Source organism: Tamandua tetradactyla, chromosome 6, assembly GCF_023851605.1.
Source record: "Tamandua tetradactyla isolate mTamTet1 chromosome 6, mTamTet1.pri, whole genome shotgun sequence".
Taxonomy (NCBI): Eukaryota; Metazoa; Chordata; class Mammalia; order Pilosa; family Myrmecophagidae; genus Tamandua; species Tamandua tetradactyla.
This window is the reverse complement of record NC_135332.1, coordinates 162,037,008-162,576,163: the sequence shown is the minus strand read 5'-3', so window position 1 is coordinate 162,576,163 and position 539,156 is coordinate 162,037,008. Positions and strand designations below refer to the sequence as shown.

The 539,156-nt window shown below is 40.3% G+C and overlaps 1 protein-coding gene, 1 long non-coding RNA gene, 1 other non-coding gene and 1 pseudogene across 3 annotated transcripts; 3 read left to right on the top strand and 1 right to left on the bottom strand.

Annotated features, from left to right (window-relative positions):
* Positions 1-13,447: 13,447 nt before the first annotated feature.
* Positions 13,448-13,548, top strand: LOC143689247 (U6 spliceosomal RNA; annotated as a pseudogene).
* A 38,630-nt stretch (positions 13,549-52,178) lies between these two features.
* EXT1 (exostosin glycosyltransferase 1) lies at positions 52,179-350,907 on the top strand. Its single transcript, XM_077167531.1, has 11 exons — positions 52,179-53,778; positions 313,842-313,935; positions 315,370-315,477; positions 319,459-319,578; positions 326,263-326,395; positions 328,800-328,918; positions 330,032-330,127; positions 338,977-339,066; positions 344,172-344,332; positions 346,409-346,580; positions 350,072-350,907. Exons 1-11 carry the CDS (start codon positions 52,823-52,825, stop codon positions 350,255-350,257), a joined length of 2,235 nt encoding a protein of 744 aa, XP_077023646.1. The 5' UTR covers positions 52,179-52,822; the 3' UTR covers positions 350,258-350,907.
* LOC143689223 (U6 spliceosomal RNA) lies at positions 101,739-101,846 on the bottom strand. Its single transcript, XR_013178681.1, has one exon. It is a non-coding gene; the product is annotated as a U6 spliceosomal RNA (small nuclear RNA).
* A 38,629-nt stretch (positions 350,908-389,536) lies between the features above and the next one.
* LOC143686468 (uncharacterized) lies at positions 389,537-537,698 on the top strand. The gene is made up of 3 exons (XR_013177176.1): positions 389,537-389,872; positions 521,225-521,405; positions 537,588-537,698. It is a non-coding gene; the product is annotated as an uncharacterized LOC143686468 (long non-coding RNA).
* The last annotated feature ends 1,458 nt before the right edge of the window (positions 537,699-539,156 follow it).

The window sequence follows — 539,156 nt, the reverse complement described above, 5'->3', positions numbered from 1 at the left end:
CGTGCTCCCAAACAGCCAACAAAGCAGTAAATCTCACCTAGACATTAACAGGCTGACACCTCACCCACGTGGAGCCACAAAGACAGGGGGTTTCACCCTCCCTGGGAACCTGAGACAAGTTCACATACCACGAAGATGACCGTGAGCCCTTTACCCTTTTCAAAGGCCCTTTGGCAGACATCACCCCCATTGAACCCTCGGACCAACCCTCCAGGACACAGATACAATTACTAACCTATTTTATACAGCAAGGGTCCAAAGCATAGAAAGGATACGCGTGGCTTGCCTCAAGTCTACCACTTTAAACTGTCAGACCAAGATTTGGACTCCACTTTTCTGACTCAAAATAATTTGCCCTTTTCACCGTGTACCAAACCACCATCTAACATTGCTACTCACCATTACCAAGAGGCAGAATTTTAAATTTCCAAATGAGTTATATATTTACACACATATATATATATTTAAAAAATGATCAAAAGTGTATCCTGAAATAGCCTATCATACAAAATGAAACACAGATTGCCTGTCTAAAAGGCAGCCCAGCACCATCCAATGACATACTTACTTTCGTCAATGAGTCGCAGGCTCCAGGGGCACTGATTTTGAGCTAAGCCTCTGGGTCCTTTAAGGAAAGTGCTTCGTTCCTTAATCCACCAGCTTCCCTTCTGTACTTTCCCTCCATAATGACAGTCAACCCATTATAGTGGGTGGCCTCAGAGCTCTAACATCATAGCCTGACAGTGCCTAATACCTTGTAAACTAAGCAGAGTCCTGCTCAATCAATACTTGGACAGAACGTAAAACCTGAAAAGAGATTCTAAGCCTTGCAAAGAATAGTGTTGTTCCCTCAGAAAGTTGCCTCTGATTTAATACTGTCCCACTTGCCCTACAGGAAATGCAGGCTGTTTGAGAAGCACCACTACTACTGCACAAAAGGAACAGAAAGGAACAGAAAGCCCGATTCCTAGAAGCTGCCACTCTTTAAAGATCCAATTGCACTTCTTGTTGGATTGGAAAGCCTCCTAGTCAATATTCAGCCCAGGTAAGTCCATTCCCATGCAAATTCCCAAGCATCTCCAATACACCCTCTACGATGCATTCACTTCAAGTTTATAATTCAATGCTCTTTAATGCTGTTCAGTGTTGACAGGATTTGCAACCATCATGACAATCTAATTTCAGAACATTTTGAAAACCCCCAAAAGAAACTCTGTACCAATTAGCAGTCATGCACCCATTCTTTCACACTCTCCTGTAACGCCCCACCCGGCAACCATGAATCTGTTTTAGATTTGCTTATTCTTGACATTTCACATGGATGAGAGCATAGAATACACAGTCTTTGGGGACTGACTTCATTCACGAAGCAAAATATTTTTGAGATTCATCCACAGTGTAGCATAGATCAGTACTTTATTCCTTTTTATTGCTAAATGAATATCCCATTATATGGATATACCACGTTTTGGTAATCCATTCATCAGCTGATGGACATTTGGGTTGTTTCCTTCCTTGGGTTATTATGAATAATGCTTCTATGCATTCATGAACAAGTTTTTGTGTGGGCATATGTTTTCATTTCTCTTGGGTGTATACATAGGAGTGGAATTGCTAGGTCATATAATAACTGTTTTTGTTTCCTAGACTGCTCCAGGAAAATACAATGAAATAAGTTGGCTTAAGAGTGGGAATTTCTTAGTTTACTGTTTTGAAGCTGAGAAAATGTATAAATTAAGACAATGCTTTCTTCCGGAAGACATACTGCCAGGCATCCTGGGCTCCTCTGCCACATGGCAAGTCACATGCTCTCTTGGTCCCTCCCTTCTCTTACTGGCTTTGTTGATTCCAACTTCTTAATTAAATCGATCCATATAATTGTCTGGGAAACATCTAATATGTTCCTAGAAAAGAGAACAACGATCAATAGAATATAAGATCTTTTTTAAAATTTATTTTTATTGAAATATCTTCACATACCATACAATCCATCCGAAGTATACAATCAATGGTTCACATTATCATCAGTTGTCTGTTTATCACCGTGATCATTTTTAGGACATTTGCATTACTCCAGAAAAAGAACTAAAAACAAAAAAGAAAAACTCCATACATCCCATACCCCTCTCTCTAAAATACAGGATCTTAAAGAACACTTTAAGCCTCCTTCACATTCTTAAGAAATATTTGTTTTTAAATTAAAAGATGACTATATATGCAGTAATAGTGTGCTGGTTTGAAACTGTTATGTACCCCAGAAAAGCCATGTTCTTTTAACCTAATCTTGTGGTGCAGCCTAATGTTGGGTGGGACCTTTTAATAAGATTGCTTCCATGGAGATGTGACAAGGTTAGTCTTCATCCTTTTACTGGAGTTCTCTGTGAAGAAAATAAAAGGAAGAAAACATAGAAGGAGCTTTGAGCCAACGCAGAGGGCAGAAATGGAACCAAGTGAAGGACACTTGGAGAAGAAAACGCCCCAGGAGAACCCAGATGAACCCACAGGAGCTGGGAGAGCCAGTTTGAAACCAACCCAGGAGAGAAGGGATAGCACATGCCACCATGTGACTTCCCATGTGACAGAAAAACCACAGACATGATTGGCCTTTTGGGAGTGAAGGTATCCTCTTGCTGATATTTAATTTGGACATTGTCATGGACTTAGGACTGTAAATTTGTAACCAGATAAATGCCCTTTATAAATGCCAACCCATTCATGGTATATTGGATCCCAGCAGTTTTAGGGAACCAACACAAATAGTTAACACATACAATGGCCAGGGACTGTGCAATGCGATTTAAGTATGTATGGCGAATAATCTTCACAACCAGTGTGTGACTATTTCCCCAGATCAGGAAACTGAAGACTTAGAGAGGCTAAGTACTTCACCACACACAGCTGGGAAGCCAGACACTTCCTTATTGCCTAAAGTAAAAAGAATTGATCACCCTCTGTATATGGACATTAACTTGTAGAAGTTGCCTAATAGCAGATACAAAAAACTAAATGTTCCCTCAGGATCTAAGAACATGGCCCACAAACTTGAAATTTCCTTGAAGTCTCATGTATTACTTTCACGTTCATACAAAATTTCCCATCTCTATAAAATATCCATTTTTATTTAAAATACTTATTTTATGTGAAAATACTTACCCATTAGGAGAAAATAAAAATTTCCTCGGTTTTTAGTGGAAAATGATCCCCAAAGAAGTGTCTCCAGGTAGCTTTGCTGAGCCTTGGAGGTAATACATTAGAAACAGGGGATCCCTTTGTTGGCCTCCTCCCCTTCTTTTTCAATGGTAATTAAAATGTTTCTGCAATTGTACATACTTCCGCTTCTAAAATCCTCTGAAACTCTTCTTAGGTCTTCCTCAAAGAACCCTCGAGTCACGGGCTTTCTGCTGATAATATTTCTGCAGTCGGCTGATGGACTACACCTGGTCCTGCAGCAGGCTCTAAAATCATTTTCTTAAAGCAAATCTTACTTTCACACTGACTTACATTATAAAAGCAAAGATGTATTCCCACGGGAATAAAGAAATGTAGTCCCAACATGTAATTTTGAAACAATTGCTTCTGCCAGAAAGCTTTCCAAACTCACATATTTAAAAAGAAAGTGTGTCATTTTTTATAAAACAATAATAACGCCAAATGAAGTCAGGAGAAGAAGAAATCATGTCCTAATACTTAAAATTCTGTGACAAGATCTGCATTTCCTTGTGGAATAGACGTCGTGAAAGGAAATCTGCCTACTGTGTTCTCTGGGCTTTACAATCTGTGACTGGTTTTAAAATGAAAAGGAAAAGAATTAAAAAAAAAAAGTAAGTGTCAAAATATTAAATATTTCTAAATGTATTCATTAAACTAGGGCCATTGATGCATCTCTTAATATTCCTTGAACTTTCCTCATAGTGAAAATGGGCTTATCCTCGCTTAAGTCTGTGTCAGCCTCATTTTTATTCCTCTGAGACTTGATTTCCACACCAGTGTGGAATTGTCATTCTCTGACACAGCATTAGGAAAGAGGAAAGGAAAGTTATACCAGTCAGCTGACCTGCAAATTTAATAATTTCTGAGGGACTTTCTTAACTATTCAATAACATTGGACAATGGAACAGAAGGGATGGCTTGTCAAAGCATGAGTCTGCCTTCTCTGGGATGTGCCTGGCAAGCTGGGGAGGCAGCCAGCCAGAAGCTGATTTGTAAGAGGACTGGAAATTGTCCTGGGAAGACCACGTCCTAAGAGAAAAGGGTCAGGTGTAACATGCAGGAAGCAGTAAGAAACCTTGGGTCCTTGAAGGTCCCAGTAGGAAAGAGAGGGCACTCTTATGTCAAACTGGGTGGTTGAAGAGCTTTATTAAAAGGTGTGGACAGAATTTAGAAAAACCAACAAGGGCTGGTGCAGTGTCTCAGAACTAATAATGCAGGAGCACCTGGGTGATTTCTGGAAGGTGGAGAGAGGGGCCACATTGCCCAAGGGAGGAAGACAGGAAACTAAGAACACTGACCTTTTTCTGCTCTCACCCTCCATGTCCTGCTGGGTCCCCCAAAGGGCAAGGGGGCCCATTTTTTGCGTCAGTACCCCCCATCAAGACAGTGGCAGCCCACCCATAGTTGAACCCGTTGTGTTTGCTGTTCATGGTGGTGAGCGAGAATACACGCCATAGAGAATCGTAAAGAGCGTCAGGAAGGGGGTGTTAGAAAGGATCTGTGTGTAAGGATTTGGGCTTGTGGAGGGTGATTTGGGGAAGGGTTTAAGGAAGTGAGAGGCTTTGCTCTGGATTGGATACTGGTAGGAAGCAGGGCTGAGGTAGCTTCTTAACCCATTCCAGTTTTAACCTCACTCCATTGCTCCCTCCTTCTAGATAAGATTTATTAGGATACCCACTCATACAATTACCCCTGACAGCATCCCCCTCTTCCAGCCAACACGTTTTGTCATTTTTTTGTGGCTTGGACGGATTCATGTCTTTGTGTTCCACAGAGTGGCCTGTTTTTGTTTTACCCATCAGGTTCATAGAGGGGCCTCATCTGAGGTTGAGGGTGTGTGAGATTTCCGTGTTCAACAGGAGAACTCCAGGCCTAGCCGAGGGTGTTAGGGCAGCTCTGAGAGAGAAAGGGCTACTTTCCTCTTGCGCACAGGTCAGCCTCCCAGGCACACACCAGGGCGGAGAAGGGTGGAAAGTGGATGTGGTGGGACAAAGGATGGCATCCAGCACACAGTAGACTCAAAGTTCAGAGTCCAGCATGAGTTCACCATCAGGCTACATCTCTGAGCCCACCTCTCTGTGGGGAAGAGTAAGGAATAATAGAACTCACTCCTTTGTAAAGAAGAGCCACCTGCAGAAGCCTGGTACATGAGCTGCTCTGCCTTGAGCCCCCTTCTAACAGCATAGCATAGAGGGAAGATTGCCTTCTCTCCCATGTCGCTGCAAGGTACTGGGTGCTGTGCATCTTGCACTCCTGGGTCCATGGCTAACTTTGGGAAGGTATCTGGCAGAGTGATGAAGGGAAAGTGGGATCCAGCACCTGATTGGAAACTGATGCCCATTGAAGCAAAGGAGGCTCTCGGCTAGGATGGTTGGTTTCTGAGCACAGGAGAGATGCCCCCGGGGACATCCAGATATACATGAGTTTGGCAGGATGCTGAAAACTTGAATAATGTAAGAGGCAGGAAGAGCCAATGAAATTTGGGTGTACTATGATTGTAACTTTGTAAATATCCATGATCCGTTGAGCCCTACTGTATCCATTTACTAATGTTGCTGGAAAGCAATATTCCAGAAATGGAATGACTTTTATAAAGGGAATTTATTACACTACAAGTTACAATTCAAAGTCCATGAAAATGTCCAAATTAAGGCATCAACAAGAGATTACCTTGCCTAAGAAAGGCTGATGCCATCTGGAACACTTCTGTCTGCTGGGAAGGCACGTGGCTGGCATCTGCTGGTCCTTGTTCCCAGTTCCATTACTTCCAGCTTCTGATGCCAGTAATTCCATCTCTGTGCATCTGTGGGCCTTCACTTAGTTCCTCCAGGACACAGGTCTGGATTCTGGCTTGCTCAGCATCTCTTGGGAAGGCGCCTGGTGTCACCTTCTGCGCTTTGCCCTTGCGTAGGCATCTGCTCTCTCCTTCGGCACCCTGAGCAGCTCCAAACATCCACGTCTCTGTCGGCTCGGAAACATCTGTTCTCCAAGTGTCTGCATCTGTGGTTTCTTCAAAATGTTTCCCCTTTTAAAGGACTCTAATAAACTAATCAAGACCCACCTTGAATGGGTGAAGTCACATCTCCATCTAATCAAAAGGATTAGATCGGGTGCATCACATCTCTGTGGAGATAATATAATAATATAATCAAAAGTTTCCACCCTACAGTACTGAATCTGAATGAAAAGAAATGGTTACCCCTCAAGATTGGATCAGGGTTAAAACATGGCTCTTCTGGGGTACATAATAGTTTCAAACCGGCACACCTAGGGAAATTCTGTGTATGTATTTTTGTAATTTTTCTCGTGTGTGTATGTATGTATTTTTAAGACACCAAATCAAACTAATTTTATATGCATTTAAAAACATGAGCTTCTGCCTGCATCTGGCTGCGATGCACAATGCAGTTTTAACAGCTCTGTAAATGTGGATAATCATGCTTACTTATTTATAAAGTTCTTTGAGGTTTGGGGATGAAAGGCTCTTTTAAAGTACAAAGCATTAATTTTTTTGTGACAGAGCAATATACAAGAAATGAACATAAAGCGATAGGAAAACTTTTGTGTTCTTTCTTGCTTGAAGTGTTTAGTTGCTCTCTGTATAGAGACACAAAAGCTAGTTTTCAACAGGAGATCTGGGGTTTGAGATAACAGAACTAATAAAGGTGCTGTAAGTAAAAATTCTAGATAGGCTCCAATCAGCTATTCCTTTGAGGATGTGAGAAATAAATTGATAGACAAAGCGTTTTGTACAAATGAACTCATTTCAGTATGTTGGACTGATAATTCTTAAGAGTATGTAAATGGACCTCTATTTATAGACCTGTTATATCCATTTTTGACCAAGACAAGCAAGTGAAGTGATAGCAATAGTCAATCATTACAAGTAACTAGACCACAAGAGAAAAATGTGCCAGTTGCTAGGTGATGACTTTCAATCTATCATTTTAGGCAATAAATATAAGATGAAGTTATGAGGAGAGAAGCTATTCATAGCTAAAACTCAAGCTAAAATGGCTATTATTTATTGCACGGAACTGAAATCGGATGAAGTTGCGAAACCCAACTTACCAACACAGAAGCCAAGATGCTCCATGAGCAGATATATTTCAAGGACAAATCCAAAGGCAAGTAGAAACCAACAGCTTGGGAGGAGGGTGGCGAGGATAAAAGATTGAAAGAACTAGACTCAACTACATTGCTCATCATCATATTTCAAGCCATAAAAGTGAAAAGGAAAACACATTGATTCAATATGCCGACCTCTCCTATTTCTGACAAAGCAAAGCCTATCGACCCCTGTCAGTTAGCTTGCAGGTGGCAATGATGTCTTTGGCACAATGGCATATGCAAATACCACCTGAGTCCTGTGTTCCTGTCCTCTGAGTGCACACGAATCAGGTTGGAAATACAGGTAATGCAAATGAAACCAACATGAGGCAGTAAGAATTGTTTTCAAACCAATGCCTGGCATACAACAGGCAAACAACAATGCAAGTGAATAACGAATAGTGTAGCATGTCCTGTAAAGGACACCTATTGCTGGATCTGTAAATTAAGAATTCATTTGACTTGGTTGAAACCTCAGAGATCTAAAACACAGATGAGAATTACAAAGCACATGAAACTTTGTAATTCTTATCTCCTAACTCATTGACTTTGGCAAGGCTGTTTATCCAGAACAGTAGTTCTCCTACTTTGGCAGACTTCAGAATTACCTGGAGAAAAATGGTAAAACACAGCTCGTTGGGCCCCTCCACAAAGTTTCTGATTCAGTAGGTCTGGGCTGGATAATTTGCATTGCTAACGTGTTCCCAAATAATGCCAAGGCTGCTGATCTGGGGATGATGTTTTGAGAGCCACCGGTCTAAAAGATTTTAGCAACTATGGTTAAAAGCATGAAAGAGGATATTAATAACAGCTAGCATTTACTTTGCATCCACTATGATTCAAATAATCTGTTAGGTGATATATATATATATATATATATATATATATATATATATATATATATAGACACTAATTCTCATGCACACACAGAGTAAAAAGAGACATTATTTGTATGTTATTGCATGCCAATTTGAATCTGTTCTGTACCCAGAAAAGTCATGTTCTTTAATCCTCATTCAATATTGCTGGGTGGAATCTCTTTGATTGTTTCCATGGAGATGTGATCCGCCCAATTGTGGTGATAACTTTTGATTAGGTGGTTTCCATAGAGATGTGTCTCTACCCATTCAAGGTGGGGTTGCTTATTGGAGCCCTTTGAGAGGGAACTATTTTGGAAAGTGCCAACTGAGCCCGCATAGCCAGACACCTTTGGAGATGTAGAAGGGAAACGTCGTGGAGAAACCTTATGAAGTATGGAGAGAAAACTAGATGATATTGCTGTGTGCTTCCCAGCTGAAAGAGAAACCCGAACTTCATCGGCCCTTTCTTTGGTGTTAAGGTATCTTTCTCTGGATGCCTTAATTTGGAGATTTTCACGGCCTTCGATCTGTAAATTTGCAACTTCATAAATTCCCCTTTTTAAAAGCTGTTCCATTTCTGGTATATTGCATTCTGGCAGCTTACAAACTAAAACATACGGATAAAAAATTAGGCTCAGGGAGGAGGAAAAAGTCTTGCCCAAGGTCCCACAGCATGTAAGAGGCAGAGTGGGGAGACCTGAACCCTGTTTCTAGGCCATTCAAGGACCATGTTCCCAGCATGCCACTCTGCATGGCTGTGAGAGAATCACCTGCCAACAGCAAAAGGTTTCAGCTTGTCATGTTTGAAAAGATAGAAAATCAACCGAAACCCCAGATACAAGGTCACAAAATGCACAGTAGGCTGGGGTCTTAAGACAGGATGGTATAGTCTGACCCTCTTCAGGCTGGAGACAAGGTACCAGTGTGGGGCTTGTAGTTTTAGCACTCTGGGATGTCCCTTGAAGGTGGTTTGGGTGGCTGTGCCTCCCTGATGGTCTAATTTTGTTATAGCTGAAGCAGCAGCTCACCGGCATGACCTTCAAAATCCCAGAGAAGGGGCAAAAGGAGATGCTTCAAAATTACATTTTCTTTTTGAAGGGCTCATATTTCCACCACTGACCTTGACCCCAAGTAATAATTGTAAGCGGAAGCTGAGAGGGTAAAAGCCATAGAAAATGTCTGCTGACCAGAACAAACGCCAAGAAATGGGAGAAAGAGTTCCTCCTTTCCCTCCTCCTCCTCTGCTCCTCCCCCTTTAACTCTTGTGGCTCTCTCCTGCCCCTCCCCCACTTCCTCTCCCCTCCCACCTCCTCCTTTTCCCCCCTTCCATTTATTTCCTATCACAAAAGTGTCTGTGTTACTCTTTCCCCCATCTGCGTTCAAGCCTCCTACAGATGCTCTTGTCCCTTACTTTAAGAAAATTAAACCCCCCAAACCCAGATTTTCTCCAACCAGAGATTCTGATTTGTTTTACCTAGACATCAGGATTCTTTAAAAGCTCCCTCAGGTGATTCTAATGCATAGCCATGGTTGGACCCACTTTGATATAACTTGGTTTGTTTGTAATCTGGCTGCTGCTTTCTCCCCTTCTATCTAGGAAAAAATATGTCTTCATTATTCACAGTCTAGTAGAAACCCTTTCATTAGCCCTGAATTCCCACAAACTACTTTTCTTCCCATATTCTTAAAAAAAGATAATGTAGACTGCTATGTACCCGTTTACTTAAATCCACTCAGTATTCACCTCCTCAAAATCAGACTTCAGTCTGTAAAAAAAATGCTCTTTCCCCCTCTCCCCAAACCACTAATGATCTCCTACCTCCTACTCAGTCCTCATCCTTCTTTACTTTAAAGCTGTGTTTGATACTGGAGATGGTTTAATCATTGAAACGTTCTCAGACTGAATTTGTGGCTTGCTCAATCCACTTTCATACCTTGCTAACCATTGCTTCTAGATCACTTTGACTTTTTTCTCATCCTCTACTTCCCCTGTGGTTATAAAATTCTTCAAAGTTCCATGCACTTCCATTTCGCCTTGCAAATAATCACCTTTGTGAAGGTATCTCCATCATCCTTACTTGCAACCTCTACTGCTCAAAAGACCTAGACCATCACTTCACCTATCTATTAGGATGTCTCCACTTAGATACTCCAGCAGGATTTCAAATTCAACATGTCCCAAAGGGAATTCGTCATTATTCTCTACAAATCTCTCCTTGTTTTGTTTATAGAATCACCATATTCATCAGCCACCCAAAGTTGAAACCTTGACATGGAGTCATGCTTGATTTCTTTTTCTCCTAAAAATAAGACCACATCCCCCATAATTGTTTTAAGTATGCTTGACATAAAATAAAATTTGGTAAATGTTAACGAATATATACACCCATGAAACCATCATCACAAACAAGATAGTAAACTTAACCATAACCCCCAGAAGTTGCCTCGAGCCCTTCCTCCCCCACCTACTCTCCCCTTCCCCAGGCAATCACTGATCTGCTTTCTAGCACTACAGATTACTTCGCATGTCTTTTAGAAGGATATTGATTTTTTTTCCTGTGTTCATTTGCCATTTGTAGTCTTTGGTGAATAATCAAATTTTGTGCTAAGATCTTAATTTGTGTTGTTGTTATTGGAGAGTTTTTATATATTCTGGATAAAATCCTCTTACCAGATATATGATCTTCAAATATTTTCTCCTGGTCTGTGAATTGACTTTTCATTCACTTCATAGTGTCTTTTGAAGAGAAGTTGCTAGAATTAATAAATACATAATTTGATGAAGACCAATTTATTATTTTTCCTGTTGTAGATTGTGTTTTTGGTGTTCTATCTAAGTCGTGTTTCTCTCTCTGGACCCCTGGTTCTGTTTTCTCAACTCAAGGAGAACCTGGGCACCCACCTGACTTCCCATTTCTTACTTCAAAGCCTGGAAACTCTCTCCAGGCAGTAGGCTGGGGTAATTGTAGATTTTACTTCATCTGTTTCCCACCTCTTTTAAAACACTGCCCTTTGTTGTCTGATGTCCACTTTCTTGAAAATATATATGAAAGTATGCTATATGCTAGACCTACATTACACACTCAATAAATATTATGTGCACAAATCATGACAGCAATTTTGGCTTTTTTTGTTTTTTTTTTAAATGCAATTTTATTGAGATATATTCACACATCATACAATCTATCCAGAATATACAATCAACAGCTCACAGTATCATCACATAGTTGTGTGTTTATCACTACAATCAATTTTTGAACATTTCCATTACTGCAGGAAACAAAAAAGAAAAAAAAGAGAAAACCTAAAACACCCCATACCTCTTATCCCCCGCTATCATTGATCTCTAGCATTGGTACAGTACATTTGTTACTGCTGATGAACGAATATTAAGATATTACTAACCATAGTCAATAGTTTGCAATAGGTGTGTTCTTTCCCATATAGCACTCTATTATTAACTTCTTTTAATTGTCTCGTGCATTTGTTCTAGTTCATGGAGGAAATTTGTTATATTTGTCCTGTTAATCACAGTCATCATCCACCACAAGGTTTATTGAGTTATACAGTCCCGTGTTTTAACATCTGACTTTCCTTCTGTTGACATATATGACTGTCAACTTCCCCTTTCCGCCACACTCACACGCAGTTCAGCACTGTTAATTATACTCACAATAATGTGCTACCGTCACCTCTGTCCATTTCCACTCATATAAATTAAACCTAGTTACAAATTCTGTACATCTTAAGCAATTGCTCTCCATTCTCTAGTCTCATCCTCTCTCTGTGTACCTGTATCTGGATTCTGTGTCCATGAGTTTACATAGTATAATTAGTTCATATTTGTGATATCATACAATATTTTTCCTTTTGTATCTGACTAATTTCACTCAACATAATATTTTCAAGGTTCATCCATGCTGTTGCATGCTTCACTTCATTCCTTCTTACTGCTGAATAACATTCTATCATATTTATATACCTCATTTTGTTTATCCATTCATCTTGGATTATTTCCATCTTTTGGCAGTTGAAAATAATGCCGCTACAAACATCGATGTGCAAATGTCTGTTCGTGTTCTTGCTTTCAGATCTTCTAGGTATATGTCCATAATGGGATTGAAAAATTGTAGGGCAACTCTATACTTAGCTTTCTGAGAACTGCAAATCATCTTCCACAGCAGCTGTACCTGGGCTTATTTTTTATTTATTACCCATTTCAAACATTTAGAAAAGCTGAGGGTAATATAAATGTTCTCAACACCTAGAATTAACAATACTAATGTTTTGCCATATTTTCTTCTGATCTTTTTTTAAAAGGGCAGTAGCTGATGTTTCCTTTGTATCCCCTTCTCAGTGTCCCATTTCTACCTTTCCTCCCATGAGTTATCCTGGAGTTGTTGTGTTCTTCCTGTCTGTAGATTTAAACATTCAAGGAGGCTTATAATCATCATCTTAGTGACGAGGCATCTGAGGGTCAGAGAGATTAAGAGACATGCATAGAGTCATTCACTTTGAAACTAGTACAGCTACTATTGGATCCCAAGTCTAGAAGCCACAGTCTTAACCCACTGGTATATTCATCTCCTGAAGCTCTACTCAGTTCATGTCATTTCCCAATTCGCCTTGACTGCACCTGACAAACATGACTATACTGTAGCCGCTCCTACTGTGTGGACACCTCTTCAAATCAAGCAAAACCACTTGTTTGTTTCCTGAGTGTTGTGGTGAATTGTCTTGTGCTGGGTCATTGCCTATGATTTTTATTCTGTCTAAACTGTCCTCTCCCCATTTCTGCAGGTCAGAAATCATACTGGTCCTTCATGGTTTACCTGACAAAATGCATCATCCTTTCATTCATTTATTCATGAAATATACTGATGACAGCAGAACGTAGGTCACCAATGTTTGTCTAAGTCTTTGTTCCTTTCCTCCATCTGGGCAGTCATTCACTCTCCTCAGAACCCCATAGCACAGGATTTTTCATCCCTCCCCCCAGCATCTTGTCATCTTGTATAATATTTTGTGTGCATGTCCTCCCTCTTCTAAATCACAACTTTACCTTTGTATTACCTTGAATGCCTACCATGGTGTTTGTGCACAGCAGGTGCTCCATAAATGCTGATTGAATTGAATTATACACCCAAAGGTCCAGATAGTCTAAACAATGTAAAAACTAATAAATCATGCTCTTTGAAAAATACTGGGTTGAAGGGTTTTCTTAAACTACTATACCTGTAGAAAACCCTTTCAAAATGCCCAGTACTGTTCTTGCTTTGGTGGTGCATATGCTAAGATTGGACTGATACAGAGAAAATGGTCCTTGCACAAGGATGACACAGACTCATAAAGGATTCCACATTTTTTTCATCCATTTTAACAAGGTGCCACGCTAATACAAGGTATTAACAATGGGGTGGGGTATATGAGAACATTGTATTTTTTACATGGTTTTCCGTAAACCTCCAACTTCTCTAATAAAAAAAAAAAATCATGCCGGGGTGCCTTGATACCCGGTGCTTCTCCAGCAGGCCTCCAAAACGCAAAAGGCAATATCAACAGAAAATGGTATTTATGACTTAAAGCAAGTTGGTTGGAAGACATTCGATCCAAGCAAGTACTTTTAGGCCAAATTTTCAAAATGATGCAATTTGATATTATATCCTATCACAGACGCTTTCTTCTGGGTTGGCTTGAACAAATTATATGTTATTATTATTGCCATGTAAAATGCCGCTGAAATGAAAGAGGCTGCTATCACTGGAGCTCTTTATGGTTACTGAGCTGCAGAATGACCCTGCTTGAGCTGGAAAATGTGTACAGTTGATTCCCCAGCTAATTCCATGAAAGTTAGGTCCCATTTGTAGTCCCTCTTGCCTTCCCCTAAAGCAGGGCTGTGACTGTAAGACTATTCATTCCATAAGGCTGAAAATAAATCATGTATTAATGCTACATATTGTGAAAGAAAGTCTGTTTTCTCATATAGAATTTGGTGCTGGATAGAAATGCTTGGATTTCCTTCTGTGCCTGTGACACTTAATTTCACTGAGCTAAGTGGATTAAATAAAGAGTGAGAAGGGGAAAAAAAAAAATCTAAAACCAGAATAACATTTTCAGACTACTTTACCTCTTTTAAAACTGTGTGTGTGGACATTGCTGATTCGGACACAAGAATTTTCCTTTTATTTATTCATCCTCCTTGAAGCTGAACAGACTAGAAATGTGCTACAGTGTGCTGTGAAAAAGTAACGAAACCTTTGCCATTGGCACCCTGCCCGCCCAGGGTTCCATTCACTCTGTGGAGCAATGCAACCGAATTGACCTGTAGAAAACGTTACGATATGCCATCAGAAACTATCGTTGTGTGCACCCACCTGAAAAAGGAAACACACTGTCCTGGCACCCCATTCTGTAATGAGGCATCTTGTCTGTGTGCTCTGGGTACTCATTTGTCATTTTTAATTTAGAGCTGGGTGCATTCTAACTGTGGCAAAACTGGACAGGATTTTCTCCCCAGGACTTGAAAATAATGAGAAAGATTAAATGACCTGACTGAGACTACACTTTGTTATAAGCTGGAATGCAAAATACTAAATAGATATAAATAAATGCATATTCATTACTTATATATAATTAAAGTTTAATATAGATATTTAATGTGTAATTTAACTAAACCATAACTAATATGCAGATCTCACTAAAATGTTACTGTACTTTAAGCACTCTTACTGATGGCGTCACTTGATGGAATGCCACTCTCATGGTGGAGTCTGGTTCTTCTTACCTTATCTCCCGGTTCTGTTTATCTGCTCAGCCCCTTTGAGGTCCTCAAACCTTTCCCATCCTAGGCTGTTTGTTTACTTTTGTGTACCAAGACTGACTTGTTATCACAGAGAAATGTTGATCTCTCCTGTCTTTGCTCTCAAGGTTCTTAAGGCTTCACTAGATACTTTGCCACACCCCTAGATGTTCTTGTTCCTGATGTGCTATTGCACAAGTGTGTGTGGTGCTGGGCCATAGGACCCTCGCTCTCCTCCAAGGCCTGCTCTGCACCATGGGTTCTTTGTTTCAACTGAAATGTAGCAGTGTGAAGGGCTCTATAGATCCCTCTGGACTTCAAGGAGGGCAAGAACAACTTCCAGGCTAACTGCTTTCAAAGAGGTTTCCACGTTGTGCAGGAGATATTCATGGTCTTTTTTCTTCCCAGGGTTTCCAGTGTAATAACTACATGTACTTTATATGAGGGCTGCGCTATGATAACAGTATGAGCAGAGTGCCATGGGTGCACAGAGGAGAGAATGATTCATTCTGGCAGGAAAGCAATATTTTATGTTAAAGATTAGTGTATTTTGGTCTTGCAGAGGAAGTATGAAAGGGCATTCAAACAGCAGGGATAAATACAAGAATTCGTTAAGTGGGTAGCATGTTTCTAGAATGGGTAGCCCAAATCAGAGTACAGGGTTGGTTGAGAGGAGATGCAGCTGGAAAGGGAGCAAAATTTTGGAGGTCTCTGAATGCCACGATAAAAATGGGGGGGGGGGGGTCATCTTTTAAAAATAAAAATCCATTCTTTCTTTTGCATCAGCGGGTTTTGGCATGATCCCACTTGCCTTTTCCAAAGCGAATGAGCTGCAGTGCAGTGGATGGATTGGAGAGGTGAGGGACTGCAGCTGGTAGTTAAGGTCACTGCAGTAGCACAAGTGAGAGATGAGGAGGACTTCAGTGGGGAAGGCAGCAGAGAGAGTGGGAGAGAAAATCACTTCAGATGTAGATTAAAGACACTTATAACAAATTGGGTGAGAGGATGAAGAAAAAGGAATCAAAGGTGAGGTTCAGGTTTCTAAACTGGATGACTGCGTGAGTTATAATGCCATTAATTCAGATAAAAAATAAAGGAGGAAGATGAGTTTCTGCTTTGGGGGGATGTGGAGTGTTTTAGTTTCCAGGTTGCTATGACAAAGTATCACACAATGGATTGGCTTAAACAATGGGAATTGATTGGCTCACAGTTTTGAGGCTAGAAGAGCAAAATCAAGATGTCATCAAGGCAATATTTTCTCCCCAAAATCTGGAACATTCTGGTGCTGGCTGCTTCAACACTTGAGGTCCCTTGGCTTGTATCCTTGCTTCACATGGTGATGTCTCCTTTCTCTTCTGGGCTTCACTAACTGCTGGCTTCCCCTTCTGCCCTGTGGTTTCTTCTCTATAAGCCCTCCAGTAATCCTATTAAGGCCCCCCTCATTCAGCCACTATTTTTAAAACATCCACTTCTTATCATGGATGGCATCGTGCTTGTGTTTTACAAACACAAGGAACAGAAACTCCACTACCAGTGGTGGATATTTCATTTTTAGGACATAATTACTCCTAAATTAGGGAATTCTGCCAACTTCGAATCTCAATTTCTTATTCCATCCTAAGCCCAAATCCTTTACTTTTGAGAGGGGAAGTGGTGAATTTTGTTTTGTTTTCTGAGATGTTGAAGATCTGCTCAGAGCCCGACTTTAAACTCTTGAAGACATGTATTAGGTAGACCTTTGGCCTTCCTTTCTCTGGATAAAAAACCCAAACTCATTTAACCTTTTCTCAGAGGTTCTATTTACCAATTATTTAATCATTTTCCTGCTCTTTTCTGAACCCTTTTCTACTTTGTTATATCTCTTCTAACTTGTAAAGGCCAAAATTGGACGTGGTCTTTACATCGAACTGACGTTGAATATAATTCCTTTCCTTTGGGTCTTTGAATATGTGCTAGATCAGACACCTCAGGGTGGGGTGGCTTCCATGCCGTTGTCACAGAGCTTCTGCCTTCTTCTTGGGTTGTCCAGTCTCCTCTGGCTTCTGGCTACTGAACTTCAGCCTCTTCCGTGGCTCCACACCTTGTATCCGTGGCATTGTTTTTTGATTCCTCAGTGCCCTAATCTCTACTTGGTCCTCACCAGGAGGGCCCTACGTTCTTTTTTTTTTAACATGGACAGGCACTGGGAATTGAACCCAGGTCCTCAGGCATGGCAGGCAAGCACTCTCACCTGCTGAGCCACCGTGGCCCGCCCGGCCCTACGTTCTTGATGATTGTTTTTGTTTTTGTTTTGTTTTCTGCAGAGACTACAGGTTGTCAAGACTAGATTTGTGATTTTTAAAACTTAAGGAAAAGAGAGCCTTATTACATAATTATAGCGAACATAGGCTGTTCTTGTAATACTAATCAAAGATAGTATTCAACTAGATAAATGTCATATTAGGTCATACGTAGGCTGTCCAAAGAAAAACTGCAAAATGACATGAATTTCTCACTTTTGCAACAGGGTCTCCCCCCAAAAAATGAGGTGAGGAAAATTAGCAACAATAATAATAGCTAACAATTATTGTGTACCAAAGATATTCCAGGAACTGTACTAAGTATTTGCCACTCATATCTTAAGTTAGATTACCAACAAGAAGACCCATAGACAGGGAATCATGTGTGAATGATTTATTAAAGTAATACTCCCAGGAATATCCAGTAAAGGAGTGGGGTAAAGAGGAAAGGAAAGGAAAGAAGCCAAGCCAGGGTGCAATTTCAGGCAAGGTCCCACCTTGGGGTTCTTCTGCCCTACATCAGAGAGCTGGGCTTTCTCCCCAGACATCAGCCATTGTGCATGTCCTATTGGTCTGGAGGGACATGAACTCCTGAACACTTCTGGCCAGGAGAGCAGCTCTAGTAGCTCAAGGGCACTTCTTTAAAGAGAGGTTCAGGGGCAGGTCATTGGAAGTGCAAGAAAGCCAAGAGAGGAAAGCACAGAGACAGTAAAAAGGGTCAAAGAGGATCTGAGTAGAGCACCAACAATGTCACTCCAACTCCCTGTTTCATTTATCCTCATAGTGATCTCACAATCCATTTTACACTTGAGAAAACAGGCTTTCTTAAAGAAAATTTTCTGATCTTACACCATCAATTGATTATAGATCAAGAGCTCAAAACCAGGTATTCTGGTTCTGGAGCCTACCCCACTACACCACAACTTCTCCAAGAAGAAAAGGGCCCTGGAAGGTACACACACATTGGTGGTAAAATCAGGAATTGAACATAGGTCTTTAAAACAGTTATTATAACTGGCTGGTATTATAACTGAACTGAGGAAGCTGGAGACCATGTTAAATAGATACCTGAAAGATATAAAAATGACCCAAATGGAAATACTAGAGAGGACAACTGAAATGTTAGAGATAGTAAATACATTGAACAAGAATTAAAGCAGATTAGATGTTTCAGAAGAAAAACTTAGTAAACTTGAAAACATAACAATAGATATTAACCAAAATAAATCACAGAAAAAAAGACTTTAAAAAATAAACAGAGCCTCAGTGAACTATGGGATGATTCCAAGCAGTGAAATAAAAATATAATTGGAGTTCCCAAAGCAGGAAGGGGCAGGGGGGAATTTGTAGAAGTAATGGCTAAAAACTTTTCAAAATTGATGAAAAATATAAACTTACACATCCAAGAAATTCAGTTTGATGGTTGCATTCAAGTGTCATTTTGGCCAGGTGATAGTGCCCAGTTATCAGGTCAAGTAAGACCTGGTTTAACAATTACTGCAAGGATAGTTCTGTGGCTGGTTGATAAACCTGAAGGCTGGTTTATTAAATCATCAAGGTTTATAAAATCATCCATCAATTGATTGCATCTGTGACTAATTACATCTACAATCAACTAAGGCTGTGTCTTCCATAAATGAGAGAATCCAATCAGTTGGATTTGATCCAACCAGTTGAAGACCTTTAAAGGAGAGTAGAGAATTTTCCCTGCTTCTTCAGCCAGTGACTCTCTCCTGTGGAGTTCGTTGAGACCCTTCATCAGAGTCCTCAGCTTCACAGCCTGCCTTACAGATTTTGGATTCTTTCATTCCCACAGTTACATGAGACATTTTTATAAATCTCATATTTACAGATATCTCCTATTGATTATGTTTCTCTCTAGAACCTTAACTAATGCATTCAACAAGTCTCAAACAAAGAAACATGTATGAAAATATGCCAAGGCACAACATAACCAATATGTTTAAAACTAGGGATGAAGAGAACAATCTTAAAAGAGCTCAGAGACTAAAGAATAGCTGGGGCATTATATAAGATTCTACAAAAAGTCCATGCATTAGGGTAACTTTCCAGAAACCTACACCTCCAGATGGTTCCCTGGATCAAATAAGTCCTGAAATGCAGAGGATCAAGCCTTTCCAGAATATCAACTAATTCCATCCCCCTATCCAATATTATCAACAACCCCTTCCAACATGAAAAAGTTAGAATGGGCATAGCCCAAATACCCCTAAAGAGTGGGAGAAAGATCAAAGATGACGGTGGAGTTATACAGAGAAGGTTGGGTTTAACAAATGAGATGAGTGCTGAATCAGTATATTGATATTTCTTTTAGTCTCCAGTACCTTAGAGCAGCTAAAAATAAAAACCTAATATTGTGGAATTGTAACGCATACCAAACTCTGAGATCTGTTCTACAACTAATTGTTCCAATGTACTTTGAAATGTATTGCTTTTTTGTATATATGTTATTTTACATGAAAAAAAAAGAGAGAAGGAAGAGTATAATAGAGAGGTTAGGATTTAATAAATGAATTTGACTGCCAAATCAATATATTTATATTTCTGTTGTTCTCCAGTGTCTTGGAGCAGCTAGAAGAAAAAACGAAAAATCATGGAACTGTAATCCATATCAAACTTTAAAATCTGTTGTATAACTACTTGTTAAAATGTACTTGGAGGGTGCATAGGTGGTTCAATGGTAGAATGCTCGCCTTCCATGCAGGAAACCCAAATTCAATTACTGGACCATGCACTTAAAAAAAAATGTACTTGGAAATTTGTTGCATTTTTGTATATATGTCATTTTTCACAATTAGAAAATAAAAATTAAAAAAGAGCCAAGAGAAAAAGAAAGACACATTATGTCTGGGGGAACAAAGATGAGAGCAACAGCGGATCTGTCATCAGAAACAACATAAGCTAGAAGGCAGTGGAACAGCATCTTTAAAGTACTATAAGAAAATAATCTGTCCACCTAGATTTTCTTTACCCCACAAAAATATCCTTCAAAAATGAAGACAAAATAAAGGCATTTTCAGATGGATTAGAGCGGAAAGAATTAATTAGCATCAGACTTGTAATTTAACCAGAAACAAAATAATACTCTATTGAAAATCTGGATCTACAATAAGAGACTTGGAATTGATAGTTATAAACACCCTTTTTCTTATTATTTAAATCTCTTTAAAAAAGCGACCAAGTAATTAAAGTATTAATAATAACAATGTGTTGTGAGGTTTCTAACATATGAGGAAGTAAAATGTAGTTGGCATAAAGGTGAGGAGGGGATAAATGGAAGCATAAGGAAGTAAAATTCTTATTATTATAGTTAAACTAATATGCCAGTTGAATGGGAGCTTGTTATAAGTTAAAGATGTATAGCATAAATTTGAAAGCTGAATGTCACAAAAGTAGCCCATTTTGGAGCTGAGAATTCTGTCATGAGGGGTTTTCCTGTGCATAGGATTTTTAGCAGCATTCCTGGCTTCTACCCCCACATCTCAGTAGCACCTTCCCGGTTGTGACTATGAAAAATGTTTTCAGATTTTGTCAAATGTTCCTGAGGAGGGGTGGTAGAGGAATCGAATTGAGAATCATCAGTCTAGAGTCATCTTGACAGCATAGTTTTGGTGAGAAGACAGACAACTAGATCACTGATACAGATTCCAGAGTCCAGAAATAGATCCACACATATATAGCTTTTTGATTTTCAGCAGAGATGTGAAGGCAATTCAGTTGAGAATGATAGGATTTTTAACAAAGGTGCTGAAACAATTGGCTATTCACATGCAAATAAAATGAACTCCAATCTATAGCTCTCATTATATACAGAAAATAATTAAAAATGGATCATATCCCTACATGCAAAGGCTAAACCAAGAAAATTTCTAGAAGAAAACATAAGTATGTCATTGGATGAGGCAGAGATTTCTTAAACAAAATGCCAAAAGCACAATTCATGAAAGAAAAATGTGTTATATTGTTCTTCATCAAAATTAAGAACTTCAGCTCTTTGAAAGACTGCTAAGAAAAGGAAAAGTCAGCCCACAAACTGGGTAATAATATTTGCAAATCACCCATCTGATATTTTGTGGGACAAATACCCACAAAATATAAAAAACAATCAAAATACAATAAAAAGAAAACAAACATAACAATAAAAATGGACAAAATATTTTAAGATAGGTGGCAAATAAGCATATTTTTAAATGTTCAACATCATTAGTCTTTGCATATATGCAAATGAAAACCATAATAAGATAGTACTCCACACTACTAGACTGGCTATAATAAAAATACACGTGATTACAAATGTTGGTGGGGATGTGGAGAAATTGGAATCCTCAAAATGGTGCAGTCACTTTGGAAGCTAGTTTGGCCCTTTCTCAAGAAATTAAACCTACATTACCACATGAACCAAGAATTCCATACTTAGATGTCTACTCAAGATGAATGAAAACATGTCCGCGCAAAAGCTTGCGAGCAGATGTTTGTAACAGCATTGTTAGTAACCACCCCAAAGTGGAAATGACCCAAATGTCCATCAACTAGTGAACGAATAAAAAAATGTAGTACAAGCATTCAATGGAAATCAGTTTGGCAATTAAAAATAAACTATTGATACATGCTTCAACGTGGATGAAACTCAAAAATATAATAGTGAAAGAAGCCAGACAAAAGTGATCATTTATTATATGATTCCATCTATATGAAATGTGTGCAACACAGAAATCTATGCAGATGGAAAGTATATTAGTGATTCCCTATGCCTGGGGTAGGTATGGCAATTGACTGCAGACAGACAGGGTGGATATTTTTGGGGGGTGACAGAAATGTTCTAAAATTGGATTGTGGTAGTAGTTGCACAACTACGTACATTTTTCAAAAATCATGGACTCATGCAGGTGAAATGAGCAAAACAACCTCAATGAAGCTTTTTTAAAAAAGGTCATATCATATATGTACAATTTTGTATTCCACTTTTTTCACCAAAAATCAAGCATTTATTAATGTCATTAAAGATCATTTTAAAACATCCTTTTAACAACTTTAAAACTTTAATAACAGTTTAATATTCCTTTATATTCACATACTCAGAGTTTAATACTTTCCCCTTTAGATGATTTATTCTTTTTTGAAAAATAATTTTTTACTTTGTGCATAGTGACTCTGTGACTTCAGATAGGTTATTTAACCTCTCACAGCTTTAGTTTTCTCATGGAAAACTGGGCATTATTAATAATACCTACCTCTTTGGTGCAACACAGTTGTTCTGAGCATTATACATGATCGAGTATGAAGCACTGAGCACAGGAGTAGTCAACACTAAAGTTAGCCATCGTTACCCTCGCCAGCAATCACTATAAAACTTTACATCTATGATTATTTCCACAGAATAGAACCATAGATGTGAAATCCCCAGGCTCATTTTAAATCCACTGCCTCTCTAAATTAGAAGTAGGCTCTAGAGGGTGGCTCTTCCTCCTTTTCTGATAGGGGAAGCCCAGGTAGAGCAGCTCCTCAGATTCTTGTTCTGATGCCTTGAAAGGATGCCTCTAAGAGGTCCACTTCTCCACTCTTTTCGGTCTCATCACCTGAAACCCCATCTGTCCTGTGACTTTTCTTCTACAGCGGAGATAAAATATTGGTCTTATATAAAAATATCAATAAAGAATTATATGCTTTCTCATAGGCAGCATAGTTGCATTTTCATGGGGACGACTTGGTGTCTCTACACAGGAAATTGGAGCATGAGGTCTTCAAGACATACTATGAAGGCTGATGGGGAAAACATGTTAGTAATCGAGTCTTCGAATCACAAATTGCTTTGTGTGCAACGATGCCGCCCGATTACCGTAGTATGGGATGTGCAGGGCCCTTCATTATTCACTTTCTGATTAGTCCTCCAGCTTCATCTCTGGCTACTGCTAATCTCCAATGTGATATTAAAATCACTGTCAGTCTTGTCATTCCCCAAATACCAGGCTTTGTACATCATCTTCCCATATCTTGAACACTCTCTACCTGCCCGCCCTTCATTTGGCTAGCTCCTATTATCAGCTTAAATATTGTATCTCCTTGGAAGTTTTCCTGGCCCCAAGTCCAAGTTTGGTGCATTGTCTTTAAATTCCTGTGGCACCCTGTCATTACCCGTACTGCATTTAAATTGCCTGTTTATTGGCCTTCTTCCTGATCACACTATGTGGCAGCCATGGGGTTGTGTCACTTTGATCTCCCTTCAGGAAAGAACTTGCTATTTAGCTGCAAAGAGCGCAGTTAGCTGACAGCCTCCAGCTGTTAATGCCCTCAAAATCTGCCTCAGCTTTCAAGCTCAGGCCATGGTCTTTTCGGGCAGTCCCAGCCAATGACTGAGCATAACAGCGGTATTAGGGCCTCATTGTTTTCTGCCAATTCAGGACTCCTTTATCGGGAAATCTTTGGGTTGGGTGAGACGTTGTCAGACTGGCATCATGACTGAAGGCTCTCTGCTTCCTCGCTGTGTCCTTTCACAGATGGCATTTCTGCTTTAAGGTATGATGGATTTCCTTGCCCAATCCTACCTCTCCTTCTCTTTCACTTCCATGAGTTCCTCTCGTACTCTTAACTTCTCCTCTGCCTCTGCTTTCTGGAGAACCCAACTAACACAGACCATGGGCTCCTTGAAGGCAGAGCTCATTTTCTTATTCGATATTGTCTCTCCAGCAGCCAGACTACACATAAGAAGATCTCAGTAAATAAATATGCAATGATTGATACTATTCACCATTGAATGGTCAACATTCGAAAAGATTCTTATTTGAAGACTCAAGAGATTGATTTACAAAATCCATGGCAGGAATGACAGTCATACATTTTCAAGTGGGCATTTTCCAGTGTAGGATAATCCTATGGGATAATGTAGTTGTACATGTCATAATGTGATATTTGTGTTTGAAGTGACACAATAGCCATAAAATTGATATTTGCTATCAAAACTGCAATTTTAAATATTTCTGCTTGATCCTGGAAAATTCATCTTTATTCTTTATAATATAAAATACAGAAGCATTAAAAGGCATTCAAAAGTTGGACCTTATCATTTTGGCACCTGCCCTGCCACCCATCTGTATGAAACATCTAACTAGCTCACTCCCCTTCTAGACTGTAAACTCCTGGAGGGCAGGCGGATCATGCACTCCACTGTATCCCACTCCTCCTCTCTAATTGAACCCCCAGTATCTAATAAGGGCTGTGTAATAGTAGAAAGCATGTGGATTTTGAAGACTTCAGATTAACTACCAACTTTCATCACTTACTAATTGTGATCTTCAGCTTCGAAAACTCATCCTCATTTTCTTCATCTTTAACTTCATCTCATTAAGAATTAGTTGTGAGAATTGGGGATGATCTTCCTTTTCCTTTTCCTCTCCTCTCTCTTTCTCCCCCAGCTCCTTCTTTCCTCCTTCCTTTTTTCTACTCCCCTTTCCTTCATTTTTCTCCCTCCCTCCATCCCTCCTTTCTTTCCTTCCTTCCATTCACCAAATATGTATTAAATGTCTTCTCTGACCCAGGCACCATCTTAGATGCTGTGGTAGCAGCAATAAGTAAGACAAGCCTGTGGCCTCCAGCACTCTCCTGGTGGGGATGGGGGTGGGTGTCAAAACTAATTTCCCAGATAGTGAATATGTGTGATGCAGGTAGAAGGGAGAGGTGTAGAGGCAATGTGCTCTAACGCAGGCTGGGGTCAGGTGAAACCCTGTGTGTAGACCTGGTTCTCCTGTGTTTTTCTGCTCTCTGTATTCTATAGCACTTCAGAATATTGTTGCATTTTCTGTACACTATATTCCTTCCTTCCTGATTGACAGACTCTCACCTAGTGCTTGCCCAGCAAGTTGAAGATTAATTCTTATAGATTTAATTATAAATCTCCTTGCTATGGATTCTCTGAGATCTATACTCCTCATTTCCAGAAGAAAACCACTGAAGTCCCTCAGGCTGGGTATTTATTATAACAGCTACAGGCAGGCTGCAATGTGCATTTTGCCTGCAGTTGCTGCTTTCTAACAGAGGGTACCACAAAGTGGCATAAAGTGCACGGGTAGGTGACATGAGTTCTACCTTTTAGTTCAGCTTCTGATACCAATGGGTTGTATGACCTTGGGTATTCTAGGCTATTTTTACTTCAGTTTCCTCATCTATCATGGGAGGGTTTGCAACAGGTTTAACCCCAAAGATCTCTTCTGGCTTTAAAAATATTCATAATTTCATAGTCAATGTTTGTTTTACATTTGTGTAAAGATATTTATGGTACTTTTAAATAATTCTGTATATAGGAAATTCTGCAAAACACACTACCTGAAAGGAAGATGATCAATGCACTCTTAGACACTGTGTGTTTGGAGATTTTGCAGAGCCAAGATGATTCCCAATATATCAGAGGTGCAGGCAATAGCAGGTCATGACTGCGTCCCCCCCAAAAACACAATTGAAGGACAGCATTTGGAAATTCATTGTTTTAACATAATGGGTTGCTGGTTGTCATTTCTATGGGGAGGCTTAAACAAGTAATATAAGCTAGGAAATTCCACCCAAAGAGGTTCACAGTCATACTTCTGCAATAAGTTCAGCAATAAATGGGCCCTGACCTGTGTCTGGGATGGATTAGTCATCATGCTACCAAATCTCCAGGTCTGCACTCAAGGCAGGCCAAGTCAAAACATGTCCCTCTTCCCACACTGTCCCCTTTACTTTTATCTCCTGCCTACATACAGGATAACACAGGTAATATTAGTCATTTATACATACCAATAGATAGTTCTCAAGCAGCTAGCTACTCTGGGCCCAGTGCTTTGCTTGGTCCTGTAGGGGATCCGAAATGTACAAGACATGTATGGCCCCTGCCATCAAAGTGCTTACATGTGCAAAGGCATTCCAGAATTTATGTCAACAGTGTCTTGTAAGAGCCAAGAGTAGGAGTATTTGATTTTGTGGTAGAAGCAGAGAGCAGAAGGCAAATACTCTGCTCTGCTGGACTGGAAACTCTTAAGCCCAGGCGTCTCAGCTGTCTAACTCACCACCATCTTCCTATGCCTAGCACAGTCCCTGCAATTAACAGATAGGAATTAAATGGATAAATATATGGTCTGCAGTGGGAAGGAAGGGTAAGGGGAAGATTTCTAGAAGAAGAAAGTCTTGAGGTATGGCTTAAAATACTGAGAGATGTTAGATGATATAAGGCAGTGGAGAATGTCTAGAAAGAATGTAAGTGAAGTGGCAGAAATAGACTCTTCATATACATAAAAGTAGAATTTGGATGCACAATTAATGCTGAGATTGATGCTTAAAGGTTAATGTCATTTCAATCCTTGGCTTATAAATTGTTGAATAGTTAGTGTCTGCTTCTTACATTTGTTCATTTTGGCAGTGGAAACAAGAGGTTCAGGAAACTGGGAGAGATGCATAGCCTCCCTCTGCAGCTGACTTGGAAAAACTTTCCTAATCAAATGCCAAAATTTGTTTGTGCCTCTCAAACCTCCAGATATATAAACTTGAGTTGAGGCCACAAGATTGGCTGCTGACTCTAAGAAGGTACTGTTTCATGGTCTATGAGCTGGGGCTATAATCCTAGGATATATGCCATTGAAACTGTCCCAGGGAGAAGTTGCTTTCCAAAGTTTTCCAAAAACTGTCACAAGGGATGGGCAATAGAATTAGGGAAAACTGAGTCTCTCCCAGTTGGGATCATGACCCTTCTTAGCCCTCCTTTATTCTTTTCCCTTGGTTTGGTTTTCAGAATTTGAGTGACCAAAGCTGGTCTTTCTTCCTTGCTCACATCCTAATAACTGCCATGGAGTCAGGTAGCACAGCAAAGGTGAACTATAAATAGGAGGATTCCCTACATAACTCCATTTTAGATCCATCTGTTTTCTGTTACTCAATAAAGGAGAACTAATATTCTTACTCTTAATGCCAAATCTATTCGGAGTCCTTTGTACTCTCTTTCTTGATACCTTAACCTACATCTCAGGTCCTATATTTGAATGTTTGCATCATGGAAGATGACACACCAGACTATCTATTGGGAGACAGCTTGGTGTAATGGAAAGGGCATTGGCTTTAAAGTAGGAGACCTTGGTTTGAGACTTGGTCCTGTGCATTATGAACTATGTGGTCCTCTCCCACCTACACCTCCTTTCCACCATGGTAAAATGGGAACTATAAAATACAACCTGTCATCCTCACAGGATTATTGAGAAAAAACTAATGAGATCATGTGTGTGAAAGTGTTCATAAAATGTAAGGCACATAAAATGATTATTTTCACTTTTGAAACTTCTTCAAGCACTTGGCCTTCTAAAAGCCATACTTACCAAGTATTTCAGTTCCATTATACAAAAAAACTATTGAAAACCATGCTTTTCACAAAACCCAAGTTGGGAATGTGTTGACAATGGCCCTCAAGTTTCATAATCTCTAAGAATTTGCTCTTGTCTTACTCTCCATTCTCTAAATATATTCTTGCCCCTGTGACTAACAATTTGGAGTGCCTAATAAATGTCTGTCGCAAAAATGTATGAATAACTCAATGTTTATTAGGATAGTCTAGGCTGATCTGCAATAACAAACCCCGAAATCTCAGTAGGTCACCTAAGAAAACTATTACTTGCTTGTACAAAAGCTGACTCAGGCCAATGGGACAGAAGGAGGCTCTTCTCCCCCATATGTCTTGTGAATTAAGATATAGTTTTGAAGGTTGTTGCAGGCAAGAAGAGAAAGATGGAGAAAGCTCATTGGCTTTTAACTGCGCTACCCTGGAGGTGACCCATGTCATTTTCACTCATGTTCTGTTGGCTGTAACCAAGCATATGGCCCAATTAAATGGAAAAGGAAATATAGGGAAGCAAATGAAATATTTGCTGAGTGCCAACATCTCTGTGACACTGAGTTTTCCCCTTCAACAAGAGCCATTGTCTGTTATATTGCAGACACTGTTCTAGGTGCAGGGAAATACAACAATACATAAGGCAAACAATTCTATGATTTCATGGAGGGTATGTTGAGGTAAAAGAGCCAAAACAGTTTGCTCTGTTTTACAGGACTGTGTACTGTCTATTTTGCCACATCGTTTGTTGTTTATTTTTCCACTTCAACTGAGCCATTTCTAAGGGTGTCAAAGTTTTTGAAAGAACAAGACTGGAACCACCCTAACTGCTCTGTGGCTCCTCTCCAGGGAAGTAGGCCTGTTTCTCTTGCTTTCGCTCAGGTCTGCTGGTCATGAGGCTCAAAAGCCCCTGTAGTTTCAGCCGGGAGGAGGGAAGAAGGAAGGAGGGCTTTAGAGGAAGCTCCATCCAGCTGGATTTATTTGGTTTGGCACAGACTCCGTAAGCAGCCATGACTCCAGAGCTGCTGGAAAATGTGCTTATCACTCCAGGGAGTGGAGTGAGAAGGGGAAGGTCCCAGCTGATAGGGTCTAAATAAAAGCTAATGGAAAATGGGCCTCAGCCTTTTGGTGGGTGCACAGAGGAAGGGATGGGGTCAAGCTGTAGGCTACCAGCAAGCTGTGCTCTTATTTTTCATCATTCTAGCCAGATAGATAGAATCTGTGGTTAGTTTTCACTGGATGAACAGGAGAAATATATAGTTAGGTTTCCCTTTTTGCCACTTTCTTGTGGCAGCCCTTTCTCTCTATCACTGGATTTTCCTCCATTAAGAAGACTTTTTTTTAATGCCTACCAAAACGCTGATTCCAATGCTGCCATCACTTAACATGATTTGCTATTTCAGTGCAGACTCATATTTCTTGAATCTCTGCACTGCACTTGATACTTTTACTGGATATTGTCAACATCCATTTCCACCATCTCTATCTCCACTTTCCCCTGTATCACAAGCACCAGAAGGGCTCAAAACTGCATCTCCCAGCTGTTGAGTCTGGATGTGATTTAGGTTCTATGCGATGAGATGTACTCTCAAGTGATCAGGAAAGTTGAAGGGAGAAGGATCATTTTTTCTCCAGTGCTGGTCTTGACCAATACTCATGCTCATCAAATGGGGGCTTTTGCAGTGGTTGGAAAGCTAGTCTGACACCAGCTGTGAGGCTGTGGGGCAGCTGTGGTGGCCAAAGTGGTTTCCTGCTACTTCCTGACCACAAGTGGCACCACCAGAGAAGCCTGGAAGCCTAGTGAGGACCCCCAGCCCTCTGCTCCTGCTGCTCTTCCTACCATTTCGTAACTGCTTAGTTCCCTCTTTTGAATGCTTTTCTGCTTGAAATACCTAGAATGGTTTCCATTTCCTGCATTAAACCCTGACTGATGTGGTGCTCCTATACACACTCTCCTTTGCCCATTCATTGGTCCTCCAGGCTGCAGACAGTCACTCACTCCGTAAAGGGGGGTACAACCAGGAGAACAGAACCTCAGGCCCAGGCGCTTACCACTACTCCATGCTGCCTCCTTCCTTATCTTTTAAGGCCAAATAAAATTTCACCCCCATCCACACCCTGCCCCTCATTCCTCCATGCCAAGCATGGAGGACAAAATTACCAACTATGCTTACCACCAGCTTTCCTCAAAGGGAAATTGCAAAGTCACTTTCAAAGGTTAAAGGAAACGTGCCAGTTCAGAAGGTGCTGGAAAAATACAGCACACACCTGATTCCCTTCCTTTCTAGGTAGAAACCCTAAAGGATGAGGAATCTGTAGCCCATCGAATGTAGAACGCCAGGACCATTAGAACTAAACGGTGGGCATCTGGATTTGCAACTGGGAAACCTTGCATAGGTGGTAAAGTGAAGTCTTCTCCATAAATTCTACCTTGCTAGGACTTTCCTCTCTAGATCCCCTCCAATTTTTTTTTGTTTTTGTTTTTTGTACTGGTTACAGTTTTTCAGTTCTTGGAAATTTATAGGAGTATCAACAAAGAACCCAGCCAAGGCTCAGACAGAAAGGATCAGGTAGGGGATGGGGGAATGGGAAAGAAAGAAGGACAGGTATTGGGTGGGAGGAGAGAACTCTAAGAAGGAGCAAAACAGGATCAAAGAACACTCTTGTAGTGGCAAGATCCAGTCCAAGGCCGTCCTTCAAGGCTTAACCTGATAAACTTTCCTAATATTCATTGATTGGGCTTCTCATTTTGCACTGATCAACTCCTAAGTCTTTTACAGTTGTTTGTAGTTTTCTCCCATGCATGTTTCAGTTTCCCAAAATAGACTGCAAGCCCCTGCAGTCTCTGTAGTTTGGGGAGCAACGACAGCAGCAGCACCTGAGAGCTAGGTGGAAATGCAGACTCTCAGACCCCACCATGGCCCTGCTCATAAAAAATTATTGTCTGCCCATAAAAAACTATTCAGGCAGAATAATTTTCAGATTCAGGCAGAATCTGAACTTTAACAAGATCTCCATGTGATTCGGATGCACATTGAAGATTGTACTGCTCTACAGCTCTGGAAAGAATGAGCAAGAGCGACCAGATAAGCTGGTGGTAGGTTAATGAGTATTACCCAACTGCAAACCAGGAAAAACCTGGTTATACCCTAAGCCCACAGGTCTCAAAGTTTAGTGTGCATCAGAATGACCTGGGGAGATCATTAAACCATCATTGCTCAATTCCTTCTCCAGGGTTTCTGATTCTACAGGTTTAGGGTGGAGCCTAAGAATCTGCATTCTAACCGGTTCCTAGATGATGCTGATGGGGCTGGTTCAGAGACAACAGGGAGAGCAACTACCTTAAGCAATAAATATATACAGATAAAGGAATTTTCTCTCCTACGAATTATATGGGATTATTAGGGTCTCTCAAATTCCTTGTTGAATTTGTCTTTAAAGACTAGACCACTTGACAGTGACTTCCACAAAAAGACCCCCATGGGAAAGCCCCAAGGCTTTTCAACCAGCTGTATTGGGTTGAGAGCTAATTAGGAGGGAAGCTGGGAAGGTCCTGCTTTCCCAGCCATGTCATACAGCAAACCCGAGACTGGGTTGGTGAAGAAAATTACACAGATGAGACCCGGAAGCTGCCATTTCATTGGGGGAAGGTTTTGCCTTTACATTACAAGAGAAAAGCTAACGTTTTCCACCTTTCCCTCCACCAGAAGTAGGCGAGCGTAAAACCAAAGTCAATTTCTTACAATTTAGTAACCTCAGTACCAGCCAATTATATTCCAAGACATGAGAAACAGCTGTTGTAACATTAGAGCTTGAACAGTTTCATCTCAGCTATTTAAGGGGATGAGAGAGCCAATATTTTCGTTCCCTTGTGATATTATCAAGACATGATAAACAACCAAGACTATAGTATTAATTACATTAATTTGGAGAGGAGAGAGACCACTTTAATTGCTCCAAGCTGGAGAATAATTTTTTATGGGCAGACAATCATTCCATAAATTCACATTAGAAAGGGTACTTTGTCTTTTTCTATCAGCAGCAAAACTTCTGGAGGCAAAAACCAACCACCGCACTTTTTTTTTTTTTAAGGCAGTCTACAATTGGAAAAAACAAATTCTCACTGTTGCCATGGATCATTTATGGAACCCTGGTATGTTGAGGCATTTGGTAAAAAGAAACAGGGAAGGTATTTGTCTTAAAACAATTCATAATCTAAAAAAAGGAAGCAGGACTGACACTGCTAAATTTAAATACTTTCTCATATATAGAATGGCTAATAAAGTGTGGGCTGCCTCCTCCTATAGGGTTAAAAGAACCAAATGCATGAGCAGGAAATTAAAATGCTTTGTAAGCCATATATATAAAAGTAGAAAAGGAAAGAGAAATGCCACTTATTGATATTTGGCAGTTACTTACAGGATTTTTAAAAAAATATTTTTATTGACATATAGTCCATACATGGTGTACAATCAGTGGCTCACGATATCATCACATAATTGCGTATTGATCATCATGATCATTTTTCAAATATTCACATCACTCCAGAAGAAAATAAATAAAAAGAAAAAACTCATACATCCTCTACCCCTTACCCTTCCCTCTCATTGACCCCTAGTATATCCATCTACCCAATTTATTTTACCCCTTACCTTCCCTATTATTTATTTTTCATCTGTTTATTTTAAATCATCTCTCTATAACCTGGATAAAAGGATCATCAGACACAAGGTTTTCACAATCACACAGTCACACTGTAAAAGCTATGTCGTTCTATAATCGTCTTCAAGAATCAAGGCTACTGAAACACAGCTCAACAGTTTCAATTCTTCCCTCTATCCACTCCAATAGAAGCTGAAGTTTTAAAATATGGATAACAGGATCATATTCTAAAACACACAAGAAATCTTAGAAAGAGAAAGAAAAACATTTCATATAGGAGAGACTATAATGAATTTGAAATGAAAATGGCAATTTTGTCAATCTGAAAATGATGCAGATAAAACTGTACCCTCATATTAACTTATGTGATTTATATACTGTATACTATAGATAACCTCTCTCAGCCCCACAAAACACAGTAAATTTTGGTCCACTGAACAGTTGATCAGATTCTAAAGTCACCTGAACATATACTGTAATTTTTGTAATGAAATGATATGCAAGAAAATCTTTCTACTTAGACTCCTAGGATTAAAAGCTACATTTGATCCCAGGGGTTAGGGTGTGACAGGATGGAAGTCTCCTGGAGAATTCAGGTAGTTCGAGAAAGTAGCTCCTAAGAGCTGTTGAATGTGGCAAGTGTTGCCGTGACTTTAGAATAACCACCTGCAATTCAGGACCCAAGAGACTTAGTCCAGGTTTCCGGAAACAGTTGTTATAGAAACTTTATGAATATGGCTAACAGGGTGGCATTTTGCATCTGCAAGGTGGGGCAGGGGGAAAGGTTTTCCAACCTTCTGACTGTTCTGGAAACTTCAGTTGAGGATAAAGGCAGTTCAATGTGTAACGCATAACACATTCTAAGGGAGAAGGGAGTCACAGAAATTGAAAAGACACTCTAGGACTGTGCATTCTGCCAATGCTGGAATCAGGGCCAGTGCTATAAATTGGGAGCACTCGTTGGGATGGGAAAAACTCCAAATATTGAGAAGTTTGAGCTATATGATTCCTCCTCATATAGAAATATTTCCATAGTTTGAATGTCCAATACGGGATTGCTTGAGTAAATGATGGAACAACTATAAGAACATAAAAAAATTATGTCGTAGATCTGTGTTAACCAACATGGAATAATAGATCAAATATGTTGTAAAGAGAGAATTTCAATTGCAAAAACAGTATTGTCAATATGATCTCATTTTTTTTAAGTGTAATTATGACTGGGAAAATGTTGGAAGTGTGTATATGGAAATGTTAACATAGGTTATCACTTGGTGGAATTACAGATTATTTTTATCATCTCTGATCATCTGTATTTTCTGAATTTTCTACAGTAAACATAACTTGTAAAATTAGATTTTACAGAAAAGATTTTTTATTATAAAAATAATAATAATTGGCACTTATTTAAGGCTTACCACTATTCAAAGTGTTCTGCCTTCATTAGGTCATCTCCTCTCAATGGTATAATTAAGTTGTTCTTAAATAGGAGGAAGTGTGACCCAAAGGAGGCAAACTAATCAACACTAATTATAAGTCCCATGTGTTCTTTCTAGTCGTCAATCATTTGGAAATTCAGCTTTTCCTGACATCTACCCACACCCTCCATTTTGGAAATAGGCAATGAAATTAGAAGAGAGAGGATAAGCTGGGGCAGGGGATACCAGCCTAGCTACAGTGGTGACCAGAGATGCAGAGTCATTACACAGTCATGCTCCTTCAAAAGCCTGAGCTGACTTGGCCACAGGAGCGTTTTCAGAGTGAAGGCAAATGGAAGATGTACAGATAAAACTAAAATAACTTTCAAGCATGTCCATAACCAAACAATCCACCCCACCCCACCCCATGCCATTTCCTCTTGTTTTATGATGCCCCAAAGGGAAGATAGTATGATTATCAGCCAATTTGCTTTTGGTCTGTTGTTGTCATCCAGTATTTTAGAGCTTAATCTTCATGAGCACTTGGTGGAGGGAAAAACATTTGTGGCCTGTTCAATACCCTGACTTCCTTCCTTGCCAACATAACCCACATTTTGTAGGGGGTCTGAGCAGCAACAGACTGGGGAAGTAGGCTCTACTGCGAGGGAGCAGTCTTCAGCAGGGCCAGTCATGGCCACTTTATTCCCAGCTGCTGGTGATTGAGAGCCATGCACCCCAGGCCTGACCAATGAGGTGCGAGGAGAATGCTGTCAGAAGGAGGTTCTGGAAAATGTCCCTCTTTCATCAGAATGAGAGCAGCACAAACAAAATTGCTATGGTCCCTTTTCTTCCTCCCGTGGGTTGTGGCTGTGTCAGGACGAGATGCTTGGAGCTCCTGTAGTGCAGCATCAGTGAAGGCATGACTGACGCGTTCAGGATGGCAGGACGGGGAGCTGGCAACATTATGGATCCTTAATGGCATTGCTGAAGTGCTTGGCCAACCTGAGCAATGCCAATTTCTAGGACACCTGGTAAGTGGGAGGCAATTTGTCTAAGCAGCTTCCAGTCTGGTGTGCTGTTCCTTGCATCAGAAACCAGCCAAAGAGAAAGTATAACTCTGTTATCATATTTTGTTAATCTATTTTTTAGCAGTTTACTCTTTATTTCAGTCATCAAATTAGAAACATAAAACATAAATCATTTATTGAGTCCCTGAAGGACACTGAAAGTTGTTAGTACAGGAGGATAAGAACTCTATGGAATGATAGGCCCTACGCCGATTCGCGTTATGGTTGCTTAGATATGTGGCTATAGTTGGGGTGGGGGTGGGGGGTGTGACGCCTCTTCTGCACCAGCCGTGGGGGTTTCAGGGCTCCTGGGGGGCGTATGGAGTTATTGGGGGGAAAGCATTCAGTGCCTGCAGGGTAAATGCTAGGTTTTTTTGACAGTATAGTTTTATAATAAGCGTCCTCTTTTCTTGTCTCCAACAAGAAAAAGTTTGTTCTAAAATGTTTAAAGCGGGAAACACTGATGATTTCATGAAACCAGATGAGATTTGCACAGGCAACATCGGGCCTTGGCTGCTTACCTCCATTCTCCTCTGTGTGCTGGGACCTGTGCTGGCGAAGTTTCTAGAGTTGCAGAGAGAGCGGGAACCAGCATTCTGAGGTCTGTCCCCCTCCTCCGCACTGCCCCCGGGCAGCAGGGCACAAACACGGCCCCTGGTTAGGAAGCAAGGTCAGAGAACTTGCTTCAAGGGAAGACCAACTGGAGAGTCCTGTTTAATTTAGACAGGAAGAGCACATCTGCTTTCATTTGGCTGCTACTCTTAAGTCAAGCTCTTAAGGACACCAGTGGAGTTGAAATTTGCTCCTCTAATTCTACCTTTTTAAAAAAACAGGGCAAGAAAAAGAGCATCTCACAACGTTCCTCTTGGCTCTGTGAGTCTGTAACTCACTAGCAAGGTGTGGTGTTCTGAGAAATGTCTTCTGTCTCCTGTGGCAAGACTGAGGAGAAATAGAAGATGGAATATAGCTACTCGGGGTCAGCCTATTGTTTTCCAAGAAGTGACATAAAGGACACCGGCTTCCCTGGTTCGGAGTTACCTTCTTGGCAACTTTGGGCAAGAGCCTTGGGCTTGCAGGTGACAAGGAGGTCTCACAAAGGTGGAGAAAGGCCCTGTGCAAATGTAATACACGGTCCAGTCAAGGATAGGGGTTCCTTGGTCCCTCCTTGTGTCCTGGTACTTGTGCTGGAACGTCTTCAAAATAATATTCTCAGGTGTCATCTCATATCTACAGAGTCACACACTCTAGAAAGCCAGACAAAAGTGATGGGATGTCACCTCTAAGATGAGTTTACCAAAAGACTGGCCACAGTTTGAGGTGCCCTCTCTTGCTCACTCACTGTATGGAGGTCCACCAGCAGTGAAGACCTGAGGTGGGTCAGCAGTCACCTAAGCCAGCCGGAGTCGGAACCTCTCCCAGGCGAGTCTTTGGGCAACCAGGGTGAGGGGTGACAGTCCCTGAAGCCTTGAGTGCCTCCTTGTGAAACGCTCTGAATTAGTGTGCAAATTCCTGATGCACAGAAACCTAGGAGACAATGTTTGTGGTTTTATCCCTCTGAGTTTTGGGGTAACTTTTATGCAGTAATAGACAACTAAAACAGCTCCCCATCAGAAACTCACAAGTGGGGTCCTAGATTTGCATTTTCACATGTTCTCCAGATGATTTTCGTGCACAGTAGAGTTTGAGAAGCTCTGCTGTGACTCTAAACGAAGAGTGAGAGCCGCAGAGCTAGACTGTATGGGATCAAGTCCTCGCTTAACTACTTCCCAGCGGTAAGAGCTTGAGTGGGTTACTTAGTTGCTCTGTGCCTTCATTTCTTTTTCTCATAATAGTACATACCTTTAGTGTTGTGAAAAGGGTTGAACTAATATATTTAAAGCACTTAGCATATTGCCTGGCAACTGTAAGCATTATAAATTTAGTGATGATTCATTCATTCAACAAACATTTATTAGGCACCAACTAAAAGGCAGGCCTTGAGCTAGATGCTGAAGTTACAAAAATGAAGAAATACTCTGCTGTTGAGGAAGAGCCTAAAAGATGCCAGTTCCATCCTGGACCAAGGCATTAAGGAAAGGCTTATAGAAGGGATAGCTGGAGGGCTGGGGGAAAAAAACAGGATACGGATTGGACTCCCTCCAACACCTCACCTCAGTTTTTCAGGGTCTCCATAGCTTCCTTTTATATGCAAAACAGACAAACCTAAGGTTACAAACAGTGTCTTTAAATATGAATCTCTTGAGCATAGTGATTAAATGTCTGTAGCACATGGACCTGTTTTCAGCTGGACTCACTCTGGCCTTGCAAGTCGGGCTCCTTTCCATCCTTCCTGCTTGGCATAAATACCTCCTCAGGAAAGTCTTCTTAATCACTCTATTTAAATAGTGCCTTCTTTCTCTGTTCCAGCCTGCTCTTCATTTCCCCAGCAGCACGAGAATTTGGCAATCACTGAATTTATTACTTACTTGTTGACTCTCATCTCCCTGACTCCTCAATACAGTTTCAAATGGCTAACACTTGGGCTCTTTTGATCCTTGTGCTATAACCCCACTTCCCAGCTCACTCCCTGGAACATCCTAGGCATTTGATAAATATTTGTTGAATGAATGGATAAATGAATGAATGAATGCACACATCCTCTCGTAGCCACTATAACATTTGAATAACATTTGCTGGAATGTTGATTTTAATCTTGAAGGATAATAATTCAAATTCTAGGAGACATACCTGGTGAAAAACAGAAGGTGAAGCCAAGATATTTCAACCCAAAGGGACTGCTAGAGAATTGGTCAGGGATAGGACAGTGGGAAGTCATTATAATATTTAACACTTACAAGTACCTCCTCTTGGGTTCTAGGCACTGTACTTAAATGTTTTATGTGCATTACCTTATTTACATCTGCAGTAACTAATCTTTTCTTGGCAGATGGGGAAACTGAGGCCTAGAGACATTGAGTAACTTGCCTAAGGCCAGAGTGAGTGTGATGCAGTCAGGACTGAACCCAGGCTGTCAGAAACTGATGCTTTGGGTTTACCAGTATATCCTCCTGCCTCTGGAATGCAGCTCAGCAAATAAATATTCTGCACAAAAGTATACAGAGGTGAACAACCAGATGACTCTCTAATACCCGACCAGACAGGGAAATATCAGAAATGCTTCTCAAGGTTGCACACATTAGTGAATAGAGTAGGGGAATAGGGCCTCCTGGTAGCTCATTCTCAGTGGCTCTTGTCCCCATGGGGGTGTCTCTATTGTTTGGGAGAAGGATGGTCAGTGCCGCAGGAGGGTGCCCCCATCCCCTCCACTGGATGTGATTTTCTCACGCTATAAAACAGGTTTGGTGGTCTCCCCCCAAGCTCCCAAAGGAGTAGCATTCCCCTCATCAAGATGAGCTCAACCAGAGATGGTGGGGGTGGCAAAGCTTGGTAAAGCAGTAGGGACTGACTGCAGTGTTCATGTAGCAGGCTTTGGCTAAGAGATCCCATTAGCTGCAGGTCTCTAGCGGCTTTAAAGAACAAGAAAGAACCAGGCTTATCCAGCCTTATGCAGGACAAACTCTACATTTTGCCTACGTGGTGAGGAATTATGGGGCCAACAGCTAAGATGGGCCAACACAAGTTAAAATCCTCACTAGGGGCGAATAACTAGGGAAAATATATGTTTCTGTTGGCAATGCCGTTTGCAAGGCTTACTTAGAGCCACAATGTATATTTTTAGGCTGTTTTTATGAGATTTTAATATTCAGGTAGACAAAGCCTATGCTAAAATTTACATATAAAGATATATAATATACATAGATCTAATGCATATAAATATGTTAAAATAATCTTCTTCATACTTTTTCCTTCAATTTCCAAGCTGCCAGAATTCCTCTAGTGTGATGTCTCTGTTAAATTCCCTTTTTTTTTTTTATTTGCATGGGCAGGCACTGGGAATCGAACCCGGGTCTCTGGCATGGCAGGCGAGAACCCTGCCTGCTGAGCCACCGTGGCCTGTCCTCTCTTACATTAACTTTTATATGTGTCTGAAGAAATAGAAGCTGAGGTTAGCATCGCTGCGAGATCCATATCCTGGGGTGGACCTGGAATTATGTATCGTTTGTAATTTGAGGAATGGTTTGGTTTGTTTGGATTGCATGTTTCCGGAATGATGGCTTACCTAGGCCACAGATGGGTCCCCATCTACTTTACTAGACTGCATTTTTACCTATTTAGAAAGGCTTAAAGTTACTCTGAAACTGACCCAAAGACTTTCCCTTAAAAGCTCAAAAGTCTAGAATTCAGACAGAGGAAATTTGACCAAAGAAAGAACCGTTGATGGGTGGGCCACAGTGGCTCAGCAGGCAAGAATGCTTGTCTGCCATGCTAGAGGATGTGGGTTTGATTCCTGGTGCCTGCCCATGTTAAAAAAAAAGAACCATTGATAACTAGCTGTGGTCCGTCTACTGGTCCATCCACCTTATGCTAATGACAAGTTACTACCATATACTATACACAGATCACCAGTTTTAAATGATGTTGACAGTCATGAAATGCACTAAATACACTGAAACAGGACCGCGCGTGATTCAGACTCCCTCGAGTGAGCTAGCAGGTATTTTAAGACCTTAGGGGACTCAAGTTTATCATTGTGAGCAACTATAATTATTGCACCACAGAAGCATAAAAACGCCAGGTGATAAAAATTTCTAGTTGACAGGATGTAAGACAATCTCGATTCTACTGGGTATTGGAAGTTTAAAGGAAAAAAAAAAAGTCAAGTGAGCGGTGACAGACTATTGCATAATAAAGTGTTAAAGTCTAGTGGGAAAAACTGACTTGGAACCTGGTGACTTCCCAATTTCATCACCCTCAATAGCCGATGTTTCCTTCTCTGATATTCTCTGTTACTCCATCAGTAAATGTTTATAGGGGCCCACCAAGACTTAGCCACTTCCTCATCTTGAAAATTGTAGCGTGGAGTCAGTTTTATTGCGATTATTTCTTTCCACGTCTGTTTCTCCTTCCAGAGTGTGAGTCCCCAGAGGTAGGGGCTCAGTGGCACATACACTGTTAGGAATGAAAGTCTTTGGGGAAAAAGAAGCAACCAAAATAAGCCAGCAGGGTAGAGCCTCTGTATCTTCCACCAGGGGTCAGTAAAACTTTTATGAAATTCCAACTATGGCATCTAGATTTTGATAAGGGCAACTGCTTCTTTGAGCCATTTGTCCCTCAGCAGATGCTGTCCCATCATTGGAAATAGCAGCCAGTTCCAAGTTGTTAAACTACACCCAAAATGCACAGCTAAATGTGATTCCAAGTAGTGTGTCAGTATATCACGCACTAGAGCTAACATCATAGAGAGAATTCTCAGTCCAAATGGGAGGTTTGATTAACTACCAAGATAAGCTATCTTGGTTAATTAGTTTTCACTGGCTAATTATCCAGTGACTAGCCCATGTTGGCTTGACTCCGATTGTCATAGTTTCTGTATCATGAAAATAGGATCTGATGCTGTGCTTTTCCTTTTGGCATGCTGGGATGTTGTAATGAATATAGGCTTTTAAAATTATATATTAGGTATGTACACTTGACTCCCTGCTTCCACTTTTGCCCTACCAATAGTAAGAATGGTCTATTAAAAATGGAAATCAGATCGTATCACTTTGCTGCTTAAAACCCTTCGAGGTCCCTCTACCCCACGTATAATAAATCCAAATGCTTCCCCTAGCCTGCAATGCCAGGGTATGATAAAGTTCCTGAAATGGTTTCATTTTCATCTCCTGTCCCTTCCCTGCACTCACTACACTCCAGCCACAGTGAGCATCCTGCTGATGTGCCCACGAGTGGTTCTCAATGTGTGGCCCTCACCCTGCGGAATCAGCATCACCTGGGAAATTGTTAGAGCTGCAAAACCTTGGTTCCTACCCCGGATCCACTGAATCAGAAAGTCTGGGGATGGAGACCAGCCATCTGTGCTTAAATTCGCACACCAGGTGATTGTGATGCAAGTGAAGTTTGAGAGCCATTGTGCTAATCCTTCAAACTCATTCCTGCCCCAGGCTTTTGCACTGGCCACACCTCCTTCCACTGGCCTGGTAGGGTTGTCCCAAGGTTCCTTCCTCGTCCATCATGTCAGCTAGAATGTCACCTCTTCAGAGAGTCTCTTGCTGACCTTCTGATCTATAGTGAGACTTCCTACTTTCCCCAACTCAATCTATGCCATTATCCTTTTAATTTCTCTATTGAGTTATCTGAAACTATCTTGTTTGCTTATTTCCTTGTTTATTGTCTGGTTCTCCATTAGAGTGAAAGCAGACACCTTGTCTTTTTATACTGTGGACCCTGAGTGCCTCAATGGGGACTGCCACATGGTTGGTTCTTAAGAAAGTTTTCTTAAATTAACATCTATGAGATTTTTTGATCAGTTAGGACTACCTTGATGAAGGGAGCTAAATTAGAGGCTCTAACAGAACATGAACTCCAAAGCCTTGGGGTGGAGTCAGAAGACCAGGGTCAAATTTTAAATTTGCCACTTGATAATCAGCTCATCTTAAACAAGTCATGTAACTAGGTTAGTGGGTCTTCCTACCAGGAGTGATTATTTCCCCCTAGAGGCAGCTGTGGCATTGCACCTGGGGTGGGAGTGGGTGTGGTTCTGGCATCTACTGCATGGAGCGCAGGGATGTTGCTAGACATTCTGCAGTGCCCAGGACGGTCCCTGCAACAAAGAATTATTTGATGCAAAATGTCATTAGTGTCAGGGTGAAAAATCCTAAACTAGAGACTTACTTTCTCTTTTATAAAATGGGAATAATATTCTCTTCCTACTTTGCAGGACTCTCATGATGCTCCAGCAAAATTCTTCTCATGGAAGTACTTGGAAATGACAAAGGACTATAGCCAGATACCCTAGTGGCTGGCACTGCAACTGATACAGAAGAGCTGCTCAATAAGTATTTGCTCAAGGAATGTATAAATGAATTGCGGGGAGCCCTTTCCCCAGGGTTGCATTTTAGTTGCCTCCTTTGTTATTGGGATATGGATAGAACCTGGGTGACAAGAACATTGTGAGAATATTTGTAAGGCCCCTGGCCCAGGATCTGCCTCATGCACTGTAGACTTTCCCCTCCTCTGGCTTTGGTAAGCTTTTCTGCTTGGCTGCCTTGGGGAGGCATACGAGGGCCTCTCTCCCACTCGTCTTCTGTCTTTTCCCAGTGGAATTCCCTTTTCGTCCTTCCCAGGCCCCTCCCCTCTCCTACCCAGGCAGGCCTGTTCATGGCCTCCTTGATGGTTCAGCTTGGAAAGGCCCTCGAGTACCACCACGTCCCACTGGCATTTTTTTGGAGGAAGCACTTGAGGCCTAGCGTGCAGCTCCTGACTGAGAAGGAGCTGGAATCCAAGCTCTTGTTTCCTGAGACTATCTCCACAACTCCTTGATGCCCCAACTTTCCTTGACCTGCTTGTCCTTTCCCATCCTAGGAGCCCAGACAGTTTACTTTTAGAGATCCCATCATAAATCATGTACCCATGTCAAATAAAAAATCTATATTACTTGATAATCATAGGTTTCCATTACCATTGACCAATTGACCTAAGGCTACATTTTCTAGAAATTAAATATTTATTTCAATAGTTTAGTTTGTTTTTGCATTTTGGAGCCAACCAATTATGATTTCTGATAGCAGATGTAATTGCTGACCATTGAAAAGTAGTGTTTGTGCCTGTGGTGCTTTATACAGTAAAAAAAAAAAAGTCTCCTTCTCTTCCCTTGGTGCACTTCCCTTCTCTTCCTGTTTGCTTACAATAGTCAATGACCATTCCAGTGAATTACCATTCCTGAGTCTGTAAAGCATCTGAAAATTGTGTGTTTGGTAGGATGACACTTCAGGTAGTTGATGCTGTCAATCTGCAAACATGATTTCCTGCACTTGTGTCCGTATTTGTCAAGAATGTGAAAATTAAATCTTACATTTGCCATGTGCATTGTGGGCTGCAAAGGGCTTTCTCATATATTATCCATTTATCCTCATTTGATTCTCACACTAGCCCAGTGAGCTGAGTGGGATATATATTATAGTTATTCCGGATTTCATAAATGAGAAGCTGAAGCTTAGGGAAGGGAAGTAACTCACTCAAGGTTACTGGGTAAGGGGCAGAGCTGAGATGAGAATCCACATCTTCTGGGTTCCTGAGTGCCAGACTGTTTTCCAACTGTTGGTCAGCCCTGGGGGAGAATTATGCCTGGAGAGGGAAACTAAACAAGGCTAAAATCAATGGGATAGCTCTAGCTTTGCTTGTGTGTGTGACTGTGTGGCATAATATAACGTTAGCCTTGAATATTCTCCTATTTGCCTGCAAACAATGGGATCATTCAACAAATAAGTATTAAACTAATTAATTTAACAAATAAGTATTTAGCACTGGACACCGTTTTAGATGCTGGGCATATTGCAGTGAAAAAAAAAAAAGACCAAGTCCTTTTCCTCATGGAGTTATGTTAGATTAATAATAAATTAACAAGTCATTATACACTATTCCAGCCATTAATTAGTGTTAAGGATAAAAATAGACTTTTGGAAAATGACAGGATAGGATAGGCTGAGTTCACCCTGCTCCATGGAACAATGAGAGAAGGGACAGAAAAAATTACTGGGTCTGCAGTTCCAGGGTCTGAGTAACTAGAGAGGGTCTTCCACACTATACAGGGTGGTCTTGGACAAAAAAAAAGCAGAGAAATTGGAATAGAGAGAATAGGGTAAGTGTGCTCAGTTGTGGCCCCACCAGGCACAAGAGGATGGCACACCAAAAAGTGTGGGTCCCGAAGGAGAGGAATGCCCCTGCATTCCAGCCTACCCTTACAGGTAGCCTATCCTTACAGCCTACCCTTACAGAGAGATCTTCCCTGGCAGCTCTGTAGCTGAGATCTTCCATGGGGAACTCAGAAGCCAACAGATTTGCTTTCCCTGTACCAGTGCACACTGCCTGCTCCTGATCCCTGATATAGGCTGCTATGGGCCTCTGTTTTTTTTTTGGCAGAGAACTCAGGCCCTCCCCCCGAGAGGAAGGGGATATATAGAATCTTGACACCATTCCACTTTCCCCATGGAGTGCCCAGCAACCTCAGTGTGCATGGATGGAGAGGTGGGGATGAGGAAACACAACCAGCTGCATGCCCCACGAACAGCCGTGTACCCTATGACCAGCTGCCAGGCATTTCAGATTGTTTGTGGACAGGGGCAGCTGAAATACCCAGTTCAAGGTATTTGAACAGCTCAAGATCATCTGAAGCAGGAGCCTGAGGGCCACTAGACTAACCAAGCCCACAAGCGGAGTCTCTGCTGAGGTGCACACTGCTCCCCACCCCCAGCTCCAAGTGTGGCTGCTTTCAGTGTACACCAAGACCAGCGGCCAGGCTGGAATTGCGCTGGCTCTCCATCCAGCTCAGCCAGCGGCCACAACCAGGAAGAGGTGGACCTGAAGGGAAGAGGTGACTCAAGAGCACCATCTGCTGGGAAGAAGCAGAAAGTGCAGTCTGGTAAATTGCCTATCTGCCTAGCTTTTAACAGATCCTCAGGTAGAGTTGCATCCCCTGAATGAGATCTGGGCCTTGGTTTGGTGGGGAATTACTGTCAAACCAAGTGCAAAAGGAGACCTTCAACACAAACCTGAGCAAACATAAAACCTTAGCTTAGTGAAGTATATCAACTATCAAAATAACCTTATCAAGATGAGCATATGCCTTGAACCTAACAGAAGATCACAAAGCTCATGAAGATGCAGCCAGATATGCCCAGCCAAATGACCAAATTAAAACAACAGAGGAGACAAAGAATCTGGAACAACTAATCAGAGTGTTCACTATCATAAAGGGCATATATGGAAAACCCATAGCCAGCATCATACTTAATGGTGAGAGATTGAAAGCATTCCCTCTTTCTCTAAGATTGAGAATGAGACAAGGATGCCCATTGTCACCACTATTATTTAAAATTGTACTAGAAGCTTTAACTAGAGCAATTAGGCAGAAGAAAGAAAAGGCATCCAAATAGGAAAGGAAGAAGTAAAACATTCATTATTTGCAGATAGCATGATCCTACTCAGAAAATCTGGAGAAATCTATGACAAAGCTACTTGAGCTAATAAAAAAATTCAGCCAAGTAGCAAGATATAAGATTAATGTACAGAAATTGGTAATGTTTCTATACACATGTAATGACCTAAATAAGGAGACAATTAAGGAAAAACTTCTTCAAAATAAAAACTAAGGGCAGGCCACAGTGGCTCAGCAGGCAAAGTTCTCACCTGCCATGCCGGAGACCCGGGCTTGTTTCCTGATGCCTGCCCATGCAAAGAAAAAAAAAAAAAAAACTAAAAGAATCAAGTGTCTAGAAATAAACTTAACCAGGGATATAAAGAATGAATACACAGAAAACTACAAAACATTGCTAAAAGAAATCGAAGACCCAAACAGGTGGAAAGAAATTCTGTGCTCATGGATAATAAAATTAAATGTAGTTAAGATGTCATTTCACCCAAACTAATCTCCAGATTCAACATAATATCAATCAAAATTCCAATGACCTACTTTGAAGACTTCGAAAAGCCAGTTATCAAATTTATTAGGAAGGGAAAGAGACCTTGAATAGCTAAAGATAACCTAAAAAAGAAGAGTAAAATGGGAGGACTATCACTTCCTCACTTTAAAGCTTATTATAAAGCTACAGTGGTCGAGACAGCATGATACTAGCACAAACAGAGAAGTATTGACCAATGGAATAAAATCAAGAGTATGGAGACAGACCACCAAATCTATGATCAATTGATCTTTGACAAGGTCCCCAAATCCAGTGAACTGGGACAGAATAGTCTTTTCAATAAATGAACATGGGTAGATTGGATTTCATTAGCCAAAAGAATGAAAGAGGACCCCTACCTTACACTCTATACAAAAATTAACTCAAAGTGGATCAAAGGCCTAAATATAAGAGCCAGTACCATAAAACTCCTAGAAGAAAATATAGTGAAACATCTTCAAGACCTAGTAATAAGAGGGCTTGAACTTGATACCCAAAGCACAAGCAATGAAAGAAAAGATAAATGGAAACTCTTTAAAATCAAATCCTTCTGTGCCTCAAAGGACTTTGTTAAAAAGGTGAAGAGGCAGCAAACTCAATGGGAGAAAATATTTGGAAACCACATATCAGGTAAAAATTTGATATCCTGTATACATAAAATAATCAAACAACTCAACGACAAAAGAACAAACAACTCAATTATAAAATGGGCAAAAGATATGAATACACATTTTTTCTGAAGAGTAAATACAGATGGCTACAAAGCACATGAAGATGCTTTATCTTCATTAGCTATAAGGGAAATACAAATCCAGAAGACAATGAGATATGACCTCACACTATAAGAATGGCTGCTATTAAACAAATAAGAAATGTTGGAGAGGATGTGGAGAAATTGGAACTCTTATTCAATGCTGGTGGGAATGTATAATGGTATAGCTGCTGAGGAAGACAGTTTGGTGGTCCCTCAGAAAACTAAATATCAAGTTGCCTATAACCCAGCACTCATAAGAGCTGAAAGCAGTGGCACGAATAGACACATGCACACCAGGCTTCATAGCGGCATTATTTACAATTGCCAAAAGATGGAAACAATTCAAGTGCCCATCCACAGATGGGTGGATAAGCAAATTGTGGGATATACATACAAGGGATTAGGCAGCAGTAAGACAAAATGATGTCCTGAAGCATATGACTACATGGATGAACGTTGAAGACATAATGCTGGGTGAAGTAAGCCAGGCACAAAAAGATAGATACTGTATAATTTCACTAATGTGACCCTGGCAAAGGTAAACTCAGAGGCTTATAATGTAGAATGTAGGGGACCTCGAGATACACAGAAGCTAGAAATGGGTGAATGGTTACCTAATGAGGTTGAACTTAAATATATGGGAATGGATAGAAGTGATGGTATTTCAGTAGTGGGTTTATAAATAATGCCATATTGAAGGTGAATATGATTGAAAGGGGTTGTATAGTGCCATGTATCCCTGCAATTACTACTACAAATATAAATAAGTTCTTGCATGAACTACATCAAAGGTATGAAGCTTGTACAGAAAAAGGGGAAAACTACTGTTGCATGCTATGGCCTATAGTTAATAGGAAGATATCAACAGTGCCACAACAATGACGGAGGTAAATAAGTAGGGGGAGGGGCAAGAGTTAAGGGAAGGTTTTGATTTGCTATTTGATGAGGGTGTGTTTATCTGTTATTTTTCTCTTTGGACTAATAATATTATCTAAAATTGAGAGTGATGGTTGTACAACTAAGTGAAGATACTGTAAGATGTGGACTGTTTATTTTGGATATTATCCATGATGTCCAATGGTTAGAGGTGGCTGAAAGGTACATTGACTGAGGAGCAGAAAGGCAAACTGAGGCATATGCATGCTAAGGAATATGGTGTGGCTGTAGAGAGGAACGCAGTCGTGAGGCATGCGATGAAGTAAATGAGCCTTGGGGATGTTATATTATGCAAAATAAGCCAGAAAAGAAGGAATAAATGTTGTGTGGTCTGTTTTAGAAAATACTCCTAAGAAAATTGGGCCTAGATTATAAGCTGTTATAGCAGTCAGAGTTAATCCAGAGTTGTGAGTGTATTTCTAGATTCTGAGATGCCGTGCCATATGTGTATAACCTGGTATTTCCCTGGAGCTCTGGGAAGTCTGTGTCACACCTAAGACTCTGAGTTGGAGTTCTGCAGCTCTGAAAGTCAACATTGTGACATAAAACAACTATTCAAGAAACCGCAAAAGAGACTAGTCTTCAATTAGAGTTAAGAACAAAGCTAATCTGGTTGGGACTAAGGTAAATCAGAATGCAGGGCAAAGGATGATAATATCTGTATTATAGAACTTCATCTACTGTATGAGACCAAAGGCAAAGAGGTTTATTTTGTCCAAAATCTAAATTTTCTGTAATCCACATTCTAAATCAACCTGTCTGGATGGTTTATTTAAACAATCCAAACACATGAAGCCTAGAATGGGAAGGAGGGCTTTTAATTCTGTATAGCTTAATGTAACACCCACAAAGATTCCAGGGTATGTTGGGCAGATAATTTTTTCGTTTGATTGTTTGTTATATTTTTCTGGGCAGATGATTTAAAAAATATTGGCAAAATCCCTTGAGGGACTAGAGAAAAAATATGGAACAATTAAGTTTTACCACCTGGGAAACCCCTGATATTCTCTTAAACACTAGGGACTCCCAACTTAATAGGCTAAGCCCTTGATCTTGAGGCTTGCTGTTATGTAACTTACTTATAGAGTGGAGAAACTAAGCCTAACTATAATTATGTCTAAGAGTTACTTCCAGGAAACCTCTTTTGTTACTCAGATGTGGCCTCTTTCACTCTAAGCTCCACTCTGCAAGGAAAACTGTTACCCTCTCCTGACGTGGGACATGACATTCAGGGGTGAAAGTATCCCTGACAACATGGAACATGACTCCCGGGGATCAGCCTGGCCCTGGCACCCTGGGATGGACAATGCCTTCCTGAGCAAAAGGAGGAAAAGAAATGTAACAAAATAAAGTATCAGTAGCGAAAGAGTTCAAATTGAGTTAAGAGGCTGTTCCAGAGGCTGCTCTTTTGCAAGCTTCAGCTAGACAGTGGTAATTGCCATGGTGTGCCAACCCCAGCCAACATCATTCCTGTCAACCCTAAAGAACATCTAGGGCTCTAGCTGAGATTTTATAAAAGTTTTAGCACTAAGTTTATTTTCCAGAAACCTACAACCTCCAAATCGTTCCTAGGCCAGGTAAGTCCTGAAACCCATAAGAGCCATCCTGTCCAAGAACATCAACTATTTCCATCCCCCTATTCCATATTGTTGACACCCTTTTTCAAACATGAAAAAGTTAAAATGGGCTCAAGATTGGGAAACCGATCATAGGGAAGATAGGGCTTAACAAATGAGTATGACTGCTGAATCATTATACTGATATTTCTTTTAGTCTCCAGTGTCTTAGAGCAGCTAGAAGGAAAAACCTGAAATTGTGGAACAATAACCCATACCAAACTTCGAAATCTGTTCTATAACTACATGTTAAAATGTACTTTGAAATTTATTGCTTTTTTGTATAAATGCTCTATTTCACAATAAAAAACATTTTTTAAAAAAGGGATGGGGATAGGAATATGAGGTGGTTAATATATTATTGAGGGTGTCAAGGAAAGCTTCACTAGTAAAGGTGACATTTGAGAAGAGACTTAAAAGAAGTGAGGGTGTGTGCCACGTGGATAATGAGGGCAGATTGGCAGGAACAAGTATGTGCGAAGGCCCAGAGGCAGGGGCATGTTTGCAGGTATGAGAAACAGCAAGGAAAGCTTTCTGGAGAAGAGTGAGTAGATCGTGATGCAGGCAGACAGTTAAAGTGGGAAATGAGATTTCAGGTGTGGAGTGAAGTGAAGGACAGTTAGGAAAGGTCCTGCAGGAGCTTGTAAGGGCTTTGACTCTTACTCTGAGAGACAGAGAAACTCTTGAGGTCTTTGCCCAGAGGAATTATATGATCTGACCTATGTAGTTAGATTTAGATGAACCGATTTGTTCTCTATTAAGATATTCCTGGTTGGTAATATTTCCCCCTTAACACACTCAAGGAAGTTCTGCTTTGCCAGGCTAAAAGTTCAAATCGAACTTGAGTTATTTGTTCATTCATTCAAACCACAGATTAACCTCCAGCTGAGTGTCAGGAACTGTCCCAGACATTTGGGATTCAGGAGTGAGTAAGACAGACAGGACTCCTGCTCTCAGGGAGCTTCCATTACAGTGAAGAAATATAAACAGTAAACAAGCACACTGATTTCAAATCATGCGAAAGACTAGAAGATCAAACAGGGAGATGAAAATGACTACGTGAATGTAGGGGCTACTTTTGATCACAATTGGACCCAAAATGTGGAATTTAGGCTAATCATACTTCATATAGCAATTTTCAGTTAAGACATCGAAATAGTCTGGCAAGAAAGGTTTTATTGTTCCTACTTTCTACATGAGGAAATTAAGGTTCAAAGAGAGCAAGCCATATGCCTAAGGCACTAGTAAGTGGCAGATCCGGGGATCCAAATCCAAGTCTTCTCTAATTTTCATTACCAAAGTTTTTCTGACAATATCCAACACTATGGAATGTGAGGGTAGAACTGGGGAAACACAGGCGTGGGATGAGGGGATCAGCAATTGTTAAGCAAGGTGAGAAAAATGTGCCAAAGGAGGAAGAGAATGCAAAAGAGCAAGGACAGCAGCCAGCTCCCTCTGAGGTCTCTCAGGATAAGCAGTAGGATATTGAGGGGCTGCTGTGCTCCCCCAGCCCCAGCTTTCCCAGGCTCAAGATTATCCACGTCCTGCTGGAAACAGCGCCCTCCCGCCCTGGCCAGCTGCTTTTAGCAACCCGGGCCTGGGGCGAGCCCTGGGTCACATGTGGTTTCAATCACTGCATTTATCTGGGTCATTGTCATCGGATTTGGAAGCTGACTGAATTCCCATTTCTGTCCCAGGTCTCTCCAAGTTGTAGGGGGTATAAGTCAGATGTGGAAAAACTACCTCATCTGAGGCAGGTCAGAAATAGGGAGAGGCGTCAGGAATGTACAGTAAGGCCCAAGCCACGTGCCTTCCCGCCTTTTATTAAAACAAATCTGAAACAACACACTTCTAAAATTTTCCACCAGATAGTTCCACGGGGCCTTGTTATAACTGGCCCCTTCATTCACACCCTGCTGGGGGTTTAAAATTTTTTTCAGCCTGAGGGAAGCCGGAAAGTGTCCACTGCCTCTCTCCCAGCCACTCCCATAATAAACAATCACTAAACAGCTTGCTGCCCTAGGCAACTAACTGTTTGTCCGTCTTGGCTAGGTCCTGGGACTTCAGCTGGGAGAAAGGGTGGGGGGTGTTCTCCATGGAGCAGAATTCAGGCTTTGAGGCCACAGAGCTTGGCTTTGATCACAGATACTGTTTGGGAGCCCAGGGCATCTCTGTGGTCCTGCAAGACTTTTAGGGGGCCTATAGGTCGTAGATCGGAGTTGTCCCATGAAGTCCAGGGTGGGTGGTGGGAGTTTGGAGCTGGCAAGTGTGAGGTCAGTTGAATGAGGAACCAAATATCTTGCACTAATTCTGAATAACGTCTTTTTTTCCCCCTTCAGGTTTTCCTTCTACAGCTGGGACATTTGGCAGTTTTACTAGTCATTCATCCCTAAGAGCCAGGTCCTTAAAAATGACCACCACCAAAAAAAAAAGGAGTGTAACATCAATTTGGGGACTGGGACAGGCTTAAGTTAACAGGTTTCTCCTCGACTGTTAGAAAATCCCCCCCCCTCCCCTCCATGTGATTGGATCTCTTTCTTGGACGCTTCCTATAGAATAGGAGAAGCTTCAAGAAGATGGGAGATGACGCGCAAACAGATAATGAAGACTTAGGATAGGCGTCTCCTACTCTTAGCGCATGGAGGCAAGCATAAAGAATTGTTACAATTCTCCTTTTACTCTTGAGGAATGGGGTGACTCCTTGTGCAAGGAGAAACAACGGTGGGCTAGGAAGGGGAATAACGGAGGCAGCTGAAATGCTTGGAAGGACAGAAAATATCGGGCCTCGGTGGGTGGAAGGAGGGCTGAAGAGGCACCCCTCAGGTGGGCGGCTGCTTTCTCCTAAGTCTGTCTTCCGTCCCGCGTCCCTCGGCTCTTCCCACTTCTCCATTTCCAAGCATCCTTCACCAGGAGCCCGCACACACTCTGGCCCCGCTCGGGGTGGCTCCCCTGGCCGGTCGCCGAGCACACGGGACTCTGGAGCGCGCCGGGGGCAGCGCGAGCGGCGCAGCCCGGGGCCCTGGAGCGCCGGCCGGTCCCCCCTCGCCCGGCCTCCGCGGGCGCCTCTGGGCGGCGCCGGTAGGAGGCGGCGCGGACCAGGCCGGGGTGCGGACCGACGCGCGCCGAGGGGCCGCAGGGCGCGAACGGGGCCGTCCCGCGCTCCGCCCGCCCGCCCGCCGACCCCGGCCGCGGCGCCCCGGGAGCCCCCGTGTCCCTCGCGGTCCCCGGGTCCCCCACCATCGCGCCGGCGCCTCGGCGGGCGGCCGGGGGTTATGAATGGGCGCAGCGGAAGCACCGCCCACCCCGGACGTGACGCTCGGCCAATGGCAGCGCGGGCTGCGTGGATGGATGAGGTCAGCGCTGTCGTGTCGGGAATGGAATGTGTAAGTGTAACATTCAGAACCGGGTAACATTCGGCGACCGATCGCGGCGGTCGGCGGCGTTCGCGCGGGGGCCTGCGAAGCGCCACTCGGGGCCGGCACTGCCCGCGGGGAGGACGCGCCGCCGCCGCCGCCGCCACCCAGCGCTGCCGCCGCCGCCGCCTGCAGCCGGGCCGCCGCGCGTCCCGGCGGCCGGCCCCGCGATCGCAGGAGTAAACACCGCCGGAGTCTTGAAGCCGCTGCAGAAGGGAATAAAGAGAGATGCAGGGATTTGTGAGGTTACGGCGCTCCAGCTGCAAGATGCACTAGCCGGCTGAACCCGGGGATCTGCTGACTTGTTGGAACCGGGGTGCTCTGCACGAGAGTGTGGATGAGTTGAAGTTGCTTTCCCCGGGCTTATTCTCCACGCTGCCGAGAGGAATCCGAGAGGCAAGGGGATCACTTCGTGTTGCCATTGATTGGGTACCGGGAGCTCTTTTATTTCCCCCCTCTCTTTCTTTTCCTCCGTCTTGTTGCATGCAAGAAAATTCCAGCCCGCTGCTCGCCCGCCCTGGGTGCGAGATATTCAGCCCCGCTCTCTCCCGTGCATTGTGCAACCCAAAGATGAAAGACCGAAGGGGAGAAAGTTAAAGAAATCGCCCACATGCGCTGGATCAGTCCACGGCTTGGGGAAAGGCATCCAGAGAAGGTGGGAGCGGAGAGTTTGAAGTCTTTACAGGCGGGAAGATGGCGGACTGGAGCTGAAAGTGTTGATTGGGAAACTTGGGTGATTCTTGTGTTTATTTACAATCCTCTTGACCCAGGCAGGACACATGCAGGCCAAAAAACGCTATTTCATCCTGCTCTTAGCTGGCTCTTGTCTCGCCTTTTTGTTTTATTTCGGAGGTTTGCAGTTTAGGGCATCGAGGAGCCGGAGAGAGGAGCACAGCGGTCGGAATGGCTTGCACCACCCGAGTCCGGATCATTTCTGGCCCCGCTTCCCGGACGCGCTGCGCCCCTTCATTCCTTGGGATCAATTGGAAAACGAGGATTCCACCGTGCACATTTCCCCCCGGCAGAAGCGAGACGCCAACTCGAGCATCTACAAAGGCAAGAGGTGCCGCATGGAGTCCTGCTTCGATTTCACCCTTTGCAAGAAAAACGGCTTCAAAGTCTACGTGTACCCGCAGCAAAAAGGGGAGAAAATCGCCGAAAGTTACCAAAACATTCTAGCGGCCATCGAGGGCTCCAGGTTCTACACCTCGGACCCCAGCCAGGCGTGCCTCTTTGTCCTGAGTCTGGATACTTTAGACAGAGACCAGTTGTCACCTCAGTATGTGCACAATTTGAGATCCAAAGTGCAGAGTCTCCACTTGTGGAACAATGGTAGGAATCATTTAATTTTTAATTTATATTCTGGCACTTGGCCTGACTACACCGAGGACGTGGGGTTTGACATCGGCCAGGCGATGCTGGCCAAAGCCAGCATCAGTACTGAAAACTTCCGACCCAACTTTGATGTTTCTATTCCCCTCTTTTCTAAGGATCACCCCAGGACAGGAGGGGAGAGGGGGTTTTTGAAGTTTAACACCATCCCTCCTCTCAGGAAGTACATGCTGGTATTCAAGGGGAAAAGGTACCTGACAGGGATAGGGTCAGACACCAGGAATGCCTTATATCACGTCCATAACGGGGAGGACATGTTACTCCTCACCACCTGCAAGCATGGCAAAGACTGGCAAAAGCACAAGGATTCTCGCTGTGACAGAGACAACACTGAGTATGAGAAGTAAGTGGCTCGGCTGTTGTGCCTCTTTGCCAGTCGGCCCTGGGCCCTGCCCACCTGGGTCCAGGTGTGAGGCTGGGGGCAGGGGGCGGGGTGGGAGGGGGTGGGAGGAGCCCTCAGTCCTCTCCCTTCAGGTTCTGTGGCTGGGGATCGCCGCCCAGGTGAGTGGCTGGAAGCCGGGATCCAGAGTTTGAGCTCCTTGGGCCACCTACAAAGCCTGGAGCCCTTTGCTGAGCCCAGTCAGCCACAGTGTTTCTTTGCTTAGAGAACCTGCAGGGAGCTGGGTCTCCTGAAGGGTGTGGGTTTGTTCCAGCTTTGGAAATGGTGCTTCCCCCAGTGGATGTAGGACGGTGTCTGCCTCGGGCTCCCCCAGAGGCTCCGACTCCACCTACAGTCCAGAGACCTGCCCCCTGGGGCCATGCTTTTGTTTGCTTTTCTCTTGATCTGGGGTAACTACTTTCCCTGGAGTTTTCCTAGCCTCAGATTGTCATCTTTTTTTCATGTGTGAGCTTTACGTTGGGGTGATAGAGGCGTTTTGGTTTTAGATTCTCAACTTTGTGTGCCCTGCCCCTCCCATCCACCGTGGCACTGACTTTTATGAAGGGGGGTTTGTAAGTTTGTTGGGGGGTGTGGGTTTTGTGTTCGTTCATTCATTTATGTATACTTTTTGTGCATTTGTATCTCCAAGCTTCTTCCCAGGGGAAACTTTTTTGATGTGGGCCTCTGCTCCTCTGCTGTTAGCTCCAGTTGCTAATTTAGATTTCCCTTCTCCTTTGTCTTTATCTATTTACATGTAAATTGTAGACTGTTACTCTTTGAATGGGCTGGGAGATGCCTCCTCACCCTCTATAGGGAGGCAAGTTTTGCCCAGTTGCTAAGTAACCGAGCTGGTTACTTTGTAGCCCTTCTCATTCTTACTTTTCCTTCCCAGAGACAGTAACTGACACCCTGGATTTGGGGTCAAAACTGTTTTCTGCAAATCTACCTTCACCTGAACCTGGCTGGCCAGTTTCCTAGTAGATGGAGTCATAGCCCCAGACTGTCGCTGTTTTGTGGTTGTGAAAGAGTTAGCGAGTTCCTGCAGTGCACTTCCACGTTACGCCTGTTAAAAACCAGAGCAGCCTTGTGCTGTCCAGGGAAGGAAGGAAAACCTCTCAGCTGAGCGCAAGAGAAACTGGCTGAAGTTGGCTGATTTTGCAATTGATTCGTGAAAGGCAGACTATGGGGAACCCTCCTCCAACCCCATTGCAACAGGCAGTGGGTATGGAGGGGAAGTGGCCCTGAAATAGAAGATTTGATTGTCATCTCTGGGTTTCCCAGACTTTGGGGCCCCTGAGGCAGTGATTGCGAGGGAAATGATAGTCCTATACTTGATGGTAGACAGTGAAGGAGAAAATATCAGACACTTGGATTCTTCTCCCCAACTCCAGAAACTTTTGGCTTTTCAAGCATAAGGAAAGCATGAGGCTTGGGTCAATAATGAAGCTATATTTTACTCTTACCCAGGGTAGTTGTGTGTGAGCATTGGGTACAGTTACAATGGGTTAAATTTTTCCTCACTAAAGAAACTTAAACTAAGGTTAGAAATGAGCTGCTTTGTTTATATGACATTTACATCAACCTATTCCTGTGGGTGTTTGCATGGGGAAAAAATTGCTTATAGCCTTTCAGGAATTTCTTTGTCTGGCTTATGGTCGAGTAACCCGAGAAGAAGTCTAACCTTTTGGTGTCTTCTGAGGCAATCTTACCGAATTTTGTAGAAGCAGCTTGCTGTTCTTCATTCCTCTGAAGGAGCTGGAGCAGAGATTTCACCGCAGGAAATGTGAATGACACATCTCTTTGGGAAACATCCTCAGTCCATTAAAATAATCATGTCTTTACCCTCTTGGTCCCAATATAAACATTAAATCTCTACCTTCCCGTGGAATTAAAGATTTTTAAAGAGATTGGCAATGAAGGAAACATGGGTTGCTTTTCTTGAAACTTTAATTTTACGAATCAAATGGACCTCACTCATTTCTCTCCTTTTTGTAATCCTGCCAAGAAATCTGACCCCACACCCATGATTTGGTTTGTGTTTAAAGACCACAAGGGGTCAGGCCCACGGGATTGAGTCTCATCTGAAAAGTGACATTTAGTAGGAAAACAAGTTAGCGCTTTCTCCCGAACAGGGATTTTCTTTAGCAGCCTCACTTCTAGATTGTCTCTCTGCTCCTCTTTTGCAAGCCTTCCAGCCTTAGCCTTGCTTTAATATGATGAGAGGGTGCTGCAGGACGTTTATATCCATTTGCCAGTTTTACCTCATTCCTTTTATTGAGTTTTCACGCACTCCTTTTAGTGGGTTGTCAGAATTCTTTCCTTCTGAGAAATGGAGCTTGCAAACATTATTGCCTCTTGCTGTTGACTTTGGAACGTGTGAAGATGAAAGAAGACCCCTGAAATGTGGTGAGGGCAGGGCTGCGGGACTCGCAGATGTGTGAATAGCAAGCTGTGCCCTGAGCTCTGCCCTGCTGTGGAATAAGAGCAGCTACTGTGCCACCCACTTGCACTGATGCTTTCTGTAAGTTGGTTATACATGGAGATGTAGGACTCCTCAAAGCAAACCCTGATCTCCCCAGGCTTTTACAAAGGAGGTGATATTGAAGTTAGGTCTATAGAAGTGATCTAAGTTTGGCGCCTCGCTCTTTAATTTGTCACCTGAAACGTTAGTTTATCTAAGTGTGGAATGGGGTTTAGACTATTTCCAGGGTGCTGTAAGCATTCATTTGGTAATGGCTTGTAAAGAAAAAAAGATCAATTTCCATCTACTTCTCTTCCTTATTAGCAAGTACCTATGACAAGGCTTCAATTTAATCATCACCACCCTCACCCCACCCATTCCCCGCCCCTGCTAGCAACCCCATATAAGTTTGTTTTGGACTTATAGGGTCTGACAATTAGATTGAAAATTTATGATACCGTGCCCACGCTGGCATAGTATAGAATACGTGCAAATGTATCAACTAAAAAAATAGTGCCAATAAAGATATAGTGCCGAATGGTGGAGGATTTTCAGCTTATCTGCCCTTTTGTGAAAATCGGGCGATCGCTAAAGGTATATGGTCTTTCTCTTAAAGTAGAGCAGGCCTTCTCAACTCAGACTTCCTGGATTTTATTAAAACATCCATTTATATGACACCCATAATTAATTTTCATCAGTTACATATTCCAACAGATGTAGATGACACTGGCTAAAATAAGTTCCTGCAGTGATTAGGTGCTTTGTAATGAGGCTTTAGAGAAATTCTGTTTTATGTCCTTTGAGCTTCTTATGCATCTGGCAGAATTAACTGTATTTTTGCATAAACTTCATAGTTCAAATCCCCCCAAACCTTACTGGGAAACTTCAAATTTGGCTATCTGAAACAGAAGAAAGAAGGAAATGGAGGTGGCTTCTATCTTTGACCCCTCCGAGGAAAGCAGTGGTGAATACTTTAAGCAGCTTTTCTGGGAACAGGCAGGATTCTGTACGGGCCTTTTTGACATCTCCCTTGGCCTTCTCCTGTGTTTGCTGAAGCAGAACCTCACAATTCTGGTATTTTTAAGAGCCCTGAGGAATGGTCATGTGATCTGTCTCCCACATCCTCATTTTACAGATGTGGAAACTGAGGGGCAGACTGTTTAAGGGGTTTCCTTAAGGTCAAAGCTGGTTGGTGCCAGGAGCAGCACTAGAGTGCTGGCCTCTTGTATTTTTCCCCTGGAATTGCCAATTAACAGACACATTTGAAAGCTCTCCAACCTTTAGTGGCTCTTTCTTGGTGGTAATAAAGATCTTCTCAGAATCCTTTGGGAATCTGATCTTGGACAAACTTTGCAGAAAAAATGCACATGCATGCACCATTTGTCATATAGTTTCAGGGACTGTCACATAGCACTGCTAAGGGTATCCACAGATTTCAGCCAAACAGCTCTTACTCTGTGGTTTATATTTGCCTTTCAGTGCTAACACTAAGGTGTGGGAAAGTCCCTGATATTGTGGAGTCTCAGTTGGCATTTTTTTTGGACCTTGCAGTTTGGCCATAGGGCTTCAGGGAATAGGCTGTCAGTTGACTGAAGTAAGTCAAGTTCAGATGCATTTATAGTGGAAAGAAAATATGTACAAGTCAAATGGCAATTTTAAGTGATTATTTGTTTTCGTCCCCATTATTCCAAGGTACTTTAGCAGACACGTTGAGCAAGTTCATTATTCAGTAGCAAACCACCTTAGATGATTTTTTTCCTCTTCCAAAATGAAAGGTGGGAATTATGATTCTCAGGTTTTAAATGTAAAATATTTGCGCCTTTACCCTCACAGTTGTATGATAGCACAAAAGCATTTCTAAAATAAACCACATAAGCACGGTTTAAAAATAAATGTAGAGCCAGCTCTATGCAGAATTTTAAAGTTGATGAGTGTGTCTGCTGGCACTGAGGGTCTAGTTTTCTCTGTTCCCCTCTTTCTCACCTCCATCTGAACTTGCTTTCTGAAGAACCCTTGAGAAGCTCATTCACAAGGACTCCCCAATATAAGGTTGGGGTGTTGTCTGCTTTTTACAGGGATATGTGCATTTTAACAGAGTCCAGGAAATGGTGGTTTAGAGTGGCATCTGCAACTCAAACTAGAATCCAGAGAGCTACCTGGGCAAATCCTACCTATGGGGTTTCACCTTTAGTCCCCCTAACTGTGACAGTAGCTTTGGATGGTACAAAACTGGCAAAAGGGGACATGCCACACCCTTGGGTGTGAGTGTGCTCTTGGTCCTAAGGTCTGAGGCTCTGCCACACCAGAAAAAAACTGCCAATAATGACCTTGAACATGCTAATGTCACACGAAAGAGAGTGCCTGCTACATCTTGACTGCTTTCCTTAGACCCATCTTGCCAAGCTGTTTTACAGGTGCGAATGCTGAGGCCAGTTGTGGTGAGGTATTTTGTCTAAGGTTGCAAGGCTTGTAAATGGCTGAACTGAGGCTAGAACCTGGGTTTTCTGGCTCTCAGTGCCCTCTTCTTTTCCCCGAGGGTTTGCTGTTTCCTCATTATGTTTGCTTTTCAGCATAGGTCATTGGGTTGTTTAACCTCCTAGACGTGTTCCATGTTCAGATGTGAACATAGACAGCTCGTATTTTCACGAGTTTAATGACTAATGGTTTTTACTTAAAAGCTCTTCCACCTGTGGAACAAGTAAGTGTCTTTAATCCACAGGGACCCTTCAAAACAGATTGGTTGAGTGCCTGCTGTTTGAGTTTCCCACTGCTGGCACATGTAATCCCTTCAGCAAGAATTTGAAGTGGGTTAAATCCCCACTTTACAGATTGGAAGGTAGGCTCCAAGACAGTCAAGTAATGTTTTCAGAGTCACATCTAGTGAGTAAATGGCGATGTCTTGAATTCCAAAGTCCATTCTTTTTCCTCTCTAAAAATGTTACCACCTTAAAGAATCAAACAAAAATATAACCTAGCTGTTTACAGGTCAGTTTTTAATGAGTCAGGTACTTGTGTATCAAATCTCCTTTGCCACTGATTTCCTTTATAAGCATGAGACATGTATTTCCCCAAGGAAAAGAAGCTGGTTCAGACATGTGATAAGGACGCCACCTAATTCTGACATTTTAAGCATTGAACTCCTTGAGCTTTTCTGTACAAGGAATGGTATAACTTTGTGCAGACTCTGCTTTGAATGCCTTCCCAGGGCTCCACTAAGAAAAGTGAGGGAGCGGTGAGCAAGCCACATGCCCTTTGCACTCACTGATGGTGCCCCGCAGGGCTTCTGGCTGTGGTCACGAATGAACCCCCGAGACAAGGACAGGAGTGCCGGCCCCAGCTGCAGTGTGACCCAGTGGCAAGGGGCAACCCCACTGGAAGCGGCTGTTTCACACACAGTGGGCTGGGGTTCTGATCCGTAACACACTCGCTCCTGCCTGGTCTGCAGGCTCCTGAATAAAAGGCGGCATTTAGAAATTATAGCAGTTTTACAGAGCCTTTGGGGAAAGCTGAGAAAATACAGGAGTGAATATGAAAATAAATGTCTTTGCTAATCCCCCCCGTTATAGGAGGTATGCACCTCCTATAATTCACTTGTGTACTTGTATATTTATTTCGTTCCATCTCTTCATGTCCACATACCTTGAATAGATATGCTAATTAGTTATTGAATGAATAATCGGTAAATAAGGAATCCAGCACATTTTTCTTAAGTGCCAGGTATGTGCCAGACATGTCATAGCTGGGGCCACTGCACTAAACAACAAATTCCTGGCCATCATTACTATCTAAGGTGCCGATTTTATACAGTTGCAGGCAGCTTTTAAATTCAGTTTCACGTTTCGGTTTTTTTTCTCCCCTTAACATTATCCAAGAGCCTGTTCTTGAACTACTAAATCGTCTTTCAAAACAGATTTTTAATGGCTGCATGACTTTTTTCTAACTCATAGCTGTACCACAGTTTATTTAACCATTTGTATTTTCCTAGTTAATTTGTCTCCTATACTTTCTTCATTATAAATAACTGTGAGATGAATTTCTTCCCATTAAATATTTGTTTTCTTCTTGACTAAGTTCTCCCTTGGAAAACAAAATGGAATCTCTGTCCCTAGCCCCACCCAACTCCGTCCCATTTTGGGGGGGAGAGGAGGAAAAAGCTATTTTTAAGATGGAGTGGTACGCCCATTTAGTGAGGTAGCCATCAGTAAGTGGCTGCTTAGATAAACATTTGTAGGTGTTGATTGGTCCTGCAGGGGGTCTTTGAAGCTCCCCACAGCTTCTGTTCTCTTTGAAGTTTTGTTTTTGCTGCAGCAAAAAAAAAAAAAAAAAAATTCCTTCCCCAGCTCTTAACCTAGCACATACCCCAGATTTCTCTCTCCCTCCACTGGGGTTTCAGAATCTTCTGGCCTTACCTGGTTAGATGTCATTCCCTCAGCTAATTGTATCAGCGAATGGATGGTGTAGGCTTGCTGTTTTTCTCTTTGGTTGTTGACTCCATGGTGTGTAGGAGATGAATTTGGGCAGGCTGCCAGACCTGCGAGAAAGAGCTGGGACTCTAAGTGTAGATGGAGGCACTGCGCTAAGTGACCCGAAAGCCGAGAGCAAAGTGGACCCCAGTGTATGCCCCTCGTGATGTGCGTTGCTTCATTTGCATCATAATTGCTTTCCTCAGTGCTGACAGATTTGTGGGGCTGCACGTCCTCTTTGTGTACCCTCAAATTCCTGGACTAGGTTCTTAACCTCTCAGCCTCAGTTTCCACACCTGGAGATGGAGGTCATAGCACTCACCTCCTAGGCTCATCATGAGGATCAGATGAGGTGGCGGGTGTGAGCCTAGTGAATGCTTGTGTGCTGTCCGAGGTGGCGCTGGTAGAAAAGCAACTTCCTGCCATTTTCTAATCAGCCTCCGAGGTTTCCTTAGTTTTATAACTTAGCTCTAGTTATCTGAGCCACAGAAACAATTTTATTTATCTCTGTCTTGATACTTAATCCCCAGGAAGCTGTGTAGGTGCCATAAAAGCCCAGCTTTTACTTCCGTGGCTTGCAGAAGGACTGACGTAGGGTTCAAGCTGGAGTTTGAAGGTGGCGTGGGGTGGTGGCTGGGAATAATTGAAGGGTGGTCTGGAGTGGCCAGGCAGTACTTCCTCAACACCCATGTCCTTCTGGTCCCCTGGTGGGCTGTTTAAAGAATACAGGTTGTTGTTTTTGCTGTCAAATTTTATGCCCTCATGAGTGGAAGCTGACATTTGGAGGGACACCCTATCTGAATGGATTTCAGCTATTCAGTAGCCTCCCTGGGCTAGTTGCAAGGCGTTTTAGATGCAAGGGTCCTTGCAAAGAAAAAACAAAAAAATCACTGAACTGGAAGTACGCCAGTAAGTTCTCAGGATCCAGCACGATAGGCCCCTTTCCCCCAGCTCTGGACTTTTCCTGCACCCCTTGGCTAGCACCTCTGTCTCAGTGTGGGTCTGGCAATCCCTGGCCAGTCTTTTCTGAATTCTCTCTTCCAGGCCCTCGAGGAGACCAGTGTGATGGGCTTGCCTGCTGCTCCTCTTGGGGTTAGCCATTCACATCAGGCCATGTCTTGAATGTGGTGGTGACCGCATTAGCTAAAGGACTACCCTGTCATGCTGTCACTCTTGATTTATTCGGTGGCCATCTTTTTGCAAAGAATAATCCAAAGTTACTTCCTGAAATGGGGGACTGTGGTTATGGTGAGTTGGCTGCGGCAGGCACTGTTGAAGCCATTTCCTGTTGGCACTCACATTTTTGAGCCCTGTTGCTGATGATGGAAATACCAACAGCAACTGCTCTTCATTGAGGGCTTACCGTGAGCCAGGTGTTGCAGTGTCTTCTTTAGACTTTGTGCTCACCCTAGCAGGAAGATATCCACTTATCTCCATTTTACAGATGAAGAAACTGAGGCAGCGTCTCTAAAAGTGACTTGCTTAAGCGCACACAGCTGGAAGTGGTGGACACGCCAAAGATATGAACTGAGACTGGCTTCAGAGCCTGCCTGCTTAACCTAGGCCCCTTCCTGCTTCCAAACAGCTGAGCCATCAGAAAGACTACACACTCAAAAACAGTAGTGTGATTGATTTATGGAGTACCGCCTGGGTTTCTCACCTAGAATTTGTTTAATTGTGCATTAGCGAAACAATTCTAACCAGATTGATAATCAGGTTTCTGAGGCCAGAGAAGACTAGGAGCTGTAAATTTAAAGATGAGAGAGGGATTCTCGCAGACAGATCTGAAAGAAGGGACAGCTGGCAACCCAAATGCAAGGAAATAGGCTGGGAAATTACATAAAATGTGACACCCAGAAGTAAAGAAGCCCAGGAATTTAAGAACAGTTGGTGCGGTGCCCAACAGCACCCAGCTCTGTGCCTGCCACCAAGTAGAGCCTCAGTGAATATTTGCTGAACTACAACTCCTTGCATTGTTGATCTTGAGTCATCATTTGTGTTCAGTGTCCTTTGCTTAAGAAAGTAGAGAAACGCATAATGCATTTTATAACTTTTTTTTAACCCATTGATTAAAATAAAACTATTTTGCTGCTCCTAAGAGTGAGCCCTCCATTTGAAAACTTGTTTGCCACACTTAGCAAGTGCCCCAAGGGAACTGGATAGTTGGGGTCTCCTTTGAGTTAGCATTGGTGTCTATCTGGGGTGTTATAATACGGTCAGTGCTTTAAATTTATGATAAAATGGAAAGTTTGCTGTTACTGTGTTTTGTGCCTGTAGTGCCAGCTGCTTTTGATTGCCTCATGCTCTGAGTGACTTTGGCTGTGGACTCGGGGAGACAGGGGTTGCCCCAGGGCTGGCCTGCTTACCCAAGGGATAGTATCGGAGGTTGAAAGTGTGGAGAAGCGAAGTGTCCATGAATGTTGCCCAGGAGGTGCTCTGGCAGATATGTTGGGACACATGTCACCAGTGCTCTTTGTTTTGTCCATGTTCCTAGGGGGGCCCAAGATGGTAACAGATGGGGTAGAGACATAGAATGGATTTCACACTTCCTACTTCCACTCCAGCACTCTGACAGATTGCTGGGATTCATTCAGGGGACTGCTGAAAGAAAATAAGGTCATGCCACCACTCGCTTGGACTCAGCTCTGCAGCACCCCATGGTTAATTCTCACACTGTCAAGGTGGCCGTGGACCAGACCAGCCTTCCCTGAGGCTCTCCTCCCTTTTTTCTGGAGAGCTGCCCCCTTGCCTAATTCCTGCTTTTATTCAGGTTTCCCCACCATCTTGCTTTTTCAAGAGTCCCTTCCTTGATGCCTGAGATTAGGTCAGATTCTCCTGATTTGATCTCTTCTTACAGAACATTTAATACCTAGCCCAGCTGTGGTTTTACCTTTATTTGACTATTTGATTATCTATCACTCAAGGTGATTGTACAATCAGTGCAGGCCCTGAGGGGAAGACTCATGTCCGTTTTTCATTAATTTACCCAGCAGATTGATCAGTTACTATGTGCAACTACTGGGAATTCAAGGGTGGATAGAACAGACCCAAACGCCCTCAAGATGCTCCTAGTCTAGTGGCTAGCGGCTGTTAGCACGCAAATTATGGCATATGTTGGAAAATGCTAGATGCCGGGAAGATGAACACTGTATGGAAAGGGTTGAGGGTCAAGTAGGTCTCAACTTTGGGTGCTGAATGGAATATCCTTAGGAACTTCTGCAGATAGGACCTGGGGTCGTGCTCTAGGCTAACTGTATCAGAATTTCTAGGGATGAAGGTCCAGATTTTTAAAGAAAAGGTCACCAGATGATTCTGCTGCAGGGTGAGAAGAACACTCTTTAGGGAGTGGTGGTGAGGGAAGATTTTGCAATTTTAAACATGAAGGAATGCCTCCTGGGGAAAGCAACACTGTTTTAGCACCATTGCATCTTCAGAGCCTTGCACCATCCCTGGCAGATGCAGAGGCATTCGGGTTTTTTAGATAAATGGAAAAAAAAGTTGTATTTATATCAAATGGACGCTGTGTTGACCCCTGTTGACTGTGCATATTCAAAGTACTGAGTCTGTAAATGCCACTTTCAGGGTTTATAGCACAAGCCTCCCCTTCTCTCCTTCAGTTCATTTGTCAGTTCTCCCAGAGTTTCTTTGGGTTTTCATATGGAAAATTTCTTCCACTGAACTTTTTTTTCACCCATGGTAGTTTCTTTCTTTTCTTTTTTAACTGTTGTGTTGGATATATGAGTATCGGTGAAACAAAATTAAAATGAACTGAGATGGTTAGCTGCTCGATACGAATCCAAAGAATTTATTGCTACAGAAAAAAACTATTATGGCCTTTTAAAAAAAATCATTTAATTTTAACAATTTGTAGATATTGGAAAGGTTTTTCACCCCCCTTAATTGCAGTTTTTTTCTTGTCAAAGTTCAGTTGAATATAACTTTTGGCTTACATTTTTTTTTGCTCAGATTACATCTAAACTCTGCTTACTAATTTTGAAGCATTGCCACAGAGTATATGGCAACATAGAGCTTAATTGAGCTATCAAGCTTCTAATGAATTCATATTGAGATTTATCATTTAATTAAGAAGCAAAGGGGGAAAAAAGCAAAGGAAGGTATGCAATTGTTTCTCCCTCTGTCCTCCATTTCCTATATTTAAAATCCTGCTTGTTTGTGTTAGCCTGTGGAATGCTGTAGGATAGTGCATAAAAGTGCTCAAAGTGTAGATAAAATGGAGGATGTACTGTATTATAATTACTTGAGTTCCTGGTAGGTCTTAAAAATGGATTCAGATTTGGTGGCAATCATATGACATTTGATTAAGTTTGAATTATGTTTTATGTTTTTACAAAGCTCAGTAAGGCCATTTTCCAAAATTATTTCTAGGTCTGTATATCTGAAGCAATCTGAAAATCTAATCAGAGGGAGTCTAAGACTGAAATGCTTTTGCTTTACTGAGATGCAGAGAATAAATTTTTCTTGAAAACACCATCTCTTATATGCTACAGGCACCTTTAAAATTCACACTGCATTAAAAAAGCTACCTTTAAGCAAACACCTTTTATGATAACTGAATTTTTGTATGCAAGTGTAATGCTGCAAACTTGTAAATGGAGGACAGTCATTCTTTTATTGACTCAGAGTAGAAATGTGTAATATTTTCTGTATTTAGATGGTAGAGTTATATTAACATTTTAAAAAGTGAATTGTATTTTGTGTCAAAATAAAATTGAAGAACCTCAGTGTGTCGTACAGTTAAAAGACAGGGTGGTCATTTTCTGCACTTTTTTTGGACTTAGCCATGCCTAAGGTGTAACTCAAGGGGCAAAAAGGATTAGGTGCCGTAATGAATCTTAGGTTTCTATACAGCTAAGCTGAAAAATGAGCACCTTTAAATTCAAGGTATGTGGTAGATTTTCTAGGGGATGTTGGAGAATGTTGGTCCCTCCGTAGGACCCAATTTCCTTTATCTGGTTTTCCTGCATAGAGCTGGGAGCTGACCACTGATTGGAGCTATCTTGTCTGTACACACGTATTTATGTCTGTATGTCTTTAGTCTGTTTGTCCAGGAAGAGGAATGTGGTGTTGTTTTGAAAGGTTTAACTGAAGGGGAGAGCAATAAGATCCTGGAAATGATCTTAAAAATCTAGTGCAATCTTGCATTATATAGACAAGGAAGTAGAGGTCCAGGGAGGTTGGATAATCAGGGACGTCACAGCTAGTTGTGGCAGAATCAGGAATAAGACTCACCCGTGGCTCTTGTCTTCTGGCCAAGTAACATATATGGATTTGGGAGACAAGTGGCTTCAAATCAAATGGTACTACGGTCACTGGCTTTGAGATCTTGGGCAATTTCCTTCTCTGTTTCTGCTTCTTACTTTTGTAAAATGGGGATATGGATAATTCCTATTTCATGGGGCTGTTACGGTGGGGGTCAAGTGAATAAGAATGCATGGAATATGCTTACAGTGGTGCTTGGTACATAGTAAGCACTCAATAAACATCCATTGTTGCAGCTAGTAGTCTGTCTTTTCAATTAAATCCCATTGTCTCGTATAATTTCAGACTTAACATCTGTATGTGTTTATGATGGCTTTAATTTCATTTCTTTCATTTGACTGATGTGTTTTCAGCTCATTATAAGATAACAGTAGCTTGCCGGTCACACAGAATAGCTGCTGGTGGTTTGGCAAGTGCCCAGAATTCCAACCACCTGTTGGAACTGTTGCCAGAATACAGTAGATTTTCATTTCCCGGAACTTGTTCAACTGGGAGTGCAAATCATTAATATGACTTTGTGTCTTTAAAAACATTCTTTCTCTTTTTGACAAAAGTATTATGTTTCCTCCTGCGTCTGCTAAGCTGAGAGGTCACATGAGTCTGCTCTCTTCAGAAAGCTTTACACTGGTGTCAGAGGTGCCAGTGGGATCACCTGAAATGACTTTCTGAGATAAACCTTCGTGAGGTAGAGAAGATGAAACTGTATTTTATTCCTAGCAATTCAAATAGCCAAGCTAGCCAGGGTTCCCTTCCTGCGGGGGCACTTAGCAAATCAGGAAGCTGATAACAGTGTATAACTTTCTAGTTCCAGCAGTTTGCCTGCCTTTTAATGAGGGACAACTTTCCTTTAGGATGGCATTATTGGTCAGTGGCAGGACTTAGATGCCTCTGCGGGTTCAGCATGTTAAGATTTTGCAGTGTTCGCGCATCTTTGATAACAAACTTCTAATGGCAGCCAAGATGAAAGTTGGGGAGGAAATTTTACCCTGTGTTTTGAAGATCTGGGAGGGTTCAGGCGCATCATAACTTACGTTTTCCTTCTTTCTCTCTCTCAGGAGACACAGCTGCAGTTATGAACAAACATGTTGTACGAGCTTTTCTATAATTCCAAGTTTACCACCAAACCCAGATGATCTGATTCCCATATGGATTCCACATTGTAGCTGGCCTCGCTGGGGTTGGGAGATACCACGAATCAAACAAACTGTGCCCCTTGGAACATCACCATACCCAATAAAAGTGCATTAGAACAGAATTTTATTCTTGTTACAAATCACAGAATCATATGAAGTTATTCTCTAACATCAGTTTATGGAAAGAGACTCTGGTGAATGACTCACTATGTAAAGTGAGACCTTCCAACTCTCGTCCCAAATTTCAGATTGATCGGCTCTAAGCAAAAGCAGTGCACACATTCCTGCACAGTTATGATAGGTCTGTAATAGTATGTGGTGTGTATATTGAAAATCGAAGGGTTTTTTTTTTTTTTTTCTGGGAACATTCCTGGAGCAGGTGTTGGGCATTATTTTCTGCCAGAAATCAAGGGTGCTGTCTTAAAAAGCACTTTTTTTTTGTACCCCCCCTACCCCTCACCCGCTCGTTTGACCCCAAGTCCTTTAAAATCTGTTCCGTACAAAGGAAAAATTGCCCTTTTTTCTCCCAGTAATTGTAGATTCAGGTAGCGGTGAGATAAAAATACCATATTTTATTTCCAATTAACTCATTTAATTAGATGGGATGAATTAATTGGCTCTTTTGACATGTCTCTGAAAGTTTAAAATATTTCGTTTTAGAATTCACAGGCCTGGTGGCTTGGGAGACTTCTCTGTGTGATGCTGTTCGGGATGTGGTTTCAGCCCTGTCATTTGAAGCTTGTCATTTCGATTCCCCTCTGGGGTATAAAAATGGTCTAGTGATTTTTCAGATGGCAGAGCATAAATCAGCAGGCCATTTGGCCTGCCCTCCAGCCCAGGGCAGGCCCTGCTTATCACCGGCCTCATCAGCTGGAAGCCTCTATTAAGCATGTCTCTGTCCCACACAGAGCGGTTGAGATGATAATCAAAGAGTTTGCTTCTAGCACTTGTGGAGGCCTCTCTGAAGTTCTGGCCTCCCCCGTCCTCTCACCCTGTGCGATTTGGGGAGGCATGCAGGCATTGAGGGTATTCTTTATGTCCTGCCATTTAGAGCCTGGTAAATTCAGGAGTTGAGACAGCAGGCAGTGGGCTAGGGGGTAAGAAGTAGCCATCAAATCTCTTTTTGGGTATTAGACCATGTCAACTTGCATTGTTATAGCCCAACAGCCTCTGTCTCTTCAGGTTTATACACCTTCAGGGTAAAGTGGGTTCATTCTTGGTATCCTGGAGTTCCCCCTGCTGCAGGATTTTTCTTGATTGGCGCTTGGTGAATGTTATTATATGTGATTAACCTCATTGTGGTCTGTTAGTCTAGAAATCCTAGAACCAAAACAGATGGAGGTAGGAGTGTGGCACATTCTGGAATTTTTCACGTTTTTCAGTTTTCTTCAGCATGTACTCTTTCAAATTGAGATCAAGGGGACAAACAAACAAAAAAACTAGGATCAAAGTATACAGTCCCAACTTTCATGGTGAAAAATTGTGCCTAGTGGCTTTATTTTTTAAATGCAATTTTATTAAGATATATTCACACAGCATGCACTCCATGGAAAGCATAAACTAAATGGCTCAGCATTATCACACAGTTGTGCATTCATCACCATGATCAATTTTAGAACATTTTCATTCCTCCAAAAAAAAAAGAAAAAGGAAAACCCAAAACGCCCCATACACCTTATACTATTACTGAACCCTAGTATCGGTACAGTGCCTTTGTTACTGTTGATGAAAGAATAGCAATATATCACTGTTAACTGTAGTTCATAGTTTGCAGTATGTACATTTGTCCTATGTAACCCTCTATTATTAACTCCATGTAACAGTGTCGTGCATCTGTTCTAGTTCATGAGAAGTTTTTTGTATTTGTACAGTTAATCACGGATATTGTCCAGTGCAAGATTCACTGTGCTATATATTCCTATGTTTTATCCTCCAACTTTTCTTCTGGTGACATATATGACTCTAAACTTCCCCTTTTCACTACATTCACATACTACTCAGTATGTTAATTATACTCACAATATTGTGCTGTTTGCCTCCAAATATCTTTTAATCACCAGGATATTTGGGTGATTCACACAGTATATTCTACTTGGGCTTGAATTGATGAGTCTTGTTTCCATCATAACTCTGAGTCCTAGTTACCTCCATGAGAGCAGGGATGGTGTGTGTGTGTGTGTGTTTAAACTGTTTCCCTGACAGTGTCTTGAGTATAGTTGATCCTTAAGAGATGCCTGTTGAATGCATGTCTTTCAGTCATGATGTTTCTGTTGGTGGAAAACAGAAAGAATTTTGGAAGTGAATTGTTAGACTTCTTTAATTTTGTTTGGAATAAGCAACCCAAAGGGGATATTGACTAGAAACAGTAAGCTGGAAAGTGTTCCCGCACCCCTTGAATTTCAGCATAGTAGCAGTGAAATTAGAGATTCACCCAAATCAGATTTTGCGGATTTGAAATAACTTGAGCCTTTGATCCTCCTATTGGCTACAAGTAGATTTGTGGCAATAACTCCTAATTATTCCTAAAACTGATTTATGAAACTTGAACTGAATTGCACAATCTAAGGCGTGCCTCAGCTCTTGGCCAAGTGCTGTTTACATTGCTTTAAAGGCTCTTCCTTCGTTTTGGGGAACAGGCTGAGAGGTGGTGAACGCATTGAAAGGAATTGGCAGTGGAACTCTCCAGGGAACTCCAGAATAGCAGATACCCTCTGCCCACCACCTTGTCCTCCCATGTGCCATCTAAGACGAAGGGACTGACTGTGCCTTTGGGACCAGAACCTCCGTCCCCACAGTCTGCTGAAGAATGGGACACAGGCATGTCGCGCTTAACCTGATACTTACGTTCCACTCACCTTCCTGGACTGTAATCCCATAACGTAACCGTGCCCAGAAGGCATGGGCGTACAGTTCAGTGGCATCATGCCCCGGGTACCTGGTTTTCCCCGGGCTGGTTTCAGCCCCAGGGTTCATCCCTAGGCCACTTTGTTCTTTTTTACAGGCCATCGGTTGGAACATTACCTGGCACCTCCCAATACCATCAACTTGGGTGGATTTTACACACCTTTTTTTCCTAGGTCCTTCTAGTGGTTATCAAGGAATGGTCAGCAGCATTTCTTCCTGGCTGTTAATGAAAGCCGGCCTTTGGACCGAGTCACATCATCACACCTCTCTGCTTCTTTCAGTTATACTCTTTTTTCAGTGGCTCACCCTCCCTCCTCTGAAAGCTTGATGCACACACACACTCTCTCTCTCCCTCTCTACCTGTTTCCTGCTTCTCCCGTATTCTGTGGCTCACCTCCTACTGCCGTTCAAGTCAAGTAATTCCCTTTCAGAAAAGTTCTCATCTCAGAAGCTCAAAATTGCATTTAACTTTTATTATTTATTCTCTCAAAAATAGAATCATTGTATACATACTCTTTCAGAATTTATTTTTTAAAGCACTTAACTCTACATCATTCCATGTCAGTACATGTACATCTCTCCCTTACTCTACTTTGACAATAAGGTGTTGCATTGTGAAAATATTCCTTTGATCAGACCGTAATTGAGTGTAAAATCTGGCCTATGGCTTCTGGTCACAGTCCCTCTTTCTATGCGTTCACCCTCCATTTTTTAAAAATTTTTTTGTCTGAGAACTAGGGCTACCCTAAGCTTATTTTAGCAAAATGAAGTTTTTTTGGAGTCCACTAATTCAAATACTTTATTTTCTCACTTGCCCATTCCTGTCTAAAAATTTGTTTTTAAGTTAAAAAAAAAAAACTTAGGATGTTAACTGTTTATTTTAATATAAAAATGATCCACAGTGTGTTTTTTGCATTTAATGGAAATATTGAGGTTTACTAACCAAAAGAATATCAGTATCTCATAAAGGAGCAAATGGCAGCTTTCCCTGAAATGGGATAACTCTGGGATACAGAATTGCAGATAGTATAGGTATGACCCTTTAAATAGGTGTGAATTGGTGAATGCATGTATCTATTTCTGCATGGAAAGTTAGTTGCCTGACCTAATCGTAGGCTATTTCACATTGCCTTAATAGTACTTTCAAAATGTCTGCTTATTTCTTTTTGCATTGGTGAGTACAAATCATAATTGGCCAAATGACATCAAAGTCCAAGAGCAGGGTGGAAGGTAGATTTTACTATGTTTTGATCAAAAGCCAACAAGAAAATAAAAGCAAGGTGTGTGTGTGGGGGTGGGGGTGGGGGGATGGGAAGCATGCCACATTCTTTTCATTGCGAGGCTAAAATGCTGCGCGTTAAATTTTCACTTTCTGATTCGAACTGACAGTTGAACAGATACGATTTATTTCTTTGGGGTCAGGAAGAAACTGTCAAATTTTAACTTGACTGTTCTTTTCTGTAAGTCTTCACTTCCCCCACTCTTTTTTTTTATATTACTCAGATAACAGCCACCATTTGAGATGCCCTTCTGTGGTAAGTGTTTGCAGATTAAGTCTGAACCATGCCAGAAATTGCTTTTTTCTGCCACACTTTTCTGATGTGGCAGAAACATGCCCGGCTTCTTTCATCTCAACAGCTTTACGCAAATGGCTCAGCAGAGCCTGACCTTATTTCATCGAGGGGGAAGGACTGACTGCTGCAGGGTCTGGTTTAATACAGGTGCCATTAAAACACATTGATTTCCCTCCCCGCCCCCGCCCCCCAAGGTTTTAGATTTCCATGAACATTGGCCTTCACTTCCCCCAAAGTATGTGAGTGACTTCTGCAAGAATCTCTTGCTGCTATCAGCGCCCAAGTAATAAGCCTGAGAACGTTCTTTCTCAGTGCCAGCCAGGGAAAAAGGGGGTATTCAGCAGTTGCTGCTCGACGCATTTACTTTCTACCTGCTGGCTTCAAACAGTATTAATTTTTATGTGCTCATTGTGCTTTGTGTTTAATTAAAAGCAGTTTTATTCGCAGAGGCACTTGTAGGTTTTTTTTTTTTTCTCTGAAATGAATAAAACAAATAGGCATCTGGTATTTATTTTGTATAACACAATCCCCATAAAATGAAGAGTAATAAAACATAATAATCTGTAAAAGGCTTGTTTTGTAAGCCTGAGAATGGGCTTGTTTCTACCAGGTTTTTAAATTCTGCTTGAAGGATAAAGAAGCCTTTTGTGCATTAGTACACAACAACAACAACAACAAAACGACAACAACAAATACTTCTCACTCACAAGCATGAAGGCAACGTATCTTTTATTAAAGAAATGTGGTTTTTTCCTGTGTTAGCGTACATGCTCAAAGTTTGTCATCACATGATAAACAGGTTAAGTGGAAGGAAAATATTTACTTCCTGTTCTAGATTCTGTTCCATCGGTATAGCTTATTTATGTTTTTTTTCTTCAGCATAATTAATGGATATTACAGTCAGTTGAATTTTTTAGGCCACAGGCCATTTTGTGGATTCTAAAGCCTCTTCTTAGAAAAATGCACATCAAACTTTTGCATACATTGTTATAAGGTTTATAGACCTTCTGATCTTTGGGTAAAGATCCTGCCAGTACCTGGTAATTATTGTGAAAACCGTGCTCATAATCTGAACCTAAGGTCTTAGCTTTTGGTGTATGAATAGCTGATGAAAGAAATTTGCTCAGTGCTTTGTAGCACTGGATTTAATTTCAGGGTTGGGCTCCTTTCTAGCAATGGCGGAATACCCTCATCTAAGCAAAAATAATAATAATGAAAAAGATTCAGAGTGTGGGAAGTATAAAAAGTATTAATTCAAAGGTGGATTTGCTGTCAGAATGGATAGCAGCACCCCCGTCCTGGGGGCCGGTTTTCATTGTTTCTATCCAGAGCTGGGCACGAGCCTTGAAGTGGCAAATTCATCCTCTGAGGTTGTGTGTCCATTGCTGCAAGAATAAAAGAAGCAGTAACAGAACCATGCAGCGCAGTATTTCACGATGACAGTTTTATGTGGTTGTGTGATGTTGCAGAGTCTTGTATGTGGTATCGACCCTTTTCTTTTGAATCAAAGCACAGGGTTTTACTGGTGAAGACAGGCTTCAGAAATAGCCTAATCTAACATGCTTAGCCCCCCCACCCCAAATTGTTATCTCATTTGGTCTGCTATCAAACTAATTGCTTTCAGGAAATAAAAGTACATGTATCTAATATTTATATACAGTTTGAGTAGTGGTTTCTAATTTTAGATTTCTACCCCTTTTTTTACATTGTCTTTTTGAGTTGAAATTATACTGGAACAGTCATACTATTATGAATGCAAGCTGAATTAAATAGACATAGATTCTTTGGTTTCTTCCTTCATGTTGTCATCTCCTGGAGAAGGAAGGAGCTTAAAATAAGAGCACCAGTTTCTCATCCAAAGGGAGGCTGGACGTTCCAATTCTAGATTGGCAGTCACTTTGCTTGCTTGTTTGCAATACCATTTTTGAACAAACTGGGCAACTTAAAGTCCCCAATTAAAAAGCTTTGAAAAAAGAGGAAGTCTGCGGATGTGCAATTAGTCCTTAGGAATCAGAGCATTTCCTTTATGTGTAGCAGGCCATGATATGAAATCACTGGACACAATCATTTCATGCCAGGTGCTTAGCATAGAGCACATTTTTTCAGGGTGGAGCATTTCTGTACTCTTGGTGCTAAAATGGTTTACTAAAGAGGCTCCCAACTGTATAAATCTACGGGTGGTGCCAACACATGGTGGAGGTGTTCTTTCACAGAAGTTTAGGTGGTTGATACTGTAATTAGCCGTATAACATTATACAAGAGTTGCTTAATTCTCAGACTCTTTATTTTATCTGATTAACAACCTCCTTCCTTTTATTTATTTATTTTTTAAGAGTTGAGGATTGGGTGCCAGAGAATTTGCCAGGTATTGTGCTCCTCCTCACTGAAAAATGAGGTCTCGTGGAGTACAGCTGGATGAGCTGCATATTCCGGGATTATTTATCGTGTTTATGGTAGCGAGACCAAAAATACTAACCACTTATTAGTTTTTCTTATTTACAAGTCAGATTCAACTAAAGGAAATTTTTCTTTTATTTTTCTTGTGCTTGAAGTGTTCCTTTAAAATAGATTATTAGGGAGGTTACACAGTGAGACAAATTTGTGGCTTATGAAAATGCAGAAGCACAGAGCTTGCCTCTTGTAATTCTCTGCAACAAAAAAGGTCCATTTTATTTCAGGAAAACACCGCTTTTTACCTAAGTGAAGTCACACACATGATGATTAACACTGAATAGGTGAGTGTGTGTGAACACGTGGTTCCTGTTTCCCAGTTTTTATAATAGATGCATTCTATTGAAGTTTGCAGTAAAGTGAAGGTCTATTAAGTGAATTATTTTTCCCCAATGACTTCCATTATAAAAATTGCCCTGTCTTCGATCAGGACCTGGATATAATATAATATAAAATACATACCAAACTTTAAATACCATAAATCTGAAGGAAACACTAACTTTCTGATGAACCTTCTGTTGGCATTCTGAATTTTGCCTGTTGTAGTCAAGATAAGGTATATGGCTTTTTTAACACATTTTTAATTATGAAATACATATATATAGAAAAGTAATCAATTTCAAAGTACAGCTTAATCATAGTTCTAGAGCTAATTTCAAAGTATAGTATGGGTTATAGTTCCACAGTTTTAGGTATTTCCTTCTGGCTGTTCTAAAATACTAGAAACTAAAAGAAATATCTGTGTAAGGATTCAGTAGCCATAATCCTTTGTTAAATCCTAACTCCGCTGTTACAACTCCCTCTTCTCTTTTGATCCTTCTCTCATTCTTCAGGGATCTTTGGGCAATGGCCATTCTAACTTCTTCATGTTGAAAAGGGGTGTCGACATTATGGGATAGAGGGATGCAGCTGGTTGATGTCCTGGTACCTGTTAAGTTTCATGGTTTATCTGGCATAGGAGCAGTCTGGAGGTTTTAACTTTATGAAAAATAAACTTAATTAGTAAAACTTTTTTAGAGTCTTAGAGCCCTTTCTTTAGGGTTTTCAGGAATACTATTGGTTGGAGCTTGGCATGCTGTGGCAATTTGAAATATCTGGCTGAAGTGTGCCTAAGAGTAACATCCAGAATGAGCGTTTGACTGTATTTGAAATCTCTTAGCCACTGAAACCTTATTTTGTTACATTTCTTTTCCCCCTTTTGCTCAAGCAGGCGTTCTCAATCCCACCATGCCAGGGCCAGGCTCATCCCTGGGAGTCATGTCCAACGTTGCCAGGGAGACTTTCATTGCTGAGTGTCATGTCCCACGAAGGGGGAGGGTAATGAGCTTATTTGCAGAGTTTGGTTTAGAGAGAGGACACATCTGAGCCAAAAACAGGTTCTCTGGGGGTGACCTTAGGCATGTAGGTGTATGGCTTTATAAGAAAATGACAGTCCACAGTAGTGTCACCACTCTGAAGATGTTACTCCTTTTCTCTCACCCTTCTTCCACTGTATGCTTGAGAGACAGAACAGTCACAAAGGTTTTTGGCAAATACGTTATTTTTATAACTTCAGCATCTTCTTCTCCATACTGTAAAAATTTGAAATTCGAGTTTTCAAATTGTTAACAAAAATAATAATTGTTTTGTTAATTTAAGCGTATAACTTGCATTTAATCACCTCTCTAGCCACTTTCTCCCAACTGTTGGCCAATTTGTTGCAGTATTGTTGGACAAGGAGAGCAAGGAGTGCTGGCTGATGATACACACTGCTTACATTGAAACATTCACACCTTGCTAACAACAAAGTCTCATCCCAGTTCCTTTCAGCTAACATATATTGTGGTGTGATATAGACTGTGTAATGCATGGTGCTTTGGGCCCCCAGTTTTTTAAAACCTAACATTTATTAAGTACCGTGTGTCAGGAAGCACTATGCTTACCAAGTACTATTTCATTTAATCTTAGCAAAAGGTCCATGATGTACATTAGGCTAATATCCATTTTACAAATGAGGAAAGTGAGGCTTAGATTTGTTAAATGACTTGCCCAGAGTCATTCAAAGAATAAAGGGTAGAATTAGGATTTGAACCAAGTGGGACTGGGCTCTGGAACCTGAGCCCTTATTTAGGGCCATGCCCTGGGTCTTAACCTGGGCAGTGCTTTCAGGATCTTCCACGGGCCTCCCCCAACATGGATGGGCATGAGCTCAGCGTCTCAGGAGCGGGGCTCTGGGCATCTGCGTTTTGGAGGTTTCACAAGTGATGCTGATGTTATGCCAGGTAGACTTGACAATGACACAACATGCCTGGCTTGGTTTCTAGCTTGGTTGTTGAACTGCTGAATGGAGTTCTGATCCCTGCAGTCTCAGCCTGCGCTGCCGTGAGATGGATGTGAACACAGCCAAGCACAAGGCAGGACAAGTGGTAGAGCTATATGAACTTTGTGTTCTGTAATAATTCTGATGACCAGGCTTGCTGTGGGTCAGAGGAGGTCGCCCCTGGGACATGGTCGCTTCAGGAAGTCCTCTCTAACCTAGTGGGAGAATATCCTTGCATCTTTCCTTTTTCAAACCCTGTAATGACCAGAGAGCCTTGGTCTAGGTTCTCAAGAAGGCCCCAGTTAGGGGATCTTGAATTTACCCTGTTTGGCTTGTTTGAGAGAGCTTGGTGTTAGGTCATTTGTTTCTGTATGTTTCTTCAGTTTTCTTCTCAAATTAATAGATAATGTTTCTTGGGGGTTCCCCTTGATGGGATTATTGAGAATTGGGCAGGGATGAGGCATCAGTTAGGACTAAGCAGGCTGCTGTGAAGATGTTTGCTATCACTCGTTTCCCTTCTTATTGAGACCCATTGACCAAAAGCTGGTGGTTGAATCCTGGGCTTAGCAAATCTGTATGCCCTGAGAACTGTGCTGGGCAGAGGACACCACAACGAGAGGGACCATTTAGAAGCCAGTTGAACTCATTGAGGTTAAGAATTGAGGTGTTGGTATCAAATAGGGCACAGGCAGAGGATGTGTCTGGGTAATGATATGGGACTTAGCTCTTGAATTCTTTACAGAGGATGGATTAGGGCCAGTTTGGCCTTGACAACCAGGATCATTAAACACATATGGTGACCATTGGGTGTCTGACCACATGATAAGGTATATTCATGACAGCTCATAGAAGCAGGGAGGACCAGATGGAGGGCATTAGGTAGAGCAGTAGTCTCCGTAAATGTTCTTTAATTGAGGGGCATAATGTTCTGTAGATTTATCCATTCATTTATTAAATATGCACTTATTAAGTGCTTTTCGCGTGCCAATCTCATTCAAAAGTCTAGACTTCAAACTTAGTTCTTAAAGTCCTTAGGTTCAGCGTTTAGCTAAAAGCATCATTATATCCTGGGAAGGAGTTTTATCAAATTATATGCTTAAGATAAGGGGTAAGTCTGTCAGTCAGCTCTTGCAGGTTTAAGAAATTCTTGAATTGTAAGTACATGTTCCAAAGCGTACCCTGCTGACACAGATTGAGAAACTGATTGGAAGAGAAGTTCAATTATTAGTGTAATAGCTCCGCTGTTCTGAAATTCTGGGTTTCCTTTCCTCACCACACACTGAATTCTTTCTTTTCTGTTTTCAACTTCAAAAGAACTTTAGAATGAGTGAGGGAAATTAAAATGAAGTTGAGAAGACTGGCAAAGATTTAACTGGATGAGGGTAGGTAAGGGTGACCTGTGGGTAAATTACTTGACATAGGACTTTAAAAATTGTGGTTAGCTAGGCAGGTAGCTGCAGTTAGCCTGCTCTGGTGTTTTGAGTTGCATTATCTGTAACTTTGAAACTTTGTCGTAGAGAATAGTGATACACAATTTCCTTGCATCGGTCCATCCTTTTCTTATTAAAAGAAACTGTGGGCAATGGACTATATATATATATATATATATATATATATATATATATTTTTTTTTTTTTAATGCGTACTTGCTCTTACTGTGATTTTGTAATGGTTTCATTTCTGGGGCATTTCATTCATCTTGATATTATCGGTAAAGAACAGCCAGATATCACTGGAAAACACTTTTAGAATTTTCCATGCAGTCAAAAGGTTTCCAGTTGTCATGTTAAGATGTCCTCTCACAGCATCTAGTTCTTTAAACACATCTTTTTTCCAGGTGTGGAGGGCAGTGCATGTCAGGACAATGGTGAGACTTACCATGTGAGAAGAATTATGGTCCATGATGTAAAGGTTTAGAAATAAATCCGTCCTTGGTCACAACAGGCCTCAGCTATGATATCTGCTATTTTTAATGCATTTTTGCTATTTTTGGCATGTTACCTTAGGTTGGAAAAAGCCTTTCCCTTGCTTTAGTCTGAGGTCATATGTAGCTGCCATTTCTCTATAATGGACTTGATGATGTTATGGTTTTAAAATAACTGAAATTAACATTTTTATGTCCTCAAAATTGTAGCAGCAGCATTCCATCATTTTTATATTGTTAATTGCACTCTTTTTTTTTAAACAAGAACTCCCATCCCATACCGTACCCCTGAAGCTAAATGCCATAATTTATTAAATCTGAGTATTACCTTGCTAAAATCCTGTTCTTTTGCTTTTGCTTTGTTCTCAGCTTTAAGAGAAGAGGGCCAGTAGAGTAGGGGCTGGGTTGGAAGGAGAAAATGGAGCAGTTATAATTCCCTAGAGACAGGGGAAGAGATTGCTAATACATTAGTGCGAGGAGGGCTCCTGAAGAAAATATGATTGTACAATTAAATGAGGCTGTTAAAAGCAAGCTGGTGTCGATTCATTAACGACAGTGGCCATTGCTTAGTCGGCCCTTTTCTTTTTTCTCCTTGGAACTTGGGGTAGTCAGTAATGAAGATCTGGAAAGACCAGGGAGACTGCCCCAGAGAAGGCTCAGGTTACTTAAGGTGCACACCCCCACCCCTTTCTTTGGGGGCTGATTCTCCATGTAAAGACTCGATGGAAGGAAGGCTCCCCAAATCCCATGTCTACACATTGACAATGAAAATGGGTAACTCAGGAGATTAGCTGGTTGTGCAATTCCAAAGCCATTCATGCAGAATGACTCTGGAGATAAAACTGAGTTTTGTGGAAAATATTGGATTCAAAACTTCTTATTCCAGAGGTATACTGAATTCGCATTTTGACAGTGTTGTACAACATAACTGCAAAAAAAATTTTTTTAGGGGAAAAAAAACGTATTTAACAAAATCAATTGGAGTCCGATTACCTGCAGGACCCAGTGGGACATGAAGTCTGGGGGAGGTCGTTGGGTTTAGCTGTGAAGAATGTGCACACGTTTTGATCTAACAGTGTGGGTGGGCATTCTTATCGGACATCTGTTCTCACATCACTTAACTACTGATAAACTCCTGATTCCTTATCAATAACATAGTGATTATAGTTAACTGTCGTATTATGGTTTGTCCGTGAGATTAAATGGCATATAGAATTAAAAGCATTTAGTATATTGACTGGCAAAAGGTGAATGTTCTCTAAGTATTAGCTAGTTTTATAATTAAAAAAAGAAAAAAAACCCAACAAAACTTAGTAAACTCATCTGAAGTATAGGAAACTGAAACCCAGAGAAATGATTTGTTAGGGGAGGAGCCAGAATTAGAATCCAGATCTTACAGACCTTGGTTTTTCACTGCATGCGCCACGGGCCTTTGGTAATATGGAACCATTCTGCCTTTAGGAAGATGCATGTGCACTTAACTTGCTGCCTCGTTTTCTTGGGCCATGTATAACTCATAGGGATTGTCGGAACTTTTTCATTTAGTCTCAGCATCCACTTTACCCCCATTATTGCATATGAGGTGTGATTTTGATTATACTTAAGAAGGTTGTTTTACATTATTCATTGCTCAGGTTCTTTTGGTGGCAAAAATCCCTGCACTTTTGAAGGTGGTGTCACTGTTTGAGTTTTAAACTACCTTCAGAAGAAAATGCATACATTTTGATTATGCTGGAGGCCTGCAGAACACCATTTAACCTGCGAGTGATATAAAAGAGCAAGTCTTTGATTAAAACCAGACTTCCTTGAAGGCGAATGTTTCTGTCTCCATCAGACCTTCCAGGGAACGTCAGTGTGTTTTACTGATGGTTGGATCCGATTTATGGGGTGGTAAACGAAAAGACAATTACTTACCTAATTCATCTATTAGCTTCCACACTTGATATACTGAATCTGAAGCATGATGATGCATAAAAGAAGAAGTTTGAGTGCTTAAAAACTGTATGACACCTCTTGTACTTCTAGGAAATAGTCATTAGACCAGATTTCAGGATGGTCCGAAGCTCTCATTGATAACAGGCAACTGGCTTTTATCAGTTGAACGATACCAGAAGCACAGATGATATGACATAGTGGAGGCGTCCCTGACACCATTTTCTGCATTGCCTTGGTGACCAGCTGAAGTCTCTCCCAAATGGACACTGATATTCACACTTCAAGTGCACATCTTAAATCTGCTATTTCCTTGACCTGGTGCATCATCTACCACTCCTCACCTCCCTCTGAATGTTTTGCTCAACTACGCCTCTTTCAAGACTCAGCTTTCTCTCCCATCCGTTCTGGGTGAGAGGCCCCTCTCTCAGGGATTTCCTAGCTTGCTATCTTTGCTTCTTCACTTGTGGTGAGATATAATAATTGTGTTATACTCATCTGTTTAGTGGTCTCTTTCCTATTACACTAGGAGCTTTTTGGGAGCTGGGACTATGTTTATCTCTTTATCTAGTCCCTAGTAGGGGTGCCTCGGAGGCAGGAGCAAATGCTCCTGAATTAATGAATCTCATTCTGCCAACAACCTGGAGTTCCTTCAGTTTATATGCCCTGTAACCTTTTGTAAAGGAAACCATTTAGTATAATTTCCCATTTCTATTCTTTCATTCTCCTGTAGCAATGCTTTATTTTTATATAAATCTTGCTGTTCCTACCCTCATCCACCCAATGTGGCTTCAGCTTTTTAATTTTGTTTTGTTTTTTTTTAATTGTGGGAGGGTGTGCAAAATAGAATATAATGCGAGCTAAATCCTGGGGCTATTCAATGTGACTAGACTCCTAGCCTTCCAGAATGTTGAGAAAGTAATTAGTTGGGGTGGGGAATGGGGAGGGTTAGACAAAAATAGGGGAGATTCTTTGTACTGGAAAGAATGTTTCTCCTTGGTGATGAGGTAGGCATTGTCACTCTTCTCAATAAATCCTTAAGCAAAGCACAAAAACACCAGCCAGCTAAACAATGACTGGCTGCTCCGGCTTTGGGGATTGCAATACCTTTTACTATGGGTAAGTTTAGAAATGGGTTTCCTGTTCAGGTTTTTGACCTGTCATAATGTTGAGTGACAGTCTAACCTTTGAACTTTCTGTGCCTTTGACATCAAAAGGAATTCCGTGCTTTATCAAAAATGTTTCGTTCAAGTAATTAACACTCTGAAGGCACAGAGGGAAATTAGCATCAGAGTTGTGGACATGGTGAAAAATTAGTAGCATTCCATTTGGGTGATTTATTTGGACCAAAGTTGAATTTTTTCTCTTTTAGGATGGGGGGAGGTTCAGATTTCTCTAATATTTAAATATGTTGTTTTTTATATCCTTAATATTTTTTTTCTTAAAAGACATGAATTTGATTAAAGTTATTTTCCTTAATGATCAAGTAGTCCCCTAATTCACCAGTAAATCTAATTGTGTTAATTTTATTCATGAAAAATCATGACCATACAGGTCATGCTTTTAGGAGCATTTTTGTAGCAAATGACAATTTTTATAGCAAAAACGTGAAATCATTAAGTGTGAGTGCTTTTTGCATAACTTCTCTTTTAATGGAACGTAAAATCTGAAGTCTTGTTTACGCAGCCGTTTTTTGCAGAGTAGGTCCTTAATATTGGATTGAATCCAGTTTGACTATTCTTTGTGTTCTCAAACTCTAATTTGTGTTTCGGTTTATCTCCATTTGAGAATTGTTTCTTTCTGCGAATGTGTGCATTTATGATGCTTGGTTTTTCTATTCTTAATTTCTTTTTTTTTTTTTTTTTAACTAAACACATCTATCACTCAGCACTTCCTTATTATGAAGAAGAGTGATTTAAATCTTTTCACCAGTTGTAGCCAAACTGTGATACACTGTGATGTGTATTGTAACTAGAGGTGGTGTATTGTAACCAGAATTGTTCACTCTTAATTACTTGTCTTTTATTTTGAGGAATATGTCTTACATATTCATTATGCAAAGTGTTTTTTGTAATTACCCTTGGGACTGAGAATTTCTTTCTAAAATGGTTTTGACCTAGGAAGAATTATTATTGAAATTGAAAAATAAAAAACCCAATCAACTGTCCCACATTTTTTAACAGACAGATAAGAAAAAGAAAGGATGGGAAGGGGCACCTTTGGATTAAAAATGACTTAAAAATGTGAAAAAATATGTTCTGAACAATGGGCAAGACTGAACCATGGTGTCTAGGGAGGCACACTTAGGTGATGAAATCATAAAGAAATTTGCAAAGCATGGTTACTATTAAAATATAGTCTACCAATGCTTCCAGTAGTGCATAGAATGAATACTCACATTAGGACAGAAGCATTTTGATATTCATAAATGTTAATTCTGATTTTGATTGGTTTTCAGAATAATTAAGACTTTGGAAAAATATATAAGCTTATATTTAGTTTGGGCTAGTAGAATCGCTTTCATTTAGTTTTGATGATCTCCTCAGAGTTTAGTTACCCACACAGTAGAAATCTGATTCTGAACATGTTGTCTTTGGCCATATTTGTGGCCATAGGTAAACCTACCATGTATCATTTCCTGGGGGGCAATGCTGCTGCTTGTTAAGATGATGTCATCACTTTCATTTTCTTCTTTTCTCATAAGTAAATCATAGTCAGAAGTCGAGTTTCTAAGTACACTTCTGAATTTTGCTTGATTTTGGTATTTCTTTTGCCTTGTTCATTCATTTTGCAAATAATATTGGGCACATTAATGGTGCCAACCAAGCCTTGTGTTGACACTACAGTGATAAATACAATAAGATAATCCTGTTTTTAAGGATCTCCCAGGCATAGGGTCTTGTACAGCAGTAAAAACCCATGATTTTGGGGAGAAAGGCTTATGAACATGGAGATCCATCAACAGTGCAATTACTGGTGTGTATGATTTATCTCATACTTTGTTTAAAATACTCATTTTGGGTCTGTTCTGTGGGGATTTGCCAAGGGTGGTCTCACCTGAAACCTGGCTTGTGCATGTCTCAGTAGGGGAAGCCTCAGACCTGGATTCTGGATGGTGGACTTTTGACTCAGTGAAGGCTTGAGAAGGGCTGAAGCAGGCAGCTCATTGGTAACCTCCTTTAAAGGACAGATTTTTTTGCTTCTAGGATTCTAACTTTGTAAGAACATTTATATTATTTTTCAAAATAAAATCTGAAATGTACTTTTTAGAAGACAAATAAACTGTCTATTTTACTGCAGCAGTTTGGACTTTTCTATGTATTACTTTAATTAAAAATTCCAGTTGGGAAACTGATTTTCATCCCCTCTTCTGTAGCTTCAAAAGGGAGAACATCTGAACATCACGTTCCACGTGTTTCGAGGAAAACACAAAAACGTGAAATTTTTATTTATTATTATATTTTTATTTTCCCATTAGTATAATTCTTGAATTCCTGCTATATGGAAGTCTAAAAAAGGAAAACTGACAGTATAATTTCCCTTTGGTTGCAATTCAATCATCTTAATACAAGATAAAAATAATTTTAATAAACAATTAAAGTTTCTCAAAGAAAGGCATCTCTGTCTCCTAAAACCTGCATCAAATATTGATTCAACAGACACTCCCTGACAGTGGCAGCTCACATTTATTGAGCACTTGCTATGTGCCAGGCATTGGGCCACCTTAGGGAATCTCAGGACACTGTACTTGGGTAAATAAATTACAGCCCTTGGCCTCAAAGAGCTCACAGAGGGAGCATGAGAAGAGGGGGCCCAGCAGACACATTCACGGTGGGGGTGTGGGGGGGAAGATAATTATTGATAGCTGAAAAGCAATCAAAAGACTTTGGGAGTGACAGAGCTGGAGGGGCCAATTGAAAACCTGAACATTTACAATTGTTAAAACTCATCCAAAGCAGCCAGTTATCTCTACAGTCTCTGGAATGAAAACAAAATGTTAGTGAACAATGTTCCTAAAATACCACCCATACCATTCTCTGTGCCTTTTGGGAGGGGACCTAATGGGGAAAGTGAAATTCATTCTTGAAATCTTAGCAAAGAGGATACTTTTCATTTACATCTCAAAGCAGCCAACCTTATGTGGTATGACCTTTGAGATGCTGTAACTTTTGTTCATCAAGAGCTTTTGGTGAGGACCCTCTGCGACTGTTTTATGCTTTGTTTCAGGATATGCACCCCTCTCCCCTGAATTACAAAAGTAGGAATATATACAACTACTCTAACCCTAAAGCATAGCCTTGTATTTGTTTTAGTATTTAAGTGTAAAAAAAAAGGTGTTTAATTATCCCTGCACAGTACACATGACAACGCCTTCTTCCAGGGAACTTTCTTTGTGAAATTATGAGAAACATGTGTCCTCTGTAATAATATTTAATGTACAGCATCCCCTCACCCCAGGCATTTCTGTGCCTGGGAGTGCACTGCCCCCAGTGCTGCCTTAAGATAAACCGACAGCCCTCCCCTCCTTTCCTACAGCCCAGGTGTGGGGCGTGGAGCCTCTAACCGAACCAAGCTTCCTAAAGCTGGAAGCCACATCTGAATGCTTCAATTCCCAGGCTCCTTCCTTGTCAGACCCAAACATCCCATCACAACCTGGCCTTCAGGGTCCAAGAGTTCGGGCCACTTTCTCAAAGCTTTCCCTCTTGAGGCCCCTGGCAAGACATCTCAGACCCAAGATTATATTGGTTCACCATTCTCTTGGTGGAGAATTCGGACCTGACTTTTAAGCCCGGCTTAGAACAATCGAACATAACCCAAAATACATATTTTTTTTGGGGGGGAGGGAGGGAATTATTTTAGGAGAAAAAAATGTCCTTTAGCTGTGTGGTATAATTGAAAACCCACTTTTGAGTGGTGCTTTATTGTATAGTGATCCGAAATGAATGGGCCTGGTCTCCTCACCTACTGGAACGGAGCTCAATAAAACACACCGCCCCTTCTCCCCTCCCGCAGTTTCCAGCCTCCTGCGGCCCAGATTTTCATAGTCCTCTCAATTTGCCCCAGAGCATGCTGCGACCCTCATCCGTCTTTTTTTTTTTTTGCATTTAACAAAGTTGTAAAGGGATTTATGTGCTTTCCATTAGCCTCAGCAAAGCCGCTGCCATGAATATTTAACGGCCAGAACAGTTTGTTTTCTTTTTCTTTCTTTCTCAGCCTCCCCAGCCCCCAGCGCTTCCTAGCAGGGCCTGGGCTCCCTCGATTCTGAGCCCCCACCCCCACCCCCACCCCCACCCCCGGCACCCAGGGGGTCTCTCTCTCGTCCCTCTCTTCCAGTCTCCGCTCCCTGCTGCGGTGGTGGCCCGCGTGGGGGCCGCGGGGACAGGCGCGCGTGGGGCTCTGCCTGGGCCCGGCCGCCCCCGGCCAGCCGCCCCCGACGGCCTCTCCCTTTGAACTTCACGGACCACAATAGCCGTCCTGCAACTTTGCTGGGGTTCCCTGGGATGCATTCCTCACCCTTCACGGGTCGCTGGGCCCATTTTCTTTGCCACAGGAGAAAAGGGCGAATGTCTGGGACAGAAAATGACTTTGGAAGACTCTAAAAGATTTACCGCGTCCAGAGCCACCACTGAACGTGTGTAGTTCTTCCCAACAGCTCAGAAAGATACACGTTGCCTGTTGGGGGTTCCGCCTCTTGGCTCCCTCCCCTAGTTTATTTGTCTCTCTCCCACCCTGCCCCCAGCCCGTTTTCTCTTTTTCCTCCCAGCTTTGTCTCCTCTTGGACTTAAAGGTGAAGTCGGGAGTGGGAGCTGAAGAGAAAAGCCTCACCCGGATTGTTTGAATGATTGGATCCAAATCTTTACAGAATGTTTTTGACTAGAGTAATTGTTCAATGAATGTCAGCTATTCATTATCATTAATATTATTATACATTTACTCTTTTTTCTGAAACTCCTCAGTGTGGTCTCACAAAATGTGTATGGTTTTAAAATCTTTCCCATTTAATTAATTGTTAAATGGAACAATGTTCGAGATACTGAACTAGATTCCATTTATCTTTTACGTGTCAAAATATAGCACACAAAATATAAGCATGGGGTTCAGGGACATGAATCAAGTGGGGTTCTCTGGCTTTTGAATTTTTCTCCAAGAATCCAGGCTTCCTGTTTGCTTACTTCTTTTTCCTACCTATTGGGCCAGACCTTAATCTCAGTTGCATTTTGATGTGATTTTACCCATTTAAGCACATTTTATAAACTCTCAAAAGTAATATTTCTCTCTGAAAATGCAGGGAATTCTGCTTGCACTCTCGCCAGTTTCCATACTTCTCCCACTTACAGTTTAGAAACTCATTTCCCCTGCCTTTATTTCTAGACACTGTTAAAATAAAACATTGTACCATCTCAGCACACAGGGTGCACACCAAGTGATACCTACCTTTCCTTTTTTGTCTCCCTGGTGAAACTTCATTGTTGTAAATCTGGGACTGATTCAGGTATGTGTGGAAGTAAAGTTTATTTTGGGATATCGAGAGGTTATTTTTTACAGGGAAGAGTGAAAAGCTTGCTGCAGCTTAGAGTCTTAAATCACCAAAAAATTTTACAGGAGCCCAGGTTAGTCAGAGCTCAGGTTCCTTCCATAGAGTCATTCATTTTGCCTTCCAGGGAGAGTAAGAGTACTAGTTGTGAATAGTTAGCTGATGAGTTCAGCTACGTAAACTGTATGCAATGCACATGACAGTGAAAGGAACTGAATGGTAACCCAAGTTAAGAGTTGTATTTTAGAGCTTAACTGAAAAAAGGTTAAAAAATACATATGTAAGGCCTTGCAAATGAGTGGATCCCTCTCTCCTGAACCAGTTATTTTTACTAAAGTGTCCATAAATGTTCACTGTCTCTGATGAACACCGCCCACCATGTGCTCAATGGACAGGGGTCTTTCATTTCTCTTCCCGTACGTAACCTACAATTGAGATAGTTAGCTTGTGGGCAGCCTTATCTCACAAGTTCACATTGTAATTACAATCAGCTAAAATCTCTGAAGACTTCCACATGGGTTACTGATTCAACGTGACTCCCTCTATCCTGTTTGGTGACTTAACTGCAACTTTTACATATGTCTGTATTAAATTTCTTCAGGATAGATTTGCCCCCCAATTCCAGTCTGATTAGGTAATTTGGATCCTGCCCCTGAAATCTAATATCAGTTCACTCTTGCCTTAGCTTCAGGCAGGTTTGGTAAGCATGCCAGCAGGGTCTTTGAAGGCTGTTATCGACAAAGCAGTACTGGGTTGGAGCCCTGTGGTTCATCTCTATGGACCTCCCTTCCTTGAGCTGGGATAGACTCCTGAGTAAGAGTTCCCACAACAGTGTCCTCTTTCCACTCCTTTATCATGCTATGAAGCTGATGTGAAAGGTTTTGTCAAGCACCTTGCTAAGATCCCAACAACACACCTGTGAAGAGGTATTGGTATGTTTTGGCTGGATAAACAGAAAAAAATGTATCGCTAGATCCAATTCTACAATAAACCAGTTTCCACATTGCTTTTGATCTCAACCCACTAAGCTTTCTGTCACTAAGACTTTCACTGCCAATATTAGTTGGTGTGAAGTCAACAAGTACTGAGGGTCTGGTCTTTACATTAGGGTGGAGAGAGAAACAAAAGGAGTCTCTCCCCTACAGTGGCCTAGAGCCCTATTTTGTCAGACAATTAGGTAACAATATAATTGTCAGTGTATCATTAAATTCTGACTTGTGCAGGGCAGATTATAAATTTCATAAATGGGGAAAATGACTCTTACAACAATTCTGATGTCCTGAACGGTTTTCACAATTATTTCCCGCAATTTTCTCTTTCCTCTCTTTTCTGTCATTAAGTCTTTCCTGCCTTCTTGGAGCAATGATAATAGTTAATATTTTCTGAATTCCTATTCTGTGTCAGGAGACTGGTGTAGAAGCTTTACAGATGTCAACTAATTTAATCCGCACCTCAAGCCTCTGAGATGGGTGTTCTTTTCTCCAGTTTGTAGATGAGAAAACCAAGGCAGAGAAGCTTAATACGCACCCAAAGTGAGCTCTGATTTGTGCCGTCCTCTTGTAGGTGAGGTGGGCCTGTGGTGAAGGTAGAAGGGGAGGGTAGGTGGCATTGTATTCTGCAAAGAGAACCTGGCTGCTTTTTATCTGCTTACCTGTGTAGGTAAGACCTTGGGCAAGAACTTTGTAGAGCTTTTCATTTGTAAACTGAGGCAGGACTTTTTCAGGATTTAAGTGGCTCCTATGCATTAGGTTCTTGGGGAGCTGTTATTCATTAAAAATATGAACAATAAGAGCATTATTGTCATGTTCTCCACCCATTGAGACCTGTTAGAATCACCCAGAAAAGGAACGCGTCTGATTTATTGAAGTTGTAAACCCTGATACTAAGTACAGTTTTAGTCCTTTGCAGGATATTTGTGGAATGGAGGGATAGAAGGACAGAGTGGGATAGGGATCAGTAGGAATTCCTGTAGCAATCTCAACAGGTATCACTTTCCAACTGAGTTATTTTTAGACTTCTTCCTCATTTGCCAATCAAAACGAATGGTTTTCTTAACGGTCCGTGCCTGACTCTTTTTCTTTGGGAGACAAACAGGCGAGGCTTTTCTCATCCATCATGGGGATTTTGAACAGTAAAAAAGGCACTGCATCATTTCTCCTTCTTGTATTCCAGGCAATACCAAAGGACACTGTAACATCACAGTGTCAGCACAAACAAAGAACTATGTAATTTTACTCCATATTAATACAGTGTTGCACAGAAGATGCTATCATTAGATGGCAATCTGTAAAAATGGCCCCTGAGACCAAGTGCTGGCACAATTATTTATTCTTCAATTATTTATTCAGTCCTAAGGATGGGAAGGCTGACAGACACTGCAAAATGCACTACCTACCAATTTACAGAAATTGAATGACAGAATCCTTTGCAGACTGAAGTAACTTTTTATTGACACTATTTTTATTTATTTAAATTCTTGCTTTCGTAGCTTAACCATGTTTACTGCATCCACTTAGATGGCTGAAAGGAGAAGCTGTTTTGTTCATAGAAGCGACAAACAAATACATTAGCATTTATTTGAAAGGATTAGATCACAAACAGAGGTTTCAAAAAAGCCACAGGAACATTTAGATCACATCTTTAATATTTTACAAGGTTTTATATTTAGGCTGGATATTTTATGTGAAATCTCTTTTCCCTCCTTAGTGCTTGGACTCTTGAGATCCCCTTTCTAGCTGAGTTAGAGAGACCAGTTATACGTAAGTTCCATCTGTAGTAAGTAATTTCAGTCTAATTTATGTCAAGGGAGGGTTTGATAAAGCTTCTGCCCTTGTCCCTTTCTTCTCAGTTTAATCGTATTAATAGGTGCTGTGCTTATGATATCAGCATGTTATTTTTACATGAATAAATATATAAGTCCCATTAATTTGCATTTAGCAGTCATAAAAAAATTAGTTTGGGCTTAATGCCTAAAGTTTGAGAAATTATTTATATTCTTGAGTTGGTGCTATAGTCCAAAGATTGACTGTTTTCCCAGATGCTATTCCTTTATGTGGAGATCATTTTCAATTTTCTTACATCAACTATTTCCAGTTTTGATTTTTTAAACTCTTTGGTAATTTCCAATTAATCGTACCTTCTGAGATTGCGAGGAGAAAAGGAATTTTAATTTATAGTAACTTAAAAATACCTTCATGGCAAAGGCTAACTTTTATGAGGGATTGCTTATATAAATGGAAATCATAAAAGAGATGCAGACTTCCCACCCGTCGGGAGGCATTGTTTGAAATAGCCACAATACTGGGTATGTATGATTATGTGTGTATATGCACTCATTCATTTATCACACGCGCAAAGATTCACATAGAAATCAGTGATGTGCTTTACAAAACTAAGGACTATCGGACTAAAGTAAATAAAATACAAAATTAAAAAATATGTTTGTGGAATAAAAGGGCATCATCATCATTACCATTTTTTTATGTCAAATTTACTGAAATTTCAAAACAGTCTAGAATTTTTATGACTGCTTTAGACTTGGACATAATCATGTACATCTGCTATTGACTATACAAAATGATCTCATGGTGAGGAGCAAATATTTCAAATGTGGCTATTCTTGTATTTCGGAAATACATTTCTTCTTCCTGTTTTAACATTGCTTTAAAAATTGTTTTTAAGAAGGGCAGCTCAGAAGATGTGATTGGCTTCACTATTCGTTAGGTCTGTGATCTTGAAGAATTTTTCAATCTCCATTAGCCACATTTTGAGGGTATCACCTATTACATAGGGTTGTGGTCAGAATTAAATTGTTAGTACTGGTGAAAAACCTTTGTAGTGGACCTAGATCATAGCTAACCTTTACTGAATGTTTGTTTACTGCATAAGTACATTATTACTGGAGGTAGGCTTTCATCCTGGGTCTTATCTGAACCATTATGCAGAACTGTGCAGGGTGCCACAGGAGTTGATTTAAAAAAAATCAAACAAACAACAACAAAAAACCCTTGCAAATGTCTGCACCGTGGCTGCAAAATATCTTTTAACCCTGGGTGTGAAGTTATTTCCTGGAAGGGAAGTTTGCCACCTAGTTGTCATTTCTTTGGTGTGTCTTTGATCTCTGCAGCCCTTTTCTCCCCACCGGTCTCTGCTAACTCTAAATTTAGTGTCTTCCCAAACACACACACCCTACCACTTAGACTTTGCTGAAGTGTGCTTTTTGCTCCCTTCTGAGCTAAATGGGAGAAGTTTATGATTTGCAAGTGGGAGAGTGTTAGGTTTTCAGGAAAAGACTGTCCTCTGCCAGAAGTCCTGAGATAGCCAGTCCAGGGAGGGGAAAATGGAATCAAAATAACAAAAAGAAGCAGTTGGGCTACTGGGCAGAATGTCACCGTGGCAGGCGCTATTCGTGATTGACATACGAGAGGGCCGGGTCTGAGGCTACTCTTTGATTCTAGTTGAAGAAACTTTAAACACAAAATGACAGGTTGTTGGATCTCCTTGTGTAAATACGTGGGAAGTTAACCTCTGCTACATAATACTGACAAAGTCAAATCCTAGGCAAGGAGAAAGATCTGAGATGTCAAGAAAAACAGCCAGACAGACAGCAACAGTAATAGTAATAACGAATGCAGCTTTTCTGGGAAAAATGACACAAAACTCCTGTCTACTGACTATCAAAAATATTTACCATGAAAGAATGTTTGAAAAGTTGTTTTGAGTGTTTATCTGGCACGTGTGTTTGGAATAACGTCCCTGAAAAGGGGAAGCATTTATTCAGGCACAAGTGCTATCCGCATTTATCAGTTCTAGCTTCTATTTATCATTATCGTTATTGCACTAGCTAAATGGTTTAATGTCTGGATAAAAGACAGTGTGATCTTTCTCCAAGGCAAGTGAGATTTTAGAAGTGTTTCTGCAGTTTTATGCTTTCTTTTAAGATACCCCAAAGAGGTTGACCCTTGTTTAAAGAATTGTTGAGAACTTTGGAGTCAGCCAGATCCAAATCCCAGAATCAGCCCTGGCACTTATAAGCTCTGTGGCCTTGGGTAAGTCTCACAACCTCTCTAAGTCGATTTATTTACCTGCAAAATGAGAATAGTAATACCTCCATCGAAGGTCGCGATGATGATTAAACAAGACCAGGGCTCTAAAGCCCCAAGTACACAGTGGGGTGCATTGCTGGTGCTCAGAGGTTGTCAATACAGCAAATGCTCTGAAAACATACTGTGGGGGCTACTTCCTGGGGACGGTGATTTAAGGTCACCTTCCACACAATGTACTTACCTTTAGTATTTGTCACTCTCTGACAAATTTGTCATTTGTCGGTAGACGCTGGTCAAACACGTATTGGGTGACAAAGAATCCATGGTTATTAGGTTTTAAATTTTTCTTTGGAAAATTTAGCTCCATCTCCATGTACTTAATTATCTAACACATATCCAAAAGTGGCCAAGGGAGAAAACTTTGAAGAGAGTTCTGGGCAGTAACCTTATCCGAACTGGAATTACCTTAGAACTTTGAGACTCGTTTCTTCTCCCCTCCTGCTCTTGAGCTCCCTTTCTCTTCCCATGTTAGGCCCTGCAAAGCCTAATGCCTGAGGCTTGTGGATTATGGATCAACACAAATGTCTGCAGGTGAAAGAGAGTTAACAGAAATAGCCTGTGTCTAGACTGTGAGAAGATCTCTGATCTCACATGCAATTTCTAAAAAACAAACAGCATTTGACTCAGCTCTATTCCTGCTGAGATAACATCTCTGGATAGTTGCTTTGCAATTTCAGTAATTGGGGGAAGATAATTCCCATAATTTCCAATTAGTGTTGATCTGACCGCTGCTCTGGTCTGGGATGGAACTGTTTTTGTCTTGGTCCGGTTTCATTAGCTGTTGTGTATATAGTCCAGTTTGGAGCTGGATTCTGTTATGTGCTGTGTCCACCCTGGAGAGTGCATGGGGTGAGGAAAAGAGCAGAGCAGGTCTCCCCAGTGAAATGGTCGAGCAACCCTGGAGAGATGACTCTGCTGCTAGGATATTCTTTTTGTTACTGCACCCTGCTTGTTTCTTTCAGCAAAACTGTTTTAGACACAGTTCTCTAGAGAAACAGAACCAACAGGAGGTATCTGTAAATACATTGTGATTTATAAAAGTGTCTCATGCAACCATGGGGATGCAAGAGTCTAGAATCTGTAGGGGACATTTTGAAGCTGTCAACTCGGATGAACTCTCCAGGAGAGGCTCCCCAGCTGAAGAAGTAGTGAAAATTCTCTCTTCTCCCTTAAAAATATTCAACTGATTGGATTAAAACCAGCTGATTGGATTCTGTTGTTGCAGAAAACACAAACTTAGTTGATCATAGATATATGTAATCAATCACAGATGCAACCAACTGACTGATGATTTAATAAACCAGCCTTCTGGTTTATCAGCCAGCCATGAAATATCCTTGCAACAAGGGTTAGGCCAGTGCTTTCCTGACCAGACAACTGGCCACCATCCCCTGGCCAAGTTGACACCTGAACCGAACCATTACAAAGTCCAAGCTATGTTTATCTAAATAAGCACTGCCACTTACTGAACATCTGCTATGAACCAGATAGTCTGCTAGAGGGGGAATAGGCTCTCAGGGGTGGACCTCTCCAGCAGGATAGCTCCAATTTGCTCACATAGTGTCCCAAGAAGACTAGAGTGGAGGCTGCAAAGCTTTTTGAAAAGTAGGCTGGAAAGTCTCAATGTGTCCTTTTTAGCAGGTTCTGAGTCAAAGCAAGTCAGGTGGCTGAAGTGCAGAATTGGTGTGGGAGAGGAATACTTGATGGCATACGTTTAGGGAGAAAGTTATCAGGGCCAGACTGCAAACAGTCTGTCCCAGATTAGGAACCTGAGGCCTTGAGGTGGCAGCTCTCTTTTCCCCATGTGACTTCCTCATTTGTCAGTAGATGCTGGTCAAACACATATTGGGTGATAAAGCATCCATGGTTATTAGGTTTTAACTTTTTCTTCAGAAAGTTTAACTCCATCTCCAAGTACTTAATTATCTAACATATATCCAAAGGTGGCCAAAGGAGAAAACTTTTAAGAGAGTTCTGGGCAGTAACCTTATCCAAACTGAAATGACCTTAGAACTTTGAGGCTCATTTCTTCTCACCTCCTGCTCTTGAGCTCCCTTTCTCTTCCCATGTGCAGGTAAGATGAGCAGTAACTTAAGTCCTGTGTCCACGTCAGACAGATGTTTAGAGACAGAGCAAGGACTCCAGCCCCTTTCTGTTGGTCCCTGATCAAAAGACTTGGGTAAGGAAATTAATAAAAATGCCCACCCACTAAGTTTTCCTATCTACTTGATATCCCCTATGCACAAATGCCTGAATTCTTAAAAACTAGCATTTGTAAATTGCCAGGCTGTATGTTCAAATGCAAAGGGATTCCCCCCCATCCCCCGAATGGGTTAATATAGCATGCAACTTTACAACATGTAACGGATTAGATTCATTTGGTGAAGCCCCTGAGTAAAAACCCTTAAAAGAATTTCCAACTTGAAGCTAGTGGAAAAGTAAAAGAGAATTGGATACCATTTTTTTTGACACAACTTTGTGAATTTATGGTGTTCCTTGTTGTTCTGATCTGTTTGTTGCTACCATTCAGTCTTTCCTTTAATCTGCCTTTACGTCCACTTCAGAGAGTCTCTGTAATGTAATGGGTTGGTTCCTGGGGAATTGATGAGCCTTTTCAAAAACTCCAGCTGGAGGCATATTTAAAAGTGTGTAGCCCTGGTCATTACAAAGTGTATGATGTGTGTCTTGGGTAGTAGCAGTAATATAAGAGCTGGGAAGTTAATGCTTCAAATAAAACCCAGTGCAGAACAGCCTGCTGAATTTGGCCTATGAGCTTACATTTGAGTTCACGGGTAAAATGAAGGCCAGAACTTGCAGTCAATGCTATAGTATCTTTTGTAAGAGAGCTTAACGCCCATCCTGGTTAAACAGGCCCCTCTGTGTTCCCATGGTGAAGTAAAGCAGATCGATTTCAAGACCCAAAAGTGCCAAGTGCCCGTACCTGGAGGAAACACCAGTGAAGGCAATGGACTCGGTGGTCACGTAAATCGCAATGTGATTTATGTCCCAACTGTGATCGCGTGATTAGCAGTTGGCAGTTTAGCAAGGCTTAGAAAAATGCCTTATCCACTTTTGTGGAAGGTAGAAAAATAACTAAGAAGCTGCTTTTAATGAACACCTTGTTAAAGCACACACCTTTCATATAAAAACTCCTAGAAGAACTGCAATGGGAAAAGGGGTTTGTGATAACTTTGAATGATGTGTGATTGCCTTGATTAGCACTATAGTTACAAGCAGATACACAGTTCTTTGTTTTAAAAGGGAACTTGAATTTTTTTTCACTATAACTGCCAGTTGCTTAATCTCTACTGCCGTTAGTCTGTTTTTGAAAAAAATGAATTTCCACCTAATCTGTGCTTGTCAGTGATGACAAGTTTTCAGAGTAACTCAAGGTAAAAAAAAAAAAAATCTCTATAGATGTCATCACTTCTCAAAAAGTTTGCATTTAATTTTTCCCTTCGGGGAGAGATTAGAAAAGTTTTTACTTCTGCTTTCCAGATTTGTACCTGGGATATTTCAGAAAGCTGGACATTGTATTATTTTGCGTTTATGAATTTATGGTGCCCTATTAGTAGTTACGATGTGGTGCCTTTTTTTTGGAAGGGGTCCAGGATGGTTAACAGAAAAGTGTTAAGCAGAATAAATTGTGTATTCTTATTTTTGACAGATGGTCTGCATACAGTTTCCTTCCTTCCTTCAGTCCACATATAGAAGCTCTCTTTTGGAAACACAGATCCATTTAGGCCAGTTTCCTGTTTAAAAGCTTTCTGTACTTGCCCCTTTACTGTAGGCAAAACACCAAGCTGTGAGGCAAGGTTCCTCCTAAATTGGTCCTAATTGATTTCCCAGCTTCACCTTCACTAGGACTATTGCTGGTACTGAAGAGTTTCTCACATCCCTGGGCAGTGGAGCATGCCCTGAGGATCCCCTCCTACCAGCTGGGGACATTCTTCTCTCATTTCTGCAGGCTGAGATCAAATGCTCTCTCTTTGTTGAGTCTTGGGAAAATGACCAGGGTAAAGCTGACTGGTCAGTTCCGTCACTGCTTCCTGAGCCCATGCGTGTTCCTTGTGGAAAGCACAAAGCACCGTGTGCTGGGAAGATTCCTGCAAGTTTTCCTCTCCAGGGTGCATTTTATTTATCTTTTGACCTTTAGGCTAACCAGAGCCTGCCACTTAATAAGCCTCGGCATAAATGTTTTTTGAGCAAGTCAATGAATGACTCTTTGAGGTAGTTTAGTAGATATCGTGTGATCTTTTAATGGAATTTGTGTCAACTGAGAAAGGATCTGGTGAGATTCAGAGTAGCATAATGACCAGGAAACTAGATGAAAAATCCTTGAAAATATATCGCTATTCTTTTGGTTCACTTCCTAGGAATGAATGGCTGTTACCTGTAAATGAGTGTCTTTTTAATTTTTTTTTACTTTTTCTAAATGAAACGCTGTCATTACAAGTCATTTCCCCTTTAGAGGTTTCCTATGGAATTTCTTTTCTTATCAAGGCAATAATACTTTGGAGTTTGAGTTTTTGAAAGCAACTGAAGCATTTTGTCACTTTATCTAGCTACTCAGTTTCTTGACTTGTGAAATGGACGATAATGTCTTTGCTATTAATTGATCTTGAAGGAGATAAGGAGATGGAGTGAAAATTTTTTTATCTACGTAATTGTTGCAAAGATGAACAATTCTCAGTTTATTGGGCTTTTTTTTTTAACTAGAAACCTGCCTGTGCTTTTTGGATCTTGGAGTGTGATTTGGCCAACCAACTAAATATATCATTAAGTGTGTTTGTTAGCATGCCCCTTTCAGGTGACTTGCGGTTGAATCGGTTGAATCGGGAGGTTCAGGTTAAACAATGTGCTTTTTCAAACTACCCCAGAGGCTGAACCCATCAATCCTATCCCTTAACCCCAGGGAGTTCTGAACCAATCATAGAGGGATTTACCTTTTTGTGTGTGTGTGTGTGTGTGGAGAGCCGCCTCCCGGGTCTGGCCTAGTGGACACGCCGCAGCCTGCTCTAGAGTTCCCCCCGCCCATCGAGTGAGTCAAGATGGCGCCCGCATCCTGTTTCCGCGTATGACGTACGCGCCCACCAACCCTATCTTCCAATCACCTCTGTATACGTGGCACTAACCTATTGGGTTTGGGCACAGTATATAAGAGGTTACCCGGACAGGGTGGGTGGAGACGACCCACAGGGAGCCGTACCTGACGGCCGCACAGAGGTTGTCTCCCCGCGGGGTGCTTAGGCCCGCGTGGAACCTGTAACAGAGAATGCAAGCTTAACTCCAGTAAAGGTCTGTGCTCACAACCGTTGCGTGCCTCGAACCCATGTTTATCACTCGAGTCGGTTTGCCTGCGCCTGTCTCTTTCTCCCCTCCTGTTCCCTTCGCCGGCCGGGGATCAGAAGCCGAACGAGACGGCTGCGGACAAGTGGTGGCCCGTACGGGGAACTCTTCTTCTGCTGCCTTTCCCCGAGCTGGTGAGGACGTGTTCCTCGGGTTCACGGCGGAACCTCCGCGCCTGATCAACGTGAGAGGGAACCAGGACGCCAGCCGGTGTGGATTCCGGAGAGACTGGTGAGAACCGTGACACCGCCCGGGGGCGCCGAGAAACTGCTGCCCGACAAGTCAGCAAGCTTTCAACCTGAACCATCAGATCAGGCCTCCAACTCTGCTGATGATGGCGACGACCGAAAAGATGACAACAACAGTGCAAGTGACCCTCCGACCGAGTAGAAGAGAAACTAGCTTTAACCCCACTTTTCCCACTACGAGCTACTGTGGGACCAAGTCACCTCATGGTTCTCTTGGCCCAGGTTGACCACTTGGATTCTTTTAGCAGTGGGACTCTTAGTAACTCTGCTCATTGTTAAATGTTTGTTAGAACGCTTGTTCCAGACGCAGCAACAGCTACGCGTCACCACTATGTTGGCTATGTCACTTGCCCCTGATGCCCCTGGCGACACCCGCACCGTAGCCCTGTCCTCCCCCCCACTGCGTGGCCCGTCACGGCCACTCAAGGCGGGACGCTCGAAAGTAAGGTCTGCTGCAAAGCTCATGGCCGTGTCCCGGGTGTAAAAGGCGGCACCAGAAGTCATAATTTTTGTCTAAAGGATGATCTCTACGGCAGAGTCACGGTCCTGGCCAGACTAGACTCCGGCCATTGCACAGAGACATCTAGTGACACCCTCGACTCTGGTTTCCGCTCTCCTGAGCCCCGCTTAGCCCAGTTGCGAGGCGAAGCACTGCAGGGAGAGTCACGTTGTTTTCAGTTCACGGGCTTTCCGGTCTCTATATGAGGAGGCATTCTGGTTGGTGCCTAGCAAGCCTAGTCCAGACTCCCCAAAGCACCAAAACAAGTAGTGGGCTAATCAAGCTCACGGGAGCTCACTCATCAATGGAGACACTGGGTCTAAGAAAGGGTCTACGGACCAAAAATAATAAAAAAGGGGGAGATGTGGAGAGCCGCCTCCCGGGTCTGGCCTAGTGGACACGCCGCAGCCTGCTCTAGAGTTCCCCCCACCCATCGAGTGAGTCAAGATGGCGCCCGCATCCTGTTTCCGCGTATGACGTACGCGCCCACCAACCCTATCTTCCAATCACCTCTGTATACGTGGCACTAACCTATTGGGTTTGGGCACAGTATATAAGAGGTTACCCGGACAGGGTGGGTGGAGACGACCCACAGGGAGCCGTACCTGACGGCCGCACAGAGGTTGTCTCCCCGCGGGGTGCTTAGGCCCGCGTGGAACCTGTAACAGAGAATGCAAGCTTAACTCCAGTAAAGGTCTGTGCTCACAACCGTTGCGTGCCTCGAACCCGTGTTTATCACTCGAGTCGGTTTGCCTGCGCCTGTCTCTTTCTCCCCTCCTGTTCCCTTCGCCGGCCGGGGATCAGAAGCCGAACGAGACGGCGCCGGACATGTGTGTGTGTGTGTATTTGGTTGAAAAGCTTGGAGCATTAAATCTTGTGGGTCGTGAAATGGTGTAATGAGTCACACTGTGATTCTGTATAGATGAACAATTTATGTATTTACGGGTTACTCTTAAACCAAGCCAAACACACACAAACCATCCTCAAACTGTAGGGCATAGGATTCCCAGTTTAGAAAATCTCTACTTAAAAATGTCTCCCTTTCACTTGAGTAACTGCCAATGGAATCCCCTTCCCTCTTTTGGTTGTATGTGTTTTTAATTTTGGCATGAGTTGTCCTTATTAATAATAATAAAATAATAACAATAATTAGAGTACTTACTGAATATATGCCAGCCACTCCATCAAGTGCTTTGCATGCAGTGTTTAATTCATCCATACTGCTGCTCTCAGTAGGAGTAGGAAGAGAAAACCTGAGTAATGGGAGGAAAGTAAGTTATCCTAAGTCTCCCAGCCACAGTTTACAGAAATGGACTTTGTGTTGTGTTTTTGCTTTTGGGACTCTTAAGTCTTATGCTGTGGTTTCCTCGTTTCAGTCTCAGATTCCTTGCCTGCCAATCCCTTTCACTTGAAAGTGCAGCCATTTCCATTTTTGCTTTCGCATTCCCCCACATGATGTAGAGAATGAGAAAGTGATACTCGACAGGGGCTTTTAATAATAGAAAGCAGATATATCTTTCACAAACTGGCCTTCTTGGTGAAGAATAATAGTCATGTTCCACAGGCTTGGATGGTGTGATTTTTCCATGGAGCAGCTGAGCTAGCTGGTGTTACAGCTTGTCCCTGGGCGTGTTGGTACAACCCCTTAATTGCTTAAGGTATGTGCCTTTTCTTAATCATTTCTTCTTTGACATCAGGGTGGTGCTAGGTTTTGACCTGGAACAGGTAGGCATTTAAAGTAACCCAAAATGTAGATGACCCACAGTATGTTACTGGTAGAGACCATTCAAAACCACAGGTCACCAGCTGAGTACCCAGATGGGTAAAACAACTAGGGAAACTCAAACATTTCACAAAGACTTGGGCACAGGCTTCCTAAGAGTACAGATTGAGGATTGCACTCTCACATGTTCTCAGGGTGCAGGCACAATGCCTGCGTCCAGGCAGAGTGAGAACCGAAATGTTTGCATGAAATGTGGTTAGTGGGGCTGGGTCATCAGGTCTTTCTAGTGAAATTAGAAATGTGGAATTTAGGTGAAATCTCCCAATTTTTAAAAGGTGGAACCAACTCAAACATTTAAAAAAATCTGGGGCCAAACAAACATGTCTGCTGGCCAGAATCAGCTCACAGGAACGCAGCTTGTGACCACCGGTTTAAGGCATGTGATAAATGAATTTACTGGTACTTGAGTGTGTGGAATCTGGGGAAAAGGGCATAATTCACAAGAAGGAAGTCACTTATTTACCATTATTCGGGAGTTATTTGTTTGTCTTGCAAAATATTGGACTTTTTGCAGGTACTGGACCCTCTGTACACTGTAGTGAGGCATCAGTGATGATGACATTGTTTACTGCGAAGATCTGCAGGTGTTCAGTGTGTTTTCGGTCTGTGGATGCATAGGACTAGAGAAACATGTTCTTTAATGAACATGTTTTTTAATTGGATGAAGATTGCAAATTATTTCATGAGTGGATCAGTATTTACATAGGGGCAATGGGCTGAGATCTTTTCTCTTTATTATCTTATTTATCAGCCATGTTTCAGGCAAAGCAGCAGATCCATGGTTGGTATTATGGGATTAAGGGATTTATTGAAGGAATTTGGACTTTTTTCATAGATCAGAGAGCTGGGGAAGTGAAGGTCTAGAAGGAGAGTTAGAAGATACAAGGTTTCCCTAACTACTTGCCTGAAGCGCTGGTGGGTGGAGAATTTGGAGCTGGGCTGCTGAAGAGGGACCACAAAGGAGAGTATGTGAGGTTTCTAAGAAGCTGTGACCTGTTTAGTTCCTGTCTCCAGTCTGAAGCCATATGTCTGGTGGTGGACTGGGGCCACTGCTGGTCAGCAGGGCCATCGTTTAGGGTGACAAAGATGAGAGCAGATGAAAGTGAAACAAGCTAGGACTCACTGACTACCTTCCATCTGTCTGTCACAATGTCACGGTTGACCTTCTGAGAGTAGTGGTCTCTGCTTCCCTTCTATTCTCTAGATCTCTCACAAGCTCCTCCTATGGCCAGCTCTAACCCAGGACCAAATGGGGAAGGGCATTCTGGGAAATGGTAATTTCCAGCTGTGGTGCCTTGTGGTGGCTGGGAATTTTGTCTCCCAGAAAAGCATGTTCTTAATCTTAATCCATGCCTGGGGGTGTGAACCCATTGTAAATAGGACCTTTTGATGAGTTCATTTCAGTTAAGGTGTGGCTCCACTGAAATCAGGTTCGGCTTTAATCTGGACTACTGGAGTCCTTCATAAGCAGAGTGAAGACAGGGGAGAGAGAAGCCATGGGGAGCAGCCAGAAGGTTGAGGTCAGCAGAATCCAGAGGAGAAAGAAGCCATGTGACAGAAAAGCCCAGGAACACCAAAGATTGCTGGTCAGCTGGAAGATGCAGACCCTGGGAGGAAGCAGCTCTTCTAGCTTCTGAGACTTTGAGCCAATAAATTCCTGTTGTTGAGCCAATCCATTTTATGGTATTTGTTTTAGCAACCATGAAACTGAAATACCAGCTAAACAAGTTAACAGTAAAATATTTTAGCATAATAACTATACCCTTAGAACTTGGCTACTGAGAACTGCTGTATTCCCTCCCCTGTCCCCAAAAAGACTTCTACCAACCCTGAAATATAGGCTTGAATTAATAGGATTTCAGATTCTTGCCTTGGCCAGGCCAAATTTGGCCAGGATCCTCCTACCATTTTTTCAGCCATTTATGTGCACATTGAGGGTAATGATTTGTTAAAATCATTTTATTTTATTATTATTATTTTTTTTAAATATGGATCATTTCTTCACGAATTTGCATGTCATCCTTGTGCAGGTACCACGCTACTCTTCTTGGTATTTTTCCAATTCTAGTATATGTGCTGCCGAAGCGAGCACAAGGGTAATGGTTTTATTTGATCTTCACTTCTGAAAAAATTTTGGTTCTTTGGGTTGGAGGAAAGGTGGGGGCCTTAATGGAGAGAAATAGAAAGGGAGAAAGAGAGAAACTTTGGAGACTGGGTTGAGAGAAATGGAAGCCAATATTTTCCCATGGGTTCAACCAGCATATATCTCCATTTTGGAAAAAATTGGCTATTAGTCAGACAATCAGTGAGTCATACAGGTCTGTCTATCCATACAGTTTTCCATCTGGATTTATATACAGTGTATTTACTCTATAGCATGCAATGCATGCATACATAAAATATTTTTCAATGAAAAAACTTGGATCAGTTTTTGATCATCTGATGTTAAATTTATTGTTGCTAGCATTTAAAATACTCCTCTTTAGAATGAAAATCTAGTTCTAGAAATTCTCAGTTTTGAAAGGTATAGGTAACTTGTTTCACACAAAATAAACTTAAAACAAAGTTTTATGCCTGCTTCTTTTCAGTCATTTAGTGAAATGGGTTTCTCCTTACATGAGGTCATTCTAGGGAATGTAAGAACTTCTGCTACCTAATTTATTTCCCTTATCTAACTACAGAGTTGTTAGAGATTTAAATCTCTGTGGTGAAGGAAAACATTCGTGTACGCTTATGGCTGAAGTTGGCAATTTTTGCCAAAGTATGAACTGCTTTTAGGTGATACTTCCACTTTCTATTGAAATATTGGCTACTTCTACTTGACTGGTAAGTAGTGTGGCTGCTGAACAAGATAAAGTAAATTACTTCCAAACTTTAGAACGTTAATTTGTAAGTCCCAGAGCACAGAAACAAGTTTTCCTTCTTTATTTCCTACAACCAAAAGCAAACCCGTTCTTATCACTTACTTCCAGTCTGATACGGGCTTTTTAGTAAGTTTTCTTAGCTATAAAAATACCCCAAATCACTTTTTCCTCCTTATGTTATGTGTTTGTTGGTGTTATAGGGTGTAGAAGTACTGGAAGATACATTATCTTTAGGGAATAGTCTCCTGAAGTAACTGAAGGTTCCAGGTAGTGATAGCAGTTTGTTCAGTTGTGAATCATGGTAGAGTTTTTAGAGAGAGCAGACAGTTTTTGAACCTGTGATGTGCTAGGTGCTGGTCTGGGTGCTGGAGAGCTGATGTGTCCTGTAGGAAGATGGCCATTTCAAGGTTCTTACAATACTAGTCGGGACCCTGGCAGAGACTGGAAGTTGAGCATTCATGAATTCAACCAACCCCGTTATGTAATTCAGCACATGTTTATTAAGAACCTATTGTGTGCTTCAAGCTTTGTGTCAAGGATGCAGTGGTGGGTAAAAAGGCAACCCTCTTAGAGGTTTCAGTGTAGCTGGGAAAAAGACAGTAAACAAATAATTATACAAATAAATACATGCAGTAATTACTGTATTAAATTACCGGGATTTAAATAGTACGATGGAAGCAGGAATTAGGGACCTTATTAGGGGGGTTCGGGAAGGCTATTTCGAGAAGGCAGGGGAGGAGAGGCTGGCCTGTCCCCCACGCCTGCATTAAACTACCCTGCAGCCTCCTAGATACTGTAATCAGAAGGACAAGCATCTCTAATGATGTTCCCACTCTATCCCAAGGCCTCTTTTTTGAGAAAATAAATCAGACCATAGGAGCTAGCTGTTCTCCAGGAGCTAGCTGTTCTCCTTCGGGCTGAGGAGTTGGCCTCTTTGCTTAAGAATTGTGCTACCCAGCCCACTGGGCACCTCTTTCCCAACTAAGGTTGGAAACTTACACCAAGTTCCCCTCCAGGTTCTTCTCCCTGGTGGAACTTGTCAACAAACAGCCCCATCCATGGGCTCTTCTGGTCATTCTAGTGTCTAGTTCGCATGTTGTTGTTTTTTGTGGGAAGCTTACTCTCCATCCTGGGTGCAGGATCCCTTCCTTACAGATGGGCACCCAAGCTCTAATTATAGAGTCTGCTGCTGCTTCACCCAAGGCCAATTACTTTCTCTGGAGAACACTCCCTTTACCGACTTGCCTGCACAAGTATAAGTGGTAGATGTTGGGGTCCTGATAGATGGGAAGGTGGAGTCAGCAAACCGATGTGTGGGGAGCATTTATCACAGTCTTCCTGGAAACTAGTTGGGTTTGGCTGAATCCGTTTTCATTTCCTTCTCTTTGATGAGTAAATAATCAAATGACTCACAGTGAGCCGCTAGTTAGAAGAGTGCAACATGTTCTTACTAGTTCTGCCCTATTAGACCTGGAGGGAAGAGGTTATATTGGATGTATTCTTTGTCATGGTATGTCACTTCTTTTGAGATTTTTACATTTGTGTCTTTTTTTTTTTTTAAACCTCCAAAGGAGGCATGGAAAGCACTGTATTAGACCACCTTTTGTTTGCTATAGGATTTCAGAGTGGTAGAATGATCCCTTAAGGGAAATCAGCATGTGGAAATTTGGCAAAAATAATAGGAGTTTCTGCTTGAAGGAGTAGTGAGGCTTAGTCATTTTTCATAATAGGTATAACATTAATAGTAATTATCTCCCATATTTATTGAACTCTCACTTTACATTGAGCATGGGGGTTTAGGTTTTGTGTGGGTTATCACTATCATTTAATCTCTACAATAGTCCTAAAAAGGAGGGTCTATGGTCTTGATTTTATACATAGGCAAAGTGAAACTAGGTTAACATATTACTAGGGATGTCGAAATGATAAGACAGGGCCACCTGATCTGGAAGTCCATATTGCTAGCCACTTCTGCAGGACCCACTCAACAAGAGAGCAAGCTTTGTTTCTCATCTCTATTTCTTTATGCTGGTATAAGTTTCAAAATTTAACACAATTTTATTATCTGGCAAAATTTTCCTTTGGATGGAGATGGCTTTAAAAGAAAATGTCAACTTGTACATGAATGGTCATAGCCTGTTTTATTTTTAATAGCCCCAAGGTGGAAACGGCACAGGTGTCCATCAACAGATGAATGGATAAACCATGGCATATCCATACAATAAAAGACCCCCCAGCAATAAAAGGGAATGAACTATTGATATATGCTTACCTGAATGAACCTCAAAATGTGATGCTGAGTGAAAGAAGCCACAGGAAAAAAGGGTATATTCCATATGATTCCATTTATATAAATTCTAGAAAATGCAACTTAATGTACAGTTTCAGGAGATCACTGGTTGCCTGGAAATGAGTGGGGGGTGAGTAGTGGTGATATGGAGAGGGGCACGAGAAAACTTTTGGGAATGATGACTCTTTCATTCATGAGATTGGGAGATAGTTTCATGAATATATGCATATGTCAAACATTAAAATATATAATTTAAATATGTACAGCTTCTTATATGCCAATTATACCCCTGTAAAGCTGTAAAAATATATATGCAATAGGGGAAAATGAGGAGAACAACTTATGTACATGTGGGGGTAATAAAAAAGAAGTTTTACAGCAGAGCCTTCATTCTCTTAGTGGCCCCTGACCCTCAGAGAGATTGTTATTGCCAAATGAGTCCCTCAGCAGGTATGTATGGAACATTTCCGGCAGGTACTTGGGGAGAACTGGAGACATGTGTGAGACGTGATCTTACCTGTGCCTGCCTCGACCAGAAGCACAGAGGCAGTGGAAGCAGTCAGGAGCAGGGCTCTGGAGCCCTTTGAATGTGGGCTGAATCCTGTTTTTCCCACTGCCTTCAGTTGATGCCTTTGAATCCCCTAGTTCTCTTAGCCTCAGTTTTGCCACAGGAAAAATTGGAGATAAGTGTCTTTGTTTCGCGATAACATATGTCGAGGCATATTTTTGCAGAGGCGTGGGGCCGTGGCTGGAATGCAGTGGCAGTGATTATTGGTAGGGACCGGTCACAGCACTGTGTTTTAGCTGAAACTGGGGCCCTTAGCTACTATGGGCTGGCCGTCTCAGGCCGGCCTTCACCTGAATTAGCTTTTGGAGGCTATACAGGAGTGAGAGGATGTGGAAAGAGACCAGCTGAGTAAAAGTACAGAAAGAGGACGAAATAAATCAGCTGTTTTGTTTTTTTTTGGTGTGTGTGTGTGTGTGTGTGTGTGTGTGTGTATGTGTGTGAGCGTGCAGTGAAGGTGTAGGTTAAAGCCAGGGAAAGACAAGGAAGCTTAGTTGCTAGAGAAAGAGTGGAATAAACCGCTCCGAGTGTAGAAGTAACCAGGAGCCAGGCAGACCTCTTTCGAACCCTGTCCTGTCCCTTACAAGCTGTGTAGCTTTTGCTATATAACCTACCTTATCTCAGTCCCCTCTACTATATAACGGGAACGATAACAGTACCTACCACATAGGGATGGGTAAGGAATAAATAAGTTAACAGTGCAACTGAAACCATTTATTATTTGCTTAAAAAAACAGCATTGCTGTTCTTTATTCAAAAGGCTTTCAAAGCAGCCTGGGGGTGGGGAGGGGCAGGGCGAAAGGGACTCCTATCTCTAGCTCCGCTCAGTTGATTTTTAAAGTGTTCATCTCTTGAAAGAGACCTGTTAAAAAATTAGTCTGAAACTAGGATATCAAAAGATAAATGCGGAAGATGGTACTTTGTCCCTGAGCTGATTCTTCCTTCTCGGGCCAATTGAATGATCTTCACGTGATTACAGAAGAGTGACGTCTCTTTGAGCAGAGCAGGACGTGAGAGCGGGGCTTGCAGGGGGCTGTTACTGAAGCAGGGGCCGGCGCGCTGGAAAGGAACTTCTGAGAGTGGCTTTGGCCAGAGGAGAATCTCCCTCATCCAGCATCAAGACCACCTCAGGCACAGAAGGAGATCCCCAAAAAGAGACCCCCCAAAAGAGCTTAGAATGGGCCTCCATTCCAACGGGACTTGTTTAGTGACCCTCAAGGCCTCGTTATAGCCCAGCCGGGTTGTCTTCCGTGACCATTTCCATCCTCCAGCCTTCTGCTGCTTTCACAACATGCTCGCTTTCGAGGCTGCTTAGGAAATGCCATTAGGGATGTGTCAGCCTTCAACAAACCGGAATGTCCTCACTGCCACCCCGAGGATGCCGAGGACGTGGAGAGCCTGGCAAGGTGACCGATGCAGAGGCTTCTCAAGCTCAGGACCCAATGTGTCCCCAATTCAAAGACAGATCCCCCAAGACTGCAGCAGTCCAGGATTCTCTCCCAGATTCCTCATTCCAGACACACAAAGGAGATGCCCTCTTTCTGGAGCCACCTTCCCCTGGGGAAGGCAGATTATTTTTAAACTCTTGTGTTGCCTTCACTACAGACAGATGGGCTCCTTCTATCCTGAACAGAAGCTATTTAATAACATTTGCTTCTTATCATTAACTTTCTTTACTCACCTAATTGAATGAATCTAAACTGCTTTGGAACATCATTTGAAATGTTCCAAAACAAAGTGAGAATCATTTGGTCCAGTACTTGCCCTGGAGAGGTGAATATTAAACAGGGTTTAAAGAATTGTTTTTCCTTTCCTAAGATTTGGTCTTTGTTCTCTGGTCAGGCACATGTCATTCTGTAAATCTGATGCCACCTTTACCCCAGTGGCTTTAAATGTCTGTAAAATCCTCCAACAATCTGGGTTCGTTTGGTTCTCTTGCTCAGTTTACTGGGGTTAGCAGTTTGAAAGAGAAAAAAAATGATATAAATATAATGTAAGAAAGCGATACATAGATAATATGGTATTTATTAATAATACAAAATAATATTTTAAAATGAAATAGAATAGCAGGCACTGAAATGAAAGCAAAATGTTTATCCATATCTTGTCATCAAGACCTAAAGATTGCCAAGAAAAAGAAAAAGTGCAAAGATTTAAAAAATTTGAATGTGAGATTCAGAGGGAAATGACATGTGGGTTGTTTTGGGACAGTCGCCCCTAAGCATTTCTAGTGGTTCAACAAAGGATAAAAATCACTAGTTATACCCCCTGGTCAGTGTTTTGTGGTACCTCAGTCTCTTAGTTCTGGCGAGAAGCCTTTACCGTGTCCTTGCTACCCTCCGTGCTCTATTATTAAAGGGTGGACGGTGGTGAGCGTTACTTGGCACAATTCATGTATGACCTTAATGTGGAAAGACACTGGGAGTGCAAAGACTCCCAGCTACTAAGTCAGTTCATCCATTACCCTCAAAGCTGCCCTTGCCACTTAGAAATGTCGCCACACCCAGGCACACCTTTCTTTTCGGGAAGCATATAGGATGGTAACTCCCTTTCGAAAGGCCATTGGCAAGGCCTTGACTGACTTCAAAATGTGGTTACACTTTGTGTGGAGAATGTATAGCAAAAGATAGACCGGCCATGGAGAAAGAAAAGCCAGTAGAGGCAGTATATTTTCAGGAGCAATTTAGAACATGATTGATCGCACTGATACTGTTAGCGTAGCGTTTATCATGACTGCATTCACTCGCAGCAACTGGCCAGCAATCTGTGTTTGGGAAAAATCGTGGGAGAAAATGCATTGATTAGTTGGCAAGTTAACTCCACACTCTCAAATTAGCTAACTTGGAAAGATGTTCATAATGTCATATGTCTTACTGATCCCACTGTCACCTTCCTTAAATTTTGTGGTTTCCTTGCCCAATCAAATCCTCCCCTGTTGTTTAATTTTAAATGGCTTTTTTCAGCCCTCTTTTCCCTCCAGGATAACTGAGAGGGAGAGTTGTGCCTTGGATGCAAACTGAATTTACGGGCTATTTCAGAGATTTAAAAATAAAGAGGATGAATTTTCAAATTGCATGCTTGTAAGCAAACTGAATTTATTTTAATTGAGACATCATTGTATTCACATGCTCGGGTTATCCTTTCACTGCCAATGTTGATGGCAGGGGATTTTTACATTCTTTCTGTATGGTGTGCTGGAAAAACAAAACAAAACAAAACACTTGGCCTATCACTGACATGGCAGTAAGATTTTAAGCAACAATAAATAACACAGGCCACTTTCTCCCCCATTTGCCCATCTAATTGTTAGGACGGTATAATCAACTCCCCCCCCCCCCCCATTCCTTGGCATCATGCGAGATATTATTGATGAATAATGGAGAGAAGGGGATGCCCTCAGGCCAAATCCAGTCCATCGTCAGTTTTATTTTCTATTTTTGGGGCGTACATGGTCCGGGAACCAAGTCTGGACCTCCCGCACGGCAGGTAAGCATTCTACCACTGAACCACCCATGCACCCCCCATCAGTTTTTTTAAAAGCCTGCAAGCTAAGAACGGGTTTTACATTTTTAAATGGCTAAAAAAGAAACAAGAAGAAAATTTCATGACACGTGAAAATTCTATGAAACTTACAGTTCAGCGCCCATAAATAAAGTTTTATTGGAATCCAGCCACGCTCATTCATTTGCAAGTTGTCCGTGGCTGCTCGCCCGCTATGGTGGCAGAGCTGAGTAGTTGTGATGGAAACCATATGGCCCGCAAAGCCTAAAATGTTTACCAACTGGCTCGTCACAGAAAAATTTGCCAGCCCTGGGTGCAGTGGCAGATAGACAATGGAGAGCCGTCAGGAGTTGGAAGGGCACAATCTTTAGAGTTATTTGGTACTGGGTCCATCCCATACCTCCGTTTCTCCTAAGGTAAATGATTCCAGATTATTCTCCCTTCGTGGGTTTTGGTGAGGATGGAGTGAGATAACAAACGCAAGGCATTATTTATATAGCGTGCTGTTGGGTTCCTCATGGGCCCTTGGTCAGTGTTTGTGTGCTTCCTTTTCAGTGTTACTGATATTTCAAGATCATTTTCTTTCCTCAGCACCCCAGTTCAAGTGGATCTGGTTTTTTAGTTTGAATTGTGTCCCCCAAAAAGATAGGCGGAAGGACCCATGACCCCAAAATGTGGCCTTATTTGGAAATAGTGTTTGTGTTAGTTTGCACGCTGCCGGAATGTGATATAGCAGAACTGGAACAGCTTTCATGAAGGTGAATTTAATAAGTTACAAGTTTACAATTTCAAGGAAGTAGGAAGTGTCCAAATTAAGGCACCCAGAAGAGGTTACCTTCACTCAAGAAAGGCTGATGGGTCTGCAACACCTCTGTTAGCTGGGAAGTCACGTCGTGGCTGGCACCTGCTGGTCCCTTGCTCCTGGGCTCCATGCTCTCGGTCTCTGTCTGTGTATGGGTTCCTCATTTTGCTTCTCTGGGGCTGGCTTTCATTTTTTGGTTCCCCTTGGCTCTCTCCAGGTTCTGGCTTGCTTAGCATCTCATGGTGATATTTGCTGGGCTCCAAGCATCTCCAGACTCCAAGTCTCGGTTCTCTGAAGCAACTGTTCTCCAAGCATCTACATCTGCTCTCTCTCTTGGCTCTGAGACTTCTGTTATTTCTGTAGGCTCTGCCATTTCTGGCGCTTCTCCAAAATGTTTCCCTTTGTAAAGACTCTAGTAATCTAATCAAGACCCACCAGGAATGGGTGGTGTCACATCTCCATCTAATCAAAAGTTAATACTCACAATTGGGTGTGTCACATCTCCATGGAGATTATCTAATCAAAAGAGTCCAGCCTACATTATTGAATAAAGAGTAAAAGTAACAGCTGCTCCCCCAGGATTGGATCAGGAATAAAGCGTGGCTTTTCTGGTTTACTTTGAAACGGGCACAGCATTGTTGCAGGTAGAATTAGTTAAGTTAAAATGAGGTCGTGCTGCAGTCGAGTAGGCCCTTAAGCCACTGTGATTGGAGTTCTTACAAGACGAGGAGAAAAGACAGATGGAGATGAACACGGGCCTGTGACAAGGAGGTAGGCTTGAAGTCTGCATCTCCAACCCGAGGAAGGCCAAGGATTTGTTCCTGGGAAACACCAGAATCTAGGGAGATCCTAGAGCTGGAGACTTTGGAGGGAGCGTGGGGCCACCGACACCTTCATTTCAGACTCTTGGCCTCCAGATTTGGGAGACAGTAAATTTCATCAAGTGGCCTCCTTCATGGTACTTTGTTACAGCAGCCCTAGGCATCTAAGGCAGAAGTAGAGCAGAAAATATCCTTTTCCAAGTCTGACAATAGCTGAAGAGAAACTCATTTTCACTTTCTTCTTCCTTAATCCATTGTCCCTCCTCCCTCTACGGAAACTGGTGACTGTTCAGCCCCGTGAGAGCAGCAAAATGGCATTTATCCGCCAGGTGAACGAGTATATAGGATTGATCTTGACCCTGAATGTAAGATAAGAAAAGCACGCCAGGCACCGAGCCGTCAGCGGGACATAGGAGAAACCGCTCAGTGAGAGGCAGGCGCGTTGGCTCCTGCTGGAGGGTTTCCCACGCGGCGCGGGAACCCTGAGCAGCGTGTGTGCCCGGGGCGGACCGAGGGAACTCCCTGTAGCCCTGCGGCTGCCTCCGCCTCCAGGGCTGTGTTTTCCCCACTACCAGGGCAAGCCTGATGTGGTCGCTTTCTAAATGGCAACTTCACAGGCCAAAAAGAAAGAAAAAGCTTCTCCATCTGAAGATGAAGGCTCATTGGCCGTGTCTCCCTCTGTCTCCTAGCAAGCCCAGCAAACAGAGACGTCCCTTCTTCCTGACTTAAGTTACACATATTTTTTTGCTCTTTTTACTTTCAAAGCTGGCAGCCTCACAAGAGCAGCATTCAGATAGACTGCAGCCAGGGATGCGGGACTCGTGAATGGGGCATTTCTTGTCCTCCTGCCCACCCCCCACCCCCCTTTCTCTTTGTGCTGTCTCTTTACCGTGCGTTATTAGCCACCTTGTGAAATAGGAACTTTGCCATCAGCTTGCTGCTAGCTCCCATGAGTTGCTGTCTCAGTCTGCTTCGGGTCCAGTGAAATGAGTTAGTTTCAGCTGTTGGTCGAAAAAAATATCCTATTCAGATCATATCAAGCCCATTTAGGTTGCTGGTCTATGTGGCACTCACCTGCACATCATCTGTAGAGTGCAGGTGATGTTGATGCCACGCGCTCATTTCGGTTTGGATTTAAATGTGAATTGTGTGCACGTTGATGATTGATATTCCATTTGGCCTTTTATTTTTCTTGTTTTTTGAAAAAATTGGCTTCCGTCTTATCTTTCTCCTTTCTAAAATATATTTTCTTGTCACCTATCAGTCCAAATTAGTTGGCTAGAAAATGGGGAGGGTGTCATTTCAACCCTTTATAAATTGGGATTTTTTGGGGGGAGGGGGGATGGGCAATAATTGAGAACAGAGCTTTATTTCTTGCTATTGACTTATGATAATAGTCTGGAATTATTTTATAGGTTGTGGTTGTCTGCCAGCATGGTGCTTGGGTGTGATTAATTTGTGCAGCTTGCCATTGGATAAATAATATTCATTCCTTGGATCCTTGTTCAGAAGGGATTAGCCAAGTGAAGTGGAAAACATGCCTTTGCAGGAGAGCTTTTGCCGTTTGTGATAATCAATGAACAATCTAGTGGCTGATTTAATTCAACTCTTCGAGAACTAGCTGAGTCATTGGCTTTTAATGCTTCTTAACTTCTTCTGTAGTGATTTTAATCTTCAGTTTCTTACACATATACCAGTATTATACATGACGTAGTTCAGAACTTAACATTTCCCTGGGGTCCTTTTGCTGAGAATTCAGAATAAATACCTTGTGAAATGGGTTTCAAGAAGGTTGTTTTTCTGATGGCTTTGCTTTTTCTGCCTGTTTTTCTAATGGGAAAAAATTGCTTTAAAGGGCCAGAAAGAAACTCAGCTTTGGTGGAAAGTGAGGGGTAAAATAAAATTAAAAAAAAAGAAACAATATGCTCATGCATTGTGAATGATGTTAACCCCACTGAATTGTATATTTGAATGTGGTTAAAATGGAAAATTTTAGGTTGCACATGTTACCAGAAAAAATAAAATAAAAACAATAGGATTGTACTACACCGTGAACCCTATATAAACCGTGGACTATAGTGTAATAATATATAATAGTATGATAATATTGTTTCATCAGTTTTAACTAGGTATTACACTATGCAAAATGTTGCTAGGGAAAAGTATATGGGAATTCTGTACTTCTTGCATGATTTTTCTGTAAACCTATACCTTCTCTAATTTAAAAAAAAAAAAACAGAACAAAAAAATGTGCAAGAGCTTAGGGATAAATAAGGCATAAAACTATCAAAGCCCATAATGTGGCTTTGGGTTTTTGTACTGCATCCTTTGTAGCACTAAGTAATTTATAGCCTGGCTTTTGCTCTGTGGGATGGTTGCAGTGTGTTCCACCAGGAGACAAAGATTGCTGTTGAAATATACTGTTCACTCGATTGATGTGTCAGATAAGTGACTGCAAAATATAGGGGTCAGTTTAGGAAAGCTGCGCTCTTCTTGTTCTCCTTTGCCTTCGGATAGTTTCCTCCTGTGTTTTGTTTATCTGAACAATGCATTGACTTGCCCTCTGCAGGGGAGCAGATGAGTTGCTTATAAGTTGTAGTAAAGTGCTTCCTGTCTCCCAGAGAACAGAGGTGAAGGTCTCATCGCTGATTTTTATGTTTTGTCGACTCTATCGACTAGATTGTGACCCCCCGCCCCAAATGTTTTTTAACCTAAATTTAAATGGCCAGTGAGTGTAGGGTTGCCAGATTTAGCAAATAAAAATAAAAAGTGCATGGTTAAATTTGAATTTCCAATAAACAATTAGTGATGTGTTAGCATTAAGTATGTCTCTGTATTTTGTCTGGCAATCCTAGCTGAGCGTTGGGGAACTAGATTTCTTTAACCTTAGGGCCCTCAGTTGAGATCAGGTGTTCAGACTAATTATTGTGAGTGGAATGTAAGGCTGGGAAAAGAGAAACAACAATTATTAAGTACTTTCTGTATCAAGTACTTCACATCTAGTCCTGAGCTCTGAGATATGTATTGTAAACCCATTGTAACTTTGATGATAGAAATAGCTAACATTAGGTGAGTGCTTTCTATGTGCTGGGTGCATTTCTAAGAGCTTTGATGTGTCATCTCATTCAGGGCTTAAAAGAACCCCAATGAGGGTTAAATATCATTAACATTCCTGTTTGTTCTGGTTGAAGAAAAAGGATGCTTGGGGAGTATCTTACCCAAAGTTGTATAATTAGTAATTAGTAAGGTCGAGATTCCAACTCAGGATCCTTCACTCCAGCTGTCTCACCCTTGGCTGCACCTGGGGAGCCTGAAAAATCACAGCAATGTCTGGGTTCCCCCGCCCCCACCCCGGAGAGTCGGATTTAGTTGGCCTGGACTAGGCACGGTATAGGGATTTCTGCAAGTTCCCCAGGTGGTTCGGAAGTGCGGCCAGGGTTGAGAACCCCTGCTTTCCTCTATTTTGGAGTAAAATGCATTACTCTCCGTAGGAGAGCTGCTCTGTGGTCATTCGTTTAGTTTGTAGCCCTCCTCCACAGAAACGCCCCATTCCAGATCTGGCAGCTAATTTTTCATGGTCTTTGTTTCCTCAAAATTATTTTCTGAAAGTCCTGGTAAATATATGTTGGGGTAAAAACAAACCATAAAGAAAGAGCTCTGGGGTATTGTGCTGATGGATTTTCTGAGCGCTCTTTTCTGTTTCATTCCCCTGGTCTGCCTCCTGGAGGAAGGAATGTCCCTTTGTTCTTCATTTAGCTCCAGCTGGGCACCAGGCTAGGTATTTGAGAAGGTTTACAGATTAATGAAACTAGCCCCTGCCCTCCAGGAGTTTTCAATTTTGTAAGGGACGTGTATAAATGTAATTCTAGGTTTAATTTTTTAAAAGTAACTTCAGAGGAATACAAAGGATTAAGGAATTCAGAGGTGGCGGGAGCAGGAGTGGAAGCGGTTTGCATGTGGGCTGGACAGTCAGCGTCCACGGTTTGAATTCCTCCTCCATCACTTCCTCTTGGAGAAACCCAGGCCAGTGCTTGCACCCTCGGGCTCTACACGCTTTTGTCGGTGCAATGCACACACCTGTCCTTCCCTCTTGGGCTCTGGGGGTCACAAGCGGGGTGTGCTGTGGAGTGCACGCAGCAGCCCAGGTGAAGGTGGGGGCTGGGAGCCGCCAGCCTCTGTGCGTGGCTCTGAACTTTCCTGCAGACCTTAGCTCACACTGCAGAAGCCTCAAGCCTCAGGAGCTGGTTGCTAAGCATTTCCTGCTCCTTGAATCCATAGGGTCAATAACTTCCTTTAACTTGGTAGCAAGGGAAGAGCCAGGGCAGTGTGTAAGCAGGAAACCAGGCACACTGCTGAAAGATAACCTTGTAGCCCAGCGGGAACTGGAGGGGGGTCGGGTGGGGTGGAGACCCTAAGACCCGGGCAAGGCTAATCAAAGAAGTGCGTACTTCAGAGAGAATGGGGGCCTGTTTTAGTTTCCTGGAACTGCAGTAAACAAAGTTCCCAAATGGGATGGCTTGAGGCAACAGAAATTTATTGTCTCCCATCTCTGGAGGTGAGAAAGCCCAAATTTGAAGGGGAGAAGGCTTCCTCACCTCTTTTTTGGCTTCTGTGGTTTTGCCGGCAGTCCTGGGCTTCCAGCTGTGTCTCAGCCCCGGCACGGCATGATCCCCTGTGTGCAGGGTATTGCCCCCTCTGACTCAGGTCTGCACGGAAGAATCTGTTCCTGGCCTCTGTCCTCGCTTCTGGTGGTGGCTGCCCATCCTTGACTTGTTTGTGGCATAACTCCTCTGCCTCTGTCGGTACATGACTGTCTTCTCTCCTCTCTCCTTGTTATAAGAGCACCAGCCGTATTAGATTAGGGACCCAATCTACTCAGTATGGCTTCATTGTAACTGGCCAAACTCACCTGTAACGACCCTATTTCCAAAGAAGCTCACATTCTGCGGTACTGGGGATTAGGATTTCAACACATTCAACTGTAACAGGGCCTTGACTTGCCTGAAGGCAGCAGGACTAGAAAGAGGAGGAGGGATTTGGTGGAAGGACTCAGAAAAGAATTCCATATGGAAGATCGTGGACAGAGGAGGCCCGAGGGCTCCTCAGCTTCCAGTTTTGGTGGTGACATTAACAGACGAGAACACAGGAGGAGAGGCTGATTGTTAAGTGGAAAAAGATGATGAATTAGGTTCTGGGCAGTTATATTGCAGCCTTCCTTACATGCGATGCAGTGCCACACTTTGCGTGATTATGCACAGGCCGTGACTGCACATTTGGGGAGAACGTGGAATCTCTCAGTGTCTAACTCCACTGCTTTCAGAGCTTGAATGAAGAGTGGCTCATACCGCCACTACCGTCCCATCTCTCCTTTACGTTGAACTTGTGCTTTCCTCCCGCGTTTGTTTAGGCCTAAGTATAATATTTTGCATAGGAAATGGATAAATCTTCTATTGCTTTTGAACGGTGGGACAGTTTCTTTATTATCAGACATTTCTGCAAGTAATACATACTTCTTATGTTCTGAGTATATTTATTTGTAAATGGGAGTTAGAGTAATGAGGCATTCACTAAAGCCAGGCTCAACTTACAGTTCAGAAGGGCCAGTGGCTGGCAAGGACTGGCCCCATGCCAGGTTTTTAAGGTCATTAGAAATCTTTAGCTTTTGTTGCAAGTTCTGTGCTGTGTATACAATATCATTGAGCCTTTTAGAAGATTGGTGACACTTATATTTTATCTTTACTGGAATAGCATGGACCAGTGAGTGGCAAACTTTGTCTGTGACATGCCAGATAGTAAATACTTTCGGCTTTGTTTGCTGCACGGTTTCTGTCCTAACCACTCAATTCTGTTTTAACATGAAAATGTCCATAGATGATAGGTAAGCTGGAACATTTGCTATGTTCCAGTAAAACTTTGCTTACAGAAAACATGCTGTGAACTGGACTTGGCCCTCGGGCCACAGCTTGCTGACCCCTGGCACAGCATCCAGGCTGTGGGGGCAGCAGCTCTTGGTTTGGTCACCCACCTGAGAGATGTGGGATTAACCCTTTCCGGGGCTCCATTTTGTTAGCTGAGAAATGGGATCAAAGAACCAACTTCTTGAGATTGAATGAGATCAACAAGCAGTTTTGCATAGTGCTTGGGACATTGTAGGAGTACAGAAAATGTTAGCTAAAGGGGAAAGAATGCCCATTTCTGTCTGCATTATGCAGTATCATGGGTTGAATTGTATTCCTCCAAAATATATGTTCAAGTTCTAACTCCTGGTTTTGTGCATGCGATCCTGCTTGGAAATAGGCTCTTTAAAGATGTTGTTAGATAAAATGAGGTCAAACTGGATTAGGGTGGTGCCTAATCTGATATAACTGATGTCCTCATAAAGAGAGGACATTTGGACACAGAGAGACAAACAGAAAGACAGTCAGAGAAGGCAGCCATGTAATGGGGATGGAGATGGAGTAATGTTGCGATCCAAAAAATGCTCTGCATTGCCATCAAGCGTCCAGAACCCTAAGAGACTCATGGGAACCATGGCCCCACTGTCATCTTAATCCGAATTTCTGGCCTCCAGAATTGAGAGACAATACATTTCTGTTGTTTTATACCACCTGGTTTGTGGTACTTTGTTACAGCAGCCCTAGTAAACGGAGACATTGGTAACCCAGATGTTGGATTACAATCATTTTGAGCTAAGAGAGAACAGCAGAGCAAACATTTTTGAGTGACCATTTAAGATCACAATTCCATGCAAACAAACAACTTATATATTATATAAGTTATATATTGACTTTTACCATGTAGCACGAAAACCAGGAACGAGGCCGCGGACCTCCAGGAACGTTCCGTGAAGTTAGAACAGGCTGAGACTAAGGATCCGTAGTTTCGGGAAGCAGGTTTTATTTGCTATGGCCATAGGACTCGGTGAGTAACTTCTGAAAGTCTGAGCCCCAAACAAAAAGCAACCTTAGCTTTTATAGACTCTTTGACATGTTAAAGACAAGGTAAACAATTGGCTGATTTAAGTTGAGATGGCCCAAAGCTGAACCATTAAGGGAGGGGTCCCCACCCCAGAATGTCTTATCTTGCCTACTTGCAGCTTCACCAGTTCCTGAAGGCTAGGGGAGGGGGTTTCTATCCCAGGAATGTGTCTTATCTCGCTTGCCTGCAGTTTTACCCATTCCTGAAGGTCAGGAGAGGGGGTTTGAGGATTTTCCACAGAGAGCACAGCTGAACTAGAAAGAGGGGAAGGCCTGCCTGCTACAACCAAACTAGAAGGGTTGATGAGAACATGGAGAACGCCACGTGGCCAATAGTATTTATGTTTTGGATGGTGTTTCTTCTTGGAAATTTTATGTCAGTTTCTTTTCTGGAAGAGAGTTAGACTTTTACCTATTTTTTGACAGATTTGCATCCCCTTCCCCACAACCTCCTGGTATTAGGAGAGGTGTAAGAATTGAAATGCAATGAATATTTATCGAGTGCCTGCTGTGTGTTCACATTGTGGGAGATGTAGCAACCGCAGAGCAAGTTTTGGTAAGCATGGAGCTTGCAAGCCTGTTGGAGAATGGAAGTTCCATAGAGCAGGCCTTTTGGGCTGTTGGGTCCATTGCCATATATCCAGCACATGAGAGCACAACTTGCCATGGTGTAGGTGCTCCATAAAAAAATGAGTGAAAGAAATGTTTGAGGAGTATCCACCGCCCTGAGTTTTGTGTTGGGTGGGCAAGGAGGATATCTAGGTTCAAAATGGGTATAAAACAAACAAGAATGTTTCAGTACATGGGGGCTTGATGAGTGTTCAGATGAGCAGAGGTGAGAGAGAGACTAACCGTGCATTTTGGAGTGCAGGAAGCCTTCAGACGTGGCTGTGTATGAACTGGGTCTTTAAGGGTGAATGGAAGTATATCAGTGCAAGGAGGGAAGGAAAGGGCTTGCTTGGCAAGAGGAGAAACAGGGTCAAGGACAGAGTACAATTAAAGAGGGTGGAGGATTCCGGGAACACGTATTCGCGCTCTGTGATCGGATTGAAGGACCCATGAGCAGGGCCATTGATAGACATGCCCTGGGACTCCTTTGGCAAGGTGGCTCCTTGCCTTTCTTTGGCACCAGGGACCACAATTAGATTTCTTGGAATCCCTCCTTGTGCTCTAAGTCTCAAAGAACAAATAATACACACCCCTCCTAGCAAGGAAAGTAACCTTTTCATCTGCATAGCTGTCCAGAGAGGCAAGTATGACATTTGGCCAATGTAGCCTTCCTTTTTTTTGTTTTTTTTTTTGTTTAAGTATATCCCATATACTTCCTCCAACATGTGGGAACAGACATTTCCTGATTTAAATAACAGCTACCACTTATTGAGGAACACAATTCGTGTGCCAGACACCTGCAGTACTGGTGGAGAATTCTTACTATATCCCGAAGAAGAAGGTATCATTGTTATCACTACCGCTGTCGTTTGGGACAGGGAGCCTCCTGGTTTGGTCACTGCTGTATCTCCAGAGCCTGGAAAGGTGCCTGGCACTTACTGGGTACTGGATATAGATTTTTGTAGTGAATTAATCAAGCACAGACGTGGCCCAGGCACACAGGTTCTACGTGGAAGTTGGAGACCAGGATTTTGTGGTTTCAAAGCTCAGACTCTGTACCTCTGCACCTGGGTACCTGCCTGATGCCTGGAGGGGGACATCCCAACGTCTTTCTGACTTGAGCACACCTTTATAATGTTGTAATTGTGGAATGTCCCATACGGATAACTTTTGGTTATTCTCTTATTTGTTGTAAATAAAAAAATTTACAATACATGTGTGACAGTGTGTGAGTTCACTGCTTAATTCCATCTACTGATAGTGTTTGCTTTGCACAAAAATTGGTTTCCCTGCAATAACCTGAGTGTGAAGCAGACAGGTTGGGGAGCTTATAGCTTAGAGTGCGAGCTCCTCTCTCTAGGGGTCTGGGTCAGGTCCGAGTCTCAGATGGCCCAAGAGTTGGAAATTTCATGGCTCAGGTGACAGAAGTGATGTGAACAATTGCTGCTACCCCTTATTAAACAAGGACAATTCATTGAATTGACAGGACAGGAATTTTCTAAGGCCTCTGTTCCACATTGTGAGAATTAAGATGGTTCCTTGTACCGGGACCTGTGCTTATAGTCTGCTGGAGAAGATGAAATTTATGGAAATGGGGCAGAATATGGTAAGTACTTTAATAGAAACTGCAGGAGCTTAGAGGAGGAAAGAGGTGAAGTTTGGATGGGTGCCTTACAGACCTGTCTCTGGTTCTTAGATCCTGAAGTACACCATCCTTCTTTTCTACCTTTGTTTCAGTTGTTGCATGAGTGTTCTTGAAGGAAGCTCAAAGGAACCTTCCATTGATAGAATGGAACATAGCACTGGCCCAACAGGCTTTGTATCCAGTTTATTAAAGGCTTGAGGCAAAAGCACAGACAAAAGGAAGAAAATAAGAGAAAGATGTTTGGTATAATCAATAATCCAAACGAATATGCCGAGAGTCTTCTCCTACCGTCATCTCCCAAGTTAACCAAAATAAACTACATAAAAATAGTTTCCTACAGCTTTTCATCACTTTAATTAAATACATTTGGGATTCCCGTCTCTGGAGAACTGACATACTTTTAGAAAGAAGAGTTGCTGCAGGAGTTAGTGTGAATCTGTGGTATAAGGCTAGAGGGTCTTTTTGAACAATGGAGAAATTTGTTGAAAATAACAGATAAAAGTACACTAAAATCTGGTTTCTCACCATAATGTGAAGGAAGTTTCCAGAGGTCAAAAGTTGCATCTTTCTGTTTCTCATTTGAGATTTTTATGAGCCAGAAAGCTTCTTATTGAACAGCACTTTCAACATTGCACAACTGTGTGTTTTTTTTGTGGGGGTTGTGCTTTCATGGACATTTGGAAATGTAGTCACCCTTCAGAATGAAAATTCAAAGTGAAAATGCTGACGCAGATTTCTTAATAGATGTGCTATTATCTGCCTTTCTGCTTTCATGGTTTTATTCTGTTTGTGTATCTGTTTATTTTTTGGAGAAACCATTAAGCCTGCTCAGTTAGTATCCCATCTTGCTACCTCAACTAAAGGAAATTTTTTTCACCTTCACTCATCATTCATGTGAATTCCTGGTGTCTTCTTGTGTGTTCGATGAAAGCCATCCATCAGCATTTTCTTCAAGAAAGTTCTCATTTTTCTGGTGTTTGGATTTGATATTACCAGTTGGCAGTCTTTTCATTTTACTTTCTGGTCCTTAATATTGAAACTGATTGTATATTTCGCCCTACAGTAAAAGACAGAATCAGCAAATAAGGGATCAGGGCATAGCTAGCTGAACACTTTTATTTTAAATACTTACACTCTTCAAAATTAGATGCTACTGAAAGAGTCGAATCTTCATGCATCCCACAAATATTTTGTGTTTGGTTTTCCAAATAGTGGGATGTAGTGGAGTGAACTCAAAATTCAGAATCACTGTCCTTAAGAGGCCAACTTTCTCCTGATCTAGGAATGCACGTGTGTGTGCGTGTGAGAAGACAGAGAGTACACAGTAAATCAACAGAAAGGACTATAATAAGTTCTAGAAAAGAAACTAATGGGTCCCCATGAAAGAGAGAAATGGGGGACACCTCACGTACAGTTCATGCTCAGAGTTCAAACCAACTTTCGGAAATGGATGGGGGAGTGAGTGGGCATACTTTAGACATAATTTAGTGGATCTTAGTAGTTTAATAAAGAGTTAAGGCTTAAACGAGACCACGTTCACTTACAATCTCTGCTTCACTCCTTGGATTTGCCTCTCAGCAAATGGGAGAAGTCATATTTGCCCTGCAGAGTTGTGTAAAGGAGTCAGGGAAAGTACAGGGTCTCCGTTCAAATTCGGAGCTCATTTAACAAGGAAGTGCTGTATCAATGTGTGCAGGTGGTATATGTAGGTCACCCAGGGATGCAACTTTGGAAGTAGATTTGGCTGCTATGAACTGTTTTCAAATTAAAAATTAAAACCTCAGGGTTTAATTAGGCAGAAAGCAAAGGGAAGTTTCTGGAGGCTGTGCTGAAGCACGCATCCAGCATTGAGAGGGTGGCTGGATTTGGTGACCCTTAAAATTTCATCCTCCTGAAAGAGGTCCTGATGTTGCTGAAAGCCACAGCACAGTACAGTCCCTGGCACAGAAGAAATGCTCCACAAATAGGCACAAATCTGTTGGAAAACATGTTCTTAAACTTATCCATTCTTGTAGGTGTAAACCCATTGTAAGTAGGGCCTTTTGATGAGGTTACTTTAGTTAAGGTGTAAAACACCTTCCTTACTCAGGATGGTCTTAATCCAATTACTGGAGTCCTTTATAAACCAAATGAAATTCTGGCACAGAGAGAAAAAGGCAGGAGAGAGAATGTCACTGGAAGCAAGATGCTGGAATTCAAGGGAACTGAGAAGGGAGAGACTAGGAGATGCTCTCCTGTGCCTTGCCACGTAAGGACAAAGGACCCACCATCCAGGCCAGAAGGCCAGTCTTCAGAAGAAAGCATCACCTTGATGATGCCTTGATTTGGACCTTTTTCCTGGTCTCAAAACCTTGAGCTATCACATCCCTGTTGTTTAAGCTAGCCCTGTGCAAGATATTTGTTTGAGCAGTCAAGGAAATTAAAGCACTCTCCTCCATTATTAACATTTTGCCATGTGCATTGTACCCTTTGTCACAGTCCATGAGAGAATATTATTATAGTTATACTATTAACTATAACCCATAGTTTACATTAGGGTTTAGTGCATTGCATAGTCCTATCTTTTTTTTAAATTTTTGTTCTAGTAACAAATATATCACCTAAATCTTCCCCTTTTAGCCTCTTTCCAATATATAATTCAGCGGTGTGGATAACATTCACAAAGTTGTCCTATCACCCCCATCCAGTACCAAAACTTTTCTGTTTTTTTTTTTTTTTTTATTAATTAAAAAAAGAATTAACAAAACAATTAGAAATCATTCCAATCTACATGTACAATCAGTAATTCTTAATAACATCACATAGTTGCATATTCATCATTTCTTAGTACATTTGCATCAATTTAGAAAAAGAAATAAAAAGACAACAGAATAAGAATTAAAACAATAATAGAAAGAAAAAAAGCAAAAAAAACAAAAACAAAAAACCTATACCTCACATGCAGCTTCATTCAGTGTTTTAACATAATTGCATTACAATTGGGTAGTATTGTGCTGTCCATTTCTGAGTTTTTATATCCAGTCCCGTTGTACAGTCTGTATCCCTTCATCTCCAATTATCCCTTCTCTTTTTTTTTTTTAATTAACGGAAAAAAAAGAAATTAACCCAACATTTAGAGATCATACCATTCTACACATGCAATCATTAATTCTTAACATCATCACATAGATGCATGATCATCATTTCTTAGTACATTTGCATTGGTTTAGAAGAACTAGCAACATAACCGAAAAAGATATAGAATGTTAATATAGAGAAAAAAATAAAAGTAATAATAGTAAAATCAAAACAAAACAAAACAAAACAAAAACCTATAGCTCAGATGCAGCTTCATTCAGTGTTTTAACATGATTACTTTACAATTAGGTATTATTGTGCTGTCCATTTTTGAGTTTTTGTATCTAGTCCTGTTGCACAGTCTGTATCCCTTCAGCTTCAATTACCCATTGTCTTACCCTGTTTCTAACTCCTGCTGAACTCTGTTACCAATGACATATTTCAAGTTTATTCTCGAATGTCCGTTCACATCAGTGGGACCATACAGTATTTGTCCTTTAGTTTTTGGCTGGATTCACTCAGCATAATATTCTCTAGGTCCATCCATGTTATTACATGGTTCATAAGTTTATCTTGTCTTAAAGCTGCATAATATTCCATCGTATGTATATACCACAGTTTGTTTAGCCACTCTTCTGTTGATGGAGATTTTGGCTGTTTCCATCTCTTTGCAATTGTAAATAATGCTGCTATAAACATTGGTGTGCAAATGTCCGTTTGTGTCTTTGCCCTTAAGTCCTTTGAGTAGATACCTAGCAATGGTATTGCTGGGTCGTATGGCAATTCTATATTCAGCTTTTTGAGGAACCGCCAAACTGCCTTCCACAGTGGTTGCACCCTTTGACATTCCCACCAACAGTGGATAAGTGTGCCTCTTTCTCCGCATCCTCTCCAGCACTTGTCATTTTCTGTTTTGTTGATAATGGCCATTCTGGTGGGTGTGAGATGATATCTCATTGTGGTTTTGATTTGCATTTCTCTAATGGCCAGGGACATTGAGCATCTCTTCATGTGCCTCTTGGCCATCCGTATTTCCTCTTCTGAGAGGTGTCTGTTCAAGTCTTTTTCCCAACTTTTCCGTTTTTGAGGCTTGTTTATACTCTTGAATCTTACAATCACCTGTGGAGCAAAAATTCAGGTGCCAAGTTTTCTCCCTTGGAGATTCTGATTGATTTTGTGTCCCTGGACTCTGTAATGATTCTTAGCAGAATTTGAAACACTGGGAAATAAGAAAGGGCTGGAGGATGGGGGGAGGATAAGATAAGAATCCTCTGCAAGTGTAGTCTGGGAATGGGGAACAGAGTTTGCAAATTTGTGGCAGTTCAAAGGCCATTTAGTGAAAGGAGAGCAGTGCTGGGTATGGAGCCTGGTGCCTGGAGCTAGTTGAGGGACCAATGAGAACGAACTGCCTGAGCCCTAAGGGGTTTTGACTTTATTGTGGATCCAGTGCAGTGACCCACTTAAATGTATGCATTCTTGTCCTTATTGCTGATCAAAAAAGTAACATTTGTTTATTAAAAATGGAAACATTACTGGAGTAAGTGATACAAAAAAGGAAATCATCCCATGATATGGCCTTATCCCACTCAGTTGAAAAAACTCTTATGAAGTTTTTGATGAATCAGTGTGGGATTTTGAGTTACAGCTCTGGCAGTGGGTAAGATGGAATGTAGCGGGAAGAGGCTTAAAATTAGAGATACGTTTTTGTGCAATTGCAGCATCCCAAGCTGGAGATGAATGAGGCATGGGAGGATGCAGACGAGGGAGGCAGCTGAGAGGTATCCAGAAAGGATAGGGTGTGTGGGAGCTGGGGGGAACTTTGAGGTTTCTGGCTTGTTCCTGGAGCTATTAAGCACGCTTAGGAATCTGGCAGGAAGATTATGTAGTTTGATACATGTCAAATTTGAAATACCCAGGAGCATATGTATATGAAGAAGCCTGCTAGGCAGCTGGAAACATAGAAGTGGACTTTAGGGGTAAATTGGAATTTAGGAATATAGATTTGGAAGCCATAGATAGATGAAGAGAGACTTGAAATAAAAAGAAAAGCAGGTAAGAGACCCAGTGATAAAATAGGGGCATAACTGCTTAAGTTTTGTAAAGGTTCTTTTTTGGAAGGCTGAATGAGGTCAGGGGCCACGCTTAGCTGGCAGTAGAAGAGAGGTGGGAGTAAATTATTGCCACACATCAAGAGCTTATAGAATCTGTTTTTGTGTGAATTCGCCAAATTTAAGTTTTCATACTGCATAAGTAGAAGATTCCTAAAGGAGCCATCATGCCGACTTTTAAAATTTTTTTAATTTTATGTTTGGAGAAGCACACATACAGAATTTTTATAGATTGAGTGTTCAGTTTAGGTTCCAAATGTGGTCATGCCCATAGCTATGTAGTGAAATAAATCATGTTTCTGAGGAGGATACATTTTTAAATGTACCATTGAGAAACTGTGCCTCTTATGAGTTGTGGGTTTTGATAGTGGATGTAATAGGTATGTGTGTGTCTGAGTTTGAAACGAATTCATAGAAATTGCATCTAAAATCATTCATTTGGCTTCTGGGGGAAAGTTTGTTTTTGGAAAATATATGTTTTTCTACTTATTCTTTTAAATATTCCAGTTTAGCAAGAAATGGCAACCATCGATAGTATCCTAATTTAAAAATTGTGACCTTATAAAAATGTGAAACTTGTTTTAAAAATTTACAATAATTGTGCTAGTTGTCAGTGGATCTGTGGCAGATTCCCATAGTGTGGACTTGGAAAACGTACTGACTTCTGATGGGTTTAGACCTGGGTTTGAATTCTACCTAACGCCTGTGGCCAGAGGGGCTTTCTATTTTCTACTTCTGCTTTCCTGGCAGTGACCAAATCCCTGCTCTCCCAGTGACGAGTCCAGCCCCTGGTGCAAAGAAGGGCACCGTAAGTATCACGTTTGGCCATTGGAGTGATTGTTTCTCCTGCCCTCGTAGCCAGAGGCGGGTGGGGTAGGGGGTAGAATCAGAGCGGCCATGGCCTCAGTGCCGTCTGAATTAGCAGTCCTCCTGAATGTCACAGCAGCTTCCAGACGGAGAGTACATCGGGAGAGGAGCAAGCCGGAGCTCTGCCCAGCGCCTGCAGGCCATCAGGCAGGTGTGCAGGCGAGGCCGAGCAGTCTTGATGAATACCTGTGCGCTTCCACCACTGTCAGGAATGCGGGTGTTTCTGTGCCTGAAAATGCAGCTGCAGACAAGCAGCCAAGTTCCAGAACCCTAAGAGGTATTGTCAGCCTTTAGCATTGTTCTCTTCTAGATGAAGCTAGACTCTGCACAGGTTCCAGAAAATGTTGTCTTAAGATAGCTGGAAGGAAGTGTTTGAAGTGGCACATGGCCTTGTGATTCTGGTAACCAAGGAAACCTGTCCCTGATACACAGATTCCTTTTTAAAAAAAATGCTGGTACCTATATGGGATTGTCTCAGCATCACCTAGAGCAAGATTCCAAAGGGATCTGAAATGAAACTGGGTCACTTCCAGAAACTGTAGCAAGAGTTAACAGAGTCCAGGAGGAACTGCCTCTTTCTAATATAGTTAGGAGAGGAATCCAATATAACATGGAACAATATTCTGTCATTTGAATAATCTGTGTTGCTCAGAGCAGATGCTTAATGCATTTTATCTGGATTAGACTTTCCTCTGCTATTGCCTTATTATTTTTATGATACTTATTTTGCCTCTTATTCCCAATTAATCTTTAGCTTCTCATCACCCCTTTTATAACAGGCAAAAAGTATTAAAATTAAATGGTGATAGCTCTACTCAACAGCTGCTCAGTTTGCATATGGAGTTTACTAATAAGATACATGCATCATGTGTAGAATCGTAGAACCTGGAGTTGATTTAAAAAATAATCTACAAACTTTTCATTCAATGAAAGAGAAATGGAATCCTTGGGAATGGTTACTTAGAGGCAGAAGCCATGTGCTGGATCTAAATATACATGTTTTCGTAATGTTCTTGACATAAGATCTTAGTGTTGGTGCAGATCATGTGGCAGCTTTGCCAACACTATTGTAACATTCCTTTATGTTACAAAAGTTTTCTGAGCCCTGGACAACAGGAAAGAAATACTAAATTGCAAACAGCAAAAGGAGTAGGACAGTCCTTCTGAAAGCAAGAGTCTCAACCTCAGAAGCTTTGGACACCACATGGGCTTAAGAATATGTAAACTATAAAAATAAGTATAAGTGGGAATAAAATGTCAGTTTAATTTAAAAGTGAAATTATCGCTTTCTGTGAAAGACATCATGAGGCTTCATAGATTTTTAGAGTCATGAAAGTTAGAAAAGACCCTGAAAGAAATTTGCATTAGGCTAAAGCAGTGGTTGTTAAAAAATCACCTGGAAGGAGTCTTACATCACAAATTGCTGGGTATCACTTCCCCAGTTTTCAACTCTGGTTCTAGCGTGGGACCTGAGCACCTGCATTCCTGACACGCTCAGGGGAGAAGCTGCTGCTGCTCTCTTTCTCCCCTGGAGACACACACGGAGGACCACTGCCTTAAAGGAAATGCATTTACCTCGTTAAATACAGGCATTACATTTAAATTGGCGCTTTTTATTTTATGTCCACCGACTGGCTAAGGCAGCACTTCAAGGCTGTGGCACCTTAGAAAGAACATCATAAGCTGCTGTGCTGATAAATGTTTGAGAATCGGCTTGGGGGAAGGGCAAGAAGCTCTGATTTGTTCTGTTTGCCAATTTCTTTGGTGCAAATAGGCCTATCATGGCCAATTTCAAACTACCAGCTTGCTGAATTCCTAAAAATGTAACCATTGGCTCTCCCAGCCGGGTTTTCAGCATCCTTTTGAATCATAAGCAAGTGACAGAGGTCACACTGGTATTTAACCTTAGGTAAAACAGACCCTTGCCACTTTTCAAGGGTTAGAGGTGTGTGTGTGTGTGTGTGTGAGTGAAAAAAATAGACTCTTGTTTACAGCTGAGTCTCATTAAGGGTGAGTAGATAATTTAGTTCAAAAGTCAAAATCTGCCAACAGAGGGGTTTTATTGGCGCAAGAGCCTTTTACTTTTGGTTCAGTTACTAACTTTATCTAACAGATTTTTCACATGAAAAAATTTAAAAATGTATCTTTTATTTAATAATAAAAAAAAAGGAAGTTGTGGCAACTCTGGGTCCAGATTCTTACTCAACAACACTTGGCTGCAGCTGCATTGCAGCTGCTTCCCACCGCCCCACCCCCCTTGCCCCCGACTGGGCAGCCCCTTTCCTGTTAATCCCAGCCCCACCGCTCCTGTTAGGTTCCACTTTGGACCTGCTTCAACCATTTATATAGTCCCGATGACCGGCCGCGATGTGACACCCGTGTCCTGTGAGGATGCTTCTTCGGGAGCATGTTGCAAATTCCTTTGGGGAAAAGGAAAGCATTTGATCAGCTTGAAGGACCCTTAAAAATTTAAGGGTAAAAGTGTGTCATATATATTTTTTGTTCCTTCTTCAGTGTTTTCATTCTCTGCCTTCTCTCCCCTCCCTTCTTTGGGAGGGAAAGAGGAAGAAAGGGGAATTATACTTTCTAGAAACCGAAGAACCCTCTAATTTTCCTTTCTAAACTATAGACTTGGCATCTCGATGTGGATATTCCTGATAAGAGAATACTTGCTCCAAGGTGGTTTAATTATTGTTTATATGGCTTAAACACCTTCCTGTTCAAAATCCTGTTATTTGTCATACTGGTGTTTCTTTTCCATTTTTTCTTCTTTCAGCTTCATGTGTCTGTGCTGCCCAGGTTGGGTTTGATATCCTTAACTGTTTTTTATGGAAGACATTTGGTAGCAGAAAACCCGTCTCACAAAAATCACCTGCCTGAACCACTCTGTGGTTATTTATTTGACGGAGGTGGAATGATGGGGTTTTTCGTAGAGTTTCAGAGAGAAAACCACTGTTTTAAGTCTAATCATTATCAGATTGAGAGCTAAATACTTTTGCAACCTGCATGAGGAACTGTCACCGGGAATTTTTTTGTTTTTGATAAGAATCATTCTTATATCATAACATTGTGCAGAATTAAAGCCACCAACATTGCTTGGCCATAAAACCATTCGGTGCAGTTCAAATGGTGTGTTTTAAGACTTTGGATGAACCTGTAATTTGACCTGAAGGAGGGCAAACAAGTATTTGTGGGAAAATATTTGTGCTCAAAATCAATAAAGGGTGTGCAAATAAGTTGCCTCTGCTCAGAGCTCCTGCTTGCAGCTGAAGCTGGTGTCACGTGGTGTTTGTTAATAGCAAGTAGAGTAGAGCAAATACAATGAGAGGCAAGAGGCTGACTGTTGATTGGGTGTGTTAACTTGCTGAGGAACGCTCTATGTGACATTCATATCAATGTCACCTGCAGATGAATTATCATTAAGATTGACTCAGCGTTTATTTTGTGCCTTCTAGTACAACCCAGGACTTTAGCATTATCAGCATCCTCACTAGTCAGATGGGGATACTGACTCCTGGAGAAGTTACTTTGTTGAGACCTCATAGCTCATATGTAAAGGAGCCAGGAGGTGGAGCCAACTCTACCTCTACATTTTGAACCATATATTATCTGTTTATGTCATGACCCTTCATAGGAGAGCCCTTGTATTGTTTCTTATATTCATCAATATTGAATCACCTACAAATGCATCATTGAAAGGGTTTCTTATTTTAAATACCGAAATTGCGTACCTGCGGTTTTTTGCATTTTGTCTGGAATATACTGTTTCTCCAACTGGGCATGAGCTGAACATATTTTGATTTTTAATACATATTGACATATATTTATGGTCAGCGCATCTCACTTTATGTGCCTTACTTTTCTTTTTCACGTTCTTCTAGTTGGTTCATTGACCAACCAGTCATTTATATAGGCAATTTTTTTTTAATCTTCCTTACTTCATTTGGGAAAATGGGAAAACACCAGGTATTCAGACACCTACCCTGAAGGATTCCTATCCCTCATAAAAAAAACACAGCATCTGGTGAATGGATCATATTAGACTATCCATTGAGAATTCTCTCATGCATCAATTGTCTGAAACTACCTAGTTCTCCCAATTAACCTGAAAGTGTGCTTTTATAGAGGATTTATTTTTCCATGGGGCCAGATGTGCCCTTGCCCTTTCCCTGACTTGGCCCTGGGCCACAGTGTAGCGTTGGTAGCTGTGGGAAGGGGCTGACTGCTGCAGGGGCCCAAGGTTGGGGCGCAACCATCTGCCTGGTGTTGTAGGTTTTCATCGCTTCGATGTTGTCTTCAGCACAAGGGCCTTTGGGGTTTGGGATGAGAGTGCTCCCTCCCATTCGCCCGTTCCAGCTGCATAATTACTTGAAAACTTTCACTTGTAGGTGAAATCTCATTTTGGCAGTCACTAATTCCCACTGTAATTCATTTAGGAACTGCAGAGTTTCTGTTAATGGAAAAGTAAGCTCAAGTATCAGACAGCATGGCTAATTGCATATTGTTGATCACTGTAAATTCTGAAATTGCATTAATAAAAGCTAATAATTTCCCCGACAACCAGGAAGGGGCCTGGAGAGTGGATGCAGGTCGAACCCCTGCCATTTTACCAGTTGTTTAGCACCGTTTAGTGAATATGAATTCATCAGAGTGCTCATAATGCATTGGGAAACCTGTTTTTTGGATGAAATAAGGACGATTGGTGAGTAAACACTTGGTGCCGATATGGAGGCATGATCTGTGACTGCTGATGGGACAGCGCTTTAGCAAATGTGAGGAGCTCAGAGGAGGATGTCAAGTGCTTCCCAGAAGGTTTCAGCTGAGCACAAACATTGTATGGTCAAAAAGGAATTTGCTTGTTTTTTGGATGCACATGTCCACATTTCAAGTAAAATGATACTCAGAGCAATCACTTGTAGAGAGAAACTGGAGGAGAATATTCCGAGGAGAGGCTGAACGACCTGAGCAAGCAAGATCTGCTTAATCTATAGCACCTCTGGTTCTTCCTCCTTTGTAGAATGGAGCTTTTCCTGTGAAACTGTTGCGAGCATTAAGTAAGATTACTTATATGCAAGAATCAGCTTTGTAAACTTGGAGCACTCTCTAAATGTGAGGGATCCAGATATCTGCTCTTTCTTTATTTCTTGATGAGGTCAGTGGGCCCAGGGAACTTGCCATTGTAAATCTTTTCTGGGTGTTTGAGGTTCCTTCAAAGCACCAATGCTGAGGATTGCTTGCAGTTTCTTTTAAAATAACGATTATTTAAAAAGTCAGTTTATGGTCCATCTCTGGGGCTAGAAGTGCCTTTTTTTGGTAACTAAGATTCCTGTGGCTGAGCACTGGGTCATTAGCCTGGGAAGACCTCGTTCTCTGGCTTTCCTGATGAACCTTTTGGACTCAGAAAAGGCACTGTTCAGAGTGTGTGGTTAATGGATTGTTGAAGATGTTGGAGATGGCCCAGAAATCCAGTGAATTAGTGGTGATAGCTAACGCCATTGTTTCTTTTTCTTTTTTAAGGTAAAAGAACCAAAAGACAATTAAAAAATGGATTGCTTAGACTGAAAGAGCATTTATGGCAGAGCTAGAAATCAGATGGAAATCAACTTACTACTACACTTTTTCCCTAGCAGCTTAGCGTGGTTCATCCTCCTGAAGCTGATGGTGGTGGTGGTGAAGACTGTATTGATCACCATCTCAAAGAGAGATCTTGGAAGTTTATTTTACCCTTTTGGAAATTTAATCGTTTATATTCAAAACCTAGGAGGCAGTTTTGTTATGTTTAATTGTCTTAAAAAATTGGGAAGTTGTAAGGGAAAACAGCTTAGAGATATCTTTTTGCCTTTCTATATTGAGGAACTAATAACAGGCCTTTTACCTTGCGCTTCTAATGAAATAAACGCTGTGGTGGTGCTGTTTGCTCTCCATTCCTCACCTCAGCCGAGCACTGGGGGTTATAAGGACAGGGGGCTGTGGACACCTGGCTGGAATATTCTTAGCCGGGCCCCTGTGGCTCCCAAGAAGACAGTCGTGGCTGACATTGGCTCCTGGGTCTCTTGCTGCACAGGTGTAGATATCCATGTATTTTCATTAGGGTGGTAGAACTGGGTGGCGTCTCTTCTCATAGTGGCTGAGTGACTGGCCCCCAACGCCTGGGTCTCAAGAGAATGCCATCCTTTCACACCCAGAGTGTGGCATCCGCCATTTCTGCATTAGCTTTTGTCTCCCATTTTTGCTGTCTGCAAAACCTCCTCCAGCCACTGATTGACATGCCTGTTTGATTTATGGCAGTGATTGTCAGGGACTTTTGAAGCCCATCCAATTTCAGGATCTGGGCTCTCATTTCTTGTCATTTATGGCACACTTGATGCATTCTCACTATCAGCTGACATGTTTCATAATTGTCAGAAGTTTGATTGAAGTGGTATTTCTGAAAAAAAAAACTATGGAGAGAAAAAAAGTTCTTTCACCGCTTTTTTTTTCTTTCTGTGCCAAAAACTCCTTTACTTGAGGTTCATGGTTCCATCATTTAACTACTCCATGACTTGCTGATTTTGCAAACTAGCCTGTTGTTCTGTCTCCTTTTACACTTTTGTGAGTGTATTTGCTGGGACTTTGATTTTACTTGTCTGGGCCTTTTCTAGTCCAGATGGCAAAACCTGTTGAAAGTTGCACTTCTGAGAAAATATCTAAGCTTCCTTCCCTGTTAGCAGTCTTTTAAATTTTATCTGAATGGGTCTTGAAAATACTTGCAAGCTCTTTCCATTACCTTAAACCTGGTGTAGTTTGTTTTGTTTTTGTTTTTATTCTGCAAGCCAAAATTCCTTGGCTGGAATGTCAGCTCTCCAGGTCTTTGGCTGCTTTCACAGCCTCGAAATCTGTGCTCCTGGTTAAGCCAGCTAAACGCAGCCAGGGACAGAGCCTGTCCCTGTGAAGTTCTAATGCCCACCTCCCTCCTGTGTGTCTTTCTAATTCAGCCAAAGTTTCTTATAGCAACAAGAGAATGAAGGAAGTACGGATATCCACTTGGAGAAATGTTCAGATTCAGCTTCAGACTTGTGAAGACCACAAAACTTTTAAGAATGTTTCCATCCCTGTGGCATTGAGGGAAAGCAATTTGTTCTGAACCTACACAGTGCAGCCTCTGGAAGAGAGCAGTGCTTCCTTTTTACTTTTCTTTTTGCAAAATACCCATTGCTTGGACATCAGTTTTGTTAATAGGAATTATCTTTGCACAGTACAGTATTAAGCAGCAAAGTACAAAGAATTCTTGGTTTCATTCTCCGATTGAGATTTTAGTTCTCCCAGCAAAGATCATGAAGAGAAACTTCATTCTACTAGACAAGTTTTGGTTCTGTTCATAAGTTGTGGGTGTGTATTTCCTCCCTCAAGAAATTGCTTGTGTGCATATAATTTTTAAAATCTAGGAATTTGCATTTCAGGAAGGCCATCCTGACGATGCAATGACCTCTGTCACTGCTCCCTTCATTTGCACTCTCTCTGTGAGCTAACGTTCCCGCCGGCTTTTCTGAAGCTAGTAATAACCTACCCGTATCGCCAGAGTTCTTCAGCGAAACAGAGCGACACTTATGTGTGGCTACACACAAACACAGACACACACATAAAGATATTTATTATAAGAAATTGGCTCACATGATTGTGGGGACCAACATATCTGAAATCTGTAAGGAACGCTGATTTGCTGGAATCACAGAGAGGAGGTAATGTAGTTTATTTATTTTTTATTATTATTATTTTTTGGGTGCATGGTCCAGAAATCGAACCGGGGTCTCCCACATGAAAGGTGGGCATTCTACCACTGAACTACCTGTGCACCCCAGACATGCATGTATTTATTTATTATTATTTTTTTGCATGGGCAGGCATCAGGAATCGAACCCCGGTCTCTGTCATGGCAGGTGAGAAGTCTGCCTGCTGAGCCACTGTGGCCTTCCCTGAGCGACTGTGGCCCACCCAATGTAGTTTTGAGGCAGAATTTTCTTTCCTTTTACTGGAAATCTCATTCTTAGCTCTTAAGACCTTCAGCTGATTAGATGAGGTCTCCCCATATTATTAAGTGTCATCTCCTTTACTTAAAGGTGGTGTAATGGTTAATTTTATGTGTCAACTTGGCCAGGCTCTGAAGACTAGTTGTTTGGTTAAACACCAGCTTAGATGTTGCTGTGACGGTGTATTGTCCATGTGGTTGGCATCCATAACCAGTTCACTTAAAGTGAACTCAAGAATGTCTTTGAAGGAATACTATAGATTAAAAGGGTACAGTGACAGTGAAAGCTTTCTTCTATTCCTAGGCTCTCGTTTCCCAATTTCACTCACCAGAAACTGTTTCTTTTGTATCTTTCCAGAGATGCTTCATGCACACATGCACAGAAATATACACACAATAAAATATCAAGATATGGTTTGAACCCCCAAATCTGGACTTCTCACTCTACTGTTGCAAACTCATCAGTATTTCATATCCTCTTTCTGCTATTTGGATGAAGGTGATTTCTTCTTAGGCCCTAGGAAGGCTATGCCTTGTGTTATCTCCAGTATGCTCCAGTACCCCACTCTCCCTCTTTCTCAGGGCACTAGGTTTGCCCCCCAGTATTCTATTCTCTCCTTAAACAGAAGCTTTCCCTTGCTAGTCATTCTACGTCAGTTCCCCTGTTATATTCTGTGCAGCTTCCCGGACTATACATTTATAGCATTTATTAGAATATCTAAATTCCGTATTTGTGTGATTATTTAAATAGCATCTTTCCTCCTCCACTAAATTACAGCTCCTGTGAAGACAGAAATCTTGTTTGTTTGCTAGTTTTTTCTTTTAAAGACATTTTATTCCTAGAGCCTGTGTGTAGTCTCCATAGATACATTAGTTGAATGAATGGATGGGCGAATGAATGATTGCTGAAACTTCCTTTGGATAGGGAGGAAATGCTGCCTTCAGGAAAACGCTTGCACTTTAGTATCTAAACACATAATGTATCTGTAGACCTTAGGCATTTTCTTTTTGTTGTTTCTAACCAGTTTCTAAGAAGTGAGCCGTCCTAGAAAGGTTGATCATAAAACACTGTCAGGAAACATCTTGGCAGATATATAGAGTATGAGCTTATAGCAGTTGCACTTTCTCACCTTTCTTTGATCTATTTTGTTTCTACTTTGGTTTATTTTTCAAAATATAAGTAGTCTCTTTTCATTTTGAAAATTTTCCCACGTGGTCATCTGTCAAAGAGGCACCCAGGAAGTAATAAGGGGTGGGTCTGAGATGAGAGGAAGGGGAAAGCAAGCGGCTGTCTCCCTAGACACACTGAAGGCAAGATTGAAAACAGAGATCTTTGCATCCCACTATTTCACACCAGAAAGGTGCTTAATACACATGGAGCAGAAATGTGATGATAAACAAAGATGCAGGAATAAAGGAAGAAATGTCACAGCTAATTGTGGATCTGACATCATCATCAGTGCACCTCTGCTCAAATCTTGCTCCTAATAAAATATTGGAGAAATGGATTACTTGCTGCCACAGCCGCTGTTTCTTCCAAATTTACCATCACTTTTCTGCTTTTCAGTTTTTTCTTCTACCTCTTCAGTTTTAATCTTTCATCCCTAAAGAGAAAGAAGACATGGGAAGCCTTTGGGGGAGGGGCAGGACAGTTAATATTTAGGGCCTTTCCGTATGTGGGCTTGGTCTGCATTCATTTTCAGAGACCGAGTGTGAAGTTCCCGGTCATCCTAGTTGCATTGTAGCATTTCCGTGCATCTGAAATGGCTAAGGGAGTTGAACTGTTCCTATTTTTGCTCCCCTTTCCTGAGTTTTCTTCTGAACCAAAGTCCCTGAAAGGAGTATTTGTTGCTATAATCCATTGTGTTGAATGTGGTAACACTATCCTTAATAAAATTAAGAACATTCCTTCTTAATAGGAGTTCTCCGGTTACTGATAATCAGCCCATTGTTTATAAACAGTAATGTTACTGCATTTGAAGTACCTGCAAATAGTTTCTTGTCTCCTTAAGTAAATGGTTACTCTTTATTTACTTTATTCTTAGCAGATTTCCTTTTTCCCTAGATAATTCAGAAGTAAACTTTACCCTCCTTTGTCCTAAGTAATGAAATTATTTTGAATATGCCTGTAACAATGGGTTATTTTCCAGTAAATAGGGGAAACTTGCCTGGAAGTATTGAGTGGTTTATGATACCAGATGGAAGTGACAGACTTAAATCCTCTAAGCCCCTGTCCTTCTTTCTCTACCTTTGACTTATTTGACTTTTGATAAAGTTTCCACATATTAATATATGCCTGGGTGCCAAGCTTTATGCAGGGAGTGTTCCAGATTTTAAAATATTTAGTGGCTTAAATGGCCCTCACTGACCTCCCTAGGCTTTTACTTCCATAAACCATTGGTTGTACTTTCTTTTTGTGCATGAAAACTAATTGGTTGATTCTTTTAATCTGCCCAGTTGCATACCAGAAGTTAATAAATCTTTGAAATTATTGAAATAATGATAATAATTACAGACATTGTTGGGTTAAACTTCAGAGTCCTTACATAGTTCTAAGGAAAATTAAGAATTTATCCTTTTTTATACCCCTTCCCCATTCTTTCTTTTTACTTCTTGCTTTCTCCATTATATTTTCATATATATAAACTCCACAGATACTGGGTAGATTATTGCTTATAGGTAACATAAACCGTATCTAATATGAAAGCTGTGGCAGGTTTTAATTATGGTGGGATAGCCTGGAATTTTATGAGTTGGGAGGCTTACTGAAATTCTTGGTTTTCAGCAAAGTTTCTATTTTATTTCAGGTGGAAAACCCTTATGTCTGACCTGGATCTCTAGGCATTCACTGAAATAAGCTAATCAGGGCAACTAAAATGATCAAGAGGATAGTGTGGCTTCCAGATAAAGTCAAGACCAAAAAGATTAGGATTTGAGAATGGAAGAGTGAGGGGAGCTTCGTGAGATGTAGGCCGGAAATCTCAGAATGCTGGCACAAAAGCCACGTCTTTAACCTAGAAGTAAGTAGTTTTAGTTCAAATAAAGGGAAATGGAATGCCTTTGCCCAGAGGATGACAACTATATAGAACTCATTATCCCAAGCACCTGTGAAGTCTGCAGTGCCCAATGATGGCTTCTTGAGGGATCGTTAGATATGTTCAGACAACATCCATCATGCAGGGATGCTATTGGGCCGAACATATGTTTTGATGCCATTGTCAGAAACTGTGGTGGGAGCTGGGTTTCTGGTCTGACCCAGGGTGATTATTTTTTTTGCATGGGCAGGCACCAGGAAATGAACCTGGGTCTCCAGCATGGTACGCGAGAACTCTGCCACTGCGTCAGCATTGCCCGCCCAGGCTGATGTTTTTTTAATGTTCTTCAAATTGGCCGTCTTCCAGAAGAGTCCATTTTATAGAGCTTATATCCCAGTACCTCAACTTCCATGGAGAAGTTTTATTTATCATACATTTTTAATGTGAAAACCTTTCTGACAGTTATTAGTTAAATGTTTAGCCCAAAAGAGAGATTAAATACATATATCTTATAACTTAGCTACCAAGTGACTTAACCCAGTGTAGATATTTAGGTTGGAAGTAGTTTCATGAGACTTTGGGGAGAGGCACCTGAAGATCTAATATTTTAGTGGTCATAATAAAACCCTTGTAATACATTATCAGCTGTCTGCCGTATGAAAAATATTCATACAAGCAACCCAGAGTGGGTAGTTAGGCTGTCCTTACCAATTAAGGCCTTCCCTCTTTTTTATTTTCTTAATAAAAGTTCATATTTGCACAATAAATGATTTATAGAGAAATTTTAATACGTAAGCTTTCCACAGATTCTAACTGAAATTAGAAAGCTTTGAAATGAACTCATAAATATCTTTCTAGCATACAGAATGTGCTGGAAGCTGTAAAATGTACAGCCATTTATCACTAAAAAGTTAAATTGCATTAAAGGGTGTGATTTGGTTTAACCCTTTCTTCCCCACATGCTCAGTAGGGACTTCGTATGGTGCTGAATGATTTGCAAAGTACTTTTTACAGGGATCTTTTTATTTGGCCTGCATAACCATCCTGTAACGTCAAAGGAGGGCAGGTCTTATCATCCTGGTTTTGTAGAGAAGGGAGCTATGGTCGAGAGAGACTAAGTGACTTATATGAAGGTCAGAGAGACAGCAAAGTGATGGCTGAAGAACACACAGACTTCGACTCCCAAATCCAGACCGCTTTCCCCTTCACCAGCTAACTCACGTAGTATTATTTGTACAGGCAGAGTCCTGAGATAACCTCTGATGGTACTTAATGCCGAAGGGTGTATGTTGTATTTTAATCAAAGAAGGCAGCAACAGGAAGAATTAGTTGCACTAGGCCTTTGTCTAATGCTGGGTAGCTGAATATTTGAAAAGGCTCTGTATTTGCATCTTTGATCAGATAATGTGCTAAGACATTGTTTTATAGAGGATTATAATAGCATCTGATAGTGTATTTTAGATAACACAATTAAAATAGCTCTGATTTCACTGGATGCTTTTAAAACCACCTCTATCTTAGACACATACATCAATAACTAAGTCTGGATCGAAATGTTGTGCCAAAGTTAAAAAGCAAAGGTGCATACTTTAGAGAAGAAAACCCTATAAAAACTCCTTTTCTTATCGAAGCAAGATTGAGAATATGTAAATAAAATCTTTAACAGTGTTATCGTAAACTGTGTCATTAGGAGCTGAAACCAGATGGGTTGGTTTGCTTCCACCAGTAATTTCCAAATGAAATTATATGAACTTCCAGGCAAGCATTTTTATATGGATTACTAATAATACCAAAAATACAGATTTCTGGTTCTCTTCTTTAAAGAAACAAAGCAATTTGCCTCTGACACTGCTGTAAGAGCATTAAATGTCAGTAAATGTGGATGAGAAACAGAGACGGTGAATAATCCCCAGAGCTGATAACAGGCCTGCCTCCCTGGCACAGCTGGTATGTCTCTTGCACATTGGGCTAGTCAGAGCTCTGAGACGTGCTGTGTCTATAAAAGGAGCATTCATGGTGCATTGGATTTATTGCCTTTGACTATTTAATGACCGCTTATTAGAAGGTAGGGGGAGGTCTTGGTACAGAGTATAGCATCTGGAACCCGGACACCTGGGCTCAAATCCTGGCTCTGCTACTTACCGAGAGTTATTTAACCTCTGTCTCAGTTTCACCAACTATAAAATGGGGGTGATGACAATATTCAGTACAGCTAAGTGTTTAAAATTGGACAGAAATCTTCATTCCCCCCATCACCATGTTAAAATGATGGAGGACAGTGGGAGTAGGGACACAAAGACTCTGGAGCCTTTAGGTCCTTGTGGAAGTTCATTCTGATTCCTTTCCTGGGTCCAGACAATGCTTGATGGATAGCTGGGATGGGAATCCTACCTGTGGGAGAACTGAACCCACCGTTTACCTGTGGTTCTGTGGTCAGTTTAATGCTGGGTTACTCATATTGATAAGTATTCTTGTTCTGACAAGCACCTCTCTGAATCATATTCCATTTCGTGCTTTCTCATCATGCACACGCATGTGTACACACACACACACTAGTGAAGCCATTGAGGGGACGACTTAGAGATATATGTTCTCAAGACTGAGCTCTTTTTGTGTACAATTTTGAATCTACTTCTACCGTCTTCACCTCCTTTTCTGTACTGCCACACAACTTCCTAAGTGAAAGGACAAATCCAGTTAGGAAAATAAAATATTTCAAACATGAGAACCTATAGATTTCTAAAGCCGCTCATATTCCACCAAGTTATTTTGCATACATTTCTTTAATTTCTTTTCTCCCACCTCTGGAACTACGCAAAAGCACATTGTTCACTTTTTACAGCCTTGCCATGATAGGTGCAGTAGTTGCTTTTTTATTGAACCATAGATTGCAGCATTATAAAACATACTCATTCAGAGGAGTAATGAAGGCCATTTTTAATTGCACTTGGGAAGCAAGGCACTATTATTAAATTATACCTGCATCTGTACTGGAAGGAAGAAAGAGGAAGCCAGATTGTGCTCTCTTTGTGAATTGAGGTTTCCCAGAGCTAAAGTGAATTCAGGACTGCACGATAAGGTTTAGAACTTTAGCCTTTTGGGATTGTGAGTCAGAATTTCCCCAGTCCTCTGATTAACCTCATATACCCACAACTATTACAAATTGAGCAACAAAAGAGGTTAATAACCTAAGGTTATTCACTGGCAAGTGATTCTATGCATGTATATATACATAAGACAGAATGGTACAGAAAGCTTTTAAATTAAAAACTGTGTGCATGTGTACCTATAGCTTTGTCTTCATTGGTATATATATCTATCACAATATAAATGTATTTATTTTGTGATAGATGCATATATACTAACACACAAAATATACTAGAAACTGTAAAATATATGCCATAGGTTGTTGAGATTTTCTCAGAAGTGTGGAAGTTACTCCTAAGGAAAAATATCCTGTGCAACGAATAGAACTAATTTCCTTCTTGATGTTTCAGGGTAGCATTCTGGAAAGTGAAATTGCTCTGAGTCAGTGCATGGAAAATCCTGTGTGAAAGTTCATTCTTTTTGTTGCATTCTTCCTAAAATTCTTTTGGCAACACTGAGCTTAGTCCAGATGCCTTTCATATCAGGTGGTTTGAGCATGTGTGTACATGATTGTGTGAAGGGTTGTGCAAAGCCAATTATGGTTGGAGACAGTTGCTTAGCTTGCAATTAGGTTTCTTGCAGCCTCACATTATGCGGCTTTAAATTAAGATTGTGCAAGTTTGAGTTGCTTTGACAATTTGCAATAGCCATTTGGGGGGTTATACCTAGAAATGCAATATTCCATTTAGGAAGTTTTCTATCTGATACCTGTTTTGTTTGTTAGGTTACAGGCCCATTTTGTGCATTTATCTAAACCAATGGCCAGAGCATTTGCATACCACCCAGGTAAGGGAGTATCTCGAGTACACAGAGGCAGAATCCTGCATAGATATCTGGCCTGGACCCAAGCTTTGTCAAGAACCCAATTCTGGTTTTGTTGCTGTTTACTTTAGCAACTCAGGTTTAAACAAGCATCAAATAATTCCTCTGTTTCATATAAAAACCTAACTTTTACAAGAGACAAGAACTTTCAAAAGTGGGAGCTGTTGTTTAAATATGAAGTAGTGTACTATTATTAACCCAGGCCAGCCAGGACAAGTTCTCTAATTAGCCTACAAAAAAGAGGAAGGATCACGTTTAAAGGAGAATGAGGCAGATTTTACTTAGTAATGTCTTGGAGGTTTAAAATTCATCCTAAACTGACCAGATTCGGATTTGAGCAAACAAATGGATAGCAGTAATTTAAATTCAAGGTGCTGGCCATCTTCTCCTTATGAATATGATTGCCAGTCCACTGGAGGAATAAGATGCTAAGTACTACGTGTTTCACATGTCAGTGGAATTTTGATTGAAACGTGTCATGGTCACGGGGAGGTGCACAAATCACAAGATTCAGTTCGATGATTTTTCACAAAATGAACACATCTGTGCTACCAGCACCCAGATCAAGAAACGGAATGTCCCTGGAACCCCAGAAGCCTGCTTGGGTGTCCTTCCAGTAACTAACCCAGAGTTTCATGATTGCATCGAGAACTTGGCTTGTTTTCTCCCAGTAGAACACATTGATGATTTTGGGAACTCGTTTCCATTATGGTGGTTTTGTTTTTCAGTCGTACATTAATTTTTACTGTGTTTTCATGCTTCTTGTTCACCATGCTGGAGGTTGGGTTTCAGCTCCTTATAGCTGAGTCCTCCAGTTGACATGATACAGAGAAGATGTCTTTACTGTAGCAGGAGCACAGTCCTCCACCTACAGCCTGCCTTCCTCTCCTCCCACCAGCCAGACTGAACTCCTTGTAGCTCCTTGAAACCATCATGACTTTATCCTTTACTTCTGTGTCTCACACCTGCTGCTCACCCTTGCCAGGATCCCATCCCTTTTGTGTGGCTTTCTCCTACGTCTCCCTCCTTGGTTTGCCATCATCTTCTCTGGGAAGCCTTCTCTGTGCTTCTCCTACACCATCTGGCTTACATGTTCCTTTTGGACACTGGGACTCCCTCCATTGTAATACTTCTTAGAAGATACATTTTGATATTGTAATATTGGTACCTGAGTCATCTTTATCATATCCTTCTTGGGGGGAGATCTAATACTTATCAGCTAAAGTAAAAGCTTGGTTTAAACATTACTCCCTCTCTTAAGTTTTTGTTGTGGTGGACAAACACGATTTCTGAATCCTTGGCTTGAGGGCACACAATTGTTGAGCAGATGTGGCATCCGGCACTCGTGAGGCTCGTAAGCAGCTTACTGATCCAGCAGTTTAAAGACTGTTTACTGGCTCTGGTAACATTACTTCTGGTTGCCTGTCTTAATTCATTTTAGATTAATCTGTCTTGTAGTTCGAAGGGAAATGAATAGAGTCAGTAACTTCAAGAGTTATGTAAAATCTGTACAGTGCTAAATAATTGAATGGGTTTTATGTACGGTCTTGAAATTGGAATGTCAATTTGACACAAATTCTCCAAAACAGAGTGTTAGATGAGCTGATCTCTTCCTCATATAAAATCTTTAAAACTTCCATTCCTGTATCACTCTAGAGCTTACCATTCCCCAACGTCTCATAGTATTCAGGAACTATTTATTTTTTGCAAGGAAGTTATCTTTGGCAGGGTGAGTCTGCAGGGGCTTGAGGTTGAGTGGTTCGGTGTTGGTGCCCAAGCTTCCATGTGTGTAAGCATCCTGAGGACCTCAGTAGGAAGGATGCTTTCTGGGTTCCGACCCAGAGATTCTGATTTAGAAGGTGCAGGGTAGGACACCTGGTTCTGATGCTGGAGGCCTCAAGGCTATGTTTTAAAGAAATGTTGGTTTAGAGGATGTGAAATTGGGCAGGGGGTGGGAGGTAAGAATAGTTCAGACTCTCAGAGGAAACTCAATGCCACCTCCCATAAAATATTTTTATCACACTCAGGTGGACCCCAAATAACATGGTTTATTTTGGCAGGTTGGGGGTTGGGAAGGTGGGTGGAGGAGGGGGCATTTTGCCAACTCAAAAAAAATCTCCTTGACACATCCCATGTAATATATACAAATTTAACTGGGGCTCTGTATTTTATTTGCTAAACCTGGCAATGCTATGTGGCCAGTGGGTTTTGGGTTGTGGGATCACACCGTTTTGGCTTCTGACTCCAAGTCCATCCCTCTGTCTTCCTTTCTTTTTTCTTTTCTTCCCTCCCCCTCCATGTTTTTTATTGAGGTAAAACTCATATAAACATTTTCAAGTGTTCAACTGAATGGGATTTAGTACCTTCACAATGTTGTGCGACCATCACTTCTGTGTAGTTCTGAAACATTTTCATTAATGCCAGAAGAAAACCCTGTACCCATTAAGTAGTCACTCCCATCCTCTAACTTCTGTGGCAGGCCTCTAGCAACCACTTATCTTTCTATCGCTATGGATTTACCTCTCCTGAATATTTCATATAAATGGAATCATAATAAGTGATATTTTGTCTGGCATTTTCCACTTATCATAATGTTTTTGAGATTACACCTATGTTGTAGCATGTATCGGTACTTTATTCCTTTTTATGGCATATATTCTATTATACATATACACAATATTTTGTTTAGCCATTCATCAGTTGATGGTCATTTGGGTTGTTTCCATCTTTTGGCTATGTGATTAGGGCTGCTCTGGCCATTTGTACACAAGTTTTTGTTTGCTAACTGTTTTAAATTATTTCAGGTATATACCTAGGAGTGGGATTGCTGGGTCATATTGTAATTCTGTGTTTAACTTATTGAGGTACCGCCAGACTGTTGTCCACAACAACTGCTCCATTTTCCACCCCCTCCTTTCTAATGGCCACCTTCTACCCTGTTAGCACATGTTCTCCTTGTCTTCTTCCAGGCTGGAATGAATGGCTAAACTAGCCCCTATTCCTCTCTCTTAGGTAGGTGAAGCATAGCTTCTAAGAATAGGGTCTTTCTCAAACTAGTGAACACATATAAGTAGCTTATACCTTCCTTACCCACAGTGTGGATTCTTTGATTTGCTTAATTTTAGAGGCAAGAGCAAGGGTCAGGGTCAGGAATCTTTCTTAGTGAGAATAAAAAGAATCAGACCAGCATCCTGCTAAAACATGTTTACAAAAAGCCTTTATTTGGGCCAAAATAGAGTCAGAACCATAGGGAGGGTTAAAAAGAATAACTCCTGAAGTAAAAGTTTTGGGAGAAAACCAATAAATAGCTATTATTTGGTTAATATTAGATTGAGTACCTATGATTTGCCAGGCAATTTACGCATGTCATCCTTACAAGATGCCTCGTGCGATTGTTATTATTTTCATCTTCCTTTTAAAGATGTGGAAGCTGACAGAAAAATGACATGCCCATGTCATGACCAAGTAACAGTGATTGCCAAGGTGGAAGTTCTTCCAGGGCTTTTTCCCTCACAGTCTTGTTTTTACCTGCCCTGTGCCACCACCAATGCTAAACCTTAATGGCTGGATGCAGTCCTTCCCCTGCAGATGGCCTTGTATTATGTCCTTGTGGAAATCAGCTCTCTGGCCTGGGGAGGCCCACAGCCCTGAAGAATTCTGTGTGCTTCCCCCAGTGTGATATTGAGGCACCAGGACTATACATGCAGGAGCCAGCAGCAGTGACCTCTAGACTTAGGGATAGTAGTTTCCCATGAAAAGTGTCACTCCATAAGTAGCTTTTGGTCCCTGTGGCTAAGTAGGAAACCACAGTGACTTCTTTAGGACTTTGACTTTTACCCAGGGGAATTACTTTCCTGTGCCTTTTGCTTGTGGTAGAAGCTTCTGGAAAGACTCAGTGTCTTCTGATGCTTACAGAATTGATTTGGACTTAAAACTGCATCTGGCATGCACTTCAACAAAGGTTCCTATTTTTGGTGAGACCTTTTGAAGACATGTCTTTCAGTTTTCCTTTGTTAGTAAATGATAATGAAGCACTTTCCCAGAAAAAAAACATGTCTGTGGTGGGAGTCCTTGCTAGGTGAAGAGAAATCCTGGAGACTGAGCCCAGATCTTTCATAACCCATTCCCTTGTGTTCTTGCTTCACATCAGGGTCTTGCTGCTTCTGATATTCTTCTACCCTCTCTGGGATACCCTGACTGTGACAAGTGTCCTCTCTTCTAAAATCACTTCTAAAAATAGGCTGTTCTTTTATCTAAGCAGTTGAAAGAGTGAGATCAAAGATGCAGTCTGCAATTTGTCTTGAACTGAATATTAGTCATTTGGAGAAACTTGGTGCTAAGAAGGTAGCAAACTTGAGGGTCTGTCTGAGGAGGTGACAGTTGAGCATAACACTTCCATGTGGTGAAGTGATTGTTCTGCTATCACTGGCCAAATGGAAGTCTTTGTCCCATTTCTTCCCTGCATCTTTGTGACTCTCTTTTCCTTACCCCTCCATCCCTTACTCTACATTCACCCTCTCAGCATCATATTACCGGATAGAGTTTTAAGTTACTCCACAGAAAGCGTTCATGAATGCTGCTGCCCCATTGGGGTGTTACTGTTAAACCTTGGAAGTAGTTTCTAGCAGAAGGAGAAACTGAAGCCTGAGATGGGATAGTGGGAGCGAGAGTAAGATGTGAGCTGAGAGAGTCCTTAAAATTTTCATGAGGTTCCAGAAATGAAACAGAGGATATTACTACTGACCTCGCTGAAATAAAAAGAACAATAAGATGATACTTATGCCAATAAAAAAGATAACCTACATGACTTGAATTAGAAATTCTTAGAAACATACAAGCTATATATTTTGGCTCAAGGAGAATTAGAGATCTCAACAAACCAATCACCTATAGAGATTGAATCAGTAATCTAAGACTTCCCAACAAAGAAAAGCCCAGGACCAGATGGCTTTACAGGGTAATTGTATTAAGCATTCCAAGAAGATTGAACTCCAATTCTGCTCAGATTCTCCCAAAAACTTGAAGAGGCAGGAAATATCCCTAACTCAATATTTAAGGCCAATATCACGATATTTTTTTTAACTTTTTAAATTGTATAATATAACATATATACAAAGCAAAGAAATAAAACAATAGTTTTCAAAGAACTCTTCATAAAGTGGTTACAGTATAGATCCCAGAGTTTATCATGGGCTACCACATGATCCTCTCATATTTTTTCTAGCTGCTCCAGAATTTAGGAGGCTAGAAGGCTTACTCCAATATCACTTTAATACCAAAGCCAGATAAAGATAGCACAAGAAAACTACAGAGCAATATCTCTTATAAATATAGATATAGAAATCCTCAACAGAATACTAGCAAACTGAATCCATCAGCCTATTGAAAGAATCACGCACCATGATCAAGTAGGATTTGTCCCTGATAGGGTAGTTGGTTCAACATTAAAAAAAAGCAAACAAACAAAAAGAACCCCCTCAATGTAATACACCACAGTAACAAAAAGGAGGTATAAAATCCACATGATCATCTCAATAGATGCAGAATAGGCATTTGACAAAATACAGCGTGCTTTCTTGAGAAAAACACTTAGAACACTGGGAATAGAAGGAAACTTCCTGAACATGATAAAGGGCATATGTGAAAAGCCCACAGCTAATATCCTACTTAATGGTGAAAGACTGAATGTTTTCCCTGTAATATCAGGAACAAGACATGGATACCCACTATCAGCACTGTTATTCAATATTGTATAGGAAGTTCTTGCCAGAGCAATTAGGCAAGAAAAGAGAAATAAAAGACATCCAAATTGGAAAGGAAGAAGCAAAATTTCCCCTATTTGCAATGATATGATCCTGTGTACAGAAAATGCTGAAAAGTTCACAACAAAGCTCCTAGAGCTAATAAGTGCATTCAGCAAAATGGAACGTCTTTGGGTACAAGGTGATGTACACCCCAAAATTCGTAGTGCTTCTATATACAAGCAATGAACAAGTGGAAGAAGAGATCAAGAATAAAATTCCATTTATAACAGCAACTGAAAGAATCAAGCTGTCTATAAATAGATTTTATCAAAGATGTAAAGGACTTGTATGCAAAGAACTACAAAACATTGCTAAAAGAAATCAAACAAGACCTAAATAAATGGAAGAAAATTCTGTGTGCATGGATTGAAAGACTAAATATCATTAAAATGTCAATACTATCCAAAACAATTTATCAAAATTCCAACAACCTTCTTTACATAAATGGAAAAGCTGGTCATCAAGTTTATAAATGGAAAAGCTGGTCATCAAGGTAATCAGAGGCCCTGAATACCTAAAGCCACCTTGAAAAAGAAGAATGAAATTGGAGGACTCACACTTCCTTATCATAAAACTTATAATAAAAATAAATAAAGAAAAGAAAAAAACTTATGACAAAGCACAGTAATCAAAACAGCATGGTACTGGCACAAGGACAGATATAGAACAGTGAAATAGAATTGAGAACTCAGAGATCAACCCTCATATTTATGACCAACAGATTTTAAACAAGGTGGCCGAAAGCCTATTCAATTGGGAAAGAATAGTCTCTTCAACCGATGGTGTTTGGAGAACTGGATATTCATTTGCAAGAAAGCAGACCCCTATCTCACACCATATACAGAAATCAACTCAAATGGATCAATGACCTTAATATAAGAGTCAGAACTATCAAATTCCTAGAAGAAAATGAAGGGAAGCATCCTTAGGTCCTTGTGGTAAGCAATGGTTTCTTAGATTTTACACCCAAAGCACAAGCAACAAAAGAAAAAATGGATAAATGGGACCATATCAAAAATTAATAACTTTTGTTCCTTAAAGAACTTTATCATGAAAGCAAAACAGCAACCTTTACACTGGGAGAAAATATTTGGAAACCATATATCTGATAAAGGATTATTATCCAGACTATATAAAGAAATCTTTCAAGTTAACAATAAAAAGAAAACCCAAGTAAAATATGGGCAAGATACTTGAACAGACATATATCCAAAGAAGTTATACAAATGGCTAGAAACCACATGAAAAGATGCTCAACATTGTTAGCTTTCATGGGACTGCAAATTAAAACCACAATAAGATACCATTTCCCACCTATTAGATTGACTGCTATTAAAAAAAAAAAAAAAGGAAAATACAAGTGTTAGAGAGGATGTGGAAAATGAGAACACTCATTCATTTTTGGTGGTAATGTAAAATGGTATAACCGTTCTAGAAGATAGTCTGGATGTTCTTCAGAAAGAACTACTTTATGACCTGGCAATCCCACTACTAGGTATATATATACCCAAAATAATTGAGAGCAGGGGCTTGAACAGATATTTGCACACTGAAATCCTAGCAGCATTATTTGCAGTTGCCCAAAGATGAAAGCTACTCAAGTGTCCATCAACTGAGGAATGGAAAAATGAAATGTGTTATATCCATGCAATGAAATATTGTTCAGCCATAGAAAGGAATGACGTCCTGATACGTGTGACAACATGGTTGTTTAGTGAAATAAGCCACAGACGCAAAAGGACAAATATTATATGATCTCACTGATTTGAGACAATTATATAGGCAGCTCATAGGGATGGGGTGGTGATAGGGAATAGCAAGTTAAGGCTTAAATATACCGTGTTGCTATTTGGAAGGATGGAGATGTTTGGTTATGGATGTTGGGGATGGTAACACAACATTGTGAATGCAATTAAACAGTATTGAAATATGTATCTGAATATGATTAAAAGAGATAATATTGGATTGTATCTATGATAATAGAGTATACACTAAAAAATAAATCCATGGACCTACACTACACAAACAGCGAGCGCTAAGTTAAACCAGGACTTTGATAATTATTAGTACAATTATAAAAATATACTATCATCAATTTCAACAAATGTTCCACACTAGTGCAGGTTGTTAATGCTGGCCTGGCATATAGGAGTTTGTATTTCATGCATGATTGTTCCATAAACCCACAGTTTTTCTAATAAAAAAATGTACATATCATCCTGCCAGCTCTTAACTCCTAACATCCATCTTCTGAAAGGCAAATGAAGAAACCGATGGGAAAAGACTGTTCTCAAACCTTTCGTCTCTCTCACAGCTTCTTCAGCTCATTCATTTAAAATCAGTAACTCCTAAACCTACTTGTAACTCTTGGCCACCTGCTAGAACACGATTTCCTTAACACTCCCATAGCCCCCTTTTTGGACTAAATATTCCTGTGGTCCAGGCAGATATTGATCCCATGATTATATGTGGTATATGTAAATATTGCTTACCTTTATGGAGACTGACAAAGCTGGCTGGTAATTGGTCATTTTACTTGCTTTGATCTTTTCTCTACTTTTCCGTCCATGGACCAGAGCTGTGAATCTCCTTTTCCAGTTCTCAAAAGGGGGACACGTGACCTGGCAAAGTTTCTGATATTTCTTCCAGGACTGAGAGTAATCTCAGAAAGTTATAATTTGGCTGCCAAGAATTAGGCATTTCCAGGGCACTTTGGTAGTTTATTAGAGCAATGGAGAAGATTATTAGAATTTAGGAGGTGGGGTTATTTTCTCAGAGCAGTTCAGGATCCACTTTTACTGGAAGGACTTGCAGCCTTCTGATGCCACTATTGTGCATTGGCTTCTGGTGATCTTAGATCTCTGTCCTGGAAGTGGATGGCTGCAGCATGAATATTCCCTCCACCTCCCCACCCCCCCCAATCTTCTAGGACTTCTACCATTGACACCCTCTTTCTGTTTCCTTTTAGATAGGGAAAACTGAGGTAGGATCATCGTATTATTATTTCCAGATTAGACAGCTGACGTAAAAAGAAATTAAGTAATTTGAACAACTTTTCACTGCAAGTTTTATTTTAATAACATAAGATTGGAAACAGCCTATGTCAATGTGTGTCCAATTAAATAAATAATGCTTCTTCCATACCATGGATTACTCTGCAGCCATAGAAATATGGGATTAAATATCTTCATTTGCTGAATGGGCAAGATCTCCATGATATATTAAGTGGGGAAAAAGTATGCATATAGAGTACAATATGCTACAATTTATGGAGGGATTAGAGAGATAATATATATATAATTTCTAGATGATTCTGTAGGAGACTAATGATAGCGTTTGTCTATGGGGTGGGGTGGGGTTGGCAGAGGTGAGAAAGAGTTGGAAGGGAGGATGTTTTCATTATACTTTTGTATTTTCCTTGAACCAAATGAAGTATTATCTATTCATAATTACCTAAATAAGTTTAAAGTAATAAAAATCTCCTCAGCACTATTATGGATGAAATCTAAATGAACCAGTTCACTTTGTAGTTAACACAACAATGGAAATGACAACCACCACAAATATTTATGGACTCAGGCACTTTCTGTACATAATTTAATTTCAACAACCTTTGTATAATTGATGTTATCAGTGCTATTTTACAGGTGGGAAGCTGTGGCACACGCGAGGTTGATGAGTGAAGGTCCCGGCTTTGAAATGAGGACTAGCTGATTTCAAACACCATTGCTATCCTCTCATTCTGTCAAACCCCACTGCTGTTCTCGCATTCTTTCTTGGTTGACCCTTGCATCTATTAGAAACAAGACCAAGGGGTCCTTGGACTGTTTTTGTTTTTCTCCTCTATGTTGTTTTGTCAAGATTCAAAAGGCTGGAATAATGGTACCTGAACCTGAGGACCATGGCTGGGCTTTATCACAAAGGCGTTTGAAGCCTCATGAAACTCTTGGCAAACTTGTGTGTATTTTCCTTGAGTAGGGGCCGGTGGTTTTCACCAGGTTATCAGAGATGCCTAGGAATCTTCCTGGGGTTACTCGGTGCTCACTGTTCTCCTCCAAGGGTGCAGAGCTTCTTCTGTGTAACCTGGTCATATTTGTATGACCATCAAACTCTTTTAGAAAAAATGGAATCAAGTGTCAACTCTAACAATCGAGGGATTTCGTGCAACAATTTGGATTCGATGGTTTGGTAGAAAAATTGGAAGACTGAACAGTACTGTGCCTGCATTCCTGTGCGGCATGGGTCTTCCAGTGTTGAGTGGGCATGTCCTGTGCCGGAGGTGTGCTCTCCATTGGTTTCACACCACTTTCATAGTATCACAGCCCGCCAGAGTCTAAGTGGCATTGGCTTGGCTTGAGACTCTTTAAAGAGTCTCTTTAAAGCAACCCTTAGAACAAGCTTTTGCAGATGAGGAAAATGAGGCTCAGAGAGCTTAAATGCCATCAGCCCAAGTTGCACTTTGGAGAAGGTTCACATAACATGAAACTTAATACAGGTCATCTGCCTTTATTCTGATAGTCTTTCCAGTGAACCATCATTGTCTCCCCACTATTGTTTTAGTTGACACAGAAGCAGCACTAGAGGTAGGTGAGATGTAATTATAGGCATTTTTCATATGAGCAAACTGAATTTTGGCACAGCTATGAAAAAAGGAACGTGAAGTACCAAAAGGGCAAAACCGGTTCCTGGTTCCAGGTTTTCTACATCCAAATGCTGTACCCTTTTAATCCAAGAAACCTCAGTGATCTACATGAGGTTCCTTATAGCTGCGATGCTAATGAGTCTAACACATTTGATTCCAAACAGAAGGAGGAAAGGTGGAGGGACTTCCATTGTGATTCTGTCCCATTGTTGATGACTGTCTTGGTGGAAAATCCCTGGGGCCAGTCTGTCAACAACTTGGAGGAGACCCACTCCTTGTAAAGCACTAATTAGTCTGGGAGCTGTATAGCGTAGGCAAAAGGATGGAGACGTGTTAAGGGTGATAACAAATTACTTTCCAGAACCCTGTAAATTTTGATGGGCCGCCTAGCTGTACACATCTGAAATTATTTTAAACACCGTTTTAAAGGCTATGCATGTCAATAAATCGGTGTTAGCATTATTTTAACTGTGTCCATGCCTATAGAGTAAATGGGATGTTTTGTTGCATGGTATTAGAGAAAACTTCTCAATGGAGGTCTGCTTTAAGCCATTGTGCAGTGATATTTGGGGCACATTAATTAGTGCTATGCATTCCCACTGAATCTATAAGGCAGAGGTTCTCTGCCATGAATGAGGAGACATGGGGTGGACATTCTTTTCATCAATGGGCCCTTTCATGTTGAGGGTTTGCAGGCTGCACAGTAACTGGAGTCAGGCTACAAGGTTCACTTGCATGTCACTTGCATGTAAACCAGAAGGAAAAGTGCTGAAAGGTCCCTTTATCTCAAAAGACACTATGTAGTGGGTGAAGATCCTGGACTGGGAACCGGCCTGCCGGGTTTAAACCCTTGGCTCTAGCACTTCACAGTTTGTGGACCCTTAGAGTTTACTGAACTCCTTGATAGGTCAGTTTTCTCCTCTGTAAAACCGAGAGAGTCGCAAATTCCTATCTCAGAGTTGTGAGGCTCAGTGAATTATGTGCGACGAATACTTAGGACAGTGCCTGGCATGTATTTAGCAGTGCATGGGTGTTGGCTGTTGTTAGCATCAGTGAGATGCCTCTTTCTGAATTGCGGTGCTGTAGGAAACAGAGCTTGGGGCCTCGAGCTAAGAAACAGGTTGGGAAATCAAGTACAGATCCTGGAAATGGGCAACCTTTGGGGTTCCCTTTCCTAAGCTCTCATGTGAGGGGTTTGGAATAATCCCTAATAGTCTATCCAGCAGCAAACATGTTTGGGATGCCCTTTTATCACGAGGAGTGGTGTTTTAGCACTTGCTGGGCTCTGAGGCTGGGCTGACCACTTGCACTCAAAGCTCTGGTTGTCAAAAGTCCTGACCTTGGGGAGGAATGTGCATTTTTGAGTCCTGATTTGACCACTCCGGCTCCACTCTTGCCACTCACTTCTATTTTGAGGCTTTCTCTTCCCACCCTTCATATAAAAAAAGTGGGGTAAAGCTATCGTCTGCTAGGATTGGTGCCAGGAATAAATAGACACTATTTTGTAAATACCCTGCAGAGTGCTCTGGCCTAATAGGTGCTTAATAAAATGACAGCAGCTCTCACTATTATTATGAAGATTATAGCTAATGAAAAATTCTGGCCACAGATCCTGTAAATCAAAATCTTGTGTAGACAATATTGTTGCATACAATTATCAGCATATCTGAAGACCATTATATGGCAGTTTGAGAATGTGGGTAAACTAATTGCATCCAGACAGGGAGTGACTTGCTTGAGATTAAATCAAAAGGAATTTCCTGGGTTTGTGATATAAGGGAAGTTCACAGTGATGGTGATGGTTAGAATACAAAGACCAAGAGTGGTAACTGCAATTGGTTGCAAAGGTGATGGAGAGATTCACCAATGGGGCTGAGCTTAACTGGAAATCTATTCAATTTCCTCACTTTCATAGCCAAAATGTTTGGAGTGCCAGTGTTCCTTCCTCTCCCAGCCAAGAGTTTCATTTTTTCCCCTATATTCTGCTCACCCTCCTCTTTCTTGCTTTCACTTATCCTTTCATTCAATAAATATTTATTTAGCTCCTACTGTGTGCTAGGTATTGGAGATACACCACGTATACCTACACATACACACATACTATACATACATATACCTACACATACATGCATGTGCACACACTTATGCACACACACAAATCCCTCCTTTTGCAGTGATTACATTCTAACTGGGAAAGACAAAATAAAAAAATAAATATGTAGAATATGTGGTTTGTTTTCTTTGGGTTGTTGTGGTTTTCTTCACATTTTTTCCTCCTATTTGGGAGGTTGTATGTGCTAGCTCTATTCTTTGAGGGACTTCTAGCACTTAACAAAACATCTTCAGACCGTTTCTTAAGGGGCTCTAGTTGTTGAATGAGAGGTTTCAGGGAGCAAGGTTTGATTGCTAATTAATTAACAATTCTGTGGGTATATCAGAATGTGATAGTAACATTGCTTTTCTGTTCTTTATATTAAAAGCAAAAGTATAGATAAATACAAAAACATGAACGTATACCTTGTTTGATATAAATGGATATGAAAATGGAGTATATTATTTAACCATGCTGGAGGTCAATTTCAAATGAATACATGTTTTTCTGTGGGATTTTTCTTTAAAACTTAGTTACTAGTGGGTTGGTATGTTTTATGTTGAGCAATATTTAAATTGAAACCAAAGTGGAATAAGTGTTTATTTTGACCAGAAAATGTATGTCTGATTATGGAGTACTTATACATACACACACATATGTATGTATGTATTTCCAAAGGACTTAAAAAAAGTAGTTTGTAGATACAATTGGTGAAGTCTCTGAGCTTGCTGTGTATCCAGTTAGCTTTTTCACAGAACTGAGATTTTTCTTTCCTTCTTTCATTTTGGATTTTGATTTAAGGAAGCAATTGCAATTCCCACAAAAGTGTTGGGGAGAGATCTAATGGTGATTGAGAATTAGAAAAAAACCGTTTTCCTCATTTCTTAGTGTCTGGTTGGAACTTGAGGAAACATTAAGATACAAACAAACAAACATAAAATTGTAATTTAAATCTCTTCAATGTGAAAATAACAGTTAATGCATTAAAAGTACATTTTTAAAATGAACTCATGCTAAGAAAATTTGTTTTGATGATAACTTATTTGGAAATATTTCCATTGTTAGATTTTGTTTCTAAACACAGGGGCACGTCCTCCCCCTCCCCCCTCCCATTAAACACTCTCCTGTCTTCACATTTTAAAACTGTTAGAAAAAAGATTATTTGACTTTGTCTAAAATTCTTCCAAGAAACAGTCTTTGTAGTTTTCTTTTTTAAAACTATTTTAAAAATGGACTTTTTTCTGATGTTTGCAGGAACACGTGGTAGACAATAGGAAAGCAGCAGTGCATTACTCAATTTCAACAAAACATTTTCTATGAAATTGGCAAATGGGGTTTAAAATAGAGGTCATGGTTTTGTAAATGTAGCCCCAAAGTTTCTTCTTTTATTCGGATTCACATATCTTTATTAGCTTTCTTATGCAGCTGTGACTGTCATTAATTCCAAGTGTTGGAAAATAAAACTGAATTTAGAACATGATCTTTGCATTGCTGGCTTACAAAGTATAAACTGAGTTTAAAAATGATGAAGCACGTCCAGTCATTTTTTTCACTTTTTTTTACTATTAATAAATAAATTAAAAATTACGCAAAAATATGATTACATCTTAATCTCATTCTTTTTAATTTTTGTACAGTTTGTAATTACATTTGCTATTAGTAGAGTAGACCATGTATAATACCTGAAGATAAATAAGTATATAGGGGCTTCCTGCTCAAAATTTTTTTACTGATGAGTTGTGTGCACTGTAGAGGATTTAGAAAATCAGCTCTATTAGTTGATATCCTGCTGATGCCAATGGGTTAATCATAGTCCACTATCTGCTATGTCACTCACCTGGTATGGTTCTCCCAGCACCAGCCCCTTGAATGTTTTATTGTAGGTGTTCATGCATGAAATGTGTTTGTATTACTAAATGAAGAAAATATACAGCGCTATTGGGAATGATTTCTCCCTTTTTTACCCAACCTTTCAGATCCCCTTCTCTAGGATATGTTGGACTCCCAGCTTTAATTGTGTGGACTGGGAGATTTTACTCTAGCATAGTCATGTCGCCTTCTTTGTGTATATAGAGGCACCCTTCCTCGGAACCTCTCTCTCTATCTTATGTGCGTTGAGATGGTAATCTAACCATGATGTGCATGATGTGATGATTTGCCAAGTGTTCCATGTCTGGTTACAGTTACTGAGGAATTGCAAGAAGGCTTTGGAAAAATCGCACTTGACCTCTGCTTGGCTTTATTCAGATTGTTTCCCAAGGATCCATAAGATCAATGGTGCATGTAGTGCTAAAGGGCAGCTGCAGGATCAGGGCATATTTATTGCTTGCTGGGGCATGTTATTGACCAATAAGAAGCTGAACGGTGCGGAGACATTGCATCTTGGGCAGGAAGGCAGCGTAGAGATGCCTTGGGCCACTTCCGTGACCATGGACAGGTGGGTTAGTGGAGCCCAGGCTTGCAGCTCCAGGCATCCCACATGTCTGCCAGAATCCCAGTTTGTTGGGGTGGTTACTAGGTTTTGAGACAAATCTGTGATGCTGTCTTTTGACTCAGCCTTCCTCAAAGCAGGCAGGGATTTTATTCTTTGAAATCTTTGCAGGTACACACAGATTCACTGTAAAGTTTTGGCTAGGTCAGATATACTGGCTCATGTTTACTACTGATGCTCTCTCTCTCTCCTTTTACACACACACACACACACACACACACATCTATTTCTAATTTTCTTTCCTTTTAAGGTATAATTTGGCATTAGATGAGGGAGGAACAGGAGAAATTTGGTAACATTTGATGAAATACAAGCATGCTTTGCATGTGCTTGGGTGAGTAAGGAATTCCAGTGGTGCATTATTCATGCGATAAAAGCCAGTATTTTATTTTTTATAGAAATACATAGTAAAATTCTGTTAAGCTTTATGTTGTGTTCTGAAGCTCAGCTTTGAGGTTTATGTTCTGGGTGTGAAAAATAAAATATTTTTCTGACGTTTTAAAACAATATTTCTTCTCCTTTTTCTTCCTATTGTGAAAAGTACTGACTTTTTCAACTATTAAATGAGGAAGGAAAATAAGTGAATTCAGACTAAAAGCCCTACAGATTAAACACAAGTAGCCCCCTCCCTCCCACTTACATATTCCTTTCATTCTGGTTCCTTGAATTGAAATAGTATTGAGGATTACGTTTATATGAGCCGCACAAAACTCAAAATTCACCTGTTTTTCCAACCAGTTGCCTTTAATGTAAGTTTTTTTTTTTTTTAAATAGCATATTAGGGGATATCTTCTTGGGGAAGAGATTGATCAATGGCATTAAAAGTTCAAAACAAATCTGCAAATAAATCACAGATATATTTTGTGTTCTATTGTTTAACCCCATTTAATGGAACTATAAGGAATGATAAATAGGCCTAGTGGGTTTGACTTAAGAAACTGGTTTCCAAACGAAGGACCACTTAAGGAAAGTCTGTAGATGGGGGAAAAAGGGAGGAGGATCTCAGGCTGGCCGTACTTTCTGCAGCTCTAATCACTATGTGACACAAGTGTCGGGGTTAAATTGTGGAGCATTTGATGCCAATTTAACCAGCATGCCGCCCCACCCCCACCCCCGCCCCCGCAAAATTGGAATCACATATTGACTTATTTGTTAGTTGGGCACTAGTTAATTAAATTTCCACGTTTGAGGCAATGGGGGAGATATTTTGTGCAGAATCTGGTTGTTCTCAGCTCTAAAGTAGGGCATCGCAATATCTCTATCTAAACGATTCTAATAAGACACTACATTAAGACAACCCGCTCCATAAAAGATGATGCTCTTCAGTTTCTGCCGGTTTTCCACATTCTCCTTTAAAACGTGGCAGGTTTTCTTTGTACCACCCTCTCCTTCTGGAATTTCTGAAAGGAAGAGGAAAAAGTGAATTCACATTTCTAGCAGGGGGCTGCTACGCGCCGGGCACGGTGTTCGGAGGACCCGCGTGGACCCGCGTCGCCTCCTCTGCGGGGCTCCCCGGCGCGTTGGCGCCATCAGCCTCCCCTCGCCGCCGGGAGAGACGCGCCGCGGCCTCCACGCTGTCCCGCCCGCTGTCGCGGCCAGGTTCCGGCTCCTCGGGGTATTGCCAGCTGCATCCGGTAACAAGTTCCCAGAAACCTTCGCCTGTGTTCAGCTCACCTGTGTGAGTGTGAGTGTGTGTGAGCGTGTGTGAGTGTGAGCGTGTGTGAGAGCGAGCGTGTGTGAGTGGGAGTGTGAGCGTGTGAGCGTGTGAGTGAGTGAGCGTGAGTGTGTGAGCGTGTGTGCGAGCGTGTGTGAGTGTGAGTGTGTGAGAGTCTGAGCGTGTGAGTGTGTGAGTGTGAGGGGCACGGGGAGCGCCTCACACGGTGTCGCCTCAGCGTTCCCGGCCGCGTGCGTGGCGGGTCGGTGCGAGCCCGCGCACAGCCGCAGCCCTCCCCGCCCCCCCCCACCCCACCCCGCGCTGGCTGGGCGGCCTTCGGGGGCCGCGGGTTCCCTTCCTTTCTGAGGGAAGAGCCTCTGGGAAGCATAAAGCTGCCACCCAGAGCATACAAGAGAGAAGAGGGGCGCAGCCCGGATGCGCCCACTGGGGTTCTTGGGGAGACCCTTGGGGAGCAGGGGTGAGCCCAGATGAGACCGAGCTTTGCGGGGCACAGGGCCGGGGGAGGCTGCGGGTGAAAAGCAGCCTCCCTGCCCGCGGTTGGAGCTCACTGGCTCGTGGCCTGCTTCTGCGGTGGCTGAGGAGACTCGTGGCGGCGAGGAGAAAGGGTGCGCTGTCCCCAGGGGGCGTCCGCCAGGGCGGTGGTGGTGCCACGCGACAGCCTTCCCGGAGCCCCTCCTGGGCCGAGCGCGGGGCGGCCCGCCACGGCCCGCGTGGGAAACTGAGGTGCGAGGTGAGAGTCCGGGTGACCGGGTAGTGCCCTCTGCTGAGAGTCTCCCTTTTGTGGCGTCCCCTGGGAGGGGCGAGGCGATGACCGCTGTGGCCTTAATATTTCAATTTTAAATTCGGGGGTCTCGGAACAGTCGTTTGTGGAGGGCCCAGCTGTATACCTGAGTGCTAAGTGGTGCTTCCTGTACATTTCCCGCAGCACTCTGGGTCCCGCGTGACACACAGGCAGGAAGGGGGGACGCTCGGTTGTACCCTCACATCGGAGGTCACCGACGAGGTGGGGGACAGCTCGGTTGTACTCTCACATAGGCCGGTATTTGATTTCGGGGGAAAATCATGTGCACCTGGGTGTTGGCATCTGTAAAGTGAGGGCATGGGCTTGATCCAGAGCGCCTCTCACAGGTCCCCCCAACTCTTGGGCTGTGTGATTTTCCCCCCTCATCTCCAGGAGAAAGAGAGCAACCGAGACACTGGATTAATCCGGTAACCACCAAGGAAAACTGTTTGCCTTTTTAAACACTGCATGTGCACTGGACTATTAATGGAATAGAAGTTGTATTTATTGTTACTAACTTTTAGAAAAAAGAAAAGAGCAGAATGAGCTCCTCTAAACTAATGCTTTCAGACAAAGGCCAGGTGTAGGTGCTTGCTATTCTCTACCTCTACTGAATGATGGAAAATGCATAGGAGTCAGTTTGGCCAGTTTGCCAGAGGTTTTTATTTTTCTTGAACTGTTCCCCAAAGCAACTTCTGTCTCATTTAATCATATTAAACGCTTGTTCTTTAGTTTAATTAGGGGGTTGACAAGCTCTGGCTTGTGGGCCAATTCTGGCCCTCTGCCATAAAAGTTTGTGGACCCCTGGTCTGTATTAATGATTTTGATTCTATTGCATCTGTGCTTTTATGATAAACAACTACAGATCCTTCTTGTAAGAAGGTGGAGCTAAAAATCTAAATATGTATCTGTTGCTGTATCCCAGTTGGTCGTATTGAAAGGTGAATATTATTCCTTTCCAGTGTGTTCTGCAATTTGAAAAAAACAGAAAATGACCACTCTACCTCCAGGGAAGAGCCAGTGCCCAACTTCCAGTACCACACTTAAATTGTACGCACAAGAAGGAGTTCACTCCTGCCCTCCACCAAAGAGTTTCATTGCACCAAGGGGTTGTGAGAGGGTACTCTTACCTTCAGGAGGCATTCCCTGTTTCAGGACAACCGCAGTGAAGGGATATGTGGGTGTAACGTGGAGAACAAAACTGATGGCCTTTCAGCATCCTATCTCTGTGTGTGCAAAAGCAGGATAAGACTACAGAAAAGTCTTCCAGAATGAAAGTGGTGTTTTGTCACCCTATATATAACCAGAAAAGGTACTGGTGGAAATTCTAGGTGCTGCTTCTATAAAACATCAACTGTTGTGCGCAGAACAGATTGAGGGTCAGTGGAAGAGATTGAGCATCCTGTGATATTACAAGGAGCCATTTGAAAACCGACTGTTTGCCCTGGGTTGCTTTTCTTTTCCCCTTTCCAATCCTGCCCTAAGGAATGTGGGAATGGTGTAGTTTTCAGAGTTCTCAGAAATTAGTAATACAGATGATCATTTTTCCATTCACTATGGCTGTGCCACGAATTACACTACAACTTAGTGGCATAAACAGCCATTTATTATGCTGACAATTCTGGGGGTCAAGTATTAAGACAGGGCAGAGTGGAGGTGACTTTGTCTTTGATCCCTTATGTGTGGGGGCTTCAGCTGGAGGGCTGGAAGATTGGGAACTGGACTCATCTGTCTGATAGAACTTCCTTAGCTGATGAAAATATTTTTTATCTGTGCTGACCAATAGAAGAGCCATTAGCCATATGTGTAGAAGTATAGCTAGTGGGACTGTGGAACTGAATTTTTAATTTAATCTAGTTTAGATTTAAATAACCACAGGTGACTGGTGGCATCTGTATTGGACAGCACAAATCTGAAGGCTCATTACCCTGTCTAGCAGTTGAGGCTGCCTGGTAGCTGAGAATTTAGCTTGGGCAGTATCAGTTGGAAAACCTCCATGTGGTTTGCTCTTCATCGTATGATAGCTGGGTTCTAAGAGTGAGCTTCCCAAGAAAAGGAGCCAAGGGGCCTAGCCTCAGAGAACTTTCCACCATATTTTATTTATCAAGGTAGTTACAAAGTCCTGCCTAGGTTCTTGATGAGGGGAAGGAAGGTTCTGGAAAAGCATTAGAATAAGAAATATGGCTAGAGTCATATTTGGAAAAGATAATCCGCCACAGTTGTTCCAGGCAATGAATTCATTCATTCATTCATTCAGCAGACATTGAGTACCTATTCTGTACCTAGCATCAGGTAATTTAAGGGATGGTAAGTTAAGGGATGGTAATTTAAAAGAAGCTTAAAATAAAAGTTTGTGTGGTGGGAGAGGTGGCAAGCATGCATTGGTATTTATAAGGCATTTGGACATACGCCAGAATGATAGGGAGATGGATCATTAATTCAGACTTGTGTGGAGACCTCTTTGAAAAATCTTTATGGGAACTGGATCTTAAAGGCAAACTATACTGACGAAGGGGTTTGCTCAAGAGAAGTCGTTGGGGTGAAAGGCTGTGGCATATCCAAAAGTGGAAAGATGGAAGGTAAGCTTTTCCTGTGGTCACCTCAACCCTGCAGCGCTTGTTCAGGAAGGATGGGCCATGCAGCCAGCCCTGCCAGCCACAGCCTTTATTGCAAGTGTGTCCTTGCCCGCACCACGCATATTGAGAACCAGTCGCTTACTCAGCAGGTCGCCAATCCAGAAAGATCCATAGCTCAAGGGGATATCATTGATGAAGTACAAACAAGCTGCCTGTCGGCAGGAACCGTGGATTGGATAGGGGAATTCTCATTCCATGCTGGCTCTTCTAAAGAAGATCTGGCTCTGAGAGAGGAACAAAGATGCCTGAACACATGATCTGCCTTGAAAACAAATATTGATTGGCCCCTGTGGGGAGCTGAACTAGAGTGGGTTAGAGTCTGGGATGTTGAAAAGTGCTGGGTTGTGAAAAACCATCAACTGTACTGATTGACCAGAATAAAAGCTCCATCTAATTTTAGGATTTCAAAAATGAAGTGGAAATATTTAAGCAGGTAGAAGGGCAGAGAGGTGGTGAGAACCCAAGGCTGAGCAAATGGGCTCTATCTGAGTTGGCCCTCGTTGCTTTGGCCTCAGAAGGTTTCCACATCTCTTATTCTGCAGAGCATTTCTGGGACTTGTGACTATTTCCTAATGTTGTGCAAACTCCACTTAATTGAAAATGAATGTCCAAACAGGTGATGTTCAGTGTTGTTCGGACTAAGGATTCAGACCGTCTGCTGAGTGTATTATTACTTTGAGAGAAAAATGCTCTGGCTGTATCTGATTGCATCTGACTGTTGACTGAGTTAGAAATATCTCTGTTAGTGCCGGATATACAAGATGCTGTAAAAGGAGCATTTTCTCTAGCCAATTATACTTGCAAGCTCCATGGATCTAGGTGACTGAAATAGCTTGTTGCTTCAGGGATGGGGCTAGATTTGGTTAGGTCATTTGTTTTAAGTATAGGACATCAAGAAGTCTGACATAGGGGCCTTTCAGTGAAGATTTTCCGAATCTGCTGCCTTTACTCCCCTCTCCCCCCTCCCCCCCCCCCCACACACACACACACATGGGCAGGAACCAGGAATTGAACCTGGGTCTCCCGCATGGCGGGCGAGAACTCTGCCAGTGAGCCACCGTGGCCCGCCCCGCCTTTACTTTTGAACTGATGTTTTGTTTATCCTTCTGGAGCAGCACTGTTCAATAGAGCTTTCCTGTGGTGATGAAATGCCCTATATGTGCATGGTAACCACTAACTGCATGTGGATGGATATTGAGTACCTGGAACATAGAGTGACTATGGAACTGAATTTTTAATGTTATTTACCTTAAATTCCTATTGGACAGCACAGTTTTATTATCTCATTTTGGAGATTGTATTTGCTGAGGTCAGAACTTTGCCAACTCTCTTTAACTTTGTAGCAGTGTCTTGACTCAGGCCTGCCATTTATTTTCTCTAGTAGCAGGCTCTGGAAAGAAGCCAGGGCTGGGGGTGTTGGTGGCAGACCTAAGGGCTGGGGGAAGGGCAGAAGTGAGAAAGGACCACCAGACCAGCTGTAAAATCTGCTGTTTTCGTACCTTCACTTGTTTTCCCAAATCTTCTCTGTAGGTAACCAGACATTGTAAGTAGGTTTTGTTGATCAGAGAAGTTTGGGAGAAGCCTAGAATAGCAGGTTTCCGTTCTGCAGCTTTTCTCAGCCTTCACATGCTAATATGGATCCTGAATCTTCAGATGAGGGCTCTATCAAACCTCTTTTCTCTTTCTGGTGTTATTCTATGGGGCATACTTTGGGAGATACTGGTTTAGGCAATGAGACTTTCTGCCACAAGAGATGATAAATGTAAAGTGTATATAGTCAATGGATCTATTCCTCTTCTGGACTTCTGCAGAATGCAAAATCTGCATTTCTGGTTTAAGATCCATCGTTCCTTCACCATGTGTGCATTGCAGTTAACCCTTCAAGTGCATAAATATCTGGCTGCCCTCGTTACATCGCACAGTCCTTGAGGCTAGAGAAGGGTTTATAATTGTAGGCCCTTTCATTCAGGGTTGCAACAACCAACAAGGAAGGCCTGTAGGTAGCAACTAAAGATTGAGTTTTTCTTCCCGTGCATAGGACAGGGTAAGACTTTGTACCTACTTTACTGCTGTGCTTTGCTATTGATTTTTCTGCATCTTCAGGCTTAGTTCTTGTAGTTCGAAAAATGCTGGTGTTTCCCCCATCCTTGATTATCCTTTCTCATTTTTTTTTTTTTTGTTGATCCTCATGAGTATGAATGCATGTATATTTCTTTCTCCAGGTTTTTTTTTTTCTTTAATAAATTGATCAGCCAACAGAAGACAGAGCAAATCACAGATCCCTGTTCATTTAAGCAAGTGAGTTACTAAAGGTGGGGAAAAGAAAGAAATGTGAAGATGGAGAGAAGACTGTTTCTCTCTCCCTCCCTCCCACCGCACCCCCCAGCCTGTCTTCCTCATTTCCCTCCCTCTTTCTTTCTTTAAAAATAGTTCGCAAAACATCTGTCTCCTAAAGAATAAATGTAATTTAGTTTCTGAATATGGTAGTCTCCCTCTGGTTGGAAGGAAGAGTTTGCCACATGACAGAAGTGAAATCAGCAAGATGCTGTCTGTGAAGCTGAAATATTGAGCTTTATGAGATGACAGTAACGTAGCAAAAAGTGGTTGTTGTTGTTTTTTCTTTTTTTGGCTTGACTGTGTCTCCATTGTGATATAAGAAACAATCTGGGAAAAAGAGACTCAGATACAAGGTCTACAGCTGTCTGTTCCCATCTCCTTCTCTCCTTATTATTGCAGTAGGGCTTCCATGGGGTGAGAACCATCTTACCTGCTCCTCTTTAGTGGTTATCTGATTTATCCCGATTATCTTGTCAGGAGGCAAAGGGTCTGCAAAGAAGGTGCCTGTAAAGAGTGTCAACATCTGTTCTGCAGAGGGCTGGAAGCTTGGAAAGAAATTTCTTGGGAGAAAATGCCAGGCTAAAGCATGAGGCCTGGAAGCCTCTTCTTTGTTAAGAAGATTCATGGGTCTCTAAGGTGGGGGGGGGGGGGGGGGAGGAGTCAGGGTGAGGGGAGGACGTTGGGCCAAGCCTTTATGTCCTATATCCATCCGCCTGAAACATTTTTTAACAGTTGGAAGGAGGAAGTCCCATTGAGGTTTTTTTGAACAAATATTTGTTCTCCCTAATTATGTACCCAAAGCAGCTCTCCTGAATGTTTAATGCAAACCTTAATATTTACAATAGTATAAGGCAGAGTTTATAATGTGTTTGGGGGACTTCTGAAGTTGAGGCAATAAGTCTTTTTTTGCACTTATATAAGACTTTTCTTCCTAAGAGACCTGAGCCATATTTACATTAGCCACTCTGTCTAATGAGATGAAGTCAAGCGAGGAGATGAAACGCCAGAGAGGGGAGGAGCTCCTGTGGGCAGATGACAACACGTTTTATAGGTGAGACACTTGCATTTGCCCAAAGTTTTGTGCCAGCCACAAGCCTTTCTTCCCCAGCAGGAATAACAGGCAAAGCAGCTCTCATAAGAGCCCCTTGATAAGAAGGTGGTGGGTGTCACTGGCTATGTGGACCAGTCTCCTGATGGTGGGCCCTTTGGTTCAGTTCCTCCTTATTAGTCTCAAGATGTAGGTGAGTATTAACAAAACAATATCTGGAGAATAGGCCTGCCCATCGAAGTAGTTGGGGTCTGGAAGAACTGAGTGTGAAACCTCCCTGCATCCCTGGTGTAGATCTCAAGGATGTTCTATAACCTCTTGGTGCCTCAGTTTTCTCATCTACAAAGTAAGCTTAATAAGTTCCACCATCACACAGTTGGTATAAAGATCAGAAATGGTGCAAGTACAGCACTTGCTCTGGTGGGCAGTCACATTGGAGAGTGGTGGCTCTTATAACTGACATTGCCCATCAGAGCCTTTCATTTTGAAAGTTGGCCAGAAAAGGTCTTCAGGAGTGATTTCCAGAGTGTTTGCTCCATGCAATTCATGGTGTCCAGCATGAGGCCAGCTGGGCAGTCTGTGTCAGTCACTTAAGAGCCTCCTTTTCCCATAAAACCAGGGATGTAGGAAGAAGTTCTGCTCAGTGCAGTGAAGGCAATAAAGCCCGTTCCAGTGCCCAAGTTCTCAAGGGAGTTGGGTTGTGGGCAGTGTAGACAGTAATGGAAACTCTGTCTCCCAGCACTGGATCTGAACTCCTAACGCCCACTGTGCTCAGGATTATGGCACTCGTTGCTGGCATGGGCACAAGTGGCTAATGAGCAGCATTTGCTGTCAGGATAGCTTATCTTTTTCTGAATAAATTTGTATACACTCACCTTCTGGGATGCTAGAATGTTCCAAGATGCCTTCTCAACCAAGGAGACCGCCTTTCTTTCCTTTCCACCCTTTTTTATTAAGCATCATTTGATGGACACTGAACAAGTGCCCAGCTGTGGGATGGTCTGATTTCTCCATAATTTCTTTGGAAAATGAAGGAATTTGTTTCTTATTTGAAGTCCTGAAACAGAATTGGTCTCCTTGTCTTAATTATTACTTTCTTTGAGGGCAGGAAATGATGATTTCTTGCAGAGAGAGGGAAATCCAACTTGGCTTCCAATGGGTCACTTACTTTTTTCCATTTTTTGCATGAACAAATGCATTTGGTTTGTGGAATAGTTTTGGTCAGGTGAGCTGTGTAGGTGGGTAAACAGTAGACATTTTCCGGCAGGGCATGGCACCTGTTATTATGGGGCATGGAAAGCAAATGTGAGGCGATAACATCTCAACCGGACTGGTTCTCTTTAGTACAAATTTTCATGTTGAAAGCTGAGTTCCTGTTCTGGGCGTTTCTTTTTGGATTGGTTGAGTGGGTGACACTTCTTAGATGCCAGTCTCTGACTTGGCAGTTTGCAAATGATGCTCAACAGGGCTTCCCCAAATGATACGTATGAGAGAAGCGGCTAATAAACAGGATGGACTTTGGAGTTGACCAGTTGAAAAGAATGATTTAGTGAGTGCTGCAGGCTCGTTATGAGGCCTGCGGCTTCAGGAATGAGCCAGGCACCTAAGGTCTTTGTTCTCAAGTAGAGTATAATCTAGAGAGGGCAGACAGACAACAGACATGGTAGCAAAACCCAAACTAATAAATAAGATTGGAGGAGGGGTAGCAGAGAGGAAGCAGGGAAATCCCTTAGGAAGCTTTTGATGTTCTCGAAAATAGAAATGGCAGCTTAGACTAGGCAGGAAGCAGGGGACATGGGGAAAATAATTTATTCTGTGTATCCGAGGTCAAGCCAGCAGCAGCCACTTATGAGCTTGAGTTCGTGATTTAATTTTTCTTTAAAAGCCTCTGAGGGAGGAAACTGATTTCTCAGAGCTGTGGTTATAATTATTATTTTAAAATCTCAGTTGTGATGTGAGAATGAATCCCTTCTCCGGGTTCTCAGGGACAACCCAGTCCTGCCTCATGTTGTTCCGAGTCGGGTCTGCAGAATTGAGGCTCATGTGTCCATGGGCACCGCTGGGCATTTAGCATTAAGAGGAGCCACTGCTTCCATTGCCAGCCCTGCCCCTCTTCTTCCTCCTGGGCTCAGCGGCGTCCGCAGCTCGTGGGAAGGGGCAGACGTTGCTGCTGGAACTGCCTTCCTACCCCCGACCTGCTCCTGACCCTTCTGGGGGTACCAGAAGTGGAGCAACTGGGGTGGGGGGGCTTCGCTGTTTCCCTCCCCTCACCTGGCATGCATGCTCCTGCCTTCTCTGGGTTCCTAGCAGCTGCCATGATCTTCCTGCTGGTGTCCTTACCCCAAGAGCTGAGCTCTTCGAAGAACTGAGCCTCATTTGCATCAGAATCGCCCCAATAATCTTACTTGTTAAACAGCAGATTCCTACCCTTTTCCCGGGGCTGCTGAATCAGAATCACTGGGGCTGGGCCCAGGTATCTGCACTTTTCAATTCCTTGCCCCTCTGTGAGTCTTGTGCACTGTAAATTTGGGAAACTTCTCATTTAAAAATTTGATTCTGCTTTTGGAGTAATAATGATGGCTAATATTCGTTGAAGGTTTATTATGTGATACTGCTTAGTGCTTGACATGTGATAACTAATTTCATTCTCAAAAAGAGCTGTGATGGGGAAACTGAGGCATAGAGTGTTTAGATAACTTGATCAGGTTACTTATTTGAAAGAGTTCAGGATTTGAACTTAGGTCCTGACCCTTGTCCTTCACCTTTTCTCTCCCTTATGTAATGGTATTGTATGTATGACTCTTGTTAAAGACCCTCCTACTATGTAAAAAAGGTGACAAACAGAGGACACTTTAAAACTAAGGTTTAACTTAACATTAGAGCCTAGAATTTGATTCAGGTTTTGACTTTGGTGTCCATCCTAAATAAGTTATTTTAAAGGAATGTTCTTCATTCCTTTGGCAAATCAGACCCTGTGTGTGGCCTCTTGGATCTCATAAACTCTTACCTGCTGTAGGACTCTCTGCCTCCAGATTCCTGCCCTGTTCTTTGCCAGCATCTGGAACATTTTCTGCATGATTAGCCAGCACCTGTGCAGGTAGCCTTACTGCTGGATTGCATGTCGGGAGGAGCTGGGAGCTGGGGTTTTCCCTATGCCTGGAGGTCACTGAAAGTATTATTTTTTTCCTTCTCAATGATTCCAGGATGGTGCCTGAGAAAAGTTGGCCATCAAAATAGGACCAGCCCAAGCAGGTTTAAAGATAAAAATCAATCATTCCTTTCATAGTACTTTCTCCCACTTCAGTTTCTCATTTGCTTCCAACTCCCGTGAGGAATTTGCTGAAGAAACAAATAAGTTAAGGTGGAGGGAGATTTTTGCTACATTTAGATGTTAAAATCATTAGGGAATTGGAGTGGAGTGGGGAGGGAGGGGTTTCTACTAACATTTTCTCCTTCCATCTCAGGTTCTGAACCTTTAAAAAAATTAGTACTTATGCCCCAAATTGCCTCCACTTTGCGTTTCTGGAAGTTGTTTTGTTTTAATTTCATTAGAGTCATGATGACATTGAAGGTATACAGCCTAACTTTTCTTTAAAAATAATTTTAAAAAATGCAATGGTCTTTCACAATAAACATTGGCGTTTGGGTAATTTGTGGAAACCTCAAGGATTAAGACTAATTGTCCCATTAACTGCTTGAGAAGTGATTCCATGTTGTTGGTATGTATTTTATAAGTTGTTTATAATAAGAGCCCATGAAACTCTCTGGCAAGTTTTCAGAACATAAACCTAAGATCAGTGTACAACTTTATCTGGAACTTGTGTCTCCTCATTAATTTGTTTTTCTCTCTTTATCGAAGAGCTGGGGTGTGAAGAGACTATTCTGAAAGTTATAGGTTAATGGGCTCCGATCTTATTTTTAGTTCTAAAGTTATTTTCTGTAAAAGAGGTGAAGAAAAGCATTGATAAGGTGGAATAGCAATTTGAACTTTTATAAATAGAAAAAAAAAAGGAGGTTAGAGTGTCCATGTAAATTGCTGTTCTAAAACCATTGTGAATATTCTACTTTAATCCATAAACTCTTTTTAAAAAAATATTTTTATTGGGATAGCTCCATGCACCATATAGTCCATCCAAAGTATACAGTCTGGCTCACAATATCATCACATAGTTGTGTATTCATCACCATGATCATTTTTAGAACGTTTGCATCACTTTGGAAAAAGAAATAAAAAGAATAAAACCCATACATCCCACACCCTTTACCCTTCCCTCTCAAATGACCACTAATATTGCAATTTACCATTTTTTTTACCCCTTGTCCCCCCCGTATTTATTTATTTATTTTTTATCCTTATTTTTTTACTCATCTGTCCATACCCTAGATAAAAGGAGCACCAGACACAAGGTTTTCACAATTACATGGTCACCTTGTAAAAGCTAAATAGTTATACAATTGTCTTCAAGAATCAAGGCTACTGGAACACAATTCAACAGTTTCAAGTACTTCCCTGCAGCCACTCAATCAATACACCATAAACTAAAAAAGGATATTGTATAAGGCATAGGAATAACCTTCAGGATAACCTCTTGACTCTGAAATCTCTCAGCCACTGAAACTGTATTTTGTCTCATTTTTCTCTTCTTTCCTTTGATCAGGAAGGCTTTCTCAATCCCATGCTGCTTGGACCTGGCTCAGCCCTGGGAATCGTGCCCCATGTAGCAGGAGAGGGCAATGAGGTCGTATGCAGAGCTGGCTGAGAGAGAGAAGCCACATCTGAGCAACAAAAGAGGTCCTCTGGGGGTGACTCTTAGGCATAGTTATAACTAGGCTTAGCTTCTCCTTTGCAGGAGTAAGTTTTATAGGGGCAAGCCCCAAGATCGAGGCTTGGCTTATTAAATTGATTGTCCCCAGTGCTTGTGAGAATATCAGGAAATCCCCAGGTAGATAAGTTTATTATTTCCTGCTTCCTCCCCAGGGGACTTTGCAAATATTTTTTTTATTTTCCCACCTCCAGGGGACTTCGCAAATACTTTTTTTTATTTTCTGGCCACATTACTCTGAGATATATTGGAGCATCACACTGACCTATACAAACCAGCAAGATCTCACACCTTATCCAAGATTCCATGTAATTATGGTATTCAAATAAACTGACCATACAAATTAAATTAGATGCTGTGCTACTAAAAATATAAAATTTGCCCCAAATAGACATCTCTTCCTTTGGTCTCATACAGAAGTAAATGTTTTAAAATAAAGATTATATTATCCTTTACACTGTATTCTTGTTTACCTTAGTCCTATCCAGATCAGCTCCATTCATATCTCTAGTTGAAGTCTGATCACATTTTCAACATTTTTAACAATTTCTGTATGGGGTAGTGCTGATTTTCATAGCTTCAGGGCTGTAACTCTGACTCTCAGGTGTCATACAAATATTCGAAGTTCCAGGGAACAAATAGGTAATACCCAAAGAGCTCAGAGTCTCAGAATTTAGAAACACTAGTGACAATTCTGGAATTGAAGTGATTTCTGTTTCTAGGAACCTTTACCATAGGCCCCAACCTGATAGCTCATGTTCTCAATTTCAGTTCTCCAAATTTGTATATTCCAGTAGGTCCATATGAGTGAGACATGATAATATTTGTCTTTTTGTTTCTGACATTTTATTCAACATACTGTCCTCAAGGTTCATCCACCTAGTTGCATTCCTCACAACTTCATTCCTTCTTGTGGACGTACTAGTTCATGGTCTGTGCATACCACAGGTCCCCCTTCCATTCCTCAATTGTTGTACCCTTAGGTCATCTCCAGTGCCATAGACGCCAGTGTACAAATATCCATTCGTGTCCCCATACTCAGTTCCTCCAAGTATATACCTAGTAATGGGGTGCAGGATCATTTGGCAGCCCCACCCCTAGCCACCACGCTGCCCTCTGGAGGGGCTGCCCTCTGGGGGAGGCCTCTCAGCTTCCCTACCAACAGTGAATAGATGTTGTTTCTTTCCATTTTTTCTAGCACTTGCATCTTTCTGTTCAATTTTAAACAGTTTTGTTCACATATTATATAGTCAAACCTAAGTAACGGTTCCCTGTATACTCTTAGAATTATGCCTTCACCACCACCATTATATGAGGGTATTTCCATTTCTTCCACAAAGAATCCCATACCCCTCCCCTGACCCCACTTATTGACATTTTGGCATAATGCCTTTTTCACATTCAGAGGAAGCTTATTAAAATGTGACTGTTAACTATAGTCCTTACTTTACATTGATTGTAGTTTTTCCTGTATATCATCCCACTTTCAACACCTTGCAATGCTGATACTCATTTGTTCTCCCTCATGCAAAAACATTCTTAAATTTGTATATTTAATCACCTCATTGTCCACTCTAGGCTCGCTAAGTTATGCCTCAGTCTTTATCCTGTCTTTCCATCTGGTACCATAGATGCCCCCAGCCCTCCTCCCTCAACTGAATTCATATTCCCCTTCATTCAGTGGACTTACAGTATTGTGCTACCATCAAATAGTAGTGTGCTATCCATTTCTGGATCTTTACAATCAGTTCTGTTGCATATTCTGTATTCCTTCAGCACCAAATTCCCAATCTCTACCTTCTTTTTATCTTCTGATAACCTGTATTCTTAATTTTAACTCTCAAAGTTTGCTTATTGATGTTAATTCATGTTAATGAGACCATACAGTATTTGTTCTTTTGCTTCTGGCTAATTTCACTTAGCATAATGTCCTCAAGGTTCATCCCATTGTTACAGGCTTCATGATTTTATTCTGTTTTAAAGCTGTGTAATATTCCATTGTATGTGTCTACCACAGCTTGTTTAGCCACTCATCCATTGATGGACATTTGGGCTGTTTCCATCTCTTGGCAATTGTGAATAATGCTGCTATAATCATCAGTTGACATCTTTCCGTTTGTGTCCTTGCCTTCAGTTCTTCTGAATATATACCTAGTAATGGGATTCTTGGTTAATCCATATATTCCTTAATAACCAAACAAACAAATAAAAAGAACCTTATCATTTAAAAACTTAGTCTCTGGGAAAATTGCCCCTAGAAGCCACACTGCTGCAGTTGCCTATTTGTAGTTCAGTAATTTAACAGCTGAAATTTGCTTTTACTTATCCTTTCGGCAGTTGCTTTTTTTGTTTTTGAGTGTCCTGATGTGCTGGGCACTGTATGAGATCCGGGGATTCGGCAGTGAACAAGACAAGCAGGATCAGTGTGAGCAGATTTCAAAATGATTGTAATTAGAGGTGTTATTTTTTTTTCCTGAATTCTTCCTGCTTCTCCAAAGAATAGTTTGTAGTTGGCTTGGAGATTATAACTGTTCAGGTGGGAGAAAAAGTTAAAATTTAATCATCTCTTCTGGTCCCTCCAGATCTTCTCTTGGCTTTTCATTCCTTCATACATGGAAGGGTAGAGGGGCAAGAGCTAAGAGTGGAGCCATCACCAGGGGTAGTTTAAGGTGATGAAACCAGATACACTAATATGCTTGAAGGAGTTTACTTACTTCCTGGGGGATAGATTTCCCAGTTTCATGCTTTAGAGAAACCGGTGTATTCCATGAAAAGGATAGCTTTTGAAATAGAGACAGATCCCAGATCCAGCAGGAGTTGTCAGTAGGGGCAGGGGCCCTCAGTGGTGTTTCTCATGCCTGCGTGAGGTGGGCACTGGGCTTGCCAATGCTGAGCCTGGTACCGAGGAGGGCTGCTGTGCCGTGTAGGTCAGGTGCAGAAGTCAGAGAAGACAAAGCCCTGAGGAGAGAAGAAACACAGAAAAGAGGAATGCAGGAAAAAGAGAAGGGCCAGGCGCCAGGCTTTGTATCTAGAATAGAGCAAGGAGGCTTTGAGCAAAGCATGCACATACACATGCATGCCTGCCTGTGTCCATGTGTGCGGACGTAGTTGCAGGATTCATTTTGGGCATCACAGAAAGCCTGGATATTCTTTTATTTTTGGCATAGGTATGGGATAGCTAATCTCTTTTCTGCTCGTCATTTCTTTTTATTTTCACCAAATATCCATGGTTAACATGTAATAATACAATTTCTAGTAACTCTATTAAAGGAATTGCTTAACCTTCAGGAACTACCTCTACTTTCCTTATTAAAAAAGCAAGAATAAGTAGGCTTATCTAAAAAAGAAATCTGCAGGCTGAAATAAGCTCACGAAATGGAATTATAGTGCTTAAGCTGAGGGATAACAGAGAGGCAAAGAAAACACCAAAAGCTATAACTTATTTCAGTAGTATAGAAAAGTGATTTGTGAGTCAGTTTCAACATTTTAGATTTTTTTAAGGAGTAAAAATGAGAAATTAGCCAAGGAGCCTGCAGTTGACATCATCTCATGTTAGCGCAAATTTTGATTTAAATAAAACAAACGGAATCAGTGTGGCTACACCCTTTTAGTTTCATCTTTGCAGAGATTATAGTTAGAAAAAATCGCTCAAAGGAACTTTTTTTTATAAGTTCTCAAAGTTTTTCTAATATGCTTTTTCCAGAGGTCTCTTTAATTTGTCCCCACACCCACCCTGTTTCCTTATTTTCTTGCAGGCATAGGATGTCTATATTCTTGAGCAACATTAGCATGTAGATGCAATTATAAAGAGTCTTTTCTTTGTACTATTGCTTAATATCTCATGGCAGCCATCCCCGGGTCACATTTCTAAATATCTCTGTGAACAGAGAAATTTGCAAATATTGTACTGCGCTTGTGCCTAAGTGCTGCAAAGTCCTCCTTTAGGGACTCACCTACAAGGTGGTAACAGCCAAGGTTGGTGCCTAACAGAAGCTGTCCCCCTTATATCATCAGGGCAAAAACTGAAAGGGCAGCTGTGCATCTAGCAAAGGGAAGTTGTGACTAGAGATGTGCCTTATACCTTTGAGAGCTGGTAGTGGGAATGAGCACAGGCTTGGTTAATATTCCAAAATTGTCAAATCCCCAATCTACAAAATATTTGATGTGATATGCATTAATTTAAATTAGTTCCTTTGTTCAGTGGTTCGATGTTCAAAAGTTTCATTCTAAACAGTTGCTACAGAATGTTACTGGGGAGCTGGAGAGCAGGCGAATCTCTCTCTTAACCCACCATCTTGGTGATCTTTCCCTAAGATTAGGTGGAGAGTCAGGGCTGGGAGAACCCTGCCTATTACTAGAGTTCTCATTTGGGGTAAATTTTCTTGGCCTGGTTTGGAGGAGGCTGATCTAGTTTTTGATAATTTGTAAGGCTGGGGAAGGAATTAAAAGTGATTTTTTTTTTAATTGCAAAAGAGAGCCACCTGGCAACCTGGGCAACTTCTAATCAGGTCTATGTCTCTTTTGTATCTTATCCTACCTGACTCTCTCCATCCCTTCCTTCAGCCTGGTGTCTAGAATGCCATTTTATGTGTTAACCCAGATCATGACACTCATCGGTTCAACATCTGTCAATGGCTTCCCAACTATATTTTATGACCAGATAGCTTCCAGTCCTCCTCCACCACTCCCTTGCTCAGTCTCCTTCAGCCACCCAGGGCTTGTGGCCTTAGGGCTTTTGCTCTTCCCCAATATATTGATTGACCTGGCTCGTTCTTTACCCCTTCCCTTTCTCCTCAAAAGTCACTCAACAGGGAGGCGTTCCTTTGCTGTCATATAGGACTGCGTGTCCTTTCCACATTACCACCTCCATGCCTGTTTTCCTAATCACCACTTATTCATTGTTTGTGTTTCCCTCTAAAATGTGGGCTCCATAGAAGGGGGGTAATCCTATTTGTTGAGAAATCTATCCTTAGCACTTGGAACAGGACCTGGTGCATAGAATGTTTGTGGCATGGTGAATCATGGCTCTTTGAGTTTTCCATTTCTCAGTTTCATGCTGTGCTGGTTATAAAATATTATGTACCCCACAAAGGCTGTGTTTTAATCCTGATTCAATCTTGTGGAGGCAGCCATGTCTTTTAATCCTGATTCAATATGGCAAGGTGGAAACTTTTGATTAAAGTATCTACACAGAGATATGACATGCCCAATTATGGGTGTAATTTTTTGATTAAGTGGAGATATGATTCCACCCATTGTAGGTGGGTCTTAATTAGATTACCAGAGTCTTTAAAAGGGGAAATATATTGGAGAAATCACTGAAGCCTCAGAGCCAATAGATCCCAGAGCTGACACATATGTCAACGCTTGGAGAACAGAGACACAGATGTTTGGAGATGCTTGGTGCCCAGCAGACATTGCCATGAGATATTAAGCGAGCCAGAACTGGAGAGAGCCAAGGGAAGCCAAGAGATGAAAGCCAGCCCCAGAGAAGCAAAGTGAGGAACTTCCACAGGAAAAGAGGCTGAAATCAACAGAGCTCAGGAGCAAGGGGCCAGCAAGGGACCAGTGTGGCTTCACAGATAACACTGGTGTTCCAGACGCATTGGTCTTACTTGAATTAAGGTATCTTTACCTGGATACCTTAGTTTGGACATTTTCATAGGCTTAGAACTGTAAATTTGTAACTTATTAAATTCCCCTTTTTAAAAGCTGCTTCAGTTTTGATATATTGCATTCCGGCTGCTTGCAAACTAATGTGCTCTCTGAAAATTCCAATGGGAATAGGGCAGTGCAGGGAGGACAGAGTATCCATAAACAAAATAAAACAAGATAGATAAATTCAGAGGATGTAGGTAGGACAAGGCAGGATGTGTAATCGTGACTAAGAAGAATAACTCTGCTTAAATAGTATTGTTAGCTCTGAAAATAATAGCACACCTATTTGTGTAGCCCTTTACTATAAGCACTTATATACATAAGCTCATTCCCCAAAAGGTCCTATTGAAATGACATTTCATTTTTTAATCTCTAAAATGCTAATATTGTTTGTAGTAGAATCACATCTATTTTGGGGGGTGATAGAGGAGAGGGTATATTAATTGTTGCCATGTTTAGAACATGCATGTGTGTTGTGGCGATTACTACTGAGTTTGCAGTTGATGTTTGGAATTTTCTCACATTTTCATATATATATATAGTATGCTGTATGACAGGGTCACATTTCATTCTTTTTCCATGTGAGTATCCTGTTATTTAAGTGCCATTTGTTGAATTTTTTGTTTGTTTTTGTTGATTTCTTTGATTGTTTGGGAAGTGCATGGGCCAGGAATCGAACTTGGGTCTCCCACATGGCAGGTGAGAATTCTGCCACTAAATTACCCTCGCATCCCCGATACATTTTTTAATTGTGAAATATAGCATATAGAAAAAAAGCAATAAATTTCAAAGTACATTTTAACACAGAGTTATAGAACAGATTTCAAAGTTTGATATGGGTTACAATTCCACAGTTTCAGGTTTTTCCTTCTAGCTACTTAAAGACACTGGAGATGAGAAAGAAGTATTAATATAATGATTCAGTGGTCATAATCACTAATTTCTCTATCATAACTCCTCCTTCTGCTTTGATCCTTCTCCCAATCTTTAGGGATATTTGGGTTATGCCCATTCTAACTGTTTTCCTTATTGAAAAGGGGTGTCAACAATATGGGACAGGGGATAGAACTGGTTGATATTCTTGGAGATACTGGCATCTCTGGGTTTTAGGTCTTATCTGGCCTAGGAACCATCTGAAGGTTTTGGGTTTCTGAAAAGTAAACTTAGTGTGTGCAACTTTTGTAGGATCTCAGATAGAGCCCAGGGTGTTCTTTAGGGTTAACTGGGATGATGTTGGTTGGGATTTGGCAAACTGTGGTTATTAACAGTATCTATCTGAAGCTTATATAAGAGTATCCTGAATAGAATAACCTCTTGACTTCATTTGAACTTTCTTAGCCACTGATACCTTATTTTGTTATATTTCTTCTCTTCCTTTTGGTTAGGACAGCGTTAAATTTATTCCTAGGTACTTGATTCTTTTAGTTGCTATTTTGAATGGAATTTTTTTCCTTAATTGTCTCCTCAATTAGTCATTACTTGTGTATAGAAGTATTACTGCTTTTGCACATTAATTTTGTATCCTGCCACATTGCCGAATTTTTTATTAGTTTAAGTAGCTTTGTCTTAGATTTCTCAGGATTTTCCAAGTATTGGATCATGTCATCTACAAATAATGAAAGTTTTACTACTTCCTTTCCGATTTAGATGTCATTTATTTCTTTTTCTTGCCTGATTGCTCTAGCCAGAACTTCTAGCACATGTTGAATAATAGTGGTGACAGTGGGGATGTTTGTCTCATTCCTGAACTCAGGGGAAATGCTTTCAGTCTTTCACCATTAAGTATGATGCTGGCTTATATGTCCTTTATCATGCTGAAGATGTTTTCTTTGCTTGATTGTGGGTATAATTCTTTTAATATGTTGTTGGAATTTTTGTATCTATGTTCATTAGGGAACATAGTTACTTCTAGTTGTCCTTTTTTTGTGGCATCTTTATCTAGTTTTGGTATTAGAGTAATGTTAGCTTCATAAAATGAGTTTGGTAGTGTTCCTTTTTCCTCAATTTTTATAAGAGTTTGAGCAGGATTGGTGTTAGTTCTTTTGGGATTGTTTGGAAAAATTCTCCTGTGAAGCTATCTGGAGATTTTTGATGACTAATTGAATCTCTTTACTTGTGATTGGTTTGTTGAGATCTTCTATTTATTGTTAAGTCAATGTAGGTTGTGTTTTTCTAGAAATTTGTCCATTTCATCCAAGCTGTCAAGTTTGTTGGTGTATAGTTTTTCGTAGTATCCCTCTTGTGATTTTTTTTTTCATTTCTTCAGGGTCTGTGGTAATGGCCCCTACTCATTTCTGATTTTATTTGCATCCTCCTTATTTTTTCTTTTCAGCCTAGCTACGGATCCATTGATTTTCTCAAAGAACCAACTTTTGGCTTTATTGATTCTTCCTATTGTTGTTTTGTTCTCCAGTCCATTTATTTCTGCTTTAATCTTCGATATTTCTCTTCTTCTATTTGCTTTAGGATTAGTTTCCTGTTCATTGTCTTGTTCCTCCAGGTGAGCAATTAAGTCCTCAATTTTTGCTCTTCTTCTTCTTCTTTTTTTTTTTTTTCATGGGCAAACACTGGGAAAAATTGAACCCGGGTCTCCGGCATGGCAGGCCTGCACCCCACCACTGAGCCACCATTACCTACCCTCATTCTTCTTTTTTAATATGGGCATTTGGGCAATAAATTTCCCTCTCAGCACCACCTTTACCTCATCCCGTAAGTTCTGATATGTTATATTCTCATTTTCCTTCATCTCCAGATGTTTACCAGTTTCTCTTGCAATTTCTTCTTTGACCCACTGACTGTTTAAAAGTGTGTTATTTAATCTCCATATATTTGTGGAAGTTCTGGTTCTTTGGTGGTTACTGATTTCTATCCTCATTCCATTGTGGTCAGAGAAAGTGCTTTGACTGATTTCAGTCTTTTTTAATTTATTAAGACCTGTTTTGTTTCCTAGCATATGATCTATCCTTGAGAATGTTCCATTAGTATTAGAGAAGAATGTATGTACTGGTGTTTTGGAGTGTAACGATCTATATGTGTCTGTTAGGTCTAAATCATTTATCACATTGTTTCAGTTCTCTATTTCCTTATTGATCCTCCGTCTTATTCTATCTATAGAAGAGAGTGGTATATTGAAGTCTCCCACTATTATTGTTGAAACGTTTATTGCTTCCTTCAGTTTTACCAATAATTGCCTTATAGAATTTGGGTCTCCTTGATTGGGAGCATAAACATTTATGATTGTTATTTCTTCTTGGTGAATTGTCCATTTTATTAATATGTAGTCCTTCCTTGTCTCTCTCTCTCTCTCTTTTTTTGTATGCTGCTTGGTGGGGGTCACATTTCATTCTTTTTCTCTGTGACTCTCCCACTATTGCAGCACCATTTGTTGTTTTTGTGTGTGTGTGGTGGTGGTGGGGGGGGGATAGTAAATGAGCTGGAAATTGAACCTGGTCTCCTACAGGACAGACAAGAATTCTACCACTGAACTACCCTTGCACACCACCCCCCTTCCCTGTCTCTTATGACATCTTTACAATTAAAGTCTATTTTGTCTGATATTAGTGTAGCTACTCTTGCTTTCTTTTGCTTGCAGTTTACATGGGATACCTTTTTCCATCTTTTCATTTTCAGTCTGCTTACATCCTTGGGTCTAAGATGACTTTTTTGTAAGCAGCATACAGATGGATCATGTTTTTTAATCCATTCTGCCAATCTGTATCTTTTAATTGGTAAATTTAGTCCGTTAACTTTCAAAATTATTACTGAAAAGGCAGTACTTGAGTCTACCATCTTATCCTTGGGTTTTTATTTGTCAGATCGATATATTTTTTCCTTCTCTCTCTCTTTATCTTTTAAGTTACTTTCACTGATACTCTTCAATTCTATGCCCTCTTCTAGGCTTTCCTCTCCTGTCTTTTTTTGTTTTCAGCTGACAGGATTCCTTTTAGTACTTCTTGTAGGGCAGGTGTCTTGTTAATAAAATCTCTCAGCTTTTGTTTGTGAAAATTTTAGTCTCTTCCTCACTTTAAAAAAAATATATTTTTATCGACAAATCTTCACACAAATATAGTCCATACGTGGTGTACAACCAGTGGCTTACAGAATCATCGCATAATTGTGAATTCATCACCATGATCATTTTTAGAGTATTTGTGTCACTCTAGAAAAAGAAAAAGAAAAAACTCAAACATCCCATACCCCTTACCTCTCCCTCTTATTGACCACTAGGATTTCAATCTACACAATTTATTTTATCCCTTACCCCCCCATTATTTATTTATTTATTATCCATATTTTTTTTTACTCATCTGTCCATACCCAGGATAAAAGGAGCATCAGACACAAGGTTTTTACAATCACACAGTCACATCGTAAAAGCTATAGAGTTAAATAATTGTCTGCTAGAATCAAGGCTATTGGAACACAGCTCAGCAGTTTCAGGTGCTTCCCGTCAGCTACTCCAATACACCATGAACTAAAAAGGGATATCTATATAATGCATAAGAATAACCTCCAGGATAAGCTCTCAACGCTGTTTGAAATCTCTCAGCCACTGAAAGTTTACTTTGTCTTATTTCTCTCTTCCCCTTTTGGTTGAGAAGGCTTTCTCAGTCCCATGATGCTGGGTCCTGGTGAATCCTGGGAGTTCTGTCTCATGTTTCAGGGAGATTTACATCCCTGGGAGTCATGTCCCATGTGGGGCTGGGGGAGGAGGATAATGAGTTCACTGCCAAGTTAGATTAGAGAGTCTCCCTCCCTTTTGAAGGACAACTTTGCTGGATAAAGAATTTTTGGCTAGATGCCTTTCCTTCATCAGAATCTTAAATATATCATACCACTGCCTTCTCACCTCCCATGGTACCTGTTGAGTAGTCCGAACTTAGTCTTATGTGGCTTCCCTTGCTGCTTTCAGGACTTTCTGCTTCTCTTCAGCATTTGCAGTCTGATTAGTATGTGTCTTGGAGAAGGTCTATTTGGATTTATTCTATATGGGGTTTGTTAGGCTTTTATAAGGGTTGGGAACTTCTCCCCCATTATCTTCTCAACTAATCATCCTAGCCTTTTATTGTACTCTTTTCCTTCTGGGACACTGATGATTCTTATATTTGTGTACTTCGTGTTGTCCATCAATTTCCTGAGATCCAATTCAAATTTTTCCGTTTTTTTTTTTTTGCCATTTATTCTTTTGTGCATTCAAATTCAGTTGTCCTCTCATCTAGTTTACTTATTCTTTCTTCTGCCTCTTCAAATCTGCTGTTGTATTTCTCTAGTATATTTTTAATTTGTTCTATAATGCCTTTCATCTCTGTGAGTGCTGCTATTTTCTATTTATTCTTTCAAATTCTTTATGTTCTGCTAGTGTCTTCTTGATATACTTTATGTCATTAGCCAATGCATTGAATTTATTTAGGAGATTTGTATGAACGTCTTTGATTAATTGTTCCAAATTTGGTGTCTCCTCCAGTGTTTTAATTTGGTCCTTTGGTTGGGCCATAATGGCCTGCATCTTCATGTGCTTTGTGATTTTCTCGTGGCTTCAAGGCACTTGATTCTCTTGATATGGTTATTTTGAAAGTTGGTTTCCCTTGCTCATCTAAGGGTTTGTATTTGCTTGTGGTTTGAGTTGAAGGTCTCCTTTTGCTCTTGATTTGTCAATAATTTCTTGCCAAACCGTGACCTGTATCTCATGCAGGAGATGCAACTCTACTTGAAGATCTGTTGAAAGCTAGGTGGGCAGGTTGTTTGCCAGAGTGCACTTTTCACTTTTTCCCAGCAGATGGCCCTCTTGGGCCACCTGTTCCCTTCAGGCCCACCTCTCCCTGACTGCAGCAGCTGGCTGAGCAAGATGAAGACCCGGTGCAATTCCAGCCAAGGCTGCTGGTCTGGAGGGTGGACAGTGTGTATCTTGGTGGGGAATCTGCTTATGGGCCTGATGGGTCTCCTGGTCACCCGGCTTCTTTTTGGGATGACTTTGGGCAATGGGACTGAGTGTTTCAATTTTCCCTGCTCTCAGCCAACCAGAAAAAGCCTACTGGTACAGCATGGCATGGCTTGCATCCTTGGCCGTGCCTCTCCATCCGTGCACACCTGAGGGCTCCAGACCTCCATGGGGAAAGGAAAGCAGAAGCAGAACAAATGAGTCTCTTTCACCTGCCGTTTAACAGATCGGCTACACTCTGCATCTCCTCCTTCCCCCAAAAAGGGGGCACCCTCGTCTCTGCCAAAAGCCAGGCACCCACAGTGGCCTGTGCTCTGGCTGGAGGGACTGTGCACAGGTAAACCAAGTCTGCTGGTTTCTGGGTTCCCCTCAGAAGCTCCCAACTGTAGAGCTGTGAGGGAAGATCTCCCAAGCTGGCTGCAGAGGCAGGCAGGAGTGAAGGGGCTTTCCTTGCCTTCGGGATTTGTTCCTTCCTGAGTGCCATCATCTCCCCCAGGTGGAGTCATGACTGAGCACACTCAGCCTGTTCTCCATCCCAGTTTCTCTGCTTTTTCATCCAGGACCTCCTTTTATAGTGTAGAAGACCCTCTCTCATCATTTGCACCCTGGAACTGTAGCCTTGGTGGTTTATCTGTCACTTCTCTAGTTCCATGGAACAGGGGTGTACTCAGCCTATCCTGCTCTGCCATCTTCCTGGGAGTTTTCTTCTTTTGTTATTGCAGTATTTAAGGCTGATATTCCTTCTCCTCCCTGCCTTGGCTGGTATTATTTCTGTGAGGAATTGAAAGGAAAGGCAAGCCTGGTTAGCTACCTTCAAGGAGACTAAAAGTTTTGTTGGCAGAGGTGAGAGGATATGGTGTTAAAATAAAACTTCTGTATTGGCCCTGCTGAAGCATCAAGACCAGTAAGTCACAAGCAAGAGTATGATGCTGGGGAACAAATTGAAGTTTGTTTTTCATCTTGTACAAATATATTATCATTGCCTTAATTTTGAATAATGGGGCTGGGGAGGATATGGTAGGCTCCCCAAGATTTCCACACCCTAGTATGCACACAAGGTGTCCTAGTTCTTTAGAATACATGTTGGTCTTTCTGTAAAAGGATTTTTGCAGATGCAATTAGGGTTCCAAATAGTTGACCTTAAGAGGAAGATTATCCTGAGTGAGCCTGCCCTGATCAGATGGGTCCTTTAAAGGTACTGGGAATTCCCTGGAGTGAAATAATTCAGACCATGAGAGGGAGTCCACATAAAGGAATGTTGCTGGCTTTGAAGATGGGGGGGCCATGTGGCAAGAAGTGCGGTGTGGCCTCTACGTAGCCGAGAGTGGACAGCCAGCAAGGATACAGGGGCCTCGGTTCTAGAATCCCAGAGTTGAATTCTGCCCCAACCGTGTGTACTGGGAAGAAGACTTGTCTGCAGATGAGAACAGAGGCTGAAGAACACCCCTTGACATCAGAGGGGCCAAGAAATCAGTCATGCCCTGCCCAGACTTTGATACGCAGAACTGTGAGCTAATAAATGGGTGTTGTTTTAAGCCACTCTTTTTGTGGCAATTTGTTAAAGCCATGTTAGAAAAGTAATAGAGGAGAGAAATCTAATTCCAGTACAATATCAGAGAAAAATCTAAGATCTTTGAAAAGAAATGCAGTTTAGCTTCATTCAGACACCCGTGGCCATTTATACATGACCAGAGGGAACCAGCTCACTGTGCCTTGCCCTATGCTCTTTGGGGACCTTGTTAAATGAATACATGTGAAGTATTTATAATTAGTGTATCAACTGTTTAGAAATTAATGGGTAGCTCCAAAATACTAGGGGAGACCTAAAATAGTTTCTGCCAAGCGTTATGTCTATTCTTGGAACAGTCTTACGCAGACATTGTAATTTGTTTAGCAATCCTTTCTTCACAGACACTGCAAAGATTAATTTCATCCCTCCTCCTGTCTGAATTACTGTAGTTTCTGAATTAGCAGAGCTGAAGTTGATAGTCTGTAAAAAAACACACAGTAAATAAAACACAAAATTCTCAGTGTTGCTGCTTTCACATAAAGGAATAACCTTTTATTAAGATTATGATGTCCATAGACCTTTTTCCAATAGAGGCAAATTTTTAAAAATGGTTTTGTGTAAATAAGGTCTACTTCCTCTGACTTGGGTAAAGCATCTTTACACCAGAAGCTTTACAAATGCAATCCATATATTGACGCATGAAAATGGCCCTTTTGAAAGGAAGCTTCTGTGCACTCGTGGGCTGGCTTTTGCATGAATGATAGTGTAGTAAAGCGTAGAAATAGGGAAAGCAGACAGCTGTCCCCTCAGCCACTGCCGCACTGTGCTCCTGCTGCAGGGGGGCTGCCCTCCTGGCAGGAGCACGTGCCTGTCCTGGCCTCTGGGGACCACGGTTTGGCCTTTTTGTTTACAGGAGAGCAGATAGTAGCCGTTGTCCCCTGTCTGCTGCAAAAACAGTGCTGGAAAACCAGAGCAACCTTCCTTAATTAAAGACCATCTGGGTTAAAGCACAGACCAGTGGGTTAGATCCCAGATGACAGGAAAAACGTAATGAGAATAGTCGTTCTTGAGCAAACTTTCCGAGTGGGATTTCCATATATTAAATTGGAAGAGGTCCCAGCAATAAGAAAAAAACAGCGGAACCCGGCTGAAAGGCAGTGTGTACAGTTGGGAATGAGGTTTTTAGTGGCGGGATTAATTGTGAATGCCAGATAAAGAATTCCTGTTTCTGGAGATTGTCCCAATAGTGAAATAGGTGCTCAGTAACTGGCTTAGTGTGTCCTGAAATTTCAGAAATGATCTAGGGGCACAGTGTGTGACTCCTCAAATTCCTTCTCAGCCATATGAGTCTAAAGAACATGCAGTGGATCTCTGGAATGCAGCGGACGGTGGCTGAGCCTTCACCATGAGCCAGGAACCAGACTAGGTTCTCAGGAGAATAGTGGGAAAAACAAAACAAACCCCAAAACCGCAATCACTGTCTTCCTGGACTTTGTGCTCAATTGGGGAAGATAGAAAATACCAATTATTTTAAATTGGGATTTAAATGTAAATAATTGTACACTGTAGATTTGTCATTAGAATTGTGTTGTGATGCAGAAAAAACAGAGGGTGCAGCGGTAGAAAGTGCAGAGGGATGGAGGCCGATGCAGTGATTAGAATATATTAGAATATGGTGCTTGGGGAATGCCTCTCTGGGGAGATGGTGTTTAGGTGGAGACTGGAATTTGGGATGAGTCAGCTTCAGGGGAAGAATATTCCAGATAAGGAAAAGCACATGCAAGACCTAAGTCGGGAATAAGCCTGAGAATGGCCAGTGTGGCTGGGAGGGTGTCACCAAATGGGGATGCTGAGGTCAGCAGGACCTATTTGCATCCTGTCTCCAAGGAGCTTTAGTTTTAGTGTCAGGACTGAGGGCTATTCAGCAGGGGAATGCCAGGCTCTGACATTTAGAAAATCTCCCTGTCTGCTTTTATGGAGGATGGATGAAGAAGGGCAGGGGCAGAGGCAGGAAGGTGAGTTAGGTGGCTATGTCAGTAGCCCAAGAGAGTGGTGGCCTGAATTGGGAGGTGGCATTGGAGCAGTGCTACGGTGGAGAACGCAGGAGGACTCGGTGATGGATTGCATCTGGACTCAGTGATGGATTGCATCCCGGGAGGAGGGGGCAGTGGGGAGAAGTGACGGAGAGGGATGAGGCTGACCCTCAGGTCCTTTCTTTCCCTTCTGACCCCTACATTTGGCCTCTTTCCTCTTTATCATCTTGTGAGAATAATGGGGATGGGCTTGTGAGATAGTTGCTTTGATCAGCCAGTGCCAGCAACCAGTGATTGGGAATTCCATGCAGAGTGTCTTGAAGCCTCTGGCTGTTGATGTGGGGCGTTGACCCTCTCTGAATTAATAACTCGCCCCAGCTATTTTAGACAGGAAACCAGAGTCATTTACACCATGGGGGTCTCTTCATTACAGCAATGCTACCTTGTACTTGGTGTCTATGAGTTTCCCAATAATGACTGGGACTCCGGTCATTATTGAAAACACCTGAACTGACCCAGGGGCTCTGGGGGAAGTACTGGAAAGCAGACATAATGAAACAGTTTGGTTACATGGGAATTTCTTCTTTAGCTTTTGTATGTCACTCACTAAGCTACAGTGGTCCAAATAAATGCCATTTTGTTTCTGTGTTGCTTTGCAGCACTCTCTTCTATTCCTGAGCTTTGGAAAGATGAAAAGAGTCAGTGTCCCCATTCAGAATAGAGATTAGGGGCAGAGATGTAGGGCATTTTGTTGTGGAGATTATGCACCCGTTGTAAATCATGCATTGCCTGGTCCAGTTACCAGAATATGGAGGGGAGCAGTATTGTATTTACCATGATTTTTGTTACACCCTTTTCCAGTATTGCCAGCTGCTGGCCGGCAGGAATCCACTTTCATATTGGATTCTTCCATTGTCTGGAGCATGCTGCTCCCATCTTTGATATTCCTTGAGCATCAGACTCGGTCACTGTTTTGCCACCTACCCTCTCATGAATATCCTCCCCATAATAATTATCAGTAGAATATGCCCTTGTAGCCGGCAAGGAAATGAGAAATGAGAGGAAGGAGGCCATAGGGACTGAACGACCCCATTCATTTTTGAACCCAACACAGTAATAAGGGAGCTCTTGGGGCGGGAGCCTGGAGGGCTGTAGCGGGGTGACGGGAAGGCGGGGCTCTGAGAGTCAGTGCAGGGGTGTGTGCTGATCTCAGCTGGTCACTAGCAGTAGGAACTTGGGCATGCGACTCTGCTGCTCTGTCTCTATTTCCTCACGGGTAGAATAGTAGTAACACCTGTCCTACTTGCTCACAACGTTGCTGTGAAAATCAAGCGAGAGGGAAAATCAAACAACAAGCGGCAAATGTAAAGTACCAAGAAGTTCAAAACTAAAAGCGTGAGTCATGCAGCCATGACATATTTGAAGAAGATACATTTTTCTGGCCTGTCCAGGGAATGCTGAGTTTTTTTTTCCAATGTAGGCTGTCTGGAGGAGGAACTTCACCTATCCCACCCACAGTCTCATGCAGAAACATAACCCAGTCTTTGATTGATCTATTTTTTTGTTCGTTTAGATACGTTACAATGTCTTAGGAGAAAAATTCAGATAAGAAGTTCTTTTACATAGTTGAATGTGACCTCTAGATTCCTTTCTATGTCCTAGCCTTTCCATTAAAATTCCATGGGAGTGATGTAGTGGCTGAAGGAAGCGGGTGGATAGCGGGTGGGAAAAAAAGTCATTAACTCATGGCTCAGTTTTTGCTTTGGAACCACTTAGAGTAAGTATGCGTGCAAAATATTAGTGTAGTGATGTGATGTGGTTTCAGTTAGGGCCAGCATATGGTTGTTCAGCAATAAGTAAGTGAAAGGGGCCTTTCACCTCACCTTTCCTGAGATGGGTTGTCAGGCATTCAAATTTAACCAGGTGTCCTGTATTCTTATTTAGTAGATCTGACTACCCTATCTGCAGGGCAAGGTATGCTGTAATTTTTCCATTTACTGCACGGCACCCGCCCATTTCATCAGCGAAGAGGCTCCTGCTCGTCCTGGGCACAGAGTGGAGATTGAGAGGCCCTGCCTTCCCTCACCTTCATCCAAACAGAGTTTTTAAAAAATATCCTAAGCACCGAGGTCAGGCAGCTTCACCGTTAATCACCTCTTGTGCTCAGGAATTCTTTGCCTTGATAGGAAACTGATATTGTCACTTAATGTTTTCTCATTTACTCTCTTTTTAATGTCTGGATTATGTACAGTCTTTGCCTTTAGGGAGCTCTCTAAATTTGGGGAGAAAGCAGAAACACAGTAGCTATCCTCAGTGTCTGGGTGCTTACATTTGTATCCTTTCTAATGTACCTAACGGTCCACCAGACATGAGTGTTGAGTGAGGAAGTGTTTATGTGGCTCACACCTGAAAATGACCAAAATGAGGCAGCGAGTGAGGGCACCCCAAAACCCAGCTGATGGACCACCCAGGGTTTCACACCACACAAGGACTTGTCTGCCCCTTTTACCCTCTATGTTCCTTGCCCCTCTTCTGTGTGTTTTTTGTAGTGGGTTTACAGATTTAAAATTGCTTGTGGTTTGCTATGAGTCCCACATCACTGCCTCTCAAATTATTCTCATCCTAACTTCATCCCAGCCTCCCTTTTTTTTTTCACTTGTCACACCATGTGGTGTCCCTGCTGAGGGAGAGCCTTACGTGATGGCCCCTGTGAAAAAAATCTCAGGATTAAGAGTCCTCATAAGCCTTAACGTACTGTGTAACACCTAGGTTCCCTGAGTGTTCAGTTCCAGAAGATTCTGCTCGATGTATCCAGGGCTGCAAACCTTAGAACCTCAACAGCTAGCACCACTCACCCTTCACGGGTCAGACCTGGGATCCTAATGCCCTGATGTCATCTTTTTTGCTGCTGCTCCTCAGCCCATCCAAGAAGTTCCCTAGCTTCTTCTCCCTGATGCCATTAGCATTGCTTCTCCACTCCTTCTTCACCTCCAGCCCCTGCTCCTTTTATTTTATTTTAGGATAAAATCTTCCACTTGGGGGGGGGGGATTTCAATCAAATGTATATTTACTAAAAATTTTTATCAAAAAACAAATATACATAAAATGCCACCTCTTAAGCATACAACTTTATGAATATTTATACCTAAATATGCATCCACTTAATTACCACCAGGCTCAAGATGTAGAACATTCGTAGCACCCTGGAATACTCCTCATGTCTTTTGGCCCATACTGTCCCCTAAGTATTGTGCATGGTTCTAGACGTCATCTAATTTCTTCCAGAATCTCTGTTGGGTTGACATTGAATTACAGATAAGAAGTTTGCCAAATTGTATGATTTGATAAAACTAAACCATAAGGATGTTAATTTTTAAATGCGTTTGTGTGAACAGCAAACGTTTATGGAGTACTATATGAAGCTATCACTCTGTCAAGTGCCATAAAATATAGCTGTTATTTGCAGTATAGTAGCGGGAACAGAAAAGGAAACCATTGTTTAGAGTGTCCTTTAAACGTTGCCTCGCGTGTTAGCGAGGAGCAAGGGGGATGTGGGAGCCCAAAGGAGAGGCATCTGAGTCAGATGGGGAACTCAAGAGAAGGCTTCCCGAAGATATTTTGAAAGAGAATAACTATCTAGATAGTTTTGGAGGTGGGGTGGGGTGAGGGACTTGTACCCCAGGCAAAGGGATCCGGCAGAATCTTTAAAGGAATGGAGGTGTAACATAGTCTTATCCATCTAGTAATCAGTTTAGGCGATAGAACATTTTTTTCCATTGATTGTGCTATTGCTATACATTTTTGGAAAGCCTCTTTTGGAATGACTTTCAGAATTAATTCTCAAAGCATAGCAGAAAATCATTTTTGGTACTTTACAGCTTTGATCCAAATGGTGTATCCCACAGCTGGATACCCACTGAACTTGTCTCCTAAATATTTTCTGCCCATTTCCAAAGAAATACAGTCTTTCTTCAGAAGGTTTAAGACTTATCGCTTTTGAGAACATTCAAAAACATGTGTGCGCCCTTGAACTCAGAAATCAATTCCAAAAGGCCAGTTGTGTGCAAAAAGCACTTATCATTGGAACAAGTCTATAACCTCCTAAGGTTAAGGTGTGGTATCCCAAAGACTCAGCTTTCAACTAAGTTCTCTTTTAGAGATTTTATGTCAAAATTGCTTTTTCAAAATATGGCCACACAAAAGAAAAAAAAAGAAAGAAAGAAAAAAATCTGGCCAGGCTGGTACAGAGGCAGTAGGAATGCCTTACACCCAGCCCAAGTGGTTTTTGAGGAAGAACTGTATTCTTGTAGCATTATAAACTAGCCCTGGATTTGGTTAAACTTGTTTGCAGATTATGGAAACAGGGTCATACAAGAGATAGCATCCAGTAGCAAAAGCACAATCCAGCAGATGATAATCTGTGGTGTCAGCCTGATTTGAGGTAACAGAAAATGTAGAGGCCCCAGTGAAATCAGGGAGCAGATGGGAAAGGATGGGGAATGAGACCTGAGCAAAGAAGAGGGTTTGGGGAGGCAGGAGGTGGGCCCTTGAGAAGGTTTAGGAAGCTGTCGCAACTCAAATGACAACCAGTTAAATGTCATGCCTCAAGCTGTGTGTGTGTGTATTTATTATTATTATTATTATTTTAAGTATCTTAGTTTGAACTACTTTCAAATTTATGGGGAAGTTACAAAAATAATACAAACCTCATACAGAGAACATCAGCATATCCCTGCAGATACCCAGATCTGCCAATTTAACATTTTGCCACATCATTCTAGTTATCTGTACATCAACCTGCCTGGCTGTCTGGCTGTCTATTTATCGATCTAGTTTCTGAACACTTAGGTGTAGGTTGTATATATCATGCTTCTTGAACACTTAACATTTCCTAACAAGAATATTCACTTATGTATCTACCTTAAGTGTAGTTATCAAGTTCAAGAACTTTAACATTGATATAAAGCTTACAGTCCATATTCCCTATGTTCCAATAATGTCTATTGAGGCTTCTCTCCTCCCTTGTTAGATCCTATCCAGGATCATGTATTGCCTGCAATTGTCATTTTCTTTTTAGTTGTTCACTCACTCTCTTTTCTTTTTATTGTTGGAATATATATGCAACATTAAAATTCCCATCTCAGCCACTCCCAAGTATACCATTTGGTGGGATTAATCACCTTCATTATGTTGTGGCACCCTCACCACCTTCCATTACTAAAACTTTCCCATCTCCCCAAACAGAAACCCTATATCCATAGTGCATTAACTCCCCATTCTCCCTAAGCCCACCTTTGGCAAACTGTACGCTAATTTCTGTCTCTGTGAGCTTGAAAATATTCTCCAGTATTTTCTTTGTAGTTGCTATGGGCTTTAATTTAACATCTTAAATATGTAATAATTTCACTAGCCTTGATTGACTTTAATGATATACACACTATGTTTCTATACCCCTCTGTCTCCTCATTTTTATGTAGTTCTTGTCATGAATTATCTGTTTATATGTTATGAGTCCAAAACCACTGGTTTCTCATTACATTTTATACTCTTGCCTTTTTGATCCTGTAGGAACTAAAAAATGGAGTTACAGACAAAAATTCTGTAGTGTTGGCATTTATGTTTATCCTGTTGTTACCCTCTGTAGAAATCTTTATTTAGTCATACTACTTGATCTATTGTCTATTGTCCTTTCCTTTCATCCTGCAGAACTCTCTTTAGCATCTCTTTTAGGGCCAGTCTAATGGTGACAAACTTCCTCAGCTTTTGTTTATCTGGGAATCTTTAATCTCATCCTCATTTTTGAAAGACATTTTACTGTATCAGGAATTCTTTTTTGGTAGCTTTTTGCTTTCATTACTTTAAATATGACATCCCATTACCTTCTTGCTGCCTTAGCACTTAATATCATTGAGACCTCTCTCTTAGGGCTTTCAGAATTATCTTTATCTTTGGAATTTGACAATTTGATTATCATATTCTGCAGTATGGGTCTATTTAGATTTACCCTGTTTGAAGCTCTTTGAGCATTCTTTAAGTTTATATATATGTGTGTGTGTGTGTATATATATATATATATATATATATATATATATATATATCATTAAATTTGGGACATTTTCAGCCACTACTTCTCTGAATATTGTCTCTGCTCCTTTCTCTTTTGCTTCTCCTGGGACCCCACAGTGCGTACATTGGTGCACTTGATGGGGTCCCACAGGTTCCTCAGGCTCTGCTCAGTTTCCTTCATTCTTCTTTCTGCCCTTCAGCCTGGATGATTTCAATTTATCTTCAAGTTTTCTGATTTTTTTTTTTTTGGCTACCTGCTCCAATCTGCTGTTGAACCCTTATAGGGAATTTTTAATTTGTTAGCGTGGTCTTCAGCTCTGCTTGCTTTTTTTCTGATTTCCATTTTTCTGTTGCTATTCTCTTTGTGTTTATTCATCATTTTCCTGATTTCCTTTTGTTCTTATTTGTGCTTTCTTTTAGCTTCTTGAATATGTTTGGGACCATTTTTCAAAGTCTCTCTCTGGTATGCCCCATGACTTGTCCTCCGAGTTGATGGTTGCTAATACTTTAATTATCTCCTTTGCCTGGGCCATTACTTCCTATTTTTTTTGTCTGTTTTAGAGCCTTTTGTTGAAACCTGAACATTTTGATAAGTTAATATATTACTATTGGAATTTAGACACTGAGACTTCTGTTCCTTAAGCTTGTGTGAAGTTAGTGTTGTGACACAACTTTCCTTGAATGCTAGGAGCTAGCAAAAAAGAAAAAGAAGAGAAAGGGGTAAAAAGAAAACACCTTTCCCATTTTTTGAAGATTGATCTGGTGTGTACTATCCTTCAGGGCTTATCCTGAAGGATGAGGCTTCTACAATGAGTTTAGAGGCTAGCTTGAGGCCAAAGTATAGGGACTGCCCTGATCCTCACTGTGCACTCTTGTCTCAGGCATGAGCACGTGGTTGTGGGAATTCTTCCATTACAGGCTTCCACATGTCCCCTTTCCTGAGACAGCAGTTTTCACAAGGACCTGGGCACTGCACTGTATGTCATACGGAAACAGTCATTGCCCAGGCATCCACTTGACGGTTCTCCCACAGTGTTCTGCCCGAGAACTCGGGAAGCTACCTTCTACGTGCAAGGTAAGTATAGGGTTGGCAAGTCCCTCTGGCCACTACCAGACAGACTGGGCCAGACGTCCATTCACCCAGTATATGCATGAGAGTTACACTACACCCTCGGGAACGGGACCAGGGATCTGCACCCAGCTGGTGAAGGGTGAGGGAGTGCCAGCCAGGGTTCCACAAAATCCTTCCACTTTTTTGTAGCCTTTTTCTTGATTTTGTACTCTCCCTTTTACTGCAGTCCATGAACTGTCTCTGAAACTTTGAGAAATATGTTTCTGCCAGTTCTCACTGGGTGTTCAAAGCTTTGGAGCCTTGAAGCATCTTACTCTACCCTCAAGCTATTTATTTTGAGTTGACCTTTTCTTAGTTTATCACCTACTGTGACTTGTAAACAAAAATAAACCAAAAACCTTCCTACTGTGGATGTAGGTCTTTTCTGTTATTTACTGTGTATTTAATCAAACCTAGTTATTTTTAAAGATTGGAATAATTTAATGACCCAATCTGTGGGGGACGACAGGAAGAAAAATAAACTTTCACTTTATCCAAAGACTTTGCTTAATGAAGAACTAAACAATTCGGACTGGTCTGTACTTATCCTAAAGCTTACTTATAGACTTGTCAGGCTTCTTATTTGTTTCCACTGTTCTGATAGTTTATGTGACCTGTTATCTTTAACTTGGTTAAAACAAGAACACACATAGCACATACTTCTGAGTAATTGGGTTCCAAAATCAGATTTTGCTAGTAGTTGTCTTTCAGAAGCATTCTTTTTTTAAGGTGTAAGGGTTGTATATTAAACAAGACGATAACTATTAATTAACTATGTCCCATCACATTGGGAGATCTGGAGCCTGAGAGTTATCACAGGTGTCATTCATTTATTCACACACATTACATATTCACCAACATGTATTCTAATTGGTGGTCATAGTTGGTTAGAAACGCACCGAAGGATCAGTCAACAGCTCCTGAGCTGAAAATCTTAAATATTAGTTGCAGTGGAAGGGGAAGGAATTACTGGCAGTTTCCACTTTGGGGTCATTGTGTCTTATGCCATGTGCTGCCATTAGTTAAATGAGTCATGAGAATGTCCACCTGAAATAAAGGACTAGTATCCGAAGAGGAGATGCTACATGTTAGTGCATTAGCACTAGCATTTCGTTTCTCACAAAATCAAATATTTTACAGTAGTTCTAGAGTAACCACAGTTAATGTCTGAAACTATCATTCAGCAAACACAAAAGAGTTCCCTTCTTATATTTCTTTTCCACTCACTGTTTTTTATTTCTGGTGTGAAGTATGAAAACTATTGAAGGAAGAGCTCATGGTATTAGATTTGGCATTTGCCAGCATGAAGTGTATGCATGTGTATATTGTGTAAGAGTGTCCTCCCCCCACGATGGCATGGAAAAAAGGCACTTAGAGTATAATGAAGTTGCTTTCCTGACACCTCTTCACCTCTTTCTACTATCTGAGTAAGAGTAGTTTCATATATCTTTTCGAGCAATTGACCTTTCTTGTGTCTGTCTATTACTTAGTAATTTTATTTGTTCCCAGCACCCTTGCTACAAATTTGCTTTTCAAGTAGAAAGCAGTAAATATTCCTCCACAATGTTTATTGCTCTGTGAAATAAATGGGCAGAGGTTATAAAGTATTGTGTGCCACACGATGGATTCTTCAGCTGCACTCTGGAAATGTGGGAGTCTTCCAGTATCAAACCCGATTTCATTTTTCAGTTCACATTGTCACGTGTCATGAAAGGCCCTCTTGCTGATATTGGTCTCCTTGACATAGACCTCAAGACTGTCCTTTTGAAAAAAAATTAAAGAAGAAGGTAGTATTTGCAAAAAAGAGTCAAATCCAGCTGATTATTTAAGTAACAAAATATACACTACCACAATGGGTTTCATTCAGCGGGGGCTTGGGAGGTGAGAGGAGGGATGCTGAGCATTGTGTGGCTTTTCATCCATGTGATGGTTAATTTCATGTGTGTTTGGCTGGGCATGGTGTCCAGTTGTTTGATCACATAAGCTCTGGCCTGACTGTTACTGTGAGGGATTTCATAGGTTGATTTAAGTCACTAATCAACTGAATGCATCTATGACTGATTATGTCTACAATCAACAAAGAACATAACTTCTATAGTGAGAGGAGTCTCCTCATCCAGTCCTTAAAGGGAGCGCTGAGGATTTCAGCAATCCGAAAGAAGAATCTCCATCTCTACTTCAGCCAGACTATTTCTTCTGGGAAATTCAATGCCACTTTTATCAGCATTTGCAACTTGCAGCCTGTTCTACAGATTTCAAACTTGCCAATCCCTACTGTTATGTGCACCAATTCCTATAATAAATCTCTCTCTCTTACACACATGCACACACCACACACACACACACATGCACACACCACACACACACATACACACATATCCTGTTGGCTCTGTTTCTCTGGAGAACGCTAATAAAATCACCAATACTGATTTGAATGATTTCTTCACTTCCTTGCACTTAAATTGTTAACAACCATGAAGAGTTTATAAACTTTGAATTTAATCTTCATTAATATATAAAACTCAGAGTAATGTGTTTTGATTATAAATACCCTACTTCTCTAGCTTATCCTCAAAATTCCCTTCCTTTATTTATCATATACTTTACGCTCTAAGAATTTGCCCCAGTTACTCAGGCTTTAGGGTTAAGGGGGGGATGCAATAGTGTGAAGTGGGAAAGGGCATATAATAGATTCATTTTCTTTGAATTTCTGGTATGAGTGAAGAGAGCTGGTTTTAATGAAGCACAGGTGGTTGCGATCCTCCAGAAAGGATAAATCAAGAACATTTTATGCACCAGGTGAGCTGTGGACAGGCCTGCCCAGGTGATGGCCTTAGGGGCAGGCTGGGTGGATGCCTGGTGGCCTGGTGCTCCTCAGTGGGTCACTCCGTGCAGCACCCAGAAGAGTTTCTGTAGGAAATGGGGCCGGGAGAGGACACAACGGGACATCTCAATTCATGCCAGATTCCCCCTGCCCCCACCCCATGATTCCCTACTACTTAGTTCTCCCAAGAATCCTGTGAAGTCATCTTCACTGCCTTTATTATTCCAGATAGAAAAAGTGAAATTACCTTGGATTACACAGTCTACAAATAGCAGAAAAAGACAGAGTTGGATCTCATGTTCTCTAAGTACAATCCATTGTAAGTGCATATTCGGTCTCCCCAACTCCCCTTCCTCTCACTCTCTGACATGTATTCTCTATGCATTAAATCAAATGTGCAAGCAATTCTGGATTCTCAGTCATGACTGTAATTGCTTAGCCATAAACCACTGTTTCTCAAAGCGAGATCTGTGGACCAAGGGCCACAGAATCGGTTGAAGTTCTTTTGAACATGCAGATTCCTGGGCCTTGCCTCAGCTCAGCTAGGGCCACGGCTCTGGGGGCAGGGCCCTGGGGTAGGCTTGTCAGGAGAGCCTGTTGGATACTAAGAGTTGAACATCAAGCACCAAAATTACCGTGTATAATGCTCCAATAAAGGTCTTGGGGTGAGGATAGCCAAATAAATAATCTGATAAAACTGCCAATTTGTGAATTCTTTTTCTTTGCTTGGGTAGGCACCGGGAATCGAACCTGGTCTTTGGCATGGCAGGCAAGAACTCTGCCTGCTGAGCCACTGTGGCCCACCCCAGTTTGTGAATTCTGCCTAAAGAGCATCTGGTTTTGTTCCCTCATTTTACATAAAGGGAAGCTGTGGGGTAGAGGTTTAAGGAACTCGTTAGAATTCTCCTGGCTTATTTTTGGTAGAGAGGAGACAGGAACCCATTCTCCTCTCTCTGCACTATAACTGGCTGCCTCCAGCCTTTTAAAAATCAGCTGATTAAGGAAACTTGGATCCATTTCAATCCTGTCAATGACCCTGCACTCAACATAAGGGATGAGTCCTGTGAGAGCAACTGTTCTGATTCACACTCATTTGAATGTTGAAAAAAGCAGTGCATTTCTTCAGAGTTCTCTGTAGGAGGTGGAAAGATTCAATAAGCTAACTAAAAGATTTCCATCCCACATACATGTACACTTGCAGCAGACACACACAACCGTGCAGCACCAGCCTGTCATAACACAAGGAGAGAGGACTGGCAAACATGCATAATTTACGCAACATTATCATAGATTTTCAGTATTTGGAAGTGCTTTCTCAAACTATACATGAAAAAATAAAGTTAATTAAGCTGGAATTCCACAGTGACCTCAAAAATAAGAGATGTGCCTCTCTGGGATCAATGTACATATTTTAACATGAGACACTTCATTGTATATAATACGGAGAATTGTACATTCTGGTTAGCATTTTAGCTTTGTAGAAATGAACACAACTGATTGCTATGCAATACTGTGGAAATAAAAGGTGGAAGATATTGCTCTGGAAAACTGTTCAATTCAACTACAAAACACTAAATTCTTGAGTATACTTTGCTTGTTTATTATTTACTATTTCTTATAAGACTGTTTGAAAGATTCTCCTGTGTGGGAGGGTAGTAGTAAATCCAAATCCTGCTTGTTCACATTGTCACTTTGTTTGGATTCTTCTAGGAGAATTGGACTTTGACCAGAGGCCTTGGGTAATAGTTTCCTGCTGGGGTCTGTGTCTTATGGTAGACCCCCAATCTTTGGGGTCCTTAGCTTTTTTGTCACATGACTGTACATAGCGGCATCTTCTCCTTTTCTGGGATCAACTTCCAGCTTCTGGCTGCTCCCCATGGTTTCTCTCTGTGGCTTCTCTATAAGGCCTCCTGTAGTAGGATTAAGACCCATCCTAATTCCGCTGGGCCACACCTTAACTGAAGTAACCTCACCAAAAGGTCCTATTTACAATGAGATCACACCCACAGGAGTGGATTAAAATTAAGAAAGAGTATGTTTTTTCTGGGGTATATAACTCTAAACCACCATGGAGGTTAAACTCCTTTAGACCAAGCCTGCTTGTTGTATTTTCTCCCCTACACACCACCATGGCATGGAATCTATCTTTCTTAATAAATAGTTTGGACAGCAACAAGATAAAAGTATTTGTTCTCTCATTCAACACAGTATCGAGTGCCTTCTGTGCTTGATATTATAGCAGTGCTCCTTCCAGGTTACTAAACAGATCTTTATATAATGGTACTTTTATCATTTAATGTTTATTGCTTTACATAAGGCAGAATAGTCATGTTTAATTAAGAGCATGAGTTTTGGGTTGAGACTGGCCTGGATTTGAACCCCAGTTTTGGTTCTTATTGTCCCTTATGTAATCCTTGCAAGACATTTACCACCTCTGGGTTTTCTCGTCCATAAAATTGATACTCTCAGGCCTGTCCTGAAGATTGTGGCAGGACAGATACACAAGGAAGCATCAGTCGATGGCAAGAGTGATAATGGTTGTTGTTGTTGTCAACAATAATACTAGCAGTAGTTCCATTTTTGAAGGAGGTGGTTGTACCGAATTGAGTTAACCAAGTGCTCATCTCACTGACTTTTGACTTTCCAAAGAGAACAGCTGTGTTTAGTTCCAAGGTTTGATTTTTGTTTCAAAATTTAGTTCATTCAGTTCCCATCCATATTTGATGATGTTTCCATCTTAAATCTTAAACCAAGCTGAGATTTTAAGCCTGAAAGCCTGAATATAGCCTCTTCTATTTTTTTTTTTCTTAGTTATAGCTGCTTTTCAAGCCTTGGTCTTAGGAAAGGGCAGCGTTTCCTTGGCCATTGGCAAAATCAAGGACATAATACAGGAACTGGGAACTGCATAGAAATATGGAACTTGTGAGTGAATAGTTGGGCAAGAAGACAAGCCCTCCCTCAGAAGTTCAGATGCATTCTGGGAAAGTTAACTGAATCCAAAACACTCACCTTGGCAGGGTCACCTTTAAGTGCCAGGCACAAAACTATGACGAGCTTCTTTCTCATAATTCTTCTCTTCATGATTTTCTCAGCTGGATTCTTCAAAGGATTATTTGTAAAGACCTTTATGGTGTGTTATGATTTAATCAGATGTAACTCAAATCTCCCAAGATGTGTTAATTATCATTGTCACACAAGTGCAACAGAGGAAGCAAAATGTTTTTCATTTGGGCAGGTTGAGGGTTTGTTTAAAATGTACTTAGGGCCATTAGGATCAAATCAAAATATAGTGCTTGGTAATTATGCATGAAATAAAAGAGTACCTGCTGCTTAAGTAGCCTGTTCCCTGATAATATTGCAATAAAGTCTTGAGAGAAAATTGGTTTCCCAATAGCAGTAGAACACCTTATCTGAGGGACAAGGTGAACCATATTAGGTTGAAAAATGAAAAAGAGATCAGAAAAAGAAAAATAGATTTTACCATTAGAATTAACCAGTCTTGCAGAAAAAATATTGTTTTAGTCTTTCCCTTGATCAAAAAGGAGAAGGATTTGTTTGCATTTAGACAACAATAGGGTTGGTATGTTTCAGAGTTGACGAAATACAGGAAAGAATAAATCCCTCCTGTAAGGAAGAAAAGTCGTCAAGAGCCTGGCTTCAGAAGTCAAACTAACCTCAAAGTTGGAACCCAGTCCCTGTGCCTACTAGCTGTTTGACCCCCTACACATTGTTCTCTCCTTTTCTTTATAAGTAAAATGGAGATGTTAATGTAACAGACCATGTTGTAAAAGGTTAAACGAGATAATGGGTGTAATGCACTTAAGCTGGCATGTGTAGCATATAGTAGTACCAAATTAATATTAGATATTGTTATTATCAGGCCACTTGGGGCTTTCACTTGTTAAGAATAGTCTCTTGTATATTGGGGGAGGGGGGAAAGGGGCATAGTTTTAAGCTCTGGAATTCAACAAAGTCATATAATATTTGTAAGCCACAAATCCCCACCTGGTTCTATCCATATTCTATGTGAGAGAGTCCTCTCTTGGAATTGAGTGCTGTGTTGTGAAACTGCAACGATGATGATCTGAAGCGTATGACTGCACTCATGGTCCTGATGAAGAAACATAGGGAGAATTTTCAGTGTCATCTGTTGTAGTTTGCTAGCTGCTGGAATGCAACATACCAGAAACAGAATGACTTTTTAAAAGGGAGATTTAATCAGTTTCTAGTTTATAGTTCTAAGGCCTAGAAAATGTCCCAATTAAAGCAAGTCTATAGAAATATCTGATCTAAGGCATCCAGGGAAAGATACCTTGATCCAAGAAGGCCGATGAAGTTCAGGGTTTCTCTTGCAAGTGGAAAGGCACACAGTGAACATGGTCTGGGTTTGTCTCTTGGCTGGAAGGGCACATGGCAAACATGGCATCATCTGCTAGCTTCCTCTTCAGTTCCCTGGGAGGCATTTTCCTTCTTCATCTCCAGAAGTCACTGGCCAGTGGACTTTTTGCTTCGTGGTTCTGTAGCATTCTCTGTTTGTCGTTCTCTGCTGTCTCTGAATCTCCTGCTTTCTTCAAAATGTTTCTTCTTTTATAGGATTCCTGTAAACTAATCAAGACCCTCCTGGAATGGGTGGAGACCTGTCTCTACCTAATCCAGTTTAACAGCCATTCTTGATTGAATCACATCTCCATAGAGATAAAGCTAATTAAAGTTTCCAACATACTGAAAAGAGTTTAGAAGAAATGGCTGCTTTTATAAAATGGGGTTAGGATTAAAACATGACTTTTCTAGGGTACATTAATCATTTCAAACTGGCACATCACCCCATTGGATAATGCTTTCTAGACTTTTTTGGAGGGAATTCAATTACGAACTAAACCCATTCTTGATCATTTGCCTAGTAAAGTAAAAGCTATTTGGGGAGGATTTGCTCACTATGAACTTGTTCTTGTCGGCTATTTTTCCAATAAGAAATTTGGACGTTGTCATTTTGTTCATGGTTGGGGAAACTTTTTAGTTATTCCACATATCTGAATGATCTCTGTGAGTGATTAGCACAAAATTATGGGTTAAAAATCAACTGGAAGGGGCGGGCCATGGTGGCTCAGCAGGCAGAGTTCTCGCCTGCCATGCTGGAGTCCCAGGTTTGATTCCTGGTGCCTGCCCATGCAAAAAAAAAAAAAAAAAATTCAACTGGAGGGCGGGCTACAGAGACTCAGTGGCAGAGTTCTCGCCGGCTATGCCAGAGACCCGGATTCGATTCCTGGAGCCTGCCCATGCAAAAAAAAAAAAAAATCAAACTGATGACAGAAAGTCTATTTCTTTCGAATTTTAAGAAAGCAGCTTCTCTTTGGGCATTAAAGAAAAAGCTCAAGGGATTCTAACTAATATTTTTGAGCCTGTTATATAACTGGTAATGTGCTAGCACTTTCAATTTCCATCTAACTTAATCAAGACTAACTGAAAGAAGGAAGAAAAAGACGCTTATTGCCATATGCATTAGAAAACTATCCTTTAAATCCACAGTTGGTATGTGGGCTTCTGAATTGAGCACTATCTACCAGCAAGACTTTGAAACTGCTCTTTAACCCAGCCCCCTAAAAAGCATCATTTTTGGTGGGCTTTGGAGAGCACTTCCTCTTCTGATCCAGCTGAGGCTGTGTAGGGTTCTGCCACTGAGCGTCTCCTTGAATGGACAGCTTAGACTCAGCTTCAGATTATTAATTGATTATTAATTGGAATGGCCAGTCAGCCCATCCGATCTTTAATATTCTAATGCTGCTGGTGGATGCCCAGGATGTTAGACATTTTGTAACTTAATCCTAAATACTTCTGTGCTTAAGATAGGGGAAAGATATAGGTTATCTTATGTTTGACCCTTATCCTTTAGTTCCACAGGATATGCTGGTTTTATCTTTCTGTGGCCTAGTTAAGTTTCACAAAAAACAGCCCATATCTTAATAGGATAATGGATAATGAGGGTAAATGCTGTTGCAATGATTTTCCTTCATCCATTTATTCAACAAATATTTCTTGACTACCCCACTGGGTGCCAGGAGACATTCTTCTAGGCACTCAAAATGTATCAGCAAGTAAAACAAAAAATTTCTGTGTGTGTGGAATTTACATTCCTCAAACGGAGGTTAGAAATCCTTGAAGGTGCCTCTCATAGTTATGTATGCAAGCAAATCATTGAACCAGAAGATGAAAGACTCTACAAACTTATTTCGGTAATTTAATTAACCTCCACCCCCCACCAACACTACCACACTACAGCCACAACTTCAGGGGAGGAGGATAGACAAGACAAAATGTATCCTACATGGCAGCATTTGCTGTGATCATACCAAAGGTATAGCTCAGTCTCCTAAGCACAATCATTGGCATTTTGTAGAATCATCTTTCATTCTGTTCTCGTTGTTCCCGCTGGACTAGTTCTTATTCTCCTGGTATCAAAAGTTCTCCCTTTTTCATACATTCATTTTTATAGTGATTGTTTTTTTTTTTCCCTTTTTCTTTTTTACATGCAGTTGTCTTGAAGCCAACCTGATAGTTGACTTCTTCAGGAGATTCTTAGAAAAACTAGCAGACAAGAATTAAAAGCATTTCACTGGAATGCTACTAATTCTGGATTTTGGGTTAACTGGGAGAGTTGTCTAGACTGAAGCTTATCTTTGCTTTACATTGCTATCTTCAAAGATAATGCAAATTTAAAGGATAGAGGGAAATATTTAAAGTATATAAGTAAACACATGATAAAAAGCACTGTAATTCCCTGAAGCACATTCTTTGAGAATGCACAATGGTATGTACTTAAAATTGATATTCCATATTTTGCAGCTCTTACCAGCTTTAATCAGTATCACTATTTAGTCAGAATTATTGAGAGTTACATCAAATGAACTTGACTCCCCAGGGCTGGGGAAGGGAAGTGGATTTCATGTAATAAAATCACCTTATTTGGGGATAAACAGTAACACACATTTTACTCCTGGGAAAATAGTAGTTTGCAGTAGCTGTGTTTGATCTGCTACACTTTAAGGGTGAAAGCTAAGCACTCCCTAGCGAAGATTCCTAGAAAGAGGTGTATTCCAAATGGATAATTGTTTTCTATACCATTTTGTAGCTTGTAGTGCATTCTTCTACCAAGAGGTGGCGGTTCTGGCAATTCCCAAAGCTGAAACCCTGACCAAGATTGCCTAGTAACTGAATCAGGAAGATAAGCCAGTGACACAAACTGACATATGAGCACAATGAAGTGGCACTATATAAATGAACAAAAATTGAGGCAATGGAAAGAAAGAATCGATTGCCTTGGAATGTTTTTCTTTTCCCCTGTGCTGATCAATCCTAATTAATAGCTGAGATTTCATTTACCAAAACAGGTTTTGCATCAAACTTATAGAGGATACCAACTGGGGAATTCCTATTTTACTCAGCGAATTGGAAGGTCTCTGCAACTCCTTTCAACCATGAGATCTGTGGTTCTATACAAGGCAACACTAGAGGAAGAGAAGTTTAGACACTGTATTTCAAGACAGCAGTTCAGCCTGCCTTATAATGGTTATGTTCCATGCACATCTTGTTTTAGGGCCCTACACTTTATCTTAGATGCCCTCCTGAGAAAGCTCTATTTTTAGGGTGCAAAGGCCGGTGCTTACTTGCTGCAAGAAGAATGCTTGTCCTTAACAGAGTACAGCTGAACTTCATTTTGCATGTGAATTCTTGAAATAAGTGCATGTAAGTTACATGTTTGCAAATAGCATTTACAAATGTAGACTCATAAAATATCAACTCACCTCCTAATATTTCGCATGGAACATTCAAATTTCTGGGTGCTGGATTCACCTAAATTCACTGTAAATTTTAATTGCAAAGCATAATCAAGTCCATGGTTAATGTCAAAGATAACTGTTTACCCTCAGGCCTGAATGTAAGGTTTTTCTTTTTCTTCCATTCCATATACTCCTCTCTTGACATACGGTAATAAGCCTTTCGTGAAAAAATCCAGAAAGTTTTTTTGACAAGTAAATACCTTGAGATTTGGTCAGAGTGTCTTCAATACCAACACAAATGACTGCTTGCCCATACAAATATTGCAAGAGAAAAAAATGATTGTGGACCTGGGCAAAGTGTTGAGCCTCTTTTGGTTTCCTTTTGCTGCTTCTAGAATCACCAGGGGAGAGGCACTGAGAACATCTCAGCCTTGTCTCACCACTGTGGAATTCTTCCTTGTTACTATTTTAAAAACAAAGAATTTCTTGTAGCCCTTTGGTGTACTAATACTTACCGAATTTGCCCCAGGCTTCTCCTAAGTAGCAGAATCTAAAATTAAAATGTCTCATTTCACTGCTTAAGCACCATTTCTCGGGGCATATCTGGGACGTGGGTATCATTTCCCCAAGATGGCCACCTTAGGCGGTCAATTCTGTCAAAACCAAACTGTAATTAAACCATTTTAGTTTTACACACCTGCCTTCACATTTTCTCTCCATTCATTATGCAGGGTGAAAGTTCCTCATACACAGACAAAAGAAGTGAAACTGTTTTTAAAGACTTATTCATTCATCTGATTTCCCTCCCTGTATAATCTAAGTTGTGTGCCTCCACAGGTGCGTGGGGTGGGCTAGGCATGGTGGCTAATAATTTATGTTCAGTTTAGGTGAACAAACGCTGGAAGATTTTCTTAGGTTTGGAGCTTTTTGTACATTTTTGAAGAAAGCAAAATCAAAATGGGAGTAAAATACTGGGTGGTGCATTTAGCTTGTACAAAACAGTTTTAAGTTTTGCCATGAAACATGTTGTTTTTATTCCATTTGCAGAACAGGCAAAGCCATAACTTATGTTTTATATTTTATTGGACATGTATTATATGCGTTCACCGTGCCGAATCTTGGATTTCTGGGGCAGGGCTGGGGTACGAAGTTAGACTTTCAGCCTCTTTTAGTGGGGGTTTCTAATCTCAATAACTGGACTCCAGTGTCTGATTTGGTGTGGTTTGGAAAACTGTATAATAAAGAAATATTATAATATATTCAGTAGGAACTTTGGCTCTGGACTCAGATGAACATGGGTCCAATCTCATTCTGTACCTTCCTGTTTGTAACCTTTAGTGTTCCCATCTGTGAAATGGGGATAAACAATGTGTGCCACAGAGGGTGGCTGGGAGGTTAAACAAGAGTGCAAGTTTCTTATCCAGTGACTAACCTGAGCAGGTGATGATGATAACAGTGGTGACAAGGACTGAGGGATGAAGATGACAGGATGCTGGCAAAGACAGCCTCAGTGGCATTTCCCCCTCACTAAGAAGTGTGTCCACTCTAATTATGGCTTGAGGGCTCTCCCAGCAGAAGCAGAGTGCCACCAAGGGCCCAGAAGAACGAAACAGCTTCATTTATGTGGCACCAGAAAAAGAGTGGTGCATCTCTGCTCTAGTCACAGGGAGGGATATGGGTCAGGGTGGGTGTTGGATGCCAGGCAGGTGAGTTCTGGGTTTCCTGCAGGAAAATGGCCACCTGTTTCTTGGCCATCTTTCTTTACTGAATGCACCTTTCACAGGCATTAGCCATTCTTAAGCCATTCTAGTTCCCTCACTCGGTGGATGTGCTGTCATTTTCCCAGGTGCACAGTAATGCTGATTGTAGGACGTGTCAAGCATTAGACTCCTCTAATGTTCACATGTGGGGCTCTTTAACTGATGTGTCCCAGCTGACTGCAGCTCAAACTAGACTGTTTGTTAAAGGGAAGTAATTGGGAATCGCACGGTGCAGATAAATTCTTTCTGTTGCTGGTACTCATAATGACTTTAGAAAAGAGGCTTCCATATGGAATAAAATTGGAATGTCTGTGGAGACACTTGGGATGGCAAGTGCAAGACTTGTAGAGGGAAACTGTGGATTCACATAAAAACAAAAAACCAAAGAAACAAAAATATTAGACCTTTGGATCTATTTTTAATGAAATAATTTAAAGATTTGTAAAGTGCATATATCTGATTGGACTGTCCAAGCAGGATCCAATTCTATTTGCAGAGACTAAAATTAGTACCTATGGGTACATAGGTGCTCAATAAATACTTGTTAACTGACTTGAGATTAATATGCTCCTCTGATGGGATTTTTAGAGGCTGGTTTATTATTATTGTTGTTGTTTTAATTTGGAAAACAGGTAAACAACCTAATTATTAATTTGCAGCTAGAGCTAAGTAGAAAGGTCAGTTTTAGTCCAGATTTGATTCAGAGAATATTTTCATTGCCTACTTTTGTTTTGATTTATGTGGACATTCAGAGCCAGTATTTTTTTATTACTGTTGGCAGGTCGAGGTTGATGGTTGTAATTTGTGTTTAATTGAGGCATGAGAAGAAGACCCAGCCTTGGCTCTTGTTTTCAAGGCAGATCCTTTTTAGGTTTGGGGTCGAATATACAAGTGTGATGACACATCTCTGTAGATCTCATTTTCTGATCTCTACTCACACATCCCTGACTATTTCTCACTATCTTTTTTTCAACTCTTCTTCTCATGTGTACTTTCAACATCTGGATACTTTCCTATGAGGGTAGAATGTTGCTCGAAAGGAAATTTTTTAACAGTTTTATTTGCATACTATACAATCCATCCTAAATGTACAATGATCTTGGTATAATCACATAGTTATGCATTTACCCCTACAGTTAGTATGAGAACATTCTCATTTCTTCCAAAGAAAAAAATCCCATCCCCTTCTATCCCCCTATTATTAACATTTAGCTTTGGTATGGTGCCTTTGTTACTGTTAATGCCAGAATATTACAAAGTTACTGTTTACTATAGACCTTATAGTAAGGTCTACATTAACTGTATTTTCCCCATACATTTCCTATTATTAACACCTTGTAATAGTGATGTATGTTTGTTCTACTTCATGTAAGAACTTATTCATATTTATACAATTAACCACTACCATTGTCTGCTCTAGGTTTTGCTAAGTTATACAGTCCCAGTTTTTATCCTCTAGCTTTCTTTCTGTTGACATACATGTCTCTAGTCTTTTGCTTTCAACCATATACACACTCAGCTTCGTTAATCACATATACAGTATTTGATACTGTCTCACAGTGTTGTACTATTCATTTCTGAGCCTTTACAATCAACCTTATTGAGCATTCTGTACTCTTTAAGCATCGATAGCCCAATCTCTGCCCCCTTTCTTTCTCTTGATAGTCTATGCTCTCAAATTTAACTTGCTCACTATAGTTAGTTCTTATTAATGAGACCACATTATATCTATCCTTTCGTTTCTGGCTTATTTCACTCAGCATAATGTCCTCAAGTTTCATTCACCTCATTACTTGCCTCATGACTTCATTCCTTTATGTAGCTGCATAATAGTCCATCGTATGTTTACACCATAGTTTGCCCTTCCACTCCTCAGTCTCTGGAACCTTGAGATGCCTCCATCCATTGACATTCATGACTAATGCCACCACCATATGCATCAGTGTGTAAATGTCTTTACATGCCCCTGCCTTCAGTTCTTCCGAGTGCATACCTAGTAATGGGATGGCTAGGTAATATGGCAATTCTATACTTAGCTACTTGAGGAACCACCACATTGCCCTCCAGGGGGGCTGCACAATTCTATTTCCCCATCAAGAATGAATAGGAAAAAAATGAATACTATAAAACCTAAAATACCCTCTCACATATAAGCTTACAAAGGGAGAAGAATGGGATCATAAATAATAGTTAATTGATCCAAAAGAAAGCAGGGAAACAAATGGAAAAAGAAGAAAAAAATGGGACAAATACCATATCATATTAATAAACACAGAAAATGTAAATGGCCAAAACATCCTATTTAAAATGCAAAATGTAAATATATGCTACCTGTGCAAAACACACTTAATACAAAGATAAAAATAGGATAAAATGAAACAAAAGAAAATTTTATGTCATGCTAATGGTATATTCACAATACAGTTGTAAAGTTGTATTAATAGCAATGTAGATTTAGTAGCAGAAATGTTACTAAAGATAAAGAGGGACATTTCACTGCAAGAAAGTGGTCAATTCCTTAAAAGGCATAAGCAATCCTAAATGTTTTTGCTTCTAATAAAGAGTCTTAAAAATATATGAATAAAACACTGATGTATGTGCAAAGAGAAATAAGTAAATACACATTCAAAGGATTTCAACACTACTCTATCAAAAGTTGATAGAACAAAAAGAGAGAAAATCAGTACTATAAAAGCCTTGAAATACACTATCAACCAAAAAAAAAGAATGAATAGGTATACCTCTTTCTTCACATCTCCTCCACCACTTGTAGTTTTCTGTTTTTTTTTTTTTAAACAGTTGGCAAAGAAATTTATATTGAGAAAGGCCTTGAGGGTTTCCCCCCACCCTGCTTTAAGTTTATCCTCATTTAAGTAAGTCTCTAAACCTTTGAAAATGAAGTACACCTCCTAGGAAGTCTTGGCAACGTAGTTCTCCAAGTGGTTAGCCATGGAGCTCCAACTTCAGGGTCTTCTAACTAACCCCACTTTTAGAATGAGCTGATTGTAATAGCTGGTGAAGAACAGATCCTTTCAATCTCAGCGATAACTTTATCTTACAGAGTCAAGTATGTATTCTATGGAAGCCATTTCCACAGAAACATAAACATCTTGAACTGCACAGAAATGCTTTCAACTTTGAGCTGGCAGTGAGCATTTTTATCCTCTTTGGGGACTTGAAGAAGAAAGGAAAAGAATGAACTTTTTTCACTCTCCCCACCTAATCCCCCTATTTTAAAAAGTTTAAAAAAAAAAGTACACATCTCTTCTCACATTCCTTGAAAGTGTGTGCACCATAACCTCAGATGTTTGCTCTGGGTATGCAAGTAGGGCAGGGTTTTGCTGTTTTACCACCTTAACCTGGGGGGACCTTGAGAAGTTTCCATTTTTATAATCCCCCCCCACTGCCACACACCCACACCCACACACATACACACATACACAACTGTCTCAGTCAAGACCCCAATCTTTTCAGATAAAATTAGAGTCTATTTGTGGGCAAAGTTTTACATTGAGACAATCCTGATGAAAACGTTGCATTGTACCTGTTAAGAATGTACCCACCTGGGTGCAGTGCTAGAATGCTCGCCTGCTAAATTCCCAGCCCATGCACCGCCCCCCCCACACACAAGAAAAAAAGAATGTGCCCCCTTGATGGGTCAATTAAGATTTGGATTTTTCCTTCATAACTTTAGTAATAGCCTATACTAGAGTCATGGATTGACACAGAAGTATTGGATCCCTAATCTTCTAGGTGAAGAAACTGAGGCCCAGTGAGTAGAAGTGACTTCTCTGCCTCCTATTTAAGGTCCCTCCAGCAAAGGACCTGCAGTGGACAAAGAGCAGCCTTTCTGTTCTGGGCAAGGGGCAACACAAACTCATTGCCATTTGAGGAATCACTGTCTGTCTCTTAGAGGACCTGCCATCTCTGTAGATGATTTAGTACAGTGGCCCTGTTTTGCTGGTTGAATAGTTTGCCACGTAATGGAACTTAACCAATTCCTCTGCTTTCATCTTTGTGTCTTAACAGTCTTCTAAAACATCAGCAATAGTAAGGTGATGTAGAATAGGTTTTAAACTCACAAACGTGGTATTTTATGCTTTTAGCATTTGCTGCAGTTTCTTTTCACTCTAAGTCTCTTCCCATTGTTTCGTGTATAACTCTTTGTGACAATTCACACAGTGTTGTCATCCAGATAGAAAGCAAGGAGAATGTGCTATGGACCAGTTTTCCGGAAGTGTCAAATGGTTCAAGTTAAAAAGGAAATTATGATGCTATGCTGGTTCAACCTAGGAAACGTGAAACAGTGTTTCGAATCTGCGACTTCATTTACCAGGATAGAAATTGCCACCGTTGGGGGGTTGAATTTAGCAGGCCATTTTTCAGCTCTCAGCTGATGGTGCCCTCTCTGTGTAGGCAGGTAGCACCTTGTGCCCTGCTCCTCAGCGACTGGCCACATCCAAACCCTCCCCTTTCTCTTCCCTTTTTCCTGTGGAGAATATACGCTCACTGCTAAGGAAACCTAGCTTGGAATGGCCATAACTTCACATTTTAAGAATACTTCCTCAGAATCATGTGTGTCTCTCCATAAAAATGGTAGTCAGGGTCTGCCAGCAGTAGTGAGGAAATACCATTTTTATTTCCTGTTTTGCTATTTAAAAAATCCACAGGGGTAATTTTTTTTGACGATCATTTATTAATATCCACATTTAAAACAGATTCAGGAAGTTCAAATTATTTATAAATAGCAGATACTCTAAAATAATTTTGCTTTGTTGTTATTGTTATTTTAAGAGTTGCTCTTCACTGATTATTGTTTATTGTAATGAGAGAAGTAGTGGTGCCAGGGCTGAGTCCGCAGTACTGGGGAGATCAGATTGAATGGTGTTTTGCTATTGGTAGGCTATTTATTTTAAATAATTCACTGGTGCAGACAGTTTGCATGGCGATAATGGAGTTTTAAATCATAAGCTCACTTTGCACAGGTGGAATTAAAAACAAGCCTCCAGATGTAAGCCCAGGCCTTCATTCTATTCATTGCACTCAGTTAGCAAGGCATATATTATTCTATGTAACAAAGAATACAGTAGTAGGGGAGCTTTCAGGTTGGTTTACTCTATGGCTCAGCCACATTCATAGGACTCTGGGTATGCACATTTCCACTTTACCACCTGAGCATGCCAGTTTGGGTGACAAGCTAGAGGCAAGACACCATAAGTATTATATCAAGGCTTGCTAATTTCTGGAGGAAGCCTTTCTTTGGGTTCCTTTTAGAAGCAAAGAGATCTTTCTTTCCTGCCAGTCCTTTAGCACGCTTCCACTCAGCTTCTCTGCCCAGACCAGTGGCTGGTGACCAGCACAGGGGATAATATTAGTACTTACTAGGATTGTTGTGAGAATCAAATGAGTTGATATATTTTAAAGCAGCTAAGATAGGGCAAGGCCTATAATAAACATTCAATATTAGCTATAACTACTACAATATTGAAGGCATCTTTAATCCCTTAGTTTTATAATAAATGTTAAAAAATAATTAGAGAGGTGATAAAAGCAGTGAGAGTGATCCAATTTACAAGGTCATGCTGACAAACTCCCCTGTGAACTGGGAGCAAGGGGGTCACTTGGTCTTGATAATTTCAGGTCGATCATTTGGGCACATGGAGCCAAAAGCATTTGAGGCTTTCTGGACGCTACTCCACCATAAGCGTGATCCTCCAGGCAGATCCGTGCAGGAGGAACACGCTAAGCACAGCAGCGGGGAGAGAACTCAGAGCATGGATCTGGCAGTAGCTGAGTTGAGATTCACAGTACTGTGGAAAAATCAGTTACAGAATCGTGGGAACAAAATGACTGGACTCTGCCTGTTCCTACTCTGGACCAGAGACCAATCCCAGTTATGCTAGCTGGATGGTTTTTTGTGAGGAAAGATTAAAGCAGTAATGTGTGTATGTATATATATATCTGTATGGGTTGATTAAACGAGCTAACTGGACTACAGCTCTAAATAAGGCAATAGTCTACAAATCTCTGGAAGGTTTGAGAAACGAGAGGAAATTGTTATTTGGGGCACAATTGGGAAAGTGGGTGAAAAGAAGAAAAGCAAATTAATTAAAACAATCCAAACAAACACATCTTTGCCAGTATGAAAAAGTATGAAATGTTTAGCTTTCTAACTGTCATTTTAGCTTTCTAATCAGTCATTTACTAAATACGGGTTGTAATTTGTCAGTCAGCATATAACCTTTACATTACTATGAAATTGATGAATTTCTTTGGTGCACACAAATCCATCTTCTGCTCTTACGTGGCTTACCTCATTTAAGTCAATGCAGAGTTGAAAAGGGAAAAGGATACTGAGGCTTTATTGTAAATGTCTTCTTACCCACAGTCTGTGAGAATCGCTTTTCGTTTCTTGCTAAATTATAGATTCCTTAAGGCACCACATCATTCTTATCTTTCTGTCTCCATGGTTGAGTATAATACCAGGAACATAGTACTTACTGTGAGTGAGCCAACTGTCTTTTAAAAGTAATATGACACTAATTTGATATTCAAATAACATTTTAGTATTTCATAGTTTATTACCTATAAATTAATGGGTATACTACTTCATAAAAACAGAATATGGTAATATGTGTTTGTTTTATATTTTTGTGTTAAAATATGTATTATATAGGTGGTAATGTGTATTTTATATTTTTGTGTTAACATACATATTTATATATAGCATGTAAATATCATGTACATATCATGCAAATTTTCCCTTTTAATCAGTTTTTATATACAGAATTAAGTGATACTAATTACATTCACAATGTTGGACTACCATCACCATCATCCACTACTAAGACTTTCCAATCACCCAAAACAGAAATCCTATATTTATTAAAAATTTCCCATTCCTGCCTCCTCCTACCAGCTCTTGATATCCTCCAGTCTACTTTCTCTTTCTATGAATTTTCTTATTCTAGATATTTTTATATAAGTGAACTCATACAATATGTATCCTTTCATGTCTGGTTTATGTCAGTCAACATAATGATTTCAAGGTTTAGTCATGCTATAAAACCTTCATTTCTTTTTACAGCTGAGTCATATTCCATTATATGTGTATACCACATTTTGTTTATCCTTTCATCTGTTGGACACTTGGGTCATTTCCACTTCTTGGCTATTGTGAATGATGCTACCATGAACACTAGTGTACAGATATGTTAGTTCCTGTCTTCACTTCTTTTAGGTGTTGACTTAGAAGTAGACTTGCCAGGTCGTATAGTAGTTCCATGTTCAACTTTTTGAGGAACCACCAAACACTTCACAGTGGCTACACCATTTTACATTTTCCCACCAACAAGGGTTAGTTTCTCCATCCTTACCAATACTTGTTTTTATTCATTTTTTTAAAAAATAACTACCCCAGCGAGTGTGAAGTGGTATCTTATTGTGGTTTTGATTTGCATTTGTCTGTTGACTAATGATTTTGAGCATCTTTTCCTTGTTTGTTGGCCATTTGTAAATCTCCTTTGGAGAAATGTCTGTTGAAGTCCTTTGCCTATTTTTAATCTGGTTGTCTTTTTTGTTGTTGAGTTGTAGTACTTCTTTATATATTCTGGATATTAAACCCTAACCAGATACATTATTTCAACTGTTTTTTTCCCATTCTGTAGGTTTTTTCACTTTCTTGATGATAGCCCCTGAACAAAAGTGTTTTTTTAAATATATTTTTATTGACAAATATTCACACACATATAGTCCATACATGGTGTATTAGTACACCATGTATATAATCAGTATACATGTACAATCAGTATACATGTACAATCAGTATACAGTACAATCAAACAGTTGCTTACAATATCATCACATAGTTGTGTATTCATCACCATGATCATTTTTAGAACATTTGCATCACTCCAGAAAAAAAAAGAAAAAGAAAAAAGAACAAATTCATACATCCTGTAACCCTTACCCTCCCTCTCATTGACCACTAGTATTTCAATCTACCCAATTTATTTTACCCGTTATCCCCCCTTATTATTAATTTATTTGAACAAAATTTTTTGATTTTGATAAAGTCCAGTTTTTCTTTTGTTGTTTATACTTTTGGTGTTATGTCTAAGAAATAATTGCTAAATCCAAGGTCATGAATGTTTTCCCCTATGCTTTCTTCTAAGAATTTAATGGTTTGGTTCTTATACATAGAGCCTTGATACATTTAGAGTTGACTTTTATATGTGGTGTGAGGTAGGGGTCCAACTTCATTCTTTTGCATATAGACACTCAGTTTCCTTAGCCCCGTTTATTGAAGAGAATATTCTTACCCCATTTAATGAACTTGGCACTCTTGTTGAAAATCAGTTAAACATAGATGTGTGGGTTCATTTCTGAACTCTCAGTTCTATTCCAATAGTCTGTTATGTCTGTCCTTATGCCAGTATACCACACTGTTTTGATTACTGTTACTTTGTAGTAAATTGTGAAATCGGGAGGTAATGTATATTTGAACAAAAGGATTCCTTATGACTGATGCATAATGGTAATTGTCCTATGATGGTCACCAATAATTACTCTTGGAAGCCACACTTTCATGTTTTGACACTGTATTTTTCTGACATTGGTATAACTTACTCTTACATTAGTTAAAGTCCAAATCATCTAGACCAGGGCTTGGAAACTTTTTCTTTAATCAGCCTAATAGTAAATATTTTAGGCTTTGCGAGCCATATGGTCTCTGTCGCAACTATTCAACTCTGCCATCGTAGCATGTATAATGATGGCTATAGAAATACATAAACCAATGAGCATGGCTGGGAGCCAATAAAACTATTTATAAACATTGACATTTTAATTTCATATATTATTCTTCTTTGGATATTTTTCCCCAATCACTTGAAAATGTAAAAACCATTCTGAGCTTGTGGGCTCTACAAAAATAGGCAGTGGGCCAGATTTGGCCATGGGTAATGGTTTGCAGATCTCTGACATAGACCAGGTTATCTAGTAGGTGTGCTACCCACATAGGCAGTAGTCTCTCTAGAGACGCAATAAAATGATCAGAAGGAAGCAGAAGAATGACTTGATGTAGCCATATGCATATAGACCTTTATCATTGTTTCAGTCCCATTGGTTCTTGTTGATTGTCTTTTTCTGCATGGAACTGCGTTGAGAGCAGAGTAGGGCTCGTTCTCCCCAGTATTCTGAAAGTGTATGTGAGTAAATGAAACAATAAATGAAACAATCAAATATACACATCACAATACATGCTTGTGGTTACTGAATTACAAAAGATGAAATTTCTTTGGAGAAAAACGCAGAAAGAGGAGGCCCACTGCACTTTCACTTTTTTCATGAGATGCTGAACATGTTTCCTCACCTTCCTAAGGTGGCTTTATGTGCCATTTGGGAGAATGACTAGTGAAGGAGAGCTTTTAAAGGTGGGAGGGTGGGAAGTGCAAACCATTTTAGAAAGACTTCCATTCCTACAGCCTCTGGGTTGCCAAGGTATTTGGTTCTTCCCTTGAAATTAACGCTTTTACTGAGGGACTTATTAATCCTCAGAAAGGGTTTTCCATAAGGACATATTCTCAAACAGGATTTCATATTTCTAACTAAGGAGCCATGTTTTCATGTGTTCTGAAACTGTTATTTCTGACATTGGTTTAATTTCTTAGTTAAGGTAAAAAATTCAAGAAGTTGTGCCCCCCCACCCCGCACCACCAAATACAGTTTCCTATTTCCTCTTTATTTAAAAGGAATCCACAAAGCTTTCATGTTTTTTTTTTCCTCCCATGGATAGTGTAATGAGCTAGTAAAATCCTTGTATTGAACATACGAAAAAGTGGCTAGTCTAGTTACAGAAAGCTCCTGGCTGGTTCCTACTAGAATATCGGTGTGAAATTGCATGTTATTTCTGTGCACAATTCATAAGCCATTCATTTTACAGTGCCAGCATGCTGATCCTTAGTCTCTTTCTAACCCTGTCTTTCCAGTCCGTTTCTTAACCCAGTGTCCTCATCTCTGCTTCTAACGGGTTAAGCTGATCCCCAACGGAACAATTACTACTTGACGGTGATACTAGCAAAAGACAGCTTTTATTCCTATTATGGCCAGTCTTTTTGGGGGGGGAATGGAGTGGGGATGTGCATGGACTGGGAATCGAACCCGCATCTCTTGCATGGCAGGCAAGCATTCTACCACCTGGCCAGTCTCTTTTCACCATTTTGTTGTTATATTTTGATAGGTAAAGGTTCATTGTGACAGGAGCTTAAATAAACAAAAAAATTGGACTCATAGTCCATTTCCAGGAAAAATGGGAACAGCAGGCATTATCTGATGTAATTAAAGTGTGTTGAACCCTGAGCAAAGTATTCAGTGTAAATCCCCATTTGGCCCCTACAACTAGCCAGCAGAGTCGGATATATGAATTACCTGCTGGTTGGAAAGTCTGCAGCCTCTCCGAGGGCACGTTGTAGATTTTGTGGCAAGCCTAATAGAAATTTCCTTGTCAGTAATTTTAAAAGAGTACTTAGATGCCATGTGGGCCTTCTTTTCTGAGTCCCAGATACCTTGTGTACAAAATAGGCATAATTTCATTTACCATATGGGATTGATATTGGGCTTAAAGGAAGTATTTTAAGTAAAGTACTTGGTACAGTTTCTTGGATTAGCAAATCTGCAAGAATAAGTAATTGTCTCTTATTCTTCTTTATTTCCTTTTCTAAATATCCCTAAAAAGTTTTAATTAGCAAAGACCTCTTTCTTACCAGCTATAAATCTTTATTGCATATCTAGTTTCTATTTTATATTGTTGGTAACTTTCTCTTACGTTATTAAAGGCAAAATAGTTGAACACTAATTTCAATCCATTTATTTTGTAATTCTTTTCACAGATGACTCATAAGCAAGCCTAACAAAATAACTGACATAGGTTTAAAGATTCTTCTACCTTGATACTTGCTTGTTTTTAACTGTGTACTGAGTTTAGACTTATCTGATGATTAAAAATCTGTCAACTCTCTCTTCAGTCCAATTTGATTTTTCTAATGCTCTCAAATATGTCTAAAGCCATGAGTGTGTAAAGTTTATTTTATGGTTGACTCATCTATTTCTAAATATATTCAGCCAGTTTCATGAAATACCATTTTTTTAAATGATAGTTTTAGTGGCTAAAAAAAACAAAACAAAAACCCTATTCTCATCTTTTGACAGCTGTTAGTAATGCCACTATGAACATTGTGTGCAAGTGTTTGTTCAAATCCTTGCTTTCAATTCTTTGGGATATAAACCTTGAAGTTGAGTGGAAGATAAAGATGGAGTCAACCCAAGTGTCCACCAACCCATGAATGGACAAAGTATGATATATACTTTCAATGGAGCACTATCCAGCCACAGAAAGGAATAAAGTTCAGATACATGTGACAACATGGAATAACCCTGAAGACGTCATTCTGAGTGAAATAAGCCAAACACAAAAGGACAAATACTGCATGATCTCACTGGTATGAGTAATTAGAATAATCAAATTAATAGATTCTGAGCCTATATTACAGTTTACCAGATGCAAGGGTGGATGTAGGGAACGGGAAGTTAATACTTAATTGGTACAGAGTTTCTGTTAGGGATGATAGAAAAGTTTTCATAATAGATGAAATTCCTTTTCTTTTATCCACCTTAATTTCTTTTATTCTTCTGGGGGTGCTTTTATAAACAAATTGCTAATATATTTAAAGATAATAAGGATTAGGAAATTGGGAATTTGCAGAATCATCTGGTTCTGAGAGTGAGAGTGAGTGAGGCTTTGGAATATTTGTCTCTCAGGGATACATTCATTTATCTCTTAAACACATGAAACAAAAATGTTAGAGTCATTAGACAACATTTAAAATTCAGGCCTATCCGCCCTTCCAGTTCCAAGTTGGAGTAGAGTTGTTTTCCACTGGGGAATAATTTGTCTTTATTAATTGAGAACAAATGTGCATGGGTGTTTTAATTACACAGTAAATTAGGGGAATTTAAAATGCAGAAGATGTAAAAGCCAAGATTTCAAAACCAACAAGTCCAAAACATAAGTAGATAAACAGGGAAAATGTATCACCATAAGTGTGCAAGTACATCCCAAGATGAAGATGGAAAAAAATAGGACTAAGAATAATTGGAGCAGAGCAGTTCTAATTTATGGCTACAAGTCACTCTTAGCTCTGCATGACAGGTGGAAGGAAACCACATTCTTATAGTACACCAAAATGTGTGGCTTCAAGGACTGGCCTTTTACGTATTCAGAATTGATATTGAGAACTTCAAGAATGGATATTGAGAGCTTAAAATTTACAGAGTACTCCCATAGCACGTATTCAGTCCAGATCCAAAGAACCCTGAGAAGCTGTTCAAAATTGCATGATTATTTTGGGGAGAGAGTCCAGAACTTTCCTTAGTTTCTCAGAGGAGCCCAAGATCTTAAAATGTAGGAATTCAAAGCTGCTGTTTGACCTTGTGGGCATTCGCTGAGTTTTAGTTCCTTGTCATTTAAGAGCAACTAAAGTGGCCTAATTATAAACTGTTATAGGTCCTTTTATTTTAGGCAAGCAGAGTCAGAATGAATTTTTTTTTAAGCCCACCATGGCTGCCAACATGCTTTCAACCAAATTTGGTGTTTCCTTTCAAGACCAACCTGTTTCTAGTTTAGAGCATCCTTCTCTATCTCCTCTTACCCTATACACATTTAGATATAATAAAATATATACATACACCTTTTTATTGCTTTTCAAAGTACCCTGGGCATATGAGTGTTTATCATAAGCTATAATTAAATCCTTTTTAGAAACCGGTGGGATGTAAATAGAACACATGCCTATCTGGGATCTCAGAGTGCTGAGTGATTAATCACAGAGTGGGAGAGTTCAGAGTTTAGGTAGTTCCTCAACCATCACCAAAGAGAGAAAAATGGTCTCCAAGTGTTTGCTCTACTGAGAGTGGCTGGGAAGCATTCTCTTCAAGGTGAGAGACTTTGGGTAATTTGACTGACCTGTGGGGGGAAACTAAGGGAATTTTTGCCCTCCTCGGGCAAGTACTCAGATGTGATTACTTGCAGTCTCTCTGTTTTCTGTTGGGGTGGTGCGTTTGCTTTTGCTTGTTCACCTTGTGTCCTGGATTAGACCTTGAGCTCCTTGAGGATGACGGCTGCTGTCACTGCCTTTCTAATTCTCAGTTGTTCTCTGGGTGCAGATGTCCACATGATCAGTAGGAATGTGATTTAAGTTAATGATCAAAAAACTAAGCTCATGAAAAATGATAGGATTTTAAATTTTGTTTACTTCTTCAGGAGCATCACCTCCCACTGTTGCAAGTTAGGCAACTTTTGACTTTTGAACCTGATTTTGTCAGCAATTGTGAGGGATCCCAAAGTGAGCCTTATGGGGTTGTTTATGCTGAAAGTGTCAACAACTTCTGGAAGGCTTCAGAACTTACTGGTGATTTGTGCTTTCACTGGACATGTTGCTACGTGAGCACATGAGAGATGAACTTCCCCCTTTCAAATAGACGTACTCAGCTTTAACTCATAGCTGCCGATTCCTGAAAATTATAAGATACAGTTAGGTATTTTTCATATAAACATTATTTAAAAAGAAAACAAATGAAAGAAAGAAAAGGAAGACTTCAGATATATGTCAGGTGTAATTTACATGTTCGAAACCTCAACTACGAGATCTTGAAGGCACCATTTGAAATACAGAAACTTCCCTCCTCTGTAATTAGGGTACAAGTGTTTTGACCCTCAGGAATGACTTATTTCCTAGTGTATGTACATCAGACACATCTGTGCATAAAGATGCCTGACTTTTCCTCTCTCCAGACCCTAAGTAGAATTAATAAACTTATTGCAGTTCTTAGTAACAAGATCGAACAGATCTCTGCTTAAGGCTTAGGAGGTTCTTTCATAATAGTTCTTGGCTCAGGTAACCCATATGCGTTTCAACTATATGTCCTATAACTGTCAGGAAACTGGCCTCAAAGTCATCCACATTTCCCTTTGTGAAATGCTGATGAAGCAGTTGTTGTAAAAGGAAGCATTCTCAAGAAGGAGCCAGAAATCCTTTCTTTTTCATTCCCCCACAAGAGTTTGACTTTCCCGGAAGAGCGTGGTGGAAAATCCCTCAGATCAGTGCCAGGTAGCCGAAAGGGCAGATTGTGAAGTCCACCTGGAACCCCAGGAGTTAATAATTAAGAGGCCAGAGGCCCTCCCTTCCTCCCTGCCTCTGCGCCTGCTGTTTGCCGAAACACGTTGCCAGCCTGCACCTGGTTCTAATGAAGAGGCTCGGCCCCATTTGTTGACAACGCTTTTTGTCTGCTTTCCTTTCTAGCCCCAGTTACGCGCCTGCTCCTGGGGGCTGTTCGGCTCCCCGGCCCCGTCTCGGCGGGCCCTGGCCTGTCTGCACCTCCCTGCGTGTGACCGTCTCCAGGAACACGCCCCGAGAGGGTGCAGGTTCAGCGCCGTGGAACATTTATTTATGGAGTGCTTTCCTGTTCGCTGAGGCCTTGCAGTCCCTTTTATTGGTTCTCCCTCAGAGCATTGTCATAGAGTAAAAAACCATTTACTCAAGTTTTAACGGCAAGGGGAAACTGAAGTAGAGAGGCAAATGGACCTCAAATAAGTCCAGGTGAACATGGGCACCTTCCGAACCTCGTTTGCACTTTTTATATTGGATTAGTTTCCTCATCCAGAAAATAGAAATCTTATACACCGATTCCTTTCAAATATTCTGTAGCTGAAGAATCTCATGAGAAAGTCCAATTTCTAAAATAAATAATCGTGGAGTGCCTCAGTTTGAAGAGGAGGCAGGGTCCCCCAGATCTGGTGCACTTGTCCCATTCTGCCCAAGAGTACAGCTTGGGGAGAGTGAGACTGGAAAAGCTCCAGATTGTAAATTCTAAAATGGATCCTTCCACAAAGGGGCGGGCCGGATGATTTTATTGGGAAAAGGTAATGCACAATTGAAAGGAAGTCATGGTTCAGTTCTTAACTTCACCCGCTTGCCGTGTGATCTTAGTTATGTAACCTCCTAGCATCTGAGTTCCCTCGTCAATAAAATGAAGAAAATAATTTAGCTGATCTATTCTACCACACAGTCATTGTGCCTGGTCTGTAGAAGTGCTTAGCAGCTGATGGTGCTATTGTTGTTATAAAAAGTCAATAGTAATTGTTGAACTTGGTGGGGGCAGGTTTAAAATAGAATAATAATAATAAAAAAATGCCTGTTCTTTTACTACCTGTATTCTTCCTTACTAAGCATTTCACCCGTGATCTGAGTTTTTCCAATTTAAAAGTCATGGAGTGGTTTGTTCTTGAAACATATCATGGTTGTCATTTCTAAGCAGAGATTTATGGGCACCATTCTAGCAGGGCAAGGCTGTTATCTGTGAATTTTCACTACTTCGCATTCTTCAAGTGGTAAAGAAAAACCAGACCAGTAGCTCTGAAGAGCAGCAAGAGAACCAGAGTGCTGGGACAGCATGCTGCCTCAGGGGCACTCTACTCCCTGCCCTCATTTCCTTTCATGAGGTTCAAGGTGGAATTGGGAGATGAGCCATAGATAGAACTAACACGCCCTCTTCTCTCCCTTTTATGGGTTATATAGAAATGAAGGGAGTTTCTAAGAAAGGCAGGTGGAACTGGGCAGCCAGTGGATGATGGGGTAATCTTCTAGGAGACAGTGGAGGAAAGCCAGGCAGGCAGGTGAGAACTACCAGAAGTTACCAGGGTCCCTGGCACGGCCCACCCCACAACCAGAGTAGGGTTGGCACTAGGCGTCGAGGCCAGAATAATCAGCTGACTGTCAAAGGACATGGGGCTTTCACTCCCTAGTTAACCACTTACTGGCTTGATATCAAGAGATTATAGAATATTTCACAACAATATACACACACATTATTTTATATATAGCAAATATCAGTGGAAAAAATAAAAATCACTCATAACTCCACCTCTCAAATATGCCTGTTGTTTGCGATCTATGTGTCCATATGCTGTTATGTACACTGCACACACACACACACACACACACACACATACACACACACACACACACACGAGTCATTGCTTCCTAACATACCCAACATCTACTATAGGCAGTTTCCCCTTCTAGTAAATAACACTTCTACAATTTAATTTTGTGTGTGGCTTTGTAGTTTCCCTTTGCTTAGATGACTTATAATTTAGATTGGTCATATTGGTTGTTTGCATTATGCATTGTTATAATTGGTACTGTGATTATTATACTTGCAACCATTTCTTGACACATGGCCTTAGATATTTCCAGAGGATGAATTGTCGTATTGCTTTCCCCCATAGACCAACCAGTTTTCTTTCTTACCAGCAGCTTTGCAAGAGTATCTTACCTCCACCCTTGCTAGCATCAGATATTGTATCTTATGGAGGGAAATTTTCTTGCCATTTTTGTAGATTAATAACAGTATTTTGCTTTAATTTGTGTTTACTAGCAAAGCTGCACATCTTTTCATATATTTATTGACTAATGCATTTTTTTTTAATGTTGTAAAATGCCTGCTAATGCCCTTTGCCCAATTTTCTATTTGGGTGACCATATTTTCCCTATTTGGAAGGACTGTTTATATTTTCAGACTACTATCACTGTTTGCCATATATCTTGCCTAGAATTTATGGTGGTGGAAGGAGGAGGGCACTGACAAGGAGATGATCTTCCAGAGAAGAGAATTTCCTTGGGCAGGATGATCCTCTGCAAGCAGGAGAAAAAGAAAACCCAAGTACAGCAGATTTCTCGGTTCTTCCATAAGTAGGAAGCCATAGTTTGGGGCTGTTTTAGGGGTTGGTGGACATAAAAGGTCTATTGAATGCCATGCTAAGGCGTTTGGATTTTTAATACAAATTTTCAATACAAATTTCATTATGGAGTTCTGCGTACTTTGCTAATGTATTTGTAAGAAGACAATGCTTTCTTTAATTAGAGCCTTCAGAGTAATTAGGATTCTATACCTCTCTGCCTTTTAATAAGAATAAGAGCTGTATCTGCAAAGCGCTTACAGTATGGTGTTAGTATATTCATAGTTAGATCTGTATGGTTCAGGGGAGAATATCATGTTGACATTAAAGATGTAAACAAAACCATTTTTAAAAATTGCCAAAATAAAGGCTTCCTTAGAGAATATTTTGCAGAGAAGAAGGTAGTCAGTTAAGCTTTCTGGTTAAACAGCTTAGGGCTTCTACATGTTTTTTCACAAATACATCTTTAAAATAGCAGCTAAAAAGTTAGATTTGGATACCACATGGCATTCTGTATTTCCCCAGGATCACTTGACTGCTGAAGGCCAGCCAGGTCTGGGACCCTGGGCTCCAAGTTCCTGACTTTTTAATCAATGTGATATTTATTATATAAGCTTGTTCAGTAGAACTTGGTAGATTTTTGAGTATAAAAGTGTTTTTTTTTTTCATTTATTTTTTTAAATCATTTTCTCATATGGGCCACTGTGCTGGGCTCTGGGATTTATAAAAGACCTGAACTACATCCGCCTTTGCCCTGCACCATTATAGTCCCTTTGGGAAGAGATCCAGGATTCTTATGGCAAATAAATGCTCAGAGGATACAGGCAGTGTGAATATGGTCTGTGCAGGAGGATTCAGGGAAGGCACAGAGGAGGGCATGAGGCATCTGCAGTAAAAACTTAATAGAAGGGTGAACCTTGAGCTGAGTCTGATAGGGGGTTTAACAGAATAGTGTATCCTCCGTGTTAATATTAGTGAGAAAGGATATTAACGAGGCTAAGATAATGGAAAGATTGTGGGCTTTGAATCCAGTTCAGCCTGCATTTATGTCCTGCCCAATTGAATAGTTTACCTCCTATCTTTGAACTTCTGTTGTCTCATCTAAAAATAGTATGAACAGTGAATAAAAAAGTATTTTCAATGTCCCATTGGGGCAATGGCGAGAAAGGGGGAAAATTCAGCTTCCCCATGTGGAGAATTCCTGATATTCTTACAAGCAGTGGGACAACCAAATCAATAAGCCAAGCCCTCAGTCTTGGGGTTTATTCCTATGAAACTTATCCCTGCAAAGGATAGGCTAAGCCTAGTTAAAATTATGCCTAAGAGTCACTCCCAGAGAACCTCTTTTGTTGCTCAGATGTGGCTTATCTCTCTCTCAGACAACACGGCAAGCAAACTCACTGCCCTCCCCCTCTCTACACGGGACATGACTCCCAGGGGTGTAAACTTCCCTGGCAATGTGGGACAGAAATCCTAGAATGAGCTGGGACTCAGCATCAAGGGATTGAGAAAACCTTCTCGACAGAAAGGGGGAAGAGAGAAATTAGACAAAATAAAGTGTCAGTGGCTGAGAGATTTGAAACACAGTCAAGAGGTTATCCTGGAGGTTATTCTTACGCATTATATAGATATCCCCTTTTTAGTTTAAGGTGTTTTAGAGAGGCTAGAGGGAAGTGCCTGATACGGTAGAGCTGTGTTCCAGTAGCCATGTTTCTTAAGATGATTGTATAATGATATAGTCTTCACAGTGTGACCATGTGATTGTGAAAACCTTGCGTCTGATGCTCCTTTTATCTATGGTATGGACAGATAAGTAAAAAATATGGATTAAAAATAAATAAATGATAGGGAGAACAAATGTTAAAATAAATCTAGCAGAGCATGTCACTATTTCTGGGGCTTCCCCTTTGGAATCCACCTCTTTAGCCATCCCGTTGCCACAACCATAGACCCAGCCTTCCTCGTGTTTACTCAGACCACCAGCTTTCTAAATGATGGGCCAACCTCAAGGTCTTTTTCCCTCTACATGTGTGATAGCAACCAAGTGCCTGCCTTAAGCATTTGCAATTTAAAATTCTGATGTTCTTTTTCTTCTCTAAAACTTTCCAGTGGCTTTGCGTTGTTATACATACTAAATACATCATAAAAATCCAAACTTCATAGCATAGCATTTTATAGACTGCAAGGCCAGTGACTTATTCCATACCTGGAAGTTTAACCATTCTGTCGTATTCCAGCATTCATCAGATTTCAGCCTCTGTGCCTGGATTCCTTGCACACGATGATCTCTTTGTGTGGGTCACCACTCTCACTCACCTAGTGCCTTAGGTCAGGGCCCTAGACACAGCTTGAGATGGGGAATCTTGTACAAATGATTTATTGAGAGAGGACTCCTTAGAAACCAGGAAAGAGGTGAAGGAAGCAAGAGAGGCCTGGGAAAGAAGGTAGATTGAGTGAGTTCAGCTGAAGTCTAATAGCTGGAACCCATGGCATGCTCTGAAGCATGAATAGTAAGTACCTCCCGGTGGTCCAGCCTTGGGGTCAGAAGACTGGCCTTTAGGCTCGGATCAGCTGGTCATGGCAGCAGGCTGCCCCCTGCAGCAGTAGTTCAGCGATGACTATGCTGGCCCAAAAAAGGGAATCTGGGTAGGATACCAGCAACTACCACTATGCTCACCTATCGGATGCCTACCAATCCTTCACGACCCAGACAGAAACCACTTTGGTGATGAATTCTCTAACCTGGAAATTCTTATTCTGATTTTTTTTTAATTAATTTAAAAATTAAAAAAAAATATGACAACAAAAAAACATAAACATTCTTAACATATGATCATTCTGTTCTACATATATATCAGTAATTCACAATATCATCACATAGTTGCATATTTATCATCACGATCATTTCTTAGAACAGTTGCATCAATTCAGAAAAAGAAATAAAAAGACAACAGAAAAAAATTCATACATACCATACCCCTTACCCCTCCCTTTCTTTTTTTAATCTATTTATTTTTTATTTATGATACATAATCACATACAAACACAAACATTCTTATTATATGATCATTCTGTTCTTGTATAATCAATAACTCAGACTATCATCACATAGTTGTATATTCATCATCATGATCATTTCCTAGAACATCTGCATCAATTCAGAAAAAGTCTTATTCTGATTTAATGATTTTTTTTTTCTTTTTTAGCCTTCATTATAGACCTTATCAAGGTCTACCTTGTATCACTGTGGATTGTCTTAATGTCTGGCTCCTTGCTAGACTAATGAGTTTCTTGAGGGCACAGCCTGCTTTAATCCACATTTAAATAGCCTATTCCCCAGACCGCAGGACTGTCCCTATGTTGCTTTCTAGTAAAGGTCATTGGCATCGAAATGTGTTGTAACACTTTCAGACTGCCTAGCACTTTGGTCTGAGGAGTTTTTACCAAGTCTTTAGATTTGGAGGAGTCTTCTAGGGATGTGAGGTCAGCTTGCTGCTCTTCCAGCCTCCTCTTCCCCCCACCCCCAATCCCTGAATTCTGTATCCATTGGGATTTTGCAGTGGGCTGTCTGGGCAGCACTTTCTTCCACCTGGCCTCATGGACATTACCCTACTTCATCTCACCCATCAGCCTGGGCAGGTAGCCTGCTGTCATGTGCTGCCTGCATAGGTTGGGTCCCAGGGGGGTTGAGCTGAAACCGGTATCTCTTCTTGGATGACACTCAGGCTGCCACTTAGAATCTGGCAGTTGGTAAATCATGGCTTGTGTTGTTGAATGCCACAGTTTTTTTTGTTGCACTTGTGGAAAGGATCACAGGAGAACTTGAATATCTTTGGCAGACCTGAGAATGATTTCAGTGGATTGAAAAGGGCTACAACTTTGTTGTTTGGTCTGTAACTGGCCTCTGAATGTGCCATCACAGCCCAGAGGTTGAATGGACATATTCGTTCATTCCCTTGAGAAATCATCTGCTATTGCTTGTTTCTCATTTACTAGGTAGTAGGCAAGGGCATAAGAGATGGTCCTTGCTTTCAAGGAATTTACAGTCTAGGGAAGAAGATAGGATATGTGTATATATATATACACACAGCTTGCAATAATAAAGGAATTAGGCAATAGGTACCATCACATGAAAGGAAGTATATAGGGCAATGGTTAAGAATTTAGACTTTGAACTTAGAGCTTCTGCAGTCAAATCTCCAGCTCCAGTATTTTTACTAGTAATGGGACATTAGGCAAGAAATTTAATTTTCTTTGATTACCTCTTTTCATCTGTCAAATGGAAATAGCAGTAGTACCCTTCTCATTGGGTAGTTTATAAAGATTAAATGAGATTATCCAAGCAAAGTACTTAACCTGGCAGAAATTGATAAATGTTGGCTGTTATTATTAATGGACCAATGTTAGGGTGGGAGGGGGTCACTGGAATGGGTGACATTTGAGTGGAATCTTTAATTTTTCAAAGGTACAGTAGGCTTCCAGTTGGAAGAAAGAGCCTGAAAAAAAAAAGTAAGGGGGCATGAGATTGTATAAATTTTTTGAGAAATAGCCAGCAGTCTGGACTACCTAAGATGTATTGATGTATACTTGAAGGGAATTTGGGGGAGATGAAGAAACATAGATAGGCCAGGGTTGCAGGTTGTAATATTTTAATAAATATTTCTTCCGTTTCTTTCACTTGGAGATCTCAAATTCCTCCTCATGCTCATGTGTTAACATTCACTTATGTGAAAGAATGCTCCTGTGCATTGGGCTCAAAGTTTTCTTATTGCAAAATAAAATAAATGTATACCTCATTTAAAAGGAACAGGGAATATGCAAAGCCTAGAATGTTCCCTTTGGAAATCGTGAAGACAAATGTCTGCTTTGTCTATAGTGCCTTTGACTACTGCTCTTGAAAGTGGTGTTGGCCTCTAGCTTGTAGAGCTGCCCAGTGGAGCTTTCTGTGATGTTGGAAATATTCCATATCATGTGGCTGCAAGCCCCATAGGGACTATCGGGTGCTTGAAAAGCGGCTGGTTTAACTAAGGAACTATATTTTTAATTTGTTTAATTTAAATTTAAGTGTAAACAGCCGCATGTGGCCAAGGGCCTGCTGTTTGGACAGTATTTTGGACATTCACGGAGGGACCGTACCAACGTGATGTGTTGAGTTGGGGTGGGGAGGGCCTGCAATTCTGGAAGTGGAGGGGCACAGCACTAGCTGTTTATTTGGATCCACATTGTTTTGGAGAGTGTTCTATCCATCTCTGACTAGAATAAGGCGTGCTTCACTAGAGTTCCTTCAGAACTACTAGGGTGATTGCTGAGCCACAGGAAGCAGTTGTCATAATCAGGGCCTGTTAAGAAACTATAGACTGCAAGCCAGTGTGTACACACTCGCATTCACTCGCTCACTGAACACAGATGGCCTACAAGTTATTTTTCTTCCTGGCCTCAGCTTTTAAACCAATGGGAAAATTCCCTGAAGCACACAGAGTACAGAGGCAAACCTCAGAGACTTTACCGCATGGGAACAGCTAACAAAGGGACAGGTTGACAAGAAGGAGATTTGTGCAGTGGCTTCTGGCCCCCGGCCGGGTTTATTTGCTTGCTGGGACACCTGTCTTCAGGCTGGTAGAGCTGAGCAGTGGGAAGGGGTGCTGTGGAGAACCATGGACCCCATAAATCAGGGTGATTCAGGACGATTCCATTTGAATTGAATCTGGGCCAGGAGCTCCATGGAGCGTCTCCGTGGAAGCTGACAGCCTAATGATTTGATTCGTTTAGGAAGAATATTTGTATGGGTTGTGTCATTGATTATATTAAGTACATGTAAGAATTGTGACATTATGACACACTTCCTTTACCTTCTCGGGTTGTGTATACATTGTCTGTCCTGCTGTCTGACAACTAAAACTATTAATCATATTAAATACCCACAGCCGCTCTGGGGGGAGAAATGCCAAAGGAGTACACATGCTAAAAAGGTTATTGAATTTAGCTAAATCGGGTGTTATTTGGGGAGGTCAGGTGGGAGAAGTTGTGATGGGGAAGGCAGTAGATGAGGAGGTGGAGGAAGATAGTAATAAGAGGAACTGTTATGGGCTGTTGATGGATCTATGTGCCGGCGCTGGGGTCCATGAGTGTACAGAGTGCTTTGGACCTCAAAAGAGAGACTGGCCAACTCAAAGTAAGTTAGTGGGGACAGTGTACTCTCTCCCCTAAAAGAAAGTGAGAAGGTGCACAGCTCCAAGGTGGCTGCTGACAGTGGTTAGATTTTTGCTTTTAAATTCTCAGTTCGACGGTGTCAGTGTTTCTCTCTTGACTTCTCTGTAGTCCTCTTGGTTCTCTCTAGATTTATTCTCTCCTGGAAGACATTTAAATTGAAAAGTCAAGATGGGAGCTTTCCCCACACTTCTTTTTTTTTTTTAACCAACCTACTCGATTTATTTTAACCTTTGTTCCTCCTCTTACTTATTTCTTATCCATATTTTTTTACTCATTTGTCCATACCATAGATAAAAGGAGCATCAGACACAAGGTTTTTGCAATCACACAGTCCCATTGCAAAAGCTATGGCCTCACACTTCTTGACCCAGGGAGGTTTATCTGAGTAAGGAGACACCTGGAATGTGAAGAATGCCCACTAGGTTCCTGCAGTGGCCAGGACAATGGGGGACTGAGGCCTCTAGGTGCACAGCCTGTCCTGGAGAGGTCAGCTCAGCCCAGGTCAGGCCCTCCTTGGGCAGGAAAGTTTCTACTTGTGAGACGTGGACATGGACGTGGATGCAGCCCTCCTCCCTCCACCAGCCACCATGCGGTTTACTTTGCCCATGTTTTGGTGGAATTCTGTTACCAAGTCAGGCTGCTGTTTTCCTTCTTGAGCAAATGTTAAAATTTCCTGGTTTTCCAAATCTAGAGGTTATGTGTGTGATGGGCTGAATTGAAGAAGGAAGACCCACTCTTTTTCCTTTTCTTTTTGGCTTTCTGTTGAGTGAGGCCACAGGTTATAGAAGCAGCTTCATTTACTCCCCTGTGCCTGGTCTTCTTGTGTAAAACAGAACAGAGAACTTTGAACTGGCATTGCACTATGGAGTTTGGTTTTTGTTTCTGCCCTTAAAGAGCTTACAGACTGGCATTTTGTAACCCAGATTCTGCTTATACCTGTGCTTCTCTGTGTTGAGACAGTTGTAGAAATAAGAAATTTAAATTAAAAAAAAAAAAGCCATGAGTTACAGAAATACATACCGGCATTGGGATATTCAAGGAGTGATATTTGGATGTCACGTGGGGCTATAAGAGTGATAGGTGCCTAAACAGGATTTGGGATTTGACCCTGTGGGTAGAGGAGCATGGATGTGGAAATGGGGAGCTGGACGGTGGGAAGATGTTGTCCCACCACTCTGACCTCTTTATTCTCTATTGAGATCCCACCTTGGCCTGTAGACCTCTTTTAAATTTTATCACCATCTAATTCTCACCACAGTCCTAGGAAGGGCTCCATGCTCATTTTAGGGTTGAGAAAATTGAGGCCCAGATACACATCCAAGCACACAGAAGAGTGGATATTCAAACCCAGGTCTGCTTTAATAACAAAGCACATATCCTTTCTCCCTAATCATGCTCTGTAAACCCTGTTCACCAGAATCCTAAAGATGTGCTAGGATAGATGTGTGTCTGGGATAAATTCAGGAAGACGACGCTCAGTGGCTTTGAGACTTCCGGCCTCTGCTCCTGAATGATTTTTTTTTAATTTTCAGTATAAGATTTTCTTGGAAGAAATGGTTGTGTGTATGTGTGTGTGTGTTTTTTTAAATAAATAAATGAAGGAAGGACGTGTGCATGCTGCTGTCCTGTACCACTGGTGCTTGACTCAGGGACCTGTCTGCCTTGTGCAGGGAGCTCAGGATGGGGTGGGGGTGGGGGTCTCTTGAGCCCCAAGTGGGGAGCTCCCTTTGAAGTGTCTACTTTACTGCTTTCATTCCACAGCCAGAAGCTGAAAGGCTGGATCCTCTGAAGAAATACAGGGAAGCCAAGAGGGTCTTCAAGATGAGAAGGAAAGGAAATGGGGCATGACAGTCCCTGGGAGGAGATTTCCTCAGTGGGCACCGCCTCCAGAGCTTCCACACTAAAGCTTAATGGGAAATCACTGCCTGGTCTCCTCTGAAGCCCTGGGGGCCTCTTTGCACAACCAGACACACTCCCCAGAGTGGCCCCTTTCTCCCTACTCGAGGCCCAGGAACGGTGCCTGCCCTCCCTCTTCTCTTATAAAAGCCAGTCATGTTCCTGCTGTATCACTCTGCCTTCCTTGTTGTCCCTGAAGGCAAGTAACAGGCTCTTTTTTTTCATTCAAGACATTTATTGCTAATCACTACAGGGAAACAGATGTAGGAGCTCGAGAACCGAGAGGCCCTCCTTGATCCTGCTCTTCCTTCCTTGTGGGTGTGGAAGGGCAGGGGCAGGGGGCTTGGTTCTGAAAATTTACAGGGGTGTCCCGAACTGAAGGGGTTACAGAGCATTATTTGGAAGTGCTGAAGCAATGCCCGCTGAAGGAGAAGGCCCAGTCTGCACTGGATAGGAAAGTGAGCGTGCAGCTGGAATCTGAACTGGGGGAGCGGAGGCCTTGCTGGGAGGGCAGTGGCAGAGCTGGAGCCAGCCGGAGGGTCCACTGCACCGTGAGGAGGGCAGTATTCAGGAGGGGGTGAGGCAAGGCAGGGGGATCCCCCCAAGCCTGGGAGCAAGACCTTAGCCCAGACCATTTGAAGACAAAGAGGAGTGTGATGTGGCCCATTCAGAACGGCGGTCCTAGATGGGGTTGAGTAGAGGGTACAGTTGTTTATCTTCCCATGCCCTGTGCCTTGCGTTTCTTCCTTCCTTCAGTTTTTCATTCAACAAATGTTTATTGATCGCTTACAATGGCCTAGCCTTGGCCCGTTGTATGTGTTACAGCCATAACTAAGGCCACAAGAGTCAGAGAATAAAAAAACTGACAAACGCAGAGATTAAACTATCCGACAGCATCAAGGACTATCAGAGAATACGAAGAGGTTGATGATACGCTAGAGAGTGGCTGACCCAGCCAAGGCCTCCTGGTCAAAGAGGCCTCTCTGAGCGGGAGCTCAAGGTGAAAGTTGAGTGTAGAACAGAGCCATCCTTAAAAAGATTGATGGGTACAGCCCGTACAGAGGCCCCAAGGCCATGGTCTGTTCAAGGAGCAGCAAGGCCAGTGTAGCAAGAGTTTTGTGGATTCAGGGAGGAATGTTAGGAGTGTATCCTGGCTGTGTGTCCTTGAGAAAGTTACTCAGCCTCTCTGTGCCTCTCTACCTTCATTTCCAGCTCAGGGCTTTGCAAACTGGATTTTGTATGTCCATGGATGTGATTCAAAGTCTGCTTTCATTTTATGCTTCCATTTTGTTCTTGATCTTGCAAACATAAAAGCATTTGTCTGTGTGTCTTGATGATCCTGTAACTGAGAAAAGTGTGGATTTTGTAACTTTTTTAAAACTGACTTTCGTCATGAAGGCCCAGGAAGTCAGGCTGTGTAAGGAGATGATTTTTTTTAGTATCTTGAATAGAAAAACAGGGTAGAGAAGCTGGATATACTAGACTCAAGGACCTGGACCAGGCAGGCAGTACCGTGTGGATGTGAAAAGCAGCATTTCCTTTTTTACCTATCAACTTGCTGTTTGTTAGAAGTAATCATAGCAGTTATATACCGTGGCTCTTGTTTCCTGCCCCCAGACTCAGTAATTGGATTAAATACCACTTAGTGCAGCTTTCAATGCCTCAAAACTAACCTTATCTTCACGTGAACAAAATGCTTTTCACATTTCCCAAGTGACTGCTCAATAAATCAGTACGAAGGGGTTGTTCCCTTGGCCAAAATTTGGTTAAGTTCCAGTTTGATTACCCTGAATTTGAAAACAAAGCTTTGATCTTATTAGTTACTGTTTTATTCAACATGCTTATCTAAAGACATTCTCTGTAACATTTTAAAGTAAAAGCACCAAAAGAACTTAAATACAGAACAAAACTAGAGGCTCTATTTTTTTTAAAAAAACTCAATGTGGATGATTGAGCTTTAGTAAAACAGTAGCATTTCATATTAAATTAATTTAAATTGCTTTTGATTTTAAAAAATATTTTGTTATGTGCATAAGTAATAACATTTCAGTAAAAATGATTTAAGTAAATGCTGAAACATTTTCTTCTTAAAAAGTGGTCCATAATAATCAGTTAAGTTTGAGATTCACCATTCTAATTTCTAAACTAACTACAGAGCACCTCAGAAATCTAGGACTCTGAAGAGGAAGAGGTGAATGCCAAATTTGGGGGTTCTGATCTCAGTAGCAATAGAAACCTCGAGGCATCGATACTGTTATTGCCATGGTGTGCCAATAAAGGAATCTGTATGATAAAGAAATGGAATTTTGCGGCATTAGCTATTCTTTGCTGGCACATCTAGGGTCAACCTCATTGGAAGCATATTTTAAAAAATATGTACCTTCAGCCTTTCCAAGCCATTTTAGTTTTCATCTCTGAAAGACTTAATAACTTGGTAAAACTGGCATCTTTTTTTTTTTCCGGGTATATTCTTTTTTTTTTTTAATTAAAAATTTTTTTTAAATACTGAAAACACCAAACGCAAACATTCTTAACTTTTGATCATTCTGTTCTACATACATAATCAGTAATTGACAATATCATCACATAGTTGAATATTCATCATCATGATCATTTCTTGGAACATTTGCATCTATTCAGAAAAAGAAATAAAAAGAAAACAGGAAAAAATTTATACATACCATACCCCTTACCCCTCCCTTTTATTGATCACTAGGATTTCAAACTAAATCTATTTTAACATTTGTTTCCCCTATTAATTATTTTTATTCCATATGTTCTACTCGTCTGTTGACAAGGTAGATAAAAGGAGCATCAGACACGGGTTTTCACAATCACACAGTCACATTGTGAAAGCTGTATCATTATACAATCATCTTCAAGAAACGTGGCTGCTGGAACACAGCTCTGCATTTTCAGGCAGTTCCCTCCAGCCTCTCCATTACATCTTGACTAACAAAGTGATATCTAATTAATGCGCAAGAATAACCTCCAGGGTAACTTCTCAACTGTGTTTGGAATCTCTCAGCCATTGACACTTTGTGTTATTTCACTCTTCCCCCTTTTGGTGGAGAAGGTTTTCTCAATTCTTTGATGATGAGTTTCAGCTTATTCTAGGATTTCTGTCCCACATTGCCAGGAAGGTCCACATCCCTGGGAGTCATGTCCCATGTAGACAGGGGGAGGGTGGTGAGTTTGCTTGTTCTGTTGGCTGGAGGGAGAAGCCACATCTGAGCAACAAAAGAGTTTCTCTTGGAGGTGACTCTTAGGCCTAATTTTAAGTAGACTTGACCTATCCTTTGTAGAGTTAAGGTTCATATGAACAAACCCCAAGACTGGGGGCTCAGCCTACAGCTTTGGTTGTCCCCACTGCTTGTGATAATATCAAGAATTCAATTTGGGAAAGTTGAATTTTCCCCCTTTCTCACCATTCCCCGAAGGGGACTTTGCAAATACTTTTTTATTCACTGTTCAAATCACTCTGGGATTTATCAGAACATCACTCTGGACAAACCTACAAAATCTCATGTCCTACTCAAGGTTCCATGTACTTATGGTGTTCAATTAAGCTGTCTACATAAGTAAAACTGGCATCTTGATATCTAGCCAATAACCACCCTTAGGAGTTTGGTTTCTCTCTCTCTCTCTGACCATACATGTATATATGCAACGTAGCTTGTAATTTATAGAGATTTACCCTTCCTAATATCTCTGTCCTTTTTGTTCCTAATCACACCTCCTTTGCAGTATGTGGTGTGTGTGTGTGTGTGTACAGGGAGTGTATCCATATATCAGTCTGCCTGCATGTTGGAAAGGACTGTCAACCTGTCATGTTGCTTACATAAATATGGAAATACATATTTAATACTTGATAAGAACTTTGCCTTCATAGTCTCTTCCCTTCTCCCACATCCCTCTAGCCCTAATCCATTTTTGGAAATGAATTTCTTGGTGGAGAGGGGTTGAAGTGGTAGAATAGATGTGGATATTCAGAGAGAAGTCTACCAGTTTTCCAAGAGAAGAAAACTATATGATCTCTGAACCTTGTTTGTGTATGTAAATGTCATACTTTTTGGGTATATGAATAGAAGAAGTAATTTGCATTCAGTTGTCTAAATATATTTTTATAGCCTGGGGATAAATGATGGTTGTCACTCATTGTGTTCCTCTCCCTCCCGTTTCATTTGGTACTTCATCTCTTCCTCTCAGTTCATGAGCGTCTCAAGAAAGATGTTGCCTGGCCCAGTAGTGGGGTTACAATGAGTGACAGATAGTTCTATACTTCTTGATTTATGACAAGATGCCCATTTGGCCAGCTCTTCCATTTGCCTATCAAATACATAGCTACAGATAGATGTCCCTGTCGAGAGAATCAGGTTTATATGGCTGTGCAAGCTTTGCAGTTAAATATTACTGTAAAGATCCCCATCTTTGGTACTCACCAACCTATCTCCTAGGACCATAATTGCTCTGGCAGATGACTTACCAGAAAAAACAATTGAGCCTGCTTATGCTTCTTTGATAGTTAGGTCTTTTTTTAAATCAGCTGATACGTTCAACAAAAATTAAGCCCCTGCTTTGTGTCTGATATGTGCCTTTCTGGATGGTTGTAAACATGATCATGGAAAGCCCATGTCTGGTTGTTCACGTTGTGTCCCTAGCTGCATGGAGTAGGTGCTCATATGCGCGCACAGAATAATCGAATGGGAAAATAGTTGGAGAACTTGATGCTCCCAATGTTTTATCCAGCTCCCAATGTTTTATGAGCTGTGTTTGCTGTCTCTACAACATGTGGGCTGCTTTACGTTCCTCGTGGTAGCCCTTTCTTGATCTCACCTGGAGCATTACTGGCACTACAATTCAGGAAACTACTTGACCAGGCTTACCCCCTAGACAGAGAACACACTGAGTGCTTACTGTGTGCAGGTACTCTTTCCAAGCACTGCATAAGTATGAACTCATTTCTGTCTCCCAGTGACTTAAGAGCCAAATGCCCCCTTTATTGCCCCAACTGGCAGATGAGAAAAACAAGGATCAGCAAGGATTCAGACTTATTTCAAGTGATCCACTGTCTAGGATGCTGCTACTTAATCAATCTGTGCTCAAGTAGTTCAGTTTTTTTATTTGGCCTTGGGCTTCTGGGTTGTTTATTTTAACGGAAACATAACTCAATTTCCTTTGTCTTTTCATTATCTTTTAGTCTATGTCATAGGTAGTTGCTCCATAAGGAAATGGTGTTGCTTTTATTTTTCTTTTTAAAAGAAAATCTTCTCTGTAATGAAGTGGTTTAATCTTTTTTTTTTTTTTAATTGACTGAAATGTCAGGAGATCCTGCAGGCTCTGCTCACACTCGTCTCCAGTCATAGCTGACACACAATCATACCCTTGTACAGGCTGTCACATATTTGAGGCCCACCAGGCCTGGGGACTTGTTGCTCATTTCTGCTGGATGTGCTGTGCCCATTGCCAGCCAGAATGCTCAGCCTCCCTCAGTTGTTGTGTTCTAAATAATGTCATTATTACCATTATTATTATTTTGAGGGTCCTGCTTGATATTTGTTGAGAGAGGCATAACTTCCTTGAAAGATTAAAAAAAAAAAACCAAATAAATGAAAACAACAGTAACAAAAAAATCTAGAGATGTTGAGAAATTTTGAAGTTTATTAAGTCTACAAAATCAGATTTTTTACATTCTGTGCCTAGTGGAACATAATCTGTTATTTTATTGCCGTTTTTGTTTGCTCCTTCTTCCCTGCCTCCTGCCCTCCCTCACTGCCTGCCCACCTGCATTCAACCAGGTATTTATTGCCTGCCGGCTGTGTGCCAGGTTCCCTGCAGAAGTGCTACAGAGGCAAACTCCCTTCCTGGATCATCAGGCTCATCAAATAGAGCTTGAAGTAGTTGAAAGAGCACTGGCCTTGGTTTCATGCTCTCTGGCAGGAACTGACTGTCCATTCTTGGGTGAGTCATCCACATGCCCAGGCTCTGTACTTGCAAAATGAGACCGTAGGCCTTGATGTCCTCTTGCCATCAAGCATCGCTCCCACCAGGCCTGTTCAATAAGGAGGAAGTTGCTTTTCTGCAAAGAGGCTGTACAGGACAAGTAACGTTCACTCTTCTGCCTCTAGGCTCTCTTATTTGACCAGAGTGGCGAATATGAAAGAATATAATAAGCCAGTGAAACTAATGTTCACAGGTTTTAGCCTGCAAGCAGGGCCGGACACATAATTTATGAGACTCAGTGCAAAAAGAAAATGGGGTCCCTTTGTGGAATTATTGTTAAGAATTTCAAGCCAGCATAGCAGGACATTAAACCGAATGTGGGGCCCCCTGAGAGCAGGGACCCTCACTGCTCATGCGGTGTGTTCACAAAGCTGACCTCTTACTGCAAATGAATCTGATTCAAAACAGAAGTAGCTTCCTCGTTTGTAAGCACACTGTGTGGGCACTTTCATGGCACATTATTATTTTTGTTATTGTTATTACCATTATTATTATTTTGCATTACACTGTCTCTCCCACCTTCTCTTGTGAGTATAAGCTCCTTGAAACGGGACTGCAGTATACTTAATTTGTGATTCCCTCCCAGCCAGGTGACTGGCAGGAGATGTTTGGTGCAGGCAGCAAATACAGCATTCATTTGTTGTGAGAACATGTTGTGACTTTTCAAGAGACTGTTTTTTCCAGGGAAATGGTTTTGATTCTGACTTAAGTTCTGCTTAATATGGTGTTTGTGGAAAGTGAGAGTTTGGTGAGAGGCTCTGAAATACAGCTGGTCCTAGGCAATGTAACAGGAAGCGTCCTGAGATAGTAAGTTTTTTTTTTTTTAAACTGCTTTGTGCAAAGCAGATCAGATTTTTGTGACTAGTTCAGACTTCATAAAAGGTGCTTCCCAGTTTATGTAGAGCTAAGAAAATCGATGAGTGAATTTACAAGTATGCAGAGTTTACAACTCTACTTTTATTCTGCGTGATATTTTAAATAAATGGTTTTCTTATGAAGGGATATCCCTCGTAGCAGAGAGCCCAAAAGAGGGCCCACTGGAGGAGTTATAAATTGCACATATAAATGGCTGTACTTCTGAATGTTGGTAAAGACTCTGAGGTGAAATTGATGAAATGCATTGTGACATTCCGGGCTTTAGTTGCTAGTTTTCTTCTGGAAATTTTGGCAGATCTTTTAACCAAGAGACATCAGCAGTACAGTTATTTTCAATGATCTAGACTCTTCAGGAAAATTTAGAAATCCATACAAACAGAAGACGTTTATGGAAGCATTTTTGTTGGATATAGATCTTATAAACTGATGAAGTTGAACTGTCTTCTTTTTGTCCTCCTATGTTGTAACTTTGGCTTCAGTGACTGCTACTTGCTCCAATTTTCTAAAAGCAAATTGACTAATGAACTAATATACTGGGTCCTTTGACTGCACCCAGCAATCATGGCAATTAATGACTTTTTGTAGAGTGAGTTTCTGGGCACCACCACCCCAACATTTCAACATCCCTGCACCTAGCCACGGCTCCCTGCATTCGTGATTAAGCCTGAATGATGAAATGGCTTATAAAAGAGGTAAAGACTTGTCTGAAGCACGGTCAGTTAGATGGACATTGCAGAAGCGACCTTACATGGGATTTAGCTGGTCCACTTTTAAAGAAATTTCAGAGTTCTAATCCTTAGGATACAGTCATCTGGGACCTGTTTTGGAACTGATAATTCTTTACAAAATATTTTGAATATGAGAGGAGGGAATGGAAAGAGAAGTCCCACCACCTAAATTATTTAGAGAAAATATCAAAGTTTGCCATTATAGCTCCATTGGATGTTACTGAGGTTATAGGCTTCATGTTCTTGACAAAGACTGGAGGCCCTCCTTGAAGTATGAGCATGTCTGCCTGCTACAGTGGAAAGCATACTGTATTGAACTAGGAACAGTGGGCCTGGGGTCTAGTTTAGGCTCTTCTGTGCACTTGATGTGGACCCAGGGCACATTGCTTACGTTTCTGGGTCTCACTTTCCTTAACTTTAAAATGACCCAGCTCAAAGAGGTAACATGTGAAATGGCTGTTGTATGACACTAAGGGTAAAAGCAAATTCCTGTTTTTAAGCCAATACTACCTCTGATACCTTGGTATCATGTGCCCTCCATAACTGGAAAAGGTGCAGGGATGCCGTGAGGTTATGACACAGTTTCTCCATGGGCTTTTTGGGACCATGGTCCTTTTCTATGCAGTCTCATGCCCCGGTGATGAAATGTGCTGCCAAGATTTCCCCTGTAAGGACAAATATTTTTTTGGCTCATTGATCCGTTAATTTTTTCAAGCAATTGTGTGCCAAGCACTGTACAAAATGCTGTAGAAAGAGTGACGAATAAGACAGACACAGCCCCTGTCCTTGTAGAGCTGACAGCCTTCTCCGGGTGAAGAAAGTCAGACTATGGCATGGGTGAGAGGGAGTGATACTGTATTTACAAAGCACTTCACAGCGTTCCCATTTCCACTTAAAGATGACGCCAATACAGCTCCACCCTATCAAAAAGATACCATATTAATCCTTTGGAATATTTTTTCCCCCATCGGACATACCTCTCATTGTGTAAAGTCATTTTAGGAACAAAATTAGCAGAACACATACCTGTGAGTTTTATTTTGCTAAGGAGATGGGGTTTTGAGCCTCCTACAGTGAGCCATTACATATCACAATCATACCAGTCGTGGATATATATCAAGAGCCGGTTACCTTTGTACTCGGTTAATAACTCCTTTCTATAATATAAAATCTCTTTGAATCAGCAGGCTCCAATAGGCAGAATAAAGGGATGCTATTTTGCCTAACTTCTGCAAAACCTGGATTAGGTCTTTTGGCCTTCCAAACCACAGTGGGCCAGATATCTCCTCCTCCTCCTCTCCCTCCCCTCGAGTCTGCTGTGGTAGAGAGCACTGTTCCTCTGGATTTCCTGCTTAACTCTACCTGTTTAGGCCTGTAATGATAATTATTTTCTCTGAAGTGCATGATGTAACCCGGGAGGCCAGCATGGGGCCAGCAGGATCCACAAGGCACAATAATTACTGGTAACTGCTGATTGCTATTGTGTGCAGAAGATTGGGGAAAATGTAACATGAAGGTGTAAATAGATAATTTCCTTTTAGCTTCTATTAACAGTGCAACCTAAAGGTATTCCCACTCATTTAGCATTGCTCCCCATTCACTTTGACAGCTGCCAAATAGAAAGCCCCAAAGTACTATTTTGGAGAGTAGCTGATGATATATAAAGTAAATCTTGACTTGCCTTAGTTCTCTGTCAACTGTAGACCAGATTGGTCACTTCCTTGTGTATATTTTGAGAGTCCCAGTCCCAATTCCAACACAGAGTCAGAACTGAATAACTATTTCCTTAGTAAAGTGTAGACAGAGAAAGAAATTTTTCCTAATCAGGCGATTTAGAATTGCTATAGGAATCGCTTAGTTATTTTCTTAAAATGCAGATTGTGATTCAGTAGATCTTGAGGTTGAGTCTAAAATTCTGCATTTCTTGCCATTCCCATGTAATGTCGGCGCTACTGATCCAGGACCTACTTTTGAGAACAGCTCAGGAAAAGCTAGGACAGAGCCCAGCTGCCCTGAATCCTAAGCAAGGAGTCCTTTCCAGCCTATTGGTGATGGTGAATTCATGTCCTGGTGTCTCCCTCTGAGCCCATAACACTGATTGATAGGTGAGTTCATTCTCACTGAGAGGAGAAGCAGCTTCAGCATCACCCCCAATGCAGTGCTTCCTGCAGCAGCTGCCAACTGAGTAGAATTTTATTCCAGATCATATTAGGGGTAGAGTCCTCCTTATACTTCCTGCTGCTTAAGTCAGTTTAAATAAATGGATAACCTGAAGCCTCTTTCTTCTGCCAGTCTCCTTAAAGCCGTCCTCTCCCTTCCTTCCTTCTTTTCTTAAAAATTAAATTAAAATTTTTATTGTGAAAAATAACATATATACAAAAGAAGCAATAAAGGTCAAAGCACACGATAACAATTAGTTATAAAACAGATTTCAAAGTTTAGTATGGGTTACAGTTCCACAATTTTAAGATTTACGTTCTAGCTGCTCCAAGACACTGGAGACTAAGAGAAATAATATAATGATTCAGCAGTCATACTCATTTATTAAATCCTATAACTGTTGTAACTCCTCCTTCTCCTTTGATCTTTCTTCCAATTTTTAAGGGTATTTGGGCTATGCCCATTCTAAATTTTTCATGGTGGAAAGGGTGGTCGATAATATGGGATAGGGGGATGGAACTAGTTGATGTTCTGGAGAGGCCCTAGGTGTTCTTTAGGGTTGGCAGAAATGGTTTTGGTTGGTGTTTGGCAAACCATGATAAATAGCAATATCTAGCTGAAGCTGAGTGAGAACAGCCTCTTCACTCCTTTTTGTTTTCAGTCTTAGGCCACCATCTTGCTAAATGATTTTGGATAAGTCACTTTCCTCCTGGTCTTCTCATGTATAAAACCAAAGGGCTGTTGGTGATCAATAAGTCCAGATCCAGCATTTGCACGAGAAAACATTGCCTCTTTATCCCCTGTAGAAGAGAGCGTTCTTGGTAGCAAACGGTATAACCTGACTGATTAAACGAAGTGGAAAAGGAAGTAAACTGAGGAATATTGAGAGTTTACAGCACTGCCGGGATGGCGGGGTACAGGCTGGAAATACTGGTGGGAACTGAGGAAAGGAGGCAGCCGGAAGCCTGCTGGCCAGGCAGATAGATGCTCACGGGGTGCCCAAGACTCCAGTGGGACCCTAAGTGCTGCACCTGAACGGTTGACTTGGGTTTATTTCTGGCTCTGTCAGGGCAGAGGGAAAAAGAAGCTGGTCTCTTCCTGCTTCTATAGTGAGAGGGAAGCCTGCCTCCTCCAAAGACTGTCACAGTGGACAATTCTCCAGGAAGAGGAAAGGGGAATCTGGGGTTGAGACACCCAGAGGATGACAATGTCTGCGACAATAAGTGTTGTTGCAGACACTTACTTACCAAAAGTTTCTAACTGAAACCCAAACTCGGCCACCAACTAAGTCTAGAAACACAGTTCTTTTGAGCACTAACTTCTGCTGATAGTTTTCATTACACTGCCAACCCCCTGGGAATGTGCTGTGTACATTTTAAAGAAAATCACCAGGTTTCTTTTACACTGGGCCTTGGGAGATGAAAATTAATAGACCTCTTCAAATGGTTGGCGCCGTCTCCTTACCAGTTCTCCCCGTGTGCCTTAGGAAGGCAGCCCCTCAAGAATTGCATCAAGGAGGGTTGGGGGTGTAAGTGCTGAGGGCTGTGTGACTAACTGATGACAGTTTCAGGAAGACATTGGTCTCATTTCCATTGCTGCTGCCTCTAAACCAAAGTGGATTATCTCCTACAGCAGCAAATCCAATTGGCAATTGAACATTTGCAGTTCTTACACGGATTTAAGTGAAACTTTTAAAGCTGCAATTTTTTTTTTTAACTGGAGTTAAAGAAAAAAAAAAAAAGGAAACAAATCTGAATAAGATGAGCTAATGCTTTGCCGGGTCTGTGTGTACAATTCTGTTTCTTCCATCGTGAATGTTTTCTAGGCAGAGGAAACAGTTTTTTGAATGTTGAATATCTGCAAACATTACAATCAAGGATAATTGCTGTGTCTATATGCACTAACCCACATTTTGCTTTTTCTTCCTTCCTCTTCTCCTATGCCCTATAGGAATGTGCTCAGAGAGGACATACAGATAAACTTTGCAGTTGTTTAAATAATGCCCAGAGTTGTTTGAAGGAGAGGCTATCCATGTAAATGGTAGTGTTTGGAGATGGCATTTTCTGCCTCAGATTTAAATGTAGTTTAGATAATAGAAATAATGCTTTTTATTTATATGGACATCAGAGTTTTAGTCAGCACCTTTCCATCTTTTCACTCATTTGATCTTCACTCTTGTCCTTTGAAGTTGGCTGGATGGGCATTAGTGTTCTCATTTTGTCAAGGAGCACAGAAGAAAGCGTCCAGGTTAGAGATTTCTAGATAATTTTCACAATGTCTTCCTCCAGTAAAATTGTGTAGCTCTCTCGAGTCTGTGAACTGGTTGCTGTTTAATCCCTTTGGTGAGTGATGGGCTGCCCCTTAATGTGTCTGTCTCTGAGAGGTCTCACGAGGCTTAATGAGTTGTACCTGTGAGGTACTTGGCTCCTGGGATGAAAGGGGCAGCCTTAGTATTTCTTATGAGAGTAGCGGGCCCATGGGGAAGCTGTGCCCCTGCTGCTAATGACGCTGGCCTGAGCTGCATCAGACCCCTGGGCTTTGCCTGGAGCCCTAAGTGGTCATTACTCTCAGGAAACAGCAGACCCACCAGGATGTTGCTTTAGTAGCTGTAAATGCATTTTTAAAGCAGAGAAAGGAAAATAAAAATTGCTTTTCTTGATGTAAAATGTTAAGGAGGACTTGTGGCTGCAGGCTTACCTTTCTACATAGTTGAAGATTCAGGCTCTTTCTGAAACACCTTTCCTGTGTGTTCTGGGGGACAGGTGGGTGGCCTGTAGCTCCAGGTTGGAGCTAATCAATAGGGGTGTACTGAGAACACCCAGAACTCTATCCTGAATGAACCACTCCTGTTATCCCAAGAGGGCTACAGATAAGTTATCTTAATAGCAATAGGTCTATTTCCTCCTCCCAAAGATAATCATGCTGACCTACTTCCCCAAGCATTTGGAAAGAGTAACTAATGAATGAGTGTAAAGGCATTTTAGATGTTTAAAGGCATGCTGTAAACACTAACTAATAAGGAAGCAGCAGTCTCTCTTACCTCTCAGGAGGTTATGTGTAATGCTTGTTTTCAATGGTGTTTTTTTGTTAAACAGAAATGTTGCCCAATTCTTAGGAGATAATAATGTAATAAATTAGTTTGAAGAGTGTGTTCCTAGTTGGAGAATCATTTTGCTGTTAAAATATCATTACTGATGCTGTTAAAAAATAAAAATTTGATATTTCTCCTTCTGTTCACTCACTCTCTTTCCTTCTCTATTTCACCCCCAAGGTCCTCTTCCACTTCCTTCTCTCTCCTACCACCCCATCATAGCAACTGTCAACGTTATGACTTGCCTACTGTTAATCTGAGAAAAATAAGCCAGAACTGAAAAACTCATCTTTATATATAGCAAATGTGTAAAATTGAAATTTATTATTTATAAAATATCACACTAGCTGGGCTTCTGAATAACTTAGTTAATTCATTTTACTATGATTTGTAGTAATCGCCCTTATTAATTGGCGATCTCCTAAAAAGCCAGGAGCCTACTTAATTAACTTTTGCTTTAATGGGCTTGGACATCAAGAAAAGTCCTCCTATTTTATTTTGTTCTAGAAGGTTGTAGTCTTGAGCTTCTGAGGATAAGTGAGGCAGGAATAAGGCTCTTTTTCACAATAAGAAATAAATTATATTGAATCTCGACAACCAGTAGATTTTTTTTCCTCCTCGGGAATATTAGCTGATTCACTTAGGGGAAATGTTCATGGATAGTGTTCTCTTTTACTCCTGCAATGTGCCCAGTGCATTGTACCAGTTTTTAGCATAAATAATAAAACATTCAAAATGTAATGACCTAAGACAACATTTTATAATTTCCCAGGCCTCTGTGGGTTAAGGAGGTGCTTCTACCCATGTGGAGTTGGCTGGGGTCACTCACATGGTGCCTCGGTTTACCTCCATGTAACCCCTCTCTGTCCACCAGGAGAACTTGGATTTCTCTACAGCATGGCAGCTAAGATTCCTAGAATGCAGAAGCAGAAGCACCAGGCCCTTTAAGAGCTCTACCCAAGTAGACATGGTGTTACATGTTGCTGCATTCTGTTGGTCACAGTAAGTCATAGAGCCAGCCCAGATTCAAGAGAAGGGGAAATAGACCTTCCTTCCCGAAAGGGGAGGCAGCAGTTAGGGAAGGGAGTGTTCTAGTTCGCTAGCTGCTGGAACACAATATACCAGAAACAGAATGGCTTTTAAAAAGGGGAATTCAATAAGTTGTTAGTTTATGGTTCTAAGACTTTGAAAATGTCCAGATTAAAGCAGGTCTATAAAAATGTCCAAGTTAAGGCACCAACAAGAAGTTACCTTCACTCAAGAAAGGCCGATGAAGTGCAGGGTTTCTTTCTCAACTGGAAAGGCACATGGTGAACATGGCAACCTCTGCTAGCATTCTCTCCTGGTTTCTTGTTTCATGAAGCTCCCCTGGGGATGTTTTCCTTCTTCATCTCCTAAGGTCTCTGGCTGTGTGGGCTCTGCAGTTCTCATGGCTCTCTTGTTCTTTCTTGGCTCTCTCAGCATTTGAAATTTCCAAAATGCCTCCTCTTTTAAAGGATTCCAGTAAACTAATCAAAACCCACCCAGAATGGTTGGAGTCACATTTCCCTCTAATCCAAGGTTAATGCCTACAATTGGGTGAGCCACATCTCTGTGGAGATAATCATTTTTCCAATGTACAGTACTTAATAGGGATTAAAAAACAGTTGTTCCCATAAGATTGAATTAGAATTAAAACATGGCTTTTCTAGGGCACATAATCCTTTCAAACCAGCACAGGGGGAATAGATGGAGGCTGTCTTTGGAGAGCAGCACATGCATCAGACAGCTATAGCCTGGTCATTACTGTATCCCTTGGGCCATATTTCTAGGTGAAGATAATAAAATATAAATGTCCCTTGGAGTAGGAAGTATTATATTACCAGTAATACTCAGATGCAAGGCAAGTGATGAATATTGTTGAATGAAAGATGCTCCTGGGAAATTTTAGCAAATTGGATATGATATAAATCCCAAGAAGTTCCATTCCGGGGAAATAGGAAATACTGACTTCATTCTCACTATGGTGTCATCCCTTTTGTTACAGCATCTCATCTCACCTGTTATCACCGAGGTTTTGAAGCTTAGAGAGGCTGTCATTTGGCAGACAGCAGTGCCAAGTGGTGGCTCATGTAGCATCCCTGAAAGGGCACAGGATTCTCTACATTCACTTTCTGCTGGTGAATCCTTGCTGCCAGCCCCCTGACCCTGTGCCGACTAAGCTTTGCTCATCTGTGTGTCTCTGGAACCTAGCATGCAGGGCACAGAGCCCATTCTAAACTAAATGCTAGGCAAGAGAGAGGAAGGGAGGGAATGCATAAAAAGAAATCAAGTGATCTGGGTCCTGACCACTCTCAATGCTACCTTTAGAATACCTCTCTGATGGAATGTATGATTGCTTGTCCAGGCACCCCTGCATCTTCTGCACTTCCTCTTCTCAAACCACAGGGACATCAGGCTTAGATGCATCTAGCAAGGTATAGCTGTGCTCATTGTGCCAGGCCAGAGGTAGAAGGCCCAAGAGCTTTGTGTCTTCCAGGCTACCCCACTAACTCTATTAAATGAGCATTAGAGCATCTACCTCAGAAATTGCTGGTGAGAATTTTATGAAAGCATATTTATAATGACCCTATTAAAGAAACATAAGTGTGTGTTTAGATTTTCCTATGAGTATTAGGATGAAGTGAAAAAAAAAGGTTGGAGTCGTATGAAGCTTATGAAGTGATCTCTTTACATTGTGATGGTTTATGGAAATCCTTTCCCTTATTTCCTTTTTCCTATCAACATTATTATTAATATGACTATTTTGGTAATTTCCAGAGAGAAGATATTGATTTCTATAGGGCTTCTCACGTTATTCGAATTCCTGCTTATCCATTCTGTTCTGAAATAGCTTTTTCTTATACAGCGTTTATAATAAAATTCAAACTGAAAATTATATATATATATATTTTTTGTTGTTAAAAGTGCCAATTTCCAGCTTTTGCTCATGGTCACTTTAAATTTCCCATGCCCATTAATTAGGTATATTATTTGTTATTGCAACCAACTCTGTTGCTGAACAGGTGTGGAACCCCATCCTGAGAGCTAGAAATCTCTTAATGGAAGAGGAGGTTACACTGGGCACCCCGTGATGGATGTGAATGTGAGTGTGCGCGTGTGCACGAGCGTGTGTACCTGTGCCAGTACTCTGGGCCCTGGGAACTGATATCAGAATTACTCTGACCGAAAAATGCACTTCAACCCTTCCCCTAGGAGAGAGGAGGGGCCTTTGAAGGACGGAATTACATTCCCCATTACCACCCAGGTGTCAGGGAAATGAAGCTTTTCTATTCCGAGATCGCAGGAAATCATAGAGAGGGTGACAGGCTCGTTAACATGGGGGAAGTTACTGTGATTTATGTATAAATAACTTTTCTGTGTCAAGACAGAGTATCATTCAGTCCCTCCAGAATAGCTTCTTTCCATGAAAAAAGAAATGCCACACATATAAAGCAGTTTCTATCAAAGAAATCCACAAAAGACAGCGGTGCCCTGCTATAAAATTGGCTCTGACCAAGCCCCCAGTGTCCCTGCTTTATAGTCTTAGGTTTTTATATTCGTTAAAATAGGTTATTTCAGGACTTATCTCAAATGATGATTTGCTATATTGTTTGTTTATTTGATTGTTGAAAGAGAAACTGAGTTCTGGTAAATTATAATTACTCAAGTATACAACAGCAGTATTTTTTTGTAATAGTGGAAAAACCTAAATATCCATCAATAGGGGATTAAGGAAGTATGTAATAGTACATCAGTGGTACTGATTTTTTAAAAATGGGGTAGATCTAAATGTTTGCCTGTTTATGTGGAAGGAGGTTCACCAAGTAAGTAAAGAAAAAAATGTTTTGAAATGTGTAAAATTACTCCATTCCAGAAATGTCAGCAGAAAAGGACTGACAAGCTTCTGATTAGTCAGCATAATAAAACCGTGCTGGAATATTCTATTTCATAGTGGAATCTCCCTTTATGTGTTCATGAACTTCCAGGATGAATCATAAAAATTATAGTTGCCAAATAAGTAAATCATTTACCTATTTCTTTTTTTCATAGGAAGTTAAGTGGGATATTTCTGGCTTATCTCTTTGACCTTAGGTTGAAAGTCCAGCCCCAGCTTTGCTTGTTGAGAGAGCTGAGGTATAGAGAAAAGCACTTGGATTAGAGCCTACAGAACAGAGTTCAAGTCCTGAGCTAGGCAAATTCCCTAATCTCACTTATCACCAATTTTACTTAACCCCTGAGCCTTAAATTTTTCAGTGGAAAAATAAAATGGAGTGGATTGTGCATTTTTCCAGCACCATTGTGAAGCGCCAATGTGCTAATGTTTGTGGAATTATTTTGTGAGTTTTCATGTACTCTACTCGTATTACTTATTACAGAACGACTGATGAAATAAGTCCAAGGATTTTTCTTTCCCACTGCCTAATTCCTACTGAGTAAAAAGCTGGGAGTGTCAGGCCACCAGAGTCCATCATCATTAAGGATGGCATTTATGTTCATGGATCACAGGGCTGGGTGATCCATGGGCCAGAGCAGGTTAGAATCTCTTTGGATTAACTAAGAAAAGGGGCTGTGTGGGATGAAGGGAGTGCCATTTTCACTTTATATTCAACCAATGGCCATGGCCAAGAGGGGCCTCAATGTGGTTAAGGAGGGGAGAGTTTGATCCAGAGTCTCTGGAATTCCTGTTATGCACCCAGGACCCTAGGGCTGGAGGTGAACCACAGCTGTGATTACTTAGGCCTTCCTTGTGATTTCACACGAGCTCTTGGTGAGGGAACAGGCTAGAAGAACCTCTGTATTATGTTGATAGAGGTTCCCTTGTACCTCCTGACACCCTCAGTTATCCCAAACACTCAGTTGTCCCATTACCAGACTGTCACTCACATTTTTCTTGTCTTCCTTAGGTCTTAAGCTGTGGCTGGAAGTATCTGGAACCAGTCCCATGGTTTTCACATGGTAGCCTGCCCAGTATTGTTAGGCATAGAAGTATTTGCTTTCAGATGCTTCTATAAATGTCTGGGAAGGAATGTTTCTTAAAATGGGTCTGGGCTTTTGGGACCTTATAGTTATTATATGCTTTCTGGTGGCCACATTGTATAATGATAGGTGATTCACTAGTTGGGGTGTGTTTCGGTTGTTAATGTTGCCAGGAGGCAAAATACCAGAAATGGCTTGGCTTTTATAAAGGGAATTTATTAAATTGCAAGTTTGCAGTTCAAAGTCTGTAAAAATCAAGAAAGGCTAATCGGTCCAGAACACCTCTATCAGCTGGGAGGGCATGAGGTTGGCATCTGCTAGGGTCTTCAACTCCTGCTTTCAGACAGCTTCCCTGGGAACATTTACTTTCTGCATCTCCAAATGTCTGTGTCTCATGTTGGCTCCGAAGCAACTGTTTGCCAGGTGTCTCTGAGCTTTCTCCAGAATGTTTCATATTTTAAAGGACTCCAGTAAACTAATCAGGACCCACCTTCAATGGGTGGAGTCACATCACTATCATCAAAAGGCCACACCCATAATCGGGCATATCACATTGTCCTAGAAATAATCCAATCAGTTTCCACCCTACAATGATGAATCAGGATTAAAAGAAACATGGCTTTTCTGGGGGTACATAATAGTTCCAAACAGCACAGGGGGTCAGGATTCAGTGGAGACAGAAAGAACTCCCTGCATGTTGCCATTCCCCTGTAGCCGCTGTGATGTGGTGCTCAGGAAGTGTCACCTGGCACAGTAAGTTGAAAGAACGCTGGGTCAAAATTCAGGAGGCCTGCATCGTAGGCCCAGCTTGAGCTTTCTTAAGCTCTCAGTTTTCTCTTCAGCAAACGAAAGAAGCCACTGAAGTGAATTATTCTCAAGGTCTCCTGTAGCTCAGCAAGGAAATATTTATTTTCTAAATACAAACTAGTACTCAGTCACTACAACTAACTAAACAAATAATAAAAAGAGTAAGAAAAGGAATAAATTAGAAGTTCTCCTGCCCCCCCACCCCGAGGTCCCAAAATACAAAATTATAAAGGAGAGCTCGTAGATCCTGAGAATGGTTGTGGTCATCTCTAATGGCGGCAAGGCGAAGGTCTGTGGAGCTGTCCAAGCACTGCTCTGTGGTGTGAACCGCCACGGGGCAGAGCCAGTCACGGGAAGCTCCCTGTGCTATGGATTATGTCAGGGTATTTTTGTTTTTGTTCTTTTAAATAAAACAATACCATAAGTAAAATCAACTTTTAAAAATATTTACTGGGTGCCAGATAGTGAGTGCTTGATCTGTATAAGATGTTAAGCTGAGAACAAGCTGTGGCTGGCAGGCTCAGTACCATGTGGGAAAAAAAAATGGGAGGGTTCCAGGTATCCTGGAATCTGGCACTTTCTGCTGAGCTCAGGTGTTGAAGAGAAGGGGTCTTAGGAGCACACACAAAAGTGTAGGAAAAATGTAAAATGTGGGTCACCCATTTGCCTTCTCCTCAAGGCTCATTTCCTGAGAGGGGATCCCTCTTCGCTATTGGCTCTTGATTTGTTTTTCTTTAGAGACCAAGGCAGCTCTCTCAGCTTCAGTGAGCTGTGATGATTAGTTGCAGACTTTCGCCCCTTCACAAGTGCTTCATTTGTTGTAGACTCAATTACTAATTGGATAGGGAGTTTGGGCAGCCCATTCAGACCGAGTGAGTTTCATCCATCGGTTTATTGTGGTTGGAGTAATCACATTTCATTGTTTCTGCTTTCTTCTGATGATCAGGGAGCAGGCGTCCCTGCAGCCCCATGGCATAAGAGGCGATAGGAAGGAGGTCTCAGTCTGTGCCAAAGGCTTATTTGAGGCTCATCTAATGTGGGACTCTTTATTGTCATTGGTTTCCTTGCACAACTAGAGAAATTTAATCATGAAGAGCTTAATAATCCAAAAGAACCTACTGTGTGCCGCTCACTGGGCTAAGCACACACAGCCTGAGGCAAGTGCTATTACTAGGCCCATTTTAGAGGTTCAGAAGTTAAAGTCTAGGAAACAGTGATTTGCAAGAGGTCATGGAACTGGCGAGTGTTGGAGTCAGAAATCAATTGTGGGCAGTTTGAGTTCAGACTTCAAGCTCTTCACCTGAGTCCCTCTGGCATCATCCATCCCTGTAGCCCCACATCTCGCAGAGTCAGGCCTCACCTCACAGGACTTTTTGTAGTAACATTGCATGTCCCAGCAGCGCCTAATAGCAAAGTTGTTTCACAGACATGCTGATAACACTAGTTAACAATATTGTTTTATGAATCTAGGCCAGGTCTTCAACATTCCATGAGAGGGTTCTCAAGCTGGAGTTGCAATGGCCGTATTACTGGGCTCTTCCAAGCCTCTGCCCACTGATCTGTAAAACAGGGATATATTACACTTGATGAAGTTGTAATGGTGGTTAAATTGAATGCATAAAGGAAAGCAAAGCCAGGCTGACACATAGTTAGTGTTCATTTCACTTCTCTTCCCTATCTCCCATTGACTCTTCTTCCCATCCTATATTTTCTGATTTTCTCACTTTCTGTCACAGTCCAGTATATCTCTTGCCAGGCTATAACTTTAAGTTGCAAGAAAGCAGAAGTGGAAGTGCTTTGAGCAATCTCACGCTCCCAGAGTGGCTTGTGTTGTGTTTCTAAACTGTGGTCAGATCCCGCAGGAAGTGGGCCATCTTCCTGGAATTCCGGGGAGGAAGGAAAACCGAGCCGGGAGACAGATGCCTCATAGGAGAAGGCAGCCAACCATGAGAAACACTCCTGCTCTGATTTGTCTTTCTTCTGGGAGATATTCTATCTTCATCAGCAGTTCATCTTGACCTCCCATTGATGATTCACATCCTTTCCTTAGGAAGTCCAACAGGGGCTCATGAAAATGATGACTCCTTTATTGTGAATCTGGCTGAAGCATTTAGTCCACTGTGGAGACACCCTCCTTAGAAATGGAAAGCAGATTACACTCATCACCAGGCCCCATCCAGGAATCTCCTGTAAGTTAATGAATTTAAAATTCTCTTAGAAGTGAGAGTTTCCAGGAAGGGGGAATAGTTTAAGAAATGGTGACCTTCCCTCTTTAATTGGCTGAGTTAATTGAAGCAAATGAATATAGCATCCAGCTATGGTTTCTTTCTTTACAAATTACTCCTAGCATCAAGTAAAACCAAAACAAATTAAAAAGATATATATTGTTTTAGGAAATATAAATCACTAGAAATTGTATGGCTGTAAACAGCTTTTCATTTTTTAACTTTTTTATTTTGAAATAATTTCATACTTACAGATAATTTTCAAAAATAGTAGCGTTACCTCATGCCCTTCACCCAGCTTCCCCTAAAGTGAACATATTGAACAATGGTAGTATAATTACCAAAACCACGTATTTAACATTGGCATGGTACTATAACTAAGCTAGAGAATTTGTTTGAATTTGATCAGTTGATGCAGTTTTTCCACTGCACTTTTTCCTATTCCAGGATCAAGACAGGATCCCACGTGGCATTTAGTCATCATGTCTTCTTAGTCTCCCCAGTCTGTGACTGTCCTCGGTTTTCCTTGTCTTTTATGACTGGCTATTCAGTTTAATACTCCTTTTCAGTCCTAAATATCTCTAGTTTATTCCATGGTTGGCATTATCATAATGTAGTTACATATATTTTTTCATTGGACATCTACATATAAGACATTTTCCATATATTTCATATTAAGTTTCTGTAATTTCTATCTGCAATAAATTTTAGGGTTCAGCTATTGATTAAATTCTTAAAATCTTAATAAACACAGCACTTTTTTAAAAAGCAAGGACTTCTGGTAGTTTTCTCTGACCACTCATGCCTTGCAGATAAGGAAAATGGGGGCAGAGGAATAAGAAGACAAGCCCAGGAACACAGCTTGTTAGTAGTGGAGGGGAGAGCATTAGCCTCAGGTCTGGGGGTTTAGCTCTACATTGGGGACCTTCCTTATTTGTACAGTCATGAGCACAGACATCCCCACACTCCCTGAAGTGGCCTCTAAAGGTGAGGAAGGCTAGACATTCTCTTTATAATAAAACCTTTGTTATAGAGTTTTCCCATCACCCTTGGAATTAAATCCAGTCCCATCAGCGTGGCCTACGAGGCCCTCAGAGACCTACTCTCAGCCTACCTCCCTCACATCATCACCATTTCCCATCTCCCTCATTATTCTCCCCCTACACTGGCCTTTTCTCTTCCTTAAACACACCAGACTCATTTCCACCTCAAGGCCCAAGGCTTGCTGCTCCATCCACCTGCTAGTCACATGGCTGCTTCCTTCTTTCTGTCATTTTGGCCTTAACTCAAATGTTCCAGGGCCATCTCTTCAGACAGGTCTCCTTGACCACCACGCTTTCAATCGCATCACCATGGTTGACTTGTTCATCTCACCTCTGGTGAGGGATTACCTCCTTCTTGCGTGTTCTCTCTCCACATAGAATATGAGTGCCACGAGAGTGGGGACCTCATCTTGGATCACGACTGTATTCCGTCCACCTCCTCTGTGTTTGGCATCTAAGAAGTATTTCAGTAAATACTGTTCCCTGAGTGAGTACGTTTTCTGAGAGAGATGTTTGCAGGAAGAGGAAAGTGCTCTTTATCTTTCTTCTGGAGCATTTGAGAAGAGTCTTTCCTTGCTCCTCTAGTTAACCAGAATTTATTAAACATCTCTGTGGTCCTTGGCACCTCAGTAGAACTTTTACTAAATCTGCTTCTTTTTTTCCTGCAAAAAATGAGGCACTTAAATTCATGTCAACTGTGCCCTGAGGCCAGTTTGAGAAACACTCCAGTCATCCCTTAAATGCGTTACTGGACACCTCTCTCCCAAACATTTGGAGATGAATTAGATTCTTTAAAGGATAATAAAACACTGTGGTTTAAACACATTCTTCTTACTCCATCATGACTCCATTGCCATAGGAGGGGCAATTGAGAGTCTGTTCCAGGGCTTTTACCACCAGATCAAAAGAACGGAAATGAAGAGTGGTTCCGCAGGGGCTCCCAGCCTGAAGTGCGGGGGAAGTGTTCTTGCTTTATTTTGGTGGCTCTGTGCCCTGCCCTTGGCTGGCTGGTGACCAGTTTTATTTTTGAGCTGGGCAAGTTTTCATTGTTTGGTATACATTTTTTTTTTTAATGGGAAATTTGCTTCTGCAGCCTATTTAGCCTGATCTACAGAGGCTGTTATAGAAAAATCTGATATTATGACTACAAGTGAACAAAACCTACATAACGGTGACCTGAGATGTGACACTAAGAAATACCAAATCAGGCTGCTGAATTGCAATTTGAAATTTAAACTGTCCTTCTTATTTACAAGAAAGAAAAAGAAAAACCCTCACTTCTAGCATGTCATTTTTCTAAAAGCATTAGCTCCATTGTACAGATGAGAATACCGACGTTCAAAGAGGTCAGATAGTAGGCCGTAAAATGCAAACCAAAGTTTTTACAAAATTAAGAACCCAAATGTGTTCCATCCTGAGTGTGGACCAGCAGCGATTCTAATAATCTGACTTAGTGAAATAATGTGAATGATGCATAAATTTCAACTGACTTTTTGGTTTTCATTACCATCTTATTTTGTGCTTATTTCAAATCCACAAAATACCCAAAATTAGGCTGAGTGTGAGTCCCCTGCAAAGGAGTATCAGATAGATCCAAGATGCTTGGATCTTGCCTGCTCCCCTTTCTGTCACCAACTTAATTATTTGTGAGCTGGGGGCAGCGATGATCGGTTTAGGCCACGATTTCCTTTACCTGGCCAGTTCTGAGTTTTTATCAGGGGCTGACCCTACTGTAAAATGAATTATAAAAAGATGGACTTGTGAAAACGTAGAGCAGTTTTAAATTTCATTTATTCTCGGTAAACCCCGTTTTGGAAAATAGTTCTCTCGAGGAGATAAATATCTCATGTTAGTATATTATTTATACCTCCAGTTGTTGATAACGTTTCTTGACTTAAAGAGTCCTTTTGGGAAGGTACATAATATTTAGGCTCATTTCTGGATACCAAATAAATGTGGTCTAAATTAGTGAAACTTCATTGTTTGCCTAAAATGAGGCAGGAGGTTGTTTCTTTAAAAGTTCATATCCTATTTGAGACAAAGAAATGTAATCCATGCTGATAGATTGCTCTTTGATGTTACAAATGATGAGGAAGTAGTTACCACCAAAAATGCTTTATAGCCAATGCCATCTTAATGTTCAAGTGTAAGAAACCACATGTGGCAGGTGTATTTTATAGGCTTATAAATACCTGAAATTACCAACAGACTGATTGCCTAAACTTTATAGGTTGCTTTAAAAAGTGAGAGCTTCTTAGTAGTGGATTAAATGCTTACCAGTTAATTTGTTTTAAAAACATGAATTTAGCCAGGAAGACCTATAATGTGTTTTTATCAAGTGTGCTGTGACAGAAAACTTCACGGCACATTTTATTAATTCTCACGTAATATGGCAGAACTGGTGGCTACTAAAAACAGAAAAGTGAAACACTATTCCTCATTCAGGTACCTCATTTTCAATTATTGATAATTAATAGAGCTTTTCATTTTTAAGTGTCACTACTGAAAGCTCTAGTGCACTCAGCCGTAAGTGAGTAGACTGCTACCTTAAGGTAACAGTGTTCTCATTACCGTGAAAGTCAGAGGAGGGCAGGAATCACACTCGCCATCAGGACTGGGCAGCACCCCAAAACACAGCTGTAGCAGAAGCTTTGTGGATTGCTCCTTCCAACCACTTGCCGGATACTCTATTGCTAGGGACCCAGAGCAAGTCTTTTATAGTATTTGAAAGCTCTGAAAAACAGGGGTGAGGCATGGAAAAGGGGTTCTGGATGGTGGAAGATTGCTAAACCTTTAGATGGGCTCGTCGCATGAACTATTAAAATGCTTGACAAGTCACTGGCCCTGTTTGTAGGGGCAGGAATCTGGGTATGAGTGTTGGCCTATGTGAAAGCATTTGCTTTGCTGAGGCAGCCTTGTTTGATCTGAGAATTGCTGGGGGTAGGAAATATGCATTCTTTGCTGAGAAATCAGGGCTGTTTGGGGGTGAATGTGCCGGGTCAGGCATGGTCTGAACCATTCTGATTCTGAGAGGTGCAGGGAGATGTGCTAAAGCAAGCAGTCTCTCTTCTCTTGTTTTCTTTCTGCATTTAAGAGCTGTGAGTCTCCAAATTTTGAATAACAGCAGTTCTGTATTAGCCAATTAAAATAAGATGGGATTTGCAGAGTGAGATAAGACCTAGGGGACATGATATCTGCCTTCTGCTCTCCCAGATTAGGTACCTGCTAATGCCACCATCATTCATTCTCCTTAAAATAAATTTAGACCATACACTATTCTTTCTTGAAGAGACAGGTATTTACCTATAAAATATTTTTCATTCATTAAATTTGTAAGTGCCCATGGTGTACGTCATCTTTTATTGATTTTGAGGTATACCAGATGTATTAATTAGGGTTCTCTAGAGAAACAGAATCAACAAGGAACACTCACAAATATAAAATTTATAAAAGTGTCTCATGTGACCATGGGAATGTAGAGTCCAAAATCCACAGGGTAGGCTGTGAAGCTGACGATTCCAATGGAGGGTATGGATGAACTCCACAGGAGAGGCTCGCCAGCCGAAGCAGGGAGAAAGAGGGCCTGTCTCTTCTGAATCCTCCTTACAAGGCTTCCAGTGATTAGATTGAGCATCACTTATTGCAGAAGACACTCTCCTTGGCTGATTACAAATGGAATCAGCTGTGGATGCAGCTGATATGATCATGATTTAATTCTATGAAATGTCCTCATTGCAATAAACAGGCCAGCACTTCCCCAACCAGACAAACAGGTACCACCACTTGGCCAAGTTGACACATGAACCTGACCATGACACCAGTCATGCATAAAAAGTTTAACACATAATGTATGAATGTCCTGCCCTCTAAGGAATTATATAGGAACCAGCACCTGTCCTAGCGCAGATTTTAGATGTGTTCTGAGGTCATAAGGTCATAGGGAGCTATTATTCAGGAAGATATTTATTCCCCTGGATGTCAAAAAGATTTCAGCTGATGGCAACTTGGATCGATCAATAGTAGTAACCTGGACCACTGTGTTGAGAAGGATTCTGAAGGCCCCAAATTCACTGGGAAGGCAATGTATTAACTGACATCTGTCATGGGCATCCATTTTTTCTTTTCCACCTTTTGCCATTCCTTAGTTTATTCACTCCTCCTACCTGAAACTAGCTGGGCAGGACTTAGTATAAACTGGTGCACAGATGGGTTCTGAACAAACAAATCCAAGAATTTAATCAATCAAAATTAAATATGTAATGCAACGAATGCCACTGTACACTTAAAAATCATTAAAATGGGAAAATTTATGTTGTGTATATATATATGTATGTATGTTACCCCAATAGCATTTTTAAAATTAAATATTTATTGGACACTTCTCATGTGCAAGATTGTAGGTTCTAAGTGTGTGAAGGAAACAAATATGCAAAGTTAAAATTATTTATTAGGTAAGATAATGAATGGTAAGGAATGATCAGACAACTGCTGTAAAAATTAGGAAGGAAAGAATAGCAGGCTAGAGCTGGGGAATATTGGGGAGCCTAAAGAATGGCAAAGGGGGAAACCACTCCAAACAGAAGAGATGGTTTTGTGTAAGCAAAGGCTGCATGCAGGAAGCATAGCCTGACCAGAGAAATGTGTTTCTCAACCTGTTTGGAGAGATTGCTTGTGTTTGGGGGAAGGTGGGAGCCACCAGCTAGTAGAAAGTCTTAGAAATGATGATTTGCTTTCATGGGTTTTCTTCAGTCTGCTACTGTCTTCTAGATGATAGGTCCCTAGAAGTTAAAGAAACATATGCATCACCCCCTTTCATTCAGTAAAGATTTATTCAGCTGCACAATATGTGCCAGACACCATATTAAGATGGTATGATGTGGTTGGACTCTGACCTTGAAGAGTTTTCAGAGTAGGGTAGGAAATAGAAAAGGTAATTGGTGTTTGCACTCCTCTCTAAGAAATATGCTCCATTATGCAGAAGGGAAAACTGAGGCGCAAAAAAGTTAACTTGCCCAAGATGACCCAGCAGAGCTGGATTGGGATCTAGGTCTCTTGCATTTAGAAGCCTGGATTCTTTTCACCAGAGTCCCTAAAAGTACACTTTGATCAAGGAGTATATTTATGGACCTTTTAAATATAGTTTTTCCTTTGTCCAGAGCTAGAAATGGGACTTTTTTTAAAAGTTCTTTTTTGAGGCATATATTTATAAGTAGGCATTTTTATCGAAACATAATATGCGCACAGAAAAGTCCATAAATCATCAGTGCACAGTTTGACAGTTTTCACAAAGTGACTACACCTTTTTTACTACTACCTAGAGGAACCTATTTTCATTTCACTCACAGTGAATGAAAACTAACCATAAGGTAATGTTTAAAAGAAATTTTTTTCTATCTCTCTGCCTTCTTCCTCCTTTTTCTCCCACTTCTCTCTTCCCCACCTCTTTTTTTATCCATTCTCCCCATGCTTAAGTGTTCCTCTGGACTTCTAGAAAACAGGACTTAGTCCTGAGGACTTCCAAGAAGCCATGTAAGGGCTTCAAGGCCTGGGGTGCCTCTCTGCTGGGAATGACTTGAGTTATAAGAAATTGATAGGAGGCATGACCACCCTCATGAGTGTTGATCTAATTCTGCTGTCCATCACGTTCTACTAACATTTGTTGTATACCTAGAATGTACCGGCATTGTGATCGTTTAAGGATTATACCCATTTTAATCTTCACAAATATGTCCATTTTACAAGCACAGAAAATGAAATTCAAAGAAGTTGAGCGACTTACCCAGTGTTATATACAACCAGTAAATGGTAGATTTCTTTAAACTCATCCATTTGTCCTTAAAATACATCAGAACTGCCTGTTTTTACCTTCTATTCCTTCTTTTCTAAACATAAGTTTACATGCTTAAAATAAAACTAAATTAACCAAGAACGGCACAGGAACACTAGGTTTGTTATAGGGACTGCTTTTTTTTTTTTAGACTGCGAACTCTGATTCCAGGTAATTGCAGTTCTAGAAATAGGACAAAGAAGCTGTTCTCCCATTTCCAGTTCTCTGTGGGATCCGGTCTTTACTGCCTTGTTTGGTATCACTGGTGGCCTGAAGCTCTTGTGCTGGTTTCCTTAGCAGAACTACTTCTTTGAAGAGATACTAATGAAAGAGAAGTCAGATTTCTTTGTGTTCTGGTTGATTAACAAGTAAGTTTAAAAAAACTACAGATCAATTATTGTCCCTTGAGTAATCCATGTTCCTAGGAACTTATTTTATATCTGCTTTTGAAATGGTACAAATGAAGTTCCAGAGATGTGCTCCTGAGTTGTCTTAAGAATTTCACTGTTTCCAATTTCTATCATTTGAACAATTTTTACAGCTGAGTTTTTTGGGTGAGGGCCTACTTTTTATGTTCCTTCTCGTGTCTTTGTGAATCCAGGGATTTGGGATTGTGCCTCTTCTTTGATTCTTGATTAGAGGCACCATTTACTTTGATATTTTGGTAGAAACTGTCTGCAACAAGTTGTTGTAGGACTAATTTCTTTGGGAGTCTCAACAAAAGGAGGAAATAAGAGGTTAAGTTTAGGTCATTGGAGATTGAAAATGTTCTTTAACACTGTCCTCACTCCTTTTAGGAATACCATTTTGACGTGTGTTTAGTTGGATCCATGATAAATCCTTAGATATTTATGTAACTCTGCAGTGATCTGAGGTGTTTAGAAATCTATATAATGCTCTACTATATTCATAACAGACAGAATTTTTAAGTGGAAATTGAGAGTATCTTCCTTCTTTCTGCCACTCAAGGAGTTTTAGCTCTTTAAGAGAATGTGTTCTGCAGATGTCTGGGGAATTCATGGAGCTGGATGGCTTTAGAGCCAAGTACTCCACCCATCCACCACCACTGCCTCCCTTCCCTGTTGTTTCCTACCTTAATATCTTCAGGGGTATTGAGATATTTGGTTTCAACTTATTTCTTTTCCTCTGTAGTTTGAGCTTTCAAATGTAGCTGAACATAATAAAACACTCCCCAAATAGGTGAGCATCAGGAGAAAAGATCCCTGGTCTTCGGCTTCCTTTGTGCAGGGCACAGTTCTGAATGCATTGTTGTGTACATATTAAGAGCCCAATAAGGATGGATGGGATGAATGAATGATTGATGGCAATGGAGGTTGTGTAGCTCAGTAGAAACATGCAAGCATCCTGGAATCATATCTTATGGATTTGAAATGAAAAACAAACTTTCCTTTGTAAGGTTAGAGATCAAGGAATACTTAAGGGGCTAAAGAAAGTAATTCCATGCACCCTTTTTGTCGTGTGAATTTGTAATGCCCCCCTCTCTGCCTGACAATGATGGGAATTCTGTTTTAGGATTTGTGTGCTAAATTGAGAACCTGAGCTGCTCTTTTTCTTGGTGGTAATAAAGGAGAAAAGGAAAAAATGAATGGAAAGAAGATGGGTAACTTTATTGTTTCATTGTGGGTCCTCCCTCCTCCACTTTGCACAAAGTTACTGTAGCTTGGAGGTTGGGTTTCCAGCTAGCTCTAGACCTCTCCTGATGGCAAACCAAAGGAACATAAGGGTCCATTTTATTTCACTGACATTGGCAGCTGTGACACAGCAATATATGGTAGTTTTCCCTTCCTGCTAATGGTAGATATGATTGGAGGGTAGGATGTATTCCCAACACAGCATTAAGCTTGTGTAAAGGGCGACCTCTACAATGAATTTTATGGCATCAGTCAGGATTCTTGGCCCTGTTTCCACCCATTTTTAATCTTGAATTAGAATGAACTCAGTAACAACCGTGCTGCTTATAGTAAAATGTGAGCACGAAGGTGGTTAAATGAAGGACTGACTTGTTAAGCACAAAGGAACCAGTGATTGATGATTTAGAAAATTCAGCCTGCCCAGGTAGTATGGCTCTGAGATTATGGCCCGAAGCTGCTCTGTCAGGGCTCTCCCTGAGCCCCCGGGGGGTGAGTTCCCACAATAACAACGCCTGGGTATTCTCTGCCAGACAATAATAATACAATTAAATTTTTTTGAACATGTTTAAAAAAAAACAAACAATGAAGGGAATTATTTCCTGCTATGATTTTTATATGTAAAATATATAAGTCAAGTGTATAATATGCACAAAATCACATATCTGTAGGGAGACAATGTGATTTGCCTCAGCAAGCATTATTGCTGTGCTTAACTGGATGTTTCAAGACCAACACTCCACTCAGGGTATCAGTTCTAGGTTATCTCCCTTGAACCCCAGGCAGGACTTTCCTCCTCCTTTATGCTCCCAAAGATCACTTCTCAAAGCACCACAATATGTAGAAATTATTTCAATGTCAGCCTCTCCCAATAAGGCTCCACATCCATTGAAGGCAAGGACCTTCCTGATATCATCTTGGCAATTCCATCTCTTAACTCAATACCTGGCAGTTAGTGGGAACTTGGTACCTTTTGCTGTGGTTGAATGAACCATCCGCAGTTCATGACGGGCCTCTCCTGCACATGGAACTCCGGTTTGAATTTAGACCGACTCTTAGGCATGCACATGGGGTGTAAAGGTAAGATGTTTTGACATACAGTGTTCTGTATTTGAATTGCCACATAAACAGAGCCATTTCTTCAGAAATATGCTTTTCTGACTCCCCAGCTCCAAAAGGTGCCACCATCAAATAAAAACCCTAATGGCCAATAAGCTTTGATTTTATTTTGGTTGCATTTATCTTTCTGCTGCTTCAAAACCCAAGCCTAGGTTGTCTTTGAGACATATTTCTTGCTCTCCCCACCCCTCTAGATTGGGTTAATCGATTTATATGGCTGTCAAATACCCGCTACCTCAGAATACTTTTTTAACCCAATAAGAACCCAGCTGATCCTTTTGAAAGCAACTTTTTAAAGAGAAGCTGACGCCCTGTGAACACGTTAGCAAGCTGTCATTGTGACTCTGTCAGCAGGCTCATTGTAGAGCATATGCAAACTAATTTTATACATCCATATTTCTTTCCTTTCCAGTGATGGGCTGAGACTGAGCTGGCCCTTAAGCACATGAAGATATGTTTCAGATGCATGGTCAATTAAAATAGGTCACTTTTCTATTATGTTTTCCAAAATCTTAAATCTAGTATTTGAAAATTATATTTCTACCAATTTCTAATGTTGTAAAACTGCTCTTTACAACAGCTTGCCTTTCTAGTGTTTGCTAATATGAACCCACGTGTCATTGTCAGTTTAAAAGAAGTGTGTGTGAGTGTGTGTTTGTGTGTTTGGGCAGGGAATGTAAATTTAATCCTAGTAAGTGCTCATTCTGAAGACTCTCTCCAGTGTAAATGTCTGCTTATCAGTATGGAATAAACGTACTCAACAAAATAGGAGAGTAAATGGCTTTTTATTCAGATTGCATTTTTTTTTGATAATCGTGAAAGCTTTATTATCAATCGCTTCATTTTTATCCCATACCAGCTTTGGAAGGTAAGAAAAGAAAGCATTCAGGGGCTAGTTTCTTTAATCAAAACAAATCAGGAATTGGCAAAACTATAGTTTCCTGACTATTTATGGCCTGATTGGTATCATTTTCTTAGCTTGGGAAAGCTCTGTTCATTCAGTTTTATTTTTCTTCTGTAGACTGAGTTGAGTGGATAATATGGAAACCATCCATGATAAATAAATCGCTGCAAGATAACAAACAGAATTTGAATCCATTTTTGCATTTTCCTGCTTCTTTATGCCTTACATCCAGCTTTGCCTGGGAAAGCCAGTAAAAGTGCTTTTCAGGATATTTAATGTCATATCTTACCACGCTTCTTGGGGCTCACAGGGTTCACACATTTTATAAAACCTAGAAAGGTGGCAGTGGGGAGGGAAGGGTTATTAGAATTCAACTTGTTGTAGAAGTATAAATTAAACCATGGCTAAAAAAAATGCCTTAAAAATGTGAGGATACTCATGGTTCAGTTCAATAGATTCCATTTCTGAGCCACTTCTATCGAATCCAATATTTTCATGTCTTTAATGTTGCTACCCTGCCCGTCCTCCATGTTTGCAAGACTGAAACTAGAAACAAGAGTGTTCAGAATTTCCTGAGATGGGCTCGGTGAAGATGATAGGGTCATAGGGATCCTACAGGGAAACATCTCCTCCAAAGAACCGACCCAGTACACATTACTTCTAGAGGAAGGGAAATCAGAATGGAGACTCCAGCATGGAATCATGGAAGCCCCGAGAGTGTGCTGGGTAAGTCAAAACTTTGTTCCTCCGAAGAGCCCTGGCACCTCCACTCTTGGGCTGTCTCCATAAGATGGGACTCCACCTGGAGACAAGTTAGGGAGCCTGTTACTGGCTTTGCCTCTTAGGCGGATTACTTTACCTTTCATCTATAAATTGGGTATAACAACAACAATAATAACAACAATAACGATTTAGAAAGTACTCTCTGTGTGCCAAGTTCTGTGTGCAATGCTATTCTTTCAACACCCTTCAAAATAGGCTATTGTATTCAAAAAGGAGAAAAGTTGAGGCTTCAGAAAGCCAGGGCACAGGCCAAGCCTACGCTGTGGGAAACTGGTAGATCTGGGTTCAACACCAAGGCCTGTTTTAGATCCAGAGCTCAGGTTCTTAACTGAGACGACCTTACAGTTTGTTACGAACTTAATTGAAATAATCTGTAAACAGGGCCTAGGATGGTGTCTGGTGTAAAGTAGACTTGTAGTCAAGCGTATCGCACCTTGGTGCATCCATTTGTTGGGGGACATGTCAGCCTGTTGGCTTGCCCCTTAGCTGTAAGACTGCCCCACTGCGTTGCCTGGCTGCAGCCACTCCTGAAATCACCTCCATTCACACAGGAAGTCTGTGCTCTCTGCCTTGGACAAGGTTCAGTGTCTTCATTCAGGTATCGGGAGTTTCCAACAGACTGTGGATTACAGGCGAGAAAACCACATGCAGCGAGTTTTGTCCCAACATGTCCTGGTTGAATTATTCTGTTTTTTAAGTAGCTACTGCTTTGGCATTGTAGACACACAGCCTGAGCCTGAAATTCTTTCCAGTTAAAAAATATAGTGCAGTGGCACAGCAGGAGAATTCTGTGGACAGAATAGCTGGCAAACGGGGGCACTCTTAGAGCTGGGAGGGTGCTGCACATTTGTCCTTGAAGGAAGTCCAGGGAAGACGGCTGGAGGGTGGGGAGTGAGGCGGTGGGACCAGCAGAGGGAGAAAGTTGAGCAGGGAAGATCATCATTCTCCCTTAGGGCTAAAACCTGTGACAGTGAACCCTTCATTTAAGGGCAGTGAATTCAGAAGGCGGCAGTTCTGTTTGTCCCTTGTTCTTTCTCTAAATGTAATTAAGGAGACTTTGAAGAAGGAATATTGTGCTAAAGCTGAGATAAGAACCTGCTGTCCATCCATCTCCCCAAATCCCTAAAGCCTCATTTGATTTTAATATTTTTTGGACTCCACTTTGTGGCAGCATGATGGGGGGGTGGGCAGGGCGCAGACAGGGTAGAGGAAGCTGGATAATGTAAGCAGTGAGAGTGGGCAGAGAAGGGAAATCTGTAGGATTAATGGCTGTTAGCCTAATTCCCTGATACCTTTTAAAAGGCCAGCTAACCCCCTGGCCTTCTGCTCTTGCTCCACACACCCTCTCTCTCCTATTGCCATCGATTTTTTGTTTTCTTTTTGGCTGATTTTAAACCCTTCTCTGAATCTGAAAGAGAGAGTTTGTTGTATGTATATGAATTATATTATATTCATATGAATTATAGAAATAATATGCATTCAAGAAGCCAGTATTCTAACAGGAAGATTGTAAGATGTTGAGAGATGATTGTTCGTGTTATTTTTTTTTCTGGGGCAGGCTTTCTTTAAATCTAAACTCTTCTTGATTTGGGTGTGTGCATGTGTGTATGTGTTGTATGCACCTATGTTATGTGTACATGTGCCTGTGTGTATGAACATGATGTTCCAAATGTCTGCCCTTTGAATATGTATTGGCTGTGATTTTAAAATAATTCGGCTTTACTCAAAGTGCCCATTTATATGTCTCTCAGAAACCCACATAATTGTTAAAACAGGTAGAGCAGTGCAGATGGATACGCAGTCTGCGAGGGGGTACGTGTGGCGTCCATGGTGGCACACGTGTGCAGATGGCGAGCATTCCTTTGGATGTGAATTGAGGCACCAGGCAGGAAGAAAAAGGAGTGAACTCACTCCAGCAAATGAGGACATGATTAACGTTTCTAGTGTGAAACCTTTGAAGTGGGTCAGCAGGAAAAGAAGAAAAAGCAAAGCAGCCAGACGTCGGAGAATAGGAACATTTCTCGTTGCCTAGGTTATTCTGGTAGACTTTAAAATACCAGTTCCTGTTAGTTTGATGGGTAAACATTCTCATTATTTTCTGTAATTTGCATTATTATTGGAAGGTAATTAATGACACTGTTTCACCTAATGCTTAGACAGGGATAGATTTTAATGGTTTCTCTTCCATCTTGTGTAAAGTTGTTGCCTGTTTGATTTCCAAGTGCTTGAAACTAATGGTTCTGACTATGCTTGGACAAAACTGCTATGTTGTGTTATATGATTGCCTTGACTGACCTGGTGAGATGGTCTTCATTCTTTAGGTCCTAGCCTAACGCTTGGCTAACGTGGGCACTATGTAAATGGTGGCAGTCATTACCAAGCTTGTTAATGAAAACAGACGCCGTTTCATAATTTTTGTCATCATTACCAGTTTACATCTCTAGACCACATCCAGTATTTTTGGATTGTAGAATGTTTTCCCCAAATCACAAGTAAACCCCTACATAGACTCTATTACAGCTAAGCTGACGCAAGCCAGGGTATTATCAAATCACTGTAACTTCACAGATTTCCTTGGCTTACAACCATTTTGATCGGATCATCTAATAGTTCCCATTGACAGCAGATTAGTTCATCTATTTGGAGGTCTTGCCAGTTTGATACTGCAAGCTCAGGAAGCTTTATGGACATATTCACCAGCTGCTGCTTGATCTGATCAACCTGTTTCTATTCAGATAAACTATCATCCCTACACATTCTCGTGTTTATTTTTAGCTCTTTTCTTTATCACCTCTTGTCATTTCCTTCTGCTGTCCCCTCACCTCCCCAAATGAGGCACCAGGATAAAAGCGGACATTGTGATAAAGAGGCAGCATTTAGAGTGCATTTCTCATAATGCATTTAATTTGCCAGAGTCAGGATCAGCCGAGGGCTCTATAAGTAAAGGTGACAGAGGTGGCAGTCTGTGGAAGAGGCACAGACACTGCCCATGCTCTGCTTTCACTCAGGGTTCTTGTAGTGGTGTGAAGCATTTGACATAACTAATTCCTCGTCACTTCAAATTCATTTACAACAGGGATGTGTTTCTCCTGGGTTACTTAAAAAGGAATTAAAAAGCAGGATTGGGGGAGCAAGCAATAGAATTATTAGCAGTATTAATGGGGCTGCCTTCAGTGGTGTTTTCTCCATGGACTGGTTCTGTTCATTTTAACAGCATCACTATATAGAGATGAAATCAGGGACTTGGTGCTGCAGGCGTCTGGCCCACCCATGCCAGCCTTGGGCATGACACCAGAGGACGGCCACTAGGGGAATAGTCCAGAGGGGGTTTACTCTGCTAGCCACTGTCAGTCTCCATAAATGTGAGCCAGACATGCATCAGGAGAGGCCAGTGTGGCTAGTTCCAGTCCAGGGGCACAGCAGACGGCACGAAGTATTATGAGCAGGTGCAGATGTGAGGCCCCATTGTGTCTTCGCAGTTTGCGTGAGTGCAGAGCTCTTGAATTCATGTTGCTGTACCCCACAGAGGTCAGTCTGGATGCTTTGTGCCTTGCTGCCCAAATTCCATTTTCACCCAGCCATCCTCAGAGGATTCTGACGACATTTTATTTCTTCCAACCGTTCTTTCTGTAGGCTTCCTATATGGCCTTGGCATGGAGCAGGTTAATCTCCCCTGGTGGTAGTAACAGCCCAGCTTTGGTGGTTCTTCTGTCCAAAAGGTTTTTACTGTGCCTCGTCTGTTGACAGATAAGAAGATGCTAATGTTTTCCCTTTTATTCTATTATAGTTATACCATTTAGCTATTTATTTAACAGAGAGTTCATTTAAAAATAAAGGAAGACAATGGCATATTTTTGTCATTTTTGTTCCAAAAGAACTGATCTATTGAAGGAAAGGGGAAAGAAAGGCCTGCCGACCATCTGTCCATCAATGCCTTATTACTTTCACTTCTTATATGTATATATTATATGGCTATAATGTGTCAGGTACTTTGTTAGGAATGTCCCAAAATAAAACATTGAACAGAATTTTAAATGTAGAAGATTGCAAAGAAATTTTGGAATAACTTGTCCCAAACCAAACTCTTGATTTCTTTCCCGTCCACTTCCAATTTGCTGCTTCTGCCATCTTCCTATTTCAGTGAACAGCAAATCCTTTCTCTTTTAATCACTCATGCCAAAAACCTGGTCATTGTCCTCAACTCTTTTCTTTTCCAGCCTGTGCCACGTCCCGCTCATCAGCACATCCTGTGGTATGTTTAGGATGTACCCAGAGTTCAACCACCTCTCATCACCTCTACTGCAACCTCCCTGGGCCAAGCCATGGGCATCTCCCGATTTATGGCAAAAGCCTCTTAACTCTTCTCCCTGCCTCCAACTTCCACCTTTGCCCCCCTACAAATGCATCCCTATATAGCCACCACCAGAGGAATACTTTGAAAAGATAAGTCAGTTCATATCTTTTCTCTGCCCAAAACCTTCCCCCTGCTTTCCATCTCACAACTCATAGTACTATCCGTAGCCATGGCCACAAGTCTGATTTCATACCCCACTGCTCCTCTTCTTCCTCACTAGTCTTCCAGCTATTTCTCAAACATTCCAAGCACAATCATGCTGTCTCAGTTCTGTGTGGCTAATTATTAATTGTCTGTGGCTACTTACCGCAAAACTGGTGGCTTAAAAGAACAGAACTGTTTTCTCTCATGGATCTGGAAGCCAGAAATCTAAAATCAGTGTCACTGGATGAAATCAAGGTATCTGCAGGGCCCCTCTCTCTCCTAGGCTTCAGCAGAGGATCCATCCCTTGCTGCTCCCAGCCCGTGGGTGGCTGCTCCCTCGGGTCCTCAAGAGAACCCCTTCAAAGGTTCTCTGCCCTGACTGCCTCTGCACTGCCCTCTCCCCTGTTTGTCTGTATCAGATTTCCCTCTGCCCCTCTCCTATAGGACACTTGTGATTGCATTTAGGGCCCACCTGGAAAATCCAGGATCCATTCCCCATCCAAGATCCTTAATCACATCTGCAAAGGCCCTTTGTACAAATAAAAGAATATTTACAGATTCCAGGCATGTGATTTCTTTGGGCAGGCCATATTCTGCCTTCCACAACTGCTAAAAAGTCTTTTAAAAAATTTTATTGTGGTAACATCCATATAATGTTGCTATTGTAATGATTGTTAAGTGTACAGTTCTGTGGCAGGAATTATATGTTGTGCAACCATCACCACATCCTTTACCAAAACTTCATCATCAGCTCAAACAGAATCCCCCAGAGTCTTTGCATTTGCTTGTGCCCACCACATGAATCCATCACTCACTTCCTTCACTACTCTGCTTAAACATCACCTCATCAGAGGGACCTCTCTCTCTGTGTCTACCTGCCTAAAACAGTGCTCATTGAGTGTCTGTTGACCCCCATGAGAATATGAACTCCATGAGAGTAGAGGCATTGATCAGTTTTAAACCTAAGGCCTCAAACATTGCCTGGCACGTGGTAATGTATGCAATGACTCTCCATTGAATGAATGAGCAAACAAAGAACTCTGGCTCCAGCCTGCATCTCTGACCTCATCTTACATGATTTTTTCCTTGCTCACCCTGCTGTAGATAGAATGCCTTTCTGAGTACCTTTCCCAGATCTTCACCTCCTAATGCACTCTTGCCAGTGTTTCCCGGAGTTGGCATGTACTGACTCGAACCATTTGCTAAAACCTCTTCCCTTTTCTTCATTCGTGTGGCCAGGTTTGTAGCTGTAAATTGGCCAGGGTGGAAGTATTTACACCACAGAAATGGGCAAACACACAGAGCCACTAGCTAAACATTTAGCAGCACACCACTGTGTCATCTCATCTCAATTCAAATGCACCTGTTTCAAGAGGCCTTCTGTGATCACTCAGTCAAAAGTAGCATATCCACCCTTTCCCCCTGTCCTTTTTCATTATGCAGTTTTATTTCTTTCATAACACTCTCTGCTATTTGTAATACTAGTTTATGCTTTTATTGTCTTTCCTCTCTCATTGAAATGGAAGTTTGACAAAAGCAAGGATCTGGTTGTATTCACTCAATACCTTTTGCCTCTCCTGGTACAGAATAGGTGCTCAATAAATATTTCTTCAATGGATGAATGGAAGGATGGATGGATGGATGGAATATAATGTATTGCATGAGTGAAAAAATAGTGGACTTAAGAAACAGAAGACTTGACTTCAAGCCCCAGCTGTAGGACGTTAACTAAATGGTGTACCCAACTTTTCTTGGCCTCGGTGTTCCCATCTAGACATTGTGAATGACAGTAATTCCTGTGTCACCCACTTCATAGATGGGTCTTGCCAGTCAAAGGAGCTAATCTATGTAAAAGAAAACAGGTAGTCAACTGTTCTCCAAACAATAGTATTAGGAATGATAGTAGTGGTAGTTACTTCTTACTGAGTTTGACTTAGTTTGACTTGGTTTTCTTTGCTGACAAGAGGCCTCCCATTACAAGTTTCCTTGTGAGATCATTTACTTTGGGCATTTTCCTAGATAGGTACATTTAAGACATTGCTGGCAAGTCTCAAGGCAACAGTTAGCAGAGGGTGAGTAGTTTGGGGATAACTGGAATCTTCCTCTGGGTGTTTGATGCTCGGGAGGTGGTTAAACTGGAACCTGAAGCCACTGTCAGGGGGCCAGCCTCTGCCGTCAGTGAGCTCAGGCTAAGAAGGCCTTCCCTCCCCTCAGTCCTGTCTAGGACAGTGCCTTGAATCCAGGCTCCCAGGGTGAGAAAGCTATTCTGAATGGTTCCTGTGTAAGGAGGAATAAAAAGTTAAGTAAACCTTGTAGCATTGGGTGGTGGCCCTAAATGTGCTAATTGCTTGGTGACTTCTTTGAGTTAATATGAGCAGCACATGTAACTGTATTGAATCTAGGACGATGATTTTGATGACACCCACTCTGTCTTCCTGACTTGGAGCCTTTTTTTTTTTCCCTCAAGGGCAGCTCCAACAAAGGAGTACAGCTTTCAGATGTGTAAACTGCCACCTTATTATCCTATTAGTCAATTACAGCTGCTGAAGAGCAGGGTAAGTGACAGTATAGCAGATTACAGCAATTTATTTGCCGTTTTCATAGTGTTGTTTGGCATATCACCAGGCTGTTTAAATTCAACGATAGGACTTTTACATGTGTTTTAGAGCAGTTAAAGTTGTAATCAAAATGTTTAGTAAAACCCCTACTGACCTGCACAAATGCTCCCTCCTTCAGTGTTGCTTGTAATGCCTTTTTGTAATCTTTATTAGCAAAATGGACTCACTAATTAGGAGAGGCAATCTATTTTCAAAAGGAAGTAGGGCTTTTTGATATGCTTGAGGACACAGCTCAAGAAAAAAATGGGACTGACTGAAAAAATTGTACATGGGTTAGCCCTTATGGGTGACTGTGTTATATGCAGAGCCCATGGACTAGAAGGGGTGGGTGGGTGTGAGGGCTGGGGGGGAGTACAGCGTGACACAGAGGAAGGAGAGCAATGGATAAAAGAGGTGAAAAGACCTCCCCTCTATCATATCCGGTTTTCTTTCAAGCCGCAGGTGGTAGTTTTTGTATTAGTAGCTACACTGGAACCAAAAGAAAATCTTTGTAAAAAGAAAAGAAGGTTAAGTGCTTAGATAGAATCTTTGGCTCTTATGCAATGGAACGAGACATTGGAAAAATCTATTATCTTGAACTTGTTCACCACTTCAGCTTCACTGGTAGACCAGAGGAATTGTTGTTATTAACTGGATAACTGAAAGACCAAAATCTGAACTGTCCAGTTTATTCTAATATTTGCTATGTTATCTGGTCATCACTGCCAACTACAGACTTGTTTAATTTTTATTGAGCTCTTAGAGTGCTGTGTTGATTGTAAAAGTTAACATTGCCCTGCCTCCTAAGAGTTTCATCTCAAGAATTTAATATCCACAACAGCAGGCAAATGCATACTCTAGATCAGCATCTCTCAACCTTGACACTGGCACTTTGGACTGGATAATTCTTTGTTGTGGGGACTGTCCCAGACATTGTAGAATATGTAGCAGCATCCCTGGTCCTCACCCACTAGATGCAAAGTGCTCAGCCCTCTCCCATTTTGACAACAAAAAATGTCTTTAGACATTGCCTGGGAGGCATTGTAGGACCACTACTCTCGAATGATTCAAACCTTACATTATCCCTGGCAAATAACTAAGACTTCTGCTATATATTTAACAAATATTTAGTGAATCTCCACTCAATGTAAGTCAGCACAAAAGGTACTGAAATAAGATTTCAGTATTGTTTTTATTTATTTATTTGTGTGTTTTGCCAATTAATACACAATATACTGTATCCCAAATTTGATAGACAATTTTGGGGGCCATTTTTTTCATACATTTTTATCACATACTTGTTGAAAGTTATTTCAGGCAGTTTTGTAAGGGAAATCAGTATTTTGTTCATTTAAAAACAGCACATTATATTCCATGCTCTAGGTTTTTCCAAAGAGTTGGCATGGTAATTAAATAGTATGGGCATTGTATGCCATAAATAAGAACAATGGGATTGTTTGAGCTTTCCAGTGCTGTTAGCCCGAGTGATGATTTCATATCTTTGGCACATTGCCCTCCTACCATAATATAAACCATTGAATGCAAGGAAATTTTCGGATATTTTGTCTGGGAATGGAAGGGGTGCAGGAACATATCTTATATGCCAGCAATATCATAATAGATACAGAGCACCCTTTCTATAGATCGCTGTGGTGTTAGGAATTGTCTTAGTTTGCCAGAGCTGTTATGGCAGGTATCACACAGTGGGTTAGCTAAACAGCTTCCTGGTTGGGAAGGCTAGAAGTCCAAAATCAAGGTGTCGGTAAGTCTGTACTTCCTCCTGGTGTTGGTAGCATTCTGGTGATGAAATGATGCGCTCTTTCTTTCCCTTTGTGTCTACTCCTCTGGTTTCCACTGGCTTCTTCCCTTGGCTTTCTCTGATTGAGTGTGTCCAAATTTCCTCTATAAGGCCTCCAGTTGTATGACTTAGGACTCACCTGCATTCAGTTTGACTGTACCTCAACTACAAACTAATGACAATATCTTCAAGAAGTTCTATTTACAGCTGAGTTCACACCCTCAGGGACACAAAGATGTGAACATATCTTTTGTGAAGTACATGTTTCAATCACCAACATGGATTAGAAGTAATCACTGACTTTTAGGAGTTTTCATATCATTGTGGAGGAAAAACACATGTTCTTCTAATTTATAAGAGACTTTTGGGCCCCCTGAACCGGGTTCCATAAAAGTGCCCCCAGGGAATGTGAAATCACACGGGGAAACAACCCCAGCTTTTAAGGAAATTGCAGTGTGATTTTAGATGAAAATCCTAATACCAATGTGAGGGGAGAGCAGAGCATGCCTGAGCCAAGTCTGTCGTGCACACATTTCTCTGGCTTACAGGGTATATTTTAAAAGCTTGACGTAGATGCAGTAGTAGTTAGGATGATAAATAGCTATGAGTGACAGAAAACTCAAGGCAATAATGACTCAAACAAGATAGAAGTTTGTTTTTCTCTCATCTAAATGTAGATAGCTCATGGCTGATAAGGAGGCTGCTTGATCCCAAGGGCCCAAGATCCTTCTTTTTTTTTTCCTCCACCATGATAAATGCACAGCTTCACCTTGAGATCCAAGATGAGCTCCCAACTCTAGCTATCGCAACTGCATTTCATCTCATGCATGGAAAAGGAGAGAGGGATAGAGAAGGGGACTTCCCCACAGCAAAAGTCATCTTGAGCCATTGGAGTGGCTGCCCCTACCAATGGGGTTTGTGGTCCTCAGTTTTCACTGCCCTGACCACTCCCAATTGTTGTGTATGTGGCCCTCTGTTTTCATTTAAATTACCTGCCCAGTACCAGTGGGTGTTTAACTTTGGGCTGGAGAAGTGGATTGGTGTGGTAGAGAACAGTGTCTCTTAGATCTTGAAGTTGTCATGTCTTAGGATTGCTATGTTTGAATGTGTTGGAATCATTGGGAAAAGAGATGAGTCATAGCCGATGTATGTTCTATCTTCTCTAGGCAGGTGTCATGGTGAGCCACTACTGGGATTTGGGTTGTATTTGGATTGACCATGTCAGCTAAAGTTTTTGCCTTAGGAAAAAAGACTGGGTCATTAATAGTGAAAAGAATATGGGCTCAGGAAGACTGAAGTTTGAGTACAGGTTGGATCACACATTACTTAAGGAAGCAGAAGGTACATAAATACTAAGTGACAATATGTGTTACCAGAATTTAGACAAAGTGCCATTTCAGGGGCCTAAGGAAGTCATGTCAGGCAAAGGGGAAGAGGTGGGACTTTGAATAGGCCTTGAAAGAAGGGTAAAGCTTAGATACTCAAAGAAGTAGGGAACCCAAATAGAATCCACCATAAAGGGAAACTCCAGCTCTGGCTTCCTTAGAAACCATGGCTCAGGGGCATTTAGCTAAGACCTGCAAACAAAAAATGGATCAGGTACCTGACTATCCAGCAAAACATTCATCTTTTTCTCTAGGTCATCTGCAGAAGACTTGCTTAGCCCATCTTGCTCTTTCTAAAATGATGCATATACTGTGGCATGACTGTTCCTGGTACTGGCCTTTAGGATTTTACAGAATGAAAAATATATTACTTTACACAGCCTATTTCCTAAGCTGTTAAGCATCTGATTTTGAAGGCCTAAAACTCATGCTGTCTCTATTACAAGGTTCATGAATCTATGTGAATGTAATTGTATTATTTAATATATTATTATTTCATCTATTATTTTTACTATCACCATCATCTTGAGGCTGTTCATTACAGTTTAAAATGATATCTTCTCTGAAAGTGACTTCATGTGTATTTCTACTAACTTTGTATGTTTGTCTAGGAACAGGAAGTCTGCAGAATTTTTGCTTTTAATGTGTTCTTAAAATAAGTATTCTGGGAAACGAAATTTTATTTAGACATAGCCATTATATTGTTATCAGTTTTTTGGATAATTTTTAAATTGTGTGTATTTGATCAAAAAGAAAAGTCAGATAAACAATGAGAAAGAGAAACTAGTGAATGAAAAGAATAAGAAGGGGATTAGAGATGTTTCTGAAAATATGTTTTACCAAGTCCTTACGATGTTTTTGGAAGTCTGAGCACAACATGGGCTTTCTTAGATTCTTATCTTTCTCAAGATAAATATCTCAGAGCCATGTAAGTATTGCTCTGAATAAATTGAACTAGTCAAAGAATAATTAGCCAAGAGGTATATTAGAAAATTATGACATGGCCTGGAAAACAAACACAACAATTTTTGTTATTCCTTACGAAGGTAAGACATATGCAATCACTTTTCATGGAAATAAAGCTGTGTCAGTCGAACTGTAAAGGAAAGGTTGTATTGTCAATGTCATGCCTCCCACAATTTATCACATTCTTATTTTGTAAATACATAGTTGAAGCACAGAGAGATTAATTAACATGCCCAAAGTCGCATATTAAGTTTTAGTGCTGGGATTCAAACTTCAGCGATCTGATTTCAGATCCTAAGCTCTTAATTTTTGTCCTATATTATGTGGGTTTTGCAGCTAGGAAGACTGACGCCCTTGCATAATTTTGCCTCTGTAAGCCCCACCTTGTAGCAGATAGGAAGCTCATATCCTGAAATCAATAAATGGAGATGAAGACGATCAAGTTGATAGAGTATGGCACAAAGGGCAGAGATCTAGGAATTTCTGTAGGGTCTCACCTGATGGTGGCTGACAACTGGGTAAATATCTAGTTTCTAACTCTAAAGAGTAGCTTTTCTTTGGAATTTGACATTTTTCATGCTCAGCCAATTTGCAGGTGAATCAGTCACAAATGTCAAGTAGTGCTGGCAATTCAGCTTAGTAAATGTTTACTAAGTCAACAACTTAGCTGCTTTGACTTAGAGGGCAGGCTCCCGCCTCATCTTTGTATGGGAGACATAGTAGGTAGCCACCAAATATTTGTGGAATCAGGTTGACTGACAGGTCCCTTGTGTATGAGTATTTCCAGTAGAGCTGTAAATGGGATAGAAGGAAAGGTAGTCCATTTTGTTAAACAGCCAAGAAGATTTAATTACTGAAATGCTACAAGAACTTCATTCTAAGGCAAGCTCCCTTACAAGGTATAATTTTACATGTAATGTAGTTGCCATGTTTCGTCTCTATATTATGTGCCAAGTATTTAGTAAATACATTATCTAATTTCTGTTTCATAAAAACCTTATGAGGTATGTGTAATTTATGGAAACTGAGGCTCAGAGAGAGGTCATACAGTTGACCTCGCACAAGGCCACACAACTTTTGATTGATATTTGGTCCAGTGTCGATCTACTCAAAAGTTTAAGCTCATTCCACTGTGCTGTAGCCTATAACTAAGAACCAAAGGGTCAATGCCCAATGTGTGTGTTGGGGGGGGAGGGAAACAGCAGAAATTCTGTCGTTCTGGCTGAGGGGAACTGAATCATGTCTCCCACAAAGGACATGTTCATGTCTTAACCACTGTGAACGTATTTGTAAACATGACCTTTGAAAATTTTATCATTACTTAAGATGTGACCACACTGAATGAAAATGGGCCTTAATCCAATAGGGCTGAGGTTGTTAGAAGCAAAGGAAATTGGGCACAGAAGGAGAAGCCAGAAGTAGAAGTCAGAAAGAGAGCACCATGTGATGAGGGACTGTGCATCACCAGAATGCTGCAGACTTTAGGGAAAGCATGGCCTTGCTCACACTTTGATTTTAGACTTCTAGCTTTCCACATTATAAGATAACAAGTTCATGTTGTTTGAGCAAACCAGCATGTGGTATTTCTCATAGCCACCATGGCCAACTAAGGCATTGGGAGATTGTGGCATTAGGAAGGTCCAAGTATGAGGCAGGGAGAAAAATGAGCCAGCTCTTAAATAGGGTAAGCACCAAAGAGAAGCTCTGACTTTGTTCAACGTAAGGGAGCAGATATCAGCCACACAGAAGCGGGACAGGAAGTCAAGTCTTGACTGGACAGATTGGTTGGGGAAGGAATCCTGTCAGGAATTCCAGCACCACATTTTGAATGAAGTAATGTATTTCGTTCTTTTTCCTACTGGTTTGCCATCATTTGACACCTGTGGGAGAGCTCTGACATGTGTCTTTATCACCAAATTTCTGAGCTAATATTCTAGAGCTTTTCTCTTCTCTGTTCCTTTTCATTTTCAGAAAAAGATCACTATTTTAGGGTTCCTTCCTCCCCCTGCCAATATTAATGTCAATATTGCTAGAATTTTATATTTTAGACATTAGGAAACATTGACTTAATACAATAATTTGATTTTACTGTTTAATCAACGTGAATGTCTAGGCAAGTTCCCATCTTTCAATATTTACTTCTACATGTATATGTGGCAGTTGCTAGGAAAGCATTTGAGATGAATGTTGATTTATTTGGTTTGCTGTGTAGTAGATAATGCTGTCTGCTGTCTGTACTGCAGTAAGTTAGAAGAGAACCCATTCATGTGATTGAGTTCCCAGTTCATTCTGAAGAGTATGTCGATGCATAGGCTGTTCCTTGACACCAATTTCTGTTACTTCAATAGTTTATGGGAGTTGCATGTTTTCAAAATAAACTATTTATACTTGTGTTTTAGAGTCATCTCTCATGTAAGCACTCAGCAGTCCTGTATTAACTGGGAAGCCACTTTTGTGTTGCATTTTGACCCATTTAAGCTAAACCTGATTAGTACTTTTTGAAAACTGAATCGAAATCCTTGTGCTAATCAAAGGAAATTGAGCCTTGTTATTACAGAAAGCTGGGGAAAAGAATGGATGCAATGGCTAGGTTCTTTTTTATTACTCCTGAGCATATAGCTTGGTTCCACATCCACCCCTTTCTCTAACAAACCACTCTCCTAAGTTAAGTGCTTGTTTAATAAAGCAGCCCAGCAGGCGAATACTTAGGTATTAGTGAAATTCAGGTAGCTCCAGTTCAGTTCAGTAGACAGAAGAGAAGAGAATGTGGGGAGGAGGGAGGGCAGATGTTTCCAGCATGCTGTTGAGAAAAGTGTGCAGTCTGTTGCTCATTGATAACACAACCATAAATTGAAGTGAGATGTATTTGATGTGTATTTGCTGTGTGTGTTTACTGTAATTAATGACTTCTTCCTTGGTGGTATGAAGCTGACTGCCCACCTTGTACAGTGAGCACCCTGACTGCATCTAGGAAGAATATTCATCTTCCTTTGCCGGCTCCATGTGGGTGCAAATGCCAGCAGCTGGGCAGATTGGGAGTGAAGTTGGTTTGTGGCTGATCCCACCCTTTATCAAGCAGTGACACCGAAGGGCCACTTTTGAATTCCTTCCCCCTTTCATTCTTCTTTGGGAGCTGTTTTGATTGATATTTGAACCAGTGCCAATGTACTCCAGATTTTAAGCTCATTCCACTGTGCTGTAGTCCATAACGAAGAACCAAAGGGTCAACACCCAGTGGAAAAAAAAACAGCAGAAATTCTGTCTTTTCGGGTGATGGGGATTCTTCATTGTCTTGCAGCTGTCTAGCAGAGAGCAAATGATTCCAAGAAATGGGGTGGAGAAGAAAGAGGGAGGTATGGTCATTGGTTTTATTCTCTTCATGCTTAAACAGATTTAAGGAATCTTCAGAGCAGAAATTTGTTGTTTCAAGTGTCTGACCATTTGTTAGAGTCAGTTATTAACCTGTACTTACAGGAGCAGAGCTCCTGAATCTCTTTGAAGGCAGGCAGAGAAAAGATCCTCTTCCTCCCTTCAGCCCTCCCCATACCTCCAAATGCCATTCATAACCTGGTTGAGAGTGAAAAGCTTACAGATGTGAAAGCAGAAGCAGATTTGTACCTTTCTTGCATGAACACTTTGAAATCTTCTTGCAGAGAAACTACCTCTGGGTAATTCAAAATTTTAAATGTACATTCAAGTCTGACCGTAATTTACCTGCAAATGCTGTTAAAGTGATACTTGTCTAGACTCCAGCTGCCCTGTGGTCCCTGAAAAGACAGCCATACAAAGCTGCTTGTGCAGCTCCCTCCCCTCCAAACTGGCCTCTCCTGGGCACACTTCGTCACAACCATTGCTTAGCTCGGGGAATTTCCTGAAGCTAGCTCTGGTTTAGGTGTGTCCAGTTGCCTCCTCTGAACATAACAGGGAATCTCAGAAAGCCAAGAAAGGAAGGGTATCAATAGAGAGTCTGAATGGATTAGCCCCAGCTGTCAGATTGCCTGTGGGTGTTATAGATGTACTGATTTGATGGGCTTTTGATGTCACTTTCATTGGTAGCACCATCCCGGGGCAATAAGGATAAGCGTTGTCTGGTGAAGAGCAGTTCCTAAAATCATTTAGAAATGGGTTTTAATTGCAAGAATTATGGCACAGAGGGTTTAAAAAGGAAATAGAAGTTGATCAGGAAATGATACCAAAGAAATGGAATCCTAAATGTTGATTTTTCCAAATGGTGTGTGCCCAGGATCACCTTTTGTTTTGTTTTATTGTTGTTGTTTTATTTATTGTTCTCCCTGGATCAATTTTAAATGTTCCAGTATTTAAAATAAAAATTCAAAATTATGCCAGGGGGGCACTTTTCTAAAGGTGGTAAACGACAACATTCCTGCCTCTGGGGTGGGTTAACTGAGGTGGAACCCCTTCAGTGAATATAGAGAGTGTTACAGTAGTCTATCTTAATTTCTTCTCTTTCTTTTTTCAGCCCTTCATATTTCACGGGTTTAGGCCTTTCTTTTTCCTAGATAGAAAACTTCCTTGGACAAAAGTATGATATTCCATGTCATGTTTTTATGCCCAGAGCACATAGCACAGTGATAGACATCAAAGACTGATTGAGTTGCCATGCTTCCAGGGAAATAAGTTGACTTAAGGCATCTTTAAACTGTGTAATAATTATCTATACCATTATTCTACCCTGGAGATTCTACTGGGACTAGTTGGTAATTTGTAGAACTGAATATTTGGGAGTAGTAGTGGTAGTGATGGTTCTTAATAGCAGTGGCATTAACCAACAATAGGAAATTAAGACAGGCAACTAGGTACCCTCCTCTCCCCAAACAAACAAACGAACAGATCTGCCACTTACATTTGAAATAAACACCAGCAGCAACAGAAATTCATCTCACTTCGTATTGTCTGGTTACAGGTTCCTTATGCATGTCTTCAAATAAGTATTAAATGGAAGCAAGTTCCCATTTGATTGATCACTGCTTGGCTTCTCAATGCTATTCCTCATCAGAGTAACATTGGGAGAAGCTGCTTTATTCCTGGGGAATCCCAGGGAATCACTGGAAAAAGATGGGTTTTTTTTTTTCTTATTTGCAGCAGCAACTGAAGTTTGGGGAAAGCAATGGGCGTGGTTTTTGTGGTTTCCTTCTTACTTTTCAGGGCAGCCCATTACCTCAACCATGAAATCACTGCCAACATACAGAAGGGGAAGAAATATTGGCCAACCTACATTTTCTTTTCTTTTTAAGGACAAGTAGTGACTTCGGTTTCTTAAAGGCTGTCCAGCCTAGTTGTGTTTGGAGTTCCCCAGTATAGTCTTTGCAGAAACGTGGGTTGGTTTCTACATTGCTACACACCAATCATCTGCATTAGGGTTGGCCTCAATCCTGGAACCACAAGTGGTTTGCTCTACCAGTTGACTCATGTTGTCTAATTTTTGTGTCACCACGGAGAACAAACACCCCCCACCAGTACATGAAGTTGTGAGCCACTGAGCATTAGTGTGGGTGGAAATGCTGGCTAGCTCTGTGCTAAAAACCAGGAGTCATTCATTCATTCATCTAACCAGTATTTATGGAGTCCCAGAATGAACAGGGCTTTGCTCCAGGAGCTGTGGGTCTGGTAATAAACTAGGCCACTAGCTGCATATCTCTTTTGTAAAGTTCCAGGAGGTAAATATTTTAGGTTTTGCAGGGCTTGAAGTTTTTCTTGCAGCTACACAACTCTGCCATTTTCATGTAATAACAGCCATAAACAACAGATACATAAACAAATATTTCTTGTGTTCCAAACTCAATTTACAAAAGCGGGTAGTCTGCAAACCAATGTTTACTGCCTGAACTATACCATAATATGTTTGCCTTTGTTGAGCTTACATTCTAGTCATCTGCATTGGATTTCCACCAGGTGATTATATTTTAAAAGAAAGTTATGCTCCTGAACACTTCTAATTAAAAAAAAAGAGTAACTCAACTATTGAAAGTTAAGGTTCATAAAGTAAAAAATCCTAAAAAGGTTAAAATATCAGTAAAACCAACACACAGAAAGATTAATGAAAGAGTCAAAACAAAGCATAGTAACATTGGTAACTAATTATGGAAAATATATTTTTCTAGATATTAAATACTCATAAGACTAAATCTTAAACTATGGTGAACTGACTATTCTTTAAATGCTACCATGAAGACAAAATGAGAACCCCTCACTAACTTCAAAAATCTCCTGAAGTTTTTAAGACTACTTCATCCTATCATATCCAAATTACTGCAAACTCCATGTACAGTTAAGAAGAACAAGTTGTGATAGATGGATGGACAAATGGATGAATGGATGGATAGATAGATATAGAAAAAATGATAAGGCAGAAGAGGCACAATGTTAAAATTGGTTAATCTGGATATCTGCAGTTGGGGAAGAGGGTGGGGTATGTTAGAGTTCTCTGAATGGGGTTTGTATTATTTTTGCAACTGTCTTGTGAGTTTGAAATAATTTCAAAAGAAAAAGTTGCTCATAAATTTTATGAATTCAACAATATGGGGGCGGGCCATGGTGGCTCAGCAGGCAAGAATGCTTTCCTGCCATGCCAGAGGACCCAGGTTCGATTCCCCGTGCCTGCCCATGTAAAAAAAAAACAAAACATGGTCATTTAGCATTCTATCACTGGTAAATTTATTTTTTGGCAAATGATCCTAGAACTGATAAACTTAGTTTGAGGTACATGTTGTGCCTTTAAAGAGTCTTTGGGTGAATGGCTGCATATATTATTATTATTATTATTTTATTTTTTGCATGGGCAGGCTCTGGGAATCGAACCCAGGTCTCCAGCATGGCAGGTGAGAACACTGCCTGCTGAGCCACCGTGGCCCACCCTGCATATGTTATGAATGTATGCAAGGGGTCAAACTTGCTGGTAGGATGGTATTAGTTGCTCAGGTTACGGACATTACCAAAAATTCCTACATGGTAACAGAAGTTCATTCATGATTGTGTAGAGAGAGTCTTTCCCCTGGGGTTCAAAGGCTGATTCAGTTTTGGGCTTCCTTATAATTTCCTCACGAATTTTTTTTTAACTTTTTTACTATATAATATAACATATTTATAATGCAAAGAAGGGAAAAAAGCAATAATTTTCAAAGCACTCTAGTTACAGGACAGATCCCAGAGTTTGTCATGGGCTACCATACAATCCGCTCAGATTTTTCCTTTTGGCTGCTCCAGAGCATTGCCTCTCCAATATTTTATCTATAAATCAACCTTAATTAATTTTGAAACATGCAGAAAAGTTAAACGAAGTATCCTGTGAACCCCTTTACGGCTTATGAATTTGAATCATAAACAGTAGACCCTGTGCTTCCATAGTGACACAGAGAATATCAGCTCAGATCTTTTTTAGGACCACATCTTTCATGAGGGACCATAAACTGAGCTAAACAATTTCTTGTTATCTTGTTATCTTTCATTCTTTTCAGAAGAAACCATGAAATACTCCTTAGCTTTAGGTTGTACATTCTCCTGCATTCGCTTACTCTCATTTCAAAGAGTTTTTTTTTTTAAGATATCTTTATGTCTACAAGATTTCTTTAGTGTCACTGAAATCAGCATTGCCACCAAATCTTATAGTAACTGAAAATCAGCATAACAATTCTGATGCTGGATGTGACCTGGCATGGCTGAACACTGAAGACTGTTTCTCTACATGTTGCTAAGAAACCAAAAGGCCTAGGATGCCCTTTTGAGTTGCTAAGGTTTTTCTTTCTAGTATTCTAATAACTTTTAATTGGTGCAGAGTGAAAATTCAAGAGGTCGGCACTTCCCCAGTCTCTGTTCTTCCACCTGGCAGGGTAAAATATCACGTGGATCTCGGGAAGAATTTACTAGCTGAAAAGTAAAACGTAGTCTTCCACACTGTAATTTTCTGGAGGTTCACTTTCCTTCATGTGGCAGGCAATGATTGAGGGGGGAAAATTGTTTGACATCTATAACCACAGAAGGAAAAATTAGTCTCCTCTAAATGTCTCTGGGCTCTGTTTTTGTTTCATTCTATATCCTGTGTTCTTCTACTCTGGTGAGGAAATATGATGTGAAAGGGAGTTATTTCCCTTCAGAAGATTTGGTCACAATTTAATAGTAATCACAAGTTTGGGAAAATTGAGGGGTTGGTTGGAAATATTTTCTACATCTTTTTTGGTAGTCTGCTGCGGTTTGCTGAATGCTACAACTTACCCATCACCAACTGTGTTGTTCAGCATCCCTCCCTACATGTAGGATGATAATACATTCTTGTGTGTTACCTACTTTGCTCAATGAAATGTGAGCACAAGCAACCTGGGCCATTTAGGAGAAACTTTAAGGTCCTTGAATGGCTCCTCCATTCTCCTTTCTTTTTGCTACAAGAACTGTAATGTCCTTGAAGGGAGCCTGTCTGCAGCCTGGGCTCTTAAAACTTCACCGAGAGACATGGAACATAACTCACAGCAGACCTGGATACACATGTTGCTGGAAGCCACTACTTGTTGGGGTCATTTGTTACTGCAGCAAATCTTAGCCCGAGCTGACTAATGGGTCACCCTGTGATACCATAGTGTTCATTCATAGTTCTCCAGTTCTAGAACAGAATCATTGAAAGATGAAATATAAAGGCTTTGAGACCAATTGCATTTAGACAATAGATTTTTCTGTCTACTATGACTGGTTGACTTAAAATCCTCTTTCCCATCCCCAGACTTTTTTCAAATTAGCTGTTTTGAGTTTCCTCTGAATCACTAGAAACTTGGCCAACTTGATGCCAGAACACCTAAAGTCTAAAGTATTTTTTGTGCACTTAGTGATAGACCAGAATGAAGGTTCCATGAAGGTGGAGATTTGTTTTCATTGATATGTATCAAGTGCCTGGCACATAGTAGGTACTTCATAAATATTTGTTGAAGGAGCTATGTCATTTGTTTCCATTGGGTTTCCTTTTTGATCTGATTTTAGTGAGTTATGTAGTCAGTATAAATGCATTCCTTAAGAATATTTATGTGCCTCTAAAGGAAAAATGTGACTCTGGATAACAAGTTAATATTCATTTCTCTTAATAAATTAATTGACAACATATGTTAAATCATTAAAAAAAAAATGAGAGTGAGTCACCAAGAGACCTGATCCCAGTTTATTTATAACCCGTGTTGCTGATTACTTGAAATAGTGCCTTTGCTTCATTTGGGAGAAAACATTACTTCCAGTAGTTTAGAAGAAAAAGTTGATTGTGAAAGTTTGAGCTTGTTTTTCTTCAATACCCCAAGAACTGATGAAACATGTACCTCCATATTATCTTCACTTTTCCAAGTCATGACGCTGCTTTAAGGAGGGGTGGGAGGCTGTCGTATTTCCACAGACCTAGAGCATTCATCCATTTCCTCTGCTTTGTCATTGTTAGGCTGGTTTTAAGCAGCATTACTGTAAAATTTCCTGCTGAGAAATTTCAACACGAAGAGGTTTTCTCATCTCTTTAAAATAAAATGGTTAAAAATAGACCTTGTGGGAACACTTTTCCACTTCAAGAACAAAATCCTGCAAAAATGTCTTAATGCAGATTTGGGACCTAATTATTTTTTCTCACCTCAGCTTAGCGGTAGCTGTGCTGCAGTGGGAACAACAAGTCTCAGTTTTATAGGATGTGGCCGGCAGGCACCCCTACTTCCTGCCAAGGTTTTGTACTGTGGAGGCCATTGCTTGCTTCCTCCCACTCTGCTGGGACTATCCTCAGAACGGTGGGTTCCACCATGAAATGAGGAACTGGTTCCTTGTTAATTTGGTGACCTTCTCTTAGGAGGCCCGGGGAGGCCAAGGAGGGCCCAGCCGTGTCATTGGCACTGGGCTCAGCTTATAGTAAACGTTTAAGTCTGTGTTGAGCAAAGGTGAACCGACTAAGATGAAAGCAGCCTGCAAAAAACACTCTGTAATTAAGGTCCAAGGTCTTTAAGATGCTCAGTCATTAGAGCTGATTAAATTGAGCCTCTGTGGTAAGCCCAGTGCCCTAGTCAGCTCTGAGGCACCTCCAGGGGGTCTCTACAGAGGAATGCAGGTGCCTGGCTGCTCATCTTGGTTTCTCATTTTAACGTCATCCTGTCTCTCACAGCCCGGAAGCTCGAATCTCTATGCACGTTTGTTCGTGACACTTCTTTACAGATTTTTTTTTTTTTTTTTTAAGTTTGTTGCTGTAGTTCTAACTGCTTTAGAACAGTGGCTGGGACTCAATACGTGTTCAGTCAGTATTTGTTGAATGAAGAATGAATGACATGAATAAATAAATCTCCAATTACTGATGACTAGTGATTGTTCAACTTTGGTCTGTGTCCAGTACTTCACTGCCTATTGGGTCCCTCCTTATCAGGAAAAAAGCTGGAACACAGAGAAATGTCGAGGGTTATGAACTTTTGCAATTAGATGCTACCCCAGACCCCATCTCCCCCTTTATTATTATTATTATTTTTTTTAACCCTAATGCTCTTATTTCTAGTAGAGGGAAAGTTCCTTTTGAAAAATTAGAAATGAACCCAAACTCCAAGAATGAATGCATTTCTCTCAACTCCTGTTGGGACACCTGAGTGGAGCTTTTTTTTTTAATAGAACAGTTTTAGAATAGTCCTGAGTCTAGGGTCCAGGATATTTAAAAAATAAGTTAGAGAATTTCTGAAATAAAGTGCTTCTGCCTGTTTCTGTTGCACAGTTTTCAATTTTCTTGTGCTCTTAGCCTCCTCTCCCGCCCCTGTGTTCTGTACACATGTGTTCCTCCTTCCTCAGCCCTCTAGGGCTGTCATCCTTTAACATTCATTTCAAGTGTCACTTCCTCTGGATACTTCCTTTACAAATTAGATGCATCTCTAGCTCAGTGCACCCTTATATACTCTGAGTTCACAACCGGCATATAGCATGTCAGACTTGACTGTTTCTGTTTGATTAATCATTAGATGGTTAGACTCTCAACTTCCCTTGGTCAGTGCCTGAATTACTAAACATTTCCGCGTGGTTGGCATCTAGCATAGTGCCTGGCATCAATAGGTGTTCAGGATATTTGTTGCATGAATTAAGTTGTTTTCTTTATGTATAAAGAAAGCTTCAGGTAGGTGCATTGGGTCTTTAGCGTCTTTCTTAACACTTGCCACTTGCCCTCTTCACTGCCTGGGTGGTTTGAGTTTAGAGCCTGGTTCTGCCTGCCACATCAGCACCCTCAGTCTCTGCCCACTGCTTGTCAAGGAAGAAGGGCCAGGCAGGCTATTGTTGAGCTGGAAATCTGGATTCTGGAATCCCATGTCTTGACCTGTGTATTCTCAGTTTCCCATTATATTCTTCCCTGTCATTTTTCCTTCACCCCTCAGCTGCTCTCCACCAAATTTGGGACTTGGCAACTGATTATTTTGCAAATTTCAGCATCATGGAAATAAAGCACATAAAAGATTGACCCTGACAAGGCACTAAAATGCAGTCGGAACATTGACTAGAAGAGTTGTGCATGTGGAATTAGCTATCAGCACCCTGAAATCACAGCTATTGCTTTGGAAACAAGAGGCTGCAAGGGGCAGGATATTGAGGCTTCTTCCTTCTGCCCCTATTTTTACCTGATTATCTTAGGCAGGTGATTCCCAGCCTTCATATCAAGCCATAGAGAAAAGCACCATTTTAGATGTTGTGTTAATTTCCCAGCTACTAAAACAAATACCATACAATGGGTTGGCTTAACAACAGGAATTTTTTGGCTCATGGTTTCAGAATCTAGAATGCTTGCTTCCTCCCAGGATCAATATCTTCTGGCTAGTTGGAAATCTTTGGAGTACCTTGGCTTTTCCATCACATGGCAGTGTTCTTTCCTTTCTCTTCCAGGTTCTGTTGACTTCTGCTTCTTCCGGCTCCCAGGGCTTCCCTTTCTGGGTCCAGTTTCCTTTGTTTATAAGGACGTTAGTCATTTTGGACTAAGGCTCACCCTCATTCAGTTAGGCACACCTTAACTAATAATATCTTCAAAGACCATACTTAAATGGATTTATACACACAAGACAGTGGTTAGGCTCTGAATATGCTTTTTGTGGGGGACATAATTCAGTCCTCATTAGATGGCTTATCCATAGAAAACCTGACCAACATCTTCAAGGTATTTTTGCCTCGAGCTGCAGCTTAAAATCTCTACCTCTTGCACTTTGTAAATATAGGCAGAAGATGAACTAGCCAGTGCTACCATAGATCTCGTCATGGATGGTTGGAAAGGAATTCTGGAAATGGAACAATGCAAAAAAATTGGATAAAGTAATGCTTAAAATGCAGTCACTTAATCTTCAATTTGACACTAAGGAAGATAGAAAAGAAATACATTTACTAGTTTCAACTAGCTTATCATCCATATGGAATCCATTTAGAAGAAAGACCTTTCCAGTTCATTATGTCAGCAGAGTGCTGTCTACTTTTTTATAGGCACATGAGTATGAAAGTTAGGTCAATCGATGGGACTATGTTTGATAGCCCATTTAACTAATTATCCAGAAGAATTGGAGAGAAGGGGTAGAGTTATTTTAAAGATATGGCAAGAAAAGCACTGAAAAGCTAAATTGTCAAAACAAACCACAATATATATTCCATTCATAATCATGCATTACGATATTAGCTATCCAAACCATTTTGCACCTCTCTGTTCTGCTAAGTTTTTTTTTTTTTTAAGTCTCATTGCTAGAGCAAACTGGATTGTCCCATTATACCCATATTTACTGATCTCTACTGATTCACACTTAAAGGAAGGCTGAAGTTAACAGGATAAAGAATATTGAGGTAGCTTGGATAAAGCAGATCTCCAAGACATTCTCCCAGGCCACTTGGAAGCTGACATTTGCCATTCTACCTATCTTTCCAGATGGAGGAATCAAGTCATATTGTAGTAGGTTTGGTGACATTCTAAACGAACAAGCAAATAAATGAGAAATGCAAACCAGAAATACCAAGTATCTCTTTTGGATATTGATCAACTGTTATTGTTCTGATCCTTTTGGCATGCATATCTATAGATATCATATAACCCCCTTATTAAAAGTGAGAGATAGTTCAATATTAGTCTTAACCATGCTTTCTAATTTTCTCCAGTTTCATAACCCCTTCCCAGCTTTAGTGGAAATTACACTGATAGAGATAATTTTAAAATGACTTTATTGTTAGAAGGAGTTTTGAATTCACAGATTATCCTTTTCCAGAACTATTTTGAACTCACCAACCCAAGAATTTAGTGAAGGAATTCTAAAACGCTTTTCTTTTTAACTTCTCCCTAATTCTCATTACACAAAATTCAATATCTATTATGTAAGGCCTTATCTTTTTTTTTAACTTTTTTTAATTAATTAAAAAAATTAACAAACAAAACATTAAGATATCGTTCCATTCTACATATAAATCAGTAATTCTTAATATCATCACATAGTTGCATATTCATCATTTCTTAGAACACTTGCATCAATTTAGAAAAAGAAATAAAAAGACAACAGAGAAAGAAATAAAATGATAACAGAGAAAAAAAAAGACTATACATACCATACCCCTTACCCCTCACTTTCATTTACCACTAGCATTTCAAACTAAATTTATTTTAACATTTGTTCCCCCCTATTATTTATTTTTATTCCATATGTTCTACTCTTCTGTTGATATAGTAGCTAAAAGGAGCATCAGACACAAGGTTTTCACATTCACAGAGTCTCATTGTGAAAGCTATATCATTGTTCAATCATCATCAAGAAACATGGCTACTGGAACACAGCTCTACATTTTCAGGCAGTTCCCTCCAGCCTCTCCACTTCATCTTGAACAACAAGGTGATATCTACTTAATGCATAAGAATAACCTCCAGGATAACTTCTCGACTCTGTTTGGAATCTCTCAGCCATTGACACTTAGTCTCATTTCACTCTGGTCGAAGTTTCTCTCAATCCCTTGATGTTAATTCTCAGCTCATTCTAGGGTTTTTCTCAGTCCCTTGATGTTGAGTCTCAACTCATTCCAGGATCTCTGTCCCACGTTGCCAGGAAGGTCCACACCCCTGGGAGTCATGTCCCACACAGAGATGGGGAGGGTGGTGAGACTGCTCGTCATGTTGGCTGGAGAGAGAGGCCACATCTGAGCAACAAAAGAGGCTCTCTTGGGGGTGACTCTTAGGCCTAAATTTTAAGTAGACTTGACCTATCATTTGTGGGATTAAGTTTCATATGAACAAACCCCAAGACTGGGGGCTCAGCCTATAGCTTTGGGTTGTCCACACTGCTTGTGAGAATATCAAGAATTCAACTTGGGGAAGTTGAATTTCTCACCGCTCTCACCATTCCCCGAAGGGGGCTTGCAAATACTTTTCCAGTCACTGATCAAATCACTCTGGGATTCATCGGGGCATCACTCTGGACAGACCAACAAAATCTCATGTCCTACCTGAGATTCCAAGTACTTATGACATTCAGTCAAACTATCTACATGAGTTATATTAGGAAATGCTCTAGTCGAAATATAAATTTTGTAACAAATAAACATTTTTTGCTTTAATCTCACACATAAGGTGGCATTTTAAAGTATTAATTATCTTCTATTTTCAGCACCCTGCAATAATGACATTCCTTTGTTCTTCCTCATCCCAAAACATTTTTAAAATTTGTACATTGTACATTTCACTATTATTATACACTCTAGGCATTCCTAGATTATACCATCTCGATCTTTAACATCTATCTTTCTTTCTGATTTCATTTATGTCCCCAGCCCTCCTCCCTCTATCATTCTCACATGCAGCTTCATTCAGTGTTTTAACATAATTACATTACAGTTAGGTAGTATTGTGCTGTCCATTTCTGAGTTTTTGTATCCAGTCCTGTTGCACAGTCTGTATCCCTTCAGCTCCAATTACCCAATATCTTACCCTATTTCTATCTCCTGATGGTCTCTGTGTAAGGCCTTATCTTGGCTTCCTTAACCACAAACTGGACTTGGATTTCCTTTTAGGCTCCCCCCACCCCATGCATTAGTATTTGATCCATATGTGTTTGGAGAGTTCAGAGATTGATTGGATAAGATGATTATATAATAGAAATGACACTCAAATGTATCATATAATATTGCCATTTCTTTGTTTTCCATAAAAAGAGTACTTTGTCTTTTGAACAAAACGCAAAGAATAAGAAAGATTACCTTTCTTTTAATGTTGCACAATTAGCAGCTACTCAAATGTGTCATGGAAAATATATTAAAATCCATACTTTGTATTTTTAGGTAACAAAGTACATTAAGATACTCTTCCTTTTATAAATTAGGTAATCCCCCTAACATTTGATACTGTTATTCTCAATTCTTATCTGTAGCTATGCAACCATTGAGCTGGATAAAATGTTGCAATGTAGCAATTATGAACATCCTATCTTTTTTTTTTTAAATCCACAAGTTCAATAAATTACTTGATTGAGTAAACAATGTTACCTGCTGTGGCTGCTTTGTTATAGAGCAGAGTTCTGCATGCAAATTAACAGCAGATAGTAATTTCCAGTATGACAGAGCCTACTTTTGCCATAACTTAAGCCTCTGTTATCCCCACCCTAGGAAAATAGATTAAGACAAAAATGCATAGTCACTTTATCCTTTCTACAATTCCTTGGTCTCAGAATTGGAGAAAGGACTCCCCTGCCCTATCCCAGGAAATATTGTGGAAGCACTTACAGGAACTATTCCTTCAGTGTGTTGTATTACTTTTCTGCTTTCACAAATACACTTAGCACTGCTTCACCAAAGCATATGCAGCCTAATCAGGATGGAGACTCATTTTCTCATTAGGGGATAGAGATCTGTGTGGATTAAAGTCCGTATGGTCATTCTTTCAGCATCGGGGCACTCTGGGTATTTCAGTGAGGTCCTGCCCTTGTGTACTTCATAGGGTTCCCTATCAGATAATTCAACAGCCAAGAAGATAAGCCTTGACTAAGTTAAGAATATATTTTAGATTTTAGACATTGCTGGGGGCATGAGTGGAAACATCTGTGTGCAAGAGCCCTCACAGAGCTGGGGATGGGACCTTCTTACAGAGCTCTCTAAAGGAAAAGTTCTTCTATCACTTGATCCTGTTGGTGCCAGGGCATGACAATCTATGCATCTGGGCACAAAGCGATAGAACTGCCTTTCTGCATTGGAGTTCATTGTTGTAGGGGCATATACACTCAAAAGGTGTGATAGTCTCCAAATAACTAGACAGTAAAATAATAAAAGTTAATTCTTTCTTGATTGTGTCATTAAGCCATATGGAAATCCAGTTACAACTAAAGAAAGGCAAATTGGGGGGATGCTTTTAAATACTTCTCTAAGACACAGGCAGTGCCCAGGAAAATTCCATTAAAAAGCCAAAGCTTGAGCTTAAGCCTCGGAGTTGGAAGTCAGCCGGCGTTTGTTTCTCATTTTTTCCTATTGTCTTACCCTTCTGTAGAATGGAAACCCAGGTGACATTCCTGTAAAAGTGACTCATACTATGAATTGATTTTCCTAACTGGGTCATTAAAGTAGATTCCATTTCATTCCTTCATTCATTTATGATCCTGAGGTGCATGCTGGGCAGTAAGTGGAATGACACAACCCTTACTTTCAAAGGGCTCCCAGTGAGGCAGTGGGGTAGTGAAGATTGATTACAAATAACCTGTAAGCCCATGATTATGAATGGACTGTTAGCAGGGGCATTCTATGGCAAATGATACAGACTGTCGGACTCTCCTTCCTCTTTTGATTTGATGCCTACTTGTTACTCTGGTTGTCACCTTCCCAGGGATCCGTTTCATGTCACTTGTGCCCAGGAAAGTCCTTAGCAAATAACAGGCTGGAAGCAAATTTCAAAGGTGAGCAGATGCCCTTACATAGCAATTCTCAGATATTCAAATTAAAGACATCCATACCTTGAAAATCATAGGGAAAATTAGGAATGGGGATAGGTTTTAATCAGAGCCTGTATCCCATTTTACCTGGAGATATGAAAGATAAGACATATTACCCCAATTGTTTCAGTTGTGGTTTTGCTTATATGTTAGAAAATGTGAGTCTCCTTAGATATATAATTAATTATGGTTTGGTCATCTTTGAAGGAAGTTTTTTGTTTCCTCAATCTGAATCTTTTTTCTTCTTCTTCTTCTTTTTTTTTAAGTACGAGGCTAAGCCTTGAAAATATAGAAATGGCATTTGTATTTGAAATGCTTCAGGCTTGGGGGGGGGGGGAGCGGTCAGTGCTTGCTTCTTTGTGACAGGGAAACCAACATCACCTTGCATTGTTTTTTTTTTCTTCATCTTAACCACCCTGGTAAGATGAGGGTAGTTTGTTGTTGGTTTTTTTCCTAAGTCTTAAAAATTTGTTCATGGTATAAAAGACTAGTAATTTTGTTGAATTGTTTGTTTTCAGCACTAGATTGTTAGAAGCACTATGGACCTAGCAAAACATTTCAAGGAGAAAATGTCTATTTATATATGTTTTTAATGTAAGGGTAAACAAATATTTATTGCTAAAGAATTTTAACTCCCCTCTCCTAATAGAGTCCATTAAAATTTAGCTTAATAAAACAGGATTATTTTAAAATCAGAAACCTAAATGCTGCTGGATTTTATGTTTGATACAAAGCTGTGGATACTATAAAATGAAGTAGCTTTGTTCCTGCTCCAGCTTCCTTCAATATAAGCCAATGTTGCTAAAAAGAAAGAAAGAAATTTGCTAAGTTGGTTTTATTTGAATTTCCAGTCATGGCTTACAAGGAGGAGGCAGACATTTTGATGGATTTCAAAAGTTTCTGGTAATTGACTTCATCATCCACATGAGAAACTTTCCCACACATCCTACCCTCTGGGACCTGAACTGTCCTCTAGTCCCTTAGGCAGCTCTGACTCAGATTCAAGTTTGCAGCTTCTTCCAGTCATATGGGTTGGTGAAACCAAACTGCTGTTTATGGGCAAGATCTGGTGTCTTCACTTATTGGCATTTCCATCTGAATTTCACTAAATTCTTCCCCATTGTGAATGTGGAGGCAGGCAGCAAAGGGTTAATCGGGGTTCGGGGAGCAGACGTGGATGGCTGCAGCTTTGCCCACTTGGGCAGACATTGGGTCAGGGCTACAGCAGCAGGCAGAAGGTGCAGCCAGGCAGTACATTCACAGCAGGGAGCTCAGAGTTGTGTGAAAAGTGAGATCTTGGGCAGGCAGTTAGCACTGATAAGGTCCTTGGTGCCTGAAGGCAGGTGAACGGAGGCCGTCCAGGAACAGATGTATTGAGAACACTAGGCTGGCTACTCACAGTCTATCTTAAAGCCATCTGGCATTGGGTATCAGACTCTGCTTCCTGGGCTGAGATTTTGGCAGGATTGCAGAATTTGTTCTGAGACATGTTTTCATTGTAACATACCACTTTGTGGTGAGCTTGTGTGGGAGGATATCTACAGCCTCCTTCCACCTCAACTGCAGAGACCACCAGCATTTACTTCAAGAATCTGACCCAACCACGTGGCCATATTTGACTGAAATGAGTCCCAACACCATACCTGAAAAATTGCAGCCTGGGGAATGTGATGATGGGCTGGTGAGCTTATATCAAGGTTAGTCCCACGTAGGTACAGGGACTCGGTGGTTCCCCAGAAGGGAACGATGCTGGGAAGGAAGATGGCAATTATCCAATGTAGGAACCCAAAGGAATGCCAGCTATGGTTGGGCAGGCACCTGGCTGAAGAGATGAGATGGCCTGTAGTCCACCTTGGGCGCTCTTCCTTGGGCTGTTCACCTAATGTAAGCCTGTATCTTCTTGGAGAAAAGTACATGCAAAGGTAGGATCCAAGTTACAGAGCCTTGAATTTGCAAGTTGGGTGTTCCTGGGGCCATGGGGATTTGAAGATGGTGAATGTAGGGATGACAAGGAAGCTCATATGCTGGAGCGTATAAAAGGTGTTATGACAAATGGGTTATTCCTGGTCGATCGGCTGATGAGCATGTCTGTGTTCAGGAAAACATATACAGCCTCCCAATTAGCAAGAAATCTTTTTAAAGAGGAAAAGCTAAGAAAAAAAAAAGAAGAAGAAAGAATGACTTTCAGGGATGTGGGTACATTTGAAGAAGCCAAAGTCTCTCTGAGAAATGGAGAATTGGTGGGAGGTTATCACTACTTCCACCTCAAAGTCTCCAATCCAGCCAGTTTGTTGGTGACTGAAAAATCGTGCAATATGACTATTTGTTGTTTGGTGAAGTGTTTGGCATAAGCTTGTTAATCCCAGCGCATTTCATACTGGGCTGATAACCCGTTCACACAAAGCACCTTGACAGCCCATACTAATTGGTTAATGTCCACAGAGCAGCCAAAAATTGAGTTGCCCATGGAGATGGACATTTCCTTCCTCCTGTCCTCCTTTTTCAACTCTCTTCCTCTCCATACCTCCTCAAATATGCACACTCTGTCTGCTGGAGTGATTTTTTTCCTACACATCTTCCTGGATTGTAAATTTCCTCAAACTTACTTTTTAACAGAAGGTGTGGGTTAGAGGTAAGGAAACTAAACTACATGTCCTTGGGACATGTTCAGGATCATTTATCTTTTCTGAGCCATTTTATTGCCAAGGGTAGTAAGAAGGGACATTATCTGTGAACAAAGCAAAATGTACTTTGTGTTTTGGAAGGCCAGGGAAATAAATTCCTAGACAGATATTCATACTGTCTGGAAATAGTTTCAAAAAGCTCTACCGACCCACAAAAAAACTTTTACCAGCTCACGTAATTATCTCCAAGAATCACATTCTATTGGGAGATACCCTAAAAAGGATAAAAGTATGGGTTTATGTAACTTTGATTGATACCTGCTTCCTGAATAAATATTTACACTTTACAACTGTATAGTCGGCTTCCACAAACACTAGCCAGCCCTGAGCTTATCTGATTCTCTGGGCAATTCTGAGGGGCAAGTGGGATTGAGAGCATTCCTTCCATTTTACAGACCATCTATTCAGACTCCTAACTGGGCAGGTGGCAGCACATTGTAGCAGTCAAGGTTGAGCTTTGGATCTGGGCTCAATCCTGACTTTGCTCCAAAGTAACCCACTACATCTCCCTCTGCCTCAGTGTATAATAAACCATAATTGAATTGAAGTCTCTGCTTTATTGAAAAACATATCTTATAATGAGCAGTTCTGGTGCTTTTCAGTTTTTATGGCTTAAATTTTGTACATTTAGGTTTTACATAAGGAGGCTTTTGGAAACCTGCGTTACAAGAAGCTGAAATGCCCTCTTCCTCTATGACTGTAATGTTGCATGTCCCCCCCATTCCCCACCCAAGGGTAAATTAAAGCAGTATAACTCAGTCTAAACAACCCAAGTGTGTGTAGACAGCTGGTTATTCACCCGATTTATAAGATTAGTACTATCACCTCTAGATAGCAATGCCTGCTCAGGGTAAGCCTTGCTGTGAGTTTTGACAATTAGAAATAAATACTCTTACCCATAATTATCTCTCTCTGTAGAACATGGTAGAGCATGAACAATGGGTGTGAAATACTCAAATCCCCTAGGATCCATGAGGGATGAAAGAAATACAGTTTTCATAAAGATAAAAGGAAGTCATTTCTAAATAAGTCCATTTGATTTTCTGTCTATAAGCACAAGACCTTCATACCACTGGATGGAAAATGATCCGATGGGCAAATCTTTACCTCTGGGTAAGGAAGGGCAAGGGAGGTTTGATTTGAACTTCTGGCCTTCGTGAGAAGTCAAACAAATAGGAACTGAAACTTACAAAGGATGCCAGCAGATTCAACAAATGTTTGAGTGGGGCCAATTGGCCCATCTCAAGCACTGATTCTGGCTCTCCATCATGGTAATTCAGCTTCCGTCATGGTAATTCATCTTCTAAACATGATGAATGAATGCTAAAGACATGAAATCCAGAAGAAAAAAAAACCACTACTTTTTAAAAAAAAAATCAGTGTATCCTTGGAGAAGAGAGAATAAAGTCAGAAATCTCCGGACTGTGCAAAAGAAAAAAGCACAAGCTTTGTTGACCTTGCTCTATCCTCTGGGGTTTCTTATCATCCATGTTTGGTTAATGCCAAGGAAACTTTTAACTAGGGAGAAAGAAAACTATGCAAACCTGTTCCTTGGTCTGAGAAGGAATGAGTTGTTGTTTTTTAATTTCTGATTTTTGTGTTTTTGCAGTTGGTTTGAAACATAGCGCATGAATTTTCTTTTCTTCTTTTTCTTCAATATCTTTATGCTGGAACCCATGTCTCAGCTTTGCTCCTCTCCCTCTGAGAGGGTGGGGTAGGTTTGAATTTTTTTTACTAATATGTCAGTGTAGTAAAATTCTGTGCAACTTGTTGCCTGTGGAATAAGTTGTAGTGGGTGATGGGTTAATTGACAGTAGAAGCCTTTTATGCAACATGTAAAACAACTTCCTCTGTTAGAAAATTGGATCCTAGGTAGTGCAAAGGCTGGCAGCAATTATGTGGACTCAGCTTAGGGATCCTTACATGCATGTGTAAAGCATCACTGTGCTCTACGGGGCAAAGGAAGCCCTGGATCGGGTCCTTCCCACCTTAGACCTGAGCCTGAGTTGCTGATGTGTCTGAAGTGTGATTCCAGGGCCTGCAGGAGGAAGGAGCAGGCTCCATAGCCATCTGGAGTCTGGCCGAGTAAGCACAGGGCCAACATCTGTTTGAAACTTAGTGGCGATATCTAGGGCATTGATTTACTGTCCTTTGGGGAGCCTTGTGTACAGAAACCAGACTTCTGTGGAAGCTGCAGAGGGCATGTGGGAGCTGGCTTCGGGCAAGGGTGGGAGGTACACAACTGTGCTTGACTACCAGGACACATGAGAATTCTGTCTAGTCATGGAACGCAATTCCAAATTGTAGATTTCTTATTTGGTCCACATCTGGCCCCGCTGACTCAAAAACAAAACAGTAATAGAAGCGTGCCCACACACACATATACACAGACTTACTATACTTACCAATGTTTGGGTTTCAACATTTGTTCAGAATAAAATTTGTTATAGAGTAACAAAATGATACTTCTAAGAGGCATTATGGTATAGAAATGCATTATAGTATAGAAGACGCATCAGAGTATAGAAGTAAGGTGTGCACTCTGGAGCCAGACCTCTGGGGTAAGGGTCTCGGCCCTGTCACTTACTAGCTGTGTGACTGTAGGCTGCTCACTCAACCTCTCTGTGTCTTTGAATGCTAATTTGTAAGAAAGAGATGATCAAAATAGTACTTACCTTTTAGGATTATTTCAAGGAGTAAATGAGTTTATATATGTGAGAAATTTAAAATAGCACCTGGAACAAATTAAGCACTATGTAATTTTGTGTGTTTGTCTCTCCCTGGAGTGCATGAGTTAGCACCAGAGTCAGGGACAAGCCTTTGGTCATATCACTTACCTTCCTTCCTCTGCCAATACATGCCCCCACCCCCCGCCACCCCCACCAGCTGTGTTTCTGTTTTTCCTTCAGTGTGTCAAGAACATGTAACTTGGAGCTTCTGTACACACTATTCCATGTGTTTGCTCACCCTCCTTTAGGCAGCTGGCTTCTCTTCAGCCTTCAGGCCTCAGTTCAGTGTCACTCCTTCCAGGAGGTCTTCTCTGACCACCCAGTTTGAATTCAGATGTCACTTCCCACCCACCATCACCTATTTTTTTATCTCCCTCTCACAGGGATTTATAATTACATATGTACTTTTATTTGCACATCTCTGTGTCTGTCTCCCCCAGTGGATAATCAATTCCATAGGAGCCCACCCCATTTCCATTGCATTCCCCATCAGAGATTTAACATCCAGCATAGTCTTGGTATGGAGGAGGCACTCCATACATACTGGCCCCCAAAAGAATAAATGAATGAAGTGTTTTAATATAGTGTATTCAGAGTGGTATGGGCAGCAAGTTTCTTCCTCCTGAGCTGGCCAACCCTGACTCCCCAAATCCTACTGGTCTCTACCTCCTTTTCTTTACATTTGTAATAGGAGTAAAAGAGAAGTCAGGGAAATAATCAAATACTTCTTTCAGAGGTGAGGCATGTTCCCTGCACTTCCCATTTGTCATCTTTCTGACTATTCAAGAGGGAGTTCAGGTGCCGGAAGCAGAGCTTCTCCTCTCTCAAGAGCCCTGGGAACCCACGTGAACATGCCCCACCTACTGGTGGGATCAGATGGCTACATTCTTAATGTGTTGGAATACTGTGTACAATTAATGCCCAGTGCTCACTCTCTTTAAAGGCAGCTAAGACTGTACGGGGGATTTGTATCATACATTATCAGCCTGCTGGCAGAAACAAAACAAAACAAAAATGATGCTGAAGCACCGTTTGCATCCAGAACACATCTGGGCATTCATAGTATCTACATTTTCAATCAGGGTTTCACAGATGCTGTAGTGTGGGCTTTTACAAGGTTGAAGTTGCAAAGTTCCATACTAGTATGCAGAAGTTAAAGTTATAGCTTAGCATCAGTGTTCATTATTTTGTTGACCCTTGCTTACATTATGTTCACCAGGTTTGAGCATTTAGCTAATACATGATCTACAGGATAGCTCAGGGAGTTTGGGGAACTGCACCCATTTTTGGTTTTTCCTTAGGGATCATGTGTTCTTGAGATTAAAACTTCAGAGGAGCAAATGGAATCCCCTTGTCTCTCTTTCACCAAAAATAATAGAAATAATAATAAAAAATAATAATATAAATAAGAATAATAAAGTAATAATCAGGACTTATGTTGCCTATGAGACTCCAGAAATAATTGGAAAAGATAGAAGTTGTCGGTTTCCCTAAAGAAACATAATTATTTAAAAATGACAAACTGGTCCCTTTGTCGATAAATGTTTTATGTCTTAGCTTCCATGCTTGAGTACCTTGTGTGAATTATGAATTAGTTTGGAAGCAGACTTAGCAGAGGACGCTCAGCAGGCTGAGGATCAAGAGGGTGGCAGTTCTGACATTTGGATGCTTTTTTGCTGCTCATATATTGGGGATGCGAAGTTTGTGGCCTGGTACTCAGCATGGGAAGGTCTGTTTCCATGAAGCCTCAGCAAAGGAAATTGTTCAGGTTGGTAGCAGGCGGCCAGACCATTTGGAAAGAAGCTCAAAATGTTCTTTGTCAGGTTTGGATAACTGCATAGCCCCCATAGATGTTTCATATTAAACTCAAATCGTTAGTCATTACTTGATAAGACAGCCACTTCCAGTATTTCTTCTCCCATGTTTCAAATATCCAGCCACTTCACCTGTAGACCAGAAGTTACTACGTCAGATGCCTACAAGGACCAGGGAAGTGACAGAGTAAAAATAATTTGCCATGGAGGAATACAGGCCCAGTGTTGCCAGATCACGCCATTTTTCACAAGAAGCCTACAATCTGTGATGATTCACAGCATCACCTGATATGAAAATGTGGACAATTATTATTATTTTTTTTAAGTTTAAACTCATAACTGAATGAATATATCTGCAAGCAGGAGTCTGCTTGTGATTCTTTGTGGCCTGATCTAGACAAAGATTAATCTATATAACATACACTTCTTTCCTTTACAAGGGACACTATTGAAGTGTGTTGAATATTTATACATTTTAATGTATATACATTTTGATTATATACTTTATACATATTATTTATATGTATGGAAGCAGAATATATGCTCAGTTAAGCCAAAATATTTCCACAATAACAAAATAGACCATAACATCTCAGAAGATGTCACTGAACACATTTCATTGATGACTATTTTTCTTCTTTGTTCTTGCTTATGATAATTGGAATTAGAACAGTTCAGAAGCAATATATACAAATTTACCTTGAATGTACATTCAGGTAGGTATTTTTTATCTTCTAGCATGAGCTACTTTTCAAGTATACATCTAACATCCATCCAAAAGAGGTGTCCCTCCTACCCCACCCCCTCCAGATTTCCACATCAGAATTCATGAGACTAGGAAACCACCTTAATCTGGTTGGTATAAGTCTTGAGTTTACTCATTCTCAATTATAGGTTCTTTTCTCTTATGACTTTTTATTCCCAATTATTTTTCTACCATGTCTAACCCAACCTCCAAAGGGGAAGTTGTTGGTTTCCCTAAAGAAACAGTGACAAACCCTTCCCTTTTTTTTGTCCCTTAACCAGAGGCTAAGTTTTGTGCCTATATGTTTGATCACTGAGTTATTTATGACGAGGATTTCCCTGTGACAAATAAACTAAACAGACTTGTAGCTTAATTTGGTTTCTCTGAGTTCAGAATGATTTCAGGCAACTGAGCATATGCCTGTCAGCCTATCAAGAACTGAGACAAGAGAGAAAGAGAAAGCCAGACTATGAATACATTAACATCCAGAACTCAGTGATCAGAAAACCTAGAAACAGGCAATTTTAATGTTGACATATGCATAAGTTCGGTGTTTTAAGACTTAGTGGTATTTTATTTTTAATTACTCATTGGAATGGGCACCGTACTCTCTTCATTTCTCAATGACTTGAAAGATCTCATCCTTGTTTCTCCATGACATCCCAAACTGCTGGTGCACAGTGCTTGTGAGGTAGTCAGCAAATGCTCAAACTCAGATGCAGACAGACCGTGCTCTGCCTCTGCCTCTGCCTCTCTTTACTGGCTGTGTGACTCTTCGCAAAATACTTATCCTGTCAGCCCGGGTAAAATTGTTAGTTGCAGGTTGGACAGAACAGGGCTAACCTTATAGAAATGACTTAGAATGTGGAACTGGACCTAAACTCATAAGCATAGTGCTTGGCATACGAGTGTGGTACAGATTGTAGCCATTTTATCATCATTGTTATTATTTCTGCATATTGAGATACTGTTTTACAAACAAATATTATTTACAGAGGACCTCTCCTTGGACTTTGACCGCAGCTTTCTTATTTTACGCAGAACTTAAAGGATGGAAAAAGTTGTATTTTGTGATCAATCCATCAAATTTTTTTTCTTTTTTTCTTCCAACTGAGGGAGTCACAGCTTCAAAAACACAGGTGGCAGTGGCTTAGCCCTGTCCAGTCTCACAATATGATCTTTATTTTGCTGTGCCCGAGGTTCCTGGGCAGGTCCTGTAATCCCTAAATTAGTCAAGAAGGCAGAGGGATGAAGACAGGGTCTTTGTTGGATGAATCCCAGTTGCGGTTTTTCTTTTGTTCCTGGCTTCAAGCCAAACTAATGTCTTAATAACTGAAATTCCCTCGCCCTCCCCTCTCACCTAAGGACAGTTAAAGTCAGCAGGAAGGACTCATCCCTGCAGTAGAGAAAAGCTCTCCCTGGGCCTCTCTCAGCCTGCGGACCTGGTCTAGGCCGCACAGCAGTCAGTCCTGGGAGGAGGGCAGAAGCCAGGGGCTTGGGGTGCTCCTTCTGCAGGCAGCTCAGCCCCCCGAGGGTGCTTCCTTTCCCTCTTGCTCCACTTCCACTGCATTGTAGGCTGTCTCTTTCTGCAATTAAGTAATTTCAGAATTTTCTATCATGGTTTTCCTTCACCCTAGAGATGCTCAATGTTAGGGCAAAATAGAGGCATCCAAGCTGCTCACAGCATTCAGGGAATTGGGGAATTTGGCTTTTAATTACTGTGAAAATATGATTATTTGGGGACTCGGCACCATCTCTACAGAGCTTGTAGACTTTTGCAGCAACAAGAAAAGGGGTTTATAAATAAGTGTTAAAAAGGAGAGTTGGCAGGTCCTAGGAGAAGGAACCAGGTAAAAGGTGCTAGAACAATCCCAGGCACCTTTCATTAACTCTAATCAAGATGTTAAGTCTCCTTCCTGCCACAGTTTTCCTATCTGTTACGTGGGTTAATGACTGCTGCCCTTCAGTTATTGCTTAGCAGGTGCGTGGCATCTAGAATGCCGTAATGTTTTCACTGCGTTTAACAGAATATGCTTACCATTCAGTCATCCAGTCTTTAATCATACTCATTTTCCCAGGCAGCTAGAGAGTCCAGCCTTTGTTTTCTATAACAACGTGTGGATTTAGTTGACATCACAGCAGATTATTTTTGTCTTGTTGAGATGACCAGTTGTGGTATGTGGTTTTTGATTTCCCAAATACCTTTGTAATTTCTTGATATCCTTTCATTCTGCTATCAACACTGCAGTAATGCCCATCCCTGGCCCTGCTTTAGCCTTACCTATTCTTTAACTTTTAGCTTAATTTCTCCCTCCTGGTTAGGTCAAATTCCTCTTCCATGGGCTCTTGTAAGGACCCTCAGTTTCTCTTTGTAATACTCACCACTGCTGTATTTTATTACATGGTGATATGACAGTAAATTCCAGGAGGTAAAAGGGCGTGAATGTTTGCTCAGCATTGTGTTTCTTGCTTCTGACAACAGAATGCCTAGTGAGTTCGCAATAGCACTGTTGGAAGATAGAAGAATGGATGGCTAGATGGGTGGGTGGGTGGATGAGTAAGTGAATGAATGAATGAATGAATGAATGAAATGTTAATAATGTCTCCTACAGTGTTTATGTTTTATCTCTTCCATGTGATAGCCACATGGCCCCCAGGCCCTAACACATAGGAGGGGCTACACACAAGCTTATTAGGTAACTAAAATGTACATTGTGGATCTTGGCACCAAAAACCTGCAATGGCTTGGGAATTTAAAATATCGTATTAAGTCTTTGGCTTTCTGTGTTCCCAAAATGGTCCTGTTTGGAATAAGGTACTTGTTTCTCACCTGCTCTACCAATGCCCCAGGACCTGGGAGTGACAGGCTAGATAGAGGCTGACTCTGGGAAGGATGTCATCCCTAATTCAGAGCTGGACAAAAAGTCTGGCTCAATCGCAGGATTATCTCAAGTTAGAGGACCCTATATTAGCCCCGTAGATGGCTCTTCTCATGACATGCCTCAAGGCAGAGCCCACTTTGCTGGCTTGTGAGATGCCTCCCAGAAGCATTACAGAAGGGAGGCAGTGTGCCCTGCAGTCAGGACACCTGAGTTCAAATTCCACCTGCTTGCTTCTTAAGTAATTTAGACAAATTAATATAATCCTCCATTTCCTCTTCTATAACATGAGAGTCATAAGAATACCTACCTCATACGGTTATCAAGGATCAACTGGCCAAATAGACATAAAATATTTTGCAGAGGGTTAGGCATATGTACTAAGCTCTCAATAAATGTTAGCTATAAATACTATGATTATTATTATTAGCTGTGGTTGTTTCCGTTGGAATCCCAAGCCAGTCCCTAGGCATGCTTCGCCATCCCACCCTTTCAGACTAAGCTGGGTCCCATGTTTTCTTCTGCCCGTTCTGTCCATGTAGCCCCGCCTTTTACTTCGACGACCCAGACACGGTTTCCAGGAATGATGTTGACTACACTTCATCTTGTCTTATAATACTGGAACCACTGCTATAAAGGCCACCTCATATTGCCTGATAATCCACATCATACAGTGTTTTGGGGTTTGTTCACACTCTATACACAAGCGTTAAATAAATAATGCTGACATTACTGTGTGCCTAGCCAGACTGCCCCGCTTTCTGAAATCATTTAAGCACATCTAATCTCATAGAACGTCTCATGACTTCTGCAGCTTCTGAATAAAGGTTGGAGAAAAATAAATCTGAAATATGGCACCAGCTAACATCCCCTGCATGCACACACCCCCCCTTCCCCTGCCCACCACTGCCTTGCTGTTATTTAAGGCACCGCAAGCACTGAGTAGAAACTGGGCTCCATTGAAGAAATAGCCACCCCTTTTACAGAATGAAACTTAATTTTTTTAATCTTTTTTTTTAGATTCTGAGTGAGAATGGAACTCCAGATCTATATTCAAGCTGCCTCTTCCTTTCTCTGCCTGCTTATAACTTTCCTTTGGGTCTTGGTTCTGCCCTTGGTGGTGATATGTTGGGCATGTTACTTGACCTATCTTGACTTAGGTTTTTTTGTTTTGTTTTTTTTTCCATCTAAGATGCTTGGACTGAATGACCTTTCTGGTGCCTCCCAGCTCTTAAAAAATGTTTGATTTTATGATTTCCCTCTCTTGGCATTAGAGAAAGCACAAGTGTTATGCCTTAAAGCATAGAGAGAAAATAATTCATTGATTTAGCTGAAAAACCTCTGCTTTCCATGTTCCAGGGCTCTTAGTTTAGGCTTAGAGAGCTACAGCTGTGTTTCGGGTGGTTCTTTGTGCGAAGGGTGGTTTGGGTTTCACTTTAGCTTTTCAGTTGACCTTTTTGGATGTATGGCCATTTGATCTTGGTAGAGGATGCTGCTGTGTCTTGACATACACCAATGCCCTTCCCCTTGGCGTGTTTTAGAAGCTGGCAGACAGATCCTGAGGCTGCCAGAGTCACCGTTAATGAACCAAACTGCTTGAAATGCTCCAATGGTTACTTTTTGGTTCTTGGCAGGAAAACCCTTTTCATGTTAGTTTCAAGGATGTCAGATATCATTATCCCCAAGTATTAAAAATTTCAAAGAAAGGAGGCAGTATGTTTGATTTATAGAATAATTATCTAGCTTTAGCTCTAACTTGGCTTTGGCAATGGTTTTGCAAGCACTTGAAAATTAAATCCATTTTTTTATGGCACTACAAGGTATTATCTCACAGCAAATGATAATTAAACACCTGTGAAATCATTTAGCCCTTTAAGGCTGGGGGCGGGGTAAGAGTTTTCCAATTATGTTTTCACACCTCCAAAACTTTTATAATTCCAAAACCAGCACTTGTGGGAAGGGATATGGTTGATTGACCATTGCTGGGTTAACTTTCCATAACGATCATCCCTAATTTTGCTTAGCCTTAATCCCAAGGAAGACAGTCTGTGGTGCCGGTGTCCTACCAGAGAGGATGCCATCTCAGTGGAGCTGACTCTTAGCCGCTATCTGTCTGACGCACAGCTGAGCTGTCAGGGCCTCTACAAAAGGAAGTTACTCACTTAGTGTTTTGATGCCAAGTTTTACTTGACAGTTTATTTAAAAGCCAAGATACCTTAATGGAAACCAAGCAACAAGACGTTCCATGTGACAGAATTGCTTGCTCTCTCTCTAAGGGCTGTGCAGCCAAGAGTTCTGATCTATCTTCATTACAGATTCATACCCTGAAAATGGACTGATGGATTAATAGCTGAAACCTAAGACAGTGGAAAACTGGGAATCGTAAGCCGGCTTTTCAGCCCCCGGTATCACATGTGTTTAATAATCGGCTTTTGGTAACAAATTAGCTATTCCAGATGCTTCTTTTGGAATCTGTACCTCTGAAGCAGTGGATGGATTTTGGGTATATATATGCTATAGCTATTTGAGACTGAAAAAGGAGACATAAACAATACCGGCCCTCTGACATCCTCTACATTAAGCCTCATTATACAAAGTCCATTCCAAGGTAATTTTTGCCTCTCCCTTCCTAATATTCATCAGTGCTTTGGTTTGCATAAATCCTTATCCCCATTGTCCCATTGATCCTCAGTAGAGCTTGTTAGGTTGGCAAGACTAGTGTGATTGTCCCATTTTATAAAGGAGCAGGGACTCAGAACCAAAGTGACTTGCTTAAAGTCAAACAGTTAATGACAAAGCCGAGACCAGAAATTGTGTCTCCCTGATATTAGTTTGTGCAGTTCTCATCATATCATTCTGCATAAATATTACCAAAGACACTCTTTAAAGAAAACAATTCAAAGACATTTTCAACGGACTCTTGCTTTCATAGCAGATACCATTTGGAAAAGTTGGTTCTTACCATTAACCAGAAAAATAAAGCTAGTATCAAATAAAGCAAAGACGAAAAGGAACATCTCTGTATCCTTTCACAAACGTATGTGAATTATCCTGGCAAAGTTGGTCAGCAGTTGGGACACTTTGTGACCTAACAGGCATCATAAGACCCTGAGGAATAGGATGAAGATCTTAAAGTCCACTGACATTTATTCTAACAAGTATTTCTTAAAAGTTTACCATGGACTGGGCACATCCTAGTAGGGGGGTCACAGCAGTGAACAAGAGCAGTGATGCTTCTGCACTCACAGAGTATTCATAATCCCTGGAAAGAAAGTCAATAAGCCAGTAGGATAAATGCACGTAGCAAATCGAGGCAGCAAGAGGTGCTATAAAGGGGACAAACCTGAAATGTGGCAGTGAGTGCCTCAGGAGACAGACTTGTTGCTGAATCCTCTCTGAGGAGGGATCCTTTGACATTGATATGCATTTTGAGGTAGATCTGGGGTAAGAATGTTCCAGGTAGAGAGCACAGCGAGTAGAAGTCCATGAGATGAAATGGGTGTGTGGATTGACTAAGAGAAGGGCAGCGTTGGCTGGAGATGGTGGGGGGAGGTGCAGTCAGAGCCACAGGCCAGGTGCAGTTTGTGTGAGGCCTTGTCTGCCGAGGCGAGGAGGTAACCGTTATTTTCAGTGTGATGGGGGACTCCTTGGAGGGTTTTCAGCCTGGGAGTGACGTTTTAAAGGTGTCTTTGGTTGCCCTGTGGAAAATGGCTTTTAGGAGAACAAGAATGAACCTATCCTGACCTAAACCTAATGAGAACTAGAATTAGGTTCTAGGTGCTCTGCCCATGCTGAGACCCCAAAGAGAAGTGGAGTTATGGAAGAATAAGAAAAAAGAGCACAAGGAGACTCCAGTACCCACAGACTTAAAAAACAATTGCTGGGTAGCTTCTGGAGGGGTTTTTGCCTTGTTTCCCCATTTCTTAGCATGCTACCCAGAACGCAGGAACTCCTTGGTGTTCATTTGTCCCGTGAGCAAATATCAAGCCATGAAGGCATCGTAAGGGCCATTCGGTCCATCTCTCTCTCATCAGATGCTTACATATTTTGTCTGACCCACAGTCTCTTCCCAGAATGAGGCTGCCTGGGAGTTGGGTTGCACCTTAGCTACTTCTCAGTGGGAACTCTCTATTCTGGGTAGAGCCAGGTAGAAGAGGGAGAGATGACTCAGAACCCAACAGCTCTCCCTTCCCTCCGGTCCCCGGCACTGTTGTGATTCAGCCCAAAAAATGGCAGAATTAGGCTTCTAAAGCCTTCTCAGTCCCCAGCGACCAAGATTCTCATGGAAGGGCAACAAGTAAATCCATAATATGTGGCATCAGATCTTTAGCCATAACACAGATCTTTGTGCCCAATGAACACACATATGTACCTACATTTTTACATATTCACACACTCAGATGGGAAAGATTAAACTTTCCATAGTCATCAGACGTCATGTAACTTTCATATTATGTTGGAGTCTAATAAATTTCTCAAGGATGCGCCATTTCAGCTTTGCAGAGTTCTGAGGTCTCATTTGCTTGTTCAGTGCAGAAGTGTCAGGCGTGAGCTGGAGCTGACTGTCAAAATCAGAAGGTGGAGCTCAGCAATGGCAGAAGTGGGGGAGGAGATGGGAAGGTGAGGTTAACAAAACTAGATCTCATTTCATTAACTGTAATTGGATTCTCAAGGTATTTTATAATTACTTAAATTTGGGGCCCAGACAGAAGGCTTAAGCGCTGACAAAGAATGCAGAACTTGCAGCACTTGCCACTGGACAGCCCCTGTGTAGTTAGTGCCTTCTGTGGTGCTGAGAGCGGCTCACCAGGAATTCCAAACATCCTCCTAGTCTGAGGGCTGATTAACACTGGCTAGGCAGGAAGGAATGCCTTGGGTTCTGAAGGGAAGTGGTCAGAATATTCCATCAAGCCCTGTTTTCTTTTGGGGATGGAAACCATTGCCCTTTGGACCACAGGAAGGTTCTACAGTTTGCAGAAGCCAAAGGAAGGTTCTAGTTTGCAGAAGCCAAGGGAAGGTGCTATGGTTTGCATAAGCCATGGAGAGGTTCTGCAATATTTTTCTTTAACTTAGACAGGGAGGAAAGTCAGGGAAAAGTTCAGTTTGAATAGCACTGTGCATGCATTCAACTTAATTTGCAAATAACACTATTTATCAGGGCTGGTGAAACACAAGTTACCCAAACTCATCGATGTGCAGAGAGAACATGAAATTTTTAACAAGGTGCCAGGCCTTTAGAAATAAAGACAGAGAGGAGGGGATAAAAAGTATACACAAGGAAGAAAAAAGAAAAAAAAATCACTGCTTTTTCACATCTTAAGTAAGTTACACCTGACCTAAACAAAGTAGTAAAAATCATCTTAGGGAGACCTACTATAATCAAGAGCTTAGTATGTCATTATTATCTGAAACACAGAGAGTTGTGACCAAAGGCTCAACATCTCTTTTCTTTTCTCCCTCTTGTTTCTGTATCCCCTGTAGATCTAAATGCAAACCCATGGACACTGAGCACTTTTCATCCATTGAACAATAATTACTGAGTGGTTCCTCCAGGCCAGGACCCAGGTTAGGTGCTGGGGAAGCAAATTCTTGCCTTGTGGAGCACAGTGGAAGCAAGACGAGAAAAAGAACAGAAATACAGAGTGAACAGTAGAGGCTGGCCTTTGGAGCTGGGGAGCAACAGGATGTTGTCTCACCAGGGCTTGAAGGATCAGGGAAGGCGTCCTCAGGAAGTGACATGGCACTGGGCCCTGAAATGGGAGGGGAGGCTAAATGGGGGTGGGGGTGGGGGAGGGTTGGGGAAGGAAACAGGGAGGGAGCTGTGTTGGGGAAAACCAGCTCCCTGGGGAGTGGCCTGGCCCTGGGCAGGAACTGCCTTCCAAGGTTAGCCCTGTTCTTTCTGGTCTTCTCAGACCTCAGTCCGCGTTTCCCGGCCCCGCTCCCCTTGGCCAGTTTTCGGGGAACGGGTCTAGTGAAAGGTTAATGGTAAGATACCAATTTTGAGCTTTCTGGATGCCATTGGGTCTGACACAGACGCTTAGCTCCTGTGTGGGGGGCCCGCACGTACCCTCTTCTGGACGTGGTTATCTACCGAAGGTGATTGTTGCTGCTGGCTCTTATTGGTTTGTTTCTTCCCTGTGTACACTGGAACTCCCATTCTTTAACATTTTCAGAAATGCTTTATTTCTAAGCAGAGAATTTAGACACACAGGCCCTGGTATTGCATTTTTCTCCCAACAGTTTAAAATTTAATTTTGCATGGTATAAAAGCTAGCACCCCCAAACCTTGCCTCCCTCAGGAACCTGGCCAGTCTTTTGTCAATCTTCGGTTTTCTCCTTTCCCAAAACATGATTTCTTCCTTCTAGGCAGCTCTGAAAGGCAATGGATCTCTTTGTGGCTCCTGTTCTCCTTCGATGAGCCACCCCTCTCCGGCCCCACAAAAAAACCTTCAATACTCTACTCCATCACCTGTAAAATGGGGGCATTCACACCTGGTTCCCATGGTGCTTGTAAAGATAAAACGTAGTCATGAGTAGAGCATAGAACGCACAGCATAGGGTCCCGCCTACAGGAACATTTAATAAGTGGGGATTATTATTAGACTTATCATTAATGGCTATCAGTTTCTTTCACCTTCTTTTTTACATTAGCCATTGCATTGCTATCTAATGAGCATGGACCTAGATAGCCTCCTACCCCTTTTGAAGTATGAGATGCACTTGATACAAGTAGTTAGTAATATTTGCAGGTAGTGATTATCACCTGGTCCAAGTTTAAAGTTCTAAACCTTTGGTTGATATTTAGCATAGGGATAGGGCAGGGCAGTTTAGAAATGACATGGGATTACGATCCAGCATGTTCAGACAGGATGTTTTAATTCAATGGATCCTCTGACTCCTGACTGCCCCTTCCTCCCTGGGAAAACCAGGCACTGGGGCTGTGAGGCTTAAATGAGGGCATGCAGGTGAGAGTAAGGTCCGCATACAGGTGGCTTACCACCCCCCCAGCCAGAACCCACCAAATATTACCTCCCTCCCTTCCCTAGATGAACATGGATTTTAAATGGGCACAAAAAGGAAGCTCTTCTGTGGAAAGCCAAGAACAGTGAAAGGGTGAATATAAATCCCTGTCCCTGATTTCAGCCGAGTATTATTCTCTCCAGTGGACAGCTGGGATTGGCAGCCTCATACTGAGGAGTCTGACAAAGAAATAAATTCTTAATCCTTGGCACAACCGGGTGTCTGGGCCATTCTAGCAAGCAGGCAGTGCTCAAGGCAAAGAATTGCCTGTGTAAGGAATCACAGCATCTCCAAATAGCAAGTGCCACCCCGCTGGGGGGCGCTGAGCGGCCCGGAGGCTGCAGCCTGGCCCTGCACTTCTGCATTGCTCATTTGCTTTTACCCAGCTCCAGAACGTACAGTAGCTCATTCATGGTGCACAAAGGCTCGGTGTGAGTAGGTGTTGGGAAGAAACTGAGGCGCAGTGGAGGGCAGAAACTTTTTGAAGACTGCAGAGACCCATCCATTTCTGTACTGTGTGCTTACAAGACAATGACTAGAGATACTACAGGGGCCAGCTGGGTCTAGTTTCCAGCTAAAAGATTGGCTTCTGCTTCAGGTCTTTGACTCATGATCACCCTCTCAGGATCAAGTGTGGGCTCCAGATTTATGCAAAGTCTTCCCAGGGGTCCCTATCTGAACTAGGAGCTTCGACCCTCCCTCCCTCTGTCTTGCATGTTACACTTCACTCCATACCGGACTGTGGATAGTTTCCCTGACCTTGGTACCCTTACTTCTGTGATGCCATCTCCACCCCCAGAAATGCTTGGCACCTTCACTTACCCCTTTGCTAGGCTGATTCCTGCTACTCCTTGAATATTTAGCTCAGAGTCCCACTTCTTCCAAGAAGCATGTCTGCTTCTCCCTCTCCTGACCAATGCCAAGTGTGTGTGTGTGTGTGGGGGGGTGCTGTCTTTTCTGCATAACCCAAACTCCCACCTAACGCCTCCATCCTAGCACTTGCTGCACTGACTAATAATCTTTGCCAACACATCTATCTTTTTACTGGATGGTGCACTCCTTGAGTAATGCCTGTCTGATAGTGGTAGCATGCAACAATGTTTGTTGAATGAGTGGGAAAACACTCACACTCACACACACACACACACACACACACACATACGAGGTACTCAAAGAATGTTCATTTTATTTCCTTCATCCTGGTGCTACATTTTATTGAACTATAACTCTCATGAGATGTTTTGGTTTTCTTTGTTTTTCTTAAGGGATTTGACTCAAACCTGGTTGCAAGAAAAGAATATTAATTACTTATGAGGCTGGGGGCTGCAGGAAGCAGATCAGCTGTAGATGATAAGTTACTTTACAAATAAATACTTGAAATTAACCATAGCAAGAGCATGGGGAGGCTAGAATTGTGTGACTTCAGAGATGAGAGGTCAGATTTCTTGCTTCTCCCTTATTCTCTTTGGTTAGCAAAAAGCAGGCCCACGTGGCAAGAATGCATGCTGCAGAGGAAATGTGGGGACCACCACATCTGTGGGCACACGACACTAGCAATAACCGTCTCTGTCTATGTAGCTTTTGATAATAAGGCAAAATCCTCTTCCACTGTGATTCACAGCTTCTCTTTTCATTTTACTTTATTAAAGGGTCTGCTCTACATTTCTTCCTTGGCTCTGTCTTTGGGTATTGGTGGGAGTTTTCATTGTTACTAGTCTTTAAGGAAATGTTTTTTATTCCTCTCATCCTAATATACTTTATCATAACCTCCAGTCACATGGCACTTTATAGTTTGTACTGCAAGGATTTTGATCTTCATAACTTTCATCTTTCCAACTTTAGGCTCCAAGAAGTTAAATGACTTATACTGGGTCACACCAGGAAGTGGTAGGTCCAGGGCCCCATTCCTAAGCCCGGGTTTTCTAACTTTAGGTGTGTTACATCTTTAATTTTCACTTGCCTTCCTTCAGGCACAATGAAAATAGCACCATTTATGGATTGCTGACAATGTGCCAGTGCTGTAGTTAAATTCTATCATTTAATCCTCATAAAATATATATTATCCCCTTTTTGCCAATCAGAAAACTGGGATTTTGACAGATTAAATAACTTTCCCAAGATCATTCAGCTGGTAAATGGCATAGCTGTGATTTCAACCCAGGTTTGACTAAGTCTAAATAAAGCTGCTTAGTTCCTAAGCTTTTAAATTCTAAGCCCTTAACTATTATGCCAGTGGTTCTCAAAATTTAGGGGACATCAGAATTATCTGCAGGGCTTATTAAAACACAGAATCCTGGGCTGCTCCCATGGAGTTTCTGATTCAGCAGGTCAGAGTGAAGCTGAGAATTTGTAATTCTCCCAATTTATCAGATGATGCAGATGCTACTGATTGAGAGACCACACTCTGAGAATGCCTGCACTGTGCCATACTGCCCTCACCACCTTGCTACCTCGCCACTTCACCCTGTCCCCAGATGGACTGAATTGCTGCCCGCCTCAATGGGCTTCATCTGGAGGAGAAGGACTTTAATTATGCATTAATACATGGCCATTTTAAGTGGGGTGTTTCCATACATTATTCAATACAACTTTGAGAAGAAAATTATCATGGCCTACTGGTTTGTAGGTTAAATTCAGGGTGTGTCGTTTTTATTGCATTTTCTTTGCAGTCATTTCTGAAAACTGTTCTGCCTTTTATGTCACCAACTTTATACACCCAGGAACTTAATACCCATTGAAAAGGGTAGCAAAATCATTTATTAATTAAAGCTGAAAGTACTCTAAAGTTAGTTGCTTCCCTCATCTACATTCCTTCTTGCTAAGAAGGAACATCTTGTGTTAAATCAGTTGTCTTTGGCTTTTATGATTTTGTTGTGGTTTACATTTCTAGACCTAACTAATGGGGGCCTAGAAATTTAAGGAGCATTAGGCCCCTTTAAAAGATTGCCATCCCCACCCCTACATGGCCTCTCAAGTCTCCCTTTAATTCTCCCCCATCCATCCTTTATGCCTGCCAACCACTTATCTGCTCTCCATCCTACCATTATGCTATTTTGTGAGTGTTATACGTAAATGGAATAATGCCGTATGTATCCTTTTGAGATTGGTTTTCCACTCAGCATAATTTTCTTGAGGCGCATCCATGATGTTGTGACTCAGTCATCTCTCCTGTTTTACCGCTGAGTGTTCTTCTAGGGTGTGGATGTACCACAGCTTGTTGAATCATTTACTCATTGAAGGGCACTGGATAATTTCCAGTTTGGGTCTGTTATAGAAAAAGCTGCTATGAACGTTCATGCACGAGTTTCTGCATGAAAATAAGTTTGTATTTCTCTGGTATAAATGCTCAAAAGTATAGTTGCTGGGTCATATGATATGTCCATTTTAAGTTTTAAAAGGAACTGCCAAATTATTTTCCAGGGTAGTCACACCATTTCACGTTCTTGCCAGCAACGCATGAAGGTTCCAATTTCTCTACATCCCCACCAGCACTTGTTATATTTTCTTTTTGATTATAGCCATCCTAGTGTGTGCGAAGTATCTCATTGTGGTTTTGATAATGATGTCGAGTATTTTTTTCACATGCTCAACGTCATTTGTACAGCTTCTTTGGAGTAATCATCGATTCAGATCCTTTGTCCATTTTTAAATTGGGTTATTTGAATTTTTGTTGAATTTTAAAAGTTCTTTGTATTTTCTGGATACAGGTCCCCTACCAGATATATTATCTGTGTATTTTCTTCCATTCTGTAGGTTATCTTTTCACTTTGTGCGGGAGCTAAGGGAAGAGGTGCCCAATCTTCTTTGCTGCCCCCACCTAAAACAGCTTCCATAATGTGGAGCTGGGAGGGGTGGGTAATGGAGTATATAAAGGCTCAAATGCCACAGACCCTTACAGATATTGGTGAGATTTAGTAGGTTTTCTTGAATGACTGTTTCTCCATTTGCTCTGATAGCCTACATTTCCAGTAACTTTAAGTGATTTATATGTTGTTTTGTACCACAGAGTTCCTTACTATGTCCTACCTCCTATAGTTTATTCTTGCAATGTAAATACTCCAGGAGATTTTACACTTTAAGTTCTCATTGGGCTTCTTAGTTATCAGGTGATTCTTAGTTATCAGGTGATTCTTTGGGTCTCTGGTTGGGTCTATCAACCAGAGAAGGATCTTCTCTGCTTGTGTCCCACAACATCTGCAGGACTGGAACAATGCCTGGAACCCAGACTTTTTTAAAAGGATGATTGAATAAGTGAGTTGGTTAAAGCATCTAGAAGAGGGCTTCAAAATGGAGAAGAGGATCCATAGACAGGCTGAGTAGAGGGTACCAAACACATAAGAGGCCCAACCAGAGCATTCTCCTGTCTCCTTCAGTTATAATGCACTCAGTAATTCATAGGTCACTGTCCATAGCCATGAAACAAGAGGGTGGTTCGTGGGTTAAGCATGGTTAGAAGTCAGGATGGAAATCATCATGCTGAGTTCTGTATACATACGTTCTTTATGTGACTGTGATTGTCTCTGTGTATGCCCATGTCAGACATACATTGTGCACACATGAGCAGATACCTATCTACATATTGTACATATACTGACATATATATAATGTCTGTACATATACAGACATATATATAATGATTCTGGAAATCTTTAGAGCAGTGGAATATCCTCAAAGACCTTTCTTCTTTTTTACCTAAAAATGGTCATTCAAAGGAATACTGGAGTGCTAAAACTGAAACTGTAGTCATCTTGCTCAATGGGCTCATCTTACAGAAAAGGAAACTGAGGCCCCAGGGGCTCATGTGCTCTGTCCATAGTTTCACACCTCCTTAGTGGGTTCCTGGGGGGGTGTTCATCATACCCCCCACATCAACTGTTATGTGAATAAGCACAAGCTTCAATCATATAAGCTTCATTCGCTGCATTAGCAATTAATCTTTCTATACAACCATTTAAAAATCAGCACCCTCGAATAACTGTCATTTGAATTTTTCCTATAATTTTGGACACCCCCCCGACCAACTCCTTCCCTAAAATAAATTCTGCAACCAGCAACTTTGAAACTTGTTACAACCCAGAATATTAATATGGTTTTACATTTTAGCAGCCTAATGATGGGGATGTAGGACCTTCTCTCCTGCTCCCTCAGGGGTTTCTATTTTGGGCATTTATTAAACCTCGCTTTAGTCTGAAGAATATTTCACCTTTCTACATAGAAAATTTTCGGTTTAAACTTTATACATATGTTTATGTGTGCATATATATATATATATATATTTTTTTTTTTTTAATTTTTCCCCTCTTATCCATAGCTTAGGTAGAGATCCAGACATCAACAGTTGAGTATATAGATATTTGTCAATTATTTTTCTGGGTTTGACAAGGAAAAGAGAAGTTGTTACCATTATAATTTAATAAGTTTTTTAAATTTAGCTAAATTTGAGCCCTCTTAAAAATCTTTTCTACTTTGAAGTCTATTTTGTGGTTTAATTAATGCAGCGAGGGTTTTAATTTTACTCTCAATGGAGATAATCTTAATCCATTCACAGTGACCTTTTCTTGTGCAAATTAGTTGTACACGCTCGTTTAAGCAAATGGTCCTTTGCATGATGTCTCTTCTTAATGGCGGGTTTATAATTGAAAATTGGCTTTCTCCCATATGCCTAGTTTGTATGAGAATATAAAAATAGATGTGGACTTTTATAAAAATATAAATGTATATATCAGTATACCAAAAAAGAGAAGGAAAGAATCTAGTGCCTTCAGGGTATGATTAAATTAGACTATTAGAGTCAGAAAATGCTGGTGACATATGCTACTGTCACAGACGCACCTGTCTGTGGAGCATTGGACGCTCTTGAAAAATGGGAATGATTTCATCTTGGCTCTGAGAATCTGGGGCCTTCACAGGACACAAGCCATTGCTAGCCCCGGAGTTTTCTTAAACTTATAATGAATGCGAGATTGCATATTTAGGAATAAACAGGTGTTTATGGTAGTCACTTTTAAACTGACAGCCTTAAACAAAATGAAAACCTTTATTATCTTCCCTTAGCTTCACTGGCAGATGCAGAGACAGGTAACACTCACGTTGTATTTTCTGTTTTTCCAAATGCAGAAGCAATGTAATACATTCAATAGTGTTTGAGGAAAAGAAACAATCATCTCTTCTCAACCCAGTTTCACACACCCCCTACTATTTTTTTTCTCTCGTTACTCCTCTTTCCCCATTTCTTAGACTAGCTTCCCTCTAGCTCACTTGTGCTTTCCCCTATACATCATGTCAATGGTTCCTATCCAGAAATATTTGTCTAGGGTAATCAAATGTCCTTGGTAAATGTAGACACTCCAATCTGGAGGAGAAAACGAATGTTGTTTGCTGTTTTCAGCAGAGATGTCCTGGACTGGATGGAAACAGGAGTCTTAGTTTCACTGACTGAGATGGTATTAAAAAAAGAATGAACAGTGATTTCTTTCTTCCTTTTTTTTTTTTAAGATTATGAAGGCAAACTATTTCAGTATATGAAAATCCGATTTTTGGAGGCAAAGGTTGGAGAAGCCAAATCATTGCTAGGACCATCAGACTTGTGTTTTTATATACTGTTTGCAAAGAGCACCCTAATTATTTTGTCCAGCATGATCTTTCCCATGTATTATTGTCCCTCATGCAACTGACTCCCTCCCCCCAAAATGGAAATATCAGAATGGCCTGCCAATGCCTTCCCTGAGCGGAGCTGGGTAAATTCAAGCAGGTGTGCATCAACAGATGGTCATTTATCCCCTATTCTCAATGGGTCTCTGTTTGTTGATTTTTCCTCCTCTTGTTCTAGGTATGATTATCGGGAAATGCTGCACAATGCCACTTTCTGTCTGGTTCCTCGTGGTCGCAGGCTTGGGTCCTTCAGATTCCTGGAGGCGCTGCAGGTAAGAGACCCTGAAGCCTCCCCAGATTAGGGCTAAGGAGTGACTTCAGGATGGGTAGGTTTTTACCACCAGGAGAAACGGGTTCTTCAGGGACATGGTTGCAAGCATATGGCAGATCTGTTTGCAAGTTTACCTGCCAGGCAGCCTAGCTGGGCTTCTCACAGAGGCCCTGCCCTTTCCCTGGAAGCCAATCCTAAGAGTAATGAAAAATGGTTTATTGTTGATACTCCCCCAAATCAGAATTGTCTGTTATGTCCCCATCGCAATCTTCTCTTGTTTCCTCTAAATCCTGATGGCGATGCCCAGTAGGGTGGAGCTACTCAATGGCCCAGCTCTTCTGAGGCCCTGGAATTCAGAGATCATTGACTCCAGCTCCAGAGCCTGCTTGAGAGTCTCTCCTCTCCTCAACCTGACTCTACACAAGTGTCTTCTCCTGCTAAGAGAGTTGGCCATGTTTCCCTCTGGGAACTTGTGGCTACTCTTCGCTGTTGGCAAGGAGGGATCATGTGCTCAGTCTCTCTCATCCTCTACTCCTTGTTCCCTGGCTGCTGTGTTGTTTCCTTCTCTGTGGTTTGTGCCTTGTCTGAATCTGTACTTACTTAACAATGCTTTTCCACTTCCTGTCCCTGTCATCCTAACTGCTAATCATGCTGTCATATCCTCCGACAGAAGGGCTTCCTTCTCCTGAATGTCTTTTCCGGTGTTCTCTGTTTGGCAAAGCACGCCATCACTAATATTCTTGTAGCCTCTTGGGATGGTGCATGGAACAAACCATTCTCTGGTTTTCATTATGAATTATCTGGAATGAGGATTTTGTCATCAGCATGATATTTCTCGGCTGTCAGATCCCTGTGCACATAGCATCTTGGTACAAAAGTGATTGGGATCACTCCCCACTGAGGGAACAGGGTTCTGGTTCAGGTGTGCTGCAGAGCAAAGGGACAGATGAACCCCTGTGATAATTAAGTTCACAAAATGCTGTATCAGCAAGGCCAAGCTCTTTCTTGCCCACAACCTCAGAGTAAACCACTTTGCAAGTGGGCTTGTGGCCATTACATTGACTAAATCATTTATATTTAAGGTTGGCTTTGTGCTAGGTGGTGATGAAAGATTTTGTTACATCAGTAAATCGAGAACAGTGAGGCGGGTCGTCTCCATTGATGGAAGGTCAGCCAAACCGTGTCCTGGAATAGAAATGGGTTTTAGCATTCCAGGGCAAGACTTGCAAATATTAAAATCTAGGCTGAATACATACAACTTTCACTTGATTGACAACTCATAAAGCCTCACTTTCCCTCTGGCCTAAGCAGTCCTGGATCTAGGCCATATAAGAAATGCCAGTAATTGACTCTGTACTAGTTTCTCCCCTGATTGAGTACAAAGGGTTTCTAACGTCACTGTCCTCAGGCTTACAAAGTCCCCTTCTTTGCGCAGGCTGCCTGCGTCCCTGTGATGCTCAGCAATGGATGGGAGTTGCCATTCTCTGAAGTGATTAATTGGAACCAAGCTGCCGTCATAGGCGATGAAAGATTGTTATTACAGGTAAGGAAGGGGCTGTGGCCTTCAACAGATCAGTGGATTATTGCTACCCCCGTCTAAACTTTCAGAGAAGATGAATCCAAAAGGTCAGCTATAAAAGACATTTTATCAGGAGAAAATTGCCTGTGTCATGGTGAATATGAAGTCATTTACTATGACATTGTTCACTTCCCAACACAAAATCTGCCCGGGTCCAGAGAATATATTCTGAAAAGGGAAAATTGCCGGTAAAGAACATGAGCTTTCATGCTGAGAAGAGATGGATATCCACCTCCTTCAGTAATCAGAAGTTTTAAAAAATGATGCCAAACAGTGTTTGCAGTACTCTGCTTCCTTGCACTCTTTCCCCATTTCTGCTTTTGCCTTCAGATTAATTTTCAGAAAGAGAGAGGTCTCTAGGGTCGATTCTTATAATGAGTGTTATCATTACTCAAATGATCCAGCCTGAGTGCCTGAGTGAATGTTATCGTTAGGATGTATATTTAAAAGAACAGCACCTAATAAAGGTTTGAACGGCTCAAGAGCTTTCTAGAGACAGAATACGATACTCACAGGGAAATCCAAGACAATAATGGTCACCGAGGATTTCTGAAGCCCTTTTTGTGCAATCATGTTTTAGGCGCAACATAAACTGTCATACTCTTTTCTCCAAAGTTATAAAAAATTTTAACGTTTTTTTCTTCCATAGCATTGTGTACTTTTTAAGCTTTATATCCAATACTATTATTTGCAGTGTTTTTTTTTTGATGTGTTCGCTTTTATTCAATATCCAGAAATTTATGTTTCTAAATCTGTTGTTGATCCTATTTCTGAGCTGCTGGGCAGTCTGCTAACTGACAGGCAAAGTAAGGCAGGACCCTCCTGTGAGTTACAGGTGTGGTATCTGTACCTGAGAGGGCTGTGGGTTAGGCAAGCAAAGCTGACCATAGCTTCTGGCATATTCCTTGTCTCCGAGTACTTAGGCCTGTGACCTCAGTGGCCCCTTTGGGCCTCAGAAACAAGAGAGGAATGTGTGGTCTTGTAGAATCTGTTCATTTGGGATAACTCACTCCACCTGAAATACAACTTGGTTTCTTAGGTGTTCACAGAGACAGGGATCTGAAGTTTTGTGAAAGAAATCATTGCAGAAATACTGAGTAGAAGTCCTCACTTCACAGTGATGGTGAATGTCTAAGACACTTACTCATGAAAGGCCAAACAAAGGTCACACACGTAGTTCTTCTTTCCTTTATTTCCTTTTTCCTTCCTTCTCTCTTTTTAAAAAAATAATACATGCTCATTAAAGGAATTTTGGGAAATAAAGGGAATGAAAACATCTGCCACAATTTCTTTGGGATGGAGAGCATTCCAGGACACTTTAATTGCGATTGCCCAATTTTTCAACATCCATGCCTGTTTCACCTACTGAAGCAGCTTTTGAGTTGTGGGTCTGAAGATTTTGCTTTCCATCCTCTCTCTCTGCTGAGCTTTCTGGTGTTTTTCCCTCGCACATGCAGTCTGTCTTTGCACAGCTGCCTCCATATCGAACAGCAACTGCACTGTTATTAGCAATGGGTTTAAAGAGCTGGCACCCAGCCGGAATGTCTGCTCTGGGAAATGTTTGTGTTATGTTTCAATTTTTCATTTCCTGTTTTAGAACAGTTCAGATATTTTTATTTGCATGCATTCTTGTCATCGTGTGGCCCAGAGAGTTTAATGTTGCTTTCCAATATCTATTTTTCATAGATCCCATTAGTTTGTTGCCTTTTATTAAGACTTCTTTGCGTTCTGCAACTTTTCCCAAAGCAGTCCAGTCACATTGCGTCTAATTTGTCACTTGCCCATGCCTGTCTCTCAGGACAAGCAGACTAATAATCAATAGCCAAATGCCATCAAAACTTTGAGCTCGGCGTTATCTTCAGAGCAGGGAGGAATATCATTAGACTCTTGTATGGCCCGCACTAACGGGTGTAATGCATTGCGCTTGATGTAGTGAGATCAGGATATGACTTACTTGGAGGAGGGAAATATATTCATAAGTGATTCCTTTTCTCTGTTCATAATGACAATAGGCTCAATTTTCTGGAGGACCAGATAATCGATGATAGCTTTAGGCATTTTTCTAATGGACTGGTTCCTCACAAACATGATGAAGCAGTGATGCTGACCCTTCTGATGCTTAAAAAGTACCATTGACACTTAGAAGAGAGCATGAATATGAAAATTTAGGAATTATTTTTTTGTAATCTTCCTTTGGAAAGCCAGGTAATTCTCCAAGTGAGTAAGTAAAAATGAATTTTCTTTGACTTATCTGCAATATGAATGGTTTCTCTACCTTCTCCAAGGATATTTTACTTCCATTTGATCTTGACTGCGATTTTGGTTTAATGTTTGCCAGCTGGTGTTTCTTCTTTACCTGTTGCCTTCATGTTTCTTCATTGCTGGGTATCCAGATACATACTTTGGGTCACAGATTTAATATCTGGTCTTAGATATTGCCAGAGTAAGTAAGCTTTGGCTTCTCTTCTGAAACAGTTTCATTGCTTTCCCAAAGGGGAGTCTTGGATAAAAAAGTGTTCCATCACTTCCTTTCCCCCCACCAGAAATTCAGATGTGTCCTAGTCACAATGATGTGAGTAACTTTCCTATTAAAACAGTTAAAAGATCATTCCTCCTTCAGCATGGTCTCCGGGTCTGTCTGATTAGTCACACATTAGGAAGGCAAGCATGCAGAAAGAGGTGAGTGTGGAAGGGCAGTTGCTAATCACAGGGATTCTCCCTTAAGAGTATAGACTCCTTAAATTAAATAGACCTTGAACAGTAGGTGAAAACAGGGAGCAAGCCCAAGAAATTCATCAGAAATCCTAGAAATACACTTTGGAGCTCCAGGCCTAAGCAGGTACACATGGAGACATTAAGCAACTGGTCCAACTTTGAATATCATCACCCTTATGTCAATAACAGTAGTAACAGCTACATTAATTAGGCTCTCCATGTCCCAGGCATGGTTCTAAGCTGTTATGTGATCTTCATTACAACTGGATGATGTTAGGACTGTACCCTAATTTTACAAATGAGGAAATGGGGTTTTTGAGTGATCAACAAGTAACTTGTCCAAGGAAGCACAGTTAGTATCTGATAGAGCCCCAAATCCCTCTTTGGTCTGGCTCGTTTGCCCATATACTTAACCATGAAGTTATACTACTATTAAAAGTAATGCTTTCCCTAAGGGGACTTCAGCTGGCCATGTTCAATTCAGCTCTTATTTCTTAGAAAACTGGTAGGTAAAAGCTACTCTTTTAGCCTTGAAGAATATAGCAGGATGGAAGGGATGCAGTTCCTTTCTTTAAAAATGTATAGCCAGATAGAGAACCATGAGTCTTAAACATATGATGTTCTACTGGCCCCATTTAGTTTGGGGGTGAGGGCTGGAGCAAGAAAGAGGTCTCTGAGGAGTAGGAAGGCTTGAAGGCGTGAGGGAGGAGAGGTATGTGCACGTAGAAATGATAAACTCCAGCTTCAGGTTGGATGGAGAGGCTCATAGATAGTTCCTACAAAGTCCTTTTATAGATATTTTGCAATTCCCAGAGTGGCAGGTCTTAAATGTACTTGGAGAATAGAGTCTTTCGGCCTTCCCCCAAGGCCTGTATCTGCTTCTCTGTAAAATCTGGTTGTCCATGTGCAGGGTTGAAGGTTTCTGGAACTCCAGAAAGAAGAAACAGCTCTTGCTACCATAGAACACCCCAAGCAACTGATGAGCTGGTGAATGAATCTTAGAGATGAACTATAACTTTCACATATTAACGGCCATAAAACCCAATTCCCAGTAGGAGTTATTTATACCTACTCAGGGGCATTGCTGCCTGTGAGCTGTTGATTTTTAGTAGATCTGTATCCTAAAAGCTGGATGTCAAGAGGAATAAAAGCCTAACTCGAGTGATTTTGATCAAACGGGATCCCTTTGTTTTGCAGTTATAATTATTAAGTGCTCACCTTGTGTTACAGATTCCTTCTACAATCAGGTCTATCCATCAGGATAAAATCCTAGCACTTAGACAGCAGACACAATTCTTGTGGGAGGCTTATTTTTCTTCAGTTGAGAAGATTGTATTAACTACACTAGAGGTAAGTGAGGCCACTTGGATCTTGGGCTTGAATAATGGTCCTTTACTTCCATTTTGCTCTTGGTGGTGTGTGATTGGTCAAATGGGGACAAAACCAACATTTCTGTGCTTGGATGTGTCAATTTAACCCCTTTTCACCTACTTTTCTATGCCCAAACAAATGTCTCCCTTCCTGACAACATCCATGGAGGAAAACTGACTGTCGGGAAATCACAGTCCTCTGACACAGAGGTTGGCTGTGTCTTGCATCATTTCAGGGCTGTGTAGCTAATGACTGTCTTCCTGTCATTCAGCGGCATCCGTTGAAGACTTATTTCTAGAGCCCATTTAGAAAAAACAGCTAGTGATCAAGCAGGAGAAAATCCTCTATCATTCAAAAAAAGTGAATAGTTTAGCAGGTGCCATCGTCCCAAGGCATTGGGGTGACGGTAGAATTGATTGTCAAAACATCTGCAGCCCCAACCAGCGCCAGCTTCAGCATTACTTACAGAGAGACATTAAAAAGAAATTCAGGATTCCACGCATCTGGAGCAGAAAGTGTTAAACTTCGCGAAAGCAGAAAATCTTTCAGGCAGATAGGTGCCTGTCCTGCAAGTTGTTTTTGAGGCAGGAAGGAAAACGGCAAGGGAAGCATGGTTAGGATTAAAACCTTTGCAACTAGAGCAGATAGTGATGGCCCGAGGCTACGCCGAAGCAGCCCAAGAGCTAAGAAAAGACGTAGGTAACTGCACACTCAGGAGTCACAGGCATGCGGGAAGGAGGGCCCCTGGTGACGCAAAGCACCCAGGTGTTTCACATAACAAGGTGGAGCATCTGTGGCCTGACTTTGGGAGTATTTCTTTTGGAAAAAGTGATTCCTGCTCCAAAAGCCAATGTGGATTGGAGCCCATGCTGGGAAGTCTAAGTAACACCAAGAAAATTAAAGTCATTCTCTGGAGGCCAGCTGGGCTCTCTGGTGACGGCATGCAGGGTGTGCTCCTACCCCACCCCACCCCCCACAACTAGGTGTAAAGGACTGTTTAGGACCCAGGCTCATCCCCATGAAAGTGGCAGGGCCACAGTGGGCTTTCTTATTGAAAGGAACTGCTCCTATCAAAGCACAGTGCCTAGTGCATTCCTATTCGTAGCAGCAGGTTTGAATACATGATAGTGCCTCTCCTCTCGCTTTTCTTCCATTCTGTCCTCCATCTAAGGTCATAGGACCAGATCTTTCCTAAAAAAGAACTTTCCTTAAGGGAAGGTGAATGTTAATTTTTTGTTTTTTTTTTTGAAGTGGAGAGTGCTTTTTATCCAAGCACATGTTCATTTTTAAAAAGAATGGACAATACTTAAAGTGTAAAAAATAAAATAACCCACCCATAACACAACTGCTGTTAACATATATAAACACACGTATTGTTTTTTATATGCAAATTTGTGTACATCTTGTAATTTTTAATTTAAAAAGAAATCTGTCTCTACATGCTTTATAATCTGCTTGTTTTTACTTAATAATATATTGTTAATATTTTCTCATGTTATTAGATTTTTTCTATAATTATTTTAATGACTGTAATATTCTACTTGTGATATCACTTAATTTCTTTAATTAACTTCCAATTTGAAGACAGTACAGTTGTTTCTTGTTTTCATTAGTATACACGTCTTTGAAGCAAATAGCTCCAGAACTAAATTGTTCTCCATGTCCAAGATTATTTCCTTAGGATGTATTCCTTGAATTTGAAGTCTTGGTTCAAAAAATATGCCAAATGTTAAGGTTTCTATTATAAATTGTCAATTTCCCTGCAATAGAATTGAACTAATTTATACACCCACCAGCCTATATAAGAAGACCTGTTGTATTTCTTTTTTTTTCCCCACTTCCACCAATATTGAACATTATAGTTTTAAAAAATAGCTCATTGTTTTCTCAGGCAATTCGTAAAGAAATACAAAGATAGCCACAATGTTGTTGTCCTGTTTTTCTCATAGTTTTTAAGAGCTTATCATATTAAAAATATTAACCCTTTGAATCTTTTATTGCAAAGATTTTTCCCCAATCTGTGGTATGTCTTTCAAATTTGTTTCTGAATGGACCATAATAAACAAAATTGAGAGGCATACCACAAAATTTAAATATATGTGTGTATATAATGTATACACACACATACATACACATATGCACAAATACACGCAGATATATGTATATAGTTACTTTTATTTTTCTTGTACTTTTATGGTTAATTTTTTACATTTATATATTTAATCCACTTACTTTTAAATATGATCAGTGTTGAAACAGTCTGTTTTGTTTTTTTGTCTTTTGATAAATCATTTTCTAATTGTCCCAGTAAATATCTTAAGTTATCCTTTCCTCAATGTTTTCAAATGCCACTTTTTTTTATGTGTCTTTGAGTCTGTTTCTGGCTTTTTAATTCTATTCTGTTAAATAGTCACTATTGTGTTCAGATCATGTTCTTTAACTCTTTCAGATTAAAATGCTGTTTTAATGGCCTTATCCAAGCAATAACTTTCTGTATCTTACACTACAGCTCTGATTCTTGCCTTGAGATGGAGTCTCTGAAGTGATATTAATTACTCAGCCAAAGAAGCTAGCATTTCTAAGGCTATTGATATATATATTTAGCCAAATTACTCTTCAAAAATGTTATATTAATCTAGAGTCTCACAAGCTTTTGGAGAGACCCTTTCTTATTCCACTCTTGTCAGACTTTAGGATCATCATTAAAACACATGCATATACACCTTTATTAATTTACCAGATGAAAGGTGGTATCTCATTCATTTTATTTCTTTTGAGTAACTTTTATTGCATAGATCTGTTTTCTTGCTTATTAGGTTAGTAGTACTGACAGTTGGATATGTTATATCATCAGAATGTTTCTTAGGTCAAGTTCTTTAATCTTTGAGCTTAGGAAGGCCTTATTCCCCTTGGATTCAAGCCAGTGCAGTTCTTTAGTGAGACAGTTGTTTTTAAAATACTACAAACCATATACTTCATTCAAATTTATAGCAGCTGTCAAATCTCCTGATGTAGTTCCGAGATTGGATTGTAACAGTTTGACCTCTCAACCAAATTGCATGAGAGAGACCATCCAGTTTTCCACCTTAATTTAGAATTCAGATTTCCCCAGAATTCAAGGTAAACTGAAAGTACCAAAAATGGCAGAATATGCCACACGCACACAAATAAACAAAGCCAATGTATCTATAAGAAGTTTAAGTATCTCTTGTCAAGAATACCCATTTGGCTTGGAACTTAGAGGATATAAGCACTGACCAGATAATTCACAGTTGCCATCAGACAGTACAGACTCGAGGATCCCAATGTTCCTGCTCTATTCTACATTTGGCCTTCTAGAACACTGGGTCCTTCTTCCTTGCTTGCTGAATTCTTGGCCATGGCAAGGGTACTACTGCATATTCAGGAATTATGAACCTTTGAGTTGTAGGCAGTATTTAAGCACAGTTGAAAAGAGGAAACCTCATCCTTTCCTCTGGTGTCCTGGCAGAGTTGTTGGTGTATTCATGGCACAGTGATTAACATGCATGTGATTCTGCTAATATTCCCAGTCTGATAGATTCTTAATGCTACATCTCGGAATTAAGGAGCTATTCATTCTAGCCTCTTTGAAGCTCAGTTTGTGCAAAGTGAGAAGGGTGGGGACAATGATAAAACACAGCAAAGACAGGGTCCCTTCCTAGATTCCATTGTTTGTCAGAATATTGCACAACATAAAATGCAATCAGAGTCAAGGTAGGCAAAAGAAAATATACGTAAGATTGAGCTAATTTATGAAAACAGTAAATGGTAGCTTGAAAAGCACATTTTTACTAGAAATTTTTAAAGTATGCTCCCTTTTCCTCTTCATACACATTTAAAACATGGTATTTCTAATGCTGTTATGCAACAAAAATTTAAAATCAATGAGATCCTGGAAATAGAAGATTCCTTTGGCCTGGAGGGAGATGGCATATGGTGGCACTGTGTGTGTTGGGCACACATTGCCTTGGTCAGAAGACCAAGTCAAGGCCCCATAGAATGACTGTAAATTGCAACCAACAGTCCGTATTTGAAAAGCAGATGGCACATAAAAAAGAAAAATGAGGAGCCTGTTATTTTCCCCTTTGAATTAACATTAATAAGAAATATTATCCTTGTTGAGAGTGCCTTTTGGGGGATTAAATTTAAAAATCCTATATTTGTTGTGCATATTTGTTTGCTAGTAGGTAGGTGGATGTTGATTCTCTTTGTAACCAAAAAACATCCAACCTCTTAATATGATGCCTTCTTCAAAAACAATAAGTGTGAGCACAAGTGCAATGAAAGGATTCTAGGAGCTATGCAGTGCAGCGATAGTGAAAGCTGTACATTAGGAAAGGGGGGAACCACTTTTCTAGTTGGTAAAATGAGACCTCTCAACTTTTGAGAAGACAAGTTGGTGTAAACCTTCTACAAAGACATTTGGCAATACATACGAACAGCCTTAAAAGTGCTCAAACCCCTTTGACAAAGTTCTCAATCCTAAAGAGTCAGTCCTAAATGCAGAAAAAATGTATTCATAAATATATTCATTGCATTGCATGGAAAACTGACCCTATTGATGATCAAGCAAACCATGAGTACCCTTAATAATATGAAAGATGTTTATAATATATCATATCTATGATATTATAGCAAAATGAATAAAAGCTACACTTGGAAAATGAACATCGGGATGACATTTTTTTAAAGGCAATAAAATCAGGTTGTAAGTGTAAAAACTTAGGCCACTATTCCTAACAAATTCCATGAAGTAATTAAAATTTATGTGCTATTTTACGGTTTTACAAATGAGGAAGGTGAGATACAGAGGTAGCAAGTTAACTCAGGTTACATTAAACATTTTACATTGCTCTCATACCTGTGCTAATATCTTCTGTCAGAGTCTGTATGAAAAGAGTATACAATGCTTCTTGGCATTTTAGGAGATGCTATGTCTTAGTATCATACTCTTGAAATCTAAAAGATAAAAATGTTGTGATACTGAACCATAAAGATAGTCTATAAAATGAGAAACAAGCCACCCAAAGTGAATGATGATCCATTTTGTAACAACTCTGAGATCCATGCAATTTGTATGCAGGTTGGATTTATGATGCTCTCTGTTGTCAATTTAGTCTGTCTTGACATCCAAAGATAATTAAGTGACCATTTGTTAAATTTGGAGAGCAAAAAGAGAAACTAAATGAAAAAACTGTGAAGGAAAACAGGTGGGTTTGGAAGGTACAAATAAAAAAGAACAGAAATGAATGTTCTACAAAGTGAAATTGAGAGCCATGCAAAAGTCATTCCTAATCACGACAATCCTCTCGTAAGTTGAGAGGACAGCATTTTATCACATATCTGTTCTATCACAAAGATATTTTAGCTAGGCTCCTAAAGCTTCCACCAAATTTGAACTCCCTACCCAGCCCTATATAATTAGCGGTTTTGATCTAGAGGAAAGATAAAATGTAGAAATTTCATTAAACTAAGATATTTGAGTTTTTCCAAATTTCCTTCTTGCTTCTTCCTTCTCTCTTAAGAAATATAAACATGACAAGTTTTGCAGAGATAAATGAGGCTCTCTAATACTTGTCTCCCATGTGGGAAAAGATGAAGACGTTAATAACCTTAGTAAATAATAAAACTCCATTTAAAATGGTCTGTACTTAAAATTACATTGCATTAAATGGAAACCTGGAAAATGGTGATTGCAGTCTTAAATCTCTTGAGATGTATGGTAGGGTTTTTCTTTTTTTATTTCTCTTTTTTTAGTACCCAAAACTACAGCACTGTTTTTGAAAACATAAAATTCTGTACGAAGTTAATTATTTGCCAAATCATATCTTAATGAGTGGATGGTATAATTGTTAGAGTTTGAAAGTCACAGAAAGAGAGCTATAAAGCAGACTAATCACATTCAAAATGACAAATGATTCAAGATAGGTGAATGTTTGACTCTAAATGTAGAATTTAATGATCTGCCAGGTCCCAAAGTCCAAAGAAACTAATGAACTAGCTTGGCTATTATTAGTCTTCATATGCCATGGCTCTTGCCCTATTATGTAGGATGTTTTGTATAATTGTTAACTCACTACTTTTTGAGATGAATTACAGTAAAACTTCAGCTAACCAGTACTCAGTCCTACAGTTGACTTTGAAAGGAAAGCAGCACATGGCAAGCAAATAAACCTACCTCCTAAATTAAAAGAACAGATCAAAGCCTTGGCAGCTTCCAGATGTCATGCCTCTAATACATTTTCAGCTTAGTGTCTGCATGCTCTACAGACATTTTTGTGCTCTGAAAACTGTGGATCCAGAACCAATGGTAGATACTCACCATCAAGAAAATACTTTGTTGCACACACTCCACTTTGAAATGAGTGTAGATTCATTCTTAGAGAAAGTCAAGACAGAACTTATAGTTAACCTGAAGTTTAATCAGGAAAGGTGATTTGGCACAGCCCATCTCTTTCTCTATCCGTTTCTTCTATTGTTCTGCTCACTTTCTTTGTCCCCCAGACATTGTGACCAGTTGAAATTTGGGGGAAGGGTAGAGTCACATCTGAGTGCCACTATCCCTCACATTTGGATTGAGCATGCTTCTAATCAGATCCAACAGGTCCGGTCCTCACCATGTGCTCTGTGTTTGTTCACCAGATTATTCAGGACAGAATATTCAAGCACATATCACGTAACAGTTTAATATGGAACAAACATCCTGGAGGATTGTTCGTACTACCACAGTATTCATCTTATCTGGGAGATTTTCCTTACTACTATGCTAATTTAGGTAAGTGATTTCCTTCCAGAGAGCTGCCCTTCTTTACCTCCAAGATGCCATGCAGCTGGCCCTTGATTCTTTTATTCTATGGCAGGGTCTTCTTAAGACAGCATGGGGTGGGGGGTTGCTTTCAAGGGCCCTGCCGTAAAGGGCACCCAAGTTCAAGAACTATAAATCCAACAGAGCAATGCAAAGTGAGAAAAAAATTCCTTTCTTATCTGAGCAGCTATTTGTTATACTTAGTAGAGTTGTGTCTTTTTGAAAAATGGCCTCCCCAAATGATAGTTCATTTTGAGCATGACAATGGGCTAGCTATAATTTTAAGTCTCATCATATATAAAATGAAGTTAGAAGAGTTCCTTCTAAATTTTTTTTCACAACCACTATTTCTCTCTCCCATAGCAAAGAAACACTGAATAAATAAGTGGAAATGAGCAATGACCAGGAATATATGACAAGGGACTAATTTATTCATTCATTCACTATTTACTATGCTCACCTTATGTGTTTTGTTAGTGCTATGCTAGGTGCTAGAAATAAAATGTCAAATAAGATACAGTCTCTGCTCTCAAGCAGCTTTCAGTCTAAACATAATGGGGAAAAGAGTTTTGTCAGAGCGGTGAAGCTCTCCAAATGGCTAGATATTCAAGTATTTGGAGCCCCAGTTATTTTGTGTTGGTAATATCTTGGGCATTTCTCTTACTCACAGTTTTAATTTTGAAAAATCCTGGCATAGCAAAGCATTTTTTAAGGTGTTGTGGCAAAAAGACTCAAGGTTTTCTACCCAGTACTGATACATTCTGTAGTATAGTCTCTTCCTTTTTTTTAAGGTGTTCATGTTTGGCTTATAACTAATAAGATGAAGCACAATGAAATTCATGCCTTGCGATACAAACAGTACAAAGAACCCTTTAATTCAACCAAACATGTTATGGGTATCCTTTCAATCAGTGGACTGATTTATTTAGGATTTATTAATTTTTATATTAAGGTAATGGATGGTAAAATCTCTATATATTTCTGATAGGGTATAGACACTTTCATCTGGAGTTAGCACTGTTAGAAGTGTGTGTAAATGATGCTTCTTAAACTATTAGAGGCAAATCTGAAAGCACTGACTAACCTCACTGTTAAAAAGACAATCCCTCAGTTGTATTTATTCTTTTTACTTGGCAAAACCTTCAATTTGGGTTTAGATAGTGGGAAGGTTAGCTTCTTCTAACATACAATTAAAGTCCTAATTGGATGATATAATTTGCTCCACACAATATTTAAATAATTCTTTAATATATATAGGCTGATTCTTACTCTTAGACCATTGATGTCAAAGCTTAACTCCAATGTCCCTGCCCTCTCTTGTTTGCATCTAAGCTACTTAAAATGTCAAATTAGTGGGTCTAAACTAATGAAATTTTAAAGACATTTTAACCTGTCTCTAATGTCTTAGTGAGCGCTTATGGGAAAACTCACTGTGGGAAGCCATCTCACCGCTGTGTCTTTGGTGGCAGTAGTAATTTTGCAACCAAATGAAACATTTCTACCTAGGGTTTCAGGGCCCTCAATTGGCAGAAATCTGCCTCATGTACTTTTTCTCTCAACTGTGTCACTGATGCACAAAGAAGAGATTTGGGGAGTACGGCGGCTTCCTCTCCTAAATAATAATAATAATGATATTAACAACAATTATAATGATGAAAACGGTAACTAACACATGTTGAGCACTTCTGTTTGCCAGGTCCTGTTCTAAGTGTTTTCATATGCTTAAAATGCTCATTTAACTTCATTCTAACAGTGCCATAGGTTGGTACTTAGCAACCCCATTTCTGAGCTCAGGAAACCGGAGCACAGAGTGTTTGTGTAATTTTTCCAAGGTCTAAGTGGTAGAACTGGGTTTCAAATATGGATGGTCAACCACTGGATGCTCTTCCTTTAACCTTTCCCACTTGCTAGTTATTATTGAAATAGCATCAATCAGGCAAAACTCCTTTAATTATATAGTTGAGAATACAATACATGCAGGTACCCTGGGAGAGATAGCACATGATAAGATCCAGTCTAAAATGTAAGTGACAAGAATAGAGCCCTTTTTGAGCAGGGCACGCGTGTATTTAGACATTCCTGTCTAAGAAGAGGGAAGGAGATCAAAGACGCGTCACGAAGGGAGGAAAAGGATATCAAAGGCAGAAGCTGGAAGTGGACATTGAGGTGTAAATTATTGAGGTCTCTAATCTGAGGCAGTATTTAACTAGCAGCTTCTCACCTTGTTTTTGTTCCGTCAGGACATAAGAGGTGAACAGAAAATAAGCTAGAAGGGAACATTAGCTCCAGGGTGAGGCAATGGAGCAAGGAGAAGTAATTTTCAAAATCTTGTTTTTCAGTGCTTCATTAGGCTCCTCTCTCCATTTCATTTCAGGTTTAAAGCCCCCCTCCAAATTCACTGCAGTCATCCATGCGGTGACTCCCCTGGTCTCTCAGTCCCAGCCAGTGTTGAAACTTCTTGTGGCGGCAGCCAAGTCCCAGTACTGTGCCCAGGTGAGTGGGAGGCTGGCAAGGCAGCTCCTGCCTTCTCCATCTCCATGGTCCAGAGACTCGCCCTTCCCCACCTGTCACCCCGTGTCCTCCCTAGGATCATCTAATGTCACACCCTCTTACTCCCCTTCCATTTGTCACACCCAGTTACATCCTTTTCATTGGCAATAGAGATCCTTAGAAGTAAAGTCTGGCACACATAAAGGGGGAAGGATATTACAGAGGATTTAGCTCCAGTATATGGTTAAAAGAATATATATACAATACACTTTTTAAAGAATATGTAAGCACACGATTTTGTTTTTCTTACTGTCAAAGTGGTAAAGTAACATCAGAAGTGCCTCTGGGAGGACTCAGAAAACCAAGTTTCAATAGAAGAAACTGACTCACAAGCATGGCAGGAGGCATCAACTTTTCTTTCATGGCAACCATGATCAATTTAAAAATTGGGAATAGGAGATTATCTATGGTAACAATATTTTCCAAATCAGTATCATTTTCATACTGTTTAACAGTGGATTTCCGATTTGTGAACTAGTTTAAATGAGAACGTTAACAAACAGGGAAAAAAATTAAATCATGTTGAAGTCCTTATTTTGAATCACTTTATTGGAAATAAAGTCGCATAAAATCAGCAAACATCCTAAAGAATCCAAAATATGAGATCATCCTAAGTTTTACCCTAAATTCCTTTATTTCTCCTCCCTCATTGCCTGATGTAGCACAAATGCATAACAGATGTTCAGAATATGTTTTTATTTAATTTGATCAGAGTTTATCTCACTCTTCATCGCAAAATATCAGAATTTAGGAAACTACTTCATTAAAAACCAGCCACCCTGAAAGTACCTCTTTTTCTTCTAAATTTCCCTTACCCCCTTGAAACAATTATTTTCAGTTATTCTTTCTGACATCTGTCTTTAGTTGTTGAAACAGATGAGGTTCTGAATGTTGCACAGGAGGGGACTTGCTTTAAAATTCAGTTTTGATGCCTCCCATTCTCCCTAGCTTAGTTCTCCACCTTCTCTCTGTTTGTCAATATAAGAACCCCTGGGTTTGAGGCCTGCATGAATCCAACCTTCTGAAAGCCATCTAATGATCCTCTATTCCTTTCAGATCATAGTTCTATGGAATTGTGACAAGCCCCTACCAGCCAAACACCGCTGGCCTGCCACTGCTGTGCCTGTCATCGTCATTGAAGGAGAAAGCAAGGTAGGGCTCATGGGGAGGGACCTATATGTGTGGAACCACAATGGAATCTTGGTTTCTCCATGGGCCACTTTGGGCATTGGCCCTAGATGTTTTCCTCTTGCTCATAAGAGCTGCTGGCCCTGGACTACTTTTTCTAAAACTACTTCTATATGAATTTCCTCAGCTTTGACAGCCATAGGCTGTCCTAGCTCTCTGGTAGCTTTATAACCTTATGTATCCTACTTAACCTCTCTTGGCATCATCTGCCCCATTTATAAATTAGAAATAATGATATATACTCAACAGGGTTGCTTGCTATTAACATTAAATGAAGTCAGGGCCTGGAAAAAGTAAGCTTTCTAGAATGAGAACTGTGATAAGGCTGTTGGTGGTGGTGGTGATGCATGAAGTTTGCTTAGCTGATTGATCGGAATTAGTTGTCCTTTTCAGAACAGAGGTCCTTCCTCACATTTATCTTAAAAAGCACATTTTTGCCTTAGAATGGAAAAATTTGAGCAGGGGCTCAGGGAATTGAATGATAATATGAAGCGCACAAATATATGTGTTGTGGGTGTCCCAGAAGGAGAAGAGAAGGGAAAAGGAGGAGAAAAACTAATGGAAGAAATCATCACTGAAAATTTCCCAACTCTTATGAAAGACCTAAAATTACAGATCCAAGAAGTGCAGCACACCCCAAAGAGAATAGATCCAAATAGATGTTCTCCAAGACACTTACTAGTTAGAATGTCAGAGGTCAAAGAGAAAGAGAGGATCTTGAAAGCAGCAAGAGAAAAACAATCCATCACATACAAGGGAAACCCAATAAGACTATGTGTAGATTTCTCAGCAGAAACCATGGAAGCTAGAAGACAGTGGGATGATATATTTAAATTACTAAAAGGGAAAACCAGCAACCAAGACTTCTATATCCAGCAAAATTGTCCTTCAAAAATGAGGGAGAAATTAAAACATTTATAGACAAAAAGTCACTGAGAGAATTTGTGACCAAGAGACCAGCTTTGCAAGAAATACTAAAGGGAGCACTAGAGTCAGATACAAAAAGACAGAAGAGAGAGGTATGGAGAAGAGTGTAGAAAGAAGGAATATCAGATATGATATATATAATACAAAAGGCAAAATGGTAGAGGAAAGTATTACCCAAACGGTAATAACACTAAATGTTCATGGACTGAATTCCCCAATCAAAAGGCATAGACTGGCAGAATGGATTAAAAAACAGGATCCTTCTATATGCTGTCTACAGGAAACACATCTTAGACCCAAAGATAAACATAGGTTGAAAGTGAAAGGTTGGGAAAAGATATTTCATGCAAATAACAACCAGAAAGGAGCAGGAGTGGCTATACTAATATCCAACAAATTAGACTTCAAATGTAAAACAGTTAAAAGAGACAAAGAAGGATGCTATCTACTAATAAAAGGAACAATTAAACAAGAAGACATAACAATCATAAATATTTAAGCACCGAATCAGAATGCCCCAAAATACGTGAGGAATACACTGCAATCACTGAAAAGGGAAATAGACACATCTACCATAATAGTTGGAGACTTCAATTCACCACTCTCATCAATGGACAGAACATCTAGACAGAGGATCAATAAAGAAACAGAGAATTTGAATATTACAATAAATGAGCTAGACTTAACAGACATTTATAGGACATTACACCCCACAACAGCAGGATACACCTTTTTCTCAAGTGCTCATGGATCATTCTCAAAAATAGACCATATGCTGGGTCACAAAGCAAATCTTAACAAATTTAAAAAGATTGAAATCATACACAACACTTTCTCGGATCATAAAGGAATGAAGTTGGAAATCAATAATAGGCAGAGTGCCAGAAAATTCACAAATACGTGGAGGCTCAACAACACACTCTTAAACAACGAGTGGGTCAAGGAAGAAATTACAAGAGAAACTAGTAAATATCTCAAGGCGAATGAAAATGAAAACACAACTTATCAAAACCTATGGGACGCAGCAAAGGCAGTGCTAAGAGGGAAATTTATTGCCCTAAATGCCTATATCAGAAAAGAAGAAAGGGCAAAAATTCGGAAATTAACTGTCCACTTGGAAGAACTGGAGAAAGAACAGCAAACTAACCCCAAAGCAAGCAAAAGGAAAGAAATAACAAAGATTAGAGCAGAAATAAATGAAATTGAAAACATGAAAACAATAGAGAAAATCAATAAGACCAGAAGTTGATTCTATGAGAAAATCAACAAGATTGATGGACCCTTAGCAAGATTGAGAAAAAGAAGAAGAGAGAGGATGCAAATAAATAAGATCAGAAATGGAAGAGGAGACATAACCACTGACCTCACAGAAATAAAGGAGGTAATAACAGGATACTATGAACAACTTTACGCTAATAAATACAACAATGTAGATGAAATGGACAAGTTCCTAGAAAGGCATGAACAACCAACTTTGACTCAAGAAGAAATAGATGACCTCAACAAACCAATCACAAATAAAGAAACTGAATCAGTCATTCAAAACTTCCCAAAAAGAAAAGTCCAGGACCAGACGGCTTCACATGTGAATTCTACCAAACATTCCAGAAAGAATTAGTACCAACTCTGCTCAAACTCTTCAAAAAAATCGAAGTGGAGGAAAAGCTACCAAATTCATTCTATGAAGCCAACATCACCCTCATACCAAAACCAGGCAAAGATATTACAAAAAAAGAAAACTACAGACCAATCTCTCTAATGAATATAGATGCAAAAATCCTCAACAAAATTCTAGCAAATCGAATCCAGCAACACATTAAAAGAATTATACATCATGACCAAGTAGGATTCATCCCAGGTATGCAAGGATGGTTCAACATAAGAAAATCAATTAATGTAATACACCATATCAACAAATCAAAGCAGAAAAATCACATGATCATCTCAATTGATGCAGAGAAGGTATTTGACAAGATTCAACATCCTTTCCTGTTGAAAACACTTCAAAGGATAGGAATACAAGGGAACTTCCTTAAAATGATAGAGGGAATATATGAAAAACCCACAGCTAATATCATCCTCAATGGGGAAAAATTGAAAACTTTCCCCCTAAGATCAGGAACAAGACAAGGATGTCCATTATCACCACTATTATTCAACATTGTGTTGGAGGTTCTAGCCAGAGCAATTAGGCAAGAAAAAGAAATACAAGGCATCAAAATTGGAAAGGAAGAAGTAAAACTATCACTGTTTGCAGATGATATGATACTATACGTCGAAAACCCGGAAAAATCCACAACAAAACTACTAGAGCTAATAAATGAGTACAGCAAAGTAGCAGGTTACAAGATCAACATTCAAAAATCTGTAGTGTTTCTATACACTAGTAATGAACAAGCTGAGAGGGAAATCAAGAAATGAATTCCATTTACAATTGCAACTAAAAGAATAAAATACTTAGGAATAAATTTAACTAAAGAGACAAAAGACCTTTACAAAGAAAACTACAAAAAACTGTTAAAAGAAATCACAGAAGACCTAAATATGGAAAGGCATACCGTGTTCATGGATTAGAAGACTAAATACAGTTAAGATGTCAATCCTACCTAAATTGATTTACAGATTCAATGCAATACCAATCAAAATCCCAACAACTTATTTTTCAGAAATAGAAAAACCAATAAGCAAATTTATCTGGAAGGGCAGGGTGCCCCGAATTGCTAAAAGTATCTTGAGGAAAAAAAACAAAGCTGGAGGTCTCACGCTGCCAGATTTTAAGGCATATTATGAAGCCACAGTGGTCAAAACAGCATTGTATTGGCATAAAGATAGATATATCGACCAATGGAATCGAATAGAGTGCTCAGATATAGACCCTCTCATCTATGGACATTTGATCTTTGATAAGACAGTCAAGCCAACTCACCTGGGACAGAACAGTCTCTTCAATAAATGGTGCCTAGAGAACTGGATATCCATATGCAAAAGAATGAAAGAGGACCCGTATCTCACACCCTATACAAAAGTTAACTCAAAATGGATCAAAGATCTAAACATTAGGTCTAAGACCATAAAACAGTTAGAGGAAAATGTAGGGAGATATCTTATGAATCTTACAATTCGAGGCGGTTTTGTGGACCTTAAACCTAAAGCAAGAGCACTGAAGAAAGAAATAAATAAATGGGAGCTCCTCAAAATTAAACACTTTTGTGCATCAAAGAACTTCATCAAGAAAGTAGAAAGGCAGCCTACACAATGGGAGACAATATTTGGAAATGACATATCAGATAAAGGTCTAGTATCCAGAATTTATAAAGAGATTGTTCAACTCAACAACAAAAAGACAGCCAACCCAATTACAAAATGGGAAAAAGACTTGAACAGACACCTCTCAGAAGAGGAAATACAAATGGCCAAAAGGCACATGAAGAGATGCTCAATGTCCCTGGCCATTAGAGAAATGCAAATCAAAACCACAATGAGGTATCATCTCACACCCACCAGAATGGCCATTATCAACAAAACAGAAAATGACAAGTGCTGGAGAGGATGCGGAGAAAGAGGCACACTTATCCACTGTTGGTGGGAATGTCAAATGGTGCAACCACTGTGGAAGGCAGTTTGGTGGTTCCTCAAAAAGCTGAATATAGAATTGCCATACGACCCAGCAATACCATTGCTAGGTATCTACTCAAAGGACTTAAGGGCAAAGACACAAACGGACATTTGCACACCAATGTTTATAGCAGCATTATTTACAATTGCAAAGAGATGGAAACAGCCAAAATGTCCATCAACAGACAAGTGGCTAAACAAACTGGTATATACAGACGATGGAATATTATGCAGCTTTAAGACAGAATAAACTTATGAAGCATGTAATAACATGGATGGACCTAGAGAACATTATGCTGAGTGAGACTAGCCAAAAACTAAAGGACAAATACTGTATGGTCCCACTGATGTGAACTGACATTCTAGAATAAACTTGGAATATGTCATTGGTAACAGAGACCATCAGGAGTTAGAAATAGGGTAAGATAATGGGTAATTGGAGCTGAAGGGATACAGACTGTGCAACAGGACTGGATACAAAAACTCAAAAATGGACAGCACAATACTACCTAATTGTAATGTAATTATGTTAAAACACTGAATGAAGCTGCATCTGAGCTATAGTTTTCTTTGTTTTATTTTGTTTTTATGTATATATATTTTTTGTATTTTTTATGTTTATTTTTTTCTCTATATTATTTTATTTCTTTTTCTGTTGTCTTGCTATTTCTTTTTCTAAATCAATGCATTTGTACTAAGAAATGATGATCATACATCTGTGATATTAAGAATTACTGATTGCATATGTAGAATGGAATGATTTCTAAATGTTGTGTTAGTTAATATTATGTTTAACTAATATTTAACTTGATTTTGTTTTGTTGTCTCCATCCAAGGCTTTCAGGAGGGCAGTATAACTGACCCACTGTTTCCATTCTCCTATCTGTTTTGCTCAGGGCTGAATGATCTTCCTAATCATTTTCAGGGCCTTCAGGGACTCCGATTGCTAAAGCCTTAAATTACCATTCAAGGCTAAGTATAATCTGGCCCTCACTGACCTTCCCAATCTTTTTTTCTCATTACTTTCCCCTAGAGATCCTAGCTTCTGACCAAATTGAATCATTCACAATGAACCTGAATTGTGCTGAGACCCTTCCTACCTCTAATTTTGGTTGATCCCATTCACTCTAAGTCTTGACCACCCCCACTCCAACCCTTTATCACCATTTGACAAAATCCCCATATATCCTTTAAGTCCCTATTCACATGCGAACTCCTCTTTACAATCTCTTCCACTTTTCCCAGCCAGAGGAGAGCATTTTTTGTCTGGCTTCTGCTGGTTGCTTTCTTATAGACCTTTTCCATTACAAAGAAACGGGGTACTATTAAGGAAACTGGGACAGGTGAGGCAATGTCAACTAAGAGACTCCCCCTTGTCAGTCCCCATGAGAGGCCATGAGAGACTGGTTTACATTAAGTAAAATGCCTTTGAGCCAAAGTTAGCTACTTAAAAGGGGAATTACCAGTTTATTAGGTTGAACCATTTGAAATTGACATTTGACTCACCAAAAATGGCCATTTCAAATGGATCGACCTAATGCAGTAAAATTTGTAGTTGGCACAATTTTCACATAATCAGTACATTATCCATTCAGTTCCAATTAATGAGCACCTACTGCATGCCAGGAACTGTGCAACATTTCCAGTACACAGTAGGGAATATGAAGATACAGTTATTGCGTTCTTGGAGCTGGAGTTGAGCAGCAGTTTATCAGAGAGCTGTTTGGGTAAGCACTTATTGAGAAAAGGCAAGATTTAGAATAATCAGATGCTTCGGGACATCAGCCTTACTTACTCTTGTGAGTCCATCTCATCCTAGGCATGGTTTTCTCAAAGGGACCAGCACACAGACAATCTCCTTCCTACAAACCCTTATTCCCATCCCCCCAGTAGAACAGCCTGTCGTAGGTGTGACAGTGTTCCAGTTCCAGTGCCCAAAGCCCCCCCTAAACAGTGCTCACATGTATACAGTTAACTTTGAACTTTAGGAGACTTTGGTTTTTTTTTTTTGTTTTAATACTTACATGGGTGACCAGTTCTCCTCTGGTACTATACATGTAAATGTAATAAGACTATATACAGTAGGTACTTAATAAATGTTAGTTGTTATTGTGCTTTGTATAATTATTTAGGTGCATTTCTTACATTCTCCACTACCCTGTGGAGAAATTTTTTTTTTTTTTTTTTTTTTTACATGGGCAGGTACCGGGAATCAAACCCGGGTCCTCGGGCATGGCAGGCAAGCATTCTTACCTGCTGAGCCACCGTGGACTGCGCTGTGGAGAACTTCTTAAGTCCTGGTCAACATTTGTTAAATCCAGAAGGGGTTGTGCTAGATTATGGTAGGTAAATATTTCTTAAATGAGCTCAAAAGGAAAGCCCAGTTCTCTTAGAAAGGACCTTGTAAGTACCTTGGTTCATTTCCTGGTAATTCATTCAGCTTTTGGAAGGTAGTGAGACAAAGATTTTGAAAGAAAGTCTCTAGTTTCCATACCAGGATGTGGAAGTGGTGGACTTCGGTGCTCTTACTCTTTGTTGATGAAGCAGGTTCTGAAAAAGGAAGCAGCATCCTTTTAAAACCAGTGGTTAGTCAGAGGATAGATAAGAAACCATTTGTTTTCTTCCTTCCCCTTTTTAAAATCTCCATGTCTAGGCTTGAATTTAAAATTGATATGTTTGTTGCTTTGGCTGCAAAATTCTGTTTTAAATTTATAGACCTTGTCTTTACAGTTTTCCCTACAGGCTTAACAAAGGTCAGGGCATTGCTAAGCTGGCAACTAATGGTTTCTGCGTTAGGCAGTGGACATGTAAACAGTATCAGGAGAATTGCTTCAGGCTGAGATTTCCAAGCACTGTGTATATGGGGTTGCTGATCACTTTGTATTTTGTTATGTTTCAAAAGCCTGAGAAAGGAAAAAAAAAATCCGACCCAGTTGACAGATGTGTAGGAGCAGGCCTGAAGCCATTTCTGCTGTAGACATATCCCTTGAGCTCCCACAGATGGGTTATAGTGGGCACTTTCTATGCTTTAATGTCATAAGCCCTCTAGTAGCTTCCCAGGCATGTAAACCAATTCTGAGGTGAGGCTATGGACAAGCTGGTTTCTTGATATAAGTATAACTTGGGCTTCACTTGGGGGTGCTCAGATTTGTGACAGATATTCCTCTGACGGCCAGGTTTATATGTCATCCTTTTCACCTTGTCCTGTGTCTCCATTGTTCAAGTATTTTATTTCCTGGCCTCTGTGCCTCAAAAGTTGATGACAAGAGTGTCTTTGTGCTAACCATTGTGTAGCTTTCAGAGGGAGGTGGTGAGTTTAAGGTAGGCAGCTCTGCCCACCCCCAAATTCACTTCAAACTCTTTCCAACCTTAAGGCACATATAGCTGAGGTGCTGTGTAGAATCACACCATGTGGGAGGAAATCCTTGCTCCACTTTGGGCAAGATACTCTCTGTGCCTCAGTTTTTTCACTTATAAAATGAGGCTGTAATAAAAATGGATGGAGATGATGTACTTAACACACTTGGAACTCTCCTTAGCATGTTGTAAATATTCGAAGTGTCAGTTCTTCTTTTGGTTCATCCAACACAGAGTTTTAAGCTGTGAATGTCACAAGGTCTCTCCACCTTCTTCTCCAGCCTCAATTTTTCTAATTGAATCCTTCCCCACCCCCCAACACACACATGCAGTTCACCATCGCCTAGCCTGGAATTGTCCAAATTTCAACACAAACTTCACAACTTCCCCAAATCCATGGACCACACATGCTGTTATTTACCTAATGTTTTCCATCCCTGCACTCTTTACTGGCCTTGGTATGCTGGTTCCCTCCTCTACATCTTTGAACTCGCTGTATCCTCTGCCTCTTGTGCCTTATTTCTACCCTACATCTGGTGAAGTCCTAGCATCAAGTCCTGCCTAAATAGCAGAAAGCCTTCATCTTTTCTTCCAAGCAACCGGTTGCTCCATCCTCTTGGCCTCCTGGCGTTTTTCACATCAATTAGGATGGGTCATCTGCTTCTTGGTCCTCTCTATAGATGCATCTTATTTAAATAAGACACAGAGCATCTCATATCTCTTATTTCTCTTTGACCAGCAAGATTCCTGGTACATAGTAGGTACCCAATAACTGTGGACCAAATAAATCTGCACTGATATAAGATGATAGTCTTAAGATTAAGAGGTGTCATCGTAGTAGAACATGTTTTATGGAGACTCTAAAGTTGCTTCTCTTTTCCTCCCACCCCTGCCTACTTTCTGCTTACCGCCAGGTTATGAGCAGCCGTTTTCTGCCCTATGACAACATTGTCACCGATGCAGTGCTCAGCCTTGACGAGGACACTGTGCTTTCAACAACGGAGGTAAGAACTCGTGCTTGAGAAGCAGGTGGGCAGGCTCTTCAGACAGTTACTCCCAGCCCAGGGTGCCAGTACCTCTCTTGCTCTGGCTTTGGCAGAGTCGCAAACAGTTTTCAAAACTTCCTGCAGAGTGGATTTTAATCAATCCCATTCCTCTTAGCACCTTACCACCACTTGGCACCCTGAAGAGAGCTCTCCTTTGTTTTCTCAGCTCTTTGGTCCCTAGTTGTATGGCTGTGCCTTACCTCTCCCGTCCTGCCTGCCCTCCTCTGTTTTTTAAACAGTGCAACTGTAGGCAGATGTGGAGGACTGGGAATTTGGGGGCGGGGAAGGGCTACTTAGCATTATCTTTTAACCACGCCATCCAGAGAAAACAGTCCCACCCTTCTCCAATTATCCTAAATCTGTGTGGATATGTGTTACCTCTGTTGTGGAACACTATTCTTGCTTCTAAAAGCAGCTTTTCTGTCTGTTTAAGCACTCGTTTTCTTTCACCCACACAAGAGCAAATGGTTTCACTTTAAGGCTGAGATGGAGGTCCCTGCTATTTCAGATGTTCAGGTATTTGTGCCAAAAATAAGATTGCACAAAGAACTTGTGAGGAGGAGAGAGAGAGAGAGAGGTGGAAAGATGGATTTGATAGAAAACCAATTTTTACAACTCGAATGAGTATTGATCTCTGAAACCTCACTTCAAACCATAGAGGGGACCAAAGACAGTTATATAAAAATGTAGAATATCGGAAATACATTATTAATGAGAGCTGGTCAAAAGCTTGTACATTTAGCTACTTATGCCCCCCACACACACACACACACACCACCCCGTTTTCTTTCTCCTTTTTTTTTTTTCTCTTCATAATCATTCTTTCAACTAACATATCAGCACTCCCCAGCAAGTATTTCTCTAGGTGACAGTCTAATTCTACTGGCCTGGTGCCCCTATGGACAGTACTCAGTGTTGACCTGGCCTAGAAGTCTCAGGGTCTTTCTTGAAATACCATGGATGCTTCCAGTTTCCTTCAGATGGTGTTGCACACACATTTTATGTGCAATGTCAGTAAGCCCAGGACAAAATGTCCTGGACCTCACCTTGGTAAACTATGTTCTGTGTAGCCAAAGATCTGTAAATACTTGGTGAATGAATGAGTGGAGGAATGCACACTGGGGGGTTAAAGTTTGAACACACAGCCAACTGTGTCCTGTATATTGTCAGGAGGAAGATCTCAGGGGAGAAGGTGCACTGAATGTTCAAAGGGAATGGCAGCTCTGGAACACAGGGACATGGCACTCGAGCTTGCATTTTTCTGCTGCTTCCTGCAAGGGAAGCTGGCATCCCAGGGGCACATTCATTCAACAAGTATTTATCGAGGGATTTTTTTGTTCTGGTCTCATGCCGGGTGCTTCAGTTACACAGTTCCTGCCTGTATCCATCAGAGTCCTGGCAGCAAACAGAATTCAACTCAGATGATTCAAATGAAGGGACTGGGGTTGGTTACAGAGGTATGGGAGGGGTAAAGCGATCCCCAAGAGATGGTAAGGCCCTGGGGAATAGCAGGAGCAGCCAGTAGCTCCCAGTGCTGGGACTGAAGCAGCCAGGAAGTACAGAGTGTCATCAGCTCCGGAGAGCTGGACCTGGGAAGGCTGAGCTGCCCTATGAGAGCTGTGAGCACAGCAGCTGCCAGAACCCTGGTGCCAAAGCAGGGAGCAGGTGGAGAAGACATACTTTCTCTAATTTCCTAATGCCGACTCCCCATTTGACTAACCCAGACACGCCGGCCAGCAAGTGATGCAGCCCACAGGGTTCCAGCATCCCGATCGGGGCAAGACCAGGGACACTGGATCCTGGGGGGCAAAGAAAGGAAAAGCAGCACATTGTCATGGCTGAACACGTGGTCAGGATGACTGCAGCGTGTACTTAAATCATTATCCTACGACCCCAAGTATTGCTTCATCTTCTGTCTTCCCCTGGACACAAGGCAGTCATTCTCACCCAAGGACTTGTTTTCTCCTGTCCTGTGGTGAGATAACTTTTAGCCTTGGCAATATCTCCTCATGCTGGTGAATTTCTTTTCAAAGAACAGCAATTCCAAGCACTGAGTGCATACCGGGAGGAGCATGTGTTATATGTGAAGTAATTAGAAGTCAATGTGGGTTGAAAATGCTATGTAAATTTAAGAGGCTGGCAGTCTGGTTTGCTTTTGCCTGCTGAACAGTGGATGGTTGGTTTGCCTAAAATGATCGAGGACAAGAATTTTTTTTTTTTTTCAGGTGAATAGATGTTGGTTCATTTTATTCCCCTTCTTAGGATTCGTAGCTTGTTTAAATGTCTGAAGGATAGTATTGAGGATAGATTTTTAAATAGCATCCTATAAAGGACATGAAAGATAGTTGATTTATAGTTATTTACATTTATCTGGGTTCCTGTAAATCCTCAAAAGAAAACAGATGTTGGTTTCTAAGAGAAAAAGGCCAAAAGCTGACCTTTGCCTCCTTTGATGTGTTAATAATCTGGGTGAAAGCAGAACTATCACAAGAATCATAGCTTTATCTGAATTTACTTTTGAGTTCCTTTGGAATGACTTGAAACAGCTTTGAGAGAGAAAGAAATTCATGTGATGAAAACATCCCATCGGGTCCTATAGTCATTGCCAGTGCATGTGTTTCCTTTTCAAAGAATAATAGAAAGCCCCAAAGAACGCTGACATCTTGGTTGACTCTTTGACGACCGGCTGCATAATATACTGTCCCATCAGTTGGCACCATTAAGTATGGAATGCCAGTGACGAGGGGCAGGTTATCACAACCTGATTTCAGTTTTTGGCATGTTCTGTCTACTCTTTCATTCTGTTTAACTTTGAGGTGCCCCCTCTCCATCAAGCTTTTTGGATGGTGTACCCCACCACGCTACTTTTTTTCCCCCTGGATATTGTCCTTTGGGGGTAGGGGCACAGGCCATATTGTTAAGGCTTTCGTATCTTGCAATGGGCATAAAATTACATTTTCCATAAAGATTTGTATTTATGGTGGTTTACTAAAATTAGATTTCTAATTAAGCCCAAAGACTTTGGAGATAAAAGGACCTTTAAAGATCACCCAAGCCAGTGTTTCTCAAAAGATGGGTTGTGCATGTGAAATGCTTTTGCCTGGTTCATTGCAAGTACAATGTCATTTTACTAATTATGTATTTATTTTAATATGTGTTAGAAAAGAATAGCATTTGAAGTCAGACTTTGGAATTAATATTTTTGTAGGATGAGACTGAGTTTTTAAAAAGACTAGTCAATTTAAAGAAAACTATTAAATAAGTAATTGGATGTGTGACATGAAAATAATTTAGTAAGAGGAATGATGGTATGCTTTCTGCGAAAAATTGGGAAATACTAATCTGGTATATTTACCCTGTTATTTGTTTTAATTGAGGTAAAAATCGCATAACACAATTAACCATGTTAAAGTGTACATTTCGGGTGGGCCATGGTGGCTCAGCAGGTAAGAATGCTTGCCTACCAAGCCCGAGGACCCGGGTTCGATTCCCGGTGCCTGCCCATGTAAAAAAAAAAAAAAAGAAAAAAAAAAGTGTACATTTCAATGGCATGTAGTACATGCACAATGTTGTGCAGCCATCACCTCTAATTACCTCCAAAGCATTCTCGTGGCCCAAAAAGGAAACTCTGTACCCATTTAACAGTCACTTTCCATTTCCCCTTTCCTCCAGTCTCTGGCAACTATTAATCTGCTTTCTATCTCTATCGATTAGATTTGCCAATTCTGGACATTGTATCTAATTGAAATCATACAGTATATGATCTTTTGTGTCTGACTTCTTTCACAAACAGAGCTGGGACTTGAAATATTTGTGGAATAAATGAAATTTCCTTTTTGATTGCTTATGAAGAAGAGAGAAGGCAAAGATGGCAGGCTGAATGACTAACCAGTCTAAGAGATCAAATTGCCCTCAACCCTGTAGCAACAGAGCTAAAAGGAAGCTATCATGATAGGACAACACTGAATCTGAAGCCACATTGCCTAAATTTGAATTTTGGCTCTGCCCCTTAGTAGCTTGGGCAAATTATTTGATCCTTCCATATACCTTGGTTTCCCTCTCTGTAAACTGAAGGTTAGATATGGACTTATCCTGCAGGGTTTTTGTAAGGATTAAATAAGAGTTACGATGTGCCTCTCTCACTGTGCCTATCATAGTATAAGCACTATATGATTGCTGTTACTCTGTCATTTTTATTCTCTATTTATTATTTTTATTATTCATCAGATCATCATAAGAAAGTCAGAAGTGAGCCTACACATTTGAAAATAGATGATTTTCTAATTGAAAATGTTACCGTATAGCCAGTTCAAAAGTACTTGCTTTGGGTTATTATAAGCACTTGAAAGTCATTTAGCTGCATTACCTTTAAAATAATTCACTGCCTTCATTTGGCCTTGCACCCACTTATTCTTAGTGATTTTCACCGCAGATGCTTTTTCTAGATTTCTCTGGCACTGTGCATCTTCAGACCTGAGAGGCATGAATTATTTTTTCCTTATGACGTCTTCTCTGTATTCCTATTAGAATCTGTGCTCTTTTTTAAAAAATAAAATGTCCTCCTGTTCTTAAAAGAATGCTTTTATTTTAGGTGCTTTGGCTTTGAGATATGCTGTTATAGTGGTTATGATGTATGCTGCATGTTCGTCCTCCAAATGGACATAGGAAACTACTCCCGTTTATAAAACAGATAGATGTGTTTGTGCCTCGTGGGGATCACTAAGTCACATGCATCTTTGAGGGAGGGGGAAAAAAGCAACTGGTTCTTTGACTTGCATTTAACTTGAACAGACTGGATTTCTAAAGGACTTATCAGCAAATGTGATTTTTTTTTTCTTTCAATTCCACCCTAATCTGAAGTTTCTTTAACAGATAAGATTTAAATGTGCATAATTATAGGGCACAATATCATGCAGACAGCTTAATTTGCTGATGAACACATGGAATTAATGTTTCCCAATAGTCCAGGGATTTTGCATTATGAATTAGCAGGGGGAAAGTAATGTTTTATTGACATTTGTTAACGCTGTTGATTGCTTGTTTGGCTTTTATTCTGCCTGCAGGTGGATTTTGCCTTCACAGTGTGGCAGAGCTTCCCCGAAAGGATCGTGGGGTACCCTGCACGCAGTCATTTTTGGGATAACTCTAAGGAGAGGTGGGGGTACACGTCCAAGTGGACAAACGACTACTCCATGGTGTTGACAGGAGCTGCTATTTACCACAAGTGAGGAAATGAGATGACGTTCTTACAGACTTTATATAGCTCTTTATATTAGTTGCTGTCTGTTGCATAAATAGGAACTTGAGCCAAGTCTTGTTAATAACCTTACAAAAGCAGGCTGCATTCCCATTTAAGTTTTGGTGATGTGACAAATGTGTCTTGAAAACCAATAAAATCTCTTGACTTATTGCATTTCTTATGGTAGATTAGCATTTTCAATTAGTCTGTAGGCCAGAGAAGGGGGTGTCACAGATAACTGACTATTTCAACTTACAACAACAAATAGAAATTCTTAATTGAGCACCCAAAAGGTACTGATTTAGGTGGTTGGGATTCACCATTGAATACAAGTGAAAAAGTTCCCTGTCCTGTGCAGGCATACCTCATTTTATTGCAATTTGCTTTATTGTGCTTCACAGATACTATGTTTTCTTTAAATTGAAGATCTGTGACAACCCTGAGTTGAGCAAGGCTATTGATGCCATCTTTCCAGTAGCATATGCTCTCTTTATGTCTCTGTGTCATATTTTAATTAAGGTCTGTACATTATTTTTTTAGACACAATGCTATTGCACACTCAATAGACTGCAGTATAGTGCAAACATAATATTTACATGCATTAGGAAACTAAAACATTCACGTGGCTCCTCCTGTTGTGGTATCTGCTTTATTGTGGTGGTCTGAAACCAACCACAGTGCTTCCAAGGTATGCCTGTATTCTACAAGGGGAAGCCTCATATACTTAATAATTATATAGTTTATTAGGAGAGAAGCGACATGGCTGAAACACGTGAGCAGGGTAAGGGATCGGGAGTGCCAAAAGCAGAGTGGGGGACAGGTTGGGGTGAGCAGGGTGATCCTCGTTGAGCTGGTGAGATTCGAGCAGAGACTTGCAGGAGGAGAGCGAGTCAGCCGAGATCATTGGGAACAGCCAGACTAAATGCCCTGATGCAGAAAGTTGGAAGGAACCTCCAGAAGACAAAGGTGACTAGATTGGAGTGAGTGGAAAGGAGGTCAGAAAGGCCATAGGAACCCAGATGTGGGACCCTGCTGCCCATGATGGGGACTTTACTAAGTGACATGGGGAGCCAGCACAGGGGTTCATACAGCTTTCAATCTGGCTGCTGTGCTGAGAATAGGCTATTTGTGGGCCAGGGTAGAAGCAGGGAGAACACTCAAGGGGTTGTTGACATTACCTAGGCAAGAGATTATGGAGCCTGGGACCAGGATGAAGCAGTGAAGGTGATATACTAGTGGTCAGATTTTGAAGTTGTGCCAGCATCATGTCCTGCAGTTTGGATGGAGACTTTAACAACTCTTAAATGTTTTGACCTGAAGAACCTGAAAGTTGGAGTGGCCATCAACAGAGGTGGGGCCATTTGTGGGTGGAATAGGTTTGGGGAAAGATGGATCTTGGGCATGTGATGCTATCCAAAAGGCTATGTCGAGAAAGGAGATATAAATTTAGGGGTTGTTTGCATATATTTGGACTTTAATGCCAAGGGGGGAGGGTAAGATCACCAAACTAGTAAATACAGATGCAAATATTTGTGACTTAATCCTTAGTGAAAATCACCCCTCTTCTGCCTCAGTCAAGCCAATCTTAATCTAGTCTTTTTATGTAAGGAATATAAAATCTTCTTATCTCAAGTATAGGGTTGGAAATGTACAAGGTATAACATTTAGGCTGACTGAATTTTTATCTCAAAATTTCTCCTCTCGAAAGTTCATTGCTCCCGGCCACCACCACAAAATGAATCTGATTCATTCAAATGATTTTTTTCCCTGTAACTATATGGTATAAGTCCTTCTAAAGAAAAAGTCGGGTAAGAAATAGTTAAAATTAACTGAGGGGTCTCTAGAATGACTGATCACCAGATTAGAGTTTCACTCTTACAGAATTGGAATTTATGGTTTATAAGTTAAAAAAATATAATGGTACTTTATTGGCCAAGGGATGGTATGGAATACAGTTCTGATTAAGCCAATAATCAAAATTGTAAAGCAACTCTGTAATAATGTGTAGGTCACATGTAAGTAACAATGGTCCGCTGTGACACCTGCCTTTGGCTTTTATAGATATTATCACTACCTGTACTCCCGTTACCTGCCAGCCAGCCTGAAAAACATGGTGGACCAACTGGCCAATTGTGAGGACATTCTCATGAATTTCCTGGTGTCTGCTGTGACAAAACTGCCTCCAATCAAAGTGACTCAGAAGAAGCAGTATAAGGAGACAATGATGGGACAGGTAAGAGTGAAGAGACTGCTCCTTTCTTTCTTCACTGAGGTAATGAGACCTCATTGTTCCTGTGGTTGCTCTGTTTAAGAGCGTAATGAGGAGATATCCAACATATTCCACATCTAAAACTTGAGGGAATGTTATGGTTGACACATGGATGATTGGGAAGATATAAGTCAAGGGTATCTTTATGTCAAGAATATGAAGTTCTCAGCGGGCCACGGTGGCTCAACAGGCAGGAATGCTTGCCTGTGATGCCAGAGGACCCGGGTTTGGTTCCCGGTGCCTGCCCATGTTAAAAAAAAAAAAAGAATATGAAGTTCTCTTATAATCTACAAGGTGACGTGAGAAAGACATATCTTCTCCAGAGTTAAAGACCTACAAAAGAATTTATGTAAGGTTACTGCAGGTGCTTTATCTCATTAATAGCTCTTAATGCTTTCTTCAACACAGCCTTCTGGTGGTCCCTCTTGAGTTGGGTGAGCACCATGGAAGCAGAACGAAAGTCACAATCCTCGATTTTCAGTTCTAGAACCAACATTATACACTGCAGGCAACTCAGTTACCTTGGGAAACTCAGCTGGCTCATTTTTAAAATGGAAATAGTAAAGTCGCTATCACAGGGTTGCAATAATGTCTATGGAAGCATTTAAAAAGGTAAAGTAAAATTTTGTATTGAGTCATAAAATCTGTGCTAAAAAACACTATAGAGGAAATATAATCCAAATCTCTTATAAAAAAAGAAAACAAAGACTTTAAACATAGTGTCACAAGCCACTTAGTAGGTTAGAGACACTTAAGCTCTGTTCATTCCAGTGCTTATTCTCTTATATCCCAGGTCCTGATGTCAGGCCCACCTGGATGTGCTGAAGCTTATCTACCTTTCGTCCCCTTGGGCAGAGGCCAGTACTATATGTAGGAAAACAAAAGCCATAACTAAGACCATTTAGATGTACCCAAGTTAAATCCTGAACATGTGACAGAATTTGAGTCAACCTGAAAGGACACACCTTAATATTGTTATATCAGTTCATTCATTTGGGATTTTCCATGTACCTTGTTGTAACAGCTTTTGCAAAGGAAAACTTAGCCAGGCCTCGTATTAGCTCAATTTGGTCACTAGATTTAGTGTGACCAAAAACTGTACAGGGTTTTAAAATTTATAAAATTTAGTCAGCCATTCAGTGTCTACAGAGCATGTACTGTTATCAGGCACTGTGCTAGCTGCTGGTTATGATAACTGTCCATAGTGGAAAATTCTACTGCCCTCTAACTACTAAAAGAACAGGTTAGAAGATTGCAAGAATGTTTAATCTTTGTAGCTGAAAGATTTTTCAGTTCAATAAGGTGCATTAAATATCTGCTCTGTGCCAGGGCATTTTCATATATGTATCTCATTTTAGGATACAACATTCTTATAGTGTTTGCTCAGAGAATTCTACAGAATTCCCTTAGGTCATACAATCATTAATGGTAGCACTTTCAGGGATTGTTTTTGCACTCTTTACATGCATTTGCCCAATTCTACCAAACTGATATTTCTAGCAATTTCACACATCTTTTGGGACAAATCTAAATTTAACCATAGTCTAATTAGATATATCTAAGTACTGTATTTGCCCTCTTCTTCCTATCATACACATTATTGTACGGAATATTTGTGTGATTGATGGAAGTAAGCAGCTATCATGTCCTAAGATTATATTTTATTACATGGGAAAGACATTTTCTTTTATATATATTGGTTGACAGAACAAATTTTAAAATCTGGAGGCAAAAAGATACTTGAATTGAATGATTCAACTGGACTTTTTTTCTTTTTTAATTTGTAAGACAGTGTAAGAGTGAGCTTAAGCTCTGGACAATATTTCATTTCCATATGTGGGCACTTGCAAGGGTGTGGTGGTCCGGCCATTTGGGAAACAGTGGGCCAATTAGAAATTGGCTGCAAGTTCATACCAATTTCAGAACAAAAAGCCCTGGGAGGACTTCCTGCTCTGATCTGTACTCAACCAGACCGCTTCATTTTATACCCTTCTCTGATTTTCCAAGCAGAGTTCTCCTAATAGAAATGATAAGGTACAGAGCCTGAGTTCTGTCTCTGTCTTAGCTTTAAACAAATCATTTTAACTTCCCTGAACCTGCTTCCTTATCTGTGTAATGGGTATGATAATACCTGGTTTGATAACCCCACCAAGTTGTTATGAGGCTCAAATAAACTTCAAGAAAATACTTTACAAATAGTGTTTTGCTTGTTTTTCTTCTGCTTAGTGGTAGCTTAACATTTGTGTTTGTTTACCTTCAGTGTTATTTTCAAGCATGTTGACACTTTAGGTATTTTTAAAAGGACTATGAGTGATTCTCAGTAAAATGTATCTTCCTAGGAAAATGTTTCTAACAATGAGTGAGGACACAAACACATTGAAAACACACAGAAACACACACATTATTAAAGAATGGCCTATTGACATAAGTGAATTTGGGTTTTTTTCCCCATAATTGGGCAGGCCAACTTTTCATTGTTTCATAAAAATATGGTTTGAAAGACATACCTGGTTGCTCTATTTACATTTGAACACTCAAGTGATTTCAAGCTTCTTTTTAAATCAGTGCCAGTCATTTATATGGTCTACAAATATTTAGCCAATCCTAGGGGCAATGCAGAGAGCTAAAGAGATGGTGGTAATCTTTTCTACCTGCCCAGAATAAGTCTTTTTCTTCCATTCTGGGTGAGAAATGATTCTTTATAGGGCTGATTGTCCTTCTAAAAGTAATCTTTGGGCATTTTAGTGGAGTAGGAAATGCAACAATCCTTGGGTTAAGAGAAGAGCAGAATTTTAAGATTTTGATCTATAGTCAGACTTATAGATACATACCCTTGTACATAGTGCACAATCTGTTTCCCTAAAACCTCACGGAGTCATCTAAATGGAGAATTTGCGGAAGTGAAAATGGATTTTTAGATGCTGCACAACACTAGCCTTGAATTAAATGTAAGAGATTTTGCTTTGCTCTTCAACTATACCTGTGACTTTTTTTTTCAAAGTTTTAGTGGGCTCATTATAATGAGGCAGTAAAGAAGAAGGGATGGACAGATGAGTAAATTTTTGAAAGTTGACCATCAACATCTACAAATAACCACTAACTTTGAAATCACCAACACATTGATAATCATAGTATTGGATCCCAAATGTAAATAGAAGTTTTATGTTTAATGACCATAATGACGCAGTTTAATTGATCAGTTATTCACCTGCACTTTCAGAGAACTGGTCAATCAATATGGACCTTTTTTGTTTGTTTGCTTTAACCTCGAGGATCTTACTGTAACTTGGGGAAAGTTCCTTGATGAGGCATTGTATATTTTCACAAGGGACGTGGATGGTGAGCCAGACCGCAAGCTCTCCTACTTGCCTTTTGCCTGACTCAGTTTTCTGCGATGTTTTCATCTCACCTTGCTCTTCTCTCATTGTCCTCCATGTTTCTCTCCCTTTCCCTAGACTTCTCGGGCTTCCCGTTGGGCTGACCCTGACCACTTTGCCCAGCGACAGAGCTGCATGAATACATTTGCCAGCTGGTTTGGCTACATGCCGCTGATCCACTCTCAGATGAGGCTCGACCCCGTCCTCTTTAAAGACCAGGTCTCTATTCTGCGGAAGAAATATCGCGATATTGAGCGACTTTGAGGAACCCGGCTGAGTGGGGGAGGGAAGTTGAGAAGGGACGGGGTCAAGCTGCTCTCTCTTCCCAGTGCAGATCTGCTCATCAGCGGAGCCAGATTGTGCCAAGTATCCAAATAAACTTAGATGAACAGAATTACACACACACACACACACAAAAGAGGCCAACGAGAACTCAACTCCTGGCTCCTGGGACTGCACGGGACTGCTCCAAACTCACCTCACTGGCTTCTCTGTCCCAAGACTAGGTTGTGTACAGTTTAATTATGGAACATTAAATAATTATTTTTGAAATGATTGCTATGCAGGTTTAAACTTTTTTAATGATCAAAACTATTAAAAACCAGAGTTCTTTCTTTAATCAAAATTGTGTTGGTTGTGAATATTTCCAAGCTGCTACTCTTCCCCACAAACATCATTGCCTTTGGCCATGCAGAGTTACCTGAAGAGTTACAAAGTCTCAGACTTCATGGAAAATACAAGAAGTCACTCTTTCCAGTGCCAAAAAAATAACCAAGCATAAATGAAAACAAGTTCATTATTCAACCTTACCAGTGCAAATTGTTTTCCACTTTGAATTTGCAAGACCTCTTTAACTCTTATCTCTAAAATGTTGCTGCATGAAAGAAAAACGTGTAATTACTAAGTAGACAATTCTAACTGAAAACCTTGTATTTGAGATATAGAAGTAAGATAATCTTTTTCATTGGTGGCGGTGGGGAGGGGTGGAGGAAATTAGTACCAAGAGAGCACTAGAATAACTGAGAAGTATTCAGTTTGTACATGGAACCATCTCAAGAGCCTACCAGCATATTAATGAGTTAGAAGTACTGACCCCAAACAGTGACCCGGTGCTTTCTGGCAGTGTACCCTACAGATAGGGCAGTTGACAAATGTTAATAGTTGGCACAAGGCTTTGGTTTAGAGGCAAAGAGGGAATGAATAAATGCATTGGAGGAAACCAAATCCTTAGGAGAAATTGTAACATTTGTGAAACCTCACATTTCAGAAGCTTCTCTGCTGAGAAAGAAGAAATAATTTATAAATTTTCACCATTGAACAAGAAAATCACAAATAGGGCGTGCCTCACTACTCTAGAACCATTTTTGATCAAGTATTGTTTTTGAACAAGAATCTGTCAAACAAAATACTCAGAAATAGACCTGAATACTGTTTTATTTAATTCTAATTATTCAGGCTATGGAGAAGTTTAGTTGTGCTCCTAGGAAATTGGTGGAGTATTAGAAAGAACATTTCTATTCCTGCCAATGACATCTTGAACTTCTGATTATGAAAACGAATTCTGAGAACAAACTGGGGAATAAAAGCATATCCCGCAGCACCATTGTAAAAGATGGAGACTCCTGATATTAAAGGGTTTCTCCTACTTGGAAGAGGGAACGGAGAACAGAAAAGAGAAAGACAATATTGGGACCTGTCACCTGTTATACTGAATAAATAGTCAGCACTTCAGAGTCCCCCCCCCCCCAAATACTTACATATCTCATAAATTTCTGTTCTATTTCAGAAGAAAATTCCATCATCTAATTATGTTTAAATAACTTACAGCACCTGGCTTAGGTCAGTGGGCACCATAAATCCCACAGTCCTTAACTCATCCTTTGTGGACATTTGGAAGAGAAAGAGGAACTTGCAATCATGGCATGGGGCAAGTACTCTAAACAGGAGTGAAACTAGGTGTTTGCAGATGTCCAGAGACGTCAGGCAGCACGCTACTGAGCTGTACAGTGGCAGACTGAGGAGGCTGTGATGTGAGTGTGTGCACAGTCCATGAGGCTCAATAGAGCAGGGGCTTTACTCTGCAGCCTTGTGACTCAGAACAGGTCCCTAAATTTCTCTCTGGATTTAACCCATTCTTAGCCTGGTCTTAAACGTATGATCTTTTTCCCTAAGTCTATGTGATTATCTCTCATATATTTGTCACAAAACAGTTCTTAGGTTCACGGTATTTGCACTTGTTTCTTTCTATACAATGCCCAATTTAATGGGTTTCATGCCATTTTGAGCTGCAGCTCTTAGCGACTAAAGGGTTAGCAATTAATCTTTATTCATCTGGCCTTTGCAAATTTGTATTTAAGTTCATTTCCAGGTTGGGCAAATTTTTCTTGTATCTTTCTCCGTTATGAAAATGAATGCAGTGTTTGTTCAACGACCCCAAGCCAACTCGAAACTTATGTTGTCATCTTGGCTTCCAGAGCAGTGTCCTTGATTGTACAAGTCTATCACATAAGTGATTTCAGGGGATTGCTTTGTAAAATTTGCTAGTCACAAGGTCATGGGGCCCATACTCTCCACGGAGTGTGTTACGTGGGGAGAAGCTGGTAATTACAAATGAGAACAGGGTCTGACATACTTTTCGGCCACTTTAAATCTTCATTTGATGTTATTCTCCAGGTAAATCTCTTTGTGATACTAGCTAGGGTGTTCTTTTCTCCTCTGGAATATACAGCTGGAAATTGAACGATGCTTAGCAAATCAGTGAGGCCCAACAGCAAGATGTAATTTTAATTCATTTAGGAGCATTGTATTTCACTGCATTAAGTTTACAATTCATAACCACCTCTGTAGGAAGTCGGAAGTTATCTTTCAGCCAACCTTAATGAGAACCAGGGGGTCCCTAAGTGGGTCAACATGTGCTGAGTTGGTAAGAAGCCAAGAGCAGAGTGTGGTGCTGACCTTGTAATGAATTACATGCAGAAACTCTGTAGAGGACTTGGCCACTTGTGATTTCCACACACTTTATCTTTATCCAACTCCACTTTAAGATTCAGATCTTAAAAATAACGTTTTAAAGCTGGCTATGTATCTATGTGAAAATTCTGAATATATATCAAATCAGACTTACCTGCGCATTAAACAAATCACCTCTGCTGAAAAAAAGCAAAATGGCCCAAAATTGAGACTGTAGAGAAAATCAGTGAAGCAATCATGGTGCTCATATCACAAAAAATAATATACCTATGTGAATCTTCTGGGCACTTCCCAGTCAGGATGCTTAAAAAACAAGTGAAATCTCATACCTGAAAAGTTTACGTGCATTACAATTTATTTTCTTCTTGTTACAAATGGTGCTCAAAGAAGGATCAATCCTGGTTGCTTCCTTCAACTTTTCTTTTGGTGTGCTTTTCTTTTTTTTTCATTACAGAAGGCTATGTTAGCCTTTATTTTGGTGGCTCTTGAATACCTAGTGACTTGAAGGCATATTATATGGGTGGCCTTTCATAAAGGTTACTGAGCTTTAATTTAATCAGGGGTGAGATGGAGGAATGTGAGCAGATTCACATACTGTTTAAAACACACGCACACACATGCACACACACGCATATGCACACACATACACGCTTGGCTCTTGATTTAAGAACTAATGAAATTTTAATCAAATCCGTTTAAAGGGAGGAAGAGGGGAACGGCAGGGAGTCTCGCCTGGTTAGAATCTGAATGAGGCTTTTGCTGGACAAAGCTGAATTATGGATGCAAAAGGCCAGGCAAACTTATCAGACCTGAAAGTCAGACCTTGGGTCTCTGTGTGCTCTGACATTGAAAAGCTCCAGTTATTGCCATGAACTCTTAAATGAAAACATCTCCAATTTTCAGTAGTTAATATTAATCAACCTGCAGCCAGTATATCAGAAACTCAGTTGCTGAATTTATTTATCTAGTTTCCATTTGCAGCAACTATGGACAAGATGTTCATAGTTCAGATGTTTTTGTCATTCTGAGGCACACTTAACCAGGGAAGGATTCTTTCACTGCTGGCCACATTTTCTCAGGCACCTTGATGTGGAGAAAGTTCTTTTGAGTAGAGTTCTTAGTAAGCATCACCATCTGGCTATGCTAAATATGTCTGGCTCAGTATTAGAACTTAAGCATATAGAGACCAGATTATACATTAACTCTAAGGGTCTTTAAACAAAATAGGGTCAAGTGTCCTAAGACATCACCTGTGCTATCAAGTCAGTGATGTTCAGAAACTTGGGATAGGAAAGCTGCTATTTACCCCATAATCTCAATAATGAGGATGACTCCTGGAAACCATCTCTCCTCTTTGCCTGTTCCAAATCAAAGGATTCTATTTTAGTGATTTTTACTTAGCAGGGTCTAGGGCTGTCACAAATCTACAGTTCCAATATGTTCCATATCAGGAGCCTAGTTGAGTTAGTCAAAGCTGGGACTTCCATGGATCAATGAATAGGTGGGGAAGGCTGTACCTTCTGGAGCAAGTGTGAGAGGCAACCAAGGTGCTGAGCCGTCAGAGTCAGCGTGGTTTCACCCTTGTTTAAAATCAAGTCACACTAGCCTTTAAGCCACTCAATTTTTGTAATGATTCGCCTTTTAGGTCTCAAAAGCTATTTGATTTCTGCACTAGCTCTCTGTTCTTTTCCTATGGGAACACATCTCTTTCTTTTTGTTTGTAATTATTGTTGAAATTAGGGCCATGCAAATGACCTGATTATCGTGTAATAAACCTTGTATTATTTATTTGGAAGGAAAAGTATGTACAGGAAATGTCAAGGGGTGGAAGGAAAGACATAAAATCTGGAACTATTTAGGTGACAAATTGTAAAGCAAGAAAAAAAAAAGTAGACCTTACTTTGTGTATGATGTACATTCGGGACAGAGTTTTCTAATATGTCGCCAATGTTTTTGTAGTGCCACCACAGGTCTTTTCTGAAGTGTTTCCCCCATTTGTTATAAATTATTATAATCACTTAGCACAATTAAGCCCTGGAGTGTGTGTGAGAGAGTGTGCAAGAAATACAAAGCCATAGATCTTGATTTACTTTCACTGACCTGTGTAACTTTATGTCTGGGTTTTGCCATCCAAGATAGATTGTTTTCTAGGTAGTGTCACCAAAGACTTTTTCCTTCAGATTTATAGAAGAAAAAAAAGAAATTATTAATAAACGAGATGACTTTTCATCTGTGTGGTTTTCGTTCTGTCTCTTCCGTGGACGACAGAAAGAGTCCAGTTCTCAGGCGGGTCTGGTGCGCCGGGAAATGCCAGGCTTCCTTGGGGACCCTGAGGGAGCTGACATGATGAGGTTGGACCTGGTGTGCTGGGTGGAAAGTCCAACGCTGGCAGCGTCCCAGCACCCAGCCTTGTGGGGACCGTGGGGCCGCCAGCAGCGGCGCCTTCCAGCAGTACGCACCTGGTGCTGTTGGAAGCAGGCCAGGTGGGGGACGGTGGGGACGTGCCCGGTTCACAGCGCAGCTCCACACGGCCGCTGGGCCAGCACGGCAGGGGCAGGCCCCAGAGCATCTGGAGGCTGACAGCTGAGGCTGTTATCCCCTTTGGTTTAAACGACTGCGCGGGGCTCATGAATTACCGACTGGTGAAGTATTTATTAGATTGGCGTTTCTCAAAAGTGTTTGGAAATGGTTCCAGGTGTGAATGAAGCACCTTGATGTAGTAAGGTTTTATATTAATAGTCAACCTCCTCTTATTGCTCCTTCCTTCTTTCTTTGCTTCCTCCTTCCTTTCCACTGGATCCCTTCCCCAACTCTCTTACCCTTCTACACTCTTTCTTTGGGCATTTTCACAGAACGGACTTAAATCACCCGTATCACATATTTGCAGTGGAACAAAATGCCATATGGGGGGGGGGGGGTGATTTGTTTTATGACATCAATCAAGCCTTGTGATCTGCATTTCAGATTGTCCATCTGTAAATGCTGTATTTAAAAATATTTAATGAACAGCTACCACATTCTGAGCTCCATGCTAGGTTCATCAAAGGAAATAAAGATGAAATATCATACTCCCTGCCCCTCATGCTGGAGAGGGACAGAAGTCATGGTGAGGTTGGACAAAAATAAGTTAAAGCGAGTCACCAGAGGAGGCTCAGAAAGGAACTTGCCAAGTTTCAGGTTCCAAACTGGAACATGCAGTGATGGTGCTACTTCTACAATCTGGCCCCAAAGCTGTATGACTGATGATAAAATCATCCCCAAGTTTGAGGGCAAATGAGGAGGCTAGCTGGAGAAGCATCTTTTAGATTCAGTCCAAACTGCATGCAAAAATACCTTGAACAAACCTACTTAATAAATTACAGATTCATGGCTTTATAGACTGAATGCCAATTCCACTCAGGGGAACAGAAATTTAGAAGTTATTTGTAGACATCCAGATCATTCCATACTGACCTCCCTTAACTCTGTGCAGTCACTGTCACTTGCAGGAACTTGAAATATTAGCTCAATGAGTGAGGTTGTTGTTCCATTCTAGTCTCAAATACACTTTGGAGGATCCACGAGCTGGCTCAAGGTCTTAATTTGCTTTTGATCTCAGATCAACTATCCAAGTTTGTTGCATAAGATCAATCTTTGGTGCCCAGCCAGATGTGAAACCTGACTGGTAGTTTTATAGAAGTTACCTGATCTTTCTGTGCCTCTGCTTTTGCAGGAGAATTAGTAGTCTCTACCTCACAGGGTTCTTATGATGACTCATGAATTAATAAAAATAAGGTTGTTAAGATAATATTGGGCACATAACAAGCAGTATGTAATTCTTAGTTACTAATATAATTAATATTTTATCAAAAAGTGTTTGAGTCTTTCCCTGAACCACTAAAGAAGAAACATCTTTAGTTTAATGTTTAGGATCTTAAAACTGATCGCAGTTTTAGTGTTGCAGGCACCTCTTGTTTTCAGTTAGAATCATGTTTTAATGCATATAAACATGAAATCATTGTAGCATTCAGGAATGAGCTGTTCAACAGCAGAAATTATGCTGTCACTTTTTTTTTTTTGGCTGAATTTCTTTGGGGAATGGTCTGTTTTTCATTTGCATTTAATGGAATATGTTTGAGGTAGTTCAGGTCTAAAATGAAGTTTGGGTGCCAATTATTATTGTTTCTTTTCCAGCGAATTAAATGAGATAAAGAAAGAAAACCTGCTCTTGCCAATATGTAAATTATTTGCCACATTTGAACTTCTATTCTAAACTGAACTACAAATAACCTGGTTTCCTTGGCTCAATCTACTTGGAAAACATGTCTAAAATGTGTCTTTTATTAGAGAAGATCAGATCGTCCCACTGTAGAGCAGAGGAAAAAAGTTGTGAAAAGGAAGGTGTGAAGGCTATTTTAAATGCTTCCTCAGAGATGCATATATACATATTATTTTATTACATGTTCTTGAATTTCATATATAGTGAACTTATTTCCATGTCATTAAATCATCTTGTACAGTAAAATTTTAATGACCACATTATAGTCCATTGTACGGCTATTCCTTAATTTATTTACCAAACTCCTACTTGCTAAAAATGTAGGTATCTTCCAATGTTTTTGCCACTATCAATTCTATGATAAATATTTCTATAGATGAGTTTTTGAGCACATCCATGGTCATTATGGCAACAAAAATTACAGACATAAAATTGACAAGTGAAATGGTTTAAAATTTTAACGACTTTTGCTGTGTATTTGCAACATATTTCAATATATTATAAAGGCTACTGGAAGAAAATTTAAACTTAATCAATATAAAACTATATAGGAAATATCACCATAATTGTAGTTTGGCAGCTAAAATGTTAAAAGAAAAAAAAATTAGGGTCCATGTAGGCAAAATTAACAAAAGGTGGTCCTCAGTGGTAAAAAAAAAGTTGGGTATCACTCCCTTCTAGAGGGACTGACTTACTGGTATTACTGCTCTTACTGGATAATGGAAACATTTTCCTAGGTAACATGTCCCTCATGTCTTATCTTTGGTGAAATACAGAGTAAAGCTTTAGCTTTCCTCTCAAATATTTTCCTCTTTCTCCTGGAAATTTCCATAACAATTAAGTTTTAATGAAAGCATTAAAAAAAATCATCACTCTTGGCAGGCCCTTCTCTACTAATTGCAATCTGTTTTGCTTAGGGAGACCCAGCCCTATGTCCCTCTGAGGTCCTACAATTTTGATGACAGTTACCCCACCCCTCATCCCAGCCACAGGAGAGCCATCTGACCTAAGTCAGGGTAAGTGGGACCCATTCTAGGTCATCAGCTAGCACTTCTAAGAAGCAGGGACCTTCTTTGCCCTAGCATTATATACATAATATAGTGCTATAAGGATTATACTAGTAGAATAAATAAAGCTAGAGCTGATGGAGAGTAGGTGTTCAGAGTATTTTAGAGACTTTATAAAAGGGATGCATTTAACTGGAGTTCTTAAGAAATAACTAGGAATTTAACTAGCAGAAAAGAATGGAAAGGGTGCTACTTACAAAGGGACATGGATGCAAACACCCTCCATCAGAAGTTTGTTGCGGAGGGAAAAGTGAGAGCCTAGATCCATAAGAAAGACGTCTTGTCATAACACAGGATTTAGTTGGTTCGGTTTGAAGTGGCTCAGGAGGACTGCTTGGGACCCCTGGCAAGAAAAGGAAGTAAAGTAGTGTTTTTATTTCCTGGCTGCCAAGAAAATGGTAAAATGGGTTGGCTCAAACAATTGGAATTTATTCTCTCAGTTTTGAGGCTAGGAGAAGTCCACAGTCAGGACCTCAGTGAGGTAATGTTTTCATCCCAAAGACTGGCATTCTAGGACTGCATGCCAGTGGTCTTTGGTCCTTGGCTTTTCTGGCATGTGGCCATGCAGTGGTGGCCTCTGCAGCTTTTCGCTCTGTCTGACTTTCTGATTATAAAGGACTCCAGCAATCTAGATTAAAGCCCAACCTGACCCAGTGGGCCACACCTTAAATCAAGCAACATCTTGAAGAGATCTTATTTGCAAGGGGACCACACTATCAGACTGTGGACCAAAATCAAGAACACATTCAAGCCGGGGTACACAGTGCAATCCACCACAGGTAGTACGTAAGTACTAATAATGATAACAATAGTTCTCTTGAGTCCCATTTTTCTTCCTCCTAAGGCAAAATTTCAGTGCAAAACACTGGAAATGGGGATCATATATGAATCTTTTGCACTTAGCATAAAAAGTGTGCAAAGAATAGCAGAAAGCTTGTTCTTTTCAAATCTTGCTCTGAAAACTTTTGAAGTGGAAAGATTGACTTCTACATCTGGTAAGGATGTAGGAAATTTCAAGAGATCATTCTCATCCTTACAATGAGAAAAGTCCAACAAATTACAATATCATGATTACCTAGCAGAGAGCTAAAAGGTACAAAGAAACTTAAATGAACTAAATCTTAGTTCAAGCTATTTCTAAGAGAAAAGTGTCCCATGGCTTCTTTCTTCCCTGACATTACCAAGGTAGGGGGTGCAAATCCCTTATAGAATATTAAAGAAAAACCCAGGTGAACTGTTAAACTTTTGGTGGGCATGTGTGGGTTGGCATAAGGGATTCAAATTCTGAGGTGACTTGATCACATATTGATCTGCATCCATCTGCCAATTTTTCTCCATGGGACCTTCTCCAACTCATGGCAGCAGTATACTGAATGCTAGATGCAGAACAGGTGGTCTGAGAGAAATCCTCTGGGGGCAGACTGGATCTTCACAGTGTAGGACAGTGACCTACAAAGTCCTAGGGACAGGACAGAAAAGATGAAAAATCCCTCTGAGTTTCATGGGACTTTTACCAAGTGCAAGGTAGAGACTTCCCAAAACCTGGGGGCAAAGCATGTAATTTGAGAGATTCCCCAAGGTCCAGAGGTCCTTCATCAAGTGCAAGGCAGCAATTCTCTGAAGGCTTGGACAGGACAGTAGGATGGAAAGAAATTTCCTGGGGGAGGAAGGATGGAGATAGAGCTTTGCCACAAAGCAAAAGGAACTCCTCAGTTCCTTATAAATCTGACATCTGAGCAATATTATGGAGTTTGGAATGCTGGAAGCTTGGACATAAAACACACATATAGAGAGATTTTGTAAGATTCCAAAAGGCATCTATGACCTAGAAGTTGTCTGGACCCTTACATATGCAATAATTCTAAATATGACAATGTTTCAGAAATGTCTGGTCCTTTATTGAAACATTGAGATTATATTGGCCAACCTCAGGCTTATTGAAACAGATGCTATGGGGTGGACTTAAAAATCTATATATTTTCTAAAGGTCCTTTAGTGGTTCTGATGGGCAAACAAATTATGGGCCACTGATCAGGACCCAGAAGGCTAGACACTTACTCTTGCCCAGGACTCACACACTTGGCTTCCGTTGTTTGTTTACTCACATCATAAATGACCTTGCTCCTCATGAGAGGTCGTAATGACATGGAAGAATGTGACCTTACTCTAGAAGATTTCAGTAGAATTATTCTAGCTAAATAAGGTACAATAACCCCAATTTCATGCAAGAGTCACAACCTTGAGTAATGTAGCGGGCTGATTCTCTGACAACATGTCGTGTGATCCATGCTAGCTACCAAGGGATATTTAACTTTTGGTTGACCTTCTTAGAAGTAGGTTTTAGCATCCACATAGAATGCCTAAGGTTATCACCTCAGTAACATGTGGACAATTGTTGCTATAATGAAAGATGTAGCAGTATACCTCCAAGATGCTGCATTTAAGTAGTTTGAAGTTTTATTTTTATAGACACTAGAAATTAATGGGTTAGGGAAAAAGGAGCCTCAAAATAAAGTATTTAGACAACGTTATGCAAAAAATAGCTGAAGGAACTTGTTCCTGCCAATATCTAGAAGCTATAAATAAGGAGTTGGGGAGTACAAAAGAAGAAACTAGCATGTAATGCTTCTGAGATATGCTTGGCTTGAAGAGATTTCTTTCTTTAAAAAAGTTGGAAACAGATTGGCTGTAGATATGATACTCAGTGAAAAATCTGAATGTTCTCTTCCTTACCTTAGGAAAGGGATGGAATGTCATATCCACTTATTTGAAAATCTAGGTCAGATTATATCCATCCACAGATATTCTAAACCAGAGTTAGACCAAGTGTTTAGGATCATGAAGGAAAGCAAAACAAATTAATTAGTCACCCATACAAATAATTTTCCACATTGTCAGAAATGCAAAGTGTCTAGCACCACAGCCCTGACCTCTCCTCTGAGTTTTATACATTGCAGCCATGTAGGCAATTTTTTCTACCAAGTGGTTCTGCAGCATGAATCACATTCTTGGTAACATCTATAGACTGGTTGATCCTTTGTCTCAGGGTGACTTGAACCTAGAGGTGAGTTCATTTTCCCATTGAGAAACCTCAGACCAATTAATTCAACTCCATTCTAGAATCGCGGGTAACTGATAGTTTTCATTCACCTTGGACACACCTACCACTTTGGATAGCAAAGAGTAACAGAAGGGTTGGTGGATTTGACATACTATCTTTAGTGGAAAAGTCATATCAACTGGAGAATGAATTGTTCTTACAAAATTGAAATCCAATTATCGGAATGACAGTTTAAGAAACATGACCGTCTTGCTTAGTAAAAGATGGGGTCTTTCTACTGTAATATTCTATGACTTTAAGGACTTAGAAAAGTGTTTTTTTACCTTGGTATCACTGGAATCCCAGGAATCCATGGAAAGCCCTCAGAGAGTCCATGAAGCCCTTTTAATGGGATGTCCAGTATTGTGCACATATGCTTATGTGCGTCTCTGGACCAGAGATCCATAACTTTGATTGAATCTTAGGGGAGTCTGAGGCACCCCCACACACACACAAATTGAAAATAATTGCTTTATCATCCCATAATGCCATAAGGCCTACATTCCTGAGTTTAGAATATCTCACTCTGATGCACCAACACTACTTTTAGGAAAGGTGTTGCTTTGTCTTCTCATTGGTGAATATTTTGGGCCACCATTAGCCAGGGTTGGAAACAAATATTTTAAGATCTTCATATCTTATTTTAACTGACTTAAAACTCCATTTATTCTGTTGTTAGTGAATTTTCATATTCTTAACATTTTTTAATTGAGGTATGAATAACAATAAAAAGCAGAGATTTTTTACAACTCCTTGGGTTGTGTGGTTACACTGATGTAACCACCTACCAAATCAAGAGAAAGATATATAGTGCATGTAGAATGGCTTATCTAAATAAGAACTCTGGCCACCTCTCTTTGCTGCTTAAAAGCACCCGTTGGGGTACATGGGTGGTTCAGTGGTAGAATGCTCACCTTCCATGCGGGAGGCCTGGGCTTGATTCCCAGATCATCCACCTAAAAAAAAAGCAGCCAGTGATACTCCACTGCCCAGGAGAACAAGCTCAAACTCGTTTCCATGCTGCTTCTTGTGTCCTTCCAAACTTTAAATTTGTTGCTTTGTCAACAGTGAACTTGTTTATTGTTGTCTTCACATAATTTGCTGTTTTTAGTCTCTATACTTTTGGTCATGCTGTCTCAACTAAATGGAATCCTGTTCTCTTTCCTTCCCAAACCTACCCCAGGTAATTGTTCATTGATTCCTCGAGAATGAATTCAATCATTACTTTCTCCAGTATTTCTAGTTAATTCTCCCCAAGTGTATTAGGTGCCTTTCATCTGTTCTGCCATTTTTCATTCCCAGTACATGCCACATTATGGTGGAGTTTTTTGCTTAGGTGCTCCCTGGCACAAGATGGAGAAGTATCTGAGAGAAGAAAAAATATGTTAGTAAGTTTTTTATTAGATAGTACCTGACCTAGAGTTGGCAATAAGTAAGTGTCAGTTGACTGAATAGCTTGAAAGAACTTGGAAGGCTTAGGAAGGCACATTCAGGAAGGTGTAGGAATATGGTGTCTACAAAATGGAAGCAGAGGAGGTATAGGGAGCTCTTTTCCCTGAGGGCCTTGTGTCAATGAGACTGAACTTTTGAGGCCAGGGAGACCACAAAGATTTGCAAATCAGAATAGATAATCTCATGCTTCTTTCTGTGTTGCTTCTCTTTTTCTATCCCCTATCTTCAGTAAAATAATTTTTTGAACATACTGGTTCTTGTTTCTTCTGTGCTCTGAGAAATTAAGGGCCAAATGTATAACTAGGGTAGAGAATTAAACTGGAGACACTGCCCTCCCACACTTCTTCCAATGCCAGTCATAGGAGAGCTGTTTTTGTATTGTTTAAGGAAAATATGCATGGTTGCACTAGGCAATCATTCAATCTCATTCATTCATTCATTCAGTCAACAAGCATTTGTGAAGTGCCTGTCAGCAAGGTTAAATTACTTAACTATCTCATTAAAATCTTATCCTCTTCTAGAAAAAGTCCTTAAACTACAAAAATTAATAAAAGATGATCAGAAAGTACTTTCCCATTGACACATATGCACACACACATTAACTGAATCTGGCAGCAAAAGATGTGACTAAGGAAAGGGTTTCTCCACCTGAGGCTCTGGTCCTTTCTGTTAGAGCAGAAGAGTTCTCAGGCTGCCTCTCCCATCAAGCACGGCATGATAAGTACTAAGGAAAGAGCCCTAGAGGTGAAGCAGAAAGCTCAGCCCTTTTGCCTCTTAGGTTTTGGCATCTACTTTCATCTTCATACTACCAGAGTCGTGGCTCATTTGTTGGTATATTTAGAGCCTGGAACAAAAACTACTGTGCTCCAGAGAGAGGTAAGAGTGAGTATGGATGGTATTTAATAAATTTATTATTATCAGAGGTTATATTTTTTATTTTATTTTGGTAGTTGGTATGGAAAGCAGCAACCTTAAAACTATGGATCAGAGTATGAGACCACAAAGCAGCCTTCTAGATAGGTCTGGGGCATGTTTCACTGTGGTCTCTTGCCATGGGTGGGAAGTGAAGTTTATTGATATTGGCTTATATACCAGTCCTCCTCTATGGACACGAGTGAACTAGAAGGGGAGCCATTGGAGAGCACTTAACTTACATCCTGGGTCTACATGTCTAGGAAAACCAGAAGAAGCATAAACACTGTCCAAATCGATGCTCAGTGACATCATTGTCCAGGTAGAACAGCAGTATAGTGGTGGATGCATAAGCAGGAGAATAGATGAAAGGACTAGGAGATTCCATACGGTCACAAGGCTTGAGAATAAGATGACCAGGAATAGAAGGTAAAGTATTTTGACAAATAAGCAAGGGCAAATAGTTCAATTCAAAGGCTATAGACTTCCACTTTTGACTATAGCAGTGTGACTTATAATAAACCAAACCTACCATCAAGAACAACAAGAAGTCCAAAAGTATATCTGAAGACATACGAGAACTTTCAAGGCAGCCAGGTCTGCTTCCTTTTCAGAGAAAAGTGCAATTTAATGAGATAAGTACAACATTCTGTGCCCCACTTTTCCCTCTGGGGTACTTGTTTATTCTTACACTTTGCAGGGTGAGAGGCTGAGAGATTGGGCAGAGAAATGACACAAGAGGCAGAGACTCTAGCAGAACTTTAGGAAAGCTCATGGTGCATATGAAACAAAAATTAGGCTTGGAACTAACAAGACAGACATGACTTGGAACATTGAGATTCTGGAGATAAAGGAAAAATGGCCAAGAAATTGAGTAAGTCACAGGAAAAAACCCAGGTGGATCTTTTGATGGCTTCTCAGTACTGAAAGGACACAAATTATAATCTAAGACCCTCAAAGGAAGAGGGGTGCTGTGAAATCCTGCAGACTTTTAGTTGGAACCCCTGAAAGGCTAGATTCTAGGAGTGGAGAAAAAGCAGAAATAGACAAAACTGTCAAAGCCTAAAATCCAGCCTTGAGTCTGATAATTGGAATGGGATGACTGCCTCCACAAATTTCCTCCATTTCTGGGTATCCATTCCCCTCAGGTTGAGGAGATATGCCCTACAAATGACCTCTGGTATTTGTGAGACTAGGATGTAGTAAATCTTGCAGCTTCCACCTGGGCCTTTGGCCATGATCTCTCTTGTCATTCTCACGCTGGGGAAAGCCCATTGCCGTGAAGAAGTCTGACTGCCTTGGGACCATAATGCATGGAGAGTGATTCCAGCCAGCTTTCATCTATCTCAGGCATCCCAGCCCAGGGATACATTGTGAAAAGATCCATTCCAGACATTTCAGCTCCCCGAGAGATACCATATGGAAAACGACAAAGGCCCTGACATATGGCTCTATTTGAGTTGCCTCAATCATCTTCAGCCATTTGAGCCATCTCAGCTGAGCCCCCAGACATGGTGGAGCAGAGGTAAGGTATTCCTCCTGAGTTCTCCCTGAATATTTGACCCAAAGACTCATGACAACGATAAATGCTTGTCATTTTATGCAACTAAATTTTGGATGGTTCTGTTAGGCAGCAATAATGAATGGAAATGTCCTGTTTTGACTACCTGCCATATGATTGGTTGAATTCCTCTCTGGAGGAAAATAGAATCACTGAAAGTGTTCACAACTTTTAATATATAATATCCTGTATTCAATCAAAACTATAAAGCCTATCAAAAATGGGGCAAAGGGGAAAGTAAATAATAGGAACAGAACTACAGATGAGCCAAATTTTGAGTTAGTTAGAGATGGACTTTAACTGAGATTGATATGTTTAAGAAAATAGATGTCAATGTGGAAAATTTCAGCACAGAACTGGAATCTACAAAAAAAAAGAATCAAATGGAACCTTGAGAACTGAAAAATACAATAACTCAATTTAAGAATTCAATAGATAGATTTAGCAGCAGATTGATCAAAGATGAAGAGATTATTAGTCAACTGGGAAATCGAGGCTAGAAGAAAATATCCAGACTGAGCTTGGAGAGAAACATAAATGTTAAAAAGTATAGGAAAGGGCATCAGAGATACATGTGACACAGTATACATATCAAGCATATATATGACTGCAGTTTTACATGGGAAGGAAAGAAAAATGGGGTGGAGCAATATCTAAGAGGAAATGGTAGAGAAATTTCCCAAAGAAATTAAAGATAGCAACCCACAGTTTCAAAGCTCTATATGAATTCCAAACAGAACAAATATAAACCAAAGCAGATCTAAGCACTTCAGAAGAAAGCTTCTGAACCAAGACAAAGAGAAATTCTAAAGAAAAGCCAGGGCTTTTTACCCTGATTGCTGTAATTCTACAGTCAGCTGACTTCTTAACAGAAACCATGGAACCCAGAAGACAATGTAATGAAAGCTTAATTTTCTGAAAGAAGAGGATGCAATGTAGAATGTTTATCCTGAAAAAAGAATATCTTTTACAAGTGAATATAAAATAAAGACATTTCCAAGCAAACAAAAACTGAGCAAGTTGATTGCCAGCAGGCCTGCATGAAAAGAAGCAACAAGAATTCTTAAGGAGACAAAAGGCTGACCCATTATGAAAATGCAGAAATGAATGAAGAAATATATGTATTAATTCAATAGACGTTATTTCACATCTACTTTTGCAGTGACACTAGACTAATTGATTCAGAGATAACAAAGATAGTCCATCTTAGCCTTCAAACACAAACTTTGCCTTCAGGGACACTCTATTACTAGGCCCTTGCACATTCCATTCAAATCTTATCTCTGAATTTTGCACTTATCTGGCAAGGCCCTGCTACAAAATCTTTGCATTTTCTGTTCCCTCTGCCTATATCCCCTTCTCTGCTTTATCTTTTCTCCTTGGTACTCACCACTACCCAGTATGTTACCTATTTATTGTCTTCATCTTATTTACTATTATTCTCCCCCAATGAAATATAAACTCCAAGAGTTTTTGTCTATTTTGCACATTATTGTATTCCCAGTTCCTATAACAGCAACAGTGGCCTGCTCAAAAAATATTTATTGACTCAATGCATCAAAAATATTATTGACTCAATGCAAAAATATTTATTGACTCAATGTTAAATGACAGGGAAATGCCATATGTTCTAGACTTTCAGAGGAGGGAAAGTTCACATCTTCTGAGTACAGAAATGTTGAAGGTCATGGCATTGGAGCTGGATCTGAAAGGATGGCTGGCAGGTGGAAATGGGGACTTCAGGGATTCCAGGCCCAAAGTGATGCTTGGGGAATTCCAAGAAGCCCCATGTGAATGAATATAGGCAGAGGAGCATTAGAAGAGGACACACACTGGAGATGTCAGAACACAAAGGGTCTGGAAGGCTAGGATTGGGACTTGGGATTTAATTTCATAGGAAAAGATGACTCACTGAAGTTTTTTAAGCAGATAAATGACACAATTGGAGCTATGCTTTATGGAAATCAATCCAACAAGGGATTGATGGTAGATAAACAAGGGATGTGGGTAGACCACAAGGTCAGTTTAATGAGGGTCTGAATTGGGTCACACCAAGGGAAACAGAAAGGAGGAGGCAAAGAGAAGAAGAGTCGAGGAGATAGAACTGACAGGACTTGACAGCTGATCAGGACGGGGCATGAGGGAGAAGAAGTCAGATAGAACTGTGAGTCTTCAAGCTTGAGTGACTGACAGATGGTGAGGACATTAACATTAAAAGAATTCAAGGGAAGAAACTGCTTTGAGAGTGGATTTGGGATTTAGTTTCTTGAGTGGATTTGGGGTCACACTGTGCCCTCTTATCCCTTTTCTGGACTTCATCCATCTTCTTCCTGGGCCGTCTTCCTCTGCCCCGTGGAAGTCTACACCATCCAGTCTAACTTGATATCCAGTCTTAGGTGTCCATCCACTGGGGGAGGTGTATCCAGAACTCTTTCAGGGGCCTTGCTGGGGTGGGGCCCAAGGCCAGGGAGCCTGAGTACTATTCTAATTTCTTCATTTGACTCCTTTGCTCTCCAATTCCAAAACCTAAGAAGGACAATGTTTCTCTGAGCCAAAGGACCAGCATCAGATGCCTGGAGGGCTAAGCTCAAAGAAGGCATCCCCCAGTGCCAAGGCATCTGTGAGTAGGTGCTACAGCCTCCCACACACCCCACCCTACCCCCAGGGCTACCGTGCAGTGGAAAGCACAAGGCTGACAATCATTTCCTCCTGACAATGGCAACCATTAACTTGAGCTTTTATTAAGTGTAATGTGTTTACTTTAACAAGTAGCAAAATAACTTTGTAATAAAATAGTGGTTTGTAGTGGTCCTCCATTACACTGAATATACTGAAAGGTGGAGAGAGGAAGGAGATGACTTTTGTACCAGAGTACCTCACTTAAGGTTAATAACTTACTCTTAAAAATCATAAGAAAGTCAGAATTTTCTATACTGTAGCCTTTTAAAATTATTTGTGGGAGACTCACTATTAAAAGAAACTATTAAGTAATCAATCTGATTCATATTCCAGTTGGGTCACAGTAGGGGACACTGCCAGGTGCCTTTCTAGCATACATTTTGCCTTCTTCCTTAAAGGAGGAGCAATTTCCTGGTTCAGGAATGTGCCTGATTGGCTTAAGATAATTCTATCCCCCTTTTCCAATGATTGGCTCATGGATGGAACTGTAAACCCAAATTTGGGGGCCACTGAGAAGCAAGGAGGGGCCTGCTGGATGCTTGTGAAAAAGATCTTGCTCATGGTTCTGGGGCGGGATTACTGCTGTTACTTGTATCTGAAAGCAGCTTAATCGCTATAGCCACTAACTAGTTTGGGACTTTGGGTAGACTGCCTTACTTCCTTAGCCTCAGTTTCCATATACGTGAAGGGAAAAAAGAAGAAAAAGGAATCAAGAGTTTTGAAATAAATGGCAACGTACCAGTTGAGCTGTGGTGCTTGGGGTCAACAAAGCTGACCTCACTGATGTTTCATTTCAGCTTCTTCTTCTCAATAGGTTGAGTGCTTTCCACGTTGGGAGGGACTCGGTGACATGACTACCTAATCGGCAGCTTTTGCTTTGGAGAGGAAAAGCAGCTTGGTCTTTGTTCTTGATTCCTAAATGATCCTTGTCCTGACCCCATGGATGTTAGAAAAATGCTGCAACTGGAGTATTTGTTGCCTTTGCCCCATTGGCACTTTTGTGCATAAAGGAAAGAGATCTGGGAGTCTACTGAGCTTCTAGACCTGCTTGGGTGACTATTTTCTACCTCTATCAATAAATGTCTATTTGTGAGGCTGAAGTTGAACTTAGAGTTGTTTTCATTAAAATCCTGCTGCCAGCTGTCAACTGTTCCATTTATTCCTACATTCACTCAACAAGTATTTATTAAGCACCTACTGTGTGCTACATACTTTTCTGGGCACTGGGGATATAGCAGAGCAGAGCATAAGACAGACACGTCCTGAACTGCAGCTTCTTTTTAACGACACCCTCTTGTTTCCGGAGCCACGTGTCAGTGGATTTATGGACTGAAGGGCAGTAAACAGATGCTTCAGCACAAAGGAACTCTTCTGGATGGGCTTCCAAAATCTTTCCCTCCTTTGCAAGAAACTCTGATCCTTTACAAATATATGCCATTACTCACTGACAGTACATCCTATTACTGTTTTTGCTGATGCAATGCAAAATGATAAATTTAGCCAAACTCTTTCTGAGTTGTAGGTAAAACACATTTAGATTTACAGAAGAAATAGAAGACTGATGCAAAAATGTATTCAGTGGCAAGATGAATATAATCTGTGGAGACTATGTTTGGTTACAGCTATCATGGCAACTGTGGCTATCCTTTTTAAGCATTTGCACTATTATAGGTTCTGTGCTAAATGTGTTACATACATTATCCTACTGGTGTGCCAAACAGTATTTTTTAAAACTTTTTATTGTATGTATATGTGTATATATATATATATATAGCAAAGAAATGAAAAAAGCAATAGTTTTCAAAGCACTCTTCAAAAAGTAGTTAGAGGACAGATCCCAAAGTTTGTATGGGCTACCATACGATCCTCTCAGATTTTTCCTTCTAGCTGCTCCAGAATATAGGAGGTTGGAGGGCTTAAATATTTTTGGTATCATCACAATCGAACTTTTTTCTTTTTTGTATGTGTGAAAAATAACATATATACAAAAAAAAAGCAATAAATTTCAAAGCACAGCACCACAACTAGTTGTAGAACATATTTCAGACTTTGACATGGGTTACAATTCCACAATTTTAGGTTTTTACTTTTCGCTGCTCTAAGATACTGGAGACTAAAAGAGATATCAATTTAGTGATCCAGCAATCATTGCCATTTGTTAAATCCTATCTTCCCTGTATAACTCCACCATCACCTTTGATCTTTCCATTCCTATCTTGAGGGGTGTTTGGGCTATGGCAATTCTAACTTTTTCACCCTGAAAGAGTCTGTCATTAATATGGGGTAGGGAAATGGAACTATCTGATGTTCTGGAATGGCTGGGCCCTCTAGGTTTCATGACTTATCTGGATCAGGGACCATTCTGGAGGTTGTAGGTTTCTAGAAAGTTACTCTAGTGCATGGAACCCTTGTGGAATCTTATATATTGTTCTAGGTGTTCTTTAGGATTGGCTGGAATGGTCCTGGTTGGGATTTGGCAGGTTATGATAGGTAAGCAATGTCTAACTGAAGCTTGCATAAATGTTAAATGTATTACATACATTACCCTGCTGGTGTGCCACACAACATTTTTATATCATCATCCATGTTTTCCAGATGACAAAATTGATACTCAGAAAGGTGAGATTACATAGCTCAAGTTTGGACCCCTGTCTACAGGATGCAAAGCCTGTGCTGTTAGTTACCTGGTCTCACTGCTAATAAAAAGGAGACATCATTTTTGTTTGGGGAGGCACAGAGCAGGGAGTGACACTTAGTGAATGTGTTACATTCACTAAAGACACAAAGCACTCAATGTGAAGAGCAGAACTACAGCATGGAAGAAACATAAAGAGAAGCCATTTCCAGGACAATGCCAGGGATTAATACATCATTAAGAAACCTATGCTGGCTAAATTAGGCAAAAAGTGGAATATTTTTCTGGCTGTAAGAGACCTCATAGAATGGAAAGGAAGTATAAAGAGAAAGGAACCAGGTATCCCCATACATTGATTGTTTGGAGTCTTTTGGTTCACAGAGTTATGTAAACATGATATATTAGTGAATGCGATTATTAGTGAATGTCTTAATTTTCCAGGGATGCTATGATAAACACTGCAAAATTGGTTGGCTTAAATAACAGGAATTTTTTGTCTCACAGTTTTGGAGGCTAGAAGTCCAAAATCAAGGTCTTGAAAGGACACACTTCTCCCAGTCTGTAGCGTTCAAAGAACCTGATGATTCTTTGGCTTGTATCTCTGCCTCTGCTACATGGTGAGCTGCCTCAGTCTCTGGCTTCTTCTGGTTTCTGGCTTCTACTGACTATTGCCTTCTACTACTGAACCCAAATTTCCTTTGCTGATAGCAACCTCAGCCATATTGGGTTGAGGCCCACCCTGATTTAATTCAGCCTATTCTACATGCCCTTTGATGATCCTATTCTAAAATGAGGTCACACTCACAGGACCAGGCTTAGTACTTGCACATGTCTTTGGGGGGAGGGGGGACTGATTCGACCCCAACAGTGAAGTTTTGCCATATTTTAAATTATACAACTGTAGAGGTGAGAGAGGCTTACAAGATCATCCAGGCTTTGCTCAAGGACATACCTCGAGTGAGTTAAAAATTTAGAACAATTAATCCAGTTTTCTGATTCCAAATCTAATATTCTTTAGTATATACCCATGATATCACTTAGTTTCTTCATTTACTATTTAATTATAGCAACAAAATAGAATGAATTATTTTAGATTTCAATTCATTTTCACCTACTTAATTTTTTTAAAAATGGACTTGAATTGATTAAACAAAAAATTCCGTGGAATCCTCCGGGCAAAGAGGAATTTACCCAAGAGAAATAGGAAATGTCTTAGCAGCCACGTTTCTCATTAATGCGGGTTCTGTTTTTAGCCTGGATCCCATTCATTGAAATTGACCAGAAGCAGCCATCTCTGGTCACCACCCCATGGTATATCACCTCGCTATTAGACCCAGGACATAAAACCCTGAGTGTACAGAGCAGAACTACAGCATGGAAGAAACATAAAGGGAAACTATTTCCAGGATAATGCCAGGAATTGATGTATCATTGAGAAACCTATGCTGGCTAAATTAGGAAAAAAGTGAAATGTGTTTCTGGCTATAAGAGACCTTATAGGATGGAAAGGAAGTCCAAAGAGAAAGAGGCCAGGTATCATCATGCATTCGTCATTTGGAATCTTTTGGTTCACTGAGTTCAGCAAATCTTCCAAAAGTTGTCACAATTCATATACTATATGAAATCATTGCCATCAATATCATCACCAAGCTCATCAGATTAGTATTTAAACATTGGAAAGCTGTCAAGTGAATGGTGGCAGTTACAAGTTTTCTAATTTTTGTATGAAATTTCAAATTTTATCACTGGCAACAGATACTGTCTATTATTTTCCTCAAAGTGACAGGCTGGTTTCATTCATTTTTTGAGAAAATGTCTGCCAAATACCAAATGTCTGCCTAATAACCATGGTTTGCCTGTCAATCATTCTTTCAATTCAAAATGAAATTTTCTGTTAAAAAAGCAGCTAGTCCCACTCGTACCTCCAACAATTGCACTTTTCCTCCCATATGTTGTGCCCTCATCTACCAGCATAGTTTGGTGGTCCTGCCTGGACTTCTGCAGAGGCACTGACTGTTTGACCCATGATTGTGTGCTTTTTTAAAAAATGTTTTATTTGGAAATAATTTTAAACTAAAAAAATTGGCAAAAATAAAAATAATAAAAAGAACATCATATACGTTTTTTGATTTACCAATTTTTTATATTTTATTCCATTTACTTTATCATTTGTCCTCTTTCTCTCTCTTTTATTTGTTTTTGTATGTGTGTGCATGTGTGCTGTATGGTGGGGTCACATTTCATTCTTTTTCCATGTGAGTATCTGTTATCGCAGCACCATTTTGTTGATTTTTGTTTGTTTGTTTTTGTCGGTTTCTTTTTTGTTTGGGAAGTACAAGTACTGGGATCACGTGGTCAAAGGGTGGTCCAAGCTCTCCACTGTACAATTGCTGTGTTTTATTTTTATATTTACCACAATAAGAAGTTTATGGGGAAACACTTCAAGATATGGGCCAGCAGGAATCGAACCCGGGTCTCCCACATGGGGCAGGTGAGAATTCTACCATTGAACTACCCTCACACCTCTTCTCTTTCTCTCTCTTTGTCTCTATTTTTCCCCTCAACCATTTCAGGATGTCGCATATATCATGGCCCATTTACCTCTAAATATTTCAGCGTGCATTTCCTATGAAGAGGAAAACGATAAGCACAGTGAAGTTATCACATCTATGAAGTGACACTGACACACTTTCACTGTCCATATTCCAGTTTTGTCAGTTAATCTGTGAGGTCATTTGTAGTGTCCCCTCTCATCATGTCCCCCCCAGCCCCGACTCTACTTAAGATCCAGTATAGGGTCAGGCATTGCATTTAGTTGCCCTACCTCTTTAGACTCCTCTCATCTGAAATATTTCCACAGCCTTTCTTTGTCTTTTATGATTCTGTCATTTTTTATGAGTACAGGCCACAATCTCCACCACTCCAAGTTTTTTTTAAAAAAAATAGAACATTCTGGGTGCACTGGTAGTTAAGTGGTTAGAATGCCCACTTTTCGTGCAGGAGACCCGGATTCAATTCCTGGACCATGCATCCCCCCCCCCCCCAAAATAGATCATTCCTTATTTTGTGTCTCTGATATGTATTTGTGATCAGATTCAAATAATGCATTCTCAGCCAGACTATTGCCTGGACAACTTCCTCAGGGAATCATATCTGGCGGAACAAGAGAGCCATTTGTCTTCACTGGTGATATTAATTGGATCACCTGGTCAAAGGGTGGTCCAAGCATTCCACTGTACAATTGCTGTGTTTTCTTTTTATATTTACCACAATAAGAAGTTTGTGGGGAAATACTTCAAGATCATGCAAATTCCTGCTTTTCAAAATTTCCCCCCAGATTTAGTATCCATTGATGACTCTTGCCTTGACCCAATCTTTACTGTGATGGTAAAATGATGGTATTCTAATTCCTGCATTCCATTTCCCAGTTAACCTTGACAGTCTACTGTAGGCAAGAGCCTTTTCTTTTCCCCTTTTATCATCTAATTGTCTATTAAATCATTTATATAATAATCTATCTATACCTTTAGCCAACCATCCATCATATCCCATCTATATTTTACTGGTATGAACTCATGAACTCCTATTTTCCAACTATTTTTAAAGCATTACTGTATTTTACTATTTTTGTGCTAAAATCATCCAGATTTGCATCTGGATGCAAACCCTCCAAGCTGCCTCCTGTGTCTTTGTGACATGTACCCATCATCTTTTTTTTCTTGACCACTTCTTTACTTTCTGGCACAATAAGTTGTTCCAGGCTTTTCTTATATCTACCTTGCTCCAATCCCCAAATCAGCTGTTTCTTTGAGGAGAACTGGTTCCTTTTAGCTAACAATGCTTTCATACCATCATACAAACATCAAGTAAATGCTCAATACTATTATGAAATTAGTTTTGACATCTTGGACTTCATGAAAATGTGGACAATGCCTTTAGAATTGCTGCTGAATATACATTATGCTTAAGGTAAGTGTATGATAACATGTCTATAATTTCTCTTCCATAACATGTGTTCAATTAGTTTATTTGAGGAGTTAAAGACCCCCCACTTAGTAGCTATGAGCTCTGGGCCACCTAGCCTCTTGGGCCTCATTTTCATCATCTGAAATTAGGGAGAAAATTACTTGAGGATTAAATGAAACAACTCATCTAAAATGCCTTCCAGGCCTGGTATGGAGTGAATACTTAATAAACAGTGTTTTTCTGGGGCCAATAACATTTCCTTAGTTCACAGGTCTTCAGACAGAGGAAAAGCAATCAAGAAGAGAGATTCAAGGGGCCTCACTTGCAGCCAGGCCTTATTTAGTTGATGAGATCCTGGGTTTGAACTGATGCCATAATGGCATGAGACTTGGAGGTTTGGGAAGACAGAATAGTATATTATGCCTGTAGGGGGAGAGATGAAGTGTGGCCAGAGGGCAGACTGGCAGAATGCACTGTTCAAGATTGACTTGAAAAGACTTCTCCTCCCACATGTTGTTTTTACAGCATGACAGTGACACTCCTTTCATGGAGAAGGGCAGTCTTGTTCCCTCTCCTTGGATCAGGGAAGACCTATACTAATGGTGGAAGTGGTGCTATGAGACTTCCAAGACTGAGCCATAAAAGTCAGGTCAGCTTCCACCAGGGTCTCCTTTGATACTCACTCTCAGAACCCAGCCACCATGTTGTGAGGAAGCCCCAATCACATAGAGAGGCCACATGCAAATGTTCTGGTAGACAGTTCCAGGTGAGGTTTCAAATGACAGGCACCACCACCCACCAGATGTGTGAGTGAGAAAGCCTTTGAGATGCCACCAGCAGCAGTCACTGAGTATAGCTACATGAGAGACCGTGCACAAGACTATGCCCAGGTGAGACCAGTTAGCACTTAGAACCAGGAGAGATGATAGTAAGATCATTGTTACTATAAGCCACAAAATTTGGGTTTTTTTTTTAAGCAGTGATGGATAATGGTAGGCAAGGCCAGGAACCCTGAGTACGGGTATGGAGACCATGGAGTATGGAGCCTATGGAGTAGGTCATAGGTGGAATATAGGTGACATGCAGATGCTTAACCACACATGTGGCAAATGCCCCCAGAAGAGACCTGGAGCAGAAACACTCTTATACACATTGGCTCTTGCTGCAGAGTGAGGCGTAGGTGGTTTCTGCCTTGACGACTCACTCTCAGTGCTGCTTGAGACAGCTGAGGATGTTCCTCCATCTTTTCCTTTCCTGTATCTCCTTCTCCTCCCCTCCACCTCTAGTTCTTTCTTTTTCTCTACCCATATTAGTTTGCATAAAAAGGAAAGAAGATAAATTTTGAAGTTAAGTAAGGCTGGATTTGAGCTCCCTTATTAGTTGTGTGACTTTGGTCAAGTTATTTTTTCCTCCCCATGCTTCACTCCCTTCAACTGTAAATTAAAACCACTATGTCATAGAGTTGTTGAGTTGATTAGATATTATTGAAAGCACTCTGCACATTTCCAGGCACATAATAGGTCCACAATACATGTTAATTTGCTTCCCTTTTCTGTAAACACAGCCAGAGTTTTCTCCTTTACTTACTCCAAAGCTCCTTGGCCTCTCTTCCTAAATTATCCCATTTCACAGATGATGTTTTGTTTCTGTTCATGATTGGCTCTGCCAATGCCCAAACAGACCTACAAATTCCAGATGCTGAGAGAAAAGCCCTTGATTGAGGCTGAATGTGGAGATGATATTCACTAAAATGCAGATGGCATAATAGGTACCTGTGGGAAGCTTGTGTATTGGATTGGAAACAGGCAAAACAAAATCTCTTGGCAAAAATGGGCTCATGGTAGAGGGCAGGCAGGAAGGAGCAGAGGCAAATGGAGGCAGACTGATGCCCAAGCATCGCCCTCTTAGAGCCAGAATCTCCCAAATCTCCAGACTGTGGCCCTGGTGCAAAGAAGTACATGGCCCATGAAGAGAAAGTACTGTTTTATCTGTAGCATATGAGAGGAAGAGTTGAGATTCAGGGAGACAAAGCTATCAGGACCCCTGACATCTTGATGAATGGAGCTAAAATCCATGGGGTGTTTAACTTTGCGTTGCACGGTTGTACAGGTTAAATGGACCTGACCCTGATGATGGGAGTGCAAAGTCAATGGGAGTTTTGAGGGCAGATCAAATACACCTCAGAAAGAACTGTGAGCATTCCAGCCAACATTGGGCAGAGGCTGAGCCAAATGATGTGATAGGAGGCCACACATATCCAGAAGTTTCTAAAGAGCAGAAAGTGTTCAAACTGGAAACCATGCTGTGGTAGTTAGATTCAGGTGTCAACTTGGCTAGGTGAAGGTCCTTAGTTCTATTGCTGTGTACATGAGCCAATGGCATGTGAACTTCATCTGTTGCTGATTACATCTGCTGTCCGTTAGGAGGCATGCCTGCTGCAATGAATGATTTAATTGGCTGGTGCTTAAACGAGAGAGCGCAGCGTAGCACAGCCCAAGCAGCTCAGCATACCTCGTCTCAGCACTCGCAGCTCAGCCCAGGCCTTTGGAGATGCAGAAAGGAATCACTCCGGGGAAAGTTGTTGGAACCCAGAGGCCTGGAGAGAAGGCCAGCAGAGATCACTCTGTGCCTTCCCACGTAAGAAAGAACCTCCGTTGAAAGTTAGCTGCCTTTCCTCTGAAGAATTATGTCAGCTAAATAAATCCCCTTTTATTGAAAGCCAGTTCGTCTCTGGTGTGTTGCATTCTGGCAGCTTGCAGACCAGAACACATGCTCATAAAGACCAATGCAATGAACAGCAAGGGCAGGAAATATGACTCCAGCATAGAGAGCAAGAACTGTTTTTGTCCAGGGATCCTCTTGGACAGATAGTTGTATTTCTTTATAAAACTTTCCATTTGGGGCACAGGTTTCTATTATCAACTGCTTGATCCAGGTGTTCACAGAGCCCCACAGATTGTTAGTGCTCAATAGAACCTTTGAGATCACCTAGTTCCATAATTTCATTTCTTGGCTAAGAATACTGAAGTCTAGAGAGGTCTAATGAGTTCCCCAAGGTCACACAGCCAGGTTGGGGCAGAATTAAAGCTGGAAGCTTGGATACCTGACTCTTTAAGTCCAGGGCTCTATCCCAGCCTCTTTTTTCTCCAAATCATCTCACTAATTAGAGATTCTTTGGTCAACCACCACTCACGAAAAGTACTTACTAGATGCTGCCAGCCAATTCTACATACATATTTCTGCTTTCAGTGAGGTCCCTTTCCCCTTCAGGTATGTTTCTAATACTCTGAATTAAATTTTTAATAGAATTAAAAATTTCCAATGACTGATGAAAACAAATATTCTTTAAAAAACAGGTTATAGTTCAGCTGAAACTAGTTTTTCAGGTTGTTTATTTATTTATATATAGTCCATGGATATTTATTAAATATCTACATATACAGATATTTATTGATATCAGATATTTATTAAATATCTATCAATCACCATAGCTTTACTAATGAGCAAAAAAGACAAATATGGGAAATAGGGAGACTCAACACGTATACAGTAGAAAAAGATCTGACATGCATAGCTGACCATACGTTCAATACATTGTGGGGTGCGTGGGGAGATAGGAAGGAGGGCTGGGAAGTGGTTGCTTTTGCTATGAGTTAGTCAGATCTTATGTCAGATTTGGCTCATAAAAAATGCAAAAAAACAAAATCAGAAAAAAAAGATTACTATAGAGATTTTAAAAATCTTTCTCATTTTTAGATGATGCCTATACTCCTCTAAGGATAAAAATAAGATGGATGAGATATTTAAATTAGAACTTAGAAACCTAAGAGATGACTTGAAATTAACTTGAATATGAGGGAATTTTAACTGCTTGTGGTCTATATTTATGGAGAAATTAGCAAAAGAAAATGAGCTTAATCTACAGTAAGAGAAATGGCTGTTGGACAAGAAAAAGAACTACTCAATGTCCAAGGTGATAAAACCTAGGCTTCACAGTCAAGGAAGAATCTGTAGAGGCATGGAAAGTTCCTGCTCTTGTTTGCCAGCTCTCTCCTTCCAAGTTCTTGGTCAGCAACTTTTGTGGTGACCTTTTGCATTCTTTCCCCACAAGGTTTAGACAGATTCAAAAAATCCCAGAGGTGTACCCTATCGGACTTTTGCACGGATACAGAGCCTCTTTAGACTTCCAGGGACAAGAGCCGGCCTTCCAGGTCTCAGGGCCAGTGGGCTCTGGCTGGCAGGTACCTCCAACCACCTCCACCCAGCACAGGCCTTTAGAACCTTGCACTCCAAGTGTGGTTCCGGTACCAGCGGATTCAGCACTATCCAGACCAGCGGAATCAGAATCTGCAGTTTAACACAACTCCCTGTGATTTCTATGCACAGGAATGTTTGAGAAGCGCTGTTCTAGTGCCTGGCAGTTGAGTCACACAAGCCCGATTTCAATGCTTGGCTCTGCCATCGGCTGACTCTGTGACCTTGGCTATGTCACCTCATCTCTCTGAGTCTCAGTCTTCCTATTTGCAAAATGGGTATAAAAATTCTGACCTCTCTGGCTTCCAGAAAAGCCTTCTCTCGCTACCTTTTGTGAAATGGCTCCTCCCTGAGAGAGAAACACAAACTGAAATTGCCTCTATATGGTTTTGCATGCAAGTTCCTATAAAGGCATGACTAGTGCCTGCCCTGTTCATCCCAGGACCCCCGAGGCCAAGCACAGTGGTTGCTATGTAATTGGTGGCTCAATATTTGCCAAACACTGAATATTACAGGGATTAAATTGGATCATGCCAGTAATGCCATGGCCCATTGCCTGACTTGGAGAAAACGTTCATTCACTGGTAGCTATCGACAAGACTGGCATAATTTGTGGGGCCCAGTTCAAAAGGAAAAATGCAGGGTCTTTGTGAAAAAATAAAGTATTAAGAATCTGCCAGTGACGGCAGAGCATTAAACCAAGCATGGGACATTCCTCTGCAATGCGCCCAGGGCAGCTGCCTACGTCGCCCACCCTGAAGCCAGTCCTGGCTCTGATGGTCACTATTATTGCATTGATTCTGCAGGAGATGTGGGCAACACCTGTGGATGGGCCATCTCACTCTTCTCCCCAAGCTGCGAGGCACCCTCTTCTTCCCCTGCTCTGTTGAAAAGGCCTAGAGACGAACTTCAACTAGAGAAAGCACAAAACGGACGTTGTCAGTATCTTGCCAGTTCCAAATTATGCCCCCCAGCAAAATGCTGATTTACACCTGATTGGTAAGTGTGGCATTCATTGAATCAGCAAAAGTTCTGCAAATGTGTGCGAAACAGAATTCTAAATGAGTTTCCTCACTGCCTATGTACATAATGTATGGCTTTTAATTTACTTGATAATGTAAAAATACAGGCTGAGATGAGAAATGAGGCAGAGTCACTCAATCCTAATGTAAAAACTTTTCTTTATGAGACACTGAAAATAAGGGCAGGGCTCAGAATATAAAGCAGTCAGGAGGAATTGATGCTAAAAACCAGGAGGGATGAGCTCAATCCAAAACCACCAGCCTGCTGCTGTTTCCACGATCAGCTGAATTGTAGGAACAGAATTACAAAGAGCAAAAGCAAGCTGTTTCCAGGGTCCCAGCCTGCTGGGTGTAGAATGACATCCCGACTGGGGTAAGTTTATCCTTTCAGAGCCTCAGTCCCTTCACAAATTAACTGGGGAAAATCACACACCTCCTGCTAACTCACGGACGATATAAAGAGAAAACAGAATATTACTCTTTGCTCAACGACATGACATCAACAAGCAGGATGGTGTACTCTGTAGAGAGAGCACTAGCCTGGAAGGCAAGAAAAACTGGTTTGTTTGTTTTTGTTTTTTTCATGGACAGGCATTGGGAATCAAACCCAGGTCTTCAGCGTGGCAGGCAAGAGCTCTGCCTGCTGGGCCACTGTGGCCTGCCCAAAAACCAGGTTTCTGATGCAAATTTTCCTATTTATTAACTGCCACATCTTCAGCACTTTAGAATTGGGCAGACTGATCTCAGTAAGAATCCTAAATCTGCCACCATCTAGCTGTGTAATGTTGCGTAGGTTCTTTGCCATCTCTAGCCTCAGTTTTCTTATCCATAAAAGGGCTAACTAAATCATGGAGAGCGTTAGGCACACCTGGCACGCGCTCAAACCAATCACTCTGTGCTTCGCTCTTCTGTTGATGGAGATGGTAACGTTTGGAAGACATCAAAGCACTATCTTAGCATCTGGTATTACTATGTGCTAAATTCAAGCTGGGTCAGCCTTCTTGCCACTTGCAGCCTGCATTAGTTTCTTAGGGCTGCTGTAACAAATGACCACTAATTGGGTGGCTTCAAACAACAGGTATTTATTCTTTCAAGGTTCTGGGGGCCAGACATCTAAAATCAAGGTGTTGGTAGGGCTGTACCCCCCCAAAGTCCCTAGGGGAGGATCCTTCCTTGCCTCTTCCTTCTGGTGATTCCACACATTCCTTGGCCTGTGGGTGCTTAACTCCAATCTCTGCCTCCACCTCACATGGCCTTCTCTTCCTCTATGTCTCTTGGCTTTTTATTAGTCACTGGATTTAAATATACCTAGATGCTCCAGGACAAAATCATTGCAAAGTTCTTAGTCATATCCACAAAGACCGTTTCTCCAAGGAAATTCGCATTCACAGGTTCCAGGGAATAGGACACGGACATATCTTTCTGGGAGCCACCATTCAACCCCCCCCACAGCGCCTCTTCTTCCTTTTCATTGGCCCCATGTTCCTACTGGTTTTCTGATTCTGTTGCTGCAGGGTCTTCATTGGTTCCTCCTTCCAAGGATATCAACTTGTAAGTATGATCGGAGCTCGCCCATGGTGATCTGCGCCTGAATTGTGAGGTTTAGAAATTAAAAGACTTTTTCAGAAGAAAAGAAGTGTTATAATGACAAAGTGACAGGTAGGTGGAGCTGATATTTGGGGCACCTGGCCCTGCTGGGTGTATCTTCAAATCACACAGCTCAAGCCTCCTAGACTTATGAAGCTCTCTTGGTCCAAGATTTTAAATATAATTAGCTAGAAATGTAAGTATATCTTAGTATTTCTGCTCAGCCTTAATGATTTTGATAATGACCAATGAAGGAAGAGAAGGTGATCCTAGAGAAACACTGAGAGAGGGAGATAAGTAGGAGGAGTTCATGGTAGGGTGGCTGCAGTTTTTTCACTGCAAGAGCATTTTTCACTGCTGGGGGATTAAATGGCTGTTAGGATAGGGGAAAGGCCTCCCACTACCGGCTGTGCTCCCTGCCCCTCAGGAACTTTCCAACAGCCAAGGAAATGACAGGGTGTTGGCAGCAACAGACTTTGGAATGAGAAGTCCTGGTTTGACCTGCACATGGTAATTGATGGGTTGGGACTGGCTGTCATATCTCAACCTTCTTCCATGCCAAGGGCATCTATAGAGGCTGTGGAGGAATGCTGTGTACGTAGGAATGGATGGAAGTCAGGCTCTGTTAAGTCAACGAACCTGGCAGAGCACAGAGAATCCATGGGCCTTGTGCCCATGTAATCTTTCTTTCGTCTCCTTGTCAAATGTTGTCAATTTTATAATGGCCTGTTCCCATTAGGACTGTGAACAGGGATTGCCCTGCGTCTTTGGTCCCCAGGAGAGCAGACTGGTAGGAAGTTTTTATGGAATCACCATTATCTTAGCAGCTCTCACCTCCCTTAAGAATCTTCTAAAACATACCCACTATTTGCTAACCTAGCTTTTTTGTTTTTATATTGCACTTCTTCTATCTAACTGATACCATATGAAATGTAGAAGTTATGTGCTCTGGTTACAAAGCTAGATGAGCCTGGGTTTTAATTTCACACTATTGGGATACCATGTAGTATCCATGGTATCCATGACTGTTTTGAAGTTATTCAATCTCTTTATTCTTCATTTCCTCATCTATAAAAAGAGATAATAAAAACACTTACTTAATTGTTAGGCATGTTAAATGAGATAAGTAAAACGCTTAGAATAGGCCTGGCACATAGTAGCTGCTCACTTAAATTCAGCCAGCTAGCTAATGGGAGAATCCAGGATTCCTTTCTCCTTCTAATATTATGAATATATAAATATATACTTTGGGCATTTCTTTATACAATTTACCAGGCATGTCAATTTAAAATGACCATTTTTTACTTTATTTTGAATTCAGTTTCTTGTTCAAAGGTAAAACACTAGGTCCAGGCAGGTCACTAAGTTTTATCACATGCTAAATCTAATCTGTTGATAGGGACTACCTGGGGCATGGGGGCAACTGGAAAGGAGTGCTGTGATTGATTAGCAGTTGTTTTCATGGATATGGTTGGGGTTGTAATTTCACGTTTCCTGAATGTGCTGACTCTGCAATAGCCCTGAGATCATGGGTCACAGACGCAGGATGGAGGCCAAGGAGTGCTCCATAACTCCCAGAATTGCCAGTCCTCACTGAGAAGTCCCTGATCATTTGAAGAGGCTAGAGAAACGATGGTCATTAAGCTCTAGGTCATGGATCAGTGGGTAGCTATAAACAAAGAAAACCTTTTGTAGACTTGTACATGGGGAATGGCAGTGCAGTGTGCGTGTGCAAATCTGAAGCCTATAGAATTGGCAAGTTTAAGACTGTATCTGCATGACTCCAGGGAAACTGTGAAAAGTAAAAAAAAAAATGAAAACCATTCGCCCCCTCCCTGCACCAATAACTGGTTGCTGATGTCAGGACTTGCCTGATTTCCTGCCTCTCCTTTGTTGCTCCCCACAGCTGGATCTATTTGAGTCCCACCTGCACTTCAGCTGGCACCACCCCAGGCCCTGAACTCGGTTCTTCCTGCTTTCAACGGGGATTATAAGAATGCCAGTGGGGCTTCCAGGTAACCTGTAACCACCCATCCTGGCGTCTAAGCCAGCTCTGCTCTGAGCTCTGGTCTTATTGTCTTGAGCCCTTGCAGGTGGAGCTCTGCCTTGCTGGTGGCCCCAAACACAGCCCTGCTATATTCCTGCCAGTTCAAGTCTCAGAAATGATCTTTCCTCAGGAAGTCAGGATGTCCCATCACCTCTTCTTTTCACATGTCAAAGTCTTTCTTAGATTACAGGCTACATCTTACTAATGATGCTATTTACTTCCACAGTGGTAGTATGGTCAGCAGAGAGAACGTGGGCTTTGAAATCAGCCAGATCTAGGTTTCAATGTCAGCTTGGCTTTTCCTTAAATACATGGCATTGGATGTAGGGGTCAGTTTTCTCATCTATAAAATAGGTATGTTAATAATTACATGACAGGGTGTCATAGCCTAGAAGATTAAAGATAAATATGTTGAGATTCTAACCCAAGAACAAAAATAATGACACTTACTGTCATTTATTCAGCACTTATAATAGGTGAGGCATCAAGCCAAGTGCTTTACTAATATTTTGTTCCTCCACATGGCAAAATTAGTATTAAGATCCACATTTCACAGATGAGGACACTGAGGCTTAGCAAAGTAGGTAACTTACCCAGTATCACTCTGAGAATAAAGGGTAGAGCCTGGATTTGAACGTAAAACTGTTAGTCCAACTCTCAAGCCTGGCCTGCTTTAATCCCACCATACTGTTAACAAATAACATAAACATTTGGACTAATTTCTCTGGTTTTCTGAAGGTGGATTTGTTCCAGGAACTTACTATAGCCCTGCAGACATAAGTGATCGTGGTCCTCCTTGTCCCACTCCCCCCAGTATGTCCCATCCTGTTCCAAGAGAACATTTTATGACTGGCCATCACAAGATATGACAGCCTTGAGTCTATTATGCCAAACAAATTTGAGTTTTAAAATATTGAATTGGTTTTAGATACAGCCATGGGAGCAATTTGAAAATCTGGGCTCCCAACCAAGAAAGTAATTTCCCCTTATTAATGGGAAAATAAACATCTCCTGCAAAGAGCGGCGACTTCTTTCCATGACCCTCCTCTTCAGGAACACAGTCTTTGATGGGCATCGTTCACGCCGGAGGGTGCTGTGAGAGACTAGGTGGGCGAGTTGTAGATCCAGAGCTGACCCTAAGTATGCATTTGCTTGACCTTGACCATGAGTTTGCTTCCTGCTTCTTCAGTGTCCACTGAGAGTCATCTCTGTCTCCCCAATAAAGATTAGGCTTGAGTCATGGGAGGGGGACTTTCACAGGGTATCTCTGGCAAACCAATGAGTCATAGGGGAGTTAAGGTTTCACCACTTGGTGACCTGACAATAGAGAATAGGAAAAATAGTAATTTATTGGGCCAAGAATTGAACTTAGTGCTTTGAATACTTTATCTTATTTAATTATCCAATAATCCTATATGCGAGCCATTATTATATCCATTTTTCAAAATCTGTGGCTCAGGGAAATTAAATATCTGTTTCAAATCTAACAATAAGTAAAGGAAGGTACCACCTAATACCTTTTATCATAAAGATACACCACCATTTAAATCCAAGGTTCAAATAGTGAGTAATGAATGTTAATTCTCAAAACTGGTGTCAGAATTTCTCCCTGATCCAGTACCTATTATATCAGAAACATAATTAGAATTTGTCCCAAACTGATGTGACTTTACAGCCAGAGCCTGAAGTTGAGAGATATTGTTCAGCTATTTGCATACAAATAGGCTACCATTATTATAAAGTATAGTCCATTATGGAATTCAGTTTAGCTTGCATTTTAGCTGAAACCATAAAAAGACAGCTAGGAAAGAGTTAGCCTTATCAATTACATTTTCATGAACACAGCTTTGTTTTCTAAGGTTTCCGAATTGATACGCTCAAGGGAAGAAAGTACCTATGGGCTATAATTGTGCAATTAACACTGGGGGAAATGATATTGAAGTTTTCAAAATTTGGGTCTCTTTCTAAGGAATGTGATAGACATCTCAGCTCTCTGATTTTGCCTTTGATCTCAGTGTTCATTGGTGCTTGCCAGTGAGCCTGTGGGACAAGATTTAGGTAGCATGATCTCCCTTAAGCAACAGGAGATTCCTGGATTCCTGCTTCATATCTCTAGTTCTCTCTTCTTCCTTCTGGGCAATCATGGAGACCTTTCTGCCCAGGACTACGATAAAAAGTAACATGTGGGATTTAGAGTTAAACATACATGAGTCTAACAGCCCATGCCATTACTTAGCTGTGCATCTGGGAGCAATTTCTTTTACCTTTCTATGTTCTATAGCCTCTTTATCCAAAAAATGGGGATTATAATAGAATATACTTCAAAGGGTGGCTGCACAAATTAAATGAAATAATAAATGTTAAGTCCTTAGTGTAGTTCATGGTACATAGTACAATCACTATGAATATTAATCATTACAATTGTTATAGGATTAATTTTTAATTTACATAGCCATATCAATGCAGGGATCCATGTGGTTCAGTCATGGAGTGTTGTATTACATTCAAGGAAACACAGTCTAACAACCAAAAGCAATTAAAAGCAATTCAAGTCTTTTACTTGCAATTCTTGGAGAACATCAATGAGAATCCCATTTATAAACTACCTTGAAAGACTTGCAGCATTTATGGCAGCACCTTTCCCTCTTATCTCCAGTTCTTTTCTACCTCACAGTTGCTCCAATGCCTGTTGTACACCCCAACTTCAAAAAATACTTTTCCATGAAAATGAGGTTATAAAGGTTTTGGGTTTCTCTTCCTCTTGCCCCTCTTTCCATCACTTTATTATATGTGCCAGCTTAGCTTTTCTCTTAGCAAGCAAAAATCCTCCCTTGGTAGAACTAGGAAGGAATGGGAATGAGTAGCCAAAGCAGGATTATTTTTAATAAGCCAAGAGTGGAGTGGGAGTAGCTGTGAGCACTCATACACTATTAATTTTAGTTATATTGTACAAGTATAGTCTCCAGAACAAGTTAAGTTCTGGTTTCTAAGCTTCTCACCCTATATCTGAAGTCCCACTTCATGAAGACGTTTATATACTTAACCATGTCGAGAGCTAGAGACCAGCCAAAAACCTCTGTGTCAATGAAAGATAATCATCCTTTTCCAGGAAAGGAAAACTCATAGGTAACATGAGAGCTCACTTGAGATACCCCAAAATGGCAAAAGTAGAATCAATAATAGAATTTACAGGGGGTAGACTTTTATTTCAATGTAATGAAGTTCTTATACTCAGAACTGTTGGAAGACAGAATGAGCTCCTTGGGAGGCAATGAGTTCCACCTCACTGGACATATTTGTTAAAAGGCCAATGACTTCTAGGCAGACAGATTGTAAATGTTGTAAAGCATCCGAGGAGGGGTGCTTGAACTAAGGAGGTCTCTTGCCATAAGATTCTATAATTATATTAATCAAAACAGAGTTAAAGACATACTTCCAATGCTGATAATTTGTAATTCTCAATCTGATGGCCCATCCACCCATGGCAACTGGCGCCTTTCTCTGCTCCGTTCCCTACTGCCCTTGTTTTTAGTAGTGTAGTTCTCATCTCACCCCAATGCCTGTCTAAACCTGGTGAAGACAGTCAGCATGATTTCAAACTTCATTGCTTTCTTCTTACCACATTATAGGGTGAGAGAAAGCAGTGGTCTAGCTGAGCAGTATTATGGGAGGGGTCATGTAATGACCATTTCTCTAGATCTTGGGAGCCGTGGGCTCTTGCCCAGGCTCTGATACTAACTGATTATCTTAAGTCTCATCACTTTCTGCTTTTCTGTTAAATATCTTTAAATGAGGAAGAGTAATAGCTACTTCTTAAGGTTCCCACAGTTCTCTGAATTCATGACTTTTTAGGGCCTAAAGCATCTTATTAAGCAATGAAAGACTTTGAAAGTGTACCTCAAAGGGTTGTAAGAATTAAATGAGATAAGAAATGTAAAATCCTTAATACAGTTTTAGAAATTAGAAAAGCATTTGTAGAACTATTCTATATACACACTGTTCTTATAGGCACAGGAATACAGCAATTGACAGGGCAGATGAGATACCTTCCCTCATAGGAGCTTACATTCTAAGGAGCTGTAGAACCGGTAGAAAGATAAATAAGTAGACCAGCTCATTAATATTATAAAGAAGATAAAGTAGGGTGTTAGATTTGACATTAGTATGGAAATGGAAGTCAAGAATGGTCTGTATGAGGAAGTCCCATTTGAGCTGACTTTCAGATCATGATAAGAATATATGAAAAGGGAGGGAGAGAGAGAGAGAATGAGAACATGTGCGTGTGCAAGAGCATAGGCTTTTTGGTTTGCTTAAGGAGCAGAAGAAAGGGTAGAGTGTCTGGAGTGCAGTGGTGTGGGGAGTGTAATATACTAGAAAAGAGACACGGCATCCAGATCATGATGAAGCATGGAAGGGTTTGGACTATTTCATGTGAAGTGGGTAGCCATTTGAGGGCTTTCTGCAAATAAAATCAAAGCTTTTCATGGTACAAAAATCAGTGACCATGATGTGGACAATGGCCTGATAGGGCCAAGGTGCTCATAAAGTGTTATACCGATCAAGTCTAGGGTGGCAGCATGAGGAGTGGAGAGAAGAGGACAAATTCAGAAAACATTGGCGGTGGAGCCAATAGGACATATGATGCAATGGGTGTGTGGTAGAAGATATAAGGCAAAATAAGAATCTAGGATCAGTCCTAGTTTTTTACCCTGAACTCTTGAGAAGGACTGTGTCATGGGGGAGGAACACGTATGCTTAAAAATAATAATGGCTCTTATTTATTGGGCATTTATTGCATGAACTCTGTGGGGATGCTTTTGTCTGCTTTATGTCACCAACTCAGTATATTTGTTGAAAGACTAAATGAATGCCAGGCATAGTTTTAAGGACCTTGTCTGCATTATTTCATTTTAACCAAAAATAAAACTTATTGGTAGGCATTATTTTACAGACTGACTCGAAGAGATTAACTAACTTGCCCAAGGTAATGCAGCTAAAAAGCTAAGTGCCAGGCTTTGAACACAAGTTAGTTTGATTACAAAATCCGTATTCTTAATCACTAAAAATTTATTTCCTAGTCCACCAGATACCATTAAGGAAGTTGCCAGCCAGTTCTGAGGGGCTGGAGTAGTCTTTTGAGAGGCCTCTTTAGGAGATATTATCACAGAAACTTACTACTAGGAATGAGTTTATAAAGTTGGCAATTAATTTGAGGATTTGTGCCCAAATTAAACAGAACTTCCATACCATACCTCCTAACTGTAGTTACAATTACATTACAAAATTTTTAATGTTGCTTCCAAAATCCAGTTTGTAATTTTCCAATATCACCAACACACATTGAAACCCAAACCATTTATCAAATAAATTTTAACCAATAGATAGCTGGCTTTTATTTTAAACTGGAAGAAAAAAATATTTCTTTCCATAGAGAGAGTGAGCTGTTACAGTTTCAACCGTCTAATGATATCAAACAGAGAAAATGTTTTTCCTTACATACACATAATTACCAAGACCTATGCACACTGGGTAATGTGCTCCAATTTTCCGTAATTCTGTAGCTGACAGCATCTTCAGAGATCAAAAACAGCCTTTAAAAGGGAAACTTACTGACTGATTCCAAGCACAGGGAAGCAAGTAACATGTTTAATATGTTAGCTCTTAATTCTAGGAAGGTGTCCTCCTTTCCCTATTTTAAGATGTCAGGAATAATATCTGAAATTAATGGATAAAAGAGAATTAAGCCAATTTCTGTCATAATAGGTTGGGATAGTGCTAATTTCTTTCTTTTCTACCATCACTCACTAACTATCCTTCAAGGACTAATAGAAGTTGGGGAAGGTATGTCATAAGGTCTTTACCAACTCCTTCTTTGGGCCTATTTTTATTCCTGGAACATCCTTGTATTGTGTTTAATGAGTAAATTGCAATATTATATGTTTCCATATTTGTATACGCTAGGGTGTGAGCTTCTTAAGAAGTTGGTTATATCTTATTATCTTCATATGTTCTATGAGTTAGAATGTATATAGTTGCAAGTGACTGAAAAAAAAACTCAAGCTAAGGTAAGCAATAAGAAAATGTATTAGATTACATAACTGAGGCCAGAAGTAGAGCAGTTTACATGTATTAAAAATTTGACTTAATCTGGTAGCACTGACTCTGTTGGTCTTTCTTCCTCTGTATCTTCAAGCTGGCAGCAAGATTTGAGCAACATTTATGGACTTCATACCCCTTCATGGCAACCACTAGAGGAAAAGGGATTGTTTCTTCCCAAGACAATTCTGCAGACTGAGGAAGAACTTTCTCAGAAGTCCACAGCCAACTCTCCTCTGCCTAAGCAGTCATTTGGGAGCCAAATGCAGGAAGGTGAGTGAGTTTACCGTGATTGGCATAGATGGATCTGTCCTCCCAAATGCATGGCTGTTACGTAATAGAGGACCATAGGGAGGAAAGGCCACAATGTACCCCCCTCTGTCCAGGGTCTAGCACAGAATCTGGCACTTAGAAAATGCTTAATAAGTATTTATTGATCAAATAAGTGAATTACTATGACCCACTATGATAAGCCTTTTCCAAAACTACTATATGAATGATTAGCACCATTTACTTGGCTAAGCAGTTAATTACATACTTTCCATTGTTCTTCCATCATGTGGCATGTGTTAACCTTGCCTCAAACAAACAAATATTAACTACTTAAAGACAGAGCCATGGTTAACATACTTTGATTGAATGAATTCTTTCTCGGTGTCCCCACCCCCACCCCTGCAGCCCTAAACTAATTTAATAGCATTAAAAATAAGTGAGAGCTAAAATCAAAGACCTAACTGCACACTTGGAGGAACTAACTAAAAACAGCAAACTGATCCCAAAGCAAGCAGAAGGAAAGAAATAACAAAGATTAGAGCAGAAATAGTGAAATTGCAAATAAAAAAAAAAGAGAGAGCATTAACAAAAGCAAATGTTGGTTCTTTGGTAAGATCAATACAATTGGCAAACCTAGCTAGACTGACAAAAAAAAAAAAAAAAAAAAGAGGAGACAAAATAAAATCAGAAATAAGAAGGAATTACAACTGACCACACAAATAAAAAGGATCATAAAGATATATTATGAACACCTGTATGCCAACAAATTAGACAATCTGGGTGAAATGGACAAATTCCTAGAAACACACAAACAACCTACACTGAATCTAGAAGAATTAGAAGAACACAGCAGACAAATTACAAGTGAAGACATTGAATCAGTCATCAAAAACCTTCCAACAAGGCAAGGCTCTAGAACAGATGGCTTTATTGGTGAATTCTACCAATCATTCCAAGAAGAGTTAATGCCAATCCTGTTCAAAATCTTCCAAAAAATTGAAGAGGAGGAAGTACTACCTAACTCTTTTATGAGACCAACATCCCCCTAATACCAAAGCCAGATAAGATCCTACAAGAAAGGAAAATTGCAGACCAATTTCTCTTATGAATATAGATACAAAAACTTTCAATGAAACACTTGCAAATCGAATGCAACAGCATATTAAGAGAATTATACACCATGATCAAGTGGGTTTTTTTGCAGGTATGTAAGAATGGCTCAACATAAGAAACCAATTAATGTAATATACATTAACAATATGAAGGGGAAAACAACATGATCATCCTGATGTAGAAAAGGCATTTGACCAAATCCAGAATCCTTTCTTGATAAAAATAATTAGAAAAATAGGAATAGAAGTAAATTTCCTCAACATGATAAAGGACATAAATGAAAAACCCACACCTAACATCATACTCAATAGTGACAGACTGATGCTTTCCCTGTAAGCTCTGGAAGAAGACAAGTATGCCCACTGTCACCACTGTTATTCAACATTGTACTGGAAGTTCTAGCCAGAGAAGTTAGGCAAAAAAAGAAATAAAAGACATCCAAACTGGACAGGAAAAAGAAGTTAAAATTTCACTGTTTGCAGATGACATGATCCTATATATAGAAAGTCCCTAAAACTCTACAACAAAGCCACTAGAGCCAATAAGCAGCTTTACAAAGTAGGGGGTTTAAGATCAACACTCAAAAATGAGTGGTATTTGTATACACTAGTAATGAGCAATCCTGGGAGAAGGAAATCAAGAAAAAAATTCTGTTTACAATAGCAACTAAAAATAAAATATCTAAGAAGAAATTTAACCAGTGATGTCAAGGAATTATAAACAGAAAACTAAATAACATTGCTAAAAGAAATCAAAGAAGACCTAAATAAATGGAAGGGCATTCCATGTTCATGGTTTGAAAGACTAAATATCATTCAGATGTCAACTCTACCCCAAACAGATTCAGCACAATCCCAATCAAAATTCTAATAGCCTATTTTGCAGAAATGGAAAAGTCAAATATCAAATTTCTTTGAAAGGGTAAGGTGTACCAAACAACTAAAAACATCTTGAAAAAAGAACAAAGTTGAAGGACTCACATTTCCTGACTTTAAAGCATATTACAAACTACAGTGATAAAAACAGCAGGGAACTGGCATAAAGAGAGATATATTGACTAATGGTATTAAATTGAGAGTTCAGAAATAGACCCTCACATCTATGGCCAAATGATTTTGACAAGGCTGCCAAATTCAGTCAATTAGGAGAGAATAGTCTCTTTAACCAATAGTGCTGGGAGAATTGGAAACTTATATGGAAAAGAATGAAAGAGAACCCCTGTCTCATACCATGCAGAAGAGTTAAATTCAAAATGGATCAATGACCTACATATAAAAGCCAGGATTATAAAACTCCTAGAAGAAAATCTAGGGAAGTATCTTTAGGATCTTTGTGTTAGGCAAATTTTTCCTGTTTGTTTATATGTTTTTACCTTACCCCCAAAGCACAAGTTATAAAATAAAAAAATAGATAAATGGGACCTCCTCAAAATGTAAAACTTTATCCATCGAAGGACTTTGTCGGGAAAGTGAAAAGACAACCTACTCAATGGGTACAAATATTTGGAAACTGCATATCTGATAAGCGCTTAATATTTAGAATATATAAAGATATCCTACAACTCAACGATAAAAACACAAACAACCCAAATAAAAATAGACAAAACACTTGACTAAGCATTTCTCTAAAGAGGTTACACAAATGGCTAAAAAGCACATGAAAAGATGCCCAACATCACTAGCTACTAGGGAAATACAAATCATAACCACAGCGGGATACCATTTCACACCCACTAGACTGGCTGCTATTTTATAAAAGCAACAATAGAAAACTGCAAGTGTTGAAGAGGATGTGGAGAAATAGGAACACTTGTCGCTGGTGACAAGGTAAAATGGTTCAGCCACTGTGGAAGGCAGTTTGGCATTTACTCAGGAAGCTACGTATAGAATTACCACATGACCTGGCAATCCCACTACTAGGTGTATACCCGGAAGAATTGAAAGCAGGGACATGAACAGATATTTGCACACCAATATTCATAGAAGCATTATTCACAATTGCCAACAGATGGAAGCAACTCGTGTCCATCAACCTATGAATTGATAAACAAAATGTAATCTATACGTACAATGTACTATTATTCAGCCATAAAAAGGAATGAAGTCCTGATGCCTGTGACAAGCATGGATAAACCTTGAAGACATTATGCTGAATGAAATAAGTCAGGCCCAAAAGGACAAATATTGTATGATCTCACTGATGCGACCTAATTATAATAAACAAACTCAGAGTTAGAATCCAGGATCTAGAATTTCCAGGGGATAGATCAAGGCTAGAGAATGGATAGTTGATACTTAATATATACAGAATTTCTATTTAAGTTGATTGTAATGATTTGGAAAAGGATGGTAGTGATGGTAGCACATTATTGTGAGTGTAATTAACGAAACTGAATTATGTATTGAAATGTGGTTGAAAGGGGAAATTTTAGGTCACATATGTTATTAGAATAAAAATTAAACTATAAAATATAGGACTGTAATACACAGTGAACCCTATTGTAGACAATGAACTGCAGTTAATAGTCAAGTTTAAGAACCTTCTCATAAATTACAACAAATCTACAACACAGATACAAGGTATTAATGATAGAGTGGCGTATGGGGAAAATACATCTAATGTAAACTATGACTGATAATAAATAGTACTATTTTAATAATCTTTCATCAATTGCAACCAAAGTAACTACTCTGAAAAAAAGGAAGTACAATTGTAAAAAAAAGTGCTGTCATCAATTGGAACAAACACTCCACACCAATGCAAGGTATTGGTGGTGGCATGGCATATGGGAATCCTGTATTTTATGCATGGTTTTTCTGTACTAAACAAATTTTTTTTAAAAAGCAACTGAAAAAGGGAAAGATGTAACCAAAGATGTAATAGAGAAAACAGTAAACAGCACAAAAGTGCCACAGATCAAAATAAGGTAGTTGGTCTAAGCACAAACAGGTTGTTAATGCCGTGGCTTGAGAGGCGTTCTAGTCTTTAGGGGAAGCTCACAGCTCCTCTCCTTTTGCAACTCCAAATTCACCTTCAAAGAGCAATGGTGATAAGGGGTTAGTGTGAGGGAGGTTTACGGTGCCACGATGCCAGAGGTCAGAATGTCTTTTGTGATAAGTGAAGGGGATAAGCCCTGTATCCCAAGTGGCAGTAGTTTCTCAGGCATCCTCTAGCAGGTCTTGGAATTCTCTTTCCTCTTCTTCTGCTTCCTCATGACTGGTGCATAAAGAGGCCCTGGACTCTGCCTGCTTGATTGTTGTCTTGCTCTAGGAAGCCCCTGGAAGGGCCAGCGAAGGATTAATTGGGCAAATGCTATCTCTCAGGTTTGGTTGTCCTTAGTGTGCTTTTCCACAAACTTGCTGTACCTCACCATAGCTCTGGAAGCAGAGGGAGAAGAAGAGAGGGCCACTCAGGCTGCTGCCTTTGGCCTAGACAGAGCCCTATGCATGGCCCGGTCTTGTTCTTTGGGAGCTGGAGATAAGAGATTGATCTTGGAGCTAAACTCTCAAGCAATAAATTAGATGCTTTTTCCTGGTCTTCCCTGCACATGCCTTCTCGGGTGCTTTGAGGAGGGAGCCTGTGGGAGGGCAGAATTCAAGTATTTGGGATTCTGTATCCTGGAAAGTATAATTGTCTCGATGTCTTCCTGTCAGCTCATGATTTATGGGCCATAGAAGCTGAGGAAGCAGAATAAAGAGTTTGGACGCAGGGCCAGGATCCCAGCAACTAGGATTTACCATAGAAAATTAAGAAAAATTGTTCATTCATTCTCAGTCATTCAAAAAATACATATATTGGCACTGTATAAAATGGAGTTTCAAATTTCCCTAAGACAAGGTTCCTTTTGACAAGGAGTTCACTGTTTAGCAGGGGGATAGATTTGCAAGTGAATACTTATTCTACAGTGGACAGAGTGCTGTAACAGATGGAAAGTGATTTCCCCACCTCCATTCTCCTCTTCTTCCTGTCTTCTCCTCTTTTGTCCCTTTATGGTTATTATTATTAATATTATATATATATATATATATATGTATATGTAAAACACGTTTCAATGGACTTAGCGATTTTGCTGCTTAAAAGAATCTCACCTTGCAAAGTCATTGTAAGCATGATAAACTTATCAGACCAGGTCATCCTGGGCTCCTCCTTCCATTGGCCCGTTCTAGGGCTTCTTTCCTCTCCTTCAGAGGCGCCGATAAGCTACAGACAGCCAAGACTGGGGTGTGGGTCTAGGGGAAAAAGGAGAAAAGTGAACTATAAAGGACTCTGGTGCCAGAACTGGGCACATTCCTGCAGTGCCGTGAGATGAAGCCCAGCTTACCAGGAGTGAGAGCTGGCATCAGGGGCCCAGGCCTCAGCCAGTTATGCCACTTTCTTTTGCTGGTCCTGTCCCCTGCGCCTGCATCTCTCAAGATAATATCAAGGTATATAGCTGTGATAGGGCAGGGTCTGAGTGTTTCCTCTTTGGAGATTCACGCCATCTAATGGAATGGAGGTGGGCGAGTAGGGACTGAAGAAAAAAAAACAGCGTTGGGAATCCCTGTGAAGTTTGGGGTGTTGAGGAGAATGGGTTGATTCTCTTTACCCTTCCAGAGAGAGAAGTTGCCTGAAGTTTGGCATTTATTTCCTTAAAAAAAAAAAAAAAAGAGAGAGATGTGTGTGTGTGTGTGTGTGTGTGTGTGTGTGTGTGTGTGTGTGTGTCTGGACTCTGGCTAGAATGTGGGAAGATTAGGAGAAGGCTCTTCTCCCTGCTGGTAAAGAAATGAAAGGCTCAGGTTCTGGAGGTAGGTCAGTAATGCCTTCCTGGACTAGAGATGGTGTATCCCATTCGAATGTTTAGTAGTAGAGAACTGGTTGGATTCCTAAACCTACTACTAGTTGGTTGGAATATCTTTGGCAAATGACTTACCTTCTCCGAGTTTGTTTCTTTATCTGACATATAGAGATAATATGTTTTCTCACATTGTTGTTTTATGGGCAAAATCATATGCCATATGTCTATACATATATAGCCCTTGGCACAATTCCTGGCATTTAGAAAGAGTTATATAAATGATGCTTTTGCTTTTATTATTAACTGGTAGCATTATTAAGAATAGCTGAGCTTGATCCAGCCTCTCAAACGCTCAGCACGAACCAGAGGCAGGCTTGCATCCTCTGATGGTTCAGGAAGGTGGGTATTGGACTATAAAGGCAGCATTCACTTCACATCTTCCTGGATTTTATGCTCATGTCACTGTTTTGGTTATCTAAAGCTGCATATCAAAGCACTTCAAAACAGGGGCTTCAAACAGCATTTATCTTCCCAGTATTCTGCAATTTGGACAGGATTTACGAAGATCAACTCTTTTTTCTTCCATGTAGCGCTGACTAACATACCTTGTCAGGAATGGTTCTATTGAGGCTGGAGGCTGTTCTTCCAAGATGCCTCACTCAGCTCAGATGGTGGCAAGTTAATACTGGCTCATTTGGGCTCTTTGTAGCTTAATGGCTTAGATTTGAGAGGGTATGTCCACAATCAAAGAGGATGAATGTCTCCTTACATCCCACTTGCTAATGACCCATTGGTCAAAACTGGTCTGTTGGCCAAGCCCAGATCAATGTGGAAATTGAGATTCCTGAATATCGGGCCACATTTGTTGTTGGTGGCCCCCAGAGTGAGGTGTCGTGGAAACAAAATTCTGTGAGAAGAGATGTTCTCTAACTCCTAGCTTCCATGCATTCTTCAAGGAATGCATGGTCTTCAAATAGTCCTGGAAGGTGACAAGCAGCATTTGCCAATGTACTATTTCCTTCCCTCTCTACTTGCGAAAGTGTAAACAGTTTAATGTGCAAGAAGTCCAGGGCTGGGTGGATCAATGACAGCTCCAATGTGTGTAGTTTCCTTGATCATGAGTTGCACCATCTGAAAATGCCCTCAGATGTGCTCACCTCCCCTGTTACCTCCTGCATGCGCTACTTGTAAAATTTTATTGACAAAGAATGAATTCTCTGAAACCAGTGGCAGAACCATTGTATTTTACTGATAGGTGTATATTACCTGAATAAAAGGCTTTATGTGCAGGAGGAAAAAAAATCCATTTAGTGATGGAAACGACTTACTCTTTTATAGCTTGTAATATTAATTAGCCTTCTCCTTTCTCTTCCCTTTTCAAAAGAGCAAGTTTTAATTGTCTTTTCCATATACTTCGTTTTATATCCACAGTTTCCAAATTGATACAGGGCCTACTAGTAAGATTTTAAAAATAGGCTTGCATTACTTTTGAGAAAGACAATTTTCAATTAATTATAAATGATTTCATTTCAAAACTCAGAAACCTACTGTGAATCCTGAACCTAATACTTATCATCTCTAATTGCAGGAAGGGGAATACAGAAATAAACTTGGTTTAATGTGGAACTGGCATTCTTTTATTAAGGTTACTGTTTTAGCCTATATAGGCTTTCCAAGGAATGTGCTGAAATCTCTACTCCTACTAAAAGCTTTTGAATTCTTTGGCATCAGATAACGTAGTGGTGGAAACATTGAGATGCTAAGTGGGTCACCCATGAGCAGAGAAAAGGGAGGGAAGGATGAGAGCAGCTCTCCCTTGGGGGTCCTCCCCAGATGTTTTTATGTAGTTTAAGTAATGCTTGCGAATGTTCAATATTGCTGTTTTTCTCCTAGAGAGGAGGTATGAAAACCACACCGTTCCCACATAATCATAATTTTTTTTTTGCTTCCTTCTTTTCCTCCTTCTTCCTCCAGCTGAAATTTATTTGTCTTTGACTGGCCTTAATGCATATTACCCCATAGGATGGTTTTATGATTGCACCCTTACATTGCAGCTAGAACTGGGCACCACTATTTACATGCAGTATCCCCCAACCCTGAGATGTACATGTCACTGTTCTTTTTTTTCATGGGCAGGCACTGGGAAACAACCCCAGGTCTCCAGCATGGCAGGCAAGAACTCTGCCTGCTGAGCCACTGTGACCTGCCCATTACTGTTCTTTTATTAACAAGAAAACCAAAGGTATAGAAAAGCTAAGTGGTGTGTTCAAAGTGACACAGTTTGTACTTAACTCTGAAGTCCATTTTCTCAACTACCACTGTTCTGGTTTGCTAGCTGCTGGAATGCAACACACCAGAGATGGATTGGCTTTTAATAAAAGGGGATTTATTTAGTTAGTTCTTCAGAGGAAAGGCAGCTAACTTTCAACTGAGGTTCTTTCTTACGTGGGAAGGCACAGGATGGTCTCTGCTGGCCTTCTCTCCAGGCCTCTGGGTTCCAACAACTTTCCCTGGGGTGATTTCTTTCTGCATCTCCAAAGGCCTGGGCTGAGAGGCAAGTGCTGAGATGAGGTATGCTGAACTGCTTGGCTGTGCTACATTGAGTCTCTCATTTAAGCACAAGCCAATTAACTCAAATGTCATTCACTGCAGCAGGCACACCTCCTAGCCAACTGCAGATGTAATCAGCAACAGATGAGGTTCACGTACCATTGGCTCATGTCCACAGCAATAGAATGAGGTGCCTTCACCTGATCAAGTTGACAACTGAATCTAACTATCACAACCACTTTATTGCCTTCCACGGAAATGAGGATAAAGTTGTCAGGACACATGACGTCTATAGAAGAGTTGTGTCTGGAGGCAGTGAACTAGGTGGTTTAGAGCATGGCTTAGGGTCAGAAGGTGCCCTTCTGTCTCTCTCTGGCTGTGTTACTCTGGGCAAGTCATTTCATTTCCCTTAGCCTGTCTTTTCAAGTATAAAATGAGAATGATAATGTTGGCTTCAGAGAGGAGCACAGTGTAGTGGTAAAAAGTGTGAGCTATTCAGTAATAAGAAAGAATGAAGTTCATGCTACTATATGGGTGAACCTTGAAAACCTTATGCTGAATGAACGACACCAGTCACAAAGACCACATCGCATCTAATTCCATTTATATTAAGGTCTAGAGAGTAAATCTATAGAGACAGAAAGTAAATGAGGGGTTGCCTAGAGGTGAGGGGGATGGGGAGATATTGAGGTGATATGAGAGCATACCAGGTTTCTTTTAGGGATGATGAAAATGTTCGAAAATTGATTGTGATGAATGCACAACTCATGATGATTGAATATGCTAGAAAACATTGAATTGTTTACTTTAAATGGGTGGATTGCATGGTGCATGAATTATATCTCAATAAACCTGTAATTAAAAACAAAAGAGTATGGCCTAGGAAGCAGAATCCTTGTCTGAGTTCATATCAGACCTCTCCCACTCAATATCTGCCTGACTGTGGCCCCATTATGTAACTGGGTCCCAGCTTCCTGACTAGTAATTGGGGATCAGGGTGCCTTCTCCTCAGGGTTATCAAGAGGGTTTCATATTTTGAAGTATGTAAAGATCATTGAACGGTGTAATTAACTACAAACTCTTAATACATCTCATCCTTATTTTATGTAATCATTAAGGATAGAATGAGTAGAGGATCTGACCTATGAGAAATGCCTAATAAATGGCAGGTTTTGATGATAGCAAATGGGATTTCAAGACTTCACCTTTGAAGGTAATTACTGAATTTTGAAAATTCTGTGATAGGACTTGTTTTAGTTTATAAGCTGCCAGAATGCAATATTCCAGAAATTGAACTGGTTTTAAAAAGGGAATTTATTAATCTGCAAGTTTACAGCTCTAAGATCAAGAAAATGTCCAAGTTAAGGCACCAACAAGAGGTTACCTTCACTCAAGAAAAGCTGATACTGTCCAGAACCCCTTTGTCAGCTGGGAAGTCACCTGGCTGGTGTATGCTGGGGTGTTTGGCCTCTGGATACTTCTGGCAACTGGGAGGGCAAAAGACAATGTCTGCCATCTCTCTCTCCTCATTTCCTAAGGCTTTGCTGGGAGCGTTTTCCCTCTACATCTCTAAAGGTCTCTGGCTCTGTGCTCTGTTGGCTCTAATACTTTTTCCAAAATGTTTCCCTCTTAAAGGGCTCCAGCAAGTAACCCCACCTTGAATGGGTGGAGACACATCTCCATGGAAACCATCCAATCAAAAGTTACCACCCACAATTGGGTGGGTCACATCTCCATGGAAACAATAAAAAAGATCCCACCTAGCAATATTGAATGAGAACTAAAGGACATGGCTTTTCTGGGGGGTACATGACAGTTTCACACTGGCATAGGACTGCTTTTTTTTTTTTTTTTTTTGAAAAAATCAAGGTCCTAGTCCTTTTCTCACGGCTCTGTGGCCTTTGGACAGAAATTCAGAGCTATTTTGCCATCATTATCAGGAAAAGTTCCAGAAGCTTCTTCTTCCTCTCACCCAGCCTTTGGGCAGGGTGGGATGGGCACTCCAGGCTGGATAGAAGTGTGTCCTCACTCACTGCTCATGAAGCTCTCTCTGTCTGCCTTGCCAGCCTTTTCAATATTTGAATTCCTTAGAGCTGACTTATGCACACTTGCAATCTGTTCCTTTTTCTGGCTTACTTTCAGGAAAACTTGATGCCAACATTTTGCTCAACAAACTGACTCAGTTCAGGCTATGGATAACACCTATCTCTTCTGTTTCCTTCTGATGAACTGCGTTCTGTTTTATTCTCAAACAACCAGCATTGTTCCTTGAATTCTATCAGGAGCAGATGGTGATAGAAACTTTAACTTAATGAAAACATAAACAAACCTAGAAATCTAAACTATTGAATACTTGGAAGTCAAAATGATGTAAGTGGAGCTATTTTTTTTTAAAAATTCCTAACATGAAGGCCATCCAAAACCTACACAGATCACTCAAAACCAAAGAAAATTGAAAGGCAAAATAAAGTTGAAGATTAGATTCCTGAACCCAATTCCTCTACTTTGCTCATGAAACTTTTGGAGACTTGAACATCTGTGCCAAGAGAGGAAATGTACCTCCTCTGCTACTTGAGAACCAAAAATGGAGAACTGCTGAAAAGCTATGCCTTTGGCAGAACTCATTACTTGTTATTTGCCAGGGAGAGAAGTTGAATGCTACACACACCCCTGGGAGTGACAGAGCTGGGCCTTGTAACTGGACTGCATTTTTTAAAGGAGTGAGTTCATGTGAAATCCTCCCTTCCTCATATGGCTTCTATGAAGCTTTGCTGGAGCTGGATCTGTCGTCAAGTGCCAAGAGCCTGATCCAGGCTGATGTGTTGCTTTGGCCAAGAAATCTGGGAAAGCAGCATTGTGATAAAGTTGCATCTTATTTGACTATCTGTCTTTTAAAATAGAAACTTCTGTTACTCACAGGAAGGTACTGTGGCTGTTTGCATCTCCTTTTTCCTGGAAAAGTACTTGGTTTTTGAACAGTCTATTTTTATCATCCCTCCCCACCATTAGTAGGACATCGTGTTGTTTTGAGGACGCTAGGGAAATGGCATCCAAATAGTCACAGCCTATACCATTAGTGGCATAGGCTGTAAGGCTGGGCGCAGAGCGATTGACAATGTGGTTTGTTTGGCTTCTATTTGGAAACTGGAGAAGAATGGAGACACATTTACAGTGATATCAAAGTAGCTAAAAGTAGAACAATTCCTGGACTCCATATTTTTTCCCGAAAATGTGTTCATTTCAAACATCTGTACTGAATACCGACTAAGGGCCAGGTTCTGTGCCAGGGGCTTGGGAAACTGAGACTAATAAGATGTGGCTGACGAGTTCCAGTGAGGAGCTAATGGGGAGATTGAAGGGAGGCAGCTATGTAACCAGTGATGGCAAAGAAGTGCTAGAATCCCTATGCTAGAGTTATGTATAGGATACAGTTGGGGTGCAAAAGAAAGGGTGATCATTTCTTTCTGTAAGGTGTTAGGGAAGTCTTCACATCAGAAGTAACACTCCCAAGCTTCAAAGGGCAATAGGTGCTCACCCCATGGATAGGGTGAGGAGGGCATGCAAGACTGAAGTGGCAGCTTGGGAATCATTTGTGCTCTAATGACTCCTCCCAGTATGACATCAGGGAATTTGTGTTATGCAACAAGGATGCTCTACAAGAATAGACATTGACGGTAGTGATTATCCCTCTGACGTATCATTGGACGGGAAGCAAGGAGCGATACTAGGGTTTGCATATGGCAACAAGATAGGATCTTGACACTCTTGACATTTTGGGCAAGATAATTCTTTGTTGGGAGGGGCTGTTCTGTGCGTTGTGGGATATTTAGAAGCATTCCTGGCCTCTACCAATGAGATGCAGTCCCATTCCCAAGGTTCTGACAAAACAAAAATGTATCTAGGCATGGCCTAGATGTCTCCTAGGGGCAAAATCACCCCCAATAGGAAAACAGAGGGGAAAGAAAACAGAAGGTAAAATTCTGGAGCTAATGAATGGTGTGGGTAGTTATCAGAACTTTAGAAATATTGGACACTTGCAGGCTTCCATGGGGTTGCTTGGGAGAATTGTTATATAAAATCTCTGGAGCTACTCACCTGGAGCCTTCCTATATAGAGTTGCCTGTGAAGCAGCGTGATAGTAAATCAACACCTGTGATTCAGAACGTCCATCCAAATGATTTTCTAATTGAAACTACTTTTGGTTTCCTCAGTATGGAGTCTTAATACATATAACAAGTCTCTCCCAATTGCAGCCAAACCAGCTTTGCATTGCGTTTCCATATCTGGTTCTCTGAAGGATGTCAGCCTTTCTTTTAGAAATGACCCCAGGCCCTTTCCAGATGAATTTCACTTTTAAAAGTCAGATAGTCACAAACATGTTCACCAAATATATGTAAATTCATTGGCATGAATTGGTAAGAAACATGCAAAGAGAAGTTCCATTTTATTATAAAATATGTTAAGGGCTATTTAAACCAGAACTAGAGGCTTTCTTTGAGCTAGCTTTACCTTTATGGAGCAGGCAAATATGAGAGCCACAAAGTCCCTGTTATAAAAGAGCTGAGACCATGGGGAGAAGGTTGGAATACTTTGTGATCTCAAACAAGTTACTTAATCTCTCCATGTCTTAATTTTTTCATTTATAAAATGATATAATATAAACATGTCTTCTAATAATATTAGTGAGACTTGAAATGAGATCACCTAAGGAAACCATTAGCACTGTGTCTGGCATTTATTAAATAGCTTGTATATGCTAACTGTGATTTATTATATTATCCTCAGTATTTTAAATATTATCATAACAGTATGCCTGGATGCTCTGAGACCATTGAGATGGGATCATCAATCTGCAGCAGGCTGTGAGTGACAAGAAGGGTTCCGGGTGGTAGGAGAGAGCCAATTGAAGTCCCAAAGGATGAGAAATGATTGGATAATTGAAGCTGGGCAGAGTGAGAACAACAGGAGAGTTTTTCAGCCTTCCTATTCTCTTTGCTTTAAAGACCTTCCCCAGATATCTGCAATACTCACTGCCTCACCTCCATTAGGATTTTGCTCAAATATCACTTTGTTGAGGTCTTACATCCACATCTTATTTAAAATTGAATTTCTCACTCTCTATTACCCGATCTTCCGTGTTAAATTTTTTTCTCCTTGACACCTGCTACCATCTGCCATTTTACTTATTGACTTTGTTTATTGTCTATGTTGTCCCAGTAGAAGGTAGGTTCCATGAAGGCAGAATTTCTATCACTTTTGTTCATTATTATATAACCATATCTGGATTCTAAGAAGTACACATCACAGAGTAGGTGCTCAACAAATATGTATTAAACAAATGAATTCCAGGCATGTTGGAAGAACATAGAGATGAAATATAGCATCTGTTTAGGAAAATGAAAGTGATTTGATGTGGTTTAAAGGTAAATACAGTGCATGTGTGGACAGGTAAGAGAGTAAGCTGGAGGAGCAGATACCTGTTCATAGACGTCCTTCTTTGACCTGGGTCTTTAACTCAAGGAGTCACTAGAGGATTTTAAGGGACTGGTCATATTTTCCTTCTGTAAAACTCTAGCATCAATATGAAGGCTGCCAAAGAGAGGAAACAGAATAAAAACAAGGAGGTCAATCACTTGATTATTGGATTGTTGTCTGTCAATACGAAAAGGATGAGGGCCTGGTCAAGACAAAGGCAGTGTGGATTAGAAGACATCTTTGAAATAAGGAAGTAGTACTAACATGACGTGATGATCAGTTGGGTAAGGAAAGTAAAGTAGAATGAGAGATCCAAGATGATTTCAAGATTTTGGACTTGGGCAGCCAAAAATCAGGCATGGACCCAAGGTTTAGTCTGATACTCCTCCAGTCTGGCACTTTGAATCTTAAGTGAAAAATGTAAAAATAATGAGTCATTAGAATGTTTCAGGAACCCAGAGAAAGCAGAGATAGCCGTCCTGGTGAGATGTTTCTGATTGTTTTTCTTTCTGCTTATTTGCTCTCTGGCTCTGCTTTTGACTTGATTTGATTTACCCCCAGAAATAGACCCTGAGCCTAACTAAGACTTAAGTGGAAGTAATTCATTAGGCAGATGATTCCAGGAAACACTGGTAGAAGAATGAGGGTATTAAACATGAAAAGGAAGAAATCGAGAAAGAGTGAGTTATTGAGCCAGTTGCCACGGTGGGCAACTGAGCCTCAATTCCACTGGAGACCTGTAGGAGATCAGGTAGAACAGGGGTTCTTGAAATGTGATTGGAAGACCAGCAATATGGTATCACCTGTGACTGGGTTAGAAATGCAAGTTCACGGGCCCCACTCTGACCTACTGAATCAGAATCTCAGGAATGGAGCCTGTGACGCTAGTTCTAACAAGCGTTCCAGGAGGTTTTTGTGTATATTAAAGTTAAAGAGCTACCGATATAAAATAGGCCTTAGGCTAGCCCACAAAGGCAGCAAAGTTGGGTGCATTTTTCTACCTATTCCCAATTCTTTGGGTCATTAAATATCAATGGAAAAAGTAAATGTGAAATGAATAGTTATACTACAAACTTGAGTGAACTGACTCAGCATCTTTAAAGTAAATAATAATTCTGCTCTGTGAAATCATTTCCATGATTATACCCAATCTGACTTAAGAGGTAATATTTTCAAAGCATGGTGGGGAAGCTTGAAATTGGTCTTTTCCTATTTTTTCTCTTTCTGGGGTTCTACTTTGCAGCCGTCACACATTTCTGTTCACCCTTTAGATATTTGTTTATAATGCTTAATCTGAGGTAAGTCAGACATCATTTATGAGAATCGTAGCAAAAAAAAAAAAAAATAGTGACAATAAGACAACAGGAAAAGACTTACATTAAATCAGGCTTACTTAAAACATGAATGTCATGTTCGGTTATACCCAAACCATGGATGTCAGAGAACGGCACTTGATGTGAAATGTTAAGTAAGCTTTCTTATATATCTGAAAAATTTCAGAAAATTCTGTAGACTTAGAGGTCTTTGAAATGGAGACCCAAGCTGTTGCTTAAATGCAGACGAAGGGAATGTTGTGGAAAGAATACAGTTTGGTATTTGGGTCTTGCATTTGTGATCTGGTCACTGAATTGTAGTGAAGAGTCTGAATGGTACGGCTTGACAGCTACATTCTGGCTCCTTACCTGGAGATTTCTCTTCATTACCAGGGCTAGTGACAGCCTTAACACTATGAATTTGCTGATGGGACTCACACACATAAATATCACACATCCGAGAGAGTATTCCTCTACTCTCTCTTAGCAAGGCTTCTTACAGCCCCTCCTATTGTACTTCTGCAGATGGATTTCAGGAGAAGAGAGGATTGAATATGGATTCAAACTACTGCAGAGGCCTACAAAAGTTCTAGGAAATCCCCCCTGGCATCCTAATTCCATCATTTTAATTAAAAACAAATTAATTAATGAAAAAATTTTGAGAGCTCTCCCCAGTGACCCTTAACTATAGTTAATTCTAGTGGCAACCAGATCTCACTCCTTCAATCTGTTTTCTTCTTGCTTCTCACTCTCTCTATGGGATCTCCTCATTCTCAGGGCTTTAAATTCCACCTGGACATTGATAAGTTCCAAATTTATTTATTCATCTCAGTCATCTTTTATTGTGCTACAGACTTGGATATCCAAGAATAGCTGGCAGCGCCTGTGGATAGTTCCTAAGATTCAACTTTCTAAAAATGGAGCTCCTGAACCTCCTCCAGAGTCTCAAATCTGCTCCTCTAGTGGAGCTTCCCATCTCAAGCCTCTGTAGATGCAATTGCTTAAGTCAGAAACTTAGAAATCATCCTTTTCAGTTCACTGTCCCTCATCCTCCACATCTCTTTAATTACCTAGCTATTGTTTCTAACTCCAGAAGGTATCTTGAATTCATCCACTTTTCTCATATATCAGACAATCTATCCAATGTATACAATCAGTAGTTCCAGTATGATCACATGGTTGTACATTCACCACCATGATCAATCTTAGAACATTTGCATTACTCCAGAAAAATAAATAAAAAGAAAGAAGAAAACACCGTACATCCCATATACCTTATACCCCTGCATTGACCCCCTAGTATTACATTCTACTCAATTTAAAGACATACAATCAAGGTAAGTTAACTAAGACAATATAGTGTTGTCAGAGATATATAGATCAGTGGAACACAATAAACATACAGAAATAGATTCATACAGGCACGGGCAACCAACATTTTTTTTGCATATAGCTATACAATCATTATCAAAGATCAGGGCTACTGGATTACAGTGCAACAATTTCAGGTATTTCTTTCTGGTTATTTTGATACACTAGACACTAAAAAGAAATAACAATATAATGAGTCAGTTGATAACCATTTGTTAAATCCTAATTTCTCCATTATACCTCCTCTCTCTCATTTAATTATTCTCTCAATCTTCAAAAATATCTGGGCAATGACCATTTTAATTTCTTCTTGCTGGCAAGAGGCACTGACCTTATGTAGCAGAGGTATGAAACTGGTTAATGTTCTTGGAGACACTCGTTCTTCTGGGTTTCAGGGCTTCTCTGGCATAAGAACAATGTGGAGGCCTTAAGTTTCTGGAAAAATAAACTTCCTAGGTAAAACAGTAAGTCTTAGATAGAGGCTATTTTTCTAGTCTTAGGTAGGACCCAGGGTATTCCTCAGGGTTTTCAGGTTGGAGCTTGGCATGCTGTGGCAATTTGCAACATGTGGCTGAAGCTTGCATAAGAGTCAACTCCGGAATGACCTCTTGACTGTATTTGAAATACAGTCTTAGCCACTGAAGTTTTATTTTGTTTCATTTCTTTGCTCCCTTTTGGTCAAGAAGGCATTCTTAATCCTGTGATGTCAATGTGAGGCTCATCCCTGAGAATCATGCCCCATAATGCCAGAGAGACATACACCCCTAGCAGTCATGTCCCATGTAATGGGAAGGTTAGTGATTTTATTTGCAGAGTTGGCTTAGAGGGAGAAATACCATATCTGAACAACTAAAGAGGTTCTTTGAGGGTGACGCTTAGGCATAGTTATAAGTTGGCTTAGCTTTGCTATTGCAGAGATAAGATTCATAAGGGCAAACCTCAAGATGGAGGGCTTGGCTTATTAAATTGGGGGCTCATAATGCTTGAGAGAATATAAGAAGTTCCTCAGGTGGGAAAGAACAATAGTTCCACATTTCCCCAGTCCCTCAAGGGAATTTTGGAAATGCTTTTTTATTTCCTGCACCAAATACTCTGAAATGTACAAGGGTATTATCTCAACCTGTACAAAATAATAAGATCTCATTCCCTAGTCTAGGTTCTATGTAGTTAAGTTGCTTAGATAAATGGACCACATGGGTATATTAGATAGTGTGCTACAGAAAATTTATATTTTGGACAAAATAAACATCTCTTTCTTTGGTATCACACAGAAGTTGAAGTTTTAAAATTCAGACAATATCATGCTTTTACTTGTGTTCTGATTTACTTTAGCCTTAACCAGACCCATCTCATGACTATCTCTAATTAAACTGTAATCTCTTTTTTGACTTCTTTAACAGTTACTGTATGGAGTAATGCTGACTTTCAGAGCTGCAAAACTCTAACTCTGACCCTCAGGTGTCACATAGATACAAAGTTCCAAGTAACTACCAGGTTATATACAAAGAGCACAACATCTTATAGTTTAGAAATAACAGTTAAGCTCAGGAATAGATGTGAAACAACTACAAGAATCCCATACTTCTCCCATATATTACCCTCTTATTGACTGCTCATTGCTTTTAGGATCAAGTTCAAAATCCATAAGACCCATGAGGCCCTCTATCATATACTCTTACAGTCCTGTCTCCTCTTTGTTTTTCACCCTAATCCTGTCCCGTTACAAGGTCTTGGCATACCTTATTATGTCCTTGTTCCCTTACTCTCAACCTGGATAATTGCTTAATGGCTTACCCTAAAAGGAACTTGCCCAAAGGGGCCCTTCTCTGATCCCACTGAGCAGGTTAAGCTCACCTTGTTCATGATTTATTGCTCACTTAACTTTTCCTTCACAGAATGTATCAAAGCTATAGTTCTAAACTATCTGTGTGATTATTTATTTACTGTATATTACCAAGACTAGGTTATAAATTCTCAAGGACAGACATCATATCTGTTTTACTTACTACTGAATCTCTAAGACATTTTGCAGAGCTGGACATGAAGTAAATACTCAAATAGTTGTGGAAGAATTAATTGAATGAATGGATAAGTAGTGTTGGTAGTATTTAACTATCAGGTTGTGAAAAGTGCCAAAAGAAATGGATTGTCCAGGAAGACTCAGGAGAGAGGACTAGCATGGTAATCAACTATGGGAGGTTGGAGGTAGGAAGGCTAAGAATCTCTTCTACTCTTTTCTATGCCCTAAACTTTAGAAAGAGATCCCAGGATCACCAGCTAAATAGGACCAGAGTATTCACTTAATACTGCTGAGAAAGAGGCAGACACTCGTAGACTTCAGAGCTTCAGGTCACTGCACTGGAGAAGCTTACCTTGGGCCTGATTCACACACCCAATCATTGGTTACAAGAGAGAGATAGAGATAGCAAAAGATGGAGGTGGAAAGGGAGGGAACGGGGAGAGGGAGGGAGAGAAAAGTGCTTCCCACACTGACAAGAAACAGAAAAGAAAAAGAAGAACCTACTTTCTGCTTAAGGGCCCACATGTCCAAGAAAGCAAAAAATCTTGAGGGTGCTCAGTGAATGGCAAACTGGTCGTTTGGAATGGCTGACTCCTCTGTTTTGGAACGAGGTATTGAAGGGCACATTCTAATGCATCCCTTATGGAAGAGGAGCAGAAGCTCCTTGTCAAGAGAAGAGGAGAAAAGATCCCCCCTCCCACCATGTAATGCTAACAGTTGCCTTTGCAGCATGTATGGAAAGGATCCTAAGAATTTTCTCCTTTAATCCACCCCTTATATTATAGATTGTTATTAACTGTTTATGAACCAATGTCTCCCAATAGACTTTAAGATTCTTCAGGAAAGACCATGCTTTTTCACTGTCATAACTTCCGGGTCCAGGCAGAGTTTGGTACATTTTAACTATTCAATAAAGTTTGTGCTCATTGTGAAAAAGAAAAAAAAAATGGTCAGGATCTGAAGGTAAACTTTGCTTCAGATTGAATCAGGAAGAGCAGAGGTGCTATTTGTACCATTGTTTCTTTTCTGAGGCTACTTGGCTATGCTGGCACCTCAAAGCTCCCATATTATTCTAAATCACTAAAGTTAATTCTTGAAACTAAAATTCCCTAATTCTCCAAGTAATCCATGAGTATATATTTCAATACCTTTTTCTTCCTAAAGAATCTGTTGAAGGACAGTAGGCAATCATGAACCTATGCATGCAGAGTCCACATATATTTGCAGGGTGTCCTCAACAAAAACTCTCAGGGGCTTGCTGCATTATTTACAAATAATGAACCAAAGTGAACAACCTCCTCATATGTGTCTGAATGAGAGTATATTTTTTAATTTTTAAACCAAGGTTGTGTGTCTGTGAGTGTGGGGAGACACTTTGAAATTAGAATTACTAATACCCTGATTTTAATGAGGATCCAAAAATAATGAGATCGGAGAAACCAGTATGGACTTGATGTTGTATAGCTAATTTAGTCCAAGAATTTCTACAGTACTTAATAAGCCAAAGAGCTTAAGCTCCATTGAGGTCTCTCCCTCTCTCTAATAATGGATTTATTGAAACACAAGATGTGTGACACAATACCTCATATTTTAAACTAAGAACTATGTTCTCTTTGCTGTATGATTAGTGGAATGGGGAGTCCCAGAGAGATGTCCAAACAATGTCAAAGCAGGAGTAAAAATGTTGATGGTTTCTATATAATAATTCTTAAAGTCACTGGGAGACTATTAAGGGATTTGAGACTTACAACTACAGTAGCCAAATTCCTAATAAGGGGATGCTTAGTTGTTATGAGAGCCATATAAGCATGTTTGAAAAGTAGACAATTGTTGCATGTAGAGGAAAGAGAAAAAGAAAGAATCCTTTAAAAGGGGATTCTCAGCCTTAGGCAACTTTTTGGAGGGGGGCTTAAACAATAGGAATGTATTGCTCATAGTTTGGAGTCTATAAGTCCAACCTCAAGGCATTGGCAGGGCTTGCTTTCGTCGACGTCTGGAGCATTATGCTCTGGCAATCCTTCATCTCATGGCAATCTCTCTCACTTCATGTCAGCTCCTCTCATTTACACTGATTCCAGCTTCTCTCCTTGGGTACTCTTCGAAGAATTTTTTTTTTTTTTTAATTTTTAGAATTTAGATGATATAAGATTGGGGAAGATACTGTGATGGTGAACTTTGACTCTGGATTTGTACTTTTGTGTGTATTTGTGGACCGTGAGGCAGAGGGTGCCAGATGAGCCCAAATAAAATTCAGGGTATCTAGATATATCTGTGAAGTAATACAGACCATAGCCTTCAGCCATCTATTTACCTGAGCTTTACATGAGCTTAAGAGGCTTCTTTAAAAAGAGATCTATGCCCTGGTCCATCAAAGGGAAAAGGACTGGGTGACATGAAGAGGACATCAGTTGTCTGAACCCAAACCCATATATTCATACTGGTGTGCCATGAGGTGAGAAAGGGGCTGTTTGCAGAAATCAAAGGACCATTTCCATCAATGAGACTGGAAGTGAAAGGAGTCCTGTTGGCGAAATGTGGGACAATATATGGTGGAGATTATGAAAAAGAGTTTCTCCCTACTTCTGAAGAACTTTGCTTTGGCATCATAAAGATTTGTCTATGGATCAAAAGTAATTAATGGTTGGCACAGACATTAGTGTTGCCATGACCCCGGACTATTTGATTAAGTTAGAGAAAGGAGGAACTCGATAGAGACCTACTATCTTGGAACTCTATGGCAAATGTCCCATAGTCAAAACTCTATCCTAGACTAAGAACGTACGTACCAAGGCCCACATGAGGCATGTTCACCATGACCAAACTTTCTTCCATGGATACTCTCAGTGTGTCTTATGGAACTCCAGTGTTCAGTGTGAAAACTACCATAATCATTGCAATCTAGGATGGCCATACTGATGACACTGGAGGGAAAACAGTAATCATCTAAGTTCAACAACTATTTTACACCAATTAAAGGTATTTAGCAATATTGAGAAGGATCTCAGCATTCTTCAGCCCTGTGCTTCCTCACCATCCACTCCAAACAGAAGGATGTTGATGCACATGTCAAAATGGAGGGATAGGTATGGGTCCACAGTATTAAGTATGGTCTCTTTCTTCCTTGAGATTCCTTCTCTAAAATGTAATACTGCTAAGATGGGTAATTTATCAAGAGACTAATACTGGGGACACAGATGATCTGAAAAAAACTGGTACTTAGGTGAGTGGGGCACTTCAAGAGGAAGAAATAGTGCAGAAGGAAAAGAGGATAGAATAGTGGCAAATTCCAGATTCATTATAAGTTGGTATAGGGCTAGCTTTGCTTAAAACCATCCTCTGTTTTCCATGTGCTATATCCATCTTTGGTATTCCTGCCTAAAAATGCAATTTTACCTTCTCTGATCTTATGAATTCAGAGCAAAACCATTCCTGCAGAACATTAACCGAATATATTACATCACAATGTGGATTTCATAACATGATCAATTCTGAATTTGTGCTGGTCATGATACAGGGTCTCTCATTCAAGCATGACAAAGTGCTTTATACCCAGTCTATAGTCTTCTCTATCTTTTGCAATTAATGGAGGGAAAAGGGGAGAGACAGGTTGGCTGGCTAGCTAGAAAACAGAAACAGAGCTAGAAATAGAACCTAGAAATCTAACTTCTTTTTTTTCACACTCTTTCTAAAATAATGCAATTTTTAAATAATAATAATACTTATTTTTAAAGTTATTATAAGGATTTAAAAAGTTCAGTTCATACAAGACACTAGGTGTCATGCCTGACTTGGTGGCAAGTCCTCATTTACTATGATAAGTAAGCTCTTATCCTTACTTGCCACAATTTCCCCAGACAGGATGTATTATCAGCTACAGGAGTTGGCTGGCCACCCATCAGGGCTTCATAGGAAGAAGTACCTTGGTGGGTCATTGTGTTCTAGAATCTAGCTCTCCCTTTACAAGTTCAAAATCACAGTTTTGTAAATATACTGAAACTTATAAGCCCAAATGCCAATTTATTACTTGCCACAATAAATATATTGTATGTTGTAGTGGTTAAAGCATGGACTCTGGAGATGAATTACCTGTATTCTAACGTCTCTTTGGCTCAGGCATAATTAGTTTCTTGTTGTTGGCCAAGTTACTTAACCTCTCTGTGCCTCAGTTTTCTCTCTTGTAAGACAGATGATAAGAGTACCTCCTTCTTAGGATTGTAATGAGGATTACATGAGATAACTCATGCAAAGCACTTAGTACAGGGGGCAGAGACTATTAGGATATTAGTACTCACCAATTTCTAGCTTCTTCTTTCTGAGTACTCAAGGAGATGACATTACCGGCTTCCTTTACAGTTAGATGTGAACCTGTGACTGAGTTCTTGCCATTGGAATGTGAGTACGGTGAAGCAGACTGGCCCAGCAAGCCTTCCATGTGCAATCCTTGCTCTCTTTATCAACCAATTGATTGAGGAGGTCTCCGAGGAACTAGGAGATGATGGTGCCAAGATAGGAGAGACCTAATCCAATCTAATGTGTGGGTGAGAGCCTCCCTGCCCTTCTCCACCAAAGACCCAACTAGATCATATGTGAGTGAAAAACTTTTAAACTTTTATTGGGGTAAGCCACTGAGATGCACGTTTTTTGAAACAGCAATTTTGGCCTATTCTGAGTAATATAGTACAGTAGCCGTTGTTCAAATGATCAACAAATATTACTAATAACCATTACCACCAATCAGGTCATAATGTTCACAGTCACGTTCTCTCCCTATGGGAAATTATATGAGGCCCATCATTTGTGGCTCCACGTGGGAAATTATATATGGCCTCAGAACATTTCTCAGAGCATTTCTGAGCAAAGGAATCAGAGCAAAGGGAGGTGATAAAACCCCAAAGCAATTTCATCTAGGCAACAATGATACAGAAGATCTCCACTTGCTGTTCAGTAGTATGCTCCTTTCATTGCATGATACTTCTGCTTTCTAATGCAAAGTCAAGACACGGCTAGGCGAAACTTGACACATGTGTTCCCTTTGGGACAGCCCTTTAGAGATGGCATGCCCATCGCTACTGTTATGCTAACACATCCTTTCTTCAAACAACAGTCAATGCATTTGATGAAGGATCAACTCTGGCTAGGTTTCCAAGAATCAGTTTGATTTTCTTTGTTAAATTGGCAAAACCTGCTGTGCCAAGTTGATGCTAAGTTTATACAGCTTGAGATAGACTTGTATAACTTATGCTTCCCTGTGGCTATTCCCTAATCACCTTGACTGGAATTTTTGAGCATTTCTCGAACTCTTTAATAACTGGTTAGGTGACATTGACGGATCTCTCAGGTAAACTCATTTTAAGAGAAACCTCATTTTTAAAGTTCTCAAGGTCACTTCACTGTTACCCCCACTTTTATCCCTCTGTTTTGAATCCTATTTATGTATTCTGCCTTCTAAGCCTTTAATGAGGCCACTTGACATCATTGGACATTCTTTTACCTCTCAGCATTCCAAGGTATCTGCCAGCTTCTGGACTCAACGGGATTAATGCTTTAAGAAGTTTCACTTTCTCTGCGTGGTAGCTGGCATGATTTGTTGGCCCAGCACAGTGGGAACAATGGATTCCTGAAGAGTTGCCATCTGTACTCCACCATCAGATGAGCTTGAGAGAGCACTCTAGAAGGTGAAGCATGAAAAACTTATACCTCCCATTATTCAAATTCTGAACAATTCTCCAAGTATGTATTGGATATCTACTATGTGCCAAGAAGTAAGAGCATAATTATAAATAAGCTATAATCCTGTCCTGAGGGTGTCTTTAGTGGAAAGTTGTAATTACTGTTATTATAATGACTATTGTTTCCAATGGCTAACTTGCTTTTGCTTAAGGAATATTTCAATAATACATAATTTTTGTTTTGTCACCTTTTAACTGAGACGTAACTCAGTGGAGTACAAAAATATTAGGTGCAGTACTTAATGAATATTTACATGTGTATATACCTGTGATACCATCACTCAGATCAAGACACGGACCATTTCCTGCGCCCCAGAAAATTTCTTCATGCCACTTATTAGCCAATACACATCAACCAAAAAGGAAATCACTGATTCATTAATAGAGTCAATTTGTGGTTTTGAATTTTGTTTCATAGAAATGAGCTCATATTGCATGAACCTGCTTGTATCTGGCTTCTTTCTGCTTAGTATTATGTCTGTGAGATTCATCCATGCTCTTGAGTGTGGCAATAGATTCATCCATCCTGCTTTTGGATATTTTGTTTGTTTCTAGTTTTGTACTTTAATGACAAAGCTGTTATGAGCATTTTTATACCTGTATTTGCTGAACATAAGCATTCATTTTGGAGGACTATATACACAGGATTGGACTTGCTGGCTCATGGAGACATAAATGTTTAGCTTTAATAGTTACTGATAAACAATTTTCCAAAGCACATCAATTTGTACTACTTCTAGTAGTGTTTGAGAATTCTAGTTGTTCTTCAATCTTAAAAATCTTGATTTAGTTAACTATTTTAATTTTAGTCATTCTGGTGGGGTGGGGTATATCTCATTGTAACTCTAATTTGCATTTTCTTGATGACTATTAATTTCATTTGCCTATTGACATTTGTATATTATGTTACGTGGAGGCCCAAAAGTTTGCCTTCTTAAAGCTTATATCATTTGTTTCTTTTTCATATTCATTTGCAGGAATTCTTTACATATTCTGGCTCTGGTCACTTCATAGGGATATGTATTGCATTATACTTATAATTTCTGTAACATCTGTAGCGATGATCTTATTTTTCCCTTAATATTGCATCTTCACTCTTTTTATTTCCTTGAGGTTTATCAATTTTATTAATCTTTTAAGAAACACTTTTTTGAATTGTTCATATTTTCTCTATTACTTTTCTTTTTTTGTTTTATTGATGTCTACAGTCATTGTTATTATTTCCTTTTTCCACTAATTTTGGATTTAATTTGCTCTTCAGTTTTTAGCCTTTTAAAGTGGAAGCTTAGGTAATTGATTTTAAACCTTTTTCCTCTTCCTAATATATACATTGTTTTAGCTTCATACCACAAGTTTTAATATGTAGTATTTTCATGGTCATTCTGTTGAAAATATTTTCTAGTTCTCCTTGTGACTCCTCTTTGACCCTTGCGTCATGTTTGTGGATTTTTAAATTTCTCTTTAGTATTGTCAATTTTGTTCTACATATCTGGAGGCCATGTTATTATTGACTTTCAGATTGCTGTAGTTTTCTTTTGAGTTGTTGCTTTTAACATTGTGAACGGTCTTCTTTTTCTCTTGTCTTAAAGTTTGATTCATATGACAGTAATCTAGTAACAGCCGCTTTCTTTTTACTAGGTTTGCGTTGGACAGTGTTTCTTTTTCATTTTTTGTTTCAACTTTTTGTGGACTTAAATTTAATTTCTATCTCTTGTAAACAGTGTGTGGTTGGTTTTTGTTTAAGCTAGTTTACAATATTGCTTTCAATTTTATTTTTAAACCATTTACATTTATTGTCATTACCAGTATAGTTACTTTTATGTTTGTCATCTTGTTTTTATTTTTTGCATGTTGTTTCTTATTTCTCCTTTCTTATCTTCTTTTGGATTAGTCAAGTATTCTCCTCCTCTTTGAGTTTTTAGTTATATATTCTTTTGCCATTCTTTTAATGAATACCTTAGAAATCACCATATGAGTTATTGATTTATTGACTTATTATATACTATTTTATACGAGTACTTTTATCACTTCTCCCAAAACGTAAGACCCTTGCAACTGTTTAGCAACATACCCTCTCCTACCCTTTGTGCTATTATCGTTGTAATTTTGTAAATAAATTATGTGTTGTAGACTTCACAACACATAATTTTTGTTGTTGTTTTAACAGTTAATCATTTTTGTTCCAGTAGCTGCCAGAATTCTTCTGATAATGCTTGGGGTCTGGGTGGAGTTATGTAGCTGTCTAAGGGAGGACTTTCTTTTATATTTGATGACGTGAGATATGAAGTAGAAAGAGAGTGAGAGTGAGGTTGGAGTAGGAGCCAGTGAGGTGGTAGAAGGCCAAAAACTCCCTGATATAATTCTTCCTTGAAATCTCTCACTGCCAAATCTCTTGTCAACATAATCTAATTAGATCACTCCCATCTGCAATATATTTCCATTAGACTTAGGGAAAAATAAAACTAAATCCTTTACATGATCTGCCACTTTTTATTGCTTTCTTCCTCTTTTATGGCATTCCCAAACTTACATCTTTCCAGAACACACACAACTCAAAGACACCTCAGAATTTTTGCCCTTAGTTCCTTCAGTTTACAACAATCTTTTCACGCTTATCCCACAGCTGCGTCCTTATTTTCTTTAATTCTCAGTCTAAATGTTACCTCCATAGACAGGCCATTAAAAAAAATTTATTAGAGAAGTTGTATGTTTACAGAACAATCATATATAAAATACAGGATTCCCATATAGCATCCCACCATCGTTACTTGCATTGGTGTGTGAAATTTGTTACAATCAGTAACACTTTTTTTGGATTTCTACTATTTTCTCTAACCGTACTTACATTTGTTACAATTGATGAAAGATTATTAAAGTAGTACTGTAACTATTGTCCATAGTTTATGTGGGGTTATTTTTCTCCATATGCTGGAGCTATTATTTTTGTCCATTCATGCCTTTATTTTTTAACTCATCTATCCATAAACTGGATAAAGGCAGTAGCATTCACAATATTTTTACAATCACCTGGTCACAGGATAAAAGCTATATAGTTATACATTCATTATCAAAGATCAAGGCTACTGGATGATAGTTTAACAATTTCAGGTATTTCCTGCTGGCTTTTCTGATACTAGACACTAAAAAGAAGTATCTATAAGATGAATCAGCAGTCACGATCATTTGTTAAATTCTAATTTCTCAGTTACACTTGCTCCTTCTTAGTTGATTATACTCTCAATTTTCAGGGATATCTAGGCAATTAAATTTTCTTGATTAAATTGTTTCCATGGAGATGTGACCCTACCCATTCAAAGTGGGTTTTAATTAGTTTACCAGAGTCCTTAAAAGAGTTTATGGAGAGAAAGAGAGCTCTGAGCCAACACAGAGAGCAGAGAGATGAAACCAAGAAACAGATATTGGTACCAGAGAAGTGGGGTGCTGCTTCAAAATTGCAAATACCAAACCATGTTGGAATGTTTTTTTTTAAATGGATAAGGGGAAGATTATGGAAGGATTTTGAAGAACATAAAAGGAAAGGCCTAGAATTCTTTGAAGAGACTGCTGGTTGAAATATGGACACTAAATGTTCTTCCAATAAAGTCTTAGACAGAAATGATGAAATTGTCATTGCAAACTGGAAGAAAGATCTTTGTTTTAAAGTGGCAGAGAATTAGGCAAAATTGAATTCTGTTGTTGAATGGAAAGTAGAATCTGAAAATGATGAGCTTGGGTATCTAACTGAGGAAATTTCCAAACTAATTATGGAAAATGCAGTCTGGTTTCTTCTTGCAGCTTGTAGTAAAATGTCACAGGAAAGGGATAAGCTGATAACTGAACTCTTGGGTAAAAAGAAACCAGAAACTGATAGTTTGGAAAATTCTAAGCTTTTAGAAAATAGGACCCTAGAAAATATTGCCACATATGCAGATATAACCAAACATGAAACAAGTCAGCCATTCCAGAAAAGGACAGGATTGGAGATGGAGTTACCTAGAAAGGATTTGTGGAAAGTCCTATTATTTGATGGTCTTGACCACTGTATGCTGCATGCCAAGTCAAAAAAACTTTTGTGAGGTCTCTATGAATGGAACCACTGCCAATCTGGACTAAAAGGGACAAGAAAGGGATGGTTTGAAGGAAAAATGACTTCAAAGGTATAACTATGGAAGTTAAGGTCTAGATCAAAGAATCTTGGGCCAGGAGAGTGAATCCACCCATGCATGTGGAGAGGGTGAGTTTGCCCTGCAAACAGAGGTGGGTGGACCTTCCTCCTCAATGATCAAGAAGAGTTTGCCTCAGACCTCAGAGAGGGTGGAGCACATTCCCTGGGGATAGGCAGGGTCTGGCCACCATCCCACTGTTCTGAAGGGATTGAATGTGTGCTCCAGAGATGGCATAGAGTCTGGGTTGCCACCAAGATGCTTGAAGAGGGTATAGATGAGAACAAAGGGGTCTTCCCAAAGCTTGGATATGTTGCAACCCTCACTCCAATGTTTGAAGAGAGAAGGCCCACTTTGTGCAGGTTTTCACAACTGTTTGGGTCCAGTGACCTCTGCTTTCCTTTCAGTTTTCCCCTGTGGAAATGGAAATGTTTATCCCATTCCCTGTTTCTCCTTTGTAAATTGGCAGCAGGTGACTGTTCTGAGTTTTACAGGTTCACAGTTAGAGGAGAATTTTGTCTTAGGACAGGACATGGCTGTAAAGATTTTGATGAGATTTTATACTATTTTGGACCTTGTTTCGTATTTGTACTGTTATTGAAATGGTTTAAGGCTTTTGTGATATTGTGATGGAATGATTGTATTTTGAATATGGAAAGAACATGTCTTTTAGGGTCTAGAAGGTGAAATGTGCTGATTTGAAACAGGTATGTACCCCAGAAAAGCCATGTTATGTTAATCCAATTTTGTGGGGGCAGACCTATTGTTGGATGGAACTTCTTAATTAGGTTGTTTCCATGGAGATGTGACCCTTTCCATTCAAGGTGGGTCAAGGTGGGATATCAGCTTATTGAAGTTCTTTAAAAGGAGAACATCTTGGAGTAAGCTCAGGCAAAGATGCCTGGAGATACTGAGAGCCATTTGAAACCAGAAGCCTGGAGAAGAGGACAGAAGATATCACGTGTGCCTTCCCAAGTAACAGAGTGTAGAGAGCCGCTTTCCGGGTTTGGCCTAGTGGACACGCTGCAGCCTGCTCTAGAGTTCCCCCGGCCCATCGAGTGAGCTAAGATGGCGCTCACATCCTGCTTCCGCAAATGACGCACACGCCCACCAACCCTATCTTCCAATCACCTCTGTATACGTGGCACTAACCTATTGGGTTTGGGCACAGTATATAAGAGGTTACCCGGACGGGGTGGGTGGAGACGACCCACAGGGAGCCGTGCCTGATGGCCGCATAGAGGTTGTTCCCCCGCGGGGCATCTTGTCCCGCGCGGAACCTGTAACAGAGAATGCAAGCTTAACTCCAGTAAAGGTCTGTGCTTACAACTGCTGCGTGTCTTGGATCTGTGTTTCTCACCAGCACGGATTTGTCTGCGTCTCTCTGTCTCTCCTCATTGTCTCACCCGCCGGCCGGGGGCTTGACGCTGAGCGAGAAGTCGCGGACAAGTGGTGGCCCGTACGGGGAACCCTTCTGCTGCCTTTCCCCGAGCTGGTGAGGACGCGCATCCTGAGTTCGCGGCGGACTTTCCACGCCTGATCACCGTGGGAAGGTGAGTGCTTCTTATTACGTGAGAGTTAAGGGCTGTGGGCGTTCAGGTAGCCCCAGTGAATCGGGAGAGCTCCCCAATTGATTAAAGTACAGTGCCGACTGCAAGCATGGGGCAGTCAGGAAGTTCACCTTTATTACCCCCTTTAAAAACCCTTTTGAAGCAGCGGGGCATCTCAGTTAAGAAGAGTTCCCTCCTGCGGTTCCTTGACGATGTTGTTACCTTTGCCCTTTGGTTCGCCCATTCCGGTAGCCTCAGCCTGCCTTCTTGGCTGAAACTTGGTAATGACATAGAACGGGCGCGCCGGACGGGCCTTTGTATGGACCCGATCCTGGTCCCTATCTGGGAAACCGTCCGTGCTTGCCCTGAGGCGGAGAATGCTGCAGGCCTAAGTCCGTCTTCCGCCCTGCTGCAGGCACGGCACGCGCTCCAAGAAACTCAGTCAGTTTCGTCTGCGGACGGCTCCCGTAAAGGCAAGCCGCCAAAGTCAAGCGATAGTTCAGACACCTCTGACTCAGAGTCAGATGGTGATGAGACCGAGGGTGCAGACGCGCCTCCGCTGATCGATTGGGGGAGGCCCCCTGTCTCACCCACGCAGCCTTCCGCCCCGCCAGCGCCTGCTGCAGGGGCGCGGCGGCTTCCGGTGAATGGTTTTGGTGATCTCGCCAAAAACCCTCACCACGGGCTCCCTCTGGTGGCCGAATCAGGTAATTACAGTGGCTGCTCTCCAACTTCTAAGCGCTTGTTAAAAGGAATGGGATATGTCCCCGGCAAAGGCTTAGGAGCCTCATTGCATGGGCGCGCAAGGCCTATACAAGCTGTCTCCAATTCTGACAGACGAGGCCTGGGTTTTTCCTAGGGGCCACTGAGGGGAGATTCCCACCCACACCTATAAAACTAAAATGGAAGACCAGTACCCCGGTGTGGGTGCCTCAGTGGCCATTATCACAGGAAAAACTCTCAGCATTACACACTCTAGTGTCAGATCAGTTAAAAAAGGGCCACATCATTCCCTCTACATCACCTTGGAACACCCCTATTTTTGTCATAAAGAAAAAATCAGGCAGATGGAGATTGTTACATGATTTAAGAGCCATTAATAATTGCATGGAGTCCTTAGGACCTGTTCAGATGGGGTTGCCCCTTCTCTCAGCTCTGCCAGAGCATTGGTCTATTTTCATCTTAGACATCAAAGACTTACTAAAGAAACAGAAAGGGGGAATAGGTCACGGCCTGTCCCCAAAGGCTCAACTGTCCATAGCCTTGTTTACGTATAATTTTTTAAATGAAAATTCACTAGGAATGACACCTGCTCTTCAGCACACTACTCCGAGTCCTCCACATAGAGGTCTAGTCCGTTGGAAGGATGTCCTGTCAGGACAATGGCAAGGCCCTGACCCAGTGCTCAGCTGGGCCAGAGGCTCTGTTTGTGTTTTTCCCCAGGAGCCAGGACGTCAACCAGTGTGGGTTCCGGAAAGACTGGTGAGAACCGTGACATCGCCCGAGGAGGCCACGGAGCTGTTGCCTAAAAAACCAACAAGCTTTCAACCTGAAACCATCAGATCAGGCCTCCAACTCTGCTGATGACGGCGGCGACTGACGAGATAGCAACGAAAGCGCCGGTCACCCTTCGATTGTTTAGAAGGGGGACCAGTTTTAATAACCCCCGTTGCCTTCGACCTTTCCAAACTGGGCGAGACTGTACAAAGTCTGTGGAACCGAGTCACCTCATGGTTCTCTTGGCCCAATTTGACTACTTGGATTCTCGTGGCAGTGGGACTATTAGTGGGCTTAGTCACTGTTAAATGTTTGTTAGAACGCTTGTTCCAGACACAGCAGCAACTACGTGTTTCTACCATGTTAGCTATGTCTTCCCAGTCAAATGTGGGTGTGCGTCCCTCCTCGATAGATAGCCCGTCTGAATCACCTGGGGCAAAGCTCTTGTCAGCAAGGTTTGTTGCAGGCTCCCTGGCCGCTACCCGTGTTTAGCTAGGCACCAGAGGCTGTTAATTTTGCGCGCCTAGCCGCCTCGACGGTGGAGCTGCGGCCGCAGTCCTGGCCAGACTGGGCTTGGCTCTAGCCATTGCACCGAGGCCTCCGCAGCGTTTCCTATGCCCTGGCTGTCGCTCTCATAATCCCCGCTTGACCCAGTTGCGAGGCGAAGCACTGCAGGGAGGAGTCACGTGGTATCCAGTTCACGGACTCTCCGGTCTCTATATGAGGTGAGCATTCTGGTCGGTGCCAGAGGCTCCGTCGTGTGATGACGCGAGCCTAGTCCAGACTCCCCAAAGCACCAAACTATGTTGTGAGCCACTCAGGCCCACGGGAGCACCATCATCAATAGAGACACTGGGTACAAGAATACGGTCTACGGACCATGCCTCTTATAAAAACAAAAAGGGGGAGATGTAGAGAGCCGCTTTCCGGGTTTGGCCTAGTGGACACGCTGCAGCCTGCTCTAGAGTTCCCCCCGCCCATCGAGTGAGCTAAGATGGCGCTCACATCCTGCTTCCGCAAATGACGCACACGCCCACCAACCCTATCTTCCAATCACCTCTGTATACGTGGCACTAACCTATTGGGTTTGGGCACAGTATATAAGAGGTTACCCGGACGGGGTGGGTGGAGACGACCCACAGGGAGCCGTGCCTGATGGCCGCATAGAGGTTGTTCCCCCGCGGGGCATCTTGTCCCGCGCGGAACCTGTAACAGAGAATGCAAGCTTAACTCCAGTAAAGGTCTGTGCTTACAACTGCTGCGTGTCTTGGATCTGTGTTTCTCACCAGCACGGATTTGTCTGCGTCTCTCTGTCTCTCCTCATTGTCTCACCCGCCGGCCGGGGGCTTGACGCTGAGCGAGAAGTCGCGGACAACAGAGAAGCCCCAGACCTGATCAGCCTTTCTTGAGTGAAGGTATCTTCTTGTTGGTGTCTTAATTTGAACATTTTTTTGTCTTAGAATTGTAATTTCTAACTTAAATCTTTTTCTGCTAGTTTGAAAGTATTATGTACCCCAGAAAAGCCATGTTTTAATCCTGATCCAATCTTGTGGAAGCAGCCATTTCTTTTAATTTTGATTCAATACTATAGGTTGGAAGCTTTTAATTAGATTATCGCCACAGAGATGTGGCATGCCCAATTGTGGGTGTGACCTTTTGATTAGAGAGAGATGTGACTCCAGTCATTCCTGGTGGGTCTTTACTAGATTATTGGAATCCTTCAAAAGAGGAAACATTTTGGAGAGAGTCATAAATGACAGAAGCCTTAGAAGGAAAAATGACTTCAAAGGTATAACCATGGAAGCTAACGTCTAGATCAAGGAATCTTGGGCCAAGAGAGTGAATCTACCCATTTATGTGGAGAGGGTAAGAGAGCAGATGTAGATGCTTGGAGAACAGTTGTTTCAGAGAACAGAGACACAGATGTTTGGAGATACTTGGAGCCAAGTAGACATCACCATGATATGTTAAGCAAGCCATAACCTGGAGAGAACCAAGGGAAGCCAAGAGATGAAAGCCAGTCCCATAGAATCAAAGTGAGGAACCCCCACAGGAACAGAGGCTGAAAGCAATGGAGCCCAGGAGCAAGGGACCAGCAGATGCCAACCACGTGCCTTTCCAGTTGATGGAGGTGTTCCTGACCCATAAGCCTTTCTTTAGTGAAGGTAACCTCTTGCTGGTGCCTTACTTTGGACACTTTCCTGTCCTTAGAATGATAAACATGTAACTTATTAAATTCCCATTTAAAAAACCATTCCATTTCTGATATATTTTATTCTGGCAGCTTGCAAACTAACATACCCTTTTATAAAAGCCAATCTATTTCTTGTATATTGAATTCTAGCAGCTTTAGCAAACCAAAACAACCATTTAGGCTTCTTCATGCTGGAAAAGGGTGCTGACCTCATGGGGTAGAGGAATGAAACTAGTTGATGTTTTTGAAGAGACTATTTCCTTGGTGTTTCAGGGCTTATCTGGCATACGAACAATCCGGAGATTTTAAGTTTCTGAAAAAATAAACTTAAGTAAAATATATATGATCTTAGATAGAGCCCAAGGTATTCTTTAAGGTTTGCAGGAATGCTGGTTAGGGCTTGGCATACTGTGGCAATTGGCAACATGTGGCCGAAGCTTGCATAAGAGTAACCTCCAGCAAAAGCTTTCAACTCTGTTTGACATCTCTTAGCCACTGAAATTTTAAATTATTTCATTTCTTTTCACCCTTTTAGTCAAGAAGGCATTCTCAATCCTATGATGCCAGGGCCAGACTCATCCCTTGGAGTCATGTACCATGATGCCATGGAGACTTACACCTCTGGCAGTCTTGTCCCACCTAGGGGGGAGGTTAGTGAGTTTATGTGCAGAGTTGGCTTAGAGAGGTTGCATCTGAGCAACGAATGAAGTTTTCTGGGGATGATTTACGCATAATTATAGCTGGATTAGCCCTGCAATTGCAGAAATAAGCTTCATAAGGGCAAGCCTCAAGATCAAAGGCTTAGCTTATTAAATTGGTAGTCCCTAATGCTTGAGATAATATCAGGAATTCCTCAGGGGGGAAGATGAATAGTTTCACGTTTTCCCCACTCCCTCAAGGGAACTTTGCAAATGTTTTTATATTTTCTGCCCAAAGTACTCTGAAATGTATCAGTATTATCTTAACCTGTACAGAGTAACAAGATCTCATTACCTGTTCTAGGACCCGTGTAATTAGATTGTTTAAATACATTGACCAGACAGGTTAAATAGATAGTGTGCTATGGAAAATTCAAATTTGGACATAATCAACTTTTCTTCCTTTGGTCTCACACAGAACTTGGAGTTTTAAAATACAGACAATATCATCTTTACCCTGTATTTTGATTTACCTTTGTGACAGGCCATTTTTGACCATACCATCCTAATTAGTCACCATCCACCCTACCAAGTTACTTTCACATCACCACATTCTGAAATCAGCTTGTTAATCTGTTCTCTGTTCCCTCTACTTGAAAGTAAGCTTAATGACAATAGAGATCTTGTCTTTTCTCCATCTCTGTATACCAGTTACCTCACATATAGTAGGTGCTCAATACATATTTGTTGGATATATGAGTGCTTGGGGTACAATGTAAGCTCCCCCCCCCCACCATATTCTATCCTTACCCTCTGAGCTTCCTTCACCCCAAGACCTTAGTGGTGGTTGATGTCAGGATTCTGGGGAAAATTGCTCTGCATAGACTGTACGAGGAATTTGCCCTCAAAAGAAAGGGGAAGAGAAAGGGATAGAGGTAAGAGTGAACAAGATAGTAGAAATCAGAATGCCATAGCATTTGAATATTTTTGATGCCCACCCCCCAAATCTTTGGATAATCTGAGACCCATGAATATTTGGTATTACTTGTAAAGAGCAAAGGAGGTGTTAAGTTTTATCTCAGTGTGGCGTAGTGATGGACAAAAGCTATAATGGAAGAATAAGGAGCAGTAGGTGAAAAAGCACCAGAAATTAGCAGAAATATTGAGGGAGAACTTCCTAAGGCCATGAAAACAGAGAGTTTAAGGCAATTCTGCCTAGCTCTTATGGGATAGAGAGATAATTAAAAATCTAAGAAATTATGACATAGGCAGTAGTAGAAACATGTAAAATTCTGGAGGAAATTATTAAGGATGTTTTACAGGTAGTCTAAGGGGTTGGGGATGAGTAACATTTCAGGCAGAGGAAACAATATATGTACAACCCCAGCAGTCAGAAACAGTTTTCTTGATTGAAAAAATAATCCATTCAACTAACCCTTACTGAGTACCCACTAAATGCCTGGCTCTCTACCATTCGGGGAACTGGAGGGTACGGATTGGTCGGCATGCAGGCAGCAGAATGGATAGTGGTTTGGAGCATACTTAAGTTCAAATCCTGACCCCACCACTTCTGAGTTGGGCAAGTTATTAAGTCTCTTTGCGCCTTGGTTTCCTCATTCATCAATGGCTCGCCCTGAGTCTTCATAAGAAAACGAATCCTCTTTCCTGTGGTGCCTGGAGGCGGTCGGCTGCCCCAGCACGAAGGTGAGCATCTCCTTCCCAGCCACTGGCTGCCAGAAGCTCATTGAAGTGGATGATGAGCACAAACCACGTACCTTTTATGAGAAGCAAATGGCCACAAATTTGCCCCTGACGCTCTGGGCGAAGAGTGGAGGGTTATGTTGTCCCCATCAGTGGTGGAAACGACGAACAAGGTTTCCCCACAAGCAGGGTGTCCTAACTCATGGCAGTGTTGCCTTTTCCTGAGTAAGGGGCATTCTTGTTATAGACCAAGGAGAACTGGGGAAAGAAAAAGCAAATCTGTTCAGGATTGCACTGTGGGTGCCAATCCGAGTGCTCTCAGCTTGGTTATTGTGAAAAGAGGAGAGAAGGAAATTCCTGGACTGACTGACTGATAGTGCCTCATTGCCCGGGGCCCAAAAGAGCAGAATCCATAAACTTTTCAGTCTCTCTAGAGAAGATGTCCACCAGGATGTTGTGAGAAAACCCCTGGACAAAGAAGGTAAGAAACCCAGGACCAAAGCACCCAAGATTCAGCAGCTTGTTATGCCACATATTCTGCAACATAAATGTCGGCATATTGCCCCAAAGAAACAGCATACTAAGAAAAATAAGGAAGAGGCTGCAGAATATGTTAAACTTTTGGCTAAGAGAATGAAGGAGGCCAAAGAAAAATGCTGGGAACAGACTGCCAAGAGACAGAGGCTGTCCTCCCTGAGAGCTTTTACCTTTAAGTCTGAGTCCAGTCAAAAGTAAGATTTTCTAAAAGTTGCAAGTAAATAAGAGTCAGACATTAAAAAAAAAAAAAAGAAAGAAGAAAAAGAAAATGCATGTTGAAAATGCATGTATTCAGTGCCCAGCAAATGTTAGTTCTTGCACTTCTTCCCTCTTATTAGTTTGGCTTAAATGAGTAGATGTTATATGTGTGCACATGCAAGATAAACTTTCTGTAATCACTGACAAGGTTTTTTGTGAATCATTATGGAAAAAGCAAGAAGCCTTTCCAGGTTTCTCCCCTTGGAACAGGGGTGGAGTTGTGATTCCTGGTTTTGGCTCATTGGTGACGGGGAGTTTTCACACAGAGGCAGCACAAATAGCCTCCCTCTGGGGATGCAGAGAGGGTTGCTGGGTCTCCACCAGGGATACATCTGCAAAGCAGCTTTCCTGGGTAAACAAGCCACCCCTTATTGGCTTGTTATCAGGCTAAGTGTGTCTCCTCCCTTCCTTTCTGAAGATTTTGCAGCTGTTTCTGAAAGGAGACCCCCGTCGAAGGGGTTGCTATGGACCAGAAACAGCTGAGATCTTAAATGACCCGGTCAGCAGCACACTGCAAAGTTCCAACACCCTGAGCTAATGGTGGGGGTTGGGGAAGTCTCAGAAAAGGAGCTGATTATGCAACAAGCTGAAAGGTCCACTGGAATATAGTGATGCCACTACTGAGCGGAGAGCAGGCTGGAAAAGGACATGGGGGGGGGGCTGATGGGAGAAGAGCCTCTTCTCTAGTGATGGTTTGAGGGCAAACAAATGAGATCTTAGGCGGAGACTTTCAGTGTGGCAGTAAGGGAAGAAATCCTGGGATCCAGGAAATTATCGAGTCGTAATTAGCTGGTCAGGACAATCAATATTCGTGTCGATTGTCATTAGCTTGCAAATTGCACACCTGATGTCCCTCAGACAAGCTTGGCCACAAGACTGCAATTGCTGCTTCTGCAGGTTATGAACAATGATTATGCTCTGTCATTTCACCCATCACCCTTTGTCTCTGGATCCTTGGTCTCTGGAGGCTATTACAGGGTACAAACAAAGGACCCAGCAGGTTTTATTGAGATATATTCACATACCATACAATCCATGCAAAGAGCGCACTCAGTGGCTCTAAGTATATTCACAGAGCTGTGCATTCATCACCACAATCAAGTTTAGAACATTTTCATTACTCCAAAAAGAAAAACCCCATACCCCTCAGCAGTCACTCTTCAATCCCTCTATCCTTCCCCAGCCCTGTATAACCACTTATCCTTTTCATCTCTATAGACTTATTTTATATTTAATTTATATAAATGGAATCATGCAATATGTGGTACTTTATATGTTGATTTCTTTCATTTAGCGTAATGTTTTCTTACTTATTTTTTAATTAGAAATAAACTTACAGAAAAGTCATGTAACAACTACAATGTTCCCAACATATCCTCCTATTGTTGATGCTTTGTATTGGTTTGGTACCTTTGTTACAATTGATGAAAGAATATTAAAATAGTACTATTAACTATAGTACATAGTTTACATCAGATATATTTCCCATATACCATTCTATTATTAACATCTTGTATTTGTGTTGTGTATTTGTTATAATTCATGAAAGCTCATTTGTATGCTTAAACTATTAACCCCAGTCTATTGTCCATGGCTGAGTTTACTGTTTTATATAATCCCATGTTTTATCTTCTAACTTTCATTTTAGTAACATACACAACCCCAAACTTCCCATTTCAACCACATTCACCTATATAATTCAGTGCTGTTAATTACACTTGCAATAATGTGTTACCATCACCACCAGCCTTTTCCAAAACTATACAATCAACCTAAATAGAAATTTTGTGTAAGTTAAGCATCAGCTCCCCATTCTTTAACCCCAATCTATCCCCCAGTAACCTATATTCTAAGTTGTAACTCTATGAATTTGCTTATTATTTAGTTCATATCAGTGAGATCAAATTAGTATGACAAAAATCATTGCCTTTTTGGGGTGGGTCATGGTGACTTAGCAGGCATAGCTCTTGCCTGCCAACCCGGGGACCCAGGTTTGATTCCCAGTGCCTGCCCATGTTAAAAAAAAAAAATCACTGCCCTTTTGTGGCAGGTTTATTTCACTCAGCATGATGTCCTCAAGCTTCATCCATGTTGTCGCATGCATTGGGACTTCATTCCTTTTTACAACTGAGTAATGTTCCTCATATTTATATATATAAAACACCATATTTTGATTATCCATTCACTGACACTTGGGTTACTTCTATCTTTTGACAAATGTGAATAATGCCACTATGAACATTGTGCAAATAATCTTTTCGCATGGTATTCAATTCTGCAGGGTATATATCTAGTAGTGGGATTGATAATTCTATATGTAGCTTCCTGAGCAACTGCCACACTGTCTTCCACAGCAGCTGCAGCTTTTACATTCCCATCAGCAATGAATGCATGTTCCTATTTTTCCACGTCCTCTCCAACACTTACAGTTCTCTGTTTTGTTAATAGTAGCCATTCCAGTGGGTGTGAAATGATCTCATTGCAGTTTTGATTTGCATTTCCCCAATAATAGTGATGATAAGCATCCTTTAATGTGCTTTTAAACTATTTGTAGATCCTCTTTAGATAAATGTCTATTCAAGTCTTTTGCCCATTTTTAAATTGAGTTGTTTGTTGAGTTGTAGGATTTCTTTATAGATTCTGGATATTAAACCTTATCAGATATGTGGCTTCCAAATATTTTCTTCCATCGAGTAGGTGGTCTTTTCACTTTTGTGACAAAGTCCTTTGATGCACAAAGTTTTTAATTTTGAGGAGGTCCCATTTATCTCTTTTGTTGTTGTTGTTTGTGCTTTGGCTGCAAAGTCTAAGAAACCATTGTCTAATGCAAGTTTCTGAAGATGCTTCCCTACATTTTCCTCTAGTTTTATAGACTTTGTACCTATTAGATCTAAGACTGTCATACGGGTGTAAGTTTCTCAAGGTTGGGCTCATGTCTGTTGTTTAGTGATGTAAATAAATGTATAGCCACACCTACCCCCGTGCCTAGGACCTGAAGAGAAGAAAACAAGTACTTTAGGTTGAATGAGTGGATATGTAAATGAACTACTCCAACTGCTACTAGACAAAGGCTTCACTTTGGACATCAGTGGCAGGACTTCCCTACCCCCCGACTTAAGGCTGAATTCCCAGAGGACACAGCTTAAACAAAGAACAGACAAGTGCTCATTTCTTCCGCCAACAAATTCTTTTGGAATACCTATTCCACACATAGCTAGGCTTTCTGAATTTAGAAGCTAAAAGACCTGCATCCTACCCTCAAGGAGAATGCAGCTTTACTGGGGAGTCAAGATCATCAAACAGGATATAATTGGAGACAGTCTGTCATGGGAAGACAAGCAGAGGATTTGTAATAAAAGGACTTGCTTTCGAGCTCTAGCTCTGCCCCTTATTATCTATGTGACCTTAAGCTGTTACATAACCCTCTTTGAGCCTCAGTTTCTTCACCTATCATGGCACAAAATAGTTCATGGCATAATAGTAATATATCCAAAAAATTAATATCATATTATAATTATAATACGTGTATTACTGTATTACTATAAAAGAATAATAACATTTATTTCAGTGCTGTTGTGATTCTCATACACAATAATGCTTGTGAAAAGCAATTTTCAGACTGTAAAGTGCTAATTCAATGTTAGTTAATAAATGAGATCATGGGCATATTAAAAAAAGAAATGGAGAGAAAAGTAGAGGAAGACACTGACCACAGTAAGTCCTCAGGCAGGCCAAAGTGCTACAGGAATACATGGGTGAAGTCCAGCTGGGATTGAAAAATGCTGGGTGTGGTCAGGTAGAAGGTGACGAGGGGATCAAAGGCATCGAAAATGGTCAGGACTGAATTATACCTGGAATCATTTATAGAAGCTCTCAATACTTTGAAAGACTTTCTTTAAGCTAGGAATCAGCCATGTTCAACAAGCTTGCGGGAAATTTGGTGAATTTAGGACCCAGAGATGTTAAAGTTCTTGTATTGTTCAAGGGTTCCTTGTGTTCATGGTGGTGAGAGCAGTCTAGTGCCTTCTAAGATTCTGCAGAACAGCTCTGATCTTGATTAAAAAGCAAATTGCTTGACTAGAGTAATTACAAGAGCTTTCTTGACAGGCTGATGGGGCCAGTCAATAAGGTCAAATAGAAATTTCTTTCCTGTCAGAAGGGAATGCCTAGTAACAGAATCTCCTTTGGCGACATCACCAGGGACTTACTAAAATTTGTCCCCAGATTCTAAGTTTTAAGTAGTCAGGAGGTTGAATAGTCTCCCCAACCAACCGTACTTTGGTAGCTCAGGGAGGGGCTGCAACAGAGAGAGGCACTTATACAACACTTGCAACGTGACTGTAGGAAAATAATCCTGCAAAGAAAACTGGTAAGAAGAAACCAAGAATGGCGTGCATCCTGGGTCAAAGCTTTGGGAGAAGGCAGTATCAGCCACTGTATGGTATTGGTGGTTTATTGTTTTTTCTGTTTCATGACCTTTTCCTCTCTGGGAATTCATACATAAAGGTTGGGTGGGGCTAACCCAGCTGGCCTGCTCCTTTAGCCAGAGATGTAGGAGTGTGTTCTAACAGTTTGCAAGCTGCGGTAATGCAATATACCAGAAATGGAATGGATTTTAAAAAGGGGAATTTATTAAGTTGCAAGTTTACATGTTCTAAGACCATGAAAATGTCCAAATTAAAGCAAGGCTTTATTAGATGTCTAATCTAAGGTATTCAGGGAAAGATATCTTGGTTCAAGAAGGCTGATAATGTTCAGGGTTTTTGTCTCAACTGTAAAGGCAAACATGGTGAGGTCTGCTAGCTTTCTCTCCACACTTCTTGTTTCATGAAGGTCCCCCAGGGGCATTTTCCTTTTTCATCTCCAAAGGTCACTGGCTGTGTGGGCTCTAAAGCTTTTTCCAGAATGATTCTCTCTTAAAGGACTCCAGTAAGCAAACCCCACATTGAATGGGTGGAGACACATCTCCTGAAAAAAACATCTAATCACAAGTTACCACCCACAATTGGGTGGGTCACATCTCCAGAGAAACAATAAAAAAACTCTCACCCAGCAATGCTGAATGGGGATTAAAGGACATGGCTTTTCTGGGATCCACAACAGATTCAAACCAGCACAGCATGTGACCTAGATTTGTTGATAAAATACCAAAATCTCTCGGCCATAGTGATTAAAGAATGGATACATGTCCCAGGTCTGAATAAACCAACTAAAATGGTCTCTGGTTCCTTTTAATATTAGGAAAAATATTCTTTGTTAGGCTGTTGGTGTTGCAAAAACCTAGGGATTCTAGAAGAAAAAGAGAAGCAAAGATTTTAGGGACAACCAGTCTCTTCTACAACTGTCCAGAAGGGTTGTTGAAGGGTTAAAAAAATTCGAACACTAAGACTCTAAGCTACTCCTTTTTCATCTTCACCCACTGGCCTCCTTCTGAAATTGGGGGAAATGTAAGAAGAGAAATAATATTTTTGTGCATTGTTACAGGCATTTCTTGGAGCAATTTAATTTTTGTAACATCTCTCTGAAGTAGGTATTATTATCCTCATTTTAAAGAATAGGAACTAAGATTCAGAAGCAGGGGTTAGGGGTGGTGAACTAACACTTTTTGACTCATTAAAATGAGTCAGATTCTTTCATTCATTAAAATATGAAAGCAGTTAGTTCATTAACTCATTTAATTCTTACCATACAATCAGATAAATGTTATTATTTACTTTTACAGACAGGGAAACCAAAAATTGGGAAGACAAAAGGTCAAAATCTTCCGTTGTACAACTACATGACTTCCCATCACAACCAGCCACAATTGTTTAATTTTTTTACTCACTATTAATAAATTGATAAATTTGTTAATTAACAAAACAATCAATTAAAACAAAAATTTGAGGATCTACAAGGTGTCATGACCTAATCAAGTATTGACCTCTTAGGCTCAAGTTGTAGGTAGAGAAATGTTTATCCATTAAAACAAGCAAACAAACATTTATTATATCTGAATTACAACTAAGACCTTGTATTACAAAGACAAATAAGTACTATGCTTGATATATAGTATTACACAACAAATATTGAATTAATTAAAGACATAGCCCTCAGGGAACTCTCAGTCTTTTAGTTCAGATTCAGAACATTGTGAATTTAGGAGGGGAATGTCTGAGCACTGTACTCTCTTGGCTAAAGCTACAAACCCAAAGACTGTCTTCGAATGTGCTTGGGGTGGTAGAACTCTTGGACTCAGTGTGTACAGACATGTCTTTTGCTGTGCCCCTGTGAGTAGGGCCTGCTCTGAAAAGCGAGGACATGAAGAACCCAGGGGGGAAGGAGGACTGAGTCTTGGAGCTTAAGAATCATTCCTTGGGACTTCTGGAGAAGATGGTGGCTTAGTAAGATGCGCGGGTCTTAGTTCCTCCTCCAGAACAGCTACTAGGGAAATAGAAACGGTACAGAACAGCTCCCAGAGCCACGACAGAGACCAAGAAGACAGCATACCCCATTCTGGAACGGCTGACTGGCTGGGAGAACCCGCTGCAGTGAGATCACCGAGGGGCGCGTGCTTCCCCAGGCCAGGGCGGCAGGCGGCCGGAGTCCCTCCCTCCCTCCTTCCCGGGCCGGCTGGGAGAATTGGACAGGCGATCCCCTCAAGCCACGGCGGCTGGCGCCCCCCCCTCCATGCGCGGCCCCCCTGGACCAGCTGGGAGAATTGGATCGGAGATCCCCCAAGCCGCGGAGACCGGCGACCAGGGTCCTTTCCAAATACATGGCTTCCTGGTCCGGCTGGGAATGGTGGACAGGTACTCCCCCAAGCTGTGGCGGCTGGCGCCCCCCCCGCCACGCTTGGCACCCCAGGTGGCTGGGAAATTTGGACAGGTGCTCCCCCAAGCCGCTTCGGCTGGTGACCCTCCCCTACAGCAAGAGTTTTCCAAAGTTAAAGGAGCCACAGCATCTTTTACTGGTGGGACCCGCAGACAGACGAGTGCCATGAGCGCCACCTACTGGGCAGGATAAGAAAAACAGAGCCCAGAGATTTCACAGAAAAATCTTTCAACCTGCTGGGTCCCACACCCAGGGAAATCTGACTAAATGCCCAGACACCAGCAGAAGATAATGGATCACGCTCGGAAAACTGAAGATATGGCCCAGTCAAAGGAACAAACCAATAGTTCAAATGAGATACAGGAGCTGAGACAACTAATGCTGAATATACGAACAGAAATGGAAAACCTCTTCAAAAACCAAATCAATAAATTGAGGGAGGACATGAAGAAGACATGGGCTGAACAAAAAGAAGAAATAGAAAAACTGAAAAACCAAATCACAGAGCTTATGGGAGTGAAGGACAAAGTAGAAAAGCTGGAAAAAACAATGGATGCCTACAATGGTAGATTTAAAGAGACAGAAGCTAGAATTAGTGAATTGGAGGATGGAACATCTGAATTCCAAAAAGAAACAGAAACTATAGGGAAAAGAATGGAAAAATTTAAACAGAGGATCAGGGAACTGAATGACAATATGAAGCGCAAAAATATACATGTTGTGGGTGTCCCAGAAGGAGAAGAGAAGGGAAAAGAAGGAGAAAAACTAATGGAAGAAATTATCACTGAAAATTTCCCAACTCTTATGAAAGACCTAAAATTACAGATCAAGAGGTGCAGCGCACCCCAAAGAGAATATACCCAAATAGATGTTCTCCAAGACACTTACTAGTCAGAATGTCAGAGGTCAAAGAGAAAGAGAGGATCTTGAAAGCCGCAAGAGAAAAACAATCCATCACATACAAGGGAAAACCAATAAGACTATGTGTAGATTTCTCAGCAGAAACCATGGAAGCTAGAAGACAGTGGGATGATATATTTAAATTACTAAAAGAGAAAAACTGCCAACCAAGACTTCTATATCCAGCAAAATTGTCCTTCAAAAATGAGGGAGAAATTAAAACATTTTCAGGCAAAAAGTCACTGAGAGAATTTGTGACCAAGAGACCAGCTCTGCAAGAAATACTAAAGGGAGCACTAGAGTCAGATACGAAAAGACAGAAGAGAGAGGTATGGAGAAGAGTGTAGAAAGAAGGAAAATCAGATATGATATATATAATACAAAAGGCAAAATGGTAGAGGAAAGTATTACCCAAACAGTAATAACACTAAATGTTAATGGACTGAATTCCCCAATCAAAAGACATAGACTGGCAGAATGGATTAAAAAACAGGACCCTTCTATATGCTGTCTACAGGAAACACATCTTAGACCCAAAGATAAACATAGGTTGAAAGTGAAAGGTTGGGAAAAGATATTTCATGCAAATAACAACCAGAAAAGAGCAGGAGTGGCTATACTAATATCCAACAAATTAGACTTCAAATATAAAACAGTTAAAAGAGACAAAGAAGGACACTATATACTAATAAAAGGAACAATTAAACAAGAAGACATAACAATCATAAATATTTATGCACCGAACCAGAATGCCCCAAAATATGTGAGGAATACACTGCAATCACTGAAAAGGGAAATAAACACATATACCATAATAGTTGGAGACTTCAATTCACCACTCTCATCAATGGACAGAACATCTAGACAGAGGATCAATAAAGAAATAGAGAATTTGAATATTACTATAAATGAGCTAGACTTAACAGACATTTATAGGACATTACATCCCACAACAGCAGGATACACCTTTTTCTCAAGTGCTCATGGATCATTCTCAAAGATAGACCATATGCTGGGTCACAAAGCAAGTCTTAACAAATTTAAAAAGATTGAAATCATACACAACACTTTCTCGGATCATAAAGGAATGAAGTTGGAAATCAATAATAGGCGGAATGCCAGAAAATTCACAAATATGTGGAGGCTCAACAACATACTCTTAAACAACGAGTGGGTCAAGGAAGAAATTGCAAGAGAAACTAGTAAATATCTCGAGGCGAATGAAAACGAAAACACAACATATCAAAACCTATGGGACGCAGCAAAGGCAGTGCTAAGAGGGAAATTTATTGCCCTAAATGCCTATATCAGAAAAGAAGAAAAGGCAAAAATTCAGAAATTAACTGTCCACTTGGAAGAACTGGAGAAAGAACAGCAAACTAACCCCAAAGCAAGCAAAAGGAAAGAAATAACAAAGATTAGAGCAGAAATAAATGAAATTGAAAACAATAGAGAAAATCAGTAAGACCAGAAGTTGGTTCTATGAGAAAATCAATAAGATTGATGGGCCCTTAGCAAGATTGACAAAAAGAAGAAGAGAGAGGATGCAAATAAATAAGATCAGAAATGGAAGAGGAGACATAACCACTGACCTCACAGAAATAAAGGAGGTAATAACAGGATACTATGAACAACTTTACGCTAATAAATACAACAATTTAGAGGAAATGGACGGGTTCCTGGAAAGACATGAACAACCAACTTTGACTCAAGAAGAAATAGATGACCTCAACAAACCAATCACAAGTAAAGAAATTGAATCAGTCATTCAAAAGCTTCCTAAAAAGAAAAGTCCAGGACCAGACGGCTTCACATGTGAATTCTACCAAACATTCCAGAAAGAATTAGTACCAACCCTGCTCAAACTCTTCAAAAAAATCAAAGTGGAGGGAAAGCTACCTAATTCATTCTATGAAGCCACATCACCCTCATACCAAAACTAGGCAAAGATATTACAAAAAAAGAAAACTACAAACCAATCTCTCTAATGAATATAGATACAAAAATCCTCAACAAAATTCTAGCAAATCGAATCCAACAACATTAAAAGAATTATACATCATGACCAAGTAGGATTCATCCCAGGTATGCAAGGATGGTTCAACATAAGAAAATCAATTAATGTAATACACCATATCAACAAATCAAAGCAGAAAAATCACATGATCATCTCAATTGATGCAGAGAAGGCATTTGACAAGATTCAACATCCTTTCCTGTTGAAAACACTTCAAAGGATAGGAATACAAGGGAACTTCCTTAAAATGATAGAGGGAATATATGAAAAACCCACAGCTAATATCATTCTCCTTGGGGAAAAATTGAAAACTTTCCCCCTAAGATCAGGAACAAGACAAGGATGTCCATTATCACCACTATTATTCAACATTGTGTTGGAGGTTCTAGCCAGAGCAATTAGACAAGAAAAAGAAATACAAGGCATCAAAATTGGAAAGGAAGAAGTAAAACTATCACTGTTTGCAGATGATATGATATTATACGTCAAAACCCTGAAAAATCCACAACAAAACTACTAGAGCTAATAAATGAGTACAGCAAAGTAGCAGGTTACAAGATCAACATTCAAAAATCTGTAGCATTTCTATACACTAGTAAGGAACAAGCTGAGGGGGAAATCAAGAAACGAATCCCATTCACAATTGCAACTAAAAGAATAAAATACCTAGGAATAAATTTAACTAAAGAGACAAAAAACCTATACAAAGAAAACTACAAAAGACTGTTAAAAGAAATCACAGAAGACCTAAATAGATGGAAGGGCATACCGTGTTCATGGATTGGAAGACTAAATATAGTTAAGATGTCAATCCTACCTAAATTGATTTACAGATTCAATGCAATACCAATCAAAATCCCAACAACTTATTTTTCAGAAATAAAAAAAACAATAAGCAAATTTATCTGGAAGGGCAGGGTGCCCCGAATTGCTAAAAGTATCTTGAGGAAAAAAACGAAGCTGGAGGTCTCATGCTGCCAGACTTTAAGGCATATTATGAAGCCACAGTGGTCAAAACAGCATGGTATTGGCATAAAGATAGATATATCAACCAATGGAATCGAATAGATTGCTCAGATATAGACCCTCTCATCTGTGGACATTAGATCTTTGATAAGGCAGTCAAGCCAACTCACCTGGGACAGAGCAGTCTCTTCAATAAATGGTGCCTAGAGAACTGGATATCCATATGCAAAAGAATGAAAGAGGACCCGTATCTCACACCCTATACAAAAGTTAACTCAAAATGGATCAAAGATCTAAACATTAGGTCTAAGACCATAAAACAGTTAGAGGAAAATGTAGGGAGATATCTTATGAAACTTACAATTGGAGGTGGTTTTATGGACCTTAAACCTAAAGCAAGAGCACTGAAGAAAGAAAGAAATAAATGGGAGCTCCTCAAAATTAAACACTTTTGTGCATCAAAGAACTTCATCAAGAAAGTAGAAAGACAGCCTACACAATGGGAGACAATATCTGGAAACGACATATCAGATAAAGGTCTAGTATCCAGAATTTATAAAGAGATTGTTCAACTCAACAACAAAAAGACAGCCAACCCAATTACAAAATGGGAAAAAGACTTGAACAGACACCTCTCAGAAGAGGAAATACAAATGGCCAAATGGCACATGAAGAGATGCTCAATGTCCCTGGCCATTAGAGAAATGCAAATCAAAACCACAATGAGATATCATCTCACACCCATCAGAATGGCCATTATCAACAAAACAGAAAATGACAAGTGCTGGAGAGGATGCGGTGAAGGAGGCACACTTATCCACTGTTGGTGGGAATGTCAAATGGTGCAACCACTGTGGAAGGCAGTTTGGCGGTTCCTCAAAAAGCTGAATATAGAATTGCCATACGACCCAGCAATACCATTGCTGGGTATCTACTCAGAGGACTTAAGGGCAAAGACACAAACGGACATTTGCACACCAATGTTTATAGCAGCATTATTTACAATTGCAAAGAGATGGAAACAGCCAAAATGTCCATCAACAGACGAGTGGCTAAACAAACTGTGGTATATACAGACGATGGAATATTATGCACCTTTAAGACAGAATAAACTTATGAAGCATGTAATAACATGGATGGACCTAGAGAACATTATGCTGAGTGAGTCTAGCCAAAAACTAAAGGACAAATACTGTATGGTCCCACTGATGTGAACCGACATTCGAGAATAAACTTGGAATATGTCATTGGTAACAGAGTCCAGCAGGAGTTAGAAACAGGGTAAGATAATGGGTAATTGGAGCTGAGGGGATACAGACTGTGCAACAGGACTAGATACAAAAACTCAAAAATGGACAGCACAATAATACCTAATTGTAATGTAATTATGTTAAAACACTGAATGAAGCTGCATCTGAGCTATAGTTTTTTTGTTTGTTTGTTTGTTTGTTTGTGTCTTTTTTTTCTTTTTATTACTATTATTATTTTTATTTTTTTCTCTATATTAACATTCTATATCTTTTTCTGTTGTTTTGCTAGTTCGTTTCCTAAATCGATGCAAATGTACTAAGAAATGATGATCATGCATCTATGTGATGATGTTAAGAATTACTGATTGCATATGTAGAATGGAATGATTTCTAAATGTTGTGTTAATTTCCTTTTTTTTCTTTAATTAAAAAAAAAAAAAAAAAAAAGAATCATTCCTTGGCCAAACAGTAAGCCAAGCTCACTGTAGTGGTTGCCTTTTCTTTTTCCCCCTAAAAAAACCTGGTCATGATTTTAATAAGGCAATTTGAGAAAGAGGAAAAAAGAGAAGAAAGCTTTCAATACATCTGTGTTAAATAATCTCTGGATTTGGTAATGAACATGAGGTTTTCTTGAATTAGATAGGCCCCACATGGAGAAAATGTTGCTGAATATGTTCGATGTATTACCCTTCCTGTTTTCTCTCTACCCTTCTATCTCCCCCTAGGTTACTTCTGCAACACAAATCCAAGACTTATCCATACTGGAGCCAAGGGTAATGATGACTTTGCAATAGAGTTTTCTTAAAGAGAATAAATGAATTTTAATATCTGAATGGGTACCTAGCTGGAAAAAAGTTTGAAAAGGAGGAAAGAGTGTTGAAATAAAATGTCTCCAGAATGGAAGAGAAATGGGAGAGTGCACGTGATTTTCACTCTTTCAGGTATCCCCTGGGGCAGCTGGACTTTTCAAGAGGTTCATAATTTCCATTCCTCTTTGGTGGTTGGGCTGTTGACACATAGCAAGAGAATCTCTGTTTAAGATACTGACAGGGTTAAGATAGGCGGGGAATAGCTATTCATATTGAACTTGGGGCTGTCTACTAATCCATCTCCTAAAGAGACTGTGCTTTGAGTAAAAGGAATAGCCACACTTTTTTAAGTACCAGGATTCTCAGTCACAGTGAGGGATACATCCCAGATTGGTAAGTGATATCAAGTTTGGAAAATCTAAAGGGGGACAGAAATGATTAAAATCAATACAAGCAAAACAATCAATCCAAACTTTCATTTCCAAAATCAGGATTACCATTTACCCAGTTGCCTCAGAAATTACATACTAACTCCCATGAAGTTACCACTTAAAGAGAAATTTTGGAACTTCTTCCTAATTAGTTTTCAAAATACCTTAGCAGCCATGATATGTGTCTCTCAACAAAGTAATTCTTACTGCTTTCTAGTTACTCTTCTTTTTAAAAATACATTGCATATTAGAAACTATAGCAAGGGAGGTGGAAAAAGAAATGTAGTTGATTTCTAACATGGAAAAATAAATTGTGTTCTTCTAAATTATAAAACAACACATACTCATTGTGGAAAACTTAGAAAATAATAATAAACATTAAGAAGACAGGAAAAATTTACCTATAATTCTAGCACTCAATGGTAAATATAAGCAACATGTTTCAGGCCTTTTATTTTAAATGCAATTTTATGGGGACATATTCACACAGCATAGGAACCATTTGAAATATCAGTCACTGTTTCACAGTAGCATCACGCAGTTGTGCATAAAGCCTCATGATCAAATTTAGAACATTTTCATTACTCAAGAAAAGAAATAAAAATATTAAAGGAAACCCTGATCCTCTCATACTCCTTTTTCCCTCATATTATGGACCCATAATATTGGTGTGGTACATTTGTTACTGTTAAAATATTACTGTTAATGATAGTCCATCATTTACAATGTTCTTTTTTCCTGTATATTTCTCTAATATTTATTCCTTTTAATAGTGTTGTACATCTGCTCTAGTTCATGAAAGAACTTATATATATATATATATATATATTTATATTTATTATTATATGTTTTTGGCATGGGCAGGCTCCAGGAATTGAACCTGGGTCACTGGCACAGCAGGCAAGAATTGTGTCACTGGTGCCCTGCCCAGCAGACGAACTTTAATATATTTTTATAGTTAATCATTGGCATTGTCCACCACAAGATTCACTGTGTTATACATTCCTATGTTTTAACCTCCACCTTCCCTTCTGGTGACATACGTGACTCCAAACTTCCCCTTTCCACCACACTCGCCCACATTCAGTACTGTTATTTATTCTCACAATAGCGTGCTACTGTCACCTGTTCATTTCCAAACATTTGAGTTCACCCTAGTTCAACATTCTGCACATGTTAGGTAACTCCTCCTCATTCTTTAGACTTATTCTATATCCTAGGAACCTATATTCTATATTTTATGTCTATGTGTTTACATATTATAATTAGTTCATATCAGGGAGATCATAAAATATTTTCCTTTTGTGTCTGACTTATTTCCCTTAACATAATGTCCTCAGGGTTCATCCATGGTGTCGTATGCTTCAGGACTTCATTCCTTCCTATCGCTGAATAATACTCCGTTGCACATATATACCACATTTTGTTCATTCATTCATCTGTTGATAAACACATGGGTTGTTTCCATCTTTTGGCAATTGTGAATAATGCCACTATGAACATCAGTGTGAAAATGTCTGTTTACACCCCTGCTTTCAGACGTTCTGGGTATATCCTGAGTAGTGAAATTGCTAGGTCAAAGGCAACTCTTTTTTTTTTTTAAACATTTTTATTGTACAGTATACATACATACAAAGTAAAGAATGAAAAAGGCAATAATTTTCAAAGCATACTTCAACAGGTAGTTACAGGACAGATCCCAGAGTTTGTCATGGGCTACCATCCATCATCTCATATTTTTCTTTCTAGCTGCTCCAAAACACTGGAGGCTAGAAGATATATATATATATATATATATATAATATAATATAAACTTTTTTATTGTATAGTATAACAACATATATACAAAGCAAAGGAATAAAAAAACAATGCTTTTCAAAACACTCTTCAAAAAGTGGTTACAAGATAGATCCCAGAGTTTGTCATGGGCTACAATATGATCTTCTCAGATTTTTCCTTCTGGCTGTTCCAGAATATAGGAGGCAGAGGGCTTAAATACATTTAAATCATCACAATCGACTTCTTTTTTCCTTCTTTTTTTGTGAACAATAACATATATACAAAAAAGCTATAAATTTCCAAGCACAGCGCCACAATTAGTTGTAGAACATACTTCAAACTTTGACATGGGTTACAATTTCACAATTTTAGGTTTTTACTTCTAGCTGCTCTAAATTATTGGAGACTAAAAAAGAAGTTAATTTAATGATTCAGCATTCATTTGTTAAATCCTATCTTCTATGCATAATTCTGCCATCACCTCTGATCTTTCCATACCACTCATTAGGGTTGTTTGGTCTATGGCAATTCTAAATTGTTGATATTAAAGGGTCTATCACTAATATAAGGTGGGGAGATGGAACTTTCCGATGTTCTGGAGAGGCTAGACTGTGTTTCAGGACTTATCTGGACCAGAGACCTATCTGGAGGTTGTAGGTTTCTGGAAAGTTACTCTAGTGCCTGGAACTCTTGTGGAATCTTATAAATTGCCCTAGGTGTTCTTTAGGATTGGCTGGAATGGTCCTGTTTGGGTGGTGGCAGTTTATGATAGGTAGCAAGGTCTACCTGAAGCTGGCGTAAGAGCAACCTCCAGAGTAGCCTCGACTCTATTTGAACTCTATCTGCCACTGATACTTTATTAATTATACTTCTTTTACCCCATTTAATCAAAGGTGACTCTTTACTTAGCTTTCTGAGGAACCGCCAAACCATCCTCTACAGCAGCTGTACCAGCTGTACCCCTGGTACATTCCTACCAGTGGTAAATAAGTGTTCCAATTTCTCCACATCCTCTCCATTACCTGTAGTTGTCTGTTCGTTTAATAGTGGTCATTCTAGTAGGTGTGAGATGATATCTCATTTTGGTTTTGATTGCATTTCCCTAGTAGCTAGTGAAACTGAGCATCTTTTCATGTGTCTCTTAGCCATCTGTATTTTCTCTTTGGAGAATTGTCTATTTGTTTCCTTTGCCTATTTTTAAATTGAGTTGTTTGTCTCTTTATTGTTGAGTTGTAGAATCTCCTTATACATACTGGATATAAAACCGTTATCAGATATGTGGTTTCCAAATATTTTCTCCCCTTGAGTTGGTTGCCTTTTCACCTTTTTGAAAAAGTCCTTTGAAGCACCAAAGTATTGTATTTTGAGTTCTCATTTATTTTGTCTTTCATTGCTTGCATTTTGGATAGAAAGTCTAAGAAACTACCACTTTATTTTGAAGATGTTTCTCTACAATTTTTCCTAGGAATTTTATGGTCCTGGTTCTTATATTTAGGTCTTTGATCCATTTTGAGTTAATTTTTGAAGAAGATGTAAGTTAGGGGTCCTCTTTCATTCTTTTGTTTATGAATATCCAGTTCTCCCAACACCATTTATTGAAGAGATTGTTCTGTCCCAGTTGAGTGGGCTTGGGAGCCTTATCAAAATGAATTGACCATAGAGCTGGGGGTCCATTTCTGAACTTTTAATTTGATTCCATTTATCAGTAGGTCTATCTTTATGCCAGTACCATGCTGTTTTGCTGCTGTGGCTTTATAATATGCTTTAAAGTCAGGAATGTGATACCTCCCACTTAATCCTTTTTTTTTCTGGATGTTTCTACTAGTCGAGGCAGTTACCCTTCCAAATAAAATTAATAATTAGCTTCACCATTTCTGCAGTGTAGTCTGTTGGAATCTGGATTGGTATTTCATTGAATCTATAGATCGATTTGGGTACAATTCACATCTGGATAACATTAACCCTCTAATCGATGAACACCTAATGTCTTTACATTTATTCAGGTCTTCTTTGATTTCTTTTAGCAATATATGGAGTTTTCCAGGTATAAACCTTTTACATTCTTAGGTTTATTCCTAGACATTTCATTATTGTAGGTGCTATTGTTAATGAATTTTTCTTGATTACCTCCGCAGATAGCTCATTACTAGTGTATAGAAACACCATTGATTTTTGCTTGTTGATCTTGTATCCTGCCACTTGGCTGAACTCACTTATTAGCTCCAGTAGCTTTGCTGTTTGTTTTTCCTGGATTTTCTAAATATAGGATCATGTCATCTGTAAATAGTGACAGTTTTGCTTTTTTCTTTCCAATTTGAATGACTTTTATTTCTTTTTCTTGCCTAATTGCTCTAGTTTAAACTTCTAGTACAATGTTGAATAGCAGTGGTGACAGTGGGTATTCTTGACTTGTTTACAGTCTTAGAGGGAAAGCTTTCAGTCTCTCACCATTGAGTTTAATGTTAGCTGTGGGTTTTTCAGATATGTCGTTTATTGTGTTCAGGATGTTTTCTTCAATTCCTACCTTTTGAAGTGTTTTTATCATGAAAGGATGCTGAATTTTTTCAAATGCCTTCTCTGCATTAATTGAGGTGATCATGTATAGTTGTTGTTTTTGTATGCTGTAAGGTGGGGGTCACATTTCATTCTTTTTCCATGTGAGTATCCCATTATTGCAGCACCATTTGTTGAATTTGGGGTGGGGAGGAGTGCACAGGATCATGTGGTTTTTACCTTTTAATTTGTTAATGTGGTGTATTACATTAATTGATTTTTTTTGCACCCTTGTATAACTGGAATTAAACCCAGTTGGTCATGGTGTATAATTCTTTTAATGTGCTGTTGGATTCGATTAGCAAATATTTTGTTGAAGATTTTTATTATTCTTCCTGGTCCTTTTCCCTTATCTTCTCCTTCTGGGATACCCCTGGCACATATGTTTATGTACTTTGTATTGTCAATCATTTTCTTTAGATTCTGCTCGAATTTTTCCATTTTTTTGTTCTTTTGCTGTTCAAATTTGGTTGATTTGTGTTCTAGCTTGCTAATTCTTTCTTCTGCTTCTCCAGGCTTGCTGTTCTTTGCCTCCAGTATATTTTAAATTCCATCCACAGTGACTTTTAGTTCCATAATATCTGTCATTTTTCTATGTATTCTTTTAAATTTTTCTTTATGCTCTCCTAGTGTCTTTCTCATGTCCTTTATCTCTTGTTTTCCTTCATTTCTTTGAATGGATTCAGGAGATTTGTAAGCACATCTTTAATTAATTGTTACAGATTCTGTATTTCCTCCAACTTTTTTATCTGTTCCTTTGATGAAGCCGTTTCTTCTTGAGTTTTAGTATGTCTTATAATTTTTTACTAATATCTGGTCATCTGGTTATCTTGATGGGTCTACTCTGAAGGTCAATTTCTCTTGTCTAGGGTATATTTGTTGCCTGGTTTCATATTCCGGCACTGCTTTGACAGTTGGTTTATCTGTATTTCTCAGCCAAAACAGGGTTGTGTTCCCATGCAGGGGTTGTAGACCAGCTCCAGTGGAACTGGGATAGAGTCTGGAGAGGCTCTGAAAAGCCCTGCAATTCCCCTGCACTTTCCTGCCTGCCCAGCAGATGGCATTGCTCAGTGACTTACTCTTCAGAAGCTTTTTGTCTCCTGGAGCCCTGGTGGCACCTGACCAGGTGGGGCTGGAACTACAGGGTTTCTGTGTACTCACTGCACCTGACAAAATCTGGCTCAATGTGGGGCTGTGTCCCCTACTTTACTTGTGGCACAGGACACCCCAGCTGCCCTATTCTGCATCTGTCACCCAGGCAAGGATTGGGCATTCAGCTGCTGTTTCCCTCGAGGGTGAGGGATGGGCATCAGGACCTGGGGCTGGAAACAAAGTCTCTGTCCACATTTTCTTAGACTCTTCATCCATCACTGACCTAGGCCTTGAAATGTCCCCTCCTGTCCCCTAGGTACCCAAACAGTTGATTTGGGTAGTTTCTGCCTGACTTCTATTGCTTTTAGGGAAGATTTTGTGGTTCTCTCTCTGATCCTTCATTTTGTAAAATTCCTCCTTGCTGCCCTTTTGTATTCCACCATCTGTCGTGGCTTCATTCCTGCTGTGGCCCTATGGACATATATCTCTGTGTCTGGTATAGGTGGGGATCTGTCTCATTGCTGTGAGAGATTGTATAGTCTGTGTCTCTGGTGGGAGGTGGAAAGGATCCCAGCTTCTACCTCTGGGCACTTCCCGAGGTGTGTGAGACCAAGTGAGGGGGAAGGGAGAGGACTGGCTTGTCCAGGATGGAAGATTCCTATTTGATATTTTTCTCTTTCTTTGATTCAGCATTTGTGGGATCCTTCTCCAGTTTATATCTTCCTCCAGGGTTCTCAACAAGTGAAAATTGACATTTTTTTCACAGCAACTCTTGGGGGGAGGTTTTCAGTAGCTGTTCAGGTAGCGATGTTGGTGCTGTCACTCCTTTTCAGGCTTTTTAATGTATCCGTATGTGGCAGGTTTGATGGCTTATCCTTGCTGCCTTAGTGAAAGAGAATAAAAAGACAATTTCCCTTTTCTCCCATTCTGCCCTTCCCATTTCTATCCTCTTTCCTCTAAGCACACATTTTCTTCTGGGGAAAAAATTTCATGCCTTTGTGTTCAAGTTTTCAGCCGATTTGCATGTGTGTTGTGTTGGTTTTTGAGTATAAGTGTGGCTGTGGCTTGGGTATGAAGAAAGGAGACTGTTTGATACTTTCTTTAGGTCTTAGGGGTCGTTGAAAAAATCATCAACCAAGGTCATAGTTTGGAAGATTAGGAATGAAGGTGAAATTGCCCATCAGTTCGAAAGAGATGAACTGAGGCTTAAATATGCAGAGTGGAGTGACTCTAGAGGACAGGTGAAGTGTTCAAGAGAGGCTGAGCAGAGAGAGAATGAAGTCAGATGCCCCAAGGGTCAGAGACTAGTGTCCCTCCCACCCAGCAATACCAGCAGTTGGCATGACCTTTGATGGTGCAGGTGATATGTCCCTGGAATCACTGCTTTGAGAATAGTGGCAGAAACCTCTTGTAGTCAAGCTGTGACAAGCCAGTGCTATGGGGTGGGGGGGCACACACCTCTTCCCCACCTTCCTTCCAGAACTGCAACCCTTGTTGATACCAAGGTATGCTTTGAGAAGCTATGTCAACTGAAGCAACTACCATTGTTGAAGGACCAGCAGCCTCCCTCATTTCTTGGCACCACATCAGCCCTGGGATAGTAGCAAGATCCAAAGAGTGAAATTACAGACTATTGGGGCTCCAACCAGATTTCATCCAACATAGAAAAATAAAGAAATGTGCTAATTCTTACACCTGCATGTAAAGAGCAAGTTCATGCCTGATATAGATGTGTGTATTAAAACACAGTAAGAATGGAATCACATTGTATAATATATCATGAATGTTTCATGGTGTTAAAAATTCTCTTGCAACATAAGATAAAATAGCTGCATTGTAACTCACTATGTAGCCAAAGTACAATTTGTACACTTCCATTTAGGCAATTTAGGTTGTTTCTACTAGTCTCTATTGTTAAAAATACAAACAAACCCTGAGATAAGCAATACTGTTGCTCTACATTTTTACTCATATTATTATTATTTCATTAAGGTAATTTCCAAAAGAATCCCTGGGCCCAAGATTTTACAGAATTCCAAAGTTCTTGGACTTGTGATACATAATGATAAATTGTCCTGCACAAAGTTAGAATCAATTTACACCAGTGGATTAGGAAATTGCTAATTTCCTGGCATTCTCTTCAATTCTTGGAAACAACCTTTAAAAAATGTTGACAATTGAATTGATGAAGAATGACATTGCAATCTTTCAACACCTTCTTTTGAATAAGAGTAATTCTTCCATTAGTCATTCGTCTTAGTTTTCAGACTTTTGACTGACCTAATCCTTCCCCAGTAGCCGAATATTTGCCCTGCAGAGGACAGACATCTGGCTTCTAGTCAGATAGCACCACCTGGGTGCCACCAGGAAAATTCCCTGGCTCAGCAGCTACTTGCAAACCCCAACTCTGCACTAGAAAAGGAGGCACAATCTTGGAGGGCAGGTAGCCATCTCTGTGACAACTACTTGCAAACTGTATGCATTAGGACAGCTTATTTAACCTCACAAGTTCTCCATGTCCTCATCTATTAAATTAGAGAAGATAATCATATCTTCCCTACTAGGCTGTTGGAGGATTAAACATGACAATTCATGTAAAGCACTGAGCACAGTGTTACACACAGTAAATTTCAGGAAATATGAACCGTTACAATTAATACCTAGGTCTTCATTAATTTTGGGATTCCTGTGTTGGGGTCTACTTTTTAAAATTACAGGCATTGTCCTTATCCACATACTTATAAATTGTCTCAATTTCCTCAATAAGTTTTTAACTTTTTAAGGCAATGTAGTGATATGAAAAATCTGAAAGTTTGAAATACAGAGGAAAAAAGAAGAGGAAAAGATTCTAAAAGATGATATTTTTCTAGTCTTTTAAAATTTGCATGTGTTCCGTACATGGCTGTAATAGTCATGCACATGTAATTTTATATTTGAATTTATGCATCTATATTAATTTTTACATTGATATTTGGCCTTTATGTTTATCAATTTTGGTATCTACATATTATTCCCTTGAGCAGATGTTCCACAATTTATACAATGATCACTTTATTATTGGACATCTGGGGATATTTCTAAAATTTCTCCTATCATAAATACCATGATTGTAAACATTGTCTTACATGTGGTGCTTTCCATATTTTGCCTTTTTCCTTAGAGTTTATAACCCGAAGAGTGTTGCCAAATTGTATTTCACTTACTGACAATGCTGCCAACAAGCTGAAAATACATTTTACTGCACCCCAGGTAGCAAGGCTCCCTAGCTTTTAGTTATTATGTAAACTTGCAAAAAGTAACCTCATTGCCTTTTGATTTGCATCCCTTTCATTGCTCATAATGGACAGTTTTCTTTTTCACCTACTAGAGCTAGTTGTTCTTCCTTTGTGATTTTTCTGAACCATTATGATAGCTTCTTGAATTGAATTATCTTAAAAATAGTTTTCTACCCACCTGAGGACACTATTACATTGTCACCAACTGTTATTTAGTGTCTGCCTTGTGCACAGACCTGTTCAGGCACTCGGTGTGGGTATATTAACGGGGAAGCGGGAATTGGCCGACGATGTGCAGGGAAGCAGTGGGGAGACAGGGCTTGGTCAGCAGAGCAGATACAGCCCCAAAGGGAGGCTATAATGTGGTCGAACACCTTCTAAGATATATATTAGCATTTGATTTATTCTTCTGTGAATTGCCTATTGAAATCCTTTGCCCATTTTTCTATTGTGTATTTTCTTGAAGACTTATGGGCACTCTTTGCATATTTTGTATATAAATATTTTGTGTGTGTGAGACAGAAAGACACACACATATATATAACTATCTTTTAAAATGTATTTGTGTCTTTCTGCATAATGATGATTTCTATATTTATTTAGTTAAATCAGGTGTCCTAGGTTGAGTTCCTTAGAAGGAGAGATGGAAATGGAGATATTTGTGCAAGTGATTTAAAATTGTAAGTGAAGCGAGGGGAGTAGGATGGGGAAGGGGAAGTAGCAGGGATTTGGTGTCAGGTTAGGTTTAGCTTCAGCTTCAAGAGGGTGTGGGAAGGTGTTCACAGCAACTTCCAGCAAAGAAGATTTAACTGTTGATGGGTTATCCTCCAGGGAAGGTTATATACACACAAGATTTTTTTTCAGCACCTGTAAAAGTTGAGTGATGGGCACTCCAAAGACTAAAAAGGTCCTGGGGTGCTGACCGGGCACCAGCGCCATCTGCTGCACCCTTCTCGGCTTCGTTCCTTCTGAGCCCTCGCCCGCACTTAGAGAAATGTTCTCCTACCTTTGCGCAGATTCTCTCCTGGTATTTTTATAGTTTTTTAAAGCCTGGTTTGGAATTTATTTTCCTATATGGTGCTAGGTAGAGAAATAATATGATTTCTTCCCAATGAATAAAAAATTTTCCTAACACCAATAAGTGAAACAGAGCACTGCGGTCTAACAGAGCCAGAGCAGATAGGAAATTGCTGTTTAGTCCCAAGTTGGATGTAGAAGTTTAGATCACAGGCTTTTGGTGAAGGTTCTTGTTAGCTCCCTGATTAGTTATCTTCAGCCTAAGACTGGGTGTTCATCCAACTCTACTCCCAGAACGAGAAGATCATAGAGACAGAAGGGGCTAAACTTGGCTGGGAGAAAAGGAGTTTTTATTCAGCTCTTGGTGCCCAGCTGGAGCAGTGAGATGCTTATCACCGTGTTGTGAGAAGGTGGACTCTTGAGGACCTCCTGGAATGGCGACTGAGAAGATGGAAGATGCAAGTCTTTCTCACTGGCCCCTGTGCTCATAACTGCTTTGCTTACCCTGAGCCCTCAAGCCCAGAGATTCTTGGCTTGAGTATTTCCAAATGGACTTTCAGACTCCGTTCTGGAGACTTTTTTGCCCCAGTGAATGGCACTCGTGCATTTTCTTACTTAGGGAAAGCCCTGGCTTTGAGTGTGTTTTCTGCTCTGAGCTGAAGACATGAGCACAGCCATCTTTTTCATAATGTTTAACTCCTCTGACAAGTGACCTTCCTTTCCATCTTGGAAAAAACCTGCTGAGTCCTTAGTTGACCCCTTATCCGTTTTACAGTAGAAAAGGAGTTCTATTATTTACCTTAATTCCTCATAAAAATCTTCATTTTATTCTCTACTTTACTTTTCTTATCATTTTGGTGCACTGCTTCACCTCCCAGCAAATTTCCCCTTCCTCCTCAGTAGGGTACCTGGCATGAATGTTTTTATAAATCCCGTGGCTTTTTCTTATCTCTTATTACTTCCTGTTAAATTAGCTCAATCTGACTGGGGTCACTAGCATATGTGATTGCTTTGGTGGAATAGAGACCTTGCTGGAAAGGTCTCCTGGTATGGCTGATGAACTATTTGAAAAAATGCTGACTTCAGCTTAACATGTGACCCATGTCAGAAATGGGAGTGGGATATATCCCTGACGTCAGACCTATAATTTCCTTGCTCAGTTGAGTCTCTCAGAAGCTAAGGCAATGGGAATAATGCTTCCTATCCACAGGTAAGAAGTAGGGTAGATTTCCATTTTAAATTATAGTAGGTAATCCTTAAGTAGGACAGTGGTCAAAGAGGTTGGCAAATTTCCAATTTGAGGCTATGGTTATTTTAAATCAGTCTGCGAATGACTTTGCCAAGGTCATAGTCAAGGGCAAGGCAGGGACAATGACCTTTGGCTCCAGCTGTGAGTGGCACATGTGCTGGGCAGCAGGCACTTTGCCTGAAACTATCAGTAATGCAGTCGCAATTGGTTTGAAATGTTTCAAAGTTGAGATCAATATAGCTTATTTGATAGTCTCAAAATTTCAAAATTTTAGATCTATTTTATCTATTTATAGTTCATTCACTAATATTTATATAAACAGAACCAGGCTAATCTTGCATCAAAATTGTGAAGTAAATAGAGTTAATTTTTTTAGGTTCCATCACTCCCTCTACTCCCCTCCATCATAGGTGCCAAGGACCATCATTTTTGGGCTCTGCCTTCCTAGATTATACTCTCCCTTCTCCCAACACTGTATCGCTTTTCTTGACTCTTGCTCCTTCTTTAAAGCTCTTCCCTTTACAGTTCTTTTCCCACAGAGTCCTGAGGAGTGACTGGCTGAACAATCCAGTTAAACATTCACCTAAGATGCTGTGACCTTATACACCTTGTCTAGCAATGAGTTGCCAATATGGGAATTTCTAGAATCAGGAGAGCTGTTTGGAGAAGTCTTTCAAAGAATGTAAACATGAGAGGCAAGGTAAGGGGAAGGTGGAGAGTATGCAAGTATTCTCAAATTATAATTTTCAAAAAGTTAAAAAAAAATAGACTTTCACACAAAATACGTGACTTGAGTAAAAAAAATTGTATTCAATTCATTAATAAGGGAACCAATAGTATGGCAAAGCTAGCTCAAGGGAAAATATAGGAACTAAGTATTTGAAGGAAATGAATAAGTGTTAGAATAAGATTGCTAGATGAGAAATAAATTATTTTTTATTAGATAAGAGGCACAACAGGGTAATATCTTACAAGGCACTATAACCATAACCTTAGAGGTTATTTTTTACTACTGGACTGAAATCATTTGCACATCTACCAGATAAAAATCTACAGGTTAACTTGGAACAGGGTTTAAGCTCTCATCAATAGGAAGCAAAATGTTAAACAAGGGTACATTTCCCTAGATGATCAAATAATCTTTGGGTAGGGCTGTGGAACAATGTTTCAGTACAACAGTCCAAAGGACATGCAGTCCTCTTTCTTTGTCCAAGTTTTGGAGATAAATACGTGTATGTGTGTATACATGTATATGAGTGTATATATGTATAGGTATGGATAGGTGCATGTATATGTATATAAAATACCACCCCTCTGCCCTCTAAAGCAGTGATCTTGTGGCTTAGCAATGCACAGGTACTGATATCTGGGTATTACCCCCAAAGATTCTGATTTAATAGTCTGAGGTACAATCTGAACATCGGAATTTTTTCAAGATTGCCCTGATAATGACCTTTACTCCTTCTCCTAAAGGAGAATTCCTGTAAGAGGGTGGAGAGGTTCTTTTTCCTCATAGGAAAGGAAATCCACATCTTTCTTGATTCCTCAAGTTGCATGTATCAGGGTTTCCCTGAGTCTCCTTCTTTGTTACATAAGCAGTACATGCTCCTTACCTGGTTGGCTAAACCAGCAGAAATCGAAACTAGTGTCGAGTCAGCACTCTGGAAACCCCTGAAGATGGGATAGCCAGTTTGGCATCTTCATAGGTTTCCAGAGTCCTTAACCTGGAGGAAGCCCTTGCATGCGTGGTCAGTGGCAGAAAGGGCAGCATGTTAGCTCTGGCCTTCGTAGGCACGCTCCTCTCACAGACAGTTCTACTGTCAACCGGTCTTTGTTTCCCTCACAAAGAGCCACTACTCCATCTCTTCCTGGGAAACTTTTGAAATGCTGTAATTTCTCAGCAAAGCATGTTATTTTCGCCTTCCCACTGCACTTGGCCTTTTTCCATTCTGTTCTTCAATCCCCTCTGAGGTGTCAGGTTCAGTTCTCTTCTCATCTCTTCCTTTCTGGCCTGTCTTTGAGTGCTGTCACGGCTGTCCTCTTCTCTCTTCCTGCAGAGGTGGAACGAAGGGAGAGTGCTAAAGAAGAGAAACTATAGAAAGCACTGTGGGAACAGTCTAAGAAAGGAATCCCAAAAGGATGGGCCCCATGCTTCCTCCTGTTTGTCCTACATGTACTAGAGCAGTTTTCTCCACAGCATGTTTTTTGAAGATGGAAGCTCCCCTGGGGTTTCCTCAGGGGCCAGATGAGGCAAAGCTGATGAGCCTGTGGGCCTCCTCCCAACTGAGCAGCCCTGCAGCTACCCTAAGAATGGGTTCTCTGACTTTTAACGTACTATGAAACTTCCAAATGTTCTTGTTCTAAAGCATTTCCTAAGCCATTGCTGGGCCATGGTAAGTCCCCTCTCATCACCAAATGTTTCCAGGCTGAGCAATGAACCCGCTTCTGGGAATGTGGAGTCAGGAAAGGAGAGGTCTCCAGGCACTGAGATGACTGGCCTTTCTTTCCAAGCTCCAAAAGACCCAGGATTCCACAAAACTCTTCCCAAAGAGCAGAGCTTGGTAGCAGCTTGGCTAGATGGGGTTAATTCCATCTGGGAGGGAGAGAAAAAGAACTTAGTGAGATGACTCTTCTTAACTCCTGCTGGTTTCCAAAAATCAGTCCTAGCTGACGGGGGAGCCTGTCTAACTACTCTTCAGGACCACACTGGCCACCTTTGCTGGTGCATGCGGATGCTAATACTCCACTCCTCCCTTCAGAAACCGGGGTTCATTTGTCCCATCGTTTGTGGGGTGCTTTGGGCCACCTCCACCGTGGTCTGCCACATACTTTGAACCATTCTCTAACCTTCCTCTTGGCCTCCCAGGAATCTTAATTCTTCCCATCTTCATACTCAATTATGGATGAACACATAGGGTATTTTCTTTTTTAGTTCACTAAGTTTCTATATTTTACCTAGTCTGTATGATTGAGGCCTGATAATATTTGTCTTTTTGTTCCCGACATTTCATTCAGCATACAGTCTTTAAGGTTCATTCACCTATTGCATGCCTCACAACTTCATTCCTTCACATAGGGTCTTAAAGTTCATGGGCCGTTTTCTAACTATGTCCATGACCATGAGATCAGGGGGTAAAGTGCTGAAAAGTGGAGCAGCCTTGGGAATAATAGTTAAAAATTAGCTTTTGGGCCAAGCATGGTTCTGAGTGTTCTTGCAACAACCCTATGAGCCAGGTACTCTTATGGATGATGGACTGACACTCAGGGTAAGTTGTCCAACCTTCTATGGCCATTAAGTGGCAGAGGAGAGAATCGAAACCAGGCAGCCTGGCTCCAGAGTGCTGCCAAGAAGCGCCATGTTACTCTACCTTTAATGAATAATCACAGTAGAAGGCCTAAAATGCAGATCCAGGAACATGTAGGTTTGGGTGTGTTTCTGAGGTCTACGAGAGAGAATTGAAAGCCACGGGGAAGATGCAATTTGATTGTAATGCACACACTAATAGATAAGTTTCCTGTCGTACACTGAACATAGGCAGGACTCGTAACAGTTAGGTTGTCTGCAGAAAAAAGAGCCAATAGGATATATACACATATAAATATTTAAATTTATTTTAAGGAATTGGTTCATGTGATTGTAGGGGCTGGCAGGTTCAAATTCCAGAGGGCAGGCTGGAGGCTGGAAATTCTGTAAGAGTTGAGGCTGAAGTCTTGAGTTACTTAAAGTCAACTGATTATAGATGCCAATTCTATCTACAAAATACCTTTGTAGTGGCATATAGGCCACTGTTGGACCAAACAACTGGACACCATAACCTGGCCAAGTTGACGCATGGACTACCATCACAGGACTACTGTTAGTGCTGAACTAAATTGCTGTTGTGAATTTTTTTTATCACATACAGCAAAGTGGCAGATTATCACAACCTCTGCTTAGATCTTAGGCCAACCTAAAAGAAATGCTAAACTATTGATAGGGGCCCCTTCCTGGCCATGGTAAGAGGGCTATGTATCATTAAAGAAGGTGATATATAGCCAATATGCTTTTTTAATTATTTTTTATTGATATATATTCCCATACCATGTAATCATCCAAAGTGTACAATCAATGGTTCACAATATCGTCATATAGCTATGCATTTATCATCACAATCAACTCTTTTTCTCCTTTTTGTGAAAAATTACATTTATACAAAAAAGCAATGCATTTCAAAGCACATCACAATAATTAGCTATAGAACAGATTTCAGAGTTTGGTATGGGTTACAATTCCACAATTTTAGGTTTTTACTTCTAGCTACTCTGAAGTATTGGAGACTAAAAGAAATATCAATATACTGATTCAGCACTCATACTCATTTGTTAAAACCGACCTTCTCTGTATAATTCCACCATCAGCTTTGGTCCTTCTACCACTCTTTAGGGGTATCTGGACTATCCCAATTATGTTGGAAGGGGTTGTTGATATTATGGGATGGGGGATAAAACTATCTGATGTTCTGGAGAGGCAGGACCCTCTGCATTTCAGGACTTATCTGATCCAGGGACCCATCTGGAGGTTATAGGTTTCTGGAAAGTTACACTAGTGCATCAGATATGTTTATCATCATTTCCACATCTGTATTTCCTAGGAGAACAGGGGGTCTTTGCCAAAATTTTCTCAAAATTGAAGGCAAACAGTGAATTATTTCTTACATCTAGTGCACATTTTTAATGCTACGCTGATTGCATGGTCCTTCCTCCTGAGGATGTGGGATTGCTAGACTGCCAGGTGTGGCTGCTCACAGGGCTGGCAGTCCCAGACCTCTTCTGGACATGGGTTTTCAGCGTGATTTCCGAGACAGGGACCAGGCTCGACCTACATGCTGAGAGTCCAGGTCACACGTGATTGATGGCCACATCTGCCTGGCTAATTGGCATGTGGGTCCATCCTGCCTCCCTGCCAGCCGGCCTGGAGCTTGGGCTTTATTGAATACCATCCTTTGCTTGTCCCTGCGCTGGTGGAAAGTGCAATTTCCAGCTTTGACATGTGGAGCTGTGAGCTCTACTCCAGCCAGGCTATGTGTCCGTGAAGTAATTGGAGACAGAGCCTCTGTTGGAATCCAACCGCCAGGCTGACCAGGAGGTTAAAAGACACAACTGTTAATAGGCACTGAAAGCAATGGTGTCTCCCAGGAGCCATGGAGGAGCTCACTCAGTAAATCGATACAGCAGAGATTATCCTGCCTCTACTCTTGTCCCTTTTCGCCAGGACAAGATAATGGGAGAGGTGCCCCCAGGGTACGCTCTAATTTTACATGGAGAATTGGAGATGAGACCAGAGGAGGCAATAGACATTCTTTCAAAGTGTCTTCTGCTGTGGACTTTTGATTATAGGACTATTGACGAGCCAGTTCTTCTAGACAGGAGATCTTTCCTTAAAAAAAAAAACAAAAACTTATATGGAAATTTAATATTTGAAACAGAAAGAAGCAAATTGATCAGAAGCCTTGCTCCACAATGCCTTGGCCCAGCTGGAGTTCCCCCAGGGTACGTGGGCAGTTCGTATACATGCTTCTCCTTCTAAGGGACTCCCCCTCCCTCCACCTACAGGGAAGCATGGAACTGAGGGGTTTGTGGTACCCTAGGGGCCACCCTCAAGAGTGCAGCACCAGATATGGTGGAAAAATGCCCCAGCTTCCTGTCCCTTGGTGCACCTCCACACATCTTCAGAGGTGCTCCTGCAGATCCTGCCCCGGTTGTCCTCAGACATAGCCTACTCATGAATGCATGTGTTTGCTCTCTCCTGCCCGTCTCCCTCTCCATCTCTGTCTCCCCACCTGTGCTTCCTGGAATCATATTTCAATATATTACCTGCAGCTGAGCTCTTTCATCAGCATCTGCGTTTGGGGAAACTGATTTACAACAGCAGAGCTACTCTGATGTGAAGAGGGTGGAGCCCAGAACTAGACCAGTTGGCTTTCTCTACCCGCCTGCCCCAACCTCACCTGCCTCCCACAGTTGGCCCTTGGAACCGCGGTGGAGCTCCAGGTCTCCTTTTTAAGAGCAATCTAATCCCCTTTTCAAACCAAAATTACCCAAGGCTGAATTTATATCTCCCCTGTCCTCTCACCAAATCTGGCTCTCTTTCTTTCCTGACATTCAAAATGGCACCACCATTCCTCCCGGCCCTGAGCCAGAAACCCGAGTGAAGTCTTGTACGTTGTATGGGCCACCCACTATCCCTCTCCTGTGGGTAACTGCTTCTTGTCCTGCCAATTCTATCATCAAAACCATTTCCATGCCATGGAAATGTCATGACTTGCGTCTAACTCCAATTGTCCTGGGTCAGGTGGCTGCCTTAAGTTCTGCCAGTTGACTGTTTTAGTTTCCTAAGCTGCTCAAGCAAAATACCATGAAATTGGTTGCCTTGAACATTTAGAATTTGTTAGCTTAAAATTTTGAAGCCAAAAGAAAGTCCAACCAAGTTCTCATCAAGGTGATGCTTTATCCCCAAAGACTGTGGCATTCTGAGGCAGGCTGCTGGAAATCCTTGGTTCCTGTATGACATAGCAAGGCACATGGTGGCATCTTCTGGCTCTCCCTTTTCTTGTGGCTTTCTCTCTCTCTCTGTCTGAATTTCATTCTCTTATAAAGGACTCCATTAATAGGATTAAGATTCATCTTGACTGAGGTGGGATACATCTTCACTGAAGAAACCTCATCGAAGGTTCTACTTACAATGATTTCATACTTTCAGGAATGGATTAGATTTAGAAACATGTTTTTCTGGGTTCATACAGCTTCAAGCCAGCACAGTGACTGAACGGGGACCCCTTAACCCTACAACCATATCCCCATCTGCTGTGAGCGCCACAGTTAACAGCTCTACCTGTGAGCTCTGCTGAGTAATACCCTTGACGTATAGGATCTCTCTCAGCATTCGGTTTCTTACACCCATCTTCCATACCCACAGCGCTCCATATGTGGATTCTACCTGAGTAATGTGCAGCTGCAAGAGTCTGTAAAGCAAATGATGATGGTAATGTAGAACTTTCTACCCTAGATTCTCAACCTCCAACAGCTGCTGTCCTGAGCCAGGTGTAGAGATGACAATGGGATGCTGATACTGCCCATGCCTAAGCTGCATCCTCCAACTCTAGGCCCTCTGCAGCCACAGTGAATGTGGGTCTGAGAGCTGAGCCCAGGATATCCAGAGCTACTAGCACAACTGCTCAGTGGGGAAACTCACCAGAGAACACCCCTACTGTCCTTTCTCTGGAACCAAGAAATAGTAAAACCTAGCTCCTAGTTTGTTTTTCATTCCTGGTCTTGGGGGAGAAAGCAGTAAGGGGGAGATGGCTCTGCCATGATTGCTGATGCCTAGCTGGGCTTCTTGGCAGAGGTTGAAAGCTTTTGGGGGCCTCTTTTATCAGAGGGGCCAAAACACCAGCCACAAGCCCTGGAGGGAGGAGGAAACAATGAACCTTGGGAAGTTATTTATTGTCTCTAAATCTTAGTTTCCTCACCTAAATATGAAGACAACAATTACCAGGCCTAATCATTATTGCAAGAATTAATTGAGGTAAAACTCATATAACTCAGATGTCTGGTACTCAAAGAAAGATTTGAAAAATCTTTCAAACTTATGGAGTCATCCTGTCCTTTAATGTTCAAATAAAAACTGTCCCACCCTGCCATTACATGTAGAGCGAGAAATCCAGCATTGTCCTTACCCCAACTATCCCTAGTAATTCTCATGTTAATACCCTTCTGCTGGTTTACCACTTGCTCGGATTTCCTGCTTATGCTAAATGTTCCATTATACTTAGTTCTCACTCCATTTGATTGATCTTTTCTCTTTATCCCATTCAACTTCATACTGGAAACTTTTCACTTTTTGTTTCCCTACTGAAGCCCAAGACATTTGTATTTAGCAATCCTTTAAATTATAAAGGTTTTAGAGTTCCAGCAGCTTTTATAAAGCTGAGGAACTCTCCTGAGATGATCATTTCACTAGGAAATATGTCTTCTGCTTCCACCATTCTTACCTTGGATGAGAAGACACTGCTTTTCCCCTTTCTTCCTTCTCCCAGATAAAGGCAATGACACCTCCCTAATTTCCTAGAGCACAATCGAAAATAGCCTTAATGAGGTCCTAGGAGCACTGGAATTAATGTATAAAATGGAAAACAACCTATACAAAGCACGAGCTTTTACTACTTTGGCATCCCTTAATGAGTTTTAATCTTGATTGTCTTCCATGTGGCCAAGTGTAGATTCCCACTAAGATGGGAAAGATTTAGATAGCTCCTACCCTTCCTTGAAGTACCAACTAAAAGGACTTTTAATGTCAGAGTAGGGCAGTAAGATTTACCTTTACCCTGATCTAGGACCTACCATTGGAGTATACTTATTTCCTGCCCAGAGTGAAATGTTTCCTATGTTATCAACAGTGGCTATGTCCATTCCCTTCAGAAGAAATACCATCTCCTCTCATGGCAGTGTGGTCTAATCCTACAGTCAGACAAGCTGTCACACAATCACCCAACATTGGTAAAATTCTCACAGTCTAGATTATTCAGTCTATGCGGTTTCATCCATGGTAATCTTTCTACATAAGCATAAAGCACTTAGCTCAGTGCCAACATCATTGAAGTCATTATTATTGATTTTCATTGCTGTTGTGATGATGATGATGATGATGGTGGTGGTGGTTGCTAAACAATATCTTGAGTTTAAGAGGTTGGCTTACCATTCCTATCTTTTCCCCCTTCTCGACCATCTAACTTCTGGAGTTCCAGAATGCCGTGAAGCCCACTATGATGATTATTTTCCTAACTTACACACCGAGCACATCAAAATAAATGAATTAAAAATCCCTTGTGCTATCATTCTACAGTCACAGGATGCCCCTCATATTTTTAGCTATTAAAAAAGGAATTTTCTACTCACTCTTGGTGACTAAGAGTTCTGTTATTTCCATGATTAATAGACTTTGCTGACACACTGCAAGTATCTAGACATCGAACAAATATATATTCTAATGAATTATTTACAATTGGGTATAAGCATTAGTGCAAGTGGTTTTGTTGAAATGGAATTAAAAGTGAAAAATCAGAGTTAGATGGAAGGAGGGAAATCTTTCTTTACTTCCAGTTAGTTGGAGGAAAAGATTGCTGGGAAAAGGGGAGGTTTTTAGGACTTTTGTGTGAAGGGAGCAGAGGAGACCTGAAGGCATTTTGGCAACTAGAGATAAAGAAAATCTTCCAGTAATAGGATGTGGAAGAAGAAAAAGATTAAAATGGGGAGAAAAAGGTAGTGAATTTGTTTAACTGGGTGAACTCTGGGTAGACCCTGAGTAAAGCAAATCTATAGGGTTCCCTGTAGGCCATGTTTATATTGAAGCCCAAGAGTACTGTGTACAGATGAAGGAAGTGAATAGGAAATATTATGGAAATAATAATAGCAGTGAGAAATAAGTATAGCCAATACTTTCTGAGTGCTTACCATATGCTGGCTAAGGGTTTTACACATTTGACCTTGTTGAAACATCATCATAAGCGGGTACAAAAGATAGCATCATGATTTCCTCTTTACATGTGAAGAGTTTGAGCTTTAGAATTATTAGTAACTCACTCCAGGAGGCAAAAATATGAAATTTTGGAGCTATCATTCAAATTAAGATTTGTCTAACGTCAAAGTCCTACCCCGATTTTGATACACTAAAATAAAAGCTTAAATATGTTAGAAAAGAAAGGAATAAAATCTGTGTCCAGAACACACTAAACCCTGAGGATGTAGTGTATCAACTGAGTGTCCTAGTTGGTGTGACCTCAGTTCTTAACCTTTCAATTTCCCTCTAGTGACATTTAGACTCCCCGGAACTTCTGACAATTCAAACCATCTTCTCAGAAATTAGCTGGCTTTCCTTTCCTTGCTGAGAATTGTAACTGAAATAAAGTCATCACTTGTAGTAAAGCTTTTGAGTTACAGGAGTATAAAGAAATGTTGGTATGGTTTTCAGAAGAAGAAATGTTTTTATGTTTATATTTCTTCCCTCCCTTTCTCCTTTCTTTCCTCTTTGCTTCTTTCCCAATCTGATTAAAAATCTGCCATTTATCTTTCACGTTCCGAAAAGTTTGCCTTTCAGCAGAAATAATGCCTGCAAAGCTTTATTCTAAAAAGATATTAGAAGGGGATCCTCAAGCAACAAAATTTGATTTCACTTGTGAAAAAAGTTACCATTACCTGAGCATTCTTCATGTTTTGAAGCGTGTGCTTAGCATGTCCATTATCTTTCAACATTTTTTGGAAGCAGATGCTATTACTACCCCCGGTTTAATTGTTATTATTTCCAGTTCATAAAAGAACAAACTGAGGTTCAGAGAGCATAACCATTTGACAGTTGTAAGTGGTGGAGGCAAGACTGAACCTAAGTGGCCTGACTCCAAAGACCGTGCACTTAATTATGACAGTGTATTGTATGTCTCCATTGAAATGGCTCTTAAGCTTAGTCCATAGGAGACATGGATAATGATTATGAAACATCTGTCCATCCTTTTGTTCATTCTTCCAGCCAACCAGCCAACCAAAAATTACCTATTGTGTGCAATTTTCTGGTGTACCTAAAGAAGCAGTGAAATCACCTGTTGGGAGTTTCATATCCTCTTACTATCCTGTAGTGTTTTTAAGAAAGATTGAACTGGTGAAAGGGATGTGCTGAAAGAAGTCAAGATCCTTGTTTCTCCAGATAATTAAGGTGGTATATGGGCATGAATAGGCAAAGAGTTAAGCGGCCAAGAAGGGTATTAAGAGTGGGGTCTGATGCATCTTTTATTCTCTGGTTCTTGGTATTTTCTTTCATGGTGACAGGAAACATGGTGTGATTACCCAGTTTATTCTTCATTCTTCCTGTGGTAGCCAGCTCAACACTTACCCCCTTGCAAGCCCTTGCTGTTGCTGAGTCCTTCTACCTGGAACACATTCAGCAACATTCTGTACCTACCATGTGTCAGACCCTGAATAATACAGAATCTCTACCACTGAGGAGCGCTCAGTAAGCAATAATTTTCTTCTGTTTTATAGTGTACTTTTTAACTGTGGGTCTAACAAGTGTTAGACACAACAGAATCACCTAGGGAGATTTATCATTATCAATTTCTAGTTTTGAGAAGTAGAGCAAACAGATTAGAAGCAAACTCTGAAGTCCAACTGCCTGAGTTCAAATTCCAGCTCTGCATGGCCTTAATTAAGTTAACCTCCCTGGGATTCAGTTTCCTCAATTGGAAAGGTAACAATAGATCCTAACTCATATAGTTATGCTGAGGATTTAGTGAGGTAATGTTACACATAAAGTACGTAGACGTGCTGTAGAATATTAGCTATTATCATTATTATAAATGGAGATCATGAAACTATACCCTGATCAACTAGATCTGAATCTTTGGAGTGGGGCCTAGAAATCCTTTCTAGGTGGTTCCACTCATGGGTCTGATTTTAGAACCAATAATGTGGGGTTCCCTGTGGAATATTCTACATGTGAGTCTGCCTCTTAGGCCTTCTCTCTTTTTAAACAAATGCTTTACTCCTTTAAGTTTTATTGGAAATCCCACTTCCTCCAAACATCATTTTCTTGTCTGGATTCTATTGATGCCCCCGCTCTTAAGATGTGACAGTGATCAGCAGCTACTACTCAGACACCAGCAGCTAATTAAGCCTTTTCTCTGCATGGGATCCGTCTTCTCTGGGTTTTGGCTGCATCATGGGTGGTCCTGTGAGGTTATAAATCCTTCCATAGAGACCCATATCTAGGAGGCTGCACAGTCCGAACTCAATAAATATCAAGTTTGGTAATGATCCACACACACATTAAGCAGGTATTGTGATTGTACCTGCCGCAATCATTTATGAGAAGCCCATTCAGCTGAGAGTAGTGCTTCCCTTGATACCTGTGCTAATAAATACCTTTTTTATTTTTTTACAAATCTTAAAGATAAAACCAATTGAAAAACACGAGAGGAAATGGAATATCATGCATTTTTGTTTACTTGTCTCTCAGATATTTAGGACTTGCTGTCTATGTGACATTGACCAGGCAGCCCAGTAAGACTAACAGAGTCAAGAGGTCTGAGACAGGCAACAGCAGTGATTAAGTATGCTTGCAGATAACTCTCTGTCCAGTGTGACTCCATGGTGAAGAGAGTCTACAGTAGTAGTAGATACAAACTGATGCTGCTGACTGGTCAACAGCAAGCCTCCCGAGGCTATGGAGCAGTAGTTCCATCATGGTTCCTGCCACTGATTCATACGGGGCTGCCGGCATGACTGTCACATGTGAGGGTACAAGACCCATGTTGGGCCCATTAGAGACCTCCCTTGGGAATTCCTGAATTAAAGCTGCAGATGAAGGTCATCTGCACCTGTTGGTGACCACAAGGCAGGATCAGGCAGCTGGTGGCTTAGAACTAAACCAGTGGGCAGAGATGGTGAAAGAAAGTCACAGCAGAATTTGAGACCCAGATTCCAGTTCTTTCAGCTTCATGCCAACTCTGTCCTTTCTGCTGTACTGTATATGAAATGGTCAATTTCTTGTTTTTGCTTAAACTAATGTAAGTTGGTTTTGTTTGAATGCCACAGAGTTCTGGTTTGACAGAGTGTAATTACTTTTAAAGATGAGAGCTTGCAAAAGTTTTTTTTTTCTATTCATATAACTGTACCAGTATACTTTTCGGGATATCCAAGTGTACTGTTGGCTTATAGCAAGGTAGGGGTTGACTAACATTCCCAGACTATAAAGTTATGTCTTTGTCTTTCTGTAGTGGGCAATAGATTCTGTGGATTAAATGCAAGGTTTTACTTTTATCTTTCTTTAATTTTATTTTGTTTGTTGTTTCATTATTCCACTTCTGAAAAACAGATTTGAACACTGATTGTGTCATCTTTTCATGTCTCTCCCTTCTGAGTTTTTGTCATCTGCAAATTTCATGAATGTGTCTCTTATATCATCATACAAGTTACATGTCTTTAAAATGTTGAAAAAATTGAATAGTTTTGACCTAGCAATTTCCCTTCTAGATATATTCTAGAGAAATTCTCACATCCATAAGGAGACATGTTCAAAGATATCCCCTATAGAATTGATACAGAGATAAATAGGAATTTACAGAGTTATATGTCCAGTAATAGGAAAACAGATAAATAACATGGTATAGTCGTGTGATGGAGTACATTACCACAATTAAATGAATTAGATAAGTATAAACACTTTTACTTATTTAAAATTTAAACATATTAATGATATAAACAATTTGCAGAGAGATATGTACAATATGACATTATAACAAAATGTTTTTGATGGAATGATAAAAGTAAAATTTTGAATAGTAGTACAATGGATAATTACCATATTTGTAATTTTCTGTATTTTTTAAATCCTAAAAATAGTTTCTGGCACTACAACAACAGCACCCATCGACTTTCTTAGCCTACTTAATAAACTTATCACAAAGGTAAATTAATTCAACTTAACCTGACGACTTCGGCAGAGACTGGCTAGATGTTCCCTAACCCAATTTTTCATCCTGGACTCAGAGGAAGATTACATTTTCAAATGTCCCTTGCATTTGATTCTGGGTAATATGACTGGCTTCTGGATGACAGAGGATGGACATAAACTACTTCCATCCAGGCCATCGAACTCCCTGCATGATCCTCTACACTCTCTCCCATCTTCTATGGTGACCATGGAGGCCAGTGGATAAAAGGCATTACCTCAAAGGACAGCGATCCAGGCAGGCCCCCATCTACATTAGACTATGGTGTGAGTGACTGATAAAATTTGATTGCATTAGGTCACTGAGACCTGGGAGGTTATTATTCAGCAGTTAGTGCTGTTTATCTTTTTGGTGTACTAGCTCTTTAACAAAGATTTATGTATTGAGAGAGTAATATTAAACTGTTAAAAGAAAATAAAGTTCTATCCTAAAGCAGTTTTAAACATTTTTCCCTATTCACTTTCCATTATAATCTATAGTCATATTTTAAGAGAGTTGTAATTATCTTGATTCAAAGTAATTTGGAATAACTAATTCCTAAGATTGGTTCTTTGAATAAGATTTTCCCTGTTTTTTTAATTATCAAAATATGTTTTTAAATGATAGTAACATTCCTTTTTATTAGTGCACTAATTAGATAAAATATTTGAAATACAAGCAAGTTAAAATGAAATTTTATTTGTCAAAGAGAGATTGGTGTTAAAGCATTTTTGTTTAATTTGAAGAAATCTTTAAACTATGGGGTGTTAGTTGACAAGACCACATGCATATCATGTTGGAAGTGCTTGAAATTGACTTAATTTTTTTTTTTCTGCCAGTGTGGAATTTTTCTTTTTAAATGCGATTTTATTGATCTATTCACACACCAATCCACCCAAAGTATACAATCAATGGCTCATAGTATCATCGTATAGTTGGACATTCATCACTGCAATGAATTTTGAACAATTTCATTGCTCCCAAAAAGGAAATAAAATAAAAATCCAAAACATCCCAACTCTCCTGTCCCTCTTAATAAAATATTATTATTTTTTGTATTTATTTTATTTCTCATATACTTATACAGTGGATAAAGTGAGAGTCAGTCACAAAGTTTTAACAATCACTTATTAAACTTATCTTCAAATAAAAGCCATATAGTTAAACAGTCATTAGAAAAGATCAGGGTTACTGGATTACAGTTCAGCAATTTTAGGTATTTCCTTCTGGCTATTCTGATACACTAGACACAAAAAAGAAATATCTATATAATTAGTCAGTAGTCATAATCATTTGTTAAATCCTAATCTCTCAGTTATACCTCCTCCTTCTCATTTGATCATATTCTCAATCTTCAGGAATAATATGGGCAATGACTATTTGGCTTCTTCATGCTGGAAAATGGGTGTTGAATGTATGGGGTAAAGAAATTAAACTGGTTGATGTTCTTGGAGAGACTGATACACCTGGCTTTCAGGGCTTATCTGGCATAGTAATACTCTAGAGGCCTTAAGTTTCTGAAAAAATAAACTGACTAAGTAAAACATTTATAGAGTCTTAGATAGAGCCCAGGATATTCTTTAGGGTTTTCAGAAATACCATTGTTTGGGGCTCGGCATACTGTGGCAATTTGCAATATATGGCTGTCACACTTGCATAAGAGTAACCTCCTGAATGACCTCTCAACTCTGAAATCTCTTAGCCATTGAAATATTATTTTATTTCATTTCTTTACCCCTTTTGGTCAAGAAGGCATTCTCAATCCCACTCTGCCAAGGCCAGGCTCATCCCTGGGAATCATGACCCACATTGCCAGGGAGACTTACAGAGAGGGAATGATTTTATTTGCAGAGTTGGCTTAGAAAGAGAGGCCATGTCTGAGCAACAACAGAGGTCCTTTTCATGTGACTCTCAGGCATAATTATAAGTAGGCTTAGCTTTGCCATTTCAGAACTAAGATTCATAAGGTCAAACTTCAAGATTGAGGACTTGGCTTATTGCACTGGGAGTCCCTAATGCTTGAGAGAATAGGAATTTCCCAGGTGGGGAAGTTTTACAGTTCCGCATTTTCCCCAATCTCTCAAGGGAACTTTGTAATACTTTCATTTTCTGCCCAAAATACTCTGGAATGTTTTAGTGCATTATATTAACCTGTACAGAATAATAAGATCTCATTTCCTATTCTAGGTCCATGCAATTAGGTTGTTTAAATAACACTGATCAGACAAGTTAAATTAATGTGCTACAGAAAATTTAAATTTTGGACAAAATAAATCTCTCTTCCTTTGGTCTCACACAGAAGTTGAAGTTTTAAAATACAGTCATTATCATTCTTTATCCTGTATTCTGATTTACCATCATCTTAACCAGACCTATTTCTTTCATATCTCTAGTCGAAGTGTGAACACTTTTTTGGCTTCTTTAACAGTTGCCATATACTCCAGAGAAATGCTGACTTTAGGAGTTGCAAACTCTAACTCTAAGCCTCAGGTGTCAACAGATACCCAAAGTTGCAGGGAGCTACCAGGTTATACACAATGAACACAGCATCTCATAGCTTAAAGATAACAGTTAAAACTCAGGAATGGATGTGACTGCTGTAAAAGCTTATAACCTAGGAACGTTTACAATAAGCCTTCCCCTGATAACCTATGCTCTTGAATTCAATTCTCAGAGTTTGCACATTATAGTTAGCTCATGTTTGTGAGGTATTATAATATTCATCTTTTTGTTTCGGGCTTATTTCACTCAACATAATATCCTCAAGCTTCATCCATGTTGTTGCATGCGTAATGACGTTATTCTGTCTTACAGCTGCATAATATTCCATCATGTATATGCCACAGTGTGTTTATCCATTCCTCCGCTGATGGACAGTTGAGCTCTGTCCATTTCTTGGCAATTGTGAATAATGCTGCTATGAACATCAGTGTGCAAATGTTCATTTGTATCCCTGCTTTCAGTTCTTCCAAGTATATATACCTAGTAATGGGATTGCTGGATTGTATGGAAATTCTATACTTAGCTTCCTGAGGAACTACCAACTGCCTTCCAGAGCAGCTGCACCATTCTACATTTCCACCAATAGTGAATAAGTATACTTATTTCTCCACATCCTCTCTAGCACATGTAGTTTTCTGTTCTTTTTTTTTTTTTTTAATATTGACCATTCTAGGAGGTGTGATATGATATCTTGTAGTTTTGATATGCATTTTTCCTAATAGCTGGTGAAGTTGAGCATCTTTTCATATGCTTTTGAACCCAGCTGTATTTCTTCTTTGCAGGAGTGTCTATCCATGTCTTTTGCCCATTTTTTTCTCTTTTTGCTGTTGTGTTGCAGGATCTCTTTATATAGTCTGGATATTAAACTCTTATTGGATATGTGGTTTCCAAATATGTCTCCCAGTGCATAGGCTGCCTTTTTACTTTCCTGACAAAGTCCTTTGATGCACAAAAGTATTCATTTTTGAGAAGCTACCATTTATCTATTTCTTCTTTCATTGCTCATACTTTGGGTGTAAGGTCTAGAAAACCACCTCCTACCACAAGATCTTTAAGATATTGCCTTACATTTTCTTGTAAAAGTTTTATGGTCTTAGCTCTAATGTTTAGGTCCTTACTTCATTTTAAGTTAATTTTTGTTTAACGTGTGAAATAGAGGTCTTCTTTCATTCTTTTGGATATGGATATTCAGTTCTCCAAGTACCATTTGTTGAAGAGGCTGTTCTCTCCCAGATGAGTTGACTTGACTGCCTTATCAATAAACAATTATATGTAGATGAGAGGGTCTACTTCTGAACACTCAATGCAATTCCATTGGTCAGTATATCTACTTTATGCCAATGCAATGCTGTTTTGACCACTTCTAGCTTTGTAATATGCTTTAAAGTCAAGAAGTATGAGACCTCCCACTTCATTTTTCTTTCTCAAGATATTTTAAACAATTCAGGGTACCCTGCCATTCCAAATAAATTTGACAATTGATTTTTATATTTCTGCAAAGTAAGTTATTGGGATTTTAATTGGTATTGCACTGAATCTGTAAATTAATTTGGATAGAATTGACATCTTAACTATATTTAGTCTTCCAATCCATTAACATGATATGCCCTTCCATTTATTTAGGTCATCTTTTATTTCTTTTAGCAATTTCTTACAGCTTTCTGTGTTACGGTCTTTTGTGTCCTTGGTTAAATTTATTCCTAAATATTTGCTTCTTTTGATTGCTATTATAAATGGAATTTTTTTCTTGATTCCCTTTTCAGATTGCTCATTACTAAGGTATACAAACACTACTGACTTTTGTCTGTTGATCTTTATCCTGCCACTTTGCTGTAGTTGTTTATTAGTTCTAATAGCTTTGCTGTTGATTTCTTGGGATTTTCTACACTTAGGATCATGTCATTTGCAAACAGTGAGAGTTTTACTTCTTGTTTTCCAGTCTGGATGCCTTTTATTTCTTTTTCTTGCCTAATTGCTCTAGCTGGAATTTCCAGCAGAATGTTGAATAACAGTGGTGACAGTGGGCATCCTTGTCTTCCTGATCTTAGAGGGAAAGCTTTCAGTCTTTCACCATTGAGTATAATACTAGCTGTGGGCTTTTCATATATGCCTTTATCATGTTGAGGAAGATTCCTTCTATTCCTATCCTTCGAAGTGTTTTCATCAAGAAAAAATGCTGAATTTTGTCAAATCCACATCAAGATGATCATGTGGTTTTTCTATTTGATTTATTGATATGGTACATTACATTAATTTATTGATTTTCTTGTGTTGAACCACCCTTGCATTCCTGGAATAAAACTCACTTGGTCATGGTGTATAATTCTTTTAATGTGCTGCTGAATTCAATTTGCAAGTATTTTATTGAGAATTTTTGAATCTATAGCAATTAAAGTGATTGGTTTGTAACTTTCTTTTCCTGTTGTATCTCTTTCTGGCTTTGGCTTTAGGCTAATGACTTCATAGAATCAGTTAGTTAATTTCCCTCCTCTTCAATTTTTTTGGAAGAACTTGAGCAGGATTGGTACTAATTCTCTCCTCAGTACTTGATAGAATTCACATGTGAAGCCGTCTGGTCCTGGACTTTTCTTTTTGGGGGAGGTTTTTGGATGACTGAGTCAATTACTTTACCTGTGGTTGGTTTGTTGAGGTCTTCTATTTCTTCTTGAGCCAATGTTGGTTGTTTATGTTTTTCTAGGAAGTTGTCCATTTTGCCTAAGTTGCCTAGTTTGTGAGCATATAGCTGCTCATAGTATCCTCTGATTATCTCCTTTATTTCTGTGAGTTCAGAAGGTATGTCTCCCCTCCCATTTCTGATTTTATGTATTTGTATCCCCTCTCTTCTTTGTTTGGCAGCCTAGTCAATCAATCTTATTGACTTTCTCAAAAGACCAACTTCTGGTTTTGTTGATCTCTCTATTGTTTTCATATTCTCAGTTTCACATTTATGCTTTAATCTTTGTTTCCTTCTGTTTGATTTGTGGTTAGTTTGCTGCTCTTTCTCTAGTTCTTCCAGGTGAGCAGTTAATTTGTCTATTTCTGCTTTTTCTTCTTTTTAAATATAGACATTTAGGGCAATAAATTTCCCTCTCAGCACTGCCTTTGAGGCATCCCTTAAGTTTTGATATATTGTGTTCTCATTTTCACTTTCCTTGAAATATTTGCTGATTTCTCTTGTAATTTCTTCCTTGACCCACTGGTTGTTTAAAAGTGTATTGTTTAGCCTCCATATATTTGTGAATTTTCCAGCTTTCAGCTTGTTATTATTTTCCAACTTCATTGCATTATGATCTGAGAAATTGTTTTGTATATTTATCTTTTTTTTTTTTTTTACATTTATTGAGACCTTCTTTGTAACCCAACCTGTGATCTATCCTAGAGAATGATCCATGAGCCCTTGAAAAGAATGTAGAAGCTGCTGTTGTGGGATGAAATGTTCTTTAAATGTTTTAAGTCTAGTTTATTTATCATATTATTCAAGATCTTTATTGATTCTCTATCTAAATGTTCTATTCATCGATAAGAGTGGTATATTGATATCTCCAACTACTATTGTAGAGATGTCTACTTCTCGCATCAGTGTTGTCAATGTGTACCTCATGTACTTTGGGGCACCCTGGCTTGGTGCATAATTCTCCATGATTGCTATGTCTTCTTGATGAAATGTTTCTTTTATTAATATATAGTGTTCTTCTTTGTCACTTGTTTTATATTTCCAGTCTAATTTGTCTGATATTCATATAGTTATCCCAGCTCTTTTCTGATTGTTGTTTGTGTGAAATATCTTTTTCCAATCTTTCACTTTCAACCTATTTTTGTCCTTGGGTCTAAAGTGAGTCTCTTATGTATAGCAAATAGATGGATCCTGTTTTTTAAATCCATTCTGTGAATCTATGTCTTTTGGGGAGTTTAATCCATTAACATTTAATGCTATTACTGTAAAGGCAGTTATTTCTTCAATTACTTTATCGTTTATATGTCATATCTTAGGTTTTTTCTTTTTTTACCCTTGTAGTTACCCCTACTGATAAACTATTTCTATATTCTTCTCCAAACCTCTCTCTCCTGTCTTTTTTCTATCTGCCTGTAGCATTCCCTTTATATCTCTTGTAGAGCATGTCTCTTTTTCACAAAGTCTCTCAGTGTCTATCTGTAAATATTTTAAACTCTCCCTCATTTTTGAAGGACAGTTTTCCCAGATATAGAATTCTTGGCTGACAGTTTTTCTCTTTCAGTATCTTAAATGTATCATACAACTGCCTTTGTTTCCATGATTTCTGCTGAGAAATCTGCACTTGGTCTTATTGAGCTTCCCTTTTATGTGATGGATTGCTTTTCTTCTGATGCTTTCATGGGTCTCTTTTTGTCTTTGACATTCAACAATCTGATTAGTAAGTGTCTTGGTGTAGGTCTTTTTGGATCTAGTATATTTGGACCTGTACTTTTATGTCTTTCATAAGAGTTGGGATATTTTCAGTGATTACTTCCTCCATTATTCTTTTTGTCCCTTTTCCCTTCTCTTCACCTTTTGAATCACCCATAACATATATATTCTTGTGCTTCATGTTGTTATTCAGTTTCCTGAGACTCTGCTCATATTTTTCCATTTTTACCCTATCTGTTCTTTTGTATGTAGAATTTCAGATATTCTGTCCTCTAGTTCACTAATCCCTTCTTCTGCCTTTTTAAAATCTGCTATTTTATGTCTCCATTGTGTTTTTCATCTCTTGTGCCTTTTATTCCCTTAAGTCCTGACATTTAGTTTTTGCAAGCTTTAGAGTTCTTCTGTATAGTCACCCAGTGTTATCTTCATATCCTTTATCTCTTTTGCCATGTTTTCCTTCAGTTGGAATTGAGTTAGAATATCTGATTAGACTACTTTAATTTTTTTACTTTGACTGGGCCATATATTTGTGCTTCCTAGTATGACTTGTGTATTAGTTAGGGTTCTCTAGCGAAACAGAATCAACAGGGAACACCTGCAAATATAAAATTTATAAAAGTGTCTCATGTGACCGCAGGAATGTAGAGTACAAAATCCACAGGGCAGGCTGTGAAGCTGACAACTCCGATGGAGGGTCTGGATGAACTCCGCAGGAGAGGCTCACCAGCCGAAGCAGGAATGGGATCTGTCTCCTCTGAGTCCTCCTTAAAAGGTTTCCTGTGATTAGATTTAGTATCACTAATTGTAGAAGACACTCCCCTTTGGCTGATTACAAATGGAATCAGTTGTGGATGCAGCTGATGTGGTCATGACCTAATCCTATGAAATGTCCTCATTGCAACAGACAGGCCAGTGATTGCCCAATCAGATAAACGGCTACTACAACTTGGCCAAGTTGACACAAGTCCCTAACCATGACAGTCCACCCCTTGTCAACTTGGCACCTATATATATATCACCTTAAAACATACTTAATTTCCAAATGAAAACAAATAAGCACACATTTTTTTTTCTTTTACCTGACAATACTCAACTGTCCTGCATATAACTGGAAACGCATTAAATCTCTCCAGAATAGGGTGCAAATCCTTAGGCAACACTCATTCTTAAACTTGATATCTTACAACTTAAACAGTATAACATGAACAAAACAGCATTACAGTCCTCATTTCTGTAACTGATCATGTGGTCAAAGTTCATATTTATCACTACCTTCTTCCACTACCCATTCCATGTTCCCTTTACCCTCAGCAAGCACTTCAGCTGGCTGTGGTTCTTTGCCTGGTGGGGTGACCCAAACCTTCATTCTTGAAGTTTCAGAGCCATTAGTAGTTCTGCCTGGATAGTGTTGTTGCAGTTTTCCATTGATTTTAATCACAGGGCATGGTAGTACTAATAGATGACCTAGGATATAGGATCTCCTATATTCCAAGAAAACTCTTCTTTACCTCCATTATGTAGTTACAGGCCTACATCTTTCTGATACTCAGGGTCAATTACCCCAGACAATAATGTAATCCCCTTCTTGGCTTGTTGATCCAGAGGCATAAGTAGCCCAAAGTGACCAGGTAGCAATCTTAACTTCCAGTTCAGTGGTATCACTATTGTTTCTTCTGGAGGAAGCACTCCCCATTTTGGAACTAAAACCTGTAGACCAGCAGAACTCAGGGTAGCAGGGACAGGAAGCAAAAATTTTCCTACAGGATCACTAGGGGTAATAGTGAGTGGTACCACACCCATTTCCACCCCTTGGTTCCTGGACCCATGGATCCTGGCTATGGGAGAAAAAGCACCATACAGCGGACTCTGACTCAGAGCATACACAGCTTCCTGGAGAACATTATCCCAGCCTTTCAAGTTTTTGCCACCTAGTTGGCACCGTAATTGAGTTTTCAAAATGCCATTCCACCGTTCTATCAATCCAGCTGCTTCTGGATGATGGGGAACATGGTAAGACCAGAGAATTCCATGAGCATGTGCCCATTCCCGCACTTCATTTGCTGTGAAGTGTGTTCCTTGATCCGAAGCAATGCTATGCAGAATACCATGATGATGGATAAGGCATTCTGTAAGCCCATGGATGGTAGTTTTGGCAGAAGCATTGCGTGCAGGGAAAGCAAACCCATATCCAGAGTATGTGTCTATTCCAGTTAGAACAAATCGCTGCCCCTTCCATGAAGGGAGTGGTCCAATGTAATCACCCTGCCACCATGTAGCTGGCTGGTCACCTCAGGGAATGGTGCCATATCGGGGGCAGAGTGTGGGTCTCTGCTGCTGGCAGATTGAGCACTCAGCAGTGGCTGTAGCCAGGTCAGCCTTGGTGAGTCCATGTTGCTGAGCCCATGCATAACCTCCATCCCTACCACCATGACCACTTTGTTCATGAGCTCATTGGGCAATGACAGGACTTTCTGGGGAAAGAGGCTGACTGGTATCCACAGAACGGGTCATCTTATCTACTTGATTATTAAAATCTTCCTCTGCTGAAGCCACCCTCTGGTGTGCATTCACATGGAACACAAATATCTTCATGTTTTTAGCCCACTCAGAAAGATCTATCCACATACTTCTTCCCCAGACCTCTTTGTCACCAATTTTCCAATTATGGTCTTTCCAAGTCCCTGACCATCCAGCCAAACCATTAGCAACAGCCCATGAGTCAGTATACAAACACAACTCTGGCCAGTTTTCCTTCCAAGCAAAATGAACAACCAGGTGCACTGCTAGAAGTTCTGCCCACTGGGAGGATTTCCTCTCACCACTCTCCTTCAAGGACACCCCAGAAAGGGGTTGTATTGCTGTAGCTGTCCACTTTCGGTTGGTACCTGCATATCGTGCTGAACCATCTGTAAACCAGGCCTGACTTTTCTCTTCCTCAGTCAATTCACTGTAAGGAACTCCCCAAGAGGCCATAGCTCTGGTCTGGGAAAGAGAAGGTAATGTGGCAGGAGTGGAAACCATGGGCATTTGTGCCACTTCTTCATGTAACTTACTTGTGCCTTCAGGACCTGCTCTAGCTCTATCTCGTATATACCATTTCCATTTTACAATAGAGTGCTGCTGTGCACACCCAACTTTATGGCTTGGTGGGTCAGACAACACCCAACTCATGATAGGCAACTCAGGTCTCATGGTAACTTGGTGGCCCATGGTTAAGCGTTCAGTCTCTACTAAGGCCCAGTAGCAGGCCAAAAGCTGTTTCTCAAAAGGAGAGTAGTTATCCGCAGCAGATGGTAAGGCTTTGCTCCAAAATCCTAAGGGTCTGCGTTGTGATTCTCCTACCTGCCAAAGGCTCCAGACAGCATCTCCATTTGCCACTGACACTTCCAGCACCATTGGATCTGCTGGATCATACGGCCCAAGTGGCAGAGCAGCTTGCACAGCAGCCTGGACCTGTCGCAGAGCCTCCTCTTGTTCAGGTCCCCACTCAAAATTAGCAACTTTTCTGGTCACTCGATAAATGGGCCATAGTAGCACACCCAAATGAGGAGTATGTTGTCGCCAAAATCCAAAAAGACCAATGAGGCATTGTGCCTCTTTTTGGTTGTGGGAGGGGCCAAATGCAGCAACTTATCCTTCACCTTAGAAGGGATATCTCGACATGCCCCACACCACTGGACACCTAGAAATTTTACTGAGGTGGAAGGCCCCTGTATTTTTGTTGGATTTATCTCCCATCCTCTGACACACAAATGCCTTACCAGTAAATCTAGAGTAGTTGCTACTTCTTGCTCACTAGGTCCAATCAACATGATATCATCAATATAATGGACCAGTGTGATGTCTCATGGGAGGCAGAAACGATCAAGGTCTCTGCGAACAAGATTATGACATAGGGCTGGAGAGTTGATATACCCCTGAGGTAGGACAGTGAAGGTATATTGCTGACCTTGCCAGCTGAAAGCAAACTGTTTCTGGTGGTCCTTACTAATAGCTATTGAGAAAAAAGCATTTGCCAGATCAATAGCTGCATACCAGGTACCAGGGAATGTACTGATTTGCTCAAGCAATGATACTACATCTGGAACAGCAGCTGCAATTGGAGTTACCACCTGGTTGAGCTTATGATAATCCACTGTCATGCTCCAAGACCCATCTGTTTTCTGCACAGGCCAAATAGGAGAGTTGAATGGGGATGTGGTGGGAATCACCACCCCTGCATCTTTCAAGTCCTTAAGAGTGGCAGTAATCTCTGCAATCCCTCCAGGAATATGGTATTGCTTCTGATTTACTATTTTGCTTGGTAGGGGCAGTTCTAGTGGCTTCCACTTGGCCTTTCTCACCATAATAGCCCTCAATGCAACATAGCCCTCAATGTTGGTTAGAGAGCCAACGTGGGGATTCTGCCAGTTGATTAGTATGTCTATGCCAATTATACATTCTGGAACTGGAGAAATAACTATAGGATGGGTCCGGGGGCCCACTGGACCCACTGTGAGACAGACCTGAGCTAAAACTCCATTGATCACCTGGCCTCCATAAGCCCCCACTCTTACTGGTGATCCAGAGTGATGTGTTGGGTCCCCTGGAATTAATGTCACTTCTGAACCAGTGTCTAATAATCTCCCAAATATCTGATCATTTCCTTTTCCCCAATGCACAGTTACCCTGGTAAAAGGCCGTCGGTCTCCTTGGGGAAGATTGGAGGAAGATTAACAGTATAAATTTGTGGCAGTGTAACAGATTTCTCCCCCAAAGGGACCTGGCCTCCCCTTCATTCAAGGGGCTCTGGGTCTGTAAACTATTTCAAGTCTGGAAACTGATTAAGGGGCCATGACTCTGTTTTTGTAATTCAGGTTAGACTTCTGTTCACTTGGCCTAGAACTCTTTTGTTTATACAGCTCCAACAAGAATTTAGTAGACTGCCCTTCTATTGTATTTCTAGGTACCCCATGATTTACTAGCCAATGCCACAAATCTCTGTGTGTCATATAATTCTGACGCCTCCTTTGAGTTTGCTGTCTATTATAATAGCCACGTCTACCCTGTCTTTGGTGATTAAGTGCTGCCATCTGGCTTCTGCCAACTTGGGATCCCGTCATCCCCATTGTGTTTAAGGATTCCAGCTCAGTGACAGCAGTTCCTACAGTAATATCTGACCTACAGAGAAGTGCAACCACAGAGCTCTTCAGAGATGATGGTGCTAGTCTCACAAATTTATTTCTCACTGTTCTGGTAAAAGGTGCATTCTCTGGACATTCCTGGGGTATAAGAGCAGGCTTTGCATGATAAATCCACTCTAACATTCCAATCTCTCTAAGCCTCTGGATCCCCTCATCTACATTATACCAGGGCAGTTCTGGCATTTCAACCTCAGGTAATGTTGGCCACCTTTTTTTTTTTTTTTATTAATTAAAAAAAATTAACAAAACATTTAGAAACCATTCCATTCTACATGTACAATCAGTAATTCTTAATATCATCACATAGTTGCATATTCATCATTTCTTAGTACATTTGCATCGATTTAGAAAAAGAAATAAAAAGTCAACAGAATAAGAATTAAAACGATAATAGAGAGAAAAAAAAAACCCTATACCTCACATGCAGCTTCATTCAATGTTTTAACATAATTGCATTACAATTAGGCAGTATTGTGCTGTCCATTTCTGAGTTTTTATCCAGTCCTGTTGCACAGTTTGTATCCCTTCAGCTCCAATTACCCCTTCTCTTTTTTTTTTTTAATTAACAGAAAAAAAGAAATTAACCCAACATTTAGAAATCATACCATTCTACATATGCAATCAGTAATTCTTAACATCATCACATAGATGCATGATCATCGTTTCTTAGTACATTTGCATCGGTTTAGAAGAACTAGCAACACAACCGAAAAAGATATAGAATGTTAATATAGAGAAAAAAATAAAAGTAATAATAGTAAGAACAAAACAAAACAAAACAAAACACAAACCTATAGCTCGGATGCAGCTTCATTCAGTGTTTTTTTTTTTTTTTTTTTTTTTTTTTTTTTTTTTAGAGAGAGGGAGGAAGGGAAGGAAAGAGAGAGAAGGAAGGAAGGGAGGAAGAAAGGGAAACATCTTTAAACATTTTCTTGTTTTATTATATTTTGTTTGTTTGTTTGTTTTTTACATGGGCTGGGGCCGGGAATCGAACCGGGGTCCTCCGGCACGGCAGGCAAGCACTCTTGCCCGCTGAGCCACCGCGGCCCGCCCCTCATTCAGTGTTTTAACATGATTACTTTACAATTAGGTATTATTGTGCTGTCTATTTTTGAGTTTTTGTATCTAGTCCTGTTGCACAGTCTGTATCCCTTCAGCTCCAATTGCCCATTATCTTACCCTGTTTCTACCTCCTGCTGAACTCTGTTACCAATGACATATTCCACATTTATTCTCGAATGTCCGTTCACATCAGTGGGACCATACAGTATTTGTCCTTTAGTTTTTGGCTAGACTCACTCAGCATAATGTTCTCTAGGTCCATCCATGTTATTACATGCTTCATAAGTTTATCCTGCCTTAAAGCTGCATAATATTCCATCGTATGTATATACCACAGTTTGTTTAGCCACTCATCTGTTGATGGACATTTTGGCTGTTTCCATCTCTTTGCAATTGTAAATAACGCTGCTATAAACATTGGTGTGCAAATGTCCGTTTGAGTTTTTGCCCTTAATTCCTTTGAGTAGATTCCCAACAATGGTATTGCTGGGTCGTATGGCAATTCTATATTCAGCTTTTTGAGGAACTGCCAAACTGCCTTCCACAGTGGTTGCACCATTTGACATACCCACCAACAGTGGATAAGTGTGCCTCTTTCACTGCATCCTCTCCAGCACTTGTCATTTTCTGTTTTGTTGATAATGGCCATTCTGGTGGGTGTGAGATGATATCTCATTGTGGTTTTGATTTGCATTTCTCTAATGGCCAGGGACATTGAGCATCTCTTCATGTGCCTTTTGGCCATTTGTATTTCCTCCTCTGAGAGGTGTCTATTCAAGTCTTTTTCCCATTTTGTAATTGGGTTGGCTGTCTTTTTGTTGTTGAGTTGAACAATCTCATTATAAATTCTGGATACTAGACCTTTATCTGATATGTCGTTTCCAAATATTGATTCCCATTGTGTAGGCTGTCTTTCTACTTTCTTGATGAAGTTCTTTGATGCACAAAAGTGTTTAATTTTGAGGAGCTCCCATTTATTTATTCCTTCTTCAGTGCTCTTGCTTTAGGTTTAAGGTCCATAAAACCGCCTCCAATTGTAAGATTCATAAGATATCTCCCTACATTTTCCTCTAACTGTTTTATGGTCTTAGACCTAATGTTTAGATCTTTGATCCATTTTGAGTTAACTTTTGTGTAGGGTGTGAGAGATGGGTCTTCTTTCATTCTTTTGCATATGGATATCCAGTTCTCTAGGCACCATTTATTGAAGAGACTGTTCTGTCCCAGGTGAGTTGACTTGACTGCCTTATCAAAGATCAAATGTCCATAGATGAGAGGGTCTATATCTGAGCACTCTATTCGATTCCATCGGTCAATATATCTATCTTTATGCCAATACCATGCTGTTTTGACCACTGTGGCTTCATAATATGCCTTAAAGTCAGGCAGCGTGAGACCTCCAGTTTCGTTTTTTTCCCTCAAGATGTTTTTAGCAATTCGGGGCACCCTGCCCTTTCAGATAAATTTGCTTATTGGTTTTTCTATTTCTGAAAAATAAGTTGTTGGGATTTTGATTGGTATTGCATTGAATCTGTAAATCAATTTAGGTAGGATTGACATCTTAACTATATTTAGTCTTCCAATCCATGAACACGGTATGCCCTTCCATCTATTTAGGTCTTCTGTGATTTCTTTTAACAGTTTTTTTGTAGTTTTCTTTATATAGGTTTTTTGTCTCTTTAGTTAAATTTATTCCTAGGTATTTTATTCTTTTAGTTGCAATTGTAAATGGGATTCATTTCTTGATTTCCCCCTCAGCTTGTTCATTACTGGTGTATAGAAATGCTACAGATTTTTGAATGTTGATCTTGTAACCTGCTACTTTGCTGTACTCATTTATTAGCTCTAGTAGTTTTGTTGTGAATTTTTCCGGGTTTTTGACGTATAGTATCATATCGTCTGCAAACAGTGATAGTTTTACTTCTTCCTTTCCAATTTTGATGCCTTGTATTTCGTTTTCTTGTCTAATTGCTCTGGCTAGAACCTCCAACACAATGTTGAATAATAGTGGTGATAGTGGACATCCTTGTCTTGTTCCTGATCTTAGGGGGAAAGTTTTCAATTTTTCCCCATTGAGGATGATATTAGCTGTGGGTTTTTCATATATTCCCTCTAACATTTTAACAAGTTCCCTTGTATTCCTATCTTTTGAAGTGTTTTCAACAGGAAAGGATGTTGAATCTTGTCAAATTGTTGGCCACCTTTTGATCCATGTTTCAACCAACCACCCGAACAAGATGTTAACACCTTTTCTAACCACTTGAGCTATAACATTGAATGCAGAATCTCTGCTTAGTGGGCCCATATCAATAAATTCAACCTGATCCAGACTTATATTCCTCCCACCATTATCCCACACTCTTAAAATACATTGCCACACATATTCCCCTGAGTTCTGTCTATATAAATTGGAAAACTCAAACAGTTCCTTTGGAGTATAACATACCTCCTCATGTGTGATACTTTGTACCTCACCTTTAGGGGCCTGTTGGAACTTTAGTCTAGTTATAGGTCTGGAAGAAACAAGGGGTGGTGGGTGTGGGTCATGAAAAGAATTAGAAATATCTTCCATGCCATTTGCTTCAGGGCCTTCATTTGCAGTTTCATCTGGTGAAACAGGATTAATTACTCTAGGGCTAATCCCTTCAGGAGGAGGTTGGGTGGCCAATTCCTCAAGGTAGGCTGGAGGTGGGGTGGCTATGTCCTCAGGGCAGACTATTACAGGGTTATCTAGAGAAGACTCAGCATGGCCTAGGGTTTCAACCTCGCCCCCAACATCATTATCAATCCATATGTCACCATCCGATTTTTCAGGGTCCCACTCCTTTCCAGTCAATGCCCTCACTTTAATGGCAGACACCACGCAAGACTGAGATTTCAGTTTACGTTGTAAAGTTGCTACTCTAACAATAAGATTCTGAGTCTGATTTTCAGAGATCTCAAGTCTACGGCTACAGGAAATAAGATTTTCCTTCAGGATACTCATAGAAACTTCTACATCTTTCACACGGTGATTAAGCTTCTCATTTGAAGCCTTAAGCCCACCCCTTTCACCCCTTAATGTAGCCAGTGTATCTAACAACAACCAACCAACATCTCTATAACTCTTATTTCTACAAAACTCTGTAAAAGTGTCAAAAACATTATCCCCCAGAGTCTGGCTTCATACAAGTGAAGCATTAGGAGAATCAAATGATGATATTTTGACTATCTCCTTTGCCAACTCACTCCATGGATTGGGAATGTCATTCTGATTATGGGAATCAGAGTCCTTAGTGTCTCTGAGTCCAGTAAGAGTAGAAAACCGTTCATAAAAACCCATTTTTAAGATTCTGTTTCTTAAGAACCACTCCCAGCACCAAGATGTATTAGTTAGGGTTCTCTAGAGAAACAGAATCAACAGGGAACACTTGCAAATATAAAATCTATGAAAGTGTCTCACGTGACTGCAGGAACGCAGAGTCCAAAATCCACAGAGCAGGCTGTGAAGCTGACAACTCCGATGGAGGGTCTGGATGAACTCCACAGGAGAGGCTCACCAGCCAAAGCAGGAATGGGACCTGTCTCCTCCGAGTCCTCCTTAAAAGGCTTCCCGTGATTAGATTTAGCATCACTCATTGCAGAAGACACTCCCCTTGGCTGATTACAAGTGGAATCAGCTGTGGATGCAGCTGACGTGATCATGACCTAATCCTATGAAATGTCCTCATTGCAACAGACAGGCCAGTGATTGTCCAATCAGATAAACAGCTACCACAACTTGGCCGAGTTGACACATGTCCCTAACCATGACAACTTGTGATTTTTTTTTTTTACCTGTGTCTAGACATCTGATTTCCTTTATCAGTTTATTCTAGGGGTCATTTCCTCTTTTTTGTCTATGGTTTTCTTGTTGGTTGGCTTTGTACTCTGTTCTTTAACATGTGGTCCTATTCATTCTAGACTTAGGCTTCTAGCATAGCTTCTGTTTAACTGATCAGAATTTTTCAGCTCTAGTTTCTCTGGTTCGTGACCTGACTAGATGGAATTTTTTTGAGGTTGTACTTTTTTGCATGTGCAATTGTTTCATTCCCAGGAAAAAAGCTCTCTCTTCCCTTTTCCTCCTCAGGGAATGCTGATCTGCTGTTTGGCTTATTTCGTTGCCTCTACATGTTTTTAATACTACTTTCATTACCTCTAAAAAATTTTACCTGGAGGTCTGACTCTGGGAGGAGATCTCCCCAGATATGATTGACCTCAATTGACCCCAAACAGATTTTCCCAGGCAAGACAGACCCAAGACTCATGAAGAGGTTATAATCAGTGTCAAGCTTCCCTTTGTATGAGTCCTAGTAAGTGCAATCTTTCTTGTGAAGACTTTTAATTCTGTGCTTTTCCTGTCCTGCCCAGTAGATGGTTCTTGCCAGCCTGCTGTGCCCCACTGGTGTAAAGTAGTAGTGTGCCTTTGATTCTTAGCAGACCCTGTCCCTCCCAAGGATATGTTTGAGACAGAGGCTGAGATTGAAGGTGGACTTAAACTGTTTGTTTTCTAGGTCCTGGAGTTTGAATTTTCTAAATAACAGTCACTACCTGAGCTGGCCCCTGCTTCACCGATCTTTTTTTAGGGGGGTACAGCTGATCTCAGCCCCTTGTTCCCTGAAAACTGGAAAAGTTACAGGGTTTCCAGCAGCTCCTTTTTCCCTCCTGTGGGAATATGTTTGAGACAGGTGGGGTTCCACTTTTTGTAGGTTGAAACTGCTGCTGATATCCCATCCCCTGGCATCTAAATTCTCTGAGTCAGAGCTGCCACTTGCACCGAGCCCTGGCCCCCCTTTTCTTGGAGAAGATATGCCTTTTAGGGAACTGTCTCCTTTACCTGATTAGTTACTTTATCTCTCAGTCATTCCTTAATTCCACCCTTGCCTAGAGCAATATGAAAACTTGAGAATGCCTGCTTCTTTAATGGGCTGCTAAAAAGTAAAAAAAAAAAAAAAAAGCAAAAAAAAGAAAAAAATCTTTTTCAGAGCAGGTCCCCAGCCCCCTGGGTTCACCAATCAAGAGCCTGAGTTGGTACTTGGCTCTATGTGCCCCTTTTCTTGGGCACAGCACTTTCCTAGTATTCAGGCTTAGCCAACACCAAAAGCCTCTGTGTTTTTTTTTTTTTTTTTTAATCAACCTGCCTCTTCACTGCTAGGGAGAACACTCTGGTTTCTTTCCTGTTGCTTTTAGTTTTATCTGTGCTCACAGCTTGTATTCAATAGTCAGAATTTCTTAATCAAATTTGCAACTGGAGCTTGGTTGAGCTCTCCTAACCTTGCTCCTAGTAGAAAGGCCTTCTGTCTTCTACTGGGGAGTGACTCTGAGTCAGTCTGCTATGCCAGTACAGGGAGCAGCACCAGCTTCCACAGCATGGAAGAATTTACCTACAGTTCTGTGCTGTGAACTGGCTCTTCCCACATTCCAGGCTAGTATGAGATGTGCGTCTGGTGACAGAAATACCCCAAATAGTTGTTTCAGACAGTTCTTGGCTATTTGCTGTCTTCCCTAGAGGACAAACTAAATCCCGTACCTCCCTGTGCCATGATCTTGTCTTCCCCTTCTTTTGAGAGTTATTTTTAGAATGCATTCTGAAGTTATAACATATTTATTGTTTTCCAAAATAATTGTCAATTTGCAATACAATCAGCTGTATCATAAGCACTAGCTTTTAACAGTATTATTTTTTTTTAAAGAAAAGAGCTGTATCCCTCTGTAAATAAAAATATTGCAATCTCATTTAAAGCCACAGAAAATGCAGGAAAGTTTAAAGAAGGCAATAAAAATCATCCATATCACCACTATCCAGTATCCACTGCTAACATTTTAGTGCAGAGTCATCTGACCTATGTGCATGTTCACACACACTCATGCACACAAAGAAAGATGTTCTACATATAACCTACTTTATTTACTTAGCAATATATTATAGGTATTTTTGTAGCAACAAATATATATCTGCATCATTTCAATATGGACTGTCTAATTTGGAAACTACTAGCCAATGTGTCTACTTAAACTAAAATTGTATTAAAATTAAATAAAATTAAAATTAAAATTCCATTCCTTCAGTCACATTAGCCACATTTCAAGTGCTTCAATAACCATATGTAACTAGCGAATTGTACAGCACAGATCTAGAACATTTCCATTAGGGCTAAAATGTCCATTAGCACTGTTATAAAGTTATAAAGGTGTGCATAGTTTTATTGACAAATCCTCTCTTCTTGAAAATTAGATTCCCATTTTTTCCTTTTTGCTATCCTAAACAATATCGCAATGGCCATTTTTGTAGCAATCCTTGGATATATCCATAAGCACTCTCCAAATTCCACATCCTGGCACATGATCCAGTTCTTGGCACAATTGTTTCTTGGTTTTCTTTCCTTGACTTTTCTAATTAATTGTTAATTACATTCAGACACCTTGTCATATTGTGTTTTAACTGTTGTTTCATTGATCTATTTTATCTTTCTTAGCTCTAGGTGTTTAAAATAACTGTTATCTAAAACTTTGTATTCATTCTGGAAATAAGTTTTCCAAAACTTTCTCTTTTATTTTTACTTCTCTGTCAGTCAGGGCAGGCTAGGTTGTGCTATACGAACAAATAATCTCAACTTCTTAGTGGCTTAAAACAAAAAGGGGGTATTTCTTATTTATGCTCCAGCAGATTGACTGGGGTCCTGCTTCAGTCATCCTCACTGAAGGACAATGGCATGGTATGAGGTGATGGGACAGCCACCATCTGGAATGTTGCATTGATCAAGGGAGAAATAGTGTGGTTAATCCACAAGCTAGCTCTTAAAGTTGTACCCCAGAAGTGATACACATGACTTCCACTCACATTTCAATGATCAAAACCAGGTTCACCATCCATCCTGCCTAACTCCAAAGGAGGTGGGAAAGTATATATGCCTGGGAGAAGAACCAAAAATACTTGGTAAAAAGCATTAATGATGCAACTCTAATTAGTTGGGAATTGTTTTGCAGAGACATAATAAAATAGTGATTATGATAATACTTAATCTTTTCCATATGCCAAACATTGTGATAAGTATTTTTCATACTTATCTTCTTCATTCCTCACAGGGATTATCCTTGTTTGCAAATGAGGCATAGAAAAGTTAAATGTCTTGCCCAAAGTTGCATAGCTAGTGAATGATAGAGCCAGGATTCAGATTCTAGAGCTTGCATTTTAAATGCTTCTCACACTATTTTGTGTTGTCTTTCAGATCAGTATTGGTGATTTTTCTATTTAATCTTTGGGACAAATTTTTCCAGACCTGGTACTTTTCCCAAAACAATGCAGATAGATCATCCCTACACTTCCGTGGTTACCTGATCACCGTTTGCCTCTTTCCATAGAATGTAAATGGAGGGCTGTATGAGACAACATCACATAAGGGGTTGAGTATTTAAATTGAGATAGGAGGGCCCATGGAGACATGGATGTTGATAACATACACACTTTGCATAATTTTTCTTGGTTGAAACTACTGCAAAAGTGATGGCATCACTGAGCTGTGTAGGAGAGGGTCCAGTTCTCACATTGGACCTCACATTTTGGGCAAATAAACACTGTTAGAAATAATTCAATGAAGAGAAAAGCCCTTGGCCTCTGGGCTTTGTGCTTGATGTGGCTACAAAAATATTCTCTCAAACAGTTGTCCTCATTCTGTTGTTCATAGCTGATTAATCCTTGCTTTCTAGACCTTATTTCTTAAACTAGGAGAATTTCCCCTTGGCCCCATGTTCAACTGTTTAGTGCCATTATGAAATTACCAAATACTATGAGGAAAATGGTTCAGTGTGACACAATGCTTTTTCTTCCCTTCCTTGACAACAGGGCTTTAGGCTGTCCCCAGTTATAGGGTAATTGACCCCAAGTGTGACCGTCTTCCATCTGACCTTGACCTGCTCATGGGCTTTCCAGAACTTCCTTCCCTCCCTTCATGAAACTGCCTTTGAGGAAAAGGTAGTTACTTCTTCCAACAGTTGGTACTGAAACTGGTAGAAATTCCTCACTTTGTGGTTCGTATGTGGTCAGTACCGCTCCCCGGTTGGCTGCTGGTGTCTTTGTGTCATCTCATCTGTCATTTCAGTCATTTTCCTGGAGGCGATGGAACTATGTGTATGCTGTCATCTCTCCTGTAAGCCTGGTTTTAATTTTGCCAAACTTTTTTTTTAACTCAGCAGATGTTAAAAAGTTGCTTAAATTTGCATTTCTTGATTACAAGTTAGTTTGAACATTTTCCCAGACATTTGTTTCCTATTGTACTTTCTCTTGAGTAAATCTTGTTTCTTTAGACTTGATCATTTAGCTTTTGGAGTCATATGGGTGGTTTCTAAAGACAGAGGAATGCATTCTGCTATCATTAGGGAATTATCCTTTTTTTTTTTTTTTAACCATTTTTGATGCAAACATTTCCTCTTTTTTTTCATTTTATGTACTTTTAATAATGGCTTTTCTATAATGTTAGCATTCTCCAGAATTATTTTCTTTCCTAATCTGTTTTCCCATTTAGTGCTTATCCCTGGAATGTAGGTTCCATGAGGGCACAGAGCCTGCCTGTCCTGTCTGCTACCAACTCCCCAGTGCCTAGAACAGTGCCTGGCACAGAGTAGCTGTATCAATTGATGTCTATTGTATAAAAATATTTGTAATTGCTTCAAACCCTTCAAAGTGACCATCTCTTCTTAGTTGGCAAAAATGTTTCATCTGTTTCTCCCAGATTTATTTGATTAAATTAAAACATTTTTAGTTTCTCGATTGTACTGGAGCATATCTATATATACATAAAAAGGTTATTGTAATTGATTATCCTTCCCACTATGATCTGAGCTCTGTATACTAGATGATATTTTTTCCTTCATTTTTAATAGCATTTTTGAATCATATATTAAATTATTGATTCCATGATCTATAGCCCTAATTTTGTAATATTAAGTTACATTAGTATATTAGTAGTGTTCAAAATAAGTTTTAAGATACTTCACAAATTCAATTTCTCCTCATAGTTCTTCTTTTTAGAATATTCTTTAATAACATTTCTCATATTCCTTTAAGTTCATTTTAGAGTCATTTGGGGGTCACTATTACTGATGGCATCTCATAATTCTTAGCTCTTTTCTATATGCGCAGAAACCAGATAATTGGCCTCAAGCTTATCTGATTGTCATTTACAGTCACCACCTTTCCCCTCTTCTCAAACTCTGAATAATATTTTCCCATCTCTGAACTTTGGATGCATCTTCAATTATTAATGATCCTTGAATGTTAGCAACAGCACTTCTGAGATTGCACACATGAGTTTCTTTAGTATCTGGAATATAATTCTGTTTATATTGTTCATGAAACTTGTTAAATGAATGAAGCACTTTTCAAACTATTTCTTCATTTATGTCTTCAGTTGCATTTCCCACCCCGTCCTACCCTTCTACTTTAAATGCTTTAACCAGGTAAATCGGAAAATGAACACACTTCTTTTATTTAATCTATGCAGCCATTTATTCACTTCCTGCATTCTTCAATCAGGAATGTTTCTGTTTTCTCAATTCTGTAGTAGGCTCTGGGGTTACAGTGGTAACCAAAATGGACATTGTTCTTCCCTCATGTAGCTTAAACTTTGAGGTCTTCTTTTCCTTTCCTGTTCCCAAACATAACTATAAGAACAGATAAAATTGTCACTGGAGTTTTCTAACCTTCAAGTTTCTAACCAGAATCAAAAAGTTCTTAGAGACACATTTTTTTTTTCTAGCAACTGTCATTTATTCCAAAATTATCAAAAGTGGGTAGCAATTTGTGGGCTTGATGAGCCTTGTCAGATTCTGTCACATCTTAGATATATGTTTGAAAACCACAAACCTTCGCAATCGTGTGGTAAGATCTGTTCTGTGTCCCATAGAAGGAATTTAGCATCCACTATTATGGGTCTCTTTCTTCTGCAGACATTAGCAGTATTTTTCCTCTAGTATAAGTCTTTAAATCCTTCTTAGAAGTCAGTACCTTCCAATAGAATATAGGACCCACTCTACCTGGAGGTCTGAAATGAACCTTCATGAGGAAAATCTGTGGTGCTTTCCCCATTTCTAATTTCCCTTTGTGTTGCATTCTTCTACTCTTCTAATTCTTACCATTCATTCCTTCATTCCTTACCAGTATCTTTTTCCTTACGACTTTCTGGTTGCATTCTTTCTACCATTATTTTGAGAATCTATCACCTTCTTCTATGATGATAGTGTGGACAAGCCTTTTTCAGCCCTTTTATTCATTCTCTTCTCTAACAGGTTACATAAATACCAAATACAATTATGTCTTCAGTATGAACCTTGAAAGACCTACAATAGTTCCCTCAAGTATTCATAATTTTGATACTCAGATGAAATAACACCCCTCTCTGGAAACTCTTACTGTAAAACTTGTATATAAAAAATTCAAGTTGTTTATCATGGAGCTAATAAAGTTGAGAGGTACAATTGTGAACCAGGTTTCAGGTACATAGAGAAATTGGCTAGAATATCTTCTAGTGCATGTAGAAATTGACTTTGAGTAAAGTAAACTAAAGACAGGTATAAGCTATATAAGAAATGGGACCTGCTAAAGGAGAGGCCAGTTAAATCTGATCTGTTTACAAGGTCCAGAGTTGTGCCTTAGTCAGTGCCCAGGGAACAACGAAGCCTAAAGAAATAACTCACACCAACTCAATCACTCTGGAATCTGAGGCAGACACCACAGCTAGAGTAATGAACTTTGGTCTGATCAACACATTCTGTCCCTATAGACAAACTATGTATGTTGATTCAATAATTTTTTATTGTCCATTGTATTAGTTCCCTACCTAGGCTACAACAACTACCACAACTGGATGGTCTAAAGGAACAGAAATTTCTTTCCTCACAGTTCTGAGGGTTAGAAGTCTGAAATAAAGGTGTTAGGAAGGCCATGCTCCCTCTTAGGACTCTAGGGAATAATAGCTCCTAGAGGTGGCTGGCGGTCCTTGGCATGTGTTGTGGCTGCGTCACTCCAGTCTCTGCCTCTGCTTCTCACAGCCACCTTCTGTGCGTGCCTGAGCTACCAAATCTCCTCTCATAAGGACACTAATTACTGGAGTTGTGGGCCCAACCTAATCCACTATGGCCTCATCTTAAACAGATGACAACTACAAAGACCCTATGGCCAAATATGGTCACATTCACAGGTTCCAGGTGAATATGAATTTGGGCAGGATGATATTCAACCAGGACAAGCAACAACAATATGCTAGATACTTGCTGGGTTCTCAGGCTATAGGACAGAAAAAGTAAACCTGGTCCCTGATATTAGGAATCTTAAAAATGTATTTAAATGCTAAGAAGCTAACAATATACTGAATGAGAGCTATGATAAAGGGAGCACAGGATTATATACAAGTATATAGGAGGGTCATCAAATCTGGATTAGGAGTGGTGGGGAAGCCTATCGGTAGGCAATGACTTCTAACCTAAGACCTGGAGGTGAAAAGCTCATGATCCAATCAAAAGGGAGATGGCAATGGGTCTGAGTGGTGGTCCTGGCTAGGGAACAGGGGAATATAAATGATACCATCAGGCTACCTTAAATTTGGGCCTCTGTTTCATCATAATTAAGTTGAAACTGAAATCCAGTTGAAATACACTGTCTCCATCCACTCCATGTTGGATTTATGCCATCTTACATTCTGGGCTACTCTAGGTCCAATAGCCAAGGTGTTCTTCTTTCTGTCTAGTGCTCGGTTTTACACTGCCCATATTAAACTTGATGACTTTTTTTGGTTTGTTTTTATAATTAACCAACTTTTCCCCTTACTCCCTCCCCAATCTGAAGATTGACAAAACCTCAAAGCTTTAATATTATATGTTCAATAGATTACTTCAAAGTTCTGTTGGCCTAGAAGCCATCGTTTCTCCATTAAGGGTCTTTACCTATGTGTGTTCTGACTCATAGTACTGATTTTGCAGTTGGACTCTGAGAAGATAATCCACTTTCCTGATCCTGGAAGTGATCTTATGTGGCTTTTTTTAGGTCTTATACGGTTAACTTATTGCTTGTCTTCTTTTCTGTAGAAAGAAAAGAACATAAATTTAACTTGGAATTAAATGGACTTTTGGCCTAAAGACCAACTGTCCAACAATGGAAAATGTTGCCTATCACTGAAAGTATTCAATCATTGTTTGGTGATCATCTATCAGTGATGGTATAAATGTAATCCTAGCAATTGAGGAGAGGTTGACTATGTTTTCCAAAGATCCTTCTAATTCTAGACTCCAGCCTAAAACTAACAGAGAAGCCATCAGAAGAAAAATGTGGGCGGTGAGATAATCCAAGGACAAAAAATCTCTGAAATGAAGGCACAGATGTCAAGAGCAAAAGATCTTGAGGGCTACAGGTCTCATGGTACAAAAGGGCAGGGGGAAACCATATCTTTGAGACTCCTGCACAAAATTCAGGCCATGTCACACTTTTTAAACTCTTAGATGACCTTTCTCACCTGTCAAAATTAGTGGAGAAAATTTTAATGATTCTGAGATCTATTGACATTTATGTGAACTTTCTTAAAGAAGCCAGGGGACAGGCAATATGCCATTCCAAAGTTACCATTCCACTCCTTCTCTCTTACTGTTACAACTTTGGAACACATACCTTTTTTCTGTTGCTGCCATTTTAGGAATGCACTGTTTTAGAAAACGTCATCTTTGAAAGTTGTAGTCTATGTTTTCAGGGTTTATCATTTTTGTAATCATCAGACAGCTCTGTGTCATTTATGTCAATAAATGAGAGTAACTGACCAAGAACTCCCACTGAAATAATAATCACGATTACATTTTTAGGCCTCTCCACAGTAATATTTTTAGAAGAAATCTCTCTCCAACTCACCATTTTCAACTCCTGAGAAGTAACTTGCTCCTGAAGAGTTCTGTACCCTTTGACCTCCCTGGACAAGGGAAATGAAGAGTGTCTTTTCTGTGGGTACCACATCATGGTCCTTTGGTTATGAACTCATCCAGAGTTGACCTGTGCACACATGTGTAATCATTGCACAGAGCCTCAGACATGGTGGGTGCATTGAGAAGTATCTGGGAAATGTAATGTCCTTCATATTATCAAGAAGTAATTTGATCTGAATAAGGCAACTCCAAAGAGAGCTCATTATGTTTCACCAAAATGCAATTGCAAAATGTAATTGAATTTATTTTTATGATGAACAGCAAACCCAGGGAAGTGGTGCATTTATCAGTTTTGTCAGTCCCTTTCTAGAACTTTAGTGCTAGGAGGGATGGCACACAGCACCCCTTTGGAACAGGAAGTACTCTATAACTCAGATGGGGTCTGCAGATACTGCTGTTTCTCTTCTCCTGTACACAGTGGCCATAAGTAGATTTTGAACAGTGGACATTTTTTTTAGAGCAGTGTTTAGAGAAGCCTGGGGAAGGAAAGGAAATTAGAGGAAGGTAGAATATGAGACTGTTGTACTAGTCTAAAGGCATAATGTTGAGAGTTTGGACTCGAGTAGGAACAGTGGGATTGGAATGGAAGATATAGGTCTGAGTAGTAGTTCGATGTGACTGCACCCACAATACTTAATAACTGGTTGCATATTGGAAAGTGTGTAATGGAAATAACTCTGGTCTAAGAGTCAGGAGAAAAGAGTTTTCAGGGCAAGGCTGAGCCTCAGTTTTCGGTTTTATAAAGTAAAGGAATTGAATGAAAATGAGTTCCAATTCTTTTCTGGGTCTCACATTTTAAAATATGAAGAATTTAAGGCATTACAAGTTTACACCTCCATTCCCTGATGCCAAGGAAAGAGTGAAATATACAGTTGTTTCTACCAGCATCTCCCTGACTGCTTGCTGGCAACAAAGTAACCCAAATAGACCTCAGGCTGACTGAGGCCTCAATTTTGCCACCTCATTATCTTTTGTCTTACTCACTTTCAGAATCAAAGTTTCACATCTTAGATATACTTATGTGGATGGATTGCATCTCATAGACAAATTTGCAGTAAAGGGCTCTACAGCCCATATAATGGTTAAAGAAATTGTTCTCAGAGACAATATTTGATAAATGCGTAATCATTCCAATTTTAAAAAATAGCCACATTTCATTCTCTATAACACTGTGTGGCATTTAAACATCGGAGGTGTATGATGATGCCTGCCATACAGGTGAAGAAACTGAGGCTTAGGACAATTGATTAGGTTGCATAAGATCACACAGCTAGGGTGGGCCACGGTGGCTCAGCAGGCAGAGTTCTTGCCTGCCATGCCAGAGACCCAGGTTCGATTCCCCATGCCTGCTATGCAAAAAGAAAAGAAAAAGATCACACAGTTAGTAAGTGGAGGAGATACAATGGAATGCAGGCTTTCAGACCCCAGATCCAATGTACACTATATTAGCATCTTTGTGGGAATGTTAAGTATGTGGGCAAGAATATAGAAGTATTTTGGGGTCAGAGGCATTTGATACCATTCGAAGGTCACTATTTGGCCTATTTCCCTACTTCCAAATATAATCCCTGCAACTATCTCATTTCAAATAGCTCTGAAAATATTCTACCTGGAAATCTGTAGCAATAATAATCATAACCACACTTCCTCTGACCACCCCAAAGAACATTTAGTGTATTAATGCTGTTAATTAATCTTCATGACATTCTAGCAAATGAAGCAGATTGCAGGTAGGATGTCCCACTTGGCTGACTGGGAAGCTGAGGTAGAAAGTAAGGTTACGGAGCTGCCTCAAGGTTAGAATAAATCAGCAGAGTTGGTGAGTCAAGAATAGCCTGTTTGCAGCTGAAGCTTAAAAGTCTACTGGGAAGGAGCTTTCGCTACTTTCCTTAGAAGATTACTGTTCAGGAAGCAGAAAAACAAATTGCCACTTAAAAGCTGAGCTTTTCTTTACTTATTTATTTTCAATTCCTGTGAGTTTGCTATTTCTCTTTCTTTGGGGTTCCCACCCTTTTGCAACGGAGGCGACTCAATCTTCCCATCTTTTGGAAAAATATACCTGTTCTGTGGATGTCATTCTCCTTTACCCCTGCGATGTCACCACCCCCACGCCTGCCCTGAGCCTGGCTCACTCCATCTTTAACGGATCTTTAGGAATTTGTCCCATTTGTTTTCCCTTCCCTTACCCAGCGATCTGGAATGGAATCTTGTTTTCATAGCATAGGTTTATCCTTTGGGAGGAAGAGCCTTCATTCCCAATGCTGTATTGCAGTAATTTTTTTTCCTTCATTAGAGAGAAGATTTAGTGACTTCATCCCTCTTTGTTAAAAATGACGGCTGCGCCCACAGCCACGTGCTCGGTCCCGGCTCTGCGTGGTTGCTGTGGCCGCTGCCCACGGGGGATCTGGCTGCAGAGCGCTGAGTTCTTTCCCTGCCGGGAAGCTTTGGCTGAGAGGCTGTTCTCCTGCGGCAGGGAGTCTGGTCTCACCGGGGGCAAGGGAGTGGGATTCCTGTAGGCTGACAGGAAGACCATAGTCATCTGTGGGAAAAGGAATGGTTACGTTGCTCTGTGTTGGGATATGTGGTTGCTTGTCACCTTGAACCCACCCAAAGAATCCTGTTATGATTTACTTTGACACTGTATTTAATCCCTCACAGTAATTAATTATCCTTTAAATATTGCCAGGAAGTAGGTTATCAAAACAATCTTAGGCTGATGGTAAAAGAACTTTCAAAAGCCTGAGCCACTTAGCTCAGCAAAGATTAAAAAATGCCAAACAGGGCAGGCCATGGTGGTTCAGCAGGCAAGAATGCTCGCCTGCCATGCCAGAGGACCCCGGTTCGATTCCTGGTGCCTGCCCATGTAAAAAAAAAAAAAAAAAAAGCCAAACAAAGCTCATGCCAAAATATTGCCATAATATTGACTGCCTTTTTAAAACAAATTTTAAAAAGCTTCTTGTGATCTGGACAGGTAGTAGAGACCATGGAAAGAGACTAATCTTTTTACTAATACATATCGTGTGGTTTGAAACTTAAGCAGTGGTAGAGGGAAACATTAAGATGCTGGTGGAATTCTAGCAGCTTCGAGGGCAGGGCTAGCAGATAAACTCCAAACGTACCACCACCTGCTGTTCCCAAGTTCATGACAGACATGACTAATGGAAAGCAGCACTCTTCCCAGCTGAGCCTGTTCTCAGTTTTACAGTCTTTCTCGTCATGCCACTAGACACAGTCTAGTTGGTTCTTCAGTTAAGAACATCTTATAGAGGTTGGTTTCTTCAATTAAGAATATCTGATCATCCCTGTTCTAGAATCAATTGCCCTGCTTTATTCCAGAATATAACCAAAGGTGCAGGGTGGGCCACAGTGGTTCAGCAAGCAGAGTTCTTGCTTGCCGTGCTGGAGACCCGGGTTTGGTTCCTGGTGCCTGCCCATGCCAAAAAAAAAAAAAAAAAAAAAAAAAAAGATTCTGCATCATTCATGAAGGAAATGCAATTTAAAAACATCAGTGAGGTATTATATTTAGCTTTAAAATGGAAAGTTTGATAATACAAAGAGTTTGGATAAGCTTTGTGGAAATGTGCTTGTATGCACCTTGGAGTAGTTTTTGGAGGGTATTAAATGTGTGTGCCCTTTATCCCAGTATTTCAGTTTCTACTGGTCTATTTCCATAAGCACTTAAAGATATGTTTCCTATTTATTTATTTTTGTTTGAGAAGATGCGTACTTCAAGGATACCTATTGAAGCATTGACTGCACATTTTTTTTAAAGAAGCATCCAATCTCTGTGTCTCCCGTTGGAATGATATTATGCAGACATTCAGAGGAATGGGGTGGGCACACGTGTGACAGATGGTTTTCTTTCTTCACCATTATTCAGCTCCTTCTCATCCTGGTCATGCTCCCAGGGTCCCGTTGTCTCCGTGCTTGGTCACATGACCGACCTTGCCCATGGGTTGCGTAGTTACGGTGTTTGCCAACTGCTGGAGCTGCAGTGGTGTGGTTTGGCTGGGGCTCTTTGTTTCCAGCCCTTTTTCAAATAAGCATCGTGTTTTATGGTGTCTGCTTTGGCAGCCTGGATTCCAAAGTAGGAAGATGCTTAAGTGAGCTGAGTAAAAATGATTAGGGCAGAGTCAGAGGAGTGCATCTGAGCGCTTCCGAGGGCAGAACCTGCAGAGTCCCAGCTGACCTGCTGTCCTCAGGTGACATAAGCCAGGAATAAATGTTTGTTGTAAGCCACTGAGATTTTTGAGGTTGTTTGTTACGTGGCATTACTGTAGCAAAACCGGATACATCTGATGTGTAGTATGCCACATGAAAAAGCAAATTACATAACAATATACTCAATATGCTTGGTGTTACCAAAACTTATAATTCACTTATCCATCCATCCATTCATCTGTCTCTGCATGTAAATGTACAAAAAATATCTAAAATGTTATATAGGACACTGTTAACAATGGGCTCCTATGGTGAGGGTGGGGTGTGGTCAGGGGTAGGAAGGACAGAGGAAAGAGGAACCCAGTATTTCATTAATATTCTTCACTGTTTGGCTTTTTCCATCAAATATAGATCACTTTTGTTTTGTTTTGTTTTGCATGGCGAGGCACTGGGAATCGAACCCGGGTCTCGGGCATGGCAGGCGAGAATTCTGCCACTCAGCCACTTTGGCCTGTCACTTTTGAAAAGAAAACATTAAGAATAGTCTTCATTGTTAGTATTTGCTAATTCAGATATTTGTGTTAATTTTGATTACTAATTTTATTAAGTGATTATATTTTTAAATATTATAAATCCTGGTGGGAAGAAAATCCTTAAGAATTGGCAGGGCTCTGATAAGCAAAATGCCTACAAGTTCTTTATCCATTCCATGGAGACATAATCTCTCTCTATCCTTAGGGACTGGTCCCAAATGCTGAGGTAGTAGGTGGGGAACAATGAGGGGAGGTGACAATGGTGAGCTGAGACCTGAGTTTCTGCTCTGGGATCACCACGATGAAGATAAATACTGAGAAGGGTGAAAGCAGAGTGGAAAATGAGCTCTCTCTCAAGGCTAGGATTTATTTATTTTTGCCCTGGAAAAGCAAGGAATCATTTCAATGGGGTGTTCAATGTTTTTCTAATTTAAAAAATAACCAGCCTTTTGCTGACTGCAGACAAAACTGGGACGTAGGTAGCCTTTTACTGTTATAACCTGGGAAGAAAACCAGTTTTTTCCATTGTCCTTTTTCCTTGTGCTCAACGTGCTTGAAAAACAAAGATCTCTCTTTACTCTTCGGGACTGTGCTCATGCTGTCTGCTGTCCATGGAACACTCCCTCCTTCACCTCTACTTTTTACCTCATTAGTTCCCAGATACCTCCAGGACTCAGATGTCACCTCATTCAGGCACCTGTCATATCTTCCAAGGCCAGGTATTGCCCTACCATGAGCCTCTGTCTTCCTGTGTGCACAACAGAAGTGTGGGGCCAGCTCTGTCCTGCTGTAAGTCTTTCCTTACCTTCCAGAGCTCTTTCTTGAGCGCCTTAAGCTCAGGGACTATGGTTTATTTGTTATAGCCTAGTGCCTTGTTCTGTGCAGAGAGTGTAAAAGGTGCTCAATACATTTTTGCTGAATCAATTTGCTCATCTGATAAATTGATTGGTCCTCTGGTATTTATGACTTTAGTCCTTAGGAATCTTTCTTTTTTAATAAGAGAAGGTGGAAATTGTAGATTCTGTTGTTACCAGGTTGGTTAGGGAATCTATTTTTGCCAGCAGAGCGCTCTGACTTATGGCATGGCCAACTGACCTTTCAGTGCTAAAGCAAGGATGAACTAGGACAAATGGTGACAGTTTGTCTGTCTACTTTTAAAGCAATCACATAGGAGACCACCAGGTGTCCCTCTATATAAGAGCAGGACAAACCACACTACCTTTCCCTCGCTAGACTTGAGAAAGAATGCTACCATTAATATGTTATTGCCATTATTTCTATTTTTTCTATCCTTAGGGGATTATCACATGTCCACTTATAATTCATGTGATTTCTCAATGGACAAATAACAGATATTGATCAAAATCTTCCATCCCTTACTGCTGTGGCCATGGAAGGTTGTCAATTAGTATAAGGAAGTTGAGAGAATAGTGTAAATTCTTAAAGGGCATGGACTCTGACTGTTTTTGTATTGTCAGGAATAGTACTAAAAGAGTGCTGCTTTCTTAACTGAGCCTTTTCATGCCAATATTGGTGATGAGAGAGGGAAGGAGTTCAAAATTTTTAGGCACACTTCTGAGTTACCACAAATTATTCATTCAGGCTTATGGTCAAGGACCCCTACGCAAACACACCCAAAGGATTCCTCCAAGGAATGTTTATTAACCAGACCCAAACAGACAACCTCTTGTCTTTGTCAAGCCTGCAAGTTTCTACCAGACGTCAAGCTGCCTCCCACCAGAGGGGAAAGGGCTGGCTCAGGCCAGCTGGTAGGTACAGCTGTGAAATACCAGGATTTCCAAATCCTGGCTGCATCAGGAAATCGGCTCTCTGGAAAGCAGCTGCGCTCCAGCTGTGACAGAGCACAAAGGGTTTTCCCGGAAGACAGCTCAGACAGAAACAAATCCCTCCTCTCAACTGCTCAGCCCCCAATATCAAAACCTTCTCTGGAAGCATTGGGTTTCCCCAGAGATGGGGGAAATTCTCCAAACTGTGGGTTGGCAAAAGTTTTGACCTCCCCACAGTCTTTCCTTTCTGTGCTTTCCCCTGGGAACTGTGATCCTGGTCAATTAGAAGCTTGAGTGAGAAGAAACAAAAAGAAAGCAGTAATTCAAAAAGGAGCAGCTCTTGAACCATTCCTTCAGTTGGCAAATATTTGAGTTCTTACTCTAGGTTGTGTATTTTCTGTGGGTGTGGGCTTATAATAAGCAGTTATGACTGTGACCTTCCCTACTCCTTCTGGGCAAGGCTTCTAGAACATCCTTGGAAAAAACATCAAGGTAGTATAGTATATCTTCAGGTAGAAGTATAATTTATAAAAGGGCATTTTTTTTTCCCCAAGATAACACATTGAGAGTAAAACTCTGCTAATAAGGTATGAGAAGCTGCAGTATGAATGTGTGAGACAGTGAAACCGGGTGAGATGGATGCAAAGGGGCCACCAAGAATGACTATATGGTCCACATCTTACTTCCTTCCCTCCCCTCACTGCAGCTTGCTCTCCGGATGCTGTACCTGGCTAAGCATCTGAGGCCGGGCCTTCTTAAGCTGCTGGCCTTTGTTGGTTTCTTCTGTGGCCCTAGGTAGGATCGTGCTCTTAGGATGGAAGTAGCAAACATGAATGGTGATGTGGTATGTATCATCAGTCCCCCTAGAAAGAGAAAAGGGAATATCTCCTCCCTGAGTTACTGTAGCTGAGTAACAAACCATCCCATGACTTAGTGATATAAACCAACCATTTTATTTTGCTCACACAATTTGGGGCCAGGAATTAGGACAGATCCAAGCAGGATGGCCTCTTGTCCATGATATCTGGTATCTCAATTGGGAAGACTTGAGAGCTTTGATTGACTTGATAGATAGATGCTGGAATCATCTGGAGGCATCTTGACTTATACCTTTGGAGGTTAATTCTGGATTTGGTTAGATCTCAGCTGATTTGTTGACTGGAACACTTACGTGGGGCTTCTCTATGTGGTCTCTCCACATGGACTAGTAAGGGCCTCCTCACAGTATGGCAACTAGGTTCCAAGAACAAATGTTCCAAGACAGAAGAAGGCGTGCATAGTACTTTCATGATCTATCCTAGGATGTCCCTTCTGTCCTACCCTGTTATTTGAGACAGTGACATAGTTCCACTTAGGCTGCAGAGGGAGGGCATGTAGATTCCATCATTTGTGCTTACAGTTCATACTGCCATCACTGTGTTCCCAGCTCCCTTGCCAGGCATCCACTGATTTAATACTCCATACGTAGTTCTATTGTCACCTCAATAGTAAAATCTTCTCTGGTGACCGAAGATGAATAGTCACACATTTCTCTCTGTTTCAAATAATAACTAATATATAATGAGCACTTTACTATATACCAGGTATGGTTTCAAGTAATTTACATGTTTTAAATGATTTTCTCCTCTCAGTAAGCCTCTAAGGTGAGGAACACTATTTTCAGTTTTAATTTATAAATGAAGAAACTGAAGCACAGAAGGATTCAGTCATTTGGCTAAAGGCATACAACTTAAAAGAGATGGAACCAGGATTTAGATGGAGCCTAGCAGTCCAGCTCCCAAACTTGTGTTAGCCACAAAGGATTTGCATTTATTTTAATGCAGTTCTTGTCATATTGAATTGTATTTCTTTATCTCTTTGTGTCCCCAGTCAAACTTTGAAGCAGGGTTGATTAACTTATTTTTTTCTTCTTAGGGTATCACTATTTATTGTTAAGTGAATAAGTGGTTCTTCAGGTCAAGATCCACATGCCCTTCCCTAACATAAGATTTTAATTAGATTAATTTCCCTAGCAGGGTATTCAAAGATTTGGGTCTTTATTATATTTTTTAATATCTCTCTCTTTTTCTATATGTAGATATACCTATTTTCCTAGTTTATTATGTTATATATATAAGGAAAAATGTTAGTGTCCTTAAAAAATCAGAAAAAAATATTTTGGGCATGAAGGTAAGATGGCCCCAGCAATTTGGTAGTCATGTAAGGACTGCATTCCGAATTGGGAAAAAAGATGCTGAGAATAAGCAACATCTAAGAAAGGAGAAGTAACAGGTATTCTTTAGGGAGTAGTATGAGAATTGGTTTCACTTCTTAGTTATCTTAACTGAGAGCAGCTCTCAGATAAAGATATTTGTGCAGAGTATGGTATATGAAAAATACTTTTAGGATAATGGCTAATGAATGAATATAATAAATTATCAGTTATAATTTAGGAATGGAAACCAGTTTTCTCTAAAACTGTGTTCCCCGAAGAATGTGGCTTCATGCTTTGCCGAAGCCAAAGAGGTCAACAGCAGTATTAAAGTAGAACAAAAACAATGCTTCCTGCCTTGGCTTTCCAGTGCTGCTATGACAAATACTGCATGATGGGTTGAACAGCAAGAATTTACTGGCTCACAGTTTGGAGGATAGATGTCCAAAAGCAAGACGTTGGCAAGGTCATGTTTTCTCCCAGCGTTGGTTGCATTCTGGGGTCGACAGTCTTCCATCCTTTGGCTATGTCCTCAGTCCCCTCCTAGGGCTTTCTCCGACTTCAGCCTTCTCTGTCTTCTGCCTTCTCTTAATGTGTCTGGATGATTTCCTTTCTTTATAAGGCCGCTAGTAATATGAATTAAGACTCACCTTGATTCAATTTGGCCACACCTTAAGAATAATAACATCTTCAAAAATTGTGTTTACAAATGGGAATGAAGATTAAGAACATATCTTACGTTGGCACAGGATTCAATCCCCAGTGCTACCCTTGGATAAAACATGGATCCAAGTGAGAACAAATTGTGATTCAGCACATCAAATACTTAGACGAATGCTTGGCACACAGTAGGTCCTCAATAGATATTACTTAGCATTGTTATCTAGTAATGGGAATAACAATGAAACCTATAGTGTACATTTACTGAGAGAATGAAATGAGATACTGCACATAAAAGACCTTAGCAAAGAACCCAGTGCACAGAGCACATTCTAGTTGTTGTTATGATTTATTAAGGAAGGATGTTTTCAGTTCATTCTATGGGAACTGTCCGACAATAGTTATTAGAATTGAAATGGAGCCCACCTGACCACTGAAGAGTGGACGTGAAGGAATTCCCACTCTAAGAGGGAAATTTGACTATTTGACTAGACTGAAAGAGGCATCCAGTGCTGCCTGGCCACATATCCATGTCCAAGAACGTGAAACCTCAGAGCATTCTCTTGAGACTGCAGATAGGAGGGCGTAAGGTACAATTAGAACAGAAATGTTATCCCTTTGCAGAAGAGTTCCACCGAGCTTGGAGCCTGCAGATATGAATTTGCTTGCTCTGTGACCCTCCAGTAGAACCCTCTGAGCCTGTCCCCAGCTTCTGTGTGAACCATGCCTGTATTTTGTGTGGAGCAACACCCAATCCCAAGGGAGGCTTTGCTGTCTTCTCCTGAACCAGCCAAATGGTGCCATTGAGGCTTCAACATTATTTGCCTAAAATTTCCCCTTTTAACCAATTTTCTTGCCCTTCTGCTTGTAACTCAGAGTGATTCACTGCACTGGCCCTTGAGTGAGTTGGCTTTCCCTAACTTTGTCAAGCAATAAACTCAGCTTTGACTTTTCTTTTTATCCAGCTCTGATGATCTTTTTAATTTTGATTTGACAGTAGAATAGGTAGAAAACTTAAGAATATGCTACCTCATTTTAGGGGGTTTACTAAGAATAGATAAGTAACTGTATAGCAATGATGATATCTACTTACAGAAGCCTCCTAAAGTCTGAATAACATGAACTGCAGCCAGTGCTGCATGCATAGAAGGATCATAACACACTTGCTAAATGCATGAAATAAATGGACAAATAAGTGATTCATTCATCTCATACATGTTGGAATCTATGCCATAACTACTGTGGGGGACCATGGAACAAAGAATTAATGATATTTACAGAAAATATTTACTAAATCATTTATCCAAAGAATGACGGTATATGTGGAACCAAATTCCTAAGACCTCAGTGAACTCAGTTCCTTCAGCAGCCTTAGGCACTAAGTCTCTCTGAGAGAATCTAATGAATCAATGACCCAATTCAGATCAGACACCCAAGTACTAACAGGAAACATTTTCCACAATGAAAACTCACTTTAGAAGTATAAAAGGAACATGCACATTTAAAATCATTCTTCATAAACATTTCTGTAAAGCTGGGAAGGATTAAGGATGTAATAGTCTCTTTTCTCCCTGTGGAAGAGAAGCAGGGATGTAAAAACCACCAATTCCCCAAATTGGCAATGTTCTCACTTCAAAGGATGCCTCTAATTGCTCAGGAAAACTGGACGACCTTTAAAACTGGCAAATTAGTTAGGCATTTTCCTTTTTCTTTTCAGCTTTCCTTATTACCCTCCCATCCAAAACATAACTGCCCAGTAGCTAAGCATGTGTCTGTATTTGTCCAACCACAACTCCAGGTACCTTCATGTCAAAAGATCTTAAAGCAAATGTCCAAGGGATGCTCCACTATTATTGGGTCACTCTTAATTTTTCTCTGAAGAAAATCATGGTAACTCTAGTCTGATTAAACAGGTAGATAGTGTTAGATTTGCAAATGCTGATGTGGGTTGGAGTGAGTTAGCCAAGATGCTAGAGTTTGCAGAACTCAAAATAGTCCCATGCAGGGCCTTCATCCCCCAGTAATACTGGGTATGTGCTTTTCTCACAGGATGCTTTTCAAAACCTATGTGATTCTGACTTCTCTGCTACCAGTGCTGCTGCTAATGCCTCACAGCTGGACACACCCTCTAAAATTTAAGTGAGGTTATAGGAAACCATGAATCATTTCTAACTTTGGAAAACCCAACCCTGACTTTTTGACAGAGATCCACAAAGCAATCCAGATCACAGAGGGTCTGCTACACCCCTTTATCCAAATCTCTGCTTCCCAGTTAGGAGGCCATTTGAATAGCTATTATATTGCAAGTCATCTTTTTGTTGCCCCATTCTAGTATTTTCCTGTGGTTGAATGGTAGAAGTTAATGGTCATAGGCAACTGTGGGCTTTTAAGACTGAACATGTCAGAAGTTAAGCTGTAGGTGTATATATATGTTAACAGAATAAAAATTTTAAAAGGTCATATAATTATACAGCACAGAGCGAACCATAGCATAAACTGTAGATTATGGTTATACTTAATAGTTTAATTATAATAATATTGTTTCATCAATTGTAACAAAGGTGCCACATCAATGCAAAATGTTAATAAGGAAAACTGTGTTGAGAGGTGTATGAGAAGTCTGTACTTTCTGCGTGATTTATCTGTAAACCTACATCTTCTCTAATTCAAAAAAAGAATTTTTAGGGAATTTTCAGTAAATGCACCCTGAGGGGACTGTTAGCTTTCAAAAATGATCTTTATAGACCAGCATTTTCTTCTTGATGAGTTTCGTTCCAACATGGAAGTCTCAGCCATTTTCACTCCCTCCGTTCCTGATCCTTTGTGGAACAATTGATTGGAAATTGGTTCTTTTGACCTAAAAATCATTGATGTACTTTCCTTTCTTGTTTTAATTTTCTCTTTTTATTGCTTTGAACCCTAGGTAGAATTTCAGATAGGCCATATTGGCTCAGATATGTCATGTTGCCTAGTTCGTGCTCAACTCAATCCCAATATCTGGTTCTGGAGAAGGGACACATGGCAAAAAATGTAGATTTCTGCACTCTGCTCCTCAGTTATCAAACATCCTTTGTTAACATTCTCATTTTCCATTAAATGAGCTATTGTTGCTACAAGTCGCTGGTTCCACTGCAGAATTTGTAGCACAATAAACAAAGTGTAAAATGTATGTAATGAGGCCTGCCTCTAATTTCTCTTAATTGCACATTGAGTTACTGCCAGCATGACCCTGACACCAGCATAACTTCCTCAATACATAGCCTTGATGTACAGCAAATTTTTCTTCCATGACAGTTTTATTTCTTTTTGAAGAATTGTTTAAGAGGTTTTTCATTGTATGGGTACAACGATGTAATTGGGCTCTGGCTGGTTTATTCACTTAATAGGTGTGGTAATAATTATATGTCACTTTTTAGTATCTGAGTTTCTCCTTTCTCTCCAGGTTGATTGCTTTATCTGGGAGGCATCAAATGGAGTCACTCCAAAATAACATCTGTGGGAGAGATAAACCTGCAGATTTATTTCTCTCTTCAGTTAAGGACTTTGGTGTGTTAAGAGAAAAATGTCCGCTTCATATCAATAACACTAAAAAAACCAAAACAAAATAAAACAAACTAAAAAAAAAAACAAAACAATGGTAGGGTATCTCTGCATAGGATTATTTTTCCTAATATTTAAAGTTTTTTGTTTTCATGAAAATGACAGGAAAACCTCTAAAGATATTGACAAATTACTAACCAACCACCAGACAACAGGGATGGGTGCATGAATTTTATGTTCCAGGAAAAATATTCATAGTGATAGATGCTTTCATATACAATAAATTATTTAATTCACAATTATTCTGTGAATTTTATACCTACAATCTCAGTCCTATCATTTACAGTATATCATTTAATTCAAAATTGTTCCTTGTTTTTTACCTATAATCTCAGTCCTATCTCCTAATCCAATTTGAGTATTTATATTTTGTTTTCTGCATCTACTTGCTTTCTCAACTCTGTGTTGAGCCCAAGGTATATTTATCATCGAATTCAGAAGTATCAATGTAAAAATTGACTATGGCTGGACCAGAAGGGTAGGAGAGATGCAGAAGTTTGGAAGGGATGGGCTATTCTGGGCAAGGTATGGTAGGATTCAATGAATGAATCTCCAGCAGTGAGTTCTGAAGGGTGACTGGCTTGGGTGATGGCAAGAGTGACATTGCCTGGACAAGCAGCAGGTTTGGTGTGCCTACAGCTGCGGTGGTGACAGGAATGTGGTTGCCCCTGGTAGTGGCATTGGTGGTGGCTTCTTCAGTGACTTTGTTACTTAACATCCTCAGTGGTAGCTGCAGTAGCAGAGCCTCCATCAGACAAAAGCTGCTGCCATGGTGCCCTCAGAGGGTACCACTGGTATGACTGACATTTTAGGTGTCAGCAGTGACTGACGATGTCGCCACAGCAAGCCAGAGAAGGTGGGGGAAGAAAAAGGCTGAGACACTGTGTTTTCCAGCTAAAACAGTTTTCCAAATGTCTGGTGTGGATGACCAGGCTATCTGGTGAAGATGAGTTTGGAGTAGGGAGGGTATTTCTCCAGTAATAAAGTCAAAGAAAATAAAATGTATCTTGTAAGATTAATGTTGGATTAAATGCCTTTAAAACACTTAGTGTAATGCCTGGCACATATTATAAATTAGCTGATTTTAATAATATTATTACAGGCCCCATTTGTTAATGTTTAAAGTCCAGGAACTGGACTGAGGTCTTACATAATTAACATAAACAAAATTTTATATACTACAACTTTAGTTTTTACACTGGAAACAAACATAAAAGCCAATCTCTCCCCCGAATCTCAATAATTCAATTTATTTGCTATGACTTTACCTCTTGCTTTCCTATTCTACTGACAGAGGATCAACTTGATCTTACCAATGAAAAGTTTCTCAGTCTTCTGGTTTAAACAGACTGTTTGATAGTTACTTCCTCTCCTCTGCCTTCCCACAATGCTATCTGAATGCTAGGGAAAATTGACATCTTCTGGAGGTGTTCGGGCATGAAGTCCTTCTGCTCTTTTTCCTTGGAAGGCACTTATGCTGTATCCACTGATGAAATATCTACAGCAGGTCACATTTATAGCCTAGCAATGTCCCTATTGTAGACTCTGCTATCCTGGGACTGCTGAGCCTTTGAGGCTGGCTGTGATTCCTGTCCCTTCTTTAGGGATCCTGGGAACTTTGGATTCCCCTCATGCCCCCACGCCACAAGGAAACCAGGGGAGTGGTGGGAGGCAGGGTGCGATCACGTTCAGTATGGCAATGTGGCTTATAAATCCACTCATGAACTGCCTTCACTTCTATCCATTCCCTTACATGCAAGCTCAACCTCATTAGCTAACCGTTCACCCATCTCTGGTTTCTGTGTATCTCTAGGGCCCTGATAGCCTATATTATAAGCCTCTACATTACCTTTACCAAGGTCATAACAGAGAAATCATACAGTATCTATCCTTTTGTGTCTGGCTTATTCCACTCAGCATTATGTCTTCAAGTTTCATCCATGTTGTTTTATATGCTTCAGGACCTCATTTCTTCTTACTGCTGCTTAATATTCCCTCATATGTATATACCACATTTTGTTTATCCACTCATCTGTTGATTACTTGGATTATTTCCATCTTTTGGCAAATGTGAGTAAGGCTGCTATGAACATCAGTGTGCAGATGTCTGTTTGTGTCACTGCTTTCAGCTCTTCTGGGTATACACCTAGTAGTGGCATTGCTGGGTCGGGCAACTCAATATTTAGTTTTCTAAGGAACTACAAAACTGTCTTCCATGGTGGCTCTACCATTATACATTCCCACCAGCAGAAGTGTCCCAATTTCTCCACATCCTTTCCAACATTTGTAGTTTCCTGTTTGTTTAACAGCAGCCATTCTTAAATGTATGAGGTGGTATCTCATTGTAGTCTTGATCTGCATTTCCCTTATAGCTAATGAAAATTAGCATCCATTCATGTGCTTTTTAGCCATCTGTATTTGCTCTTTGGAAGAATGTCTATTTATATCTTCAGCCCATTCTCTAATTGAGTTGTTTGTTCTTTTGTTATTGAGTTGTATGATTTTTTTTATGTATACTAGGATATCAAACCTTTATCTGATACATGATGTCCAAGTATTTTCTCCCATTGAGTTGGCTGCCTCTTCACTTTTTTGACAAAGTCCTTTGAGGTGCAGAAGCATTTGATTTTGAGGAGTTCCCATTTATCTATTTTTTCTTTCATTGCTTGCACTTTGGGTATAAAGTTAAAGAAGCTACCTCCTATTACTAGATCTTGAAGATTCCCTTTATTTTCTTCTAGGAGTTTTATGCTACTGGCTCTTGTATTTAGGTTTTTGATCCACTTTCAGTTAATTTTGTATAGAGTATAAGGTAAGGGTACTCTTTCATTCCTATGTCAGCATTACTTTCTGAATCCCAAGCTGCTGATTATCTTTCATCCTGCTTTTGGAACCTAATTTCTTCCCCTAAAATATAGCCAGTTCAAATGCTACTCACACCCCCAATCACTGAATTCAGTCATGTGATTTTTCAGATCATGTGATTTTTCAGCTGTAGAAGTGTCCTTCCCTTTCTAAGCAGAGTTTTAATTCTTCCAAGGACTTAGATGTCAAGAAATGGACTTTTAAATTGTTTTCTCTGCTTATCCTTTCCTTTCTCCACTTGGTTACCCAATAGGAAAAATTAGCCTACAAATTACAAACCAAAGTCTAGGGTTTGTAATTAGCCCGGAGGCACTACTTCACCGAATAGGAGGAGACTGGGGAGATTGACGTTCCCCTAGAGAAATCCCGCTGTTGGCTTCATTCCATTTCCAACATGGTAGAGGGAATGTAAGTTATCAGTGAATAAGGGGTTGGTCTAGGTATTGAACTGTGGGCAGCCTCATAGGGGCTTATGTACTCTACCATGGTATGGAGGAAGCAGTTGAGGCCCTAAGCAGACTACAGAATTTTAGATAGGACTGGTGGGCAGGAAAAGATCTGAGGTCAGGACTAGAAACCTGCAGAAGGCAAGAACCTTCTGACCCACAATATTGGCTTGGAATGACTTTATGCCATCATAAAAATTGGGCAGGACCAGCTATCCTTGAATGGATGCCAATTCAAGATGTCTAAGACCTTGGTGGGCCCAAATTTACCATAACAGATGAGGACGGATAGAGGCCAGTGGCCAAAGACCCAACAGAATGAGAGGCTTCAACAGTAGACCAGCAAGGGCTAGAAGCTAGGTCATTATATAATTTTCCTTCTGTGCACGTACTGTTCACCCTCAGGTAGGAGGTGAGGTGCAGTAGGGGAAACCTTAGGGAAACTGATTTCTTAACCAAAACTAAGATTTGAATGGAATAAAGACTGAGAAAAATGATATTTTAATTTGGCTTTAGAAAATCACTGAATAAGAATTGAGTACACTGGAGTGCAATAAACTTTGTCTTCCTCTATTCACAGACTGAGTATTTATAAAGGGAATAGAATTCAGTAGCAAAAAAAAAAAAGTAAGTTTTTTTAATCAAATCTGAGTTTTTATACCCACCTTACATATTTAATACTTTAATCAATCCAACCAGGAAACTAAGACCTAGATAGATGAAATATTATTTGCCCAAGGTCACAGCTATTAATTGGTAAAGTTATAAGTTGAGTCTTAAAGTTATTTGGCATCAGAGTTTGTAGTTGTACTACTTTGCCTAAGCCTCATAATTATATGTTTATTATTTTTACTCTCTAGATTGTTTTTAGTTCATAGGAGGTTATGGCTTAAAAAATAAGAATTTCAACTATATTCTGTTATAAATATTCCTTATTTGCCTTTGTCCTTTGTTCTCATTTTTCCTTCTACACTTAATCTCTCTGCTTCTGTCCCTTTTGTTTTATTAGTCCTCCATTTTGTCCTTCTCTTACCACTACACTGAGGCCCCATGGTTGAAGAATAATTTCTCACAGAGCCTTCTTTGTCTACACTGAGCTGTGTGGCTCACAGGATAAAAACTGTGGTAGATTGAATTATGTAACCCAATTTAGACATAATGTTAATCTGCATTCCTGTGGCATCTGCATTCCGTTGTAAGTAGGCTCTATTGAAGATGTTATTTTTGGTTAGAGTGTGGCCCAACTGAATGAGATTGGCCACAATCTCATTATTGGAGTCCGTTATGAGCAGAAGAAATTTAGACACAGAGAAAGCCAGAGGGAGAAGCTGGATGTCAATGGAACCTGGAAGAGAAAAGAGAGGTCTTGTGCCTCAAGAAAAGAATATAAGCCAAAGAACCCCAAGGATTGCTGGCAGCCAGCGCTAGAATGTTAGACACTGGAGACAAAGTTTCACCTTGCTGATATCTCCACTTTGGACATCTCCTAGGTTCATAATCTTGAGCCTATAAATTCCCATGGTTTAAGCCAAGCCATTTTGTGGTATTTCCTATAGCAGCCTGGCAAATTAAGTCAAAAGCCATTTCATATAGAGCCACCTAGCCTGGTATTTTTCCATACTTCAAGAGACAGAACTTGAAGACAGTCCTTGACTTCAGAAGTCTACAAAAAAAAAAAAAAAAAAAAAAAAGAGTTCATTGTGTTTGAGAGGGCCAGAAGGGTTGAGTTTAAGATGAACGAAATAATCATCTTCCAGAGAAGTAAATTTACTTGGTGGGTTTCCACTAAAATGGATTTTAAAAAATGTCAGATGGAACTAAAACATTTAAGACATATGGTACATTAACTAAATGTTTAAACATTTGCGTTTAGCCGCATGAACATATCACTGATGGAATGAGCTCAGTGAGCTATGTTGAACATCTCTGACTGAATCACTGTCCAGTAGAGAGTTCTATTTCTTAAATCTTTTAAATATAAACCATCCCCAGATGCTTACACCAGATACCAAATAGGTGTTATAATTTCACTGCTGAATGCAAATGCACATAAAAATGAAAGATCCAAATGAGAAAATGTATCTGTGATCTCAGTCATTACATTTTATTTGAAAAGCTTCTACAGGAGAAGGATGTAAAGAAAAGAATCATTAGGCATGCAGAAATGTAAGCCAGAGGAATGCCACACCCTGTTCTGTCTTCCAGAAAATCTCTTAATGTTTTAATTCAGGGCCAGCAAAAACATGCGGCAGCTATGGGAGTTACCGTCTCACCCCTTGTCCATAGCAGACACTGTTAATCTATCACAACACTAATTTTTCCTGCTGAGTCTACTCTTGGACTGAGAATTCTTCTCCATCCAGCACCCCAGGCAACCACTGCCAATTGATCCAAGTTGGCAATTGAAAAGAAACCTCTTTGCAATCCCCAGACACAGAACAGTGGTGGGGTGGTGAGCTGCTTCTAAATCTGCTCTATCTAGGATGTGTGATAATTGTGATACTTGAATACTGTCAAGATTTAGCTCTTAAATTGAAGGATAGCTTTGGGGATCCTTGGGTTATGGAAGAATTCACTAGGACTCAGATAATTTCAAGGGCCAGTCTTCTCTTTTCCAGGAAGGCAGACTGATTCCACATGTACCTAAGTCCCTTCCTCCTTTACACTCTGAGTTTTCACAAGTCCAGTGAAAACATGGAAGACTCCAGACTCATTTGAAATAGAACGAGTCAGGAACTCCCAGAGATCTTGAAACTAAAAAAATCACTTAAATTTTGGATACTGCAGAGAACTTCCTGAGGTAAGGCGGGGAGCAGAGGCTTGTACTTAAGCCTCTTGATCTGTATTTGTATTCTTTGTTTAAGGTGTATATAATAATAATAACAGCTCTCACATATGTGCCTAATGAAATTCTAAGCACCAGGTGGCATGCACTTTCATTTAATCTTCATGACATCCCTTTGAAATACATCATCCCATTTTATAGATGATGAGACTGAGGGTGATGAGCCACGAGGCTCAGGAAATTGTTTAAAATCACACGGATAGTAATACCTGTATCAGGCAAAGTCACAAAGGAAGCAGACAGCAAATTCTAAAAGATAGTTGAACATAAATAAATAAAAAGTCGATTATGATGATAAAAAAATATTTATTCCTTCTAGCCTCCAATGTTCTGGAGCAGTTAGCAGAGAAAATCTGAGCTGATAGCATGGTGGCCCATGACAAACTCTGGGATCTGTCCTGTAACTACTTGTTGAAGAGTGCTTTGAAATTTATTGCTTTTCTCTTTCGTTGCTTTGTGTATATATTATGCAATAAAAAAGTTAAAAAAAAAAGACAATTGAAGACATTTTTTTCTTTTTTTCTTTTTTAAATTTATTTATTAATTAAAAAACTAACAAATGAAATAAAAATTAGCATAATCAGTAATTCACAATATCATCACTTAGTTGCATATTCATAATTTCTTAGAACATTTGCATCCATTTAGAAAAAGAAATAAAAAGACAATAGAAAAAGAAATAAAATGAAAATAGAAAAAAAAAAGATTATACCTACCATATCCCTTACCCTTCTCTTTCACTGATCACTAGCATTTCAAACTAAATTTATTTTAACATTTGTTTCCCCCTATTATTTATTTTTATTCCATATATTCTACTCATCTGTTGACAAGGTAGATAAAAGGAGCATCAGACATAAGGTTTTCACAATCACACGGTCACATTGTGAAAGCTATATCATTATTCAATCATCTTCAAGAAACATGGCTACTGGAACACAGCTCTACATTTTCAGGCACTTCCCTCCAGCCTCTCCCTTACATCTTGAATAACATGGTGATATCTACTCAATGCGTGAGAATAACCTCCAGGATAACTGCTCAACTCTGTTTGGAATCTCTCAGCCATTGACACTTTGTCTCATTTGAAGACATTTTAAGGAGTGAATGATTTACAGAGATGTGGGCAAGAGAGAGGAACTCTGCCCAAACCTACCAGGTGTTGGCTAGGAGGGAGGGAGGGGAGAAGGGCCTGCCTGTGTCTCCCATTGGGCAGATCTAGCTGGGAACCAGAAGGTGGGAGTTGGCCAGAGGAGCAGCCCACAGAGGTCAGCACAGGGCAGAGAATGGATCTGGGTGGGAATGAAAATAATTGAGAATGATGCCAGAGTGGCGATTAAACCCAGTATTGCTCTGAGCCCATTCTCTTAACTTCCTATTCCCTCCCTTGCCTGGGGTTTAAAGATGTGGTACCAGCTGGTGCTTGCTCTCACTGGAGAAGAGAGAGGAAGGGAAATTAAACTTCAAACTGACCTTGGCACATAACAAGTGCTCAATGAAAGCTACGCATTATTTCTTCCCCTTCCTTGGTTCAATTTCCCCTTTCTAAATCTTAGGTCCTTGGCAAAAGTGATGGCACTCAGTGTAAAGGAAATTGATTTGCAATTTATTTATATTAGCTCATTATAATGAGCGATGAGGTGGGCATTTATTCCCAATTTCCAGAAAGGAAATTGAACTTCACTAATTTCAAAGCCAATGTTCTAATACCAAAAGGCCCTTTGAGCAAATCATCTGGAGCAGACCATTACACTAGGAACACAAAACAACAAAAAAGATGACTTTAAAAACAGATGCTAGTTATTTTAACAATTGTTAAATTTATCCAAGATTTACCAAGGCAGAAATGACCCAAGCTCTGAACTCTGGAAGATTTGGGGGCTATTGCTCACCCCCCATTCCTCTCTCCTCTCTCTTCTCCTGCCTCTCTCTCCCATGTTTTCCAGTTCGTTCCTCCTCACTCCTCTTCCCACATCACCCCTATCTTCTTTTCTATTTGTCTTCCCCTTTCTCCTATCCTCTTTCTCCATATATTTATTTTTCCTTCATTTTCTCTTGCTAACACTCTCTCAAGAGGCGCAGATTCAAAATTATGCGTAGGCTATAAAAGCAAACTGCCTGGAAAAGCAGACTGTAAGCCCTAGTTCAGTCATTGTTAGGGATGTGACTGTGGCAGTTATTTAATCTCTTTGAGCCTCAGTTTCTTTATTTGTAAAATAGGATAATAAAAATACTCATTGTGTTTTTTAAGGAGCAAAATAGAGGTAAAGGACTTATTAGGCCAATTATTATTTCTCCTTCTTCCTATTTCTAACATTCCCCTCCACCTGTACATCTTTCTTCCAAAGCTTTGATCTTCAGTGCCAAAATGTTTGCTCACGGGTAAATTAAGGAAAAGGTGGTGGACTGGTGAATTGCACAACTCAGATTCTGGAAAGAAAACCCAGTGAAACAGCAGACAACATGGGAAGAGTACTAAGGAGTGTTCACAAATGAAACGTTTGTTCTTCATGTATACTTTGAAAATATTTATTTTGTAGCATGAGAGACTTCTTGAAGGGAGTGTCCCTCCTGCATTAAGCTGAGAGAGATGAGTAGCAGCCTCCAGGAGCAGCAGGTATCCTGCAGAAACATCTTTTTGGATAGAGGCAGAAAGACAGAAATGAGGTGCATAATTGTTCAGTATTTGATTGTCCCTTGAATGGCTCAACTAGAGGGAGCTATATGTGAAGTGAGCTTGTGGATAAATAGCTCTGGCACAGAGCTCCACGCCGTCTGCAGGCATTGCAGAAATGAACAGGGGAAGCCAACGAGCTGTGAGTGACAGAGATTAATCTTCAAAGCCACAAAGGCATGTAGTTCCGTTTGGAATTCAGGCAACGCTGGAGAGCGTCACAGCCCCAGAACATTTCTTTGCGGCGATGAAGACATTTATCAGCCATAACTCTCAGGTGACTGCATGTCCTGAAATCCTTGATGTTCTTGAGTCAAAAAGAACACCCAGAAGAAAGACACTTACCTTTAGAACTGGAGAGGCAGTAAAAGGATTATGCTTAATTCCTTATTTAAAACAAGTGGCCAGAGAACTCAGGATGATTCCTTTGATGAAGTTGGCCTGCCATATCCAGAGACCCGGAGAGAGTCCCCCTTCCCTTAGGTGGCACAAGAATTCCCTGTTTGGGGAATTCTTAGTAATAGTGGCCCTGTAATTGTTAAATTGAAAGGGCTCGCTTAAAATTGAAATTATGCAACTTTTTGGAATATTGACTTATCAATCAATGCATTTGCTTTGTAATATTAGTAAATTTATAAGAGTTCTATTTAAAAACTTTTCAAAAATAAAATTCCGTCTAAAACTAAAAATAACATAACCATTAACATTTAAGATAAAATAAAAATCTTTGTGTTGATTACTTGACACATTAACAATAACATAGAATGGCCATTGTAACACTTCACATACATTACTCAATTTCTTAGTCATTAACTTTTTCATAAAAATTTTATAAAATTGCATGCAGTATTCTTCAAAGCACAGTTTATGGCTAATAAATTTGAAATTATTAACATATTCGCTTGATTATCTGCATACCATAACTTTTTAACAGAAAAATGTAATTTCTTCAGATACTGTTGTACCTGGTAAACTCAGAACTAATGCAACACCGTGGAAGATAGTCTCAATTCCATTTTTAAAATCAAGATGTGCAAATATGACAGACCAAATATTTTTACAAGTTCTTTCTGTTTTGTTTCCTTTCAGATTACCTTTCTTTGAGAAGTATTTCAATTAAGTTGTCTCTGATTCTTTTGCATGTTTTTCCAAACTTCAGTGCTGCGAAATCATTGACATTCTTATTTTCACTTCCCTCCAGCACAGAATATAAATTTATCCAATTAAAAATAGGCGTTCCATCAAAAGTCTCACCACAAGTTGCGATATTCCAGAGTGCATTTATAGATTTTCAAATTAAAATATTATACACAGTACCCGGCACGAGTGCTCAACCTTCCATTTGTTCACTGCCTCCCTTGCTATTTTAGTGGTAAAGTTCCAATTTCTTCCTGCTTGTAAGTTTGGTTAAATCATCATTTTCCAGAGTAACCCTCACAAACTAACTCCTAATTTTTAAAACAGATGCTATTATTTCTTCAGTAGATTTGCACCTTTAGTTTCCAATGGCCATTGATATTTTGGCCCCAGAGGTAGATGTCAAATACAGCCAGCACTTTGTACAAGTTCTGTGTCCATCAATCTTCTTGAGAAATAGAAATTCAGTACTTAAATTTTGTTTAAGCATTCACTTTTTTTCTAGAATTCATTACTTCCAAAAACAGTTATTGTAAGTTTTAAAAAGGCCACCAAACCATGACATAAATAGTTGTAGACTGAGACTATCTAATAAATGATAACATCGCTAAGGTAGGTTCTACTATGGAGAAGGAAGAATTCTCAGCTCTGTTTCCCACACACGATTCACCTACATCTAACCTACAAGTTTTCCACGTTTCCACCTGACTTTGTGGCCTAGTGACCCCATGAAGCATGGGTAGCACTAGTCAGGGCACCAGTGACTCCTGTGTTTCTCCACGTGCAAGGTAGGGGAAGCAGCTATTGAGTTCTCCTACTGCCAAAGACCAGGAGGACTTAGGGCTTCCCACATCTTAGTATCCAAGACCACACTGTTGCCTTGAAAGAGAATATCAATTACAGTGCAGCTGGAAAGCATCAAAGAGGAAAGATTGGTCACCTAAGGTTGTATTTCAAATATAGCCAAGTGTTAAATTGAGAACTCTCTTTCTGGCATATGCCATTCCCACATAGACTAGAAGAGACCATAGCAGAACTGGAAGTTAAAGTGGGAAATTGATCTCTGCCTATTTTAATGCAACTATTAATAATAATGCTTTCATAAAAAAAAATGAAAAATCTGGGACAAAAATGCTAAACCAGATAGAAGGCTGGGATATTAGATATAAATTGAGACTGTTCTGGCTAAACCTAGATAATGTGCTTCTGTACTTTGTGGTTAAGAGCCCACCTGTCAGACCATCTTGGATTAAATTCTTGCTGTAAAAATTAATATCTGTATGACTGTAGGCAAATACTATCCTAAAAGTGTCTGCCTTGCTGAGCTGTTGTAAGGAGGAGAATGCATGTAAAATGCCTAGAGCAAGGACAAGGTACACAAAACAAGTGCTCATTACATGAAGCAGAGCCATTCCAATTATCACCGTGCTCCCCTTACAGTTACTTATGAGGCACACAGGCCATGGATGATTGCAGCTCCAGATGATTTTTCTCATGAAAAATGAAGCAAGTTCAGAGAGCCTCAGAAAAAGTAAGAAAAGTAGGTGGTAACAAGAAGTCTACAAGACTGCAGTTTTGGCAAGGTGGTTTAAATTAGTGTCATTATGCCTTCAGATAAAAGAGGCACAATTTATTGAGCATTTCTCTAAGACCAGCCCCTGAGCAAACACTGACTACTTTCTTTAGCGGGGTTATAATATTATTTTTACTTAGGCTTTCCTCACAACCGACACAGGGCAGTATTATCTCCATTTTAAAATGAAGAAACTGAGGCTTCAAGGAGTTAGCACATTTGCCAGAATTACAAAGTTAGCAAGGAATGCAGTAAGAAATAAAACCCATGCTCCTTTGTCAACATCAGTGCCTTTTTCTCTCTGACTGCATTACGTCACAGAAGTTAAAAATTCCGGTTCTAGTTTACCCACATCTAGAATGTCCAATGTGTGATTCTGTTCAACACTAAGTAGAATTTTATGAGAAGACACGGTTGTCCTTTCTTATTAACAACTTCAAAAAGTTAGAAATCCTTAAAATACTGATATAGATGAGTCATGGCTAAATTTATCTAAACAGCATGCTGCACTGATTTGTAACTTTTACCTATCGGCAATAGCAAGATCCATGTCTTAGCCGTAAAGTATAAGACTTGCTTGTGCTGCAGTAACAGATAACTCCCAAATCTCAATAGTTTAAAGTAACCACGGGTTATTTCTTGGTCATGCTATTACTGTTGGAAAACATGGCCTTAAATAGTTAGGTCCGTCTGACCCCATATTAAACAGATAAACAAATTTCTTTTTTGTGGTGAGAAGGTGAGTTTATTGAAGATGCATGCTTAAGGAACTGGAGGAAAAACTGTTTTTGTTTCCTTTTTTTTTTTTACACCGGCAGGCACAGGGAATCGAACCTGGGTCTCTGGCATGTCAGGCGAGAATTCTGCCACTGAGCCACCATTGCCCACCCAGGAAAACCTTTTTAAAACTAGTTTAAGGCTAGCTCAGAGGGAAAGGTGTTTGGGGCTTTTATAACCCTAAACAGACAAATATGTGGCAAGGGTTTAGAAGAAAGCAGAAAAAAAGTTTTTTTTTAAATAAGTTACAGGATTTATTAAAATGGAGCAAGTTATTGCTTCATTGTGTTTGGTTAGCATAGTCTATTGTTGGGTAGGCCTGTCTTTCTTTGTTGACTACTTAGTGCTTTGATCTTGTCTTTTAAGAGGAGGAAGGTGCTATATTAGTTTATAGGACATTTGATTCATGGAGGCAGAGCAAGGGAGGGATTCTGGGAACCTAGAGCAAGCTTTTTTTTTTTAAATTGAGATTGAACCAATAGCAAACTATTTTAACAAGGGCTTTTTATAGTTAAAATAATATAAGGTTGCTTAAGTGAAGTGATTATATTAAACAGTTTTTTAGTTACTGAAGACTATACTAAGCATTTTCTAGCTAAGAGGATTATATTAAGTAGTTTTATTTATCTAGCTATTAAGTGCCCCCATCATGTGAAATTTTCTTATTTTTAAGAAACAGCATCCTGTGTGCGCTTTCTATAAAGGGAAAATGGGCAAAGGTTTCATTTTTTTGTAATTACTCTTTGCTGACTAAGGGCAGAGAAGTTTTTATATTAGTTTGGAAGATGTTCCAGGCACAAATTTACAACTGCATTAACCAGTAAGATAAACATATGTCAAGCAAACTAAAAGTCATGCTAATAAGATTTTTTTTTTATTTTATAGGTAAGTTTTTAACTTCTTAAAGAGTTTAGTTTATTATAATTTTTGAACATGGTTAATATTTTGCAAATGATTTAGTACTGAAGAGATATTGTTGTATTTATCTGATATATATGTGCAGTATTTAATGTTAATCTATGTACAATTTTTTTTCTGAGGTGCATTGGGGATTAAACATACAATATTGTACATGCTGTCTCCTCATAGGAGCAGGTTTTAGTGTTAATAGTGCTTTTTTAGGTTTCAATTACATATTTTGGCAATTGTAGTTCCGGGAGGAATGTTCTTTGTGGAGCTGTAGCAGAGTGTGACTGGTTTCTGGAGAACAGGATGGCCGGCTCTCATGGTGCCCTCTGGCATATGCAGCTGAACTAGCCTGGAGGCAGTGCTCCTGAAGAGCTAAAGCCACTGAGCTTTTCTCCCTAGGCAGAGCTAAAAGCATTCGTAGTAACAAGGTGTTTGCAGTAGCCGCATGCTTTTATTTATTTATGGAGCATATTTATGTGATGTGGCTGATTCTTTTATAGCTTTAGGGACTGCAGAAACAGGTTTAGCGGGTAACTTAGAGGAGGAGACACTATGCATAGATCTAGGAGCTTAGTTTAAATATGTAAAGCCACTTCAGTTAAAATAAAGGTTTAATTTTTTCCATTATATTTTTATGAGGGTTATGTTAGCTACTGGGTAGAACATAATTGATATGTTTTCTATGCTTTTTAAAATAAGTTTTTGGTAGTTGAAATGAAGCTTTGACTTGTAGCTGATTACGAGCATTTTCAGAGAAGCATCAGTGTAAAACAATTTATTTGACAAGGACATTTGGTTGCTTGGATGGAATTAGTTGATGTTCTGGAGAGGCTGGCCCCTCTGCATTTCAGGATTTATCTGGTCCAGGAACCTGTCTGGAGGTTGTAGGTTTTTAGAAAGTTACCATTGTGCATAGAACCTTTGTAGAATATTATATAATACCTTGGGTGTTCTTTAGGATTGGCAGCAATGGTTTCAGTTGGGGTTTGACAAGTTATGATAGGTAGCAAAGTCTAGCAGAAGCATGCATGAGAGTGTCCTCCAGTGTAGACTCTCAACTCTATTTGTACTCTCTTAGCCACTGATACCTTATCAGTTACACTTCTTTTCCCTCTTTTGGTCAGGATGGTATTGTTGATCCCCTGGTGCCAGGTCTGGATTCATCCCTGGGAGTCATCTCCCATGCCACTAGGGAGACTTTCACCCCTGGATGTCATGTCCCACATAGTCGGGAGGGCAATGATTTCACTTGCAGAGTAGGGCTTAGAGAGACTAAGGCCACATCTGAGCACAAAAGAGGTCCTCTGGAAGTAACTCTTAGGCATAACTATAGGTAGGCTAAGCTTCTCCACCATGGACATAAGCTTTACAAGAGCAAGTTTGGCCGATTGATTTGGATGTCCCTAATGTTTGTCACAGTATCAGGGGCTTCCCCAGTGATAAAGTTGAATAGCTTCATAATTTTTGTCCCATCCCTCAAGAGATTTTGCCAATACTTTCTGATTATCTGCTTAATATACTCTGAGATGTATCCAGGCTTTACATTAAGCTATACGGGATTAAAGGCCTCGTCCTTATTGTGGGCTCCCTGTGTTTAGGTTGTTTAAATGATCTATCAGACAAGTTGAGTTAGATTATGTGTTACAGAAAATTTAGGTTCTGGACAAAGTAAGCCTTTCTTCCTTTGGTTCTAAAATAGAGACAATGTCTTCCTTACCCCTGTATTCTAAATTACCTTAATCCCGACTTGATCAGCTTCATTCTTATCTCTAAATACCAGGTTATAGATATATGAAGCAGTCTCTCAAAATACAGAAATAATAATTACCAATCCAGACTAAATGTGACTGCTATAAGAGTTTACAATCTGGGCCTCTGTTTTCTTATAAGTATTTTTCTAAATGATATGATACAATGTTTGTTCTTTTGTTTCTGGCTTATTTTGTCTCACCAAATGTCCCACAGGTTCATTCACAATGTAACAGCAAACTATTTTAACAAGGGCTTTTTGTGCTTAAAATAATTCAAGACTGCTAGAGTGAAGTGATTACACTGAGCAATTTTTTTTTAGTTACTGAAGACTGTACTAAGCATTTTCCAGCTAAAGAATTATATTGAGTATTTTCATTTAACCAGCTATCAATGCTAGCTGTCTCTTGCACTTCAGCAGGGGTGGATTCCCAACTCAGTGATTCCTACTGCGAAGATGGCCACTCTCTCAAACATTGTCAATTACCAGCTGGAGGATAAAAAGAGCTCTTGAGGATTTCACATGGCATGACCCAGCTCAGAAATGACACATGTCATATCACCAGACAATGCATTGGGCAGAACCAGCCACACAGCCCCATCCAACCACGAAGGGGTCAGGAAGTACAGTTCTACCATGTGTAGAAGGGGGGAACTGAAAATATTTGGCAAACAAGTATCACTGCCATACATAAGTTGCTACAAATTCTGATATTATTATATTTTTTTAATTTTCATAAAATGCCCTGTTTCAACTTTCATGTACTGCCCTCTACATATTTTATTCTATCATTAAGCAAATCCTTATTTATTTATTTTAAAAACATTTTTGTCATTTTTTCTAACAGAGGAACCCAGGTTTTAAGTGCCAATTCTGTCTTTTATGAAAGTCCTTAAAAAGTGACATCCACTCCTAACTAGGAGTTGCCTTAAGGAAATGTGTCATTTTCTTATCTGAGAGTCAAAGAGTTCAATGAAAAATAATGGCAGTACTGGAAGGATGCAGACTAAAAGCCCTAGTTAATGCCTAAAAGTGCCAAATTGGAAAGTGTTACTGGTTCTTGTATCATCCATCACTGTAAATGGCTCAGCAGGCAAAACTGTCTCAAGCTGGCAGTCTTGCTATAGAAATAGATCATTTCAATAAGGATGGCAGAATTACGGAGCCCAGCGTGGCCAGGGACAGCCTATCAACTAGTTCAGAACCAAGAAAAGGTAAACTGAATGAAAATTCAATCAAGTCTTAATCACAATAAAATTCCATAAATCAGCAAAATATTCTTGTGTTGAAAATCGTTTTTGATCCCTAAATATTAGCTGCAAATCTCTTTCAAGTTATCTATTTAGCCTTTGAAAATGGACTGGTCTTTTCATAGAAATCTATATTCAATGGTAAAGATGGAATCTAATGCCCTTGGCTTAGTTTTTCTTAGTTGTACTTTATAGAGGTGAGCTGTCTTACATTCTTAACACATAATACAGGGTGAAATTGCAGCAATCAGTTCACATACATGGGACTGGGGACACACATACGTAGAGATTGGGAACAAATTCAGCTTTCAGTGCCACATACTGAACTCTTGATTGTACCATCATTGAACTTTTATTTGGTAACCATGAAGAAGCAGGATAATTCAACAAATAGTTATTGAACACCAAGTGTGCCTAAAAATATGCATACATCAAAGAACTTTATGAGATGAAAGATAGTATTGTTGTTATGGCACCACACTTGAAATTGGAAGGAAAACACAAGAGAGCAGAAGAGCAGAAGATAAAGAGAAAAGTGGTAAAATAATAGATTGAAGCATTAATGTTATTGATGAAGGAGTTTTGTGTTTTGAAGAGAAATGTAAATCCAGACTGTGGATGAAAAGAGCAGTGGCTCCCTTTGATGTCTATGTCAAAGAACATTTTAAATGTTATAGAACAGAGGAAATATTCAAACTTGGTTTCATGGCTGTGTAATTCTAAACCCCCAATAGTTAAATTCTTTACCATATCAGCTGATTAATTAAGAAGGTTCTTTGTGTCGAGTTAATTAAATGGGCAACCATATTTAGTTATATTTAGTTACTGACATATCTTATGACACAAACATGAGTGAATTCATAGTTATTAGATGTCACAATTGAGATTGTGATAGCAACATCAGATGTACTTAAATATTTGAAAAAGCATATGGCCACATGTGAAAGTGCTTAATAAAACTAATAATAAAATAATATAATTAATAAAATTTAAAATTAGAAAATTATTAATACTAATAATTTAATAGCACATTAAAAGTAAAAGAACTCTTTAATAAACTCAATGTTGGTTGAAATTATATATGATTCAGCTAGCCAGTGTAACTATGTTACTATCAGACAAAATACAGTTTAAACAAAGAAGTATTACTAAAGATAAAGAAGTCCATTAAATGACGATAAAATAAATAACCAGGAAGATGCAGCAATTGTAAACTTGTATGCACCAAAAAATTAATAGGGCTATAAAGGGAAATGACAATTTCACTATCAAAGTGGGAGATATAACATATCTCAGCTGACCAAGCACGGAAAACATTGTTAGAAATACAGAAGATTTGAAAAGATTCTGCTAGGCATTCATGGACCACTGCATCCAAAATTGCAGGATACATGTTCTTTCCAAGCAAACATAAAAGATTTAGGTTTTATTTTATGTTTTGTGGTTAAGCCACAAGATTAACCTCAACTGATTTTAAAGAATGGTATCTGTGGAAAAGACAGGCTAGATGGTCACTAAATGTGCTTTCTCTTCCCAGGTTCACAGAAAACCTACATTTTATAGTCACCCCACATCCAGATGAGAATGTGCGATCAGTTGCAGTAACAGAAAGAGGGGGAGAGTGATTATGCCACTTCTGGGTGTGGCTTCTATAAACATCCTGTGTGATTAGTGCATGCTCTTTTCACTCATCAGCCAGCTGGATGTGGCAGTGTCTGGTAAGGACCTTTGGGTACAAAACTAGTAGACCGATATTGCCTGGATCCCTGAGTCATCACTTGGAAGACAGCCAGTAAGAAAAGTCTTCTGACCGGTTGTTTTATGTGAGAAATACACTTTTTTCATGTTAACCCACTAAGATTTTATGAAACTGCTTATCATATCAAGTAGCTGACAAAAACAGTATCATACAAGCTATATTCTCTGACTAAATTGTAATTAAGTTAAAAATCAAACATAATGAGGAAAAATCTATGTTTGGTAGTTTAGAATCACATTGTAAACAGCTGATTGGTAGATGAATAAATAAGGATAAAAATTAAAATGCACTCAAAACTGTATGATAATTAAAACACAAATTATCAAGATGTGTAGGTAATCACTAAAACAGTATTTATAAGAAATAATTTAGCTCCAGAAATTAATGTTAGAAAAAATGAAGGTTTAAAAATAATGAACTAGATTTCCAACTTAAGGAATTAGAAAAATAACAGTAGAAAAAAGATAAGATCATAAATTAAGGACATAGAAAACAAACACAAAATAGAGAGGGTCAATAAATCAAAAGTTAATTTTTAATCAAGTTAATCATATACCATAAAATTCATGATCTTAAAGTGTATAGTTCAGTGTTCTTTAGCATATTTGCACCAATATGCAACAATCATCATTACATAATTTCCTAGAACATCTCCATCACTCCAAAAAGAAACCCCATACTTCTCAAATTCCCCCTTTACCTAACCCTTAGCAACCACTAATCAACTTTTTGTCTCAGTGGATTTGCCTATATAATATAAATTTGCCTATATTCATATAAATAGAATCATATGCTATGTGCCCTTTTGGTGCTGGTTTCTTTCATTTAGCATAATGTTTTTAAGCTTCATCCATGTTGTAGTGTGTATCTGTTCTTTTTTGTGACCAAATGATATACTACCGTATGGATGGATATACCACATTTTGTTTATTCATTCATCAGTCATAGATGGACATTTGGGTGTTTTCACTGTCTGACTATTATGAATAATGCTTTTATGAACACTTGTGTAACAAGTGTTTCTGCAGACATATACTCATATATATTCTAGGATGTACATGGGTGTAAAAGGTATATGTGTTTATATATATATATATATACGCAATTATCTTAGGTGTATTCCTAGGTATATAATTGCTGGGCCATAGGTAAATTTACATATAACTTTTTGAGGAAATGACAAACTGTTTTCCAAAGAAACTACATAATTTTACATTCCAACTAGCAATGTATGAGGGTTCAAAAAAGTATTTTCTATTTTGTTGTAGCTGTCCCAATGGTTGTGAAATGGTATTTTAATGTGTTTACAATTTTCTCTAATGATTAAAGGTGTTGAGCATCTTTTCAAGTTCTTATTGGTCATTTGAATATCTTCTTTGGAGAAATGTCTATGAAATACTTTATTCAATTTTTAATTGGGTTGTCTTTTTATAATTGAGTTGTCAATAATGTATTCTGCATACAAGACCCTTATCAGATATATGATTTGCAAATGTGTTCTCTCATTTGCTAGATTATGGTTTTACTTTATTGATGGTATCATTTTGCAGCATGAAAATTTTGATGAAGTCCCATTTAACTATTTTTTTCTTTTGTTGCTTATGCTTTTGGTGTCATGTAAGACCCATTGCTTAACTTAAAAGTCATAAAGATTTACACCTGTATTTTCATCTAAGCATGCTATAGTTTTAGTTTTTTATTTATGTATTTGATCCATTTTGTCTTTATATGTGTATGTGCTGTAACATAGAGGTCCAACTTCATTCTTGAACATGTAGATATCCAGTAGTACTATTTGAATGTCTTGGCACCATTGCTGAAAATTAATTGACCATAGATGTATGGGTTTATTTCTAGACTGTCAATTTTATTACATAGATCTATATGTGTATTGTTATGCAAGTACCACGTAGTCTTAATTAGTATACTTAATTAGTATAATTGTAGTAAGTTTTGAATTTGGGAAGTATGAGTCTTCCAACTTTTTTTCTTTTTCAAGATTGTTTTGGCTTTTCTGTGCCTTCCCATTTCCATACCAATTTTAAGATAAGTTTGTCAATTTCTGCAAAAATGGAAGCTGGGATTTGATGGCAATGTCATTGATAATTTGGGTAATATTAGCATCTTAATATTAAGTCTTTTTTCTGAATACTGATGTCATTCCATTGATTTAGGGTTTTTTTGAATTTCTCTCAATAATATTTTGTAGTTTTCAGTGTACAAGTTTCGTACTTGTCTTGTTCAATTTATTTCTGAGTGTTTTATTTGTTTAGATAATCATAAATGAAATTATTTTCTTAACTTCATTTTTGGATTGTTCACAGCTAAAGTATAAAAATAGAGTTGATTTTTGTATATTGATCTTGTATCCTGAAACCTTGCTAAACTTATTATATTGTTTTGATAATTTAATGAATTCTCTATATGAAAGATGATGCTATCTTCAAATAAAGATTGTTTTACATCTTCCTTTCTAATTAGATGCCATTTATTTATTTCTTTTGAATAACGTCCTTGGCTAGAATATAGGACTGTTGTACTATGTTAAATGGACATCCTGAGAGAAAAGCATTCAGCCTTCCATCAAAAAGTATGATGTTAGCTGTAGGATTGTTGTAGATTTTGTTTGCCAGATTGATAAGGTTTTCTTCAATTTTACTATTTTTAGTGCATTTATCAGATATTTTTGTCAAATGTTTTTCTGCATCTATTGAAATAATCATGCTTGATCATCGCTTATTCTATGAATTGATGTATTACATTGATTTTGTTTGTTGAGTCAACCTTACATTCACAGGAAAAATTCCACTTAGTCACGATATTAACCCCTTTCATCTGTTTTTCAATTTAATTTGCTACTATCTGGTTGAGGAATTTTTTGTCTGTATTCATAAAGATATTGATTTGTGGTGTCTTGTCCAGTTTTGATATCAGATCAATACTAACTTCACAGAATGTGTTGAGACATCTTCATTCCTTTTCTATTTTTTGGAAGAATTTGTAAAGGACTGCTCTAATTCTTTTGTATATGTTTGGTATAGTTCACCAGCAAAACCATCTGTTCCTGGGTTTTTGTTTATAGAAAATATTTTGATTACTGGATTAATCTTTATTTGTTTAAGTCTATTACTATTTTCTATTTCTTCTTGAGTCAGTTTTGGTAGTTTGTGTCTTTCTAGGACTCTAAGTTATCTAATTTGCAGGTATACAATTGTTCATAGTATTCCTTAATAATCTTATTGTTTCTAGAAGGCTGTAGTAACATTCCCTGTTTTGTTTCTGATTTTACTAGTTTGAATCTTCCTTTTATCCTTAGTTAGCATAACCAACTAATTGTTAATTTTGTTGATCTTTTCAGAGAACTCATTTTGGATTTTATTGACCATATTTTTCTGTTCTCTATTTCAAATAGAGAACATAAATTAGAACCCTCACACATTGCCCATGGGAATGTAAACCCTTTAAAGCTTTATTTTTTCCTTCCTTGTGAGTTTTAGGTTTAGTTTGTTTTGCTTTTTCTAGATTCTTATGGTGAAAGGTTAAGTTATTAATTTAATAGCTTTCTTCCTTCTAAGTGTAGGTGCTTACAGCTGTAAATTTCCCTCAAAGCACTTCCTTAACTTCATCCCACAAATTTAAGTATGTTTTGTTTTCATTTTCACTGATTTCAAAGTATTTTCTAATTTCCTTTATCAATTCTTCTTTGACCATTCATTATTTAGTTTAATTTTGACATATTTGTGAATTTTTCAAATTTTCTTCTGCTACTGATTTCTAATTCCATTCCATTGTGGTCTAAGAACATACTGGGTATGAGTTCAGTCTTTAAATACTGAGACTTGTTTTATGGCTTAATTTATAATCTATCCTGGAGACTGTACCATGTGTACTTGAGAAGAAAATATATATGCTGTTGTTATTGGGTGGAGTTGTCTAGTGATGTCGATCAGACCTAGTTGGTACATTTATTATTCAAGTTGCCTATTCCCTTGATGATTTTCTGTCTAGTTGTTCTATCTATTATTAAAAGTGAATTATTGGATTATCTACTTATCCCTTCAATTATGTCCATTTCTGCTTCATGTTTTTGGGGGGCTCTGTTTTTAGGTACATATATGTTTATAATTGGCATAGCTTCTTGATGGATTGACCCTTCTATCTTTTATAAAATGTCCTTTGTTTCTAGTGATAATTTTTTCAAAGTCTATTTTGTCTGATATTAGTATAGCCACTCCACTTTTCTTTTGGTTGCTCTTTGCATAGTGTATCTTTTTCCTCCATTTATTGCCAATCTATTGGTGTCTTTGAATCTAGAGTCTTTCTCTTATAGACAGAAAATTATTATATGCTTTGTATTTTTTTTTTTGTATTCCACCCTATCTTTCTCTTCCATTTAATTGGGGTATTTAATCCATTTATGCTTAATGTAGTTACAGTTAAGGTAGGTTGTACATCTACCATTTTGCTTTTAGTGTTTTACATGTCTATGCCTTTTCTATCTCTATTCCGTCATACCATCTTTTTGTTTTGTTTTAAAAGTTATATTTTAATGTACCATTTAAATTCTGTCATTTATAAACTATGTATGTTTTGAGTTATTTTCTTAGTAGTTTCTCTATAGATAACATTTGCTATCTTAGCTTGTAATGATCTAGTTCAGATTAATACCAACTTTATTTCAATAAAATGTAAAAGCTTTCCTCCATTCCCTCTCCTTTATTTGCACTGTTATTGTCATAGAAAGTACATTTTTATGCATTGTGTACTGATCAGCACAGATTTATAATGATTGCTTTAGGGGAAAAGTAGAATTACAAATATAAAATACATTAAAATGTCTATTATTTTTACCAATGTAGTAACCTTTACTATTCCTTTTTATTTCTTTACATGGGTTCAAGTTACTTTCTAGTGTACTTTCATTTTAGCCAAAAGAACTCCTTTTAGTATTTCTTATAGTTTATGTTTGCTACTGATGAACTTTTTTGACTTTTGTTGATCTGGGAATGTCTCCATTTATCCTTTTTTTTTTTAAGAAGAGATTTACTGGATGTAGATTTCTGGTTGAAAATCTTTTTCTTTCAATGTTTTGAATATACAATCCATTGTCTTCTGTCTTCTATGATTTTTTATGAGAAATCAGTTATTAATGTTATGAGGATCCCTTGTACATGATGAATCACTTCTCTTTTGCTGCTTTCAAGAGTCTTTCCTTGTCTTTGTCATTTGACAGTTTTGCTCTGATGTGACTGTGTGTAGCCTTTTGAATTTGACCTATTGGAGTCCTTTGAGCTCCTTGGATGTGTAGATTAATATTTTTCATCAAATTTGGTTTTGGCCATTATTTCCTTCTTCTCCTTTCTCCTTTTTTTCTTCCTTTGGGGTCTTCCATCATATGTATGTTGGTATGCTTTATGAGGTACCACTGGTCTCTGAGGTTCTATTGACTTTTCTCCTTTTTTTTTTTTTTTTTGGTCTTTGTGTTCCACAGACTGGATAATCTCAATTGACCTATTTTCCAGTTTGAAAATTCTTTCTTCAGCCTGCTCATTTATGCTGTTGGGGCCCTCTAGTGAATTTTTCAGTTATTGTACTTTTCAACCCCAGACTTTCTACTTGGTTCTTTATTTTTATAACTTCAGCATCTTTAATGATATTTTCTGTTTGACTAAGCATTGTTCTTACACTTTCCTTTTCTTTTGTGGGCATGATTTCCTTTAGTTCTTGAACATATTTTAAAAAGATTACTTACAGTCTTTGTCTTATAAGTCCAAAGTGTGCATTTCCTCACAGAGTTTTTATGGATTGTGCTTTTTTCCTGTGTATGGCCCACATTTTCTTTATGGCTCACATTTTTTTTTTTGTTAAAAACAGGGTATTTTAAAATTTTGCGGTGTGGCTACTTTGGATATTAGTTTCTCCTTCCTCCCTAGAATTTGTTATTGTTGCTGTTCATTAGTGTTGTTGTTTGTTTAGTGACTTTCTGAACTAATTCTATAAAGTCGTATTCTTTGTCATGTGTGTCCATTCAAGTCTGTGATGGATTAGCTTAGTGGTGACTGGACAGAGATTTATTTAAATGCCTGGAAATAAGATTGCCTCCCAATCTTTGTTGAGGGTTCCTGAATGCATGGTAGAGAATGATTTCAAACCTCAGCCAGACAGTTTATAAATCTGCCTTAGTCTTCATTTCCTGTTTGCCTGGAGCCTCCAAGGTAGCCAGGGGTGAGACCCTAGGGCATTTGCAAGGCTATTAGAGTATGCATACAACTTTGAGCATGCAAATGACCCTATGCATGTGTGAGGCCTTCCATATCCACAAGACTATATTGAGACTCATCCAAACACCTATGGACATCTCATTCCCCAGTTTTTCCTTTTAAGCCTTTTGTTAGCCTCTCATTTACCCTAACTGTTATCCATCTCCTCAGGCAGTTGCAACATTAAAAATTGCCTCATTGCTTTTGACAAATGCTCACAGGGAAAAGGCTGTTTGCATTGGATGAGCTAAAAGTTGGGTCAAATAATAACAGCTGTGTGAGTGGGATTGTCCAAGGAAGCACCTAACAGATCAAGTAATGAATATTCACTGACAATGGTGCTTTGATGAAGATCTGATCTCATTCGGCTCTCCCTCCTGTGGCTTCCTGGCTATTGGTTACTTCTGTGATAATGGGCTGTTGGTTTACAAGGCTAGGACGGAATAGGGATAAGGCAAGTTAAAATGCCACAAATACTGCTGCTATTATCAAGAGTCATTTCCCTCGAATATGACACAATTTGGACTGCTCTACACCTTTGATTAACTTTGAGCATTTGAAAATGTTGATTCTGATAAAAGCCAGTGTTGTCGTTGATTTTATGGGGGAGAGAATTTTCAAAGATCTTTATTCCACTATTTTTTTTGCTGATGTTCCAAAGATTGATATTTTGAAAATAATATTAAAGTAGAAACACTTCTGGGAAGAAAAGCAAGTTTATAAAATAAGGTAAAATAGATAATATTGTGTATGAGAAGATTCAACTATGGATTCTGCAGGGATGGAAAAGACAAGATGATACCATAAAGAATCTAATGGCATGCAATTGAAAGCTTAGAAGATTTGTGTAAATTCCTAGAAAAATACAACTTATCAAAACTTATAAAGAACAAACAAAATATGGTATTATCCTAAAATCATTGAAAAGGGTGAATCACCAAATTTTTCTAATAAAAATAAGTACAGATGGATGGATTTAAGGCAAATGCAATCAAAGAACAGATCATTTTAATCTATGCAAATTCATCCAGACAATGTAAAAAAAGACAATACTCTCTAATACTTTTTATGAGATTAATATAACCTTCACACAAAAGCAGTGAATGAAAAGGAATTTGTAGTCTAATTTCATACATAAACAAATGTAAAAATCTTAAATAAAATATTGGCAAATTGAATGAAGCAATGATAAAATGTTTAATAAAATGAGATAAATTAGATTTATCTAAAAAATAATACTGGTTTAATGTTAAAAAATTAATTAATGTCATCTGCTGTATTAACATATTAAAAGACATAAAATACATGCTCATTTAAGTAAAGCAGAAAAAATGTTCAATAAAATTCAGTATGTATTCATGAGAAAATCTTAGAAAATCTGAAGGGAACTTCCTCAACCTGGTATAAAGCATCTATAAAATACCAATCAAAAAATCATACTGACTGGGAGAATGTTAAAACTATTTTAAGATGGGAAATAAGACAAGTATGCCTATTATTACCACTTCTGTTTAGCATTGTATTGATGGTCCTTGCTAATGCAACAAAGCACTGAGAAAGAAAGAAAAGGTATAATAGTCTGAAAGGAAGAAATAAAACTTGTTCTGTCTATGCAAAAATTCAAGGAAACATAATACAACTATGAGCATTAATAAAAGAAAATTTACATATAAATTAGTATTAAAAGGAGAGTTTATGACAGTTTCTCAATTTTTATAAACAAAATACAAAAGTATGTTTACATATCTGAAAAACAAGAGGAATTGTATTTCTTTTTAAAAAGGTAAGGCTTATCAGATACTATATGTTACAAAATACCTAGCAATAAGGTTTGCAAGGTTATTGCTTGCAAATGTGTGTGGAAAAGATTATAAAAACTTTAAAAATTAAAAATGCTAAGCAATCAAAATGTTATGTCCTTGGCTGGGAAGAGTCACTGATGTAAGGATGTCAATTCACCTTAAATTGATTTGTAGAGTCAAACCAATTCCAATTTCCAGTCACAACCTATAAAATCCCAATAGGAATTTTTGAGGCATCTGACAGATGGATTCTGAAATTTATAAGGAAGAACAAAGACATAAAATTATTTAAGGCATCTCCTAAGAACAATGCTTTCTTTTAAGGAAAGATACTTGTCCTCCCAGATTTAATCTTACTTTAAAGCCATAGTAATTAAGACAATGTTATGGCTTCAGGGATATGCAGAGTGACAAATTGAACAAAACAGATAGCTTAGAAATAGGTCCACACAATATATGGAAATTTAATTTATGCCAGACCAGGTAATTTCAGATTAGTGAAGAAAGAATGTACTATTTTAAAACTGATGCTGGGACAATTGTTTATTCAAATGGAATATTTAAAAAAAGATATTCATTCTGTAGCTAACATGATAAACAATCAGTTCCAAGTAGATGAAAGCAGTAAATGTGAAAGGCCATATTTGAAAACTTCTAGAAGTATCTATGGATGGATATTATAAATTTAGAGTAGGAATGGTTTTTTCAGCAAAAATCTCAAGGGAAATTGCTGATAAAATGTATTTAAAGTAAAATTGCATCTATGTAGGAAAAAAACATTTGGACAGTGAAAAGAACATCCCAGAATGGATGAGGTTATTTGCAATCCATAAAAGTGAAAATAAATGTTTGCAATGAATGCAAGGATTTGTGTTCAAAGAGATGAATAATGCAATGAAAAGCAAGAAAAAGACAAACATATATCTTACAGAAGAGGAAATACAAACCACCATAAACATATGAAAAGATATTTGTATTAGTTAGGGTTCTCTAGAGAAACAGAATCAGCAGGAGATATCTGTAGATATAAAATTTATAAAAGTGTCTCGCATAACCATGGGAATATAGAGCCCAAGGTCTGTAGGGCAGGCTGCAAGCTGGTAACTCGGCAAGCTCTCAGGAGAGGCTGCGGGGGCAATGGTGGGAATGGAAGAGTCCAAAATCTGTAGGGCAGGCCATGAAGCTGGACAAACTCCACAGGAGAGGCTCGCCAGCTCAAGCAGGAAGAGTGACTGTCTCTTCTGAATCCTCCTTAAAAGCCTTCTGGTGATTAGATTAAGCATCACTCATTGCGGAAGACACTCCCCTTAGCTGATTACAAACATGATCACGTATGGATGCAGCTGACATAATCATGATTTAAGTCCATGAAATGTCCTCATAGCACAAACAGGCCAGCACTTGCCTGACCAGATGACCAGGCACCACCACCTGGCCAAGTTGGCACATGAACCTGACCATGACAATATTCAACCTCATTATTAACCAGGGAAATCCTAAATAAAACCACAATATGATCTCTTTTCATGACTCCCAGTTTGCCAGAAAAAGTGAATGGTGATTAATGTCAAGTATGGCAAGATTATAAAGCAGGAGAAATTCTCTCTTCAGTGGTAGCAGTATAAAGTAGTACAACTGGAAAACAGTATGTCATTATAGAGTATACATGAGCATTCTCTCCAATAAATAACTGCATTTCAGGTATACACCCCAGAGGAATTCCAGCACACGTGCACTAAAAGACCCTTCAAGCAGCTTTGTTTGTAAAAGTAGAAAACTGGAAACCACACAAATTATCAGTTGAATCAATTCATAAGTTGTAGTATAGTCATGGATGGGAATACTACACCAGAGTTAAGAACATCAAAATAGAAAACAAACAGTGAACCCCAATGTAAACTATGGACTATAGATAATAGTATAATTATAATAACTTGTTTAATCAGTTGTAACAAAGTTACCACACTAATGCAAAATATTAATACATGGGTAAACCATGTGTGTGAGGTGGAGCATAAGGGAACTCTAAATTTTCTATATGATTTTTCTGTAAACCTATAGCTCCTCTAATAAAAAAAAAAGTTTAAGGGTTTAAAAAAACAGAAAGAGAGTGAAACAGTTCCAGGCTTCAATATGGAGGAACATTAAAAATATAATGTAGAATATAAGAAGTCTATCAGAAAAAATATGTATAATGTTTCTTTGTATAAATAAAAAGGGCAAGAGTCAAAGAAAATATTATTTAAGATCATAAATGTGGTTGGTAATCTATAAAAGAGAAAAAGAGAGAGACTGAGATGGAGAGACAGTAAGACGGAGATTGGCACAAAATTAGGAAGGTGTTTCCTCTGTAAGGAAGGGAGAGAGGCATTATCATGGGAGGGTCTTTCTAAGGGGGTGGTAATATTGAATATCTCCTGATGAGATATTCAATATCTTTGGTGAGTTCCTGAGTGTTTATTTTATTATTCCTCCCCCATATGTGCATAGGTATTTTATTCACTTACATAATATATTTATACAGTAAATTCATATAATATATTTTATAGAATATATTTTATTCATATAATATAATTTACAATAATGAAATCCAGTCAGCGTGGGACTATATTGTGCCAGCCACATGTTCTGCTTGCAGAGACTCCTGCTTAAGGATCAGGGTAGGGTGTTGTCACTCCGGATTTTCAAGAGTCATGGAAAGAAAATAAATGTTTGCAATGAATGCAACAGTGACTTTTGCACCTGCTTTCTGACAGCAGAAATGAGGTTTTAAAAGACTTAGCTTTGAGGGAAGAAGGGCATTTAAAGGAGTATTATTGCCATCGTATTAGGGTCTGAGCAGACCGCACTGTCCCTGGGAGGGCTGGGCAGTATATAAGGCTGTGCCGTTCTGCAAGCACCTCTGCAGGTGCTAAATGGTACCCAAAGAGCCGCGCTGGCACATTGTCCTCAGACAAGTGCACGAGCACATTACAGGCTTGGAGAGTAATTTCAGAAGCGACCAAAACAGTACAGACAGAGGCAAGAATTATTTGCAGCATGGCCTAGAAACCGTGCGCTTTCACATCCTGGGCAAATCATGAGCCTGAGGCTGAGAAAATTGATGTCACAACAGAAGATGATTTCCTGAAGTGACTTTTGGAGGATGAAAAGGATTGAGATGACGTAGGACATAAATGAAAAAGTCCAAATAAATATGTAAATGGGCCAGAGCCATTAAATTAATATAAAGTTTCTTTGCATTTCATTTTCTGAAGACCAGTTTCTACTCTTGAGATCAAGGTCAGAGATCCTTTGACAAGCTAAACAAGTCAAACTTAAACACCGCTTAAAAAATACTAATGAGCTACTGGACATGCAAAGTGTATATAATAAAGGCTACAGTTGTACTTTAGCATAGAGCTGGAGAATTTGCTTATAAATTACGCAGACCGAGAAAAATATCTACAAAAGGTTGTGAATCAAGAAAAGGGAATAACTAAGAAGGAGGCAGGTTTCCAATTACAGAGCCACCAATTAAAGGCAAAACTTGTATTTCTTTACAGCAATGCCTATGGCAAGTCAGTCAACTCTATTGGAGGGGAAGTTTGGTGCAGATAATGCCAAATGTCAGAAATTTTAAGTGTCCTATTGTATTAACATTTAAATGTGGATTTCTCCAGGGTTCCGGTTGAAGGCACAGCACAGCCAAATCAAACGAGCAATTTTTAAGTGTTCAACGCTATATTTAGTAGTGTGGCAAGTCAGATGAACAATAAAATATGTTTCTTGCCCTCAGGGACTTTATGATCTAGTTAAGAACACACTATCATGGTGAAATAATGAGATAAAAATATGAGGCAGAATCGGAAGGGCACTTGCTCACATGGAAGGCTCTTAGCGACCTCACTGTCTGGGTCCTGGTAATGAACCTAGTGGCTGGAACATCTGTTCCTTGACTGCACACAGCCCCCATTCCCTCTTTTTTTATATGCTGTATGGCAGGGTCACATTATGTTATTTTTCCATGCGAGTACTCTGCTATTGCAGCATCATTTGTTCAGTTTTTGTTTTTTGTTTGTTTTGTTTGCTTGCTTGCTTTGTTTGGGGAGAAGTGCATGGGCCCCTTATTCACTCTTACCAGCTCCTAATTGTGCCACCCCCCCGACCCCTCACCCTTTGAGCTTACAGAAGGAAATTGGAACATACAATTCCTGACGGGGCTTTGTTCCTGGTTATAGTTTGTCCCCAAATTAAAAACAGGAATTTCAAGGAAAAAGAAAACTGCCGGGAGCAGGAACATTCATAATTGTGAAAAAGGACAACCAACAGCGAAAAAGGAACTGCGTAGGCTGCCATGGACATGACTCAGAAAGGAGAGTAAATCCAGACCATTTAGTAAAGGAGCAGACAAGCCTTCCCATGATGGACTCCCCGACAATGGCATTGCCCCATGCAGCCGCTGATTACTCACGTGCTACTTAATCATTACAAGTATATTAGTGAGTTTATATATATATTTAATTAGGCAGGAAGTTTTGTAAAACGTGAGAAATTTTCCCATCAAAATGAATTCAAATACAACCATTATTTTGGGGCATGTGAAAGGGATGAGCCTCAGTTACCAGGACAAATCAGGGGGAAGAGGACGTTGTTACTTGAGCATCCCAGCTAAATGAGGAATTACACTCCATCACTGAGTCTTCCATTGTGTGATGCAGACCTTATTTTCTATATGATTTTAAAATAAGATTATAGAAATACACGATTTTTTTAACATCACAACTTTTCTAGTGGTCTCTGGTCTCTGCAGCAGCAAGTTAGTCAATTCTCAGGTATAGTAATGGAAGAAATTCTAGATCAAATGGTTTGGGTGGACATAACTATATGTCTCAAGTAGATTTTCTGTTTTACTAATAAAAGTGGAGTTTCCCAGTGTTTGGGGTAGTACACAGCACGTGCGAAAGTCCGTGGTAATAAATATCTCTACCTACATGTATTTGTATCATCAAAGGGAAACTCTATATCTAAAATTTTAATCAGAGCAGAGTTTGAGGTTTTCTTAAGCATGATGGCAACACTGGTTTTGGAACACTAGGAGGATGGTGGGAGCAGTAACCAGGGTTTAAGCAATAGCAGGGTTTTCTTTTATAGAGCCTCCATTTATCTTGTAGGATTTCAACAGTGAAGGAGACCTAAGAAGCCATAAAAATCAATTCCTAAAATTGAACTTGAATAAAACAAATCATCTCTCACACTCACCCTGACTGGTAGTAATTACTCAGGAGCATCTTGGTTACTTTTCCATTAAATAGTTTTCCTAAGGATCAAACTTATTTTATTTACTGGGTTTATCCTAAGCTCTCAAGGTGCTGTTGAAGGATATGATGCAAGTTTTAGCATCATTTAACATTTATTGAATTATAGAATCATGTCACTTAGAGGTGACACAAGGTTTAACGAGAAAAGCAAAACATTGTTCCCATTTCTTTTTTGGGGGGGTGCATGGTCCAGGAATTGAACGCGGGTCTCCCACATGAAAGGTGAGCGTTCTACCACCGAACCACCCATGCACTCACATTATTTCCATTTTATAGGGAGAGAATCAATGCAGACTGGCAGGAAAAGACTTGCCCAAAGTTGAACAGAAAGTTTGGATAGGAGATTAGAACCAATTGAGTCATCCAATTGGTAGCCTGCTCTTTTCACTTGTATGTGAGCTGAGTTTGTTAGAAAAATATGTCCCAGGAGTAAATGCAATTTATTCAGAAAGAACGGTTAACCCTTGGACTCTGGAAGTGTGGTTGAGATGCTTCAGCATAAATGCTTGGGGTAATGATTAGACAGCTGTATTTACTTAGCCATCGTTCTGTTTGGATTTGCTGGTCAGACTCAGACAACTAGAATCAGTCACTAACCATTGGGAGAAGGGTGAGACAAGAGAGGGAACTAGTGAAGCAAATTTATCTTTTATGAGCTGGTCAATGGCTGGCAGATTTTTTCCAACACGGAAACTCAAAGTTCTATGCCTAAGTTTCATTTCAAAATGATTGTGTCAATAGACCCGGAGCCAATGAATTAATTAAAAATATTTTCTGATTAGAATGGAGAGGAGGGAACCTTAGGGCACAAGAGGAGTTCAGCCTCCCAGCCTGTGCCACCCATGCCCTCACTATAGACAGACAGACGGAGCTGACTCTCAACACCCTTGTTTTCCTGAACACGCTGCCCACTACCCTATTCTAACGCTAACGTGCATCTGTTGTGACTTTGTCAATATGGCTGTCGCTGAAGCAGGCCATCTGGGGCCTTGGGTTGGGGTGGAGGGGTCATTGTCTTGTCTTTCTCCAGGCTGAGCCCTGCCAATCACTATGAACAGAGCCATCCTAGATAGTCAACAAGTAAAATTCTAGTCCTTTGTACTTCTTCCTGGGGAATTCCAGCTTTAGTTGGAACTTCACAATTTAGAATTTTCTGTCAATGTATGAAGTCTTTTTGGTCTCTTGTACCCTACTCCCAACACCTTGTTTAATCCTTTTCCTTTTACTTCAATAAAGACATTTCCATGGAGGAGAGCAGAAAGCAGGAATAAGGAATGATCAATCCTGAAGGTTGCTTGTTGTATTAAGAATAAAGAGAAGATTATTTTTGATTCCTGACTTCTCAATATATATATGACTATTCTTCAACCCAGGATAAAAGAAGAACAAAGGGAAGGGCAAATCTTTGTTGGTTTATTGTTCCGTCTTAATTGTATCCCTTTTATCTTCGAAATAAGCCAGTCTTTGCAAAGAAGCTGTTGTCTGCGCAGGGTTGATGAAAGGAGGCCTCCACTGACACCTGGCCTCCTTCCCTCTGTGTGTATGTGTGTGTACACGCTTGTATCCAAATGGCCTCTTGTTATAAGGATACCACCCACTGGATTTAGGGCCACCCTAATCCAGTATAACCTCAACTTAATCACATCCATAAAGTGTGATCACTTATTTTTAAAATAAACTAATGTGATGGGATAACATTTTTGAATTATCAATCAATCCCCCGCCCCGCCAGCATTTATCTTTTTTCCCCTCTCTCCCACTCTTCACCACCATTCACATGGATAATTTAAAAAAAAATGCTTTGTCTAAGGAAATGGATAATATAGGGCAGAAAACTGGGGTTTGAAGAGAAGCAGTATTTCTTGCTGTGGTTTCTAAACTCCTATGACTTCAAAGGAACGGACCCTTGACATTACCCCAAATTATTGATATACTTATGAGAAAGTAGGGATGCTCTCCCCTGCTTCCCCCAGAGAAAAAGGATTCCTGGGCATGGAATGGGAAAAAATGACTAGAACTAAGTTTCTTCCACCTCAGTTGTAAATGAGGATTTGGAAATAAAAAGCGTTACAGAAAATTAAAGAAGGTTAGTATTTCTTGCCCAACTGTGTTTGTAGATGAATATTGGAATCCATTACACTAATTCATGCTAAGGTTTACCATCCTTTCCAGACAACTTTGGATGTTAACAGGGACCTTCAATATTATATTAACCCATTCAATGAATATTTCTTGAGCATCTACTATGTGCCAGGTAAGTGGTAGAGGCTAGTATTACAGCATTAAGCAAGAATAGACAAAGGTCTTGCTTAATAATCTTTACCGTCAAGGCAGGATGTCATTAATCAAATAGTTACACAAGTAGATGTGAAGTTATGAGTGTGAGAAGTTCCACTGAGGAAAGAAGATACATGGAGTACATAGCAGGGGGAGATCCCATTATCTGGATGCTCTGGGAAGACTCCCTGAAAAGGGACATTTGAATTGAAATCTAAGGATGCATAGAAGCTAATTAGGAATGAGGAGTAGGGCACATTCCAGGCAGAGAGAATTGGGAATTAGGTCTTCAGTGGGCAGAGACACTAGAATTGAGTTTGGTTGGAGGGAGGAGAGAGAGACACTTTGATCACAGAATGAGGGCAGCTGCCAAAGTAAGGAGCTTTCCTGAATGTGAAGGCATTTCCCGTGCCTGGGTGCAGTTTATATTTGTCTCTTATTATCTTTTGTGCTGAGGTCTCGAGCCCAGGTGTTGAAGGCTAAACCCCTCATTTTTCCCCAGGTGTGCCCTTGCTCCTGAGTGTTCCATCTGGACAAATGACAGCTCTGTCCTTGCATTTTGTGCAAGCCAAATGCTCGACATCATCCTTTCCTTTTCCTTCTTCTTCATCCCCTGTGAGTAATAAATCTACAAGTTTAGTCAATTGTGTCTCAAGGTCTTTCACATCTAATTCACTCCATTCCATTCCCACTGTTATCTCGGGTCAACGCCACCCCTGCTCTGTAGATACCAAGCTACTTGAAATTCTTCTAAGAAGCTGTACTTTTCTCTCTTTCCAGGTTTCTATGTGTATCTTTACCTCTGTTTAGAATTCTCTTCCTCCCTGTCCTTAACTAGGGAACTCATTCATCCCATGTGATGCCCATCCTATGAGAAATGCCCCCCAGACCATCAGCCACAACCAACTGTGGAGTTTAGGTGGGCTCTTCTTCCTTTGTGTTCACTCAAAATACCTTGAGCTTATTGCTTTCAATTACCTGTTTTTTAAATCCGTTTAGACCTGAGCTGTTCAATACAGTAGTTACTAGCCACTTGTGGTAACTACTGAGAGCTCAAAATGTGCTAGTAAAATACACACCAAATTCGAATACTTGGCACAAAATAAAGCAAATGCAAATTTAATTAATAAATTTTTGATGCTGGTTACATGTTGAATTGATAATCTTTTGTATATAACTATATTATTAAATTACTTCACCTGTTTCACTTTAGTTTTTAAAATGTGTCTACTAGCAAATTTAAATGTACATATATGGCTCATGTTAATCCCTCACATTATATTTCTGTTGGGCAGTGCTAGTCAACTACAGCCAGCTGACATATAATCTACCACTTCTTTTTGTATATAAAGTTTTATTGGAACACAACCGGGCTCACTCATTTACATATTGTCTATGACTTATTTCCCACTACAATGACAGAGTTAGGTAGTCATGATAGAGACCATTTGGTCCACAAAGCGTAAAATATTTACTACCTGGCCCTTTTATAGAAGAAACTTTGCCGACCTTTGTTCTAGAGGACTCATATTGTATTTTATTCATCATTGTGTAGCCAAATCATGGAGTAGTACTCAGCTAACAAGCACACAATAAATGTTTGTTGAATGAATAATGTTTGTTGAGTAAATGAATATCTACGCAATAGATGTTTGTTGAGTGAATACAAGTTTGAGAATGATACTGTCAAGGTCATCACTAAGATTAGTTTATGACCCATAGTTGTGGTGACCATTTGGTCTAAACTAAAAATTGAAATATGACCTGATAAGTAGGTTTTTACTTGGATAATTGCCATATGCAACATTTAAAATTGGGATTGTCTTTAAAAACACAGAAAAAGTGGTCCCCAACGCCATCTCCATGGGATGGCTTGATGTTGGAGTAGATGGAGTAGATTTTAATCATGCTGGAATGATTATGGAATGTTGCATAAGTGAGAAGGAGGATTATCTCAGAGGCTGGATATTTGGAATAAGGGTTTATGTCATGACAATCTCCATGACTAGTACCTGCTCCATTGTGATTGTAAAATGGAATCTGAACCAGTGGTTGAGCACCGGGGTTTAGG

Coding starts and splice junctions, on each gene's coding strand:
- EXT1 (XM_077167531.1), top strand. CDS start 52,823: ATGCAGGCCAAAAAACGCTATTTCATCCTGCTCTTAGCTGGCTCTTGT. Junction 53,779..313,841: donor GACAACACTGAGTATGAGAA/GTAAGTGGCTCG, acceptor CTCTTGTTCTAG/GTATGATTATCGGGAAATGC. Junction 315,478..319,458: donor ATGAAAGATTGTTATTACAG/GTAAGGAAGGGG, acceptor CTTGTGTTACAG/ATTCCTTCTACAATCAGGTC.